The sequence below is a fragment of the Nomascus leucogenys genome, chromosome 22a (genome assembly GCF_006542625.1).
Source record: "Nomascus leucogenys isolate Asia chromosome 22a, Asia_NLE_v1, whole genome shotgun sequence".
Taxonomy (NCBI): Eukaryota; Metazoa; Chordata; class Mammalia; order Primates; family Hylobatidae; genus Nomascus; species Nomascus leucogenys.
The window spans coordinates 78,016,252-78,583,872 of NC_044402.1; the positions used below are offsets into that span (position 1 = coordinate 78,016,252).

Below are 567,621 nucleotides of genomic sequence, written 5' to 3' on the forward strand. Positions count from 1 at the left end.
TGTTCACAAATTATTAAGAATTTCAAAACAGTGACAGCAGAGATTAAACCAAGCATGAAGAGGATCCTCCTATGTGTAAAGCTTTGTGTGATTGCACAGGTCCCACATCCAGTGAAGTGAGCCCTATGTCTCCAATAGAATCAATCCAAATTTGTGGGGTATATCATCAAAACACTCTAATGCATTGATTTTACTTAGCAGGAAAGACCTTTGTCCTCTCCACAGAGCAGCTATGTCAACAGAAGGAAAAGAGATGGGGTGGACCTTCCTGGGATCCAGGCTAAACAGGGTTCTCCTCACTCTAAGGTGAAGACTCTGATTCTCTGTCTCCTTCTAAGGTGACGGGGTTCCTATTTTAAGCTATCTGCCAGTATGTGTATCGGGTCTGAAGTTGCGTTGGTTCTGTGAAAAGGTTTCTCTTATACATGATTTCTTTCCCATATTCCCCTTTCTTAGCAAACACATTGCTCTTTAAGAGATTCAGGGAAAAAAAATTTTTTTGGCAAGTTTTGTGGGCTTTTATTAGATATACGCTGTAATTTCAAACTGATTACATGATGTCTGGCTTTCTCTGAACCCCAATTCAATATCCTGAAGAAGGGGAAGTTTATTGCAAGGCTGAGGCACACGCCAGGAGTGGGGTCTGGTGGGGAGCACTGGCACTCACGGGGCTGCTGATTGCTTTGGCTCCACCCCCTAAAATCTCTGGCTGACTGCGGATCCTTCATCTCTGCATTGCTTTTTACATGGACTTTTTCATCCTTTTGAATTATGTTTATTTTGCAATTATAAACTTTTTTTTTTTAAAAAAACAAATCATTCACAATGCTATAACCTTAATATGCCAACTGTTTTCACTTTTCCGCATTCTCTTACCATCCTGGATTAACGTTTTGATTGTTGCATTCATGCTGGAATTATAAATTTTTGTTCTGGTATAGTCGAATTTTAATGCCTTCTATGCTCATAAAGGTAAAAATCATTTACAAATTTAAAGAACAGGAAGGAAAAATAAAAGCCAAGAAGAGGCCTTAGAATTGCCTGCAAATAGAAGATAAAGATTATGCAATAGTTATAAACTTTTTTCAATAAAAGACAAATCATTCATAATTCTACAACCTTAGTACTCCATCTGCCTCTAAATGCTTAGAGGCAGTGAGCCCAATAGAATAGAACTGAAGTGATTTTAATGGTTACCTATTTTATAGAAGAGAAAAGGGAGTCTCAGAGGTTAAGTGACCTGCCCAAAGTTGCACAGCCCCTAGGTGCAGTCAGGACTAAAGCAGGCTGTGAAGGACGTTTTCACATAAACTGAATAATCCTATTTCCACACTAGTAACTTTCTGTGGGACATAAGTTCTTTGTGGAATGAAAGAGTTGGAACAGATGCTTTTAAAAATCTTTCCAACTCTAAAACTTTGAATCCAACTCAAAATGAACACAATTGGATCCCAGCCTAGTCAGCCCAGGATTACCACACACATAATGAAAAATGTGGTAATGATCAGAACACTCACGATTTTAACAAGATGTTTCATGCAGTGGCTAACTGGATTCTTACAAAAGCTGAAGGCTGGATCTCAGACTGCACTGTGAAAATACATCCACTGTCAGACAGATCCACAGGCTGGTGCTGACACTGTAAAATGACTAACTCAGAGTAAAAGGAGGTGGTGGTCAGCAAACAAATGGAGGGGTGATCCTGTTTCCCGCAAAGATCCTTGGGCTTACAGGACTTTCCAAGCAGAATAAGGCCCCCTCTACTGGTAAGATTTGTCGTCCACCAAAAAGTCAGAACTTGTTAGGTTTGTGAGAAATGGGGGAAAAATCCTAATATCAGAACAGATTAGAGTGGTAAGGAAATGTGAAAAAAAAAAAAAAAAAACAACCATAGTTTATAAAGTTTCAACTCTTCAGACAAGAAAACACAGCTCTAGAAAGTTTACAGTTGTTTTCCAATATATTTGTTAGGCAACATTCTCCCGAGGAAATTTTCACCATAGGTGGTGAAAATATCTGACTAAAAATACAAAGCTAGCTTTTTGAAAATAGTTAAAAATCACACTTTTGATCAGTGGAGAGTAGGGTTCTCCCCACACTCTCACATGAAACTCTTTCATTTGCCTTTACCAAGATTTCTTAAACTTCAGTCATTCAACTATCACTGTCATGCTTCTTTCCATAGCCTAGTACTATGTGTATTATTTAATATTTTTCCTTCAATAAAACCATTTTTATTTTAGCTTCATCCTAAGCAATAGAATCTATGAAATTTCAGGTTTGATGTGTTAGGTATATATGTGTATGTGTATGTGTGTGAATGGGTACATAAACCATACACACGATAAAATAAATACATGGCTCTTGAAAAATGTTCATCTGTGTGTCAAATTCTTCTCCGTTAATTATTGCATGCGTGTAACGTGCTTTACAAAACACTGAGGTAGCACCTCATGTTTAGGTCATGTAAATACGGTGGTCATAATTTCATCATTCCTTTAAAGGCAAGTTGTTGATTGCCTTTCTTCACCTGGTCTTGCCCTTCTGCCTTATCCTCTTTCTTGAGGCCTTTCTTCATCTCCTTTCCATCCTTTGACAGTCATTTGGTTTAGTATTCATATTTTCTTTCCCCGATGTGGCGAGGAAAACGTCTTTCTCTACTGCCCACTGGGGACTGTGCCTCATTTGATACTGAACTCAGGGAAACCACATTGAAACAAACTGGCATTTGACAGGATGAATAAAAAGACCTTTGTATCCTTGTCATTTCCTAGGAATTGGGGCTTGAAGAATATTGAACAGTGATGTTATTTCTATTTCATCCTCATAGTCAGCCTTCTCTGAGGAAATGGCACATAAACACAGAAAGACCAATGTACAAAAACATGTTTAATAAATTATTCCTTGAGGAACAGAATAGAGTCTGTTTTTGTTCGGGCGCTGTGAAGGCTGAAATACCTGCAGGGAAGAATGGAGATGAGAAAAAGGCTGATCTTCATGAAATCGTTTCCTTTATTAAACATTCCTGTGGAATTAATTCATGCTCTGTTTCTTCAGTAAAAAAAGCGACTATTATGCATTTACGGCTGGATCAATACAATTCCCAGTTAGTTATAACTTGATACTGCTGTGAACCCCCAATTATTTACAGCGAATTATCTATATTGAAGCTGACCCACAAAAGATCAGTTTTGAAATGTCTTATCATTGTAATCTGTTTTCTTTGCTCTAATCTATTATATCATCTCTGTTAATGCTTAATAAGAAGTGAATAACCTAGGTTGGGCATGGTGGCACATGCTTGTAATTTCAGCACTTAGAGAGGTCAAGATAGGAGCCTCACTTGAGGCTGGGAGTTCAAGACCAGCCTGAACAACATAGTGAGACCCCATCTGTAAAATTTAAATTTTAATTTTAAAGTGAATAAACAGCCTTTCAACACAAAATATTACACTTTTAAGCAACTTTGGACCTAAAGAGCTCATAAAGATTTGCTTCAAGTACAAGCCATTTTATAATAAGAAGTGCATTACCTAAAGTCATATAGAAAACTCTTCTCCCAAAGGAAAGAATTGCAGTGGCTAAATTTTCATTTTGGTAACATTTGCATAAGAGTTTCAGAATCATATGGAAGACTTTGACCAAGCAGCCTATGATAAACCAAACATGGATGAAAATGAAAGTTACAGCAGAAATGTAAGCATATTCAATTCTAACAGCAGCTGATCCTGAAGGCTGAAAAGCTAATACAAGACTCTGGGACCCATGTGGAGGAATGGGTTCTCCATATTTACCGTGGTTCCACAAAGAGATTCTTTCTGATGGCAAACAGATGGAAACCCCATAGAGAGGTAGATTCCCGCTGTGACTATCACAGGGCTACATCGTGCTTTGGAAATGACATCAGCCAGGAAATCAGTGACTGGAGTTTCAGATTTCATAGAAGGATTTTGCTTCGTTTTTTGTAGGCCCAAAGATGGCAGGAGGAGGCAATAAATTCTGCCTTAGAACCTCTCCTGGTAGATGTTTAAAGAGATTATAGGAGTAAATCAACTGTCCCAATCCCCTGATGTGATATGGACCATCCGCTTTGAATTTTAATTTCTAGCGTCCTTCTTTTAGAGAACCGAAATAAGCCAACAACTCAGAATTAAGTTGGGCCTGATAAGTGGAATGCAATGCTGAGGGGGATTATCAGGAAGAACTAAAGTATTTACTTTTTATGAAGCTTTTCCCTTAACCAGATTTACAGCTGGAAAGGGCGAAGGCTGAAATAGTGCTGTACATAGATTAGCATTTCTCACCAGAGAATAGATTAGGTTGTCTCACTTCAATGCTGAAGTTTACTATACATGAATAAATGCTGCTGTTATTTTCATTCTTTCATCATTACTGAGATTTTACTGAAATCACCTTTGTGAATGTGGAGGAAATTCTAAAACTGGGAATGTTTTCTATGACTTGCTGTATGCATTGGTATTTACCTTGTGTTTTTGCCAAGAAGCAGTAAGCAAGGTTTAGACTTAGTTCTTTGGGTGGAACAATTTAACTATTTACCTCTACATAAGTGAATGCTCTTCCAGAGACTGAATTCATATCCAATTTTATGAGTAGCTGTTGCAATTTCAAAAGACTTGATGAGCAGTTAATGCTAATGAAGTCAAGGTTTTGGGTAACATCTTTACAAAGGTCAGTTAATTTTGTCCTACTCACCTTGAAACTTGAGGAGTGACGCTAGGTCTCAAGGAAGACATACTCCCAGAGTGTTTGGGAATATGCATAAAGATTCATCACCCTATGAACAACAGTCAAAACGTATGGCCTATATATGGTGCCAAAAGAAATTCAATGACACTTTAGATGATGAGGCATCCTTTATTTAAGGTGTGTATGTGGGAACTATCTCCATAGGTATACAGGACCACTGCAATGGGATTTTGTGGTAGGGGAGAGTGATTGGGCTTAACGCCACATATAGCATGGGCAAGTGGGAATTTATAGCCAAGGAGCAGGGTGGGGGTTGATGGATGGAAAAGTACTAAGAGGAAACATTAGGGCTAAGTGGGGATTCTGGTCAGACTGACATAACAGGATTCTTGCTGAAAGCAGGCTGGGATGATCAGACATACCTGAAGAATGGTGGAGAATAAGAGACCCAGTAACATCTGGAGGGCAATCAGATAGGAAGAGGGAGTCTACTAAGCCAAGGATTCTTGTTAAAATTGGACAGTGCAGGCCGGGCGCAGTGGCTCACGCCTGTAATCCCAGCACTTTAGGAGGCCGAGGCAGGTGGATCATGAGGTCAGGAGATTGAGACCATCCTGGCTAACACGGTGAAACCCCGTCTCTACTAAAAATACAAAAAATTAGCCGGGCGTGGCGGTGGGCACCTGTAGTCCCAGCTACTCAGGAGGCTGAGGCAGGAGAATGGCATGAATCTGGGAGGCGGGGCTTGCAGTGAGCCGAGATCACGCCACTGCGCTCCAGCCTGGGTGACCGAGACTCCGTCTCAAAAAAAACAAAACAAAACAGAACAAAAAACTGGACAGTGTAGGGACAAATACGGAAGTCCAAAAGTCAAGGCCTACTTGAAAAGTTCAGGGGAGCCTGAGTAGAGTTCTGGCAAAGAGAAAATCTTTTTCAATGGTGTTTTCCGGGTGCTTTTAGAGACAAGAAGCAGAAGAATATGGCTCAAACAAGTTTAAACAATTAAGATATTATTTCTATTCTATTGAAGACTCAGAGGTAGGTCAGGCTCCAGGATCATCAAGGACTCAAATTCTTTCTGTTTCTTAAGATATCTTCAAAGTCATCTTCACCCAAAGTCACCACGACCCTCTATCAAGGTCACAAACTGGTGGCACCAGATTCAGATCAACAATGCTTGATGAAGAGAGACTTTTTCTTACATCCTTTTTTTTTTTTTCCAAAGGGGTAAAGAAAGCTTTCCCAGCAGCCTTCCAGGAGACTTCTTGTGTGTTGGTAAGGATTGGGTCACATGCTTTTTCCTAAATTAATCATGGAAAGGGAAATTATAGTGATCAATTAGACCAGCGGTTCTCAACGTTGGCTGCATTTTGAAAGCTCAGGAAAATACAGATACCTGGGTTCCACCCTCTAATATTCTTTGTTTTGTGATGCAGCCTGGCGCATGTGATATGGTTTGTATCTGTGTCCCCACCCAAATCTCATGTTCAATTGTAATCCTCAGAGTTGGAGGTGGAACCGGGTGGAAGGTGACTGGATCATGGGGGTAGATCCTTCATGAATGGTTGGCACCATCCCTTTGGTGCTGTTCTCATGATGGTGAGTTCTCACAAGATCTGCTTGATTAAAAGTGTGTAGCACCTCCGCCCTCATGCTCTCTCTTGGTCCTGCTCCTGCCATGTTAGATGCCTGCTCCCACTTTGCCTTCCACCATGAGTAAAAGCTCCCTGAGCCTCCCCAGAAGCAGATGCTGCCATCCTTCCTGTACAGCCTGTGGAATCATGAGCCAATTAAACCTTGTTTCTTTATAAATTACCCAGTCTCAGTTAATTCTTTATAGCAGTACAAGAGTGGACTAATACAGCATGAGAGCTTTAAAAGCTTCTCAGATAATTCTACTCGGCAGTCAAACATTTTGAGAACCATCAGTTTAGACCAAATGTTTAGGGGTGGGGGCAGAGTGAAGCTGGAGAATTCATACTGAATTATGAACCAATATAGGGCTGGGCACAGTGGCTCATGCCTGTAATCCCAGCACTTTGGGAGGCCAAGGCAGATGGATAGCTTAAGCCCAGGAGTTTGAGACCAGCCTGGCTAACTTGTGAAATCCTGTATCTACAAGAAAAAAAAAAAATCAGCCAGGTGTAGTGGTGTGTGCCTGTAGCCCAGCTACTCGGGTGGCTGAAGTGGGAGGATCGCTTGATCCCAGCAGGTCAAGGCTGCAGTGATCCATGATCACACCGCTGCACTACAGCTTGGATGACAGAGTAAGACCCTGTCTCAAAATAAATAAATCAGCATAACCATTGAGTATTATCAATTTCCAATGCAAATTTTTAAAAAATGTATGTGTATCTATAAATGCATACATGGAACTGGAGTCTGGTTTGGAGGAATCCAAATTTATAGGAAGAACAGTTGAATATGGCTCAAGTATTAGGAGAACAAATTGGGTGCATCCAAAGTCAACCAAAAGCATTTGTAAGCATGGTTATGATAATACAGTCACTTTTGACTTTAGCAAAGCTAAACTAATAAACTAAGTAGAAATGACAGTGAAGGAATTCAAGACATGCCACTCCAAAATATGCTGCCTTGGCATATTAGTTGTTTTGAAATAGAGGCACTTGAGAAACAGCAGGTATAGGAAGGGCACTCTAATCTCCCCTTTTCTTCCCAAAAGCAGGAGATGAAACTCCCAAGTGAAAGATGCCCTCCCTATACCACTACAAAAGAAACAACATGCTTATCACCAGAGACAGGGAGTTGAGGCTGAGAGAAATCTGTACAAACTTTGTTAAACTAACTTATCTTTGTAGTTACTTTTCCACAATTTCCACCCTTTGTTCAAACTACTATATAAGTGCTTAGGCCTAGCCACTTCTTTGGGTCTTCATTGTCCTTGTGGGGGCTCCCATGTATATGTAAATAAAATTTGTATGCTTTTCTCCTGTTTAATCTGTCTTACGTCAATCCTAGCTGAAAACCCTAAGAGGACAGTAGAAAATTTTTCCTCTCCTACAACAGTAAATGACATTTATGAGTCTTTGAAAACAAAAAGAGTATGTTCATGTTCTTAAATTTTGAAAACCCTTCTTAGCTTCCACTATCAAATTGTATAGCTTTTAGCTACTTCAGTATTTTTAAAATTCCTTCTATGAAAGCCAAAGTTTTCTTAAGAATTATTGAATGTATGATTTAAAAAAATGTTTTAAAAAAGTTTCACTGGTTTAAAAGCTATATTTGAGTGAATCGGAATACCCCAAATTAAGTGCCTCTAAAAAAATTCAGATCCTTTGATTTGTTCCATTTATTCATTTTTCATCATTTCTTTAGGTTGGGCATCAGGATTATTTTATTCTCAAACATGTTGCACCACAACCTTCACACCAGCACAGGGCAGCCATATGGTCACTACTGTGTGTGTATAGAACAATGGTTCTCAACCTTGGCTATACATTAGCGTTACCTGGGGGACTTACAAAAAAAACTGACCCCTCCTTCCACTCCCATCTCCATAAATAGAAATAGAATCGTTAGGGGTTAGAGCCAAGGCATCTTTACTTTTTAAAAAGTTTACCCATTGATTCTCATGTGGAATGTGGACTAAGAATTATTAGTACAAAAAGAAAAAAGAAGGTAAATAACAGGGACTTAATCATGGCTCAATTGCTTGCTTTTAATTTTTCCTCCCCAAAACCTAAGTTAAAATGAGCAATCAATCTCCTGGAAGACGGTGTTTAGGAGTTCAGCTCGAATGGACTTTGCAAGTAAAGGTAAAGCCTTATGGTGCCTCAAAAGTCTCTGGTAACACTTTGTAAATACTTGTGAAATCAGCTGGCTCTATGCTGGGATTTTTGGATAAGTAAGTCACAGCTCTTTGCACTTAAGGTGTAGGGAAGCCTTCTGACGGCCATTTTTACGTGTTTGGTGGCTGGAAACTATAATGAAGAGAAGAAAATCACTGACTTGAAGAAGGATCATATAGGGTGATTTTTTTCAAAGCAGTGATGAAACAACAGGTGAGTCAATAATCTTTCTGCCTAGCCCAGCTTGCACCGCAGCTAAATCTGCGCTGCTGCAAACAGCACAGCACACCTGCTCAGGAACCAACACACTTTTGTAAACCATAGTGTAATTTAGGCCAGCCCTGGAATGTTCTCACTAAGTGTATTTTGGAAAAAGCCTGTTAAACCACAGATTAAATTATCAGCAGGAACTGAAGTGGCAAAAGTCATAGCTCTGGGAAAAGAAATGCCTAGCACTGACAGAAAAATTTGTAAAGAAAGCAAACAAACAAATAAAAACAAAAAATACCTAAGAGAAGGTGTTATGGAACTGAACAGGGATTCACCCTCCTGGCACAATAAGGCCAAACATCCACACTGAGGTTTGCAGCAGGAGAAAGGAGGACATTTATTTGCAGAGTGGCAAGCAAGGAGGATCAGGCAGTTCTTGCTTAAGTCCTGACTTCTCTCACGGTGTGCAAGCAAGGGTTTTTTAAAGGCAGGGGTAAATTTCACGAAAGCAGATGTTACAGGCAAAATTGTAAATCAATACATGGCGTTTACACATCGGTTTGGCCTAAAAGGGCAGGATATCTTGAAGTGGGGACTTACTGATCATAGATAGATTGAAAAATTTTCTAATTTGCAATTGGTTAAGGAAACGAAGGTTTAAAAATTCTGGGGTCAGTAGAAAAGAATGTAAGCTCTGGCTCCTGGGTGTGGGTTCCTCCAGGCACCTCAGAAAATAATTTAGACCATAAAGAATGGCAGTCAGAGTTCAGTCCTCAGTTCCCCCTTATCTGAGGTCTATGTGCAGGCAGATCTGTTTGATGGGGGTCTGGGTTTCTGAAAAACAATTCAGGGACATATGTTAAGATGTTATCTCTAGTTCCTATAAGGGAACCAAACATCCTGTGATTCCAATTTCCTTGGCTATCGCCTTAAGTTACTACTACCTTCTTGCTCATCAAGTTGCTTATTTACTTTTCAGGGCTAGCTAGGTGCCTGGAACTTCCTTTGTAGGAACTCAGGATTTTCCTTTATTTCCATAATTGCAGGGCCCTGTAGGCCCCTAAGAGGGGTCCCTGCTCTGTCTAAGAGATAGATGGTAGAGTGGAAAGAGCATGAGAATTGAGCAAGACACCCTGAATTCTGATCTGGGCTTTGCCCGGATCCTATTTGGCTCTATCATATTATCCTGGGGAAGTCACCTTAATCTCTCTGAGCCTCAGTTTTATGATTCAAGAGATGAACTGGTCTAAGTCCCCATTGTTCAGACTCTAGCTGCAGATACATTCCAGATGTTTACCTTAATCCTTAATTTGTAATTTAAAAGAACTTATTTAGGTCATAGCTACAAATGTAAAAAAAATCACATTTATGATTTCCCATTTTATATTTTACATGATTATTTCCAGAATCATTTTATAATTTTACCAATCATTTCATTATAAATCTTACACACATTGTCAGAAAAATAGTCTCCTTAGTTTCTGAAACTACTTGCAGCATCTTGGTCAAATCATGTATAGCTCTCCTCTGTTCTTTGGCATTTTGTGAAAACAGTTTAATGGTAATGAATCAGTACAAGAACAAAAGTTCTAGAAACAAAAATATTGTTTTAACTACAGAAAAAAAATTTGCCTTTTCCAGTAAACATACAAAATAATGGCACTCCTTAGCATATGTGAGTATGTGGTATTGCCTTCTAATTAAATATTTTTCAGCAAAGTGTTGCTGTTATGGTCCGATTCCTGAAGCTTTCTTTTGCTTTACAATGTTAGGGTGTGACCATCTCTTCCTATGGTACTTCATGACTTAAAAATGGAACAGACACTTTATATTCACAAAAGTATATATCCTCCTTTCCATATATACTATAGTGTATGGTTTTGGAAAATTTGGAAGAATTGGGACTAAGAGGTTGAGACTCTGATTAGAAAAACTAACCAGTAATTTACTGTTGAGACTTAAGATCTTGAGAGTTTGTGGGTACTCTGTGGACACATGTTTTATAGCAGATGCCATGAGTGCTGGTGAAACTTTTAGTCATGTGTCCTTTATCTTAAGCATTTGACTCTCCTAATGAAATAATTGAAAACAAAATATTAGCAGCAATAAATGCTTTCCCACATACCTTACTAGGGTCCTGTTTGCATAGTATAATTTTAGCCATTTGTTGTTTTGAATTAAGGTATTCAGTCATTGATATTGATGTGTTTTATTTCACAAACGTGCAAATTTCACTTTTGAACAAGGACTTGGGCCCATTTTATATGTTCATATGATATTAATATTTGCAATCAAGTTATTGGCAGGTCTCACTTAAACTAACAAATGCTTATTTTTCACACTAGAAATGTACTTATAGGTCTCTATATTCTAATAATTTTTCCTTATGAAGCAATTCCTTTTCTAATAAATACACATCATGATGTTGTAGAAAGGATTTCAGTATGTGGTGGATCAATCTTGGCCCAAATCCAAAAGAGGTGATTTAATTAAACAACCAAAAGAACCTCAATTAATAGTGGTATCAAGTATAGAATAATCACTTAGTAAAGACTCACTCCCCAAGAGAATATTAAACACTATACCTATGGCTAATAAATTAATTACGGTTTGGCTAATGTCTGGCCCTATTTTTCAATATAAAATGATTATAGATTACAGTAAGGCAAGTGTCCTCTAAAGTTGAGTATATTTAATTCCCAATGTTACAGAATTTAAAATGATCCAAATACTGCATGTCTTTAAAATTTCAGCCTGTTTTTCTATTGAGTTCAAAAAGTTTAAAAGATGGAGGCTACCATAAATATATAAAAAAATTCACTCTATTATACAAATTATATAGATCTAGTATTTTTCGTGAGTCCTCTTAAAATTTTTTCTGGCATTACCAGTCTGAGAGTCACTTTTTATCAATATATGTTATCTCGTTTTGCAAAAATGCATTTTTAAAAGGTTTCCAAACTCACCTTGATAATCATAGTGCTCACTCAACTGACACTTACTGCTAAAAGGTTGTTATGCATCTTTCATACCTGCTTGAGGTTCAACTTCCAGCTATCAGAGAAAATTGTCCCTATAATTGACAAAAGGGAAAAGATAAAAAAGGGAAAGAGAACGGGGTGGTAAGAAAGATTGATTTTTCATTTCTTATCCTGTGATACATTCTGCAGAAGTAAACACCACTATCTCTCAAGTAGACCCTTTGAAGGTAGGGGGAGAAAACACTCCAAGAGAAAGCTTTAAACTAGAGATTGCCTTCCTATTCTATGTGGCTTTGACCTTTTGGAAAGTGTATGGCCTCTTCTCCTTGTATTAAATAAAACAAGAATATAAGGACAGATGATTTGATTTGGTGAGTTAGTTATGGAAGTAGTTCTGGCATCTCTTATTTCCATTCTGTTATCCATTACTTCTGTTCTGTTAATGGCAGCAGACACTTGATTAACTACTGAGATTTGGACATGAAGGGGATCGAAGGTGGACTGTGAAGTACATCATTAGCTAAATCTCCATTACATCTTCATTTCACCTGTTCCTCTGTTTCCAGATTTCTGGCAGACGGGCATCTAAAGGCCTTCATGTTAGAAGCAGGAGAGGCTCTAAATATTTCAAGAATAATTGAGGAAAAAATACACATTAAAACAGCTTATCAAACTACTGAATGGAAGGGTGGTTCATCATTTTTTGGAAGGATTGAAAGCAAATCTCCTCTTCCCAAACAAAAACAAACAATACAAAAACTAAAAGAGGAAGTTAAGAGAATTATACAATTTCTAAATAGTTATAAAATTATTAATTTATGTGCAACCATAACAGAGACTGGGGACCACCCTATATATATTCATAGCTACTGTTGTAAGCAAAAATTCCAGGTAAAAAGGCAAAAATCCAAATTTCTTATTAATAATCAGTATAACATCCAACAATAACAATCACCGCAGGGGTTAACATTTACTGTAAGCCAAAATCCTAGAAAACATTAATATAAAATACAATCATATATTTCCTGGCTGATTTGCTTATATATCCAGGTCACAAAAAAAGAAAGGCAACTTTTTTCTATATGGCTTATACGGAATCAGATGTTACAGCCAAAAGTAATTGTAAAGGCTTCTGATAGCTCAAATGATTATGAAACCCCAAAGAATAAAGGAATTTCTGAAAGCCTAAAATTAGAAGGTATGGAACTCATACTTTTAGTCTTCTCATTCTCAGTTCAGTGCTTATTTTTTCCTAAAAAATTAAAAAGTAAAAATTAAAAATTTCAGTTTTTAAAAAACTGAAAATATTAATAAGCTTCCACACTTAATATATGTCAGTATCCACAAGGAGGCAAAATCATTTCTGTAAAATCAAAAATAGAACATGAAGAAAAACGTTTATTATAAAACTTAAGAAGTAACCAATCAACCAAATTATGAAAAAAAATTATGTCACTGACCAAACCTCATAACCTGAAAAGAACCAAGAAAAGAAATTCCCATATACTTGTACTTCTAAAAGTGCTTAGGGAAGGTCTAAACTAGACTTTGTTGCAATCCAGAAAGTTAAAGGACTAAAAAACTGGAGAAATAGAGTTAAGAATTAGATTTATTAGACAGCATAGTCTATCCTGAGATAGCAAAATAGACATGGCTTTATTTGCTGATTGAGAAGTGGTCCAGCCGTGGGCTAGCAGTCATTTACATATCAGTGACCAAATGCAAACATACCCATACTAACAGTGCTCTGGTCCATGACATACCCTTTTGACAGCCCAAAGCTGAAACCTCAACTCTATCTGGGGTTACTTGCTTATACAAAGATGTTACTCTAGTAATTGTTGCTTGAGAGCAAGACCAGATGATTGTCACTAGTAGGAAGAAAGCAGAAGTGATGCAGCTTACACTGCATAGTCCCTACTCTTCTGGATTAAATGAAAAAGTTGCTCAAACATAAACTTGTTCTTATAAAGTGGATAAGATTCAAAATAAGACAAATATAAAGATGCCAAGGCTAAATACAGATAAAAAAGTGTGATACGTAAGAAAGCCATTTTGAAAAAAGCCACTATCAGCCATAACTACTTATTCCATCCTATAATCTCATAAATCAAAGCTTTCAATTGTCTGGACTCATCTGTGACTGTATTCTTCCCAACATGCATTCTTTCTTCTTCCAGGGGTTGTTCAATAACAGCAGGTATGTTTGTGCCATAAAGTTCACAGTGTCTTAAAAACTGGACACATTCTTGAATAACACTGTCATGAATGACTATCATGTGTTTTGACATGTTTTCTAACAAGGACAGGAAGCATCTTTTGGCATAATACCAGGTATCTGTTCCCAGCTTTTTATTATAAGGCTCCAAGCTTTTGATAACTCGAGAAATACCAAACTCATAGTTTCCTTTGGCACAATAAAGAGTTCCTATCACCAAATTCACAATGCAGAGATGGTACATTTTCCTATTTGGGTCATCATAAGAGAGCTGCTCTTCCTCCTTTTCAATCTTCCTCATCAACTCCTCTGCTTCTTCATTTTGACTTGTCATAATATAGGAAACACAGAGATTAGCCAGTACAATAGCACTGACATTCAGGATGTTATCATAATGCTTCTTGACTATGGGTTCATAAAAACCAATGGCTTCTTTGTATTTGTTTTCCTGCATGAACAGAACATGAGCCACATTCAACTTCCACACATCATGGTCGTTACAGAATTCCACAGATTTGCGGAAGATCTTTTCCACCATTGGATAATTTTCAAGATTCCAGTAGATTTTTGCCTGAGCCATCAACACAGGAATATATTTCTCCATGGTTTCATCATATTCATTCACTGCCTTTTTGATAGCTTCATCATCTCTATTGTGTCTTGCTTCCTGTACTTGCTTGGTGAGTCTCCGAAGCTGCTCAGTCAGCATCCCTGCTAGCCCATCAAGCTTAACGAAAGCCTCTTCAGGAGCTGTCTGGCAAGTGATCACGGCGTCCAAGAAGTCATAATGATAGCGTGTGAGGAACTTATACGTCAAATGGGCATTTTCTGCCAGGACATCTGCTGCTAGGTCAAAATACTCATATTTACAGTAGAGCAGCAACAGGTTGCCAAAAGTCTCTGGAGGAAAGGGATTCTGTTGGAGCAAAAACTGTAGCTTTTCAAACCCTTCTGTAGGCCTGGCATCCATGTTCATTAGTGCCTGGTTGTGTAGGGTCACAGGGTCCAACTCTTCCTCTGCCCTGGGTGGCATGTCAGTGAGGGTTTCTTGAGCTACCTCATAGTTTCTCAGTTGGTATTCTATGGCTGCCTTAAGGTTGAAGGCTTCCACCAGAGCAGTCTGATGGAGGACTAAGGTGTTGCCAACACTGCGAACATCAAAGCCCTCGGTGGTCATGCCCACACCTAGTTCAGGGTGCTGGCGGATGCCACGCTCAATAATCTCAGCGATATGCTTCAGCGCTGAGGCATACTGTCGGCTGCTGTAATAGGCCAAAGCCAGGTTGTAGGAAAGGTCAGGCTGGTAGCCTGAGGCCTGCAGTGCGGCAGAAAACTTGGAGCATGCAGCTTCATACTGTCCCTCCTTGTAGAGCAAACAACCCAGGTTGACCTGGCCATCGGTCTCATTCTCGCCTCCACTTTCTTCTCCCCCTTCCCCACTCAGCAGCTGCTCCACCAGGCTCCTGCACCCTGGCAGATCGCCCTCGCTATACTTGATGGCAGCTTGCAGGCGGAGGACCCGGCTGTGGTAGGCGGGGTTATCCAGGAGAAAGAAGGCAACCCGAGTGGCCTCCGGATAAAGGCAGGCCTTGTACAGGGCCTGGGCCTGGTACAGGCGGTACTGCTCCAGTTCCGGGTGCAGCTGGCCCAGCTGCTCATAGCACTCGGCCGCCAGCGCGAACTCCTGCAGGCGGTAGTAGCAGTAGCCTAGCAGCGACAGGCCGGCGCGGCTCCTAGGGCTCCGCTGCAGCTCTCGGCCCAGCAGCTGCACCGCCTCGGCGTAGCGGGCATCGCGGATGAGCCGGTACACTACCGCGGTAAACTCCCCGTCCGGGATCTGCGCACCGCTCAGGCCAGCCATAACCACCACAGCTGTTATGCGTGTGGTTACCACGGCAACAGGGCAACCGGAAACGGAAGACGACCGGTTACTTTGCCACGGAAGGAATCTGTTAGGAATAAAAAGGGACCATTCTCGTTAGTCTCTCAAGTTCGGTTTGATCTTCAAATATTCTGGACTGCGGAGTGGCGGCAGTCAGAAGGGGAAAGACGACTACTCCGGGCCGTTCAGAGACTGAAACTCCCCGTCCCGGCATGCATCGTTCCTGTGGCGCCGCTGCGCGGGCGTGGCCGCACTGCATGCTGGGAGGCGTAGTCCCTGTTGCACCGACCCGACTCGTGGTCCGCGGGGACGCGCACAGTCACTCGCCTTCCCTGCTCACTAAAGATGAGGTGTCTGTTGTGCCACCTCGGTCTCTAGCGCAGCGGAGGAAGACTTCCGGCACCATGTTCTGGCGATTTTGAGCCTTGTACATTGGTGTGGTCTATACTAATGCTGGCGTTTGACTTACTTTTATTAAAGTAGAGATTCGCCAGTACAATAAAAGGACCTTTTAATAAAAGGAGCGGGATGGCAAAAGGGAATTAACTCCTTGAATTCCTTTGGAATTAGAGCAGGTTCTTATTATGCTACCCGGAGGGCACAGTTTGTAAGGACAGAATACAGCAGCAAACAGAAATCCTTCTTATTTGGTGGTTTCCAGAGGTTAATAAGGAAAAAGTGCTGTGAATCTTAATTGGTACTGGGAGAGGATCTGTTTTTGATCGCAGTATCTCTCCTTTTCCGTGACAAAAAAATTACTGAGTATATGTTGGCGTTTACACTTGGTTGTATCCATTGCTGTGGTCCTCCAACTGTCTCTGCCAATAAGAAATCAGTATCTTTTGTCATCTCCCATGATATCCATTGGTCTCTCTAGCACCTAATATAAACCTAATCCAAGTAAAAGTGTGTTGTTTGCTACATAATTACTGCAGATCCTTTGTATGCATCCATAATAGTGTTACTGCCCATAAATCTTTTCTGTATATAAACTTCACAGCTATCATATGGGTGATACGATATCAACCATATCATATACCACCTCTGTTATAGACTGTTTACATGTAGTATTTCTAATTTGAATAAGCAGCCTGCATTCTGCATATTGCAGTTTAAGAAGTCTGTGGGCTAGAAAGGTTTAAAGATTTAAGTATTACATTATTAATTAAATCCAGCTATAAAATTAATAGTTTGTTTAAGGCCACATCTAGGTAGGTAGGGGCTGAACCATGATATCCAATAACCAATTTCAATAGGAAATAGTGACTGATGAATAACCCAATTCATGTATCTCATATACATGAGTTTGTAAGGGCCCATTGTTTGGTGCTAAGTGTGTATAAGGAATATTATTGTCTTTGTTTCTCCATTAAAACAATGAACTAACTTTGTGTAGGTAGTAAACTTTGAACTTCTAGGCCCTGATTCCAGCTGTGAGCAGATGTGACTACTGGAGTTGTGTAGCTCGTATTTACCCAGTATCACTGGAAGGAGATTTTTAGTAGGTGTGTGATTGCTCATATCATCATATGGCTGAATTTATGTACTTAGTCTTCTCCCTTGCTGGGAATTGGCAGAGTTGTATCTTTTTGGCTGGAACTAGACAAGGAGCTTCCCAATGCATCAATTCCAAGAAAGGGAAACTGCACCCATTTCAGGATTGAATGGGACTTTGGCTCACCTAAGACCCCACAGAAAGCAACTGTGGAATATTACTATAACTCTATTCTGAGGCTTCTTTCAATCTGATCTCTTGGTGCACCCTTTTAGAGTCTTAAGCCCAAGGAGGTACATGGGTAGAGGATACTGCTCAGTAATAAATTGGGGGAAGGGGTGCATCGACTTCTTTACAGCTGGCTGCCTGATGGTTCTCCCGTGGGAATTTAGGCTCAGTATTTTATTTATTTTTTAGAGACAGGGCTTTGTTCTGTTGCTCAGGCTGGCATGCAGTGGCATGATCATAGTTCACTGCAGCCTTGAACTCCTGGGTTCAAGTGATCCTCATGCTTCAGCCTCCTGAGTAGCTGGGACTACAGGTACACAACCATGCCTGGCTAATCTTTTTTAAAAAATGTTTTAATGGAGATAGGGTCTCACCATGTTGCCCAGGCTCATCTCAAACTCCTGGCCTCAAGCAACCCTCCCACTTTGGCCTTCCAAAGTCCTGGGATTACAGGTATGAGCCACTGTGCCTTGCAAGGCTCAGCATTTTAAAATTCTTATGTATGTACTGTTACCTTAGGTAATTTGCTATTAAATTAAGGTGAGATGACAACATGGGAATGGGAAATTGCCCTTCATTAGTCTTTCTCTCTGTTTTGCAGGGTTGTATTTACATCATCTTCAAATGGCTTCTTGAAAATATATGAAAAATAAAAGGACTATATTCTCCTCCAAATTTCTGGGATCCCTACCAGGATTCAGTTGGGGTTCTCCTCTTCGTGTGGGTACCTGTGAGCGTGGCGGCTGAAGTGGGCAGGAGGGAGGCCGTTCTGTGTCTCTTCCTCCTTATTTCATGTGATGCTGCTCCAGAGGCCTGGCTTGAGAAAAGCAGGACATTCTGCTTAGACAGATGGAGGGCAGGGTCATTTTCAAAATGAAATGAGTGCACAAATCACACTGTGAAATTGGCATGACCATCACTGCTGCTGTGATAGACTGACTTTTATCTGGTCTCTGATAGGCAGTTGGGGAATAGATTAGTTTTGCTGGGGGTGGTGGTGAGAGAAGGCCATTTAATGATAGAAATTATGGAAAGAATTAAATAGGGTGGAATATTATAAAGTGTCATAAAGCATCATTTTGTTTGCAATATGATCTTGAAAACCTGGAGGATATATCAAAAAGTAAGTGTATCATACCATTTCAAGTAATAGGAAAGCATTTGGTGGTTGCAATAAAGTGATTTGGTGACTTGTAGAAGGGAATTGTAGTTTGATGAAATTTGAGTTGGACTCAGGGTGGATTTTGCTACACAGAGGGAGACATGTTTATCATGTAGAAGAGTTTCGTTTAGGCAAAATAGATAGGAACAAAAAGCATGATGCTTGGTTCTTAGCATACTTATGTTCTGCCTGCCAAAATATGCCATGATCAAATCCCATATTCTATTTGGGTGCACAATCTATTTGGCATTCTCTTTTAAAACTAGTTGGAAGGTATGTCTTATTTATACTGTATCTGTGGCCCCTTTCTGTTGGTAAACATTGTTAATTTGTGAGTATTTCAACCACAGCTGTGGTCAAACATCTTCCTTTATAAGGGAGGACCTTCTGCAAATCCATTTTCCAGTTGTTATTTCTTTTTCCCTTTGATTTCAGACCATTTTCTTCAGGATGGACAGTTTGCGGAGCTCAGTTATCTTGCATCCCCTTTCTCCCACTCCAGTCTTCTACCGTGAACGAGAAGAAAACTATGAATTAGTGCCAAATTGGAAATGTAGTTGACTGACTTTTTGGAGCATCTGTTCCATCTTTTAAGACCTTGGGAAAGAGTGTATACTAAAATCAACACTTGAGAACATTTGTGCTCAGATGGTGTGACACTTAACCTCATTATGAACTCTCCTTTTGCTGGTAGTTCCAGCTTTATTAATATTTTAATTAGATTTCCTTCTTGAATATCCCTTGCTTTTGATCAAGTAGCTTGTATTTTGGGGTTTACAGTATTATTGTCTAAATTAACTTCCCAGGGAGAACACAATAGCATTTTGGTTTATAAAAGGGCTTAATAGAGAAGGCAAAACTGTGGATACAGCAGCATTTAAAAAAAAAAAATCAACCATTCAAACAAAGAGCTACTCCAAGCCCCTGTGTTTATGCAGTACTTTGAGTATCAGGCCTGCTTTGCCTAACTTCCCTTGTTAATCCTCACTGCCCTTCTGTGAATTAGGTGAGCCTTATTTTTGGCCCCACTTTAAAACTGCAGACTGCAAAGCACAAAGAAGCCAGTGATTGCAGCAGCCAGCAATGGTGATTGCTCATGCTGGCCAGTAGTGGGCCACACTGCACCCCTTCCCTCTCTCTCCCTGGGCACCTCCTCTCCAGTCATTTGAATTGGCTTTGGATCATTTGCTGTAGTTTGTTCTAATAGAACAGGCACAATGGTGCAGGAATTTTAAAGTTTAAGCACCGAAGCCATTGTGTAATTGTATGGCGACAGTGTGGCTAGCGGCCCTGCACTGATGCGATCCCCCTGTGTAATTGCCCATGCAAATTTGAGCAATCTATAATGCACACAGGAACCCAGCATTTGACTGCAGACTCTCCTACCTCCAGAAAAACTTCGATAATTTGAAGAACTTTTTGTCATCTTTAAAAAGCTATATGGACAGGGGGTGTCCTAGTGTCCCTCTCACACATGAAAACATCACAGATCAACACAAGGTTAATGGACTAAATTAACAGTCAGCATTTAAACTGTAGGTATTTGGATGCTTGCTTCCTTCTTTCAGCCCTGAAATCACCCTTCTCAAAAGAAATAAAGATTATTCCAGAGCTTTAGTTAAACTCTAAGTATTTTATTAAAAACAAAGATATTCAGATCTCTTAAAGCAGGCTTCCAAAACTATGGATTAGTTGCTTGTGAAATGGCCAAGCAGTCTATAATGTAATATGCTTACAATGAAACATCAGTCTGGGAAATCTACACAAAGGGAATGATTTCAAACAACTCAGTTGAAAACATATTTCCTTTCTTTTGTGTAAAACAATAATAATTAGGAAGGAAGTCAGTAGGAGATCCTTTTTAGATTATTGTGCATGAAAATAAAATGGCAAAAGCAATTTCCCCCCAAGGGAATGAGACTCAACAAAACTTAGCCTCCTATTTCCAATGCTATTTTTAAAATTTCATCTAAATATGTCTTAATCTAAACTAGAGTAAAAGAAAAATTGAGATTCGAATACACACGCATATACACACAGAAAGTGAACACAGATATAAATGGTGGCACAAATAATACATTTTTCACAGCAAATACTTCATTTACTTAATAAAAAAACACATTTGTGTACTAGTGTATACAATAAATGACATTGGTGTAGTTATGTTATACAGATAAACAATTTATCTTTAGCAGTGCGGAGAGATGTACCAAACATGCAAGAACATTCAAAATTAAATTTAAAAAAGTACAACCCCAAATTACTAGCTGAAGACAAGGTCATGACAGTGTCAGCATGACATTGGGCATTGCTAAATCTAAATGCTCATCATGAAATTCTCCAGATACACCTCATTTTATTTCTGCCTTCTATATGTTTTATTCTTTTATTCTTCACTTAGGAAGCTGGTGCAATTTTGGCCTTCTTGTAGTCAGACTTAACCTTTACATTTCCTGATAACATTTGAGTTTGGGAGTTCTTTACAGCATGTAGCAGAATAACAATTTCAGAGACTGTTACTCTGAAGCAGATAATGAAACTTCATTACAGTGGCATTGCCAGAGTTTTTAGGGTCCCAAATTAGGTTTTGTTCTGTTGCTTTAATGAATCCTTTTTGTGTTTTGGTGTTGTTTTTTTTTCAGCCAAAGCATTTTTCTTTATATTTAAATCTTTCCCTAGTATGTCTAGGTTTCTGTCCCACTGGAAGGAAATTGTTTCACACTAGTACTGGAGATGAAACTGGTTTTTGTCTTTCTGCAATTTCTAAGAGTCAGCAGGAAAAATAGATTTTAAAATAATTTGACTGCAGAATAAATTGGGCAGATTCTGTTTAATCACCTAGTGTAAGTGGATAAAGTATGATAAATTTTGATACACAGAAAAAGCAACTGGATTCTGGTAGCATTAATATTAGATAATATTGTTATTACACTAACACAAAATGTTAAAGATGACTTCTAATGCAATGTATTTGCAAATATACAATACCTGGAAATGCATAGACACCTCAGATTTTAGAAACAAAATGCATGTGCAATTTTAACTTCTCTTGACTTACTTTATAAATTCACTTCTAAATTAATGACTACCATTTATGGGATATGTATGATATCAGATAATCTAAAATTGTTTTTTATGAAATAAAAGGACATATAAGCTGGGTGTGGTGGCTCATATCTCTAACCCTAACACTTTGGGAGGCCAAGGCAGGAGGATCGCTTGCGCCCAGGAGTTTGAGACCAGTGTCGTCAGCATAGTGAGGCCTCGTCTTTACAAACAATACAAAATTTAGCTGGGTGTGGTGGCGCACACCTGTGATCCCAGCTACTCATGAGGCTGAGGCAGGAAGTATCACTTAAGTTGGAGAGGTCAAGGCCGCAGTGGCTGTGATTGTGCCACTGCCCTCCAGCCTGGGTGACAGAGCAAGACCCTGTCTCAAAAAAAGAAGGACGTATCTTTATAAAAATTGTATTGATGACTACATCTTTCATCATAATTAGAGACAGGCTCAAGATACATCTGTAGTATGATTGTGTTTACATCTACCCCATATATGTAACTTTTTATTATGTCTTTATTAAGAAGATGACTGCTTTAGGTTTGTTGCTATTTTATTTGAGAAGAATAAAAAAGAAAATTATCTGGAAAATTTCTTTAAAGCTAAACACATCTTGGTCCTTTGGTGTGGGGGCTGAATAAAAGTCAGTGCTTTTATGTAATAGATGGAGAATCTAAGACTTGGAGAGTCCTGAGATTACAGGTTCAGCTGGTGGCCAAGCTAGGAGGGAGTTCCAGTCTGCTATGCACTGAATGGCACCCTTTGCAGTATGCGAAGCTGTCCCTACCCACCAGGATTGCCACTACATTGTAGATTGTGCACATATTAGCTACACACTGACTAGTAAGAATAAATACGTCTGAAAAAAATACATCTCGTTGAAAAAGTAGGATGAAGTTATGTCAACAATTAATGCCAAGAGATCTGAGGAAGCAAACATAATCTGGTCAGTTTGAGTTTTTACAAGAAGGCTCATATTTCAAATGTCTTTCTCCAATAGGAAATAAACATTAATAATAAGGACTGGGAAACTTTCTCTTTTTTGGAAAAGCAGATTATATGGATAACTGCATATGCCTCACATTCTTGCAAAATTATAAATTATTTAGAAAAGGGATTAAAAACGCCTGAAACCCGCAAGAGTTCAACCTCTAACCTCTGGGGTTGCTGGCACCAGGAAGCTGCTACCTTCCTTTCCACTGCTTCATAGTCATGGAGACACAGACCCATGGCATTAGTCAGCAGTTTCTGAATCTTGACTCACAATAGGAAAGATACCTCAAGACAGGAGAAATAGATGGAGGCAATTACAAACAGCTACTAGATTGATGGTTGACATTGTCAGGGCTCCACTGTATGGCAGATTGCAATGGTGTTGAACTCCCCTTGCTACCAGTGGATGTTGCTATTGGCAGCCATGCAGTGAAGCCAATAAAAAGGCAAGAAAATGAGAGGAAAACTCAACCTTAGTGGAAGCTGTAGGGTTTGTGCTATAAATTATGTTCCCCTTAGCAATATGTAGCATCAACGTTCAGGATAGCTACAGTGCTCATGGCAGCCTGCAGTCCTTGTCAGACCTTGGGTCCAGTTTTGTCATAAAGCACGTGCTTTAAAATGTTGCTGTAGATGGACTGGCATCCGTTTGTCTGGGCTATTTATTTATTGTTGGGGAGGATAACAGATGTGGGCTCATCTCTGCCTCACACAGACTGATTTTCAATTCCCGTTCGTGATATAAACATGATGTGGCACATTACCCAGAAACACCTGCGGTGCTTCGGAGCTGCAGACACATCATGATCTCACAGACCAGACTCTGTCCCTGACTCCACCCACCCTTTGTTCCTCACCTGAAGGAGGAGAGACAGCCCTGCAGAAGCTATTTTCCTTTATAGCAGAGTGATACAGAAAACTGGCTTAATAAAATCCATAAATCTGAACAACCTCCTCTTACCTGCTCTGCAGAGGCACTTTTTTCCTGTACTCATTTCCCCCTCTACTTTCTCCAGTCTTCCCTGCAGAGACAGCTGTAAAGGGTAGCTAGGAACATTATTTTTTAGGGCTCTCACTCCTTCCTTCTCCCCTTTCTCAAACCCCTCCCTGCTCAAGTGTCTCTCTTTTCTGAGCAATTGATGGCAGGGTTCGACACCTTCATTTTTTTTTGGTTGGAAGTGCCGTTTTTCTTTGTTTGGATTGACTTTCACATTTTGTTTTTCATTTCCCTTAACCACCTGTCTCAGTCCCTGTCTTTCCTTTATTGGTGTTCTTACGTTTCTTTTTCTTCTGGCTTTTATTCCCCTCTTAGTCTAGTTTATACTTTTTTTTTTTTTTTGAGACGGAGTCTCGCTTGCCGCCCAGGCTGGAGTGCGGTGGCGCGATCTCGGCTCACTGCAGGCGCCGCCTCCCGGGTTCCTGCCATTCTCCTGCCTCAGCCTCCTGAGTAGCTGGGACTACAGGCGCCCGCCACCGCGCCCGGCTAATTTTTTTTTGTATTTTTTAGTAGAGACGGGGTTTCACCGTGTTAGCCAGGACAGTCTCGTGATCCGCCCGCCTCAGCCTTCCAAATTGCTGGGATTACAGGCGTGAGCCACTGCGCCCGGCCTATACATTTCTTTTACTTCGTTTCTTGCCATAAAGAGTCTTTTTCTCTACAATTACCTGCTCTCCCCTCACTTCCATTTCGGTATCTTAATTTTACCCATTCCTTCTTCAAACATTTCCTGGTCTACTGTGTGCCAGGAAGACAATGTCTCATGTCGAACATGGCCCCTATTTCTTTATATTTGTAAAGTTAATGATTGATAATGATTAATAACAAAAACAAGGGCCGGGTACGGTGGCTCACGCCTGTAATCCCAGCACTTTGGGAGGCAGAGATGGGTGGCTCACCTGAGGTCAGGAGTTTGAGACTAGCCTGGCAAACATGTGAAACCCTGTCTCTACTAAAAGTACAAAAATTAGCCAGGCGTGGTGGTGGGCACCTGTAATCCCAGCTACTCAGGAGGTTGAGGCTGGAGAATTGCTTGAACCCAGGAAGCGGAGGTTGCAGTGAGCCGAGATCAGACCATTGCACTCCAGCCTGGGCAACAAGAGTGAAAACTCCGTCTCAAAAAACAAACAAAGAAACAAAAACAATAACAAGAAAAATGGTTTGTAAATTTTAGATTTTTTTAAGAGCTGGAATGGCCCTCAGGTTTAATCTAGGCCAGGGATTTTCAAACTCTTCAGAGTCCCTGTGGACCCCCATGTATGTAATCAAAGAGATGAAGATTTGTAGGTGCTCTGGATGTCCAAACCCTGCTTATAATTCACATAGGAATTCAGCTTTTTGACGTTTCATATGTTGGGGATTCGTTGAAAGATTTATTTGAACAAAGAGTTGTAAGGTTAAAACATGTTCAATAATCATTTCCTAGTGTAATCTAATTTGACAAATGAGGAAACAAGCTTGGAGAAGTTAAGTGACTTGTTTTCAAGTCAATCCAGTCAATAATGCCAAAGCTAGAGATAGAAGTCTATCTTCTAGCCCAACGTTCTTTGGGTAAGACATACCATGTCCACAATTTCTCAATACAGGGAGCAAAGCAGCTTTCTAGTCATTACATCTACTTAATACAGTTTATTCTTACCTATTGTAAACCTGGCTTCCTATAGAATATGCGTTCTTTGCCCAGACTGTTATTTCTTAACATTCGAAGCATTATTTCTTACACTTAAGGAAAAATCCAAAATTAGAGACCCCTATAGTTTGCTTTAAATTGGTTACTGGTAGTAATCTTAAATTTTATACCAGAACTCCTCACTAGGAGAACTCAAGGTAGTCAATGCTTAGTCTCCATGGCACTGCTCTGTCCTGTGAACTATAGTTTCTAGATGTCACTTGTAGTAAATCCAGCTACAGATTTCCTTCCACCCTTATTTTAATCAAAATCTATCAATCCATTCCTTCTGGGAGAAAACTTTGTCTGTAATGAAGGTTGAATTTTATTTTTTTTTTTTTTTTTTGAGACGGAGTCTTGCTCTGTCGCCCAGGCTGGAGTGCAGTGGCACAATCTCGGCTCACTGCAAGCTCCGCCTCCCAGGTTCACGCCATTCTCCTGTCTCAGCCTCTCTGAGTAGCTGGGACTACAGGTGCCCGCCACCACGCCTGGCTAATTTTTTGTATTTTTTTAGTAGAGACGGGGTTTCACCGTGGTCTCGATCTCCTGACCTCGTGATCTGCCCGCCGCGGCCTCCCGAAGTGCTGGGATTACAAGCGTGAGCCACCGCGCCTGGCCTGAAGGTTGAATTTTAAAACTCCGGAAAAGGATACCATAGTCCCAGTCTAGAATTACCCATCAAACACATTTGCTGTACTCCTGCTATGTATTCCTTTTTAGGGGGAGAACTGGGATTGGTCAGTATTTACAAGGATAGTATAGTTTACCTTTTAGGTAGGCAATTCTAAAGGATCCATCAATAAGCTCTAGGATTAAAAATAAAATACCTCTATGGAATACAAATTAGGATTCTTGGGACAGTCTGGCACAAAAAGGCATTCAGGGACAGGAAGCAAAGACAGGCAGTGTTTGGCTTGTAACAAACAGAAAAGCCCTATACAAAATGAAGCAGCGCTAATGACGCTTTTACTGTTCCGTGTTCCCTCAGCTCAGAGTGAGTAGGCCAACTGTCCACAGGTCCTTGGATCCAAAACAGTCCCCTACCCAGAGCCTTCATTTCAGCCCATGCATGTTCATTAGGGAAAAGTGAGGGTCCTGGGGTGTGCTCCCTGCCCCACCTCTTTCTTTGTCCTTCCCGTTGCTCTCTCTGCTGCTGACCACGCTTCAAGGTGAAAACCCAGGCATGCTTCCCAGTGCATCCTTGAGATGTTAGGTCTTTCTGAGCTAAAAGAACAAAAGGATGACATGGCTGGACTGAAACTGGCCCTTCAGGCTGCCGTCATTTTGCAGCTGCAGCTGACCTGGAGGTTTAGTTCCTGTCTTCCTTGGCTACCATAACACTGGTAGGGGAGGATGAGGCAGTTGAGGCCAGCAGTCGTTTTTGGTGCAGCTCTTCCCACTTACTTCTGTTTGTAGCTACTGAATCTAGCATGGGCTTCAGTTTCACATTGACCTTCACCAGTGCCTAAAACAAAACAAAACACAGGTGGAGGAGAGAGGAAACAGAGTAACTGACATGATTTTCCACCTTTCATTTATGAGGAGAACGGAAACTGGCTATAGGAAATGAAAGCGATAATTATTTTGGTAAACAAGAGCTATTTACAAGAAGTAAATATGCATTTAACAGCAATATGTTGTATTAATAGAGCCTACTTAGAGAATGAAAAAATAAGACATCACCAGCATGGCTGTGTACAACTCCAGGGGACACCAGCCATGTAGACTCAAATCCTGTTTTACAACTGCATCAAGCAAGACAGGAAACAAAATATCCAGCTCACATATGCCTACTTATGTGTGCATCTTTGCCTGCCATAGAGGGCTCCAGATCTCAATGGACTATGAACTTAAATTTTTACAAAATAATCCTACAATTGCTTTACCATAGATGACTCTGGGTAGACTTACTTGAATAGGAAAGGCCAGGTAAAGTCCTGAAATGAGGAGGTGCTCATTTTTAAAGCTAAAGATCTGGGAGTTGTGCTAAATATACAAAGCATGGAAACATGCATGGAAATAGACATGGCAGAAAGGGAAGCAGTGTGGAAGAGAGTGACAGAGGGATGAAAGGGGGATGAGGGAAGAGGAAATGTAGGGTGTGGCCAGGGGCAGATGGACCACCAGGCTGGTGAAAGTCAGGCTTCAGCATCCTCACTTGTGCCAGACCCTTCTAAGTATATTCTTTTGTGCTTAATTTTGGGGGTGTATGTTTTTAAGAGTCCTCCTGTTCCCAAATGGTATAAGCTTGTCTCACCGCTCCTGGGTTGCCCCTGGTAGTGGAATGAGAGCCTTAAAAGTAAGATGGCTTACTTTAATTTAATGCAAATGAGTCCTTCTTCAGCTTTCATATCAGAGGGCTTCTCCAAGATAGGGGGTAACATGGGGGCAGGGCCGAGGATTTTGTTTCTGAACTGGGACTAGAACAAATTCAAGGAGCTCAGATTAAAGAGCAATAGGTAAATATTTTACAGGTCAGAGGAGCATGGAGTTTACTCTGCCCAGCAGGAAAATTCCACTATTCTCTACTTTACTGATTATTTTCTTTCTTTTAAATGCATGAATATCTACATTTTCCTTATTTTAATTTTTTTTTTACTTTTCATAATGAAAGGCTTCTAACATACTCAACCAGTAAAATATGATCAGCAAAAATATCTACCTTATGTATCTATATGCCAGTAAAGATGAATAATAAGTAAAGCCACCCATGTAAGACATATGTAACAAAGGGTCTAGGAGCCTTTTAATTTTCTGGACAGCTCAATGAAAAGGGAAATAAGATTTTGATGACATTTAACTTTTAGAAACATGGTCTTTGTCCTTTTAAACCATGAGGTTTTGGGGGTTGTTTTAAAAATAATACCTTTTCTTCCCTTCACAGTTATTTTATATATTTTAAGTAACATGTTAGTGTTAGAAAATATAGAAACAATAGATTTAAAAAGTAGGAAATGGAGATAATTTATAATCTCATAACTCAAGAGATAGAAACTACTAACTTTTGGGTTTTGCCTTGAATGGAATCTTTCTATTATGCTTCTAACTGGTTAAATGATCAGAGCATCTAAAATATGGCTCATGCCTGTAATCCCAGCACTTTAGGAGGTTGAGGTGAGTGGATCATTTGAGGTCAGGAGTTTGAAACCGGCCTGGCCAACATGGTGAAACCTCATCTCTACTAAAAATGCAAAAAAAAGAAAAAAAAAAAAAAGCTAGGCGTGGTGGCACATGCCTGTAATCCCAGCTACTTGGGAGGCTGAGGCAGGACAATCGCTTGAACCCCGGAGGCAGAAGTTGCAGTGGGCTGAGATCACACCACTGCATTCCAGCCTGGGCAACAGAGTGAGACTCTATCTCAAAAAAAAAAAATATTATATATATATATATATATGGTATTTTATAATCTCAGTTTAAAAATGGACAGAATCAATGAGAATGTATGGATTTTTAAGCATTCATACTTCTTGGGCCTGTTTTCCATCTCCAGGGTCTGAAAGAAGTATAAAAAGCTGGCATCCCACGTGGATGAGGGGGAGCTTCCGTTAACACCTAACACCTCCTATGTGTTAAACACATTGCCGGCTGCTCTACATACTTCATCTCAGCTATTCCTCACAATGACTGTGCATCTTACAGATGATAAAACATGTCCCCCACATGTTAGGATCATGAATGATCCTTAGTCCTTCCATCACAGGAGGAAGGTAAGAATCCATATAGGAAGTTAGGGGTTCCTTTTTTAATCTTTCCATTTGTTTTGGAAGCTATGGAGAAAACCATTGTTTTTCTCAAGTAAAAGTCAGGGACAGGACACTAGCCTGCCATATAGAATGAAGATATAGAGAAGTCTGCTGAGGATGTAACATAAAAGGGAAGCTCTTAAAGAGTCAAGAAGAAAAACCAAGGAATAATAAGGTACACACCTTGAAATTGTATGGCTTCAACCTTTGTCAATGCACAATTCCAACCAGCTAGTAATTGTATCATTCCTGTTTTTAGAGACTGTGATGGTGATGAGGAGACTGAAGACATGAACTTCTGAAGACACATTGAATGTGATTGCTGTTGTCATCAATTTGGGGTAAGGGTTGACACCAGGACCTTCCTTCTGACTTATTCATACCCATCTCTCCTTTCTTCTCTCTTCTTATCCACCAATTCTATCACCCATCATCTTGCATATGTATACAACTCTCATGAATTCTGACATTGTTATTTGAATATAATCTTATGTCACTTGAGGCCTCCCCATCCCTTTAGACTTGAGATTAGACCTCAAATCTATTTCATGCTCTGGGGGACCTTTCAGACTCCTCCCAGTGATTTCCAAGCCTTACTTCCTTGTACTCTTTGACTTCTTCTTGAGTCTATTTGGCCCTCTTGACTCCATTCTGCATCATTCCTAATGCAGTGTTTCACTTTATTTCCCCTTTTCACAGGAAATCCAATCACCCTCAACATTTTGGATGTCTACTAACTGTACCGAACTTTAGAGGTTGTCATAGGGGAAGTGACTTACCCACTGACTTACTCTTACATACTCCTTTTCATCTCAAAGGGCACAGTCTTTTACCCCATGGAGAGTAACCCAGTTTTCTCCCCAGCCCTAGCTCACTGCTTTTATACAGATCTGGACTGCCAGCCAGCCAGTTTTTTCCCAGGCTCCCCAAAATTCTGACAAATTAAAGTTTGCCTTTCTTGTTGCACTAAGGCCTATAAGGTAGTTTTTATTTTCCTTATAAAGAAATAAATAAAAGAAGGAACACAGAAGTTGTGAGATTATTAGCCCATGGAAAAGTGATTTCCCACTTTATGCTTTGGGTCAGTTAGCTATTTTTTGTTCTGTGGGCAGGGTTATATCCCTGGTCCCATGTAAACACCTTGCAGGTGCATCCCATTCATCACAAGGGGGACAAAAGGTGAACATATCATTAAACCACTATGATTTCAGCACACGTTGTGAAAAGCCTTCTCCAAGCATGACTGTGGTTAGGGAGTAGTCAATAGTAAGTCCTCCAACAGGAAGAATAGCTGTTTTTCTGTTAGAATGCCAGAGTGTATGACTCCAAGCACAACTGCAAACCACCTGTTAGTAAACCTAATTTATCTGCCCAAATAATCCTCTGCTCCAGGGAGTTACATGAATATGAGTAAAATGTAACTAGATGTAAGTTAAGGGAGTGGGGATGGGGGTTGAAAGCCCGATGTTATTAAGACAGAGTATATTCTGTCTCTCTCTTAACAGTGATGTTTCTCACACTAAACATCTAATTTTAAATCAAATTTACTAGTTATTTCATATGATAATAAAACAAAGCAACATTGTAACTCCAGCAGTGATCAAAATCCCCTTTATTTCCATGAGAAAAAATACAGGTGCTTGTTTTCCGCTCAATGCACAGCGTTTTTATTTAGACAATAGTGTGAGGTAGGCACAACTGCCATGGTTTTATTTAGTATAGCTTGGCACCAGCTCCTCTTTACTCTGATCAAGCCTTTTAATTAAACTGACTACTATAATTCCTATGGAAATTAGTGTTTATGTTATTTTCCTGCTACAAAGGCATTTCTCCAGAACTTACTTTTTTTTTAATCCCAGGAGCAAATTGAAATTTTTTTCTGCTTGATATGTAATTAAAAACTCGTTTGATTACAATATTTCTGGCTCTGTTTTACTTATTAAATTCCTGTAATCAGTTTTCTTTTATGAAGCTGCTGGGAAATGATCTCAAAAGCAACACATTTTTTTCTTCCCTGGCAGGTACCCAAGCATTTACTAAATTACATTCATAGCACCTGCCCATGATTCGAATCATTCCACCCATTTATTCCTTAAGCCATTTAAGTTTATTTGGCATAGCCCCAAACAGCTTTCTTCCCTTTATCCTTGCTCTTTTTTCTCCTTCTTGCTTCCTTTGTGTGGAATAAGGAAATTGGGGAGAGAGAAGGGATACATATTTCTCAGAATTCCTCTCTTTGTTTTATATTCTCCTGAAACACAGAATTGCCATACTAGAATATCGTTTTCCTGTGGCCAGGTGCTGGTTCTAGGCAAAGGTAACAAAACTCCTATCTTGAAAACTTACTTTTTTTTCTTCTTCTTCTTTTTTTTTTTTTTGAGATGGAGTCTCGCTCTGTCGCCCAGGCTGGAGTGCAGTGGCGCGATCTCGGCTCACTGCAAGCTCTGCGTCCCTGGTTCAAGCGATTCTCTTGCCTCAGCCTCCCGAGTAGCTGGGACTACAGGCGCCCGCCACCACGCCCAGCTAATTTTTTTGTATTTTTAGTAGAGATGGGGTTTCACCGTGTTAGCCAAGGTGGTCTTCCTCTCCTGACCTCGTGATCCCCCCGCCTCCGCCTCCCAAAGTGCTGGGATTACAGGCATGAGCCACTGCGCCTGGCCGACTTAACTCTTACACTCTAAATTTGTTACAGAAATGCAGTTAGCTGAGAGAATACGGGACTATTAAAATACTAGTAAAGCAAGGGTTTATCCACGAACCTAAATTCCAAGGCTTATGGTGATTATGTGTAGTGAGTCATCAGCAAGAGAATTGCTTCTAGTATTTAAAAGTTTCTCATCAAGTGACACGGGATGGGCTCTGTGAGAATGCTATTGGTCTAGTTTGACTTGCTCCTCAGTGAAAGAGAAGGGAGGAAACTTAGCACCCATCTGATCACTCTCCATATACACACGGAGGAACTCTAAAAGTTATATATGCGGCTGCATCATCCTCAAGACACCTGACTCTCTTCTGTGGCATCCCTGCTGCGTGACCACGCAGCCACCGTTGAAACCCATTCAGAGGCAGTGCTTGCACCACCTCCCAGGGGAGTCCATTTAGTTTTTGATTGTTGTTTTTAAAATGTTGTTCCTTTATGTTGAACTGAAATCTATACTCCTGTAACTTCTACCTAGTGGTTCTAATCCTTAGGGTGCTCTCTCTTTAAACCAGAATTTTCTTTAGTAGTGTAGGACTGATAACTCAGGTTTTGTTTCAAGTGTAGGTTAGAGTTGGTGCTAACCTAAAAACCCTATTTGGGATGCAGTGCTTCTCCCTTGGGGCAACCTTTTGACATCACTGGGGCCCCAAGTTCCTTCCAGTTCCCTCCTGGCCCATCACAGACAGGACCTGGGATACTTGCCCCACTATGGGACACAGCCTGGGCATCTGGTCATCTAGGTGGCCGAGGGACCCCACTTCTTTCCTGATTTCATTCACACTCCATTGTTGAGTTCTCTTGTGACCAGCATATACAGTTTATTCCGTATTTTATTTATGTTTTGAATAAGGAACACATTCACATAGTTCCGTGGATACAAAAGGGTACAAAGGTGCAATATAAAATCTCCCTTCTACTATTTCCCAGACACTCAGTTTCCTCCCCTAGAGGCAACAGATGTTTTCAGTGTCTTGAGTAGATAATCAAGAAAAATTTTCTGAATATGTAAGCACATAAATATATTTGCCCCTTTTAGGCCGGGCGCGGTGGCTCACGCTTGTAATCCCAGCACTTTGGGATGCCGAGGTGGGAGGATCACGAGGTCAGGAGATCGAGACCAGCCTCAACATGGAGAAACCCCGTCTCTACTAAAAATACAAAATTAGCCGGGCTTGGTGGTACATGCCTGTAACCCCAGCTACTTGGAGAGGCCAAGGCAGGAGAATGGCGTGAACCTGGGAGGCAGAGCTTGCAGTGAGCCGAGATTGCACCACTGCACTCCAGCCTGGGCGACAGAGACCCTGTCTCAAAAAAAAAAATATATATATATATAAAAAATATATATTATATATATTATATAATATATATAATATTTATATATAATATAAATATTATATATAACATATAATATATGATATATTATATATCATATTATATATAAATATAATATATAATATAATATATAATTATATATAATATTTATATATAATATATTATATAATATATATAATATTATATATAATTATATATGATATAATATATATTATATATTATATATATTTTATATATCTATATATTTGCCCCTTTTTACAAATGGCAGTACACCATACAGATTGATCTGCACTTTGCCTTTTATTCTTAATATATCTTGGGAAAACCTCATATCAATACAAAATTAGATTTCCTCATTTTTTATGGCTACCTAGTATTCCACTGCTGTCAAAATTTGTTTAACCAGTTCCTTTTTGATGGAACCCAAAGGTTGTTTATATTTGGCCATTACAAATAATGCTGTAATGGATATCCTTGTACATAGCCTCTCTATAGGTATGAAGTTTATCAGAGAGTCAAATTCTAGAATGGGTATTGCTGGGTCAAAGGGAATGTGTATTTGTATTTTGGTAGATATTACTAAATCAACGAATATAATTTTACTTAAGATATATAGCAGGATTTTTATATTATTCATACTAACAAAAGAGAGGGAACAGAAACTATAGCTACTGTTTAGATTAAGGCCTTGGAAAGATAGTGTGAGGGTGGGTAGAGCTAAGAAGGATACACAAATCTAGAATTTGATCCCTCTCTTCTCTGTATACTCCAGATGCTAATTTCTACATAGTACACTTGGTATCACTGAACCATCACAATCATGTTGTCCAGAAGGTTTTGGTTTTACTCCCTCTCTGAAAGAAACTCCCCAAATGATACTTGAATCTACTGAAATCTCTTACAGCAAATCAATCATTTTTGACCAGTTACAGGTGTTTTCAGTGTGTTTCATGGACTCTTACTGTCATTAGCAAACTTTTACTGAATGCTTAGTTGGTGTCAGATGTAATAAGTGCTTAACACTGTCAAATAATTTTCTCAGGAACTTTATAAAATGGTTACTATTATTATCCTTTTTATATATATAATTGAGAAAAACCAAGGCCTGGATGAAGAACTCACTCGCGGTCATTCACTTGGTAAGTGAAGAACTGAAACTGCAGGGTTTCTCTACCTCAGTACTACTGATGTTTTGGGTTAGATAATTCTTTATGGTGGGGGCCGTCTTTTGCATTATAGAATGCTCTAGAAGCCAGTAGCATCCCTCTCCAAAGTTGTGACCACCAAAAATGTCTCCAGATATTGCCAGATGTCCTCTGGGGAGCAGCATCTTCCCAGTTAAGAACCACTGCTCTGCTGCCTCTAAGCATTATCTCATCTCCATCAGGTCTTCAATGAACTCAGCTTTCCCTCAAATAGAAGGAGGAATAAAAGTAACTAGCTACAGTCTGAACCCCAACAGCATCTCTGGTAGCAGAGAAGGAAAGACTTCTTCTTGGGCCAAATACATACTCTTCCTCACCTCCTTTTTCTGAAGACATTTAGGAAGGAGAAATAAGAGGAGTTTCTATATATTGAACGTTCACTTTGCTGGGCTAGGGCCAGGGCCTAAAGGCCATTAGCTCATAAAATCTCCACAGCAGTCCCACGAAGTAGGTACTTTTATCATCTTCACTTTATAGATAAGGAAATTGAGGTTCACTTAGGTTAAGTGCCTTGTCCATGGTCATATAGTGAGAGATGGAGCCAGGATTTTTACCTAAGTCTTTCTGACTCTAACGCATTGTGTGAAAAATTCCTTCCCTAGAGAACTAATCCTTCGCCACTCAGCTCACATTCTGTCTTCTCTGTGAAGTCTTCTCTGGTCTTCTGGTATGGAACCAGAACTCTCCTTCCTTAGGCATGCCTGTAGCACACTCTGCATCTCTCCAATTCTATCTATCACACTGAAAATGTCTTTGTATTTTTTTGCAGTTCTTCAAAGATCCTGTCTTCTGGATTGTACTTTTTTCTCTTTGTACTTGTCTTTTTTCCCCCTTCTGGCTCCTTTTAAGCCAAGTTTTAAAAGTGCTGGTTTTCAGCAATTTGATTCTCATGTGCGTTGCTGTAGTGTCCTTCATGTGTCTTCTGCTTGGCTTCATTGAGAATCTTGGTTCTGTACATTTATTTCCACCACCCTGTCTTCAGCTATGTTTTACGTCTGTCTTTTCCCTCTGGGACTCTAATCATACATATTTAGCCATTGGTGTTGTCTCACAGCTCAAATGATGCTCTGCTCATTTCTCTTCCATCTTTTCTATATCATTTTGGATAGTTTCTGTTGCTGTCACTGAGTTTTTCTTTTGCAGGGCTTAATCTGCTATGGATCTCATCTACTATATATATAATTTTTTTTTTTCTTTTTTTGAGATGGAGTCTTGCTCTGTCACCCAGGCTGGAGTGCAGTGGTGCTCACTGAAAGCTCCGCCTCCTGGGTTCACGCCATTCTTCTGCCTCAGCCTCCTGAGTAGCTGGGACTACAGGCGCCCGCCACCTTGCTGGGCTAATTTTTTGCATTTTTAGTAGAGACCGGATTTCACCGTGTTAGCCAGGATGGTCTCGATCTCCTGACCTCATGATCCGCCCGCCTCGGCCTCCCAAAGTGCTGGGATTATAGGCGTGAGCCACCGCACCCGGCCTACTTTGTTTTTTTTACCTCAAAAATTAGAGTTTTCATTCCTAGAAGTTTGATTTGGGTCTTTTTAATATCTTCCATGACCCCTTAATCATGCTCAATCTTTCGTCTACCCTCTGAAATATCTAAGTATAATAACTATCTTAATGTCTTTTTCTACCAAGTCTATGGTCTATATAATTTCTGAATTTGTATTGATTGATTTTTCTAATTATTATGGGTCAGATGTTTTTGCTTCTTTGCATGCTTGGTAATTCTTGATGAATATCAGACATTGTAAAGTTTATATTGTTGGGTGATGGATTTTTTTTTGGTTGCTTTAAGGCTTTTTCAGTTTTGTTCTGGAATATAGTTAGGTTATTTGGAAATAATTCAATTCCTTTGAGGCTTGCTTTTCAGCTGTGCAAGCTGGGTCCAAAGCAGCCTTTATTTGTGGAGGGCTAATTTGCTCCCACTACTGATGCAATACCCTTCTGAGAACTGTATCCAATGCCTCATGTATTTCAAGGCTTTTCTTGGGTACTCTGGCTGGCAGGAGCATGGACTATTTTCCCCAGTCTGTGTGACCCCTGTGGATCACTTTACTTGCTCCTTTTTGCTTCAGCCTCAGTAGTTTCCTCACATGGATATGATGAACATCACTAACCTGAAGACTCAAAGTGGCCCTCTGCAGATCTCTGGAGCTTTTTCTGTGCAGTCCTCTCTTCTCTCTTACTCTTCCCTGGGAACTGTAACCTCTTTGGCCTCCCTAGACTCCTAGCTCTGCCTCTTTAACTCAGCGAGATCACTGGGCTCTGCCTGCATTCCCCCTGCCTGTGCCATGGCCTAGAAATTCTCTCCAGGCAACAAGCTAGCACAGTTGTAGGACTCACTGCATCCATTCCCCTCACTCAGGAACCACTGTATTATGTTGTCTGTTGCCCATTGTCTGAAAAGTGTTGTTTCATATATTTTTCAGGTTTTGGGTTTTTTTGTTTTGTTTTGTTTTGGCCCCTGTTAATAATGGCTAGTAGTAGAGGTCCCTTATCAGGGGTTTTAAAAACTCTGTCTTGCTTAGTATCCCACAAGCTCAGAGACAGAGAGTGGAAACAAGGCCTTTTATCTTTGTATCTTCAACATCTGGCACCGTGACCCCAGGAAGCAGCAGCCTCTCCTCCATTCCTCCCCATAGAACAGTGGCAGGAAGAAGGGTTAAGGCTAGGATAGCCACCAGTGGCTGAGAGTGGGGTTAGGATGTTCTGACCTGCTACAAAATCCTGCTGTAAAAACACACCTAGAATGAGCCACTTGGGGAATGGATATATTTTCTCTTATTACCATTATTCCTGGGCCTTTGTTTTTATCAGTTTGCCAACCTGCTAGGAGCCAGATCCTGGCCTTGGTGTTTCTCTGCCATCATGGTCCACATCTGTTATCATCTGGCTCAGTTTATGCTTATTGGTTGACCACAGTTACTTCTTGGAACCCAGCTGCTGGATAGATAGAGCAGATGTGGAACAAGGGAGGAGCAGAGAGAAGTCATGCTCTTAGAAGAAGTGAGCACTCCTATACTCTGTTGTTGGAAAGGAGCATAGAGGAACCCCATCAAATTAAAACCCCATCAAATTTGAACCTGAAAATGTCCAATTGTGTCTTTAATATATTTTTTTAAAACTTTGAGGAAACTGTCCGGCCATTTATTAAGAAAAAAAGACATTTATTAAGAAAAAAAAGGACAAAGATAGAAGATGGTTTTGGCCTCCTATTGTTGAAGTCTATTTCCAGAGTTGCTAGTGACATCACAGTATTTTTTGCCTTCTCTTACCCCCACCTTACCCAAGAGAATCAGAAACTAAGTGACACAATATACTGTAGAGGAGAAAGAACTTAGAGTATTTTTTCAATGTTGATTTTTAAAACTATAAAGTTAGACTTGGAACTTATCTTACATTTCTGTTTGAGGCAGCATATTCCTGTTATGAGGTCGTGATCACTTTACTACCATGATTATTCCCTTTCTGGATGAAAATATAAAAAAAATCATTGGAAGTTGGTATTTTGAAATGGAAAATCACCGATGATATGACCAACTGTTATCATCTCTGCTCAGATTCTTCAGCAGGAGGGACAAGAGAACATGCAAATGGTGGCAGACCCTGAAATTCTCATGAATTCGTGTGCCTGTCCAACAGTTACAGATGCAAAGAGCATCTTCAAGAAACAGCTTCCTGTTCAAGGTGTATGACTTCAGAGACAGGTAGCCAATTGTGGGAGCAGATCCTAAGTTATAAATTAGTGAATTGTTGAACTGCTAATCCCTCTTAGGTCCAAAGGTCAAGATTATTCATGATTTAATCTGAGATACTCCCCAATTTTACATGCCACACCTCAGTGCTGCAGTTGGCTGGAAATCACTTTGGCTTTCCAGCCTTCTAGTTTTTTATGGGTTGTAGAGGCCAGAAACTCAGTGAATGGACTGTTTACAAGTGAATTCCTCACCTTCCCTCAAGCCTTCCTCTTAGGTTTACTCCGTCAGGGAACTGGGCATTATCATCTATCCAGCTGTCCTACCCAGAAATCCATGGGTCATCCATGACATCTTCCTCTTCCCCTTACATCCAATCTGTCACAAAAGTCCTGTCAATTCCACTTCCAAAGTGTCTTTGAACATGATTCTCTTGCCATTTCCATAACCTTGGTTTAGGCTACCATCATCCCCCTGACTGTTTTAAATCTGCTGCAGCCTCCTAACCAGTCTCCCAGCCTTCCTCCACCACTGTCCAATCGACACTCCATATTGAAGCCACCACGGAGCAGTCAATCAGAAACACAAACCTGAGCTTGCCATTCACTTCTCTGAGACTTTCAGTGGCTCCTATTTGATATGAGTATGCTCATCATCGCAAGTCCAAATCCCTCAATGTGGCCTATAAGACCCTATCAGAAAAGAGTATTGTGGTAGTAAGAGAGAATGAAATCCAGAAACAAAACAAAACAGAAACAAAACCATAAAGACTGATGGAAAACTTGGGTTATGGTACAAAAACAGAACTTTGAAATGCCAAAATAATCCCACCAAGTTTTCTAGAAATCCTGAAGTACACATCTTTATATGCATTTTCACATTTTACTGAGTCAAAAAAAAAAAAAAAAAAGCTAGACTCCACATGGTGCGTTTGGCAGGAGAGAGCTGAAGTGTTAGTTACTATATGTGAGAGCAGATGGAGCTGGCTGTGGAGTCCAGATGGGAGGCAGCAAACAGACTCCTCCCAAACCTCACTCCTTCCCTCCCCAGTTCAATGGCTTTTGAAACTCAAGGTTGTGTAAAAATTAATTTGCATTAAATTGCTTAAGATAATGTATTAACTACCATAGAAGGCTTCCAGCAGTTTTTAAAACTTGCTTTGAAAAACAAATAATCAAGCTATAATGGTGAACACAGAAGGAAGCCCAGACTTCCTTGGATGTTTTTAAGCATTCACATTAAAAATACCAGCATTAAAACATATCTTTTTTGTGTTATTTGCAGAAGTTGGAAAATTAATAATAATTATTTATGTAGGTTACATATGTAACTGTGTAAGACACTGTGGTATATTTGTGCTTCATATAGTTTATCTCATTAAATTCTCAAAACTACCAGGTATGTGCATTATCAACCCATTTTAGAGAGGAGAAAATCAGGCTCAGAAAGGCTACATAATTTGCCTGGGGCCACAGAGCCAGGGTTTGGTCCCAGGTCTCTGACTCCAGAGCCCAAGTTAGTAACCACCTACCATATGCGTAATGCTGGCATGTGAGTTTGAATAGGACAGCCTGCTGGTTAGAATTATGAATGAAAAGTGCATTTCTAGATAGGAATTGCCTGTTTATCTTCAGGAATATCTCATTAGCTAATAAATGTTTTCCTTAACAGACTCAAGTGCTGCTGTGCTCTCAGATACGTTCATATGACATAGGTCTATGGGGTCAAGATTGGTCAGAAGGCAAGTAAGAGGCAGAGTCACCCTGGAAAAGAGTGAACAGGGTTCAAGGTTACCTACATACAAGGCAGAAGTTTGGCAACACGACCAAGGGTGAAATAATAAGAAAAGACTTAGGCAGAGGCAAGGACTTAAATAGCTGATTCAGTGGGTTCGTAACAGCTGAGTTCTTCTCAGACTAGAAAACAATGGCGTTTAAAGGGCTCTAGCTTTATAATTCCTGCTCTGTTTAAGGACATGGTCATTCATTCTGCCAGAACTGTGGTATCCCTAGCAGAGTTTGCTAGTTGCCTACCCAATACACGTTTTAATTTACCCTGAGCTTAGGAATGGCCAGGGAGATGTAAGCAGAATTCATAAAGGCTCAGAGAAAACTCTTTAAATGGGGCTTATTCTGCTGGGAGGTGCATTCTCTTGCCCTTGTCCCTATCTGTTTCTTGCTGTTGGAATATTGATATGGTTTGGCTGTCTCCCCAACCAAATCTCATCTTGGATTGTAATTCTCATAATTGTAACCTCTGCCTAGGTTTTAGACGTGACATGTCATGGGAGGAACCCAGTGGGAGGTAATTAAATTATGGGGGCAGGTCTTTCCCATGCTATTCTCGTGATAGTGAATAAATCTCACGAGATCTGATAGTTTTAAAAATGGGAGTTTCCCTGTACAAGCTCTCTCTCTTTGCCTGCTGCCATCCATGTAAGATGTGACTTCTTCCTCCTTGCCTTCCATCATGACTGTGAGGCCTCCCCAGCTGCATGGAACTGTAAGTCCCTTAAACCTCTCTTTCTTTTGTAAATCACCCAGTCTTGGGTATGTCTTTATCAGCAGTGTGAAAACGGACCAATACAGTAAATTGGTACCAGTAGAGTGGGGCATTGCTGAAAAGACACCCAAATATGTGGAAGCAACTTCAGAACTGGGTAACAGGCAGAGTTTGGAACAATTTGGAGGGTTCGGAAGAAGACAGGAAAATGTGGGAAAGTTTGGAACTCCCTAAAGGTTTGTTGAGTGGCTTTGACCAAAATGCTGATAATGATATGGACAATGAAATCCAGGCTGAGGTGGTCTCAGATGGAGATGAGGAACTTGTTGGGAAGTGGAGCAATGGTGACTCTTGTTATGTTTTAGCAAAGAGACTGGTAGCATTTTCCCCCTGCCCTAGAGATTTGTGGAACTTTGAACTTGAGAGAGATGATTAAGGGTACCTGGCAGAAGAAATTTCTAAGCACCAAAGCATTCAAGAGGTGACTTGGGTGCTGTTAAAGGGCATATGAAACACAGCATAAAAGTTTGGAAAATTTGCAGGCTGACAATGCAATAGAAAAGAAAACACCATTTTCTGAGGAGAAATTCAAGCCAGCTGCAGAAACTTGCATAAGTAATGAGGAGCTGAAAGTTAATCCCCAAGACAATGGGGAAAATGTCTCCAGGCCATGTCAGCAGTCTTCACAGCAGCCCCTCCCATCACAGGCCCAGAGTCCTAGGAAGAAAAATGGCTTCGTGGGCCAAGGCTAGGGTCCCCCTGCTATGTGCAGTCTAGGACTTGGTGCTCTGCATCCCAGCCACTCTAGCCATGGCTAAAATGGGCCAAGGTACAGCTTGGGCAGTAGCTTCAGAGGGTGCAAGCCCCAAACCTTGGCAGCTTTCATGTGGTGTTGAGCTTGCAAGTCCACAGAAGTCAAGAATTGAGGTTTGGGAATCTCTGCCTAGGTTTTAGAGGATGTACGGAAATGCCTGGATGTCCAGAAAGAAGTCTGCTGCAGGGGTGGGGCCCTCATGGAGAACCTCTGCTAGGGCAATATGGAAGGGAATGTTGGGGGGAGCCCCCACACAGAGTCTCCACCTGGGCATTGCCTAGTGGAGCTGTGAGAAGATGGCCACCATCCTCCAGACCCCAGAATGGTAGATCCACCGACAGCTTGCATTGTGCACCTGGAAAAGCTGCGGATTCTCAATGCCAGCCCCTGAAAATAGCTGGGAGGGAGGCTGTACCCTACAAAGCCACAGGGGCAGAGCTGCCCAAGACCAAAGGAACCTACCTCTTGCATTAGCATAACCTGGATGTTAAAACTCTTGTTTTAACATGGAGTCAAAGGAGATAATTTTGGAGCTTGAAGATTTGACTGCCCCACTGGATTTCAGACTTGCATGGGGCCTTTAGCCCCTTTGTTTTGGCCAATTTCTCCCATTTGGAATGGGTGTATTTATCAAATGCCTATACCCCCATTTTATCTAGGAAGTAACTAACTTGCTTTTGATTTTACTGGCTCATAGGCAGAAGGGATTTGCTTTATCTTAGGTGAGACTTTGGACTGTGAACTTGTGAGTTAACGCTGAAATGAGCTAAGGCTTTGGGGGACCGTTGGGAAAACATGATTGGTTTTGAAATGTGGGGATATGAGATTTGGGTGGGGCCCGTGGTGGAATGATACAGTTTGGCTGTGTCCCCACCAAAATCTCATGTTTAATTGTAACTCCCACAATTCCCACATGTCGTGGGAGGAACCCAGTAGGAGGTAATTGAATTATGTGGCCAAGTCTTTCCCATGCTGTTCTCATAATATTGAGTAAGTCTCAGAAAGTCTGACAGTTTTAAAAATGTGAGTTTCCCTGCACAAGCTCTCTCTCTTTGCCTGCTGCCATCCATGTAAAATGTGATGCTCCACCTTGCCTTCCACCATGATTGTGAGGCCTCCCCAGCAACATGGAACTGTAAGTCCATTAAACCTTTCTTTCTTTTGTAAATCAACCAGTCTTGGGTACGTCTTTATTAGCAGTGTGAAAACAGACTAATACAAATACGCACATGATAGTTGGAGGCAGAATGGCCATCTTGTGACTATGAGGCAAACTTGACTATGACAGCCATGTGCTAAGGAAAGATAAAGGAGAACTAGGTTTCTTTATCTTTTTCTTTCTTTTTTTGTTTTTACATAGAGTCTCACTCTGTCACCCAGGCTGGAGTGCAGTGGCGCAATCTTGGCTCACTGCAACCTCCACCTCCTGGGTTCAAGTGATTCTCTTGCTTCAGCCTCTCTAGTAGCTGGAATTTCAGGTGTGTGCCACCAGGCCTGGTTAGTTTTTGTATATATATAATTTTTTTAGTAGAGACAGGGTTTAACCACGTTGGCCAGGCTGGCCATGAACTCCTGACCTGAAGTGATTCACCACTTTGGCCTCCCAAAGTGCTGGCATTACAGGCATGAGCAACCATGCCTGGCCAAGAACTAGGTTTCTGATGGCCATGGAACTGTTATATAATAGCAGTATAGCATTGGCTTTTCTAGATTATTTTTATTTTTTACTAGGAGCTAAATATAATTCCTAAATGAGAAAATTGATTTCATATTGTAGGTCTCTATTTTCTGACTACCTGTGCAGGTGGCACAGTGTTTTGGGCATCTTGATACTCAAAGATAAGGCTTAGTATGAAGGCATATTAGCTCATTAGAATCCAACACAAGAATAATTCAGATTTGCAGTTGGAATATTAAGGGCATAGTCTACCCAAGTTATAACAAAAGATGATGTTTGTAGCATCAATATCTAATATCCTGTAAGCTAATTATAGTATTAGTAATAAGTTAGGAAGAGACCATTTTTTTCCCCAAGATTTGAAGCAGATTAGTCATGCATGTAAAAGTGAAAATGCAACAATGCTTTACAGCAGTTTTATCTCCTTCTTTCTTTTCTCTTTCCAGTTCCTTCCTGACCTCTCAAGTTACTTGTCTTGCTTATTTATATGCACAAGAGATTCTTTTGTGGAAAATAATATTCACAAATGACATTAACATTCTGAATTAATGAGGCAGGAATGTTAGTCTTTTTGTATTAACTGCATTGTTATTTCCATAACGTAGGGCAAGAGTCTGAAACTAAAATGTTTACAGGGCCAGGCCACTAAAGTTAATGAATGAAATAGGCTGCATGATAGAGTTGGGAGTGGTGGGAACTATGGCAAACTGGACATTTTACAATTTTAAAAACTGTATTCAACTGAATGAAACATGTCTGTGAGCTGAATCTATTCTGTGGGCCACCTGTTTGCTTGCTGTGATAGAAGGTAAAGCACATCTTGCTAACATGAATTAACTACTGAGTATTCATGTGCCCTATGTTCCAGGAGCCATACTTGGAGTTCTTCATATGTGAGCTGATTACAACTCAGAATGGTGCTGTGAGATAGCTATTATTGGCTCTGTTTTGACAGATGTGGAACCTGGAATTGGAAAAACTAAGTTAAAGAGCCAAAGTTTACATGGTTAAGTACACAGCAGAGCTGAAATGTCAGTCCAGGCTTGGCTGAGTACAATGCTCATGGTGTCTTTACATCAGGGGTCTCAACTGGAACACTAGTAACAATGGGTGTCTTACACCTTACTGCAGTGTTGAGGACAATGGTGCAACTTTTTTTGTTCTATGTCTCTGACACTGGTTCAGAATAGATTCACAGGAAAGTGGGGGTCTTGCTGAGTAAAGAAGAAACACCACTTCCCAAACATTAGATGTAGTCTGTGCATCTTTTATCTGGGATTCATCTACTCTACCCTGCCCTGGGAAAATAAAACAAGAGTTATAGGTTGTAAAGGACAGGCAAGCCTAAAGACAGCTCATGTAAATGGGAGCAAGAAGAACAGTTTCTTGTGTTATAATGAGCCCCTCCAGGATGCTGTCCTTGGTTATCCTGTTGGTTGGATTTTCAGAGCAGTCTGGTAGCTAATCAATCATGTTCATTGTGTAGGCAACTTTTGACTTGGAAGGAATGGCTGCTGACCCAGAAGCCACAGCCTTTGATGAATGGGGCTTCATACAAGAGGTGGTTGGAACATGTAACTAAAAAGCAGCCACATGGTTATAATCCACTTTTCCATATACTGGAATGTTTTCTGCTAATACCATGCCACCTGAAATTTCATAGAAATATATAAAACTCTATTATTTTTTCAAATTTCAATGTGTAAAAGGATCACTTAAAACTTTCAGTTTATTGAGCTGCAAACATTCATTCACTGTACATTTTTTGTATATTTCCCACGTGCCTCAAGTTCTAGGATTTCCCAAAATAATGGATAGGGTGTCTGTGTGGGAATGGGTTTACAAATACAGAATTGCAAATATCTGTCCTTGGTGCAAATGGTGCTCTGTGTAGGTCACTATAGGACCTCAAAGAATGGATTCTAGAATATTCTACTAGCACTGGTTCTAAATTTTTAGCTTATATTTGAGAGTGCCAAAAGAGTTAAAAAGAGTCCTAATTATACACACTAATGAACTGCTTAGTGAGCACCGTGCAAATATGATGACTACTGAGCATTTCTTGCGAGAGTTTAAAGGTGGCTTCCTGTCTAGCACCAGACAGTGCTCAGTTCTGAGACAGGGAGGAACCATCAAGCCCATGAATCCCAATGTCCCAGATCTACAGAGGACCAGACCCAAAGCATCCAGGAGAAATGCTTTGTCTTTAGGTAAAGATCCTTGGGGGATAAAAATCCTTTATTATGTTGGTGGTCTCTCTCCCTATGGCAAGGGAAACTTCTTTTTCTTAATTTTACAGCCTAATAAAGACAGTGGGCCAGCCTCAGTAGCTCATGCCTGATCTTCGGGAGGCTAAGGTGGGAGGATCGCTTGAGACCAGGAGTTCAAGACCAGCCTGGACAACACAGTGAAACCCCATCTTTACAGAAAAATTTAAAAATTAGCTTGGTGTGTTGGTGTGCACCTGCAGTCCTAGCTACTTAGGAGGCTGAGGCAGGAGGATTTATTGAACTCAGGAGTTCAAGGTCACAGTGAGCTGTGGTAGCACCACTGCACTGTAGCCTGGATAACAGAGTGAGACCCTGTCTCCAAAAGAGTGACAATTTTGAGATAATAAAAATATAGAAAGGGAATATGTTACATATACCACTAGGTATATGTCTGAGGAGGATATTGTATCATTAGCTGGCCTTCTCTTTGTCCTAGAAAGGGGCCAATCTGTCTACTGGACAGCCCGGTAGAAGGTATGTTATTGTGGCTCTTCTTTAATTACATTGCTAACTCCCCAAAAGCTAAAGATATGGGAAAAGTTTGTTTGGGTAGGCACAGAGGGACCAATATTTTCAATAGTTTTATCTCATTTTTAGAGTGCAGTTTAAGAGGGAACATAATAATTTTATAAATTAAACTTCCTAATGGGCAACATTTTCTATCCTTTAAATGTTGGAAAGTTTCATATTAATTTAACTCTCGAACATTGACCATGTAAAATTAAATAAGCAGCCAGTAAAAAGACAAACCAGATTTCCTTTTGAACTAAATTCTAAAGCTTATATGAAAAAATAAGAATACCTAGAAAATACTGAAAAAGAATAATGAGGAAGGTGAAACTAGGATTACGAGACATTAAAATATATTATAAAGTGATATTAATTAAAATAGTATAACTAGGCAGATAGGTCAATAGAACTGACAGAAAGACTAAAAATAGAACCAAAGTTAAGGGAATCAGTATAACAGTGACCATTCAAATCATAAGGAATGAGTTCAGTCAAAAACTGATGTGAAGAAAACTAGGTAAGATAAATAACAAACTTGGAAAAATATTTGTCACCTTTGCAAATAATAAGGGTTTATTTCTTTAATAGATAGTGAGCTCCTATGGATCAGTAAGAAAATAGCACTAGTTCAATAGAAAAATAGGCAAAAATATAAAGCATTTACAGAAGAAATACAAATGGCTTCTAAGTAAATAAATCTATACTAAAAATATGATCATACTTATTTATAATATGGAAAATGCTAATTAAAACTATAATGAGATAGATTTTATACCTATTGTATTAGCAAAATTGAAATTTGGTAATATATTGTGTTGGTAAGGGCATAGAGAAATAGGCATCTCAGACATTACTGGTAGGAATGTAAATTGGTTCAAACTCCACAGAGAGAAATTTGGCGATATCTATCACAATCTCAAATGCTTATATGCCAAATGCCCAGTTATCTCATTTCTGGGTATTTCTCCTACAAATAAAGTATGAAAATTGTGTATTTACAAGAATATTTATTGCACATTGTTTACAACAGCAAACAATTAGACACAACATCAATGTCCATAAATAATTAATTAATTGTTGTTTAAATAATTTATTTTTCATCTTTAAAATCTAATACTATGCAGCCATCAAAAAGAATGAGACATCTTCTGCATGGAGACCGAAAAGAATAATCTAAAAAATAAATTAAGTGTAAAGAAGCAAGATACGGAGCAGGATATACACTATGCTCATATATGTTCACAGATACATATGCTTGTTTTGCTTATTTATATGCATAAGAGACCTGGTGCTTATTTATATGCACTTACACCTAGATACATATGTGTGAGCATAGTATATATAGATACATGCATATGCACTATATTTACATAGAAAACAATGTATAAGCATTATGTATTAAAAACAGTGTTAAAACACACTGTATCCATGTATTTATATAAACTGTCTTTAGAAGCATACACAGGAGTTGGTTAACAGTGGTTGCCCCAGTGAAAGGAACTGGGTGACTTGCAAAAAGGAGTGTGAGGGAGGATCTCTCTTCTCTGATAATTTGTGCCTTTTGTACTTTGTGAATTGTGTTCACTGAGGGTGTCTAAACTATTTAGCAATAAAAAATTTAAAAGTCTATCATGAACAGATAAAGGAAATAGCAATCTTTGGTCATGTGTTAGAAGTATTAAGTCATCTGATTGGTTAAAAAAGGCTTACAAGTACAGGGGCAAAACGGAGAAATGCTTATTTCCACAAAGATCAAAAAAAGTAGTGCTTTACCACCATAATTCAAAAATAATTTTAATACCTCAATGTATGTTGCAATAACATTGTGTATAAATAAACACCTCCCTCCTCCTACTCCCCCATCCACATCACAAATAAAGGCTGACTACCTCATTGCCCCTCAACATTTCCTCTGAAAAGCGATCAATGTCTCCTGCTTGGCCATTAAATAGATTTTGAAAAACTCTTCAATCCGTATCAGTCTCATATCCTTATTTAGTTCCTCAAATTTGCCCTCAGCTGGGAATTCTGCAGGCAACTGTGATTCTGTTGTGTTCACCACTCATTTGAAGGGTCCCATCCATCATCATTTCTAGTCCTTTTCTGATGCAATGTAGCTTGTTCTTTGTCTTTCTTATAAACTGAATGGCTGTTAAATTATCCATTTATCTTTCTTCAGATTTTCTGTTCAGTTTCTCAGGCCCTATCAGGGCTGTCTTTTCTACCTTGTTTGCTGACTTTTCATTCCATTGCCCCTGTTCTTGGAGGCATCTTGGTTCACCATGCTGCCCTTCAAAACGAACTCTCTGGTTCAGTCTGCTTTTTGATTGTTTGAGAGCAAGCAGAACTTGCTACTCAAGTAGATTTCCTTTTAAAATTTTGTTCCTTCGAATAGTTTTGAAAACTTTGGGGTAATGTATTTCAAATTTTATACATAGATAGTAGGATATATTGGAACAAACCTTAAACTAAAAGTCCAAAGTCTTGGGTTCTAAACCCAGCTCTGCCATTATCCATCAGGTCACTTAATAGTGACCTTTCAGGGTTTTGCTTTCCCCTCCTACAGACGGTCTGCAGGTATGCACCTAGTTAACTATTCTAGTATAAAAATAGCATGTTTCTTCTGTTAAAGGTGACCCAATAAATGATCTGAGGTTTGTGTAATACTAACACCTGCACACACATTATCTCAGGCAGCACTAGGTCATACTGGTTAGGAGTCACAGATTTGAAAGCAGAAAGAATCTATACCCTGTCACTTACTATATATTCTTAGGTAAGTTACAGAAGCTCTATAGCTTCAGTTTTCACATCTGAAAAAAAAGATCCTCAAAGCATCTAACCTGGTATTGTGAAGAGAATTAAATCAGATCATGCTTGGAAAGTTAGTCTTGAGCACATACTGAGTGCTCAAAAAATGTTGTTATGGACTCACTACATCTTTGTGAGACAGGAAGCTTGGCTATTATCATCCAAATTTACAGCAGAGATACTGAGGTTGAGAGACGATATTAATGATGACAATAGTGACTCACATGCTGGAGGGCTTAAACTATAATAGGTGTACTCTTCCCAAAGTTTTTCCACATACTTTACCTTCCTTTGTTCAGACTTTTGGAAAGGTTGATATTGTCTATCATCAATTCCATTTGCTCCAAGAAGAAAGTCACTTTGTGAGGCCCAAAACCTTTAAAAAGTAGCAGAGTGAAGCTGCTTTCAGCCAAACCTATGAACCAGTGGTGATCACCATAAAAAGAAAGCTGGGGATGGCGAGTCTTCAGTTTATGAGTGTAGAGGGCAGGTTTGAAAGAGGACACTTAGAAAAACACTCAGCCCTTACTGCCTCCTCTTAGGCCCTCATCTTAGATATTTTTTTCTGCCTCCTGCTGGCTCTCTTTCTGTATGTCTCTGTTTCTCTATTTCTCCTTTCTTCTTTAGATTTTTCAGCTGTTCAGATCACCTGTAACACTAAAACCTAAATTCAATGATGATATATTAAATCGAAGAGTTGGAGAATAATTTGTCCTTTTTTGTTATTTTATGGTTCTGTAGCTCATCCCTCTGCTTGTAGGAGTTACTGGTTCAGATGCTGAAACTCCCCTAATTCACTGGGGTGATTGTGAGCAGCAAGTATAACCTCCCTAGTTTCTCATCCGTGAAATAAAGGCAGGAATGTTAACACCGCCACAGGGCAATTCAAGAGTGATACGTTATTTCAGGGCATCCTGAAAGCACAAGATGCTGAGGAAATGCAAGCGCTTAGTAGTAGCAATGTAATAACCCAATCTTTCCCGTTCCTGTCACTCTCTTGAACTTGCTGTGTTGCTGAGGCAGCCCTGTGGGGTCTCCCAGTGGCTGGTAACCACACACACTGCTGCTGCAGCTTGGATGAGGGAGGAGGTTGGTAGATTCAGCTGTGCTGGGCATCCTGGCTGAGTAACAGAGATAGTGAATGTAAACAATTAAGATGTTCTGATAAAGGAACCCAAAGAGGGTCCCAGAGGCTAGAATATCTACCTCCTGGGGGCAAACAGAGGTTTCCTAAGAACCTGTCATCTGAGCAGAGCCCTCAAGTAAGACTAGGAGTTGCATGGGGAGAGGAGGGGAAGGTAGGCCTGCAGACGGCTAGGTGAGCACAGACACGGGGTGTGGAACATTTAGTTTACGGCAAGAGCAGAGGGTACAAAGGAAGGAGAGAGAGGAGGTGGGATGGGAAGGTCAATTGTGCCAACCAAGTTTTTTTCCTGTAGTAAGGGGGAGGGAGGGCCCAAAGGACTTTAAACAGGTGAGCCATGCAATCAGCTGTGCTTTGGAAGGATAGCCCTGGTGGTGACATGGAGCCTTGAGGATGGGACTATATGCATGAGACTGGGGTCAGAGTGGAGGCAGCTGGCAAGGAGGCAGTCAGGAGACCCTACTAATATAGGGGATCCAAATGAAGGAGAAAAATCATGATGGCACGACTAGAAAGTAATAGAGAAGAAAAAATACCCCAGGCATTTTGGCCTTGTTTTATAACATATTTCTTAGCTTTTTGATGGCATTGGAAGTTTTTTTGAAGTTGTCTTTTGTTTCCTGCCTTTACTGTATGCTCTGAATTCCCTTCTCTTTCATGCTTTTTGGTTTGCATCTATTCTTTCATATTGGAGGCTTTGCTCAAACATTCTGTGGCCCTTATCTGTTTGCATATATTTAAATGCAAGGCACTGAAAGACGAAAGACCTATTCAAGGCAGAGTACAAAGTGGACCAGGGCAGGTAAGTGGGAGAGCTGTGACTGTCAACTGGTGGCTCCATTTTAAGGGCATCCTGCAGGGAATTGGCTCATCGAGAGAATATGAAGTGCAAGTCCATGCAGATCTTTTATCTGAGGCTGTTCTGTTTCCCTAGAGAAGAATCCCACTTTTCTGCTTCTGGGGGTATCTGGCTGCTGGCACTCCAGGTGCAGAGTCGTAGGGCATCTGAAAGTCCAGCAAATCATTCCATGGGCTTTAGATTTCAGCCACGGATTCTCTCCATGAGAGTGTTCTGAGAGAACTCTCTAGTCTCCTGACTTGGCAGTGGCTACACAAGCTGTTGACCTGGCTGTGTGGCTTGTGGGAGATTCCTGAGATCCCATTTACCAACTTCTAACATTTCTTTCCCTCTTGTTTCCAGGCTGATTCCTCAACCTCGCTGTTGTGAGCTGACTTGTGTCCTCCCAAAAGCTATGTTGAAGTTCAACCCCGGTACCTGTGAATGTGGCCACGTTTGGAAATAGGGTATTTGCAGATGTTAGTTATCAAGGTAAGATGAGATCATACTGGATTAGAATGGGCCCTAAATCCAATGGTTTGTGTCTTTATAAGAAGGTCATGTGAAAACACAGACACAAGAGAATGTTATGTGAAGGCAGAGGCAGAAGATGTCAAGAACTGCTAGCAGCCATCAGCAACGAGGAGAGATGCATGGAACGGACTCTCCCTCAGAGCCTTCACAAGGAACCACCCCTGCTGACACCTGGATTCCAGCTTCTAGAACTGTGAGCAAATACATTTCTGTTATTTTAAGCCACCCAGTTTGCTGTACTTTGTTACAGCAGCCCTCAGAAACTAACATATCCACTCTTGGCTGTTCTTAAGTCCTGAGCCTCTCAGGCATTACTTCTGAAAGGCAGACCGGCTGGCTCCCTGTTGCTCTCCCCTTGTGCAAACATTCTGGGAGATTACTTCCTTCTTAGCTTCCAATATTTGAGGATAGCTTATCTCCACTTATTTTTTGTTTCCTTCAGAGTGTATATCTTTCTTTGAAAAAAAGAAATGCAACTTTATTATTTCTAATCATACTTAATACTATTAAATAAGTCAATAAAATGAGGCACCAAAGTGCTCATTTCAGAATTATCTCTATTAGGAAAAAAGTATGGGACAACTAAATAAATTACAACAAGTCAGTTGATCGGAATACTGGGCTGCCATTTCAAAGGATAATGTGAAAGCTGGATGCAGTGGCTCATGCCTGTAATCCCAGCACTTTGGGAGGCCAAGGCGGGCGGATCATTTTAGCTCAGGGGTTGGAGACCAGCTTGGGCAATGTGGTGAAACCTTGTCTCTACGTAAATACAAAAAATTAGCCGGGTGTGGTGGCATGCGCCTATAGTCCCAGCTACTCATGAGGCGGAGTTGGGAGGATTGCTTGTGCCTGGGAGGCAGAGGTTGCAGTGAGCTGAGATTGCACCACTGCACTCCAGCCTGGGTAACAGAATGAGACTCTGTCTCATAAAGAAAGAAAGAAAGAAAGAAAGAAAGAAAGAAAGAAAGAAAGAAAGAAAAAGGACAATGTAAAAATTATGTAGAAACATGGAAACATAGTAAGAACTTTATGTTAAGTGGCCAAAGCAGAATACACTCATGTATCCTGGTAAAAATGTGTTTGGATGTGGACAGTAGTATGAAGGGGTATCAGGAATAAGAGAATGTGAGGTTCTTATGTCTCCCAACAGTCGCTCATGACAATTTAGGTATTCTCTAAGGTGATGTATATTTTCTTTACTGTTCTCATTTGCTTTTGATACCTCAACAGCAGAGTTTTTAACATTCACATATATTTCTCCTTCTTTCCTTCCTCCCTCCTTTCCTCCCACCCTTCCTGCTTATTTCCTACTTCTTCTAAAGAGAGCCGAAGAAGAGAGGGTGATGAAGAAAAGGCAAATAAGCTTTTAAAATATGCTCTCTAAAAAAAACTAGAAAGTTACTTAAGGGAAGAGAACATTCGAAGCCTTGTAAGGACTTGGGGTTAAGAGACATTTAGCTTCATGATTCCAAAGCAGAAATCCTTTAAAAAAGAGTTACATATGTTGGTCAGCTGGATAAGAAGAATTTAAGATAAGAATTAAGAGCTTACCTTAAATATGTCCTCAAAAACCTTATTGGGGGTATATCCTATTTTTTCCATTGGATTCCAGCATTTTAATATGGATTCATGGCACTGTTTGAGCTCATAAAATACATATGAATAGGAATATATTAATACTAACATACAAAGAATGGGTATGTTTTTTATAGTTTTATGAAATAAAACAAACTATAGTCCATTTTATTTACCAAAAAATATACATAGAGATGGTTGTTTATCAGGTCAAAAGACTTTTTGGACGTGAAAAACATCAGGTATGCTGGAAGAACTTTGAGATGTAGCGAAGGGTATGAGATGCCTTCATCTGCCAATTATCATGCATAATGTTGGAAGGAACAGGAACTAATCCATTCTTCTATTAATGAGTCCTCTCTGCTACTCAGAGCTTCTTCCTGCCCAGCATGTTCTTTTTTTTTTTTTGAAATGGAGTTTTGCTCTTGTTGCCCAGGCTGGAGTGCAATGGCATGATCTCGGCTCACTGCAACCTCTGCCTCCCGGGTTCAAGTGATTCTCCTGCCTCAGCCCCCTGAGAAGCTGGGATTACAGGCACGCACCACCACGCCTGGCTAATTTTGTATTTTTAGTAGAGATGAGGTTTCTCCATGTTAGTCAGGCTGGTCTCGAACTCCCAACCTCAGGTGATCCACCCACCTCGGCCTCCCAAAGTGCTGGGATTACAGGCGTGAGCCACTGCGCCCGGCCTAGCATGTTCTTTTTTACTTCTCCTTTCTTTCTTTTTTTTTAAAGAGATGGGGTCTTGCTCTGTCACCCAGGCTGGAGTGCAGTGTTGCAATCATAGCTCACTTCAGCCTCGAACTCCTGGGCTCAAGCAATCCTCCCACCACAGACTCCCAAGTAGCTAAGACTACAGGTACACACCACCATGCCTGGCTAAGAACAGAGCATATTCTTAGTTGATGTTTGTACTGATTACTTTTAGACACTACAGGATCCTGAAAGTTTTCTAAGTCAAAGAAAGATTAATTTTTTTTTTTTTTTTTGAGACGGAGTCTCGCTCTGTCACCCAGGCTGGAGTGCAGTGGCGCAATCTCGGCTCACTGCAAGCTCCGCCTCCCGGGTTCACGCCATTCTCCTGCCTCAGCCTCTCCGAGTAGCTGGGACTACAGGCGCCTGCCACCATGCCCGGCTAATTTTTTTTTTGTATTTTTAGTAGAGACGGGGTTTCGCTGTGGTCTCGATCTCCTGACTTAGTGATCTGCCCGCCTCGGCCTCCCAAAGTGCTGGGATTACAAGCGTGAGCCACCGCGCCTGGCCAGAAAGATTAAATTTTAATCATGATAAATTTAGTGTATTTTATTGTATTACAATGTCTCAAAGTCATATGTATGCAATATACAATATAAATTTCTTGAAATCTATCTGTGACATATGCTAGCTCCATCTCTTAACCTGAATATTAAAATAACTAGAGGACTACATTTTCTGGCAATGCTGGATAAAAGAAAATTTAATGTATTTCCTAGCTGAAAAAGTCAAAGCTCTGAATTCATGGCTATTAACTGGCCCTTTACAGTAGAATTCAACTATGATGAGAATTAACCACTTTATAAAAAGATAGCATAGGCCATATACTCCAGCTTATGGGCAGGAATATAACAGTGCATACTCTGATGAAAGGTTTTATACATAGTCATGCACCTCATAATGGCATTTCAGTCAATGATGGACCATATCTACAACCATGGCCCCATAAGATTATAATATCATATTTCTACTGTACCTTTTCTATGTTTAAATATGTTTAGATGCACAAATATTTACCATTGTGATAAAATTGCTTACAGTATTCAGTGCAGTAAAATGCTATACAGGTTTGTAGCCTGGGAGCAATAGGCTATCCCATATAGCCTAGGTGTGTATTAGGCTGTACAATATAGGTTTGTGTAAGTACACTCTACGATGTTTGCATGACGAAATTGTCAAAGATGCATTTCTCAGAATGTATCCCTGTTGTTAAGCAACACATGACTGTATTTATAGGTGATAACTAAATGACATTATAAGCTTACTTCATACATTCCACTGCTTATACTGCATCCCATCATTCACTTTTCTGTTTCTTCATTCCTTTGCTCAACAAACATTGGCTGAACAGCTCTAATGTGCTAGCACTGTGCTAGGTGCCAGGAATATGGTGGCTCCAGGAAACCAGTCTAATGGGGAAGAGACAGAAAGATAATCACATACAGAGTGTGTGGTTATAAAGAGATGGAGACAGTGCTGTGGAATGTTGTGGGGAAGTAGAGGTTTTACAGAAGTCACAGCTTGGGCTGGTGTCTTCCAGGCACATATGAGAGCGAGGGGTCATAGGCAGAGGCCAGGGAAGATGGACCAAAGGGCTAGTGAGTCCTGTGCTTGGGCAAAGGGTGTCTGGTGAGGAAGTGGGCAGGGTGACAGGAGATGAGGCCAAGGAATAGGTGTGAGCTTCAGAATGAATGAGGGGGTTTCCGAATGCTAAACCAAGGACTCTGGAAGGTACCTTATAGATGGTGATAGTAACCTGAGGTCTTTAAAGCAGGGAGATGCTGTGATCAGATTTTTGTTTTTTTTTAAAGATCATTTTGTCAAAAATTTGGAAGATAGACTGTAGTGGAGGGACCTATAAATTACATAAAACCAACACTTTTGAATATTAATGTTTCTCTTCCATTCATATTCAACTAATAACACATAGAATATTTTCTGAGATAAACAGGCTTTACTATCTATCAGCACTCAGATTTGGTATATTATTATGTAACAAGGACAATATTTTGAGAATAGTAAGCCAGTGCATTTTCCATTCTGTTTGAATGGTGATGCCTGGGGCTCCTCTCCCATCATCTCAGTAGGCTTCCCTCATTCAGGCAAATGGCGGTTCCCAGCTAGAAACAAGCTGCCATCATTCAGCTTTGAAAAAGAATAGCCCTACTTGTAGCTTTGCATGGTGAAGTGGCTTTCTACATTTCAGAACTCTCCTTTCTCTATTAAGAACCAAACCTGGCTAAGTTAGATCTTCAAGTTTTACTACAAAGCTCTAGCAGGAAGAACACAGAGGAGACCATATAAGGATAGTTCCCATCAGGAAAAGCAAAGCAAATGGAAATATTAGGGGAAGAGGGGGAGTGGGGAGAGGGGCAGGGGGAGAGAAGAGAGGAGAAAGAGAGAGGGGAGAGAGAGCCAGAAAGAGGGGGTGAGAGAGAGGGAGATCAGAAGTGAGTAGTCCTGGCTTCACATTCCTTGGGGGTCAAACCTTAAAGGTAAGGGGAGGGCTTATATTTCAAATTTCAGAGCCTAATTCAGGAAAATAATAGAACCTTCCTAAAGCAAGTTGGTATCGCCCAGGCAGCATATTAGAAAAGACTTAGGAAGTTATGTGAACAGCGGGGTGAAGAGAAAGTAGCTGGGAGTTCATGGGTGCCCCGGGGGGACTGAGAAAATGCCAAGAGAACCAATCAACTAGAATTGGCCAGGAAGCTGCTGGGGGTGGTGGAGGGGGCTTGCCAAGAGGCTGCCACAAGGACCACAGACTTAAGTAGCAAGAGCTGGTGGCCAGGGCTGGCACAAAGTGCTCATCACACCCACACCATAGTCACATGGGGCTGGCACAGCATCACAGCCAGAGTTGCGACCAGCTACCTCTCAGTTAACCCAGAAAGACCCAACAGGCAAGATGTGCACCAGGGGTCCTTCTCTTGAAGGTCACAAAATCATCACAACCATAGGTGAGTTCCCTGGTACCTAGATGTCAGCTGGGGAGGAGAAAGAGCTCTGATTGGGAGTACTTTAACCAGAAGAGATTGAGATACTTTAATAGTCAAGCTTAAATAATAGTCTCTGAATGCAGCCACCACCTTACTCCCCATCACCAGGAAAAAGTGGAGCCAGATAGATCAGTTATAGAGAATATAGGAAGTTGTTTTCCTTCCTTCCTTCCTTCCTTCCTTCCTTCCTTCCTTCCTTCCTTCCTTCCTTCCTTCCTTCCGTCCTTCCTTGCTTCTGTCTTTCCTTGTGTCCTCCCCTTCCCTCCTCCCCCTCTCCTCCCCCTTCCCCTCTCTTCTCCTCTTTTTTTCCCTCCTTCTCTCTCTCCCTCTCTACATTCCTCCCTTCCTCCCTCCTTCTTTCTTCCTGTTTTTTTTGAGTTATGTATGATGCCATTCCATATATATCCCCCCTTTGTAAGGATAAGTAAGAAACTAGACCCAACTATCTCTTCCTTTCATCCACAAGAATGCTAAAAGTCATAGAGAAACACTTATAGGAAACTAACTGATTTGGGTGGTGTCTTTTTTTTTTTTTTTAATATCTGATGAAGTTGTTCTTAGGGAACACTGGATTGCTTTTAAAGTACTTTCATCAGTATCCAGAGAAAGTGTCCTGGAGTAGCACCTTATATCCTCTTTTCTAGTTTATCAATTTCTAACTCCCATTCTACTATTTCAACTATATTTTAAAGTTTCTTTTCTCCCTTTTTTCCAGAGAGCCTATTAATATTGCATCATGTGGAATGATTTTTCAAAATGACTATTAAAAGTGAAGGCAGAGGCTGGGCATGGTGGCTCACACCTATAATCGCAGCACTTTGGGAGGCTGAGTTCTGCGGATCACTTGAGGTCAGGAGTTCAAGACCAGCCTGGCCAACATGGTGAAACCCCGTTTCTATGAAAAATACAAAAAAATTAGCCGGGTGTGGTGGTGCATGCCTGTAATCTTTGCTACTCAGGAGGCCGAGGCAGGAGAATCGCTTGTACCCGGGAGGTGGAAGTTGCAGTGAGGCAAGATCAAGCCATTACACTCCAGCCTGGGCAACAAGAGCGAAATTCTACCTCAGAAAAAAAAAAAAAAAAAAAAAAAGAGTGAAGGCAGAGAAAAAAATCAAAGGTTACTGTAAATCTCAACATTAGAAGCCCTGCCTGTTTCAGAAACCTCATGACATTTTAATAGAGAGGCACTACTCTCACCAAAATTTTCCTACTCTTAGTGGAAAGAGAAAATTATTCTGGCTAGATGCTGGCCAGGTCACGTCCTTTTGCATTATCTGTGAGAAAATATCCACTCAAAAATCAAAAGCCAGTCTGGGATGAGCTAAAAATCGGATTACATTCATAATAAAAATTAAATCCCTGAGTCCTTAACAAACAAAAGATTTATAATGACTCTGCACCACTGACATTCTAGGTACACTGAGATTTGGTTAAGTTGAGAATGAAAATAAGGAGCCAGAACTTAGCTTGCTATTGCAGAAGAAAGCTCAAAATGATACTGTGACATGGGGGCTTCTGTTTATCCCTAAGGCTGGTGTGGCAATGACTTCAAAGTTTGATTGTGTCTTTTTTTTCTTTCTTCTTCCTTTTTTTTTCTTTTTTTTTCCTCCAAAGATGTTGAGCAGCAGGGCTAATGGATCCCCAGCAGGGTGCAAAGACAGCAGAAAGCGCAGGAATCAGATGTCAATGTATTCCTTCGAGAAACCCTGCTAGGACACAGCTAACTAACCAGGGCTTGAGTCTTCTCTTGGGGAATGTGCTTTGATGGTTCCCTGCCCACTCTTGGCTTCCTGATTAAAAGGCTGTCTCACCTATAAATCACGACTTCATCCTGTTACAATTATGTTCTTTCTTTTCTTTTCTTTCTTTTCTTTTCTTTTCTTTCTTTCTTTCTTTCTTTCTTTCTTTCTTTCTTTTTTTTCTTTTTCTTTCTTTCTTTCTTTTCTTCTTTCTTCTTTCTCTCTTTCCTTCCTTCCTTCCTTTTCTTTCTCTTTCTTTCTTCTCTCTCTTTCTTTCTTCTCTGTCTCTCCTTCTCTGTCTCTCTCTCTTTAAGGAAAAGTCTGAAGATTAAAAAGAGAGCAAGTTCCAGAGAACTCTATGCTCACATATAAACATATGGATATAAGCCTGGCCTACATCCTTATTAGATAACTATCCATCGATTTGGGACTGTTCTGTGCATGTGTCCTACCCACCTGGCATGTTGGGAGAGATAAATCAATGCCACAATGACATGCTGTCTTTCTCCACTTGAGATAGAACCAGTCAGCTTCTCTCGTTGACAATACATATGGTAAAGACGGCCTGCACATCATTTTTTTCTGTTTTATTTATATATTTTTATATATTTTCTATCTGTCGCTTTCTGTCAATCTGAAGATTACTTAGATAACTTCCTAGTGAATAGATTTTGGAGGAGGGGGAGTTCCTCATTGTTTTCCCTCAATGTAGTAAAAAATTGAGTGGAACTTGAAGCTATCTCAGAGATAAGAGTTTCGATTTTAAATGCACTGGGCATCCAAAATATACCAGTGCGGGTGCCAACTAGGCACATAAATAAGTAGCCCTTCAGGCACCTGAGAGTAGTGATAATCTTCACCCTTTGCTTGGAGAAGAGCTAAACTCAGCAAACAGGAGCACAAACAGAAAGTGCTTTATCTATTTGATATTTGACAAGCACAACCCTTTTAAAACCATGAAGTAAAACCGAATTACCCAGTGAAAGTCAATGAAGTCAAAAAGCTGTACCAAAACCATATGTGTATCTACTGCCCAGCTGCATGGCCACCCACCCCTGCCAAACTCGCTGTCCCACTGCTGTACCCAGGAGCCTCCAGCCGTGGGGTGCCCTGGGTCAACTCCCACCCTCTGTAGACTCCAACTCTCCACCCTCCTCCACCTGCAGGAAGATCCCAGCTCTCTCTATGAGAGTGCTTGCCTTGGGCTCTACATGAAGGTTCTTGCCACCCAACCTTGCCTACCTTGGGGTCAGGCCTTAGCTGTTAGAGGGGACATGCTTTGTCTCATGTGTACTCCTTGGTATTCTTTTGCCATATGCCTAGACCAACATGGTAAAGTGAAGCTTAATTCTTATGCTGTATTTCAGACCAATCACATCAGGGATTCCTGCCACCTGCACACTTCCCACTTGCCTTTGATCCTTTCAGACTCCTTATTATTGCATTTTTATGTTCAAAACCCCAAACTTGACTTTCACTGAGTTATTTCAGTGAATGGTGTCACATCAGTGACCTTCCTGGCTTGTCACTTCCTCAAGGTGTTGTGTCTTCCTACAAATGGTGATTCCTGCCCACTGACTGATTCAATTTCAGTTCGGAAGCACCAACAGTTAATGTGAGATTATCCAGTTAAATAGTGGAGGGAAGGGAGAACACTGCATGAGATCAAATAAAATAAAATAGGACCCTCAGAGAGGATACTTAAACTCACCCTACAAAGTTTCAGTGTGAGGGCTCTTAAAATGATTGGTTTCAAAGCCTTGTATAAAACTTACAAATGAAATAATGAGATCTTTTTTTACTTAGTGATGATAAGGAATCAAAAAGAGCAAGATTTTTACCCCATTAAATGAAAAGATACAGCAGCAAGTATGAATATGAGCTTCTGTAAATAGCTCCTTCCATATTCCCTTTCAGCATGACACATCTCTCCCCAGTTAGTTAAATAATAAAAAATGGTGCAAGAAATTTCCATCAGAGGTGAAGTTGGGCATTAGAAAGGTCACTACACCAAAACAAAGGTCAGGGGTGAGCAGGACACAACTCTAATTTGGTGGGAGCATCACTTAATCTTTCTATATGTTAATTTCCTGCAGGTGAAAATAGCAGATGTATCTAACTGACAGATAAGTAGTAAAGTAAAAGAGATGTGAAAAATCAGGATGATATATAATGTGAAGGGATAATATTACTCCCTAAATTGTAGAAACTGCTATTTCCACTTAAATTCAAGTAACTTCCTTTGTAACCTAAAGATTTCAAAGCATTTAATAGGAGGCATAAGATAAGCCCTAAAGGATTGTGAATCAGTAATAAAACAAATTAACATGGAAAACCATATGAGGATCCTTTACAGCCTTTCCTATAACCAACACATAGGAAGAGTGTGTAGACTTTGAATTCACTCCAAAATAGCTTTGCAAACTAGTACCAAAACTTAATCAGCTTCCCACCCCAATACATGTCTTCATCCTCCTAAGCTTTACCCAAAGTAAAATGAATGTAGTAATTGCATGAATAATTTCTTCATCCCATTTATTGCCTAAGTGTGCACACAAAACTGAGTAACAATAAAAAGTAATTCAACATGTATAGTCAAGGTCAGTTTCGCAAAGCAAGATATACCTGACCCAAAAGTTGTTGGGCTTTGCACATGGGGGCCTGCTTATTCGGAGACACTGAGGATGGGAGGAGCAGATGGGAAGAAAAGAGAGTTGAGGATCCCCTTAAAACAAAGTATACATCATTTTCTATTTTGTTTGCCCAATCTTCCATTATTAAATAAAAGAACATTATGTTCCTTTTATAACTAAAATAAGTGATTGTAGATTATTTAAAAACTTTACCTGATTTTATGGTATCATGTATTTAATGGCTAATATAAAACAAAAATGAATTTATTTTTGTTATAGTTGTCAAAAATTACATATCCACCTTCGAGACAGTATTCTAAGTTTGTTTGCTTTCAGGGTTCTGTGACAGGGCTCAGCAGTTCCTAAAAGTGCTGAAAACGAAGTGGTAGATGATCTTGAACTTGATGGTTGTGAGGTCCTTAAAAAACAATACTGTGTTTTTAATGGGGTTACATAGGGTGAGGAACTAAAGAGCTTTTGCTTTCCCTGCATGTTTCTCACTTTGAAGTTAGGAAAGCAGCTCAGTCTGATTGAGCTAGGTTGGGGGTAAAGAACTTGCCAGGTTTTTACAAATGAAAGCAAATGCTTAGAAGTAGAATTAAAAGCCAATGTACACTAAACTGTTAGTGTTAACTGATGCCAGCCCTGATCCGTACTCAAAAAGTGGAGTGGCAACCATTCAAAGTGACACTTTTCTCCTTTCAGAAGGAGAGGCCTACACACCAAGCAGCAGAGCTGGAATCATCAGTGCATCTTGCTCAAAATTCACTGGTTGGGATTTGTCACACGCATCTCAGAGATGGGTAGATTTTGAAGCTGGAAAGTGCATCACAAAAGCCCCTGGCTCAGACCATGGGGTCAGAGCAGAACACCATGTTTCATGGAATCCTCATTCTCGCATTATATTAATAAAGAAAATTTGTAAAAAAAAATTTCCATGGTCAAATATGTTTGAGAAATTGAGCTGATCAAGTTTAAACATGTTTCTTGGGCCTGTGAGCTTTTTTTGAACAGATAGCTATTAGATGATGGCTGGATGTTCATGTTCTATGGGACACAGTTTGAGAGATAGTAAATAAAATATTATTATCCCTGGTTTACAGATGAGGGAGTGGAGGCCCATGGAGATTCTATCCTAGAAGGTGGAGAACGCAGGTCTGCAGCCTCCTAGAACCAACTCTTCCCAGCCAGGGGACAGTCAGAAATCCAAAAAAGACAAACTGCAGCCAGAGCTCTCAGCAATGTACATACCCTGGAAATGTCTCCTAAAATGAGTGCTTTTGAGAAGTACACACTTTTCCTTTTCTGATTCAGTCAGAACACGTAGGCCCTCCCAAATCAAAGTACCTGATACAAAGGCAGGCAGATGCTATCAATCCACTCCAGTTGCAACCGAGGCAGTTCATCTTTCCGGTTCCGATCAAAAATTGCCTAGAATGGAGGCGGGGGGCAGAGGGAGGAAGAACCTTGCTTTATTACACCAAAGTATTTTACAGGGTGCTTTGTCAAACACTTTGCTAGAATGATCCATTTTTTTACAAACTGAACCCTTCGCAAATCACAATCAATCTTTACACGTACTTTCTTTTCCTTTATCTATGATGAGAAATAAAATGTTTTTACCTCTTTTTATGAGATTTGTAAGCAAATTTACTTGAACTCTCTAGCGTGCAACTTCTTGGGGCAAAAACCTGTCTTCAAATATAAGTAACTGCTACTAAATCAAGTCATCAGGTCACTGCGAATTGGGTACAGGTCAAGGGGAAAGGAATATGTTTTACTGCCACAAAAATAATGCAGGCTTTTATTTCTATAGTGAGAGGTTGGGATAGAATAGGACAGATTGGAAAATATCCTTAAAAGCAATTTAAGTGTAAATAGATACCATTTATACTAATTTTTTAGGGTACGGGTTGATTTGGCAATTGCATATGTTTTTAAATAAGGTTCTGTCATTAATAAATTTTTAAATATTTATCTATCATTGTATGGATGATGGTGGGTGGACTCATTCTCTCTTCATTCCCAGCCCTTAAGCTTTATGATGATATAATGTTTGAGACAACTTAGGTATATTTTTGAGAAAAAGAAATGACATTTTTCTGTTGGGCAGACTTAAGGGAAACAATCAATTGGAATTTTGGTGTTAAAATTAATTCACTGAACAAACTGCCAATTCTGTGCTAGTGACACTGTCTCTCCCTTTGTTCTTAAGGAGTCAGGCCCAGACCTGAGAAGCTCCCTTGTGCCCTTACTTATCTAGAAGACTGGGCTATCTAGTTATAACTTGCCCTCCCTTAATGTTATATAGTAAGTTTTATCTTTCCTTTACATAAAATGTGGCATTCACATTATTTTGGTGTCCTTATAGGCCATGAGGGTGGAGCCAAGCAATCTCCTTGGTCCAGAGATGTTGGAAAATCCTGCATTCTTCAGATGTAGGAACAAGAGTGGAAATGGGTGGGGCAGAAATCACTAGCTGCCAAATCTGAGGAAAATATCTCCAGACTGGGGAGAAAGTCACTGATTCCCCCAGGCTCTTCTCATCCTTGTCTTGCAATGGAAGATGAGAAATAGCAGGAAAGAAGACTGGAATTCGGAGAAAATTGTGAAAATGTGCTGGAAAGAGGGATAGTTCCTGTGAATAATATGAGTCTTGATCCAAAATGTTTCTTTAGAGCTGGGTGCGGTGGCTCATGCATGTAATCCTAGCACTTTGAGAGGTTGAGGCAGGAGGATCCCTTGAGCCCAAGAGTTAAAGACCAGCCTGGCCAACAGAGTGAGGCCCCTGTCCCTACAAAAAAAAAAAAAAAAATTAGCCAACCGTGGTGGCACACACTTGTAGTCTCAGCTACTCAGGAGGCTGAGGTGAAAGGATTGCTTATGCCCAAGATGTCAATGCTGTATTGAGCTACAACTGTGTTGTTGCATTCCAGCCTAGGTGACAGAGTGAGACTCTGTCTCAAAAATAAATAAATAAATAAATAAATAAATAAATAAATAAAATAAAAATAAAGAAATAAACAAAATGTTTCTTTAAAAAATATTATTCTGGGCTGGGTGTGGTGGCTCATGTCTGTAATTCCAGCACTTTTTGAAGCCAAGGAAGGAGGATCACTTGAGATCAGGAGTTTGAGACCAGCCTGGCCAACATGGCGAAACCCTGTTTCTACTAAAAATGCAAAAAATTGGCTGGGCGTGGTGGTGGGCGCCTGTAATCTCAGCTACCTGGGAGGCTAAGGCAGGAGAATAACTTGAACCTAGGAGGCAGAGGTTGCAGTGAGCCAAAATTGTGCCACTGCACTCCAGCCTGGGTGACAGAGCAAGACTCCATCTCAAAAAAAAAAAAAAAATTATTATGTTTTATTTTCTCTATAGTTCTATCTAAAATTTTCATATTTATTTAATTATTCCATTTCTAGTGGATATTATAAAGTTACTTTTTAAAAAAATACAGTGGTTTTTAGTATATTTCCAATTTGAGCAACTATCACTACAATTATAGAACACTATTATCATCCTCAAAGAAATCCCATACCATTAGCAGTCACTCTCGCTTTTTTTCCAAACTCCCAACCTTAGGCAACCACTAATCTACTTTCTCTATGTATGGATTTGCTTATCCTGCACATTTCATATAAATGGAATCTTATGATATGTGGTCTTTTGTGACTTGGCCTTTTTCACTGTTTTCAAGGTTTACCCATGTAGCATGCATCAGCACTTCATTCATTTTTATTGCCAAATAATATTTCATTGTATAGATGTTTTATTTATTTGTTCATCAGTTGATTGACATTTGAGTTGCTTCAGGATATTATGAATAATAGCTGTGAACATTCACATACTAGTTTTTATGCAGACGTATGTTTTCATTTCTCTTGGGGATAGAGGTAGACTTTCTAAGTCATATGGTAACTCTGTTTAGCTTTTTGAGGAATTGACAAACTGTTTTTCAAAACAGCTGCACCATTTTACATTCCTGCTAACAATGCATGAGGTTCCAATTTTTCCACAGCCTCACCCAACACTTGTTATTGTCTGTCTTTTTTGCTATAGCTATCTTAGTGGCTGTGAAGTGATATCTCATTGTGGTTTCAGTTTGCATTTCCCTGATGACTAATGATTTTGAGCATCTTTTCATGTGCTTTGTGGCCATTTACATATTTTCTTTGGAGATATGTCTGTTCAGATCCTTTGCCTATCTTTTAAATTGAGTTGTCGTTCTATTGTTCAGTTATAATAGTTTTTTTTATCTTCTAGATACTTGGCCCATAAAAGATATATGATTTGCAAATATTTTCCCATAATATGGGAAAATTTACTTTCTTGATAGTGTCCTTTGATCCATGAAAGTTTTTAATTTTGATAAAGTTCAATTTAATTTTTTTTTTTTTTTGAGAAAGAGTCTCGCTCTGTCACCTAGGCTGGAGTGCAGTGGCACAATCTGGGCTCACTGCAACCTCTGCCTCCTGGGTTCAAATGGTTTTCCTGACTCAGCCTCCCGAGGAGCTGGGATTACAGGTGCTTGCCACCACACCTAATTTTTGTATTTTTAGTAGAGTCGAAGTTTCACCATGTTGGCCAGGCTGGTCTCGAACTCCTGATCTCAAGTGATCAGCCCGCCTCAGCATCCCAAAGCACTGGGATTAAAGGCGTGAGCCACCGCTCCTGGCTGTTCAATTTAATTTTAATGAAGCTCAATTCAACATCTCTGGACCAACATCTCTGGGTCATTTTATCTTTTGTCTCCTGTGCTTTTGGTTTCATATTTAATACACCATGGCTAACCCCAATCCAGAAGACTTATACCTATATTTTCTTCTAAGAGTTTTATAGTTTTAGCCCTTACATTTAGGTGTATGATCCATTTTGAGTTTATTTCAGGGTATGCTGACAGGTAGGGAGCCAACTTCATTCTTTTGCCTGTGGATATGCAGTTGTCCTTGAACCATTGTTGAAAAGACGTTATCTTGGCACCCATGTTGCAGTTTAGTTGACCATAATTTTAAGGGATTTATTATTGTACTAGTCACTTCTTAATCAATGCTTGATGAGAAAAAAAATGAGTGTGAGGCCCCACACAGTCCTGTGCTTCACAGCATTTTGCATCTCATAAAGTGAGTATTAGTAATCATTTATTTCATGTCTACATTTCCCACCAGTTGACAAGATCCTTGAGGGCCGGGAAGATGGTGTCTTACTCAATGCTGGATACAAGGTGCCTTGCTTCATGCCCGACACATGGAGGCACTCAGGCAGGCTTTTGTAACTGACTCGCTGCTTCCAATCCTGACCCTCTGGCTGTGGGCCAGATTAGCCTTTGTCTTCATGAAGTGCCTCCCATGACTCCTGGGACCATGATATCTGAGGGGACTCCAGGACAGTTTTGCTCCCGAATATCAAGGGATAATGGGCACAGCAGCTGTCAGCTCTGGGTGCATGCATTTACAGATATTTCTGGAAAAGAACTGAGGGCTAACCCTGCCACATCAGCCAGGCCTTCCCTGAGGAGACGGTCATCAATGGTGCTCCGTAGTCTTTGTGAGAAGGCAGGAGCATTTAGAGCTAATGTTTCTACCGCAAAATTAATTTCATTGATGTCTACAGAAAATGCCTTACCTGAGCCTACAGATAAAGGCTCCTTAGGGCTGTGCTACTGCACCCACCAGCTCACCAGTGCTGGCAATTTACTTATATTTTTTTCATTTAATTAAATGACCTGTGGTATTGCTGCATTGTAAACCCTTCAGAGTATGCCTCTGAAACAGTTTTTAAAGGGGGAAAAGCTTTTATCTGAAAGTAGATATGAGAGAATTGGTGTCATACTAGGTTTTATACATTAACTGTATGTATCCCAAGCTAATATTTTTATTTTTATGACCAAATTTGGTGACACCACCAAAAAAAGGGATGTTTTGAGAAACGAAGTCAATGTTGCTTTGAAAACTCAAATAATTGTTGTGTGTGTTTCAACCTATGTAGCCTCCTGACCTTTTGTACATAAGCAACCGATTAAGAATATTCAAAATTAGCAAGACTGTGCATTCTGACTTCAAGCAGGTGAAACTATTCAAACTAGGAGCTCATTCTCTTGCTTTTCCTTGTTTTTAAATGTCAGCAAAGAAGGATGTCTTAAAACTTGAAGACCTTATAAATACCTCCAAATGTTCAAGCTCAGTTAATTTGGGTTCTCATAAACAGACTTTTTTTTTTGAGAAGGAGTCTCGCTCTCTCACCCAGGCTGGAGTGCAGTGGCGCGATCTCGGCTCGCTGCAAGCTCCGCCTCCCAGGTTCACACCATTCTCCTGTCTCAGCCTCTCCGAGTAGCTGGGACTACAGGCGCCCGCCACCACGACCGGCTAATTTTTTTGTACTTTTAGTAGAGATGGGGTTTCACCGTGGTCTCGATCTCCTGACCTCGTGATCCGCCCGCCTCGGCCTCCCAAAGTGCTGGGATTACAAGCGTGACCCACCGCGCCCGGCCCATAAACAGACATTCTTGACAGTTGATACCTTCCTTGAGTATCACTGAATCTACTGTGCTATGCTAGGCTTTAAAATGCTTTGCACCACTCTCAGAGTCATTGGGTTATGTTTTTAGCTAATCATTGGTTAGTAATAAAGAGGCTGCTCCTCTTGAGGTGGTGACTAAGGCAGTTATGTCTTCTGCATCCTTATGCTTAAAAACAGCATCATGTTGAGCCTAAAGTAAACATTCTTAAGTAATAACTGAGCAGCTGAGTCCAATATAAATACCATTCAAATCACCAGAACCTAGTTCCCCAGGTGAAACTTTTTCATTTTACAGACAAAGAAAAGAAAGAGAGATTTGAAATGATTTGCTTTTGGGATTTTGAAAGTTGGAAATAGGAAAATAAAATCTAGCTTCTCAAAGCTAGCCAGGCCTGCCTTTAATTTTTGCTGCACAGTGTTTCTATTCTAAAGTAGGCATACATGAAATGCCAGCACTGGGCTTTGAATTATTCAAACTCCACTTTGCTTATCCTCCCTCGTGCCTACTTGTCCCATGTAGGTGCGCAGGAAATGCTTGTTAAGTAGCTCACCACTCTTGATCAGAAACTTGGGAATAAGAGTGTTTAGCATTTAAGTTTAATTAAGGTTTTAAACTTTAAGGAGTGCTTCCTAAACCCATTTTCAGTCTTTCCCATTTCCAACTTGTAATTTGGAGTTGTTTTTGAAAATGTCATTCAAAAGGGTAAATACGTGATAATTAAAGGATGAACTCACTGAAGGGGTGAGTTTGAGCTCTAATCTCTCCCGATCTCCTTGTTCGAAGAACTCACTGGTTACAAGTTCTGCCACCTGAAACATATAAATATTTTAATTCGTGGTTACGTGTAGTTTATCACAAGACTCAGAAGTTCTTTCTTGCTTATGTATTTGGTGATCCTCATCAACACAATCATTTAAAAAGCTTATGAGGAAGTAAGTATATTAACCTTTCATGCTTGAAGGTGTTATAGAACTTAATGAAACTGATTTCCTTTTGATCAAGACAACTTGTGCAATGTAATTTTAGATGCATGCCAACAGGCAATCTCCCACAGTACAGCCTCCATATTTGGGATGAGGCAACAGGTTGCCAGCTTCAAAGCAGGAAAAGTTCTTATACAGAAAAGTGAAGCAAATATTCATTTAATAATAATGTGTAATTATTATTATATTACGTAGTGATAGTTTAGCCAACTTTTTATTGTTTCTATGTAGATTCTTTATTTTGTTGCATACTTTTATGTTAGCCCAGCTTCAACTTGCCACATGAAAACTCCTCAACTCCCTCCCTACCAATGTTTGTATGCACTCTGGGAGGGATAACCCCAGGGCACATCCTCTGCTTCCTACTGTTGCAATCAATCAAGAGGCAGGACTAATGCCAGATTCACTGTTCATAGCAGACTTTTACAGTAGGTCACGGTATAGTTTGAAGAGCGTGACTTGGTCTTCAGGCTGTCTGGATCTACGCACTAAAAGTGTTAATTTATGGTAGGCTCTACTTGGTACAAGGACAATGGGACGCTTGTTCTACCTTAAACCTTAAATAGAGACTTATATTTTTCTACTTTTAATCCATTAGCTTGGATGGTCAGCAGCTCCTGATTATTGCCAAGCTAAACAGATTTTTTTTTTCTTTTCCACACCTTCACTTCTCAGGATAGTGTGTGGGAAGCAAACTGATATAACAGATTAAATGTTGAATGGCTATTTTCAACGCTACTATGGTGTGCATCTAGGAAATTTCTGAGATGAACTAGCTGGATTTAAAAAATATTGGAAGAGTAGAATAAATCCCAGACAACTTCATGGTAAGAGGACATGGATACCAAAAAATTTTTCTCTATTCCAAGTTCTTATGAAGATAAGGTTCTTAAATCTGGCAAAGATGAGACAGTTTAATTTTGGTCAAGTGCACAGTATCAAGATAATTTAACTCCGTTGATCTCTCAAGAGATTTGCTCAATCACAGATTATAGATAAAACTGAAACACAACACTAAACTCACACACGCACACACACACACCCCTGAGAGTAGCGTGTGTGCAGTCACATACAAAGAAATCAAATATCCAGTAAGTTCAGATTTCTATATTTCTATTAAGAAACATGGGCCCCTTTCAAGAATTCAACCACAAAAAAACTAGTTGGAACTGACTGAAAAATCCCCTTCACCCCAGCCTCTTGTATATGTCCTGTTTTCTAGGACTCAATTCACTTGTCTCCTCTCCAGTCTCTCCTGCTACCCTGCATTTCAGCACACCAGGCTTCTCTCTCCTTTCTCTGGCCTTCCTTTGAAGAGGAAATGGTCCCCTAAGGGTATGACCTCATTTATTCAGTTCCCAGAACTCTCCCTCAGATTGCTTTAAGCTAGGTCTTTTGCATTAAAGAACGTAAATATGCACATTAGGCACCTCAAGGTGGGAGTCCTGCATAGGTCTGTAGCCCCTGGAAAGAAAAGAAATTAAAACAAATTCTGTCCTTGCTCTTTCTCAAGTAGTCGTTGGTATCTCACTTGTGCTCCTTTCACAGCTTAACTTGCACAACTGCTTTGTTTGTACTTAAAAACCCAATCAGGAACATTAAGTGGTTTCTGATTGAATTTTTTATTAAAGAAGGAAATTGAGATGCTAATCAGGCCTTGGGGGAATCACTGGGGAAACCCACATGCTTAGAGTCTTGTTTGCAGGAAGGGAAAGTGGAATAGACCCCAGCAGAAAACATTTTGAAAGGGAATTTTAAAAAATCAACATCTAGGAAGTTAGAGAAAATATTTTTTAAAGAAGGGCCTGTTGTTTTCTCCAAATGTTTCCTAAAATTTTGAAGTAAGCATTAAAAAAAATTTTAACCATCAATTTGGAGACAAACAAGAATTAGATTGCTAGCTTAGAACTGTGACAAGCTTTCTGATGGAAACATTAGGAAAAACATGGTTTTGTGTTTTATTTCCCTGAACTCTTAACGTTTCTGCACTTTTCAACAGAACCTCACATCCAGCAAATAAAATAATATTTACACTAGTGACCGAGAAGACCACCTACAAGCAGCTATTGGGCCTCCCAAGTTGGCCTAAAATATCAAGGCAGAAATTTTTTTCCTTACAAGTACTTTGCCCTGTCACTTTCCTGTCCCCTGGGGCTACTGCTCCTTGAGTTCTTGACATGCATTTCACTGGGGTTTCTGAAGGTGCTGGCACATCATACTTCACCCCATTCCCTTTGTGCTCTTCTCTAGTTTTCTCTCAGTCCTCCTAACTTCCTCACACTCTCCACTTCCTTCCATACCTATTACAGGAGCCGCCTCCAGTACTACACTTTTCCCCAATACCTGGAAGAGCCTCCTACCTCTTCCCTGCAGTCTACTCACCAACTCTCCCAGAAGGGAGGCCTTCCCACATGGGAAAGGGGAGGGGGGTAAGATGAACAGTGGGCAGAGATGTGGAAAGAAGCTAGTCAACCACACAAATTCTTCGCAATTATCCTGCTTTATGTGACTTTTTGTAACTTCAAATATGTCATGCTGAAATTTAAACCAAAGCACAATTGGTGGAATACTCTATAGGAAAACTGCCTGATCTACATTGGACAGTGTGAGCAAGAAATAAACCTTTATTTGTGTTGAACAACTGAAATTTAGGAATATATTTGTTACTGAACCAAGGCCTAGCCTAGCCTTGACTAATACAAAAATTGGTACGGAAGTGAGGTGCTACGGTTAGAAAAGAAGAGAAAGAGAGAAAAAGACCCTAAAATATATGTCATCAGTTTGGGGGTCAGGTATCAAGATAGTGAGGAGGCTACAAGGATGAGAATCCATGGCACAATAATTTGTACAATTATAACTAAAAGCTAACAATGTTCTGAATAAACTTACAGTCTTCGGAGGTGAGATTAGAAAACAAAATGTTGGTAGCATGTGATGGTTGCCATTGACTGTTTTGCTAGGAATTACAGGAAGTGAGTTTAGAAAGGAGGAACAGGCTTATAACCAGGAATGAAAGGAAATGGAAATAGTCACAAATTCAGGGACTTCTAGGGATGAAAGATAAAATTGCTTCTCAATTACAAACTATGAAAATGAAAATTGCGATACACTTTGACAAAGTTTGATTAGGACACAGCTTTGTAACAAGAATCAAATCAAAGGTACTGCCAACACACCTAGAGTTAGAATCTGAATGAATTAGGTAGTTTGCAGCATATCCTTTTAACTGGACAAAAACGGCTCAACAAAGTGATTTACCTATGTGGTTCTCTCACTGAAGCCTGTTAGGCCCAAGGCACTAGGAATTAAGTCAGAAGAGAGAAAGAAATAAATATATTTGCCATATTTCTTTATTCCTAAATGTAAAGAAGCAAATAAATACAGAAAATCTAAGATGTTTGTATGGAATGTGGATGTGGTTATGGGCAAATGGAAAGGACTAGAATCAAAGACATAAAAAGCTGACTAAATGTACAAGAGAGTTTTGGTGCTAAAGAAACCCTAAGCCCATGATTACACAAAACAAGTGTTGGAACTTCAACCTTCTTTACGTGAGAAGAAGGCAGTTTGACCTTCAGATAAAGCTAAGAAGCGTGATGGGAAAGGAATAATTTCCCAGGGAGGATTGAAAGGTCAAGGGAAAAAGGAACTGGAGAGCATCTCCCAGAGAATCAGGGTCCCCTGCATGGTAGAACACCTCACAGTGAGTACCCAGCGGGATTTTGGAGTTGCCATGGACCACTCACCACTCCACATTGCTGTGAATATCACTCATTTCTTCCCTTTCTGAATGGCAGTGTTATAATGGGTATTTTGTCTTTGGGTGTATGTTGGATGCTGTATTTTGGGTGTGTGTAGGTCTTTAATCTGCATCCAGATCTGTTGTAGAGACTAGCATGTATCGCCCAGAGATCCTGGACTTAAGAGTTTGATGCCATTACTGATAGGACATTTGGGTTGTCTTTCTTGGAGGAAGGATGGGTATATTTTGTCTGCTGGAGGGAGAATGAATCACATTTTTGGTGATAAGAAGGGCAAACTCTGGTAGTCATGCATTCACTATTTCTGGCTTTCTCCTCTCTGAGCAAACAGAAGGATGGTACTTCCTGGTTGGGTGGGGTCATGTGACAAGTTCTGGCTGATGAATTGTTGCGGGAAGCGTTTAATTGCCAGTGCAAGACCTTCCAGGGCCTCTGTCAGAATGATCTAGGTAGTGGCTCTTCCTTCAGTCCCAATACAGAATAAGAACAAAGTGGCGCCTGCCAACCCTAGGTGCCCATGTTCGTGAGCAATCTGTTGTTTAAAGCCACTAAGATTTTTGGTAAAATGATAACAGCCTATTCTGTGGATACACTTGCATCATTTAAAAATGCTGACTGATGCATCCTGTGACGGAACACATAAAACACTGCTAAGAATGAAAGCTTTGGAGCCTAATTTCTCAGTAGAATCTATACCTAGCTCCGCCACCTACAAGCTGTTTAAACTCAGGCTGCTTATCCTTTCTAAGCCTCATTTTTCCCATTTGTGAAATGGGGATAATAACTATATTAGTTTCCTAAGGCTGCTGTAAATTACCATAAAGTTAGTGGCCAAAATGACAGGAGTGTATTCTGTCACAGTTCTGGAGGCTGGGAGTTCTACATCAGTTCACTGGGCAGAAATCGAGGTGTCAGCAGGCATGTGCTCCCTCTGGAGGCTCTTGGAGAGAATCCGTCCCTTGCCTCTTCCAGTTTTCCTTTGCTCATGGCTGCATCACTGCAATCTCTGCCTTGTCTTCACATTGCCTTCTTCTGAATGTGTAATTTCCCCCTGCTTCCTCTTATAAGGACATTTGTTATTGGATTTAGGGCACACCTGGATAATCTAGGATCAGTCTGAAGTTGAGATTCTTAATCACATTTGCAAAGATACTCTTTCCTTTGATGGTAATGTTTATAGGTTCTGGAGATTAGGACCTGATATATTTGGGTGGCCATTATTCAGCTGACTACAATTTTAAGGATTAAATGAGATAATATACATAAAGCAGTCAATAAATATTAGTTATTTATTGATGTGGAAATGTATCTTATTTTCCCTAAAATGTCAAGTCTTTAGATGCCAAGTTGCTGTTTTGGACCCCACACAGTAGGTGCATCATAAAACGTACATAATGATTAACTTCTAAATACTATCAGTAATCCACGATCTTAAGTTGGGTAGTTACTTACATTGAAAACTATTCTTACAGAACTAATGCTTTGTGGCAGAGAAATCAGATAGCTGGTAAAGGCATGGTTTGTTTTTCTGCAAGTTAAATTGGATACTGCATATTTTGACCACAGAGCTTTCTGATATCTAAATAACATTTAAAAAGAAAAATATAATTTCCTTTTTGCCTCCTTTTATTTTCAGATATAAAAAAAACAAGACCTTGTACTAAGACGTAATTATCTTGCCAAAAATCCTATCTTTGAAACTCTTGCCTTAATGGTCAATGTATTATTCAGATTTAGCACATTAAAAATATCTTACAGAGTCAGAAATATTATTGCTTAGTGAAAGCACGATTAAAAAAAAAAGGGCTGTGCAATAAACTATGTCGCGCCTAAGCCTCCTGCTCTTTTTTACACCATGTTAATACTGATGCAAATTGACTAGGGTTTCAGTGCCTGGTAGTCAGGGCTCTGGGAATATTGTGTCTCCCTTATCCCCCCAGTCCCTCCTCTGCTGAGCCCTGCCATTAATCACCACTTGCCTGTCTCGAGATCTCCCACGGTTTGGTCACGGCTCCAAGGTCACAGGCTGTCATTAACATTGATCTGAAAAACAGAACCAAACAAAACAGCCTGAATAATCTTTTGTTGCATTCCTAAACAAACCTGTCCTAGATACATAAATAAATAAAATAAAATGGAAATGAGGCCAGCTCACATCTTCCTTTCCTCAACAAGGGGCAGCACTGTTTATAGTCCCTGTGTTCAGCATCTCCATCATGTGGCCACGCTGCTTAGGAAGACAAAGCTCTCACACATCCTCCGGTGGCCCTTTTGTTTTGTCTGCAGCAAATCAAGGAAAGCAAAGCACTACTTTCTCTACACCTGAGCTAGGCAAGCTCTGCTTAAAATAATTTATAATGGACAATGTTGTTGGGTTTTTTTAAACTATAAGCAAGAGAATCAGTATATAACACTATATATGTGGCTGATGAAACTACTTACCAACTTATCATTGATTGATGGGAACAAAAGAAAACCCACACCAAAGAGGCAAGGCACATGCCACATAAGGGGCTCCTTCATTTTCATCTGCTCTATAGAGCTAAGATTTATGGGCAAGAGCCATATCGTTTCACTCCAGTTTACTACCTGGCTCCAACCATGGTTTATAAGCATTATGAAGAAGAAACACACTCACCTCCAGCTTTCATTAATTTGGGCACATAAGAAAGCACAGGAATGGTCTGAATCAGAGTTTTGAGGGGCTGGGTTAACCATAATTCACACTGAACCATGGAAACACAGGGAACGATTCAAATTGTAGATAGCTCTGGTGCTTAAATATAATTTAATGTAGTGGGGGGAGGAAAAATAAGGCACACTGTCCCAAATCTGCTTTCTTTGTGCTGAAAACCAGCAGAATGTGATGAAAAGTAACATAGGATTTGATCTGGGGAACCACATCTTGGCTAACTGCTTTTGGAAGAAAGGGTTATGCAACCAAAGGTCAGAGGGCTGTCCTGATGTCAGGTGTTAACATTTCATACCCTGCCAGATCTAATGCCTTGGAAACATGTCTGCTGCCCAGATGGCAGAGCATGCTTAGATAGCAGGGGGGTCCCCCCACAGGAAACCCCTCCAGGGAACAAGGCAGGGTCACAGATAACAATAGGTTATTCAAGGCACAACCAGGCGGCACCAGCATCAGCAGCTCTTTCAACTCGAGCAGCATTGATGAAACCTCTAATTCCAAACATCCCTGTGTTAAGAACTATGCAAAGGGAGACACATCAGTCTATTCATTTTTTACCTTCTGTATCAGGCATTTCTACACTGCTTACTGTGTGTCTGCTTCTGTACTAAGTGCTTTGCTAACCAACTGCTAACTAAACTACTAACTAAATGAATCGTCATCACCACCCCAGAGGTAGTTGCTGTTATCCTTATTAAGTAAACAGAAGCACACAGAGATTAAGTCATTTTCCCTTCCCAAGGTGAGTAAAGGATTCAGGATTCTGTGCCTATCACAAACCTACCAGATGCCCTCTTACTACACACGGATGCTGTCAGTACTGGAGGGGGACAAGACTGGCTAAAGCATTGGATTTCTCAGCATCTCTCCTGCACAGCAAATAATCCCTATGAGGTTGCCTATTTGTATCATAATATGGATAATTACTTAGGTTCTGTCCGGTTGATAATTTGGAACTTATTCCTCAAATGCTTATCACCATTAATCAGTTGATCAACAAGTTTACTGAGTATCTGCTAGGTTCTCAGATGATAATTCTAATAGCTACCACTTATTGGGAAGCCTCCACAGGGTGATTGACTCAGTCTCTATATGTGGTAGTGATACTATTATTATCTCTTCTTTACAGATAAAAAAAATAAGGCTCAGAAAGGTTAGGTAACTTGCACACGGTTGTACAGCTAGGAAGTGTCAAAGCTAGGATTGGAATCCTTTGTCTGACAGAAGAATCTCTACTTCAGTGAATACAGTGGAGAAAGAAGTCCACGCAGAGAAGGGAGACAGGACAGGCTGAGAGGTAGGACGGGTAGAGTGGCTGCAATCTTTGTCCATCTGGCACTGGAGAGTCAACTAAGGCTGGGGACTCAGGAGGGACCTGGATAGACCTTTAGGGAGGAAACTTTAGGTAGTGGATGTGTGGATGGTTTGAAGAAGGAGAGGGTGGAAGGAAGGAGACTCATTAGAGATATAAATTGATAAGGGCCTAAAACAAGGAAGGGAGGGAGGGAAGGGAGGCACAGGGATGGAAGATTGCAAAGGAAGAACTGAAGAAAACAAATGAGCAGTTCTATCTTATTTTTTAGATTAAGGCTCTTCAAGAAGTGAAAGATCTTTTTGAGAGGAAGAGACCAGGGAGAGAGTTTTTACCAACTGTTTTAGACTGAGGTCCCTATAATTCCAGTTCAATTTACAGTGAGTTAACATACCTCTCCTCTATATGCCAAAATTATTTCAATAATAATCTTGTGACAATCATTATCTTCTTGATTTGTTCTGTAGTTGTAAAACAATTTAAAATGAACAAATTTTAATGTTAAAGATATATTCAAATTGAGTACAAAGATTTTGTGTGGACTAAAATCTGCACTTGCCATACAAAAATATGACACTTCGCAGTTTGCACTTATTTCACTGTTTTAAATTTTAAACATGAATAAAACCCAAGAATGATCACATAAAATGACAGAATGAAAGTATCTCATATGTCTTCATCTTTACCATCACTGTGCTATCATTGTTTATTCTGAATATAGTCTTTAAAAGCAGGAATATGAGGTCTGCAAGGTTGGAAACATAAATGACACCCAGAGAGTTTGAGAGGTTCTGAACAGTTAGGAACTTACTATTGAAAGTGTGTAGCTGCATCTACCTATGTCAGGAGCCAGCTGTATGCCTGGGCATTCTTAGAATTAACTTACATTACATGTGCAAAGAAAGGATAAATAATAAACGTGCTGATTTGAAGCTTTCATATCAATTATTTTTATCTTAACAGTAACCTCAGCAATTGTTTGGAATTTATACCAATAAAAGACATTTCTTAGGAGGTATATCTCACCATTGACTATTTAGAATTGCTGGCACATGGTGATAATAAAAAGCAGACTGACTTTTAGTTGGTTTTATTACTATTTTAAAATTCTCTACAGAGGGTGCTCCCTTAGAGCACCACCCTTGATGCAAGGTGGTCAGAGTGTAACCATGAAATGGGGGAGGGGGGCAGATGAGGGGAGAGCGGAGAACCCAGAGCACCTCCATTTTATGTAACATGCTTCCAAATAAGATATTTCTTCCATATGGGGTTCCTTGTCAAAAAAGTTTGAAAATCTCTGTAGGAAAATATCTAGGTAGAGAAACTGAATGAGAAATTGCATTTCAGGAAAAGAGCTCAGAAGAGAGGCTAAGCCCAAGAAAAGGGCTGGGAGTCATTTGAGAAGAGATAGTGGTGACACTAGAAGGATGCTGAGGAAAAAGAGAAGAGAATAAAAAATACATCCTTGGGGGACAGTTCTGTTTAGTGGGTGGTGGGGGGAAGAAGGGCTAGAAAAAGGCTAAGAAGGAAAGAGTCAGAAATAAAGGAGAGAATCCAGAAGCGTATATGGCTTTGCAGAATCCAAGGCTGGAGAGGGTTTTAAGAAAAGAGAGCCAACACAATTAGGGGCTATAAAGAGATCAGGAAGCTGAAGAGAACAAAGGTTGTAGCTTTTAATACTTGGAAGGTGACTGTGGTTCAACAGAAGCAGAAATCACATAGTATAGACTTAATTCCTCAGTAAGGAATGGGTAAATACTCTGTGGTATATCTCTATTTTGGAATACTGTGGAACGATAAAAGATGATGAGGTAAAAACATGTAAAGAATTCCAAAGCATGTAGTTGAGTGGAAAACCAGGTTCACACTGGTATGTAAATACACAATTTATGTTAAAATAGGCAATCAGAACACACACTAAACAGTATTTTTCCTAAGGGTACATGTGTATGTAAATGCTTTAGAAATGGTCTGGAAAAGCACAATACACTAATAACAAAATACAGCTGTGCAACCAGTATGGGAATTGGGGGTTGAGCTCAAAGGAGATCTGGGGGCTTATTAGCAATGTTTTGATTTGTTACAGAAAATATATATTCATATAATTACTCATGGAATTAAAAATTATACAAAAAGAAAGAAATTGCCTTGCAAGAAATTAGGAAGTGTGAAGTGTGGGAGTGAAGGGAAGGAGAAAACTATGATGGGGCCTGGAGAAAAGGCAGCCTGTAGGGATGACTTTCTGATTGGGGAGGCAGAAGTGTGTTTTTAGGTCTAGAAAGGTCATGATTAATAAAACAGATTTTGAAAATGGAAGCTGAAGAAGCATGATTGATAGAGCCAGGTTGGGGTGGGGTGTGGGGAGGTGGAAGGAATGGAATTAGGGCACCAATGGAGGGGCTGGTCTTGAAGATGAAAAATGAAGAAAAAGGTCTGTAAAGATAATACAGAGGAATATTAAAGTATAGAGGAAAAAAACTAGAGCCCTCTGGGGAGAGGGCTGCAGGAAGATGACATGAGGACAGCTACAGAGGGTAGGGCAGGCAGTGGCCTGTGTTCAGAAGATGGTGCCAGAGATTTTATATAGCAGATATGGCAGGACTACGTCAAGGTTTCCGCTTGGGGTAATCCAGTAGTTGCCTGGTTGTGGAGCAGACCCGGTGTGCCTTAACCCTGGCCTCACGAGCTCTCCCAGCAAAACTTAGCAATGTCAGAACAGGAATAAGACAGCAGAAGGTCTGGGGTGGTTAGGTGGAGAGAGTGGAAGGATGGGGTATGAGAGAAAGAGGAATGGTGCCCACTCTCTGGAGGGGCTGCAAGAGAGGCTAAAGTGTGCCCCATAAACAGAGTGGGTTGCTACTGTCCTTTCTAAACAACTTGGAGGATGTCCCAGGCAAAGGCTAGAACAGACTTCTTGTCTCCACCTCCAGTACTGTTCTGATTGGTTTTCTATCCGCAATGCCCATTGTCTCTAAAGAAAAGCAAAAGTTACTCCCCACTTCCTTTGTGCTATGTAACTCTGATTTCTAGGATGCAAAAATCCCTTCTCCACCCAACTTGCACCCCCACTTCCCCAGGAAACAGAAGAAATCATGGCTTGCCAAAACTGAACTAATTTGGACTTCATTTTCTAATTTTGATGGCAGATTTTTGGAGAAGAGACAAAAATAAATTATAAGATGAAAAGACATTCTCAAGAATTTCTCTAGTTATTCAACTGATCACTGAATGTTTTGAATGTAAGCTAAGATTTGTTACTTTAAAAATCACTTCTATGCTCTCAGTGCTGTCAGAAAATTTATTTGGACTAAATGTCCAAATAATGAAGAAACACATAAACAAGAGCTTTTTCTTACCGAAATATATCACGATGGTTTTTGATGTTCCAATCGTATTCTCCTTTACTGACAAGTTCAAAGAATTCAGTTCTCCTCCTGCAGGAAAATCAAATGAAGAAAGAAAGAAAAAAAAAATTGGAATGAGATTTCCCAGTCTGTGGGGTGACATAAATACATTTATGGGAAAAACATAAGACCACCTGAACCAAGTAACTTAATATTTGAAATCATGAGGCTAAAGCACTATCAAAATAAATCACTTTCTAAAAAATGTTGAGGCTTCAAGGAAAAGCCACAATCATTTCTAAATGTATTTACAACAGAGGAGATTATAGAGCCATAAAACAGAAAACAATGTGGTGCGGCATTTAGGATTATGTGCTGTGAAGCCCTTGTGACACTTACTGAAAGTCAGAGAAGGGAGGCAAGGACAAATAAAAAGTGGGGACAATTCTAGAATGTTCTTTTATCATCCAACAAAGAATTGAGCTGCATGATGATCCAAGATAAGATAAACTCCCTGGTAGTAAATTCAAGATAAATATATATTTTTCCAGGTTAGAAAATAACTATTTCACCATTTCAGTGCTTAAATGCATAGGCTATGAAGTCTGAAAGTAACCGTGTTTAAACACTCGCTCAGCAACTCACTTGCTGTACAACTTTGGAAAGTTAATTAAACCCTCTGAGTCTCAATTTCTTAATCTCTAACACGGGGGTTTTAGTTGCTAACTCATAGAGTTACTGTGAGGATTCAATGAATGACATGTGGTAAGCATGTAGCATAGTGTCTGAACATTTTAAGTGCTCGACACTGTAAACCAAAAATAAAATTCTAAGCCCCCAACCAAATAAATGGACTTCTCCTCTTGGCCAAGGGCACTCCTAAATTAACCTGAAATGCTAGTACAGGACATGATGGGAAGTGGGAGTTGGACATGCCTCATTATTCCTTCCTCCCTTTTGGAATTCAGGTACAGCTGACCAGCATTAACATTAAAACAGAGACCTTAAGACTGACAAAACAGACTCTTTGTAGCAGTAAGATACCAACATGACAGATAGCAGGCCCTAAAAGAAATCAAAGTATTTTATCCCAAAATATATTTATTTGACATATTTTGAAATGGCCTTGCAAAGCTGTCCCTTTTGGAGAAAATCTACATTCTGTAGAGAATCCGCTTCCCTTTCCAGATCTTTTTCCTAATCCCAGGAGAGAATTAGGTAAGAGCTTGGCACCTTTTAAAGTCTGATAAGAAATATTTACAATTTATTCTCTCCGAAGGCCGCTACCTGGAGGCTTCATCTGCATAACAAAAACATTGTTCTCCACAACCCCTTATCTTAATCCAGACACTCCATTCTATTGATTCCAGGTCTTTAGATAAACCCTTTCAACTAACTGCCAATCAGGAAATCTTTGAATCCACCTATGACCTGGAAGCCACTCCCCGCTTCAAGATGTTCCACCTTTCCTGACTGAACCAACGTACATCATACATGTATTGATTGATGTCTTATGTCTCCCTAAAACATATAAAACCAAGCTGTAGCCCAGCCGCCTTGGGCCTGTGTTCTCAGGACTTTCTGAGTCTATGTCACGGGCATATCCTTAACCTTGGCAAAATAAACTTCTAAATTGATTAAGACCTGTCACAGACACTTTTTGGTTTACAACTCACACATACACCTATGGAAATCCATCTGGAGATGTGTAGATATGGAAAAGACAAGCAAGGAATATTTTAGTTAGATGATTTTCAGTTTTAGTGAGAAAAGGAAAAAAGAGGACATCACCATTTTGATTTAAGAATCACTTCCAAGTTTTCATCCTCTTGGCACTTGCTAATGAGAGAATATTTAAGAGATCCTAACATACCATTTCCCAAAGCGCAACTCTCAAAATGCTAGACTTAAGAGGTGCTCCATGTGAAGACATTCCTGGCCAAGTAGGTTTGAGAAATGCTGCCCTTAATATAACTCTTTTGGAGACACCATCTACATTAGCCTTTGAAGTCTCTGAGAAATATGGAGGTAGAAAAGCCTGTTTAACCTTATTTCATCACAAAATTCCACATAGTACTGATGTTTCAAAAACTACACTTTGGAAAATGCCACCATGACATATAATTTATGGTAGAAATCAGACTAGGATCTCAGAAACTTAGTGCTGACCCTCTGTACTGGGGACAAAGGACAAGAGATTGAGAACGACTGGCTCCTCTGTGTCTGGCCTGGGGTGCTTATCACCAACTGACCAACTGTGTGGATTTCTTGCCAATGGGTCAGACTAACTACTAAAATTACTTGAAAGGAGACAGGTCAGGAAGACAAATGTATAGCTCACTTCTGTATTAGAGACACAAAGACAGGTCCTGGATCTATCCTTTCAAGATGATGCAGGTCAAGGCCACACTACATATAGCATGCAAGAATCTCCAAGATAACCTTGCAGCAACTGGCAAGATGGCATAGCCCAATTACACAGAAGGGCCCAGGAACTCCTTCTACTTTGGGTGGGCAGGTGTATACATTTCTTTTCTTCATATAACTTTCTTATCTTCTTCACTTGACCCATTCCCTTCTTCATGACCAATGGTCGTGCCTTTTTCATATTACTGAGATAGCCAAGTAAAACGGGCTCCCCGGAGAATCTCCAACCTGCCTACGCATTGGGAGGATGGGTGAGGCCTTGGGAAGTTTGCGCTGTTTGCAGTAGGGAGGAGCCTGGCCCCTTCTGTTCCTGTGTGGGAACCTGGGATTCAGTCCGTGAGATGGGGGCCTGTCAACAGGAACCTCTCTTGCTTTGCTGAGTCTTTTTCCTTTTTGCCCAATAAATTCCATAACCTCTCACCCTTCAAAGTGTCTGCTTGCCTAATCTTTCCTGGTCGTGTGACAAGAACCCAGTTTTTTCTACAACATTACCATCACTGACTGTGAAGTGAAATAGAAAGGGAAGTGGTGGAGTGGAAAGAGCTCAGGTTTGGACCCACACTGACCTGGCTTAATGCTGACTGTCACTTATTAGCTGTGTGATCTTAGGTGAGTAACTTCACATTGCTGAGCCTCAGTTTCCAGCTTTGTAGTGAGAAATTGAGATAAGGTGCACTAAACATTTGGCCCTGTTAGATACTCAATACCTGAAGCTATGGTTAATTTGTAAACAATATTAATACTATTACTGCCAACAATAATACACAGTGGACTAACTGGACTAACGGAGATCTAACAGTTTGCCCAATTTTCTCCTCTCTCTACATAGAAATTCATCTTTTTTTCAAATTATTATGAAGTCCAACAAGTATTTATTGAACATCTACTCTGTAACGAGTCTTTATTAGGCTTTACGGTCACAAGATAATTGGGGGTTACTTTTAAATGTCTCTAAGTTTAGCCAGGGCTACCAACAAATAAATAGGTAATTCCCTCTTTAAATGTAATATTAACGAGAATAATAATACTGGGACTAGAGTGATGTGAGAGAGGCACTCACCTGGGGCACAAAACTGAAGTGGGTGCCAAAAAACTTAGTTATCAGGATATATACTTTAATGCGATATTTAACAAAATAACAATAAATGTAAAACATCCATAATGAACACAACAACAAAATTCTCAATAAAGACAAGATCTGAACTTGTATTTGAACCACTCACCTCACTTGCTTCACCCTAGTTCCAGCCCTGATGAGGATGATATTCACTGGGTCTTTACTGTGTTCCTGGCAGACTTAATGGGGTCTGGCACTCACTACTCACATGACTGACCTTGAGTAGGTTACTTAACCTTGCTGGACTTCAGTTTTCTTATTAGTAAAAGAGTTATAGTAATGGGATCTACCTTGTAGGGTTGATGGGAGGATCAAATGAAATGATTTATGTAAAGCATTTAGCAGATTGCCTGGCAAAATTAGGTTATCAGTAAGGATTAGTTACTGTGATTAAGCTCAGAAGGGTGAGTACCTGGCTCAAGGTTTCACAGATGGTGAGTGGCAGAGCTGGGATACAAACACAGCAGGTTAAAATAACAGCTGCCCCAAGCAGCTAAGATACATCCAGGGTGTCCTTGGAGCACAGAGGAAGGCATTTCGCTTGGCTGGGAGGATCCTGGAGGATTGTGAAAGACTTTCTGAAAGCTTGTCAGCCATCCTCCTTGTCATCATATGCTCCTGGGTGGCCATTTCAATTCTATGAGTTATTCCAAGAAATCGCTAGAATGAAGCTTCATGAGGACAAAGGCTTGGCCCACTTTTGTTCACTTCTGCCCCTCAATACCTACAACAATGCCTGACATGTAGTAGAAGCTCAATAAATATTTGTTGAATTGATGAATGAATGAGAATGATTATCTTAGAAAGCTAATCATTAAGCAAACAAACTCTTTAAACACTGGTTTCACCTAGATCCTAATTTTTCTAGGGGCTTCACAGTTGCCATTTGGAGAGATTGAGGTAAATAACCAACACAAAATCTATTCAAGAAAAGCCCTGTCAGATTCTTGCAGAGTAGATTCTAACTTGAACCAAATGGGCAACATAACAAGTTGTAGGAGGTAAGAACACAATTTCCATCCAATATCTGACTCACCTTCCATTAACTATTGTTATATCTGCCCATAGTATGTTCACTACAGGGAACATAACATCTTTGATGCAGAGTGAAAGCATGTTCCCTAACTCATTGCAGAAAACAAATTCCCTTTTTTTTTTTTTTTTTTTGAGACAGAGTTTCGCTCTTGTTGCACAGGCTGGAGTCCAATGTCGTGATCTTGGCTCACTGGTTCTGAGGCGCGATCTGCCTCCTGGGTTCTCCTGGGTTCAAGCGATTCTCTGCCTCAGCCTCCGGAGTAGCTGGGATTACAGGCATGCACCACCAGGCCTGGCTAATTTTGTATTTTTAGTAGAGATGGGGTTTCTCCATGTTGGTCAGGCCGGTCTCGAACTCCCAACCTCAGGTCATCTGCCCGCCTCGGCCTCCCACAGTGCTGGGATTACAGGCGTGAGCCATCGTGCCCAGCCCAAATTCCTTTCTTTAAAAAATGCAAATCTATGATATGACAATCAAACAGTATCATAAGAATAAATTCCCCAATGATAGAAATTTTAACAGCTAGAGCTGCTGGTGTGAAAGTCTTAAATCAACAGAATCAAAATCAGTCACAGACTTCACATCACAGTAGCAATGCTAGGACGAAAGGGAACATCCACTATTCCTAGGGAACAGTGAGAGGAGCCTTTTCATCAGGTATATCAAAATGTAGCATACTAATTTGATTCTTCCTTCACAGACAAAAGGATGGCTACTTCGTGATAGGTTCTATTTACTCTGACGTCCCAAGGTTTGATTATGTTCTTAGGAGACATTAGGAATCTTTCTGGATAATAGGAATCATGAGGAACTGATCAACTTGTATAATTTTGTCAAGAAAAACATGAGAGGCCAGGCATAGTGGCTCATGCCTGTAATCCCAGCGCTTTGGGAGGCCAAGGGAGGAGGATTGCTCGATCCCAGTAGTTTGAGACCAGCCTTAGCAACAAAGTGGGATTCTGTCTCTAGAAAAAAATACAAAAATTAGCCATGTGTGGTGGCATGCGCCTGTAGTCCCAGCTACTAGGGAGGCTGAGGTGGGAGGATAGATTGAGCCTGGGAAGTCAAGGCTGCAGTGAGCTGTGATCATGCCACTGCACTCCAGCCTGGGTGACAGAATGAGATGCCGTTTCAAAAAAGAAAAGAAAAGAAAAGAAAAGTGTAGTCACTGGTGGAACCATGTATAACACATCTGGTAATGTATTTGGTCACATATTAAATAGCCAAAGAGATATTTTAAAGTTTAAACCAAAGTACATGTAAATTTTTTTTTTTTTTTCAGAGACGGAGTTTCGCTCTTGTTGCCCAGGCTGGAATTCAATGGTGCGATCTTGGCTCACTGCAACCTCCACCTCCCGGGTTCAAGCGATTCTCCTGCCTCAGCCTCCTGAGTAGTTGGGATTACAGGTGCCTGCCACCATGCTCAGCTAATTTTTTTTATTTTTAGTAGAGATGGTGTTTTGCTATGTTGGCCAGGCTGGTCTTGAACTCCTGACCTCAGGTGATCCACCCACCTCGGCCTCCCAGAGTGCTGGGATTACAGGCATGAGCCATTGTGCCTGGCCACATTTAACTTTTTTTAAAGTTCCTGAAAAAAAATCCTTCTTGAAAGATCAGGAGATAGAGTTAATCATTTTCACAAGGCTACAAAAAGGATTTTGAAGTGATGATATGGCAAGATCATGTAATAAATTTATTGTGCATACTTAATAAATTTAAAAGGTATAAAAATTACACAATGGACACACATAGTTTCCATCTACCTTCCTGCCTAGACATAAAGCTCTGCCAGTCCTGTTGAGGCCCTGTGTACCTCCCACTGTTGCTTCTGTCTTCCCCCCACTCACCATACAATGACCATTTTCTAAATTTTGTATAAAGCATCATCACATATATCTTTATAATTTTACTAGGCAAATTATGTATAATATTGCTCTACGTGTTTTAAAAGTTTATACAAATAATGTCATCATAGTGTATGTATTCTCTGGCAACTCGCTTTTTCCATTCAATGCTTGCGAGTTACCTATGTTGTTATATATAATTCTAGGCCATTCCTTCACGCTGATGTATGCTATTTCCATCTATTATTATACCACTGTTTATTTACCCATTTCCTGGATGATGAAAATTTATATTATTTCCAATATTTCTTGCTATTACATACAATGCAGCTATGAACCACCTTGTACATGTTTCTTTGTGAATTTGTGTGAGTTCTCTCTCTCTCTATGTATATGAATATGCACATGTATATGTAAAATTGCTGGGTCATAGAATGACTTCTTTTCTATGTTTGAGTTTTCATTATAGTTATAGACTGGTACGGCTGTATGGAACTTTTGAGAAAAATCTCCTATTAATTCTCTCATTTTATAGGTGAGGAAACTCAAGGTGAAGGAAGGTGAAATGACTTGTCCAGGGCCCCAGGGCAGTTACAGAAAGATCTAGGTAGATTACAAGTCCCCAGCCTCCCGGTTCTGCCCTCTGAGATAATCTTTGTAAATTACATGTAGCATACACCTTTGGGCCAGATAGCTTTTCATGTTGTAAGTGTATGGACAGTGGGGCCAGCAGCCCTCATGCAATGTAACAGCATCACAGGCTGCTGTACCAAGGCAATACCAACTATCAAGGCAGACACAGAGAGAGTTCTTTCCATCATCAATAAGGAGGTGCTCCAAAGAAGAGCTGCAGATAGCCTGGGCCAGGTTGGTGGTTCACAGCTCTATGTGATGTATTTCTGACCTTCTCCCTAGTAATAATCATTACAAAGTGACAATGTGAAATTCACTATGCTTTTGGGAACAAGTTTGCCCATACAGCTGTTCTGTTAGCATCTAAATGTACATGTGTATATAGATTAAACAGAGTAAACAGCATGAACATATGTGAAACTGTTAGAAACAGGGGCATTTTTAGAAGCATGAGGCTGCTAAAAAGAATATTTGAAAATCCACAAAAATATACAATACCCGCTGGATGCAGACTTCTTTGTCATGAGGAACTGTATCATTAACTTCTCACGCAGATCATGGCGAACCTTGGTTTTCAAGGACAATGGCAAGTACCTCAGCTAGTGAAAAGCAACTTACTGGAAAATCTCATTTATAATCAGATATGTTTTTATTAGGCTTTTATCCTGCTCTCCTGACATATGTTCCACTCAGAAAAATAGCAGTCTTTAAAAAAGCATCAGAACAGAACTGCTAAAATTACCTTCAAAAATAATTCTGAAGATTGGTCACCAGTCACCCATCACCACAATGAAAGTCTTTCTGGTTTGTAATTTATCTACAAGGCATCTTTTATTTGTAAAATGAGAAATCACCATTTCTGTGTACATTTTAATCATGATTTTTTTTTGCAAATTTATGTATCTATACATGTACTTAGGTATATATATTCTTTATCTATCTATTCATCTAACTCCTTTGAATCTACTAAAAGTCCATAAACATTAGGAAGGTTTTACTGCTGAGGTGGCAAATCATCATTGTAACTCTCCTCAATTTCTTTCTTCCTTTTTTTTTTTTTTATTTGAGATGGAGTTTTACTCTTGTTGCCCAGGCTGGAGTGCAATGGCGTGATCTTGGCTCACTGCAACCTCTGCCTCCTGGGTTCAAGAGATTCTCTTGCCTCAGCCTCCCGAGTAGCTGGGATTACAGGCATGCACCACCACGCTCAGCTAATTTCGTATTTTTAGTAGAGACAGGGTTTCTCCATGTTGGTCAGGTTAGTCTCGACCTCCCGACCTCAGGTGATCCGCCTGCCTTGTTCTCCCAAAGTGCTGGGATTACAGGCGTGAGCCACTGTGCCCGGCCTGTAACTCTCCTCAATTTTAACTCCAGAGTTGTCAGGCAGGGGTTGCAGGGCACGCGGATGTGTGGATGGGGTGAGTGGGTGCTTTTGGTCTTCTTACAGCTTGCTCAACAGGCAAATCATACATCTGCAATTAATTGTTACATGCAGATTCTAGAGAGATTTCTGGACATTTTTTGCATACAAACATTGGAGAGGAATAGAAAATTAATATACAGATGTTAACTCCAGTTATTATGACTAAAGAAAAAAGTGTTCTATTTAATTTTGAAGTGAACTTTCTCCCTGCTTCAGACTAGCACTGATAATACAAGGGCCTGCCAAGAACCTGAGTGAAATGACCTGTTTGATGCTGTGCTGTTGTTGATGGCACAAATAAAACTCGCAAAATGCAGGAAGTAGAAAGATAAAAATTACTCTATATGTTGAAAATGGCAGAAGATTAGAGACCACAAGGCCCTAGCTGTCAGTTCATTCAAACCACAATCACCAGGCAAAGAAGCTGTGTAAGCCATGGCTAGACAGGGCACACTCCAGCTGCTCCCGCATTCACTTCCACACAGCCCTTTGCTGCTGGGTGTTGCTGCCTTCTCTCTTCCCGACTGGGCTCTGAGTCCCTGAAGGTAAGAACCATGTCCTATCTGCTTGTACATTCCCAGCAACTAGCACAGTGCCTGGCACAAAGATACCATTAAGAAGTGCTGGTTGGCTACATTTCTCCATTTTTAGTCAGTTTTGATATCATATGGATGGGGATATGGAATGAGTATATGGAAAAATGCTTTGAAATATGTCAAGAATTACCAAAATACTTCCTCCATCAACCTACTACAGGGGCTGCTGTCCTAATGTTATAATAATATATAATTTCAATGAGTTAAGTCATCAGGATCTTTTAAAATATAATAATGTTTGGGATAGAGTAATGGCTTAAGTTCTATCAGTCATTAACACCTTATTACTAATCAGTTTACTTTCATCCTTCCCAATATGGGGTTGGTCGAGTGCAGGCAACTGTGGAAGTTGAGAACACTGAACATAGCTGGCTTTTAATAAACATTTGTTGAATGACGAATGAATGTCTGCCTAGCAGTAGAAACATTTGTTGAGTTCCCACTGTAATTTTTTAAATGAATTGTCTAGATATTAATCTAATTTTTAAAAGAATTGGTCAAACTGTCACATTGAACAATTTAAGATAGTTTAGTGCAGTTTTCTGTCATCATCAGATGCTTTCGAGAAATGCTATTTACTGCATCCCTTTGGAGAGACAATAACAAAGAAACCATCAGACTGGGCATTTTCCGTAATTGCTGATGAGTGTAGATCACAAAGTGGCAAATTTTCAATTTGAAGATAAGTCTGATTAATTTAGGAAGCCAATCTTAAAAGCATTGAGCACCCAAGTGGATTTATAATATCTGAATTATTGGAAAATTCTTTGCTTAAATCATGGTCTGAGGCATTGTGTCATGGAGAACGGATCACAGAAAACTTAGTGACTTTGGACAAATTACTCAACCTCTTTAAGCCCAGTTTTCCCTGTTTATCAGATGTGGCTAACAATATCTACCTTGCACATTGATATGATAATTCAGTATCAAAAAGTTATTTTGAGAACTCATTATGTCAGGCAGTGTGTCAGGTTTTGTGGGTTCCAAGAGTGAGCTAAAGAGTAAGGTGTCTGCATTCATAGAGCTTCCATTTCAGTGCTGATACAGGAAGATACTGTAATGCCTAGAATGGTGCTGGGCATGGAGCAGACACCTAGAGGATGAGATAAAGTGTTATGTAACCACAACCTGTTGAGGATCAGTGCTAAACTGTTTATTGCTACCCAATAGCAACAACCCCTGTGACTGTATTAAAGCTAAAGAATTTTCAACTGCTGGTTCACCAACTTAGCTCAACTGCACACAAGAAGCCTCTAATTTTAGTCTTAGCCCCACCAGATTGGGTCCTGAGCACCACTGACTTGGAGCCTCCACATCCACCCTGCACTCCCAGTGGTGGGGCCTGGCATTAGTTGAATTGCTAACACTTAGCATGCTGACACAAAGTGTGTTTGGAACTAGCTTTAGACATTTACATCCTCAAATTTCTGCTGTTTCTAATGCCCATATGTTTCCTGGATTGGCCCCAGTTTCCCCTTGAGTACTCTTGGACTACTATATAACTGCAGAGTAACTAAGAACATTTTGGAGTCCAACCACTTGGTTCAAATTCCAGATATACTATTTAATATTGTGAGCAATTGACTGAATCACTCCAAACCTCAGTTTCGTCATGTGTACCGTGTGGTTAATGAGAAAAGAAAAAACAGCTCGGAGCAGCCTGAGCTCCTTGCAGGCCCAGAGAGTCATGAGTATGGGACTTCAGTCATGCTCCCCACTCCCCTAACCCAAGCTTGGGGGCCACTGTTGAAAGTCATTTTGTTTCTGACTAGCTGCCTCACCCACTATCTTCATGTTCCTAGAATTTGTGATACAAGAGACAATGTAACAAAGCCAATCAATAGCTTATGTTATGTTAATGTAAATTCTTGGTAAACAATGTAGAAATTACCTCTTCTTTCCTTTTGAAAATCCACTTGTAACTGCTGCTAATTGGACTGCATATTCAGGGCAACTTGAATCCATGCTCTGGGGTTGCAGTCCTCAATCTTGGCCCAAATAAACTCTCTACTTATATTAATTTTGCCACAGCTTCTTTCTTTTAGGTTGACATTAATAGTAGTACCTATTTTAATAGGACTGCTTTCACTGTTGAATGGCATAATATATATATAAAGGTCCTAAGTAATCACTCAAAAAATATCAGTTGTTGTTTTTATTACTAATAGTGGAAGGTGCATAGGTCATCTTTGTTGATTTACATGCAGATAAATAGTACAGGGCATTTGTACCATCCCTTTGAAGTTATAACATTTGTAATTTTAGATCTCTCTGCCCACTCCAACAAGCATCATCTTTTATGGTGCATATTTTATTAAGTTTTCTGGCTGAGCGATTACTTTTTTTATAAGGTACTTTACATTGTCAAAGCTCTTTCATAAAATTAATCTCTTTTCACTGCCACAAGAATCCTAGGAGATTAGAATGGGTGATATGCCTATACCCCTGTTGCTGACAAGGAAACTGAGACAAAGAGACATCCGACTCTCAAAGCTGGTGAAATTACTACTTAATTATCAAAGCCTTATTCACTGCAGGGACTCAGAAACAGGCACAGAAATCAATTTCAGAAAGTTGCTCAGCAGTAACTGGAAAACGTTTTCAGTGAGTTGGAAAATCAGAATGAATCATTAACCCCCAGGCTCAGGTTGTGAAACTTAGAAATTCACATTAAGGATTTTGTTTGTTTTTGTATTTTAATCTTGTGAATTCTGCTTTCATATGCCATCTGAATGACATAGAATCCCAAGGACACACAAGGTCTTTAGAAATTAAAGTCATAAGTTTTTGTGGATGTTTTGAAAGCCTTTCCTCATTTCCATGAATCTTATGTATTTTTTTCCTTTTAGAGCATGGCAAGAAATCTTGCCTCTAGGAATAAGTCAGAAACCCGTCTCCAAAAGGCAGGGCTCTACCCTGCCCAGCCTGGCCCTTTCCTAGAGTGACTTTCTCCCTCTAAGGGAGGAAAGCAGTGAGCTTCCTTTTTGGTTTCTTCAACTGCATCATGACTTTTGAGTTTAGTAGTCAGGGCAGAAGAACCAACAATAATCCAGACTTCCAGAAACTAGTTGTACAGGGAGCCTCATATCCTCTTGGCCCACCCACCCCTCTCCTGTCGTTGCTGCTACACGCAGTGCCTCAGCGGTCCTGTGGATCACATACTTTCTGCCCTGGCACTGCTCTGACTTCATGTGTGGGAACAGGGATGAGACGGCTGCAGGAATGCCCATTTCATCAGGCACACACAACCTGGAAGTACATGAGAGTTAACATCCCACAGATCGACATTTGGTTGATGAGGATGGTGCATGGTGGACAATTTTGAAGTGCGATATATGAGACTTCTCAGATGGTCCCTGCAGGATCAAGACTGGCTGACCATAGTGGTGAACAACAAAGAAATGTGTCCTTCCTTTCACTGGCTTCCCTCCTTCCCCATTTCACTGTCCCAGCCCCTCTTATTCTTGGTGTCATTTCCAAAACTAAACTACCTGAATGCAAGCCTTTATCTCCAACTTTGCTTTGGGAGAGGACACAGGGGCCTCAAGCTGGTGTTTAAACTGATTACAGAACACCTGGAAAGGGTCAACATTATCACATAATATATCCCCAATTAAAATGACAATGATTTCTTGATTCTTCCATTTGAGAGGGAAGCATCGTGACTGAAGAAAAAGCCCTGAAAGAGGACGTGTGGGTTCCAGTTTTACCAATAATGAGTTATGCGACCTAAGCTACGCTATTTAACCATTTGGACCTCTGCGCCTGATCAGCAAAAAAGGAGATGAATTGGATTGCATCATTTCTAAGATCCTTCCGATTCCACAATTGCACATTTATTAAATAAAAACATCTGGGCGACAGTTTGTAGTAGTTGCTTTCCCCCTCATTATAACCCTAGGGATTGTTCTGGCTAAAAATATAGCAATATTTTGATGCAACTTTAGACAGGCAAGTGAATAATCCTCTGAAAGTCTAGATTAGAGAATGGGCAGCTATTCAGAACCTCAAAAAACAATAACGCTGATGAAAAGAGAACAAGCCAGCTTCTTTGGGAGTCAGCAAACATTAGCAGGGGCTGCAGCATTAAGATAAGAACAGAGTAATGAGAAAACGAGTTGCAACCAACTTCGTTGACTGCATGCCAGCGGTCACTCAGTGATTCGTCAAATCCCTAACAGGGCTTGATAAATGGACTCTGAGTGTTGATATTTTTTTTTTTTTTCTCTCTTTAGAAGTTACTTGGAAATACGGCTTGGGAAAATGCTTCTACTTTGAGGAAAATAACACAAGATCCTGCAAGTGTCAGGGACAGGCAATAAAACATTAAAAGGATACAGGCTTTCCATAAATCCCAAATTAAGGAGCATTAATCCAGAAAATAGATGAAAGATCATGACATTTAAGTCAACCAAAGGGCCACAAAACATGCAAAATAAATAGGTTATAAAGCAAATGAGGTTGTAGATGTCACCATTTCTAAGACATGACATAGGTACTGTTATCTCCATTTTATATTTGAAAGAAAGGCTCAGAGAAGTAAATAATTTATCTGACGACACACAGCTAATTAGTGGCAGAGCTGGGATTTCAATTTTTAAGTATATATTTTAAACTAATTAAAAATTATATTTATCAAAGTAATACATGAACATAGTTAACAAATAGTACTAAAAGAGATACAATGAAATATAGCAGTGTTTTCTATTTTGCTGTCTTTTGTCCTTGGCCTGTGTTTCCTAATGCTTTCATTTGATTTTTTTTTATTTTGGCTATCATGTTCTTAATTTTTGAAAGTGCTTTCTTTTTCATAGTTGCTCCTATTACTATTTTTAAAAAGCATCCTGTTCTTGTTTCATGGATGCAATATCTTAGCTCTCTGAGAATACTAACAACAGTTTTTAGTTTTGTTTTCTTCCTCTCCCTGTTTTCTCTGAATTTCTTTTTTTTTCTGTTTGGCCTCTGTCTTTCCTATTGGATGCTGAAAAAATATTCTGTGATTCTTGGTTTTCCACGTGTAATAGTAAGGCATTAAAAAGCTAAATGGGAGTTGTGTGTGGGGGGGAGAGGTATAATTGCTAGATAAAATAATTTGAGTTTCAGATAAAAAATAATTATTTTAAAAATATTTGATTGATACGTAATATTTATACATATTTATTGGGTACATATGACATTTTGTTACATACGTAGAATGTGGTATGATCAAGTCAGAGTATTTAGGATATCTGTCACCTTGAATATTTATCATTTCTATTTGTTAGGAACATTTCAAGTCCTCTCTTGTAGCTATTCTGAAATATACAAAAAATAATTTTTAGTATAAATTGTCCCAAATGTTTCATGGGGCATCTAACTATTCTAAAAAAGTATTTATTGTTTATCTGAAATTTAAATATAACTGGACTTTCTGTACTTCTACTTGCTAAATCTGACAACCCTGGGTGTATGGCTTATAGACTCCCAGCTTCTAAGTGCTTGGCTATGGGCTACAGGTTTTCAATCCAGAGACTGGTTCCATTTAACTTAATCCCTTCTCCTGAGCACTGTATCTCATTCCCACCCTGTACTTCTCCTCAGTTCAGAGCTCTTCATTTTATTTCTCCAGAGGATAAATTTGTGGCCTTCCAAAGGTAGAATAAGGGGAGTGACCTGGCTGTGTTAGTAGAAGACTTCCTGGGTGCTAAGCGTTCTATATACTGACTTTCTAGCAATCTCTTTGGGCTTTTAGTGTCTTAAGCTTTGAATATCCCTTACAATTGAACCTAATTCTAACTGATGCAATGCCACAGTGCTTTTCAAAGGGAGTCATTTCAAAGCGAATGGCACAAGTCTTCCTAGAAAAAGTGATAGAAGAAACAGATCTTAAAGGATGGTCAGTCAGGAAGATGGCAAGTGGAGGAACAGGATTCGATGTGGGAATGGTGATACAATCAGGGCACAGGGAGCATTACACAGGGTGTTCCAAAGAGTAATGCATAGACTAGTCTGGTTGACATAGACCAATCATGTAGGTGAGATGTGGAAGGTAAGAATGAAAAAAGGTTGGGGGCAGATTATAGAGGGCCTTGAGAGTCAAACCAAGTTTAGAACTTCCTTTGAAAGCAATGAGGACACTGAAGGTTTTTGAGATGGAAGCTGGAGATACAGGTCTACAGTGTGAGGGAGTTTGGAGTGAAGAATTTCAGAGTCTTCTACACACAGGTCATAACATAAATAGAGGTAACATAGAAATGAGGCCAGGGGAGTGATCTGAGTAGAGAAAGAAGAACATGTTTCAAGAGCTTATACACAGGATCAAGAAAAAAAAAGAAACCTGCCAAGGATCTAGAAAAGAAGAGAGAAAGGCAGCTGGAGACTGGGGAAGCAAGGAGAGTAGAAATTAGTAATAACTCATTAAACCTTCAGATATCTCAAAGAAGAAGGAAACTATCAGAAATGAGTACAGGCCATCGAATTTGAGGAGAGAAATGGCTCTGGTGACCTCTGAGTGTACAATTTTGATAGAGTGCAGAGATGGACTCTGCTCTTTACGGTGTAAATGGGTGTTAGGAAAATAGAGGTACTAAATGTGCTCTGTTTATTTAAAAAGATAAACAGTAAAAGAAAGGTAAATAAAAAAACAATTAAAGATCTCCATGGGGTCAAATGAAAAATTTTTTTAAGGGAGTGACATGGTTTGGTCTTTAAGATAGGAGAAAATTGTGCAAATGAGTGGTGGAAGAAATTTCCAGGCTGCTAAGAAAGGTGGTGCCTGATAAAGCAGGACCCACTGGAAATGGGAGGGTGCAATTTCCAGCTTAGAGAAAGGCCTGAACTTTGGTGAAAAGGAGAGAAAGCTCTTCTAAGAAAGAGATAGAAAAGAATCAAGGAATGAACTGTTGGATTGCTAGTTAATTTTCCATCACTGAATATTTCTCATCTTCATTATCAATGCCATTATACAGCTGACCAGAAGTTAACAGTCTTAAATAGCAATATTAGCTAGTTTCTATGATAAAAATGGCCATCACTTAGTTTCAGAGTTGTGTGTCAAACAAACTCATGAAACAGAAGAAAAATAGAAATCTTGTGACTGTAGCCTTGACTCTCTTGGCTTATACACACCACTTTAATGGACTTCATTTATATGAGAGAGAAACAACAACAAAAAAAGTTTAGCTCATTTACACATTGATATCAATGCTAGAATAACAGGTAACCTCCAGTGTAGACCTGCAGATTAATTACAGGATGGAACTTTAGACATCCATTTGTCAAACAGATCAAATGCCAATACCTACTCGAAGTACAGCGTGAGGTCTGTTGCCAATATTGACTGCTTCAAAAGCTGCATAAGGTCACTATATTCCTTGGAGGACAGGTTAGCAAAGATATTGTGACCCTGTAATGAGAAAGTAAAAAGTCACAAAGGACATTAAATCTGTGGTTGTTGATTACATGTTTTTCCTCTATTAAAAAAAAGTCTGAGAACATTAAAAAAATCACTTTTTAAAAAGCATGGTGAAATTTTGTATAAATATAAACAGATTCCCTGGCAAACCTAGCAAAGCCAGAATGCACAGTCTTTTTTGACAAAGTCTAACAAGGGACACTTTGTTACATGCTTAGCCTCAAAGGGAAAATCTGAAATTGTTGGAACTTCTCTTACTATGAATATATTGTGCCCACAATTCCATCTGACTACCCATTTCCTATGGAATTACTTAGAGGAGAAGTTTGTGAAACATTTGGGAACATTTCTCCCCCTAAAATAAATGCTATCTTCACTACCAGTAAAGGTTTAAGCTGGCATTTTGGAAACACTTGCTATGGCAACAAATGACTTTAAGAAGAATAAAAAGCCATTAGAACAGTGGTTCTCAACTGGGGGCCATTTCGACAATGGGGATCTTTAGCAAGGTCTAGTGACATTTTTGATTGTCACAAATGGCTGAGGTGCTACTGGCATCTAGCAGTAGAGGCCGGGGATGCTGCTATACATCCCATGATGCACAGGAGACCCCCAGAACAAAGATTTACTGGCCCAACATGTCACTGCTGCTGAAGCGGAGGAAACCTGCCTCCCACCATGAAGGTGCACTTTGATGAAGTGTGTGGCAGGCTAAATCCAGTATGGTGAATATGAATTAATTACTGAAGAGCTAGGATGCATAAGACATTGTTCTTGGCACAGTGGGACTCTAAAATGACGTTTACCTAAGTGAAGTTGGGATGACATCTTTATCTTCATACCTTTGACAGGTACCCTTGTTTTCATCAAAATTTGTGTTAGCTACACTTAGGCTAAAATATTTGTCTTTAGTAAAGTGAAAAATCCTTCTGCAAAGTGACCAACAATTCACTTAGTTTGTTTTTAAAGTCAGGACTTTTCATTTTTTAGGTTTTCTTAGTGTGAAATATGAACTCATGAGCATATGGCCTGGGAACTGGACCAGTTTTAAATCTCGTGTTGAGAGCCGGAAGATGCTGGAGAAGGAAAGTGGTGGAATGACTGCCTGAGAATGAACCATTCTCCAATGAGAGGTAAATTAATTATTTCAGGGAACTAGGATATCGATTAGTAAATTATCTCTTACCAGGCACCAGATGATAATCTGTTTCCCCAAGTTAATTTATTTCATTGGGTGAACCCCCCACTCCTTAAAGACTAGAGTATATTGGTTTTACCTGGGACCAGGTCCAATATTAATAATAATTTTCAAATGAGCTCTTCAGACCCTTAATTCAGCCGTTAAGAAGAAGACAAATAACAAAAGGAATGCTGCACCATAATTCTGCCCAGGTTTTTTTGCCTGTGCATTACCCAATGATCAATCACAGGCAGGTGTTCTTGGGCCGGGGAAAAAGTGGTAGGAAGCTATGGAAAAGCAGTCACCTGAGTCTAGCGACGCACCCAGAATCTCCCAAAGACACACAGCCTTTAAGAGCAAGTTACAGTAAAAGTTAACATTGAGATATGAAGAAATCTGGTCTGAATTTGAGGGTGTGGATTATTTTATGAGGATGTGTGTTTTATTACAGTCATGCGTCACATAACAGGAGGGTACGTTCCAAGAAATACATTGTTAGGTGATCTCCTCATTGTGTGAACATCATAGAGAGCACTTACACAAAACTAGATGATACAGCCTACTACATACCTAGGCTGTATGGGATAGCCTATTGCTCCTAGGCTATACACCCACACATCATGTTACTGTCTGTAATACTGTGGGCAACTGTAACACGATGGTTGGTATTTGTATATCTAAACCTATTTAAACATAGAAAAGTTACAGTAAAAATATGGTATTATAATCTTATGGGACCACTGTCGTACCAATGTGGTCTCTTGTTGACCAAAACATGTTGCATGTGACTGTACTTTGAAGGATATATAATCACTAATGCCATTTACAGCTAAGAGTGACAGTGCTAGCCAGAAAAAGTTAATTTGCAATCAGTGTATTGTTTATATGCAAATTAGTCTTCTACAGTCCCTGAAGTAGATTTGACTCTCCCTGAAATACTGCTCTTTGTTTAGGGAGGCTGTGAGTGTGGTGTTAATTGAAAGACATGCAGATGTGGAGGAAGAAAGGTCTGGGCAAACTTCCTCAAGCTATCTAACTTCTCTGCACCAGAGCTCATTTGGAAAGTGGAACAATAATAGCACCTGCATTTCTGCCTTTCTGATGGGCAAGACCACAGGGGACTGGAGGCATTGCTGGGACAGTGCATGGTTCCATCATTGATAGTCTCTGTTCTTCATAGGGAACCCCAGAGTGAAGGACGGCCAATGTGTTTTGTTTGCATGAACACAAATTCTGAGTGAGTGGGGTTTGTTTCCCTGAGGAAACCTGACATCCTGTTTATAATACTTGTTATTACAAAGGTGGTGGTTTGTCAGAGGTGTATCCTCATCACCTTTACCAGCACAGAAAAGCTAGTTTGAACCAAAGTTCTTCCATAGTTCTCAGCTAAGACACTGTTTTTGGAGGACAACTCCACAGCTACAGAGGCCAGGATGCTGGCTTCTGCCAGTTACTGAGAGCCTAACTCTTGGTGTTTCATTTCCAACTAAAAATACATCATTCCCAGCAGGTTTTCCCTTTTGCAGTCTGCATTCAGGTTCCGGAGTGCCGACTCTCCTTTATGGGGTCGAAGGCCTCCATGATATTGCAAAAGACATGCTTTCTCAAGATAGGCTGGAGGTAAAAAACCTCCATATTTAATGATGCTATTCCAGCGAAGCAGGGCCTTAATGATGATAATAATAATAATTAATGGCACAGCTAGAGAACTGACAAATAATGGGGAACAGATGATCCCTTCCTGGCCTCAAAAAAAAAAAAAGTGTGTATGCTTGCAGAAAATTAAACAGATCCTTTCCTGGCAATTTAAAACTCAGATGCTGCAGCCAGAGTCAGTTAGTGGTTTCTGTTTTTCTCTGTGGAGAGCTAAAAGTATAAAATTCCAACTACTTCTAACTCCTGCATCGCCACATGAAGCAAAATCAGGCTATGGCATTAGCCCTGGGTCTTAAGTTTAGCTGCAGTTCTCACTTCTTAACTGGTCCCACCAACAATTTTAAGTTCTTTTAAGTTGTATAGTTTCTCAATTGTGCTAATAAGGTGTAACTTTCTCAACCTGTTTTTGCTTCTACCATCTTTTAAAATGACTGAGAGTTTCACCAAATGGGAATGTTGGGATGCTCACTATTTGGATCAAGTTGTTCCCTTAGTGTTCTGTATCCTTTGAGGAAGGTCAGGTCATGCTATGGTGACAAGCAGTCTATATCTGTTACCCTGCTAAGTGAATCTGAAAAGCCTCCTAACCAATAATGAAATCCAAGTGAATCAGCTCAGGAAGACTCTGCAAGGTCCTGCTCAGGCACCTAGAGGAACAGAAAAAGCCACTAAGGCCCATTAAGTTGACTTAGAAATGGTTTTCCCACTTCTTTGTGTCTACCCGTGGCACCACAAAGAAAGAGAGGGAGGAAACAAAGAGTTGTTTTGGTTTCCGTCAAGGGGAGAAGCTGAACATCAGGCCTGTACCTCACTTTGAAGGATCATCACGGCGTGGTTGAAATGGTGATGCTCCAAGGTAGCAGAGGTTCCATAGAGTTGGGCCAGGGCGGAGCCGCTCCTGAAAGAGGACAGAGGGTGAGTGAGCAGGGCCTATCGACGGTTCCCCTACACCAGCTTTTTGGATCAAACTGCTTTTCTTGCTTTTGGCAAAGGACCATGAGCAGACACATTCTCAGGTAATTGCTTTTGTAGTCCATTCATCTATGAAATAAATTGTTCAGGAACTTTCTATATATAAGAAAGTTCCTAATACATAGAACTTTCTATGTATTAGGCTAGATGCTGCAAATGATATTTGATGAATTCGACGCAGTCTCTGCCCCTAAGAAATTTACAGACTAGTAAGAAAGATGAGATGAGATAACAAGGAAAAATAATGCACATAAAAACAATGCAAATACTAATCACTGTAGAAATGTGCTCCAGGTCCAATTGAAGTGCTATGGATGTTCTGAGGAAAAAAAGACATAATTTCTGGCTCGGGGGATCAGGGAACAAACCTTCTGTGCCTTCTGAGTGTTCAGAACAACTGTCTTATACAAAACGTATTTGAACTTCCATAGGAGAAGACCTTGTGAATATTCTGCAGAGTGCATTTTATCTACTCTACATGAAAGGCTGACAGCCTTCTACTACGGCCTCCTAGTCCATAGTCACACTATGATATCTCAGTGTGGAACTCTGAAAAGTTCTCTGGATTTGGAGGGAAATCTCAGCTCTTCCTCCAAGTGGTAGCTTCGGACGGTTACTTGGCCTTTTTAAGACTCAGTTTCTTTGTCTCTAAGATTATATTATCTACCTAACCTGTTATTTATGAGAACAATAAAGTATTTGAAAATGCCTATTACAGTTCCCAGCATGTAGTAGATTGTAGTCTATATTAATTATTAATCGATAATTAAAACATATGTGACTATTTCCATTTTAAATTAATAAAATACTCATTGATACTTAAAGGGATTACTTTGAGTTATCTGTAAATTTCATTTATGTAGAACAACCCATTCCTTAACAATGTCACTTCTGCAAAGTGTTCATTACTTGGGAGTCTGAGGCAGGAGAATCACTTGAAACTGGGAAGCACAGGTTGCAGTGAGCTGAGATCATGCCATTGCACTCCAGCCTGGTGGACAGAGCGAGACTCCGTCTCAAAGAAAAAAAAGTTCAAAAACGTTCACTTCCAACTCTGTTTAAGAAATGGGAGTTAGAGTATCTTAAGAATCAAGAGACATCCCAGAGAAGCCCACAGTGTAAAAGGCAGCCATGGGACTCAGGATAAGGATCCATCTAGATCATTTTGTTCTTTCTTGCTTATTGCAGGGGGCTTCCACATTGAAAGGGCAATTTGGCCTTAACTTGGAAATGCTGGAGATTGATTGAACACAATCTGTCCTGCCAGTGAGAGAAGCAAGGACTGCATCTAAGTGCAGCATGAAGACTTTTGGTCCCAAGCTTTCCTCCAACTTCAGTGGGAGGCAGCCCAAAACCACCATTGGCTCAAGGGTACAAGGGACTTGCAATTCTCGGAAAGACTCTCCCAATTCTTCTCCCAACATGTGGTCAGCTCTTCCAGCAGGATAAGGTTCAGTAGGAATTATTGAATATAATATAATATAGTGTAAAATACAGGAATTATTATTCTTAGGTGCTTAGTAAGGAGGGTATTAGATTTTAATCATGTATGTGTTATTTCTTTAAATCTTGCCTTAATTTATATCATTTAATAAGTAAAAATTTGCTAGGCGAATCTTAGTGATAAATTAATATTTAATGTTAGTTACTATTTATTTTACATAGAGTTCATTTCTATGAAGACACATGTTTCAAAACCTATACTATATGCCTTTGTCTTGGCTGTTAAAATTCCGCGATGCTTTATATGCATATCACATCCTAGAGCCTGGCATAGAGTAAGTGCTTTAAAAAATATTGGTTGCTTGTCTAATAAGCTTACAGTAGTTACTATGTCGAGAGATTACAGTTCAACTTGGGAGTTTGATAATAAGTATGTTAGCATATTTTATAATACTAATATTATTATTAATAAAGCTACCATTAGTATCTACCATGCAGTAGCCTATATATTAACAACTTAATACATTATAGCATTTAGTCCTGGCAATGACCATGATATAAGTATTACTGTCTCACTTACACATGAGGAAAACAGGGCTCAGAGAAGTTAAGTAACTTTTCCAAGGTCACACAGCTAGCTTGTACCAGTTCCAGATTTGAATCCAAGTTTTTAAGCTTCCTGTTACATAATGAAAATGATAATTATAACATACATTTCTGATATTTGATTCTCCATTTTTACTAAGCTGGTTGTTACCAATGAAAGAAGATTTCAAAATCTAATTCAGAATTCTATTAGTATCATTGCTAACCACAGGCTGACTCCTGTGATCATTCCTATGAATCAGCCATGCTCACATGCACCTCACTTACTAATGTGAATCTTTCGTATCTAGTCAAGATACAAAATGTTATCTCTTCCCTTATTCATGTTGGGTTAACAGACTCCACAAAAGTTGCATAAGCTAGATGATCAGAAGTCACTCTGTATCTTCTTTGTTTCGGTGAATAAGGAATGTTTTCTCCTTTAAGGGAGTGAGGATGGGGATGATAACAACACCTTTTAACAAATACACCATGGCTTCTGATACACTGCTCCTTCCTGTGCGTAGGATGGAGGCCTCTCCCCCATATCCATATGTCTCCGATCTGGTGTATTCTATCTCCCAGTATTTGTGCAAAGGCAGCCACTGTCTATGGTTTGAGCATCTTCCTCGTCAGATTCCCTCTTTGTTCCCTTCTGTAATTCCATCTTACATTCTGCCCAGCCTCACACAATACTGATTCAATCACAGAAGATAGGTAGATTTTGCCACTGAACCAGACTAATGCCATGGAAGTGTGGGGAGACTTTGTTATTCATTCATTCATCTATCATTCATTCAACCAATAAGCATTGATAACTATTATTATGTCAGGCCCCAGGCATGTGGAATTCAAAGAGAAATAAGACATGTTCGACCTTCAGGAAGCTCACAATCCCTTATAATGTGTCAGGAATTTTTCTCTGATCAACCTTGCACTAAAAATGCTCACTTTTCTGCAAACAAGGTGCCATCTTAGCCCTCAGAGAATGGAGCATGGTACTAATTCAACTTTGAGGGGTTTTTTAAAAGTAAAATCATCTAAGCAAGAATACTTCCATTTCCAAATGGATCCCTGATTTACACTATTAGATTTGGTCCCTGGCAGATTTTCTAGACTGCCAAACCCCTCAGTGCCTTTTGTCTCAGGCCAAGGCCCATTAGGAATCCTGCCTATATCTGCTGTTACACACTGGGAACTTCCTGGGACCACCAAGAGCCAAGTCTACAGTCTTGATATAAGTGGCAAAAAAACAAAACATATCTGTGAAGATAAGCTTTATCAAAAAGCATTCTACAGAATATTAGTTCTTCTGAATGTTAAATGGCATTAAGAGAAGAAGTAAAAAGGGTTCCATGGCCAAATAAGTTTGGAAAATGCTGGCTTTAAAAAGTGAATCTGTTTATTTATGGTAAGGATTTTCCAGAGGCGGCAATATGTGAAAATGCATTGTGATTTTGTGGGAGGGGAACATAATAAGCAGCATTATCTACTTTTAATTGATCGTGAAACCTTTTTTTTTTTTTTTTTGAGACGGAATCTCGCCCTGTCACCCAGGCTGGAGTGCAATGGCGCGATGTCAGCTTACTGCAAGCTCCACCTCCTGGGTTCAAGCGATCCTCCTGCCTCAGCCTCCCAAGTAGCTGGGATTACAGACATGCACCACCACGCTCAGCTAATTTTTTGTATCTTTAGTAGAGGCAAAGTTTCACCATGTTGGCCAGGCTGGTCTCGAACTCCTGACTTCATGATCTGCCCGCCTCGGCCTCCCAAAGTGATGGGATTAAAGGCGTGAGCCACCGTGCCAGGCTGATTGTAAAACCATTTTTAAAGAGGTCATGTCTCTCACATAATATACTTCCACTTATAAAGGTATGCTTCTTCTTTCTCACATAAAATATGAAAAAAAAACCCTGAGATCAGTCACATATGGAAAAAATTGACTTTAACAGCACACCTAATTTTAATTGTTTGTGCTAAGTATATACATCATATAAGTGTCTTTGGGGCACACATCCTTTAGTTGTGAAAATATAATTTTATATATGTAGGGTGTATGGAGAGAGCAAGAGAAGAGAATCCAAATTCCACAAGTACAAATACCTTTATACATGTAAGTATTCACAATGTGCATTATTGATGGTAGGTCATCTTAACATACTAAAGCTTTTCATTTTGGATAGGCAGCTCAATGAGGAGAAACTTATTAAAAAGAAAAGTCAAGGTGGAAATTTCCCTACAGGCATTTGGCACTTTGCACAGGCACCAAAAATGTGTGCAAATGTAAATGTACCTTGATAACTTCCCTAGATATGCATATTCTTTGAAAAACAGACTGAATGGCAGTGTGCAGTCGTGACTTAAACAAAACTTTAAAAAGGAAAACTATGAAACGTAATTAGGAAATTGAGAGTTGTTGGGAGATGGTGAGGAATGGGATTAGGCTGTCACGGCAGATTAATGTGCCCCAGTATTTCACTTCTGGGACCTGGCCGAAAGCGACAAGATGGGTTTTCATTCCCAAGAAATGAGTATAAGAGATTATGCTAGAAATGAATAGAAGAAGTCTCCTAGGAGAATATACTGCAAAGCTGCTTGGTACTGATATTTAATCATCAGGGGCAGCTGTAATAGAGAGAAGGATGAGTGGGGAACACGGTCCCTGGAGAAAACAGGGGAGAGATGTGAACAGAGCAATTTCAAAGCACTGTGGTATTGCTGCCCTCTCTACCTATTGATCATTCATTGCACACACTCCAATACTTAAAAATTAAGAACAAAATATGAAAATGCGAAGGTTCACTTATCAGAAAGGCTAAGAGAATAAATCAAATTGTGCTCTAACGAAAGCCACACTTTTTATTGTAGAGGCATTTTGCATTTTATATAGTAATTTGTCCCTTGCTAAATGTCTCCTGTTTTTTTATAGCCTTATATATGAAAAAAAGGTAGCATATACTTTGTTGCATAATAATCGGTGCATTTAAATCCCACTTTCAAATCACTTCAAAGATTACAATTAGACTGGGAGCACTTTAAGAGAAGGGATGTTTGCTATATCTCTTTATTTCTCCCACAATGCCTAGCACAGCATCTTGAATATAGAAAGTACTTACTTACTGGGAAATAAAAAGCAAGAAAAGAAGATAGGTTTCTTGCAAGGGATTTCCTAAACAATGGCACACTCACTGAATAAATCTCATTGTAATCAATAAAAAGGTAGTTCCTGGACCATGATGCTAAAAAGGCTCTTTCAGCATTCATTATCAAGGGAAATCTTAACGGAGGTTGGATAATGGTGGCATTAAGTGTCCTAAGTGCAAAAGTGACTCCATAAGGTAGGTGCAGTTCTCCTGACATCCCATGAGCTGATAAACTGTGTACAAAGCTAATTGTCTTGAGAAAAATGCATCACACTACCTTGGAATAGGCAGATTTGATCATGTGATGTGAGGATGCAAAAAACTCTCTGAAATCTAGTACTAGTGACTCAATACCTACCTCATATGTATGAATGCTGTTCAGTCTTATACAAGCAACCTGAGATTTGGGGACCTCAGTTTTTGTTTTTTTTTTTTGTAAAATTGAGGTAGTGTAAAACATGACTAGTAAGCTTTAGTTTGGTTTTATAATTTTTATGGCTTCATGTCTTTGAACTGTTGAATGTCAAAATATATTTTAGTTCAAGAGCTCACATATCTGGAAAAGCAGCCAATAAACTGGAAGCTCAACAACTCAAAATAGATGTCATAAAGTCATGGACCAGAGTGTGATACAGTGGTTAAAGAATGGCTTCTGAAAACAGACAGCCCTGGTCCAGGCTCCACTCTACCACATGAATGGATTTGGGCAAGTTTACTTACCTTCCTGAGGCTCAGTTCCTCCTGTAAAATGGAGACAAAAATATCAACTCTACAGAGTTGATGTCGGTAAGGGCTTAAGACACAGCAAACAATAAATAAACTGTAGTTCTCATCTCAGGAAGTGTCAGTTGCAAAGAACAGAAATGGAGTACAACCAGCTTCACTAAAAGGCAGGCTGATTGAATGATACCAGGAACTCTGAAGAAGCCCAATTATCACAAGCATGGCTGGGTCTCCTAGAAATAGGAACAAGGATGGAGAGAGCCAGGGATCAAGCCTGCCTTTTCACTGTCTTTCTCTCAGGTTACACAGTCTCTCTCTTCTGCTTCTCTTTGAATAGCAGCTCCATCCTTCTCTTTGTAGACTGGGTTTCTTGTTTCTTTCATCCACTTGGTATGTGATCATCATAGCTTTCCCAAATGGTAGCCTCAGCTCCCAAATCTACATGAGCCTGCAGCTTGGATCCCGGCAGCTAACTGTCTTAATATCATGGTAATCCAACTCCAAATTCCTGTGAGATAAAATCCGATTGGTCCAGCTTTGATTAGGTGTGCACTGTTGGTCCCAACAGCTGAGGGATCAACTAGCAGGAAGAGCAGCCTCTGTCAGTGCCATATACCAGCTCTCTCTCTGGGGAGGGGCCATTGGTATCTGAGTATAAGTATTGGGCACTTCACTCTTGAAAGGATTCAAAAGGCTCTGACTCTTGTTTTACAGACACAATTCTAACACAGTTATCCCATCTTTCTGCATAAGTGGTAGAGTGGTAGGGGGCTGGAGAGAGCATGCTAGAGGGAGATACACTGATGATGATACCATTGGCCTGGGGGAGAGAGGAATCCTAAAAAAATAATGCAGTGCAGACACAAGAACTCCAAACAACGAGCAATCGGACCCTACAATGAAAGCATACACCACATACACAATGGGCTCCAGCTGTTTACTGCAGCATCAAGACAATGTATAAAACAATATTTCGTTGTAGCACTATTCACAATAGCAAAGACATGGAATCAACCTAAATGCCCATCAATGACAGATTGGATTAAAAAAATGTGGTATATATACACCATGGAACACTATGCACCCATAAAAAGAATGAGATCATGTCTTTTGCAGGAACATGGATAGAACTGAAGGCTATTATCCTTAGCAAACTAATGCAGGAACAGAAAACCAAACACTACATGTTCTCACTTACAAGTGGGAGCTAAATGATGAGAACTTATGAACACAAAGAAGGAAACAATAGACACTGGGGTCTATTTGAGGCAGGAGGGAGAAGAGCAGAAAAGGTAACTATCAGGTACTGGGCTTAATACCTGGGTGATGAAATAATATATATTTAACAAACCCCCATTACACATGGTTACCTATGTAACAAACCTTCACATGTACCCCCAAACCTAAAATAAAAGTTAAAAACAAACAAGCAATGTTTTATAATAATTTATAAGAGGTTGCATCTGTTAAAGAAATCAGGAAACTTTGTTAAAGTGCTGTAGTTAAAAATATCTCATCCACTCATGCAGTTATCCTTTGTTCATTCACCAAACATTTATTGTTTATTATGCTCCCCCAGGTACTGTCCACGCACTGTTGCACATGCCAAATAAGAAGGGAAGACACATCTGCAAGTCAGCAATTAAAATGCCATGAAGTGCACACTTTGGAAAAGGCATAACCAGGGCATAGGAAATTGACCATGGGGGTACATTAGGGTGGACAGAAACACTAAGGTGATGCTTTCAGAGGAGTTTTGGGGAAAGAAGGAGAGAAGGGGATGCCAGGCAGGGGAAACAGCATATTGGGCAGCAGAGAGATGTGACTGAGCAGGACCCCACCATTGCTTCTTGGAGTCCCTGTGTCTGGAACATAGATGCATGAGTGGGGTGAGCTGGGGCGAGTGGGCACTGGGCCAGGGAAATGGGCAGAAGTCTGAATGAAAAGGGCCCGAATGGGGCTAAGCTAAGGAACTGGAACACTATTCTAAAAGCCACAGGAGGTGTGGATGGCTTTTAAGCAGGGGAGTGACCTGGTCAGCTTTGTGAATTAGAAAGATTATTCTGGAGTGCCAAGCAGCCTCGGGAGGAGAGTCGCGCTGTTCGTTGTAGCAAACCAGGAGTCATGCCAAGAAGCAGTCCTTGCTGTAAGCATGCAGAGGAGGCGCTGGCTTTGAGGGGTGCTGCAGGGTAGGCTGGGTGACTGGCGCATTTTTGGTGGGGCCATTCCTTGGGGTAGAGAATACAAGAAAGAGGGACACGCATGGAGGGAAAGACTGAGGTTGAGGGGACCGTAGGACTTCGAAGGGGAGGTGTTCCTCAAGCAATGGAATAAGTGCCTGGAGATAAGCTGAGAATTATAGTTCAAAGAAATGTATTCAGGGCTCATCGGCAGATGGCTGGTGGCCCTGCCTGAAGGATCGTGACGAGCAAGAGAGGAAGGGGGAGGGCATCATCAGTGAAGGCTGGGGCAGGGGGACAGAGGCCTGAAGCCAACGGAGATTCAAGGCTGTACAGGTGGATGAAAACCCTTTGTCTGTGAGACAAAGGAAGAGAGAGTTTCAGAAAGGAGGGAGTGACAAAGTATATCTTATGGCAAGAGGTATTATGAAAGAAGGACAATGAAAAGGTCCGACAGCTTTGAGAAAAGGGGACCACGGGTGTCATTCCTGAGGTGGTTTCTCCAATGATTGGAACCGGAAGCCATGTGGGAGGACAGGGGTTGGGAGAAGGGAAGGAAGTGAACCCAGAGAGCTTTCCATGAAGCTTGACTGGGAAGGAAAGAGGGAAATAGAACTGAAGCTGGAGAGTGAAGTGGGGATTAGGGTAGTCTTTTTTCAAGATGCAGGGGAACTGTTTCTATTAATAGGATGCAGACAGCCAGCAGAAAGGGACAGTAGATACAGCAGGGAGAGGAAGATTGATGGTGCAAAGTCCCAGAGGAGAAGCAAGGAAGGGTCCACAGCAGAAGTGGAGGGATTAGCCTCGGACGAGGGAAGGACAGCCCTCTTACCAAGATAGGAGGGAAGGAGGGAAGGATGGGGATGGATAGATAAGTTTGTAGGTGGCAGGGGAGGAAATTGAGAGAGTTCTCGATTGATGGCCTCAATTTTCTCTGTGAAGTAGGAGGCAAGGTGATCTGCTGAGTGGTGCGGGGGAGGCGGGGGAGCAGGAGGTGGTTTTGGAAGACACAAGTTTTGTATATGAAACTGCTAAGAGCAATGGGGAATGGGGCTGGCTAGGGACAGAAAGACTGGCAGCGAGTTCTAGCGTCCAGCCAAGTGGGAGGAATATATATTTGGTATGTCTCTAACTCTCACAACTGTGACATTTTCTCCTAAAGTTTTTACAAGTCTAGGCAGAGTAGCAAGAGACTGAATTGTTAGATTGAACCAGGACTGAGTTTCTGCAGAGTGGATGTCACAGAGAATTGGTCAGGAAATGATAGGATATTGAGAAGAGAGCACTGAAGTGATGGGCTATAGGACACAGATTGGACAGAGGGCACAAAATTGAAATTCACCTGCTAGATCAGGAGTAAATACAAGAGTCCAAGACTCCTGAAGTCTTAGTGGGTAGATGTTTGGAGGAAAAAAGAGAATGGTGAGCTGAAAAGAACCTGTTGACAAAGAGCAAACTGCGAAAGTTTCAGATAATAGAGGCTGACTTGTTCTAGAGGCTATAAAATCAGTCATCTGAAGTTAATCTTTTTTTTTTTTTTTTTTGAGACGGAGTCTCGCTCTGTCGCCCAGGCTGGAGTGCAGTGGCGCAATCTCGGCTCACTGCAAGCTCCGCCTCCCGGGTTCATGCCATTCTGCCTCAGCCTCTCCTAGTAGCTGGGACTACAGGCGCCCGCCACCATGCCCGGCTAATTTTTTTTGTATTTTTAGTAGAGACAGGGTTTCACCGTGGTCTCGATCTCCTGACCTCGTGATCCACCCGCCTCGGCCTCCCAAAGGGCTGGGATTACAAGCGTGAGCCACCGCGCCCAGCCCTTGAAGTTAATCTTACTCTTCGTTGAAGCCTTCTCTACTTTCTCCACCCCAAAACTTTTCTCTCCAGCCTCTGAAAGCCTGTATCTTTTGTTTGCAGCAGACAGTGAAAGGAACATTAAAGGCAGACTCTCAATATACAAGTCAGGAGACCTGGGTTTTGGTCTTATTTCTAGCACCTGTAAGTTCTGTGGCCTTGGCCACAGTATGAGCCACAAAGCAACAGCTATCTTGACCAGGAAACCCTGCTTAGGGACAGATTATTCTATCTATACATATCATGTGTGTGGCAAATGGTTGCCCAGACACCCCTGTATTTCTGTAATTCCTTTGTTTCTTCTACCTTTCTGTGGGAGTAGGGAATGGGAGGAGCAAAAACTATATTACTTGAATGTGGCTTTATTTCACTATAGTTTATACAATACCCAACATCAAAAGAATCCTGGAAGAGACTCTATTGGAGAAGGAAAACTATATTTTGCTTCATCAAATTTCCTAAGACTGCTTTTATTTTAACAGTCTCAAACCAGAGTTTGAGAGTAGCAAGTCCAAGAAGCTTATAACGCCATAAAGGCAAATATTCCGGGAGGAAAAAAGTAGACCCTTTAAAATCCAAGCTTTGTCATCTGACTAAGGTCAACAGAGACCGACCAAATCAACAAGCATGACATGAAGGGCAAATTTGCAATTAAAAGAAGAATAGGGAATTATAAAGATGGATGGGCCCCATGACATGCACGCCCAAGCCTTCGTGGCCTTGGCCTCGGATACCAGAAATTAATGCTTTACTCTTTAGCGTTCGTCACCTTTGGCTCTGAACAGAAAGGCAAATGCATTAAAATAACAACAGTTTAGAACACTTACTTAGCTTGGAAGGCATTGTTGGTTCCCCTGTGGTCGAGGTCATGACACAGGCATCCCACAATCACCGCTAAAATTTCCACCTCGGTCAGAATCTCTTGAAACCCAGCAGTCTGGGAAGAAGGGGAAAATGGCAACAGTCACTACTGGGGCACGGAGGATGGATAAGGTTAGGTGCTGAGCAACAATCAACTCTGTTTTCATACCCACATCATTTAAGGAGATGATTAACTGCCACTCCCTCAGACAACAGTAAGTTGGGTGGTCAGTTGCACAGCCTAAGGTCCCCACAGTGATGAATTAGCTTGCTGTCACAGCAGCCCACGCTGCCACACTGGGACATAGTTCAGACTATTTTGTTCCCTTTTTAGAGAGAAGGTTGGACTATCCAGAGACAGTGACAGTTTGGCAAAGGCCCAGGGCAAAATGTGTTTTGTTATTATACATTTTAATGATGAGCATAGGGTTTGCAGGTTGGAGGTTGGGGAATAGGAGGGGGCAGTGAATTTCAAACTGAACACTACACCCACCAGATCCCACCCAAATGAGAGAAGGCAGAAGGAAAACACAACCCTTCTTTTTTTTTTTTTTAACATTGAAAGGAGAGACTTTAACATACTCAAATTGTTATTCAATGACATCCTAGAGGTTATCTTGTATATACCTTAATTCATATTAGGTCGGTAGACAGATGAAATTCATACAGATAATAAGGCAGGGCGTGTCATGGACACTAGAATTTGTCAGAGGAGCATCGAGTGGGGTATCCATTACTGGGAATTCTTTTTTTCTTATCTCGTGGTAGCTTGCTGGTGAAATGCACAAATGTGATGTGATTTCTTTTAGAAGCAGGTTGATATAATTATGTAACCAAGAGCAGCAATGCTTCTTGGGTTCCTGCTGGCCCTTTCATTAGTTTAGAAGAGGAAGTGGATCTCTGGGAAAGCAGGTCTATGCATTTTCTTGATCGAAGGCCTTTATATCTCCCCCTCTTTTACTTTGTAAGTCTCCTATTTCATTACTTATTAAAATATTTATCAGAGAGTGGGAGGAGGGGGAGGGTTAGGATACCAACTGCTTCACTTTTCATGTGTTTCTTCCCCCAAATCTAGGATCACTGGCCCAGTAAGACACTTCTCTTAGAGCAATGAAAATTTTGTTTTTAAATTAGTTATGTTTGTGTTGCAGAAATAACTGAATAACAGGTTCCTGTGTTGACAATTTTATTTTATTTTATTTTTTTAGGAGACAGAGTCTTGCTCTGTCACCCAGGCTGGAGTGCAATGACACCATCTCGGCTCACTGTAACCTCTGCCTCCTGGGTTCAAGTGATTCTCCTGCCTCAGCTTCCCCAGTAGCTGGGATTACAGGCGCCCACAACCACGCCCAGCTAATTTTTGCATTTTTAGTAGAGATGGGGTTTCACCATATTAGTGAGTCTGGTCTCGAACTCCTGACATCAGGTGATCCACCCACCTCGGCCTCCCAAAATGCTGGGATTATAGGTGTGAGCCTCCATGCCTGGCCGACAATATTATTTTTAAAAATAGACTTGGGTTCACTGCTACATTTAGAAATACATATGACTTCATTTGTATAGCAAATGGGAATGTTAATAAATTGGGAGTATGAAATAGTCCATGTCAAAGCTTGCGTATGCCGGCTGGGCGCGGTGGCTCAAAACTGTAATCCCAGCACTTTGGGAGGCCGAGGTGGGTAGATCACCTGAGGTCAGGAATTCGAGACCAGCCTGATGAACATGGCAAAGCCCCATCTCTACCGAAAATACAAACATTAGCCTGGCTTGGTGGCACGCGCGTGTAATCCCAGCTATTCGTGAGGCTGAGGCAGGAGAATCACTTGAACCAGGAGACAGAGGTTGCAGTGAGCCTATATGGCGCCACTGCACTCCAGCCTGAGCGACAGAGTGAGACTCCATCTCAAACAAACAAACAAATAAACAAACAAAAAAGCTTGTATACGTCCTTCATTTTAAAATCTGCAGTTGGCTGTTAGTTTTTCTAAGTTAATTTTATTTTACTTAAATTATTACCTGCAGTAACTTAAAAAATTCAAATTATACTGAGACTTAGAATTAAAAATCAGTAGTCCCTCATTATTCTCCTTTCTTGATTCCCAAAGGCAATTACTTTCTATTTTCTTTTTTACCTAAATTGGTAGTTTTCCCACCATATTTCTTTTTTTTTTTTTTTGAGACGGAGTTGCGCTCTGTTGCCCAGGCTGGAGTGCAGTGGCGCGATCTTGGTTCACTACAAGCTCTGCTTCCCAGGTTCATGCCATTCTTCTGTCTCAGCCTCCTGAGTAGCTGGGACTACAGGCGCCTGCCACTACGCCCAGCTAATTTTTTGTATTTTTAGTAGAGACGGGGTTTCACCATGTTAGCCAGGATGGTCTCGATCTCCTGACCTTGTGATCCACCCGCCTCGGCCTCCCAAAGTGCTGGGATTACAGGCATGAGCCACCGCGCCTGGCCCCCCACCATATTTCTACGTAGGATGCACATATTATTAGCACTTGGTTATTCACCAAGTACTCATATTGTCCTTTCTATGTACCATACATTGTTCTAAGAGCTTTACAGCCATTGAACTTATGAAGTTCTCGTAACAGTCCTGTTAGGTAGAAACTATTACTGTCTCCAGTTATAGATGAGAAAACTGAGTCACAGAGAGGCTAAGTCATATGCCCAGGGTCTCCCAGCTAGTGCATAGCAGAAGGGAGCAAGCTCCTAGCGTCCTTTAACCAGAATCTGCCCTTGAACACTGGCGACGTCTAGCAGCAGGTGAGTTTACGGTCACCCTCCCCTCACACTCCCAATGTGATCCACAGAGCTTTCCTATATTACCATCCTATAAATATCATTCACTGCTGAGCCAACCAGTATACAATGATTGTTTCCTTAATGATGTACATTTTCTTGTTTCCTGGAGTTAGGATTTCTGTGAAACATCTAAGTCTTCTCACACCCTACACAATTCTGCAAAATGCTTCTCAAAGCAATTTTGAAGTGGGTCAAAATGGTCACAGCTTGTTTCTAGATCCTTCCTGTCCTGGGGACTCCTTCCTGCAGCCCGACCCTGGGGTCTGGTCTGGATTCTCTCCTCTGTTGCCAGCTGCCCTAGGAGCTTCCTCCACCGTCATTCAGGGGGTTCCTCCTTCCCCTCCTGTGTCTGGTCCCCCCCCTCCTGCAGCCCATGCCTTTCTTTTTCCTCATTTACTCCCTCATTTTACAGGAGCACATCTGCAGGGGCTTCAAGAGAAAAGGCCTTACTTTTTTTTTAAACACTGGAGGAGTTGGTTGTTTTTGAGGCTTTGCATGACTGAAAAAACATCTTTATTCTATTCTCATACTCAGCGTGCCTCACAATTCTAGGCTGAAACATTTTCACTCAGAATTTTGAAGGCCTGCCCTATTGTGTTCTAGTTTCCAAAGTTGCTTTCGAAAAGAACATACCATTCTCAATCCTAATACTTTGAATGTTACTTGATTTTCTTTCTTTTAGAATTTCCTCTCTATTTCTGGTGTTCAGCAATTTCACAGAGATATGCTTTGGGTTGGGACTTTTTTCCCCGTTCAATTTGTATGTTAAACCTAATCTGGAGAATCGATTTCTTCAGTACAATGAAGAAATTTACTAATCTTTTTTTCTTTTCTTTTTTTTTAAATAATTTTCTCTTCAGCAGTTTTTTTCTGCTCTATTTGAATGAAACTCCAATTAGTTGGATACTGGACTTCTGGTACTGATTTTCTTATTTTCTTATCTCCCCTTTTCCATTTCCTATATAGGCCTTTCCTCTTACTTTCCAGGCGTAATAATATGTTCAGTTTATAAGCATTTTCTTGTTTGCTGCTCCTTGTCTTATAATAGCATGCTATTCTTCTCCCATGGATGCATGATCTTTTCTTGTCTTTCTGAAGATATTGATTATAGTTCTTCTGAAAATTTCTTCTGTTCCCCGTATTGCCTTTTGTCTCTGAACTCCTTCTTTTCTCTATGTTTGGTGGTTTCTCTCAAGTATCTGGTAACCTTTGGTGGTCTATTCATTCTTAAGAGTAAAGCATCACAAAGCTCACTGTGCACCAGTGTATGTGGGTGGTGCCTGGAGATTGCTGCGTCTTACCACAGGGTGACTGTGTGGCCAGCTGGTCTTTTGCTGGAGATGCCCAAGTGTCAACATCTAAACTCATTTTCTCTGGACTTTCCAATCTGCTGGCTGGGAATGGTGTAAACATGTCTGTTGGCATCCTACGAAGAGAGAACTGTAGCTGTCCACCTGTGAGGATGTAGGCTTTCACTTAATCCTCTTATTTTGAGTGTGCACCTCATCCTAACTTTGCTTTTGGTTGTGTGCCCAACTCTGGGATTCAGTTTTTCTGGCAAATACCCTGGTTATGGCAGAGGCAGGGGGAAGAGTAGCCCTCCAACTACACAGACAGGGGATGGAGACTTGGGCACTCACTGTTTCTATCACTCCCTCATTCCACTTCACCTCATGTTCATGGTATCTGAGGCCTCCAGTTCCTGAGTCTCGTTAGGTCCCGGGGGTAGCATTATTTCTTATGGGTACCCCTTCCTCCACACCCTCACCTCTGAAGACACTTGGGTTTCTCTTCTCTGCTAAGTTATGAACTATCCTCCCTTCACTTTCTGCCTTCATGTGTTATGAGTCCCTGCAAGGCAGGATTTGTGTACATTTCTTTTTCTCCATATTATTTTAGGATGATTTTTGAGAAGGGGAGGGGGATAAATGTCTTTTGTTGTCATCTCTATCATCTTAAAACTCAAAATGTTGGGTTTGGTCTTGCTAATACTAGGTAAAACTTGAAAAGTCTATCAAGTATGAAATAATTATCTATGATACTCTGAAATAAGTGTTGTGCAATGATATTGTGCTACAATTTAGAGAGATTTTGCCCGTGAAAAAGCTATTGACTAGAACTAGCTGATGTATCAGAGCAGTAAGATTAGAGATAATGTTAAAATAAAGTAGTTTGACTAGAAATTTAATCAGTAGTTAAAATCAAATGCCATCTAATATATTTGGGATCAAAATCCCTAGCCATTTTTAAACCATCAGTTATCACCCATTTTACAATAAGATGGAACATATTTTGCTAAAATGTTCCACACAGTCCCTGTCCCCTGCTCTGCCCAGAAATCTAGCATCTTGGTCTTAAACTATTGGTATCATGGATACTTTTAAGAACATAACAGAGCCCTAGACTCCCTTCCTAGAACATTTTCTATAATTTTATAATATCAAAGACTATGGAGCCTATCTCTAGATCCTTGGAGTAGAGAATCCCTGAAGTACAGCACCCACACACAGTCACACAAAACATATTTACCTCTCCCGACTGTGATACCTGAGTTACTGAAGCAGCACCTATCTCTTGACTGTGATTTAAAGCTGCCTGGTAAATGGTTTCTGGGAGTCATCAGGCCTGAAAAATGCCCACCTGCCACTAAGTGTCCTTTTGCCCCTCCCCCACCCTCATCCATCTTCCTCCCAGGGCTATCCATTCAGGCCTGCATGTACCGATATTGAGTAGAAAAAGTCAACTGCCTGCTGAAGACAATATACTTTCAAAAGAAAACAGAGAGGCGGCAGGAAGTATATTTTAATGCATTTACTCCATTCTTGACTCTGGTTTATTCTTTTATTTTCAAATAAAATTATATCTTTCTGCTCCTGACCCAATCATTATGGGTTTTATTGAGCTTTAATGTTAATATATCTTCTCACCTGTATTCCCTCACAGTTCGTATCAGAAATATAAGCAGTAAATACAATATATCTAAGTAAAAAGTCAGCCAGGGCATATAAACCTATTTCCCATGTCACCCCCTCCAGCAAAGCCTTTCACCTGCCCTCTGAGCAGGCCTCCAATGATATTCCTTCATTGGGCTGAAATGTATACTGGGATAAGCCTACCCCCAGCTACTACAGCATATAATAACTAGAACTCCAAAAGACCCAAGCCGGTAAGATTGATTCTCAAGGTCTCCTGGACTACCCAGTAATTTCTATCATTAGCCAATGTAAAACTTAAATCAGCCAGGATGTACTCTCATTTTAATGCTGATCCTGTATGATACCAGTGAATGGGGGAATATCATAGCCAGAGAAAAATGACTGTTACTTTGTGACGCTGTTGAATCCAAACAGGTGTAAAAACACCCAGAATATCAACACTAGATGGTGCTATAGACAATTTAGTAATTTAAGAAGTGTTATTAAGTGCCTGTCATATATTGAGCACTGGGTAGATTTGAGAAGAGGCCTGGGATAATGTCAGCAACAGTTAACTTTTATAGCGCTTAGTATATGCCAGGCATTTTCCTAAATACTTCACATTCATTAGCTCATTTAATCCTTACAAGAACTCTCTGAGATAGGTAACTGTTCTTATCTTCCCATTTTGTAGATGAAGATATTGAGGCACCAAGTTACAAGACTATAAAGTAAGAGAGGCGGGATAAAAGCCCAGGTAGTCTGGCTCCCCAGTCTGTGTTCTTACTCACTGTGCTACACAGCCCCTAAGTCGAGGTGCGGGTTCAGTTGCACCGCTTTTAAATCCTATTGTGATGATACAGTGTTAGATAAGAGGGCTGTAAAGAATCCCTTGGTGTGTGCTTTATTTCACGAAGGACATTATTCTTGAGTAGGAAGAGATTGATATTGCAGAGCCATTGGATATTTTTAGTTTAAATATGGCTATGTCACATCAATATGTGCTTGATAATATACAGTGCTTTACAAATGAGGTTTGGAGAGAAAAGAAAGATACAATAGATTCTAATATCTCAACTTTATAAAATGTTTAAATATATGTATAGGAAAAAGACTGTTAAGATGTATATCAAGATATTATCAGCAGTGGAATTACAGTTGGCTTAAATTTTTTCCTTTGTGTCTAAAATTTCCATAAAGAACATTTGTTTATAAGAACATCTATATTTATACACGTGTATGTATATTTGTACATTCTTGTTTCAAGAATTAGCACACACTTCATCAAACTGTCCCAGCTTGAAATGAAATAGTGATATTCTAAAAAGTGTCCATTCATTCATTGAACAAATATTTATTATTTACTGATTTCCTGGCACTAGGAACAGGGCAGTGAAGAAGATAGCCGCCCCTTGCTGCACATAGAATCTGGTCACCCCTCGAGCCAGCAGAGCAGTGCCACAGAGCACTGTTTTCTAAAGAGAAGCTGTCATAACATTAGTTGTGCTTTGTGGAAGACAGAACTGGTAGAGATGTCCAGCTCCTCCTGCTTGGTTTCTGGAGGAGGTGCACCATGGACTGCATACCCTTGCCATGCATGCAGTCCTGGCTCAGCAATCTGAGAAAATGATGCCAGAAATTCTGCTCTCACCTTTCTTTTTGAACCCAACTATCAGAAGTATTGAATGATAAGGGATTTCCTGATGAGTTCATCCTGTTGATTCTGATATGTAGCAGATGGCAAACTAAGACAGAGGGAATCTAATGATTTACTAGAAATTCCTAATGGTTGCAGACACCCTAAAGCTGAAGATAGTAGGCTCCATATGCTCCACCATGGATTCTGATGTCCAGGCACTGCAGCAGAGCCCTAGGTGGATTGGCTAAGGTTTTGGAGAGTCTTTCTTCTTCATCTTTCTCATTCTTTTGGACAAGAAGAGGGAAAAGTACGGCCCAGACAATTCCAAGGGGTTGGAAAGACATGGTTTCTCAAGGAAGTGCCTCCTCTAGAAGAATCTGCACACCATATTCCCAATCTGTGTCATCGTGCCTTCGCTGATTTATAGGTGGCTTGAATTTGAAGGCCTTATGAGCTTGGGACAGAAAGGCAGTATTTATAGAAGAAGCATTTAATTTCTGGTATTTTAAAATTTCTGGTACATTGAGTGTTGCAGGTCACTATCTGGGGTCTTTGTTTGGTACATTATTAAAATCACATTTATTTCAGCCAAAAAAGTTCTCTTTGAAGGTTTCATTGTAAATGCCACAAACGAGATGCTCATATCATCTTGAGAAAAAAAAAAGCCCCAATTTGCAATGCTGATGGCTGGTCCAGCTCTGCTGGGTCATCCTTAACATGAAGAGTCTGCTTGTGAAACTTACATCTCCTAATGGAGGCTGATGGTTCTATAAGAAGGTTGCCTTCAATCACCCCCCAGTTCAGCACGTATCCCAGTCATGGGTGGATCACGGTGGTCAGAGAATTGTTAGGGCAATGTTAGGGCTCCGTGTGCATGGACAGCAACCCCACTATGCTTCTTTTTGAGACCCTATTTTATTTGCTTTGTGATGGGATGGCAACCACTCAACATATAGATCCTAGGGGCAGCCTGAAGGGTATCAAACTGTTTCATATGCTCCACCAAGGCAATAATATTGAGCAGAGGACTATCTCAAGCTTTGGAGTGGAAGCAGATTTCAATTGCTTACTAGGAATGCTTATGAATATTTATACTACTGGATGTCGCAGCATACCTTCTTTTTAAAAAAGGATCTTACCTTTGTCAATCAGAGACAGTGTGTGATGAAAGCATAAGGGGAAGAACAGGTATTCAACCACAAACTTCAATGGAGGGGAAAAAACCCCTACTGAGCAAACTATAGCATCTAGATTTAGTGGCCATACTCCCTTGGCATTTACAGTAATGTTTGTCTACCAATAAATGGGTTTGCTGAGGAGAAAAGGGGGCACCTTGGCCCCATTTTGAGGTCCAGAGACCAGAACCTTTCCAGCTGATAGGGAATCACCATCTAGGACCAACATGCTCACATGTCTCCTTTACCAGAGTATGCAAAGCAACAAGCCAATTGCAAGTTGTCTAATTATCCATGGGAATGGGATAGTTTTGATTGAATTTGCTTATCTTTCTTTTCAAGATGAATGCAACCACATATTGATTTGGCATTAATTAATTATCGATTTAGGCCTAACTGATCCTTTCCTTGCCAAGCTCAGAGTTGGAAAAACCTTACAGTCTATGTATAAATGACTTTCTTTCCCAACCAGAAGCTTCTGAAGGTACTTACTATCAAATCATAAAACGTTAGTCATGTTTTGGGAATATGTTGACCCTTAGCCTCAACTATGGTTGCAAGTGCTTGTGTATGTAAGTCTCAGAAAGGCAACACAGTCCGGTACAATTATATATGTTGTGTAGATGTTTGATGCATACATTTAAAAATTGGATTAATTTTATATATAACTTTATTATTATATTCTATTACATTTATAACCACTTCTAAGGCTTAATTTTTAACCTGTTTATTAGCATAATTTTCAAATTCTTTATTTTGGAGAGTTAAAAACATACAAAAAATAGAATACTATTAATATAATGAACCCAGTGCAGTCATTGCCTAACTTCAGCAGGAACCCAGGTTTTGCGGCTTGTTTCCTCTGTCTCTTCACATGCAGTGTGTGTTTTGTTTTGTTTTGTTTGCTAGCGTATTTCAAAGCAAACTTCTGGTATCTGTCAACACTCTTTATTTCATTCTCAAGAAGTCCTAATGTGGTCAGATAAAATTTGCTCAATATATTTCTGCTCTTTTATTTTGATAAAATGTACAAAAAGATATACAAATAGTATAAGGAAATTTTCAACTAAATAATAAGACTTGAGAAAGTTGAGGTTTCTACATCAAAAGATAATAAATAAACATAGCTGTATGTATATAGCACATATAATGCATTTTAGAAAGAACCAAAGGAAAAATATCAGATTCTTAAGGACTTAGCTTTCAACCCTAACAATATTTGTGCTTTATGATGTTTTTTTGAGGACAAGGATGGTATGTTTTGTCCATGTTTAGAAATATAATTTATATTTTATTTCTGATAAATTACCAGCGAACTGCATATAATCTAACATATGGTTTATGACCACAGAAAATGAAGCAGATCACTTGCTGCACATTAATTGTGTAGAAAGACAGATCTCTCAAAGTGCCACAGAGCCCAGGTTGGTGAATTTCAAGAATTTGAGGCTTCTTCAAAGCTTACCCCAATTTTTATTAGCCATAATTGAGCCAAAACTGAACATGAGACCCATGAAAAATTAAAAGTTTTTATAGCTCCCAACTTAACACCCTTAGGTGCCAGGTTTCAGTCCCAAGAAAGTGCCACTAGGAAATCATACGCCGTGGAAAATGGAGGCTGTGATAAATGACCATGGCTCTGCTGCTGGGTCTCCCTGACCTGGAGGATTTGGCTGGCGTCATAAAACACAAAGCGACAGATTAAGCAGTTTACCAACATCATAAAGATCTCAAGAATAAATTCTCTTTAATCAAAAATCCTATATTGTAACTAGGCATCCCCAGCCTCGAAACCACATACACGTACGTATAAGCCTACATCCGTGAGCAAGAGGTTATACTTTCCCTGTAATTTCGGACATGATTATGTTCATACACTTTTACAATTTACATGTCCTAAGAAAAATACCCAGCTCTGGCTGATGGTGCGGGAGAATTTATTTTCACTAGAAAGGGAATGACCCATAACTCATGAATGGCAGCGCTTAAAGTGAGTTATGGAGGTTACTCTCCTGTGAGAGGAAATGGATTGGATTATCCTTCTGCCCAATTGCATGTTTGGTTATTAGCACACCAGGTTCTTAACTATGTGCAGCTTTGGCCTTTTTTCTTTTATAAAATAAATGTGGATAAAGGGAATGTCAGCTGGAAGCATGGAGTGCCTAATTGGGGCTCTGAGATGTAGTCAGAGAGAATAAAAATAGAAACCTTTTTTAAATGATTAAAAGACAGGAGTCTTAAATGTAATTTAAACACAGTATTCAAATTGATCAGCCCCATAGTTAATTTATTGTGTCTGGTGCTGATATTCTGCAAAAACATTTAAAAATTACTCCTTTTCTAAATTAAAAATTTGCCATCTTGTAGGTTACATTTGCATGAAGATTAAAGAGTTGGTTGTTCTATCATGTAGATTTTATTATATTATTACGATAATGCTGCCATTTATTTTAAAGTAAATATAACAAGTTACTACTTTTTTTGATAAGGAAATGCAATGTAAAAATGATGTTTGATGATTACAAATATGATTACTGTTTATTAATTTATTTTAGTCAGTTACAGAACAAAACATCTAGATCTCTCCCTTTGTAACTTCCAGTGTTACAGTCTACAAAGGAATTTGATTTCTGTTGAGATTAGGATTCTGATTATTGAGTAAAAATATTTTATTTAAAATTTCAATTGGTTCTGTATTTCTTGAACAGGGAGGGAAGAGTTTCAGCTGTGCTTCTAAGATCTTCCAGAAGGAATTTTCTACCTCAAAAATCAAGGACTTTCCTGGAAACTGCAGTCAGAGGACAGAACATCAGCCTCAAGCTGGTGAATAGGATGGATTTTCTCCCTAAACATCCCTTCTACTCTCTAGTTTGAATTACCAATAAAATGGTTTGGCTTATCTCTGAAAATAAGCTTGTTGACAACACAAATATGGATTTAAACACGCTACCTCCACATTAAGATTTAAGAAGCCCCCAGTAAATGTCAGGGGGTGTCAATGTGTTTGCTGTGATACTTGGTTATTATTAGTGTTTAACTGCAATTCCCCACCAGCGCCACGCTGCCAGCACCATCATAAATTTTAATGTGATCATGTGCTCTTCTCTTTTCATATCCAGTGAATTCTGCAAGATCATAATATTCTATATGAACCCTAGCTGAACCTTAGTGTGATATGAAGAAAAAACAAGATTTCAAGCAATGATAGTTGTTCATCATTTTATAGCTTTTTTAAACTGGACACTGAGCAACATGGCTCCTTGAATAATATTACCCTAAACTAAATTCACTCATTCAATTAATCTTTATTGATATCCTACAGGATGCAGGGCATGGCCCAAAGTGCTAATGAGTACATTTATGGGATAGTAAAGAATACTGACTCTTAAAGAAATCTTTTTTTTTTCCCCTTGGAAAATCTGTCAGAGCTCATACATAATTTATAAAACCGAAAAAAATGTCTCTGCAACCTTGGCACTACTACATGCCTTTTATTTTACAGAATACAAACAAAAGCAGAGTCATTTCCTATATCTAGTCTACATCGTGAATATAAGAAATATGTCCCTCATCTTTTATGATGTATTTATAGTTATAATTTATTTATTATGTATGTGCATGATGGAATATTTGTACTATAAACTCCTATTAGTAAAGATAATTTATATGATGATCATTGATCTGCAGGTTTTCTTCCTCATTTTAACCACAAATAGTAACTGTCACTACCTACTGTATTTGTCGGAGGAATTCAAAGTATTTGGGAAATTTTAACTATCTAAATATCTCTTTAAAAACAAAGAATAACATTGAAGCTTTCAAATTTATAAATGTGAAATTTCAGACCAGAGGCACGGAACAAATTAATAAGTCATTAACAGGGTTCCCAGTGAACAAAATGTTCATCATTTTATATCAATTTGCCTGTCCTACAGAGTAGTTCTTTTTTTTTTTTATTTCTAAAAGAACAAAACCGCTTTGTTACCTAGACGTGAACCTGAATACTTTTGCAAAACACAATGCTGAGTCAATAAGTTTATTTTCCACCCATGAAGTGATTTTAGGGTTAAAGGTTAGGAAGCTGGGGCATATATTTATAATTTGCTCGTCCTGTTGTACGTGGTGCCAAAATTTGTTCAGCAGTGACACACAACTATGCATCTCCCCATTCCCAGAGACAATGGGCTTGGAAAAATACACAATCACAGATTTAAGGTCACAAGGAGAACACTATTATTCACGTTAACAGCACGGTATGCAAGGTGGGAGTCATAAAACAGGCCCATCCTGATGGGAGATGCTCTTTTCCAACAGACTGGTTTTGTTGCTATCTCTTTTAGGAAAAACATTTATTTTGTGGGGCGGTGTGTACCTCAGTATTCCCTGTGCTAGAAGAAAAGAAGCACTTTTAAGGAAGGTTGGTAAGGTTTTTTCGCCTTTTCTGGAAACCAGCTGGGAAACTTTGCCTTGGAGCGCCATCTAGAGGAAGCCTCAGCACACACATGCTGTGCTTTCTTAGCCTTATGACATGACCCTGGTTGAATCCAATGGTTGGTATATGGTGAGTTTCTTTTCTTTTCTTTCTTTTTTTCCCCCCAGATTAATAGAGAATTTTGGTTCTAACACAACCCACAGACAGGAAATATGAGATCACTGAAATGGAAATTTAATCACTGATAAGATCAAAACATTGAAAGGCTTTTAGAATCTTCAGGAGTGCCAAAAGCATGAGTGCCCATTGGTGGTAAGAATAGGGCATTATTTTACCATAGGCTGAGTCACATTCCAGAGATGAGAACTGATGAGCGAGTTAAATTTATTTTTAGCTACACTGATTGAGTCGTCTTTGTTACTTCTGTAAATATTTTCTTAATTAAAAAATTCTGATTAACCAGATTGACCAAAGTCAAGCTTGGAGAAGATACTTATGTTACAGAAAAACAAGTGTTGACACTTTTAACCAATTGTAACCCTTAGTTAAGTTGAACAAAATTTAATGAGCAGAAAATACTATCTTTTCCAGATGTGGTTACTCAATACAATGTGAAGGAGAACAAAATAACGTTGTATTCTTTCTGAAGTCACGTTTTTGTTTTGTGATCTCCTCCACCCACCCTCCTTAGAGAAATTTAACAATGAAGTCTCCTCTTTCTGTGTTAGCATGAATGCAAAAAAACAAAACCTAAGCCTTCTCCAACAATGCTGCTCTTCAAGATTGCTGAGCATACTTGCAAAAACAACTGCACCCTGGAAATATTCTGACGATATAAGCATCCCCATTGTGGTGACATAGTTTAAGAATTCTATTCTCTTCAATTTCTTGGAAAGGATCAAAATTGCCCATATAATGGAAATACCCACTGCAGAAAACTGGATATATATTTCCTTTTGCTCCTAAGTGTCCACTGTGACCCTGCTGCTCTTGCCAGTTTCCCCTATTCCAACTATTTTAAGGTTTATCATAAAAATCTGTCTCTGTCCTTGACATTTCTAACTCAAAAATGTCACAGCCATTTCTTTTTCCTTCATTGAACAGGGTTCCTGCTTACTTATTTTGGCAATTCAGCATAAATCCATAGGTTTTCCAAAATAATGGGTTAAAAAGTTTTTTATTGAATGTCCTCTGTGGGCCAGACACATGAACTCTGTACCGAAACATTATACCTTGTTTACTGAGGTAGGATATGGGAAAACAAAATGAAGATTTTTTTTCCCAAGCAATGGTTGTTACTTGAGCTATTAAGCCTCATGGTTCAAAGCATCTTCCTTTCTCACTTGACTGGCTCACTCCTCTGACGGTGGATGCAACGGGAGAATGCAACCAGTCCAGTTTTCCCAGGCCAGTCTGCCTGTTTCTTAAGCAGCTGAGGACCCAAAGCACAAGTCCCTAGTATAAAAGACATTCTGGCCCCATCTTCTTATGCTAGATGCACATTTCAGCTCATGTAGTAAATTCAACATACATTTTTTTGAAAACCCACTAAGTACATGACAGAGTGCAAGGTGCTGGTGTGACCCTCAATAAATGGTGGTTGAGCAAATAAGTAGATGCTGTTGAAAAACAAGAAATGATCTCTTCCCCCAGCAGCTTACTCTATAGGAGGATGACAGATTTGTAACTTAAAATACACAGTAGCAAGAAAGATGTGTTGTACTAGACACAGTACAGGGAAAGAAGTAATTATTGATGATTTGGGAGAAAGGGGAAGACTTTGTAGAAAAACTGGCACTAGATCAATGCCTTAAAGGATGAGTAAAATTTTAATAGGCAGAAAATGAGACAGAGATTTTTTTTTTTTTTTTTTTGAGAAAGAAGCAGAATCGTCTTTGTTCATTTGGACCAAAGGAAAATGCATTTCATTTGGAGTTCTGATTTTGTGTTTAAATTTTAGTCTGGGTGCAAAAATATAAGGTATTTGTTTTATGTTGGAAGAATCCAAGACTCACATTCTTTTTTTTTTTTTTGTATGGCAATATGTTTACACACACCCACAGATATGTACGTACACATGTGTGTATATATAACTATGAGGCCAAAGAAACGAACATATTTAAGCCAGAAAACATTTTACTTGATGATAGTGTAACAACGTAGTAGAAATTATGTCAAAACAAGCCTTATTTCTTGCCAGAAGAAGTAAATAGAGGATTTGTTTCACTCTTTGCCACAAACATTTGCTTTCAGATTAAATTCCAAGGCTTACATCTGCCCAGCTGCACTAGATATCTCCGTGAAACAGACTGGCCACCATCAATGGGTTAAAACCCCACGGGACAGAGATTTTAAGGCAAGTAAGCCCTAAACCTGGAGAGTGCGCACTCTTATCCCTCTATTCCCCTTGGCCTCCCTGGGCATTGTCTCAAATAAGCATCCTCTCAGGATTTCCATATTCCTGCGGGTGATGTTCACACCTTCCTACTGGCTTTCCACCAGCCAAGTGAGTCATATCCAGTGATCTCTTTGTTCTGTTACTCATCTGCATTTCCTCTGCAAAAGATTACTTTAAAAATCTGAGCATTTCTTTTGTAAAAGAACAAGTTTACCAACAAAAAATACTGAACAGAAGCTCAAGTAATCATTCCAAGGCTACACTGGCTTCAAGGGGTAAACGATGTTACAGCTTTCAAGCTCAGAAATTGCTGGCACATATAACTTTCATAACCAGGGCAGGTAAGTTCCAACATAAGATGATCACATGGTAATTTTTTCAGAGAAATGGAAAGGTAAAGGAGAAGGTCTGCCACTTCCTACGAATGAGAAATGATCTTCCACCACCACTAAGCATACTTACGGTTAACATCGCGAACATCAGCTGACACACGTTGAAGGCATGTCTCCAGTTGTGGTACAGAACCATCCGATAGTTTTTCCTCACTGTCAAAAGCCACCTACACAGTGTCTGAAATGGGAGGGAGAGGGTGCGTCAGGCAGTTGTAAGTGATTCCAGTGGACCCTTATCTCAATGTTGGCTTATGTCTGAGTAACCCTCAGTGATCAAAGGCCTTCCACAAACATCCCTTCTGGTTCTCACAGTAATTCCATGAGGTGTGCAGGGCAGGGATTATCATCCCTGTTTTGTATTTGGGAAACCAGTGGTTCAGAGTGGCTAACACATTGTCCCAGTGAACTGCTTGGATCATCCAAGACAGACATCTTACCTCATAGTCAATTTTAAATTTCTGTACCATCCCCAGCTCCATGAACATCCGGAGAGCAGCTGTGATCATGGCATCAACGTCGAGAGAAAAGTCATCAAAATGAATGTCATCGATGGCAAGTTCTGACACCAGAGGGATGTTGGCTGCCTACAAAAGCAAGAGACATGAAGTCAAGCCAAGTTCACCAGCTTTCCCAAACCCCCATCCTGCTCTCCTCCCCTGCTTATCAGAAGTGCCACATAAATCAGGCCTGACCTGCACTTACACCCTGATACAGCTAAACTCTGAGCTGTAAATGTCTTCTGTTTCTGAACTGCAAATGCCCCAAGCAAATGAAGGTGGGGGCAGGGTTGGGGGCAGGGGGAGGAAAACTAATCTGAAGATAAAATACACACACTGGGTCTAGTCTGCAGAATTTAGAATACAGAACTGTCAAGTTTATGGAAACTGTGGTCATACAATATATTCTGATGCATATTACAGAGCACTAAATGCAAGAAACATCTGGGCAGCCAGCAGCTGTGAATTTTAATTGATGTTATTCAGGAGAAGGAGATGGGAATACACCACTTTGCCTTGTTTCTTAATATCCTTATATCCTGTAGCTTGCACGTGGTCTTTGTTACACACGTGTTCTGTATATTCAGAACGATCGAAAGGATCAGACAGCACATCTCTGGTGGGAAATATGTTGCCTTAATAAAACAGAGATATCTGGAGGTTTAGCATAAGCCTATGTTTCACTGAGGAGATCAATTTTGCTGTCTTGTTTAGCTTCATTCTATATAAACACAACATAATTACAGTACTGGTCATGCATATTCAAGGTTTTCAAAACACCCATGTTAGACAACTGTCAATCAGCTGCCCCACAAACTAGCCTAAAAAGGAGAAAAACAAAATCTTTGGAAATCATTTGTATGGTGATTTCATTGGGTTTACCATATTCTTTGGATCACTCTTGGTAAGGGAGTCACTTTTATATTTTCAGGTTATCAGAGACCATTCTGTATTCATATTCCTACCTATTCACTGGGTTTAAATTACCCTGACAGTAATTTATGCCCTGGAGCTACTTACTTTGGCTAAGAGATTCAATCCAACTCTGGCTGCTCTAAGCATTTCAGAAACCACGTAATTAATCCTTCGTTCCCAACTCTATGCTCCTTCATAGGTGGAGCTTAGTTTTCCATGTACTTGTAATTAATTCAACCCTTAAACTCTCTACCAGTTGTCTAAGTCTCCTCTCAAAATGTTCCTATGCTTTGGGCATTCCATCAGTTTCACGAATAAATCACTCCTGGAACTTCCTGCATTTCTCCATTCTAGACCAACTATCTTATAAGTCTGATGTGTAGTTTTCATCCTAGGATATTCCTTCACCGTAAGTGTGGGGATGCCTTTCTCTCTCTCTTTTGTTTCTCTAGCCCACATCTTTCTCTTTCTTGCTTTCTCCTCTCATTTTGGTGAGACACATCCCCTAACAGATTGCCAAGAAAAGGTGTGGGGTAGATTTGTGAGGCTTTTGTATTACTGTCACATTTCATTAATAGTTTGCCTAGGTAAGATTTCTAGGTTGGAAATCATTCCGTTAGAATGTTAAAGGCATTGCTCTTTGAGCTTTCGATGTTACTTCTGAGAAGTCAGAAGCTATTCTGGGCTATTATACTTTGAAAATAACTCCCCCCTCCAACCTAGTTTTTGTAGAATCTTTTTGCTTCAAGAGTTCTGAAATGTCATACAAATGTGCCTTGGTGGAGTTTATTTTCATTCATTATCCTAGGCACTTTGTAAGCCCTTTTCTTTTTTTCTTTTTTTTTTCCAGTGTTATCTATTCCAGGTTTTTGCTTTGTAGTTACCATGAGGCTTAGCTTTAGCTGTAGTAAATTATTTTAAAGGCTTATCATTAGCTATAATAAATTATTAAGATGACATCTTAATTTTGATTGCAAAAAAAGAGACAGAGGAAAAAAAGATACTTAATTCCATCCCCCTCTGCATTTTGATTTTTTGTTTTCATTTTAAATCTTTTTTTAAAATTTATTTATTATAATTTAAGTTTTAGGGTACATGTGCACAACGTGCAGGTTTGTTACATATGTATCCATGTGCCATGTTGGTGTGCTGCACCCATTAACTCGTCATTTACATTAGGTGTATCTCCTAATGCTATCCCTCCCCCCTCCCCACATCCCACGACAGATCCCGGTGTGTGATGTTCCCCGCCCTGTGTTCAACTGTTCTCATTGTTCAGTTCCCACCTATGAGTGAGAACATGCGGTGTTTGGTTTTAAGCCGTTTTCTTAATTGGAAAATTGTGTCTTTCAATTCTAGAAAAACATTTTAAAATAAGCTCTTTGAAGATTTCTTCCTCTCTTTTGTTTTTCTGAAATTCCCTTAACTTGACCTTTGGACTGGTCTTTCTTTTCTTTTCCTTTTTCTTTCTTTCTTTAATTTCTCTCTTCTTTTAGTTTTTATTTTCTTTTTCTTTCATGTTTTTCATTTCTCATATTTTTTCTTTTCCTTTTTGCTCTGTTTTCTAGGAAATTTCTTCTTACTGTTGAGATTTTAATACCATGGTTTTCATTCTAAGAGCTCTTCTTTTGTCGTCTGGATATTCCTTTTTATGTATTTTTAATAGTACCCTAATTTTATTTCACGGATACAATATTTTCTCTTACCTGCCTGAGGATGTGAATGACAATTCTATTTGTCATTTTCTTCTCTTCTTATAATTGGCTTCACTCTCTGTACTTTGTTTTAGTCTCTCTTTTTTTATTGTGGTAAAAAACTGTACTGTGTACAGTACAGTAGTGTTAACTATATGCACATTGTCATACAACAGATCTCTAGAACTTTTTCATCTTGCATGGCTGAAACTCCATACCTATTAAACAATTTCCCATTTCCTTGTCCTCCCAGCTACTGACAACCACCATTCTACTTTCTGTTTCTATGAGTTTGATTACTCTACCTCATACAAGTAGAATCATGCAATACTTGTCTTTTTTGTCATTGGCTTATTTGACTCAGCATAATGTCCTCAAAGTTTATCCATGTTAAAGCATATGACATGTTTTCTTTTTTTTTTAAGCTGAATAATATTCCATTGTGTGCATATACCACATTTTTGTTCCATTCATCAATCAATGGTTTCATCTCTTTCTTCACCAGCCAACTTTCAATAAACTATTTTAATACATTAGAGGCTTTAGAAATATTAGAGGTTTTCCTTAGCGGCCTGGTAATCTTTAGTTTTCCACTACTGTGTAAAAGTGGGGCTCTAAGAGTTTCTGTTGGAGCTTCTGGAGGCTTCTCTGTAGGGGGAATGTGTCTGACCTCTTTCCTTGAGGAAGCCACCAAATATCAGTGTCTTTGTGTCTTTACTCTTTAGCTACTCAGAATCCCCAGAGAAGAGTCTTCTGGCTGGAGCCTAGTGGGGAAACAGGTTGGAGGAAGAGTCTCAGCGTTGGTCTCCTGTTCATTCAGTCCTCCTGTTTTCACCCTGCACGCCCACCCTCACGCTCTGCACTGACGATTCCCTAACCCAAAGATCCACGATTATACTCTCTCCAGAGGACAAGCCTCTAGTCTTTATGGAGTGGGGGGATAGAACAAAGGATATGGGGCTCTAACTGCTTCTTAGACTCTCTGTTTTCCTGTTTATAAGCCCATCTTCATTTGCATTTGCAAAGGTACTTAATTAGTCAATTCCTGAGCTATTTGTGGGGAGGAGTCTATGGTATATAAATTTACTTGCCTCTCAGCTTTTCCCACTGCTAGGTTATTCTGGCTGTCTTGAGTTTGCTAAATTACTTCCTATTCATCCATCTGTTTTCTAGCATCCAAAATTTTGTCATTGTTAAGTCCCTTCCCAATTTCTTTGGCTTTTAGAATTTACGAATTAAAAAAAAGTCCTTTATTTTTGTTTTAGTAGGGCATGGGGAGAGAACAAAAGAAAATGAGTGCAGTTAATCTATCATCTTTATCCAAAAATCAATGAAGTTATCTTTATTAAATGATACCTAGAATGGTCAGCTTGGAGAACTCAGAGGGAAGCCAGCCTTTGGTCTGCAGGCCCTTTTTTCTATGTGCACAGGCCTGGCTGCAACCATGTAGATCTCTTTCTCTTATCCTGCACCCCTGTGGGTTCACTTGTGCCAGTGAACTCACTTATTAGGCTGTAACTATCTTAGAGGCAGATGCCATGTTTATTTTCCTTAGGGAAGCTCCAGAACAATTCTTCACTCCTATCATGTGTTTGAGGGTTTGTAAATAGAGAATACCAAGCTCTCAGAAAGATCTGTGCTTGTTGTAATTTGTTCCAATTCAAAATCAAATGTTATGAAAAAAACACTTTTCAAGAGATAGAGGCCCCATCCCAAAAGACACAAATCTTTCTGGTCTCAGGAGAGAAGTTTGGTTCTGAATTGGCAAAGGAGGCTGAATCTTGTTACAGTTTGTTACCAAAGAAGCAGAAATGGTGATAGAGGCAGCACTGCTCCACTCCAGGTGGCCCCTGACTTGTAGATTATTAACAGTGTATTCCCTGATACCATTATAAATCCTCTACCTTTCAAAGGCACTAAATTCACTTAATTATCTTAAAAATTAAAGAATATAGGAATTTTTTCATTATGAAATGTTAATGGAAAGGAAATAAGAACATTACGCTGAAAATGTAAAATGACCTCTGGTTCACCAAGACCCATCCTTATTGACCTTGTCTTTTTTTCCCCTAATAGGTTGATTGATCCATGGTTAAATCATACCGGTGTGTAGATCACGCTGAGCCCTGCCATAAACCCTTGTTGGCACTTGTAGATGAAAGAAAGTTCCAAGCCTTTCAAGAATGACCATTTTCAGCTATTTTGAGAAGTCTGGGTAGTTTTCATCCCCACATTGCTGGGTTCAAGAGCAGGTTCTAGAGAAAACTATGAGGAGTAACAGGCAGTATGTATCCTGAGCAGACAAGCATAGAGATCTGGTCTGCAAAAGATTTGGGAATAGCCTTCCATTGACAAATTCCTCGTTACAGAGACAAAGTGCTCCCCATTGCTTCCAGTAAACAGAAAATAGGATTGCATCTTCCAAACCTATAATTACTCTAGCCATAGGATATTAACAAAACAAATCAAAGTCAATTTCTCCAAGTGTCAGTCTTCAACTTTTAAATATTTATAAGGTGTCATATCCCTAAATCAAAGAGGAGTGCCACAATCCAAAATAACTACTGAATTAATAGCCAGGAAATAACATTTGGATAAAAGAACCATTTACTTTACTGCAGCAATAAATGAAAACACAGAATTATGAGTCCTGGAGCTAATTTGAATAATGTTCAAGAAGTGAGACTCTAGCTGGCTGGAAGTACCTGATATCCTTTGACCATTCCTCTTCTTTGTTTGGGTCTTAACAGTTAAGTGGTTATCAAAGGGAGTCATAAAACTGTCTCCTCTAAAATTGAAAAGGTAGCTTTACAAAGAGGCCATAAAATGTTAAAATACAATCCTGGATCCCTTGACACATGAATATTACATTTTGTGATGCTCAGAAAATGGGAAGAAACAACAAAGTGGGTGGTAGTCCAGCCCTGGCAATTCAAAGGAAAATTGACTTGTTGCTAATTCCAGCCCACTCACTCTCTTAATCCTCTGGACAAAAAGCAGTAGTCAGGGGCCTTACGATTCTGGGATTAATGGAGACAGGAGGTTGAGCTGTGGTGATGTGGAAGGGACAGCAAAGTTCTTTCTTTTGCCAATATAATTATAGCCCTTATTATGTGCCAGATACTGTTTTAGTATTATACTTTGCATATACTCACTCATTTGATGTTCACAAGAACCCTAAAAGCTTGGGAATAGTTTTAAATCCATGTTATGATGAGGCAACTGAAATAAATAATGAATAAGTTGGTCAAATTTGCAGTGTGACTGTCAGAGGCAGATTTGAACCTGGGGAGCTTTGTGCTAGAGATTGGCTCCTAACCATCACACTGCCTCTCAAAATGGGCCTATGCCAAGCGAGGGTCCCCCTTTCTGTATTATGCAAACTAACTGGGGTGCACCATGGCTAGAGTTTGGGATTTATATCCAGATGACTAGCTTTTCAATCCGTTTTTTATTATGAGCAGCCTGGACCCATGTGAGAGACAATCTTTTTGTCTTTACTTATATAAAACTCACTTGGGAAAGTCTCTAAATTCACAACTGACTTTGGAATGAACCCAAATTGTTACTTTGTGTTGATTGTAGCTAACCCAGAATCAACTCAAATACTCCCAAGACCATGCTGAAAAAATAACTTGTCTTCTGGGGGAGCAAACAATGAGGAGGTGACAAAGGAGGAGATAAATGGTATTAGCAGAGCAGCGATTTTATGAAAAAGTAAGTTTTTGCTTGATCACAGGAGTTTGAGGCTGCAATACACTATGATCGCGCCTATGAATAGCCACTGCATACACTCCAGCCTGGGCAACACAGCGAAACCCCATCTCTTAAAAAAAAAGTAGCATTTAAATTCTTCTGGCAATTGTTTTCTCTTGATGCCATTCATTAAATTTGCCTTGTAGTTGCCTAGAACACTCTTCATGACAGATCTGGGCTGTCATCCTACCTTTAACACTTATTTGGCTGAGTGGCAGTGGGCAAAAAACTAAAGTAAGCCTCATATTGAGCATTCTTTGTATAAACAATCACAAAATTGTGTTGCATGTCTGTTGTGAGGAGTGAATGAAATAATGCACACAGAGCCTAGCACAGTGCTTGGATATAGGAAATAGTAAGTAACGGTGCCTGACATGATGGCGCTTGATGTTGGTGTGATGTTGTTATACTCATTATGATTTTTATACTGATAGCAGCCCCATAGAAGGATAGGATGAGTGGAGAAAATTTTGGTAACTAGACTCTGAAGAGCCAAGCTCTATCCTCTGCCCCAGGAGACCGCCCAGTTTAATCCATTTTAATTCAGTACATATGTATTGTGCACCTAACTGTACACCAGGCACTGGCATATGCTGTGGTTATGTTTGTAAAATCACTGTGGTCCCTGTGCTCGCAGCCTGTCAGAGGATACAGAGAGGCAAACAGGCAGTTACAGAACAGTATGAGTTAAGAGCTGCGATGGGGGAAACACGGGGCACCACAGGAACCCCTGGGAGAGTTTAGTGAAATACATTCGGCTTCACGTTCCTGCCTTAATTCCAAACTGTCATTAAACCTCAGCTTTATAAAGTATATTTAGAAATTTAAACAGTTAAAAATAGTTACTATGATCAAAAATGTTTAAAGGTCATAGAGCATGTATCAAAACCTAAGAAAAGCTGTGGACTCCATTCCTGAGACGATCATGGCCTACCCAAGAAGAAAGAAAAAACAATGATTCATGGAAAAAAAAAAAACCCAAACAACCAGAAGCATAAAGTTCAGAGGCAACAACAGGAGTGAGCGTATGAGATGCAAAGAAGCACAATGGAGGAGGATCATCTGATGTGGGCATTGGAGGGTGAATACAAGTTCACCAGGAGAATAAGGAAACATGGCGGAGAACACCACTGCAGAGTAGAGTTCCAATCCCCCCTGAAGATGGTGCAATACCAGGAGGCACAGACAGAGGGCACCATTGTTAACAAAAAACAGTGCTTGTTCCCAGAGATCCAAGACTTCCTCTAACAGGCTTGGACCACTTGGCTGCCTAAACAACTGTAAAACTTGAGTTCATCCAAGTAAAGGGCATCTGCTTTGCCAAGCTCCGGTGGCCTTGGACCACAGTGCAGGCGCCTGGCTTGCCTGTGACTCCAGGACTGACTTCTGTTTGCTGTCCATGCCAGGTTGTCTCCCTTGACCCCTGGTAGTGACCAGTCTCCATTCTCTATGGTCAAACCTCCCAGAACTTCCACTTTGAAGCTCTGGTCCCAATTTTAGTTGTGGCAGGTGACAAATGTTTGGACCCTTTTCGTATGGGAAAGCAATCGTGAGTGTTTCCTTTTCCTTTTCTTTGCTGCACTCAACAGCAAACCCTTTCTTTCCTCTTCTGGGAAAATTTGAAGAGCAAGCAACCCTCTGTGTCCTCCAGGGAAAAGGAATTTGTTTTCGGTTGAGTGGGGTTCTAGGTCTAATGGGTGTATCTATTTTGAAAGAACCAGGGGAAAAGAGAGAGTACTCTAGAGCCAGAAGGAAGAAAGGATATGCTCCCGGGGGAGATAAGTAAGAGGAAGGGCCAGGCATAGTGGCTCATGCCTGTAATCCCAGCACTTTGGGAGGCCGAGGCAGGTGGATCAACTGAGGTCAGGAGTTCGAGACCAGCCTGGACATGGTGAAACTCCGTCTCTATTAAAAATACAAAAATTAATACAAAAATTACCTGGGTGTGGTGGTGGGCACCTGTAATCCCAGCTACCCAGGAGGCTGAGGCAGGAGAATTGCTTAAACCCAGGAGGTGGAGGTTGCAGTGAGCACTGCACCCCAGCTGGGGTGACAGAGTGAGACTCCATTTCAAAAAAAAAAAAGAAGAAAGGGAGGAGGAAGAATAATTTCCCGCTTTCCGCTTTCACAGAGATACAGGAATGAGGAAAGAGAGGGAAGCAGAGAGCCCCTGGGAGCATGGCTGCTGATCCTCACACATTTACCTAGAAAGTGGATGCACCTAGCGAAGGACCCCCATGGAGGCAAAGGACTCCCATGTTGGAGCTCCCATGGGCTAAATGACAGTTGAATCCAAATCCATGGACTGTCCTGTGTTTAAGTTGAAACCTCTCATTATTTGCACTCAAGAGTTCACCAGCTCTTCCTCCCATGGAAGAGTGGTGAGGACTTTAGCTCATCAGCGTCCAGCACCTCACCCACTGACCACCCAATGGGAATGACACCTCTTTGGGCAACGCACCCTTGCTCAGTCACCGAACACACAATACCTAAAGACACTAATAAAGCCAAGAAAGAGGCCGGGCGCGGTGGCTCACGCCTGCAATCCCAGCTCTTCCGGAGGCCGAGGCAGGTGGATCACTTGCGGTTGGGAGTTCAAGACCAGCCTGACCAACATGGAGAAACCCTGTCTCTACTAAAAATACAAAAATTAGCTGGGCATGGTGGCACATGCCTGTAATCCCAGGTACTCTGGAGACTGAGGCAGGAGAATCGCTTTAACCCGGGAGGCCGAGGTTGCGGTGAACCAAGATCATGCCATTGCACTCCAGCCCAGGCAACAAGAGTGAAACTCTGCCTCAAAATAAAATAACATAAAATAACATAAAATAAAATAACATAAATAAAATAAAATAAAATAAAATAAAATAAATAAAATAAAGTAAAATAAAATAAAATAAAGTAAAATAAAATAAAATAAATCACATATTGGCTGGGTGCAGTGGCTCACGCCTGTAATCCCAGCACTTTGGGAGGCTGAGGTGGGCAGATCACGAGGTCAGGAGATTGAGACCATCCTGGCTAACACAGTGAAACCCCGTCTCTACCAAATACACACACACACACACACACACACACACACACACACACAGATTAGCCAGGCGTGGTGGCAGGTGCCTGTAGTCCCAGTTACTCGGGAGGCTCAGGCGGGAGAATGGCATTAGCCTGGGAGGCGGACCTTGCAGTGAGCCAAGATCACACCACTGCACTCCAGCCTGGGCGGATCTGTCTCAAAAAACAAAAATAAAAAAAGCCAAGAAAGAGGGGCAGGGTTCTGGATACCTACAACCTACAGGAATGCTGGGAGTGTGGGAGTGGGAGGTGGAGAAGGCTTCTACACCTGAACTAGGTTGGGAAGCTGAAATGAAGCAGCTCAAAACTTCCTGAGAGCCAAGGCAGTGGTTAACGATGTCCATCATTAATATGTTGTGTAATTATTGTTGAAAGTCTGATGGACAAGGATAGGAATTGTGTCTGTCTTGTTTACTGTTGTGTCCTAAGTGCTCACTGCGGTCTTCACCACTGTAGACAGTACCTGGCACATGGGAGAAACTCATTAAATATTTATCAGATGAATGAGTGAAGGCTTGATAATCCTGCTGAAAGTCATCTTACTAGTTTTTCCCAAACCATGCCACAATATCCTCTGGTGAATTTGAGGTTGTGTGAACTTTTTGCCAACCACCCTGGTGATTACCTCACACTTAGATACACGTGCACATGGAAATCCAAGATCAGGTAATATAGGTGAGTCAAGTTGCCTTCTAAGTCTGTGTGAATCCAATGCTCCATTTGTTTATACATCACTGGGGCAGTTTGTAGTAGAAGACACATAGAGGAGTCCCTAACCCTGTGACCCCAATCTTCAAGTTCCAATCTGAGCTCACCAGCTGGGCGACTCTGAGGTTAGCCTGCTTCATCCCTCCAAGAAGAAGGTAGGTCCTTGCAGGGTGGATGTGTGAGTGCAGCATGGTGGCTCTGTGAGTTTGTCATGAATTTCTTGTAGTGTCTTTCTTTCTATGTCTTAGTAGCAGGAAAGTGATGGAAGGAAGGAAGTGCTCTTGGGGGAGATAAGAGGCAGTTAAGCTTGTGTTGACTACATTACACATTAAGGTTTAGAGACGTGAGATATGAATTCCCCAAAGATGATGCTGCCAGTCCAGCATGATCTTTCTGGCTCAGAGATTGCTGCCTTTTGTCTTGGTTCTGCCCAGAACTACTATGCTCTTTGTAGATTGCTTCTTAACTCACATGCTACGTTGAATCTTAATGGCTTCCTGCCTACATCAACCTCAACCTGCTGCACTGTGGGTCTTTCTTGAGTCCTCACTGACCTTCCCTTCTGCAGCCTCACCAGAGAGAGGGAAGACACAACCACTGTTCCTTCTTCCATATTCCATGGTGCTTGGTAGCACACAGGAATGAGACAACAATTCAATGACTGTTTCAGTGACTAGGCAGAAAAGGAAGATAATGAGAGAACTTGTTCACCAGCAGGAAATGAAGCTGTCTGGAAACATCAGCCTCTAGAGATGGACCAGGGTTTGTAAACTAATAATAGAGACCACATGAGTTGGTTTAGCACTTTAGTGTCAAACAGCTAAGCCTAATGAATATCATATTCCCTTGTTTCTGTAGTTTAAAATGTCAAGTTGATCAAAGCATTGCCAGTAACAATAAGTCAAAGGAACAAGCCAACACTAATATGGAACAAAGCTCTTAAGGCACAAAAGACAGCAAGGGGCATCAAGCCTCAAGGCCTGTGAAATGGTAGAGAACAATGTTAGAGGGCAAAGGGAACTGGAGGCTCAACTTCCTGTTTTATTGTTTTGTTCGAAGTTAACCTGATCTTGCCCTGCTTGTCCTGGGGTGATGAGTGTCAATGGTCCTGTTACAAAGTACCGCACTCCACCGTGCAGCAAAGCCAGTGAAGGGTGAAACCGGAACCTTGGGATTAGACTTAGTAGCTAATGGCAATAGTGGGCCACCTTGAGGATGAAGAGGATGGTGCAGAGCCACTGCCAGGAGAGGGGTTTTATTTGGGTTTTCTATTCATGTTACTGACTGGATCCCATGCTCTTCCTCAATCTTGTCCTGTACCCCAAGCTCCCATATTTTGGCCTGTTATTTGGAGATACGAGTGTACTCTGTCACCAGTGACACATGAGGCTAGTTACCCAATCATTACCTTCCAGTGAGCTAGTTAGAAGAAATGTTTCAAAATTTATGCATTCAATATAAACAATTTCCCATCCTGTGCATCAAAAAGTATCGTAGAGTCTCTTTGTCACTTCTGAAATGAAGCATCTCTCTGCTGTTGTCTCAACATTCAGTTGAGTGTCTTCTTAGAGAAAAACAGACTCTAGTTTCCACATATTTTTCACGGTCCCTCTATGCAGCAAGATAAATAAGAATTTATATACTTTTACTTGTAAATCCAGTAAATATTTATATTGGTTTTTGCCATAAAAGCACATGAAGCATTATAAAAGAGGTTTCTACTCTTAGGGCTGAATAAAGCCATCACTCGCGGTGAAGAAGTAATCTATCAAATGAGGCAAAGAGGGGTGTGTGTCCTGATTCCTGAGCCACAATTCCCTGTCTTGAATTGTACCTAGATTTATTCTTGGCTGGACGGTGGTGTTCCTGAATACACACACAAGTACATACATGCACACATGTCACATATACACTTCGTTTTTAATCTGCTCTTTGACTTCTCTCAGATATTTTATTAGTCCATTCTGTCTTCAGTTCTGTTAGACTGTTATTCCACACAGACAAACATTTGAATTTTGCCTGGACTGTGTTGTTGGTGAAATATGTTAGTATCTGACTTAAGCTGAATATGGTGGACACAGCAAAACTACCTTGGAAATGAAATTATATTTGAATAACCCACATATAAAGGTCAGTGAAGATATTCATAAATTTAACAACACTAATAGCTTTAATTTAAAAAATTAAGAACTCAACCATGTTTAGACAGGTTGGCTAGTTTTGTTAGTGCTGGGTGGAACACGCATTAGAAATTTTTTTTCATCATGGTGCATTTATTAAGACATATTGTGTATCAAGCATTGTGCTAAGTGCTTTATAGTATTTCATTTAATCCTGCAACAACCCCATGGGTAAGATTCTATTACTAGTCCCAATTTAGCCTGCATAGCACAGATGAAGTAATTGAGGTTAAGAAGATAAGCGACTTTCTCAAGGTCACATAACTAGAAAACTGCTGGGACTAGAAATCAATCCCAATGAATCTAGCCCTGCCCTCTGTGTTTGTAACCACTACCTTATATTGTCCACACAATCATTTGAATGCCTCTTAGCTTAGATCCACTGCGGCACAGCAGGGAATTATTGCTTCCAGAGATTTTATTCCATGCAGCTTTAAAAAACTTATTTATTTTTGTGGTCTTTGTGAATCTGTCTCTCATCATTCGTAAGTTCCATAAGGAAAGGATTAAGATTCTCAAATGTCAGCAATTATCATAGCCTAGTACTTTTCTCATGGCTAGTACTTAATAAATGTGGGTTGGTGGGATGCCAAGTGCATAACCTCCTGAGCCAAACAGATGTGCATTTGAATCTGAGTTTGCTGCGTGCTAAAGCTGTGGCCTTGGGCATCAGTGTCCTATTCTGAGAAGGGAACACAATGATAACTATCTTACAGTCATCGAAAAGCTTAAGTGAAACAAAATACTTAGCACAGTGCCAGGTTCATAGGAGGCCCTCAGTACACGACAGTGTGTTAGTCTGCAAAATACCACAAACTGGGTGGCTTAGACAACAGAAATTTATTTTCCCACAGTTCTGGAGGCTGGAATTGCAAAAGCAAGGTATTGGCAGGTTTGGTTTCTCTTGAGGTCTCTCTCCTTGGCTTGTGGATGGCTGCCTTCTCGCTATGTGCTCACACGGCCTTCTCTCTGTACATGTGCACCTCTGGTGTCTTTTCCTCTTCTTGTAGGACATCAGTCATTGGATTAGGGCTCAACCATATGACTTCATTTAGCCTTAATGACCTCTTTAAAACCCTATCTCCAAATACAGTCACATTCTAAGGTACTAGGGATTAGGGCCTCAACATATGAATTTGGGAGTGGGGAAGAAACAATTTGGTCCATAACAGACAGTTATCATTATTGCAAATGAATTGAGCACTAAATATCTAGAAATTCAAAATAAATGTTCCATGTCAGACCCAAAAATGGTGGTCCCTTTAAAGTGTCCTGATTACAATTTTAGTTCTTCCTCTCCTTGGTGCCTTAGAGAAGGCAACCTAGAAAGGCTTTTTCTCTTTAGGGAACTGCACCATATTCACTCTTGGAAAGAAATATATTCAATATGGGGTTATCCAAGATACACTGGAGAAAACATGATACATCAAGTCCAAGTTAAAGATAAGAACTGGGTGTGATGGCTCATGCCTGTAATCCCAACACTTTGGAAGGCCAAGGAAGGAGATTCACTTGAAGCCAGAAGTTGGAGACGAGCCTGGGCAAGATCCTGTCTGTACAGAAAAAAAATTAGCCAGGCGCAGTGGTGTACGCCTGCAGTCCCAGCTACTTGAGAGGCTGAGGTGGGAGGATTGCTTGAGCCCAGGAGTTCAGAGCTGCAGTGAGCTAAGATCACAACACTGCACTGCAGCAGCCTTGGTAACAGAGTGAGACACTGTCTCTTAAGAAAAAAAAAAGATAAGGATCAGAGGACCGTAACCTTGTCAAATGTGATTATCAAGCTGCCTGGTCTGCCAGGGAAGGAGACCATCTTGTGAAGAGCTGGCAGTGGAGTGCTTCTCCAGTCTAATAATCTTGTTGCGTGCACCCGCCCTTACCATGCCTAGGTTCCTGTAATTATACTCCCTGTATTTAGAAAAAAATTATACATGACTATCCTGTTTAGAAAAAGTCCAGGAAAGATTTTCTCTCTCAGGAAGCCCTAGTGTGACAATGCAGTTTGTCTCACCCCATCTAGCTCTATGGAACCCCTGGCCTGCAGCTCTAATCCTCTCTATTGCCCCTGACGAAGTCCTTCTTGGTGCCTCTAAGCACAGGCAATGTCTCTCACTTTGATCTTCCCTTACATTTTGTCCTTTTCTCTCCTACAGCATTTACCACAGACTGCTCTCCATCGAAGCTGCTGTGCAGTCAACCACTCACTCAGTTCATTTGACAAATACTTAGTGAGGGCTTGCTATGTGTCAGGTACATTGCCAGGTGCTGCGCAGGTATCTATGCATCCCACGAGACAGGGACTCTCCGAAGGGCAGGACAGAACAGAAACTGTGTTTGCCTCATTTTTGTACCAGCTAGAGAGTCCACCCCTTGGCAGGCTGTCTCTAAATGTTAGCTAAATTCAATGGACAGATGTGAAAGGGGACTTTCTCTGAGAACACTTTCCTCAGGAGGAAGACGAGGCTAGGAAAGTAAAAGGAGGCAATGTCTTGAGGTCTGAAGAAAAGCTCCATTTCCAAAGGTCAGTAGAGGTAATGGAGGTTCTGACTCTTAATCCCCATCCTGAGAAGGGAGGCCCCAGCTAACAGGAGAGGTGGCAGCACCAGCAAGAGGAAAGTGTTAGGGACCAGTCCCAGAGCACAAGTGAAATGATCAAGCAGCTAAATATCAGCTGCTTTTCCTACTCTGATGCTTCTGGAATTCGTGGGTAATGTGTTTCTGAATTCGCCTCCTGCTTCTGCATAAACAACAACATGATTTAATGATGTGGAGAGTCATTTGATAAAGCTGTTGATAATGATTTTTCTTTAGCTCTCTTTTGGGACAAGGAAAGGGAAAGAATCAAAGCTTAATACAGATGCTGATTACAGAAACCAGGAGTGAAACTCAAGTTTTAAATAATTGTACTTATTTTCTGTTAAACTCTCAGTTTCTGATAGTTATAGGATCACTGACGGTTAGCACCACACAAAGGTTAAATGTGCAAATACTGCTTTCTTGGTTTCACCTGTGAAAGAAAAGAGATAAGAACAAGGACATATAAAGAGGGCATGAAACTTGTAAGATGAAGGACAGGAAAGTGAAGGCTGAGGGAAAGAAATTGGATCATCAAGTGCTCACTGAGCACCAACAGTATGCCTTGAACTGTGCAAGCATTGGATGACAGGGCACAGGGTAGAAAGGCCTGCACAACTCTCAGATAAAAGGGTACAGGGTAGAGATGTCAGGAAAATCAACCTCACTTGGTCTAGGATGGCCAAGAAGTTATAGTTCACTCAGATCCCTTGAAGAGAAATTAAAAGGAAGGGAATTAGCATTTTTTAAGTGGCTACCACCTGCAGCTAGTTTCTTGTTGAATTCACACCCTTATAGGGCTTAGAGAGTTAACTAACTTGCTGGTAAGAATCTGCAAGAAGTTATTACTATATTATAAACCTAAAGGGAAAAGGTAGGGAGTGGGGTAGAGTAAGAACTTGGACAGTTTTACAACTCTAACACCCAGAAATCGGGAAGGGGTGATTGAATAGGGCTATGCATGAAATTCAAGTTGGAAATGAGAGAATGTGTGAGCAGAAGACCCTAAAATCTCTGCCAGCCTTGACTGGGTGAGATAACTTTTGCTTTTTAGGTATCTGTATCACTCAGAAATAAAGATAAGCTAGCTACCACCTGGGGTCCACCTGGGGGCTTTCCTCCCCTCCTCTCCTCCTCTGCCCCTGCCCAGCAGTGAAGCCAAGCAAGAAAGGGAATAGTAGGGCTGGAGACTTAAAAGTTAAGACCAAATGGGGACTCTGGTTCAGGAAATAGAGAGGAGGAAAAAACCTTGAAGCTATAAAACAGAAAAAGCTGGAGGTACTGGGGGAAGGGAATACAGGGATGTGTGCAAGAGGAAGAGTTATTAAGTTGGGGGTAGGAGGATGAGAGACATGCTCTAGTGACCTTGCAGGGTGCCCCTGAAGTCTGTCTGTGATGATCCGCCTGGGGGAGAGTGTGCCAACCAGTCGGACCTCTCTGATTGTTTCATGTTTGTTTTTTTTTTTGACTATATAACTTTAGAGAGATCAGCATGAACCTAAAGTATGTTCAAACTTCCTTCGGATTCCTTTGTGCATGTTTGCTCTGTGGAGGGCAGGAAGAGAAGGGACATCTCGCACCTGCCTGAATCACTGAGTGCTGAGATACCACCAGCCATGAGGTGTAGGAGGTCGACGGTCCAGTTCACCTTATTCAATCACTATCTATCAGGTGGTTTTCTCTACTGGGTCTCTTAATGGGGATAATTTCTGAAAGGGATGCTTTCCTGCTCAATGGCTGTGATGAATGGTATTATTTCCAGTATCCACTTTTCTATATGTGAGAGGATTCTACATGAGCATGCATTGCCATGTGACCCAGGGCCCAAGGAATGACAATATTTACCTGTCCAATGACTTCAAGCTTGGCCGTGACTTGCTTTGGCCAATAGAATGTGAGTGGGTTGATATATGCTGTCTCACACGCACATGCACGGAGCAGAAACCATAGGTTTATCATACGGTTTTGCTAGCTCTCGTTTTATTCCTTCTGCCATAAGAATGGCACGTTTCAGATGGGGCTTCTACTTCAGCCTGAATCCTGGATGAAGGAGCAACAGAGCCACAGCCAACCCATCGCTCAAATGTAGTGAGAGCTAGAAACAAACCTTTGCAGTGCTTCTTTCTGCAACATAACCTAGTGAAAGTTGCTATCACGACAATTTTCTCTGTATGCCCTCCTCATTTTATATTGCCCCAGCATTTTTAGGTCCAGTGTTTGTAATAAAGGATATTAATTCCTGTGGCCGGGCGCGGTGGCTCACGCTTGTAATCCCAGCACTTCGGGAGGCCGAGGTGGGCGGATCACGAGGTCAGGAGATTGAGACCATGGTGAAACCCTGTCTCTACTAAAAAATATTTAAAAAAATTAGCCGGGCGTGGTGGCGGGCGCCTGTAGTCCCAGCTACTCAGAGAGGCTGAGGCAGGAGAATGGCGTGAACCTGGGAGGCGGAGCTTGCAGTGAGCCGAGATCGCGCCACTGCACTCCAGCCTGGGTGACAGAGCAAGACTCCGTCTCAAAAAAAAAAAAAAAAGAAAATTAATTCCTTTTCATAAATACCTTTCCTTCTTATCCCAAGCTATAGAAGACCATGTCACAAAAAATCATGACATGAAAGAGAAACTGGTATATTGAAAAAGAAGGAGAAACTGAGTATATCTCAGGTCTTTGGGAGAGTTAGCATTTTGGGTATAAAAGCACAGTGGCCAGAACTCTTACCAGGGCATATTCTGTTCTAACCACATCTAAAATGGCCTCCTATTCCCCTAGACAGAAGCATCAGCTTCCACCCTAAATCAGTGGCTCTGCTACTCAGCCCTGTTTTAGATTCACCTAGAGAGTGCATCAACTCAGATTTCCAGGCCCCACTTTGAGAGTCTGATTCAGTAAGTCTAGGATGGGACCTAGAATCCTTATTTCTTAAACATTCCCCAGGTGATGCCAGTGAGATGCCAGGGTGGGAAGCCAGGACTAGTCCCACTCCACTGGCAGGCTTGCTGGGCCTTGAGAGTGCCAGCAAAGCCCAGGCCCTGAAGGGTTCTGAGGCTGGCGTGAGATGCTGGCCTCTCTGGCCCAGATGAGAGCCCAGGCCTTGTGCTGGAGAGCCCTAGGAATTCTAGGAACACCCTGCCCCCAGTGGTCTTTCTTGGCAGGAGGACAGCAACAGCAAATGTGAGTGTATTTGTTTTCCTAGTCCTCTTGTATATCTTGCCCACTACAGCTTGTCAGGTGGGCTGAGTCCTCCTCCACCCCTGAGTGGTGGGGATGGTATCAGCCATGGCTGCCAGCTGAGGAGACCAGGGAGCCCAAGAGGCCTTCTGCTGAAGTCTCCATAGAGGTTGATAACCACCTGCCTGTGAACTCACTGCTTACCTGTGGGGCCTCAATACCTTTCAATAGTCCTTGGATTGCTGTCCTTGAAGTCTCCCAGGAGTCAGACCTGAGCCTCAATGAACAAAGGAAAATAACAATGCATAGGAAGAACCCAGCCACCAGAGAGAAATAGAGCTGCTGGGGGAGACAGAAGACAATTTGCATATCATCATAATCATCATCACATCTAAGGATTAAAGCAGGAAAAATGGGTCTAAAAATGAGACTTTCTAAAAAAAATTAGTAGATAAATTGAAGAAGATGGTTCTTGTTGAGATCTGAAGTAGTGAGTTGAAGGATTAAGTGGAAGAAATATACTGAAGCATAAAAAGATGTAAAAATTTGGAAATCTGGAGGGAAAACACAAAACACTTGGTGGATAGATCCAGGAGGAAACGGAACAAACACCAGAAATTCCAGAAGAAGAAAAAGGAACCTATTGAGGAAATGAAATAACTAAACAAACCAAAATAAGCCATTTCCCTAAACCAAGGAAAGACCAGAGTCTGTAGAAACAATGAAAATGTCCTATACTCAGGCATATTCTGATATCACATCTAAGGTAGAAGGAAAAAGAATTCTACAAGCTGCCAAATGGAAACAATGCATAACTTAAAAAGGAAAAAGAATCAGTCTGGTATTTTATCTCTCAAGGCAAACTTGGAAGCTAAAAGATAACATCTATAGACATATGAGACAAAAGAATTGCAATCCTAGATTCCTATGCCCAGCAAAGGAATCACTTGCCAGTGTGAGAGAAAGGCTTCATTTGCCAGTGTGAGAGAAAGAGATTTGTGGCTGGGTAAGGCAGAGCTTCTAACCATACAAGTAAGCCTGAACAGAGACTCTGAGGGTGAGAGGGGAAGAGGGGAGGAAAAGGTGGTAAGAATGAAACTTGCAGTATAGAGAGCTAAACCTAAATGTGAGGTAATAAAAGATTGACTGGGATTATCTAACATTAGCGTCAAATAAGGATTACCGAAATAAGACAGATACCAGAGGAAACTAAGAACTATCTGAAAGTACTAAACAATGACAGAAAAACTGAGGATAGAGGCAGGGTATGAAGTGGGCAGGCACAAGAGAGGAGAAAAGAAGGAAAAGCAAGCATTCTGTAATGTCAGCTGGATAGAGGCCAGAAGTAGGAGTGTTCTGAAGCTTTATTGTGGTGGTGCAAGAGCCCTGGGGAAACACTGACCTGTTGTCTCCATATAACAGTACTCTGAGGGTAGGATTCTCACTAGTAGAGGAGAAAGTAAAGAACAGCTTGAAAAGCATCAATGATTTTGTCAGGGACCTGCTTCATTGCTCCTGAAATATCGCCGGCCTTCCCTCGACTGTGCCTTGTTTTGACAATTTGGCTCCCGTTTCTAAATTCACCCCACCTGTGGGAAAGACCCTGTTCTGACCTTGGTGCTCTACTTTGGACACATTTGCTTTTGGCTCTGAACTCCCAGCAGCCTGGTCTCCAGCCTCCATGCACCTCAAGTCACACACTTCACCTCTACATAGAATGGGTGGCACAGGGAGTTTGCTGTGGAGCATCTGGGCCAAGTCCAAAATGGCTCTGGGTCTCCTACTCTTGAAGGAAGGTAAAGAAGTCAATTCTGGCGGTGTTCCAAAGTGGTCTCTTGGACTAGTTTAAAAGCTTAGAGATATTGGAATCATCCTTTTCACCTTTCTCCTTTCCTCTTCCACTTCCATCCCCACCCAGGATCCAACACTGAAGTTTCCATTTTGAATTTTGGGTTCTCAGGCAACATATGGCCTGCCTTTTATCGTATTGCCTGTAGCATTCTGGGATTTCAGGAAAGCCTTTGAAAGACCTTGGCCTCATCCTCAGCTCAGCTCATTAGGAACAAACAAGAGATTGGCTGTGGGCCTCTGAATATCACTCAGAACACCTGAAAATGATAGTAGGCTGATCCCTGCTTGTCTAATGCCAGAGAGGTTGAGTAACTTGCCCAAGGTGAGAGCACCTGTTGGTGGCAGAGCCAGGATTAGAATCTACCATTTCCAGTCCAGACCGTCCCGATCCTCTAGTCCTTGCCAAGTCCCCTTTCAATCTGAGGCAGAATTTACCAACATTCAGGATGCCCTGCTCAATCTCTCTTAGATCGGACCATAATTGGTAGCATTGTGTAGCTTGTGTCTGGAATACGAGGCATTTCAGATCATAAGGGTCATACTTCTACTTTTATGCCAAGAAAGCTCCAGCACATGGAAACACATTTAATAAATCCAATAAATGATATGATAAATAATGTATTTAAGACAGAATACTTTTAAAGTCAGAATTACCACTGAAAGGAAATATTTTGCCTCCATGAGGATGATTTGGCTAAACAGAAATTCTAGATGGAGTCCATGTTTTGGACTCATACAGGAGTCCTGCATGCTAACCCATCAGAGAAAGAGAGTAGACGGATTGTAAATTTATCTTCTGAAAATGAATCAAGTCATATTTCTCTTCATTCTGGTTACTCTTGTAAAGACACAGCAGGTGAATAAAGCCCTTTTTCTATCTTATCTGTGTATTATTAAACACTGAGATCATGCAATGCCTCTGCCTCCTAGCAACAGTGTACTGGTAATTCTTGGAAGAGTCATAAACTACAGGGTGAACGAAAAAAGCTTCTTGCTCTTATCTAGTCTTGTGGGATATAAACTATAGGCATGAGACAGCAGTTTTTTTTTATTCTTTTAAAGGTCACAAAGGATAAATGATTACAATAACATTTCACTCACTGACTCTAGGTTTTTACTAGTAAATCCTGATATTGATTTCAAAAGCTGCAAATCTTTAATTCAAATATTTCTGATCGGACCATAAGTCCTGAAAATCAAACCTTTTTCTGAATGAAGGATCTATGAAAATAGATGATGGATTTCATGGGCTGTCAAAGCAAAAATGTTACATTTCATAGTTTGTCATTGAATATGATATAAAACACCTCCAGGTAGGTTATTTATATTGATAAAATTATTATTCTTCAACATTGGAAACTGTTTTCTGGGAAATAAAAATAAAATATAAAAATAGCTTTTGCCACAACTAGAAATTCTGTGCTTTAGAATTAGATAGTGGAAAATAATGTGGATAAATGCCAAAAGCCATTTTCTTTAAGTCAAATACAGTGTGTGCTATTGCAAGGATGGATACGCCAGGCTGGACTGCTTTTCCCATCAGACACTATATAGAGTATGACCCATCTACCATTATTTTTGCTGGAACTACAGGAGTTTTTTTTGTTTTTTTTTTTGTTTTTGTGAGAGAGGGTCTCTCACACTCTGTTGCCCAGGCTGGAGAGTACAGTGGCACAATCATAGTTCATTGTAACCTCAGACTGTTGGGATCAAGGAACCCTCCTGCCTTGGCCTCGTAAAGTGCTGGGATTACAGGCATGAGCCACTGTAGGAGTTAATATTCTAACTCTCTTCTTTGTTGTCGTTGTCATTGTCCTTTTTTATACTTTCTTCCCAGAGGTTAACAAACATTAGATTTATATTTCAGTCAGGTTAAGTATGCCCAAAGTTATTCTTCCCTTTCTGGGTAGTGATTGTGAGATTAAGAAGCTAGTTTGCTTTGCTATTTTCTATGGCTACTGTCAGTGGGCCATACTCCAGCCAACTTTCTCAGGTAAATCTAACACCACAGCTCCCCACACAACTAAGAGTTGTTTTAATGATTAAATTCAGATAACACATGTAATCTGGCATATAGTAAGTGCTCAACTAATGATAGCAAAAATAATACAAATTATTGTTATTATTTTCATTATACCTAATGAGTAATTTCTAAGGCCCTTGGCATGGAGTATGGTCACTAGTTTAACATGATTTAGAAATTGCTCATGGTTATATATTACCAACTAGAAATGGAAAAATGACATTGTTGGAAAGGGAATAAGTCAGATATTCAGGGAATATGCAGGCTCATATTAGGAAGGGAAGATGCAGGCTCAAAGAGCTCCCTTCTCAGATCCTGAAAACTAGAGTTTGGGTTTCATTTACAACAGTACATAATCTCAGCTGCACATAAGAGACCTTGCCACTTCTGCTCAGTAAAATACAAGTCACTGACTACCCGTTTTTATTTTAGGCAGTTAGATAGTTAACACATCGTTAATTTCTGCACATACTCAAGCTCAATATCATTGTCAGTTCGGTTTTATTTCCACCTCCTTTCAGAGATCCCTGGCTGGAGGTAAAGACTTGTTCTCTGAGTGTCTTTGGGTATACTAAAGCAATATGAATCTTTAGGAGCTCCCCTTCTTTGGGGGCAATTTACAACTCAAAACAGCAACAAATTTTCTTTTCAGGGTGGAAATACTGACAATGAAAAATGAAGCAGCTTTGAAATATACATTACTGTAATTAAAGTGACTTGCTCTTTGGAAATTCCTGAGATAAGTCTTTATTGCAACTATTATTTAATGATGAGCATAATAATTAAAGGCTCAATCTCGAAATAGTATCAGTGCCAGGATCTGGATGGTCCTGCGGCATTTCAGATTACAGAACATGGCTGCTGGTAGATGCCTCAGCTCAAGATTCTCTCTGCCTTTCTTTTGACAATGTGAGGCCAAGGCCAAATCCAAGGCAAGCATGTGCTTAGACTGGTGTTCCCTAGTACACTGTTATAGAAGCCACCAGCTGATGGGCTTTGTAAAAGGTGTGGTCAAAACTGGCTGGGTAAAGTTAGTACTCTACCATTTGAGGCACAATGCCCACAAGGGTATAAAGTCTCAGAAATTGTACAGTAAAGGCACCTGTTTAACTTTATTTATCATTTAAAAAAATTACTTTAGTACCAAAACACTTTTTGTGGACATGTGGTACATCTATTAATATTCTGTGGAGCAGTGCTCTGTGAGATACCAGTTTGGGAAATATTAGCTAGACCTGTGCTTTTCATTCCTAGCTCTATTACAGAATCACCTGGGGGCTTAAAAAGTATATCAATTCTGGCCCACTGCCCAACTTTTTTAAATTGGTCTGGGGTGACATCCAGGTATTGGTATTATTTTCAAAGTCTCCCTTCCCTAGGCGAGTCTAATGTCCAGCCAGAGCTGAGACCTACTGACAGAAGCCTCTCACTTATGCATCCCAATTATCCCCTTTCTAATGCATAGAGTCATAGTGAGTAAGAAAAAAAAAAAAGCTCTCCAAAGCTCTGACGTGTCTGAGAAAGAAGCTTTTCCTGGGGTCAGATCTGGATCTACTCACTGATCTTGGAGTTTTAGCTGATATGTGGATTTGCCTGTTCATGGACTTACTTCCTATCACACTTCCTTCTCCTTGGTGGTTGTCATTTTCAGCACGAAGGGACAGGCTGTCTGCTCCACCCAGAACCTTTCCTGAAAACCTACACCTGCCACTATACCAACTTTACGTAAATAACTAATAGCGCTTCCTCACAAAAAATGATGAGAACCTCTGCTGTAGGTAAACATTCCAAGACTTTATCTACAATTTATGAAAGCCTTTCTCCCGTTGAGCTGGCAGGTCCTGGAAGCCCCAGAAATGTCCATATCATTAGTGCAGTTTCCCTGGGAAAGAAGCCTGGGAGGTGGAGCCTCAGAAAGCTGTGTCTAATGTAGATTTCTAGCTTTAACTTTGTTCCTTGTGTCTGAGATTTTCTAGAGTTTTACTGGAAGAGAAAACCCATTTCTCCTCCTCTTTAAATAGGAAACAAAAATTTACTGATTAAGCAAGACCAGAGAGAAAAATGAGATGACTTTATAGACTCATTTTATAATATTCTAAACAAATGAGATTCATCTTATTTAAGAGTATAGGAGAAACGGGCACTTAATATTTATTGAGCATCTACAATGTGCTAGGATACATACAGGTTTTTTCATATTTCCATCTTACTTAATCCTGACACAATCCCTTGAGGTGATTCTTCTGTTCTCACTTTTGTGACTGTGGAAAGGGAAGCCCAAAGAGGTTAAGGTGTTGTCCACAGTGGGACGTGAGACAGAGCTGGGACTTGAACCCACGTCTAGTGATGGTGATGGCCAAACCAGAGCCAGATGAGCCAGTTCTCCACTTCTGCAGCGCTCACCACGAGAAACAGAATGTGAAAAACTCCAACCTGAGATCAGTGACTTGTCGTTGAGAGCTCAGGTTTTTCATCTGGGCTGCATCGTGACTCTCAGTGTATTTCATATCATCTCCAAAATAGTATCTGAATTTTATATGCATATTCTCTGCAATGTTCTACTCTGGGCTTTGAAACAGAAGAAGGGTTAATGCTGTGGTGAAATGTGGCCTGTTCTGCCCCCTGGGTTCTTCTTTGACTACTCAAAGAATACGTAGGTGTCAGGGTAGACTCCTATAATGGTAACAGCGTGAACTTTGGGTTAGACCTGGATTTAAATCTTATACTGTGATTACTAACTCTGTGACCTTCAGTGACTTATTTTACCTCCTTAGGCTTCAGTCTTTTCATCCATAAAATGAGGTAATAATAACATTTGTCTCATAGAGTTGTGAATAAACAAGATTACAACTCAGGTCTCCTGAATTTACTTTCCATTAGACGCATATACCCAAACATGTAAAAGATCTAAATGTTTCACAGCTTTCCAAGGCTTATCATCTGTGAAGCTCAGGTAGATTTGCAAGTTCGGGTTTATTTATCAGTTCATTAATTCAGTCATCAATGTATTGCTTTAGTCATTCCACAAATGTTTTCTTGAGTGCCTACTATGTGTCAGGCATTTTGTTAGTTACCGGAGACAATTGCAATTTTCAAGTAGCTTAAGAGTCTAACTAAGGCAAATCTGACTGTATCATTATTTATACCCATTAGAGGTTCACAGGAATGATATTCACTCACTAATCTGTTAATGCGAGTCTGCAGAATTAACATGCATGTAATAGTATTCAATCTAAGTTAATAGGTTTGCCCATTGTTGATTATCATAACTGTTAGTTATAGTTAATTTCCAATCTGACTAGCTCTCTGGAAAAGCAAAAAGCACCTTCCCTCCATTTTGCTGCTCTGAACTGGGAAAGAGCAGATGCCCAGGTGAATAGCAGTGAAGAATGTATATTCAGTGAGCTCTTACAAATCAAACTGTTTGCCCTGAATTAGGCTCAAGTCCTCAACTAATGACAACTAATGTATGGATTCCTGGCATTGAAGCATTTGGAGTTTAACTGTTTGTTGCCACTGAAAGTGAATGCCTTTCCAACATGTAGCCTGAAGTGCTGAGAGGGCAGATCCTCAGCTAGGACTGCACGTCAATAATTTAATCATTTATTTTTTCTTGTATGTTTTATGACACGTTCTTTTCAGAGCATTCCCTAGTTGCTTTGATTCACATATACATTCCATCAATATTAATTTTCTGTGTTATAGTAACAACAAAAGAGTAAAACCAGAAAAGAGGAAAACCTTATTTTTCCCTATGAATAGCCCAGGTCCACATGAAGGAGAAATTAGAGTAGACAGGTGGCACTGCAGCCTGTTATTCAAGGCCCAGGCAACCCTGACTAGTTCCGTGGTTCTCTCCTTTGCTTTTCTCTGAGGAAGAAAAATCAGCTTGAAGAGTCAAGCAGAATGACGAACTTTTTAAGGGCAAGATAATTCACAGGATCAGTTAGTGATACAGTAACTTTGGGGACTTGCTTTGCATTTAGAATACCCACCCTATACGGCATGTTAGTCCTAGCAGAGAGAGGCTTGCTTCCACACCAAAAGCCCTAATTCACTTTCCACGGAGGCCCTCCCCATCCCTCAGCAGCACTTCCCTTTATCAGGCAGATAAGATTAGGGGGGCCAACAACTATCTTGTATGCATCCTATGACACTGCAGATGAAAACTACCTGCTCTGGTATGGTGCCACATTTTTTACATTTGATTTTTATGGATGAAAGCATTGCTTCATCTGATACTTATAAAATACCACATTTGCCACTGAGAGGCTTCTGTGTCCAAACATCTGCCCCGCCCCCCATGTCTCATCTTGATCTTCACAGCTGAGGCCCATCTGGATCATCCTCCTTTCCAGCTGACAGTGAGAGAGCCAATGAAATGCCTTTTCCTGTTGCTGGGTGACTGTGAATATTTTGAAAACAAGTTCCTTAAAGGCAGCAGCTTCAAAGCCTGCCATTGGCTGGCTGGGCATACTGTGCAATGCTGACTCATGAAGGCTGGCAGAGGAGTGACAGTTGGGAATAGCTACGCAAATATATTACTGGCCTGATAGCCCACTGGAGGGAAAGACTATTTCAAGGCTGAGTGACAACTATAACATACCCTGTCAGAAGAAAAATAAATCTCCCTGAGTCTACATTCTGGCATCTGAAGAACATTGCAGAAAATACTGCAGACAAAAAAAAAATGCAAAACAAAACAAAAAAAAAACTCAAGGTTGTCCTACCCTCAGATCTCCTGCTTTTTATGGTCTGATGAGCAGTTCTTCCTGTTCAAGAAATATATGGGTATTTCCACATACTTTGGTAGAATTTGTGTTCATACATTTTAAAGCCCAAGCTTGTTTATTTGGAAAATAATTTTCAACAAGTCATGGAGGATTTTCTTTGCTTCCTTGTCTCCAGCGTCCCTTCCTTCACCTTCCTCCCCTGACCTTCAAGTCCAAAAATCCAGCAGGCACAGTATGCGGTCAAGTGTCAGGGGCAGCACTGGCTGCATTTTATCTCACTCTGTCCACTTAAAATATTTGCATCCTGGTGGGAGGATAAGCACAGTCCTGTCTAAACAGCTTTGGGATTCATCTTTGCAGCTGGAGAGAGCTGTTTGGACACAAGTAACTGCTTTTGCTAACACTGGGTTAACTGTTCATACACAAATCTGCCAACGAGCCTCTAGAAAGGAATGTCCTTCTACTAATTGAATTCTAATGAGGCCAGGAAGTAGATTAGGAATTGAGCTATTTTACTATGAGTTTCAAATATCAGATCTAGGGATGTTTGGCCTGTCTGATCTCCTTAATTCTCCACCAGGTCCCAATAAATTCATGAAGAAATGACTAGAAGAAATCTGTGGGTTATTGGTTGATCCAGTTGCAGGGGGCTTTTCTGTATATCAGAGACTACAGTGTTCAAACACAAGAGAAAGAGGCTGTTCTGAGATGACCTGATGGGCTAGTCATTAGTGAGGAGTGCCTGTACCAATTTAATTGTCATGTCCCTGGAAGTTATATTTATTTGCCTTATAATATTTGGGTAAGTTTGAGAGCTAAATCAGGGTGAGCATCAGTGGGGTCACCCCGATTTCTATTTAGTTGTGGAAATAGAAATGCTTTAAGGACATAGTAGAACATTCTTTTCAATAATGCTATATAGCCAACATCACTTGTGGAACCACTTCAGCAGACAGAGCGATCACTTGTGGGTGTCACCCAATTTCTAGACATTATGAAGCTGCTCTTGTGAGCATCTCGCCTGTATCCCAGGAAATGCCTGCCTGCTATAAAAGAGGGCATGGGGTCATGCAAAAGTTACCGGCATGTACTGTGAAGGACAGCTATGATACCCTCCACCAGGTACCTCTTTCCTTTCTAGAACTGGCCCTCCTTCTGCTGCGACCCCATGTTTTCACCTGGATTTGATTTTTCTAACTGACACACTTTTCTAAGCACACGCTCCTCATCACAGTTGACTGGTCCAGGGATGGACATGGGAACCAAGTGGGCCAAGCGGACCAATCAGAAAATGTCCCTGATATTTTCCAAACTGGAACTTGGGAATGCGTAGTTCCCTTCTAGAAGGGGTTGGTAAAAGATGAGAAACCCTGGCTCTGCCAGAGGCCACTTTTACCCCTTTGTAGAGCAAGCCAGTCTGCAGTGAGCACCCAAGGGCTCCATGTGCAATGTGAGGCTTTTCATATTTGGCCCAGGGGGCCACCTGGGTGCTTAGTGGAGAGTCACAGAAGCCAGCCCCAGGAATGGCCAAGTGGCTCTGAGGGTAGCAAATGGTTTTGCAGGAGCCCATTCTGTGGGGCAGGTTTTCCTTTTGGTGTGCACCTATACTCTCATTTGTAACACTTCCTGGGAAGACTTTGGGCTTTTGCATAGTATATAGAGGAAGGAGATTTTACATCTGGGACCTTGGGGCTATTTCAACCCTGCCTTCCCACTAATGAATTTACCACACAATAAGAGAAAGAGTTCCTGTGGGGAGAGAAGCTTGTTTGCACCCCAGGTCAGACAGGGCCACTGCTAACACTAGAATAGTGGGCCTATGGTCTTTCGGGGTTATCAAAATAACCAGCTTTTGCCCTCACACACAACTCCTCATAGAACCGGAGTAAAGCTGTTTTCAAGAAGACCACTGATGGTTTAAAAGATATTTCAGGCAGAAGCATGAATTTCTTCATGGTTTTAAAGGGAAAGAAATTCCCTTTAAATTCATATTGGAGTGATGTCATCACAGAAAGCCTCTCACTCTCTTCTCGTTCGTTTCTGAATTCTAAATCTCTTCTGTTGGTGGTGAGGGGAAGAGTAAAAAGTGGTTTTCCTCAAAAGCCAGCTTCAGTGGTTCACAGAGTTGTTTGACAAACTTAAGCCCAAGTGTTGAGGACGGCCACCTGTTCCCGCAGAAATCACAAAGCTTGGTTTTCACAGAACTCGTCTCCATCTCCGGGAAGGCCAGAGGTGAATTATAGTATATGTTAGGAAAACGAACCTAGTAGCAAGAGGAATGGGATCACTCAGCACAGGAATTGTTTGAAATTTGCCCTTTGGAGAAAATAAGTGCTGTTAGCGCCCACAAACATATCCCTTGAAGTTGATATTCTAGAATGTTGAAGGCTAAGGAAGCATACCTGCTCAAGCAATGGGGCTGGATTACTTTTCAAACTATGTAACCTTAAAACAAACAAACAAACGAATACACGAACAAACCAAAACATTCTTAGCAAGGTCTGTTGAAACCTGAACCCATCTATCGAGGAAGTAAACCAAGATTATTCAGGGGCTCACAATCAGATCATAAGGAGAGGGTCAAGCCAAGACCAGAAGAATCTCAAACAAAAAGCATTCCATGACATTTCTAAAAGGATCTTACAAATTCAGCATGCCCACCCACATCTCAATTTCTTAATGTGTGCAATGTAGTTACCTGGGCGTTTCTCTTTGTACCTCAGTTTTATCATCTGTAAAATAAGAAAAATAATAGCAGGGTTTTTGTGAAGACTAAATAAATTAATACAGGTAAGGCACCAGAAACAGGCCTCGTAGCTGGTAAAATGTTCAGTAAATGTTTATTTTCCATATGACTGTCACACGAAGTAGACTGAGCATATACTGGGGCCCAAGAAAAGGGCCTCAGCAGCATGAACCAAGGTCTCCAAACTGGCAGTGTAACATCTCTCTTAGCTGCCTGATCCTTAAATGGGATAGAGCTGCTGATGCCTCCTTCAGAGGCTTGCTGTTAACATTCAATGAAATAAGAGCTATGAAAGCACTTAGAATCAGCAAAAATGCTGTGGTTATCATGGCATTTCTCTTAGTGAACAGCAATATTTGAAAATGTATAATGATTGGTATCATGTTATCCTACAGAAAGCCCAGGAAATGTATTTTAAAGTCCATCCACCTGTAGATGCTTAACAACAGAACAGTATTTAAGCCTCTTATCCCTGGATAGGTTGAACAGAGCCTCACTGTAAGTTCTTACCAGCCCTTCTCAGACTTTCACCTTTCGTGGGTGTGGATTTGATTATAGTGAGTGTAAAGAAGTACCTGTGGATGCTGCTGTGGGAAGGCTTTCAGAGCCAGTGAGAGGCCAGATGCTGGGGCCCTCAGCCTGGGGGGATGAGGTGAAATCTGTTTTGAACTTAGATCCCTTCTACCATGTGGTCTTATAGAAACGATTCTAGAGTTTTCTGTTACAGTGGGACTGTAACAGACTTGCAGTTTTTATTAAAATTCTGACTTGTTCACAGCCTAATTCCTTTTAGTCTTAACGAAATGCTTTAGGCCCTGGATGGAAACATCATCCTGAATTACATGACAGTCTTAGAATATTCTCTGTGGTGGCCAGGCGCGGTGGCTTACGCCTGTAATCTCAGCACCTTTGGAGGCCAAGGTGGGCGGATCACAAGGTCAGGAGATCGAGACCATCCTGGCTAACACGGTGAAACCCTGTTTCTACTAAAAAAAAAAAAAAAAAAAAAAAAATTAGCCAGGCATGGTGGTGGGCACCTGTAGTCCCAGCTACTCGGGAGGCTGAGGCAGAAGAATGGCATGAATCCGGGAGGTGGAGCTTGCAGTGAGCCGAGATGGTGCCACTGCACTCCAGCCTGGGCGAGAGTGCAAGACTCCATCTCAAAAAAAAAAAAAAAAGGATATTCTCTGTGGCTATTCTTGTTCTAATGCTGAGTTTAATTCCTTGGTTGTATAAGTATATGGGCATCACATCCAAAGACAGAAAAATCTTGCACAGATGTTGTGTATTGACTGTAGATGTTCTGATATCTGGCTACGGTGGTGTCTTTGTGAATGTTATGAACTGCTTCTAGGGAAGCGAAAAGCACCTGAACAGAGCTACCGTTTCACCAACATGCAGCATTCTGGGGAAAAGGAAGAGAAGGAGTGCTTGATGGCTCTATCAGCTCTGGCAAGGAAATGAATGCATTGAAGGGATAGAGTGCAGGCACACAGACAGCGAGGCTCAAGTCTCCTGGCTGCATGCATGCTGCAATTACACACCACAATAAAAAGAATTAATGTAGCATCTGACCTGCTGACCTCCAGATGCCTACTGCACCACCTCATCAACAATCCCCAGACCTCCATGGTGCCTCCTTGGCCACCCGCTGGCTGCCTCACTGGGATACAGCAAGCACAAGGGCCTTACCCAGGCTTTGTTCTTAAGGCTAAACCAAAGGGGAGAGTCCCCCAGTCCCTCCACCTCATGCCTGTGCAAATGAATAAGCTGTCCATGTCACTAACATATTCCAGGTCATGCGTACACACAAACATTATTATATCTCGATATTACTTTTAAATTGCTGTCTTTGGGGTTTTAACCATTTTCCTAGAAATGTGGCTCAGCAAATCCTTACGTGGAGCAAGGATGGCACCCAGTGGCCAAAGTGCTTCATCTCAGACCCTGTTTTCTCAGGGATTTTCCATTTGCTTCTCTCTTTGGAGACAATGAATTGCCATGAGATCCTTTTGTAAAGCCAGAGTTGAAACTCCAAATCATCTGACTATCCCGTTAAGTTGAAGCACATACACAAACACACACACACACGCACGCACGCACACACACAAATTGAAACAGTATCAGGAGCTAATTCAGAATAGCTAAAAATTTTGAAAAATCTTTAAAATTTTACCTTGAGAGTTTTATGTTAAAATCATCATATTTCAGATGTGCAGATTACCATCCATGATGTTCCCAATATCAAGTATCACTATAGGAAATATTATAAAAAATGCAAGCCCAGTCTCACATTCTTCACTTCATATCTTCCCCCAAATAATCTCTAGTTCATAAGTGCTCATGCCTTAAACATAAGACTTTATCACCTGACAAATGCTTTATAATGAAACTGATGTTTGCAATCTCATATCCTTGTTATCTTTCGTACAAGGTACTTGGCAGGCCTGGAGAGCACAGGATAATAGAGTGGGACTGCTCTTTTTCCTTTGAGCTTTCCAGATGTCAAGAGATTTTGATACAACTAGATAGCCAATCAGACTGTAAGGAAGACAGGCGAGATGTCAGAATAATGAATCATATACTCTCTTGCTAAGAATGATGCAATGTCTCCATAATGTTTCTGTTTCCAATTTCCTTAGGTTTCCAAGTAATCTAAAACCCCAGAGCAAAAAGTCACATGGATAGCACAACTACAATACAAAAAGAAGTTTCTAATAAAACAACATTACATATTAATTGCCCAAAGAGTACCATAAACAGTCTTACTAAAAGTCAATATGTTAAGTTCAGCCAACAATTCTGTCTTTCTCAGACGTCATTACCATTCATGCTTATTTGAGCCCCAAAATGTCAAAATGCCACCAAGATTCCAAGAATAATAGCTGAATCAAAAGAAATGACTTAAGAATGAAACTCCATGACATTGCTTGCATTTTCCTACTCCGCCACTTGAAGAACAGCATTGTCTTCAAGATCAGACAAAACATTGCAGAAGAAAAACTAAAGCAGAGGGGTTCCATTTTTCTTGCTGGTTCTTTGATCCTTAGTTGCCTTCTATGTAAAATGGAGATATGCTAACCCTGCCCTCACCAAGACTTTGTGAGCCTCAAGTGAGATAATGGACATGTACATGTTTTTATACACTGCTGCTATTTCTTATTATTTAATACATTTTTATTATTTAAACATGTATAGGTAGCATTAGTGCACAGTTTTTATACTGATGAGATTGAGACTCTTGTTTTACCCACATAATCACACATCTTCTCATGAATATTATTATATTATATTACCTTTCAAATATAATATAGTCATGGGGGGCTTTGGAAATTACTTATATGTAATTAAATCAAGCTGAGCTGTCTTGAACAGAGCTTGAAATCAAAAATTTGAGTTTTTGAAAATCATAAAAACCCCTAAATGTTTTGTCAACATTTATGTTGTTTTATGTTTTATTTTCCCCTTTCTTTCTAGAGATAAATTTTATAGGTTCATAAAATTATAGCATTTTTTAGCTAGAAATGGCTTTGTTTTGCAGATGAGGAAACTTGAGGCCTAGAAATTGAAATTAACCAAAAGGTCTGGTGGCTGCTTTGTCTTTTTATACACTTGCTTGCTCTTGTCTTACTGTATCCATGGTCTTACAAAGACTGTTAAAAGGGCAGATCTGGCTACTGAGACTGCAGAAAAACCTTCAGCCAGACATTGTCTCCTAACTTCCTATTTCCTAGGGTGTCTTGAGACCAAGAGAATTATGATTCACAAACACTTAAAAGATTTTGGATGAATCCATTTCCAAATGAGAAAAAATAGGAAGAAAAGCCAAACCAGAGCATGATTTCAAAAACAGGAAAGACAGAATATAGAACTATATAAAATAGTAAATACAAATACAAATAACGAAGTATTAGGTGTTTTGAAGGTCAAAAAAATAGGTTTAAAAAAATTTAGTCAGCAGGGTGGTGGTAGCAGGATACATGAATGAAGAAACGTATTTCATAGTAAAGAGACTGCTGAATCAACTAAGAGTTAAAGGCAAGGGGCTTTTGCCTCCAGCAGGGAAGAGAGACACTATCATTACAGCACACTCCAAAGAGGATAGGAGTACCTATCCTAAACAAAGAAAAGGAATCCCTTTATTTTCATATAGTTTAGGGTGCACAGGACAATAACCAGGAACATAAAAACAAGGAGTTTTGAACAGCATAAAGCAAGGGTTGGGGTGAAATTGTCAGAAATTTCCATTGTCATAGGTCCCTGCTTCAAAATTCCACCCAAGCATTATAATTTCTTTTGCCATAAAAATGGCAAACATTTCAAGGAATTTGGTCACAAAGTAGAAATTTCTCCAGCACCCAGGTGCAAGGCATGGCTTTAGGTGATATAAGGGTTACCAAATGAGTAAGTCAAGGATTCTCTCCTAAAAATGCATCTGCTTTAATCATTTGAGTAGACAGGTGCACCAAGATTTATATTGCAAGGTAGAAAGTGATGAATATGGTAGGGAGAAAGGCAAATGAGAAGGTCACTTTTGATTGAAGGACAGCAGGAATGACTTCATGGAGAAAGGGGCAGTTGAGAAGGGTCAGATAGATCGTTAGGGCTTTATATATACAGATAGGGAGAAGGATGGGTGCAAACATATAAAAGGACAGGGAATGGGCAGAAAACACCAAGTAGAACTATTTGGTTAAGGATGGCTCAGTGGTGGCCTGGGAAACAGGCTGGAAAAGTGAGCTGAAAGTTAGAGTTTGGAATACTTTTAATGTCCAATTAAATAATTCGAATTGAAAGAATCTAGAGGCTTCTAGAAGATACTAAATTTTGTGAGCTGGAACCTACACCAACAGAAGAGTTCATCTGTTCATCTGTTAGCTGTGCACAGGATGGATCTGGGACAGGGTCAACAGCAGGAGGCAGGAGCCCAGCTAGGAGAGCAGTGTACCATAATTGCCTGCCTGAGGGAGAATGAGGATCTGAACTAGTGAGGGCTGTGAGGACGGACAGGAGCAGGAGATGTTTGGAAGGCAGAATGGACAGGACTGCATGTGGGGGAGGGCAGTGATGAGGACCCCATGATGACTGTACAATGATAGCCAAAGTGTGCAACTGGAGATTGAGGGCAACAGAAGCCCAACAGCCAGGAGGTCATAGCTCTGTGCACACTGAACGAACAGTAGAGGGAAGGCTACCCATTGTGATGGCTAACCCAAGCCCCTCTCACTGAAGTGAGGGGCTACGTGTTCTTCATTTCCTGGCATCACAGCTAGAGTTATCAATGGATCTAATTAGAGGCAAACTAAAAAGAAGATAAAGTGATACAGTCCCAGATGCGCTAGTGTTCTGGAAGGTTCTGGTGACTTTAACCTCTCCAGTTCCCTTCACAGTTCAGGAGTCAGGGATCTCACTGGGCCACACTGTTGCTCTCCACTGGATCTTCAGGACTTGTCGCCGCTTTGTTCCTAGTGCTCTGACACAAAAATGAGCCCTCCTTTATTTCACTGCCTCAGGTTCAGACTTCCTATGCCTTCCCGTGTGACACTTAGGGAATGCAGTGAACTCTGCTGTGCTAATATGCGGGAGGGAGAAGGTGAGAGAAAATCCTCCAGGCCCGCTCTTCCTCCCAGGGAAAGGAGATGCTCACGGTGACCTTCTGGGGACAGTGTACTCGCTTTGTTTTCAAATAGAAAGAAGTGACAAATAGGGGCTGCCGAAGTTGATGTGAGGGGAGGTCAGGGTCACCACAGGATGTATTTTGGTCAGGTGGGTCCTTGAAGGGCCCTCAATCCCTAGCTGCTTAGTTAAGCAGGAGGGAATACCAGCCTGGGCTTGCAGACCTGGTTCCCCCCATGCTCAGCACCCACTCCCCTGCCCTCCACCACTATCTTCAATACTCAAGAGTGACAAAGTACAACCATCCTTTTTCTGATGTGGCATTTGATTAAGACACAATTCATAAAGAGAGCTGGACATTTTAACGCAAAGCACTCCGCATATTTATGGATGCGTCCTGAGCAGTGCAAGCCACCCGGCTCGGCTGCTGCTTGTGAGCAGGAGATGCCCTTTAGGGTGCTGATGCAGCTGTTTCCTCTGCAGTCAATTTCCTGGTGAAGGTTCAATAACTTTCCCTGACGATAAAAAAAAAAACTCGGATATTAAACTTGACATAAATACTATTTAAAGTCAAAACAACTTCCTAAATTCCAAAGGCGGGCACAAAAGAGGAGGCAGCATAGGCTAGGTAACGAATTCCTTTTATATGGCTTCGAGGCAATCTTTTAACCAACCTTAGAAATGAGCCGACATGCACTGGAAAGCCACTGTCGGGATTTCAGAAGGTAGCATTTCAGGAAGGCCATGAGAACTGAGACTGTAGAGAAACAAGACAAAGCTCCTGCCCTCTTTCTGGTACCCAGAAGTCCTGCTTTATCCCCGGCTGTGGAGGAGCCTCTATGGGTCATCCGCCCTGAGGGGGAGGAGCTGGAGGTGCCCCTACCGATGGGGTGGGTAGTAAGCTCCCCGGCCTCTGCCTTCCCGTAGCTGTCCATGGGACTCAGGTCTACCCCTCTTCCTCTTCGGCATTCTCTGTGTCGCCTGAGTTTGGGTGAATGCCATGGTGTTACCCTCTGTCTGCATAGTGCACGCTGCCTCTGCAAGGGGCTGCTGCAAGGATTGGGCTCTTCCAGGGCTTTGGAAATTGCACAGGGCGGTGGCTAGCGCGTGTAGTGCCTTTGTGCCAAGTGGTGAAATGAGCGCCACCTGGTGGATCAACTACTAAAAGGCACCCCATGCACTTGGCCAGCCAAGGGAAGGAGGGCAGCCCTGCATCTGCCTGCTGTGCAAGGGGCCCTAGTGCAGGGCATACGGCAGACACATCTCCTGGCATAGCTGTAAAGGCAGTCTTGAGGGCTGAAGCTTCTTATTATACACGATAGGCTCTTTCATGGATTAAAGTGTCTTCTCAAATCTAATTTTTTTTTAAGCCTAGTAAATCACATCCTATTGCTCAGTCTGCAAAGGAGGTCATAAGATCCTATTTTTGATGCAGTCATTCTTATTTCAGTATATAAATGCCACAAAGAGTACCTATTCTTGGTACTTTATTTTATTTTATTTTGTTTACCAGGATATTAATTTGTGGCCTAGGCATTAACATTGAAAACTTGAAATATGTATGAGGTAGTCCAAACCCAAACCCCAACCTGAGTTATTGGTGCTTAATTACTGAGGCAGTTATAGTGCTGTAAATGAGTTCATCTCTGATTGCAGCCGTAACCCATGCAGTTCTCAATTGAAGGAAGGGATGATACAAGGTGGCAATATAACACCACAACATCCATGAGTTGATTTTAATTGGTAAACTGGCAATATATAGTGATAATTGTTTGGTCTGTCCACTGCATTGGAATTTAAGGAAAGTCCATAAAATTACAGGAGCATATAATTGGGGTACTAAACTCATTTTCTTATGTTATCACAGCTGGCATCTTTAGGTTATCGAAAGCCTTTAAACCAGCCATCTTCAAGGAGATGTAATTGTCAATATGGTCTTTATACATTATTCCTGTTAGCACAGAGCTGCAGAGATATAAACAGTCACTAAAATCTGCACAAATTTTCTGTATATAACTTTCTTATTTCAAGTTCATGGAAGATCAGTAAATGTTAATGAGGATTAAAAACCATTTTTTAGATCCTGGTTTCCTCATTAGATGCACAGGGCAATCAACCCATAAAGGATAATTTATTGATACTACAACCTGAATTAGACTTTCAAAATAGTTAATCCATTAGTTCCCGGAAGTTCTGTGATCTTTTTGTGTATAGGTGAACCTACAAGAAAGACTGTTTCTTGAAGTATAAATGATATATCAGAATCAGGAAAAATAAACCCAAATTCTGACATTCTTGGATGAGTAATTATATGTTGTTTTACCTATTTATTCTGGCTGGACAGTCCAAGGACACTTCTAGAAAGGTTTTCACACTCTAATCCCATTCTCCCACCCATCACTACTACATGCTCCTCAAGGAAATTTTTCCCAACAGAAGTAATAGGGTTATCAGAACAAAACAGAACAACAACGCTCCCCCTAACAAGGCATTCTAGAATAGGGGGAGAAAATCCCAAAACATAAAGGAGTATGAAATAGGAAGACCAGATATGAGGAAGGGTAAGATGGCATCAGCCCAGCATCAATGATTATTGAAAGATTCACTACAGGTTTATCTTATGTGAAATCAGTCTTCCTTAGGCCCCACAATCTCTGAGTACAAACGGTACAAACTAAGAGTAATTAATGGTGTATATATCACATTCTCTAATAGTACAGAGTCTCCATCTCTCCTACTTATTTTTGGGAGTCCTCAGGGTATACCTTACCTGTCCTTAAAATGTGACCACTGAGCCTGCATTGATTCCATCCATGCCATCAGCTTCCGCTGGTCACACAGGTAGGAAGGGCCCTGCCACGGGTCCGTAGTGATGCTTCCTTCATTAGGCTGCTGCCTTCTGTTAGCACACTGACCCATTCTGTCTGGAGCATCTGATGCACTGAAACCATACCAAAGTTCATGCCTTCTATGTTTACTCACGTTCTCAGCTGAGAACATGGATCCATGGGAGGCTGAAGTGAGGGATAAATCCAAGGTACAAACTATATGCTGAACTTGGAATCATCTAGACACTGAGGTCCGTGGCCTTAACTTTTATGAGGAAGAGTTCTTGACTCAGAAGGCCTGTTAGTCTCTCATGTAAATAACTACAACTAGCTTGTCTCCCAGACATTTCTGCATCCCAGATGTGGTGCAGCTTGGGTTCCAACTGAAGTCTGTTATATTTACGTATGTAAAATTTGACCTCCAGATTTTTGTCAGCATTGGATGAATCAGTTTCTTCCCAAACTCTGGCTTAAGCTCTGAATCACTGATCACTAGTCTGGTTGGGTATAATCCAACACATTGGGACTCAGCTATCCTTTAACTCAGTGGTCCCCATCCTTTTTGGCACCAGGGACCAGTTTCATGGAAGACAATTTTTCCATGGACCTGGGAGGGCTGGGGGTGTGGGGATGGTTTTGGAATAAAATTGCTCTACCTCATATCATCAGGCATTAGATTCTCATAAGGAGCATGCAACCTAGATCCCTCACATGCGCAGTTCACAATAGGGTTCGCGCTCCTATGAGAATCTAATGCCACTGCTGATCTGACAGGGGGCGGAGCTCAGGTGGTAATGTTTGCACGCCTGCTGCTCACCTCCTGCTGTGTGGCCTGGTACCAGTCCATGGCCTGGGTTAAGGACCCCTGCTTTAACTCATGAAATCTCATGGATAACTGATTCCAGACTTCAAATCACTGCACACTTAAAAACATTTTTTTACAATCACGTTTGTTAAAAAAGTACTGCAGGTAGGAAGAATGACAATATACTTGAACGTAAACATGGTTTGTCATATATATTGGTCAAAACAAAGCATGTATTTACTATTATTTAACTACAATGTTAGAAAACGGCCACTGCACGTACTCCAGCCTGGAACTTCAGTAAACGCTTTTCACTGTCTATGTGCAGGATTATGTTAAGCCCACTACATTTTAATGTTATTGCTGCAGTTATAACAGACATCAGCTACCAATTAGAATAATGTTTTATTTACTGTATATATCAAGAAAAATCCCATTTTAAAATGGTTAAAATGATCTACTATATCTCAGTTACATTGTAATAGGATACTAGCTAATATCTGTCATGATAAAATCTGGAGTAAATCAGTTAAATTCTTAATCTTGATAATTTTAAGATAAAATAACTCTTTGTTCTCAAATTTAAAAACTTCATATTTTAGTATATTTGTGAGCTAACAATAGAAATGCATACCAAATTCCAGGACAATGTTTTCTTTAAGCAAAAAATTAAGCCTGAATGTTGGTGCCTTTAGAAAGTAAACAGCTAGGCCAGGCACAGTGGCTCATGCCTGTAATCCCAGAATTTTGGGAGGCCAAGGCGGGCAGATCACAAGGTCAGGAGTTCGAGACCAACCTGACCAACATGATGAAACCCTGTCTTTACTAAAAATACAAAAATTAGCAGGGCATGGTGATGCGCGCCTGTAATCCCTGCTACTTGGGAGGCTGAAGCAGGAGAATCACTTGAACCTGGGAGGTGGAGGTTGCAGTAAGCCGAGATCGTGCCACTGCATTCCAGCCTGGCTGACAGAGAGCAAGACTCTGTCTCAAAAAAAAAAAAAAAGTAAACAACTATGGATTTTGGCCTGCTATATCTCTGTGCAGCTCTTGCAGTCATATTTAGTCATATGAGTCAAAGCTCATATTATCATCTTTACTGTCTTTCTTCTTGCCTACCCCTACCCTCTTTTAGCAATGATGATAATTATAATAGTAGCAAAAATATAATATAAACATTATATTAGCATTTTAGCAGGAACTGGATATTTTCATAAATAGGATTCCTAAATAATTGAACTTTATTGGCTAACATAAAAAAGGCTTAAATATTTTTGATGGAAAATTTATAAAATTTATATACATTAAAATTTATATGAAATATATAAAATAATTATATATTATCACCGTTTTAAAATTTTCTTAATAACTAACTGCTTCAAATTCTAGAACCATTGGTGCTCTTCGGATTTATTTATTCATTCACTTCTCCATTCATTCATTCATCCATTCAACAAGTATTTATTGAGTGTTACTATGTCCCAAGGACCATAAAAGGCAGAAGAGACATAGCAGTGAATAAAACACAATTAGTGCTGTCTTGATGGAGCTGAGGTTCAAGCTGGTATGCAGGATGTTTTCCTCTGCAACAAATGGGCCCTGACTGCTGTGGTTTTAGTTGTTCTGTCTCCTCCCTCTGCTGTCAGCTGTCACCTCTTGGTGGCACCCTATCTCTCCCTTTTTATCTGGGTTACAATTGCAGGTCTTTCCCCAAAGCATCTCTCTGTGTCAATAATAGACCCTATCCTTGGATGGAGCCTGAGCAGTTCCTATGCTCGCAGTATATGTGCTGCTTCTGGCCCTTGCGAGGAGTTCTTTTATCCCTACTCTCAGTGCTTGGAACAAACATCTTCATTTGCTCCCTTTCATCATTCATGTGCTCATGTTTGGAACAAACATCTTCCTTTGCTCCCTTTCGTCATTCAAGTGCTCAGTTCTAATGATCTGATTCAATTCTTAGGCCCAATGGTCTCTGCACCATATATATGCAAATGGGACTCTTAGAAAAGTATCCATCACCAAGTGATATTACATTCTAATATTGCGGTATAAAACATGATCTTTCTCATGACTGTGGTAGCTTTTCCTGATAATTTTCTGAACTGCCACCTAAATATAAAAAGGCAGGCACCAAAACTTTCAAAAGGAAAGGAAATCAATTTCCCTTTACTCCCGTGTTTTGCTCATTGCTAAAACTGCCTGGTAGGAGTGCAGGGACACAAGCAAGAATTCTGAATTGCACTTAAGGAAATGGTAGTAACTAAGGTGAAAAGGAATATCTAACACTCATTCATAGACTCATCAGATGTTGGAGTTGAAAGGGGATCACTCTGTGCGGTAGTGAAGCATGGTGGTTAAGAACTCCAGTTCTGGGACCAGATTGCTATACCTCTTACAATTGTTTGACCTTGGCCTGGCATCTCCATGCTTCAATTTATTCATCTGTAAAATAGTATGTTTTTCACAGGATTGTGAGGATTAAATGAATTAATGCAGGTAAAATGCTTGGTAGTGTGTCTGGCACACAGCAAGCACTTAGTGTTAGCTATTACTATCTCAATCTCGTCACATATTTTTACAGATGGAAATACGGCCCTTAGCTTTTAACTGAACAGCAAGTTAGAGATAAAACTGATGCCAAAACCAGGTGTCCTGATTCTCACCATATTACAGACTTTTTTCCCTGATATCGTGCTTTCTTAATAAATGGGAAGAAATACTGAATCATGTAAATGATTATAAAATGACTACTCAGTTATATATAAGTCCTTCTTCCCCTCTAAAACAGAAATATACAAATACACCTTGGCCCAGTGCTGGTCCTCCAGCTCCCAATGGGCAGGATTAATTCTCTAGAGGCATGTGATGGAGCTCAGGAGGCCAGGAGAAGTTTAACTGTATGCACTAATAAGGAAACCATTTTCTTCCTTACCTTAAACTTGTCAACTTCAGCTTTTGAACACGTTGCATGGTATGATAGCACCTGATTCAGAAGAAAAAAAAATTTTAATAACTAGACATGACTGTATTTTCTGAAATTCTCCTGGCTTAAAAATAAGCTTTGCTCATGTATATCACCTTGATTTAAAGGTGGACTTTAATGTATGACAAGAAACAACATGTCTAATAACATTCTCTGACGTAATTCACATATTAAAGAATTTTTTATACCGGGATTTTTGTATGGGTAGTTATGTCATCAAAAGGACAATGGCCAGGTGCAGTGCTTCACACCTGTAATCCCAGCATTTGGGAGGGCGAGATGGGCAGATCACTTGAGCCCAGGAATTTGAGACCAGCCTGGGCAACATGGTGAAACCTTGTCTCTGCAAAAAATTCAAAAACTAGCTGGGCACGGTGGTGTGTGCCTTTAGTCCCAGCTATTCAGGGAGGCTGAGATGGGAGGATCACCTGAGCCCAGGAGGTCGAGGCTGCAGTGAACTGAGATCATGCCACTGCACTCCAGCCTGGGCAACAGAGTAAGACCCTATCAAAAAAAAAAAAAAAGAAAAAAAAAGACATGCTGTGGCTCAAAACTATAGTTCCCAAAGGATATGAATACTTGCCCTGTGAAATGCTCTACATGCAAATGAAAAGCTAGAGCACGTGTGTGTGATCTGTAGCAAACACTGTAGGTTGATGACTCAACTTCCATTTCCTCACCTATTCTCATTTGCCTGCTTTTATTATATTAGGAAAGATTATATTGATACATATCTGTGACCCCTTTTGTAAGAGGATTGTACTTCCTTGCCCTATTGACATCAGCATTGGCATGTGACTTCTTTTGGCCAATGGGAAAAGTAACAAATGCCACTTTTGAGTGTGTCTTCAACAGCAATCACATGGTTCTGCCACCTCCTTTTTCCCTCCGCCATGGGAAGGGCATGGCCTGAGAGGGGCTGATCCTTCAGTCTGAGTTCCCAAATAAAGAAGATATACTGAGCAGAACTGCAGCCAACCTGCAGCTGATGACATGTCATGTGAGTGAGAATCAACTTTTGCAATTTATTGACATCATAACTCACTGGTACAGAGGCTTAAAAGTAAAAACCCCAATTCGCAGGCTCCCTGCAGCTGGGGGTGGTCCTATAGGGTGGCTATTATGACACTGCCTTGGTGAATGAATTATAAGTGGGAATGTCGGCGCTGCTTCTTTCTTTTTTTCTTCCTTCGTGGAATACAGCTGTAAAACCTGCAGGTGCAGCAAAATCTGGTGTGTATGAGGTGACAAGCATGGCAGTGAATGCCAGCTTGCTGTGAACAGAACAGAAAGGGAAAGAGAAAGGAGCCTGACCCTGGGCTCCCCTGCCCCAGAATTCTTGTTGTGTGAGACAAATAAATGCACATTGGTGGCATTTTATAAGGCATATTTACAGACATATGCACACTCACACATAAATAGCATATGGATATTATATGTTTTATGCTGCCAGACACATTTTTGTTGTTGTTCTGTTTTTGAGACAGGTCTCACTCTATTGCACAGGCTAGAGTGCAGTAGTGTGATCATAGCTCACTGAAGCCTTGACCTCCTGGGCTCAAGCGATTCTCTCACCTCAGCATCCCAAGTAGCTGCGACCACAGGCATACAGCACTATGCTCAACTAATTTTTATATTGCTTTGTAGAGACAGGGGTCTCATCACGTTTTCGAGGCTGGTCTGAAACTCCTGGGTTCAAGCGATCCTCCCTCCTCAGCCTCCCAAAGTGCTGGGATTATAGGCATGAGCCTTTGCACCCAGCCTACATTCTTAATCTACACAAATATCAAACAAGTAAGTCTGGGAAATGCTAACTCCTTCTTCACCTACCAACCTTAGAGAATCACAGTGCAAATTTGGCTGCAAAAAGTAAAGTAACATGCTTTATTTCATTAAACTTAGTATTTCCCAAATCTAATTAGCCACAGAACTCCCTTTTAGGTAACATTAAACTGGTAACATTCAACCTAATAACCTATTGACCAAGAACTTTGAGAAGCACTGACCTATGGCACATACCATTTGTGTGATACAAGCAAAGCCACAATGGAAGCAGTGTCTCAGGGTGGTTAGAACACAGCCCTCAGAGTCAGGCTGCCACGCCTCCACTTCCGAGCCCTGGGCGCATGGGCAAGTGGTTTAATCTCTTTGGATCTCATTTATAAGGTGGTATAACAAAATACTACACAGGCATCTCCTGCTTAACGTAGAGGCTCCTCCTGAAAACACTAATAAGGAGGCTACTTTTAATTATTTTTAATTGGAAACAAATTACAGTGTATTATAAGATCCGCAGCAACTTCTTAAAACTCAACTAAAGCACAGTAAAATTCATAAGCATATATAAAACAAAAAATACTGTCATGTTATAGTTACTTAAAATGTTACTTTCTGTGGGAGGCTGAGGCGGGCAGATCACCTGAGGTCAGGAGTTCAAGACCAGCCTGGCCAACATGGTGAAACCCCATCACTACAAAAATGCAAAAATTAGCTGGGCATGATGATGGGTGCCTGTAATTCCAGCTACTTGGGAGGCTGGGGCGGGAGAATTGCTTGAACCTGGGAGGCGGAGGTTGTAGTGAGCCAAGATCGTGCCATTGCACTCCAGTCTGGGTGACAGAGTGAGACTTTGTCTCAATAAATAAATAAATAAATAAAAATAATGCTACTTTCTGGTCATAACTAATGTAGTTATTAACAAAAAGTTTCTTTGTGTTAAATAATGCTTTCTCTTCCATTGTAAATATTTTTCTTACTGAGTTTACTTGTTTTTCCATAGTTTTCTCATCCTTTTTTACCTTTTGGAGGGGACTCAGAAAAATGTTGTATTGAGAGAGAAATACGTTCTATGAGGTTTGGCTATTAAAAATATATATTCTACTGGGAAATTTTAATCATGGAAATATTCTATGGAGTGGGCCTGTAATTTACAGAGTTCTTAGGAAGATTAAATGCAATACTACATGTAGAATACGTGGCACACAAATAGCCAACTTATATATATTGTATTAATATTCAATTAAAATTCTACCAAATAAATATTTGGCTGGATATTATGTTATGTCATTATCTTATCTTAAAATATCAATAGGTATTTCAGTGCATAGATGAATTGATTTTGCTCTTTTGTTTCAGTTTTACTGTGGTAAAATTTAATTTGGCTGTCATTTTATTAGAATTTCTTACTGTTTTCAAGTCTATTTCTGCAGATTCACTCTTCAAACTTTACCTTTAAAAAATATCTCACAAAAACTCAAGCTGCAATTCAAAATCTATGCCACCAGGTGGTGCTTAGTCAGGTTTGTTTAAATCAACTCTTCCCACATCCTTTATTAAAAAAAAAAAGCTATTTACTCCACTAAATTGAAACTATTTGAATCAGTGAAGCAGACAATTATTACAGATTAAGACTTTTTGCTCATTTAAAATTACAATAGTTTGTTTTGTTTGTTATTGAGTTGTAGGAGTTCTTTGTATATTTTGGATTCAAGTCCTCTGTCAGACATATGTTTCATAAATATTACCTCCAGTCTATGGCTTGTCTATTAATTTTCTTTTAATGTGTCTTTTAATAAACAGAAGTTTTAAATTTTGATAAAGTGTAATTTGTCAATTATTTAAATTGCTATCGTTTCACATATTATTTCTTTCTTTTTTTTTTTTTGAACAGAGTCTCATTCTATCAGTCAGGCTGGAGTACAGTGGCGTGATTTCAGCTCACTGCGGCCTTGACCTCCCTGGCTCAAGTGATCCTCCCACCTCAGCCTCCCAAGTAGCTAGGATTACAGGAGCACACCACCATGCCCAGCTAATTTTATTTTTTATAGAAACAGGGTTTCACTATGTGGCCCAGGCTGGTCTTGAACTCCTGGATTCAAACAATTCTCCCTCCCAAAGTGTTGTGATTACAGGCATGAGCCACTGTGCTCAATCTCAATATATTTCCTTTCTAAAATTTTTTTACTGCCCCCGAGTTGTGAATATATACCTCATGCTGTCTTCTACAAACTTTATAGTTTTATCTTTTATGTTTAGGTCTATGATACATCTGAAATTAAATGTATGTATAGTTAAAGATTCAGACCTTAATGAAATAAATAAATGTTTTGGTTACTTTTTCATGATTCTTAAATTTCATGGGCCACATCTTAGAGCTAAAGCTTTTTCGGATTGTATCCTGAGATTTTAAGCCTCTACTGGCTAATCTATTAAGTGCATAGGAATTTATTTATTCTACCTAATTAGACCAAGTTAATGATAAGGAAGCTTTTGGTTTACCTTCTGAATCTTCTTGTTTCTGAGAGTTCCTGTTTCCTTTTGTAGGACTCCGAGAACCAGTAGAGGGGGGAGAGAAATGGTCTAGCTAAAAATCTTTCAACTACCTTCTCCCAGAAGAGTACAATCCATGCTAGTGAGCAGGGAGGAATCATCGGCTAATAGGAGTACATTGTTCTGAAGGACTGGGCCCTATTGCTAAACCACAGTCCAGGAAGATGGTAGCATTGTTCCCTCTAAGAATCCCTAGAAAAACCAACAAGCCAGAGGAGTGGATTCCTTAAGATAAGAGACCCTTAAATCTTGCTTAAGAACTCTGATTTTCTTCTTTAAGCAGTTCCTTCTGTTTGGTCCTATAGGATTTTCTGGTATGCATTCAGAAAGATGGTGGTGCTTCAGTTTACCCTCAGTGTTTGCAGGTTTTACACACAGGGCACAGCGAGAACCCAGTAATATTTGTACCTCTTTCATGTATTGTATCAATTTAGCCATCATGCGATTCTGACTGGATGTAAATATACAATCAAGCTAAGTTTTTGCTTAGCTCCCAGCTTCTTGTTGAAAAGCCTGTGACCAAATGTAATTGCCTTGCTAATTTTAACAAGCATCTACACATGCTATTGTGGTCACATAGGACTTTTCCCCATCACTTATAGTCACTGGCCATGTCCCATTCACTCCTCAATATGCCTCAGTTTTGGTTCTGCCCCCACCTCTCCACTGAAACAGCCCGTGTCAAGGCTTTCAATTTCTTGCTGACAAATCCATTGATGAATCTGCAATTGCCTTTTGCAGCAGTATTAAATTTGGGAGAGCACTCGCTTCTATTTTGAAAAGTCTCCTTTCTGGGCTTCCATGACACCACATTATTTTGGTTTTCATCCTATTTCTTTTTTTTTGGCCCCTCATCCTCTACCTTAACTGTAAATGTGGAAGCTTCTAGGTTCAGTCTCTTCTTCAGTGATGCCATACACTCTCATGGCTTTATACACCATCTCTGTGTTGGTAACTTTCAAATCTCTTTGAGTTTTGCACTCACATATTCGTCTGCCTACATTACTAACTTCCAACTTGGTCAATTCACTGGCTTCTCAAATTTAACACGTCTAAATATACATGCAGATTTTCCCATATGTGATAGACAGAATAATGCTCCCCCACAAGATGTCCATGTCCTGATCACTGGAATCTGCGAATATGATATGTCACAAGGAGGAACTGAGGTTGCAGATGGAATTAAGGTTGCTAATCTTGTCACCTTGAGATGGATTATCTCGGATTATCTGGCTTTGCTTCATGTAATCACAGGGGTCCTTATAAGTGAAAGAAGGAGGCAGGAGAATGAGAGTGATGATATGTAAGAAAGACTTGACTAGCCATTGCTAACTTTGAAATGGAAGCAGCCACGAGCCACAGAATGCAGGTAGGTTTTCTATGGAAAAGGCAAGGAAATGGATTGTCCCCTAGAGTCTCCAGAAGAATGCAGCCTTACATACATCTTGAATTTTGCCCAGTAAGACCCATTTCAGACATCTGACCTGCAGGATTGTAAGATAATAAGTATGCATTGTTTTAATCCACTAAGACCATGGTAATTAGTTACAGCAGCCACAGGAAACTAATATACCACACAAACCCATTTCTCTCTCAGTCTTCCCCAGCTCTGTAAGTGCCACTCCATCCAATCAATTAGTATCAACCGGATACTAATCCAATCTCCTTGGTACACATCAGCCAGAGTGATCTTTAAAAAGTAGAAATCAAATCATGCCATCTCCCAGCTGAAAAGTCACCAGTGGCTTCCCACTGCACTTTTGCTGTATTTCCTTCAATGGCATCCACAGATTGGTCACAGACCTAAGGTTCATGAGGTTAGGTCCAAAGCCTGGATGGTGACTGGACAGGTCCTGCACCATCTGGCTGTTGGTACGTTCTCAAACTAAACTTCATGCTGCCTGTGGTCCGTCTTCTACACACTTGGCCACACTCATTTTTGTTCATTTATACACCAAGCGCTTTTCTACCTCGGAGCTTCCCTGTCCTCATCACCTCATTGGTATCATCTTCTGAAATTAAGTTAAATGTCACCCCTTCAATGAATTATTCCCTGACCACCATGAGAAATCAGCCCTTGTTAACTCCATTATTCTCTGAGTTAACAGGCTGTTTCCTTCATGCCACTCACACAATTGGAGTTACCTGTTATCTTATTCATCACCTGCCTCCCCCACTAGACTGTAAGCACTTTGAAGGCAAGGACTGGTCTAGTTTTGGTCATGAAGGTATATCCTATCCCTGGCAGTATGGTTGATACTTAGTTGGCACTTAGTAAATATTTAATGAATCAAGGAATAAAAAATGAAACGATCTTTAAAAAGTGTCTCCACTTCCCATATGTCTTACTCTTTGTATTATTAGTGGCCTGAATTAGTGAATTTTTTTCAATGAAATCATGATATGCCTTATATATGAGCATAAAGTAAGCAGTGTAGGTAGGATAACCAGTTTTAGCAAATAAAAATAGAGGACACCCACAGTTAAACTTGAATTTCAGATCAGCAATAAATATTTTCACTATTTGTGTCATATGCATACTTAAAATTGATTTATGGTTTATCTGAAATTCAAACTTACTTAAGTGTCCTGTATTTTATCTGGCAGCCCTCCTTCTACATGCCCCAAATTAAGAAGGCTAGAAACAAATCTGGAAAATGCTAAGCTATATGCCAAAATACTATGTTTCTCCTTTCACCCCCACCTCACAACATCTCCCAATGACATTTCTTCCAAAATATTCTATCAGTCAAGCTTACCAAATGCCTCAAGTCTGAAATATTTTCAGCAATGCAACTATTATGAGGGGAATCATGCCCTCCAATCCCCACCAATTCATTTATTGAATTTCTAATTCCTAGGACATCAGAATATGACTGTATTTGGAGACAGGGCCTTTGAAGAGGTACTTAAGGTAAAATGAGGTCATGTGGGTGTGTCCTAATCCAATACAACTGGGGTCCTTATAAAAAGAGAAGTTCGGAATATAAATAACAGAAATAGAAGACCATGTGAGGACACAGAGAGAAGGTGGCCATCCGCAAGCCAGAAAGATAGCCCTCACCAGAACCTGACCATGTTGGCACCCTGATATGGTTTGGCTGCGTCCCCAGCCAAATCTCATCTTGAATTGTGTTCCCATAATCTCCATATGTCATGGTAGGAACCTGGTGGGAGGTAACTGAAGCATGGGGGGGCAGTTACCCTTACCCTCATGCTGTTCTCATGATAGTGAGTGAGTCCTCATGAGATCTAATGGTTTTATAAGTGGCTTTTCCCCCTTTTGCTCAGCACTTCTTGTACCATGTGAAGGACATGTTTGCTTCCCCTTCTGCTGATGGTAAGTTTCCTGAAGCCTCTCCAGCCATGCTGAACTGTGAGTCAATTAAACCTCTTTCCTTTATAAATTACCCAGTCTTGGGTATGCCTTTACTAGCAGAGTAAGAAGGAACTGATACACACCCTGATTGTGAACTTCTAGCCTCCAGAACTGTAAGAAAATAAGTATTTGTTGTTTCAGCGACCCAGTCTGTGGCATTTTGTTATGTTATGGCAGCCCAAGCAAGTTTATACAGTCACATAACCTCATTAACCTAAGACCTGTCACAAATCTATGGAGGCCATTGAAGGAAATATAAAAAAAGTAATTTTTAATTACTTTTAGCATAGTCAGTCTTCAAAAGAGAATCATTACTGTTTTATATACATAAATAATATATGGCACAGATAATGACTAAAAATCAGGCAAATTTCTATAGTTGAGAATAAATCTTAACAAATTACAGAATCATATTATTTAAAACTACTATTGTCCTACCTTCCTGGATAAGTTAGTTTCCTCCACAATTCCAAACTATATATTTCATAGCAAGTATCTAGGTTCATCATACATTTTTGAATAATAATACCTTTGATCAAGTAAAAAAGCTTTAATTGAACGCATTATAATAGTTTTGAAGAAAGAGGCATTTGTAAGACATTGTTTTATAAATATACTATCATTCTCTATGAGAAACGTTGTTAGGTTATGAGAATATTACTATAACATACATATCAGTTAATTTTTTCGACAGCTAAATAAAGTTTGTGTAAAGCATACATACAAAAGTAAACAGTTAATCCATAGAACACTTGATAAGCATTAAACTTTCACAAGAAAATTTCTGATAGATGGATTTATCTTTTGTGTTGGTATTAATTGAGAAAATATTCTTGACTCGGTTTTGTTGGTGAGCTCTGACTTAAGAAATTTTTATAGTTTCTAAAATAAATCACTATTTGCAAAACCGTACCAACTTTAACTTTTGGATTGAACTTGCTTCCAGCAAAACAACAACAAAAAAGCAGATAAGGCAATTATCAGACCCGTGAAAGAGAGAGGAAAGAAGTCACGTTTTTGTGTTGCATTTACACAGCAGGAAAAGACAATTAACTATATTTCAAAAGAAAAACAATGGGCAGAGCTATTAGATAGGACCACTGGATCACGCCTTGCCATTCTCTACATGCAGTTCAGGACCAGAACCAAATGCTTGTCTTGCAGCCCCCAGAACTGTCTCTGAGTAGCTGGAAGACAGATCTCTTGCACTAATTGTCTTGAATGTTAATTTGTTGTGGATTTGGGCAGCCATTTGCTCCTGAAATGAGATATGGACCATTATACCAGCAGAAAGGAACACAAATGTAAAGAAGCACTTAAGAGCGAGGAGGAACAAAGACCCCACTGAGGATCCAGACTGAGTGTCTCGGGCACAAAAGGGCTGCATGAATACGTTTATTGCTCTGCTGGCAAAGTGGCACTTGGTAAAGGCTGGATGGCCGACTTAAGCTAAGCTGATCTGAAGTAAAATCCCAAATAATTTATATTGATGAGTTCCAAATAAATAAAGAAGCTTTGCTCTCAGCAGTAGTCCTTAAACGAAGAAAGATGACAAACCACAAGGAATGAAAAGCCAATTTATTTGGAATAACCCGACAGAAGTGTCATCTAACTATGTGAAGAACCATACTCCAGGATTTCTTAACAAGATGATGACAGTATTCAAAGACATGGCAACTGAACAGACGCGTTGAAACTGAGAAATCATCAATTTTTATTGTCAAGTATTTAAGACACTGCCTGCTATATAATAGAATGAAATGTTCAAAAGGTACTTCAGATAACTGTGTCTGCTGAGTGATCTGTTATCATGACCTTCAGAATCGATCATAAAAAATATTTTTAAAAAATCTAAGAAAGACTCATTTTTTAAAATTGAAAGTAGGATAAAAGATACCTGCCAAACATGGGGTAATAATAAAATACAGGCATACCTCAGAGATATTGAGAGTTTGGTTCCTGACCACCTCAATAAAGTGAATGTAGCATTAAAGTGAGTCACACACGTTTTTTGGTTTCCCAGTGCATATAAAAGTTACATTTACACTATGCTGTAGCCTATTAAGTGTGTAATAGCATATCTAAAAAACAATGCACATACCTTAATTTAAAAATACATTATTGCTAGAAATGCTAACGATCATCTGAGCCTTCAGCAAGAAGTAATATTTTTGCTGGTGGAGGGTCTTGCCTGAATGTTGAAGGCTGCTGATAGATCAGTGTGGTGGTTGCTGAAGCTATGGCAATTTCATAAAATAAGACAATGAGGTTTGCACATCAATTAACTCTTCTTTTCATGAAATATTTCTCTGTAGCATACAATGCTGCTTGATAGCGTTTTACCCACAGTAGAACTTCTTTCAGAATTGGAGTCAGTCCTCTCAATTCCTGCCACTGTTTTGTCAACTAAATTTATGTAATACTCCAAATCTTTTGTTTTCATGTCAATAATGTTCACAGCATATTCACCAAGTGTATATTCCATCTCAGGAAACCACTTTCTTTGCTCATCTATGAGAAGCAACTCCTTATCTGTTCAAGTTTTACCACGAGACTGCAACAATTAAGTCACATATTCAGGTTCCACTTCTAATTCTAGTTCTCTTGCTATTTCCACCACATCTGCAGTTACTTCCTCCACTGAAGTCTTAAACCCTTTAAATTCAGACATGAGGGTTAGAGTCAACTTCTTCCAAACTCCTGTTAATGTTGATATTTTGACCTCCTCCAGCGAATCATAAATGTTCTTAATGGCATTTAGAATGGTGAATCCTTTCTAGAAGATTTTCAATTTATTTTACCCAGATCCGTTGCTGGAATCACTATCTATGGCAGTCATAGCCTTACAAAATGTATTTCTTAAATCATAAGACTTGCAAATAGAAATTACTCTTTGTGGGCTGCAGAATGAATGCTGTATTAGCAGGCATGAAAACAACATTAATATCCTTGTACAGCTCCACCAGAGTGTTTGGGTGACTAGGTGCATTGTCAATTAGCAGTAATATTTTGAAAGGAATCTTTTTGTCTGAGCAGTAGGTCTCAATGGGAGGCTTAAAACATTTAGCAAACCATGCTGTTTACTGAGGTGCTGTCATCAAGACTTTGCTGTTCCATTTATACAGTACAGGCAGAGTAGATTTAGCATAATTCTTTTAATTTTTATTTTTTAGAGAGGGAATCTCACTCTGTCACCCAAGCTGGTCTCGAACTCCTGACCTCAAGTGATCCTCCCACCTCAGCCTCCCAAGTAGGTGGGACTACAGGTGTACACCACCGCTTCTGGCTTGATTTAGCATAATTCTTAAGGGCCCGAGGATTTTCAAAATGGTAAATAAGCACTGGCTTCAATTTAAAATCACCAGCTACTTACCATAGCCCCTAACAAGAGAGTCAGCCCATGCTTTGAAGCTTTGAAGACATTGACTTCTCTCTAGTTATGAAATTCCTAGATGGCATCTTCTTCCAGTAGAAAGCTGTTTCGTCTGCATTGAAAATCTGTTGTCTAGTGTAACAACCTTTATCAATGATCTTAGCTAGATGTTCTGGATAACTTGCTACAGCTTCTACATCAGTACTTGCTGCTTCATCTCACACTTTTATGTTTTGGAGATGGCTTCTTCCCTTAAAGTTCATGAACCTCTGCTAGCTTCAAACTTTTCTTCTGCAACTTCTTCATCTCTCTCAGTCTTCATAGATTTAAAGAGAATTAGGGCCTCAATCTGGATTAGGCTTTGGCTTAAGAGAATGTTGTGGCTCATTTGATCTTTTCTTCAGACCACTAAAACTTTCTCCATATCAGCAAACAGGCTGTTTCACTTTCTTATTATTCATATGTTCACTGGAACAGCATTTTTAATTTCCTTCAAAAACTTTTCCTTTGCATTTACAACTTGGTTGTTTGGCATAAGAGGCCTAGCTTTCAGCCTATCTCACCTTTTGACATGTCTTTCTCACTAAGCTTAATCATGCCTAACTTATGATTAAAACTGAGAGATGTGCAACTCTTCCTTTCATTGGAACACTTAGAGGTCATTGTAGGGTTATTACTTGGCCTAATTTCCATATTGTTGTGTTTTAGAAAATAGAGAGGCCCAAGGAAAGGGAGAGACATGGGGAAGAGCTGGTCAGCAGAGCAGTCAAAACACAAAACATTTATCAATTAAGTTTGCCGCCTTATATGGGCACAGTTCATAGTGCCCCAAAGGATTACAATAGTAACATTAAAAATCACTGATCACAGATCATTGTAACAGATATAATAATAAGTATAAAATGTTGTAAGAATTACCAAAATGTGACACAAAAACACAAACACTGCAGCAAAAATGTTGCCAATAGAGTTTGCGGTCAATTTGAGACCTTGCCCATCTTGGCTGAATTCTCTATTTTTTTTTTTTTTTTGAGACAGTCTTGCTCTGTTCCCCAGGCTGGAGTGTAGTGGCTTGATCTCAGTTCACTACGATCTCCATCTCCTGGGTTCAAGAGATTCTCCTGACTCAGCCTCCAAGTAGCTGGGACTACAGGTGCGTGCCACCACACCCAACTGACTTTTGTATTTTTAGTAGACAAGGGGTTTCACCATGTTGGCCAGGCTGGTCTTGAACTTCTGACCTCAGGTGATCTGCCCGCCTCCACCTCCCAAAGTGCTGGGATTACAAGTGTGAGCCACCATGTCTGGCTGAATTCTCTTTTAATTAAACTTCTTGACCAAAGAGATATGCTGTTTTTGCATTTTGTTTTATTCAAAGGTAAGAAGTCAACTCTCCAGTGGTTTGAATGGGTCCTTAACTTGGGATGAGAAATTCATTCATCATTTTTTCACCCAAATCAAAGGTTTAATGTAATCATTCTATGTCATTACCCAGATTAAAATGTTAATTTTAGTAACCACACTTTAAATCTCAATCTAATTTTTAAATGCAAGCCATTAAGAGGCATTCATAAGGCTAAATATTATTCATTAGCTAGTACATAATGACAACACTGATATTCATTTGGCAGTTTCCCAAACTATCTTTCCCTCTAAATATTGGTACCTGTGCCCTTGCCAGAGGATGACATATTTTGAATTATAAAAATCTTGAAATTTAACAGGTACTTTGCAACTACATCCAAATTATTATCTGGTGAATTAAGATGACCACACATTCTTTGACACTATTTCTATGAGAGGTGGGGTCTATGTCCCTTCCCTTTGACTCTATGTGCGGTTTGTGTTTAAACCATTAAGTTGCTAAAAAGTGGTTAAAAAGCAATAGATAAACAAAACATTATCAACATTCAACTGGGACTTGCCACCCTATGCCTTCCAAAGATTTCTGTAATCAGGTGTCAACTGAAGCTTCCTTGTCTTTCAAAATCTAGGTAAGATCAACCTGAACCCCTAAACTCATGAAATACTATGGAAATTCAAAGACTTTTTCAAAATATCTACAAATCCTTGGCAGGTTTATATTCTCACCTTGGCCTTTGAGTTCTTATGTATTCTTGTGCTGTATCTGTTATATAATCATCACACTAAATGTGAAATTCATCTCCCTCCTCAATTTCCACACCAAAAAAAAAAATCCACTCACATCAAGCATTCATAAATTCAGTATAGTGTGAAGAAGTTTTTCTTTTTTTCTTGCTTCCTTTCCTCTTCCCTTCTTCCCTGCTTCCTTCCTTTTTTTTCTCTCTTTCTCTCCATTTCTTTTCTTTCTTTCCTTCCTCCATCTTTCCCTTCCTTCTTTCTCTATCTCTCCCCTCCCCACTTTCTTTCTGAAAAGACAAATTATGAAGTTACATCAAAATAAACAAACAAACAAACAAGCACCCTCTCATGAAGTATCAGCTCCACCATTCTCAAAACAGATTTTGCCCCTGCCACCAATGGGGCATTTCACTGACTGTTAATCTCCTACAGTCTCCGCCTTTATTCATATTTCTGGCTTCTCTCCAATGTAACTTTTTGTTTTTCTCTTTTCCCCTCTCCCTATATTCAAACGTATAGTAACACAATTCTCTCCATTTCTCATACAGAATCATTTCCCACATCCTCTGATTACTAGAGGCAGTCAATATTCATTCCCTCATAATCTGTACAATATCAAGAGGGCTTGTCAAGGATTTTCCCATAGAACTCCTTCCTTAGTCTTAGTGAAGAATGCTGGGGCCTATGGTTAGATAACATTTCATTCACCTTGTTATACTTTAGAAGTTCTCATATGTGTCTTAAGTTACTTATTAGCTCAGTGGTTAGATTCTAGTCTTGTCCATGTTTTTGAGGTGTTTTTTTTTCCCCTGGAATTTGGACTGATTTCTAAATTCTTCCTGGGCAACAAGTACCCAAACTAACACTTTCACATTTGTCTTCTATTTTTTCTGTTAAGCTCATTAAAATTACTACTACCTTTTTTCCTGAGGCCCTGCAAGCTAAAGCTTATTCCTTGCAATATAGGCAAGAAAAATGAGTCAGATTGCCACTGCCTTCCTCTTCTGTAACTAAAGATGCTTTAAGTCTAACATCTGGATAGATTTTGCCCAAAATTAACCTTTGTTTTTATTCTGTTTCCACAAAAATGCCTCTTATTGAAAATCTGTTTGGCTTTGTATTTCAGACAATAGGGTACTGGTTTTCCAGCCTATTCACTTAGATTTCAAATGGCATTGATCTCTTCCTATAAGCATTGTTAAACTGGGGTTAAGCATTTTATTAATTATCACTAGGTGCTATTTCATTTAAAAAAATTATTTGTTATATTCAACAGGTATTCAGATGGGTAAAGTTTATATCTTCCAGGCTACCAAAGTTCCAGACAAACATGATAATTGACTCAAGGGTTCCAGCCTGTGCCACTGCAGGAAGGACTGAGTCCCTATAAATCATTAGATAAGGTAGTGAGAGATCTCTATGCCTCCAGAGCAGATAGAGATGACAGCTCCTGTTCAGGATGAAGCAGTTACAGAAGATGAAACCTCTGTCCCTCTACAACCTTTTAGGATTAAGGAAGAGTGCATAGTCTTTGAGGAGAGATGAAAAAGGAATTCAGCAGGACTTGTTTCACAAGATACAGACCACAAAGACTGCTGATAAAACAGGATGTGGTAAAGAAGTCTGCCAAAACCTGCCAAAACCAAGATGGCTATGAAAACAACCTCTGGTCATCCTCACTGCTCATTATACACTAATTATAATACATTAGCATACTAATGGAAACTCCAACATCATGACAGTTTACAATTACAGTTACAAATGCCATGGCATTGTCCTGAAGTTACCCTATATGATCTAAATGGGAGAGGAACCCTCAATTCTGGGAACTCTCAGCTGCTTTCCCAGAAAACTCATGAATAATCTACTCCTCGTTTAGCACATAATCAAAAAATAACCATAAGTATAGTCAGTCAAGCAGCCCATGCTGCTATCTGCCTATGGGGTAGCCATCCTTTTACTCCTTTAGTTAATAAAGTTGCTTTCACTTTACTCTGTCACTTTACTGCTGGCTTTCACTTTACTCTGTCACTTTACACTTTATTGCTGGCTCTTGAATTCTTTCCTGCACAAGCCAAGAACCCATGTGACCTCCCAAGCTGAGTTCCAATTTTGAGGTTTGCCCTGTGACATCTTTGGCTTATGAAAGCAATCTGATTAAGATCCAGCTTAAAATTATAATCATGTAAGTCAACTCTACTATATAGTTTTGCGCACAGAAATCAGAATTCATGCTGTGAATTGCCCTAGGCTTGCAGTCTGAACTTGTTGTCTCCCCTATTTGCAGGGGTAAGTGGTAGGACTTAATCTGTTTATACAGATTAACTGCTGTATAGATTACCTACAGCAATTCTTAAGACAGGCCATTTCCTTTCATTTAGTAAAACTCTGTTTTCTTAATTTGTCAATGCTTAGTATGCCAACATTGGGGGACCAGTATAGTTTGGTCTTTGAGCATAGGGGCTTTGTGTCAGACTGCTGAGCTCACAATCCTGGCTTCACTAGACCTGTAACCTTGGCCTAATTATATAACCTATGTCTCAGTTTCCTCATCAGTAAAAGGTGAGAAATATATGCACTTTTCAATCATATTTCACTGGCCAGAGGAAGTTACAGCACTCCACCTGATTTCAAGGAAGTGAGACAGTGTAATATGATCATGGACTCAGATGGGAGAGAACCAGAAAAAACTGATGATGAGCACTGATGGTTACCACAATGGGTTGGGCAATCAAATAGCAAGTTACATTAGAATAGCGTTTAAAATCAGAGCAAATGAGTCCAATGTATGAACTCTAGTATATACATTTGTGGTTTATTTGACTTTTGCTTACTTCCTGATTCTCTTCTGTGTTTCAGGGTTGTGTTTGATAGATATGATCTCCAAATAAGTGAGATTATAGTATATGTTTATTAAATATTGTTTATATTTAACATACATAGTACATAGAGTATATGACCATTAAATACTATTGCTTTGACTATATTTTGTTACCTATAGAAGAAAATAATTATAAGTTAAGGAAAACGATTGGCTTATTTTTGTTCTATAACTTTTGGAAAGTGCTTAGTTATTAATTTCAATCATTTCAATGTCCCTAAGGTGAAAGAAACAGCCTATTTCTTTGGAAAACGTTGCATGTGATAATGAGTCTTCTGATTTTTCTAAGCTTTTAGTATTCTCCTATAAAGGATCTCAGGCATTAACACTTAAAAAGGTTTTAATGATTAATTCTTACTGAGATTAAATATGGCTCTATACATATGCATATTGGACTATAATTTATAACCATTTCAAAATAAGTGTTCCATTCCCACAATTGCATTACTCCTCTCACTCTGTTTTAAAGTGAGGCTGTTTTTCTTAATCATATAGGTTATTAAATGTATTAATGTTTCACAAATGCTTTTCTAATGAACTACTTGCTTATTTGTTTTTCTCATTAATAAGAACAGAGAAGAATACAGCATTCTTCGGGGATAATTGAGTAACTTGAATTGGTTATTGCTGTTTCTGAAACAACTATAGTATGTGCCAAAGTGTTTTCAAATCTGTAATTTATATAACTAGAACTTTTAGTAGTCTGATTTCACTTAAGACCATACTTCTGAGTAGCATGTTATTAAATATTTATATATACTGATTTTCCATTCCTCTCCCCCCATCGTTTTTGCATAATCAAAGGATTACCATTATGATTTGAGAGAGAGATACATTGCTTATTTGCACTGGTTATGCAGGAACACCATGGAGCATTTTATGTTTGAAACAGCACGGCTCTGCTGGGAGCTGCTTCTGAAGTAAAAGGAGTAAGGAGAGACCAGGCCTAGTTCAGGCCACTGTCAAACTCACTAGGGCCACAGGAGTGACTGGTCACCATGGATGAAATAAAAATGCAAAGGGCAATTTCCAATCTGTCTGGGCCAAGGTTGGTGGCCATGGAGATCAGATTAGATTTGAGTAAACCAGGGAATCACATCAATGCAGTCTGGGATGTACCGATGAATGAACCATTCATTCAATCAAGACATATCCACTGAAGACTTAATTTGTGCCTAGAACTGTGCAGTCACTAAACAGGCAAACATACAAGTTGGAATAATTGCTACAAAGTCAAGTAGCAAAATGCTGAAAGAAACCATGGGAGGAGGTGGGAAGAATGGTGGGGAGTGGCAGGGAAGTTGGTTAGGGATGACCTCTTTGAGGACATGATACTTAAGCTGAGACCTGGAAAATGATAAAGAACCGGCCAGCCAAGGGGTAGGGGAAGAGCTCTGGGCAGAGGGAGCGGTCACCTTTGTGTGGTGTCAGGGTGTGTGAGTGGGCAGAGGAGACAGGAGAGCTGGGCACAGACCCAGTCATGCAGGGCCTTTCAGGCAGATAAAGACTTCATTAGAGTCCATGGGAAGCCATCCAGGGTTTCAGGCGAGAGGCTGACATTGTCTCATTAGTTTTCCAGTCATTATGACCTTGGAAGGCCCTAATGTGCCCCTCCTCAATGATACCCCACCCCAGAAGTGACCACCATTCTGACTTTTGTGGCATTCATTCCCTTGGGGTAGTATATAGTTTTGCCTGTTCTTGAACTTACATAAATGGATTCATGTTACATGTAGAACATGGCCCTGGTTGTGTAGAGGGTGGATTGGCGGTGGGCAAGAGTGGATGTGGGAGGGATAACAGTGGCTGGACGAGAATGGTGGATGGGAGATGTCGATTTGTGGAGACAATGCACAGGGATCTGCAAAAAAAAAAAAAAAGAGCTCCACTCAGGGAGGAAAGGACCAGAGCCACAGAAGCACTCGGTCCTGGGTCCGGCTCCCTGAAGGAGGGAGCCATACACCAGAGACCATCAAAAAGGGGGAGGAAAGGGCATGTGAGGCCACATACAAGCAAACTGGAACCCAAAACAAGGAAGGCTGCTTCCCTCTACTTGTGAGTACCTGGAGCTCCATCACTCACACTGTGGCAGTACAGGGATCAGGCACACTGACTTGCTCCGGTGTCTAGTCAGTAGAAGGATGGGGAGGGACTGGACCACTTTGGTTCACGGCCATCTGAAGCTGCAGATAGTGAATTTCATTATGAATCTGAGGCAGGAATGGGCACCAGTATTGGGAAACACAATGCCTTTAAAGATTTCTCAGTCAACAAATATTTACTGAGTTATCAGCTATGTTTTAGGAACTATTGTAGGTGCTAGGGATACATCAGTCAAAAAAAGAGACAAAAATCTCTGCCAGTATGGGGCTTATGATCTAGAGTGGAGAAAGTCGAGTGAAATAAGTAAAAGGTAGTGTGTCAAGTGATGATGAGTGCTATGGGGAAAAACAAGGCAGGGAAGGGAGATTAGCATGTTGGGGGCAGGAAAGGGTGCACGGCAGATTTAAATAAGACTGTCTGGGAAGGTGGCACTGAATAGTACAAATAAAACCTGAAGTTGCAGAGAGAACAAGCCATGTGGATATCAGGATGAGAGGGTGTAGGGTACAAATGCAAAGGTCCTATGGCACAAATGTGTCCAGCTTGTTTAAGGAAAAGCAAAGAGGCCAGTGGGACAGAGTGAGGAAAGCGAGAATAACAGGAGGTCATAGAGGGACCAGGGATTAGATCACAGAAGATTTGGAAACCATCGTAATTTGGCCTTTTGTTAAAACAAGTAAGTGTAGGCACTTGGTGGGGATAAAAACAAATTTCCCAGAGGCAGGCTCATAGAATTGGGCCCAGCATACTTGCTAAATTAAGGAGCCATTTTCCTCCTTTTCAAAGAGATAAAAGCAGCTTTCCCCTCATCTCTGTCAAGCGCGGGGGCTGCTGTCAGCCCCACAGACCCACATGAGCCAGATCTTTTTCTTTGGGTGAATCTAATTCCTTGGCAATCTGGGTGTGATTCCCACCCCTACCCCCACACCACTCCCCCCAACATACCCCACAAACGAATATCTGCTGTTTGTTAATTGGTGTCTGGTTTGTTTGTTTGTTTGTTTGTTTTTGAGACAGAGTCTCGCACTGTTGCCCAGGCTGGAGTGCAATGTCGCGATCTCGGCTCACTGCAACCTCTGCCTCCCAGATTCAAGCGATTCTCCTGCCTCAGTCTCCCGAGTAGCTGGGATTACAGGTGCCCGCCACCACGCCCAGCTGATTTTTTGTGTTTTTAGTAGAGACGAGGTTTCACTATGTTGACCAGGCTGGTCTTGAACTCCTGACCTCGTGATCCGCCTGCCTCGGCCTCCCAAAGTGCTGGGATTACAGGCATGAGCCACTGCACCCAGCCGGTGTCTGGTTTTTAAAATGGGATTTTAACCTTTTTTCTTATTTCATTCTACAGGATGAATTTAATCACTTACAGGAAGTTGAATGTGAGGTTGGGAGATGGGTCTGATGGGGCCAAATTTGGAGTTTCTGGACAATGGGAGGAGTATTTAGGGTGGGACACACTTTTGGAAATAGATATATAAAAATAGAGGGTTTGAAAACTTCCTTACATTCATCACCTGGTGATGTCTGATGACAGGAACGGGAAGGGGCTACAATAGGTAAATGTTTCTCCAGTCTCTGCTCTGGGCCCAACACCTGAGCCAATGTTCTGATTGACTCCTGTTTGCTTCCATTCCAAGAGCAGGTGTTTTTGCTAGAAAGTGTTGATTACCTGCTTCAGCTTAACTGCCACAGAGTTTATCAATATATGTGATGTACACATTTAGGGCATGGAGAAGGGGGTGGGGGCTTTTATGCTCTTTGTTTTTAGGTGCTAGTCAAAGACCTTCTGAAATGCCTTCTTGGGTGCCTAAAGTCAGGCCTCTCCTCTCCACTGGGCAGGGAATTGAAGATAACCCCAAGTAGATTTTGTTTTATCCTTTATTGATATATGATAATTTACATATTTATGGGGTACATGTGTTTGTTACATGCAAAGAATGTATAATGATCAAATCAGGGAAATTGGGCTATCCACCACCCTCAGTGTTTATTATTTTTATGTGTTGAGAAATGTGGATCCCACCTCCCTAAGACTCTGCATCATCAAATACTTTCAGGTGGTTAGGGAGGGCCACGTGAAGCAAAAGTCTCCCAAGTTGTCCCTTGGGATTGTAGATAATTATTACTATTATTTTGTTTAAACCCCTGATATACATATATATATATTTGCTTTAAGATTTTAGCTACAGTAAGTCTTTTTGGAAAGACCTGTGACTTTAAGGCCATAATGAAGGCAGGTGCTGGGATGGAGACACTCAGAGCAGGAGCCTGGTTAGTGTCTTTGTGACACTCAGATGACTGATTTGTGACAGTTGGTCTGGGCCCCAAGCTTTGAAGGGCTCCACTCTGTCTCTTCTATCCCCTGGAAAGAAAAGTCCATGGATTTCTGGGAAGATGTCATTCAGATTATATTCAAGGTACCTGGGATCAGCCAAACTAAATTCCAGGTATCTCAAAGTCCCCCAGGTACCCCAAATGCCCCAAGCCCATTGCCAGGACCTGCATGGGCTTCTCCCTGAGATTTGGGCTCCTCTGGATGCACCTCTGTAGGGGCTGTGTGTGGGGTTGATCGAGTTTGAAATGTGCATAATATAGGGCTCACACCTGTTCAAATCCAGCACAGTGTGGAGCGGGATCTAGGGGGAAGGGGAGGTGAGTAACTCCAATGTCTTCTAAACGGTTTGTAGGCTTAGTTCCTTCTGGTTGGATTTGGGGTGTGATCTGCCACCTTTTGAAAGCAGCATCCTGGTACTGTCCCCTTATGACAGCACTATCAAGAAACTGAGCACTGGGCCTAAAGTGAATGTCAGTTTCTTACTTGGCCAACTATAAACACGGCTTTCGTAAGTCAATGTTTTACAAGGGAAGCCAGCAGGCAAAGGCATGGCTGTTCCACTACAGAAAGCTGTTCTCTTTCACACACTGTGGGATAACTGACCTGAGTCAACTAACTTAGACTCAGCAACTGCTCCAGAAAAAAGTGAGCTGCCGGAGCCCAACAGAGACGCTGGCTATTACTCCTAGGCTCTGCACTGTAAAACCAAAAGCATCAGGGTTGAAAGAAACAGTTTCCTTACTGACAAGTTAGTAATTTTCAGTGAGGTAAAAGAGGAGGAGGAGGACAATACATTTCCAAGGGTGCTTTGTTCAGTTTGAGCTTTTAAATCAATGGGCAAGTCTTCATTATTTACCCTTAAGTACTGTCATCATAGTCTCATAAACCAGAAGCATGCCCCCTGGTGTAGAAAACAGGCCCTTTACCTTGGCCCTCTTTCCACTTCCACCAGGGCAGCCAAGGGCTCCAGTGGTAAATGCCCTCCTGCAACTGATAGGACATTCCTCAAAAGAGCCCTTGCAGTACAATTTGTACAACATGGCCCTTTGAAACAGATAGATCTGAGCTTGAATCCTGGCTCTACTTCTAGCTGTGAAATGCAAGCCACAAAACCTCTCTCAGCAAGTTTCTAAATCTTTCTGAGCCTCAATTTGCTCACTTGTCAAATGGGAATGATACAGTGTACTCCATGCTGTTTTGGTGAAGGTTCAATAAAATGCATATGCAAAACACATAATTAATGCCTGACACATAAGCGTTTAATAAATGTAGCATTTCAAAAAGCACCAAAATAACATAGCAAAAGCAGAAGAAATAAGAAGAATGTAAGGTAATGAAAGAAAAATTTTAAACAAATAAACCAGAACAAATGCATCCAAATAACAATTACTTCTTAAGGCTACCATGGGGACTATGTTAAGTTACTCCAAATGTTCTGCTGTGTTTGGGAACTCTTATCCAGGATCTCAAAGTACGTTCCTTATACCATGACAGTGGTGGTAAATCATTTGAGAGCAGATTTGATTTTGGAAAACCATCAAGATCATTTAACAGAAAATAAAATAAAAACATGATCAACATTTTGTTTTAAAAAAGTATGATTATGAAATACTAAGATAAATTTTCTCTTCACAGCTGCCAGAATGATCTAAAATGTCAAACTAATCATGTTCCTCTCCTGCTGAAAACACTTCAATGATTCTCCACTGCTTTTAGAATCAAGTTCAAATTCCTTCGTGGAACACAAGCATCCTTCGTGATCTGACCCCTGGTAGCTCTCCAGCCTCAGGCCCTGCCTCTCCCCTGCTGTGCCCTTTTCCCTAGCTGCATTGAGGCTCTTGAATAGCATGCTACTTCAGCTCTCCCTACTTTTATCTATGACTTTCCTTCTCCCTAGAGCATTCCTGCTAGTTGTCTTTAGAAATTGTATAGCTCACTGCTACCTGTCACTCTGAAATTGCCTTCTCGGCAAAGCAGTTATGTCTGACTTTGAACAAGATGCCCCCTCCTCTATGCTTCCCGTAATGTATCTACCTCTTTCCTGGAGCTCATTACCCTCGACAGTAATCATACTTTCATTTGTCTCTGTCCTCTATTAGACTGAAATCACATGGGATTGTACTACAGCTTATGAAATTTACACAGTCGTAGTCTACTCTATGCTGTTTTGGTGAAAATCGAGTTCTTGGCACATAATAGGTGATCCATTCGTAACATTAATGATTATTTATCTTACAAATCTCATGGTTTCCATTAAAGTATTTCAAACATATTTAAATGATGATATAATTATTAGAAGTAGTACATAGACTCCCCTGCTGACTATGTGCAGAGAAGCACCATTTGTGCATATACATAAGTTCTTTTTTGTTGCTGTTAAAAAATTACCTTACTGGATTCTGGTATAAAATGATATCTGATGAAGAAAGTAGTGGAATATAACCCTAAGTGTAAAACAAATATTGGTGTATATATATCCTGAGTATATAAATATATTGAGATAAATACATAAACAGAGAGAAGAGACAAATATCCCATACAAAAGAATTCTAAATAATGTATGTAGATAATTCCTCTTCAAGGAGGTGGAGCATAACTCCCCACTCCTTAGGTGTGAGCTGTGCATAGTGACTTCCTTCTAAAGACTACAGTGTAGAAAGAGGAAAAAAAAGTAACTGTACATTGGGGAAACCTGACAAACACTACTTCCGCCAGACAAGCAAGGTTAACATCAATCATGGTAAGTCATTTTGATAGTATATCCCCTTGATATGATGTGATTAAAATGGCACTTAACCTCTGTGCCTTCCTCCCCCAAACCCATAATTTTGGTGTAATCGTGAGGAAAACATTGAACAAATTCTAATAGAGGGAAACTCTACAAAATACCTGACCAGTTTGCTCAAGACTGTCAAGGTCATCAAAAATGAAAAGTATGAAAAACTATCACAGCCAGGGAGAGCCTAAGGAGACATGATGAGAAAATGTAATAGGGTATCCTGAATGAGATCCTGGTACAAAAAGGGTATATTTGGCTAAGATTAAGGAAATATGAATCAAGTATGGACTTTAGTTGATAATAATATAGCAATATAGTTCATTAATTATAACAAATGTACCATATCTTAATAGAGGAAACTGGGTATGAGTTATAAAGGAACTCTCTGTACTATCTTCCCAATTTTTCTGTAAATCTAAACTGTTGTAAAATATAAAGTTTATTTCTAAAAAATGATACCTCATGGCTGATTCTCCATGTAAGTTCTCCCACTTTCCACAGAATACCTAAATGAAAACCTAGAAACCATCAATAACTAAAACTGATAACCTACTACTAGAATATGAGAAGAATTTTCACCAAGTATAAGGCAGATGCAGCTGGACTGAGAAAAATAACTAGTGGCTTAACCATGCTTTATTTCCACCCCCAAAATAAAGCAGTCCCCCTTGGTCTGAAAGAAGATGGGAAGGCATTGTTCTGAAAGCAGTCTCCAGAGGGCAGTGTTCCTTTCTCTACTGTCTGAGCTCTCACTTAGAGACCCAGTTAATTTTCTGTACTAACCAGAAAATTAACCAGTTCACCTTCTACTGAATGGTAGCTGTTTTTGAAGTATTCACTTTCATCTTGTGGGAGAGAGTCACTGCAAATGAAGCACTGTATGATGGTGAGGGGTGGGGGATGTTATAATATAAGTAACTACTACTTTTGACATTATATGAACACAGTGGTAAAGATTTTACTGGTGTTAATTCACTTCATCGCCATAACAATCCCACAAGGTTGGGAAGTGAGAACAATGAAGCACAGAGAAATTGACCTGCCCTGAGATGCACAGGTAAAAAAGTAGCACCGCTGAAATTAAAATCCTAATAGTCTCAGAACAAAGGTTAAAAAAAAAACTTAAGAATAATCCTAACAGTCTAATTAAAAAAAAAATTTTTTTTTTTGAGACAGGGTCTTGCTTTGTTCCCCGGGCTGTGACACGATCATAGCTCAGTGCAGCCTTGAATTCCAGGGCTCAAGGGATCCTGCCACCTCAGCTTCCTGAGTAGCTGGGACTATAGGTGCATGCCACCATGACTGGCTAATTTTTTTTTCCTTTTGTAGACATGAGATCTTGCTTTATTGTCCAGGCTGGTCTCAGACTCCTGGCTTCAAGCAATTCTCCCACCTCGACCTCCCAAAGTGCTGGGATTACAGGTGTGAGCCATCATGCCCAGCCTCTAACAGTCTAATTTTAAAGCCTGCCCTTTTAATCACCTAACTGTAGTTCATTCAAAAATCCTTGTAGCAGTGTATGCTGAGGATTGAGATTCTTGTACTTTAATTATGATTTTTATTTGTATTTTACTATACTTGACCCACTCAACAAACATTTCCTACATGTCTACTGTGTGCTGCTGGTACTGGGCACATAATGGTGAACCAGACCCATAGACACATCTCTACACATAAGGGATCCAGAATCCACTGAGACCTGATTGGGGAAGAATATTCCATTTCAGCCTAGCAGGAGTACACTAGATCTATGTCTACATGCTAGATGCTGAGAATCAGCCTAGTAACTAAATATTAATATGTAAGTTTGCTCCCCTTTTGTATATCTAACCAAGGAGATTCAACAGGACATAAGTGGACCACAAGAGAGCTCAGGGGCAACCCCAAATTCTTGCCTGTTGGCAAACACTGCAGTCCAAGGGAAGGAGAGAAGCACCCTAAAAACCCAGAGAGAATGTTTTAATACATCTGATAGTTGTTTCATGCATGCAACCTTTTAGAAATCTTATGCTTAGTATCTTCAAAGATACAAGAAGAAAGAGCATCACTGAAACTGGATCAGAAAACCATATAGGCAAAATACGTTTGAGTGAAATTTATAAAACAAACAAACAGAAGGAGTTAACATAGTTCAACTGTCACTTGCTCAGGGTGGTCTCCCCTGAATGTATCCACAGTACCCCCATATTTTTAGTCACTTTTTATTAAAACATCCTGCTTCATTTTCTTTATGATACAGTATAATAAATTTATCTTGCTAATTTATTTGTTTACTTATCTACTGCCTGTCTTACTAGAATATAAGGTTCATGACAATATGAATACCGTTTGATTTTTAACTGCTGAGTCCTCGGTACGGAGAATGGTGTCTACCAAAAAGTAGAAGCTCAACAAACATTTACTCAGTCAATGACTGTATAGACAACAACGGAGATGGTTAACATGTGGAACAGTTTCAAGAGAATTCAAATTGTAATAGCAGACTTTAAACCCACATTGGAGTTAATAAAGATTTTTTAAATGCAAGAGCTCAGAATCAACAAATCAATGGAAAAGAACGCAGACCAGAAATGGGCCAACACTTATTTTTTAAACAATGGTGCCAAAGTGATCCCATGGAAAAAGAAGAACTTTTTAATAAATGATAAATATTTTATTTAAAAATGAACCTCAGTGGCTATCAAGATGAATCATAGAGCAAAATGTAAAAGCTAAAACCAAAAAGCTTTTAGAGGAGAAAACAGTACAATATATTCTTGATTTGTGGGTAGGCAAACGTTTCTTAGATCACTAGTAGCAATAAGCTTTAAATTAAAAAATTGATAAATTAGACTTCATCAAAGCTAAAAACATCTTCTTATCAAAAGACACCATGAAAAAATGAATAAGCAAGCTGCAAATTGGGTGAAAATATTGACAATACATATATCTGACCAGGGACTAGTATCCAGGATGTATAAAGAACTCCTTCCAGTTAACAATAAAAAGACAAGCAACCCTATTAAAAGTGGTCAAAAAAATTGGACAGCTCACAAAAGAAGATATCCAAATGGTAAATAAGCACATAGAAAAGAGTACAACATTTTTAGTCATAAGGGAAATGAAAATTAAAGCCATAATAGAATATTATACACCTACCAGAATGACTAAAATTAAAATCAATGATGGCATTAAATACTGGTGAGACTGTGGAACAACTAAAACTTTCATAGTTGCTTGATAGAAATGTACAATGGTATAGCCACTTTGGAAAAATATATACCTGGAAGTTCTTATAAAACTAAACACATACTGACCTTTTGACCAAGTAATACTAGGTATTAGCTCAAGATAAATCACAGCATATGTTCACAAAAACACTTATACAAAAATGTTCATAGCGGCTTTATTCATACAGCCCCAAAATGGAAATAGCCAAAGTATTGATCAAGAGGAGAATGGATAAACTATGGTATAATCATATAATAAAATGTTACTTAGCAATTAAAAACATCAAAGTTATATACCCAACCTAGACAAACTTCAAATACATTATGGTGGTTGAAAGAAGCCTTACCTAAAAGAGTACATATTGTATAACTGAATTTACATGAAATTCTAGAACAGGTAGAATTACGGTGGAAAAAATCAGAACACTGGTTGTGTCTGGGGGTAGCAGTGATATCCTGGGGACGGAGCAAAAGGGAACTTTCTAGGGTGATAATATATCAAGACATTTTCTCCTATTGAAAAATAACAAAATTGTTGTTTTAAGCTAATACACTTTGGGGCATTTTGATATGCAAGATTAGATTACCAAAACAAAAAGATTATGCCTAACCAAATGTTATGAATACAGGTATATTCATACTGAAAAAGCACTTTTATAAATTTAAAAATTTGCTGATGAAAATCTACAATCTAAAACCAAAAATCTACAATACACGAACAAAACTAGGAAACTACAGGGAAAGTGCATACTCCAATTCTTTTTTATATAGCAAGAAATTAAAACATACTGGTTCATTTTTGTCTTTATTAACTAGAGAAATATTGATTAAAGAATGCTTTTGTAAAAAAAATGAGAATAAATAATTTTCACTTCAAGTAAGGACTAAAAGAAACTAAGCAAAATATAGTCCAAATAGTAAAATTCAGAAAAAGCAAAGCATAAGAAAGTAGAAGCTCAGATAGAATAAGATGAAATAATAGATATAAAGCCAAATCCCTCATTAAAAGTAGAAGCTTAGATTAGATAAAAAATTATATTCAGAGCAGTGAGATTGTGTCACTTAAAAATCTCCTAACAACAACAACAATAACAACAACAAAATAAAATAAAAGACCAGGAGCAGATGGATTCGCAGCTGTATGATTTACTCAGTGAATGACTATATAGACAACAACGGAGATGGTTAACATGTGGAACAGTTTCAAGAGAATTCAAATTATAATAGCAGACTTTAAACCCACATTGGAGTTAATAAAGATTTTTTAAATGCAAGAGCTTTTTATTTAATTTTTTAAATTAAATTTTGGAAAACATATTCAAACAGTATGTTTGAATTCTACCAAACATACAAATAACTAATACCAATCCTCCTGAAACTATTCAAAAAAATCGAAGAGGGAATTCTCCCTAACACTTTCTACAAGGCCAGTATCACCCTGATACCAAAGCCAGACAAGGACACAACAGAACAAGAAAATTACAGACCAATATCCCTGATGAACATAGACACAAAAATCTTCAACAAAATACTAGCAAATCAAATCCAATAGCACATCAAAAAGATAATATACCATGATCAGGTGGGATTTATCTCAGGGATGTGAGAATAGTTCAATACATGCAAATCAACAAGTGTGACACATCACATAAACAGAATTAAAAACAAAAACCATAAGATCATTTCAATACATGCAGAAAAAGCATTCAATAAAATTCAGCATTCCTTCATGATAAAAATTCTCAACAAATCAGACACAGAAGGAACATACCTCAACACAATAAAAGCCATACACAACAAATTCACAGCCCACATCATACTCAATGGAGAAAAGTTGAAAGCATTTCCTCTAAGAACTGGAACAAGACAAGGATAATCATATGCAGAAGAATGAAACTGGACCCATACTTCTCACTATAGATAAAAATTAACTCAAGATTGATTAAAGACCTAAATGTAAGACTTCAAATTATAAAAATTTCAGACAAAATCCTAGGGAATACTCTTCTGGACATCGGCCTAGGCAAAGAATTTATTACCAAGCCCTCGAAAGCAAAGGCAACAAAAACAAAAATAGACAAGTGAGACTGAAGCTAAAACGTTTCTGTACAGAAAAAAAAAATCAACAAAGTAAACAAACAACCAACAGAATGGGCAAAAAATTTCCAAATTATGCATCTGACAAAAGGCTAACATCCAGAATCCATAAGGAACTCAAATAATTCAATAAGAAAAACAAGTAACCTCATTAAAAAGTGGGGAAAGGACATGTAAGCGGGCAACAAATACATGAAAAAAATGCTCGACATCACTAATCATCAGAGAAATTCAAATTAAAACCACAATGAGATACCATTTTACACCAGTTATAATAGCTATTATTAAAAAGTCAAAAAACAACAGATATAGGCAAGGAGGTGGAGAAAAGGGAATACTTATATGCTGTTGATGGGAATTATTAAATCTTTATGAAAAACAGTATGGAGATTTCTCAAAGAACTAAAAACAGAACTACCATTCAATCCAGCAATCCTACTACTGCGTATATCCCCAAAGAGAAATAAATCATTATATCATAAAGATACCTGCACCCATATATTTATCACAGCACTATTCGTAATATCAAAGATATGGAATCAACATAAATGCCCATCAGTATAGGACTGGGTAAAGAAAATGTTATATATATCCACATAATGGAATACTATTCTGCCATAAAAAAGAATGAAACTAAGTCTTTTGCAGTAACATAGATGGAACTGGAGGCCATTGTCTTAACTGAAATAATTCAGGAACAGAAAAGGCAAATACTGTATTGTTCTCACTTACAAGTTGGAGCTAAAGAATGGGTACACATGGACATACAGAATAGATTAATAGATATGGAAGGCTACAAAAGGTTGGAGGTTGGGAGGGGGTGAGAATTGAAAAATTACCTATTAGATACAATGTTCACTACTAGGGTGATGGATACACTAAAAGCTGACTCACCACTGCATAATATATCCATGTAAGAAATCTGCACTTGTACTCCCTAAATATATTTTTTAATTAAAAAATATATATATATTTAGATGTATATAGTTTACAAAAAAAATGCCTAGAACAAAATGACCCAGAAATAAAAAATAAAATAAAATGATGAGTCAGGAATTATTGGTTTAAATATATATCCTTAATAAGGATTTACCTAAAACCCCAGTAGAGGTTATGTCCCCTCTCAGATGCTCTTATGGCATCCTGTATTTTCTCCTTACAAGAATTTATCACAAATATTACTATATTCTGGTTTGCATGATTTTTTTTTGGTTTGCCTCCACATTCTAAGCTCTTTAAGGCAGAAATAAGTCTGCTTTGCTCACTGCCTTATTTCCAGAGCCCAGCACAATGCTTAGAAATTGGAAATTTTCACTGAATGACTGTATTCCAGAAAAGAAGTAAAATAAAAGAGAAAGCACAGATAACAACATTAATTGCAAACTAAGTCTATTCCAAGGTCAAATCAATGAAGTAAAAGGGTAATCTTAAACCTATAAAAGAAACACCTCATGGTCTTGAACCTGTTTTTGCAAATAATATGGAATGAAAAATGTATAAAACAAGAAATATTAACAATTCAAGGAGAGGGATAGATGATAGACTAAAAATATGTTTATCTTCCTTCCTGACAAAATATCATGAAATTACCAAAAATGCTAATATCTGATACATTCAGATCAGTAGTGGAAAATAGAAAGGATTGGCCAGTGGTTTCAACTTATGGATAGGTAAAGAAGATCTCAAAAGATTATCACTGCCTTCACAACAAGAAAAAAGAGATAAAGTAAAAATCATACTTCATTTTAAAGCGTCAAAGAGTGAGTGTGAGACAAACAGAAGTCTAAACAAATAAAATTCCAGTCAAGAGAAGCCTTTTATAGACCAATAAAGAGCAGTGACTGCTTCCATACCTGGGATCAATTGTTTACACAGTGGAGAGATGAGCCTGCCATCATAGAGCAACTCCTAAAAGGAGAAAAACTAGCAGTTTTTCAAATGATAGTATGGGTTGGCAAACAAACTCTTATCTGGAAGAGCCACAGATGCAAAAGTAAATCTCTTGGCTTGAAAATTCTCTGCCACAGGAATTTGCTGTGAAATTGATGATGAGTACAGGGCCAGAAAACTGAAATCTTACATTCTTGCACATGAGTAAGATTCAAGGCCCTGCTGGAGTTGATGCCAAAGAGAACTGAAATGAACTCTAGCTGCAATTCAAACCCCTCCCAGCTCAAATCCTGACTGTGACCAGTCACTCAATGCAGCCTGGGTAGTTGGGATTGGGTTGAAGGGCAAAGGGAAATCTTCATAATCTCTTTTTAAAGCAGAAATAAACTGAAACTAATAAAAAGCTTCAGCCAATCCCCAGCTAAAACATTGCAGATGGTCAAATTTTTATGATCAGCCTCTCATTCTAGCTGTCTGACATTTTTAAAAAATCACATACCATCTTTATGAGAAATAAAAGATTTTATTTAGTTCAAACAAATCTAGCAAAAATATTATTTACTTTTGTCCTTCTATACAACATGTTTGGTATGCAATAAATACGTATGAATACATGCAAAGAAGCAGAAAAATGTGACCTATAATCAAGAGAAGAAATAATTGATACAGGCAGACTACAGACGCCCTTGATGTTAGAATTAAAGACCAAGAATACAAAATAACAATTATAAAGAATTACGTGCTAAAAATTTATAGAAGAAATTTTAGAATATATAGAAAAATTTATAGAAGAAAAGGTGGATATAATTAATAACAGTTGGTAAGTTTCTGCAGAGAAATAAAACCTTAAAAAGGAACCAAGTCAAAATTTATAGAACTGAAAAATGTGAGAGTGTCAGAGAACTGTGGGCCAATATCATTTGATTCAACATATACATAACTGGGTCCAGAAAGAGAGAGAGAATAGGAAAAAATAAGTATTTGAAAAGATATTAGCCAAGTATTTTCTGAAATCAATGAAAGTTATCAACTCTTAGATCCAAGCAACTCAGTGAACACCAAGCATAAGAAACATAAAGTAAAACACATTTATGTACATCATAGTCAAATGACTGAAAAACAAAGATCTAAAAGGAAATGATAAAAGCAGTGAGGAAAAAAAAAAACCATTACATTTGGGGGAACAACAAAAATAATGGAAGAGTTTTCACTAGTAACAACGGAAGCCAAAAGACAATGGTATCTTAAAAGGGCTGAAAGAAAGAAAAAACTGTCAATCCAAATGATAAGGTAGTTAGCTTTAAGAAGTAAGTTACCACTGATTTTTATTTCTTCTAAATACTTTTTACATTTTCTATAACAATTGCATTGTTCTTATAATTTAAAAACATTTTTGTTTTTATTATTTTATTTTATTTTTTGAGACAGGGGCTTGCTCTGTCACCCAGGCTGGAGTACAGTGGCATGATCACAGCTCACTGCAGCCTTGACCTCCTGGGCTCAGGAAAAAAATCCTCCCACCTCAACCTCCCAAGTAGCTAGGACTACAAGCGCATACCACCATGCCTGGTTAATTTTTGTATTTTGTATTTTATAGAGATGGGGTTTCGCCATGTTGCCCAGGCTGGTCTTGAACTCCTGGGCTCAAGTGATCCTCCTGCCTTGGCCTCCCAAAGTGCTGGGATTGTAGGCGTGAGCCACCAGGCCTGGCAAAAACATTTTTAAAAGAACAAGTAAGACAAATATTGTATATGGGTTACACTTAGTATACAAGAATCCTCAGAAAACTATCTGACTAATCTTTATCCTCATACCAAATATCTACATGATTACTACTGTATTCACTAGTCTTTGTAAAATATTTATATACAAAGATTAACTAAAATAACAGTTTTTATGTGTCAATAGCCCTTTTATAAAGAGATTAAAAGTAAGAAACAATCACATCTCTTGGGGTAGGTGAGAAAACGTTAATGAAAGAGGTGAAATTTGAGGTTTGTTAGAAAATAAGGAAATGGAGAAAAGTTTCAGAATAAAACTTCAAGATATATTTGAGAAACACAAATAAATCTAGGTTTCTTCATGGAGGGATGAAGTGAGATATTGATGTCAATAGTGGAGAATCTTGAAAGATCTAATTTGTAGGCAATGGAGAAAGAAATATTTACCTAATCTAAGATGTTTTCAGTAAAGAAGAATTTACAAGTGAGAACAATTCTGTATCTACTTGTGTGCTACATTTGGCTTTCTAATTGACAGCTTGGTATTCCTTGTACCTGTGAATTAACATGAGTATATAGTTATCATTTGGACAATCACTAGATCATTGTCTGACAGAAACTTGGTCTGAAAAAATTATTTTGGAAGATAAAAGGATGTTTAAGTGGAACTCTTTCTGAGTTTATAACTTAGAACGACAGGTACTATATTCTAAAGGTACGTGCTAAGCCATAGGACTTGGAAAGAAAATTCCCCAAACTAGGTCTACCTCCTCCAAGCCGAGCTGCTCACTGTTCATCTCTAAATTGTGTAAGAAAAGGGTAACAGTTTATGAGAGAGCCTTATATGGAAGATTTCTTAGCTAGGGTTTCTTAAAGCTTCCTTCTGCAGAACTACTTGGAGAACCTAATGTGTATTTCCCCAGGATGTGACATGGTAGCAGACACTGGTAGCTGATCCATACCTGAAAATTCTAAAGGTTAGTGGACAGAAGGAAGAGAGTGGAGTGCTACATTGAGGGGACCTGTGTTTGTACAATTTAATGAGCAAAGACTCATTAAATTGAGTGAGTTTTCCCCTGACCCAAAAAGACCCATGAAAAATAATCAGACCATGGAAGCAACCCTAGTATCCACTAATGTATGAATGAATAAACAAATTGTGATTTATACTTACAATGGAATATTATTCAAGCCTTAAAAATGAAGGAAATTCTTACACATGCTACAACATTAATGAACCTGGAAGACATGTCAAGGGAAATAAGCCAGTCACAAAAGGACAAATATTGCATGATTCTATTTATATGAGGTAGCTAGAGTAATCAAATTCATAGACATAAAGTAGAATGGCAGTTGCCACAGGCTGAAGAGAGGGGAGTGGGGAGTTAGTGTCTCGGGTACAGAGTTTCAGTTTGAGAAGATGAAAAAGTTCTAGAGATGGACAGTGGTGATGGTTGCACAACAATGGAATGTACTTAGTACTACTGAACTTTACACTTAAAAAGTTAAAATGATAAATTTCATGTGTTTATTTTACCACTCTTTTAAAACAACAACGACAACAAAAGCAACAAAAAATAACCTTCACCGAGAGGATGGCCTAGAGAAGTGAGCTGACGACCCCCACAGAGGGAGGGTCAGGATGGGCCAGTGGAAGCCAGGAATGAGAATGGATTATAAGCTGTCAGTCAGGAGAGGCAAACCCACAAGTAATTACTAACAGGAGATTCCCAGCCAGGCAGTTATCTGAAGAATTTATAAAAGCAGCTCATTACAAAAAGAAAATGTTGGTGTCTGACACAGATGGCCTTGAAATCAGGTTAAGAAATCATAAGACTTTGCCCTTTCATCCTACCTCCCTCTTGAGCCCTGTACCTGAATTGGGAGATAAGGTGAAGTGAGGAAGGGTAAAAAAGCTATGACTGTATCTCTCTCCTGACTACAGGCTTCTAAATGAGGGGAAGGGAAGAAGCTCAGAGACAATTTAACATCTGTGTGTGCCAAAAAAGTGGTGGAATGGTACTAGACAGTTTATACAGGAGTGGGGATGATTGATTCAACAGAGTAAGTTTAAAGGAAGCAGAGTGAGAAAGAATGAAGTGGCATTCTACTTGTAGTCTCTGAGTCTAGCCCTTTCATCTAGTGAGAGAAAATCTTTCTTCGGAGCTTAGAAGATTCCTGATGAAAGACTCACTGCTTCCACTTCTCTCTTTCTCCCTTACCTTCAGGAAGTCAGACTGGCTCTTCATCCTCATCTAAGGATATATCCCATGGAAGATGGTATCTAGGAAGAGGTCTACCATCCTCCCCAAATAAAAGCAACTCTGTATCTGTACCCATGGCTTATGAAGGAGGAAGGGAATACAGAGCTGATGTTATGCCAGTCTGTGGTCAGCAAGGCTGCCACTAAGAGTGACTGTCAATTCTCCCAACATAGCCCAAGCTTTTCCATTCCAGAATGTTGCCATGGCAGAGACAAAATGATTATTTGTGGTGGGATGCATTCATTTATTCAATATACTTTTACTGAGTACCAATTAATATAGAATACTGAAAGGAATAAAAACTAGATAAGACATGATTGCACACTTCAAGGCACATATGTTTCAGCAGAGGTAAACATACAGACTTACAATTAATGACAATATAGGGCAAACAGGAACAAAAAAGCTTTGGGATTAGAAGTTTTAATGGAGGAGATTACATTTACCTTGTGCTTTGAATGATGGGAATATTTTGAGTGGATATGGCATAATTGAAACAGAGAATGACAAAAGTGGAGGGGAGGTTAGAGCAGAGATTAGATAGCAGAGAAACAGGTAGCTGGTCTTCAGACTATGACATCACTGGGTTTGTAAGTAGCATATAATACTCGAGAAGAGAAATGAGAGCCAGGGGCAGGAAAATAGTTTGGTACAAGATTTCTGAGGGCCTCAAAGGCCAGGACATTTGTACTTTAATAGGTAATGGGGGAGTAATTTAAGGTCTATGAGTGGGTGAGTGATGAAATCTAAAATATGTTTTAGGAAGAACAAGCAAGGCTATTGCAATTGTCCAGTGCAGAAGTAATGGAGCCCTTAAGTAGAATGGTTGCTGTCACAACTGGAAAGGCAGAAATAGGTGGGAGAGGCTTTGGGGAGGTAGAATAAATGGGGCTTGGATCCTGATTGCATATGCCTTTTTCTTACTCTCTGTCAAACCCTCATTTCTTCCCTCTTCTGATCGTAAGAAATCCTTCCAGATACTCTTGCATATGGATTCCTAGGCCAGGGAGCGGGGTGGATGCCACCTGATCACTAGTGTCAAGAATTTCGTACTCAGTGGGGTGGGAGTTGCCTGAGAGTGGAAGTGGCAAGAGCAAGATGGCAACACCATAATTCTGACTGGGAATGCCACTTTCGACACTGGAACAAAATAAAGCATGTGGAACAAAGAAGTCAACACCTACAAGTCAACTTCTTGAACGTTTAAGATTGTCACAAGGCTAAGAGTTGGGCTAGAGATTTGTCAGAGTCGGTAATAATTTTTGTGTCTAAGGACAGAGGGACCTGAGTTACATAAACAAGAGGTGTTCACTATGAACCGAAATAAGCAATTCATGGGTAAGGAGACTGTGGTCAGAAATTCTAGGGTACATGAGCGTTTTCTAGGTAATGGTAACTGTGGCTCATTGGGGTAGGAGTAGTGCCAGTGAGAGTGGTGCCTTTTACTGAATCTTCCCATCCCATCTGGGGGTAAATGGCCATTCATGCTGCAACCGAATTATTCTAGCTCCTTCTCAAGAGGATGATGATGTGCCAGAGGTAGGTGAGGAGTGAGAACATGGGCATATGTAAGATGTTCTCTCTTTGTGTGTTAATTATACTGTGACATAATGAAGTAGGATTTAGACGGGACTAGTGTATGGTGTGTCCTTCTTTTTAATAGCTGCAGTTACTGAAAAACAATGGGTGAAGCAACACTGTGGAGATCAGAATTTGATGATGGTGAAGGAGACATAACTCAACATTTGCTGTTCTAAATTCCTGTCCTTTGCTATTTCTCCCCAATCCACGGTGATTTCTCAGTAATAAATATACTACTACAAATAATAATAGTATTATTGCTATGATTTTATTGAATACTTATTAACATCTTCACATGTTTCATCTCACTTAATTCTCACAACTGAGGTAAGTGACAGATTCAGGATTTGAAAATAGTTCTGCACACAGACCTTAATGCTATACTAATGATTCTTATCAGTTGGTTGCATATTTATAGTTCACTCATTTATTGATACATCCTATAGATACTGTTTTTAGTCCTTACTATAAAAAGATATTACAATAAACGAAGCAGGGCTGTCTCAGAAGAACAAAAAGCATCCCTTACCAAGGTAAGGGATTCTTTCCTTCCTCCTTCTTTCCCTCCCACCCTCCATTCAAAAATAATTCAATAAATCCCAACTTTGCACTAAGCACTCTGCTAGGCATTGCAAATAAAAATCCCTGTGCTTCTAGAATTCATGATTTAGCCAGAAAATTAAAAGCAAATATATAGATAACTATAATTTAACATCTTTTACATCTCAAATCAGAGCAGTGCAGGTAACATCAATTTGCCTACTTCTTATATCTGGCTTGACACACAGAATATTTTGGAGATTTCCTGTGTATTATATCATATTCTTCTATATACTTTTATCTTGGCACTGACATTTTATCTTGCCTACTTAGTAAGTATTTCATAGATATAAAGAAAATATTTGGTAAAATCTACAGAGCAGGCCAGGCATGGTGGCTCATGCCTGTAATCCCAGCACTTTGGGAGGCCAAGGCGGGCAGATCATCTGAGGTCAGGAGTTCGAGACCAGCCTGGCCAACATAGTGAAACCCCATCCTCTGCTAAAAATACAAAAATTAGTTGGGCATGGTGGTGCATGCCTGTAATCCCAGCTACTCGGGAGGCTGAGGCAGGAGAATTGCTTGAACCCGGGAGGTGAAGGCTGCAGTGAGCCGAGATGGCACCACTGTACTCCAGCCTGGGCAACAGAATGAGACTCAAAAAAAGCAAAAACAAAAACAAAAAAACTACAGAGCAGAAGCTAGAAAAAAAATGAGTCTTGAGTCAAAACAAGCATCTGAGATTCAGGGGAGATTAGAACTGCTCTTTTGGAACTTACTGTCTGAGAGGACATGTGTGCAGACATGGGAACAGGTCATGGGACACGTGTTGGGGGAGGGAAGAAGAAAGGGAATCGGATAATGACAGGAGTAGCTTTCCCCATCTAGGTCATATATCCTTGTAGTGAATTCTTCTCCTATGATAAGAAAAGTTGTGACTTTATAGATTATCGATACATATTCAAATCTAAGTTTAAAATAAATTTGAAATCCTACCAAATTACCTTTGGATTGCCACTATTTAATAAATGTAATTTTTAAAAATCTATGTCTAAACACTGGACTTATATGAATGGGCTTCAAGGCATCTGTGAACCCCTGAAATTATATGCAACATTGTGTTTCTCTGGACTTCATGAGATTTAAACCCACAACCTAAAATGATTAAGGCCCAATGAATAATTAAAATTTGAGAAATTAAGCCCCATAACCAGGGAAATTTTTTCCCTCATAAAATTAGAGCTGACAGCATACAAACCTGACATAAGCACTGTACTTACATCAAGAGCCACAGACTGCTTGGCCCAGGACTTCTTCACTTGATCATACATAATCGTGTTGTTGATGCCAAGTCCACAAAAGATGACAAAAGCCTAGGAAAGGGCAAACCTGCTAATTAAACATTGCAGCAACTCATTGGCAAAATCTAATATGAAAGCAGGCAGTCACCAGGGATGGGTCTGAAAATACAATCTTGTTGTACACAGAGGTAGGCCTTGGGGAAATAGGCACACTAAAATTCTTAATTACTATTGTTATATAGCAACTTTATAGCTCACACTGTACATGAGGAAAAATTATGAATTTAATGTCGTTGTAGAGAAACTATTTCATATGTTTAAAAACATACTTACACTGTGTTTAAATGGGTTCTTAATTTATTTAGGTTGTGGACTGATTTTAGTAAATCCATTCTATTTAACCAAAGCAACCTCTTTTAGTTGCTAGGTTATAAAATACTTTGGTAAAGAAACCAAGTTAACGTAACCATAAGGTAAGTGTTAAGGGGAAGGAGGATTGAGTTAGAACCATTAATAAAGAAGCTATGAGGTATTCTTGATTAGAGAAAGATAATCATGGGTTTTCATGTTGGCTACTGGTACAGTCTATGAGGAAGCCCATTCAAGGCTAGCTTCTCCAGCTAGAGCGCCTGGAGTGAATACACGGAAGCGTGCAAACAAGAGAAATGTGAGGGCAGTACACCTGGCAGAGCTGGCTCAGGGTTTCATGACTCTGAACACACACAAGCAAGACAAGAATAAGAAAATAACACTTTGGGGAAAAGAGAGGGTAGTTCTGTAATAAAATTAGGATAAAAATAATGGATGGTTACAAAATAATCCAATTCATAAAAAATAGGATCAAATCTCACTTAAGCATTTACATATTCCTTAAATCTTCCTGTAAATTTTGCCCTCCATTTAAGTAAAATAATAATTGACTAATAATTGTTCGTCTTTTCAAATTTGGGCAAGCTGCAACTGGGGGACTATTGATGGCTCCGTATAAACCTTGGTTTATAAATTTATTTTCTTACCTCAAAAAGTCGTTGATCCGCATCATCAAAAGGTTTCCCATCAAGTCTATTTAACACTTGAGCCACTCCTATGGGGAAAGAGTGGATTATGTGGTCATTTTTAGTACTGGACATTGTGTTTCTCTAATAGAGTAGCCACAGCTAACTCTATGCCTTCTTTAGGGAACTGCACTCAGTTTAAACTCTGGTCTCTCGGGTGCCTGCCAATTTCATGAGAATAAATCTGAGGTGTAGGACAATGCAGTCTCTCTTCAAGGCTGATTTATCTAGACTATATCTCAGTAAAGTTTGGAGTTCTACCAAGGCTTTAATCTGATTCTAGATGACTAGTTACAGCAACTCTAATATATCGCCCATATATTATATATACAACTGAGTATATATGTAGTTGAATACGTGTGTGTATTCATCTACATATATATATATATATTTCAACTGAATATATATATATATATTTTTTTTCATCCTCTGAAGCGCAATACTTGAAAGACGCAGTATGGCATTGTGATTAAGAACATAAGCTTTGGACTTAGATGATCTGAGTTCAAATTTCAACTCCACCATCAGGTGTGTGACCTTGGGCACGTTACCTAACTTTTTTAGCACTGAATTTCCTCATCTGTAAAATGGGGATTAAAATGTTAACTATCTAAGAGGGTTATGAAGATTAAATGAGATAATGTTAGAATGTTCATAAAGCATTTAGCATATTGCTTCACTCAGAATAAACATTCAAGAAATGTTAGGAATTACTACAAGCAATAAAAGTTGATATAATACAATTAACCTTCAAAGCAAAGTTAGTTCTGTTTCCTGCTACCAGGGGGTACATATAGTTCTAAAAAACTTAATTTATGAGTGATTACTTTTTCCAAACTTCACTTCTACTATTATACCAGATGTTTTAGGGCATGACTCTCAAAATACACAAGTTTAAAAAGAAAAATCAACTATCTTGAAAACCATTAGCCTGTGTCCCCATTTAATATGAAAAAAAAACAGCTGTAATTCTAAATATGCTTGTATTTTTAAAAACACCCAACTTCCCACCAGGGAGGTAAGTCATCATACGCAAGAAGACATATATATAAATAATGAAACACAAAACTATTAGCATGTAACCAGGCAAACTACAGTCCTAATATTGAAGTAATAATGGATATTTACTTTTAGGATTGAAATGTAGGACTATGAGATTGCCATGGAATATCAACAGGTAGCATATGGTGTTTCTTATGGACTTTCCCTTTAAACATAAATTTATTTAAAACTCTGTGCATGATGTAGTTTAAGTCTTTGTACTAGAGGCTTAGATCCCAAATCTTAGAATATTCTTTATGTTCAGTAACATACCAATATTCTTATGCAGATTAAGCTGATGAAAAAAATTATCTTAGAATTCAGATCTTAAAAACACTCACAGAATACTAAATCCTTTAATAAGCAGCAGTGTCTTAGACTTTAACAGGCAATTTTAGGGGGAAGCAGAGTGAGGCAAATAGATACATTAGTTACCAAATGAATTAGTGTTCTTATGTCTGTTAGGAAAAAAAGCCACATTTTTATTGTGTTTCAATAATTTCAACTAATTCTTCCATCCTTCAGGACTTCTCTATTTCAACCATTAATTCTCCTTGCCTGGGCTTCTTTCTTGAATTTGATGCTTTCCTAATTGAGTTTTTTGAGAAGGAAAGGGGAATGGAGGAAGAGAAAAATTGGAAGCTGTTTTTGCCCATGATTCCCTATTTGTGAGAAAAATGTGGCCTATTTCACAACTGCCCAGGCAGAAAATGCATGCTCAGTATATGTCCAATAGAGAATGTTCTTTCTTCCTTTGCCTTTACACCATGTGTAAAAGCACAGATGTAAACATATTGACATAGTAAGAAAGTCTGTACTAGGAGTTAGGAAGCCTAAGTTTTATTCCTGACCTTGCTATTAACTTTGTGGCCTTCTTGAAATCATCTCTCTCTCTCTCTTTCTGTCTCTGGCTTTTTTTCTCTCTCTGCCTCTATTTCTACAGGGTGAGATAAAAGAGTTCTACTGGTTGATAACTCAGATTCTCTCCAACTTTAAAATTTATTGGTTCTTTCAACTTCATAAATATTTGTTCAAGTTGTGGATAATGTTGATTCATTAGGAGTCTGAGCTTATGAAATTACACAAGAGTGTCAGACATAGTTTGATGAGACCTGGCCACAAAAAGAGGGAACACATAAAAAAGATATGGGAGTATTTTAAAGCAAATTTCTATTTCTTTATTCAATTAGTTTAACTAGGTCATCTCTTACCAATTATTTGGTGGTTGCTATTCCAAATAGGGACACAGAGAACAGATCTTATGTGAAAACCAGATATCTGGTCCGCCTAGGAAACAAGTAAGAAGTTAATTAAAACTGAATATTAACTATTCTTTTTTGATTTACATTTTTTCCATTCTTCATAACAGATATTAAAAAATAACCTTTTAAAAGTTATTTTATACACTGTAACCTAATTTTGTAATGCATAAACTCACTCACCTGCCTCCTTCATCACAATGAACATCCTAAAGAAATCAAACCCAAGCCAAATATGAATCAACCAAAAAAATCCCAAACCAACATGACCTCCTCCAATCCCTGCAGCCATAGAGAGCTGGACATAAAACTGTCTTGATCATGACCACACCACTAGACAAGAATTCCAGCAACTGTTTCTCCTCTGGGTATTTAAAGCATTTTAATTAAACCAGTGATCAATTTTTACCTTTGACCAGGTACATTTGTTAGTAAAAATGTTTGTGCCTATAATGCTGTCATATTTACATTTACTTTTAATACTCTATATTTTTACTGTTACTAAATTATTATGTATGTTGTCAAATCTATATACAAAAAAGGTAAGATAGAGGTAGAGGTTTGAAGATTTTCCTTCTGTACCCCAAATGTCAGGAAGTGACATTTAAAATACAGAGGTATAATTAACAACATCAAACACTGAGTAACAAACTCCATTTAATATTAAAAACAATGGTCCATATTTGAATGGTTAGAGAGAAACCGCTAAGAGTGAAACGGTTTTAGTGAGTTAATATGACCTTGATTTTCAGTGAGGAAGGTCAATCTATTGTTCTAATACAATAGGAGAAAACAATAAGATATGAAGGTTTTGGATCATGGATATGGAGATAAAAAGATATTTTAAAATGCTCTTTGTTGAAGGCAAGAGCCACATATTTTAAACACTTGAAACTAAAAGTTAGTTTACATAGCTAAATTTTATATTTGGATTTTTTTCTTTTCGACATTTCTCTTTGAGAAGTTAATTTTCCAGATATCCTCTAATCATTGTACCAATGTTAGTTTCTCTTTTTCAATGTTTTTTGAAGATTAACACGCATGTAGAAAGGCCCCAAAATTGTAAGTATACAGCTTAATGGATTTTTACAAAATGAACAGATCTATGCAACTACCACCAAGATCAAGACATAGAATATTATCACCACCCCAGAAGCCACCTCCAAGCCCCTAAATTCTGGTACAGACTTAGTGCACATATGCATTTCTGATAGGCATATACTTATAATAAAATTGCTGAGTTATTCACATGTTCAGCTTCAAAATATATATTTTTAAAGTTTTGCAAAGTACTTGTACCAATTTACCCTCTAACCAGAAGTGTATGAGAGTTCCAGTTGATTTATATCATCACCAACATTTAATGTTGTCAGGCTTTTAAAAAAAATTTTGACAATTCTGATAGATATGTGGTTGTATCTCCTTGTGAAAGTAATTTGATTATCTCTGATGACTAGGGTGACCATAAATCCTGGTTTAAGTCTGTTTCCCTGACATAATTATTAATAATATGCCTTTCATTCTCAAAAGTGTCCAAATTTGGACAATAAATTAATAATTTTCCTACTTATGATTAATGAAGTGGAGCAACTTTTCATATACTTGTCATCTATTTCTACTCTCTTCCATGAAGTGTCTGTTCAGAACTTTGGCCTTTTTTCCTGTTGGGTTGTCTGATTTTTAAAAATTGGCTTGTAAAAGTTTCTTCTATATTCTGGATAAGAGCCCTCTGCAAGATATATGTATTACAAATATTTTTCTTATTCTATGGCTTGTTTTTCCACTCTTTTAATGGTGTCTTTTGATTCAGAGGTCCCTAATATGATATAGTCAAATATTTCAATTTTTAAATTCATGGTCAGTACTTTTTTGGTTTTATTCAAGAAATCTTTCCGTACTCCAACCTCATGAAGATATTCTTCTATGATTTTCCTAGAATCCTTATTGTTTTAACTTTCACATTTAAATTTATAATCCAGCTGAAAATGATTTTCATGTATAATATGAGCTAGGAGTCAAAATTTCTTTTTTTTGAAATGGATATTCAGTTGATCCAGCACTGTTTGGAGGAAAAAAGCAATACCTCTCCCCATCACTCTACTGTGCCATCATTTTCATTAATCAACTGTCCATATATATTTGGATCTGTTTCTGAACTCTCTATTCTATTCCATTGATCTAGGTATCTGTCCTTATGCCAATACCATACTGTCTTAAATAATATGGTTGTATAATAAGGCTCAGTATCTGGTAGTGCAAATCCTCCAACTTTGTCCTTCTTCAAGATTGTCTTGACTATTTTTGACCTCTGGCATTTACATATAAATTTTAGAATTAATTTGCAGTTTATACACATACATATACATTCCTGGGATTTTTATTGATATTTTTCGAATCTATCAGTTTAGGGGAGAATTGACACCTTTACAAAACTGAGTTTTTCAATCCATAAATACCCCTTAATTTATTTAAGGCTCTTAAAATTTCTCTTAGCAAAGTTTGGTAGTTTTCCATGTAGTGTTCTTATACATAATTTGTTATATTTGTATCCTGATGCTTAAAAACTTGATGTTATTGTAAATAACAGCAGTATTTTATTTTCTAATGCTTGTAATTGGTACATAAAAATATAATTGACTTTTTAATATTAAATTTGTTTCCATCAATCTTGCTACATTCAATTATTAACTTTAATGTCTTACCTGTAAAGTGTTTTGGATTTTCTTGCCACATGATCAAATCATCTTATCCTTTAATTCTTATACCTTTTAGTCATGTAATTTTAGATTATGCGATTTTTCCTTTTTTAGTTTGTTAATAGAGTGAATTACATTGATTGATATTTGAGAATTCCAATGCAAAAACAAAAACATAAGCATAAATCATTCGTCCAGTGTACTCTTCCAAAAAATATTTACCAGCTCCTATGCACCAGACACATTGCTTAGTATTGAGGATAGAAAAATGGATTCAAGTAGTCATTACCCTTGAGCTACTCACAGTCTAGGAAAGATAGAAATATTGAGATAAAATAAGTGTCCAAGTAGAGGATGTTCAAACACTATTGGAAAGACAACAACGGACTCTGTTTAGAGAAATCAGGAGCAGCCCGAGACTCTTTACAAAGAGTCTTCAAAGACAACAGTGATGATGATAAGTTCACATTTGTTAGATGTTCACTCTCTGTCTGGCATTCTGCTCAGCACTTTCTTATGCATTATTTTATACTTTTTACAACCACCCCATGAAGTAGGTACTGTTATCATCCTCTCTTATCAGATGAGACTTAGAGATATTAACTGCCTTGAATGAGAGAGACTGGCTCAAAGGAGCACAGCCAATGGCAAACACATCCATCAAAGTTATCTTCCAAAAAAACAAACTGGTTTTCTTCCCCTCCCTAAGGATAAAATCTGAATTAAGGCAACACCAGTAAGCATGAAGAGAAGAAAGCCAATTTTAGAAAGGTATAATCTACAGACTTAGGCTGGCCACAGCAGCACTAGGATGGCTGGGTCTGCTTTGTTTTGCTGAGGGAGCGACACATATCATTGTACAGACCACTGGGTCTGAGGCAGCACCGAGTAGTAAACACAATTGTCTCTGCCAACTCTGGGACAACAGTAGCTCCTGTCTAACGTCTCCTACGAAATCTGGGCAGCTAAGGACAGGTCACAATAGGCAAGAAGAAAAGGAACATTCAGTAAGAAAGACAATTTAGAAGCTGGTGGTGAGAAAAACAAACCTTATGCTGTTCACCAGTTAAATAAAAGAGAATTTTGTTTACCCATCACTTTTAAAGCACTACAGTTCCCCAAAAGAGTTTTTTTTATTCTGGGAAAGTGGGAGTATGCACTCTCCCATCCCCATGGAGGATAACATTGAGGTTTCTGGCTTGAGTAAAGGTGGAAGAGTTCCTTGAAGTGGGGAACACGGGAAATTTGAGGGAAATGATACGAACTCCAAATGGACACACATTACAAGTGAGAGGGGCTGGAGATACTAATCCTGGAGCCATCAGTCCTCTGGGTTAATTGCATGGGTAAGATTTAAGTTAATTGCATGGTTATTGCAAGAGAGAACTTGTCCAACAAAAAGACTAAATTTGAACTTTGGGGAACACAATATTTAGTGCTAGAAGAAAAAGGTGACATCAGTGAAAGGGATGGACAAGAACTCCAAAGCTCATGCTCTTAACCTGAAGGCTTTACTGCATCCATAATGTGTGAACAGATTTCTACAACCTTTCTGGAAATAGGTTTATTGATGTGTATCCAGAGCCTAAAAAGTATAAATACATACTCTTTGACCTATCAATTTCATATCTAGGAATTTATCCTGTGGTAATTATCAAAGCTATGCACAAAGTTTTATATGTAAAAGTGTGAACCATAGCATTATTTCTCTTAGTGATTTATTAGAATAACATGAATATTCAACTGGAGGCAGCTGGTTAAGTAAATCATAGCATATTCACACAACAGAATATTATGCATCTAATTAAAATCATGCTATAGAAGAATAGTTACTCATATGGAGAATATTTAATATATTAAATGATAATAGTGTACATGCCTGTGGGTATACAAAAGCATATTATATACATTGAAGGATCCTGGAAAAATTATGACCATAATAGTTTCCTTTGAATTTCTTGGCCATTAGAATTTTAAAATTATTGTTCCTAGTTTGTAAATTTTAGATAATAAACACAGATAATTTGTCCATAAGGGAAGAAGTTATTTTCTAAGTAGAACTTAGGGGGAGCAACGGTGTCCAATGCTATAGAGAAGTCTAATAAGATAAGGACTGAAAATGGCTTACTGAATTTAGCAACATAGTGGGATCATTGAAGGCAAAAATGGTCAAGGGAAGAAAGGACGTGATCAGGAATAAAAGTCAAGTGGTTAGTCCTGGAAGAGAGGAAGGCCATACTGAGAAAGTAGAGCTGCATCTATTCAGAGCTGGAGTCTCGTATGGGCTGAGCACAGGAGAAGAGGTGAAGCATCAGAGAATGCAGAGGATGTCTTTAAAGTGTTTCCATTGTGTTTGAGGGAAGGAGGTGAGGCTAAGGAATGGTGATGATCAACATGCTTGATGAGCCCAATCAGGTGGGAGAGGAGAACAAGGAAGGATGGCAGAGTGTGAGGAGAGTGAATTTTTCCATTTTAAAATCATTAATGAAATTCCCTAATTGCCTATTTGCGGCAGCAGCTATTGTTTCTGGAAAACTGTGCTAATCCAGGTTAGTTCATTTAACCATATGAAAAGGCAAGTCCCAGGAGTCCATTTTATCCTTTGCAGGGGCTGGAGGAAAAGGAGAAGGGAGATGAAAGAAGCACAGGATGTCTAAAGAATAAATTCCAAACAGGGAGAAAGAGTAATAAGCAAGCATGAAGGAAAGAATCATTCCTGTTCACCAGTTAACCCCAACTCTCCATATCGAATCAGTCAATGGAGCTCAAAAATGCCCACCAGCCACACCACCCCAACAAAGTCACCCAAAGTTCCAATGCCTCAATTTCATCACTAATATTTATCTCCTGCACACCAAAATGGTAACATTGGTTATCTTCATATTTCGGCCTCACAGCTGATTCTCATCTTTGTGCTTTTTCTTGTTTTCCAAGTTGTTTTATGAAAATTTGTGTGTGAAAGGGTTTCAAAATTTGTAAGGAGTTTTACAAATACAAATATTGCTAATATTGAAAGGAACACCTTCCAAAAAAATCTGCTTTATTGTTCCACACGGTGCCTTGGTCATTCTTGGTTTAACATTCACACCATTAGAGCCTCAAAAGTTAGATCACGTGAGACAAAGCAGCCTTTCTAAAAGGTAACAGTTAAACTAAATATATTTCTGGGAGTGCTTAGTTCTTTCCAAGCAAAGATATGTCTATTTAAAAATGTTACCTGGTTTCTGTCCTCATGGGGCCTTTCCAATTAATGGATCTAATTAAAGATGGTTTAGCTCTTGGAGCCATCAACATGTACTTGTTATATTTTCCAGCCTCTCAAAGGTGGTCAAAGGAAATATTAAATAAATTGGTGATAATATAATATTATTTATTAATGTTCAGTGTATTTCCTTTCTCTAGAAAGATATGTACAACTTTAACAATAATCTAAAGCAACACTTTCTCCCCAAAGATAATCTATTGGTGAGAAATTCTAGTAACCAGACAAGCTGAGGGAGCCAATGTTCCAAGTCAGTCCCTTGATTTCCACGAAATAATAGAGAGAGAATTGAGTTTGGCCTATCTTACCTGCACACAGGATCAATCCTAATGGCTTGTAGAATACTGCCTGTATATGATTCCTTAAATTCCTGAAAAATAAATAATTGTGCTTGGAGCTGAGGCATTTTCTCCACTGCCCATGCGGCAAAGTCTGTTGGATTCTTAGAACTGTGGCACTTGTATTTGTTTTCACTACCCACTGCTTCCCCATTCTATATTTTATTTAAGTCTTAGTAATCCCCCTAACTTCTAACCTCTAACCTTCCTTCCCCTCCTGCTCATCTGTAATTCTTACGTCCACTGTCCAATCTACCCTTCTTCTCAGGAAAGGTTCTCAAACTGGTTCACACTAAGTAACAGAAACTGAGAGATTGACAAGAGCAAATGAATTTCAGCTGATCCACAGAGCTTTGTCTCTTAATGTTTTCAATTTTGCATATCTCCCTTTGTAACAGAAGCATAACTGATAGACCAGAAGGTGTTACAGAGAATAGAGAATGACCTGTCCTGCCAGGCTAGCTCTCAGCAGCCACTGTGGGGGTGCAGGAGTGCTCCACCACAAAGATCTGGCAGGCAAAATGGGCTTTAATGCTCTAAATCAGAGAATCTCAGAGCCTGGAGCCCCATTATCCTTAAGTGCTACATGACAAGGATAAGTACTATTGAGTTGTCTATAATAGGCTTTAAAAAAATCAGAGGAAAAACTTTACATGGAAGAACTGCATGGGACTGAAGAGCTACAGAGTTCAGATCACACCACCTTAGTGTTAATTGTGTAACTCTGGGCATTGGCCTTCCATGGCAGAGGAGATCTAGGTCCTGATGGGTTTCCCACCTCTCCTGAATTTGTAATAAATAAATGGACCACCAAATCCATCCATGCATAAGGCCTGCCCTACTTTTTAGTTAATTTCTGACATTCCCTTTGCTGAAAGAACCTTTTCTATTTAAATGTTGAGTCCAAGTATTCATTCTTATTGTAGGCAAAAAGCAAACACTGCATGTGATGGCTCTGAAAATTCTCTCCATAACTATACAAATAGAAGGAAATACTGAATTAAGCAATAGGATTAATACCTTAGACTGACTAAGTAATGGCTTGTTTTGCATTAGTGTATTTGTTTTAATGCGTTCTTTGAATCTAATAAGAAGAGAAGGGCAGAAAGTGTCACAGATGATATATTAAAGTGCAACTAACTACAGAAAATTGAATTCTGAGGCATGATGCCAGTTGAAAGCAAGGACAGAATGATTGTAATGGTGAGGATATTTGTAAATAGAGCATGCATTCTAAGAAGTCACCTAATACAAGAGGCGGTCATCTGCAAATGCACTTTATATACATGCTATTGGGACAATCTCAGACAATGCTCCTAGTTGGAATAAATCCCAAGAAACAGAGGCAAAGGCGAATAGAAAATAATCCGTCTGAATTCCCCAAAGATACAGCAAGGCAAGTTGACTTGTTTAGATATTGTATTTCAATCATGGTTTTAGATAATTGTTTATAACTTTAAGAAGACTCAAAATAACCTGGTAAAACATAATTTATATAAGATATAGACAGTCTAAGATTTTAGAATATCTTTAAAATTTTTCATGATTATAAAAATAATATGAACACATGAAAAATTTAAAGCACAAATAAAATCAAAAGCTCTAACTCTTCCATCTTTAGAGATAGCAATTATTAACAGGTTGGTACAAGTCCTTCCTCACCTTTTCTTATAAATATGTATTAAGTTCATATGTCAATATATAATATATTTAATGACATAAAGCATATTCATAAATTACACATACATAATATATTTGACAATAATGAACAATATTCAACAAGAATGTCTATTATGTACTAAACATTGTTCTAGGTGTTGGGGATACATCAGCGAAAAAAAACAACAAAATCCTCACCTTCATAGAGCTTACATTTTAGTGATAGAAGAGAGATGGTAAACAATACAAAGATAAGTGAATAAATTATATGTTAGAAGATGTTAAGATGATGGGGAAAAAACAGATAAGAGGGGTAAGGAGTACCAAGTGTATCAGGCCTCACTGCCAGGCAACATTTGAACAATGGTCTTAAAGAGGAGAGGATATGAGGAGCCATGCAGATATTGGGGGAAGAGTATTTCAGCTGAGGGAGTAGCCAGTGCAAAGCCCCTGAGGTGGGCGTGTAAGTGGCACATTGTAGGAAAAAGGAGACTAGTGTGGCTTGCATAGTATGGGTAAGGGATGGGGGTGGATGATAGGGTGCCAGATGGTGTATGGCATTGTAGATCTCTGAAAGAACTGCAAATTTGGCTTTTACTCCAGTGAAATAAGGAGACACTGAAGAGTGTGTGAGCAGAGTTGTAACATAACTTAAAATTTAATAGCCTCTGACTATTGTGTCGAGAAAAGAGTATAGAAGGGAAAAGTGGAAGGAGAGGGACAGTTTAAGAGGATTTGTACATGAAATAGTACAGGGATGATGGTAGGTTGGATCTCGGTGGTAGCCGCTGAGTGGTAAGAAGTGGTCAGATTCTGGATAAATTATGCAATTGGACTTCCTGATGAATTCATATTCAACATGAGAGAAAGGGAGAATCATGCCTACACTTTTTTTGACATAAGCATCCTGAAGGATCGTGTTGCCTCAATAGAGATATGGAAACAGAGAGAGGAGCAGGCTTGGGGGGGCAGGAGACTGTGGCCCGTGCTTTAGACATGTTAAGTTTAAAATACCTATTAAAAATATGCATATACTGTTTATGTATATATACCCACATATATTATTCTGTACATACTTCTATACATTATTTTAAACATACTTCTCTGTTTACTTTTTTCTTGTAGACATTTTAAAACATCACAATATATAGACTGCTTCATGGGATAGACATGGTGCATGGACTAAATTCTTTATTAGGATATGATAGGAAAAATTCTTTTTTTTTTTTTTGAGATGGGGTCTCACTCTATATCCAGGCTGGAGTGCAGTGGCACGATCTCGGCTCACTGCAACCTCTGCCTCTTGAGTTCAAGCGATTCTCCTGCCTCAGCCTCCCGAGTAGCTGGAACTACAGGCATGTGCCACCACGCCTGGCTAATTTTTTTATTTTTTATTTTTAGTAGAGACAGGGTTTCACCATGTTAGCCAGGAAGGTCTCAATCTCCTGACCTCGTGATCCACCTGCCTCAGCCTCCCAAAGTGCTGGGATTACAGGCGTGAGCCACCGTGCCCAGCCTATGATGGGCAAAATTCTAAGACGGCCTCTAAGAATCCCACCTGCCACCACCCCCAACTCTGGCTTCCTACATATCTTGAATAATCCTTTCCCTTGAGTGTGGACAGGGCCTGTGAACATGTTAGCACAGTCACTTCCCTGGTGATGTTACGTTACATGGCAAAGACGATGGGATAATCACTCCTGAGATTACATAAGCTACTCTGGACATTATGTAAGCTTCTGTCACAGCCAATTGGAGTGAGATTCTCCCATTGGCTTTGAAGAAGTAAGCTGCCATGTGATGAGAGGGCCACATTCTAGGACTCAAGGGCAACCTCCGGGAGCTAAGACAGACCCTGCGCCATGGCCGGCAGAAAAACGACAGCCTCAATCTACAACTGCAAGGAACTCAATTCTCCCAACAACCTGAATGAGCTTTAAAAAGAAAGCCAAGATCCAAATAAGAATTCCACATGGCCAATATCTTAATTTCAGCCTTGTGAGATCCTGAGCAGAGAACCCAGCAATGCCATGCCCAGACTTCTGACCCACAGAAACTGTGAGATAATAATCAGGTGTTTTTTTGGCTGGGCATGGTGGCTCACGCCTGTAATCCTAGCACTTTGGGAGGCTGAGGTGGGTGGATCACTTGAGGTCAGGAGTTCAAGACCAGCCTGGCCAACATGGTGAAACGCTGTCTCTGCTAAAAATATAAAAAATTAGCCAGGCATGGTGGTGTGCACCTGTAATCCCAGTTACTGGGGAGGCTGAGACAGGAGAATTGCTTGAACCCAGGAGGCGGAGGTTGCAGTGAGCCAAGAATGCACCACTGCACTCCAGCCTGGACGACAGAGAAAGACTCCATCTCAAATAATAATAATAATAATAATAATAATAATAATAATCGGGTGTTAAGTGCTGAGTTTGTGGTGATCTGTTTTGCTGCAATAGAAAATTAATACACATAATAATCCTGACAGTGTCTTCAGAAACACACATGGATACCCTGTTCCCATGGAGCAGATGACTGATAAAGCTACAAAACCTAAGAATAGATGACCCATAAACATAAGGGTTTCTTGTACTATTATAAATAAATATAATATTATATTGAGTAGGTCTTTTCTGTCTTACATTCTTTTCATAGAATCTTGTAACAGAATAAACAGTGATTTTCATAAGGTCGCAGAATTTAAAGCTCCCAAACGTAGTTCTAGCTCTGTGACATATAATCTTTTGTCATAATTTTTCCACCCATAAGCCAAAGAGTTTGGCCTTAAAACCATGTATGCTATCAAGCCCAGCAGGTGCCACTTTTGAGAGCCAGCTCAAACAGGCATTCAGAAGGCAAGTAATCACTATGGCTCACCTGCTAAGTCTGCTCTGTTCACAAGGAAGGAACTCCATTAAATATTTAAGACAATCACTAAGAGAACACCCAGCAGGCAAACAACTATGATTACTTGCCCCATAGCCCTCTCAGCAGGCATCTGACAGCACTTGGGATGGGGTTTACATCACATTAAAGACATCCCTTTGTAGCTTCTATCAAAAGGAAGACCAACAGTTTCAAACTGAGATTTCAAAATAAGGATCATTCTCTTGCTGCATATCTTTGGGCAGAGTTTCTAAGGACTTCCCTGAATTTTATCAAGATAGGAAAGACACAGAAATTAGAAATCTAGTTTCCCTTCTTACCTTAACTGTATGCCTACAGCAAAGCTTGATAGAGTAAATTATCTCTTACTAACAGAAAATAGCCACTGGTGTCATGAATTCCCAAATTGGCAAGCTTCCTATGCTAGTCTGAATTGAACAAGAAACTATCAAATGCACACAAGTGGGTGTACTGGGATCAGCACCAGCAGTTATCAATCTGAAGAATTCACAATATGGTCCATGGGGCAAGTCATTCATAAGTTGCTGCTGAAATATTTCATTCACATAATAGGGAACACCTCCCTATCCCACCAACACTGATCAGGAAAACCCATTTGGGCTTAACATGAACAAAAACTAAACCTCTATTATATTAAGTCACAGAAATTTTGAAGTTTATCTATTACTTTAACTGATACAGGGATTGTAAATGTAGTCATCAGGGCTATGTTTGAAATATACAAGTGTAACTGGCTTTAGCTATGTTTTAAGGATTGATGCGGCTTTAGCTATACGTTTTAAGGATTGGTGGGTTGCATAGGCTTGGGCAGTACAGGTATTACAGTAGGTAGCTAGTCAGGAAGGAGCAGGACAGGAGAGGGCCCCCCCACCCGCCGACTCCTCCGTGAATGTCAGGTGACCATCAGGTGATGGTCAGATGGTTGTTAAACTGTCTCTCTAAAATAATAATTGGACAAAGCCAGTGCCAACAAAAGGCAGTCTCCTGATAGATAGAAAAACCCTGAAACTAGTGATCAGCAGTGTGATGGTTAATACTGAGTGTTAACTTGATTGGATTCTAGGATGTAAAGTATTGATCCTAGGTGTGTCTGTAAGGGTGTTACCAAAGGAGATTAACATTTGAGTCCGTGGAGTGGGAAAGGCAGACCCACCCATAATCTGGGTAGGCAACATCTAATCAGCTGCCAGCACAGCTAGAATATAAAGCAGGCATAAAAACGTGAACAAGTCAGATTGGCTTAGCCTTTCAGCCTACATCTTTCTCTTGTGCTGGATGCTTCCTGCCCTTGAACATCGGTCTCCAAGTTCTTCAGCTTTGGGACTCGGACTGGCTTCCTTGCTCCTCAGCTTCCAGCCTATTGTAGGACCTTGTGATCATATGAATTAATACTCCTTAATACTTCTATCTATCTATCTATCTATCTATCTATCTATCTATCTATCTATCATCTATCTATCTATCTCCTATTAGTTCTGTCCTTCTAGGTGACTAATACAAGTCGCTTCCTGATAAGATCTTGGGAGTTGGGCAAGCAGACTCAAGCATGTGCATTAAGAGGCAAAATGGCAGAGTTTAACTGGTATATGACCTTCGAGAAACATTCAGCTGGTAAGGGAAGAATGCCTCCAGTAAGCATGCATACAACTCCAGTAAACACACTGTGCATGCTCCCCTTCCAAGTGCTAGCAGGCCGCTATGCATGCAGACAGCACACTCTAAGGGAAGAGCCAGGGAGAAGGAATGAAAGATCCTGGAAGCATGTCAATGCATAAAATTCCAAGTCAAAGATCAAACAGCACACTTGATTTCTCCAGTCACCTGCTTGGCCCTCCTCCAAGTGTACTTTACTTCCTTTCATTCCTGCTCTAAAGCTTTTTTTAAAAAAACTTTCAATCCTGCTCTAAAACTTGCCACAGTCTCTCCTTCTGCCTAATGACCCTCAGTCAAATTCTTTCTTCTGAAGAGGCAAGAATTGAGGTTGCTGCAGACCCACATGGATTTGCCACCACTAACACAGCCAGCACCCACATTTAATCATTTCCAATGTGCCTAGGAAACCTGGTGCCTGGATGTCTGGCCACTCTTATCAGTGCTCCTATAAGGACCACTGCTGGCTCCTATAAGGGAGGACCTGGTGACTATATCTACACAGTTTATAAGATATGTATGTAGGACGTTACATGTTGCAAACTAAGTGGTATGCCCAAGACTCCTCAGCTCATGAGCAGAGCACATAGGACAAAAAGGTAGGTATGATGGCCACGAGTTCATGTACCTGTGAGGAGGGAGAAAGGAAGAATGTGGTGACTCTATTGCCTAGGCAGACCCTCAGCAGCTGATGCTCTCCCCAAGAGGATGCTAAAGGAAAATGCATTGAATCGGGAACCAGAAGGCCCAGAGTGTGTTCTGTGCTCTGCCTTAAGAAAGCTGTGTGGCCTTGGCAGACCACTTCAGCTCCCCAAGTCTCCATTTCCTCCCCTGTAAGCTAAAAAATATCCAATATTTCTATTTACTGAAAGTTGATGTATCCATAGTATGAAATCCCAGAATAGGGCCAATCCATTTTGGGGCATTCTATCCCAATTTCTGATGAATTGGGGTCAGTAAAAAGAATTCAGGTTGCCAGAATTAGCCACTGAGCTATTGAGAAATTTAGAATAGATATTAGTGAAAGAGGCAGGAGGCAGACAAAGGCCTACACAGATAGAGAAGGACCTCTGGAGAATTTCCAACCTGCCCCACAAGTGTTACACCAGATGTTTTGTGCAGATAAGGGAACCTGCACAGGGGGCTTGCCTGGGCATGCCTGCAGCAGACTGGAGGCCCACATGCACTGGGGGAATGGTGTGGAGCCACCAGAAATTCAGGCCTAATGCAGAGGAGGAGCCTGGTCTCTTCAGCTGGTGTGTAGTGGCCCTGGTATTCAACTTGGGAGGTGGAAACCTGCTTGCAGGACCCCCTCTCTTTGCTGAGAGGTTTCTTTTCACTTAATACATTCCACCCTCCTCACCCTTCAATGTGTCTGCCTGCCTAATTCTTCCTGGTCATGAGACAAGAACCCAGATTAGCTGACCTAAGAAGCAAAAAAATCCTGCATCATTTTGGTGGCTTCTATGGGGACTTGTCAGAAGGGTGAGTAAAATGCAGACCCAAACATCTCTCTCACTTTTGTTTCTGAGCTTTCTCGTCCTCAGACTTTTTCTGAAGGCAGAAGAAACTGCCCCCTTCCCTGCCCCATCATTCTCAGGCATTGGAAATGTCGGCCTCAGTCCAACCCAGTCTTTTCCATGGATTTTCCTTCATTTTGGGGGGAAATGTATTGGCACCTATCTTTTCTTTTACAATATTAGGGGTGTTTCACCCTCACCCCAATGGTCGCAGGGATGTGCACAGGACAGACAGGTGAGCGGTGGCTCCCCGCCCCACTTCCCTCCTGTCTGGGGCACACGGCCTGGGCCTGGGGTGGCTAGCTGGCCAGTGTTCCCCACCAGGCACCCGCAGAGTCTTCCCTTCCCCTGGCCAAGGGGTCCAGCTCGGTGGGAGCCCCAGGAGGGAGACAGCGATGAAAGGTTTCTCTCCCTGATGAAGAAACCCATTGCATCAGCTTATGATAAGGAGGCAGCAGCCAGCTGCTGGCTGCAGTCTATCAAGGTCTAAGGAACGCAAAGGTTATGACAACAGTGGAGACAGGGCATATGTGGGTGAGTACAGATATTCCCACCCTCTAGGCCCCTCTGTTAACATGAGTAGAAGCTGCACTGACACCTATGGATAGCACCCTGTCAAGGTTGCCAGGACTTGAAGATATAAGGACAGAAGAAAGAAAAGAAACACCTCTTCTTTCTCTCCCTCATGTACCCCATATTTGCTGGGAAGACAAAGGAATTAGGGACAACTTATCCCATCTTCCTAGCCGGGTAACCATTCATCTTTAGTCTGTACCTCTCTCAAATGCATCCTGAGGCCTGGGGGCTCCTTAGAGAAAATGCCTTCTTTTTCCTTTTTCCTCCTCTGTCCTCTCTTCACAGAGGGGTAATTGTGTCCCCCTACTACAGGACACTCCCCTCGCATGCAGCCTCCAAACTGGGAAAAGTTAATTTCCCAGACCTTAAACTGCTTGGCTTAGAACTGAGCTGAGGGTGAGAGGTGACAGCGTGCTGGCAGCCCTCGCTTGCTCTTGGCACCTCCTTGGCCTTGGCGCCCACTCTGGCTGCACGATAGGAGCTCTTCAGCCTGCCACTGCACTGTGGGGGCCCCTCTCTGGGCTGGCCAAGGCTGGAGCCAGCTCCCTCTTCTTGTGGGGAGGTGTGGAGGGAGAGGTGCAGGCGGGAACTGGGGCTGCACATGGCACTTGCGACCCAGCACAAGTTCCAGGGGGGCGTGGGCTCCGCGGGCCCTGTACTCAGAGCAGCCAGCTGGTGCCGCTGGCCCTGGGCAGTGAGGGACTTAGCACCTGGGCCAGCAGCTGCAGAGGGTGTGCTGGGTCCCCCAGCAGTGCCGGCCCACTGGCGCTGTGCTTGAATTCTCACCGGGCCTCAGCTGCCTCCCTGCTGGGCAGGGCTCAGGACCTGCAGCCTGCCATGCCCAAGCCTCCCACCTGCCATGGGCTCCTGCGCTGCCAGAGCCTCCCCGATGAGCGCTGCCCCCTGCTCTGCAGCACCTGGTCCCATCGAACGCCCAATGGCTGATGAGTGTGGGCACACAGTGCAGGACTGGTGGGCAGCTCTACCTGTGGCCCTGGTGTGGGATCCACTAGGTGAAGCCAGCTGGGCTCCTGAGTCTAGTGGGGACTTGGAGAATCTTTATGTCTAGCTAAAGAATTGTAAATACACCAATCAGCATTCTGTGTCTAGCTCAAGGTTTGTAAATGCACCAATCAGTGCTCTGGGTCTAGCTAATCTGGTGGGGACTTGGAGAACCTTTATGTCTAGCTAAACGATTGTAAATACACCAATCAGCACTCTGTATCTAGCTCAAGGTTTGTAAACACACCCAATCAGCACCCTGTGTCTAGCTCAAGGTTTGTAAATGCACCAATCACTGCTCTGTGTCTAGCTAATCTGGTGGGGACTTGGAGAACTTTTGTGTCTATCTTGGGGATTGTAAATGCACCAATCAGCACCCTGTCAAAACGGACCAATCAGCTCCCTGTAAAGCAGACCAATCAGTTCTCTATAAAATGGATCAATCAGCAGGATGTGGGTGGGGCCAGATAAGGGAATAAAAGCAGGCTGCCTGAGCCAGCAGTGGCAACCCGCTCGGGTCTCCTATCCCAGTGCGGAAGCTTTGTTCTTTTGCTCTTTGCAATAAATCTTGCTGCTGCTCACTCTTTGGGTCCGCACTGCCTTTATGAGCTGTAACACTCACTGCGAAGGTCTGCATCTTCACTCCTGAGGCCAGCGAGACCACGAACCCACTGGGAGGAATGAACAACTCTGGACAGGAGGAACAAGCAACTCCAGATGCGCCACCTGAAGAGCTGCAACACTCACCACGACGGTCTGCAGCTTCACTCCTGAAGCCAGCAAGACCACGAACTCACCAGAAGGAAGAAACTCCAAATACATCCGAACATCAGAAGGAACAAACTCTGGACACACCATCTTTAAGAACTGTAACACTCACCACGAGGGTCCACAGCTTCATTCTTGAAGTCAGTGAGACCAAGAACCCACCAATTCCGGACACAAGGGGAAGGGAATCCAGAAGCCTGACATGCCAGCAAAAGGGTAATAGTTTCTTTTACCGGTTGGACTTTTGGCCTCTCCCTCCCTGTGCAAACTGGTAAAAGGAATGGTAAGGATCACTGTTTATATTCTCTGTAAAGTTTTGATTAATGAAAAAGGATTTGTGAGTTTGGTCTTAAGCTGTAGCCAATCTGGTATGCTTTGCATGTCTTTCTGTATGGTTCTATCAGAAATAGGGGTACTTTAGGATAGGATGTGGGTGTAGGACCCCATAAGCCCACTTTTCAAGTCAGCCCAGCAAACTGGTCAGTAACAAACTTTGCTGCAGGCTTGCATCTTGTTTACATCCTTGGGAGCATGACCTGTAATTATGTGGGAGTGCTTTGTTTTAGTCTCTGACATTTTACAATGGTGGCTCAGGTTCAATCCCGGCTTGGCGAATGAGTACTTTCTTCCTTTCTTGTTTTTTTTTTTTTTTTTTTTTTTTTTGAGAGAGTCTTGCTCTGTCGCCCAGGCTGGAGTGCAGTGGCACAATCTTGGCTCACTGCAAGCTCCGCCTCCTGGGTTCACGGAGAATGAGTACTTTCAAGTTAATAGCTGTGTGACTTCTACCATTTGCTGATTCTCTTCCCCTCCATGAACAACTTCTAGCTTCTCTTCTTAAGTCTTCCCTTCTCTGAGCTACACTTAAAGATTCTAGATGTTGTAAAAACTGCTTACCTCCTGCTTTGAAAATACTTCGTACACTGGTAGTTAAGTCATAACCTTGAGGCTTGTTGGTTTCACCTGTGAGGTTACTTTTGGTAAAGTTCAAAAACCAGAAATATTGGCTGCTTGGCATGGCTAAAGTCAGGTAATAAGGGATTTAAAAGGACTTTTTTAAGGAGTGCTCAGCTTAATTAAAAGCAGATACCCAAGTATGTTTAAAGGACCTTTATGGCTTTTTTCCCTTCTTGAATCTTGTTTTGCTGGAAAAAGGTTTCTTCTCAGCTGACTGAATTATTTTTCTCCATTTTGTCTTGCCACTCTTAAGGCACACATGAGAGAGGCCCTAAAATAATTTCTGATGGCCTGTGACTCCTTGGCAAAATCAGAAAAGGCACCACAAATCCCATTTTGTGAGAAACCTCTGTTTTCCTCATGGAACTTCAGAAATTAGAGGCAGGTAGATCCCTCTCAAAATCTGTTTTTGTCTTCCAGCCATACCTGTTTGTTAGGCCCTAGAAAATACAAGCTTTCCTAGCCTTGCTCTTAAAGGGCTCCACCCAGAGGCCAATAATCCAATTAGATTGGCAAATGAAAAATCTTACAACTACTAGATTTTCTTCTGTCTGTCTATATAATCATTATGTGTTATGTGTGTTATGTTTATAAAGAAAAGAGCTCTAATTAATTGGTTTGGAGGAAAATAAGCACTTAGATGAAATATTTTTTTAAAAGAAAGATAAAAGCTGTAATACTTTTTAGTATTTAGTCTATTGTTCCTTCTCCAAAGAGGTACATCTAACTGCCATTAGAATAGGGGCAAAGACGGATCTTAACTGCTTCCTGCTGACAGGGGGCACTATTTTGGGAAGATGGCAGTCAGATCTCCCTCCCTCCCTATCTAAGGGTCCCCAGTAAAAGGGAGCCATCGTTTGTGGTTCTGGTTGCGTGACCGTTTGGAGTTCGATGGCCTAAAGGGGAGAAGAGACTAACTTCTCTGACATAAAATCAGTCCTAACTCAACCACAATGGAAAAGTATATAAATGTTGACATCTGTAAATCATTTTCCATGCTCCAGTCATATAACCAAGTCAGTAGTGTTCTACCTTACCAGAGGAGAACTGAAGAACTTTGAACTGTGAACTTTCCCAAGGAAAGGTAAGTCAAATTTCAGATTTAATGTATAAAAACTGAGGAGAACTAGAGGGTAGTCAGTGTTAGGACAGCCAAGGGAGCAGCTGGAAAGGCACCCAACCCAGACTAGGAGTTCATTTAAGGATTTAGGAGCCTCTAACCTCAAGAAGGAATAGAAAATACATGGAAAATGTAGCCTGGGGAAGAGAGTTCTAGGCAGCTACAGGGAGGTGGTAAGTTTGGGAATATAAGGTTTTCCTGCAGAGATCTGCAAAGATGATCTGACTGAAGTTGTAAATTAGACTTGGACCCCAGCCTCCCTGCCATCACCATGTCCTGGCCACAGACAATGGAGACAGCACAGGGCAGGATTAAGGGTATGGGCTGTGGAGTTTGAGAGGTAGTAGGACTGAATGTTTGTCTGCCTCCAGAGCCATAGAGCAGCTCTCAATTTCTGTAAAATGGGAATGATGACATCTACTTCTCAGGGTTGAAGGTTAACTGTTCAGTTGTTATCATTACTAACCTATCCCCTGCTTTGTAGCCAGTGTGATCATTCTAAAATATAACTTTTGCTTCTCCCCCATTTAAAACTCAATGGTTCCCCATTGCACAGAACAAATACTCCAATTTCTTAACATGCCTTTCAAAGTTTTTTGGTGATCTGGTCCCTCTCCAGTTTCATGGATCATGGCCCTTCAGCCACATTAGATCATCTCACTTCCCCAGCTCCCCATGCCTGCTCAGCTTTGCCTGGAACACACGTCTCCTTACCCTTCCTTACCAAAAAAATGCCTCCTACTCTTCAGACCTCAGCTGGGCAATCTTCAATAGGAAACCTTGTATTTAATGAATGTGTATACTCAATACGTATATATGAGTATATATATAGAGAGTACACATATGTACATAGAGACATTATCAGTTCATGTGAATTTATCTGTATGATACTCTACCTTAGAATGTAAACTTCAAAATTATTTTAATATATTCTGTATATCAACACAGTGTGCCTAGATAATTAACACCAACCAATTTACTGTTTCTTGGGAGCAATTTTTATAAATATGGTAGTTGTTTTAGGGCCTATTGGGAAATAACTTTGTTATATACATTTTTTATTAAATAGTTCATAGTTTAATATAAAATATACCCAATCATAAAAGAGCATCAGACTAAGGATAACCATCTTGCTACAAATCATGGTAGAGTTAGACAAGTTTTTCTAACTTAGAGTCAACAGTAGGCAATGCTTAAAATAAGATCACAGGGGAAGGATGCAAAAGAATTGCTGGTAAATGTTCCTTTTTGTGTTTAAACTGTTTTCAACAGTGTGACAACTGAAACTTAGGATTGCAACCAGAGGGGCTCCTCTTACCTCTGCATCAAAGCGCGGATCCTGGTAGGCATCACTGATGTTCACTGGAAGGCCTGTTGAAGCAACCAGCTCAGCAACGCTGTTATTTATTAACCAGTCGGAGTATGATGATTTCTCCATGCTTTCCTTGAAACTATCAGAGCACCAAGGTAGACAGGAAGAAAAGAGAGATACATAAGTTTTCTTGAAAGGAAACCCTATAAACTACACTAATATCAGGATAATCTGTCCTTATTAAGAAACAATAAGTGACATTAGTCACAGAACAATAGCAAGGTAATTATCAGTAACTACTTCGAAATGACCTACCTGCTATAATGTATAATAATTAAATCCATGAGCAGAAACCATAGATTCCCTATGATTCAGAGAGAAACTCTAGGTTGTATTTAGGTCCCAAAGCTGGCAAACATATGTAAGGACCAAAATTAACAATAATACCCCAACAACTAATAAAATTCAATCAACTTCCCAGCTTGCCCTTTTTAATTGAACCGACTAGATGTTTTGGCACAAGGAAGAATGAAACCCAAATAGGGAAAAATCAGGAAGTAAATTGGGAATTTAAAAAATTACAAATGCAGCAAAAGAATGTATCTAGACTATGGTCTTTTAATTAGTAATTATCTGAAAAACAATTTTACTATCTTATTCATTATTTTGATAACAGTAATACTTTAATAACTTTTAGTATCCTAGTTAACTATTTTGGTAATTTTAGATTATGTTTCTTAACAATAGCACATATTCCACTTACAAAATCTCACTTAAAAGCCTATTTTAATGCAACAGACCCTTAACATTAATAATTAAAACTATTTTCATATTTAATTTGAACAAGGAATTTTATGCTAAATGATTTTTTTGAACTTTCCCTTGTATCACTTTCACGACAGACACTACATAAACAGAAATGCTGTAAGAATTAGTTAATATCCCTCATTCTTCTCCTCCTTTCCATCTTTTCTTCCACAAGTACATATTGAGCACTGTCAGGAGCCACGGAGATACAAAATTGAGAACTGTTCAAATTAGTATTGGCAAGGAAAATTTTCCTGGAGGATGTCTAATTTGTGGCTTGGCAAGTGATAACTGAAATTATGTGAATGGATGCAAGCATACTAGGGCAAGGTTTTCAAGCTGCCTTCTGTGGAACCCTGGATTTCATGAGATGTTAAATGAGTATACTACAGCAAGAATAATAATCACTCTATTGACTTTTTAATCTAAACTGCACTATATGTAAGAAAACACTAAATGTGCACGTCATCTTTGTTATTGTGCAATAATGTCCCTGTGTGAAATTATGCCATGTTGAGAAGGCAGGAAACTGCATGGAAAGGCCATTGGATGCATGAGTGAGTGGGACACATAGACATTATTTAACATCATTAATATATCTCATCTGTAATGATTGCTGGCCTGTGTCTGATAAATTCAGCATATATTTGTAATGTTATTCATCCCTTATTGCATATTAAACATTAATAATACATAAACTTTATTCTCTATGGCTCTCTGGCTGAAAAATGGAAGTTTTAATAAAAAGCTGAGTCTTATAGTTCTTAGATGGCACCTAAATCAAAGAAGTAAAAAGACCGAGTACTTCAAAGAGAAGAAGAAGCTTTATTTTCTAAAACAAATCAAAACAAAAGAACAAAAAAGGTTTTATTTTCTTTTTGCTGTTTTATATACATCTCATTTCATGAGATGAAATTTTATGTTGTGCTGCAATGAAAGCAAAATCTAGGAGAAACAAGATAATGCACCTCACACAAAGATCTAAATGACTTAGTGAAGTCATTACTAAGTTTATAAAAGGGTATGGGCTAAATTCTGACCTTTCTTTCAGGGATTAATTGGCTTGCCAGTTCATTCTGCACTGTGTACTTTATTCCACATTTTAATTTTTGAGGTGTTCTGTGATCACACCGTTTCGAAGCTGCTGACCTAGAGTGTTCTGTGGAGTGTGGGAAGCAGCACTGCAGCAGGAGCTGAGGAGAGGTCTGGGCACAGAAGTCAAGGGAGGAACTTGAAAAATGGTTAGGTAGGGTGGGGCTCAAGGAAGGAGCCAGTTTTACCAATAAGTGTCAACAACCTTCAAGCTGGGTCTTTCAGGATGAGAAAGAGTTCAGCAAGGAGAGATTGGAGGAGTTAGAAGGAAACAGCAGGAATAAAAGACACAAATGCAGCAGGGTACAAAGTGTGTTCTTGGCACAATGAGTAATTGTATGGTGGGAATAAAACTGAAAAAGAGGTCAAGGCTCAAAGGTGAGGCCTTGACCAAGTTGCTGAGACCTTAGTTATAGGCAATGGAGAACTGTTTAAGAATATGGAGCAAGGAAGTGACGTGGTTTAAGATGTGATTTAGAAAGCTTAATCCAGGTACAATGAGCAAGAAGAACTGCATAAGAGACACTGAAGGTGGGAAGAGGTCCTGGAAACCACAGAAGTCATGCAGGTGGGAGGTGATGGTGCTGGTGACTCAAGAGGTACTGCATTAGATTCCACAGGCTCTGTGGCCAGAGAGCAGTGGCTTACATTTTGTTCCCAGCTGCCTGTGGCCCTATTAGCAGAACACAGTTGTTTTAAGGAGTTGGGAGATAGGGGAAAGATGACAGATATTCTGTAAGCCTGGGACATGTTCATTATTGAAAGTCCAGGAACAAAATCCTATCAGTCTTCAGGACTGAAAACTCTAATCCAGAGTTAGGATAATTTTCAGGGAGAGTAAAATGCATGAGATCACTCAGGGACGGAACACGTGGGGAAATCTATATCTAGGGAAGGGAAGGAGAAGAAAAGTGGTAATAAAGGGGGAGGGGAGAAAGAAAAGAAATTATAAGGAGGAAAAACTTAAATTTATTGCCATCTACTGTGGGCCAAGGGTCAGGCCAGATACTTTACCTAACTAATTTGTTTTGTCCTCAGATAAATCCTATGAGATGGATATGCTACTCTATATTTTATAGATCAGAAAATGGAGACCTAGGATGCTCAATAACTTTCCCAAGTGGAGATAGAATTTTCACCTAAATCTGACCCCAACATCCTAAATTATAGTATTTTTCCTGTCGCCTTTCATAAGGAGTTAATGGATAGCGTTATAGCAAGAACAGTGGGTTGTCACCTAAGAACAAATAGGGAGGGGCAGTCCACGTCAGAGAGAGTTTAAGGAAGCTGCTAAAGATAATAAACACTTCAGTCTGAGACTTTAGTCACAGGAACGGGGAGGAAAAACCATTGGAGTTGATAATTAAGAGCTTTAGGTCCCTACTTACAGAATTCCCAAAGAAGATATGATGACAAAAACACTTACTGAGCAGGGGCTCCTGAAAAACTCACTCTAAATCTAAAACACGCTTAGAATTTGGCTTGGTTCAGTTTGCATACTGAATTGAAATCATTGTAAAATCAGTGAACAGTGTAGAAGGAATATTGACTCTGTGCAAGGCAGGGTTGAGGCTGTTTCTAAAGTATAAGCTATGATCTCTGCTCTCAGGGAGCTTGCTACTTAACTGGGGAGATGAGAAATAAACACACTGACATTTAAACAATATAAAAATTAAATGCCCACTTCAAATTTCAAATGAAAAATTTTTCACATAGATGTGTTGATAAGTTACCAAGTCAACTGTACTTATCACGAGTGCTGAAGACGTCCATGGAGGGAGAAATGACTTCAGGTGTTGTAATCTAGCTAGGGCTTCAGAGAGGAGGTGAGATTCGAACTGACCTATAGGTCAGGGCAACAGTGCAAACAGATTTTCTGAAAATCACCTCTGCATTTCTTCAGTTTAATGTTGCACAGGAACATAAATTAAGGCCTGAGTGATCAGATCCTCAGAGACACAAAGACAGGAAAATTGATTTGTCACTTGGTATTTACATCACTGTCTTAGTCCATTCAGGCTGCTAGAGCAAAATACCATAAGTTGGGTGACTTATAAACAACAAATATTTATTTATCACAGTTTTGAGACTAGGAAGACCAAGATCAAGGCACTGGCAGATTCAGTATCTAGTGCCTTCTTGCTTTAGTTCAGTGTCCAGTGCCTTCCTGTCCTCACATGGTAGAAAGAATGAGGGATCTCTCTGGGGCCTCTTTTATAAAGGCACTGATTCCATTCATAAGAGCTCCACCCCCATGACCCAATCACCTCCTAAAGGCCCATCCCTTCATACCTTCACATTAGGGACTGGGTTTCAACATATGAATTTTTGGGCAGACACAAACATTCAGACCAGAGTAATCACATTCTGGCTTACGAACCAGCTCAATTTTGGAATTCCTAATGGTCTACTACAATGCAGAATCATAACACTGAGTTAGAGCTTTCAAAAGCTTGCTTCTGTTCTTTACAAACAAAAGGTAATTTTATGTTATGATTAAGATCATAAGTTTTGGCATACCTCAATCAAATGTCCCCTTTCCTGCTTTCTAGCAAAGTGATCTCAGGAAAGCTTCATCAATAAAATGGGTATAATACTACTACTGTAGAGATTAAGGTGATAATTCATGCAAAGTGCTCAGCATATTATTTAGCCCATAGCAAACATTTTCTAAAAGCATCACAACTTTTAAAGCAAATTCTGCACATGACAGTACCCCTTTATACATTTCAGTGATGTGGTGTTGTGAGTTTAATCACAAAGGAAAGGGCCCAAATTATTTCTGCTTTTGGAAGGACACATTTAACTTTTAGGGTAAGCTCTTTCAAAAAGTTCCTACAGCTCATCACCTCCCCCTGATTTATGAGTGAACTTTTATTCAGTATGGTTTTCTCTTTTGCAATTGGTTGCTGTTGGGACAGAACATGGTAAGATCACAGACACAGCCACGTGTAGTTGTGTAGGTTCTGCCTTGCACAGGGAGAAGTGGGGGTGGAAATTAGTCTAACTGTGCTTGTTTGCTTGAAGTTGCATCCACCTGCAGAGGGCACCTTTTCCTAATTCTCACAGAGACATTTGTATGGGCTTTCAATGGCCCTCCTTCAAGCTTTTCTTCAACACATCTGAAAATTGGGCGTGTAATCTCAAATGGAGCACCATCAGTGATAGGAAACTGACTACCTATCATATATTACATTATATTTTGTGGCAGCTCAGTTTACTTTCTAATAGTCATCATCCTTGGTTCCAAGTTCCATGGTTTGTGGCCACAGAGCATGGACCTCATTATCTGACAGCCCTCAAAATATTTAGCAATAGTTAACATGTCACCCATGATCATCCACCTAACATCATTCTTCTCCCACCTGTCTCCAATTCCTTAAGTTACTCCTCTTGTGGCATGCCTTCCTTATTTGTACCCTGCCAGTCCTAGATGTAGCCCCCCTTGTTAACAGTCCTTTGGAGTATGAAAGCCAGTCCAGTCTACAGTTCTCTCCATGGGGTCTGAGTAGGATGAAGGGGATATGACCACCTCCTTCATTCTAGACCCTGTTTCTACCAACAAACGTCAGGAATGACAGTTCCCAATAGGTCTTATTTTTGATAAGTTTTTGGAAGTTTAAATTAATATTAACCAACTTTCTTGAGTCTAAATTAACCAACTTTCTTGAGTCTAAAAACTCCCACCAGAGATATCAAAAGCCAACAAATCCAATACTAAGATTTTCAGTTTGGGCCAGAACCAAGATAGAGACTCACTGCTGTTTGGAAACACAACTACACCTTGATTACTCCCAGGCCTCCAAAGCTTATGGGTGCAAATCAGTTCATGTCAACTCAGTGGTTCTTAGCTGTCATATACATAATTGCAAGACTACAGACACCTCCAAGTCCTTCCCTGACCTCCAACCTTTCGGGATACTTATTCTTTCATTCAAGGCCCCTTGTTAAAGCCTACTCCTTAGAAATCACTTGAGGGAGCCTGACCGGTAGCACCCAGAGTGCCAAAGCTTCATAGAAGAAGGGAAGAATACTGTCTGCCAAGGGCTATGCAGCATGTTGGTGCCTGAGCCCTAATGCCATATTACTTGTGCCCACATTGTCACAAGTTTCCTATTTAAACAGCTCCTTTTGCCTTTGCCCATATCCCTCTCTGTAGACACAGAGGGTAGGGCTGGGATGTCCATTCACATTAGACGAGTACTCATGTACCAACTCATTCTTTCAGCAAAAAGACAAAGACCCTTACCAATCTCCTCATGCAAGTGAATGTCTGGTGTGAATGTTGGTGTGTGTGTGTGTGTGTGTGTGTGTGTAGCCAACACATTAACTGTACACCAGTGCATAACAAGAAAAAACGGCATAGAATTCTTAGCAACATTCATTTGTTGTTGAAGACTAATGGTTGATTGAGAAACCATTCAAATGTTTCTAAAGTTTTTTTTAAAGCAAACCATTTGTCCATGTTTAATTTCACTTGTCCATGTTTAATAGCTTTGTACATCTAAGTCACAACACTATTTTGATCCCTACAGTGGGGATATTTACAAAAATTCTGGCTTAAAGGAAAAAAACAGCAGACAGTAAAAATATATTGATATAAGTGTTTGAGAAAAGTAAAAGAAATATAGTTGACACCTGAACTTCAGTGAAACTTCCTTAAAAGGTCATAATTAACCACTTAATAGCTTATTTTAACTCTCTACAAAGTAGACCTCCCTAAGCTCGATTCATTTTAGCATAACACTCTAATTGTAAAGAAATCCTTTATCTTCTTATTTTGCTAGAAAAAGGGATATAAGAAAATGTAGGTTTTTAAGTGAGTTTCATGTAAAGGGCTGTAGTTTAGATTCTTCTCAGTGGTATCTTGCTTCCAAATGTGAGACTCAAACTGACTTCAAAGAGAGCTTCATCAGCTCAAATATATTGACTGTGGAGGGATAAAAGAGGCCCTATTACAGAAAACACGTAATTCCTGAAATGTGGCTGCCCCTGAAGGGAGGGCCAGTGAGGTATACATAAACCTCAGGGTTGACAAGTTGCAGAGTCGTGTAGGAGGTAAATCAATACAAGCAAAGCAAAACAAGACAAAATAAAATACCCCAGAACAAGTGACTCAACATCTTTAATTGTCTGAAAGTCCAGGCTTAGCTGAAGGTTCACATACAGAGAACTGTGTGAAAATAAAAAGACTATTTTCAGAATTACTTTTCCAAAAAAAAAAAAAAAAAAGAGTCTCCACATTAGAAGACAAAACATCTTAATAAAATAATGCTAATCATTAGACTGTGCTTGTGTTGATGTTTCTCTTCTCAACATAAGAGTTTCCTTAGATGTCTTCACTAGAAACTCTCAGGAGTCTTTCAAGAATGACAACTAGTTTGGCCTCTACTAAGTGCTGGACAGGAGTGAGCCAAATCTTGCATTAAGCGAAAAATAAGGATCTTTTCCTTGTTGTTGAAAGAAGCTGGCACATGGAAACCCATCCTTACATGGATGTCAGCCCAGCCTAGCCCCTACTTGTACAGAAAGGGGTATGTGCAGAAGCCAAAGGGGTATACTCTCAGGGAGCGCACACTAGTGATACTGAATTGTGATAAATGGCCTAATGGAAGGATGTGGAAGGATGTTGGTATAAGCTGGTCTTTAGAGGATAAGTAAGAGTTCACCTGGAAGAGAAAGAAGATAAAAACAATTCAGACAAAACTATAGCATGAGTAAAGCTTTAAAAAGTGTGGGGTTTTCTCCATTGTCTCAGCCCAAAATCTCCTTAAGCTGATAAGCAACTTCAGCAAAGTCTCAGGATACAAAATCAATGTGCAAAAATCACAAGCATTCATATACACCAATAACAGACAAACAGAGAGCCAAATCATGAGTGAACTCCCATTCACAATTGCTTCAAAGAGAATAAAATACCTTTTATTTATTTATTTATTTTGTATTTTTTTTTTTAGTAGAGATGAGGTTTCAACATGTAGTCCCAGCTACTCGGGAGGCTGAGGCAGGAGAATGGCGTGAACCTGGGAGGCGGAGCTTGCAGTGAGCTGAGATCATGCCACTGCACTCCAGCCTGGGTGACAGAGCGAGACTCCATCTCAAAAAAAAAAAAAAAAAAAAAAAAAACCTAGGAATCCAACTTGCAAGGGATGTGAAGGACCTCTTCAAGGAGAACTACAAACCACTGCTCAATGAAATAAAAGAGGATACAAACAAATGGAAGAACATTCCATGCTCAGGGATAGGAAGAATCAATATCGTGAAAATGGCCATACTGCCCAAAGTAATTTATAGATTCAATGCCATCCCCATCAAGCTAACATTGACTTTCTTCACAGAATTGGAAAAAACTACTTTAAAGTTCATATGGAACCAAAAAAGAGTCCGCATTGCCAAGTCAATCCTAAGCCAAAAGAATAAAGCTGGAGGCATCATGCTACCTGACTTCAAACTATACTACAAGGCTACAGTAACCAAAACAGCATGGTACTGCATGGTACCAAAACAGAGATATAGACCAATGGAACAGAACAGAGCCCTCAGAAATAATACCACACATCTACAACCATCTGATCTTTGACAAACCTGACAAAAACAAGAAATGGGGAAAGGATTCCCTATTTAATAAATGGTGCTGGGAAAACTGGCCAGCCATATGTAGAAAGCTGAAACTGGATCCCTTCCTTACACCTTATACAAAAATTAATTCAAGATGGATTAAAGACTTACATGTTAGACCTAAAACCATAAAAACCCTAGAAGAAAACCTAGGCAATACCATTCAGGACATAGGCATGGGCAAGGACTTCATGTCTAAAACACCAAAAGCAATGGCAACAAAAGCCAAAATTGACAAATGAGATCTAATGAAACTAAAGAGCTTCTGCACAGCAAAAGAAACTACCATCAGAGTGAACAGGCAACCTACAGAATGGGAGAAAACTTTTGCAATCTACTCATCTGACAAAGGGCTAATATCCAGAATCTACAAAGAACTCAAACAAATTTACAAGAAAAAAACAACCCTGTCAACAAGTGGGTGAAGGATATGAACAGACACTTCTCAAAAGAAGACATTTATACAGCCAACAGACACGTGAAAAAATGCTCATCATCACTGGCCATCAGAGAAATGCAAATCAAAACCACAATGAGATACCATCTCACACCAGTTAGAATGGTGATCATTAAAAAGTCAGGAAACAACAGGTGCTGGAGAGGAATGGAGAAATAGGAACACTTTTACACTGTTGGAGGGACTGTAAACTAGTTCAACCATTGTGGAAGACAGTGTGGAGATTCCTCAAGGATCTAGAACTAGAAATACCATTTGACCCAGCCATCCCATTACTGGGTATATACCCAAAGGATTATAAATCATGCTGCTGTAAAGGCACATGCACATGTATGTTTACTGCGGCACTATTCACAATAGCAAAGACTTGGATCCAACCCAAATATCCATCAATGATAGACTGGATTAAGAAAATGTGGCACATATACACCATGGAATACTATGCAGCCATAAAAAAGGATGAGTTCATTTCCTTTGTAGGGACATGGATGAAGCTGGAAACCATCATTCTCAGCAAACTATCTCAAGAACAAAAAACCAAACACTGCATGTTCTCACTCATAGGTGGGAATTGAACAGTGAGAACACTTGGACACAGGAAGGGGAACATCACACACCAGGGCCTGTCATGGGGTGGGTGGATCGGGGAGGGATAGCATTAGGAGAAATACCTAATGTAAATGACGAGTTAATGGGTGCAGCCCACCAACATGGCACATATATACATATGTAACAAACCTGCACGTTGTGCACATGTACCCTAGAACTTAAAGTATAATAATAATAAAAATAAAAGAAGTGTGGGGTTTTCTGTATTGGTATAGTAAATAATAGAGCTGACGCTTAGGATACATGGTGGAAGTAGTGAATAAGGCTACTGTGGAAGAGGCCAACCAATATATTATGTGGTTTCATGCACAAGCTTTGTATCCCAAACTATATCCATACAGATGACTCTTTCTGTTTTTCGTTTTTAAAATGTCTTTTTTTTTAACTTTTAAGTTCAAGGGTACATGTTCAGAGCCTGCAGGTTTGTTACATAGGTAAACATGTGTCATGGGGGTTTGTTGTATGGATTATTTCATCACCCAGGTATTAAGCCCAGTAACCATTAGTTATTTTTCCCATTCCTCTCCCTCCTCCCACCCTCCACCCTCCAGTAGGCCCCAGTGTGCACTGTTCCCCTCTAGGTGTCCATGTGTTCTCATCATTTAGCTCCCACTTATAAGTGAGAGCATGCCTTATTTGGTTTCCCATACAGATGACTCTCCTCTGTATCAGCAGCCCCTAGAGTCCAGAGTTCCCTACGTATATACCTAAGTACTTTCTGGAGACTTCCTCCTGAGCACCTCAAATTTGCCATTTTCAAGATCGAACTAACACACTACCCATGATGCACTAGTGGTCATTAATGAAGAGTGTGACCATTAACTAAAAATAGATTATTAGGGTGGGACTGAAAGTTTCAACATAAACACAATCTATTTTCTCATTACCAAGGAATGATTGTCAATTCCCCTTCTGACAGCTTGAGTGTTACCCAGTGAGGGGTAGGAGCCAGAGAGGCAAAGAGTCAGGAACTCAAATAACTGTTTGGGACAGATTTCTTTTTAATGCTTTGCAAACCAAATATTGATTTTTGATCTATATGATAGTATTTGACATTTTGTTTCATTGACTAGAGGTCAATCTGAGATTGGGTTCACAAAAAGAAACTGCATTCCTTATTTTTTTACCCCTCAGCTCAGCCTGTCTATCCCTGGAGCCCTTCCTGAAGCCTCCAGCTGTGCAATGCTTTTTGAAGTTGTCTTTTAATTAGGAGATTAGAGAACTAAGTAAATACCAGTGGGACTCAAAGCTAGGACCTCAGCAGGAGAGTCTCGAACACCCAGGACTTGGGACATTAATAATCTTTTAATGGCTTAAGTATATCTTTGAAGGTTATTGAACAAGTCTTTTAGTCATAAAAAGTAATGGGAGAGAGTGTAATTAACAAGCAGAGCCAGCCTGTCATCTCTTACCCTGTGGTAGGAGAAGAAGATGCTCTAAGTTGCAGGAGTTCCTAAATTTATCATGATGTGTTAGTGGACTTGCCTTTAATGTCTTGCCTGAGGACACTTCATCACACTTTTATTCCTCTCATTTTAAGCTTTCTGTATTATCAGAAATTAAGACATGGTGACCAAAGAACACATTTTCTATCTTTTATTTCCTCAACTTCTGCAATTAGAACGATGAGATTTATCACCCCTACAAGTTGGTGTCACTGTGCGGTTGTGACTGTCAGATAGGTGTCAGATGGCTTTGCTGTAAGTGGTTGGTATCTACCATCTAGCATCCTATAATGACAACTGCCTGCTTCTTTCACAGCTGAATAAATCTGGGTGTTTTTTGTTGTTGTTGTTGTTGTTAATCTTGGTCCAACATTTCTTGTCAGTGAGATTACAGATAATTTTATTATGATCTCTAATTTTTAGTTTCCATAATGGAAAACGGGCTGTTTTGAGGACAAAATAATAGAATGTTGAAGCCTGCATAGCGCATAGAAGGCTCTTGATAAATACCGGCTCTTTGTATCACAAAGATTTTTCTTTAATTAAAAACACCAAGGTGAGACATGCTCTGTTTACTGCTTAACTCCTAGGACAGTAGAGAAGATGTTAAATGTTTTTGATGGTGGCATCATTATCAGATTTGGAGAAATACTGAGGAGAAAATGTGCCAGCTGGCAAAACTGCTGATACTAGAGCAGTCAGGATTCTATCCTGCTGGAGGTTTCAAGTAGCCCCACAATATCTCTCTGTGAGGGTGCTGTGGATACCTCCATACATCTCTAGATTGAGGGCATACCTTCCCAACAAGTCCTGCATATCTATCTATCTATCTATCTATCTATCTATCTATCTATCTATCCATCCACATATATATAGATCTCTCTCTATATATGTATATATATCTATATACAGATCTATATATACAGATATATACACACATACACACAGCAAGAAAGGAAGCAGATTCAATTTGTTAGAATATTAAATAAAGCATGTTAAATGAGAGACCTACTAAAGCAAGAGAGTCAAACATAAAAACCAACTGTTAAGGTTTCTAAATTACCATAATTCTGTTTACTGCATAGTATTAATCTGAGGGACAGCTGACCTATATAGGCTACTTTATTATGCCTGATCTCAGTACTTATTCACGTGGCTTATTATCATGGAACATTTTTATAGCTTTCATTTTCGTCCGTGACAGTTTTACTAGAGTGACAAGTTCATTGGTCTGAAATAAATAGGGGTAATGAGAGCATTTGACTCTTCACATTCAACGCCATGAAAAAGAAAAGATGGAAATTACATATGGGTAAGAGGTAAAGATTAGATGCTTGAAAAATACATTTCCAAATTCATTAAGATGAATTTGGAAGATACACAACTTCATTACCAAGGCTTCTTTTCCTTCATTGATGTTTAGCTCTTATAATTAATATCATGCAAATGGGGCACAGACACATACTTCACTAGTGCCAAGGAGTATATTTACAAAATAGGGTCATTTGTGGAGGAAAATATGGAATCCCAGAAGTATCAAAGCAACATGATTCCCTGATATATGTGCTTAGGTCAAGCGTATAGTGTTTCAGTGGATCACCCCAACTTCATACACTCTGCATATTTTTTAGTGAAAGATGGCAGAGAATATCTGGGTGACTTTGTAACAATGAAGCTTCCTGGTAAATGAAGTGGCCTTGATACCAACAAGGAGACTCAGAATTCAACTTCTGGCACCAGTCTTGTCTTCCATTGAGCTAATTCAGACCTGCTCAGCCACCTCCTTGCCAGAAAGGGAGTAGAAATGAGCCTCTAAGGTTATCTGGATCACTTGCTCGTCAATTGACAACATTAAATATTGGCAAAATGAGGTTAAGCAACCCTTAATATGCTAGACAGTAGTCAAAAAGAAAGTCCTTGTTTAAAGGAAGTTACATAGCAACACAAATCTTGCTTACATTCCAAGACGACAGGTCATGGTAGTGATGGTGCTGTTTTAATTTTTTAATGTTATAAAGGTTTTCTTCATTTCCTTGACATCGAAATATGTAGCATATTTTTATTTATACAAAACGCCTATTACATCCTAGCAGAGGCACAGTAGAAGAAAGAAGATCCATGCAGAAGAAAACAGAACAAATATGAAATATTCGTTATATACTGTGGAAATATTTTGTCTCATATCAGTGTGTAAGTTTCATTTACATTCCCTATTACCGTGGACATAGAGAAATAAAAGAAAAAGTAAAGAGAAGAGGAAAGAAGTTCCAAATTGGCAGAGTAGATCACTGAAAATTTGCACCTCCATAAAAGCAGTGAGAATACTAGCAAAAATTGTCAAAATCAACTTTTTCAGAACTCTAGAAATTAACCAAAGGCTTGCAATAATACAATGAGTATTTATTCAACTGTAGTTGAATCTCAGGAAAAACAGCAAGATCTATGGCTTTTTAATTTACCTTATTTCCATCACCCTCTCTCCATCTCTGGGGTAGCTGTGAAAATCAGCAGCCTAGCAGCCACTCACAGAGGAAGAATGAGTTTGGAACTCCCCAAAAGCTCTATCCCCAGAGAACTGTCACTATTTGACCTGTTTGGCAGTTCAATGGAAACCTCCATTCACAGAACTTGTCTTTATTTGACCTGACTCAGAGCTTGTTTACTGAGAACAGCCTTTACCCCCAGGGATATCTGTGGGGAAAAGTCAGCGGTAATTGTTTAACATGGCAATTGCTTCAGGTGGTGATAACACTTGCAGCTAACAAGAAGCTGAGCAAAAAGCTTAATGAGATAAGCTTGGGAATGAGCTGCTCCCAGAAGGCTTTGAAAAGCTTATACATATTCATAGACATCTAGAACGTATGCAACATACACACACACACACACACACACCTGTATGAATGTCTGGGAAAGAACTGAGAAGGCTCTCACCTATAGCAGATTTTGAAGCTCTGTGTAAGTAGAAAATGAAAACTAAGTAAAATCCCTGTCAGAGAATTGACGGCAGCCCTCACATGCACATAGAGCTCCTCAGCAAAGGCTGGAAGACTTATTGGTTCAGGCTTTTAAGGACATCTCTGTCCAATCATAAGCTGATAACTAAGCTAACTGAGCAGAACCCTCAGTTGCCAAACCCCAAAAAGAATACAGGCTTTAAAGAATTAGTTCTGGAAAGTCACTGAACAACAAATAGCAGTAACAACAATAATAGCAACAAACAGAAATGACAACAAACATTAGATGGTGGGGTGAGGGGATAGACTTGATTTCCAGAGTTTCCACATTATATTATTTAAAACATTCAGTTTTCAACAAAAATTTATAAGACATGCAAAGATACAGTAAAGGATGCTCCATATATGAAAAAATAGTCAATTGAAACTGTCCCTGAGTAAGCCAAGATGTTGGACTTACTAGACAAAGTATTTAAATGAACTATTGTACATACATTCAAAATACTAAAGGAAATCATATCTAAAGACTGAAAGGAAAATATGAGAAGGCTGTCTCCCAAATAAATAATATCAATAAAGAGAAAGAAATTATTTAAAAGAACCAAATAGAAGTTCAAAAATTGAAAAGTATAATAACAGAAATTAAAAATTCACTAGGGTATCCAACAGCATGTTTGAAAAGGCAGAAAAAAGCATCATTGAACTTGAAGATAGGTCAATTCAAAACATCTAGTCTGAGGAACAGAAAGTAAAAAGAATGAATAAAAATGAACAAAGTCTCAGTAACATGTAGGATACCATCAAGCATACAAACATATGCATAATGAGGATTCTCAGAAAAAATGGAGACAAAGGGTCAGAAAGAATATTTGAAGAAATAATGGTTGAAAACTTCCCATACTTGATTGAAATAACATTAATCTACACATTAAAGGAGCTCAATAAACTACAAGTAGGATAAACTGAAAGAGATCCACATCTAGACACATTATAATCAAACTGTCCTAAGACAATGACAAGAGAAAATCTTGAAAACAACAACAGAGATGTAACTCATTATATAAAAGTAACCCTCAATAAGATTAATAGCTCCATGATCAGAAACTATAAGGCTAGAAAACAGCTGAATAATATATCTACAGTAACAAATGGAAAAGACTATGAACCAAGAATTCTATATCCAGTGAAACTATACTTCAAAAATGAAAAATTAAGGCATTCTCAAATAAACAAAAACTGAGAAAATTTGTTTCCAGTAGATCTGTCCTATAAGAAATACAAAAGAAAAGCCTTCAGGCTGAAATGAAAGGATACTAGGGAGCAATTTGAATCCACATGAAGAATAAACAGAACTGATAAAGAAAATTTTATAAGTAAATATGAAAGATAGTATAAATGTATGTTTGTAACTCTTTTTTCTCCTATCTCATTTAAAGACAATGGCATAATGCAAAAATTATAAAACTGCATTGATGGGCTTATCATATGAAAAGATGTAATTAGTAGGACAACAATAACACAAATGAAGGGGTAGGGAACAAAGCTATATGGAGCAAAGTTTTTGTATACTATGGAAATTAAGTTGATAGTAATCCAAATGAGACTGTTACAAATTAAGATACTAATTGTGATCCCCAGGGCAACCACTAAGAAAATAACTGAAAAAACTGTATAGTGAAAGAAATGATAAGATAATTAAAATGGTACATTAGAAAATATTTGTTTAACTTACATCTAACAACTCGAACTATGAAATTACTACAAGAAAACATCTCGGAAAATACCCAGGACATTGGTCTAGGCAGAGATTTCTTAGCAATACCCCAAAAGCACAAGCAATCGAAGCAAACATGGACAAATGGGATCACATCAAATTAAAAAGCGTCTACACAGCAATGGATACAACGAAGTGAGGAGAAAAACCACAGAATGGGAGAAAATATTTGCAAACTACCCCTCTGACAAGGGATTAATAACCAGAATATATAAGGAGCTCAAACAACTCTACAGGAAAAAAAATCTAATCATCTGACCAAAAAATGGGCAAAATATCTGAACAGACATTTATCAAAAGAAAACATACTAATGGCAAACAGGCACATGAAAAGGTGCCAACATCACTGATAATCAGACAAATTCAAACCAAAACTACAATGAGATATCATCTCATCAGTTAAAATGGCATATATCCAAAAGAGCCAATAACAAGTGCTGGTGAGGTTGTAGAGAAAAGGGAACACTTGTACACAGTTGGTGGGAATTCCAACCAAGAGTGTATAAGTGCAGTATACAAATCCAGCAATCCCACTGCTGAGTATATTCCCAAAAGAAAGGAAATTAGTATTTTGAAGAGATATCTGCAATCTTATGTTTGTTGTAGCACTGTTTACAAAAGTTAAGATTTGAAAGCAACCTAAGTGTCCATCAGCAGATGAATGGATTAAAAAATGTGGTACATATACACAATGGAGTACTGTTCAACTATAAAAAAGAATGAGATCCAGTCATTTGCAACAACATAGATGGAACTGTACATCATTATGTTAACTGAAATAAGCCAGGAAGAGAAAGACAAATGTCACGTTTTCTCATAATACGTGAAAAACAAAGAGACAAATTGCCCAGCAAGGATATGGACTCATCATGTACTTCAGAAATGGCATAAAGGGAGATAATCGATTATAAGATAGCACTCTTCAAAGGATGAATTTTTAGATCCAAAATGATCTTAAGTAACATGAACTATGTTTTGGGGTGACTAATGGATGAGATAACCTATTGTGTTCTTTTATTATATGCTTGTTTTGTACACATGAGGGGATGCCATAAACAAAATGAGTCCCCTTTTGCATTACTACTTAAAAGTAATCATACGGGTCATTTTCCAGTGGTCATTCACTTCTTGCTACTACATAATGTTTAGGCTTAGAATTCTGAGCCTGAATATCACCCTAATTGTAAAAAGCATGGTCATTAAAAACAAACAAATCAGCCAGGCACAGTGGCTCACACCTGTAATCTCAGCATTTTGGGAGGCCAAGGTGGGCAGAACACCTGAGGTTAAGAGTTCAAGACCAGCCTGGCCAACATGGCGAAACCCAATCACTACTAAAAGTACAAAAATTAGCCAGGCTTGGTGGCAGGCACCTTAATCCCAGCTACTCAGGAGGCTGAGGCAGGAAAACCACTTGAACCCAATAGGCAGAGGTTGCCGTGAGCTGAGACTGTGCCACTGTACTCCAGCCTGGGCAATAGAGCGAGACTCTATCCCCTGCACCCCCCCAAAAAAAACAAAAACCACAATGAAATGCTATGTCACATCTGCTAAGATGGCTATAACTAAAAGAAAGACAGAAATAAAAATAAGTATTGATAAGCATCAAAATGGAACCCTCATTCTTTGCTGGTGTGAATGTAAAATGGTATAGCCACTGTAGAAAACAGTCTGACAGTTGGTTCAAAAGTTAGACACAGAGTTACCACATGACCTAGCAATTCCACTTCTAGGCCTATACCCAAAAGAACCGAAAATCTATGTGTACTCAAAAATTTGTACATGAATGTTCTCAGCAGCATTATTCTTAATAGCCAAAAAAGTAGAAACAACATCAACTGATGAATAAGAAAAATATGATATATCCAAACAATGGAATATTATTCATCCATAAAAAAGAATGAAGGAATAAAGTGCATGTACAACATGAATGAATAGTGAAAACACACTATTTAAGTTTGTTAAGTAAAAGAGACCAAACACAAATGGTCACATATTATATAATTCCATTTATAAGAAATGTCCAAAATAGACAAATTCATTGAGGCAGAAAGTAGATTAGCAGTTGCTAGGGCCTGGGAGGAGGGAAGAGAGGGGAGTGGCTGCTAATGGGTAGAGTTTCTTTTTTGGGGTGATGAAAATGTTCTGGAAGCAGACAGTGGTATGGTTGAACAACCCTGTGAATATACTAAAAACCACTGAATTGAACACCTTAAAATGTTGATTTTGTGGTATATGAATTACATTTCAAGAAAGAAAAACTTAAAGATAAGAATAATTAGCATAAAGATGATAATTATGCTGCCAAGTAAGAATAATAAAAATTGTTTTGGATAGTTGAATAAATCAAGTGATACTTATTGAGTAGCGCATCAAGTGCTGTGGCCATGGAGATGCCCCATTCACATCTCCCTTTAGGAGAACCTCATCAGGATGTATAGCTGATTGACACCTCCATCTCCATGCCTCTGGGTCCAAGCCTCCCCTGGAGCTGTTCCCCATCAATGACTGAGCGTGATGAGGGCAGGAACTGGGTCACTCCCATGGAAGCATGATTTCTCCAACTGGCAAATTCTGCTCTGGACTTCCCATTGGCCAGGCAGTGATTTTTTCCAAACCACACTGTGACCAAAGACTCTTTATATTCACTCCTTACTTGTCTCTCTTCTTCCACAGAGCACTGTGGTCAAATGCTCTCCCCATCTACTGCTGATCCTGCTCTCTTTAGCTTTCACATTTGTTTCTCCGGAAAAACCTTTTGCTCATCTAATATTGGCATATGTTCTTTGGAGAGCAGAAGTGACTCATGAATGTATGTCTAAGAAGGAATACAGTACAAGACTTGAGGAATGTAGCTGAAAGGCCTTGGTAGGACTGAATGTGTCTGCATGTGTCTCTGGGATTCCAGGGATATATTGTATTCACTTGTACTAAACAGATGTGTAAAAGACTTACACAAACAAACTACTCTCCAAGGTGCCTAATTCGAAGGATAATATGTATTTGAGTGAAGAAGTTCTTGAAATGCTTGGGAAATACCAGTTTCTTACAATTATGGTATTTCATAAAAACCAATATAGGTACTGATTGAGGCCACAAACACTGCATGGGCAAATCAGACAAGGCCTGTAAGTCTAAAGCAGTGTTTTTCACACTGTGGGTCACTGCAAATTGTAAATCATGAAATCAATTTTGTGGGTCATAACAGCAGATGTTTTAGTTTTGTTTTTCTTTCCTTAAAAGGATAAGAATATAGATGCATAGTAAAGGTAAGTGTAGTTTCATAAAATATTTGTCTTAGATATGTGTGTGTATACTTGTGTGTATATTTATATACACTACCTAGGTTTGGATATTTTTGTCATGGATTGCATTAGAAAAGGTTTGAAAGTCATGATCTAAGGGATACAAAATAAAGTTGGCACAGTCAGAATTTACATAAAGACTTTCAGTAACATTCTTTAAAGTAGGAACAGAATTTCTGATTCCCAAAAGCGTCACCAGGGTTGCATGCTTTTGAGTGACAATGTCCAAGTGGAGTGAGTCACACAAAACCTTCTGGTGCATGGGGGTGCTCCTCCAGGCCCAGAATCATATTCACAATCTGATTAGGTACTGGAGATCACCTCATGTAACCCAGGTACATCTCAGAGTTATAAAATGTGCAATATGGGCTGGGTGCGGTGGCTCACGCCTGTGATCCCAGCACTTTAGGAGGCCAAGGCGGGCGGATCACGAGGTCAAGAGATTGAGGTCATCCTGGCCAAAATGGTGAAACCCCATCTCTACTAAAAATACAAAAATTAGCTGGGTGTGGTGGCGGGCCTGTAGTCCTAGCTACTCGGCAGGCTGAGGCAGGAGAATCACTTAAACTCAGGAGGCAGAGGTTGCAGTGAGCCGAGATCACCCCACTGCACTCCAGCCTGGGCAACAGAGCGAGACTCCGTCTCAAAAAAAAAAAAATTGCAATATGATTGCAGGGTACAATCAAAGTACACTCAGGAATAAACAAAATCCTCACTCATCATACTTGGTCTCTCCAGGCTAATACAGTCTATTCCAAGTTTATTCCTGAATGTATCATTGCTGCTAGACAAAGACAAAGGATGGTAACCCAGACATCTCTGGGAGTCTTGCTAAGAGATCCTTGGACTAACTATAGAGCTCATCCAGTGGTTTGTCTCACTAGAGCTACGTCTCGTGGAAGTCAATTCTCCTTAAAAGAATGATAGGATGTGGGCCATGGTGGCTGGAAATCTAAAGGAAGAGTCACAGAGAAGTCAGGAATGGTTGCAAACCATTGCTAGAAGGGGTAATCTGTTTTGCAAAACTAGATTCCACACAGATGTGTAAAGGAAAAGAAAATAAAAGTCAATAAGGCATTGAAACAGAAGATTCACTCTTCTAACCTAAAAAATGCAATGCAGAAAACTAATGTTGAGAAAAGTCACAGGGCTGTCTAATCTTAAAATTTAAAGAAACTCTAAACTCTCTTAGGTGCTTCTCAAAGTTATACGTACTCTCTGGGGGAAATGTAGATGAGCTAAGGGGTGGAAAAGCCACAGGAAAAACAAAGCGGTTCTAGGGTCATATTATGTCATTGAATCTATGAGAGCATCGATTGTAAGATGGACTGTTGGCAGCCCACTAAAAGAAAAAAATGCTATGAGGCAATGCATTATCACTTAAAATATTTTAATCTTATTTTAAAAGATATTTCAGATTCGATATAAATTCTATCATATACCATTCTTGAAGGAAAATGTAAAACTATACAAGTTGATTATACACAAGGGAAAGTAAAAGGTGTCGCTCTTCTGAATCAATTCTCAATTCAGAGTCATCAGTGTTCACAGATCTTATCCTCTAAGCCATCAGGATATTAATGATGCAGCATGTATCTTTAAAAGTGCTCTGCTATCATCTCCAGAAATTTCTTCCAAGCTGCTGACACTCTCTTGTAAATTTTGATGCCGTCACTTATTGAACTTAGTAGAAGATGCCATTGGAGGGTTTTTAGATAAAACCAAACTCATATTCCTTCCTAAAGTGATCTTTCCTTGGTTTGTTGGCTGCAATTTTAAGGGTTGCTAATGTCCAGTCTTGCCACTAGAAATTTTTTCACTGTGCAGATACATGTCTAAAAATGCACCAACAGCTAACATCACTTTGAAGGTTAAGTAAGACTCCGGGCCATCTTTCCACATGGCTGTACACCACTCATTCATCAGCTCACCTGTCATTCATCTCTGTGTGTGTGTATGTGCACGCATGCATGAATGCACACACATAAGACAACAGCATTGAGTTCAATCTCATTTTCATAAGAGAATGGGTTCAAACTCACACACTGAAATTGCATTCATTTCCCATTTCTGCATAACAAATTACTATACATATAGCAGCTTAAAACACCTATTTATTATCTCAGAGGGCTGGAAGTCACAAGTTCATCATGACGTGGTGGATTTGCTGCTCAGGATCTTACAAGACCAAAATCAAGGAATTGACAGAGCTGTATTCCTTTCTGAAGGCTCTGGGGAAGAATGGAGCTCATTCAGGTTGTTGGCAGAATTCAACTCCTTGCAATTGTATGACTGAGGTCCAGGTTTCCTTGACATTTGGCCCCGTCTATATTTAAACCAGCAACATTTGTTGAATCCTGCTCGTGCATAACATGTCTCCGACTTTTCCCTTCTGTTGCGCCTCTTCAGCTTCCTTTTGTGTCCTCAACTGGGAGAAGGCTCTGTTTTAAGGGTTCACGTGATTACATCAGACTCACCTAGATAATCCAGAATAATCTCCCTATTTTAACATCAATTGATTAGTAATCTTAATTATCTCTGTAATCTCTTTGGCTTGTAATGTAAAGTGAATATATGACAAGTGGTGAGGATCTTGGGGGCCAACATTCTGCCTCCCACACTTAGTTTGATATTGTTCAAAATGAAATATGGTGACAAGTTTTGACCACCTCACATCATGCATGACATCACATTGAAATGCTGTACATTTTGTCATCTATGTTCTCAGTGTTAATTGTTTTAGCACTCTTGGCACTGGCAGGTATGTCAAAGGACACTGAGGTTTTCTCAGCATTTCCTATTTGACTAAATTCCTAGTTTTTCCTAAATGAATTACATGTCACTGGATGTTAAGCAGTTTCCAATCAATTGAAAGTTTCTGACAAATTGATGTTCCACACCTTAATAACAGTCCTGCATCATGCACGAGTTTAATTATATCAGCCTCTTCTTGTTTTGAAATTTCTTTCACTTATTATGAGAGCTTTGGCAATTTCTCCTGCCTTCAGTTGCATAACTTGACATGTGTTAGGTGACCCGTGTAGATGTATTTCAGTAACCAAATATAGCACCACTTCATCTTCTTGGGAGTTTCTTCCTTCATTGTTGCTTTGAAAGAACATATAGAAATGGGACCAGTTTTCCAAAAACAAATATTTTCATCACTAATATCAAATTTACACTCCACTTCTTATTTCTATGTTTTTCTGCAAAACAATAACTTTTCATTTCAATGCCAGACCATACTGTAATCTCATTGGACACACATATTAACCAGCATTTAAGTCCAATCTATGTAGTACCAACAACGTACAATACACAATTGAAGAGATAACACAAACAGCTCTGACCAAGTTTGTACATGCACAGGCAATTGCTGTATCACCAACTGTCACTAAGACATCACTGGTAGTAAGATACCATCCTGACTTTCAACATGTTAAGTGTGAGAAAAAGTGCCTTAAAATCATTGAGCAACTACTCTGTGCCAGGCATTGTGCTCTTTCAGCAATTCTACTGAATTTTCCTGGTAATCTACTTGCAAGTAATAAACGTAATGGCTGAGAAGATTAGTGCCAGGGCCAGGCTAACTGGGTTTCAAATATTGCCTCTGTAACTTACTGTGTTACCTTGGACATATTTCTTAACTCTTATCTGTAATATAGGAAAAAACGGGATAATTCATGTACAGTACTTAGCACATAGTAAAACTCAAAAATAGTGTCATGTTGTTTCTGTTGTTTTTAACTGAGCTTAAGACCTGGCTCCTTTTCTTCCCATATGTTCATGAAGCAAATACCTGTATTCTCCCAGTTAGTGAAAAAGTACTCATTCTGGAAATAGAATCTATTTTAGTTCTAATTCCTTATTGTTCTAAAATATACCAGATTATCTCATCCTGCCTTGAGTGTACTGGTTCACTAAAGGACAGGAAGCATCAATACTCATGACCAGGGAACTTGGAGAAAATACGGTGTTTAAAAAAAAAGGAAAAACGTCCACATAAAAGGTTTAACATTCAGGCTACTCAACACTCTGTCCTCCACCTTTTCTTTTGTGCATCCCTCTCCCTACATGCACTTGGATCTCTGTGGGTTAACATCTAACAAAAATTTTAGGAATTAAAAGGTCTGTAAAAAATGGGGTACACTCGGGGCTGTTTAGGGGCTAGGCAACAGACCATGACACCTGGGAGAGAAAGTGAGCCTTCTTCCCATTTCTGCACAAATTACCCAGCCTTCCCCAGGTTCATGAAGGTCACCAGTGCACCTAAGGTAGTGCTGGGGAGCTGTGGCACAGCACTGGTGAGGAGTGCAGTTATGCCCGTGGGAATTCCAGAGTGGGCAAGGAAGCCCACATCATAGGACGCTGCTCTGTCATGGCCAGAGGGAGAGGATTTATGAGTGGTCACTTGGAAGAAATGATGAGTCAGTAATAAATTATTATTATTATTATTAAAATCTTAGGCTTGGCATGGTGGCTCACGTCAGCATTTTTGGGAGGCCAAAGCAGGAAGATCCCTTGAGGCCAGGAATTTGAGACCAGCCTGGGCAACACAGTGAGACCCCTGTCTCTACAAAATAATTTTAAAATTAGCCAGGTGTGGTGGCACGCACTTGTAGTGCTAGCTAATTGGGAGGTTGAGATGGGAGGACTGCTTAAGCCCAGGAGTTCAAGGATTACAGTGAACTATGATTGCACCACTGCACTCTTGCCTGGGCAACAGAGTGAGACCCTGTCTCTAAAAAAAGAAATCTTAGAAACTCCAGGAATACTTCAAGAATGGCTTTTACAAGGGACTAGGGTTCTTATGCTACACTACATAGGAGAAATGGTTAAGCAGCCAAATATATAAATTATAATATTAATGTGACTGTGTTTATTTAAAGCCATAGTCTGGAGGCCTGGTGAAATCTGGTTATGTTTGTATTATATTTTTAACCCACTCCCACCACTGTTCATTGCCCTTGAGATCCTTGAGGACAGAGACAGCTTTTAATTTTTAAAAAATCTCTGTAGCCCTATCACCTAGCAGAGGACTCAGCACAGAGTAGGTACTCAATATATGACTGTTGAAGGAAGGAATAACTGCCTCCAAGGAATAAATTTAGAATAAACAGATGGAAGTTATAGGAATATAATTCAACATAAAATGCCTAACTACTAGAACCCTTTATAAATAATATAAAAGAAGTCCATCATGACATAGTGAGAATCCTGTCACTAGAGGTGTTGCCAATGATACCCTGGAAGAGGAGCACACTTCATGGAGGGAGATGGATCAAATCATTTCCAGCTCTTGAATTGACTGGTACTCATTGCATAGAGACCAACAGGACACTAGCTATGACAAAGCTGTGAAAGACACTAAGCAGAAGCGATGAGTCAGCAAAACTGGTTTTTATTTAAAAATGGCTTCAAGGACTATCTATAAAAATCAGCAAGCCTCAAACCAGGGTTCATCAGAATTGAAATAGTACCCTGGAACATTGTTATGAGGAGCCATAGAAATTGTCTTCTAAAAACTACACTATTATAACTCTGACTGATGTTCAGAGGACTAAAGTATCTAATAGACATCATCTATAGTGAAGATGTTAAATGATGAAAGGTTAAAGGAAAGATCAGACTGTGAGATCAAGCTGTGATTTTTAGACTCATAGGCCATTTCGATGTCCCTTCCGTGTCACTGGTGAAGTAAATTCTGGAGTCACTTGTCTTGGTTCCTTTAACTTCCAATAAATGACTGAAGGAACTCAGATCTACATGAGGAGAATTACTGGACAATGATGGAAAGGTCTTCTGAGATAAATGAACATTCTACATTAATTTAAAAGCCATAAATAGAATGATGAATAGGACTATCTCATAATGTCAAAGTTCAAAGGCACTTTTCAAATGTCTCTTTAAAGAAAACCTGACCTTTCTTTCTGTCTTTTATTATCAGAAAGTTTGCCAAGAGCAGTCTAGGTCTTGGGTCATTTCATTTTGACATGGAAGTTCTCTCAGGATTAAAAATAATAAAAAAAGAAATATTTAACTCTGAAGTGACCATGAGAACATGTTCAGCAGTATAAAAAATAACAATATTGAAGCATTAGGACTTCAAAGGTTGTGTTTTAATAACTACATAAAGCTTTCCCCTCTCATATATGGGAGATATAATTTATATGAGGTCATGAATAGCTAAAGGTATCAGCATGAATAGATATTTTTCTATTGTATTTCATGCTGTTTTATAACATTCTATTTAGGAAAATTGCTGAGTATACTACTAGTTAACTTTCTATGCTAAATATCTTGGTTAGGTATAGATTAGCTGGCATTAAATATAGATGTGAACATAAATACATTTTTATGAATATAAAACCTCTTACCAAAGACCTCTTTTTCCCATTTCAATTTCCATTTTAAGGTATTATTAACAGTCAGTAAAATTCACCCTTTTTAAGGTAGATTTCTCCAAGTTTTGACAAATACAGTCATATAATCACCACTGCAAGCAAGATACAGCGTGGTTCCATCACAACCCTCTACCCCTTTGAAGTCAACCCCTCTCTCCATCTCCTGTCCCTGGAAATGAACTGATTTACTTTCTCTTCCTATAATTTTGACGTTTTAAGAATGTCCTGTAAATAGAGTTATATAGTATGTAGCAAAGGCCCCTTTTAAACTTCATGCACTTGATAAAAAGTAATTTACTTTTTATTTTTATTTACTGGTTTCTATTTCCTGAATTTAAAGGCAATAATAGATATAAAAATCAAATTACTTTTGAGTATTACATCTTGAAATAGGTAATTACCCAGAGGGCCTTTAGAACATACAGACCTTTAGGACTTCACTTCTGAAGTACTGAATCAGAATCTCTCAGTGTGTGTTCTGAGAATTCAGTTTCTACTAAATTTTCTAAGCCTGATTCTGATTGACCCATTAGATTTCGGAACATTAACCTGACAGGTATTCACTAGATGAGATCAACAACCAGATTTTAAATGATGTGTGGCTATGGAATCAAAGTTCAAAGGTTGCGAGAGTCTTATCTAGGTGACCTTGTCCTTGGTGGCTACCACTTACTGGTTGCAGGGCCTCAAACAAGTTACTTAAACTTGATGAACCTTGGTTTTCTTCTTTATAACATGGGGAGAATGCCTATTTCAAAAGATTGTTTGGGGGATTAAATGCTTATAAATCATTTAGCATACTACATGGAACATGTAACAGTCAAATAATGGAGGTTGCTCATATTTTAGTATCAATATCATCATCATTGTTCTCATCATCATACTGCCCTGAGTGCTTTATGATTCTTTCTCCATGTCTGCATTTAGGTAATTTCACTCTTTTTTAACCCTTCCTCTAGAGGCAACTAAAGAGAATTTTTGTAGCAACACAGCTATTATTCAAGGCAGTAAAAAGATAAGAGAAATTCACTCATTGCTTGCAATCTTCACTTCTACCCTGTTATAGCCTCAAAGATGCCAATGAGAACAAGAAGTGAATTACTGGAAACTCTCTCAGTCTTTTTTCCAAGGGGATATTATTGGCCAAGTATGGACAAACAGGAGGGAGGAAGAGAAACAAAGAGCAAAAATCAAGCAAAAAATTAGGCTGTCTGTACAGCTAAGATATATCTAAAATTTTACTTTTTTTATTGGAAGATTTAGTCAAACGTGATGTGAAAAGAAACTGAAACTGTTGGCCTAACGAAAACAGGTTGGCTCCAGTACTATTCCATATTAACTTCCCTAAATAACTTGGATTCAAAGTTCAGGAGTCAGCAGAATATCTTAAGATTTATTTCAAAACATTACAAGGTGGCCGGGCACAGTGGTTCACAGCTGTAATGCCAGCACTTTGGGAGGCCAAGACGGGCAGATCACTTGAGGTCAGGAGTTTGAGACCAGCCTGGCCATCATGGTGGAACCCTGTCTCTACTAAAAATACAAAAATTAGCCAGGTGTGGTGGCACGCCCCAGTAATCCCAGCTACTCAGGTGGCTGAGGCAGGAGAATTGCTTGAACCTGGGAGGCAGAGGCTGCAGTGAGCCAGGACTGCACCGCTGCACTCTAGCCTGGGCAACAGAGTGAGACTCCACATTAAAAAATAAAACAAACAAACAAACAAACAAAAATTTACAAGATTTAGGGAAAAGAGAAATAAAGCTAAAGGCAACATTTTAATCCTATTACAAGTACTAAAAGTTGGCCCTAAAAACTGATTGCAAGCTAGATGTATATGCATTTATTTATGTATTTATTTATTTATTCATTTTTATTTTATTTTTTAGAGGCAGAGTCTCGCTCTGTTGCCCAGGCTGGAGTGCAGTGGCGCAATCTCGGCTCACTGCAAGCTCCACCTCCCGGGTTCACTCCATTCTCCTGCCTCAGCCTCCCAAGTAGTTGGGACCACAGGCGCCCGCCACTATGCCTGGCTAATTTTTTTTTTTGTAGTTTTTAGTAGAGACAGGGTTTCACTGTGTTAGCCAGGATGGTCTCGATCTCCTGACCTTGTGATTCGCCCGCCTCAGCCTCCCAAAGTGCTGGGATTATAGGCATGAGCCACCGTGCCCGGCCGTATATGCAATTATTTTTAAGATATAGTTTTAATTTAAGCCCTGAAATACAGAAGAGTCATGATATTTGGTTGTACTTGCTAATATAAAGAACTACTATCTTCTAAGAATTAGGCAATGCTGCTAACACCAAGGACAAAAGAACATCAAAAGACACATGAACCCCACAAGCCCTACCTGTTCTCAGCATCAGCACTGCACTTTGGGGACATCAATTCAAAGGATTTGGTAAATTTCACCACCTGTCGCATAGAAAGATAATAAATCCAGATCAATTAAAGCTTTATTGCAGTTTAAAATAATGTAATAAACATTTTCATCTTTATAATGATTATAATACTTGGAGATTAAAGAGAGATTTTTAAGTGGAGGAATCCCGAGAGAGTAGAAGAGGAGAATCCCATCCTACATCTTGTATCTTACTTCTTACAAAGCATACATTGTCAAAGTTTCAATACATTTCACTAAACATGTACATATTTTTACAATTAGGTGTACAATGAGCTATGGAGGTCAGGTAAAGGAAAATCTCATTTGAATACTTGAAAAGAAAACTGTTCTTTTAACAATCCAATCAAAAGCAATAGAGACCCAAGTAGGGACAGAACACCCCTCAAAGAAGATGCCCTCTGTCAACCCCAGGCTCCTGGAGTTAGCTCATCATTAAGCTTGGCTCATCATTGTTCTCAGGTGAGCTTTGTGTTACCACCACCTAAAGGGTAAAGAAGAGGAAGCCACCTTATTCAACAATCATTCTTGTGTGGACGCTTCCTCTCTCACCTCTCCAGTGAAACTAGCATACCAGTGTGAGAGTTGACCAAGGTTTATGTTGAGGGAGAATTTATGGGAACAGAAAATGTCAATGTAGTTTTTCTTATTATTAGCTAATACTGAGTTTACACCGTAAACCAGGCCCTACAGCAGAAGCTTTTTTGATTATTTCTTTATTATAAATCTAAAGTAGAGAATTTTATACTCAGTCTATAGATGAGGAAACTAACCCCCAATTTTTAAAAAGACGTACTCAGTTTCACACAATTAAATAAGGCAACTGGCATGAAAGGAATTCTCTCTGATGCTAGAGTGCTAGTTCTTTCAACACTACAAATGTTGAGTGAGAAAGGCACTATTTCTGGCCCTTGTAGGGGTGGACGGAAACCTTTCCTTCTACCCTCTGAAGGTTTGCTGAAATAAACTGACAATAGACAGATTAACAGGAGAACAAGCATACAAATTTACTAATGTGCAGAAGCACAGAAGCCATATAAAATATGAGACTCAAAGGAGGGCCAGATGGTTGAAGCTTAAATAGCATCCTCTTTATAGGGGAGATGGGTGGGGGATGTAGGCAATTTTGAGGGGTAGAAAAAAATTTCAAAGGAATTAAATGAGCACAAAGAGCAGACAATGACCAGGGACAAAGTTTCTCTGAGCTCTCTGGAGGAGGTAGCAGGAAGGTAAGGGGTGGAACTTCACTGTGAACAAAGGTTATCTTTTTTTTTTTTTTTTTTTTTGGACAGGTTCTCACTCTGTCACACAGGCTGGAGTGCAGTGGCCCAATCTCGGCTCATTGCAGCCTCCACCTCCTGGGTTCGAGTGATTCTCCCACCTCAGCCTCCCAAGTCGCTGGGATTACAGGGGTGTGTTATCACACCCAGCTAATTTTTGCATTTTTAGTAGAGACAGGGTTTTACCATGTTGACCAAGCTAGTCTTGAATTCCTCACCCCAGATGAGCCACCAGCCTTGGCTTCCCAAAGTGCTGGGATTACAAGCACGAGCCACTGCACCTGGCCAAAGGTTATCTTATTATGCAGATAAAGTCTCCCGGGTAATCTCTCAGAGTGCCCTCAGAAGAACAGATGGAAAGTCTGTCTGGGCATGGGGACATTCCTCAGTCTTCCTTCCTGTGATATGCTAATAATATTCTCTGGTTAATACCATTTCAGGGAAGGGATGGAAAAGAGTTCCATCTTGTACTTGTGAGGAGGAACAAGAAAAGGTTAGAAAGTTCTTGGCTCTGAGGGGACTCAGTTCTAAGGCCTTTTAATTTCCTTTAGATCAACGTGCTCAGTATGCCAAGGCACCATGCTTTGAAGTATCCTTTTCTGAGCCCCAATACCCTCTTTTGACAAGATATACCACATGATAGAAAAACAAGCCCCTATAGTGAAAAGAGTCCATCTGAATATCATAGAATGCTTCCAAGGTTGACATTTAGATTTTCCTTAGCCATATGCAGTCATGCTTCAAAGGCCTTTTAAATTAACCACTTACAAGGAATTGATGGGCACCTGAGAAAATGATTTGGAAACTAGGAATAGATTAAATATTAAAACAGCTTTATCAGTGAGGTAATGAACTCAAGCTAGGCAAATGCAACATTAGGGAAAAAATAGAAAAGAAAGGCTTATCACAAAGAAAATTGTGTGTGACTAAATGAATGTAGGGCAATGACAATCGCTCGACTGCCAGGAGATGCCCTTGACAACTATAGAACATATTTCATTTCATATTGTAATATGAATTAAGCCTCTACAGAATCACTCATTGTGGCAGATTTTATTTTCCAAAGATGGTCACAACAATATCTCCTATCCCATATTTTTCTCTTCCATGTAACCCTGCCACTTTCCTACCAAGTAGTAGGATCTACGTCCTTTCTCCTTAAATCTGGTGGGCTTCTGAAAGCTTCAACAAATAGAGCATATGGAAGAGATGCTACATGCCTTCCAAGGTTGTTGTAAAACGCAACACAGCCTCTGCCTTGCCTGATGAAATATGTGTGCTTGGAGCCCTCGGTCACCATGCAAGAAGTGCAACTACCCTGAGGCCACTATGCTGAAAGGGAGACAAACCACATAGAGAGGTCATTTTCCTGCAAATGAGGGATTTTGCACACATTATAAACAATCCTTTATGTATGTATCAATGCTTACAACATCCCAGAAGGTAGATTTTATCCTCATTTTATTGACAGCAAATTAAGGCTTAGGGGGTTAAGTGGTTTGATGGAAGCCATGCAAGCAGGAAATTGCAGAACTGAGATTTGAACCATGTTCTGATTCCACAGCTCCAGTGATCCCACTTCTCACTGCTTTAATAAGCAAGAGGAAGTGTTATTACAGCAGCAAATTATTTGGACATGACTCCTTCAAAACCAGAATAAACTCTACTTTTATTTACTAATTCTACAAATATTTATTGAGTACCTCCTATATGCCCAAATTTGAGTAAACACAGACTAAAAAGTAACTTGAAGTAAAACACTTGGCTTGGTATAAGATTAATCAAATTATCAATAAACTGTTAATTGTTTCTGCATTTGAAAATTAAGCAGGACATTTTTTTAATTCCTGATCTGATAAATGAGATTAAATTCTCCAATATTACTAAGAATGCTTCATTTGGCCTACTTCTTACTATTGATTAGAATAATTTACAGTGTGGTAAGAGTAGATGTTAATTTCTGTAAATCTGATAGCAATACAAATAAATTTTATCCAAGTAAAGATGCAAATGATTTCTGTGCAGGAGAAAAGAAAAGCTCAATGGTTACAACTGTATTGACTGGTAGTAACCATTTTAAAAAGCTAATCTAGCAATCTTATGCTGGCATTCTTTCAGTGCCTGTTTTAGAACCAACTTTGCCACCCTGCGGTTTCTCTTTTTAATGAGTTAAACAAATCTTTGATACATGCTTGCATTAGATTTCTGCAAGAGTTAAGTTTTTAACTTTTTGAAAATTATCTTCAATACAACAAATATGTACTGTCTTCTGTGTCAAGCAGTGTAGTATACAATGGAATTACAAACGTGAAAGTAAAAGAAAATAAAATCTCTGCAGTTATGGAGCTTGCTTTATGGTAGGGAGCTTAATTTGCCCTGGCTCCTCAAAACTAGTGCTCCCTGGAAAAAATAAGTGCACTTCTGGTTTCACACCTTAAGAAAACAATGAGAAATGTCCAGAGAATGAGAGAAAATAAAGATCTTTTAAAAATATTTTTTCCATCAGAGGAATAGCAACTGAGGGATATAAGAAATGGAATAGGAAATAATAGGAAATAATGGCGTTTTAAAGCCATAGAACCTATAGATCTACAGAGAATGGATAAGATATATACATGTCTCTTAATGAAATGACAAGATGTTTGAACTCTTGTAAAAGAAGTTGGAAAAACTACTAAAAGGAAAAAGCACTTCTTTCTAAAATGTTAGAACATCTTACTCCAACATAAATTACAAGCTGAAAAGAAAAACAGGGACAAAACTTTTATTTGTTTTGTTTTCTAAATTCATTTTTAATGTATAAGGGGAAAGTTAAGGACTATGTATCATTCAACTTCAGCATTCCATAGAATGCATTAGCTGTGTCCTCCAGTAAAATGGCTTATAGTGCCATGATCAAAGTCAGACACTGTATTCATGAACCACGATTGACCTTGTATGTAGGAAAGAACTGAATCTTCCCTAAAGAGAGGTCTGGCCTTTGTCCTTGGCTCCTGACAGGTAATCTCTAAACCCTTGGAATGCCTGATTAATGTGCAAAGAGTAACGGTGTGATTTAGAATGGGGGCTTTGAGCCACACCAACAATATGATTTGGGTGGGAGCTTTGGGACACATGGTATCAGTTGACCACTGGAGGGAGTCAGAGGTCAGCCGCATGGGCAGGCTAACCCCATTTTTGTGATCAAGCCCCAATAAAGACTCTAGACACTAAGGCTCAGGCCCTGGTTGGCAAAATTTCATGCATCTTGTCACACATGATAGCCAGGAGACATTGACACTATCCATGACTCCATAAGCAGAGTCCACATGTGGAATTTTCCTAGACTCTGCCCCATGCTAATGTTAATCTGTATGATTTCCTGTAGTAAACTGTAACTGTGAGTGTAACAGCTTTCACTGAGTTCTTTGAGCCCTTCTAGCAAATTATTGAAACTGAGCATGGTCTTGGGAACTCCAAAACTCATAAATGGTGTCAGGAGTGAGGGAAGTATTGTAGACTATGTTCCCTAACTTTACACTTGTATCATAATTCTTAGGTTCCTGTGTCTTTAGAAGAAAAATGAAGATACTAATCTTCACTAGTGTCTTTAGAAGAAAAATGAAGATACTGATGTTTACTGATCTTTGGTTAAATATTGATTATCCAGTGTCTATAAAGTACTGGATAGTATAGGGAGATACCAAAGAAATAATAAATAAGGTCTCTAACCTTTTAAGACTTAACATTTGTGATGGTTAATTGGTATGTGTCAATTTGACTGAGCTAAGGGGTGCCCAGATAGCTGGCAAAGCATTATTTCTGGGTGGTCTGTGAAGTGTTTCTGGAAGAGATTAGCATTCAAATCAATAAAATGAGTAAAGAAGATTGTCCTGAGCAACGTGGGTGGGCATTGTCCAATCCACTGAGGGCTCAGATACAAAGGAAGAGGAAGGGCAAATGTGCTCTCTTTGTTTGAGCTAGGACATCCATTTTTCCCGTCCTCAGACACTGGGACTCCTGATTCTCTGGTCTTTGAACTCAGACTGAATTACATCACCAGCTTTCCTGGTTCTTTAGCTTGCAGACAGTAGACTGTGGGTCTTCTTAGCTTCCACAATTACGTGAACCAACTCCTAGAATAAATCTCTTTATCTCTATCTATTATCTATCCATCTATCTATCTATCTAGTCTCCTATTGGTTCTTTTTCTCAGGAGAACCACAACTACTGCAACATTTTAAAGAAGAAAAATTTAAAGTGCAAGGTGAGTTGACCTCTGAGGTTAGATTCACAGCCAAACTGACCCTGAGTCATCAGATTATTTGGCAAGGCAATATACACGTGGTATCAGTCCATGATGAGGGCAGCAAGATGAACAGTTGAGAAGTAACATAATTCTGGAGATGTAAACTCATCTGCCAGCCTCTCAGTCCTCAAAAGCAGGAGTGGGCAAAGGATGGCCCATGGGCCATATCTGGCCTACCACCTGTTTTTATTAATAAAGTTTCATTGTAACAAAGCCATACTCATTAATTTAAGTATTATCTGTGCCTGCTTTCTACTATAACAGTAGAGTGAATAGTTGCAATTGAGATCGTACAGGCCAAAAAGCCTAAAATATTTAGTAGACAGACCTTTATTTTTAAAAGTTTGCCAACTTCTCTGGTGTAGAGCCATTTCTAGGCCAGATCAGTTATTTTCGCTAAATTGTTAATGGCTAATGATAGGTTAATGTATTCATATTCCCATGTAATATAGCTATATTCAGAAGGAGGATTCTTGGAGTCATAATCTTTTAATTTGAAACAATACTGCAATGATAGAAATTTTAGGCACCAGGGTAAGTGGTAAGAGATCTACTTGAGGATATATCCCCAGTTGGCAGGGGACAGTTCCACTCCAATTAAGCCTGTTGTCCAGGGACAATTATTAACAGTGCCCACTTTCACGCTCACAAGTGTCTTTGAATAGCAAATTCTAGGCAGGCAGGCCATTGGCTGCTCCTCAAAGCATCAGACAACTTATATTTTAAAAAAGAATTGAAAATATAATGCATTCAAATAGAAAATTGTTTATAGTCAGATACTTGGGTTAAAAAATCAAACAGCAAAAACAGCTTAAATATTTGGATATAATTTAATGGGATGTATAGAATGACACTGCAGAAATTATGACCAATACCAAATAGGTGAAGGCATAAATAAAATAGAATAGAATTTATGCTTTATTCCTGACTTGGATCAATTATATAATTCTTAGTTTTATTAATTTTAAAAGTTTACTATCTAAATCCAACTTTGATTTTATTATACATTTACTAAATGAACATGGATTAAATAAATTAATATACACACACTAAGTAAAAAAGAGAATCTTTTTTTTTAAGGGTCAAAATTTTATTTTTTAGTTTTTTTTTATTTTATTTTTTTAATTTTTAGACAGCATCTTACTCTGTCACCCAGGATGGAGTGTGGTGGCATGATCTCAGCTCACTGCAACCTCCACCTCCCAGGTTCAAGTGATTCTCGTGCCTCAGCCCCTGGAATAGCTGGGATTACAGGCACAAGTCACATGGTTATGAGTATTTTTTTCTATTTTAGCCATTCAAATAGATATATAATGACATTTCATTGTGATTTAATTTTTTATTCAGTAATAGCTAATGGTATTTGACATCTTTTAGTGTGTTATTGGCCATCTTTCTTTAGTGAAATGTCCTTTTATATCTTCTTATCATTTGCCCATTTTCTAATTGGATTATTTGTTTTTCTACTGCATATTTTCTCCCCATCTGTATCTGTTGTTTCCTTATTCTTATAGGGACATAAGGGATATAAAAGATGTCAAATGCCATGATCTATTACAGAATACAATTTTTATTATTATTATTGTTATACTTTAAGTTTTAGGGTACATGTGCACAATGTGCAGGTTTGTTACATATGTATCCATGTACCATGTTGGTGTGCTGCACCCATTAATTCATCATTTAGCATTAGGTAAAAAAGAGAATCTTATAAGGGAAATATCAGAAGTGGTTTCCAGATCAATGATACTAAACAACTGGTTTCAAGCTCCCTTTACTGCTGATCAGCCCTGATTATCGCACCCTGGGGAAGGGAGTGTACCTGCCAAGTGAAGTAAACAAAACATCTCCCTGCTTGTTCTTTCGAAAAGCTCCATGGACAGAAGTTTTTTGATTTGGATATTTATCAAGTGCTAGTTGGTCTGGCTTCTCTCTGTTCTTTTAATTTAAAAACAAGCTAAAAAAATAAAATCTATGCTCAAATAGATATTCCCGGCACCAAAATAAAAATTATTTACTAAGTAATCATGATTTTTGTTTTCTAATTTTCTGAATCTCTATTTTTCTATAAGAGGACTACTCAAAATGGCAAAAGAATGAATTAAATAGGCCAAGTGTGGTGGCTCACACCTGTAATGCCAGCACTTTGGGAAGTCAAGGTGGATAGATAACTGAGATCAGGAGTTCGAGACCAGCATGACCAACATGGTGAAACCCCATCTCTACTAAAAATACAAAAATCAGCCTCGCATGGTGGCACGCACCTTTAATCCCAGCTACTCAGCAGGCTGAGGCAGGAGAATCGCTTGAATCTGGGAAGTGGAGGCTGCAGTGAGCCGAGATGCGCCACTGCACTCCAGCCTAAGTGACAGAGCAAGACTCTGTCTCAAAAAAAAAAAAAAAGAAAGAAAGAAAGAAAAAGAATGACTCAAACAATCATCTCTTACTATGCTTCTTAATAAATCTCTCACGCCAATTTACTCTAATCATTTATTCATGCAGTCAGCATTTATCAAATACTTAGAGCACCAAGCACTGCTATAGGCTCTGTAAACACCAAGGGGCACAAGTCATATCCTATCCTTGAGAAACTCACAACACAGTAGAGAGGAGGAAACAGTTCACAAATGTTTCACCACAATGTATGTCCAAAATGCTACCAGTGCACAGAGGAAGGTGTTAAGGAAGTCTTCATGTGAACTGTGTGACAAGCAGGAATCCTCTAGGCTGACAAGTGGGGGAAGTTTCCCAGGCTGAGGGAACAAATGAATTTGTTCTGGGAGAAAATAGAGAACTCTCAAAAGAGCTTAACTGAACATAATTCAATAAAGGGGCAAGCTATAAAAGTGTGGGTAGGGTGAAAAGAACCCAATAAGGAATCGTGAGGCACCCAGGGACTAGCAACTTTGGAAAGCAGTTAACACTCTTAGGTCTGAGGTTGCACAAGAGGGAGGGAGGGGAGAAGGGAAGGGTGATTTTGAGATCCTGGAGGTGATTTTGATATCCATGTGAAGAGAAGCCATGGAAAGATCTAGCCACCCCTAGAACTGATAAAGAAGGAATAAGGAAAATAACTACACCCAATGTCTTTCACTCCTCTGGCCCTTAAATCTTCTGCTCATACTTTCTATTTGTCAAACCCAACTGGCAGCCAGAGGACGAGAGCCCAAGTGGTGTGGTAAGCAAAGATCAGCCCTCAAGTGCACTGAGGTGAAGATGAAAAGATCAACCATAGGTAGTTGGGGAGTGGAGAGGTTCCAGAGAGTAGCCAGTTAAGAGTTGACAATGTTGAACTTTACCTGAGCTCTGTGCTCCCCCAAAATAGTAATGATAAAGAAATCTCCCTACCACTGTTCCAGAATTGGCTATCCTCAACAGACCACTCTGCCCTAGCACATTTCAAAATAAGACATTTCTCCATCCTTCCTCATGACTCCTGTAAGGCTCATGAATGATGTAGGTAACTCCTTTGTCTATACGTTTCTGTGAAACCCCAAGTGCTTTTCTTTTTCTTTGAGATATTCACCATTAATGAGCATTCTCCCTATTGCAATAGCCAGATGAAATGATCTTCATTGTCTGGGCATTTTGTCTTTCACTGGGAGTATTTGCACAAAGATGTGTGTCTTTTGTGCTAATAGGCTAGTATTTGCTAATAGGCTAGTATATGCTTAGGCTCCCATGGGGAGGTGGGGTAGAGGTGAAGAAAAGGATAGAGCAAGGCTGAGGACCAAAAAGGAGAACTGCAAGTTAAGTTAGAAGCAGAAGTGATGGGCCTTGAATGTTGGGTAGTGTGAGCTTTATTATACAAGCAATAGACAATTACCAATGTTTTGAATCATAGGAGAGGCCAGTGCATGTTTAGAAAGAAGCAGTAATTGATTGAAAAGAAGAGTGCCCTGTTTGCAAGCAAGAAATGAGTCAGGAGAAAAATGTCCTAGCAAGAAATCAGTAAAGACAGAGTGAAGAAGGTGGTAGAAAGAGTGAGAAGGAAGGGCTAGAAATGATGTTCCAAGGTAGAAGCAACAGATCATAGACACAAGTGAATGTAGAATAGTGAGAATGACTTAGAAACTACTCTATGGCGGCCACCCCGTCTGGGAGGTGAGGAGCGCCTCTGCCCGGCCGCCCCGTCCGGGAAGAAGTGAGGAGCGCCTCTGCCCGGCCGCCCCGTCCGGGAAGAAGTGAGGAGCGCCTCTGCCCGGCCGCCCCGTCTGGGAAGTGAGGAGAGCCTCTGCCCGGCCACCCATCGTCTGGGAAGTGAGGAGCGCCTCTGCCCGGCCACCCATTGTCTGGGAAGTGAGGGGCGCTTCTGCCCGGCCACCTATCGTCTGGGAAGAAGTGAGGAACGTCTCTGCCTGGCCGCCCCGTCTGGGAAGTGAGGAGCGCCTCTGCCCGGCCGCCCCGTGTCTGGGAAGAAGTGAGGAGCGCCTCTGCCCGGCCGCTCCGTCTGGGAGGTCTACCACGGAGGCCAGAAGCAATGTGGGGGCTGGACGTGGTGGCTCACGCCTGTGGTCCTGGAACTCTGGGGGGCGAGGCGGGTTGATCACTTCGGGCTAGGAGTTCGAGACCAGTCTGGCCAACTTGGTGAAACATGAAAAATACAACAGACAAACCAACCAACCAACTCAGTGACAACAAAACAGGTCTACCCTGGAGTCATACTCTAATTTTTTCTATTTTCCTCCCTTTCTGATCCTTTATCCCACTTTCTTTTTCTTCCTCTTCCTTCTCCCTCTTCTTTGTCAAATAGAGGATTGAGTTATTATCACTGATCCATATAAAGTCCCTCTCTCATTTATTTTAACTCCCACCCCCCATTTCTATTCCCCGACTTCCCATGTGTAACCTTCCTAATATGTTTGATACGCATCTTTTTGTTTGTATGTATTTTTAGAAAATGTTTGTTTTTGTGTGCAAAAAAAATTAATAAAAAAATGGGAAAAAAAAAGAAACTACTCTATGGTTTTTAGCTTGAGTTACTTACTAAATGGTGATGATTCTATTGGCTAAATAGGAAACATCAGAGGTGGAGAAGATTTGGGATGGGATGTATTGGAGATGGACAGTGGGGTTAGGGGTTCAGTAGTTGGAGATTATATATATATGCATATGTATGTTTATTTAACATATAAATGATTAATGACGTGAGTTGATTTACTATATTGAGATACAGTTATTAATAAAATGAGTTAATATGTATGAACAAGTAATATGATACATTAATGATGTGACTGTGTGTGTGTGTGTGTGTGTGTATATATAGTAGTATATATGCACATTTTTTCAGTTAATATAATTGGCCATCTTTATCCATGGGTTCTGCACCCACAACCAAATGCAGGTCGAAAATACAGCATTCAGGGCAATGTGAAACCTGCAGATACAGAAGGCTGACTTTTCATATCTGTGGGTTCTGCAGGGCTGACTGCAGGACTTGAGTGTGCATAGATTTTGGTATCCATGTGCTGTCCTGGAAGCAATACCCCACAGATACTGAGGGATGACTGTGTATATAACAATAATAGTTTGGGTAATCATCAGAGGATTTTTTTAATACTCTTCACTTTGCATACCAGAAAAACACTTGGAGCAAAAATCAAACTGAATTTAAGTGGGCTTCTTTATAGGCAGAAGGAAAATCAAAGAAGGAAAGGTAGGGAAATGGAAAGTAAGTGATATAGAGAGGAAAGGCTGAGGCAATTTTTACAATTCACTTGAGAAGGAGGGCACTTAATTACAGACTGCCCCAGAACAATTGGAGGATGCTCACCCCATCTCTTCCCCTTGAGTGTAGGATTCAGGAAGACCATCTAGTTCACTGGCTTAATTGTAGGTATATTTACGTAAGGACCAAGGAGCTAAGGAGGATATAAGAAAACAAGTGTGCCTAGCTAGCTTATGCTTCACAGTTTTGTAAAGAAACTCCAGATACTAGCCAGGTATTTATAAGCTTAGTTAGAAAGTACTTCATAGAGTTCTTAACAATGAAATAGCTGCCAGCCATCAGGATGATACATGAGAAGAGAACACTTGTAAAAACTAGGACTTGAGACAGTGCCTTAGGACATAAGATTAAAATGTCTACATTCACTTTCCTTGACTACACACAAAAATAAATAGAAATAATAGTAAATGCATGAGCTGGAAAGAACTAAGCAGTGATAGGAATTGCTTAGACAAGTTCATAGGATGGAATAACAGTAAGCAGGGAATATTCAGTTCAAGGAGCTAAATAGTTCCTAATGTTAACAGCAGCAGCCAGCTATGCAGCAATCTTTCTTTCTTCCCAGTCTAATGGAAAATGCCATTGACAAAATTACTTAAAATCAATGGACTGAAACACTTAAGAGAAGCAAAAGGGGGCAAAATATTAATTTTGTCAGGAGAAGGGGCTAGAACGGCATTCCTCATTTCTATTTTTGGCATCCATTCAGTAAACCGAACAGTTTACACCCGAGTACCTAGCTTAAAGACCATGAATGCAGTTTCTAACACAGAGTTAAGATCTTGGTGAATCAAAGCTTCTACAACCAGAATTAATTTTTTCTCCCTTATTCCCTTCAAATATAAAGGCCATAAAATATAAATTTGCAATAAGCAGTTTTTTTTAAGTATTAGAATCACAAAATACAAATAGAACTTTTGTTTTCAGGAATTATTCTAATAAAATAGAAATAAAACTTATTTTTGGAGGGAGAAACTTTTATTTCCCTGAAATGATACTGTTTTGTTTTCTAATTATAAAAGTAGTATACAGAATGCCAGTAGAGATGGTGCTATAAGTTCATGCTTTTACATATCTGATCTCTTCCAAAAACAGAGCAAAGACTGATAAAACACAGAGGAAATCAGAAAGACATTTAGAGATTGAAAGGAAGAGAGAAGAAAAGGAGAGGGGTAGGGAGGAGAAGGGAAAGGAGGGAAAAGATCTCTAAAGTCACAAGCCTGAAGACATGTAGGCCTGCTGAACTCCAAGTCCAGAAACAGGCTGGCAATGATGGTCAGAATTTCAGCTCCTGCTGGGGCGTGGGGAACAGGTGACCCAGCTTCACCCCAAGAAACTGAACCAAGCTGCTTCTAGCTTGTTGTAATATTACTACATAGCAGGAAATCTGAGCCACCAGAATAAGTCTTGGTTCTTGATTAGGGGTCAGGGAGCTGGGTAAACTGTTAGACAGGTAGGAAAGAGGGCAAGAGAGAAAGAAAGCAAGCAATGACATAAGCAAACAAACAAAAACACTCTCCCATCAAAATCAGCTGCAATCCCAAATTCAAAAACACGTAATTAATACAAACAACTAAATCAACAACCTACATAATTGGACAAAAAATATTGAGGAATCTGTTAAGCTAAAAACTTGAACACACCTGTAATCAGAGATTGATAGATGAAGAATAGAAAAGTATCAAGAATATAGATGACTTGGACAACATTTCATTCTTGATTAACGGGGTCTTAGGAAACGTCAGCTGGACAAGCCCTTAAAAAAAAAAAAGATTTTCCTCAGCTGGGTGCGGTGGCTCACTCTTGTAATCCCAACACTTTGGGAGGCCAAAGTGGAAGGATTGCCTGAGCACAGTGGTTCGAGCCCAGCTTTGGCAACTAGTGGAAGCTCATTTCTACAAAAATTAGCTGGATGTGGTGGTGTGCACCTGAAGTCCTAGCTACTTGAGAGGCTGAGGTGGGAGGATCACTTGAGGCTGGGAGGTCAAGGCTGCAGTGAGCTGTGATGGTGCCACTACACTCCAGCCTAGGTGACAGAGTGAAACCCTGTCTCAAACAAACAAACAAACAAACAAGCAAACAAACAAAAAGGACTTTGCTCCCTGAGAGAAAAGAGAGGGATGTGAAAAGAAGCTTCTCTTTCTTCTCCTGGACACAGTTATGTGTGGACGTGCTGCCTGGTGCACTATAAAGGGAAAAGCCAGCTGGTGATGGCCAACCACTGAGACAAGCAGAGGGCAATGGACAGAGCCTGGGTCCCTGATCACATAATCTGACTGCTGCGTCATCCCCAGAACCACCTCCTGGAGACTTCTAGTCATGTAAGTTAATCAATGTTCTCAGTGTGAAAGCCACTTGCCCTTGAATACTCTGTTACTTGCAGGAGTCACCCAAATTGATCCATAAATTAGATCAATTTCAATCAAAATCTGTACAGAGTTTTCATGGAACTTGCTAAGCTGCTATTAAAATTTTATGGAAGAATGACAGGTCAAGAATAAGCAAGCCAGTTTTAAAGGGGAACAACACTGAGGACTTGGCCTATCGGATATCAAAATGCATTACAAAATTACAAAAATTCAGATAGACACTGGTGCAGAAATAAACAAATAGACCAGCAGGACAAAATTGTGAGCTCAGAAACAGACCCACGTATATATGGAAACACTATAATTTTGAAGTGCCATTACAAAGTGGAGACAAAACAGTTCTAAGACAATTGGTTATACACACACCGCTTTATACTCCACACAAAAACAAATTCTAGATGGATAAAAAAGACCATGCATACCAAATAGATGTAAAAAGATATACAATAATGCCATTATAGCTAAAGGTAGATGAAGATTTTTATAACAAAACCCTTAAAGCAAAAATCAAAAAGGGAAGTTAATAAATTTGACACATTAAAATTAAAATATTCCACAAATATACCTGTTGAGAGAGGCCATCCACAAAACCAAGCCATGCATGTCAGGACTGCAAGTCCCTAGTTCATTTCTCAGGATTGTATTTGCAGTGAGCAAACCTGTGAGATGAAGTAACATCTTTCCACAGACAAACATCAGGCTTGATACCACTCCACAGAAAAGGGATATATTTCCCAAGCACAGTGTTGTAATATGACCTCTTCTGTAACATGACCCAGTGCATGTGCAGGCCCACACCCACATGTTGCACCTGTGGAACTTGGAGAACATGGGGACCCAGCACCATTGTTATGGTTTACAATATAAGGTTTACATTTGTATCTACAAGTATATACTCCACTGTTTTTTAGCCTTACTTCGATATTTAAATACGTTCAATACTCAATACCCATCTGACTTATCCCAACTTCCCCACTCATCACCTGCTTGGCTAGATTTCACTCTCATATTTTTCAGGAAGGGCTTCTTAGAACTACATTTGCTGTGCTCTTCTTTGCATATTTGAAAACATCTCTCTGCGACTTGTGTAATTGCCTATGAGTTTGGCTTTAAATTTTGGATTTAAAATTATAGGGTCACATTTTCTTTCCCTGAGGACTTTGTAGATATTGCCCATTGTCCTCCAGCACAGGAGACTGCAACTAGGAAGTCTAACATCAGAATGAATTTTCCTGCAATAGGTGCTTTAATTTTTTTGTGTGTAAATGCCCATATGCTTTTTTCAATATCTTTGGAGTCTATTAACACCAAATGTGTTTCAGTGCTAAGCAGTCAGTATCAATTTTGCCTGAAATGGTGTGTTCCTTCAGTCTGTAAATCCACGATTGCCTTTATTTCAGTAAAATGTCCTAGTGTTATCATTTTGAATGTTTTTTTTTCCTGTTCCATTTGCCATGTTCTCTTTAGAGTTGCCCAGAATACTTAGTTTGGACCTCTGTTATTCTCATTCCATTTTTATCATTCTCCTTTTTTAATGCTTTATTATTTTCCATTTTATTTTCAATTTTATTATTTGTGTCCCTAAAAGTATTTTAGAAGTATTATTTCTTCTTGTTTTTAATGTAGTATTGCTTTCTGTGCAGCTACATATTTTTCTTCTACTTTTCTCCAAGTTCTACCAACCCAGTTTCTTATCTTTTATACTGCTTATCATTTATTCCTTAAGCTTTTGTATCTCTTTCTTGAACAACTTTATTTTTCCTGAGAGATCTTATTTTTTTTATTTCATTTCACAGAAAACTTTAAGCATTTTTCTGGTGTGTGTTTTTCACTTGGCTTTTGTTTTCACATCCCTTCCTACTTCTTTTCTTATAGTATCTTTGCATGAGCCCCATGCTAGTGGCTCTTTGTTGTGTGTTAATGTTTAAATGAATAATGGATGGGGAGGGGAATGATTTAGGGTGGCTGCATTTGAATTTCAGTTTATTGTCTTTGAGTGTTTTCTCACCAACACTGCTCTGAGCAGCCATTTCAGCTTCTGCCTGGTGAGAAGTCTCCTATGCTTACTGTAAAGTCCAATATGACATAGATATTTTTGTGTAATGAATTAGCCTTTAAATCTCTTCAGCTGGCCAAGATAAGCAGCTGCAGGGTGACTTGCCATTCATGTTCCCATTTATCCTGATGCATCAACAGCCTTGTTTCCAGGATGACTTGTCTGCAACTTTCCTTGTTGCACTCACCCTGGCCACACCTTCTGCCAATCTATGGCAGCAAGGAGGACTCAAGAAACATCCCCGAGCCTGCCCAGGCACCTGCTCTTACTGTTTCAAGCCAGTATACATGACTTATTTTGGTGAACATTGTGCTCTGCCCAAGATGGCTGAAGGCAAGTAACCTCACCCAGCCTTTTATTAAATGCTTCATCTTATCTAATTTCTACTGAATTAAGCAGCCCTCCCAACCTTATATGGGGTGGAAGTGGAGTGATGACTTGTGGTATGGAGTTATGAGTCCTTCTTTTGTGGATTATGGAGTCTGCATGTCTTGTCCTGGGTCCAGATTGGTCTTTAATTGCTAAAAGTTAAGATAAATCCATTTAGCAAATCCTCTCTCCTGACACCCTGACTTTTAAGTTTGTTCTCTTGCAGGTTGACTACCTGCCCTTTCCTTCCATGAGATAATAAACTCATGACTCCTCCTGGAAGAGAAGATACAAGAAAATATGACTCAAAAGGAGAAAATTTAAAGCTCCGTCAATTTAATAGTTGTGAAAATGTAATCTCATTTATGTACCCATGTTTTGATAAAAACAGCTTCTTTTTATATATGTTGTTTCTCCCCTTTATTATTCACCTAAAATTATATCAAAGACATTGTTCCTATGAATATAGTCATATATCATTGTTTTAAAACACTACATAGAATTTCATTATATAAACTTCTATTGATATTTGAATTATTTACATTTTCACTACTATAGGAATGCAGTAAGTATTCTTATATACTCATTTTGGTCTCGTCTCCATCCATTTCATTATTCTAAATTTTAAGAGGAGGAGTTGCTGGGTGCAAAGGCTATCCCTTTTTCAAGTTAAAATATATTTTCAGCTATTCAGGAGGCTGGGGCAAGAGAATTGCTTGAACCCGGGAGGCGGAGGTTGCAGTGAGCCGAGATCACGCCACTGCACTCCAGCCTGGGCCTCCAGCCTGGGTGACAGAGCAAGACTCCATCTCCAAATATATTTTACCAAACTGATGACCATAAAAGTTATCTCAACTTAAGTTCCCACTATCAGTAATGAGAAAGTCAATTTTCTAATGCCCATACTCACACTGGTTATTATAATTATTTTTAAGCTTTACCAATCTGATGGCTGAAAAAATCATAGAGCTGTTTGAAAGTGCTTATTCTCATCAGAATTGAATGACTGTTCTAAAAAGCCTTTACCTACCAAATGAATAAAACATATTAACCAGTATTTTTGCATTTTATTTTTTAACATTGAATCTTTGATTCATCTGAAGTTTACATTGGCAATACAGAAATAAGGCAAAAAGATGGGTACTCATTTTTCAATGTTATAAGAGGGCAAAGGATTATCTAGAACAGGGGTCTGTAAACCCTTGTCTGCTAGTCAAATCTGATCTACTACCTATTTTTGTCAATAAAGTTTTATTGCAACACAGCCATGATCATTCTTTATATATATTGTCTATGACTGCTTCTGTGTTACAATGGGCAAAGTTGAGTGGCTGCAATAGAGACTATGTGACTTGCAAACCCTAAAATATTTACTATCTGGGCATTTACAGAAAAAATTGCCAATTTCTGATCTAAGAAATGTACTTAGTTCCTTCCTCTCACTGGTTAATACAGATAAAAGACTCCAGATTTAGTGAAATTACATGTTAACTTGTACCTTTCTCTGGCAGAGATACAAGTCATTCTCTCCAATAGAAAAAATAATCTTGAAGGTTATGGTTTATGGCTTAGTTTTGTCTTTAACCAGTATTGTTTTTAACCTTGAAATTGTATCTTAACATTACCCATAAACACCTAACTTCTCAAGTGCTCTTTGGACTGGTTTTAACATCATATTGGCTCCCTCATACATTAATGAGTTTAAAAAATCTTCAACTTGCATTTATTTTATATTTATATGAACCATAATTTTGCCTTTTATAAAATTATATTTTTATAGGTATGAACTAGAAATCCAGCTTCTTACGTTTTTTTTCCAAATTGCCAGCCATTTGCTTCCAAAACATTTATAGAATAATACATCATTCTCCCCATCTATCTAATCGTTATATATGTGAATTGAATACAAGATAACTAATTAGAGAATATAATTTGCATATTGATTATAGATTTAAAAGTTCACAGATACAGCTATACAAAAAAGTAACATATTCTTTTTCTATAACTCAACTAAATTTATCTGCTTGAGCCCCAAGTCTGCTTATTGGCAGAAGACAAAAGAGATTACTCCAGTTAAACTCAGCCACTTCAGGTTTTCTCAGTCATTTCAGATTTAGACTCATTTAATACTGAAATTTTCACCAAGGAGACATGCACCTTTCCAGGTGCTTGGAAGAGACACGGCTGGCCTGCAGTCACCTGCTCACCTACACTGGCCTCTGTTCTGAGATAAGAAGGCCTTGCTGGCCCTCAGCATAGTCATTCCTAACACTGGATATGCATAAATATCCACAGCCCCTCCAGGACTAGGTCACAACCCTGTCCCTTCCTCATCCTGACAGCCAGGCTTCTTCAGGCCCCAGCCCTCCCTCTGTTAATGTCTGCCAGGAAATGGGGAAAGCTGCATTTGCCTCTCATGCTCCTTTGGGACTCTAGAAAAGCTGTCAGGCTCTCACTGCCTCTTACGGCCTCTGACATTGTCACCTCTTTTTTCCTTCCATGTGTCTGGGGGAAGTTTCAACTCCGCCCACCTGCTCTCCAATGCCCACCACCACCACTATACAGAGAATTGAGTTTGGGAGCAAGGTGAGGAAGACTGATGACCTCACATTTATTATTCTCCTCTCCACCTCTCCTCCCTTAGTCCAGGCAATCCAAGAATGGGATAGTCTAGGGCTTCATCTATTCTCTTTCCATTCTACTGTTTTGTTCATAATTTTAGGTTCTGAGTCATTCAAGCCTTTAGGAAAAAGTTTTGGCTTTCCAGAATAACCCTGCTATAAATATTATATTATTTATTTATTCATCTATTTATTGATTGATTGATTTTCAGAGGTGGTGTTCCACTATTTTGCCCAGGCTGTCCTTGAACTCCTGGGCTCAAGCAATCCTCCTGCCTCAGCCTTCTGAGTAGCTGGGACTGTAGGTGCATGCTACTGTGCAAAGCCCTGCTATAAATTTTAAAAGCCCGTTTTGGAACTTAAAAACCCATTTAGCTGTTCTTGTATTCTGAGGAAGGCCTCCCCCGAAGTAACATACCACATGCTTACTGTCAAGTTGGGGAGGGGTGTGGACAGGGGGACTTCCCTTAACCCCTTGATATCAATCTTTTTTTCCTGAAATTTTTGTTTTATGTTATGTAGATAACTATTGGTTATAACACATCTAAAAATGGAACTAGCAGTTTGCATAAGGAAAAGCTCTTTGGTGTTTATCATAAATACCAGGGCATCAGAGGTGATGAAGACTGTCTAAGAAGCATCCTGCTAGTGATAGGTTCATTGATAATAATAAGGAAAGAAAGATCATAAGTAATATGGAAAAGGTATAATTGTGGATTTGCTTGGTAATATTGAGATCTTATATGGATTCCTTTATTATTATAAAAATATACCTATTATTGAAATATTTCCAGTAAAAATAACTTTGTCAAGTTTGAAAATCTTCTAATACAGTAGATTAGAAGGGTGGTGATTCTTGCTAATCTTCTAACTTGGACTAGTTTTTATGGTGTGGTCTAACTCTTTGGCAGATGACCAAAAAAGTACAGATGATGGAAGTTGATATTGAATGTGAGGGCAGAGATAAACATTTTCCTGTTTATCCTGGCTTCTTCTCCTGAATGTGGTGTAACTGTTTCTAGTCTCCTTTCTATAATTTCTACTGTACAACTTGGGTGGTGCACAGAACTGTGACACCTACAAGCCTAAATATTTGAGAAGCCTTTGGTGAGAAGTGCATTAAAGGAATGCCTAGCGTTGGCAGGTTTTCTGCTGGGGATGCCACATAAATAGATACCTTTACCCCAAACTTCTGCCACCACCTCCACAGGCAGCAGACTTGCCAACAAGTCTTCACTGCTTCTGGCACAATACTGAGCAGATTAATATTTTTTTCACCTGGTTCACTTTTAACCTTTAGAGTTCATCCCTACGGTGTTAGAGGAGCTCATTCTCACTACAAACTAAAAATAAAATCCTACTCCACCTGAACAGACCCCCTCTTGGCCAAGGGGACCCAAGAAAACCTTAAAAACTGAATTCCTGGCCATAAATGGAAGGAAAGTCAAATAGCCTCCTCATTATTTGCCCTCCGTTTTGGAGTTCATACACAGCTGAGCAGCATTACTGTTCAAATAGAGATCATAAGACTTCACGAAACAGACTCTTTGTGGCAATAAGATACCAAATTATAAACAAGACCTAACATCATGTAAGGCAAGGGTTAAGTCATTCCTGCAGGCCACCAATCTTGCTACATAGCATGCTTACCTTAATTTAAAACATTCCTTTCTGCTGACTCTAAGTTTTAGATAGAGCCTTACTCCTTTAATCAATTGCGAATCTCTGAACCTACCTGTAACCTATAAGTCCCTCCTTCAAGATATCCTGCCCTTTCGGACCAAACCAATATATACCTTCCATGTATTGATTTATGTCTTTGCCTGTAACTCCTGCCTCCCTAAAATGTATAAAACCGAACTGCGATCCAACTACCTTGGGACCAGTTATTCAAGGCTTCTTCTGTTTGTATTTTCCCTGGGCCACAGTCACTCATATTGGCTCAGAATAAGCCTGTTTACCTATATAACAAACCTGCACATGTATACCTGAACCTAAAATAAAAAAAAAAAAAGGAGTGAGTTTCATATTTCAAGAGATGCTTTTTTGGAGGTGCTCTGAGGGACTTGATGACAGAGGAAACTTTCCATAATAAGTCTGTAAAATACACAAGGTAATAGAAACAATTATCCATTTAAAAAGTGCTATTCTGGGCAGGGTGCCGTGGCTTACACCTGTAATACCAGTACTTTGGGAGGCCGAGGTGGGTGGATCAACTGAGGTCAGGAGTTCGAGACCAGGCTGGCCAACATGGCAAAACCCCGACTCTACTAAAAATAACAAAAATTAGCTGCACATGGTGGTGGGTGCCTGTTATCCCAGCAACTCAGGAGGCTGAGGCAGGAGAATTGCTTGAACCCAGGAGGTGGAAGTTTCAGTGAGCTGAGATCTCGCCATTGCACTCCAGCCTGGGGGACAGGGCGAGACTCCATCTCAAAAAAAAAAAAAAAAAAAGCTATTCTGCCTTTAAAAAGAATAACATTTTGTAATTTCAAACATGAATTAGCTTGAAGGATGTTAAGTGAAATAAGCCAGGTACAGAAAGACAAATACTGGATGATCTCATTTATTTCTAGAATTTAAAAAGTTGAACTCATAGAAGCAAAAAGTAGAATGGTAGTTGCCAGAGGCTAAAAGTAAAAGTGAGTAGAGAGTTGTTGGTCACAGTGTACAAGTTTTGTTAGCTAGAAGGAATATGTTTTTGATTATACATATACATTATAAATTATATATTAATAAATAATTATCCCACAATATATACATGTATCAAAACATCACACTGTATACCATAAATACATAAAATTATTATTTATCAATTAAAATTTAGAAAATTAGAATTTTTAAAAATCAAAAAACCAAAACAAAACAAAAATAAAATATTTTACAGAGTTTGGTTTTTCCATCAATATCACTTTGGAGGGGGATGGGTAAGAAAAGAGAAGAAATGATGAGGAGTGGTCCAGAATTTTCTGCCCCAACATTAGTGTCAGAATGTTGAGCAGTGATAGCAAAGAGGCCTTTTGAACTTTCAGTAGAATACCAGCCAGCGCTGTTATCGTTTGTACCATCTACTCTATCTAGATGGTATTTTTTGACCACTCCTCTCCCTACTTTATACCATGAAGATATTGCTGTTTCTACTGTTCCCTCCATCTCTGCCCCCACATTCAATATCAACTTCCATCATCTATATTTTTTTGGTCATTTGCCAAAGAGTTAGACCACACCATAAACACTAGTCCAAGTTAGAAGATTAGCAAGAATGACCACCCTTAGCTGGTTTAAGTTGCTTTTATATCTGTTTACAAGTGAGCTAGCAAACAATGAGTTTGCCTGTGTCCAGATTCCAGCCTGCATACCCCTGACCCTCACCTCCAGCCACTTGCTCCCACAGGGACCTTGGGGTGGTTCAGGTTATCCTGGCAGCCAAAGCCCCAACAGTTGCCCCTTCCTGCCTTTGTTTAATGGGGGCTTCTCTGCGGCCCTGAAACCTGCCAGGTATTAATGAGCACCCCCACCGCTTCCCATTCCTTTAAGGGGCTTTAGAGTCAGGCAGTGGAGGTGACTGGCAAGTCATGCAACCTTCTGAGCCTTATTTCCTCATGTATAAAATTATTATAGGATGATAGTAACACCTACCTTATAAGATAAGGATTAAAAGAATGCAAATGTTTCACAAAGTTTCTGGAAACACTCCGTAAGTATGGGCTATTGGAGTGTGTGTGTGTGCATGTTCTCCCAAGGTTCAGCTGAGATTTATACAATCACAGGATACTTTCCAGGCTATTGTTTGTGTAAACTGCACTGACTGAAACAGAAGTAACCCCAATCTCTGCTAAAATCTGGGGAAACACTCCTAAACATTTTACACATATATAGATTTTAAAAGAAACTCAGTATTGTGAGTCTTACAATACTTTTTATTAAATCTCCAAAATTTACTCTAAGTTTCCTATTCTTTGAGGAAAACACACCTAAAGGCAAAGGGAATAATCTTTTGTCAGTAAAGTGTGGCAAAATAACATTCTGTCAGGTATTAAAGCAACTCTTAATTGCTAGACAATTCCCGATCTTTGAAGCAAGTTCTCAGCAAAGATATTAAATTGCTGCCAAGGGTTTAGACATTTAACTTTCAAGAATTTAGATTGATGATGATTATTATTTCAATATTGTTGCTTATCTACCCAGCAGATTTCCCCCTGAAAGCCAAAGGGCTTAACAAAACCAGAAGGCTGGCCCCAAATTGCCATGGTGAGGCAGCCCTAAGGCCCTGAACAATATGTTTCCCTCTGGAGTGGCAGGAACCCCTGCAGGGAAGTGAACAGCAGCCCCCTTCACCTGGTAAGGCTACTCTGTGCCAGAATTTGCAGGTTAACAGCAGCTGTGAAAGAACCTGGAAGCTTCCACAGGACAAATCTGCTGCAGGGAAGGGCCCAGCTTCGGTTGGCCATTCCATTCTGCTTGAGTCCAGTTTGTCTGGGCTCCAAGAGCTAAGGGTACTGAATCTCCACCCATTTGTTTGCTTCCTCCTTGCCTTAAGAAGGCCATGGAGCATTGTCTGGACTGAAATCCACCCCCCGAAATGCTGAGGGCCTTACCCTTCATAGGTAAATAAAATGTGAGACAGACACTTGAGTTTATCTTCTAATGGAGCTGTGTGAGGTTGGGTGAATCACTGAACCCCTTAGTTCCTTCATCTGCAATTACAAAGGCCTGGGATAGATCTCTAAAGTCCCCATTAGCTTAAAAATCTATGTTTCTAAGTTGACTGCAAAAAGAGAATGAAATACACATAAAGAAAATAAAAAACTCTTGTTTTATGAAAAGTTGCCCCATGGTTGAAGAGTCACGAAGTGAGTGATTCAAGTCACAATTTCACAAGTTTAATGATAAATAAACTCAACTTTATTTCATTCACACAGTCTTCAACTTTAAAAGATAAAAGATAACTTACTGGTGATTCGATGTCCTCTAGGAGTAAAACAGAACAGCGTTCACATTTCAGCAGAGTTTGGGCCCGATGCATTATTTTCTTGACAATTTTCTCCAGGTCAGTCTGTTCTTCAAAGAGGTCATTAACCACCTCTAGCAAAGCCTAGAAAAGATGAAATAGATGTATTTAGGTGGATGTAAAACTGAAAAAAGTTGCTTTTTTCCTTAAAATTTAATTTAGTCTTTGCTTTAATAAAATAAATCCTTTTGTGTAGCTAATTTTAAAAATTTTTATGATTGTTTTGACATATTTTTATCACTCAATTTTAGAACACATGCTTAAAGTGCAAAATACAACTTCAGAATAGAGCTAGTTCTTGGAACAGGTGTGAAGATAAGTAATTCAAAACCTAAGCTATTGGAACTCTAGATTATTTTGAGTCTTAAAGGATGCTGATTATAGGGGTCACTTGAAAGGCAAGCGTAACCAAGGCAGCTATAACCTTGTTTCTCTGACTATAGATTAGCCTTCTTCCTTACCAAAATTGTTTTGTAAAATGTTGAAAATTACTAATGAGCAACAGAGAAGACCCCTTCCCTCTTCACTGTTGATCTTCATTACAGATTAACTTCCCTCTTACTCTTCTCACACAAGGGCTCCATGGCCATAACATTGCCTTAAGATGGAATGTTAAATATACTCTTTTAAATTGGAAAGAAAATGAAAACCAGCTATGAAGAAAACAAGCTGTACAGAAAAGAAAAAAACTGTAACTAATTATATTGCTATAACTCATACACCAGCCTTGTATAGAAAATGCTGAAATCCTATTAAATTTCTTTACTTTGTGCCTGTAGAAGCAAGAGCTTAACTTTTAACTTTGGAACATTTACCCCATTTCTCTGGAGTCTGCATCTCCCGAATTGGCCATTCCCAGCTTTTCACTTGAATAAACTCTTTAAAACTAGATTCTGATTATTAATATTTCAGTTTGACACAGAGATTATATCACCATTAGCTATAGGCATTTCCCCTCTTCTATAGTAATTTTTCTGCAATGCAACTAGGTACAAACCCAATATTTTGGCAAGGCACAGTGGCTCATGCCTGTAATCCCAGCACTTTGGGAGGCCAAGGCGGGTGGATCACAAAGTCGGAGTTTGAGACCAGCCTGGCTAATATGCTGAAACCTCGTCTCTACTAAAAATACAAAAAAAATTAGCCAAGCATGGTGGCATGTTCCTGTAGTCCCAGCTACTCCAGAGGCTGAGGCAGGAGAATCACTTGAACCCAGGGAGCAACGGTTGCAGTGAGCCGAGATCACGCCACTGCATTCCAGAGTGAGACTCTTTCTAGAAAAAAAAAACAAAAAAAAAAAACCAAAACCAAAAAACATTTTATAAATAATGAATACCTCCAAAGCATATTGATTTCAGAAAATTATAAAGCAGCTCTTCCTCACTATCAGGAAGAAACAGATTCTTGGTCAAACTTGAGACGTTTTCACTAATACACATCCCTTACATAACTCTGAAAGAATTAGAGAGGTGAATGCTAATTAAGGTTCAGATTCTTAAATATATATATATATAATAGATATGTAATTTACATTTAGTCTTTGCTAAATATAAATACATAAATTACATATATAATATAAATATATATAATATATATATACCCTTCATATATATAAAATATATATACCCTCCATATATATATATAAATATATATACACACATACATATATACACTCCTTAATTCCTCTACCCAAGAGGAAATACTGCTTTATCCCAAACTGTCCAGGAGAACATTTAGATATTTATATATCAGGAAAGAAAACATATTAATTTTTTTAAAACAGCAGAATGAAAAGCACACGTCTTGGAAAAAAATCTTAAGCTCTAACTTGAAAACTGTGTACTTATTTAAAAATTAAATTGTAGTAACCCAGGAGCCAAGATGGCCGAATAGGAACAGCTCCGGTCTACAGCTCCCAGCATGAGCGATGCAGAAGACGGGTGATTTCTGCATTCCCATCTGAGGTACCAGGTTCATCTCACTAGGGAGTGCCAAACAGTGGGTGCAGGACAGTCAGTTTAGCGCACCGTGTGCAAGCCGAGCCTAAACAGGGCGAGGCATTGCCTCACTCAGGAAGCGCAAGGGGTCAGGGAGTTCCCTTTCCTAGTCAAAGAAAGGGGTGACAGACGGCACCTGGAAAATCGGGTCACTCCCACCCTAATACTGCGCTTTTCCAACAGGCTTGGAAAATGGCACACCAGGAGATTGTGTCCCGCACCTGGCTTGGAGGGTCCTATGCCCATGGAGTCTCGCTGATTGCTAGCACAGCAGTCTGAGATCAAACTGCAAGGTGGCAGCGAGGCTGCAGGATGGGTGCCCGCCATTGCCCAGGCTTGCTTAGGTAAACAAAGCAGCCAGGAAGCTCGAACTGGGTGGAGCCCACCACAGCTCAAGGAGGCCTGCCTGCCTCTGTAGGCTCCACCTCTGGGGGCAGGGCACAGACAAACAAAAAGTCAGCAGTAACCTCTACAGACTTAAAAGTCCCTATCTGACAGCTTTGAAGAGAGTAGTGGTTCTCCCAACACACAGCTGGAGATCTGAGAACAGGCAGACTGCCTCCTAAAGCGGGTCCCTGACCCCCGAGCAGCATAACTGGGAGGCACCCCCCAGTAGGGACAGACTGACACCTCACTCGGCCGGGTACTCCTCTGAGACAAAACTTCCAGAGGAATGATCAGACAGCTGAATTTGCGGTTCATGAAAATCCGCTGTTCTGCAGCCACCGCTGCTGACACCCAGCCAAACAGGGTCTGGAGTGGACCTCTAGCAAACTCCAACAGACCTGCAGCTGAGGGTCCTGTCTGTTAGAAGGAAAACTAACAAACAGAACTAACATCTGTACATCACCATCATCAAAGACCAAAAGTAGAAAAAACTACAAAGATGGGGAGAAAACAGAGCAGAAAAACTGGAAACTCTAAAAAGTAGAGCAACTCTCCTCCAAAGGAACACAGTTCCTCACCAGCAATGGAACAAAGCTGGACGGAGAATGACTTTGACGAGTTGAGAGAAGAAGGCTTCAGACGATCAAACTACTCTGAGCTACAGGAGGAAATTCAAACCAATGGCAAAGAAGTTAAAAACTTTGAAAAAAAATTAGACGAATGTATAACTAAAATAACCAATGCAGAGAAGTGCTTAAAGGAGTTGATGGAGCTGAAAGCCAAGTTTCGAGAACTACGTGAAGAATACAGAAGCCTCAGCAGCTGATGCGATCAACTGGAAGAAAGGGTATCAGTGATGGAAGATGAAATGAATGAAATGAAGTGTGAAGGGAAGTTTAGAGAAAAAAGAATAAAAAGAAACGAACAAAGCCTCCAAGAAATATAGGACTATGAGAAAAGACCAAACCTACGTCTGATTGGTGCACCTGAAAGTGATGGGGAGAATGGAACCAAGTTGGAAAACACTCTGCAAGATATTATCCAGGAGAAATTCCCCAATCTAGGAAGGCAGGCCAACATTCAGATTCAGGAAATACAGAGAACGCCACAAAGATACTCCTTGAGAACAGCAACTCCAAGACACATAATTGTCAGATTCACCAAAGCTGAAATGAAGGAAAAAATGTTAAGGGCGGCCAGAGAGAAAGGTTGGGTTATCCCCAAAGGGAAGCCCATCAGACTAACAGCAGATCTCTCGGCAGAAACTCTACAAGCCAGAAGAGAGTGGGGGCCAATATTCAACATTCTTAAAGAAAAGAATTTTCAACCCAGAATTTCATATCCAGCCAAATTAAGCTTCATAACTGAAGGAGAAATAAAATACTTTACAGACAAGCAAATGCTGAGAGATTTTGTCACCATCAGGCCTGCCCTAAAAGAGGTCCTGAAGGAAGCACTAAACATGGAAAGGAACAACCGGTACCAGCCACTGCAAAAACGTGCCAAGTTGTGAAGACCATGGAGGCTAGGAAGAAACTGCATCAACTAACGAGCAAAATAACCAGCTAACATCGTAATGACAGGATCAAATTCACAAATAACAATATTAACCTTAAATGTAAATGGGCTAAATGCTCCAATTAAAAGACACAGACTGGCAAATTGGACAAGGAGTCAAGACCCATCAGTGTGCTGTATTCAGGAAACCCATCTCACATGCAGAGACACACATAGGCTCAAAATAAAGGGATGGAGGAAGATCTACCAAGCAAATGGAAAACAAAAAAAGGCAGGGGTTGCAATCCTAGTCTCTGATAAAATAGACTTTAAACCAACAAAGATCAAAAGAGACAAAGAAGGCCATTACATAATGGTAAAGGGATCAATTCAACAAGAAGAGCTAACTATCCTAAATATATATGCACCCAATACAGGAGCACCCAGATTCATAAAGCAAGTCCTGAGTGACCTACAAAGAGACTTAGACTCCCACACAATAATAATGGGAGATTTTAACACCCCACTGTCAACATTAGACAGATCCATGAGACAGAAAGTTAACAAGGATATCCAGGAATTGAACTCAGCTCTGCACAAAGTGGACTTAATAGACATCTACAGAACTCGCCACCCCAAATCAACAGAATATACATTTTTTTCAGCACCACACCACACCTATTCCAAAATTGACCACATAGTTGGAAGTAAAGCTCTCCTCAGCAAATGTAAAAGAACAGAAATTATAACAAACTGTCTCTCAGAGCACAGTGCAATCAAACTAGAACTCAGGATTAAGAAACTCACTCAAAACCACTCAACTACATGGAAACTGAACAACCTGCTCCTGAATGACTATTGGGTACATAATGAAATGAAGGCAGAAATAAAGATGTTCTTTGAAACCAATGAGAAAAAAGACACAACATACCAGAATCTCTGGGACACATTTAAAGCAGTGTGTAGAGGGAAATTTATAGCACTAAATGCCCACAAGAGAAAGCAGGAAAGATCCAAAATTGACACCCTAACATCACAATTAAAAGAACTAGAAAAGCAAGAGCAAACACATTCAAAAGCTAGCAGAAGGCAAGGAATAACTAAAATCAGAGCAGAACTGAAGGAAATAGAGACACAAAAAAACCTTCAAAAAATTAATGAATCCAGGAGCTGGTTTTTTGAACAGATTGACAAAATTGATAGACCACTAGCAAGACTAATAAAGAAGAAAAGAGAGAAGAATCAAATAGACGCAATAAAAAATGACAAAGGGGATATCACCACCGATCCCACAGAAATACAATCTACCATCAGAGAATACTACAAACATCTCTATGCAAATAAACTAGAAAATCTAGAAGAAATGGATAAATTCCTCGACAAATACAACCTCCCAAGACTAAACCAGGAAGAAATTGAATCTCTGAATAGACCAATAACAGGCTCTGAAATTGTGGCAATAATCAATAGCTTACCAACCAAAAAGAGTCCAGGACCTGATGGATTCACAGCCGAATTCTACCAGAGGTATAAGGAGGAACTGGTACCATTCCTTCTGAAACTATTCCAATTGATAGAAAAAGAGGGAATCCTCCCTAACACGTTTTATGAGGCCAGCATCATCCTGATACCAAAGCCTGGCAGAGACACAACCAAAAAACAGAATTTCAGACCAATATCCATGATGAACATTGATGCAAAATTCCTCAATAAAATACTGGCAAACCGAATCCAGCAGCACATCAAAAAGCTTATACATCATGATCAAGTGGGCTTCATCCCTGGGATGCAAGGCTGGTTCAACATACGCAAATCAATAAATGTAATCCAGCATTTAAACAAAACCAAAGACAAAAACCACGTGATTATCTCAATAGATGCAGAAAAGGCCTTTGACAAAATTCAACAACGCTTCATGCTAAAACCTCTCAATAAATTAGGTTTTGATGGGATGTATCTCAAAATAATAAGAGCTATCTATGACAAACCCACAGCCAATATCATACTGAATGGGCAAAAACTGGAAGCATTCCCTTTGAAAACTGGCACAAGACAGGGATGCCCTCTCTCACCACTCCTATTCAACATAGTGCTGGAAGTTCTGGCCAGGGCAATCAGGCAGGAGAAGGAAATAAAGGGTATTCAATTAGGAAAAGAGGAAGTTAAATTGTCCCTGTTTGCATATGACATGATTGTATATCTAGAAAACCCCATTGTCTCAGCCCAAAATCTCCTTAAGCTCATAAGCAACTTCAGCAAAGTCTCAGGATACAAAATCAATGTACAAAAACCACAAGCATTCTTGTACACCAATTACAGACAGAGAGCCAAATCATGGGTGAACTCCCATTCACAATTGCTTCAAAGAGAATAAAATACCTAGGAATCCAACTTACAAGGGACGTGAAGGACCTCTTCAAGGAGAACTACAAACCACTGCTCAATGAAATAAAAGAGGATACAAACAAATGGAAGAACATTCCATGCTCATGGGTTGGAAGAATCAATATCGTGAAAATGGCCATACTGCCCAAGGTAATTTATAGATTCAATGCCATCCCCATCAAGCTACCAATGACTTTCTTCACAGAATTGGAAAAAACTACTTTGAAGTTCATATGGAACCAAAAAAGAGCCCGTATTGCCAAGTCAATCCTAAGCCAAAAGAACAAAGCTGGAGGCATCACGCTACCTGACTTCAAACTATACTACAAGGCTACAGTAACCAAAACAGCATGGTACTGGTACCAAAACAGAGACATAGATCAATGGAACAGAACAGAACCCTCAGAAATAATGCCGCATATCTACAACTATCTGATGTTTGACAAACCTGACAAAAACAAGAAATGGGATAAGGATTCCCTATTTAATAAATGGTGCTGGGAAAACTGGCCAGCCATATGTAGAAAGCTGAAACTGGATCCCTTCCTTACACCTTATACAAAAATTAATTCAGGATGGATTAAAGACTTACATGTTAGACCTAAAACCATAAAAACCCTAGAAGAAAACCTAGGCAATACCATTCAGGACATAGGCATGGGCAAGGACTTCATGTCTGAAACACCAAAAGCAATGGCAACAAAAGTCAAAATTGACGAATGTGATCTAATTAAACTAAAGAGCTTCTGCACAGCAAAAGAAACTACCATCAGAGTGAACAGGCAACCTACAAAATGGGAGAAAATTTTCGCAACCTACTCATCTGACAAAGGGCTAACATCCAGAATCTACAATGAACTCAAACAAATTTACAAGAAAAAAACAAACAACCCCATCAAAAAGTGGGCAAAGGACATGAACAGACACTTCTCAAAAGAAGACATTTATGCAGCCAAAAAACACATGAAAAAATGCTCATCATCACTGGCCATCAGAGAAATGCAAATCAAAACCACAATGAGATACCATCTCACACCAGTTAGAATGGCAATCATTAAAAAGTCAGGAAACAACAGGTGCTGGAGAGGATGTGGAGAAACAGGAACACTTTTACACTGTTGGTGGGACTGTAAACTAGTTCAACCATTGTGGAAGTCAGTGTGGCGATTCCTCAGGGATCTAGAACTAGAAATACCATTTGACCCAGCCATCCCATTATACCCAAAGGACTATAAATCATGCTGCTATAAAGACACATGCACACGTATGTTTATTGTGGCACTATTCACAATAGCAAAGACTTGGAACCAACCCAAATGTCCAACAACGATAGACTGGATTAAGAAAATGTGGCACATATACACCATGGAATACTATGCAGCCATAAAAAAGGATGAGTTCATGTCCTTTGTAGGGACATGGATGAAACTGGAAACCATCATTCTCAGTAAACTATCACAAGGACAAAAAACCAAGCACCACATGTTCTCACTCATAGGTGGGAATTGAACAATGAGAACACATGAACACAGGAAGAGAAATATCACACTCCGGGGACTGTTGTGGGGTGGGGGGAGGGGGGAGGGACAGCATTAGGAGATATACCTAATGCTAAATGACAAGTTAATGGGTTCAGCACATGGATACATATGTAACAAACCTGCACATTGTGTACATGTACCCTGAAACTTAAAGTATAATAAAAAAAAAAATTTGTAGTAACCCGTGGTTTTCTCTAGCTAAGAAATTAGCTGCAATTTTTTTGCATTGACATAATGTTTGTTTGCTCAGGTCAGGTATGGATTTGTGAAAAATAAAAAATAAATAATAAATAATATTTGTTTGGAATTTTTAATGGCATGGATGTTTCCAGAGATTTAAGAATAGTAGGTTATGTACTGGTGGTAGACATTATGCTTCTCTCAGAGAGCAATCAGAAAATTACATAGTCAGTGAATTGCCCAGAGGGCACTTGATTCAATAGAATGTAGAAAGAGGTGCAATCTCAAGTCTGATTTCTCACAAAAGGATTTCATGAATTGTCAAATTTACATCTATTCATCATGGTGCTGATCATCATCTCAGGGACATGACTAATTTTCAACTTCAAAAATGAATTTGATTTGTCCTGAAATCGTTTGAAATGTGAAAATTTCTTTTCTGAATCTATTCAGGTAAAAAAGCATTTGAGTAGCTGGGCATGGTGGCTCATGCCAATAATCCCAGCACTTTGGGAGGCCAAGGCAGGCAGATCACATGAGGCCAGGAGTTCTAGAGCAGCCTGGGCAACATGGTGAAACCCCGTCTCTACTAAAAATACAAAAAAATTAGCCAGGTGTGGTAGTGCACGCATGTAGTCCCAGCTACTCAGGAGGCTGAGGCAGGAGAATCACTTGAACCTGGGAGGCGGAAGTTGCAGTGAGCTGAGATCGTGCCACTGCACACCAGCCTGGATGACAGGGTGAGACTCCACTTCAAAAAGAAAGAGAGAGAGAGAGAGAAAGGAAAGAAGGAAGGAAGAAAGGAAGGAAGGAAGGAAGGAAGGAAGGAAGGAAGGAAGGAAGGAAGGAAGGAAGAGAAAAAACATTTGAATAAGTTAAGAAATCCATGAAATGAGTCCAGTTCACTGAGCAATTGAAAGAGGACCAAATATCCTGGGTAGGGTTATTGAAACCGCCGTTGCAAAATTATAACTGGGCTGACCTAACCAGCTCCATCTTACTTCTAATCTCCAAACTATCCTTGTTCATTTCTGGGCATAGGCTGAACTAACTGTGGGAGGAACACAGTTTATAGTTTATTGTTTAAAACAAAGATGATAATAGCCCTCTCCCAAAACAAACCTCCTTCTTCCCTGGGGACTAGAATGCCTTTGTAGGACTAACAAATTAGCCACAAGATCAGAAATTATGGCTTAGGAGTCATACAGCTGACTCTTCCTAAACTGCTCCTCAGATCAGTGCTTAAGATATTTTGCAGACCCTGTACCTGATGGATCAGCTGGCACCACCCAGATGGACAAATTGGCTCATCTGATCTTGTGACCCCCCCCATCCATGAGCTAACTCAGGGCAAGAGGACAGTTTCAATTCCCTATGATTTCATCTCTGACCCAACTAATCAGCATTCCCTACTCACAGGCCTTCCCCCACCCACCAAATTATCCTTAAAAACTCTGATCCGGGGAGACTGATTTGAGTAAAATAAAACTCTGGTCTCTGGCACAGCCAACTCTGTGTGAATTACTCTTTCTCTGTTGCAATTCCCTTGTCTTGAGAAATCAGCTTTGTCTAGGCAGTAGGCAAAGTGAACCCACTGGGTGGTTACATTAACTCTGAAGAAAGACTGAACAGAGCTGAGGACCATATTGCTCCATGATCCCAAAGCAAACAGGAACATCAAAAGGTGAAAAAACTTTTAAGTGAATCTTGATATTTGGCATTTGGACAGCAACTCTCTGTAAGGTATCAATGAACAGTAATTTCATGTTCAGACATTAAAAATGAGTCAATTGTCTCAGTAATTACAAGCAAAAAGCCCTGTTATTAATGGGGAAAACATTATTTCTTTAATCATCTAGACTATTTCTTCTGATGGATCATATTAACTGAACAATTATTTAACTTCAATTTGTTGTGATTGCATGGAGAGAGCCTCTGGGATCCATATACAAGAACATTTATCTCAGAGGAAAAACTAATTGTGCCTTGAGTCTTGCACTGACAAATCACATTATAGTAATTTTATTGTTTCTAATTTAAAATTGCTTTATTAACGAGTGATGGAAGTTTTACAAATAACAATGCAGACTAGCTCCAGGATAGGAGAAAAAGAGAAGAAAATCTAAGATAATATCTGTCAGGCCTCTGAGCCCAAGCTAAGCCATCATATCCCTTGTGACTTACAAGTATACATCCAGATGGTCTGAAGCAACTGAAGATCCACAAAAGAAGTGAAAATAGCCTTAAGTGATGACATTCCACCACTGTGATTTGTTCCTGCTCCATCCTGATACGATATATTCTCCCCTGCCCTTAAGAAGGTACTTTGTAATATTCTCCCCCGCCCTTAAGAATGTACTTTGTTTGCCTATCCCAAACCTGTAAGAACCAATGATAATCCCAGCACCCTTTGCTGACTCCTTTTTCAGACTCAGCCTGCCTGCACCCAGGTGAAATAAACAGACTTGTTGCTCACATAAAGCCTGTTGGTGGACTCTCTTCACACGGACGTGCGTGACAATATCCAATCCAACAGATAATGGAAGCATTTTACACAGTTGAATAGGCCCTGCTTCTTGATGTCACTTGCCTTCCAGGAAATGAGTATCTGCATTTTGTCCCTCCTTCTAGTGACCTTCTTTTGCTCCTAGACGTGTCCTTGGAGCTTTCCATTCTCTTATCTACATATTCTTCCCTAAATTAACCCAGCTAGATCCCTGGCTTTAAATAGCCTTTATATGCTGCTGGTTCCCAAATCTCAATCTCCAGTCCTGACATCTTCCCAGAACTTTAGACTCCTGTATCCAACTGTTTACTTGCCAGCTGTGCCAGCCAAGAGTCTCTTTCACTCATCTCCCGTATCAGCAAGCCCCCATAGATTTCGCCACTGATTTTGGAGGAAATCTGTCACTTCTTGCTGCCCTAGTCCCAGCCATATTATTTTTTGACTTCAATGCAATTCTTTCCTAAGTCCTCTCACTGCTCCAGCCTTCTCCCTCCCTCTTCAGCCAGTTTATTGTCTCCAGGGAGGCCAGAGTGAACTCCATTAAAAGTAAGTCAGACTCAGCTCAAAATCGTCTAATGGCTTTCCATTGCACTCAGAATGAAAGCCAAAGCCCTTGCCATGCCCACAGGCTTTTCTACCATCTGGCCTGCCTCCACGTCCTCATTTTAGTTTTTTTCCCTTTCACTCTCTCCCTTTCTCTCTGCTCTCTAAACACACTGACCAAGCTTTCTCCTGCCCCAAATCCTTTGTATTTGGTATTCCATGGCCAGAAATGCTCTCCCCAGACTTTCGTGTGGCTTTGCTCCTTCTTTTCATTCAAGTTTCTGCTTGTAGATAATCTCCTTATAGAGACCTTTTTGATAACCCTCTAAAATAAATGTCCTCCCAACCCACCCTTTCTCAACCCTTTATCCCTTTATCTCACTTTATTTTTCCTTGAAGTATTTATCGCTACCTATACTATGCAATTTTAAAAAATTGTTTTCTTATCTAATATGTATTGTTCTCATGAATAGTAAGTTCCATAAGGGCTGGGATTTGGATAGACAGCATGTGAAGGGAACTACACAATCAATACTTGTTGAATGAATAAATTAATTGTGCCATACACAAGAATGCAAAGATTAATCATACATGAAGCTTCACTTAAGGAGTTCAAAATGTATTTGGAGAGGTGGGCCCTCCTTAAATATCATAATACAGTGTGATAGGTATTCATAATAGAATAGTGGCAGTAGATACAAGGCAAAACCGTAAGTGAAGAAGGGAAGATTAATCAGAAAGCTGAGCTGGGTCCTGAAGAATGTGTGAGGCAGATGGTGTGGTTGGAAGGAGTGGGATTGACATGAGGCATTGAAGGTAGAGGGAGGAATATGGCTAAAGGTATGATCAAATGAAACAGATTGTTTGCTGGAAATTGGGGACTATATTGCTGGAGTTCCAGATGAAAACAGGAGCATGGTAAGACATGGGGCTAAAGATGAAAAGAAGATCAAATCAGAGAAAAGATGTAGTATGCCATGCTAAGGACCATGGCTATATTAGTCAACTATGTTCATCTGTTTACTGATAAAAAATCCATAAATCATAATAATTAGCAAATGAAATTTTAATCAACTTGATGCCCAGATTAAGGGTTTCAAACATTTTTGAACATCATTTTGTTAAATATATTTCTAAGTTGTTCCAGTAATCTTCCTATATTTAAAATTAGAATGAGTATAATATAATTTAATCTCTATTTGATAATTTAGCATTTTTTGAGTACTAGACTTTGCCTTTTTTGCAACTTAGATCTATAGCTCCTGAAGGTATAAATGAGCTCTCTAAGTGTTTCTTTATAATACTATAAAATAGTCTTTGCATTATTGTTCCAAGTATCTAGTGAGGGGCACTTTCAGAAACCCTTTCAATTCAAAAATTGTTTCAATCCAAAAATTGTTTCAATTCAAAAATAAAATCTGGGAAGTGGGGGTAAGATCATGTTTGTAGCATAACTTGCTTCTTAAAGGAACTTAGTTGTAAAAGCATCACCAAATTGTGTTATTGCTTCAAAGCCATAAGTAAACAAGGATATATCTGCTGCCTTATAGTATAGATGTGAGATGGAGTCTCCCTCTGTCACCTAGGCTGGAGTGCAGTGGTGCGATCTCCACTCACTGTGACCTTTACCTCCTGGGTTCAAGCAATTCTCCTGCCTCAGCCGCCCGAGTAGCTGGGACTACAGGCACCACCACCATGCCCGGCTAATTTTTGTATTTTTAGTAGAGATAAGGTTTCACCATGTTGGCCAGGCTGGTCTTGAACTCCTGACCTCAGGTGATTCACTCACCTCGGCCTCCCAAAGTGCTGGGATTACAGGCTTAAACCATCGTGCCCAGCCAATTTCATTTTTAAAAGAAGCTTGTGCCCCTTCCCCCAAATAACAACAGATAATGTGTATCCACTTCCATCTGGGCTTATTGCTTAAAGTGTATCTTCAACCACAGCCTTGCAGAATTATACAAATAAAAAAGATTCCTGTACTATTCAAAGATCATTCATTGGCTGTTTTTAAAAGACATAATGACTTACAGAAACCAGAAGGAGAGTATTGAGGAGTGTCAACCATGTTTTTATTTACTCACTCTGCTTCTTTCATATTCTTTCCTTGAGGCAGCAAAGAGCTGAGCGTTAGATATGGCGATTCCACAAAACGGAAGATACATCTGCATAACCTGGGACAAAGAGAGTAGTAAGAACATTAAAACATAAGAACATTGATATATCCCTTGTAGACTAAATTCCACACTTCCTCTATATGCCTGATTGTAATACTGTATTTGCATCTATAGAGATTGAGTACAGAGTTGTTGATACTAGTATTTTAACTTCAGAATGAATATTTTTCAAAGTTAACTAAAATATGTTGTAAATCAAGCTTTAACTAGAGAATTCACATCTATGAAGACAAAGTGAAGCAACAGATTATGAGGGCTGTGACATAGGAACTGTGCCTAAAGCAGCTTGTATTATTTCTTGGATAAAAGAAGGATAAATAAGTAAACGAACTGTGATATACCTGGAATTTAAGGCATGTGCCCATACTCGCATTTGGAGGTAGGCAGGGTATAAGTCAATTCTTTTGTTGGCATATGGCATATACCATATGTATATGGCATACAATTCACATCTGTAGCAGGGATTTCAGCTTGATTCTAGACCTATCTGCTACCAGTTTTAAACATGCCTGTTGTGTCCGGAATTGGTGGGTTCTTGGTCTCACTGACTTCAAGAATGAAGCCGCAGACCCTCGTGGTGAGTGTTACAGCTCTTAAGGTGGCGCGTCTGGAGTTTGTTCCTTCTGATGTTCGGATGTGTTCGGAGTTTCTTCCTTCTGGCGGGTTCGTGGTCTCGCTGGCTCAGGAGTGAAGCTGCAGACCTTCGCGGTGAGTGTTACAGTTCTTAAGGCGGCGCGTCTGGAGTTGTTCGTTCCTCCCAGTGGGCTCGTGGTCTCGCTGGCTTCAGGAGTGAAGCTGCAGACTTTTACGGTGAGTGTTACAGCTCATAAAAGCAGTGTGGACCCGAAGAGTGAGCAGTAGCAAGATTTATTGCAAAGAGCGAAAGAACAAAGCTTCCACAGTGTGGAAGGGGACCCGAGCGGGTTGGCACTGCTGGCTCGGGCAGCCTGCTTTTATTCTCTTATCTGGCCCCACCCACATCCTGCTGATTGGTAGAGCCGAGTGGTCTGTTTTGACAGGGTACTGATTGGTGTGTTTACAATCCCTGAGCTAGACATAAAGGTTCTCCATGTCCCCATCAGATCAGTTAGATACAGAGTATTGACACAAAAGTTCTCCAAGGCCCCACCAGAGCAGCTAGATACAGAGTGTCGATTGGTGCACTCACAAAGCTTCAGCTAGATGCAGGGTGCTGATTGGTGTGTTTGCAAACCTTGAGCTAGATCCAGAGTGCCGATTGGTGTATTTACAATCCTTGAGCTAGACATAAAGGTTCTCCAAGGCCCCACCAGGGCAGCTAGATACAGAGTGTCAATTGGTGCATTCACAGACCCTGAGCTAGACACAGGGTGCTGATTGGTGTATTTACAATCCCTGAGCTAGACATAAAGGTTCTCCACATCTCCACCAGACTCAGGAGCCCAGCTGGCTTCACCCAGTGGATCCTGCATCGGGGCTGTAGGTGGAGCTGCCTGCCAGTCCCGCGCCCTGCGCTCGCACTCCTCAGTCCTTGGGTGGTCAATGGGACTGGGCGCCGTGGAGCAGGGGGTGGCGCTTGTCGAGGAGGCTTGGGCCGCGCAGGAGCCCATGGAGGGGGTGGGAGGCTCAGGCATGGCAGGCTGCAGGTCCCGAGCCCTGCCCCGCGGGAAGGCAGCTGGCAGCTAAGGTCCGGGGAGAAATAGAGTGCAGTGCCGCTGGGTCAGCACTGCTGGGGGACCCAGTACACCCTCCACAGCCGCTGGCCTGGGTGCTAAGCCCCTCACTGCCCAGGGCTGGCAGGGCCGGCCGGCTGCTCCGAGTGGGGGGGCCCACCAAGCCCACGCCCACCTGGAACTCCAGCCGGCCCGCAAGTGCCGCGCACAGCCCTGGTTCCTGCTCGCGCCTCTCCCTCCACACCTCCCTGCAAGCTGAGGGAGGCGGCTCCCGCCTTGGCCAGCCCAGAAAGGGGCTCCCACAGTGCAGCGGTGGGCTGAAGGGCTCCTCAAGTGCCACCAAAGTGGGAGCCCAGGCAGAGGAGGCGCCAAGAGTGAGCGAGGGCTGTGAGGACTGCCAGTACACTGTCACCTCTCACTGTCAGGATGGGCCCAGTGGGAACTCAGGGGTCAGCAGGCCCGGCAGCCTTCTGCAACAGAGCTCTAATTGTGTCTGCCACTGTGTAGACATAACTGGACACAAATCATACTGGTGGGATGCTTCTGCAGAAGCCTGATGAGGAAAGGCTGGGAGCCTGTGATGGAGAAGTCCTCCTATGGGCAGAAACACCCAGCCGTGATGGACCTACCCCTAACAAAGACTTTCTCATCATGGAGGTTTAGGCATTGGGATATTTACTACTGCCTTGCACTCTCAACAAATTCATCTCCAGAATCTCTGATTCCAGAGAGATAGAATGCTCCAAGTAAAAACTGACAGAACTATTTCCCTAAATTCTTCACAATGTAGATAAAACAAGTGACATACTTGGGACTTCTCTAAAGCAAGAGGGAAAAAAGCATGTTTATATCATAGACTCTCTATGTCTCTCTCTGACAAACGCACGCACGCACGCACACACAATGGTGCCCTAGGAAGAGGTACAAAGCGCCGGCAAAATAGAGCAATTCCTTCTGTATCCAGCAGAGGGCAGTGCAGTGCCCGCTGTGGGTGAGGGATGACAGCAGCCTCCACCAACTCAGGAAGCACTTGTGAAGCACCCGGAACATCCAGAACAGAATCACCTGGAGTGCCAGGTTAATATGCAGAGGACTTGAGGTACACAAAAGATGAAGGGCAATTCACATTCCCTATCACTGAATTTCCTATTAAAATCTTTCTTTGGTTACCTGGGCATGATCAACTCTGACCTGGGGTCCTGGAAAGAATTTCAGAGCCATATAAAAACTAAAGCTATGACCTCATTTTTAAAGAAGATAGAGAAACAATGGGTTCAGAATTAAGAAGACGTACAAAAATCAATGATTTTTACAGATGTTTTGGGGATAAATTCCTTCCCTGGATTTTCACATGTTGCCTTCTGGAACTAGATGTTATTTCTGTTACCCCCTACTTTCCCCTTTCTTGCTACTCCCCCTCATGCCTTAGAAAGTCTGTCCATAAGCCAAGATAAAGCGTTGGCATAAAGCTGCCAGATATTCCATTCGAATTTCCCTGCCTTTAGGCAGAATGGGACCACTTTCAATATCACCTACACATAGAGCAAGCACTTTCCTTGTAGTTTTCTGGAGGTTTTGTTTTTGGCTCTTTGTTTTTTTCTGCCATGGAGACAGTGACTATAACAGGGATAAAAGCAAGGAGGAGATGTGGGTTACTTATTTTAACTTTCCACCACTTATTTGTTTTATTTATTTTTGCCTTCAGGGGACAAATTTAAGGTGGTTGGTAAGTCAAGCAAGTAAGAGGAGAGTGACCAAATGAACATGTGAATGTTTTCTAACATATCATAGGCTTGCTTCACTTCATTTGTAATTCCAATATTTACTGACTTCCAGGTATTATGTTAAATTAAAAAGAATCTGAATTTTAAATCAATAATCTTTGTTCTTTTTACAGTTTTGCTGTGTGAAATGCAACAAATCATATAAGCTCTGAACCTATTTTCTTATCTGTAAATGCCAGGTTTATGGTCTTTTTTAGTTCTAATCTTTGGTGATTCAAATAATGTGAAACATCATTGGGCTGTAATATTTTATTTACTACAAAAAACAAAGAATTCAGTAAACATGCTTGCACCTTATTCAAGAAAAAATAATTTATAATAGTAATTGACATTGGCTAAGCCCTTCTGTCATCATGTCAGGCATGATGCTATGTGTCAGGGATGATGTTAAGCATTATATATGCATTATATCTGTTTTATATTCACTTATGTTTTACCGTTAATCCCAGTTTGCAGATTAGAAAACTGAGGCTTTAAGAACTTACCCAAAGTTCTTGGGAGATAATTCTCTATGGATATTTTATGTTTCTGCACACGTGGCAAAGAGAGGCACTGGCTGTACCTTTCTGGAATGCTTATACAATGAACAGCCTTGGAAGATAGAGATACTGTCTCCTTTCAGAGCAAAGAACAGAAGTGTTTACTATCCAGTATAATAAAGACAATATGTCCCTCTAGACAGAGGTCAGACAGGCTCACTGTTCATTGTAAAAGATTTGGGTTGCTTACATTCAGGTTCCTCTGCTGTCATGCAATCTACTATATGTGCTATTACTGGGGTCAGGGAACCAGCAAAAATGCTGATGCTCAAACTATTGCTATTGTTGTGAGTAATAAACTATTTTTTTCTCACTGATCCAGGAGTCTCATGTCTTCTGTCAGCATCCATGAGACTGTGGCAGACTAATTTGCTAGCCTGCATGTACAGTATAGTAAAATCAGACCCTTTACGAATCTTAACAATGTCACCTAGATAGTAAATGGGGAAGCTGAATTTAGAATCCAAGCGGCCTAATCCTAGGATCTACCTTCTTAACTTTTACATTCTCCTGCTTCCCAAAGTCATACATGTCTTTCATACCATTAATATGATAGTCTGGTTAACTGCAATGCAAGATAGATGACTAAGACTAGCAGTCCATTATTCCAGTGTATGAGCAGTCATAGGAGACTGCAGAAGCAGGAAGCAGTTCTGGTAGAGCAGGCAAAACCCGGTTTCCAGAGATAACAAGACAACCATTCTCAGGGGGCAATTTGTCTAGCAGTTGGTGTAAGGGAAATCCTAGGTAGAGAGCAGACCACATTGATAGGAATCAGAGTGTGGCTATGAAGGCCAGAGCAGAAAGTTTGGGCAGAAAAGAAACTGAGCCTGTCAGCAGGTAGCAGGGCCCTTGCCTCCAGGTGGAACTTTAAGGATCAGCTTATACTCTTGGTAGTGAAAGGGAGGGAAATGGCAGAAGAAAAGAAGGGGCCAATCAGGTATGAAATGCGAGGCACTATGTTTTAATGAGACACAGAAATGCTCATAGATAGGGGCTGTGGCAAAGCTGGGCCTACAGGTGAGGGTCCTGTGGTGTGGCTCCAGCTATAGAGTGGAAAATGAATCAGGGACCAGGAACCAGGCTGTGTTCCACACATGGCTAGAGAGGTTCCAGTCTTAGCCCAGTGGGAACACTGCAGTGTCTCCGGGAGCCTAGGAACAGCCCCACATCAAACTGTCAGTCAATCGCAAATCTCTTCATCCTCATCCAATCTTGTTTCTGTTAAACCTAGTTTTTAATCTAAAAATTTAGAATTTGCAAATACTTTTTCCAAGCAGTATAAGCTATTCTTCATGAATAGTACAATGTACTGTCAAGAAAGCAGGCAAATCAGATTGGTATTAATTCTTTTCATCTACCCCACTGTGTCTGACAAAGCACCCCTCAATTTAGTCCTGACAGATGAATGGTATTTACTTGTCACAACCTCAGGAAAAGCAGCTCCACAATCTTCCTCCATTTTACACATCTAGCAAATGTCACTTTCATGAAATTTCCTCATACAAATGTAACAAACCCCTTATATCACAATATACTTCCAATTCTTATCCTTTAGTGGAGAGAAAAACAACAAAAACTCTGCCATTTTAAACCAATTACAAGGCATTTAACGTGGCATTTTGAATGGCAAAAGAGACTCCTGCTGTCTTGTTTTGTGTACTCCAATTTTTCAAGTTAATGCTTCTATAACGGCATCCAAACAAAAGCAAATGGCAAAATGAACATCCTACTCACTGTACTGGGAATGCACAGATCAGCTCAATTTAACAAGAGCCGCCTGACTGCCTTCTCCTGTCAGGCCCTGGGTTAATATGCAGCCCGTACACTAAATTACATGACACCATTACTATTTTCAAGTTTACCACTAGTTTCAACTATATCCCTGAGATGATTACTAGCCAGCTCAAATTCCTTCAATATTTTCACAAAAATACAGGCTAAAGTTCAAATTTCAACTCCCTGTTAAGGCCTTCCAAATGTTGGCCCTATTGGACATTATTATTATTGTTATTATTAATGTTTGTTTAGATTTACCCACATGTGTACCAGTTTTTTCCTCCTCATTCCTTCCAACATCTCCTTCCTTCTTTCTGTGATATAGTTTTATTTTTTTTCCAAAGACAATCCTTTAGAGTATCTTTTAGCATTGGTGATAAATGCTTTTAGTTTTGTATGAAAATATGTTTATTTTATAATCAATCTTAAAAGGTAAGGTAGTTGGGTATGCAATCCTAGGCTTACAGTTAATTTTCTCTCAGTACTTAAAAGATATTATTCCCTTATCAAGTGCAACTGATGCTGCTAAAAAGCCAGCTGCCAATCAAAATCTTGGTAGATTATCTGCCTTTGTCTCCAGTTTCTTTTAGGTCTTCTTTATGTTATTGGTAGCCAATTTGTATTTTGTCAGCCTCAATCAAAGGCTTAATTGAATCATGGTAACCTCCACCGTATATACTGGCCAAACATTACTGTGGATGGAGACAATATTATACCTTCATGACTCATTGCACACTGAGAGGGAATCTTTGTTAATGTAGGAAATGTTCTACCCTGTGTCATTCATTGGCATGACAATTCAGCCCTCTGGGGTCAGACTCAATTGCACAATGTATATGCATATGACAGTATGATCTATAGAGTTTCTAAAGAAATGTGCAGGAGAAGTAGGCAAACACATTTTTGAAAAGAGGCAGTAAGAAAAACTGAAGCAATGTAGAAATAGAAAATGAAAAACAAAATATTTTTATCTTTTTTTTCAGTCCCAGTGCTACAGATGTCTTAAAATATATATATATATATATATATATATATATATATATATATATATATATCACTCTCTTCTGCTCTTTCCGAAGTCCCTCATTTCCAAAAAAAACCAACTAATTTGGCCTTCACTATGTAGTTTCAGAATGCCAAAGGTCTAAAAAGCCTTAATGACTAAGAAGCTAATGAGTCTGTACACGCTTGTGCAGCACTTTTCGGCTTGAAAGCACTTTATGAACATTGGCTAATTAATCTTTACAACATCCCACTCAGAAAGAGAGTTGAACTGAAAATCATTAAACGGTGTAAAAAAGTCACTTTAGCCCTGGAAACTCATTAAAATATCACTAATATGCACAGAATTTCAGCACTGGGCCTTCCATCAATGTACACAAAAAAAGAGTAGGTAGCCAGTCTTTTCAAACTTGCAAGCCACAGAGAAAAGCTATTAAAGCCCCATTGTGTGGTCTGGTCCAATTATACATCATTAAAGAATGCCGGGGGTCTACACTGGAGAATCTTAGTGAAGGGGGCCATCCCGTTCATGGACCCTACTTGTAGAAGGCAAAACAGCTTGAAGAGCCACATCACTGTCAGCTAAATGAACAGGTGAAAAAAAGGTTTTCCCACCTACAGATAACACCTCCTCCCTTTGTGTAGATTCTGAAAACAGGACTCTTAAAGTCACTTCTGCCCTCAGGCAGTAACTATATGATAAAGTTTCACTGATTAGGAGCCCACTGATTTGGAACCGGGGATGTTTTAAGATAGTTGTGATTCAAATGCTGAATAAACTCTTCAAGTAGAGTAATTTAGAAAATAACATATCAAAATATGAAAGCAGTCACATTATTTTCATACGATGAAATACTTTCGGAACACTTTTAGGAATACAATATTAAAAATAATTTTTAAATGAGTTTGGAGTTTTCCAGAGATTCCAGGGGAAAGCCCTGCTTCCAGAGGTGTAGCTTCATTCACCGCAATTTTGTTTCTACACAAATTCAATAAAGATAAAAGGTGGAGCTTTTATTTTAAGAATCAGAATCATAAATGACTTTTGTTAGTTCGTACCAAAATATATGCCCTTGGCTAAGGCATGCCTTTTTCTACCAGTGTTCTGCCCTTTTCAAAGAAAACAGTCTCCAAAAGATACAAATAAATATAAAATATTGTTTTAAAAATTGTAATGGTGCCAGGCGCGGTGGTTCATGCCTGTAATCCTAGCACTTTGGGAGGCCGAGGCAGGTGGATCACTTAAGGTCAGGAGTTCCAGACTAGCCTGGCCAACATGGTGAAACCCTGTCTCTACCAAAAATACAAAAATTAGCTGGCCATGGTGGCACGCACCTGTAGTCCCAGCTACTCAGGAGGCTGAGGTAGGAGAATCACTTGAAGCTGGGAGGTAGAGGTTGCACTGAGCTGAGATTGTGCCACTGCACTCCAGCCTGGGTGAAAGAGTGAGACGCCATCTCCAAAAAAAAAAAAAGTTATAGTGGAATAGATGATCCAATTACATGCCTTTTGAAATTGTCCACTATGAGAATTGACATTCTGAAGAATAGGGTGGGGGACTTCATTCACAAAAGACAAGGGAGAACAAGAGGGCAAATAAAAAAGAAGCAGCAGCTTTGTTTTTTTGAGACAGAAACAAGGACAAGATAATGGATCAGAGATGTGGGGAGGGAAGCAAGGAAAGCAAACCCAAGGTGGGCTCCTCACTGGTCCAAATTTGGGGCAGAACACATCCTAAAGCATGAATCTTTACAGGCTCCCCTTCTCCTGTCTAGGCGTCCTCATCACTCTTCTTCCATGTTCCCTTCTTAGGACAAGGAGATAGAGGTGCTTCTACTTCTGTCCCTGAGTATTAAAGCTGGGACCCCAGGGAGGTTGGAATGAGCCCCCTTCCACTACTTTAGCCCCTCTCCTACAAGCTAGTATTGGCTAAAATATCCCCAGGAGGCTATCCAGGGGCAGAGATGCTGAATCAGTTCCTGGCAAGTAGCCTAGTAGCATCAACACCTATTTTCTTTGACTTTTTAGAGGCTTTGGTCTACTGAGTGCTTGAATCATGCAGGTACTACTCATATCACTCAATAACCTTATTTCTATTTGGTCCTATGTCCACCCCCACAACTTTAGGGAAATAACCTTCTCATGTCTGGGGGCAGTTTTTAATTCCCACCCTCTTATTTCCAGACACTCAGGGAAAACCCTGAAGGAATCTATTGCAGGACCCATGTCCTTTCTAAAATAATTTTTTTTCCTGATCATAGATTTCAAGAGAAAAGAAAGTACCCATATTTCTGCCACTCAAGGGTAACCATTATTAACATTTTGGAATATATTCAAGTTTTCTTCTCTCTTTTTGCTTTCACATAAAGCCAAATAGGTTAATCCTATACATAATATTTTATCAGCTTTTTTCACTTTTTATAACTAGCTATTACCTATTATGACCAGTTTCTACGGATGCAAAATATCCCATTGTATGGTGCAGAAACATAAAATTTATAGAGAAGGAAAGTAGATTAGTGGTTGCCTGGGTTAGCAGCAGTAACAGGATTTGCTGTAAATGGGCATAGGGGATCTTATTAGTAGTGGGTTCTAAAACTGATTTATGGTGATGGTTGTACCTCTCATAATGTTACTAAAAGTCATTGAATTGCTCACTTGAAATGCATGAATTTTATGATATATAAAATATACCTCAAGAAAGTTTTAAAAATTACCATAAATACTCTGTTCATGGTGTGGATTAATGTAGTTTACTTAGTCAATCACAGAACGTTGGACATTTAGGTTGCTTCCAATTTTAGATTAATAATTCTGGGGTTAAACATCCTAGAAATTAAATCTTTCTGAATCCCATTATTATTTTCTTAGGGTAAAGCGTTGCTATTGGAACTTACTTTATTCAACACACAACTTATATAGTGCTTTTCTGTACTAGGCAATATTCTAAATGCTTTACTAATATTAATTAATTGGGGTGTGTGTGTACCCTTTAAAATAATCCTTAACAATATAAACACATTTACCTTTTGCTAAAAGAAAACAGTAGAGAAGTGCATAAAGTAACGACAGTTCCTGCTTAATTTCCTGTCCCACTACCCACTCCCTCCCCAAGGTACAACCCTGCTAGCATTTGTAGTGTATTCTTCTGGATGTTTTACTCACACAATATCTAGTTTTAGGGTTGTTTGTAAACATAAGTGGGATCACACTATAAGTTATTTTCGATACCCTCTTTTTCACTTGGCAATATATCTTGGAAATCTTTACATGTTAATTCAAAGAGAACTTACTTCATTCATCTTAATGTCTGCAGAATATTCTAGGGGGTGGTTGTATCTGTTACTAGACATTGCCATTGTTTCTAATTTTTCTTTATTACAAATAATGCTGCTGTCAACTTTCTTACAAATAAATCTTCATGCACCTGGACAATACTTCTGTTTGACAGTTTCCTAAAAGTGGAATTTTAAGGTTGAAGAATATATGCTCAAAAAATCTTAATTACTACTGCCAAATCATCCTCCAAAAAGGCTCTACCAATTTATACTCCCACTAACAGTAATCAGAGGATTCATTTACCACAACTCATACAACATTGGGTATTATCATTCTTTTAAAATCTTGTCTATCTGACAGATAAAATCAGTACTCATTTTTGTATTAACTGACATTTATTTGATTAATAGATTGAACACTTTTCATAATTTGTTGTTGTCTGTATTTTTAAATATGGCCTCTCTTGCTTATTTTGCTTATTTTTTTAGTGGACATTCATCTATTACTTATTGCTCAGTAAGTACCCTTTATGTGCTAAGAATATTAAACATTTTTCATTTTCACAATTCATGAATCTTACTTGATAATCTCACTTGATAATCAAACAGTAATTGTCATCTGTTTGATACAATCCATTAGGCCTACAAGCTATGAGTGCTTTGTCTAAGATGAATAATATTATGGCTCAGTAAACTTGTCCTACTCCCTCTCACAGTGTGAAGAACTTTTACAAAGATATCTGCCTATATAACTCTGCCAAGGTTATTTTTATAAGTAGGTTGACCTACGTATATCATCCTGCCCATTTATTCCATCTGCCTTTGTAACTCACAGCTTCTGCAAAAAGTTGGTTTGAGCTACTGTTTGATCCAGGCATTCTTGAGTTTTAGTTATTAAGATCATTATGATTCCCCACTTACCCAGCACAAGTATAAATGCAGGAAGCTACACAACAAGTAACTTAGTCAAGGTATCAAGGTATCAACACCCTGAAATGCTAGAAAAATCTTATTACATCACAATGAACATATGAACATAAAATTTCCTCTTAGACTATTTTCTGATGAGAAATGCCTAAGTTTTTCTTTAAATTTGAAATACATTCACATTATTTCCTCCTATTAGTAGCAGAAGGCTTTCTTTCACTGTCTCATTTATCAAACTCCTTCCTTTTTATAATTCCTGGTTCATAAAGTACAGGACATTACATAAAGGCAGAAGCATACAGCATGTGGCCTTTTGTGTCTCGCTGCTTTCACTTTGCATGCTGTTTTAAGGGTCCATTTATACTGAAGATATATCAGTACTTTATTCCTTTTAAAATTTTGTTTTAAAGAAGTAGATTTTTTTTAGGGCCGTTTCAGGTTTACAGAAAAGTTAAGTGGAAAGTACAGGGATTTCCCATAGACCCTGCCCAACACACGGTTTCCCCTATTATTAACATCTTACATTAGAGTGGTACATTTGTTACAACTGATGAGTCAACACTGACACATTATTAACTAAAGTCCAGTCTACAAAGTCTACAATAGGTTCACTCTTTGTGTCACACATTCTGCGGATTTTGACAAATGTACATGTTCACCATTACAGTATCATACAGAATAGTTTATTGCCCTAAAAATTCCCTGTGCTTCACCTGTTAATCCCTCCCTCCTTCTCCCTAAATCTCTGGCAACCACTGATGTTTTTACTGACTCTGTAGCCTTGCCTTTTCCAGAATGTCACATAGTTGGAATCACGCAGTATATATCCTTTTCAGATTGGCTTCTTTTACTTAGCAATATCCATTTAAGGTACCTCTACATCGTTTCATGGCTTAATAGTTCATTTCTTTTTATCACTGATTAATATTCCATTAACTGGATATACCCATGTTTGTTTATCCATTCACCTATTGAAGAGCATCTCAATTGCTCCCAAGATTTGACAATTATGAAAAAAGCTGCTATAAACATTCATGTGCCAGTTTTTGTGTAGATATAATTTTTTGACTCATTTGGATAAATATCCAGGAATGCTATTGCTGGATTGCATGGTAAGCGTATTGTTAGCTTTGCAAGAAACTGCTAAGCTGTCTTCCAAAGTGGCTGTGCCATTTTGCATTCCCACCCTTTCCTATGTCTGGATCCTCCCTGTCCCTTCAAAGGAGGAGTGTTTCCCTTCATTTGGTATTGCTTCCACCTTCACTGTGTAATCTACATCTGCTTGGCTTCATGTCCTCACTCCTTGTCGTTTTGCTTACAGTTTTGCAGTCTTCAGAAATGGCTGGCTTGTGGCCTGTCTATGACGTCCCAATTACCTGAACATGAAATACAACTATTCTACATTCTTATTTTCTGCAGCCTTTAACACTTGATCACCAGCTAGATATGAAACTTTGGCTTCCATGGACTGTACACCCCTATTTAATCTTTTTCTATGTTTCTGACACTCATGTTCAAGTTATATTCCCGGGTTCAGTCTTTGGTCTTCTAACTGTCCCTTTCTACATTCTCCCTGTAAGGATTTATTTATTTCCACAATATAAGAATATTACAAAATAAAGTGGGTTGGCTATGCAAGAATTAACATTTGAGCAAGAGTCAGAAAAGACAACAAATTCAGTACTGCCATATATTTAAGGCAGCTGAGAAGACTTCCTCCTTCTGCTGTTGAACTTTGGTCTGTCACGAATTCCCTCCGCCTCTGATTTCACTTTACTACATCCCTAACCCCACTTCTAATCAATCACATCTGCTACCTTCCAGACCCACATTTCAGTCTCTAATCCAGACACAGCTTGAGCTCTGAAAACATTTGCTTCCTCTATCTTATAGTCTAATTTTAGTATTCCTGGTCCTAGACTGAACTGAACTCTGAATTCAACCATAGTGACTGAACAGGCACCAAAGTCCCTTCCTTCTATCTGTGTCTTCAGTAGTTACCTCTGGAACGATTCTCAAAGTGGGCTCTCTAGTGCTGACATTTTCTCTGTGCTCTGGCTTCACATCACCAGGTGCCTAGAGGACATTTCAACTTGAAGGTTCTTTTTATTTTATTTTATTGTATTTTATTATTATTTTAATTATTTATTTATTTATGAGACGGAGTCTTGCTCTGTCGCCTAGGCTGGAGTGCAGTGGCACGATCTCGGCTCACTGCAAGCTCCACCTCCCAGGTTCACCGCCATTCTCCTGCCTCAGCCTCCTGAGTAGCTGGGACTACAGGCGTCCACCACCATGCCCGGCTAATTTTTTTTTTCTTTTTTTTTTTGTATTTTTAGTAGAGATGGGGTTTCACCATGTTAGCCAGGATGGTCTTGATCTCCTGACTTTGTGATCCGCCTGCCTCGGCCTCCCAAATGCTGGGATTACAGGCATGAGTCACCATGCCCAGCCAACTTGAAGTTTCTTATATTACCACAAACTCAGCATTCTGAAACCAAGTTTATCATCTCAATTCCCCCTGTCCTTCCAAAGAAAGAGGGCTTCCTCCTCCAAAACCACCCTATATGTGCCAAAAAAAAATTAAAGTTCAAATCACCCAATTCCAAATCCATTATTGATTGCTGTCCAGATGTAGGCATAAGCAATTCAGGAGCTTTTGAAACTTCTGTTCTCATGGCCTGGATTTCCCCTGCTCCAGCACTGCCATCACTCACCATCTCTGGTAATAGTTCCCAAATCTCTCACCATTGCTGCAACAATAGCCAAGATCCTCTCATCCTTGCAATGTGACAAGAACCCAGTAACCTTTGTTTCCCATCCAGAAAAGCTATAAATTTAAACACACTGACTATCCATCCCAACGTGCTCCATTGTCTTAACTTTTTAAAATGTAAGGTATAAATATGTCTTACATATATTAAATACTAGTCTTTTTCAAACTACATTTGTGTGAGCATTTTCATACCACATATAGTATTTTTAAAAATCTCATTAGAAGCTCATCAGAAAGTATCCCCAATATTTAAGATTGTGACTTAGCATTTTACAGACACTGTGGAAGATATGTAATAATCTCAGGAAAAATACTAAGGAAATATAAAATTGCTATTTAGAGAAACACATGAGACCCAGAGGGGATTATTCTACTTATATATCTTTTTTTTTTAATTTCCAAAATAATTCATCATCCAAATGCAACACCAATGACATGGATAATAAACCATACTATTTTTTAATTTCCAGTAATATTCTCCAGTGGAGTTTAAAACAGAAAATGCTGTGAAAATATGCTTAGAGCATTAATATTTAATTAATGTAATAGTACCCTAAAATGAATATTATAAATGTAAAAGCCTTGATAAAATTCGTAAGTTGTATCTATGCAACTAAAACATAAAAGTGGTACCTAGTAAATTCAGGGCATTCTTAATGGATAGCCTTGAAGACAAAAAGAGCTTTAAGGTTTGGCCTAACAACAAACAAAACTTTGTGAAGGGCCAATAATTTATTAACAAACTGGGGTATCAATCCAAAATAGCAGAGGGGAAACTGTCTACATGAGTCATCAATAATTCAGCAAGATTTCTCATTTGGTATCCTAGAACAGTCTAACTTACAAACTAAGATGCTAGCTTCGAAGCCAAAATACTTTATTGCCCCTATTCACAGTTTCTACTTTCTACCCATATTCAGTCTGTCTGCAACAGAGTCTCAGCCTTTCCTTTATTGCTTCCTTTCTCTTCATGGTTCAGCTATTTATTTTAAGGGCTCAATTACATACAAAGTAAGCAGAAAGAATAAATGATAAGGCTAAAGACGGCAGAAGGAAAGAATTAATTAAAATAAAAACAGAAAATAGTAAATGAGAAAACAACCATTAGAATTGATAAATCCAGAAATAGCTCATGTAGGGAAAAGCAATAAGGCAAATAAATCACTAGCTAGTTTAATCAGAGGGGAAAAACCCCGAAAATATACTAAAACAGAAGTGATCAAGGAAACAGAGTCACAGCTACAGAAGAAAACTAAAAGAATTATAATAGACATTTTTTGCCATAATCTCAAACTTAAATATTTACAAATCTGATGTAAACTTGTATATTTTAAGCAAAATATAAATTAACAAAACTGAATCAAGTTCTTCAAGAAGACCTGAGAATTTCTGAGTAAAATAGTCACCACGGAAATAATAAAGAAACTTGAAAAGACTCATTCTCAGAAAAGGGGCTAGTCCAAATGGCTTCATAGGCAAATTCTTTCAAATCTTCAAGAACAAGAAAATTCCTATGCTATTCAAACAATTCCAGAATCCAGAGAAGGAGACTCTCAAATAGTTTTTGAAGACACATTATTTATTACTGAGAGCACACCATGATAAAAATAATGCAAAAATCAAACCTACAGAATAGATCCCTTATGAAAACAGATAAAAAACATTCTAAATAAAAATATTAGAAGATTTAACATATATATATATTTTTTCAAGACAGAGTCTCGCTTTGTTGCCCAGGCTGGAGTGCAGTGGCACGATCTTGGCTCACTGCAACCTCCGCCTCCTGGGTTCAAGCGACTCTTCTGCCTCAGCCTCTTGAGTAGCTGGGACTATAGGCGTGTACCACCACACCTGGCTGATTTTTTTGTATTTTTAATAGAGGTGGGGTTTCACCATATTGGCCAGGCTGGTCTTGAATTCCTGACCTCGTGATCTGCCCATCTCGGCCTCCCAAAGTGTTGGGATTACAGGCGTGAGCCACCGTGCCTGGCCAGAAGATTTAATATCTATACATATTTGTATATTAGAAGGTTGAATTTAGCCAAATATTAAAAAATGGAACATGACTGAGAATTTATATTTAGAATAAACTGATTGTTCAATGTTTCAAGATCCATTATTCCAAACTTACATATTAACTTTTAAAGGAAAAAAATGATCATCTTAATATTCTAAAAGGTCATTTGATAAAATCCAATACCCAATGGCTATAAAATTTTTAATAAGTTATCATGAGTATTAAAGAATTTTTTAATGGAAAAACACGCCATATTTCTCAATAAAAAGATACTGAATCAATATTAAAAAGATATCAATTATCTCTCCAAATTAATCTATAAATTGTATTCTAGTGAAACTTAGAATGATACTTTTGGAATTTAAAAAAAAGGTAATTCTAAAATTCAAATGAAATGAAAAATGTTTAACAATAGTCAATATTAAATGAAACGAGAAATAAGACGAACCAATTGTAAGGTTATGATGACCAAAACAGAATAGTACTAAGGACATAATAATCATGCAACTTAAAGAAACAGAAGTCTAGAACAAAATACATAAAATAAGTTCATATGTAAGAAAAGGATGGTTTCATCAATAAATCGTGTTGGGACATACTTCATCATTTGGAAAAAAGCCTAAAAATTAGAAAATCCTTTTTGAAAAAGCCCAGGGAAATTAAAGATAGAATAAAAATATATAACTATAAAAGCCATAGGGGAAATATGGTAAACATTTACATAGTTCTTCATTGTGAAAGGCCTTTCCAACCATACCCTATATGTGGAAATTATATGAGAGACTTCACACTCATTTAAAGTTGAAAACATCTATATCTCAATATGTGAAATAAATTAAAAAGCAAAACACACTGGGAAAATTATTTGCAATGTTTATTATAATTATGAACATCCTAAGTAGGAAAAAATCAGAAAAAAACCCCTCAAAAATGGTCAAAAGATATAAACAGGAAGTTTACCAAAAAGAAACACAATAGCTAAAAGAAGAAGAAAAAGTGTTCAGTACACTAATTATCAAAGAAATATAAATTAAAATAACAAAGAGCTATCAGATTTCTCCTCCTATATTGACAAATATTATCATTAAAATTAATACCTAGGGCCAATAATAATATGAGAAAACACACATTCTCATATAATTATTGAGGGAGATTCATTGGTGCAACAATTCTGAAGAACAGTTTTGCAAAATATATAAAATGCCTTTAAAAAGTACAGGCCCTTTGCCTTTACAATTCTATTCTTAGAAATTTATTTATTATTTATTATCACCATGAGTACTATTTATTATACTTAAAAATAGTGAAGATGGTAAATTATATATGTATATTTGGCTTCAGTGAAAAAATTGTTTTGGACCGGGCACGGTCGCTCATGCCTGTAATCCCAGAATTTTGGGAGGCCAAGACAGGCGAGGCACGAAGTTAGGAGATCCAGACCATCCTGGCTAACACAGTGAAACCCTGTCTCTACTAAAAATACAAAAAATTAGCCTGGCGTGGTGGCAGGCGCCTGTAGTCCCAGCTACTCGGGAGGCTGAGGCAGGAGAATGGCGTGAACCTGGGAGGCGGAGCTTGCAGTGAGCCGAGATCGTGCCACTGCACTCCAGCCTGGGTGATAGAGCGAGACTCCGTCTCACAAAAAAAATTTTTTTTCAAAAATAACTTTTTTTTAGAATTAGGAAAGAAATCATAATGTACAAGGTTTTTTTTTTAAATTGACAATATCCCAAACATCACAACATCCAGAAATGTAGCATATTTGTATTAATTTTTGCAAATTTTTGATCGCATGCTTTTTTATTGCCTCTGCATGTAACTGTAATTTTTAATATTATTTTTCCTATAGATATACAGAAAATAATTCCATTCTCATTAGCATATTGATACAAATGAGCTTTATATTACTTATGATGGGATGCATAATACATACTTTACCCAGAGACACATTTCCTATTTGCACTACTAGTACTGGTTTGTGTCCTGCAAATGCAGGAATTCCAATAAATGATATTTTGCATAATTCTCATCTAAAAGCAAACAAAAAAAAGAGAGAGAGAAAAAGCATGTTTATCATGGCATATGCTGCATTTTTGAGTATGCTCCTGATAGGAGAGCATAAAACTTCTATTTGAATAGGCATCTATGAAAAACCACATTTTACAAGTCTGATTGGAAGATTTTTTTTCCATAGACTAGTTTCTGACTTCGTACATTTCAAACCTTGTTTCTCCTTCACTATACATATACTTCCAGACCCACATACTATAGACCACTTTCATATCAAAATGCAACCACTGACCTTGTATATCTGCATCAAGATTTTGAGTGAACTGGGATGGTGAGCAAAAGAGTATTCAGAAAAGCCGTTCCTACAGCATAAAGCTCGCAACAACTTTCCACAAAAGGGATTGGAAACCATAAAAATTATCCTACTAAACTCAAATAAAAGGTATCTACAGCTGGACTTCTTCCCTAGCTACATCCCAAGAATGTCTGTGGCCTGATGAATGGGGAAATCTGACAGACAGGAAGCTGGAAGGGAAAAAGAGTTATCTCAAATGAATATCATTAAAATATCTTACTTTTGTTAACTTTACAAAAGTTTCCTCCTTCTCACGTTCTTTTGCAGAATGTTTTTTTCCCATCTGATTTACTTTTTAGCATTCCTCGAGGCTTGATTCTGAGACTTCCTATCTCACTCTCCTCTCTTTCTAAAAAATCTTATCTACAACACTGGATTAAATTGCCCTCTGCATGCATATGACTCTCAAGTTTATATTTCTAACCCAGGTTACCCCTCTCAAGTTTATATTTCTAACCCAGATTACCCCCTTGAGCCCAAGATCTGTGTGTATCCAACAGCTTACTCAATATTTTCACTTAGAAGTCTCAAAAACACCTCAAATACTTTATGTCCAAGACAGAACTCATAATTAAACACCCTCAACCACTTATTTCTCTTCCAAGAGGAGTATATCTTAGTGAAGGCACCATCTTTCCACAACGAGCTGAACCCAAAAACCTAGAGCCATGTCCCATACCCAACATCACCACCGAGTCCAGCTAATTTTACCTGTTAGTTATGTCTCAACACTGTCTGCTTCCTTTAATCATCACTTCCCACTCCCTCACCCCCACCCCAATCCAAGCTACCTTTCTGGCTGTTCCATGGCTTCCTATTGCTTAGAGGACCTACACTCAAAGCCCTTCGTAATCTGTTCCCAACACACAGTGGACTTTTCTTGACTCATCTTCCAGCACTCTTCTCCCTCTACATTTCTTGTATTCCAGTCACAATAGATTATCCATGCCCATGTACAACTAAGTTGTATACCTCTGTCTTTGTTCATCATAATTCCCTCATTCTAGAACCTTCTTGCCTACTTTGTGCATCTGTCAGACTCTACTTATTTTACAAGGACCAGTTCAAATATCTCAATAAAATCTTTCTGGACTTTTCGATTTGCTCTACCATTTTCTCTCTGCACTCTCCTCATTCCACCAAAGAAATGGCACTTTATATGCTTTTATAGCTCTTTGTACATACCTCTAATGCAGCACTTTTATATTAAATATTTTTAATTTATTAATTTATTGTTTATTTTCATTTAATTTTTTAAAAAAATACAGGGTCTTGCTCTGCTGCCAAGGCTGGAGTGCAGTGGCACAGTCACAGTTCATGGCAGACTTGAGGTGAGAGGATCACTTGAGCCTAGGAGTTTCAGGTTGCAATGGCTATGATTGTGCTATTGCACTTTAGCCTGGGTGACAGAGCGAGGCTCTGTCTCTCCCCCAACAAAAGAAAAGGAGAAAGAAAAGAAAATAAAGTAAGTACAGGGGTAAGGCTAGCTTCAGTAAGTGATGAATAAGATCTTGAATGAGGTCATTAAAATTCTGACCCATCCTCCTTTTATCTCAGCTGTCCCTCACTCTCATTGACCTAAATTGGGTCACATGGTCATTGTTGACCCAATCTCTGAGGCCAAAGAAAACCAATCCTCTAGTAGACTTAGCCAGAACTTAGCCATATGCCCATGATTGAGCTTTGAGTAGAACCAACAAAGACTAAGAGGTGAGGACAAGATAGTTCTCCAGAGGAAAATCAAGTCCTCCTATCAAGATGCTGAATGTCCAAGATAATAAATGTACACAAATATAAAGTTATTTGAGAAAGTTATAATTAACCTTCATTTCAGGCAGAATTCTCAGTGTTACCTCACTTATTTAGATTTCATAAAATTTGAAATCTACTTCTAAAAATATTCGGAATTCTTAAGAATGTTAGGCTGACATTTCTGAACGTCCAGTGCAATACCTATCACAGAGTGGTGGCTCAAGCAATATATGTTAAATAAATAAAAGAATGAATTAATAAATAACACAGTCTGTAAGAGGTCTAAAATAATGTATAGAAAATGTCATATATAAAGACATATATTTACCAGCTCAAGAAACCCAGGTATCTGCTTTACTCTAAAGTGTAATTTATTATTTAATGAGTAAGCAAGTTGGACACAGCTTGTGTTGGCTTAAAGAAATATCTGTAGATTTTCGCCATCTCCTTTTTTATTTTTCCTTTAAAAGAAATAGTTTAGAATATGAGCCATGGCTTTAAATTCTTGTCTTCACTTACTAAAATAAATGTAATATGATCATATATGAACCCAAATTGTATTTTGGATTTATATTGATATATTATAGCATCCATGGCCATGATCAAATCAGAGCCTGTCCTAAGCTGACACTACAGAAATGCTGACTACCAAGGAGAGTTTTGCCTGAGCCAAAAGCAATGATGCCTATTTGTATTGGTCTTAAAGGGCAGAAATTTTCCTTATGAATATCTCTGGCAGACTAACTCTTGCAAGTTAGTTTGATTCCATGACTTCTCTAACACTTATTCATGGCCACGAGAGCTAGAGAAGACCATCAACTCAAGGAATTTATAAGATCCAGTGTCAAATCATGAAGAGAAAGTGAACTCCTTGATATCAGAGTCAATATTTTATTTATTTTTCTCTCCTTCTAAAACAGGGCACAATCTCTGGTACGTTTCTCAAGAAATAATTCTTGAATTGACGTGCACACATACACACAAATATATGTCTTTATGGCTTTATATGTCGATTCACATTCTGCCGGCTGTTAAGCTTTCTTCTGGCACAATCACTTACCAAAGGAGAATGTGGGGCAGATCTCATACACACAGTTACCAAGAAGCTTACAAGGCAGGTGCGGGTTGGGGTAGATAAAGGATCAACTTTTACATTATGCAATATTTTCTTGTATACAATCTTCCCTATTCTTTGAAGAAGAAAACCTTGGAAAACTAAACTGTGTTCTTTTAAGTCAACATGGAAGATCAATAAAAAAATGAAATCTTTTTTCTTCAGGACACTTCGCTGGAGTTTGCAGGGGAACCTGAGTGTTGCAGAGCGGGAGAATCAGGACAAGGCTAGCCAACTTTTCTCTGCAAGTGCTACCATCCTGGGTTCTCTCACAGTCACCCAAATCTCCTTCCTCCATTTGAAGAAGAATAGGAAAGCAGCAAAAATTCTCTCTAAATATATATCAATTAAGAAAGATAATAAAGATAGTAGAAACCAAAACAAATAAGCAATTCCTGTCATTGGAAGCATTATTTGTGTAAATTCCACATTAGACTCAGCACTAATCTTATTTTGCCAACATCTCATAGATAGCCATTCTCAATATATGCTTTAAGCTAATTTCAGAAGTGTTTTTTCATTTTCTAGGAAAAAAAAAAGATTCTTGATTTATCATCTGTACTTCTACTAAATTTTTTTAAAGTTAAAAAGGAATTTATGTTTTCCTTCTTGATTTCATGATACTTTAGGGAAAGTTTATAGCAAAATACTAGCTTCAGATGTTCTTATCTGTACTCTTACTGTCTCAGAAACAAATTCTATGTCTAAAAGAATCAGCTTAAGGCACTGGTTCACTGATACATAACTCAATATCTCCTTAATCTTTATGTTATAATTCAGTAGATAGAACCCAAATAAGCAAGTAAGAAATTAAGGCACTGAGGGCAAACAGCTCTAGGGAGTAAAATATGAAGCTCACAAATAAGAGATACAGCAAGTTTCAGATTTTAAGGTTTGAAACGTTTGAAGGAAAGGATTGCTTCTCAAATATGTTCCAAAGAGGAGTTGATAAATTCATAGTATTTCATAGCTATTTATTGATTTTGCTTAAGTCCAAAAATGTGGTACAGATTTTGCTTAAGTCCAAAATGTGATACAGATAATATTTTATTTATTATTATCTATATTTCCTGGGTTTTTTCCCTTCTACTCAGTCTACCACTATTCAGATATTTTGGGGCCTATGTACTTAAAATCCTGGCTCATTCTGAGGACCCGAAGGCCTGGACCATTCTGGTAATTTTTTTACTCCACATCTGCAAATCCTAATCAATGATCACCTGCACCATGAGAAAAATCTCTTCACTGGTCTTTCTGCCTCTAGTGTCTCCCTGCTGAGATCTCCTCTTCTCTCTGCCACCATTTACTCCCCAGATCTGATCATGTAGTCTCTGCTTAAATGTCCTCAGCAACTCCCTATTGCCTTCAGGTCAGGGCATTCCTGGACCTTCACAATCTGACTCCAACATATATTCCACTCTCATTTTCTCTTGGCCCTCGCACAAGTGACCCTGACCCACACCTACGAAGTGAAATATAAAACCAAACAATAGCTCTCTTCCTTTCAATCATTAATTTTTAAAAATCAATTATTGCCATGACAGCCAGTCAAACTTTTCAGGTCAGCCTTTTCATTTGAAATATTTTCTCTTTCTTGGTTATTTAGTATCATTTTCAAAAAATTTGCCTTAATGTAAACCTGCCACTTGTCGTACTTATGTCACATTAGCAAATATTTCCTAAATGTCCAATATCCAATATGAATATCAAGCACTGATTTTGTTCTATGGAAATGTGAAAAGGAAAGACATTCATTTCTTAACTGTTAAGATTATAAAAGAGAACAAAACTCTCATTACACTCCAGGATACCAGACTGTTGGCTCACATTGTCAAAGGTGAAACTGTTCCATTAAGTGCCTGGTAATGAAAGAGTTAAGAGTAAAGTGTTTAACAGAGGAGTTCCAGAAAAACACATTTTCCATAAACCTTTGCTGACAATATATCAAATCATTGGTAAAGTGGGACAATAAAATAACTATTTTAGTAACCCAATCTTTGCATTAGTTTGTCTACCTTTGAGAAAGAAATACTAACATTAACTACTTTCATAAAGCAAAAGAGTATCTCAAAGCTCTGACTTATTATTTAAAATACAATAATGCCAAGTTCATCATATATTGTTACAGCAGATTTTAAAAGAACATAGCCCAGGCACGGTGGCTCATGCCTGTAATCCCAGCACTTTGGGAGGCCGAGACGGCGGATCACCTGAGGTCAGGACTTCGGGATCAGCCTGACCAACAGGGAGAAACTCTACTAAATATACAAAATTAGCCAGATGTGGTGGTGCATGCCTGTAATCCCAGCTACTTGGGAGGCTGAGGCAAGAGAATCCCTTGAACCTGGGAAGCGGAGGTTGTGGTGAGCCGAGATCGTGCCATTGCACTCCAGCCTAGGCAACAAGAGTGAAACTCCGTCTCAAAAAAAAAAAAAAAAGCCATAAGATAGAGGAAACATCAACTGGTAAATCTCATCTAATGAATACTCACAAAGCTTTATGACAATCACTTGACAGAATGTAAAGATTTTATTTATGTGATTCTAAGAATAAACTGTACACTTTGGTAGGCTGAAGCAGGAGGATCACTTGAAGCCAGGAGTTTGAGACCAGCCTGGGCCACAAAGTGAGACCCCATCTCTATAAAAAAAATTAAAGAATTAGTCAGGCATGGTGGTGCACACCTGTACTCTCAGCTATTCAGGAGTCTGAAGCAGGAGGACCACTTGAGCCCAGGTGTTCAAAGCTGCAGTGAACTATGGTCTTGCCACTGCCTTCTAGCCTGGGTAGCAGATGGTGACCTTGTCTCTAAGAAAGACAGAGAGAGAGAGAGAGAGAGAGAGAGAACTGTAGAAAACTAATATAAGTTCAGTATCTCCATTTCCTGTATAAGTTCTGATTCTGACTGAAACTGAAGAATTAACTTTGTTTAAAATAACAGAATAGCCAGGCACAATGGCTCATGCCTATAATCTCAGCACTTTGGAAAGCTGAGGCAGGAGGACTGCTTAAAAAATTTTTTTTTAATTATCTGGGGGTGGTGGCACATGCCTGTGGTCCCAGCTACTTGGAAGCCTGAGGTGGGAGGATCGCTTGGGCGTGGAAGGTCAAGGTTGCAGTCAGCCATGATTGTGCCACTGCACTGTAGCCTGGGTTATAAAGACCCTGTCTCAAAAAAAATAAAAATAAAAATAACAGAATAGTCTAGAAATAATCTTGAAGTTAGGTTTTCAATTTTTATGTTCCTTAAAGTGAAGGTGTTTGAGAACCTTGAAAAAGTAAACTGTGCTCTTTTAGGTCAACATGGGGGGGATGATTAAAAAAAAAAGAAATCTTTTTTCTTCAAAAGACTTGCTGGAGTTTGCAGGGGAACTCGAGTGTTGCAGAGCGGGAAAATCCAGACAAGGCTAGCCAACTTTTCTCTGCAAGTGCTCCCAGCCTGGCTTCTCTCACAGTCATCCAAATCTCCTAATCTCTTCCCTCCATTTCGGATGGCTGTTCCCTCCTTCCCACAAGAGCAGTGTGCACCAGCCCACAGGATGTCAGCTCATACCCTGTTTTGCTCCTGGCACTTCAAGAGGAGTTCACACTCTCTGGGGTTTAGAGACCATATTTGGAGAGACCACTTTTTTGTTAGCTGAGAATCTCCATTTGCTGGGCAAAATGTTCAGGAACACTGATTCAGTGTCTCTAAAATCAGACCTAAATGGATATTTAGTAACTGCACGAATCCTGAGAAGGGAAGACTACTATACTCTGAGTAACTGTATGCTGTAACTGTATTTTAAAGGCTGCATCTGTATTTTAAAGGCTGCATCAGTATTTTAAAGCCTGCTAGGATGAACTTGAAGCTTCATCCATACAAGGACAAGACTCTTGTTTCAGTTCATAATTCCCATGAAGTGGCTTCGGTGGTTTACCTTCCCTTTCAACATTTAGCATTTTCCTGGGTTTCTTTTACAGTTAATCTCAATTAAATTACTTCAGGAGGCTGTATGTGGGTGAATGTGGGGGTGTGGGAAGAGAGAGTTAATTTTGTAGTTGAATAAATTCCAGTTAGAACTTTATAAAGCTTTCCCCCCAAGCCTCACATCAAGCTCACAGCACAGAAATCATAGCACACAGTGCTGCTTTTCTTTCAGTCTGCTCCTGTGTGGGACTCTAAAGACAGCAATAGGATCTGTAAATAGGTAACTGCTGTTTGAGAAATAATCCTAACATTGTATAAGTTATTTACTTAACAAACCACAGTTCCAGGATAAATATAATTATAATAAACAAAATACACTCCCTGCCAAGAAACAGCAATGAATCACCATTTACAAGTTTGATAGAGTAAGTGTGGGCTGTTCATTTTGTCAGTACCTGTATGTGATTTGGCAGTTAATCCTTTAGATTTCTCATTGCTCAATTTAAAGCTTATTCTTAGATAATTCAATTGATCGATTAATTATGTGAAATTCAACAGCCCTCTCACAATATCATTATATTTGTGCTGCTATTCATAAAGTGACTAGTGTTTCTGAAGCTAATTTTTCTGATAAATTTGAGAAAACAGATTAGAGGCTGATTTACTCTTAAACAAGTTCCTTCAGTGCATGTAGGAGACAGACTGTGCATGCTCATAAAATGAAAAGGCCTGTAGCCAAGCAGGCAAGCAGGTATTAGCAGCTGTACAATGGCTACCTTGCAAGTAAACAACCATATTCAATAAAAATACCTGGGTGAGTTGTAAATGAGCTTAATACATATCAGAATAGACAAAAAAAAAAAAAAAAAAGTCTTGGCATGAGTCCCGGTATGCATCCTAGGGAAGCCCAGGGTAAAGGCAGAAGCAGTAATCAGAGTTAAAAGTAGCATCTGAGTAACTACTCTGAATAACAGAGAATACTGAATAGTATAGAAAACTGAAAAACAGCCTCCATGGCCCAAGCCTCTTCTATCTGGAAATAAGATTCACAGAAGAGTAGAAAGGATAAGAAATCTCATCCCACAACTATTCATAGGGAAGCTACTACATGCACTGTGTAGGACAGCCATGGACATGGCCAAACACAGAGAAAGTAGAGACAGGCATTGACTAACACAAGGCCCAGAGTCGTTTTGGGAGCCCTGGACAAATACAAATGCTCATACTGATTAACACACCCTGAATCCCAAAGAGGATCCATGAACCAACTGGGACCTACTAAGGATCCACAGAGAATGGTAGGATGCTTGGAGCCTCAACTGGTCTCTGAACCTTAATTAGAAAAGCCCTAGAACTTTCACATGGAGGGAGTCTTGCACTGTGGCTCCTTAGCCTGGACCACCTCCCCTTGGGACTCACATTGTCACAGGCTAATCCATAGATCCCACACTTTTCCCCATCAAGAACATCTTTTTGTTATTTTTTTCCTTATGGATACTATGTTTTAAAATCTCCACCTATCTGGCAGTGAGCCAAGATTGTGCCATTGCACTCCAGCCTGGATGACAAGAACGAAACTCCATCTCAAAAAACAAAACAAAACAAAACAAACAAACAAACAAAAACTCCACCTATCTCTAATTTTTTGTTGTCAACGTTCTCTTTTATTTATTTTTAATTGACAAAAAGTGTACATATTTATTATGAACAACATGTTGTTTCAAAACATATATACATTTTAGCATGGCTAAACTGAGCTAATTAACATATGCATTCCCCCACATATTTATCATTTCTGTGGTGAGAACACTTAAAATCTACTCTCAGCAAGTCTCAATACATTCAAAAAAGTTGAAATCATGAAAAACCATACTCCTGGACTACAGTGGAATAAAAATAGAAATCAATACCAACAAGATCTCTCAAAACCACACACTTACATGGAAATTAAACAACTCGCTCTTGAATGACTTTTGGATAAAAGACGCAATCAAGGCAGAAATAAAAATAAATCTTTGAAATAAATGAAAACAGAGACAAAACATACCCAAATCTCTGAGATGCAGCATAAGTAGTGTTAAGAGCAAAGTTTATAGCACTAAATGTCTACCTCAAAAAGTTAGAAAGATCTCAAATTAATGATCTGACATCACACCTAGAGGAACTAAAAAACAGGAACAAACTAACCCCAAAGCTAGTAGAAGAAAAGAAATAACTGAAATCAGAGCTGAACCGAATAAAATTGAGACCCAAAAATCCATACAAAGAACCAACAAAACCAAAAGTTGGTTTTTGAAAGGATAAACAAGATCAATAGACCACTAGCTAGATTAACAAAACAAAACAAAAAAAAAGAAAGACCCAAATAGATCCAAATAAGCAAAATCAGAAATGACAAAAGTGGCATTACAACTGATGCCACAGAAATACAAAAGATCCTCAGAGATGATTATGACACCTCTATGCACACAAACTAGAAAATCTAGAGGAAACGAATATATTCTTGGAAACACACAATCTCTCAAGATTGAATCAGGAAGGAATTGAAACACTAAACAGACCAATATCAAGATCTGAGATAGAATCAGTAATAAAAATCCTACCAACCAAATAAAATCCCTGGACCATATGAATTGAATTCTACCAGATGTACAAAGAAAACCTGGTACCAATTCTACTATAATTAGTCTAAAAAATTGAAGAGGAGGGATTCTTCCCTAATTCATTCTATGAAGCCAGCATCACCCTGATACCAAAACCTGGTAAAGACACAACGAAAGAAGAAAACTACAGGCCAATATCTTTGATGAACATAGACATGAAAATCTTCAACAAAATTCAACAATACATAAAACCAAATTCAACAGTACATCAAGAAGTTAATTTACCATAATCAAGTAGATTATGGGATGCAAAATTGGTTCAACATACACAAATTAATAAATGTGATTCACCACATAAATGGAATTTAAAAAATCAAAAGATCATCTCAATAGATAAGGAAAAAGCTCTTGATAAAAATCCAACATCCCTTCATGACAAAAACCCTCAAGAAACTAGGCTTTGAAGGAATATTCTTCAAACTAATAAGAGCCATCTATGACAAACCCACAGCCAACATCATACTGAACAGTCAAAAACTGGAAGCATTCCTCTTGAGAACTAGAATAAGACAAGGATCCCCACTCTCACCACTCCTATTCAACATAGTACTGGAAGTGCTAGCCAGAGCAACTAGGCAAGAGTTAAAAAAAAAAAAAAAAAAAGGCATCTGAACAGGAAAAGAAGAAGTCAAACTATCTCTCTTCGCTAATGATATGATTCTATACTTAGACAATCCTGAGGACTTTACCAAAAGGCTATTAGAAGTGATAAATTTAGCAAGGTTTCAGGATGTAAAAATTAATGTACAAAAATCAGTAGCATTTCTATACACCAATAATGTATAAGCTGAGAGCCAAATCAAGAACATAATCCCATTTACAATAGCCACACATACACACATACAAATAAAATACCTAGGAATACATCTAACCAAGGAGGTGAAAGATCTTTACAAGAAGAACTACAAAACACTGTTTAAAAAGATCGTAGATGACACAAACAAATGGAAAAAAATTCCATGCTCATTGATTGGAATAATCAGTATCATTAAAATGGCCATATTGCTCAAAGCAATCTATAGGTTCAACACTATTTCTATCAAACTACCAATGTCATTTTTCATAGAATTGGAAAAAACTATGCTAGAATTCATATGGAACCAAAAAAGAGCCCAAATAGCCAAAGCAATCCTAAGCAAAAAGAACAAAGCCAGGCTGGGCACAGTGGCTCATACCTGTAATCCCAGCACTTTGGGAGGCCGAGGTGGGTGGATCACCTGAGGTCAGGAGTTTGAGACCAGCTTGATCAATATGGTGAAACCCCATCTCTACTAAAAACACAAAAATTAGCTGAGCATGGTGGCATGCACCTATAGTCCCAGCTACTCCAGAGGCTGAGACAGGAGAATTGCTTGAACCAGGGAGGTGGATGTTGCAGTGAGCTGAGACCACACCACTACACTCCAGCCTAGGTGACAGAATGAGACTCCATAAAAAATAAATAAATAAATAAATAAATAGCCAGTGGTATTACTCAACTTCACACTATCTGACTATACTACAAGGCTATAGTAATCAAAACAGCATGTACAAAAACAGACACATAGACCAATGGAATAGAAAGGAGAATCCAGAAATAAAGCCACACACCTACAGTCACCTGTTCTTCAACAACATCAACAAAAATAAGCAATTGTGAAAGGACTTGCTGTTCAATGAATGGTGCTTGGATAGCTGGCGAGCCATGTGCAGAAGAATCAAACCGGACTCCTATCTTTCACCATATATAAACATTAACTCAAGATGGATTAAAGATTTAAATGTAAAACTTCAAACTATAAGAATCCCAGAAGAAAACCTAGGAAACACCATTCTGAACATTGGCCTTGGGAAATAATTTATGACTAAGTTTTCAAAAGCAATTACAATAACAACAACAACAAAAATTGACAAATGGGATCTTATTAAACTATAGAGCTTCTGCACAACAAAAGAAACCATCAACAGAGTAAACAGATCCTACACAGTGGAAAAAACATTTGCAAACTATGCATCAGACAAAGGTCTAATATCCAGAATCCAAGAGGAACATAAACAACTGAACAAGCAAAAAACAAATAACCCCATTTAAAAATAGGCAAAAGACACAAACAGACACTTCTCAGAAGAAGATATACAAGTGGCCAAGAAACATGTAAAAAAAATGCTCCACATTACTATTCATCAAAGAAATGCAAATCAAAACCACAATGAGATACCATCTCACAGCAGTCAAAATGGCTATTACTAAAAAGTCAAAAAACAACAGATATTGGCCAGGCTGTGGAAAAAGGAGAATGCTTATACACTGCTGGTGGGAATGTAAATTAGTGTAGTCACTGTGGAAAGCAGTTTAGAGATTTCTCAAGGAACTTAAAACAGAACTACAATTCAACCCAGCAATCCCATTATTGGGTATATACCCAAAAGAAAATAAATCATTCTACCAAAAAGACACATGCACTTGTATGTTCATCACAGCACTGTTCACAATAGCAAAGCATTGAATCAGCCTAGATGCCCATCAACAATGGATTAGATAAAGAAAATGTGATATATATACACCATGGAATACCATGCAGCCATAAAAGAGGGTGAGGGCATGTCCTTTGCAGCAACATGGATACAGCTGAAGGCTATTATTCTAAGCAAATTAATGCATGTTCTCTCTTATAAATGGGAGCTAAACACTGGGTACTCATGGATGTAAAGTTAGCAACAACAGACGCTAGAGATTACTAGAGGTGGAGCGGGGAGTAAGGGTTGAGAAACTGTTGAGTACTATGCTCAGTACCTGAGTGACAGGATCATTTGTACCCCAAACCTCAGCATTACACAATATACCCAGGTAACAAAACTGGACATGTACCTCCTGAATCTAAAATAAAAGTACAAAAAAAAGATATTGATAAAATTCCCACCAAAAGCACACAAAATATCTTGTTTTATTTAATCTACATAGACTTGTTCTGGTTAAGCATGTTGTGTCTGTTAGTCTTTTTGAATTATTTAATTACTCATGGCCCTCCACCTTTTACCAACACCTCAACTCTTACCCACCACTACTTACCACCACTGCTCAGACTGCTAGGGGTCAGGAGTTCCTGTGTTGGAAATTGTTGGGCTAAATAGCTACGAATTTGCAAAGGACCAGAAAACAAGAGTAGTTTAGCTGCAGTGAATGTCATTGTGAGACATCATTTTACCATGTTGCTTTATAATAAAATTTTCAAGGTAGTGCTTTTGCTTTTAGTGTGAAAACTGATTGCCTCAAATTGCCCTCTTAGTGCAAAGTTGTGTTTGTTCTGAGGCATGACACAACAAATCACAGGCAGTACCCAAGAGACCACACAAACCAACTACCCCTCCACTCCCTCCACACTCAAGATGGGGCCCTTGCATCACCCTGCTGGCCGGAGGCCACGTCCCGAGATCCTTGGGAGAAGGAGCAACCAGAGGCAGATCTGTTGGGGCAGGCTGCTCAGGGGCATGCCATGGAAGGAGGTTGAGACTTGGAGCCAGAAGACCTAGGTTTGAGGCCCAGCTCTGACTGTAACACCTACCATAAATGCAATGTTGAGCAAAATAATTAACACCAGCCAAAAGGGAGTAATAGGGATCTTAGCCCCAGCTCCCTATCTCCAAGAGATGTCAGAAAGACCAGAATACCTAAGGAATTGGCCATTCAACAAAGCAACCTGATCAGTTCTCAACCTCCTCCATGATGTGTCTGGGAACATAAAATCACTCCTCAACATACATTGTCTCTTCTTTATATAATTTTGCTTTATTTTCTCCTAAAACACTTTTGGGAAATTCAATGTCTTCTAAGACATCTATGTATTTATCTTAACCTACTGTCTTAGGGAACCACAGAAAAAGATGGATGGAATGTTATTTGAGAGAGTGAGATGTTGACAGAGAGGAAAAAGGAAAGCACCTGTTTTACTTGTCAGATTGAAGTGTGAAAAACTGAGTATCGAGCCATAATAAAGAATGCTCTTTTACATTTTTTTTCTTGTTCTCCCAGAACATAGTGCTAAAATTTTCCATGTCTGGTCTATTTTGAACTTGGCTGTATTTTGGTATTTGTGTGACAATGTCAGAACTGCAGCCCACCGTTTCACATTCTGCGAGTGACAGATCTATTTTTCATTCAAGTTCAAAAAAAAAGCTCACATTATTTTCATTGTTTGGAACCATGGCCAGAAAGCCACCCCTGTGCTCTTGAAGTAATTTAAGCAAAGCGTTTCACTTATCAACTGCTCACAGATCTTCCCTAATTGAAAAAATGCTGAGAAGAACAGGTCTCTAAAGATTTCCCATCACAGAGGGTCTACCACAGATAGGTGGCTATTTGAAAACTGTCTTGGATTGGAAATTTATTAATTTATTCCAGGACTTTAAAAATTAAGGAATATGGCCGGGTGCAGTGGCTCATGCCTGTAATCCAGCACTTTGGGAGGCCGAAGTGTGTGGATCACCTGAGGTCAGAAATTTGAGATCAGCCTGGCCAACATGGTGAAACCCTGTCTCTACTAAAAGTACAAAAATTAGCCGGGTTTGGTGGCCAGCGCCTGTAACTCCAGCTACTCAGGAGGCTGAGGCAGGAGAATCGCTTGAACCCAAGAGGTGGGAGGTTGAAGTGAGCTGAAATCGCACCATTGCACTCCAGCCTGGGTGACAAGAGAAGGATTCCATCTTAAAAAAAAAAAAAATTAAGGGATACTTTTATTAAGTATTTATATTTTAATACCTTTTTGATACTTCTCAGAGCTTCAATTTTCTGAAAGTTTAGGTTGCTGAATTGTGTGGACTAGTTACTATGCCCCTAAAATATTTGTGAGGCATCTCTTTACACATTTCAACAGAAGAACATTGTACATGCTTTTACAGCACTCTAATTAGAGTGACCATACATCACAGTTTGGGAGTGACCTGGCTTCTGCCTGTTGAATCACCTCCTTTGCTCACAGTTGGATGATACATTATATGGTCACTCTACCTCTAATGCACTTAGTTATAAATGTCAACCCTGGGGGAGACATGAAAGACACACAACTGATTAAAAACAGAAATTTAATAATAAATGGAAAGCTTTTTTTTTTTTTTTTTTTGATGGAGTCTTGCACTGTCACCTGGGCTAGAGTGCAATGGTGCAATCTCGGCTCACTACAATCCCTGCCTCCCAGGTTCACACGATTCTCCCGCCTCAGCCTCCCAAGTAGCTGCAACCACAGGCGCACACCACCACACCCGACTAATTTTTTGTATTTTCAGTAGAGACGGGGTTTCACTATGTTGGCCAGACTGGTCTCAAACTCCTGACCTCGTGATCTGCCAGCCTCTCCCTTTCAAAGTGCTGGAATTACAGGCGTGAGCCACCGCGTCCAGGCCTCTTGGCAAGACGATATGACTCTTTTCTTGTGAAATCTACTCACTAAGTTGATTTAAATTTACTTTCTCTCTTTTCTTTCCAAAAACCTACAATGGGAAGAGCAAGAACACTTTAACTTTGCCTTGATCTCCAAGGTGAATAGAAGACCCTGTATACCCCAGACAGGATGCAGATTCATCTGTCACTCAATACAAGGGGCACTTCCAGGAAAGTTTCTCTTTTTCCAAGAAAGAGAGAAAAAGGCTATAGATTTTATTTTCTGAAGAGGAGCCTCAATCAGCCAAAAGATGCTGCCACAAACACTAGGTGCAATGCAAAAGAAAAAAGAACATATCATATGAAGACAGGCAGAAATTGGTAACTGTGAGTATTCTCAATATTTTTCTTTGACCTGCAACCTCAGGGATAAATAGATAAGGAGTTACTAGGAGAAGCTAAAAATTTTAGAGTGAAAAAGGAAAGAATGACAATTAGGATAAAAGGAAGGATGTAGGAGTGAAAGGGGAGGTTGGAAGGGAGGAGGGAAGAGTGCTAGCAGCTGGGTTTGGAGTTGTTAAATATGTTTAGGAGACAGAGTTTAGGGGACATGCTGCTTAGGATGCCTCCAAAAGTAGTGACAGAAATATGAGCTTAGGGTTTCTTAAAAGGGAAAAGACTTATCATCACACATGGAAACTCCACAGTAAGGAGGCAGGGTTAGGTGATTCAGATTCCAAAGGCTCTTCAAGGATGTCCATCCATCCCTCTCCTCTGCCATGCCTACCAATCTAAAGATGTGTGGTGCACCAGCAGGCTGGCTTGCTTCCCTCAGGTTCCAGCAGAAGCAGTTCTGTTTCTTCTCCTGTGTCTTCTTTCTAATTAGTGAGGACCATCCTCCTCAGAAGCTTCTCGGCAGCCTCCTCACATCCCATTGACCTGGCTGGAACTGCATTTCCTACTTATGCTTACACAATTCCCTGGCAAGGAAAATAAGACCACCGGATAGCCTAGACCCACCATAATTCACCCACCTGTGGCTCAGGATTAGGTTCCCCTACCCAGGAACCCATCGTAGTGAGGTGTAGTGTAGATTCCTATTAAAAAGAAAGAAGAGGAATAAAGAGTGTTTGGATTGCTGAATTGTTTTCCCCCCCAAAAATCAGTATGTTGAAGTTCCTAACCAGCACCCTAGTACCACATAATGTAATCAGGGCTGGTCTTTAAAGTGGTAATTAACATAAAATGAAGTCACATAAGTGAACTCTAATCCAATATGACTGGTGTCCTCAGAAGACGAGGAGATTAGGACACAGACAGGTACAGAAGGAAAACAATGTGAAGACACAGGAACAACATGGCCAGTGGCACACCAAGGAGACAGGCCTTAGAAGCAACAACCATGCTGACACCTTGATGGTGGACTTCCAGCCTCTAGAGCTGTTAGGAAATACATTTCTGTTGTTTAAGCCATTTTAGTCTCTGGTATTTTGTTATTCCAGCCCTAGCAAACTTGCATAACATGCAACCAGGAACTTCTGTAATAGGAGAAGAAATCGGAACTGGGAAAGGATTTTTAAGATGTTTTGCTAAGCTAAACATTGTTTATCAACAACTGCTAACATTACAAAAGGAGAGCCAAGCAGACATTATATATCTCCTAGCAGAGGCATACTACACTACAACTAATAAAGCCATATTACCAAAAAAAGAAAGGAAGGAAAAAAGGAAGAAAGGAAGGAAGGAGGGAGAGAAGGAGGGAAGGAGGGAAGGAAGAAGGAAGGGAGGAGGAAGGGAGGAAGAAAGGAAGGAGGGAGAGAGAGAGGAAGAGGGAGAGAGGGAGGGAAGGAAGGAAGAAGGAAGGGAGGAAGAAAGGAAGGCGGGAGGGAGAGAGGGAGGAGGGAAGGAGGGAGGGAGGGAAGGAAGGAAGAAAGGATGGAAGGAAGGAACGAAGGAAAGAAGGAAGGAAAGAAGGAAGGAAGGAAGGAAGGAAGGAAGGAAGGAAGGAAGGTTGACTCTGAATTTAACCAAGACACTAGATCCAACTACCAATTTACAGAAATAGACAGTTACAGAGAAAAATGTTAGCTACTGGAATGCCATCAGCAAAATCCATATTGTGGGAAACATTACAGGGCAAATATTCTTGGATTGAGGGACTGTATAGGACATGAGACTTTCAGTGCTAACACAGGGAAAGTCCTAGGCAAACCAGGACAAGTTGGGCACATTAGCCTTCTCTTTAACAGACAAATCACAAGAGAAAAAAAGAGAGGACAAAGGAATCTATACTTTAAAAATATTTAACGATGTATCAGCCAATCATAAGTGGACCTTGTTCTGAACAAATAAACTGTTATAAAATTTTATGAAGCAATTAAATTATCGTTAATTTTTAATGCAAAAATAGTTTTTCAATTTTTTTAAAAGAGTGAATCCTTCTGTTTTAGAGATATATAACTTAAATATTTGTGGATAAAGTTCGAATGATGTTTGAAATTTGCTTCATGATAACATGGGAGGAGGAGGAGTGGGTAGGAGCAGAGATGAAATAGGATCGTCCAGAAGTGAATGGTTGTGCAACTGGGGGATGGGTTTACTATACTATTTTATCTAATCTGTACAGGATGAAGCTTTCTGTAACTTTTCTTAAAACAGTATCTTTTAAAGATTTTTTTTCAATACATTAAGAATGCATTCTCCAATTTGGTTTTTTCTTCAGAGGTTGAGTATCTAAATCAACCTATCTGTTATTGGGTTATGTTTTTTTGAAGACACCCAGGCCAAAAGGCAGCCCTGATGATATTTGGAATTATATTTGAAAAAGTACATGAAATGATAATCAGGATTTAATAGAGTCCTGAGTATTGATTCTATTTTATTTATTCCAGGATAGCTGAACTAAGAAGGTGGGATTTCAGCAGCTTCTTGAAGGAAGGATGCAAGTCCTATTTATAATAATTTGCCTTCCTATTTGTCCATTGCACTCCTAGCTAATACCATTATCAATTTCATTTAGAAAACATATATTCTGGTAATTTTTAAAATACAAGCAATTCACTTTGCAAATAATAGGAATCAAGAAATCACCCTGAAGTGTGTTCTGCATGGTATTAATAGCTGTCATGGGATAAGGGTTCTGTCAAATAAATTTAAGAATCACTAAATTCAACAAAATCTTGGGAAATACTTTTCATTCCCTGCACTTGAATATATACTGTCTCTTAGTAGGACATCGTTTACCCTCTATCTTGCAGTCTAAAAGAAATGGTGCTTCATGATGCACATGCTGGGAAGCACTGACTTGTTTTCAAGTTTACATATTTCTTAGTCAAATCAAAGCTTTACATGACCATATTTCAGACCGGACCAATCTGGACTCAGTATCAAAGAAAGAGAATATGTAGTAAAAATTGACACCAGTTGGGGGAAGGTTAGGGCTCTTAATCTTCTCCACAACTCCCAGCTGAACTCCAGATAATGAAAGCACCTTTCTCAGCTTTCCTGCCAGCACTCGTTCAATCCCTGCTGCAAGCTGAAAACTGTGCTAGGTGTTTTGAATAGAGTATCTCATTTTCCTCACGGCAATCTTCTGATTTAGGTGTTACTTACTCATTTTGACAGACTAGGAAACTGTGCCTTGAAGACATCAGGCAGCTTGCCCTAAACTTTCCACCTAGTAAGCGGAGAAGCTGAGATTCCACCAAGTTCAATCCTTTGCTTTCTTCTAACTCTCATGAGGACCCCTTTATCAGTTAAATTCCTCAATCCCCAAACCCTAACCCCCTCCATCCTTCCACATCCTTCCCACCTATCCTTCTTTTCCTGATGCAAGTGTTTGTATAGCAGCATGGCAATTTTTCCTGGATTGATTCAGGTGTAGAGATTCCAATTTTTTCCCAAAATACCAAGTACCCTGAATCACTATTATTGCCCCACCTGACAGGGTAATTTAAAAAGCACCTTAAAGCACATTTCAATCTTTCTACAAAGAGATCTGGAATACAGAATGCTTCACCAGTCCAGCCAAATGGGGTTCTGGAATTACGTTTATTTGACCTGATTACACCAGCTGCCCTCTCCTTCCTCCCTTCTCCCCATGCTGCCATGGTTATTTTGGTGCACAGGGATTGGAGATAGGGAAAAGCAACATGTTCTACTTTAAGGAAGGCAATTGTTTGCCATAGTCAGGACTCGGAAGATGCAGGGACAGAATGTGGAGTGTTGCAGAACCTCCAAACATTTCTCCCTGTGGCAGAATCCCTGGATAACTTTGTAGCTGCAATTCTAGAGGATATTTTGGCACATGATTTACAGGCTCAGGCGGCATAAATGGACCTTAAATATCATCTAGTCCATCTAGTTGAGATAAGCTCAGGGAATTTCAGTGACAAAAGCAGGGTCACTGCGGCTACGGGGCAAGACTTCATACTCCCATTCCAGTCCTTCTGTAATGAGGGCCTTCCTTTCCCATATTAATTATTTTCTACAAGAAATGCTATTGTTTTAAACATGTTCATCTACATTAGCCTTGTAACATAATAGCTATGAACGCATGAACACAGGCTTTGCAGCCAGACTGCTGAGGATGGGACCCTGGCCTCATCATTCCCTCATTTTATGACCTTGGACAAACTTCTTAACCTCTCTGAATCTCAGTTCCCTGGTTGTAAAATTTGGGTAATAATAGATTCTACCTAATAGAACTGTTGTGAAAATGAAATGAGATTAACCATGTAAGGCATTTAGAACAGGACCTGGCACCTAACAAGTGCCCAGCAAATGTTAGCTATTATTCCTTATACCATCCATTGAAACCATTATTTTTAAACTTATTTATATTTTTTCTTGAGACGGAGTTTTAATCTTGTTGCCCAGGCTGGAGTACAATGGCGCGATCTCGGCTCACCACAACCTCTGCCTTCCAGGTTCAAGTGATTCTCCTGCCTCAGCCTCCAGAGTAGCTGGGATTACAGGCATGTGCCACCACGCCCAGCTAATTTTGTATTTTTAGAAGAGACGGGGTTTCACCATGTTGGTCAGGCTTGTGTCGAACTTCCAACCTCAGGTCATCCACCCGCCTTGGCCTCTCAAAGTGCTGGGATTTACAGGCATGAGCCACCGCACCCGGCTAAATTTTTTAATTGTTGTAAAAAAACACATAACATAAAATTTACCATCTTAACCATTTTTAAGTCTATAGTTCAGCAGTCTAAGTATATTCACATTGTTATACAACAGACCTTTAGAACTTTTATCTCTTGCAAAACTGAAACTTTATACCCATTAAACAACTCCCTATTTCCCCCTCCTCCCAGCCCCTGGCAACCATCCTTTCACTTTCTGTTTCTATGAATTCGACTACTTTAGAGACCTCATGTAAATGGAATCATACAGTATTGTTCTTTTGGTGACTGTCTTATTTCACTTAGCATAATGCCCTCAAGGCCATTCATGTCGTAGCATGTAACAGGATTTCTTCCCTTTTTAAAGCTGAAAAATATTCCATTGTAGGTGTACAATACCACAATATTGTTTTTCCATTTATCCATCAATGGCCACTTAGATTGCTTCTACCTCTTGGCTATTGTGAATGCTGCTGCTATAAACATGGGTGTAGAAATATCTCTTCAAGACCCTGCATTTAATTCTTTGAATATATATCCAAAAGTGAGATTGCTGGATTATATGGTAGTTCTACTTTTAATTTTTTGAAGAAATGCCATACTGCTTTCCAGATTAGTTGCACCATTTTACAATTCCACTAGTACTTCACAAGGGTTCCAAATTTCTCCATATCTCTACTAACATTTGGTATTTTCTTTTTTCTTTGTTTTTGATAGTTGCCATCTTCGTGGGTGAGACGGATATCGCATTGTGGTTTGAATTTTCATTTCTTTAATGATTAATGATGTTGAGCATCTTTTCATATATGCTTCTTAGACATTTGTATATCATCTTTGGAGAAATGTTGTCTAAGTCCTTTGCCTATTTTTAAATCATGTTAGTTTTTGTTATTGTTGGGTTGTGCAAATTCTTTATATAGTCTGGATATTAAGTCCTTATCAGATATATAATTTGCAGGTATTTTCTTCTGTTCTATATGTTGCCTTTTCATTCTATTCATTGTGTTCTTTGACACCCAGAAGTTTTTGAGTGTGATATAGACCCAGTCTATTTTTCCCTTTGTTGCCTATGCTTTTGACATAATATTCAAAAAACCACTGCCAAATTCAGTGTAATGAAGCTTTCCCCCTATGATTCCTACTAGGTTTTATGGTTTTGGGTCTTACACTTAGGTCTTTAATCTATTTTGGGTTAAGTTTTGTGTAAGGTGTAAAATAAGGCTTTAGCCTTATTCTTTGCATGTCGATGTTCAGTTTTCCCAGCACAACTTTTTGATGAAGCCACTTTTAAATGTCCTTTACACATTCAGAAGTTAATGTTGAGTTTGTTTGTTTTAATGTGTGTTTACAGTATGCTGTCAAACGTTCTGAAAAAAATGATCAGAGCATGGGACTTTCTTTGTCATTTCTGAGGTTATTTGCATGATTTATTCTCGAATCTAAAGGAAAGAAGACCGTATGGTAATGTGAAAGCAGGCTTCTAGTCTATGAAGGATGAAAATAAAGACATGGACCCATCTTTTCCTTCCATCCTCTAGAAAGAGACAAGAGGAAAGGTATTTTACCTTACGGCAGGAGAAATTTTGGATTAGAGGATATGGAAAATATAACCAAAATAACCAAAAACCAAATAACCAATAACCAAAATATAACCAAAAGAAAGTTCTGTCAATGTGTAACTGGTAAAGTGTTCTGAAACAGCCTTCATCATTGATCTTTGCAACAGATAGGGTGCCCTCTAACTGAGTTATATAACAAGGTGGAACTACACTAAGGATTCTTGCTTATGTGAATTTACTTTTCAAGACTCCGCTTAAAAAACTGATGGAAATTTAGGTTGCTTCACATTCTTTGCTATACCCAACAATTAGAAAATGAACAGTTTTATTAGATCTCTGCATTGCTTGATCTGTTACACAATCACTTCTATAAATATATCTCTACTTTAAAATCTTAATTTTAATTTTACATTAAAAAGAAAAGCAACATGTATTCATTACAAATTTGAAAAACACAGAAAAGCATGAAGAAGAAAGTTAAAGCCACCCACCCTTCAGTGATAGCCCTCCATCCAGAGATAGCCTTTCTCAATATTTTCTTTTGTTTCCTTCATATACGTATATAGATAATGATAGATGGCAGGCAGGTAGGTAGGTAATTGTATGTGTGTATGACCTTTTTTTTTTTAACAGAGTCAAAATAATACTATGTGCATGTGTGTATATGTATATACTACGTTTTCATTTAATATAACATAAAATCCTTTTGTGTTATTATAAATTCTTTGAAAACGTGATTTAACATCTGAATTGGGATATATAGTTTATATGCTTATTCTCATACTATTTTCTAGAAATTTTCCAATTTTTTTATTTCATAAAACACTGTGATCCTTGAAACTTAGTATCTGTTTGCATCCATGATTATTGCCTTCAAGCCGAACCTTAGAAGTAGAATTTTTGGATCAGAGATGAAGAAAACTTTAAGAATCTTAATATACCTGTCGAATTCTTTTCTAGAAAAATAACACTTGTCCTAATTTATACTCTCATGTACAATATATAAAAGCTCCAACCCAGCTGGTCTTCTCAAACTCTAGATAGAAAAATGATAGGTAGAAAATAGTATCTGTTTATTTTTCATTAATTTTCACTTCCGAAAGTTGAACTTTTTTCTTATATATGTTAATCAACTAAATTTCTTTGCCAATTTTCTGCTTATTTTTCTACTGATTTAAATTGTTCAAAAAATTAATAACAGGCTGAGTGCAGTGGCTTGTGCCTATAATCTCAACACTTTGGGAGGCTGAAGCGGGAGGATTGCTTGAGTCCAGGAGTTCAGAATCAGCCTGGGCAACACAGTGAGACACTATCTCTACAAAAAACAAAATTCAAAAATTAGCCAAAAGTGGTGGCACATGCCTGTAGTCCTTGTTACTTGAGAGGCTGAGGTGGGGGGATTGCTTGAGCCCAGGAGTTCAAGGCTGCAGTGAGGTATGATTGCAACATTGCATTCTAGCCTGGGTGACAGAGTGACATCCTGTCTCTTAAAAAAATAATTTAATAATAAAACTTGATGATATATATAATCAAAAGTCTTAATCTTTTTGCATGTCATATGGGATCTTTCTGGGTTTTTTTGCATTTAAAATGTTTAATCACAAGATATAAACTAATATAAAACATCTTAAAAAGACAGGAAAAATATTCTAGTGCTCATCTTACACACACAGTATTTGACAAGGTGCTGTACTCTTTTAGAATGCCAAATTTCAGACTCATTCCTGCCCCATTCTAGAGCTAAAATCAGTCATCCTAAACAAATTTTGGGATTGCCATTTATACTGGTGAGTTATAGAAGTGATCTGTTACACAATCACTTCTATAAATACATCTTTACTTTAAAATCTTAATTTTGATTTTACATTAAAACGAAAAGCAACATGTACTCATTACAAATTTGAAAAACACAGAAAAGCATGAAGAAAGTTAAAGTCACCCACACTTCAGTGATAGCCCTCCATCCAGAGATAGCCTTTCTCAATATTTTCTTTTGTTTCCTTCATATACATATATAGATCCATCCCAGCTGGTCTTATTTGAGTAGGCATCTGGATTAACCAGACCTGTTGAACCAGGGGGAGTTCAGAGCTTCTTCAGCCTGCATCCTGCTCTATTATAAAATGGAGGTGATCATAATAATAATACTTCTTACATCATGTGTTGTGAGAAATAAATGCGATAAAACGTGATGTGTATAATGTAGTGTTTGACATATAGTACTTAATTAATACCTAATGACAATGATCCTGTATCTGTAATGACCTGATTAATATGACTCCCACTAAGGGCCTAACGTAACCTCATCACAGCACTCAAAGGAAGCAGCTGTTGGGTAACTGGGAGGTCTGCATTATTCAAAGACAGTAGAGTCATTTCAGATTGACAATGAGAGCTTTCACAGCTTTTGTACTATCATTCTTATAGGGTGTGATGCAAATACAAATAAATATCTTAGTTGCCTTTGACAGTGGAATCTAGGTCTCCTTTATTTTATATTCCTCTTTTCATATTAATTCTGGAATAGCAGGAAAAATAAAGATAATGCTCTTTGTTGAGAACATGATATAACAGTTTGTGTATAACTTAAAGTACTGATACTGTAGATACGTGATCTACGTGATTCAAACTTACGATAATGTTGCATTCAAAGAACCACATTTCAACAGCCACTTTCTTCTGACACTAACTCCAAATTACAAAAGCAATTTTATTTCTTAATTACATATCTTGGGAATCCTAGTAGTAATTCTTAACAATACTTTCCCACTTTCTGTTCTCTCCTTCCCATTTTTTTTTTTGCACCTTTTCCAGACTCTCCAGAGCTCAATTTGCTAGAGTTCCCCAGGAATGTCTTGCCTTCACTGTTTCCTACCTCTTGTTTTAGCTCTCCTTCTTCTTTACCTTTATAACTCACTTTTGCTTAGTTATTTCTCTCATCTTCTGCTACCTGGGTTCTGCCCATTTCTGTCTATGCTTTAGTCTTCATCCTCAAACTCTGGTATCTAGTCTAAAAATGACAAAATCTCCCTGAAGTCACAGGGCAGGGTACATCTAAGTAGGCATGACCAGGCTATTATCCTCAGTATTAATTAGTCTAGCCTAGGAGAGAATGAGGGGCAGAGATTTTCAGGATGGGGAGAAATGGGAAGAAAAGGATATGGGGAGTTGTGACATCCATGTCAATACCATGTTAATAATGCTTAGTCCTTCTCACGCCTGTAATCCTAGCACTTTGGGAGGCCGAGGCAGGCAGATCACAAGGTCAGGAGATCGAGACCATCCTGGCTAACACGGTGAAACCCCGTCTTTATTAAAAATACAAAAAATTAGCCGGGCGCTGTGGCAGGTGCCCATAGTCCCAGCTACTCGGGAGGCTGAGGCAGGAGAATGGCATGAATCCGGGGGGCAGAGCTTGCAGTGAGCTGAGATAGCGCACTGCACTCGAGATAGTGCCACTGCACTCCGGCCTGGGTGAAAGAGCAAGACTCTGTCTCAAAAAAAAAAAAAAAAAATTGTTAAGTCTGTAGGGTAGGTATTAATATTCTGTTTTTACAGATGCAGAAACTGTGATGTAGACAATTAACATTATTAATCTATTCAAACACAACTAATATTTTACCAATTCAAGTCTGTGTAACTTTCCTGTTGTGAATCTTTTATGTTAGAGATGTTCCTCTGAGCTAAGTATAAACAAGTTTTACTTAAAAAAAAGTATGAACAGAAATAAAATGAGAAATCTTATACAAAAGTGAAGGAAAGAAGAATGATATTTATAAGGAGCCAGGTGTCCCTGTGGTCTAACTGAACAACTAATTTCAACTTGGGCAATTTTAGTTGCCTGGCTAAGTACATGAGGCTTTAATAGCTGGATTCTAGTGAAAGTTTATTATGAGAGTATCTTCTTGATCATTGAATATAAGAATGTCTTAAATTTAATAAGTGTTTTCCATAACTTATCAATGGAATTCAATGACACAAATGTTGAGAAAGATAGTTTACATTATTTTTCAGGTGTTGTTATTGCCAAGACAGTGAGGAATTTAAAATCCTACCCCACTTGAAATCATCTAGTTAGCTTGTCATAATTTTATGGATGGTGACAGGAGGCATGAGATTCCTGGGTCAGAGAAAAAGAACTTTACTTCTTAGAGTAATAGTGGTAATGAGAGTATCAGCATTTGTGAAGGTTTTCTGAGACTCAATCCCAAAGGGCAATGCAAGTGGGATATGTGACACCTGTTCATGCAATGGGCAGTGCTATGGGGAAGGAATTCTGAGCATTATAGAAGAGCCCAACTCTTCTATAATGGGCAGTAAGCTTACCTGACAGTAAGCACCAGAGGAAGATACTATCTTCATTGTACTTGGCAGAAATAAAGTTGCCTTTTCCTCAGAGAGGTATTATCTTTATCTTCCAAGGCTATTTTCTTTGCAAACATTCTTAGACGATTGTTTAGGGGGGAAAAAGGCAATTTTTTTTAATACTTTAAGTTCTAGGGTACATGTGCACAACGTGCAGGTTTGTTACATAGGTATACATGTGCCATGTTGGTTTGCTGCACCCATCAACTTGTCATTTACATTAGGTATTTCCATATGGAGATCTTTCTTAACTCACCTCCTGCCACTTCTCACCACCTAAACTTCCTCATTTATAGTTTGTTCCCACCATACTAAATGTCTTGCAATTACATGACAAAGTAGATTCTTTTATGACTCTTTGTTTATTCCATGCCCTCTATTTAGAAGGCCATTCTTCCACTTTCCACCTAAGAGACTCCTACTTATATTCCAAGGATTAAGTATCCCTTCCTGGAACAGACTTCTGTTATTTTTGCTTGATAGCATCAATTCTGCTTTCTTCCAGTAATTGCACCTTGATTTCTCTTTGGGAATTACCCTTCCCTCATTGCACACAGTTTTGATTGCACTGTAAATCAAAGTGCCTCCCCTGTCTTATCTAAGTGGTAGGCATGTGGCCCACACCGGATTTTCTCTTGTGAATCTTGAGGGAGGCAACACAAGGAGAGAAAACATTTGGAGTCAATTCATCCTACAGTAACTCCCCCTAGGAACTGTCCTTTAGTTTCTGATACCTAGATGCTCAGAACTCGGCAGTTTGGGTACTTTCTGAGGCCTGGTTCAGCTTTCTTTCTTTTATTCTTTTTCTGTCAGAAACCCATATCCTTCCAGGAAACTGATCCCTCTTTATTTTCTTTCTCTCTTTTGGCTTGTTATCTTCAAGAGGTTGCTGTTACTTGTAACTGAATAGGTGATATTAATAACTTACATTCTTCCTTCTTGCAGCCCTTTCCAACTCTCTCAGAGGTCTCTGCCATCTTTCTGTGGTCCGCCCCCACTCTGTACATTGCACTTACACTATATTATAGTTATTAGTTTTCTATTTCCTCTCTCATATGTGATTCCCTGACAGGCAATTACTGCTTTTCCTGGAATGCCTAACACAGAACCTGAGACATTTTAGACAGTCATAAATGTGGGCTTAATTTAAAATGATTATTAAGCTTCACAACTCAACCATCATTTGTCTTTCTGAAAAGCGGGAAAATATTTCAGATTCGTCGCCAAACCTCTGTGAGTATTTTAGTTTGGCTTAAATTAAAAGCAAAGTCCATCAAAGCAACGGAAATGAAATAGGCAGGTAACTCATGAATTCAGGTGTAGAAATTTTATAAGATAGAAAAATATGAAACAACAGACAAGGGCCTAGCTGTCACAAAACTGTAATCTCCATCAGAAACAAATAAACAAACAAAAATTCCAAGAATGATGCTGAAGCACATTAGAAAGAAGGGCAACTTTATCACAGAGCTTCCTGGTGAGGTTCCTACAATTAAAAAAGCCAATGTAAAGATTAAAGGCATAAACATAATCTGCATGCATTTTCCATTCCAAATAGAAAATCACTTTGATTATAATATATTCACAAAGAAAAACTGAGAAATCCCTTAGCTAGAAGGAAAGAAAAGTGAATATCATAATGTTTTAAAGAAAAGTGAATATCCTGTTTTTAAGAAAAGTGAATATCATACAAGTTACATTATATCTTTCTGAAAATTTATTTTCTCCAGGCTGAGAAAGCATTATGACTAAAGCATAGATACTAGGAAAATAATCAGTACCAATTTTTTTCATTAATGTTGAGTACAAGCGGCTACTTCAAAAATATCTTCATCAGATTTAAATTATTCTGTAACCCCGTTCCCTATTTCCTATCTCCTAAAATGATGTTAATTTATCATTCTCAGGAATGCATTCTCATCATCTTGGAGGAAATTGTAATTAAATAAACCCTTGGTGAGTTCATCCCTGAGGTGAACATGAGGTGAGCACAAATCCTTCTAATTCCCATGGAAATTCCCAAAAGAGTGAGAAGATAAGTGCCCAGATTGCCAGAGATCTCCTTTAGAAAAGGATAGTTCACAAACCAAGGTTATTTTTTGGAAAACTGCTTGCAAAATCGAATAATGCTAGAGTGCCAAATAGAAAAATTTGAATATGTAATTGGGCATCAATTTGCGAATATGTCTTAGTGGAAAGCTTTACAAATGGAAACTTTATCATGGGATTTCACTTCCTTTACTTGGTGAAAGGCATACTAGTGACTATAAATTATTTCCCATCTAGAATGCTCTTTCCTGTTCTCTTTGAAATCCTGACTCCTACAGATTCTTATGTGTTCTGGTCTATAATGCTTCCCTGTTCCCTTTGAAATCCTCAATCCTACAGATTCTTATGTGTTCTTAGCCTTGTAAAATGTCAGAGGCTGTTCATTTTATAACTCCACTATCAGCCAAGTACTTCTAATGGGGGGGAAACGTTACTTACAATTAAATTCTTTAGTTATAGCACAATTACTCATTTCTATCATTCTTACAGCATATCAAGTATCCTCCATAAAAGAGCCCAAGAGAGAGGTCCTTTTCAGGTTTATTGTATTTGAAAAGTCACTCGTAATATAAAAATCAGAACGCTTTTCTGAGATGGACTGGTAATTAGAGCAGCAGACAAAATGCTGGAAGATTCAATAGTTCTTGAAGTCAGTTCCAGATTTGGACAGCTTCTTTGTACATCAGCCTCCATTTGACATAATGAAGAAAGACAGAACAGCGGTGCACATATATAATGATATTTCAATAGAAAAAGGGATTTCATTGCCCAGGGGGAAGAGAATCAAGTGCCCCTTAGTTAATGCAAGACACACGATTCCCCAGTAAGGCCATTCTGGAATGTATCGAAAACATCGCTCTGTGCAAATGGTTCTTAACCTGGCTACACTTTAAAATTACCCAGGGAGAGTTAAAACAAAGTAAAACCCAGTAAACCTGGTCTCCACCCCCAGGGGATCTGAGAATCTGATTCAATTGGTCTGGGGTGGGATGAATCTAATATGCAGCCAGGGTTGAGGAGCTCTGTCATAGGGAATCAAAGTAATCAAAATGATAGTTAAGGCACAAAACTCACATTATGGAGACATTTATCTTTAATTACCCTAAAGCATGCAAGACCTATGAGTACTAAAAAAGCAATATTCTCCTAACCTACCACATCAGGACCAGTAGAGCGTAATTCAACTTTTGGGAATTAGAAAGCTGCTTCAAAAATTCCTGGTCTCTGTGATCAATTCTCGAGTCAATTTGATTCTTTTTATTAAAACAATGGGGAAGGCTTATTGATGTTTTCTCTTAGATTTTTCCCGGGTAGAAATAATAATTCTGTAACTACAAGAGTCATCCAATTCCATGTTTTAATGAGAAGCATGGTGGTATTTATGCTTTTATAGCCTGGAATGGCTAACTTTTTTGTTTGTTTGTTTCCTGAGAATTTAATGAAAGCTGAGTATGTGTATACATACATAATTTTATGTAGAATTTCACTGGGTTCACAAATCACCCACAATTCCCTGAGAGTTCACAGATCCCAGATTAGGAAGTCCTGCTTTACAGACTTCTCCATAAGTTATTGGTCACGAGTGATAAAAGATGAAAAGGAGAAAGGGCAATAAATGAAGCTAGAGGTGTAGCAGTTAGGACCTGGAAATTCCCAAAGTATTCTAGGACAGTGCTTCCCAATTAATGTATCTAAGAGACACTGAAGAGCTGGTTAAACAGCCAGTAAGTCTGCAATGGCCTGAGATTCTGCATTTCTAACAAGGGGCTGGTCCATAGATCAGACTTTCAGTAGCAAGATACTTAAAATTATGTCATCAACTGCACTGGCTTCTCGTAGCACAAGAGAACATAAATGTACAAATATTTCCACTTTTCTTGAAAACTCAATACTGTATATAATATATGCTATTTTTCCCAACAAAAAAGGATAAAGAAGATGGCAAACTTAATTCTTTATTTTCAATGGTCTCAGAACTTCCATGGTTAGAACTGTTAAATTCAATAGCGTTTCTTTTCATGGAACCAAACATTCCAATTCAATGGAAGTAATTTTTTAAATCCTAAAAACAACAACACAAAACAAAACAAAAATCTTCCCCTGGGTAATGTTGCTCAGGAAGAAATGAAATCCCATTATATAGTACATTGTGATTTTTAAACCATTTTTGTCTGGAAAAGAATTACACTTCAAACCCAGTTGTGAACCTGAAACCAGCTTTTCTAAACCAGAAAATAAAAAAGAGCCCATTGAGCTATGTGATTCTCCAGATTATTAGAGACAAGAGATGGAGGCCCTCTCTCTTGTCACACTCAAAGGTGCCAGAGGGTTGGCTGCTCACAGCCACCTTTGGGTTTTAGTTACAATAATTCTTTCTTTTAAATAGTATTCGTTTTATGATTATAAAAATAAGAATAATAAACAAGAGTAATACATGTTATTGTTTTAAAATCTAGAAAGTCTTCAAAGATGTAAAGAATACAAAAATACCCGTAACTCCAAAACTATTTGTTGAAGACAGACCTATACATTGCTCTATCCTTTACCTTTGTTTTTCCAATGCCTTTTTTTTGAGACAGAGTCTCGCGCTGTTGCCCAGGCTGGAGTGCAGTGGCACAATCTTGGCTCACTGCAACCTCCCCTCCCGGGTTCAAGCTATTCTCCTGCTTCAGCCTCCCAAGTAGCTGGTGAGCGCAGCCATGCCCTGCTAATTTTTGTATTTTTAGTAGACATGGGGTTTCATCATGTTGGCTAGGCTGGTCTTGAACTCCTAACCTCAGGTGATCCACCTGCCTTGGCCTCCCAAGGTGCTGCAATTACAGGCGTGAGCCACCGTGCCTGGCTTCAATGCATTTTAAAAAATAAATAGAATCCTCTAGTACATAAAGTATTGCAGCATGCTTTTTCCTCCTCAGTACATACAAGGATGTAAAAGGATTTGGTAAATGGCCTTGATGGAGAAATGTTTGTGAGCAGCACAAGGCCATCCCAAGAATAGTGCAAGCCCTTTGTGAAACTACTTGCATTTTATCTCTGCTTTGAGTGTTTGTACAATTTTATTTAACTGTTGAACAAGTATATTTTATTTTGGATGTGGAAAGAAAATTCAGACTAACAAATCTATATCTACAAATGGAAATAAGATGAGGCTGAGAGGGGTAAGTTATTCCCTTGTAACCTTAAAGAGACAATCATGGAATATCATTCTTGCACACACTGGGATTAATTAATCTCCCTCTTTTGGCTTCTGCACTATGAAGGAAGTACAGAGAATGGCTATCAAAAGAGAAATGCTAAAATCTCAAGGCAAATTTCATCAGAATCAAACCTTAAGGAACAGACATAATTCCTTAAACTGAGCAACTCTCAGAGCTGGGTTTAGTAGAGAAACGTGCTATTTTTTTCCTGTCCATATAATTCCAGAGTTAGAGATTGATATAATAGTAACAGCAAACTGAAAGAAACTGAGAAGAATAACTAAAGGTTTGTCTCCTTAAATTTATGAAATAAAAGGAGAAAAAATACTGAATTAATAGACTGACTAATTGAATAAAATTTATTGAGCCCCTATTACATTCCAGGCACCGTGCTAACTATTGGGAATGAGAAATTCCCATGAAGATAAGGTTGCTGTTCTCCAGTAGCTTACACATCATAGTGGAGGAGGAAGAGATGGGCAATAAACAAGTAAATGAATGAGATAACTGTGCTGCTATAAGAAAAGAGTAACTTGAAGGTCAAGGGACTAATTTGGAAAAGATCTCCCAGGGAAGGGGTATTGAGTGAAAAGAAGAAGCTGATCTGGCAACCAGAGCCAAGAAGAGGAATGAAGACATGTAACAACCCTAAGACTAGAATGAGCTTGGTATGTGTCAGGAACAGAAAAACCCCTATGGCTGGAGAGTATTGAACATGATGGAAAGAAGACGGAAAGGTGTCTCAAAGGAAGACAGGCCTAGATCATGTGCGACCTTGGAAGCCAGGGCTGAGAATTTGAATACAGTGCCAAAAGTGCCCATGGCAGTTTTTTATGCATAAAAGTGCCATGATCTGATTTACATTTTTAAAGTATCTCTCTGGATACCCTAAAGAGAATACATAGTTATGGAGCACTAGTGGAATCAGGAGGACCCAATAGGAGGCTATACCAATAGTTCAGACAAGAAATGAGGGTGGCTTGGATCATGATCAGGATGGTAACTGTATAAACAGAGAGAAAGGACAGACTGGGATATATTTTAAACCAATAGGGACTTGCTGATGAATTGATTAATTTGAGTAGTAAGAAAAAGATTTCAGGGTTGAACAAATGGGGGGATGGTGTGGTCCTTCATTGGAATAGGAAAGGCTTCGGAGAAAATAGGTTGCAAAGAGGCCTAAAAGTTGATATATCAATTGGATATCCAAAACTCAAATCAAGTAGAGTTGGATTTAGATAAGGAAACAAGGAGATACAGGTTTATTAAGCATTGGTGAGAAGTTTATATATTTCTTTAAATTTTACTCCTATTGTAATGCCTTCAAAATTTTTGGTATTAGAAATACTGGTTAATGTTTATGATTAGAATAAATAATTATACTGTTCTTTTAATAAAGTAACAATAAAATTCACACTCTTTTTTTTTTCCTAAGTAGCTAAGCATTAATCCCAGCTTACACAGTGCTATCCTTGCTTACTGATACATAACTAAAGGTTTAGAATTAGCCCAGCACCTCCTGGCAGGGTTGATGAGCAATCACTGTCATTATTTTTTTTTATCCCAGGACCACTTAGGAAATTTCTGCATCGCTTAGAGTTTCCATTACCTTTTTCATCATTATTTTAGAGTTTCAAAGTGTCATCAGAGAATAGATATAAAAATAAATTAAAGCAGACTTTAATTTAAAACTCTAATTGAAGTAGAGATGGGGTCCCAAAGTTCTCCTTTTCATCCACCTAGAAGACAGAAGACAATTTGAAAATAGTTCCACTTTGATACCATTGTGTATCAAAGAAGAAGCTAAAGGTACCATTTTGAAACTCATCAGGAATGAAAAAATTTCAACTAAATAGTAGAATTAATAATGGTTTTCATTATTTATGATTATTTTTTGAAATTGAATTCCATTATAAAACATTAGAGTCATTTCATGTCTACTTTTTTATAGCCAAACTTGTATGTAAACATACTTCAGAATAAACTTAGGAGAACTACTCCCAGGTTGCTAAAAATGCCCAGGCTGCCCGCATGAGAGAATTAAAGCAAATTATATAGAAGGGAACTTGAGATTTTCCATAGTCATATATAATTGTCTAAAACAGAAAAGCTGCCACGTCAAGAAGAAAAAAAAATGAAGCACATGAAAACAAATCTAATATAACACGTTAATCCAAAATCTTTTACATGTACAACATAGCTATTTAGAGAAAATAGGTCGGCCCTAAGCAAAACTATTGAAAGTTATCTTGGGCTGCCCAGCATCCCATATTTAATATTAGTCTAGTCTTGCCCTAGACATGACCCATTTAAATGGATCCATACATATCCTAATGTTGCCTCCTGACTGGCTGGTCTTTCAGGTCACAAGTTGATGCAGAACCACAGTCAGTGGTAAAGGAGATGTCAATCCCACATAGCAAATGCTTCAGTAACTACAATATTGAGACTCTCATGCTAAGAGACATATATGTGATCCAGATGGCTTTTCAGAAACTTCCTGATCATTTCTCCAGGATGCTGCCCCCAAACGGAGTAAAATGCTTCCTCTTACAAACAGCAGGAAGAGTCCAGGTTTCTCAGCCCAACATTCAATGTCCTGTATAATTTTCCTCTCTCCAGTTGATATCTTCAGGCTTTCCTTCCATCCTCTCCTACACAGAACCTCTATTACAAACTCTTTCTCTGTCGCAGAAGAGAATGTGCATTCTGGCCTCCAGGTTTTTTTTTATTTTTTATTTTTTATTTATTTATTTATTTTATTTTTTTATTATACTTTAAGTTCTAGGGTACATGTGCACAACGTGCAGGTTTGTTACATATGTATACATGTGCCATGTTGGTGTGCTGCACCCATTAACTCTTCATGTACATTAGGTATATCTCCTAATGCTATCCCTCCGCCCTCCCCCTACCCCACAACAGGCCCCGGTGTGTGATGTTCCCCTTCCTGTGTCCAAGTGTTCTCATTGTTCAATTCCCACCTATGAGTGAGAACATACGGTGTTTGGTTTTTTGTCCTTGCGATAGTTTGCTGAGAATGATGGTTTCCAGCTTCATTCATGCCTCTATTTTTTTTTTAATCAGTGAGAATCTCACCTGGGGCGTGAAGCTCACCCTTCTCTCTGCCTAGTCTCAAGTCTTCATGGAGGCTGCCCTGACGCCCAGCCTGCTGAGACCTTTCCTTCTCTAGTATAGAGGCTGTATCACTGGCAATGTGCCTTGTTACAAATAACTGTATGAGATTTCTTTAATCAGTCTCCCAAATCTCAGTATTCACATACCCTTCACTATTTTCTCCCATATTCACATACTACCTGTTACGTTTTGGTCTTTATTAGTTTCTTGAAACCAATTCCCACATTTTTACTTATATTTAATTTGATAGAAATTTTTAAATCGTGACCATAATGGGAAGCCAATACATACTACCTGTTATATTTTGGTCTTTATTATTTTCTTGAAGCCAATTCCCGCATTTTTACTTACATTTAATTTTATAGGAAATTTTAGGTCATGACCATAATGGAAAGCCAATAACATTTTGCATAAATTGAAGATAATTGTCAAATATAATCATTAATATAAAAATGTTTGTCTATGTAGGCTGGGCATAGTGATTCACGCCTGTAATCCCAGCCCTTTGGGAGGCCGAGGTCAGAAGTTCAAGACTAGCCTGGCCAAATGATGAAACCGCATCTCTACTAAAAACACAAAAATTAGCCGAGTGTGGTGGCATGTACCTGTAATCTCAGCTACTCGGGGGGCTGAGGAACGAGAATTGCTTGATCCCGGGAGGCAGAAGTTGCAGTGAGCCAAGATCACACTATTGTACTCCAGCCTGGGTGACAGAGTGAGACTCTGTCTCAAAAAAAAAAAGTTTGTCTATGCCTACTACCTAAAATTATTTCGCATACCTCAGTTTGGGAAATGCTACTTTATGTTGTCATCTCATATTGCAATTTAAGCCTTGCATCATGTAACTTATTATGTGTGTATATCTATTTCCCCAAATATACTGTAACTTCCTAAAGAAGGTCATATATTATACTTCACATTCTACAGTGTTTTTAGTCCAGTGTGTCGCACTTGGTAGGCATTAAATAAATATTTGTTCAGTGAATAAATGTCCACAAATGTATCAATATCCCTACTCACAGTTTATAGTTATACAATCAGTAAAATGAAAATACTCAAACTTAATAAGCCCATTTAATTATATAATGAATTTATATAATATACTATCATGGATATAAAATATATTATAAATAAACGAAAACTACATCACTATTAATAGTAACAGTGCTAGTCACATGAGATTCTGGATTTTAAAATTTTAAAGTGATAGCTCTAGATTTTATGAGATTAATAAACAGGAATAGATCCAATAGTTAATTGATGTGCCTTGCTTTAGACAAACCCAATAGATCAAAATCCAAGCATATATGAAAGATGAATTAGGGTCAGATAAGTTACACTGCAAAATAAATTTAGAGTAGAGGCCATTTGAACAGCAAATCCTAACAACATTTTAAATGCAGCTTGACTCCTATTTCAGGAACATATTTATTAGACAAATTAAAGTGTGCATTATCATAAAAATGAACACAAGCAAACACAGGGGGAGATAATAAAAAGCTAAAAAAATCTCAAAAAAAAATCTCAGAAGTTTTCTGATTTGAACTGGAGGTTTGGTTAATACTGTATCCAGGCCAGGCGTGGTGGCTCACGCTTGTAATCCCAGCACTTTGGGAGGCCAAGGCGGGCGGATCACGAGGTCAGGAGATCGAGACCACGGTGAAACCCCGTCTCTACTAAAAATACAAAAAAATTAGCCAGGCGTGGTGGCAGGCACCAGTAGTCCCAGCTACTAGGAGAAGCTGAGGCAGGAGAATGGCATGAACCCGGGAGGCGGAGCTTGCAGTGAGCCGAGATTGCGCCACGGCACTCCAGCCTGGGCGACAGAGCGAGACTCCGTCTCAAAAAAAAATTAAATAAAATAATACTGTATCCAAATGCATTTTTTTTAGAAATATTCAGAACTACTTCCCCAAAATCGAAGTTTTAATTTTCAAAAGAAAAGTTGCCAAGAAGAATTTTTAAGACAAAGTAAATAGAGAAACTAGTTGGGATGGTGGGAATTATTCCAGATCCCTGTGCCTTCTGTAGGAAAAATAAATAAAATCTGGCAGTCAGTAGGCTTTCTGTATCTATGTCCTTTAACTATTTCAAAGAGACAAAATTAAGAAACTAAAATCTACTGCTTCCAAATGATTAAATATCTTCCACTAAATTTATAAAGGTTCCTACTCAGACAATTTTTTCACTCATTCCCTCAAAACACCAATATTTCTGTATCTTCAGGATGAGCTCTATACGGATTCCAGAGGAAACATCAACCGGAAACAGACCTGAGTGTGTGCTAGTGTAACCTTGCATTCCACATACCCCCAAATATGCATTATGATATGGTGACCTACCCTCCTCCATGGAGAATTATGAGATATCAGAGCAGGAGCAGATCTTTAAAGGCTTCTACTATAATTCCTTTGAATATGAAAAATGACTCCAAGGAAAAGTTATTTTCCCAACTTATAAACTCAAGTCCAGTGAAGTGAATAGGCCCACTCCTTGCCTGCATCCAGCCACAATTCAGCTACCCAAGTACTACTCTCCCCGGTCCACCTGCAAGGTGAGAAAGTAGATCCAGAGAAACACCCAACCCATTCTTTCCCCATTCTCTGCTTCTCTCTCGAAATCTGTTTGCATAAATATGATATCTGAAAATAGCTCTTATCCTAAAGCACAAGTATAGGGCAAATTTCCAGAGGGTATCTAGAAAGCCACAAACAAAACTTGAGGATGGGGCAGGGTGGCTGCTTGAGAACTGGAGTCATTTTGTAACCCAAGCGGGAGATATTTCCAGTGGCCTCCACTATCCAGGTGCACCCCTTCAGACTGGGTTAGGTGCAGGGGAAGTACTCTGCTTTACTCTACCACGGCATGCCCTCCACTGAACTGTCATCGTGAGTGGATTCTGCAAGGAAGGCCCTGAGTCTTACCCATCTTCGTATCTCCAGTGCCTAGCACAATGCCTGGTATAGAGAAGATCCTCAATAATGGTTGTTTTTTAAAATTACTGTATATTATTTAATTTCTATTATTTTCCAGGTGATACATATAAATAACTTGAAAAAGTCAAATAATCAACAGGATTTATTTTATTTCTGTTTTGTTTTTTTTTATTGAGACAGAGTCTTGCTCTGTCACAGAAGCCAGAGTGCAGTGGCGCCATCTCAGCTCAGTGCAACCTCAAGATTTATTTTTAAAAGAAGCATTATCTTCTATCCACCAATCCCCCAAATATATAATACACATATCTATTTCTCTGAGTTAATCATATTAAACTTTTAGCTATTTAGTTGATTATGTATTTACTACTTAACTCTACTTCTATTTTTTTTTCTTTCCAACTCTTATTTTAGATTTAGGGGGTACATGTGCAGGTTTGTTACATGGGTAAATTGCATGTTGCAGGGGTTTGTTGTACTGGTTATTTAATCACCCAGGTAATAAGCATAGTGCCTGATAGGTAGTTTTTTGATCTTCACCCTCCTCCAACCCTTCACCCTCAAATAGGTTCTAGTGTCTATTGTTCCCTTCGTGCCCATATGTTCTCAATGTTTAGCTTCTACTTAAAAGTGGGAACATGTGGTATTTGGTTTTCTGTTCCTGTGTTAATTTGCTTAGGATAATAGACTCCAGCTCCATCCATGTTGCTGCAAAGGACACAATCTCATTTTTTTTAAGGCTGCATCGTATTCCATGGTGTATATCCATGTCCATCACTGATGGACATTTAAGTTGATTCTATATCTTTGCTATTGTGACTAGTGCTGCGATGAACATGCATGTGTATGTGTCTTTACGGTAGAATGATTTCTATTCCTTTGGGTATATACCCAGTAATGGGGTTGCAGGGTCAAATGGTAGTTCTGTTTTAAGTTCTTTGAGAAATCTCCAAACTGCTTTCCATAATGGCTGAACTAATTTACATTCCCACCAGCAGTGTATAAGTGTTGCCTTTTCTCTGCAACCTCACCAGCATCTGTTATTTTTTGATGTTTTAATAGGAGCCATTCTGAGTGGTGTGAGATGGTATCACATTGTGGTTTTGATTTGCATTTCTAATGATTAGTGTTGCTGAGCTTTTTCCATATGCTTGCTGGCCGTGTGTATGTCTTCTTTTGAGAAGTGTCTGTTCATGTCCTCTGCTCACTTTTTAATGGCATTGTTTGCTTTTTGCTTGCTAATTTGTTTAAGTTCCTTAAAGATTCTGGATGTGAGGCCTTTGTCAGATGCATAGTTTGCAAATATTTTCTCCCATCCTGTAGGTTGTCTGTTTACTCTGTTGATAGTTTCTTTTGCTGTGGAGAAGCTCCTTAATTAGTTCCCATTTGTCAATTTTTCTGTTGCAATTGCTTTTGGAGTCTTGGTCATAAAATCTTTGTCAGGATCTATGTCCGGAATAGTGTTTCCTAGGTTTTCTTCTAGGGTTTTATAGTTTTAAGTTTTACATTTAACTTTTTAATCCATCTTGAGTTGATTTTTATATATGGTGAAATGAAGGGGTCCAGTTTCATTCTTCTGCATATGGTTAGCCAGTTATCCCAGCACCATTTATTGAATAGACAGTCCTTTCTCCATTGCCTGTTCTTGTCAACTTTGTCGAAGATCAGATAGTTGTAGGTGTGTGGCTTTATTTCTGGGTTCTCTAACCTGTTCCATTGGTTTATTTGTTTCTTTTTGTATCAGTACCATGCTGTTTTGTTTATGTAGCCTTGTCATATAGATTAAAGTCAGGTAGTGTGATGCCTCCAGCTTTGTTCTTTTTGCTTAGTATTGCTTTGGTTATATGGGCTCATTTTGGTTCCATACGAATTTTAAAACAGTTTTTTCTAATTCTGTGAAAAATGTAATTGGTAGTTTGATAGGAATAGCATTGAATCTGTAAACTTCTTTGGGCAGTATAGCCATTTTAATGATTGATTCTTCCAATCCATAAGCATGGAATGTTTTTCCATTTGTATTTGTTGTCTCTGATTTTTTTTCAGCAGTGTTTTGTAATTCACATTGCAGAGATCCTTTACCCCCCCTAGACAGCTGTATTCCTAGTTGTTTTATTTTCCGTGTGGCTATTGTGAATGGCATTGTTCTTGATTTGGCTCTCAGCTTGGACGTTGCTGGTGTATAGAAATGTTATTGATTTTTGCACATTGATTTTGTATCCTGAAACTTGGCTGAAGTCGTTTACCAGATCTAGGAGCTTTGGGGCAGAGAGTATGGGATTTTCTGGGTATAAAATTGTATCATCTGGGAAGAGAAATAGTTTGACTTCCTCTCTTCCTATTTGGATGTCTTTTATTTCTTTCTCTTGCTTGATTGCTCTGGCTGAGACTTCCAGTACTATGAAGAATAGGAATAATGAGAGTGGACATTCTTGTCTTGCTGTAGTTCTCAAGGGGAATACTTCCAGTTTTTGCCCATTTAGTATGATGTTGGCTGTGAGTTTGTCATAGATGGCTCTTATTATTTTGAAGTATGTTCCTGTTCCTTCAATGCCTAGTTTATAGAGGGTGTTTTTTTTTTTAACTGAAGAGATGTTCAATTTTATTGGAAGCCTTTTCCGTGTCTATAAGATGATCTTGTGGTTTTGCTTTTAATTCTGCTTATGTGATGAATCACATTTATTGATTTGCATATGTTGACCCAACCTTGCATCCCAGAAATAAAGCCTACTTTGTCATAGTGGATTAGCTTTTTGACATACGGCTAGATTCAGTTTGCTAGTATTTTTTTGAGAATGTTTACATTTATGTTCATCAGGGATGTATGCCTGAAGTTTTCTTTTTTTCTTGTGTCTCTGTAAGGTTTTTGTAACAGAATGACACTGGCCTCATAGAATGAGTTAGGAAGGAGTCCCTCTTCTCAGTTTTTTGGAATAGTTTCATAGAATTGGTGACAGCTCTTCTTTATACACCTGGTAGAATTTGGCTATGAATCCATCTAATTCAAGGTTTTCTTCTGGTTGGTAGGCTTTTATTACTGGTTCAGTTTTGGAACACATTATCGGTCTGTTCATGGTTTCAATTGTTTACTGATTCATTCCTGTATGTTTCTAGGAATTTATCCATTTCTTCTAGATTTCTAGTTTGTGTGCCTGGAGATGTTTGTAATAGTTTCTGAGGGATTTTTGTGTTTCTATGGGATTGGTGGTAATGTCTCCTTTGTCTTTTTTTTTTTTTTTTTTTTTACTCTCCCTGTGTCGCCCAGCCTTGAGTACAGTGGCATGATCTCGGCTCACTGCAACCTTCGCCTCCTGGGTTCAAGCGATTCTCCTGCCTCAGCCTCCCAAGTAGTTGGGATTACAAGCATGTACCACCACACCCAGCTAATTTTTTATAGTTTTAGTAGAGAGAGGGTTTTGCCATGTTGTCCAGGCTGGTCTTGAACTCCTGTCCTCAGGTGATCCACCCACCTCGGCCTCCCAAAGTGTTGGGATTACAGGTGTGAGTGACTATGCCCAGCCTCTTTTGTCGCTTTTGATTGTGTTTATAATAAAGGTTTTTTGATTGAATGAAGGAATTATTGAATAAACGTTAATTTCTAATATCTGCCCCACAGGATTGTTACAAGCTTAAAGCACCTAGTATAGACTGACAGTAGTAAGTACTGAATAAACCTCAGCCTTTAAAACCTGGCCTCAATCTACTGTCTCCCCAGGGCCCATCCCCACACAAGCGCCTCTTCTATATGTGTGTCAAACTATACTAGTCACTTTCTCTAATTTACTAGATGTACTGGGTGCTGGGCATTGTGCTAAGCAGTTGATCTGCATTTATCAGCTAATTCCCACAACAATTGTGGAAGCTAGGTACTGTTATTATTGCCATATTAGATGTAAATTCCATGAAGGCAAATGTATTTTTGCTTGCTTTATTGAATAATTGAATAAATGAATGAATAAGTGAATACCTATTTCATCAATGCAGAAATTGAGTCTGAAAGAGATTCAGTCATTTGCCCAAAGTCACACAGATAATAAATGGTAATTCAAGCCACATTGATTTCAATATCCATGCTTTTAATCACTTTCTCACACCCTCTCAGCTGGGAGAGTGGTGATTAGGTGTTCATCAGACGAGGTGCTAATTGTTATTTATACCCTAGACCTCGGTAACAAGGTAATAAAGACAAACAAACAAACAACAAAAAAAACAGAGACTGTATTTATTCTGACTCTAAACTGTAAGATATTATTTTTTCTCCTAATAAATCAAGGTTTATCAACATAAACATTTATTTTTATGTCAACACCAATTAGTCTTCCCTGTGGTTCTCAAAGCAATAAAATAATTTGTTCAGGCAAACCCAGCTAAAAAGACAAATATTTCTCCTTTTTGTTAGATTTTGGTTGATTCCTATTTTATCTAGATCACAGAAATTATGCTAAGGTAGAAATTGTTTTTTCTATAGCAAACTAAAGAAAATTTATAATTCTGATGCTTTTCTAAGTGATGCTCACTAGTTGAGAAGGTAACAAAGAACTACTACATACAATTCTAAATAAACTGAAGCTTACATAACTATTTTAAAAAGCGAACAATTCAGGTGAAAATACTCATATGCAGTCAAATAAATTCCTATAGGATGAACCAATTTTTCAATTATTAAAAACTCTCAACAAACATATGAAAAAAAAGCTCACCATTACTAGAGAAATGCAAATTAAAACCACAATGAGATACCATCTCACACCATTTAGAATGGCAATTATTAAAAAGTCAGAAAACAACAGATGCTGGCGAGGCTGTGGAGAAATAGGAGCACTTTTACACTGTTGATGGGAGTGTAAATTAGTTCAACCATTGTGTAAGACAGTGTGGTGATTCCTCAAAGATCTAGAACCAGAAATACCATTTGATCTGGCAACCCCATTACTGGGTATATGCCCAAAGGATTATAAATCATTCTACTATAAGAACACATGCACATGTATGTTTATTGCAACACTATTAACAATAGCAAAGACTTGGAACCAACCCAAATGTCCATCAATGATAGACTGGATAAAGAAAATGTGGCACATATACACCATGGAATACTATGCAGCTATAAAAAAGAATGAGTTCATGTCCTTTGCAGGGACATGAATGAAGCTGGAAGCCATCATTCTCAGCGAACTAACACAGGAATAGAAAGCCAAACACCACGTGTTCTCATGCATAAATGGGAGTTGAACAATGAGAACACATGGACACAGGGAGGGGAACATCACACACTGGTCCTGTTGGGGTTGGGAGGCAAGGGGAGGGATAGCATTAGGAGAAATACTGAATGCATGTAGGGCTTAAAACCTAGATGATGGGTTGATGGGTGTAGCAAACCACCATGGCACATGTATACCTATGTAACAAACCTGCACATTCTGCACATGTATCCTAGAATTTAAAGTAAAATAATAAAAGAAAACTCTCCAGTGTTTGCATTATACCCATAATTTCACTGTTAATGTTGGTAAAAACACTCAGTGTTCCATGGGCACTATATTGTTAAGCTGTGCTAATAGAAATCAAGGAACAGAGATGTGCCCTGTAATATATGATACTGAAATCTATGATTCCTATATGTGCAAAATTCTATGTAAAGAAAAAAAGTAAGTAAGCCTCTCCCTATAAATATTCATTATTATCAACAATCAGATCTTAGTGACTAAAAGTGGGGCTTGCAACTAATTATGTCAGTACCAATCTTGTATTTACAAGATTGTATTACACTACTTTATATCTCCTGGGGAATAAATGGGTATTAAAAATACATATAACCGGGCCAGGCGTGGTGGCTCACGCTTGTAATCCCAGCACTTTGGGAGGCCAAGGCGGGCGGATCACGAGGTCAGGAGATCGAGACCACGGTGAAACCCCGTCTCTACTAAAAATACAAAAAAAAAAAATTAGCCGGGCGTGATGGCGGGCGCCTGTAGTCCCAGCTACTTGGAGAGGCTGAGGCAGGAGAATGGCGTGAACCCAGGAGGCAGAGCTTGCAGTGAGCCGAGATTGCGCCACTGCACTCCAGCCTGGGCGACAGAGCGAGACTCCGTCTAAAAAAAAAAAATACATATAACCATGAAGACTAGTCATTCTAAAGATTCTATTTCCAAGTAAATATTTTTGAATATCTACTATGCATTTAGCATTCTGCTAATTACTGGAAATACAATGTTGAAAAAAAATTGACCTCTGCTTTCATATTTATGCTCAGGAGGGAAGTTAATAATGATAATTCTATCCAAGAAACATTTATTGAATGGTATCATATGGGGAACTTTAATGAACGTTAGTGACTTTAAATGAATTCTGGACTAAAGGAATTGAATAAGCAAAGATAACGAGCTGGGAATATGCATTTCGAGTACTATAAATGGCAAAAATTCTAACGTAAATCAAGCCTGAAACATACGGGCGATTTGTCCAGAGACTCGAGATGTAGTTGAGACTCAATCCTGAAACCATTCAAACGCCATGCTAAAAAGTTTTGGTTTTATGCTAGAAGCAATAGAGAGCTGTCAAATATTTAAACTGACACATTCACATTAGGACTGTAAAAATGTAATTCTAGCAATAGTAGTCCAGAGGGTGAAAGCAAGAATCAAGAATGTAGAAACATAAACTTTCATTTTTAAAGGTTATAGATCCAAGAGTCATTTCTAGGTCACATCGATAGACTTTGACTATATCTAATTAGTTAGATACAGACATGAGATTAGAGGGAGGAGCAGAATAAAGGATGATGCCAACGCCTCTAGCCAAGTAGTTGAAAAACTGACCAACACAGAAAACTCAAGAGAATGATGAAACTCAGGACACAAGCAGAGGAAGTTAGTGAGTTTGATTCAGGGTATGTAGCATTTAAGAAGCCAGCAAAAGATCCAAACAGAAATGATCTGTTGGGCCTTGGAGCTTCAGAAGTCAAATAAGCCTAGTGACCTAGGTTTAGCATAAAAGTGTTAGTTGAAATAATGTACACTAATAAGACTCCCAAGAGATAGACTGTAGAACAGAAAAGAAAGCAGAAGACAGCAACTTTGGAGACACCACCACTTCAAGATAAAAGAAGGTAAAAGAAGTGAATCACGGGAGGTATAACAGGGGAAGACTGAGGCAGGCAGTGGACCAGAGTCTTACAGCATGGAGTCATGGCAGTCAGGGGAGGAGTTTCAGGAAGGAGGGCTATCAGCACCGTCAACTGCTTCAGAGAGATTAAAAGGATGACCATGATTACTTGATACCTGGGGATCATTACTTATTGAAGCAAATGTGTTTACTATTGTTTGATTAAAATAGTCATCTAGGGATATACATTCACACTTGAGTAATAAAGCTGTCAGAGAGCTACAAGTCCCTGGATTCTATAGGATTGAGAAGCTGCATAACAAGAAAACCCTACCTCTTCACGTTCTGACAAACTTTGCTGTATAGAAAAACCATCCATTAGCAAGGCCTTAGGCAACTCACAAGACAGCAGCTATGCATGTGAACCTTGGGCCGGCTATTTCATAACAATACAAAAATAGTTACCAGCCACCTACAGTATATTTACTTTTCCTTTTCTTTTTGTATTGATTTTCTCCAACACAAACTGCCCATGAAGTAGGAAGGAGAAGTCAGTAGGTTTACATATGTGGATATTAGAACTCATGAGGGCTAAGTGACTTGCCCAGGTCCCCACAGCTAGCCTGTCAGGCTAGGAAGGCTCAAAAGTCCCTAGCAATTATCCTAACTCCACAGATACTTTCAGTTTTAGGAAGCTTTTCACAAAGCCATGGACGTCATCCTGCTACCTTGGCTGACTAAACTAATACTAAACTAAACTGAAATAACTGACTAAAACATAGATCTGTTCCAAGTTGAAGAACACCAAATAGGGGCATCCTTTATTGACTGGTCATCCACTGTCTAGATAAAGAGAAGGAGATGGGGGAAGGAGAGGAGGAGAGAGAGGATGGAGGTGGCTGATATTTATAGTAAGTCCCGTTATGTAAGGTCACCAGGATATTTCTCTTCCTGCCCATTAATATAATGGCAGAAAAGGGACAATAATACCAGTCACTCAACTTATTACAGAGCTGGTGGGAACATCCAGACAATTCAAAAAGAAAATTCTAGGAAATAGCAACCTCTAAGTAATTCAGAAAAAAAAGGCAGTTATAAAAGACATAATGTGACTACCCAGTAGTGACTTTCCATTGTGGACTTCTGGGCATAATAAGAACTGGAAATAGAACCATCTAGACACCAATAGAGTCTCATAAGAAAGTAAGTAATATATATCACTTTCTTATTTGTCTTCCTCACTTAGATGAAAGTGATACCAACAGTAGGATATAAAAGCTAAATCCATCAAGCTAAGTTTGTATAATAGGTGAGCAGAGCTACAAAGAGCGATTTAGAAATCTCAAGGTAAAAGTGGTAGACAATGTCATGAAAAGGAAAAAGACCACTTAAAAAATGTAGACCATTTGTAGAAGAGGATTACATAAAGAACACTGACACTGAAGGGCATGCAGGAAAGAGAAGCCTGAGAAGGAATGGTCCAAGAGACAGGAAGAGAACAGTGACAGAAGGCCAGAGACATTTCAAACAGTATCAGTTATTGCTCTAAGATCAAGAGGAGCTGATGACTCAAAATACAGCCTGGGATTTGTCTGGCAGGTAATACTCAACCTCAGTGAAGCATCCAGTGAAGTGGTAGAGAGAAAGCCAAATTAAACTAGAGTGAAGAATAAATGAAAATGGATGGAGTGGCCACATCAGGTGTAAAATCCTCCCTCAAGATGTTTATCCTTCAAGGAAAGCAGAGAGAGAGATGTGAAAAGAATGGCTGAATTGCAAAAAAGGATGTTTTATGATAGGGGAGAGGTTAGCAAGGGGGAATGAGTTAGAGGAGAAGAAAAAGCTGAAAGAAAAAAAGCTATAAGGAAGATGGGTGGGCAAACGGTCCTATGTATATGAGGAGGAGTTGGCCCTAGACAGAAGAAGGGACATCAGTGCGACAGAGGCTAAGAAGTTAGGACAAGCATCCCGACCGGTCAGTTTACAGGTAAGGGCTCCTAGCAGATGCTCTTCTCTGTAACCAATGAGCCAGTTACCAAATAAATGGGACTAGGGTAGAGGTTGGTAGGCACTTACGTGGGGAAGAAAAGATTTGGATCTGCTACTCTGAGAAAAGGGAAGTTGTGCCTATGATAACAGCTCTGATGAGAGATGGGGAAAGCTTCATGAGATAGGGCCAGAGTGCAGAAGGCAGTTTGGGAGTTCTGTGGCACAGCAGGCAAGATCTGACAGCCCATTAGACATATGCGGCTGTGACTCAGAATACTCAAGAAAATGGCTTACATGAATTTCTCCTTTTTATCTTTAAAAGCTTCCCCCTTTCCCCAACCCCTTTGGATGTGTTTATGGTTCACCATAGCATGCATATCCCAGATTGCAATCCCTTGCTATTCCTGAATAAACTCCTTTTTGGAAAGTCTGTCTCTGTTGTTATTTTAGGTTGACATATAAAACTAGTGACTTCTTCCTACTTTATAAACAATGTGTTGGGGGTGACCAATATAAAAAGAAAATGAAATATGCCTTACATGGTTGGTAATTATTTTTATATTGTTATGAGATAGCCAACTCAAGGTTTAGGATGCATTGATGCTGTCTTGTGACTTGCCTAAGGCCTTGGTGGTTTGTCTATACAGCAATGTTTTTGAAACATGGAACACCTACAAAGAGGTAGTGTTTTCCTGGTATGCAGCATCTCAATTCTGTGGAATCCAGGGACTTGTATCTCTCTGACCGACAGCTTTATTACTCAAGTGTGAATGGATATCCTCAGATGATCTTTTTTTTTTTTTTTTTGAGACGGAGTCTCGCTCTGTGGCCCAGGCTGGAGTGCAGTGGTGCCATCTCGGCTCTTTGCAAGCTCCGCCTCCCGGGTTCACGCCATTCTCCTGCCTCAGCCTCCCGAGTAGCTGGGACTACAGGCGCCTGCCACCACGCCTGGCTCATTTTTTGTATTTTTAGTAGAGACAGGGTTTCTCCGTGTTAGCCAGGATGGTCTTGATCTCCTGACCTCATGATCCGCCCACCTCAGCCTCCCAAAGTGCTGGGATTACAGGCGTGAGCCACCGTGCCCAGCAGATGATCATTTTTATCAAACAATAGTGAAAACATCAAACAATAGTAAGAACATTTGTTTCAATAAATAATGATCCCCAAATACCAAGATTATCTTAATCATCCTTTTAATCTCTCTGAAGCAGTTGACAGTGCTGATAGCCCTCCTTCTTGAAACTCCTCCCCTGACTGCCATGACTATGGGTTGCAGTCAAAAAAGTTTCAAACCTACTGCTTTAAGGTGGACCAATAAGTAGAAGGTGACATCCTAAAAAAAATGAAGAATACCAGATAAGGAGAAATTTTAGGCATTATAAATCAAGTCTATCCTGATATTCCCAATTCTCTCTATCTCTGATGAGTTAATAGAAATCTAATTTGATAGTTTTAGCTTTTATATCCTATGACTAATGTCCAATCAACTGTCTGTATTGTGTAACTATTGGTCTAACTGTAATTCTTTTTTAACTGCATCAACCTGTGGCATTGTTATAAATTAAACTTATTTCTTGGTTTGGTTTTTTGATCAGTGAATGGAGTCAAACTGTAACATAGACATAAGTATTAGTAAAAATACGGCACTTATTTTGACCTTTGGAAGACAGCTGTTCTCAGAATGATGGGGTTATTCTCACTGATATAATTTTGGGTTTTAAGTTTTAGCCCAGGTTCAGTGTCTCTGACATCTACACAATTCAATGCAGATTTATTTAGATTTTAACAAAGACATTGGTTGGATTTTTTAAAAGAAATTCTTTTGAAGGAGAAAATTGACTCCATGTAGATTTTTCACTCTGTTGCACATATTAAACTACACTGATTTGAGTGATGGAAAAAAGTAGAAGTAATTTGAAAGGTGTGGGCAAAAAGGCCAATAAGGTTATAAATTTCGAATTACAAAGAGTCAAGAGAATATTACCAACCTTTTATTGTCAGAGAAATGAAGAGTCTTACTTGTGCCCTTGAACATGAAAGGTGGGGTTGTCAGTGAATTTCAAGAGTAATTCTCCTTTAAATAGAGGTGAGTGGTTCTCAATGAGATATGAGGGTGGTGTGAAAGTGGCTATGACCTTAATCCAGTGAGAACTAGATACACACACACACACACACACACACACACACACACACACACACACACAGCAGAAGCTAGAGTTAAACCAATCTCAGTTCAAATCCCAGCTCCTTCACTTAATAGCTGTGTGATCTTGGGCAAATCACTTAACCTCCAGTAAGCTAGTTATCTTCATTTGTTAGTATCTTGGGAAGATAATAATAGCCTTCCTGAGATTGGTCCTAGATGTAAATAAGACAGTTTTTGTCAAGTGCTCATCACAGGGCATGGCAGAAAGTACTAGCTCAATATTTACTGTATTAGTTTCCTAGGGCTGCTATAACAAAGTGCCACAAATTAGGTGGCTTAGAACAACTGAAATGTATTGTCTCACAGTTTGGGAGGCTAGAAGTCTAAAATCAAGGTGTCAGAAGGGTCCTGCTCCCTTTGAGACTGTAAAGGAAAGATCTTTCCTTGCTGTCTTCAGGTTCTGGTATCCCCAGGCATTTTTTGGTTTATGGAAGCATAACTCCAGTCTTCACATGGCATTCTCCTTGTATCTCTTCACAGAGTCTTCCCTTCTGTGGATATTGGTCTCTCTGTCCAAATTGACTCTTTTTAAAGGACGCCAGTCTTATTGGATTAGGGTCTACCCTAATGACCTCATTTTGACTTGATTACCTCTGTAAAGACCCTCTTTCCAAATAAAATCACATTCTGAGGAAGTGGGGTTAGTACTTCAACTTATCTTTTGCAGGGGTGTGGGAAGAACACAACTCACCCTATAACAATTATTTATGAAATTATCTTGCTAGAAATATTCTGCAGGAGATACATTAGTACATAAAGTACTTCAAAATTGTAGAATATCCTTCTCTAGTGATTCATTTTCTGTTGCTTTTCTTTTTAAAGGAAGGAGTACTCAGTCTTTTCAATGGAATGACGTAAGTATGAACTTAATGAGTATCCTTCCTGGGCTTAGCTGAATCTGGAAAGGCAGGATATTGACTTCTTTGCCATTCTATAGATTCCTGGTCTTGAGACAAAGAAAACTGGCACAGGCCTTTGCGACTGAGCCTGCAAAAGTATATACTACACAGAGAAAGGGCATGTATCCTTACTTTGAATGGTGTGTTAATCGTCTAACAACTTCAATTGTACTAATCACGAATGGAAGAGAACGGCTCTTTAAGGGAACTTCAATGAATATAAATTACATACTAATCAGAATGAATTCTTTTCAGCTAATTTCTTTTTTTCTCCTTAAATGTCTTGAGTGAGTAATATAAGCTTTTGTTATTTTTATTGGCCAATTTTCTCTGCCATAACCCTGATTGTAACTCCACTCTCATCATGCAACTTAATGCCCAAACACTACACATTAATTTCTATTTCTTCATATGTTTTACAAAATGATATATATTTTTGCCCCAAACTGCAACATGCTATGAAGGCTTAATATGCTAACATTGCAATCATGGGTACAACCTAAAAAAAGACTTCAAATTAGTTAGCAAAGGAAATAAAAATAGGACTCTCTGAAGACAGAATGCAGGCCAGTAGGGGATAAAACACCTTGGTGGGGGTTTTTAGGGCTATATTGATTCATTCAAATGCCTTAATGACCCCCTATGACAGAACCATGTGGCAGAGAAGAAAGATTCATATGCCAGTGTGAAGGGAGAAGAAGAATCAAAATGAGAAGGAACAGATTAAATATTTCACAATTTAACAAGATGACATTTAAGGCACCTAATTTCTTGCCTTCTAAAAACTGCTAGCAAGATGTAATTTCTTGATAGCCAAAAAAAAAGAATTCAAATGTACACCAGCCTCTTGTTACACTATAAAAATAAGGCCAGGCATGGTAGCTCACACCTGTAATTCCAGTACTTTGGGAGGCCAAGGTAGGCAGATGGATCACTTGAAGCCAGGAGTTCGAGACCAGCCTGATCAACATAGTAAAACCCCATCTCTACTAAAAATACAAAAATTAGCCAGATGGCGTGGCACACACCTGTAATCCCAGTTACTTGGGTGGCTGAGGCACAAGGATCACTTGAACCTGGGGGAATTTGCAGCGACCTGAGATCGCGCCATTACACTCCAGCATGGGTGACAGAGTGAGACCCTGTCTCAAGAAAAAAATCATGAAAAATTTAACTATAAATCCAGACTTCATAAAGCAAACATATTTTCCCTTTGACAGTATTAAGTAATTTAAAGATGGTTTGTTTCTATTTCTAATTTGTCCTCAATAATAGTCATTTCTCACTTTGTAGTTTGTCTTTACCTTGGTTTTCTAAAATAGTGATTAAAAACAAATAATTACACGTGCTAGGAATGCACTTCTTAAAGAAACTTAATTTTAGATTCAGCCCCATTGAGGACCTGCTGTGCTTGTTTTTTTTTTTTTTTTTTTTTTTCTGAGACGGAGTCTCACTCTGTCGCCCAGGCTGGAGTGCAGTGGCGCAATCTCGGCTCACTGCAAGCTCCGCCTCCCGGGTTCACGCCATTCTCCTGCCTCAGCCTCTCCGAGTAGCTGAGACTACAGGCGCCCGCCACCGCGCCCGGCTAATTTTTTTTTGTATTTTCAGTAGCGACGGGGTTTCACCGTGGTCTCGATCTCCTAACCTCGTGATCCGCCCGCCTCGGCCTCCCAAAGTGCTGGGATTACAGGCTTGAGCCACCGCACCCGGCCCCCCTGCTGTGCTTGTTAAGTGGGCAGCAGTGATGGATGAAGGCCACACGGTGGCACTATAAGCAATGGGCTATTGATGCACCTTTTAATCAACATCTACTTTAAAAAGTGGGCCAGTCCAAGTAGCTTTGAAAAAACTGGAAAAGTCTGAGGCTGCAATGCAGAATAAAGATGAATAAAGATTACATAAATGAAAACAAAGCAGCTATAATCAAAACCACACTCTAGGCCATCTACCAAACCTAAGAAGCCACTTACTGCGATAAATTAATTACTCAAAAAAAAAAAAAACATAAATGTATGAGAGTTTTGCTATTTGGTGGACTAAAGGAAACTTTTTCATATGTTCTAGGTTTCTTATTATTTTTTATTTTGAAATACATAGCACTGATGAATTTATCATTGAACTGCAAGATAGACAGAAAACTAAGAATTGTTAGTTCACCAGGTATAGCCATAACATAAACAAGTTTAGTCATTAAGTCTGTGTAATCTGATTGTTTCAGTCAACTAAGCAAGGCAACTGACTTTGACAGCTTAGAAAAGTGACCTTCTAGATGAAGAGTTCTGAAGCTGATTGGAAGCTCTTATTAGAAGTGCATGACAAAACCGACTCCCAAAGCAGCACCAATTAATAAAACAAATTAACAATATACCTTCTCTTTAATGCACTGGTGCTCGTATTTCCTTCTATGAAATTTTTTCTACTTAGCAGCTATCAATCAATACCAAAATGATTGTCTCTTGCTATGCAATTGTTGGACAGCCTGGGAAGCGAAGTGGTTTATATAAAAATTTGAAACGTAGACATGAATGGAAAAGACCACTATAATTTGAAAGTGGCTTACTGCTGCCCTGATTTTAGACTGGTGCCTAAGGAAAGAGCTAAAAGTGATGCATAGCAAACTGCATGAAATTGCTTGCTTTTGTAAACAGATTGTAGCAACAGGGTAATGGAAAACTTAGACTATATATTAAAAATATAGAATGAATAACTTTCTCATGATACCATACCATATTGCTGAAGATAGGGGTGAATGGCATACATATACTTTTAACTGAGTGAAAACAACTCCGGAAAGAAAGAAAACATAGGTTATATCAGTGCCTCCTTGAAGCATTTTCAAATCATAGGATTTTATTCTTTAAGTTTTTATCCTTGATTAATTTGCACCTAATTGTATGTTTCAGTTCCCAATTAAATCAAGAGCTCCTTGGGATATATAATGTATCTGCTAATTTTTAACTCCTCCATGGTTATAAAAATCATAGGAATAAAATAAAAGCTACACATGTTAAGTTCTCATTAGATGCCAGATATTGTGATAAGTACAGTAGATAGCATTATATACATAAACTTCACCAAAAAACCCCCATGAGATTAGAACTAATGCTTTCTCTATTAATAAAGAGAAAACAGAGGTATAAGTTAATTTGCCAAGTACTACTACACACTACTAAGTAGCAGAGCTAAGTTTTGAATTCAAGAATACCTTCTACCAAAGCTCCCAGCTCGCCTTGTAGAGCAGAGATTGAAGCATGGCGGTTAACAGCTACAGTGCCTGAGGTCTACCCGGCTCCAAAGCTGATGGCTTTATGGTCTTTGGCAAGTTGCCTAGACATTCTGTGTCTCTATGCAGTTGTTGTTATACCACCCAGCAGTTCATAAAGTAGAAATTCAAAAACTCTTACTGAGAACCTTCCAACTTCTCTCAGCTACCTCCAACCAGTTGCTCTAATGGACCAATAAATCAATTGGCATTTGATACAATTGAAATCAGGTGCACATTTGATTTTTCCAGTAATGGTCTTCAATTGCTTCTGATAGTCACTGTGCTGTGACTATTATCACTTCGGTGATTATAGTTAATATAGTGCTTTTTTTTTCTTCAACAACTCTACTAAAATGTTTACATGTCAAATAGAGTTGGTAACTGAAATTAATAATGTAGATACATAGTAAAGCTTTCTTGAAAAGTGATCATTTAGAGTTCTGAATTTTAATATTACTATACCTTATTGAAGGATTGACACAATTTACCTCCAGCTATTTCATTTAATCTGTGCGTTGCTGTGATTTGAACTAAAATTACACAAGGCAAGGAACACAGGCATAACAGAGGTTCCTCTCATCTTCAGAGGATTCATTGAAACAAAAAAAAAATCAGTAAGGGATAATATTCTCTTCTCACTTGCAATGGCATTTTGGGCATTCAGCCTCTATATTTAGAGAAATTCATTAATTCTTTAATCAGTGGCATGGAGGCAATGCAAGAATTCTGAACTCAACGTTAAGAAACACTGATTTTCATCCAAACTTTGCACTGTGTATCTCACTGAACAAGTCTTTTCTATCTGCCTCAGTCTCTTAATCTGTAAAATAAGAGGATTTCTGTTGTTGAACTTTAAAGTTTTAAGAATTGATATAGTACAAAGACAAAAAGCGGGATTGCAAGAGTTTTATAAATTGCTATGTGAAGAGCAGAACAATGTGCAAGTGCTTGCATTTGCTTCTTTAAAGTTTACACATTATGTTACAGAAGGGTGGAATTGCCCTAAAAAACATGAGCCAAAGTGATCTTTAACCAAAACCCTTTTATCTAGAACAAGTTCTCTCAAATAGGAAGCTATCAAACTATTTCAAGCAGCAAGGAAACAAGGCAAAAAGGATCCTTTTGCTCACTTTCTGAGTCCTTTTTTGTCCAAAAGTAGAGTAAGATTAACCCCATCCTGTTGTATGCAACTACAAACACTGCAAAGAATAGTGATAGCACTAAATTACCATGACCCTGTAGGGTCGGGGGAACACACAGGTAAAACACACTTGTTATCATCTTCCACCTGGAGACCTTCAAGAAAGTGGGGATTCCAGATCCTAACACCAGGCTAATCCATCCTTGAATCCCTTCCCCATTCTCAGCTTTGTCTTCTCTCCTGACACAGAGTCAGCCTTCAGGAGCCATGAAACTAGAGAGCTGAGGACAAACAGAAGCATCTCTAGCAGCAGGGTCAGAGCCTTTTCACAGTCCCTGTGTGCCTGCTCTGCCCACTATGAACACGTTTCATGATGTTCTGTGTTCTTCCTCTTAGACACAATATCCACAGTGATTAAGGAGCTGGTTCCAGTCCATATTCCACCACTTACTACTCATGTGTTTTACCCTCTGGTCCTTGATTTTGTCTTCTTAAGAATGGGGATAATAGGGCTAGGCACGGTGGCTCACGCCTGTAATCCCAGCACTTTGGGAGGCCCAGGTGGGAGGATCATGAGGTCAAAGTTCGAGACCAACCTGCCCAACATGGTGAAAACCCATCTCTACTAAAAATATGAAAAATAGCCGGGCGTAGTGGCATGCACCTGTAATCCCAGCTACAAAGGAGGCTGAGGCAGGAGAATCACTTGAACATGGGAGGCGGAGGTTGTAGTGAGCTGAGATCGTGTCACTGCACTCCAGCCTAGGCAACAGAGTGAGACTCCATCTCAAAAAAAAAAAAAAAGAATGGGGATAATAATGGTATATATCTCACTAGATGATGAAGATTAAATGAGATAGTGCATGTAGAGGGCTTAGAATGGTGTTCAGCCTTACATAAAAGCTACCATAAAATGTTAACTTTGAAGACTAAATATCTTAGTGTCCAGTATTTTTCAGCAAACTTTCCTGCAACTACATCCTTCAATGTGTTTTCGCAAACAGAGATAGATTAACCAATTGATATCTACTTAAATAGTAAAACTGCAACGATTCCATGAAGACCATGTCCCCCAAATATGTCCCCCACCAGCCTGCAGTGCTACAGCCAATACCATTTTCTTTGCTGCTTTATGAGGGTGGCTTTTCTTACTGTGAGAATCGAGAGGCAGAGAACTCTCTAACCCTTAAGGGGAAGAAGAGGGAAAAGGATAAAGAACCAAAGGCCTCAATTACATACTCCAAGAATGTCAATTACATATTCCAAGTTTCCTAATCTTCCCTGTTTGCTAAATCAAGTATTTTTCCAACCATTCAATTACCATAGAACGACTATTAATTGATACCTTACACAATCACTGTTCTGAGGGACGTTCTTATTGAAATGTTTAACTTTGAACCACATTTTTCTTATCTCAAAGTGGGGATAATGATATATACCAAATTGGGTAGTTACATATAATAAAGAAGATGATGTAAATGAAAGTCTCTACCACAGTGAGCCACTCCACACTTTCACATCCCTGCAGGAGTATCTTTTCTCATCAGAAATAAATGTTTTATTAAATTGCAGGATGAGTAGAAAATAGGCTGCTGTCTCTAGAATTATTTTGTTCAGAAACAAATATTCTATGCATGACTATTGCATTAAAAAATGGGGTCAACTCTCTTCTTATAGAATTTTAAAGAATGAAGACATTTCTCAGTTGTGTTTTAATTTTTATCATTTATTATGTTTTTATTTTTTGCTTAATACTTTGTGTTATGACAAAAGAAGAACCAGGCAATATTCTTTTATTAGCTTTTCAATGGCTCTAGAACACTCCTTCAAAGAAGTCTTTGTAAAGTCTTTCTTCCCCACTGTCACAGTCCATGCATTAAAAGCTGACCAGCTATGTAAAATTAAAGTCAGAAAGAGGAGAGACTATAAACACAATTTCTAGTGAATTAAGTGTGAGAAGTCACTGAGTACCACCATTGCCACATATCAAATCTTGTCCAGAAGTGTTTTCTTATGTCTTCTAAGTTTTGTGAGAATCTTCACTCTAAAGCTCTAACTGATGAAAGCAACCCAGGCCTGGATCAATAAACACATTTACTTCGAGCCTTCTATAATTATCCTGAGACCAGGAGTTCGATAATGTCACCCATGCCCAGGCTTGGTATACACAGTCACCTCCTGATGCTTCCATGGTTCAACCCAACTCTGTGGCCAACACAAATAAGAAACTCTTCGATCCACCTTGTGTGACTTCTCAGAGAAAGAATTTATTCCTGCTATGCTGTAAAGGAGTACACGCTATCATCACCCACCTTGAAACTTCAGTGGTTTCCCTAGCTTTAATATTCTAAGACACTGTAAACAAAATTCATGCATTCTATTACTGCTTTCCAAATTGCGTAGATGTAAAGCAAATTCCTCTCTACCTTCATTATTTCAAGACTAAAAAAGCAGGCTTCATAGGCATGCAACCTGTGCAATCACAAGGGACCCCATGCTTAGAAGAGTCCTGTGCTTGATTCAAAGTCCTACTGTCCCAGGCTTAAAATTCTTAATTTTTGAACAAAGGTCCCAGGCTTCTCATTTTACACTGGGCTCTATAAATTATGTAGCCAGTCCTGCCAGAGTGTCTGAATTGTCTAACTCTATTTTCATGTGGCAGTCATCTTCTCTTCACTGTTTGTGGCACTGGGAATAAGACATGAATTAACGTTGGAAGTCAAAAGGATGAGCCAGGCTGAGGGCCACTGAGAGCAGCTGTGGAAAGCCTGGTCATATGACAGGTATACAGGCAGCAAGAAATGTCCACTCAAACTGAGTCCTCTGAAACCTTTGTGAAGTCTTCTGTAGTCCCATTTGACTTTGCTCAAAACTAATCAGGGTTTCTAGATGCATCAAGATATGTGTGTTATCTGTACATAAAAAATGTATCACTTCTGTCTGCAAATTTCAGTATTACATCTCAGAGAGGATGGCAAAATAGGCTTGCCTGCTAACTGCATTCAAAGCTCCACATACACATGCTCAACTTTTTGTTGAGTCTGATTCAGTTGTATTACTCAGCATTCTGTTAAGTGGTCTTCAATACTGTCATATAGTCTAAAGCAATTGATAGCTTTAGTGCCTCTATGACATCAGAAAATGCACAAGAATGACAATATGAGCAATCTACTCTTTTTCAAGAAAGATAAGCAATTCACTAGAGATGTGGAATGCTGTTTCCTAAAGCAATATCAATTCTGGATGTGGTTATGATGAAAAGCTATTAGTCATAGCACAGTATGAACAAAGTCCAGAAAGAATACTGTGCCCAGAGTCAAATCTTTCTATCACACTCAGAGGCGAGCTACAAATAAGAAAGGAAATAAATGCTCATTTCCTCTGTAAAAGAGAGGACATTTTTTCTGTGAATTCCTTTATGCACAAACTAGGGATTGATGTCATTGACACAGTGGGGAAATGACTCCACTCACTGACCCACTGGGGATGCAATCCTAAAGTTATACTCATGTGTTAGCAAGGATCTTCACTGCAGTTAATGAATGTCCCAATTTTGAGAGAATAGCTTTTCTGGTTGGCAGGAATCAAGAAGCATATGCTCAGTTAGTCACTGCCTCCTCATCTGAAATTCTTTCAACCTGAGGTTAAGAGCATTTATCTAAATACCAGGAGTCCACTGGAATCCTCCAGCCTCACCTCATGCCAGAAAGAGTAGATCAATGACACATTCTGGTCAAGACAAAAAGTAGTTGGAAATTACCATCACATCCTACCACTGAAAAAAAATAAAAACCCCAAACCAAAAAACTCCTTGAGAATTCCCAGCTTATCACATTATCTGGCCATGAAAGTTTATTCATATTCCAATATTTTCCATCAGATGCCTCAAATCCTTTAAGAAACAAGATGGAAATGAAGGGAGAGAAGGGGAAAGAGAATGAGAGAGAATTGACTATGTGACATTTGAATACAACCTAAAACTCACACCACTCACTACAGTTTCAGCTTCTTTAAATAATAATAATATGCAGAACCAACATACTTTTTCCTTTGATAAGCCTCATCCCAGCACCAACAGGGATAGGTAAGGATAGAGGTGGAATAAGGATTAACCTAGTACAAGCTACATGATTAATAACCATGTACTCTTTCAGAAGGAAACATAAATTATTTCAATCAGATAACTGCCTAGTCGATGAAAATTCACTTGTATATGGAATTTTCTGCATATAGGACTTTGTGGGTCCTGCTTTAATGTTACAATTTTAACACTCACTTATTTTTGCCTTTTAATAATGTGGTTGATCAATAACAGAACTTAACGATTTTTATTTTCAAAATTTATAGCAGTAATTTTTCAGAGTTACAAGTATGTGGGGGGGATAGTTTCAAAAAGTATTTAAGGCCAGGCAGTGGCTCACACGTGTAATCACAGCACTTTGGGAGGCTGAGGCAGGGCGATCACAAGGTCAGGAATTCAAGACCAGCCTGAACAACATGGTGAAACCCCATCTCTACTAAAAATACAAAAATTAGCTGGGTATGGTGGGGTGGGCCTGTAATCCCAGCTACTCAGGAGGCTGAGGCAGGAGAATTGCTTGAACACAGGAAGTGGAGGTTGCAGTAAGACGAGATCGCACCATTGCACTCCAGCCTGGGTGACAAAGCCAGACTCTGTCTCAAAAAAAAAAAAAAAGGAAGAAAAAGGCGGAGTGTGGTGTGGTGGCTCATGCCTGTAATCCTAGCACTTTGGGAGGTGGAGGTGGACAGATCACAAGGTCAACAAAAATTAGCCGGGCATGGTGATGCACTCCTGTAGTCCCAGCTACTTGGGAGGCTGAGGCAGGAGAATTGCTTGAACCCAGGAGGTAGAGGTTGTGGTGAACTGAGATCATGCCACTGCACTCCAGCCTGGGCACCAGAGTGAGACTCCATCTTAAATAAATAAATAAAATAAAGAACAAGTATTTAAAATATATCTTGGCTGGGCACAGTGGCTCATGCCTGTAATCCTAGCACTTTGGGAGGCCAGCATGGGTAGATTACTTGAGGTCAGGAGTTCGAGATTAGCCTGGCCAACATGGTAAAACCACCATCTCTACTAAAAATACAAAAATTAGCTGGTTGTGGTGGTACACACCTGTAATCCCACCTACTCAGGATTGGGAGGCTGAGGCAGGAGAATTGCTTGAACCTGGGAGGCAGAGGTTGCAGTGAGCCAAGATTGTGCCACTGTACTCCAGCCTGGGCGACAAAGTAAGACTCTGTCTCAAAAAGTAAAATATAATATATTGGGCCAGGCATGGTGGCTCACACCTGTAATCCCAGCACTTTGGGAGGCCGAGGCGGGCGGATCATGAGGTCAGGAGTTTGAGACCAGCCTGGCCAACATGGTGAAACCCCGTCTCTACTAAAAATACAAAAAATTAGCCAGGCGTGGTGGCAGGCACCTGTAATCCCACCTACTTGAGAGGCTGAGGTAGGAGTATCACTTGAACCCAGGAGGCGGAGGTTGCAGTGAGCCGAGACCATACCACTGCACTCCAGCCTGGGCAACAGAGTGAGACTCCATCTCAAAAAATGATAATAACAATAATAATAATAATAATAATAATATATCTTACATTTGGAAATGAAAATATATATACTCTTTTCATATGCAAATTATAGAAAGTCACATCAAACAACTTTTTCATGGCTGGTCAGGATAGAATTCTTCTAGATTTTTATGATGGCAGGAGTTTTTAAGTGCTGCAAAACATCTATATAAAGAGCATTATCTTTTTCCAATAAGTTTTTTGAGATTTCTTTTTAATTGGGTACATATTGAGGGGAAGAGATTTGGGCCATAATACAATCTCTTATTCTCAGCTCCAGTCCGACAAGAGACCCTAATTAAATTTCTAACTGTTCTCTAAATAACACATTTACCCTTATAGTAAAACTCATTTATAATAATGCTTTGGGGGGAGTACCTGATAACCCCTTAGAGGCTTCCTAATTATAAAAGACTAAATAATATATTACTGCTTTTTTTTCTAATTCTAAAATAATACATCTAACATAATCTTAATAAAGACAGTAGAGATAAAAATAGTACCAAAAAATCTACAGATCAATTTCATTATTCATATTAAGTGCTAACTGAACCCAGCATTATATCAAAATAATACACTACCACCAAACAGGATTCATCTCAGAAATAAAAGTAATACAAGACCAAAGTTTAACAAAGTTTTCAAACAGTATATAAATTAATACAGTGGAAAATAAAAATTGCCCAGAAATCAGATGGTGGTTAAGTGTGGAACAAGATTCCAGGGCGTCCACTCGCTTTAACTGTCAAAACGCCTGCATCAAAAACACTTGAATCAAAATGTTCTATGTATATAGATGGTAAACAGAAGTTACTAAAATATTTCTACCATTCATGCTATTTGCCTCTTCAGTAAGTATCTGCCTCCTACCTATTCTTAATCCATTTTCACTGATGTTTCTATGTCTAATGGTTAAGAGTACATTCTGTATAAACTTTTATTCCAATGGTTCTCTTTATCCTTAAACCCATTGTGTCAATGATTTGGCCAGAGATCAATGGTCATCAGAAGATAGTTAAGTAGCTGAAGCACTCTTTTAAGATACTTCAGCTAAGCATGCTTCTGATTTACACAATAATTTTTAAAGATCCCTCAGTTTGACATAATAGAACATTGATCTATCCAAATATCAGCCTTAACAAAGTCAGAACTATGACTGCCTAAAACTTCACCCCTTAGCATTTTGACTTGATTCCAACATAATTAAGATTGTCAAAGAACATGACAATATATACTTTACTTCAGTGATAGCTAGAAAACAGATACTCTTTTTTTTCTCTTTTTTTCTTAATTCTTAACTCTCATGGCTGAAATATATAGATGATTCTCCGCAAGCAGAAACATGGTACACTCCACTATCTGTGAGAAGACAAGCAAGGAAGCACTTGAGACTTAAGTTACACCACTGACTGTTGTTTCTAGGGGCACTTCTCAACCAGAATTTTCCTACTCATAAAATGGGGCTACCATTGTGGTTTTGCTCACCAAGGTAATACAGAGCCGAATGGAACTACCACTGTCATCTGGCCCTCTGCCCACAGGCAGCCAAACATCTGCGTGGTAGAGAGTAAGGCTAGGAGACAGTGGCATTTGAAGGCACAGATTCAACCCTCAGCTGTGTGGTTTTCTAATTGTGCAACCTGGAGCAAATAATTTAAAATCTTGAAACCTCTTTATTTTTCTTCTTTAAAAAAAAGTTTAGCTCTAAAATGAGAGTTTGAATAAAGTAATTTTTAAAGTCCCCTTGCTTTCTAAGATTTTCATATATTCAGTGTGCATGGTTCTTAAAATTTTTCTGTAAGGATTGATAAAATAAGGCTTGTGCAGCCTTTATGTCTTTAACGAGCTCAACGTGCAACCTGATTATCTGTGACTTCATTGATATAATCTTCCAATAGAATATTGCATTTCCTATTGATTATCTGTATATTCTGGCATATTGAGTGACATCATTTTTACAATTCATCAAATGGGGGTACTCTTTACTTTGAGCTCCCCTCCTCCTAAGTAGTAGGAATAGTCAATGCACTGTTTGTGAAAAATGACAAGCTAGGAAAAAGGAGAGGAAAGAACAATGACTTTCCAGCTCCACTATTAACTTCTTGCTAGACAAGACAGAATGCAGTTACCTCATCTATAAAGAAAAAAAATTAACAATTCTTACCTACCTCCTAAGAATATTGAGAGAATTATATGAGTTAATATATATGTGAAGATTAGACTCCGCAAATGTAAATTTTTTTTTTTTTTTTTTTGAGGCAGAATCTCACTCTGTTGCCCAGGCTGGAGTGCAGCGGCGCAGTCTCGGCTCACTGCAACCTCCCCGTCCCTGAGCGATTCTCCTGCTTCAGCCGGCCAAGTAGCTGAGACTACAGGCATCCACCACCACATCTGACTAATTTTTGTATTTTTAGCAGACACAGGGTTTCACTATGTTGGGTGGGCTGGTCTCGAACTCTTGAGCTCAAGTGATCCATCCGCCTCTGCCTCCCAAAGTGGTGGGATTACAGGCATGAGCCACTGTACCTGGCCTGCAAATGTAAATTTTGATGTTATCATAATGATTGATGTTTCCATCAGCTTCTAAGAGAGTAAACATAAAAAGCTGTATACATGGCATGTATGCTACCATCTTTCAGTTGACTGTCTTTCTAAACACAGCACTAGACCCACATGTCTGTGTGTTGGATAAGCTCCCTGACTTTAATGTCCATAATGAGCATGATACAAACATTTTACATCATTTAACCATAAAGAGCACAGAGTATTTTTCCAAGTTTTTTTTTCCTAGGGATAATTGTGAAGGATCACCTTCCAGGTGAATGGCTGCGACCTTGTACTTCCAGCACAAAGAGAATTGTGTTTTATATACTGATCCTAGTGAAGATGTAATTTCAAGAAGGAGAATGACTTATTACAATGTGCATTGCTGAGGGAACAATAACCCTTACTTGACCCAATGATCTGTGCATTATCTTCCCCTTGGTAACAATTTGAAGACAAGAATGTAAGAAGCAGTTTGGTTTCCAATTTTCTTTTACTTAAGAAATCCATACTGCTGATCAGAAGTTTGCCATAATTTGTACAGTTTTGTTATTTTAAACTGGATGGGTCTTTTTTTTTAATTACAAAAAGAAATTTACTTCAAAAGCATAAGGGGACATTTACATTTAAACAAGGTGATAAACAGGTGTCTTGCAAAAGAAAAAAAATCCACGGTATTAAGTTTTCATTCAAATTCGGAAGCAAAAATAACCGAAGTTGAGCACTATTGTCTTAGGAAAGGGAAAGAGAAGAGTGAGCGGTAAGGGAACAGTCAAATTAGTATCAAACTCGAGAGAGTAAAGTCACTTCTGCTCAGCTGTGAGTTTACAAATACGCTTATAAAGAGGAAATGTGGAAAATTATACTTAATGTTCAAATTTATTTAGCTGTAGTCTCAATACAATTTCTGTAGTTGAAATGGCTTTGGGCCACTGGCTGATATATCTCTGAGGTCCAGAGTAGCGGGTCAGTTTTCAAATGGCAATTTTATATTCCTTTGTTCAGATTCCAAGGGAGTTTAAGTTCAGCTCATACTCTTTTGGCACGTTTAGAGATTATTGCCACCAATCCATAACCAAGCTGACCAACTTTTGCTCACTTGTATCATTCTAGCCTTTCAGAACTATTTTCCCCATACACATGTGCAGTAATTCTAACAAAGGAATTTTGCTTCTTCTGCAGTGAGAGGTAATGGTAATGAAGACACCTGCTTTGGAATCACAAACTATTCCTCAAAAAATACATCAGACTACTAGAAATGTCATTCAGGCATTTGATTTGAATAGCAAACTTGAGGAGGGAAGATGAACTGTGAAACAAAAACATAGTAAACATTCAAATGCAGAACAAAGGCTCTATGCTACTAAAAATGCCCATGACATTAAACACTCCACAAACTGGAGTGTTAGGTTAAAACTCCATCTGCTGTTTTAACCTAAATATTCTATTGGCTAACTTATACAATAATTTTGATTAATAACCTGAGAAGTTAAAAATCTTGAAAACGGCAAAAACAAACCAAGAGAGCATCCCTTACTTATTGGTACCATGTTATCAAGTCACTTTTTCTGGGTAGCCCTGGTTATTAAATCTCCAAATTCTAAATTATACTATCTCTTCCTGTAGAAATCTATATGTACATCAGATTCAGTATTTTGGCTGTATTTCACCAATAGCAATCTCCAATTTGTCTTTGAAAATGCAGCCTAGCTGGGCGCGGTGGCTCAAGCCTGTAATCCCAGCACTTTGGGAGGCTAAAGCGGGTGGATTGCCTGAGGTTAGGAGTTCTAGACCAGCCTGGCCAACATGGTGAAATCCCATCTCTACTAAAAATACAAAAATTAGCTGGGTGTGGTGGCAGATGTCCATAATCCCAGCTACTTGGGAGGCAGAGGCAGGAGAATCGCTTGAACCTGGGAGGCGGAGGTTGCAGTGAGCCAATATCACGCCACTGCACTCCAGCCTGGGCAACAAGAGTGAAACTCTGTCTCAAAAAAAAAAAAAAAAAGAAAAGAAAAGAAAAAGAAAATACAGCCTTTATTTTTAGTTTTAAATAACAATAATCATGTAAGTGCAACTGACTTAGAATCCTTTGCTACTGGGAGTAAAAACCTAAATAACAAGTTAATAATGGATTCAGCCTCAAAAGGATAATCACTGTGTCAGACTACCCATTCCTGGAACTTAAAAAAGTGATTTATGTTGTGTAGTCAAGTTTCACAGCATGCATATATATATATATATATATATATATATATACACATATATATGTATACATATATATGTATATATATGTATACATATATATGTATATGTATATACACACATATACACACATATATGCTTATGTATGTATGTATGTATAGTATACACGGACATTTCTATTCAAATAGTAAGGTTCCATATTCAAAAGTTTGTATCACAATATATGGAAGAGTTAAGTAAGCAGTGCAAAGCAACTTACTGTCTCCTAAAAATGTAATGTCATTCCTACATTTTAAGAAAGCAGTGTAGATATTATGCTTTTATGACACTAGGTAGGAATGTTGCACCTAGCAGCTTTATTAAACAATGAAAACAAAATGTTAAGATTTACAGTTACTCTTCTCCATATACTGGGCAAAAAACTAAGACAGAGGAAAGAGGAAAGTCAGTAACTTTTCAAAACTGATAGTCTTTATCAGCAGAACTAGACTGAATTTCACTACATTTTAGAATGAACAGCTCTCAACAACAAATTATCAAGATATTTAAAAGTAAAAGATTCACAATTTGAAGTCCGAATAATGATATTGCAAAAACAAGCCAATATTGCAGACAAAGTATCCAAAAATATCACTGTAGTTTTACCTTGGACACAACCATGGTCTGTTACAAAAGTAGATCATACATACAAAGGTATAAAGAACATTAAGTTTTTAGCTGAAAGCAGCAGTCTGTTTAAAGGGACATCCCCAAAAATCCAATGAGTAGTAGAATTTAAGTATATTAAGCTCATGACTATGCTGAAGAATGCTGAGGTCTTATTCAGTAGAGTCTTCCACGACTACGATTTCCTCATGTGCCCCAACCTCGGCCACCTCTACTTTCCCTGAAGGGTCCTCTCATAATTAAAGTTGCCCAAATTGCTGCTATATTTCTCACTGGGAGGATTATAAATCTGCCTGGTATCTCTTTTTTGTCCTGCTGAAGATTTCTGGGGTGGTGAACCTGAAGTTGTATATTCACTGGCTCTCTTTTGCCCAATCTCAACCTTTTGTACAGGTTTCCAGGATAGTGTTACTGTGCTCTCATAAGAAGGAGGAATGTGGAAGAGATCCTTGGTTAAAACAATGATATTGTTTGTTGCTTTCAATGCAACAACTTTAATCTTCTCTTCTGTTTTATGTTCTCTTCTGTTCTCTGTTCTCTTCTGTTCTCACCCGTTTCACCCTGGAGAGCTAAGCGAAGTTGTCTGATATAAACTTGCAGGCCTCGTGCAAAGTATTGCAGCCTGATTTTGAAATCTTTGAGTTTTTTTGCATTCAGTTTGGCTGTTAAGAAATCTGGAAGTTTTTGACCCAACTGGTGAAAACTGTACAACAAACATTCCACATAACTGAACTGTAGCTTGGGTTCTTCATCACCACCATTCTCTCCATTTTCTGCTTCTTCTGGAGGGAGGGGCATGTATTCCAATAACTTAACCAATAGTTTCCTTAAATTTGTTTCTAGTTTTTCAATGTCACCACAAAATGAACTCATCTCCACCAACAATTTCAATACCTCCAACTGTATATCAAGACCTTCCACTGCAGTAGTCAAGATACTAAGGTTAGGGAGGACCTGCTCACAGAAATATGTCACAAACCTTGTGGAATGGACAGTTTTAGAGAAGAAGGGTACTGCCTGCCGAGTGCACTGTAAGAGCCTGTCCACACACTCAGGATCCGAGGGACTGAAGGTCTGTTCTATGTCAGCCTGTTCGGCCACCAGCTTTACAAGTTGCTGTCTTCCACTTACTGTCTGTAAGCTTTTTAACCCAGACAGTATTTCATGAATGGAACAAATTCTTCACGAGTCACATCTTCTAGGACGTGTTTGGATTCAGTTAGTATAAGCTCTTCCACTTCCTTTGTTAATATTTCATCTGGTAAAGTCTTAAGTTTTGTAGAAAGGAATTTAATTGCTCGTTCTCTAACAATGTCCTCTCCTTGAATTATTTGGCTGAACAATGAACCTAAAGTCCCTTTTCCATCCATATTAAATACACTTAACAGGGCATTGTTCACTAGGTTAAATTCTGCAGAGCCATCTGTCTCCAAAAGTTGCATTAGTGTATCTGCCACTCGAAGAAGATTTTCTCCAGTGGTAAATTGAGGCAGTTCTTTAATTGCTTGACGTCGGATAGATATATCTTCATCCTCACAGAGGTCTAACTGTGCATTGATAGCAGAATCAGCCAGTTCTGGAAAATGCTTAAAGAATTTCAGAATAAATTGAGCTGCTAATCATTTTTCCTTAGTACCACCTTTCACACCATCCAGTATCACTTGATAGGCATCTTTATGCTGGCCCACTCGCTCCGTGGCATCGGCCATGATGCCATAGTTGCCGTAAAGCTCCTCTACCATCGGCATGGTGAGCGACAAGCCCAGGGCCTGCTCCCGCTATCCTCGTCCTTGCTGGCGCCACCGCCACCTCAGCACTTCTCTAAGCCCACTACCTGCACCATTACACCCAACTGGATGGCTCTTTAAAGTGTAAAACAATGGAAACATCCATGACAACAAGCCACAGCATCAGGATCAAATCTTAAAACAATGGGCACTCTAGATCTAGTGCAAAATGTATTTTCAGTCTCATAGAGACAATAATTCCTGCCACCCTGTTTTAGAGGTTAAAATAGTAAGAACGGCAAAACGCCCATCATGTCCTGTGACTGTCCTAATCATGATGGGAATCATGTCAAAGTGTTAAGCCGAGACTTAAAAATAAATTTAGAGTCAACCACTGAAAAGAAGCAATGGACTTTTATAGGTTCATCCAAGGATCGTGGTTCTGTCTTCATGACAAGGGAGAATAACTGAAGATTTATTCTGATGCCTCACTCTGGGTTTGGAAATAGAAAGTGGAATACCTATAACAAATTTCAGTTACACTACATCACAAGTATCACTGAGACATTAGGACAAACAAAACTGATGTCGATATTAAAGCTTTGCAAAATCAATGAGAAACTTTTTTTAAGAGAAAGAAAGATGACAGATATGGATAGGTTTTTTGTAAATGAAGTATACCAAATAACCAAGCACTGAGAATGGAGTTAAAACTGCCCAGATGCTATGATGCTACCCAATGCTATTAAACATTGGGTGGCACATTTAAAGAAAAGGTACTGATTTCCCACAGACACTTATTATATGCTATGGAGAGCAATTCTTCCAAAATACCAAGCACACTTTTTGGATGGTTAAAACCCGTTCCAGCCTTCTGATGGTGTCAATTAATTCTTGTGAGGAATCATTTTAAATTCTCTCCAGTGAGAGAGTTTGCTATTATATTTTAGTTTTATTTAAACCCCCTCTCAAGAACTGTGTCTAATAGACCTTCAAAGCATCTCTGGGTAGCTCTAACTTACATAACCTTGTTTTTCAAAACCACTCATTACTTTCTTCCCCTCTTAACATACTCTCACTCCAGCTTGTGCCCTCCCTTGGGGCACCTTGCTGCCTGCTTTGGTAATATAGTCGTGCCTACCTTTGAGACTTTTTCTCATTTCTAAATAGAGTGTACAGAATATGAAAGGGGTGGGGGAAATGCTCTTTTGTTGATTGGCAATGGAATCAGAATCTGCCAGTGAAAATAACCTACAATCATATCTAGCCAGGATATTATCCATGGCACATGTGGGAGAAATAAAAGAAAATAATGGAAAATGACCAGAAAATGGTTTCATTTCTACCTTCAATTCAGAAAAGAAGAAAGGGAAAAAATAAATATCCAAGTAGATTTTTTAAATCACTACATATTGTTAAAAATAGAAATTACAAAGTATGCCACAGAGTTATATTATATTTGAAATTCTCCATAAACAGCATACTCCATAAATTTTGCTATACATAGGAAAATGCTCTAAGTAGGCTGCAGGGTAATTTACACTGGAACACCTCACTTTATCACTCAGTGCAATCAAATGCTATTTGCAAATTCTGATTTGAGGCACAACATTTTAAAGCAAGAAAAATGCTAAAATTAGACTAATCCTCACCTTCTTTTCATCCTCAGTTGAGGAAAATATAATAAACAACCATAAATTTAAAAATGTTTTGTCAGTAAAAGCACAAAATTGAAGAAAATGAAAATATTAAAGTATCTACCTCACAGTTGTATATGTTCAAAGCCGTTATTATTTTTTAATGATTTCTAACTCTTTGTTAGTTTTAAACTTTTTCTTACAGACACAAAGCTCAAGTGTGGTTACAAATATTTATGAAAAGCTGAAATGCCAACAGGCAATGTAATTTAGAAATAATGTTTTCCTCGTGTCAAGTATCCTCTCCTCACACACACACACACACACACAATTATTAAACCTCAGTTTATTTAACCATCCATACATGTATATCAGGCCCATCTACCTGTTCATGGTTCCCAAAAGTGAAGATGCAACAATAGGAAACTAATGAACATCCACCAAGTGTCCCCATGTGGTGTGCCAAGACAGGACAGTTGCAGACAATTCCTGGCTTTGCAAGCACAAGTCAAGCGACCCTGGACACATTTTTAAAATCTCTCACATTCAGTATTCTCATCCATAAGGTAAGAATTATAATAGTATCAACAGGGTTGTTGTGAGGATTAAATGAGACAATATATGCGAAGCACCTATCACAGAGTACACACTTAAATGTTTCCATTATTTTCTCATTTAAGAAGAAAAGAAAACACTGAGAAATACTGCGTGCTGTCCTGATGTCTATAATTTGCTTTACATTCCTTAGCAAAGACAATGTGAAATTGTGTGTGTGTGTGTGTGTGTGTGTGTGTGTGTGTGTGTGTAGTAGGTTTAATATGCCATCAAGGAGCAGACAGTTGCCCTAGTGAGAATTTATACTCCAGGGGTATTCAGAAAGCTGCACTCAAAATGTGGCTATTACAAGTGCTCCAGAGATCTTTATCTGCCTTCAATAGCATGGGGCTTTGCAATGTTAGAAATGGATTTCACTGGTGAAATCAGTAGCTTGTTAATCGGCGCAATGGATTTTAGATATCAACTCTGATTACTGCAATTAGTGCTATTCAAGATACATGCAGTTATAATATTCTAGGTCTCTGGAACATACAACCTACCTTTGCATTAATAAAGTATGAAAATCTAGTAAGTTCCAAACTTGTTTCCTTAGAGATAAGCCCTGAAGTTGTTTAATCCTGCCACTGGGTCAAAGGATTGGTGGTTGCCCACCAGCAGAAAACCAGATTCTGTCTTTGAAATATTGTTAGGAAAGTTAGGATTATCTAAAACAAATAGAGCTTGGGCTTCATGAAGCTTACTGAACAGAGTATATTAACCATTTGACCCAACTTGCCCACAAAATTTTGTTTAAATAAACATCTTTGTGTGTAACAGGATTTGGTCTATCTGGTTTTTATTTTTATTTTTTATAATTTCTACTTTTATTTTAGATTTGAGTATATAGGTGAGGTTTGTTACATGGGTATATTGTGTGATGCTGAGGTTTGGGATATGAATGATCCCATCACCCAGGTACTGAGCATATAACCCAATAGTTAGTTTTTCAACCCTTGCCCGTCTTCCTCCCTTCCCCCTCTAGTAGTCCCCATTGTCTATGGTTGTCTTTTTTATGTCCATGATTACCCAGTGTTTAGCTCCCACTTAAAAGTGAAAACATGCATTATTTGGTTTTCCGTTCCTGCATTAACTTGCTTATGATGATGGCCTCCAGCTGCAGCACGTTGCTGCAAAGGACATGATTTCATTCTTTTTTATGGCTGCACAGTATTCCATGGTGTCTATGTATCACATTTTCTTTATCCAATCCACTGTTCATGGGCGCCTAGGTTGATTCCATGCTTTGCTATTGTGAATACTGCTGTAATGAACATTCAAGTATATGTGTCTTTTTGGTAGAATGACTTATTTTCTTTTGGATATATACCCGGTAATGGGATTGCTGAGTCAAATGGTAGATCTGTTTTAAGTTCTTCAGGAAAAGAGATCTGCTTTTATTAAAACCAAATAGCAAGATTATAGGAAAGTAGCTAGCTTCCACCAAATTCAAACTCTTTTGAACCTATTATGAGGTACCTAGGAGGTATTATGAATAACCTAGAAGTTGTGTGATTGAACTGGCTTAGGTCAGTTTGCATCATGCTAGTGTTTATTTTGTGGTTAAAAAATTATGTCAGTTATAAAAAATTATATCAAAAATTAGACCAATGGTTGATTAATTCCTTGTGGAAGGCATGCATACACTGAATAAATCAAAGGGTAGAAATAAAGTGAAATTAGAAATCAAGGGAATGCAATTTTTAAAAATTATTGAAGCTGATAAAAGTTTAGTGAGTTCATATACTGCTATTGGCATTATGAATTAATATAATTTTCTGGAGAGAAAAATGAGTGAAATTTATCAAGAGCCCTTAAAACAAATGTTGCACCAATAAGCACATGATAGGATGATCAACATCATTAGCCATCAGGGTAAGACAAATGAAAACCACAATGAAATACCACTTCACACTCACTAGAATAGCTATAATTAAAAAGATAATAAGAAGTACTGACATGGGTGTGGAGAAATCGGAACCCTCATACATTGCTAGTTGCAATTCAAAATAGTGCAGCTATTTTGCAAAACAGTCTGGTAGTTCCTCAAAAGGTTAAACACTAGAGTTATTTTATGACCCAGCAATTCAATTCCTAGGTATATATCCAAGAGAAGTGAAAAAACTATGTTCACACAAAAACTTGTAAATAAATGTTCATAGAAGCATTATTCATAATAGTCAAGAAGTGAAAACAGCAACAAATATCCATCAACTGATGGATGAATAAATAAAATGGGGTATACCCATATGATGGCATATTACTGGGCCATAAAAAGAAATGATGTACTGATACATGCTACAACATGGATGAATCTTGAAAACGTTATGCTAAGGGAAAGAAGTCAGTCATCAAGGATTACATATTATATGGCTCTATTTATATGAATTGTCCAAAACTGGCAAACCCATGGAGATAGAAGGTAGACTGGTAGACTAGAAGGTACTACTCCTAGACTGGTATTAGGAGTAGGAGAGCTGGGGAAAATGGGGAGTGACTGCTAATGGGTATAGGGTTTCTTCTGGGGTGATGGAAATTTTCTGAAATGGAGTGTGGTGATGGTTTACACAACTCTGCAAATGTACTAAAAACCACTGAATTAAATGGAGTGTTGTATGGTATGTGAATTATATCCCAATAACACTGTTTAAAAAATTAATGTTTAAATCTCTTGACTCAGTAATCCTAAGCATTAGTTTGAACCATATAAAACTGCAGATATCGGATCATTTTTGACCTACAAAACAGCAATTTAATAGTTCAACCTAACAGCTATTCTAAGACACAGTCCAAGACTTATTTGTAAAGATGTCATTATTTGTAATTTTATAAGAATGTGGTTTTTGAAACAACCTAAATGTTAAGAAATAAAATGATTAAATAAACTATTGTATAAGTACATGGTGGAAAATAATGCAAACATGCAAATTATATCTTTGAAGAATTATTTAAAGTATGATGAAATACTGTGTGTACTACTTTATGCAAATTTTTAAAACATACTTTTATTTGTAGGTAAAAACAAATAAATATAGGTAAATAAACCAAGAATTTAACAGTATTATCTCTGAAAGTTAGGATTGTGGGTGATACTAATTTTTCCTTTTTTGTATTTTTCAAATTTTCTATAATAAGCTCATATTACTTTTAAAATTAGGAAATAATCTTATCACCAAAGAAAAGGAAAAAAAATCCAAGAAAGGCAGAGATACCCAATTCAAAGATAGACAAATACACTTGGATTCTACTAAATTTTACTTTTCATCAGAAAGGAATTTAATTTTTAAAAATTCAAATTCAAGTATTTCAGCATTCTAACATGAAAAGAAGCAATCTTGCTATTTTATTCAAATAATACTAAACTAGTTATTCAAAGAAGACCATTATCTGTCTTAATTTGAAATCTCCAGTAAATAAGAATTCACTACATCCCATTCTAGTTCTTTAATAACAATTTTGCCTGCCAGCAAATTTATTTCTAATCTACAGTTGCAAATCATTATCTCCTGTCCAAGTCCTGAATAAATCAGAGAAGAGTTTATAAGACAGTTCTTTGTCATTTTGCACTTTTAGAAGTGGCTTAACTAAAATACTGTTTCAAGTCCTGCCAGCATTAAGAGCTATGGATGTATATCAGTCCTTTAATATCGGAACGCACCAAGCTCTCCTTACCCCCCAAACTTTTCCTCCTAGATGTGCCAGAGTCCTGTCTGTTCAGCACTATGATGCGTATCTACTGCCTGGCTATGTCAGGTTATTATCATCCAGTCTCCTTAACTTCTCCAGTTCAGGGGATGGCAAACTGAAATTGTGATTACAACTTAATACTCATAAGAAGATACAACAAAAAGTTACTTAAGGTTAACATAATAATAAGACAATACTTTCTTGAACTTCAAGTTTTAGTGCCTAAGGCAGCCTAGAGGGGTTTCCACATACTCTGCAGGATCTAGGTAAGGTAGTTTGCAGTTACCAGGAACATGAAAAATAAATAAACTCAGTAACTGAGTTGAGTCCCCTTTACTCCAGGTGTTCACACTTTACACGAACACCTGGAGTAAAGGGGAAAAAAAGAAAGATTCTGTTGAAGAGTCAGTCACAATGTATCACAGTTATTTGAGCGACAGCTCTGGATCAAATCTTACTTCCTAGTGAAATATCCTACTTTACTGCTAGCCCTTTTGATATTACCTAGACTAACTAAGCACATTCGTATAAATAAAAGCTACATAAAAAAAACTGAATAATCTAAATTATGAAAATTACGTATCCTGGCCAGACATGGTGGCTTATGCCTGTTATCCCAGCACTCTAGGAGGCCAAGGGGAGAATTGCTTGAGCCCAAGAGTTCAAGACCAGTGTGGGCACCATAGCGAGCCCCATCTTTTAAAAAAATTATGTATCTAATCACTACTTGAAATTACATTATATACTTATATATTTACTTTGTTGTCTGTTTTTTATCACTAGAATATAAACTCTGAGAGGGCAAGAATTTTTGTCTGCCTAATTCATCAGTTTAACTTCAGCATTTGGAACTGTGTCTCAAACATAATACTGTCTACTAAGTAGAAACGCAATAAATAGTGAATGAATGAATAGTTCTTCCACACAAATGGAACAATATATAGCTATTAAAAATAGTATGCAGATCAATGATCATGCAAAGTCCTCCACATTCAGCACTGTAACAGTAACAGCCCTATAACTTACTAAGTTCATTTATTTTTCATGTTCCTGATAACTGCAAACTACCTTACCTAGATCCTGTAGAGTATGTGGAAAGAAATAGAAAGAAGGATGTTGCAACTAACCATGTTTCATTTCCTTGGTAACTCTTAGAAACATAAAAAGAGGAACTAGGGAAGCTAGGGAAGCAGGAAATTACAAATGCCAGTGTATTAGCCATCAAGAAGACTGGAATTTCTGCTGCAAGGGGCCTGTAAATCTACATGCATACCAAGCAATATCTGCATTTGGAATTTAAAAATACACCATGTAGGTATCATCCTTTATTTTGTTCAATTATTGTGTTACTGATTTCCTTAAATTCCTTAATATTTGATCATTATATATTTTCTCAATAAATGTTAGTCAAAATTCAACTGCAATCTTTTGGGGACATCTGGAAAAAAATGTTAAACTATAGGAAAAAATATTAGGAAACACTATTAAAGACAAACAATAATCACTTTTGGAATAGTGCCTACTTAGGTCTGAGATGACAGAATTTGGCTTAAGCCTTGAAAGAAAGGTGGAAATGAGAATTCCATGCAATTAGATAAGAATATAGGGAAAAGTATGGGAGTGGGAAGTCCAAGACAAAATCAGGGGCAGGGTAGACCAGTTTTTGTTGAATGTTAACCCCTAAGCTGGACCCTGGCAGGCCAAGAAGAGGAAAAGAACAGAGCCATGACACCATGGCAATATTGCTCTAATAGAAAAAAAATCCCTGAAGTTTAACCTGAGTTCTGGCAGGTACTGTGTTGGTAATAGCTTTCCCATAAATCTTGGTGGTTGTTGTTTTTTTAAGTTTATTTCTAGCCCTGAAAGAACAAAATTATTGAACAAAGTCATAAAATACAGCAGTTAATGTCAATGTATAACAACTAAATAATTGAATGGGATTAAATTAAAAATAAACGGCATTATAAAATTTGAAGACTACAGAAAAGACTAACTACTTTCACTTAATTCCATTTCTATCAAAACAAGGGGGGGAAAAAAGCCAACACATACCAACCAAAGATGTTGAATTCCAAACACACCTGTTTCTCTTAATAAAGAATGAAAGTATGCTTGACAGTATTATACATTTCTTTCTGCCTCCGTCTTGGCAGCATTTTAGAAGGGTGAGTGAGAAAAACTTCAGTTCTTTCAAGGCCAGGCCAGTGCTTGCTTATTCCTTGTAACTCCAACTTCGTCTACTACAGCATCTTTGCCAGAGTGTTCAATAAATTTTATTTCCATTATTTTATTCCACTACATCTATGTTAAGATTCAATTATAAGAAGAGAAGTGAATGTTTTTTATTGATAAGGCAGGAAGGTTTTCAGAAAAATGAGCAAAATAATTAATGAAACATATTTAGAGAACTTAATGGTCTCTGTTTTCAATATAATTCTTGATTTCATTTTTCTCTGAACTATATTGGCCTTCTAAAGCTATTACTGAATTACAGAAACTGGTTTATTTTTGGTAGAAAGCTGCAGTGCCACTTGAGTTCCAGATTTTAAAATTCTTTGTAAACAGTTGGATGGATTATGATAAAGAAGAATCTTGGTTGTTTTTGAACCACTCGGTCAGATATAGTCGAGTGAACACATAAAACACAAACAAATTGGTGAACAAATTATAGTTTCACAGTGATCATATGAAGCCTGGTTAACAGCTTTTAAAAGGCAAATAGTGCAGTGAGTAGATCATTTAAATATAGATAAAATATTGGAATTAATGAGTTATGGGATTCAATCCAAATTATTCCAGGACTGAAGTCTTATTGATCAAATATAATGAAATCATGAGCCGTCTGCCAGGACTTCTAAAACCTTTTTGCTAACGACCGACTTTTAATTATCATTTTTATTTATTTATTTATTTATTTATTTATTTTTTGAGATGGAGTCTCACCCTGTCACCCAGGCTGGAGTACAATGGCATGATTTTGGCTCACTGCAACCTCTGCCTCCCGGGTTCAAGCAATTCTCCTGCCTCAGCCTCCCAAGTGGCTGGGATTACAGACGTGCGCCACCACACCCGGCTAAATTTTTTTTGTATCTTTCCAGAGATAGGGTTTCACAACGTTGGCCAGGCTGGTCTTGAACTCCTGACCTTGTGATCTGCCCGCCTCGGCCTCCCAAAGTGCTGGGATTACAGGCGTGAGCCATCTCACCTGGGCTTAATTATAGTTTTATTTCAACAGATTCAAAAATCTAACTTAGTTGAAATGTAGGCAGAAAAGGAAAAAAAAATGAAATGAGAACACAAAGGGTATTTTTAAATAATTAGTTAATTCTTTTTTTAGCATTTGTGTATCTTTTATAAAGACAATGGTGAATTAATATAGAACATAAAAAGTTGCCTGGCAGAGTTGTTGTAATATCACTATTCATGTACATAACAATGTTTTTAAAAAATATTCAAAAAGTACCTTTGAAAAGTACCTTCTGTGGAAACTATTCATAAGATGACAGAAGAAATCTGTCTTTGCTCCCATGAAATTGACTTTATTAAGCTGATTAGTTGTTTGAGGGTTGGTTGTTATAGTAGTACTACAGCTTGCAGCCATGTCTAAAGGTAATCTAATTTTTTTAAAAAATCAGTTCTATACCAGTCAAATCCCATGCAAGTGATACATGTGTGAGCTGCATTCAGTCTTCTGGGATCATCAATTTGTTGCCCCTTCTCAGCATGACACAGTCAATATTCCCCTCCTCACTACAGTAAACTTAAATACCTTGTGCACCCCTGACATCTCAAGAATCCTAAACATTCTCCTCACACTATTAGAAATGTGAGGCTAGGAGTTTATAAAATTCTCCCTATTATCTGGCTATGAGTCTCAGGCCTGTTGCTGATAACCAAACTCCAGCTTCTGCAGAGACTCATTAGTATCATTCAGGCACCATCCTCAACACCAGTTGGCAGGGCAGCATCACCAGTAACAAGCTCCTGGAACACAGCCAGCCCCTCAGCCACCAAGCTCGAGTTGGCTGCATCCCAGCTCTATGGGGTGGCAGAACATGTCAGCATGAAGGAGAACAGCAGGGCAACCAAACACTCCAAATCATGAGCTGAAGAGAGGTGACCAGGGCTAAGGAAACCTACAGAGATTAGCCAAAGAAGAACTTCAAGCCACAACTGCTAATACATTGGCTGTTGGAAAGTACCTGCAATAAACATATCATACTTTATGGAACACTGTAATATGAAATGACACTTTTAGGGCAGGGGTATAGGAACCTGGGAAGGCGGGTAAGAGCCCTTGCTCATTTCCATTTCCCAGGTTCATGCTGGCGTGCCCACACATCTTAATAGATCACAAATGTTTGCTCCTATCCAGGTCTCATTATTTTCTTCTCCAAAATAATACCTTCCTTCACTCACCCAGGAATAACAAAATAATGACTTAATTGAATGCAAAGAGTCTAGTCATACCACCTAAATCAGCTAGTTTATACATATTGCTGAAAAATAGGAATATTTGTTTGAAACCCACAAAGTGAACCAGAAAATTCCAATCATCTCTCCTGCATGATCTGCCTTTGTGTGTACTTTCAACGTGAATTATCAAACTAGTAATTTGTCAGTATGGAACTTAAATTATTAATATGTGAATATAGTAGGCTGTATTTCATACAAACTCTCACCACTGCTGATAAAATTATCAGCTAATTATCCAAGAACTTTAAAGAGAATGAGGATTTTAAAGTCATTAAAAGGGAAGCTTTCAGGCAGAGGCTGGATGACTATCTGTCAGGTAAAGTTTCCTGCACTGGATGAAGGAAAAGGTGGCAGTGAATGGACTTGGTGATTTTTCAAGTCTCTTCTACTACAGGATATATGTATTACATGATGTAGCAAAGCCACTGAATTATAGGTATAGAATTTTCAAGAAACACAGTATAGTGGTCCTATGCACAATTATGTTAAGTACATAAATAGCCCAGAAATGAGTATACCATATTTAATTTTTAATTTATCTCAGTCAAATGATTTACTGATTTCCATATTACAAAATGTTTTAAAATTATACAGAACATAACTTATAGTCTCTAGATGTTGACATTTTAAGATATCAGAACATACAAATAATACTATGCTAATGTGCAACAAATCTACTCATGTGAATAACGACATGGCAGCTATGTGTATAAAATAAAATTACAAACAGGGTTCAAATTACTTTAGTCTGGCTTTGAAATATATGGTGAACTTTCATGAGGCTCATTTATTGATAATAAGTGCTACCCTAAGCACTTTACATCTATTGTCTATTTTACTCCACACAACAACCCTGTGATGGAGGTTCTGAGGCTAGAGAGATGCAGCCACTTGCTGAAGGTCACTCAGTTAATAAGCAGCAGAGCAAAGACTTGAACCTGCCTTGGAGACTTTCTAACTCCAGAGCCTCTCACCTAACACTCACGACATGGCTTCCTTTTTGTTTTCTTGTTTTCTTACTTGTAGGCAACATTGAAATTACTTTGGTTGCTGCAGTTTATGCTATTGAACGTGGGAGAAGGTTTTCTGAAGTCTGCTTGGCTGACCAAGGAAAACTAATTTGAGTTTTAAAATGTGAAGTGAATGAAGTTGGCAGAGCTCTGAGAAATTAGGTACACATACTGCTACCATTGTAAATGGGATCAATATTTCCAAAAGCTATCTATAACATGGAATGAGAGCTATAAAACTTTTCTTGCCGTTTGACTCAGTAATTTCAGTCTTTGGAATATACTCTCAAGGAAATAACACCAAAGAAAAAGGTAATTTGTTCAAGATGTTCATTCAGGGGCTATCTGTATTAGTGAAACACGGGGGGAAAAAATCCAAATTCTCACTAATAGGACAGTGACTAAGCAAATTAGGCTCTGTAGAAAAAGAAAGGAAGAAAATTTTATGACCTCCCAAAATGACAAATGTAGAATATATTCGTATGTGGATGCATATGTAAGAAATAACTGGGTTAAAATGTAGAATGCAAATTAGTACATATAAGGATAACCTCGTACAACCAAGTAAAAGAGTACGTGCATTAATAAGGCAAGAGATTCATGAACTTATAAACAAATATATCCCCCTTTTAATTGGAGAAATCCCAATAAGGGAGGAGCATCTGGCATATAGATTGCGTTTAATAAAAATGTGTCTTTAAATGAGGACAAACACAGGCTATTTATTCATCCCGTGCTATAACAAGGAAGACAGCCACCATCTCTTGCATTTGGAACACTCAAAGCGGAGTGCAAAAGTTTTATGGTGAAAAAATAGAAGACTTTAGGTATGTTCTGAGTGGAGGTTGTTGGCATGGGGAAGCTGAAGGCAGGGTAACTAGAAGATGGCATTTTAGGTAATGAGTTCAGGGAATATATCTGGCTTTTCTCTCAGTGGCTCTGAGTTGTAAGTATGCAGGAGTGGAGGGCATGATGAGAGCAAAAAAATAGGGAAGGTGGCAGTCTTTGATCAAATCCTGGCTGTGCTAGGCTGATTGCTACAGAGACTGTGATTTGGCCTTCTAAGCTGCCTGCTGAAGAGAATGTGGGTCTGTCATTATGTGTGGACTGGTCATTGTCCATTTGTATACCCAATCTCTCATATAGAATACCAGTTTATAATTTTAAAAAAGGTTGTAACTCAGAAACAGCCAGATGGAAGAGATACATAGGGCGAGGTATAGGGGAAGTGGTGCAGAGCCTCTGATCCTTCTCTGGGTGTGCCACCCTCCCAGCTACCACCATTCAGCAACCTGGGAGGTCCACTTGATATGAATGTATAGACTTAAATTAGACAAAGGTAATTTTTAAACTGAGACCTGACTGAGATATGCATGATACCTCACATGTGTTCACATGCTGTCAGGAAAAGCTAATCAATCGCTCATGAGAACTTACTAAGTCCTAAGTTCTCTTCCAAGTTATTTCCCCGGATTCTCTCATTTAATCTCCCTACAGCCCTGTGAGATAAGTGTTACTATCACCCCTCTTCTAAGAGGAGAATATTGTGGCCCAGAGAAGCTAAGTAACTTGCCCAAGGTTACTGAGGCCATGGCAGAGATGTAATTTCAACCCAGATAGACTCACCATATGGCCAGTACAGCCATTATACTTTGCTGTCTTTCCTTATTTGGAAGAAATACTTTCCCGTGAATCACTTCTAGATTTTGTCTTCTGCTTTTTTCTGTTTGGTTTGCGATATATAGGATCCTTTCAGGAAATAACAATAACCATACGCAGAAGTTGTTGAGATAAAATACTCTCCAGCTGGTGCCACCTGCATGAACACAATCTACCTGCACTAACTGGTAGGACTTCTTACAAGAAGTGAAACTAGAGTAGGGTTTTCAAGTCGGGTGTGGGAACTGTAGAGGCTGGAAGATAAAACGCCACTGTGGCACATGGGATAAATACAGAAGGGAAAAATATATCATTTCAAGCTAGAAAATACTCAGATAAGGCTGAATCTAAGAAAAAAGTTGCTTGGGGATAAGTGACGAATTAAGAAGAATATTTTAAAACTCATAGGGAAAATATTAGCTCAATTATTTTAAAAAATTGTATTTTACACTTGCGTAGTTTCTTGTATTTTGCAAAGTATTTCTCATTGATGATCTTATTTAATTCTCCTGCTATAGAGTGGTGAATAGTATAGTTGACAGATGAGAAAACTTCAGGTCAGAGATAAGTGTGAGCTGTGCATCCAAGCAGCTGCCTGTCATTAGCTGAGCTGGGACTCAGTCCCAGGCTCTCATTCTTAATAGAACTAAACATTGATGCTGTTCAAGAAAGGCACAGATTCCTGTGCAAATCTTCCCTTTAAATTATTCACAGCTCATGAAGCTCTATTTCACAGGTACAAGTCCATTAAGAAAAGTCCAGAAAACAAATCTAACATAAATGGAATCAAAGATAAGAACTAAATATATAATGAGTTCCTTTTAAATGAAGGCATCAGGTCAAAGGCAGGACTACCATTTGTGTACAAACTAAACTGTTAGGGGGATGGCATGGGTATGTAGTGGTTATGTTTGGAAAGACGCAAAACCCAAATCCTTCTATCTAAATCTGTATAAGAGGCACATCATCTCAGGACTCTGCCATCTATGATACAAAATGCACAAAATGAAATTTCTGCTTTATCTTACATTCCATGGAAATATCTTTATTGGAATAAAGTGGCCTACATTTATATTCACTTCTAAACAACGTCCTCTCCTTCTCATCTGTTTCTGTCTGATGGAGGCCTATTTTTGCTTCAGAGGACAGATCAAATACCACCTCTTCCAGGAAGCCTTTTCAGATCCAAGGGAGAACAAGCCTCTCTTTCCTAAGTGCCCCCAGCCTGTCTGAGAACAACTTGCTGATGATTCTTGTCTCCTGCCTTGTGTAGCTCCTGGATGACGTAACATGATTGGGATTTACCTTTGTGCCTCCTAGGATCCCAATACAAGTGCCTCATACCCTATAGCATTTTACTTCATTGTAAGAAATCTTTTGAGGTCCTATCATGCTCTATGAATTCATAAACCTTTAAGGAGAGTTGGGCCATCTCAATTCCACTATAAAAACGACCTTAATCAAGGACTGTCTTCACTTAAAAACCTTCTTGTTTCCTTACAATCATATTTCATGTTGACCTTCTGTGCCAGAACATTTGCATTAATTTAATGCATTTGTAATTAGCATTGACAAATAAACCCACATCCAGAAGGTTAAATTATAAAGTGTTTTTTAATTAAATAGGAATATGAGAATCATCAAACTTAAATAAACTAATTTGAGATTTGCTTTTAGCACAAATTTGATAAATATTCAACCAGATTTTATTCAATATAATGGTAGAAGCTTCAAAGCCAGAACTTCAGTTCTTTGAGGACTCTCTCTTTTAATATAGGCTGGTAAATAAACTACTAGTGAAAGAACTTAAAATTTCAGAGCAAAAAGTACTTTACTTCCACCAAGGTTAATTACTCTTCAGGGACAAAAGTAATTTTCTTTTTATTAGCAATTTGGAATAACAATTAAATAACATTCTTTTTATTGAGATTTTTATATAAGAACTGAGAAAACAATTCTTCGTTGTAGTTATAAAAATATAGGAGAAAGTGCTGAGTTTCTGAAACCCAGCAATCTTCCTATATTTTCTATCTTCCCTTAGGCCATGTGTGGTGGAGTTGTGATCCTTATCTTACTTATAAGGAAGATAAAGACCAGGGAACAACAACAATACTACGGAGGCTTATAATGAAAAGCAAGCTACAAAAAAGATGAAGTAATTATTTTCAATTTTACCACATTCTATGAAATATGGAAAAACTCCCATTTCATTTTGTATACCATGAGAAAAAGCTCTTTGATCCATGAATGGGCTAATCCAACAGCTATTCACATAATTCCTGTCTTTTAAAGGAGAATAGCAATCAATGACCAAGAAGAAAAGTACAACTCACAAAAGGCATGACATCTTACCTTTTCATCATCTTCAGTAAATGGAGCTCCTTCAGGAATCTTATTTATCGCTTGGGCCACACCAATAATCTCACCATCACTGTTTCGGATAGGCATGCACAATAATGATTTTGTCTTGTATCCAGTTAGCTTGTCGATTTCATCATTGAATCGTCGATCCTAAAAACAAGACAAAGAAAGCATTAACCACATGTGCATTGTTGTCAGGGAGAAGGAGAGAGAGGTTTATTTCTGCATATGATACCTTATCACTGGGAACTAGCCCCATGGATTTTTAATCACAATAACAGATTTGACTTCATTTTTAATTCACCAAAGGAATATAAATCCAAATAAGTCAACACCATAGTTGTTTGCCATAGTAAATGAAGACAGAAACTTTAAGCCCAACTGCAACACATCAAAACTGGGGAAACGTGTTTTTAAGGAAAGCCTATAGTATGTGATTTATGAAAACATGTTATTTCAAAAAGACAGGATATGAAATGTCATATAAGAAACTTACATGAGAAATATATACTAAACACTGTGAAAAATTATTCAATATAGAACTACTTTATTTCTGGCCAAAATGATCCTGTGAAAAAAGAATCTATGAGTACATAATGATATTTCAAAATCCTCCCAAAATGATGTGGGGTATGGAGAGATAAAAGACTTCTCTATAGAATGCCAGCTAAAATATATAAAATAAATGATAAAATTATATAATATGTATTTTGCAACTACCAATATAATTATGTTTACAAGCAAGGGTCATTAAGTATGTTAATACCATTGGGTGAAAATTGTTTAACTTAAACAGTATAGTCACACAGTCTCAAAGTGCCACACCTAAAGATTCCTTATTACAAAGGTAAAAGGTGTCTTTGTAGTGAGTAAATCTGGTGAACGCTACCTCAAGCAAGTAAACTTAGCATCACTCTTAAGAAGAAAAACTAACACCATGTGCCTCCCGATATAATGCAATGGGAAGGACACAACATCACCAAGAATACAGTGTTCTTGTCAAATGTGTAACGTGAATCTAATTATTCAGGAAATGAAAATTAAGAAATGTAGAGATCATCAGTCATTCTATCAGAAACCTAACCCTGGATGCTTAAAAAATGGCAAGATCATGAAAGACAAAAAAAAGTTTTTTTAAATAAATATAAAGTTAAACCATGGGAGCTATACCAATTTAAAGAAGACTGAAGAGACCTGAAATCCAAATAAAATATGTGATCCTTTACTAGAAATTCCGAAAATTCCACAAAGGATATTTCTGGAGGGACAATTGGAGAAAGTTAAGTCATATAATTGTATCATTATAAACTTTCTTAAGTATGATACTAGTGTTCTAATTATGCAGGAGAATGTCCTTATTCTTAGGATATACATGCTAGAGTATTTGGGGAGTGAAATATCATAATACCTTCAACTCACTTTCAAGGATGGAAGGAATGGATGGAAGGAGGGAGGGAGAGAAGGGAAGGAGAGAGAAAAAGGAGGGTGGAAGGAAAAAAAAGAAAAAGATTGGCTCCTGAGTAACTGTGACTAAAAATGCTCCAAGGTAGATGATAAACTGGATCCAGTCTGATGATAAAGCTATTTCAAGCCAGGGGTTGGAGTGAGGCTTCTTCCTGTACCTTTTGAACACCCCTGTTAAAGGATGCTTAAAAGACAAAAACAAAGCACTGGTGCCTATGCTATGCTATTCTCGCTCTGTCACCCAGGCTGGAATGCAGTCATTTGATCTCGGCTCACTGCAACCTCCACCTCCCAGGTTCAAGCAGTTCTCCTGCCTCAGCCTCCCAAGTAACTGGGACTACAGATGCGAGCCATCAATTTTTTTTTTTTTTTTGCATTTTAGTAGAGATGGGGTTTCACCATACTGGCCAAGGTGGTCTCGAACTCCTGACCACAGGTGATCCACTCGCCTTGGCCTCCCAAAGTGTTGGAATTACAGGCGTGAGCCACAATGCCCGGCCAGGAGTCTTTAAATGCCATTATGAGGCCTGGTTCTGGTCTGGTGATCCATGGAGGCCACCCTAAACCCCAGAGAGAGGAGAGTCCAATTAAAGAGAGGGAAATCAAAACCCAAACCAAACCAAATCTCCTGCTCAAAATAAGTACGTGATTCAGAAAATCAGCAATCTGTATTAATTATTTTTAAATTTCTCTGAGGAACTACTACATGTCAGGCTATGGGCTAGGTGGAATTTGCAATCAAGTAGGTGAGGCAGACAATGTATAGATGTATATTTATATATTGTGGTAAGTGTTACTGAGAAAAAAGCAAAATGCATGAGAGAGACTGAATATGAAGGACTTATTTTTATAGGGATCAAGGAAGTTCTCTCTGAAAACAGAACAAATAAGCTGAGACTTCAATCATGAGTAAGAATTTTCCAGGCAAAGAGTGGTGGAAAGAACTTTCCAGGAAGATGAACCAATATATATAAGGTTCAATATATATAAGGTCCTGAACAGGAAAAAGCTTAGTAAGTTCCAAAAAGTCAAAGGTCAATGTGGCTAGAGTATAGGGAGACAAGGGGAGAGTGAAAGAGGAAGGCAGTGACCAAATGGTGCCAAGTCTCACAGGCCTAGAAAGAGTTATATTTAATCCCAAATGCAATGGAAAACCTTTGAAGATCTTGAAGCAGAAGAATAGCATTGGCCACTATTTAGCACTTAGATTCTCTGCAATTATCTTACCAGTTTACTTGTTCTCCCCCCAACTAAAATATAAAATCTAAGACAGCAGAGATTTTGTCTCTCTTATTTACTGCTTCATCCTGGCATGCATATTATACATGCACAATAATATTTTTTAAATAATTTATTATTTTGAAAAGATTGCACTGCAATTATGCAGAATACAGAAAAGTTGTTAAGGCCCTAAGGCTCCACATACAACTCTTTGGCATATATGTAGAGACATTTTTCCAAATATATAGAAGAGAGGTACACAAATGTTCACTGCAACATCAATTATGAAAATTAAAAATGTGAAGTCATTTGAATGTTGATCAAGAGAAAAATAAATTATGATCTTGTGGTTTGGTACTGTATTATACAACAATTTAAATGAATAAATTAGAGCTACCTGTATCAACATGAACAAATGTCAAAAACATAATGTTAAGTGAAACAAATAAGCAGCAGTCTGATACCATCTATATAATACCAAAATACTTAAAAATAATACTAAATATCATTTATGGATTCAAATGTGTAGCAAAAGTATAAAAGCACGTAAGGGACTAAATTTGTATTAGTGATTACCTGCGGAGAGGAAGGAAGGAAGTGGCATCAGGGAGAAGCATAGAGGAGGCTTCAACTACAACAAGAAAGCTTACTTCTTTAGAAAAGCAATTCAGGGGGGCCAGGCGTGGTGGATCACGCCTGTAATCTCAGCACGTTGGGAGGCTGAGGCCGGCAGATCACAAAGTCAGGAGTTCAAGACCAGCCTGGCCAGCATGGTGAAACCCTGTCTCTACTAAAAATACAAAAATTTAGCCAGGCGTGGTGCCAGGTGCCTATAGTTCCAGCTAATCAGGAGGCCGAGGCAGGAGAATTGCTTGAACCCAGGAGGCGGAGGTTGCAGTGAGCCAAGATCACACCACTTCACTCCAGCCTGGGCGAGTGAGACTCCATCTCAAAAAAAAGAAAGAAAGAAAAACAATTCAGGAGCAAGATGATGGTTCTCTGGAGGTTGAGTGTAATCTGTGGCACCCAAGGAAGCTGATCTCTGTTGCTTTGAATCCCACTGGTCAGACCTGCCATGTCTCAGCACATCCCTAGAGCCGACCTACCCCAGGATGGTGTGGAGCACAGCACGTTCACCTGCCACCCAGCAGCCATTCTGTTCCCAAGGCTGCGTCTGTCCACTGGACTGGTGACGGGGTTGTCAGTGTTTAGCTCCTGCTTCCAGCCGCTGCTTTGAATCCTTGCTCTGCGATGGACTACTCCCTGGCTACAGCCCTCACTCTCCTTAGTCACTAGGACCTTGAACAAGTTGTTTCAAACTATGTCTATGGAGACGCATCACGGAAAGCTGCCAAGGCAGGCCTTTTGGCACACTTGACTTTAACTTGGCACACCTGACTTTAACTTTTGCCGGGCTTTATGATTTCAACTATCATGATGGGGGCATCTGCAAAGCTGTTGCCATGCTGTGGAAGCTCTGACCTTTTAGACTTAACACCTTAAAAAGTAATTCTTAACACCTTAAAAAGTACTTCTCTTTGCCTCTGCTCTGCCATGCCATTCCACTAACAATAAAAAGGAAGTAACAGATAAGTTCATTGTTGAGACAAAACTCTTTGGTGCAATCACAGCTCACTTTCAGCATCCAAAGTCCTGGGCTCAAGCAATTCTCCTGCCTCAGCCTCCCAAGTAGCTAGGGCTGCAGGTGCACACCACCACACCCAGCTATTCTTTTTTATTTTTTGTAGACACAGGGTCTCACTACATTGCCCAGTCTGGTCTCAAATTACTGGCCTCAAGCAATCCTCCCACTTTGGCCTCTTTAAACACTGGGATCACAGGTGTGAGCCACTGCTCCCAGCCCAGAATTTAATATTTGAGGAAAAGTTTGAGAGGATTTGTATTCAAGAAACCGTGCAACTGAGTCCCATTTTCTGGTGAGTTAATGAGATTTTTTTCCCAGAATCAGAGTATAACTAAACATTATGTATGAGCTTTTGCATCTTCATTTACCAATCTCTTAAACAGAATTCAGTTTAATTACTAAATACGTGATCAAACATCTCCTGTATTTTTCCTGATAAGGATAGACAAAGAGAAAGACTGTTAATTCACGCATAAAGACTTTGCAGAAAATTAGACAATATTTAATTTTTGAAAATTTCCCCCTCTGTTCAGTTGATATCAGCTACTGATGGTTCCATGTCCTTGGGAAACATTAAAATTAGAAAAAGCTGATATCTCACACTACTAATTTCTAAATCCTATGAAGAGGAGCTTGGAAAGCTGCTGAATATAGAGAAGTTCCATTTAGGGAAGAAGTCTCCTCTGTAATTGTATTAAAATATCAAACATTCTAAATGAAAACTTAATCCTTCAAATATGTTTATTTTACTTGTCCTAAAACAATCTGCCGACAAGTATAAAAGTATAAAAAAATTGTTATTTTCCCATTTGAAGTTTTCTAATATAAAAATATATTCTATGAAATAAAATTTCTAAAAATAAAATGCTGTAGAATAAAACACATTCAACTCTTTTATGTAAAAAAAAAAAAGCCCAATGTAGTAAAATATTAAGATTTTATAAACCTAGATGGCTTATTCTTATCTAAAATTAAGAACTTTGTGGAGGAAGACACAGGATTGAAATAGACCAGTTGGGAAATTTTGGTGGTCCAGGTAAGGTATGAGGATAGTCTGGGTTTAAGAAAAAGGCAATGAGGGTAAACAGAAGTAGACAAATATGTTGGAAGTTGAGTCTGTAGTACTTCCTGATGGAGCGGTTGGGAGGGGAGAATAGACAAAAGACAATGAGCCTAAGATTTTAACTTGAGAAACTGGATGGAAGTATCATTTACTGGAATGGGGGAGATTGAGATAAAGGTGAAAGTCTACCTATGAAGAGAGTAGAAGGTTGATAAATCAACTTATTAAACAAGGTGAAGTGCATCTTTGATGAAAATCAGTGGTTCTTCCCCGACTGCATCTGAAAATTAACTTGAGAAAGTCACCACAAATTGAATCAATCATTACTAGGCATTGGTATTTTTTTAAATGTTCCTCTGTTATCCTCATATGAGAATCATTGTCCTAAATGATAAAGACTTTAGTCATTAGTGAGAGCAATAAAATCTATTGATGGGAAATGCCTTAAAATGGGGAGGAACAAGAAGAGTGGTATGTATTCTGGTGGTTGCATATCAATGGTGTTGGCCATGATGGACTGGACTGAAAATCCACTCTGGAGTAGGAATAGCCTGTTTGCCCTTACCTTTGTGATAATCTGCATCTCCGGAGAAGGGTCTCTTACCGACCAAAACTCAACTCTGAGTCTGAGTAGACCAACCACCAAGGCTATGGAGTAGGTTGCTACCCCATTGCTAAAGCATCCAAAGTCGCATGAGAACAGTAGACACTGGGATGCTTTAGCATGACAAGGAGTCACAAAAATGGTCTAAACTCTCCCCACCATCTCCTCACCTCTCTAAATCCACCTGATAAACTGATAAAGAGAAAATGTGGCCTGGAGCGGTGCTTCATGCCTGTAATGCCAGCACTTTGGGAGGCCGAGGTGGGTGGATCACTTAAGGCCAGGAGTTCGAGACCAGCCTGGCCAACATGGTGAAACCCCATCTCTACTAAATATACAAAAATTAGCCGGGTATGGTGGTAGGCGCCTGTAATCCCAGCTACTCCTACTTGGGAGGCTGAGTCAGGAAAATCGATTGAACCCGAGAGGCAGAGGTTGCAGGGAGCCGAGATTGCGCCACTGCACTCCAGATTGGGCGACAGAGCAGGACTCTGTCTCAAAAACAAAAAGGAGAAAATGTAATTGTATTAATACATGTGGTAAGTATTAATCTTTTAATTTAAAATAAAAGCTAGGAAGAAAGATTTATTCTATTAAGCCTTTGTTTTTTTTTGTTGTGTGTGTGTGTGTGTGTGTGTGTGTGTTTTGAGATGGAGTTTCCCTCTTTTTGCCCAGGCTGGAGTGCAATGGTGTGATCTCTGTTCACTGCAACCACCACCTCCCAGGTTCAAGTAATTCTGCTGCCTCAGCCTCCTGAGTAGCTGGGATTACAGGCATGTGCCACCACGCCCAGCTAATTTTGTGTTTTTAGTAGAGATGGGGGTTTCACCATGTTGGCCAGGCTGGTCTCGAACTCCTGACCTCAAGTGATCCACCCGCCTTGGCCTCCCAAAGTGCTGGGATTACAGGCATGAGCCACCACATCCAGCCTCCATTAAGTCTTAATGGTTTTAAAAAATAATGCATCTTAGGCCATGCTTTGTCTGTGTCTTCATTACACTACTTATAATTCTCATAAATTAACCAAAACTTGATAAAATCAAATTAATCTAATCTAATGGGAGATCAGAATTGCTGATACAATTATGCACCTTCCTAATATATACATAAATCTGTAGATTAATCTTCCAATTAAAAAAAATCAAGAAAGCTGAGTCCCAAATTGAGGCATAAATTAATTATAGTAGATGAAGAAAATTAGGAAAATAATTAGATAAAGGAACATGTTACTCTGATATTATAGAAGGAAGAAAAGTTTAATAATAGATGAAATTTAAAAATAGATTTAACTAGCCAAGTAATCACCACAAATGAGTATAATAGTAGAGGAAACACAGAGCATTATGGAACACACAGCAAGGTGCCACAACTAGTCTAAGGTCAGACAATATCTCCCAAAGAAAGTGAAGTCTTTAAGCTGATTCCCACAGGATCAATAGGAATTATCCAGAAAAAAAGGAGAGAAGCATTAGGGAGAGGTGGAGGAGAGTGTCCCAGAAAGAGGGAATAGTATGTCTAAAGTCCAGAAGCAATAAACGCTGGTTAATTTGAGGAACAGAAAGAAGTTGAAGATGGCTCTTGTGGGAAGTGTCAGACATAGGGTAGGAAAGACAGCTGGAGGCTGATGAGAAGGTGCCTAGTAACTAGGTGTAGAATTGTACATTTAACATAAAGGAAGCAAGGGGTCACTAGAGAGTTTTAAGAAGGTGAGTGGGAGTGATATGACTGAGTCTTCATTTTAGAAAGACTGCTGTGGCTACATGTAAAGAATGGATTGGAAGCAAGAGGTCCAGGTGACAGATGAACCATCTCTGGGCTGGGATGGTGGTTAGTGGTAGTAGGAGTGGTGGAAAATGGACTGAGTTGAGAGATATTTAGGAGGTAGAATGAATAGAACTGATTCTATGCTGATTAATTTGGAAGGTTGTGAAACTTAGAGAAGTAAAAATGACTCCATATTTCTGGTGCAGGTGTCTGGGTGGGTAGTGGGATGATTCCCTGAGTGAGGAACACAGTGAGGAACAGATTCTGGGGAATATGAGTTTCGATGTGGACATTTCAAGGTTTAGTTGACTGTGGGTCAACCACATGGTACAGATGCTCAAAAAGAAGTTTGACAGATTTTGATATGGATACAGACATAGATGATTTTTTTTTTAATTTCAGGAAAAGGACTTGGAATGGACAGTAAAAATTGTCTAGGTAAGGATGGGAATTTTGCCTAACAGCTTTTAAGCCCAGGATCTTCAGAAAGTCATCACGATCACCAGCAGAGCTTCACAGAAGGCCAGATAAGGAGGAAACAGGACTAGTAAGAAGGCAAAAAATGTGCTTGTTTCTGAAAATGGAAACTTGAATAGGAAACTAACAAATGCCTCAAGGATTATAATGAAATATCATATGGAGAATGGTGCCCAATTTTTACTCATCTCCCTTAGGACAAAAGAACAAGAAATGATCTACAACTGGAGAGATTTCTAATAAATTAAGGTAAAGTAAGGTTGTTAAAATTTGAAATGAGCTGTTATAATTGTGGTAGACTCTTATTGCTTTGAGTATTTTTATGTCATAATATTTTTTCTATCTCAGATATTTTAAGTATAACTGCTCTTGAGAAGTGCAGAAATCTTTTCCATGCCTTTTACGCATATCTGTCTTTTGTATATAACACGCAGCTATGATTTTTAACCTTTAAAAGACAAAGTCACAAGGCCAAAAGCAATTTTTACTTGGGGAACAGTGAAGGAACTGACCTGTGCCTCCTTCATAGAGAACAGTAATTGGATACATTTCTGACCCAGGATCTTGCACTTGCAAACCCATCTGCAAGTTTCTGAGTTGAATGTGGTGCCACGAAGGACACCCAGAAAAAGGATTCCCACCTTCAAGATCCACAAAGGCTGTGAAAAGCAACCTCTGAACTCAGCTTTCATGTCTTTGGGAAAGAGTTATATTTAATATGCTCAAGAATCCCAGCCAGCCCCAAAAAAACATACTTTAGAGGTACGAAAGAAGCCTCGAAGCAAAACAGATCCATCTTCTCTTTCTACTTTCTCAGAGAAACCACTGGAGGCTCCCTAAGGCAAGATTCAGAGTTGAGACTCTTATCCAGGTCCCACATTCATGGCAAAGATGGGTCGCCTAAGATCTCTTTTATTCCCTCTGTATTTAAGGACTCTATCCCCAATACTTTATAGTAATATTTTCCAGTACTCATGATTAAGCCAAGAACTAATCTTGACCAACGTTTAATCTACAAGGGTGATTTTTAAAAACCAGAATCTTGAATCTACCTTAGGTCCTTCATAGCCAAAATGCTCAAACTGTTCGAGTCTAAGAGTGTCCACATGATGTAATTATGTTTCCTGAACACACTTATGAGGAAATATGTAATGACAAAAGCCCCTATTAATTCCATAACACTTTCAAATTTGTCTTTGAGTTACAAAACATAGCTCAAAAATTATAAAGTTATAATTGTAAATTGTGGAGAAGATTATAGAGAAAAATTATAAAGAAAGTAGAGAGAAAAGGTGAAACAAGATATGCATGTATATAAGGTATTCTTCGGCCTACAGACACTTAGACATACATAGGAATAGAACAGAGGTTGGCAGTCCTTGTTAATACTGGAATCACCTGGGACCTTTATAAAGTACTGATGTTTTAGCCCCGCCCCAACCAATTAAATCACAATTGGTAGGGGGAGGGGCCCTGAAGGGGATCTGACTTCTGGCTGTTGGTCAGGGTAGGGTTAAGAACCACTGAATTAGAGGGTCACTTAACAAATCCAAGGCCTCATCAGACGCTCACGCCTGTAATCCCAGCACTTTGGGAGGCTGAGGTGGGTGAATCACCTGAGGTCAGGAGTTTGAGACCAGCCTGGCTAACATGGTGAAACCCCGTCTCTACTAAAAATACAAAAATTAGCCGGGCATGGTGGTGCACACCTGTAATCCCAGCTACTCGGGAGGCCGAGGCAGGAGAATTGCTTGGGCCTGGGAGGCAGAAGTTGCAGTGAGCTGAGATTGCGCTACTATACTCCAGCCTGGGCAACAGAGCAAGATTCTATCTCAAAAAAAAAAAAACAACAACAACAAAACAAAAAAATCCAAGGCCTCTGGGGTCTGAAAACAACAGGTTATAAACCATTCTTTAGAGCTTTAGCTTTTGTTTTATTTTGTCTTTCCATCCACTTTCCCTGAAGGCTTAATGAACTAGGCCTGCATACCTTTTTCAACATCACATTAGCCCACTGCCCTACCAAAAGATTCAGAGAAAAAGTTCAGTCTCATATTTCAACTACATCCTCTTTCAAATGCCTTATGGAGTTGTAATGTAGAGAAACGAATGGAAATAAAAAACATAAAATGAATAATCCATTGAAACACAAACCAATAGATTGTCAAACTTTCTGAAGCTCAAAAAATTGCTTTTATTGGTATATCATTTAGTAATACTCATTTAATTCCAATTCATAAAATCATCTCCTTACATTTATGACTTATCAGTAGACATCACTTATTTTCCAGAAAATGCTTGGAAGGCAAAGCTTTCGAAAATTGATTAGTCTTTAATGACTTGAAATATATTATTCTGCCTTTCTTGATAGAAAGAAGAACTAATCGTTCTGAATTGATGGAAGACTTGAGATTACATTGAATAAAAACAAAGACACAGCATGTGGCAACTACATAGCTCATTCTTTAGGCCTCCTAATTTGATATTTGCTGAGAAAAAGTGAAAAATTATCATTGTTGTTCTTAATATGTATTTGCAGAATTTCATTGCTGTATGGTAAACAAAAAGAATCTCCAAATTCTTTCCTAAAGAGTTCTAAATAGTACAAAAGATTACCAAAAATTGTTTCTGAAGCTTCACTCTTTTATGGACCTGAAGTGGTGTAGTTGGAAGTGGAGTATTTTGTACATTCACACAGGTAAGCTCTATTTGCTAAATGTTTAAAGGGCATACCTTTACTTAAGTCTTTCAAATAGAATTGGTGGTTGATAGACACCATCAAATAATTTGATATGAAGTTTCAAAGCAGTTATTGTGATTACCATGTTTGGGGCATTATCCCTTTTTTAGTCATGTTGCTAAAGTAAACGTTGTTTGCTCATCTTATTTCCCTCTGTTCTTCCTTTCTTAGTTGGCACTTTTCTTTGGTCCTGTCTTATCATCATGACTATTATTATTTCTCTTTATTACAATAAATACAAATACAAATCTCAAGGCAAAACACACAGGAGAATGAAGACCCACACCACACTTGAAACCGAAGTGCAACTGACGTAGTAAAAAAGAAAATGATGAATTCTTAAACAGCCCAGATACCTATTACAGTAAGTCTGCAAATATATTGTACCTGGAGTTAAAATGCAACCTCATGCTCTATAAGCTTTATTGTGTATAATGAAAATGTCTAAGAAAAGGCCAGTACCTGAAGAAAGAGCTATGGGAAGGGTCAGCTAACCAGAAGGCACCTTTTTTTCTGGCACAGTGAGACCATCTAAGAACTGCAATCAATCAGGGAAATGAGGCTCTAAGGTAAAACCAGGAAGGCCAGGCAGTCTGCAAATAAGGGGAAGGGAATTATCAGCACAAAGCTGTGATTCAGACACCAGACAAACAGTCAGAAAGTAGAGAATACAGAGCAAGCCAAGGTCAAGACAGTGATGCATGAAAAGCTGGGTCCAGGTCAGAACAACAGATCTAACAGTGAGACATTGGAGACTTGGTCTCATCCATTCATCAGAACCTAACACAGGCTACCTCCAACAGAGAGCTTTGGAATTCTTCCCACTGAAGACAACTAAGACAACCCGAAAAGTGGCCCCAAAATGTAACTGATACGTAGGCAGCTATCTCAATCACATGCTGATCCTTCCCACATTTATATAGCAAATACCATAATTTATAGAGGCATAGTGATATGTTATATTTTAATTACATAATTTGTTTAGGTTTTATTGTTAATATGCAGAAGTTACAATTCCTCTTTGACAAAAGTTTAATGTTAAAAAGTAATTTTTGACCGGGCACGGTGGCCAACACCTGTAATCCCAGCACTTTGGGAGGCCGAGGTGGGCAGATCGCTTGAGGTCAGGAGTCAAGACCAGCCTGGCCAACATGGTGAAACCCCGTCTCTACTAAAAATACAAAAATTAGCTGGGCGTGATGGTGGGAACCTGTAATCCCAGCTACTCATGAGGCTGAGGCAGGAGAATCACTTGAACCCAGGAGGCGGAGGTTGCAGTGAGCCAAGATTGCGCCACTGCACTCCAGCCTGTGCAACAGAGCGAGACTCTGTCTCAAAAAAAAAAAAAAAAAGAAAAGAAAAAAGTAATTTTTTAAAGTCTGCCTTTTAAAGATTTTTAGGTTTGAAATGTTCTAAAAACACATTTTTAAATAAAATGTCTATAGAAATAAGTGTATTTAGTTATCAAAAGAGTATTATTTCAAATCAGTCAGAAAATTATGGATTATTCAACTAGTTATATATTTGGGAAAAATAAGTTAGACTCCTATCTCACATCAGACATCAAAATTAATTTCAAGCAGAATGAAGACTTAAATGTACTCATCTCTTAATAAATTGCAAGAGTAAAACAAAAAGTTTACTCAAACCCTGCCAAGACATATTTCCTATTTTAACATGAAATACTATAGTATTAATCATTTAAGATTTTTAAATAAAATGTGTTTTTAAAAATGTTTTAAAAATGTTTCAAAACATTTTAGGTCATACTTTCTTGTGAGAACATGATGATAAAAATACAGCGAGTACCTGATTTTAAAATCTATTTCAAAGCAACAATAATTAAAACTGTTCTAAAAATGGAAAAATTGATGAACGAGAACAGAGATCCACATATATGCCTATATATGTATATATACATGTGGAAATAAATGTCTATAGAAATAAGTGTATTTAGTTAATCAAAAGAGTATTATTTCAAAGCAGTCAGAAAATTATGGATTATTCAACTAGTTACATATTTGGGAAAAATAAGTTAGACCCCTATCTCACATCAGACATCAAAATTAATTTCAAGCAGAATAAGGACTTAAATGTACTCATCTCTTAATAAATTGCAAAAGTAAAACAAAAAATTTACTCCAACCCTGCCAAGACATATTTCCTATTTTAACATGAAATACTATAGTATTAATCATTTAAGATGCCAATATCTAGCTTTATTGAAAGGACCAGTGAAATGTCTACTTTTATACATTGCTAATGAGAATATAAATTAGTGCAATAAATATGGAGGGCAATTTGGCAAGAATTAACAAACGTCTTTTAAAAATTTTATACTCTTTAATAATTTCATTTCTAGGAATTTGTGATAAGGAAAAATTGAAAAATATCTACATATTCAAGAAGAAATGGATTATATTATGATATAAACATGCTACCACTAAAAAAAGTGTTAGAATTTATTTTACATGTTATAAGTGGTTTTATTATGACATGAGAAAGTTACATGAAGAAAAGTGGTTTAGAAATCAGTAAAATTAGCATAATTTCCTAAGGGTGATGAAATTACCATCTAAGCACAATAGTTTCAAAAGTGCCCTCCAAAAACATAGAAGCCATTATGCTACTGAATTGTCAGTAAAATAGATAGGCAACATACACCAGATGACAGCCATCAAGCTGGAGGTGGGTCAATATTCATAAATAATTTATCTCTATGAAAAACCATAGCACTCTATACTTTCAGCAAGATATAAGCGAGTCCAAGCTAGCAACCCAAATGGCCCTGGCTGTTTTTTTAAGCCACTATCATCCTAGCTAAAAAAACTCTTATCATAAAAGGTCCAATTGACCTACTACCCAGAATGCCAAAGGAACTTGGTGGTATTGCCTGAAAATCACAAAGAAGAAAGAACAGAAAGACTGTCAAGATACTATAATTGGGCAATGTTCTGATATGTGAAATGGATGGATTTTTCAACTCTCTCAGATTCTGACCTTCTCCACATTTAATGTGAAATATCACAGCCTCTTATGTGGCATAGCATATATAATCTTGGAAAACATCCTGATTTTCCAAAAGAATGAATACTATCAACTAAAAAAAAACTCAACAAACTATTAAACCAGTAAATATAAGTTTGTAAAAGATTGCTGTGAACAAGTCCTCCAGCCACAGAAGTGTGTTCCACCACTGAAAGCCCAGGTTAGAAAAAATCAGGCATCTTCCATGGGAAAAGGACTTGGAAGCAGCTTAACACTACTTCCCAACAACCTTCCAGGTGGATCCCTGGAGCTGATTCGTTCCATACACATTCCCTTCCCCACTATAGGTCCCTGGATCCCTGAAGCCTCCTTCTCCATTCCTAGGCCAGGCTCTCCATTTCCTTGGTGTTCACCCTAGCTTCAGCTACAAATAAGCAACAGTGCCGAGAGTACCTGGACTCCTTGCAGAAGTTATATGGTCACATGTTCCATCAAAAAAAAAAAAAAAAAAAATGGGGACTTGAATCTCTTGCCCTATAATTTGAGAGTGGGAGTGACATACCAAACTGAAGGTGTCAACCTGTGGGGAAGTCATTCAGAGGATGGATCCCATCAGCAGGAATCATTTGTAAATAATCCGGATAAATACAAGTGTGCCTTTCCTTAAATAAAGCACCAAAGTACTTTCACATAAATGTTTGTGAGTAGGAGCCCTCTATCCAGACACACTGGAGAAATCAGTCGGCATGTTTATTGGCACTCTCATCTAAGCTATTCCACCTTGGATAGAGTTGATTAGCCCCTCTTAGAACTGTTCTCTTGCCTGCTGCCTTGTAACACGTCATTTTCTTAGCCAGCTAGCAAAATGCTGCAGTGGTTGTTTTATGAACTAATTCAAGCACCTGGAATAGCCAGCTAATTAGACCATTCATATTTTTCAGGTTTGGGTTTTGCTGGGCTAGAAAGATCTGATATATCGGCTAGCATTTACTCTCATGCAAATAACAGGGTCAGGAATCATTCTATAAATCTCAATTCATTTCTGAGGTGTTCCAGTAAAATAAGCAATCAATTTAACCAACTGGAATTCTTCACTTTAGGATCTGCATAGTACAGAACAACAGAAGCAGTAGAAATTGCAACAAGCCCTAGGCTACCAAAGTCTATAAGATTCCTAGATACTCCTTCAGATGGAGTTTCAAAAACAAATTGAAAAATTTCATAGCTTCCAAGTCCCTCTGCCTTACTGAAGAAAGGTTATCTTACAGGCATCATTGGACATTGTCTTCCCCACCATAAGCCACCCATCAGCATGCTCACATACATCTGATACATCTAGCTACACTGCACCCAACAACAAGAGATTTCATATAATTAGTTCCATGATTGACATGAAAAGTTTATGAAAATTCACCAAACTTTTCATCGAGTTAGACAATTTGAAATCACCATGTCAAATAACTGATATCATGCAGAAAATATAATTTAACTCCAATGCACTTTAGTTAGGAACAATAATAAAAAGATAACTAGTGTAATCAAATATTTAAACATTTAGAATATATTTCTGAATTAACCATCAATCAAAAAATTAAAATAGAAGTTATAAAATACTTAGAAAATACTAAGAAAAATAATGTCTAACTATACAAACACCAGGATGATTACACATCATATATCAAAACCGTGGTCCACAGTTAAAGAGTTCTTAAAGGTTCTGTCATAAATGCTTAACTCAGGAAAAAAAAATGTTCGACAATAATTATCTAACCATAAGGAGTTAGGGAAAAAGAACAGCAAAATAAATTCAAGAAAATGGAAAAAATAATACAAATAAGAGCAAAAGTTAATGAAAATGGCAGGAAATATATAATGAAGACAATTGCTAGGGTTTAAATGATTTTCCCCCTCAAAACTCATGTTAAAATTTAATTGCCTTTGTGATGATATTAGGAAGTGAGACCTTTAAGAAGTGTTTAGGTCATGAGGGCTCTGCCCTCATGAATACACTCATATCATTATCACTTGAGTGGGTTCATATTGCAGAAGCGGGTCTGCCTCTCCCCAGCACTCTTTGCCTTCTCACCATATGATTCCTTCCACCATGTTATGCCACAGCAAGAAGGCCCTCACCAGATGCAGACATCATGATCTTCGACTTCCTGGCTTCCAGAACTGTGCACTAATAAATTTCTGATTGTTATAAATTACCCAGTCTATGGTATTCTGTTATAGCAGCACAAAACTGACTAAGACAAGAATTAACAAAGTTCAAAAAAAGAATAACATATGAAAATCTCTAGAGAGAATAACCAAGAGAGATAAAAAAGAGAGAGGCCTTATATTTTAAAAACTCAGGAATAAAATGGGGCTAAAACTATAGTTGCTATAAAGGTTAAACAAATATAATGGTGTTATGAACAACTTTGTGCCAATAAATTTGAAAAGTTAAATAAATAGATAAAAACTTATCCAAAAAATCTTTCAAAAAACTAGAGAACATAAAGAGTCCTATAAGCTTTAAAGAAATTGAATCAGTACTTTAAAATATTCCCATTAAACATGCACACACATCCTTAGATCCAGATAGATTTCTAGGAAGTTCTACCAAACATCACAGCATTGGGCAATTCTAATTTATTACAAACTATTCTATATAATGGAAAAAGAAAGACCATTCTCCCCGTGCATTTGTGATATAACTTTGCTTTCAAAACCATACAAGGTATTCTAAGAAAAAAAAAAAAGGCTGGACACAGTGGCTCACACCTGTAATCCCAGCACCTTGGGAGGCCAACACAGAAAGATTGCTTGAGCCCAGGATTTTGAGACTAGAGTGGGCAACATGGTGGAACCCTGTCTCTATAAATATTTTTAAAAATTAGCCAGGCATGGTGGCATGTGCCTGTAGTCCCAGCTACTTGGGAGGCTGAGGTGCAAGGATCACCTGAGCCCAGGAGGTTGAGTCTGCAGTGAATCTTGTGATTGTGTCACTGCACACCAGCCTGGGTGACAAAAAAAGAAAATATAAAAATATAGGCCAGTCTTGCTTATGAATGGATATAGATGCAAAAACCCTAAAACCCAAAATTTTTGTGAAACAAATCAGAAAATGTATAAAAAAGATAAGTTTTTATGACCAAGCTGATGTTTCCTAGGAATGCAAGATTGGTTTAATATGAGATCAATTGAAGTAATTCACCACATTAACAGTGTAAGGTAAAAAAGTTCATATCTTTATAAAGGCAGAAAAAGTTAATAAAACTCTGCATTCTCTTATTATTTTAAAAATAATAGCAACAACCTCCTTAGCAAACTGGGAATAGAAGCGAACTTTCTTAACCCAATAAAGGGGATCTCAAAAAACCCACAGAAACCTCATACCTAATGATTAAACTGAAAGCATTTTCTATAAACTCAGTTTCAAGACAAAGAGACCTGTTATAATCAGTCTCATTCTACATGATACTGGAGGTTCTTGCACAGTAAGGAGATAAGAAAAAGAAATAAAAGGTGAAGGATTGTAAAGAAAGAAAACCATCATTATTTGCAGATGATATGATTGCTTACACAGAAAATCTTTAACAAGCTACGGATAAAAATTTAAATAAGAGTTGTTGGATTCCAAATTGATACACAAAAGTAAATTGCATTTCTAGATAACACAACAATTCACTAAAAATATAATTTTTTAAATATACTGTTTAAAATATCAATAAACATTTTTAAATACCTAGGATACAATATAGCAAAGAATGTGTAAGACTTTTACAGTGAAAACTAAAAAAAGAGTCTTAAAAGACATTAAATCCTTGAGGAATCGCCACACTGACTTCCACAATGGTTGAACTAGTTTACAGTCCCACCAACAGTGTAAAAGTGTTCCTATTTCTCCACATCCTCTCCAGCACCTGTTGTTTCCTGACTTTTTAATGATCGCCATTCTAACTGGTGTGAGATGGTATCTCATTGTGGTTTTGATTTGCATTTCTCTGATGGCCAGTGATGATGAGCATTTTTTCATGTGTTTTTTGGCTACATAAATGTCTTCTTTTGAGAAGTGTCTGTTCATGTCCTTCGCCCACTTTTTGATGGGGTTGTTTGTTTTTTTCTTGTAAATTTGTTTGAGTTCATTGTAGATTCTGGATATTAGCCCTTTGTCAGATGAGTAGGTTGTGAAAATTTTCTCCCATTTTGTAGGTTGCCGGTTCACTCTGATGGTAGTTTCGTTTGCTGTGCAGAAGCTCTTTAGTTTAATTAGATCCCATTTGTCAATTTTGGCTTTTGTCGCCATTGCTTTTGGTGTTTTAGACATGTAGTCCTTGCCCATGCCTATGTCCTGAATGGTATTGCCTAGGTTTTCTTCTAGGGTTTTTATGGTTTTAGGTCTAACATGTAAGTCTTTAATCCATCTTGAATTAATTTTTGTATAAGGTGTAAGGAAGGGATCCAGTTTCAGCTTTCTACATATGGCTAGCCAGTTTTCCCAGCACCATTTATTAAATAGGGAATCCTTTTCCCATTGCTTGTTTTTGTCAGGTTTGTCAAAGATCAGATAGTTGTAGATATGCGGCATTATTTCTGAGGGCTCTGTTCTGTTCCATTGATCTATGTCTCTGTTGTGGTACCAGTACCATGCTGTTTTGGTTACTGCAGCCTTGTAGTATAGTTTGAAGTCAGGTAGCATGATGCCTCCAGCTTTGTTCTTTTGGCTTAGGATTGACTTGGCGATGTGGGCTCTTTTTTGATTCCATATGAACTTTAAAGTAGTTTTTTCCAATTCTGTGAAGAAAGTCATTGGTAGCTTGATGGGGATGGCATTGAATCTATAAATTACCTTGGGCAGTATGGCCATTTTCACGATATTGATTCTTCCAACCCATGAGCATGGAATGTTCTTCTATTTGTTTGTATCCTCTTTTATTTCAGTGAGCAGTGGTTTGTAGTTCTCCTTGAAGAGGTCCTTCACATCCCTTGTGAGTTGGATTCCTAGGTATTTTATTCTCTTGGAAGCAATTGTGAATGGGAGTTCACTCATGATTTGGCTCTCTGTTTGTCTGTGATTGGTGTACAAGAATGCTTGTGATTTTTGTACATTGATTTTGTATCCTGAGACTTTGCTGAAGTTGCTTATCAGCTTAAGGAGATTTTGGGCTGAGACAATAGGGTTTTCTAGATATACAATTATGTCATCTGCAAACAGGGACAATTTGACTTCCTCTTTTCCTAATTGAATACCCTTTATTTCCTTCTCCTGCCTGGTTGCCCTGGCCAGAACTTCCAGCACTATGTTGAATAGGAGTGGTGAGAGAGGGCATCCCTGTCTTGTGCCAGTTTTCAAAGGGAATGCTTCCAGTTTTTGCCCATTGAGAATGATATTGGCTGTGGGTTTGTCATAGATAGCTCTTATTATTTTGAGATACGTCCCATCAATACCTAATTTATTGAGAGTTTTTGGCATGAAGCGTTGTTGAATTTTGCCAAAGGCCTTTTCTGCATCTATTGATCTAGAACTAGAAATACCATTTGACCCAGCCATCCCATTACTGGGTATATACCCAAAGGACTATAAATCATGCTGCTATAAAGACACATGCACACGTATGTTTATTGCAGCACTATTCACAATAGCAAAGACTTGGAACCAACCCAAATGTCCAACAACGATAGACTGGATTAAGAAAATGTGGCACATATACACCATGGAATACTATGCAGCCATAAAAAGGATGAGTTCATGTCCTTTGTAGGGACATGGATGAAACTGGAAACCATCATTCTCAGTAAACTGTCTCAAGGACAAAAAACCAAACACTGCATGTTCTTACTCATAGGTGGGAATTGAACAATGAGAACACATGGACACAGGAAGGGAAATATCACACTCCGGGGACTGTTGTGGGGTGGGGGGAGGGGGGAGGGACAGCATTAGGAGATATACCTAATGCTAAATGACGAGTTAATGGGTGCAGCACAACAACATGGCACATGGATACATATGTAACAAACCTGCACATTGTGCACATGTATCCTAAAACTTAAAGTATGATAATAATAAAAAAAATAAAAATAAAAGACATTAAAGAAGATTAAATTGGAAAAATATATATATTGTATTGTTGGATAGGAAGACTGACTCTCATACATCAGTAATTCCCCCCAAACTGACCTATAACTTCAGTGCAATTCCAATTGAAATCCTATCAGAGTGTGTATGTGCGTGTATGTGTGAAACTCAACAAGCTGATTATAAAACTGACATGAAAGAATAAAGGGCCAGCTGAAGTCAAGACCCTCCTGAGGAAGAACAAGGCATAGGGGTTGAGGAGAAGATTCACCCTACTAGATATTAATACTTTCTATAAGCTACAGAGATTAAGGCAGTGTGATAGTAATAAAGGCATAGATTAATAGACCAACGGAATAATAGAGAGCCTAGTAACAAACCCATGCACATATAGAAAATAGATTTATGGCAAAGCAGGCAGCACAGATCACGAGAAAAGATGAACTACTCAATAAATGACCCTAGGTCCATTGCTTATTCAAATAGAAAAAAAAATAAAATTGTATTCATATCCCACACCCTAACACAAAAAAAGGAATTACAATTAAGTTAAATACTTAATATGAAAACAAATTTATAAAAATTTCCAAAGACACTATAGGAGAATATTTTTCTTCATACCCTGTTTCAAGAATAAGAACAAAAATGCAAATTTCTATAAGATCAATAAATCAAGTTGTATTAAAATTAAGGGCTTGGGCTGGGCGTGGTGGCACGCGCCTGTAGTCCCAGCTATTGAGGAGGCTGAAGCAGGAGAATTTCTTGAACCCGGGAGGCAGAGGTTACAGTGAACCAAGATCGCATCACTGCACTCTAGCCTGGGTGACAGAGCGAGACTCTGTCTCAAAAAAAAAAAAAAAAGAAAAAGAACTTGGGTTTTCCATTAAGAATGAAAAGCAACAGTGCACCAGCTCTGCTAAGGGACAGAATGCCTCCTCAGTGGGTCCCTGACCCTTGTGCCTCCTCACTGGGAGAAACCTCCCAACAGGGGTTGTCAGACACCTCCTACAGGAGAGCTCTGGCTGGCATTAGGCCAGGGCCTCTCTAGAATGAAGCTTCCAGAGGAATGAGCAGGCAGCAGTCTTTACTGTTCTGCAGCCTCCACTGATGATACCCAGGTGAACAGGGTCTAGAGTGGACCTCCAGCAAACTGCAGCAGACCTGCAGAAGAGGGACCTGGTTGTTAGAAGAAAAACTAACAAATAGAAAGTGATAACACCAACACCAACATCAACATAAAGGACCCCCACACAAAAACCCCATCCAAAGATCATCAGCCTCAAAGATCAAAGGTATATGTATATAAATCCATGAAGATGAGAAAAAAACAGTGTAAAAAACAACTGAAAATTCAAAAAACCAGAATGCCTCTTCTCCTCCAAATGGTCACAACCCCTCTCTGGCAAGGGCACAAACCTGGATGGAGAATGAGTTTGACGAACTGAGAGAAGTAGGCTTCAGAAAGTGAGTAATAACAAACTCCTCTGAGCTAAAGGAGCATGTTTTAACCTAATGCAAGGAAGCTAAGAAACTGGATAAAAGGTTACAGGAACTGTTAACTAGAATAACCAGTTTAGAGAGGAACATAAATGACCTATTGGAGATGAAAAACACAGCACGAGAACTTCCTGTAGCATACACAGGTATCAATAGCCAAATTTATCAAGTGGGAGAAAGAATATCAGAGATTGAAGATCAACTTACTGAAATAAGGTGTGAAGACAAGATTAGAGAAAAAAGAATGAAAAGGAACGAACAAAGCCTCCAAGAAATATGGGACTATGTGAAAGGACCAAAACTATGATTGATTACTGTAACTGAAAGTGACAGAGAGAATGGAACCACTTCAGGATATTATCCAGGAGAACTTCCCCAACCTAGCAAGACGGGCCAACATTCAAATTCAGGAAATACAGAGAACACCACTAAGATAACTCCTCAAGAAGAGCAACCCCAAGACACATAATCATCAGATTCTCCAAGGTTGAAACAAAGGAAAAAATGTTAAGGGCAGCCAGAGAGAAAGGTCAGGTTACCTACAAAGGGAAGCCCATCAGACTAACAGTGGATCTCTCTGCAGAAACCCTATAAGCCAGAAGAGAGTGGGGGCCAATATTGAACATTCTTAAAAAAAAAGAAGTTTTCAACCCAGAATTTCATATCCAACCAAACTAAGCTTCATAAGAAGAAATAAAATCCTTTCCAGACAAGCAAATGCTGAGGGATTTTGTCACCACCAGGCCTGCCTTACAAGAGCCCCTGAAGGAAGCACTAAATATGGAAAGGAAAAACCGGTACCAGCCACTGCAAAAACACACCAAAATATAAAGACCAATGACACTGAAGAAACTGCATCAACTAATGTGCAAAATAACCATGATGAAAGGATCAAATTCACACACAACAATATTAACCTTAAATGTAAATAGGCTAAATGCCCCAATTAAAAGACACAGACTGGAAAATTGGATAAAGAATCAAGGCCCATTGGTGTGCTGTATTCAGGAGACCCATCACACGTGCAAAGACACATAGGGTCAAAAAAAGGGATGGAGGAATATTTACCAAGCAAATGGAAAGCAAAAAGAAAGCAGGGGTTGCAATCCTAGTCTCTGATAAAATAGACTTTAAACCAACAAAGATCAAAAAAGACAAAAGGGATCAATGCAACAAGAAAAGCTACCTATCCTAAATATATATGAACCCAATACAGGAGCAACCAGATTCATAAAAGAAGTTCTTGGAGATTTACAAAGAGACTTAGATACCTGCACAATAATAGTGGGAGACTTTAACACCCCACTGTCAATATTAGACAGATCAATGAGACAGAATATTAACAAGGATATTCAGCACTTGAACTCAGCTCTGGACCAAGTGGACCTAATAGACATCTACAGAACTCTCCACCCTAAATCAACAGAATATACATTCTTCTCAGCACCACATAGCACATATTCTAAAATCAACCACATAATTGGAAGTAAAACACCCCTGAGAAAATGTAAAAGGATGGAAATAATAACAAACAGTCTCTCAGACCACAGTGCAATCAAATTAGAACTCAGGATGAAGAAACTCACTCAAAACCGCACAACTACATGGAAATTGAACAACCTGCTCCTGAATGACTACTGGGAAAATAATGAAATTAAGGCAGAAACAAAGAAGTTCTTTGAAACCAATGAGAACAAAGAGACAACGGACCAGAATCTCTGGGACACAGCTAATGCAGTGTTGAGAGGGAAATTTATAGCACTAAATGCCCACAACAGAAAGTTGGAAAGATCTAAAATCAGCACCCTAACATCACAATTAAAAGAACTAGAGAAGCAAGAGCAAACACATTCAAAAGCTAGCAGAGGACAAGAAATAACTAAGATCAGAGCAGAACTGAAGGGTCAGAGACAAGAAAAACCCTTCAAAAAAATCAATGAATCCAGGAGCTGTTTTTTTTAAAACATTAACAAAATAGATGGACCACTAGTTAGACTAATAAAGAAGAGAGAAAAATCAAATAGACACAATAAAAAATGATAAAGGGGATATCACCACTGATTCCACAGAAATACAAACTACCATCAGAGAATACTACAAATGCTATTACTCAAATAAACTAGAAAATCTAGAAGAAATGATAAATTCCTGGACACATACACCCTCTCAAGACTAAACCAGGAAGAAGTCAAATCCCTGAATAGACCAATAACAAGTTCTGAAATTAAGGCAGTAATTAATAGCCTACCAACCAAAAAAAGCCCAGGACCAGATGGCTTCACAGCCAAATTCTACCAGAGGTACAAAGAGGAGCTGGTATCATTCCTTCTGAAACTATTCCAATCAATGGAAAAAGAGGGAATCCTCCCTAACTCATTTTATGAGGCCAGTATCATCCTGATACCAAAACCTGGCAGAGAGAGACACGACAAAAAAAGAAAATTTGAGGCCAATATCCCTGAAGAATATTGATGCAAAAATCCTCAATGAAATAGGGCAAACCAAATCCAGCAGCACATCAAAAAGCTTATCCAACATGATCAAGTTGGCTTCTTTCGTGGGATGCAAGGCTGGTTCAACATACACAAATCAATAAACGTAATCTATCACATAAACAGAACCAATGACAAAAACCACATGATTATCTCAATAGATGCAGAAAAGGCCTTCAATAAAATTCAACAGCCCTTATGCTAAAAACTCTCAATAAACTAGGTATTTATGGAACATATCTCAAAAAAATAAGAGCTGTTTGTGACAAACCCATAGCCAACATCATACTGAATGGGCAAAAGCTGGAAGCATTCCCTTTGAAAACCAACACAAGACAAGGATGCCCTCTCTCACCACTCCTATTCAACATACTATTGGAAGTTCTGGCCAGGGCAATCAGGCAAGAGAAAGAAATAAAGGGTATTCAAATAGGAAGAGAGGAAGTCAAATTGTCTCTGTTTGCAGACGACATTACTGTATATTTAGAAAACCCCACTGTCTCAGCCCAAAAACTCCTTATTGCTATAAAGAGAATAAAATACCTAGGAATACAACTTACAAGGGACGTGAAGGACTTCTTCTAGGAGAACTAAAAACCACTGCTCAGGAAATAAGAGAGAACACAAACAAGTGGAAAAAAATTCCATGCTCATGGATAGGGAGAATCAGATCATGAAAATGGTCATACTGCCCAAAGTAATGTATAGAGTCAATGCTATTCTCATCAAGCTACCATTGACTTTCTTCACAGAATTAGAAAAAAACTACTTTAAATTTCATATGGAACCAAAAAAGAGCCTGTATAGCCAAGACAATCCTAAGCAAAAAGAACAAAGCTGGACGTATCATGCAACCTGACTTCAAACTATACTATAAGTCTATAGAAACCAAAACAGCATGGTACTGGTACCAAAACAGATACATAGACCAATGGAATGAACAGAGAACTCAGAAATAACACCAAACATCTACAATCATCTGATTTTCGACAAACCTGACAAAAACAAGCAGTGGGGAAAGGATTCTCTATTTAATAAATGGTGCTGGGAAAACTGGCTAGCCATATGCAGAAAACAGAAACTGGACACCTTCCTTACACCTTATAGAAAAATTAACTCAAGAGGGATTAAAGACTTAAATGTAAAACCCAAAACCATAAAAACCCTAGAAGAAAACCTAGGCAATACCATTCAGGACATAGGCATGGGCAAAGACTTCATGACTAAAACACCAAAAGCAATTGCAGCAAAAGCCAAAATTGACAAATGAGATCTAATCAAACTAAAGAGCTTCTGCACAGCAAAAGAAACTATCATCAGAGTGAACAGGCAACCTACAGAATGGGAAAAAATGTTTGCAATCTATCCATCTGACAAAGGTCTAATATCCAGAATCTACCAGGAACTTAAACAAATTTACAAGAAAAAAACAAACAATGCCACGAAACAGTGGGTAAAGGCTATGAACAGATACTTCTCAAAAGAAGACATTTATGCGGCCAACAAACGTATGAAAAAAAGCTCATCATCACTGGTCATTAGAGAAATGCAAATCAAAACCATAATGAGATACCATCTCATGCCAGTTAGAATAGTGATTATTAAAAAGTCAGGAAACAATAGATGCTGGAGAGACTGTGGAGAAATAGGCACACTTTTACACCATTGGTGGGAGTGTAAATTAGTTCAACCATTGTGGAAGATAATGTGGCGATTCCTCAAGGATCTAGAACCAGAAATATCACTTGACCCAGCAATCCCATTACTGGGTATATACCCAAAGGATTATAAATCATTCTAATATAAAGACCCATGCATACATGTGTTTATTGTAGCACTATTTACAATAGCAAAGACATGGAACCAACCCAAATGCCCATCAATGATAGACTGGATAAAGAAAATGTGGCACATACATCATTAAAAAATCAGGAAACAACAGGTGCTGGAGAGGATGTGGAGAAATAGGAACACTTTTACACTGTTGGTGGGACGGTAAACTAGTTCAACCATTGCGGAAGTCAGTGTGGCGATTCCTCAGGGATCTAGAACTAGAAATACCATTTGACCCAGCCATCCCATTACTGGGTATATACCCAAAGGACTATAAATCATGCTGCTATAAAGACACATGCACACGTATGTTTATTGTGGCACTATTCACAATAGCAAAGACTTGGAACCAACCCAAATGTCCAATAACGATAGACTGGATTAAGAAAATGTGGCACATATACACCATGGAATACTATGCAGCCATAAAAAATGATGAGTTCATGTTCTTTGTAGGGACATGGATGAAATTGGAAAACATCATTCTCAGTAAACTATCACAAGGACAAAAAAACCAAACACCGCATGTTCTCACTCATAGGTGGGAATTGAACAGTGAGAACTCATGGACACAGGAAGGGGAACATCACACTCCGGGGACTGTTGTGGGGTTGGGGGAGGGGGGAGGGACAGCATTAGGATATATACCTAATGCTAAATGACGAGTTAATGGGTGCAGGAAATCAACATGGCACATGGATACATATGTAACAAACCTGCACATTGTGCACATGTACCCTAAAACCTAAAGTATAATAATAAAAATAAAAATAAAAATAAAAAAAGAAAAAAAAAAGAAAAAAAAAGAAAATGTGGCACATATACATCACGGAATACTATGCAGCCATAAAAAGGAATGAGTTCATGTCCTTTGCAGGGACATGGATGAAGCTGGAAGCCACCATTCTCAGCAAACTAACACATGAACAGAAAACCAAGCACCACATATTCTCACTCATAAGTGGGAGTTGAGCAATGAGAGCACATGGACACAGGGAGGGGAACATCACACACCAGGACCTGTCAGGGGGTGGGGGACAAGGGAAGGGAGAGCATTAGGACAAATACCTAATGCATGGGGGGCTTAAAAGCTAGATGACGGGTTGATAGGTGCAGCAAACCACCATGGCATATGTATACCTATGTAACAAACCTGCATGTTCTGCACATGTATCCTAGAACTTAAAGTATAATAAAAAAAATTGATAAGGGTTATAGATTAGATACCCTTTAATGTAAATATTCAAATTTCTTTTCATAAAAAAGCAGATATGTTGAGCTATAATTGAAATACAAAAAAACTGTACATATTTAACATATATGATCTTATTAGTCTGGATATATGGTTATACCCACGAAATGACCACAGTCAAGATATGAATATAACTATCACTCCCACCAAAGTTTCTTCATGCCCTTTTTAATCCCACCTTCCATCCCTCCCACCCCACCATGCCCCACCTCAGATAACACTGATCTGCTTCCTGTCACTAAAGAGTAGTTTGCATTTTCTAGAGTTTTACCTAAATCAGCCATGCAGTATACATTCTTGTCTGACTTCTTTCATTCCACATTATTTAAAAAAAATGAAAATCAAGCAATAAAGAAGAAAAAATATTTGTAATACATATAACCAATAAGGAGGGTGGTGTTCAGAATATATATATATATATAAGGAGCTCCTACAAATCCATAAGAAAAAAGCAAATTCAATAGGAAAAATGGGCCAATGACATGGACCAGTACTCCACAATAAGAGAAAACACAAACATATGAAAAGAGGGTTGAGGGGGAGTCATTCACTGAGTTCACCCCAGAACATTTGCATGGCCTATACTTTCATACCCACCATGAGTAGCCTGTTCTTTTCTTGGCTGGGAGGTAAATAAGGACCCTGTCCACAGACCAGGTGGCCATGAGGGGAATGGGCTTGGTAGGGAAAGCTAGAATTTGTGCTCTGGTGACCATGGTGGTCCTGGCCCCATATATATTCACTGTAAAGAGGAAGATGCAGCAGAACAAGATCAACACTGAATAACTAAGAAATGAATGCTTGTGCTCACTTTGGCAGCACATATACTAAAATCAGCATGATAGAAGATTAGCATGGCCTCTGTGCAAGGATAATGAGCAAATTCATGAAGCATTTCATATTTTTAGCAATCCCTTTACTGGCTATATAACCAGAGGAATATAAATCATTCTACCATAAAAGCATGCACACGAGTGTTCACTGAAGCACTATTAACAATCAAAGACATGGAATCAATGTCTTTGCAGGACCTGCATGGAATCAACCTAAATGCCCATCAATGACACGTTGGATAGAGAAAATGTGGTACATATACACATGGATACTATGCAGCCATAAAAAGGATGAGATCATGTTTTTTGCTGGAACATGGATAGAACTGGAAGTTATTAGCAAACTAGCACAAAAACAGAAAACCAAATACTGCATGTTCTCACTTATAAGAGGGAGCTAAATGATGAGAACTCATGAACACAAAAAAGGGAACAACAGATATTGGGGTCTACTTAAGGATGGAGGGTGAGAGGAGGGAAAGGAGCAGAAAAAATAAATACTTGGTACCAGGCTTAATACCTGGGTGATGAAATAGTTGTACAGCAAACCCCCATGACACAAGTTTACCTATATAACAAATCTTTACATGTACCCCCAAACCTAAGAGTTAAGAATAAATACATAAAAGTTACAAAAATGAATAGTTAAAAGTCTGCAGTCATGCAAATATGATGCCAAGATTCCAGGAGACCTATACAAAATGCCCATAGCAGCATTATTGATAAAAGCAAAAAATAAAAATAAATAAATAAAAATAAAATAAAATAACGAGAAATAACTCAAAAGTCTGTCAATAGTAGAACAGATAAATTGTGATATATTTATACAAAGGAACATTATACGGCATTGGAAATTATTGATACACATTTCAACATGAATTAATCTCAAAAACATAATGTTGAGCAGAAAAAGAAACAAAAGAATACATGTAGAATGATTCCATTTATACAAAGTTCAAAAGCAGGCAAAATTAAATAGCATATTGTATAGGAAAACAAAGATAGGTGGCAAAGTCATGGGGAGTGAAACAAGGGGATATCTCACACAACACTCAACATGCCAATGAAAGTGGTGGTGACAAGAGGAAGGATAATATTATTGTGAAAGGGCACCAGAAGATTTCAATGTAGTGGCATTTTTTTCTCTTTTTTTGAGACAGAGTTTCACTCTTGTTCCCCAGGCTGGAGTGCAACAGAGCAATCTCGGCTCACTGCAACCTCCGCCTCCTGGGTTCAAGCTATTCTTCTGCCTCAGCCTCCTGAGTAGCTGGGATTACAGGAGTGCACTACTACACCTGGCTAATTTTTGCATTTTTAGTAGAGACAGGGTTTTACCATGTTGGCCAGGCTGGTCTCGAACTCCTGACCTCAAGTGATCTGCCCACCTTGGCTTTCCAAAGTGCAAGGATTACAGGTGTGAGTCACCGTGCCCAGCTAGTGTTTTACATTTTAATCTGGTGTGAGTAGAAGGATGTCTAGTTTATTCTTCTTTATGCTGTACGTATATTTTTTATTCTTCCATTTGAATATATGATGCATTTCACAATTTTTTAAAGGCAATGGACAATATAATGAAAATTGAAGAACTAAAGCTCTTGCCCTTTCCGACATGTTCAGCACACATTTTGTTTTGAATGCACAGAGTTCTTAGGGTTACAATTTAGCAACATGAGCAGTTAACAACCCAACCCTTGTTATGTTAATAGGAACACTGTGGCTAAACCATTAAACTAAAATTTCACTCCATAGACTTATTGAGACTAAAGCGGAATGTTTCTTCAGAGAACTACATACCTCAATTTGCTCACTTTTCTTTTTCTTTTACTATGCGTTAACATTACCATTTATTACAGATAATCTACTAAATAGAATTGCCTTCCTTCTTTACAGTTCTTTCTACATTGTTTTGTCCAGGTAATTTTTATGACTTTGATACTAGTGTCTGACATGCAGGTAATTTAAAGTCAATAAATATAGAATGATAAAAATGAGCAGTCAGAAATTTTTATCTACTTATTTATTTATTCATTTATTGAGACAGGGTCTCACTCTGTTGCCCATGCTAGAGTGTAGTGGCTCAATCATAGCTCACTACAGACTTTACCTCCCAGGCTCAAGTGATCCTCTCTCCTCAGCCTCCTGAGTAGCTAGAACTACAGGCACAGCCACCATGGCCAGCTAATCTTTTTGAGTTTTAGTAGATACAAGGTCTCACTATGCTGCCCAGACTGGTCTCGAACTCCTGGGCTCAAGCAATCCTCCTGCCTCAGCCTCCCAAAGTGCTGGGATTACAGGTGTGAGCCTCCGTGCCAAGCTCAGAAATTTTTTTTTTTTTTTTTTGAGACAGAGTCTTGCTCTGTCACCCAGACTGTAATGCAGTGGCGCAATCTCAGCTCACTGCAACTTCTGCCTCCCAGGTTGAAGCAATTCTTCTGCCTCAGCCTCCCGAGTAGCTGGGACTACAGGCATGTGCCACCACGCCCAGCTAATTTTTGTATTTTTAGTAGAGATGGGGTTTAACCATAATGGTCAGGCTGGTCTCGAACTCCTGACCTCGTCATCTGCCCGCCTCGGCCTCCAAGTGCTGGGATTACAGGTGTGAGCCATCGCACCCGGCCAGAAAATTTTTTAAAGAACCATGTGACTTCTGAAAAAAAGGCATATTCAGTATTAACTTTTAACTAGATAAGACCTATAATGAGCTATTTTCACAAACATACTGTTTTTTTTCAAAAATGGTAGAAGCTAATATTTATTTTAAGTCCGCATGGCAAGTTTTCCAGTTTTTTATAATACTTTGGATGACAGATGTCATTGCCGAGGCATCAAAAGCACTAAATTCCTCTTTGGAAGTGCTATTTGTCCAGTTTCACATCTGCCCTGTATCCTTTTCTCCTCGAAAAGACAATATTTCAAGCATTATCCCCCTGGATGTTACAAAACAGCTGAACTAGCCTGCAAATTAAAGGACTGTCTTGAACATAAATTTCTGATAAGGCCCATATTAATCATATGCCCCAAAGTTTAGATGATCACACAAAAGTAATTTTCTCACATAAAAGGTTTTTGCTTTCTTTTCAAAAAATCGTAAAGGCATGGTGTAAACATTACTATTCCTTTTCTCTGTTTCTAAATGGGTCTTGGTTCTTGTGTGAGGAAAAAGGACAATTAGTAAATGTAATTTTCTTATGCAGCCTCAGCTGGCTTCACATACCTCATAAATAGTTCTTATTCAAACATTCTAAAGATACACACAATTAAATAAAATTAATCCTAAGGCTGGGTATGGTAGCTCATGCCTGTAATCCTAACACTTAGGAAGGCCAAAGTGGGAAGATCACTTGAGGCCAGGAGTTTGAAACCAGCCTTGTCAACACATTGAGACTCCGTCTCTACAAAAGAAAAAGATTAGCCAGGTGTAGTGGCACACATTTGTAGTCCCAGCTACTTAGGAAGCGGAGGCTGGAACATGGCTTGAGTCCAGGAGTTTAAGGCTGCAGTGAGCCATGATCACATCACTGCTTTCTAGCCTTGGTGACAGAGCAAGACTCTGTCTCAAAAAAAAAACAAAATAAAATAAAAATAAAAAATCCATCCTGGTTACATATTTCATCTATTTCATGTTCTGAAAGATCTAACATGGAACTTTCCCCTTACGTATACAATTTTAAAGAGTAAATGGCTATTCCAAGTCAATAAACTGGTGGCAAATTGAAAGATATTAACGTGTAGCTAATCTATTTTACATGATGGACTTTCCATTCTCCCCACAATGGGCCTCAGTATGTGATTTTGTTAAGTAACATTCAGAATGCTAAACTTGATTTTAAAAACTTGCAAGCATTCAAGATACTCTGCCATGAAGCCTCTAAAATTATAACTATATTACATAGAAGTTAAAAACAAACAAACAAACAAAAACCCTACACTTAGGGGTAAGAGCGCTTAACCAAGGCATTGCTTATTGCTGCAAAGCTGCTCTGTATTAACCTCATGTTAAATCATTAGAGAGAATGGTGGGAGGCAAGGGACAGCTGGCCCCCTTGGACATGGGGGCGGAGGAATCCATGGCTGCTAAAGATTTTATAGGTGTTTTTTCCTTTTACAGGATAAAAATAAATAATTTGCCTTTAGTTATAGTTTCTAACTGATATTGTCACAAAGGTAATTTCTGGTTGTGGTTTTTGCAATGCAATCTTATATTATTATATTATTGTATTATATCTGGCTGATATTAGGTACTGGGTGCCCATTTGTGAAATGGAACTTAAGGAACTGTACATTTTTTATAAGAATCAATGTTATTTCCCTAACAGACAGTATCTGTCACGGGCAGATGATTCATATTGATGGCTCATAATTGGCATGAATTCCCCAGGGAATTTCTCCACTGGGTCCTCCTTTCACACTAAATTCAAGATATTAGCCAAATCCTGCTAAGATACACAGATTTGATTATTCAGAAAAGACAGATCAAGGTTCTTCAGACATCAAAACTTGCTTTGAAGAGAGAAAGACAACATAATCTGGTTTTGCAGTGGCAGATGGCTCATAACTTTGGCTTTGAATCTTGATCTTCTAAGCCAGTAGACAAGCGGAGACCTAAGAGTCATACCAATTACTCCAGCACCACATATGGTGAGCTAGCCTTTAAAACAGGCACTAAATTGAGACTTGTGATCAGTTTAAACTGCAAAGAAATTGAGGTAATTACAAGACTTATTGATTCCTCAGATAATAGCAATGATAGCTATCATGTACCAGGAGCCTACCATATAACCTGTGCATTTATGTATGCAAAATATCTGTGCCAGAGTTTTGCACACATAGAATAATCACAACAACCATGCAAAGTGGATATTATTGGCTCCATTATACATATGAGGAAACTGAAGCTAAGAGAAGCTAAGTAACTTATCTCGTGTTAAGTAATTTACCAATAACTGAGCCAGGATGCTAACTCAGAGACGCTTGAGTCTAAAGCTTGGGCTCTTTTCACCACACTATGTTACTTTGAAGGGTTAGCAATTTGTCCTCAAGGCCTCTGTCCATGTTGGTGTTTAATACAGCTCAAAAACCATAAAGAAACTTGTCAGTGGTACAAACAGTAGTTTATGTTCAGCCTAATGTACTAGAACAGAGTGAGAAGTTAACACTGCTTGCCATTCTTCTTGTGACCAGTTCAACACCAGGTCTTTTTATTATTTCCAGTCTATGATTAAATATATTAGCAAAGATTGACTTCTGCAGAAGGAAAACATAGAAGAAATAAAATATCTTCTCAAAAGCTTGAAGCTCTTGCTTCATGAAGAGTAGGAACATCATGAATTGCAAATGTCTTTCAAATATTTTTTCCAGTAATAGGCTGTTTCATAAAAATAATGCAATGACCAAAGAAGTAAAGAATCCTGATTTTACCATATTTTCCAAAAACAGAAAGTTCATATATATATATGTATGATGATACATATATACATCAGTAAAATGTATGATTTTCTGATATAAACCCTTGTGTTAAACCTCTCATGATCATGGTCACATAAGAAGTTCTTGGGAGGTATAACAAGCACTACATATGATACCACAAGTCCTGAATCCCCTGCTCAGCCCCAAAACTGAGCCATTTAACTTCTCTCAGACTGTTTCTTTACCCTCCAAATGAGGATAGTAATTCTTACCTTTCAGACAGCAAGAATGAATTAGGTATTCTATGGTGAAGCATTTTATAAATCATAAAGTGCTACACAAGTATATCACCACATTCAGAATACAGAAAAGGAATCAGACTAGAAACATTAGAAACTCTCCATTTCCCAAATTCTGTCCCTAGATGTTTTTCTGGGGGATGTTATACCCCACTCCACTTATTATTTTTGATTGCTTCAGTAGGTGTCTAGCTCCAGCAATCAAACCATTCCATGACAAAGGCAGCAAATGCCCCCAAAGGACATTCCCTGTAGCCAAACAGCAAAAAGCTATTGGACCAATAGATCACTGGTATGGCTGTAACTTCAGTGCCCTACTTACAGGTCACCTAGAGTTTACAAAAAGTTTCACAATGAAGAGAAATGTGCAGTTTTTTTCTAGAATAAGCTGCTTGCTTGTATACACTAGAGCTTCAGGTTTTTTCTCAGAGACAAATTATACATCTCTTTGTTTTACGATGGATATATGTAAGTATAAGACCTGCATAGAGCAACTAAAACTCTGCCTTGAAAACTCTCTAAAATGTTGTAGGAAATCTGTTAACTATATCCTACAGTTAATTCCTAGTAATATAAACAGATTCCTTCCCTGCAGGTTTTGGTACTGATTGGTTGTGATGACAAATGAAAGTTTTTCATATTTAAAGAAACTATCCATTTTGCACACTCACAACATAGCTTCCAGAAATATTGTTTAGTCCTTGGCAACACTGTCTCACAACTTTGGTAAAGAGCATTGTGAGAAGATGTTATTGAACAGACTGCCACTCATTGTTTACATACCACACCAGAGACAGCAGTTTGTGGTGGTTAAGAGTACAAACTGTGGCTCCAGCAATATGGGTTCAAACCCTGGCTCTCCAACTTAATAGCTGTGTGACCTTGGAGAAATTAAGAAAGCTTCTAATAAGTGTTAACTATCACTACTGTCAGTAGTAGTAGTAGTAGTAGTAGTAGTAGTAGTAGTATCACCTTCACAGGCATTAATGGATTATATTGCAAACCATGAAGTTTCCTGAGGCATCTTGTTCCAAACTCTCCAAACCTGACACGATTGTTGGGATCTTTGCACAAAAATAATCAGTTACCTGATGTCAATGGATGTGAATGGCTAAAACAGCTTCTGGAATGCATTCTAGCAGATTTTTGAACTTCATATTCCATCAAGGAGCTGCCTTCTTTCATGGGCAGGAATCCAGCCTTGAACACGTGAACAGAACCTGAATGTAATCCTTAATATTTCCCATAATGGTAAAACTGTAGAATCTAAACAGAGCTGGATAATTTGAATTTGCATCTGGGCTCTGCCTCTTACTAGCTGTATAAACTTGGGGAAGTTACTAAACCTATTCAAGTCTAGCTTCCTCACATATAAAATGTAGGAAGTAATGGTGTCTATCTCATAGAACCTTGTGAGGATTAAATGAGATAACTAAATCTTACCACAATGCCTAGTGCATAACATCTTCTCAATAAATACTGGCTATTACTATTAATTTTTTGGGGGGAGGGGTTGGTTGGTACAGTTGATATGAGCTCTTCACCTGTGTGTTAATTGAAAAATGAATTTTTTGCAGCTGATCCTTGGAGGACTATAAAATGTATGGATGAAGTCTTATCAGCAGAAGTCTTATGTTATTATAGTGTTGAATTCAGTTCACTTTTTGGAAGATTTTATAATAAATCTTACAATGTGAAACAATCATGGAGTAGATTGTCTAAGAAATTATAGAAATATAACATTGAGAAAGTAGTTGATCTCTGTATTGTAACCATCAATGTTTCCTTTCTACTTAGGCTTCTTGTTTATTTGTTTGTTTGTTTTTATAATTGAAGAATTGGGGTCAGAACTTCAGAATAATAAAGTCATTGAGTCAGAAGGTGAGACGACAGATAGAAGGTCAACGAAGGCTGTTGATTGCCCCTTTCAAGTCAGGCAGGCCTGACTTAAACATGGTTGGCTTTTGGCAAAGCTGAGGTAGTCAGTTCATCTTGAGTTCCCTTGTAGGTTCTCTTTACTCTTCTCAGTCAGTCAACCTATCCTAGGTCCCATTATTGCTCATATCAAGTGGTAAATTTATTTCTGTTAATGTTAACCACTAATTAACTTGTTCACTGCTCATGGGTCCTCAGAGATGTCTGGAGACTCTTACAGTTGGAAAAGCCAGAAATCTTGAGGTGTATAGAACTATAAAAGAATTATAGGTTGTGAAGTTATTAGTTTGAGGCATATATCTTTTGTCCACTATTCCTATGTCTAGGGCCTATCTCATTCCTGTAGACTTATTATGTGTTCTTAGATGAATAATTATGCAGAAAAACTTTCTGTGATTTTTTTTTTTTTTACTTGGAGACAAAAGGACTCAGATCCTATGACATGATAGTTGTCTATATCCTTTATTGCAGTTGATGGGAAGACCCAGAAACAAACTCGGACCCAGATAATTTCTTTCTTCAAGATATCATCCAAGGCTGGGCATGGTGGCTCATGCCTGTAATCCCAACACTTTGGGAGGCCAAGGCGGATGGATCACTTGAGGTTAGGCGTTCAAGACCAGCCTGGCCAACACAGTGAAACCCCGTCTCTACTAAAAATTCAAAAAATTAGTCAGGTCTGGTGGCACATACCTGTAATCTCAGTTACTCGGGAGGCTGAGGCAGGAGAATAGCTTGAGCCCAGGAGGTGGAGGTTGCAGTGAGCCAAGATCATGCCACTGCATTACAGCCTGGGCCACAGAGCAAGAGTCTGTCTCAAAAAAAAAAAAAAAAATCACCCAGTGGCAGTATCAAAGAATGGCTTTTCCCCAGCTATCCTAAAGATATATAAAACAACATGCTGTTACACAAATAGAGCTTTGTTACAAGTCACCTCATCAGCACTTTCAGTCAGATGACAGCCCTGAGCCCCTCTGGTAACATGATACAGCAGCCACTAGTCACACTATGAGCAGATTAGACATGAGCCTCATTCAACACCAAGAATAACTTGCTACAAAGCTAGTAGCTTAAAATTTTGGGGAAGAATTATTTTGTAAGGTTTCTCCTCTGTGTTTTCATAATTAACATGGAATTTTAGAGCTGAGAGAGTCTCAGAAGTCATTTTCCTAATCCCCCCACCTTGTTATATATGGAGATTCTGAGGGCCAAAGAGAGAGGTCATCTGCCTGCATTCCCATAGATGATGAGTGCAGGGAAGCCCAGATCTATGCCCCTTCTTGCTCCCAGGCCTTCCACGGCTCACTGTCTTCAATTGAAGGTGACTAAGATAACAAGGCCCTTGAATAATCTGGCTCTACCATCCTATCCACTGCCTACCCAGGATGAACTCCTTTTGCTCATGAACATTCTATGTGAGAAATGGTTACAGACAGCAGTAGACAGAGCAGCTGGGAAGCAGTTTCAATAATCTGGGTGAAAGATAATGGTGACTTGAATCAGAGTTGTGGTAGTAGAGTTGCAGAAAAGTGAACAGATTTGAGATTGTTTTATGGAGTGAATCAGAAGAACCTTCTAATAGATCTAATATGTAGGTGAATAAAAGGAAGGAATCAAAGGTAACACCTAGGGTTCTGGCTTGGGCAACCAAAGATAAAGAAGATAAGGCAGAGGCAAGAGAGTATTGGGATGGGGGGTGGGGGCACGGCATGAAAGAAAGAGTTCTCTCAATGTTCCGGGTATAACAGTCTAAGAGGTGGCGTGGCATATGTCAGAGGAGGAACAATATTTCCCCCTTTTCTGTTTTCCATGAGGAGAGACTTCCCTTAACACCTCCAGCCTTTGGATGCATTCCTTGCTCCTCCTCAGAAAGGTAGGGTGAGTTATCTGATGAGGGAATTAGGGAGATTAACAGGGCATGCACAACCTAGCTCCTTCCTCCCTTTAATCCTTGGGAGTCAGGCCACCCCCAAAGAGCAGTCCTTCAGTTCCTCGATGCTGTAATTTCCAAAGGGACAGGCCCCTTGCATGGGGAGGACTGTGGGTATCCAGCATTGTCTGTGCTTGGGAGGGTAGGTTTATCTAATTCTGGAGCTGACAATTATACATGTCTATAAATATAAGCCCATATTCCAATATCTGTTTCATAAGCCATAAATGTGATATTTTGATGTCCCATATGCATTTCTTTTTTGTCTTTTTTCTCATCTCAATTGGCTCAGGGTAGGGAAGAAAGAAGGTAGGTATTGGGTCCTCTCAAAACTCAAGAATGGGAGGAACGGTGGGAGAGGAACACAGAGTCCTTCCTCTAACACTGTGGCCCTGTGACCTCAGGAAGAGGACCTAACTTCTCAGTGCTTGTTTCCTAATCTATGTAAAGGAAAGGATATCACCTACTCTACATTTCTCAAAAGGTTATTATGAAGATCTTAATAACCAATATTTGAATATTTAAATATTCAACATTTGAACATTTGAATAACAAATATTTGAACGTAATCTTAATATTCCAATATTTGAATATGACTTTGAGCCTGGCACTTAAAGTGCCAGTGGCATATGTAAGAGTTGTGGTAGTAGAGTTGGAGAAAAGTGAACAGATTTGAGATGGTTTTACGAGTAAATCAAAAGAACTTTCTGATGGACCTAATATGGTAGGTGAATAAAAGAAAGGAATCAAAGATAAGACCTAGGTTTTTATCTTTAAAGTGCCAGGCTTGGGGGGAGGTTCCAAGATGGCCAAATAGGAACAGCTCCAGTCTACAGCTCCCAGCATGAGTGACGCAGAGGATGGGTGATTTCTGCATTTCCAACTGAGGTACCCGGTTCATCTCACTGGCGCTTGTCTGAAGTGGGTGCAGGACAGTGGGTGCAGCCCATGGAGCATAAGTTGAAGGAGGGCAAGGCATTGCCTCACCCGGGAAGTGCAAGGGGTTGGGGAATTCCCTTTCCTAGCCAAGGGAAGCTGTAACAGATGGCACCTGGAAAATCGGGTCACTCCCACCCTAATACTGTGCTTTTCCAACAGTCTTAGCAAATGGCACACCAGGAGATTATATCCTGCACCTGGCTTGGAGGGTCCCACACACACGGATTGTTGCTCACTGCTATCACAGCAGTCTGAGATCAAACTGCAAGGTGGCAGTGAGGCTTGGGGAGGGGTGCCCGCCATTGCTGAGGCTTGAGTAGGTAAAGAAAACGGCCAGGAAGCTTGAAATGGGTAGAGCCCACCGCAGCTCAAGGAGGCCTGCCTTCCTCTGTAGACTCCACCTCTGGTGCAGGGCATAGCTGAACAAAAGGCAGCAGAAACATCTGCAGACTTAAACATCCCTGTGTGACAGCTTTGAAGAGAGTAGTGGTTCTCCCAGCACAGAGTTTGAGATCTGAGAATGGACAGACTGCCTCCTAAAGTGGCTTCCTGACCCCTGAGTAGCCTAACTGGGAAGTGCCTCCCAGTAGGGGCAGACTGACACCTCATACAGCCAGGTGCCCCTCTGAGATGAAGCTTCCAGAAGAATGATCAGGCGGCAACATTTGCCGTTCTGCAATATTTGCCGTTCTGTAGCCTCTGCTGGTGATACCCAGGCAAACGAGGTCTGGGGTGGACCTCCAGCAAATTCCAACAGACCTGCAGCTGAGGGTCCTGACTGTTAGAAGGAAAACTAACAAACAGAAAGGACATCCACACCAAAACCCCATCTGTACATCACCATCATCAAAAACCAAAGGTAGATAAAACCACAAAGGTGGGGAGAAACCAGAGCAGAAAAGCTGAAAATTCTAAAAATCAGAGCCCCTCTTCTCCTCCAAAGGAACACAGCTCCTCGCCAGCAATGGAACAAAGCTGGACAGAGAATGACTTTGACGAGGTGAGAGAAGAAGGCTTCAGAAGATCGGTAATAACAAACTTCTCCAAGATAAAGGGGGATGTTCGAACCCATTGCAAAGAAGCTAAAAACCTTGAAAAAGATTGGACGAATGGCTAAACAGAATAAACAGTGTAGAGAAGACCTTAAATGACCTGACGGAGCTGAAAACCATGGCACGAGAACTACATGGCGCATGCACAAGATTCAGTAGCCGATTCTATCAACTGGAAGGAATGGTATCAGCGATTGAAGATCAAATGAATGAAATGAAGTGAGAAGAGAAGCTTAGAGAAAAAAGAGTAAAAAGAAATAAAAAAAGACTCCCAGAAATATGGGACTATGTAAAAAGACCAAATCTACGTCTGATTGGTGTACCTGAAAGTGACGGGGAGAATGGAACCAAGTTGGAAAACACTCTTCAGGATATTATGCAAGAGAACTTCCCCAAACTAGCAAGGCAGACCAACATTCAAATTCAGGAAATAGAGAGAACGCCACAAAGATACTCCTCAAGAAGAGCAACTCCAAGACACATAATTGTCAGATTCACCAAAGTTAAAATGAAGGAAAAAATGTTAAGGGCAACCAGAGAGAAAGGTCATGTTACCCACAAAGGGAAGCCCATCAGACTAACAGCGGATCTCTCGGCAGAAACTCTACAAGCCAGAAGAGAGTGGGGGCCGATATTCAACATTCCTAAAGAAAAGAATTTTCAACCCAGAATTTCATATCCAGCCAAACTAAGCTTCATAAGTGAAGGAGAAATAAAATCATTTACAGACAAGCAAATGCTGAGAGATTTTGTCACCACCAGGCCTGCCTTAAAGAGCTCCTGAAGGAAGCACCAAACATGGAAAGGAACAACTGGTACCAGCCACTGCAAAAATATGCCAAATTGTAAAGATCATCGATGCTAGGAACAAACTGCATCAACTAACGAGCAAAATAACCAGCTAACATCATAATGACAGGATCAAATTCACACATAACAATATTAACCTTAAATGTAAATGGGCTAAATGCTGCAATTAAAAGACACAGACTGGCAAATTGGATAAAGAGTAAGACCCATCAGTGTGCTGTATTCAGGAAACCCATCTCATGTGCAGAGACACACATAGGCTCAAAATAAAGGGATGGAGGAAGATCTACCAAGCAAATAGAAAACAAAACAAAAAAAGCAGGGGTTGCAATCCTAGTCTCTGATAAAACAGACTTTAAACCAACAAAGATCAGAAGAGACAAAGAAGACCATTACATAATGGTAAAGGGATCAATTCAACAAGAAGAGCTAACTATCCTAAATATATATGCACCCAATACAGGAGCACCCAGATTCATAAAACAAGTCCTTAGAGACCTACAAAGAGACTTAGACTCCCACAAAATAATAATGGGAGACTTTAACACCGCACTGTCAACATTAGACAGATCCATGAGACAGAAAGTTAAAAAGGATATCCAGGAATTAAACTCAGCTCTGCACCAAGCAGACCTAATAGACATCTATAGAACTCTCCAATCAACAGAATATACATTCTTCTCAGCACCACATTGCCCTTATTCCAAAATTGATCACATAGTTGGAAGTAAAGCACTCCTCAGCAAATGTAAAAGAACAGAAATTATAACAAACTGTCTCTCAGACCACAGTGCAATCAAACTAGAACACAGGATTAAGAAACTCACTCAAAACTGCTCAACAACATGGAAACTGAACAACCTGCTCCTGAATGACTACTGGGTACATAACAAAATGAAGGCTGAAATAAAGACGTTCTTTGAAACCAATGAGAACAAAGACACAACATACCAGAACCTCTGGGACACATTTAAAGCAGTGTGCAGAGGGAAATTTATAGCACTAAATGCCCATAAGAGAAAGCAGGAAAGATCTAAAATTGACCCCCTAACATCACAATTAAAAGAACTAGAGAAGCAGGAGCAAACACATTCAAAAGCTAGCAGAAGGCAAGAAATAACTAAGATCAGAGCAGAACTGAAGGAGATAGAGACACAAAAAACCCTTCAAAAAATCAATGAATCCAGGAGCTGGTTTTTTGAACAGATCAACAAAATTGATAGACTGCTAGCAAGACTAACAAAGAAGAAAAGAGAGAAGAATCAAATAGATGCAATAAAAAATGATAAAGGGGATATCACTACCGATCCCACAGAAATACAAACCACCATCAGAGAATACTAGAAACACCTCTACACAAATAAACTAGAAAATCTAGAAGAAATGGATAAATTCCTGGACACATACACCCTCCGAAGACTAAACCAGGAAGAAGTTGAATCCCTGAATAGACCAATAACAAGCTCTGAAATTGAGGCAATAATTAAGAGCCTACCAACAAAAAAAAGTCCAGGACCAGATGGATTCACAGCCGAATTCTACCAGAGGTACAAAGAGGAGCTGGTAACATTCCTTCTGAAACTATTCCAATCAATAGAAAAAGAGGGAATCCTCCCTAACTCATTTTATGAGGCCAGCATCATCCTGATACCAAAGCCTGGCAGAGACACAACAAAAAAAGAGAATTTTAGACCAATATCCCTGATGAACATTGATGCAAAAATCCTCAATAAAATACTGGCAAACCGAATCCAGCAGCACATCAAAAAGCTTATCCAACATGATCAAGTGGGCTTCATCCCTGGGATGCAAGGCTGGTTCAACATACACAAATCAATAAACGTAATCCATCATATAAACAGAACCAAAGACAAAAACCACATGATTATCTCAATAGATGCAGAAAAGGCCTTCGACAAAATTCAACAGCGCTTCAGGCTAAAACCTCTCAATAAATTAGGTATTGACGGGATGTATCTCAAAATAATAAGAGCTATTTATGACAAACCCACAGCCAATATCATACTGAATGGGCAAAAACTGGAAGCATTCCCTTTGAAAACTGGTACAAGGCAGGGATACCCTCTCTCACCACTCCTATTCAACATAATGTTGGAAGTTCTGGCCGCAGCAATCAGGCAGGAGAAAGAAATAAAGGGTATTCAGTTAGGAAAAGAGGAAGTCAAATTGTCCCTGTTTGCAGACGACATGATTGTATATTTAGAAAACCCCATCATCTCAGCCCTAAATCTCCTTAAACTGATAAGCAACTTCAGCAAAGTCTCAGGATACAAAATCAATGTGCAAAAATCACAATCATTCCCATACACCAATAAGAGACAAACAGAGAGCCAAATCATGAGTGAACTCCCATTCACAATTGCTTCAAAGAGAATAAAATACCTAGGAATCCAACTTACAAGGGATGTGAAGGACCTCTTCAAGGAGAACTACAAACCACTGCTCAACGAAATAAAAGAGTACACAAACAAATGGAAGAACATTCCATGCTCATGGATAGGAAGAATCAATATCGTGAAAATGGCCATACTGCCCAAGGTAATTTATAGAAAAATAATGATAGACTGGATTAAGAAAATGTGGCACATATACACCATGGAATACTATGCAGCCATAAAAAAGGATGAATTCATGTCCTTTATAGGGACATGGATGAAGCTGGAAACCATCATTCTGAGCTAACTATCACAAGGACAGAAAACCAAACATTGCATGTTCTCACTCATAGGTGGGAATTGAACAATGAGAACACTTGGACACAGGGTGGGGAACATCACACACCAGGGCCTGTCGTGGGGTCGGGGGAGGGAGGAGGGATAGCATTAGGAGATATACCTAATGTAAATGATGAGTTAATGGGTGCAGCACACCAACATGGCACATGTATACATATGTAACAAACCTGCACGTTGTGCACGTGTACCCTAGAACTTAAAGTATAGTAAAAAAAAAAAATAATAAAAAATAAAGTGCCAGGCTCAAAGTCATATTCAAATATTGGAAACATCACTTGTAGTTTCAAATGCATTGACTAAGGAATTTATAGATAGAATTTCTACAAAGAGAAATTTAATAATGGACCAACTAGTATTTCTTTTGTAATAATAATTATTATTATCATGATTATTTTACTATATACATCTCCTTAGGCAAATAGTGGTTATCAAAGAAGAGATAGAAAGAGAAAGTCGTCTGATGCTCCTTTATTCATGTTTTTCTATTTCAAATATTGAAAAGCTGGCCTTATTATTTAGCTTTGTACATTTATAGAAAATTTGAGAATAAGAAATGCATTCGCAATAAATGGGTTCTTTTTTCTAGGAAAGAAAAAAAGTATCTTTCATAAAGCTGGGGTGATATTTTTTTAAATACACTTTCACATACAGGCCCAGGGATTATGTTCTGCTAAAAATAATGAAGATACAGATATCTGTGTAGTTTTTAGTCAAGAAAAAAAAAGCTTTCAGGAACAGCTACACAGTTGATAAAGCGTGGTTGACTTTCCCTTTGATGACTTGTCACAGAAGGGCACCAGCAAGTCCTGTGGCTGAATTATACAAATGACTAAGCAAGTTTTGGAGCATTAACATACTGAGAGAGAAGAAATATAATAACATATTGAGGGAGAAGAAATATAATAACAAAGGTGATTATCCCACATGCTTCCTGGTGGATTCAGGAAGATGGAAAATATTTCTTTTCTGTATATAAAAGAAAGAAAAAGAGTCCTGAAGGGGACATTCACCATCAGGAACTTTAGGTTAACAGAGACAAGACCTCAATCAACAAGCCTGAGAATTGCTGGCATGGTAACTCCTGGGTTTTGTTGCTAAAAGTTCCTGGTAGATACCAGGCTAAGAGATATATCAAAGAAAGAATATTTATTATCATTCTCATTCTAATAAAAGCCTGGATGTTGCATACCAAGTGATTAAATACAAATTTCCCTGTCACTTGTTCTACTTAGAATGGAGGGGCAAGGTCCTTTTTACATTGCAAGACATTGCAATATAGCAAATAAATTACAACCAAGGGCCACACGGGGTAACAGTTTCGTGTATTTAAAAGAAAAACAAGTATTTCATGTATCTGATTTTAAAATGGAAAAGAAGGATACACTCACAGGCCACATGGAAGTAAAAAAGAAACAATTGCTTTATGAAAGAGGCCTATGAGATTTAAAAATATGATTGTAAAATTAAAAACTGGGAACAAATACTTATTTTCATGTTATATCAGTTTGATAGTAAAGTAAGTAAGGTCATAGAAGGCAAGAAGAGGATTAGGAAAAGAGAAAAGAGAATAAGGAGAAAGAGAGACAGGCAAGATGAAGGATAGGAGGAGGGAGAAGAGGAAAAATGGGGCAGATCAGGGGAAGCCATTACACAAAAGGAACGGTAGGTGTGGGACGTCCAAAAAGAAGAAATTAAGAGGACAAGACAAATAAATGGAAAGAGGAGAGGAAACACAGAAAGACTAAGAGAATAGAGGAGATGTTGAGATAGCCAGCAGTTCAGGGGACTCTGAAGCATGTTAAATAAATGTGTTTAACTATTCCTTTGAGCTTTGGAGCATTAACTGTTGTGATCACTGTGTTTGGAAATGTCATTTAGCTGTTTAATAAAACTGGTCACAGATGACTTTAGAAGAATTGCAGGGGTTAAGTACTTTCTAGGGTAATGGTAGATAATCCAAATAAAAATATCTTGAGTCCAAAAACAAATCTGACAATCTTGGAGGATACTTCCTGGAAACAAATAGAGAAGTACAGACTAGAAAAACATAAATATTCTGTGCTCTTGGTTCTTCAGGGGAAAGCAGAATTGGTGGTGGTGGCAGAGCGTTTGCTTTCATCAAAGGCTGAGTTCTGGCTCTTTATATACATTAATGTGCTTCAAGTTACCACCCTTACATCAGAGAGTTCCCAGCCTGACCTTATATTCTCCAAGGCAAATCATTCTGCCTTGCCCAAAAGATATCACCACGGTGATTTAAATAAACATACGAAATGCAGAATACATTTTCTTTTTTTTTTTTTTTTTTTTTTTGAGACAGAGTCTCGCTCTGTCGCCCAGGCTGGAGTGCAGTGGCGCAATCTCGGCTCACTGCAGAATACATTTTCTTTGCTCCAACATTGCCATTATTAACTACATCATCACCATTAGAGTCATAGTCTTTCTCTCTTGCTCCATCCTTCCAACCTTGTTCATTCCTCTTCTCTACTGATAATAGATGAATTGCTTGGTCCCCTGAACCTTCATGTCTCCAACAGTCACAGCCTGGACCATGCACTTCACCATGCAAGACCAACAGTCACAGCAGGACCATGCACCCTGCACCTGACCACTTGACCAGGGAACCTGTCCTACCCTTATGTATGAGAAAATGCAAGGACTCTTGGCCTACAAGTGCCCTAGCTCAGCATTATTTTATTTATTTATTTTGAGATGGAGTCTCGCTCTGTCACCCAGGCTGGAGTGCAGTGGTGCAATCTCGGCTCACTGCAACCTCTGCCCCCTGGGTTCAAGCGATTCTCCTGCCTCAGCCTCCCTAGTAGCTGGGATTACAAGCACCTGCCACCGTGCCCGGCTAATTTTTCTATTTTTAGTAAAGATGGGGTTTCACCATGTTGGCCAGGCTGGTCTTGAACTCCTGAGCTCATGATCCACCCGCCTCGGCCTCCCAAAGCGCTGGGATTACAGGCGTGAGCCACTGCGCCTGGCCCCTGGCTCAGCATTATTAGCTAAACCCCCTGGTCCTAATCTGACCTTGTAACCCAGTGCTGGTATTTAGGCCACTTGCCCTGTGCCTAAATTTTTCATTATATTCCTGATATGGTTTGGCTGTGTCCCCAGTCAAATCTCATTTCAAATTGTAACTCCCACAATTCCCACATGTTGTGGAAGGAATCCAGTGGGATGTGATTGAAATATGGGGGCGGATCTTTCCTGTGTTGTTCTCATGATAGTGAATGAGTCTAGCAAGATCTGATGGTTTTAAAATTGGGAGTTTCCCTGCACAAGCTCTCTCTTTGCCTGCCACCATCCACGTAAGATGTGACTTGCTCCTCCTTGCCTTCCACCAGGATTGTGAGGCCTCCTCAGCCACGTGGAACTGTGAGTCCATTAAGTCTCTTTTTCTTCCCAGTCTCAGGTATGTCTTTATCGGCAGCATGAGAACAGACTAATACATTTCCTTTTCCTCATTTATTCATATAACATATAACATTTTTATTGAGTATCTACCTACTATGTGCTAGGTACCATGCCAAACACACGGAGTGCTACAAAGCCAAGAAAATCATAGCATCTGCCTTCAAGGAGCTCACAGTCTAATGGAGAGAAAGACAGGTGAGCCAAAATTAAAGCAACCAAAATTGGAATAAATAGCAAGAGTCATACAGACAAATTACTGTGGAAGTTAGTGGAAAAAAGAATGAACTTCCATGGAGAGTTTGCCATTCTCATTATTTATCTTGACAAAGTCACAGTCTAGGCCTCATACCAGTCTGGCTCCATGAGCCTGCATCCAGTGCATTCACCCAGGGTCCTGTGCCAAGAAGAGTCCCCACACCCACCCTTGAAGTTTAATGCACCACAGTCATTATCTTGAAATTCTTAATAATTTTATTTTGGAATTTTTATTTTGTACATGAGGTCTGATGGAGCATGCCTCAGGGGTTCACATACAGTCCAGCCACCTGATGGGTTCTCAGCCTCTGCCTCCTGCCCTAGCTCCACGAGCCCTGCCTTGTTCTACTCAGGGCTGCAACAGGGTCAGTGAACAGAGATACCTGTGTTCTACTGTTGCCCTCTGCGTCTAGCAGGGCCCAGGGTATGGGTATGGGGAAGTCAGTGTCTCTGGGTAGGGAAAGGCCCTGGTCATCCTGGGATGTCCCCACTCCAGACTGGCAGCACCATGGCATGTTCATTAAGTGACTCTGTGGGGTGGCCTCCTGCCTACCCCTGATCCAGGTAGCAAGCTTGTTCAGGCACAAAGGTTGTCATCTTTTGGAGCTTGCCCATCTACCGTGGGTCAGGTGGCTGCCTGTAGGGGCTGGCCTAGGGAAGGGGAGATTGACTTCCCTGTCCCTAGAAAGACCCCTGTTTTCATTTTTCACTGAGTCCTATAAATTACATAGCTGGGTCTGGTCCCAGTTCTTGACCTTGTAACCCTCAGAGCTTAGAGGCAACAATCTCATTAGCAAATTTCCTACCTCCAGTGTCCTATTCCCCAGAGTCCTATTCTCCAATCCGTTCTGAACAGTGAAAACTGAAACAGGAAGAATAATCTCCCTGTGCCATTCTGATCCCTTTCCCAAAGCCTAACTGGCTCTCCCTCTCAGATTTTGTTATGGGCAGTTAATCATGCACACAAGCACAGGCCTGTGAAAATCATGACCTGCTGGAGAGGACACTCACCACTTGAAGGCCCTGGACTTTGACGGCACGCAGTGACTGGATGGGACTGGGGCTGGGGCCCACTCTGGGTCAGGGTGAAGCTACATTTGCCAGCCTCCCTGCAGTTGGCTATGGCCACATCCCTGGGTTCTAGAGTCTAGAAAGACAATGAAATATGAGCAAGAAATGTGTGCCACTTCCTGACAGGACAGGAAAATCTTTCATTTCATTTCCCATTTTTCTCTGTCTCTTCCCTCATCTGCTGATGGGCTGTTAATGCTGACAGCACCCTTTGAACCCCGTGTTGAAGCTCAGGAAGGAAAGAATCCTCTCTCGGAGGAGAGCCACCTATCAATCAGGAAGACTGTGCTGAGCCTCAGTAGAGTGAGAAATGAGCTTCCATTGTGTTACTACTGTGTGCCACTGAGCTTTGGAAGGGTATCTGAGAAAGCAAATATGGTTTATTTAAGTAATGATTAGTACATATATGGAAAAAAATAAAAGAAAAAAAAAAGAGAAGAGAAAAATTAGTCATAAGCCCACCACTCAGAGATGATCAATGTTTTGGCATATTGACCTCCACCCTTTGACCATGCAGTATTCTAATTACTTTTTACTGAGCCCAAACAAAATGATAGACAGTGTTAAGCACTTTTCAGGTTTAATCTTGGCAACCTCTTAAGACAGAAAGTATCATTATCCTCATCTTAGAATTGCAGAAACTAGCAACTAGAGGGTAAAATATGACACAGCCCTTGGATATGATGGAACTAGGAATTGAATTCGGTCTGATTCTGAAAATGATGCACTCCACCATTTCCCTTATGCGTCTGTTGTTATTGTTAAGAAAACTGAGATTCTGTTGAATACACTTTGTTCACTTAATAGTATTCTCTTAGCAATCTCCTATGATTAAATATTCCCTTTTATAATATATCATAATTGATTCATCCAACCCTCTAGTTGGATGTTTGGATTGATAATTTATTATTATTATAGATAATACTACAACAAGTATTCATATAGACAAATCTTTGCACACACCCATAAAATTTTTCTTAGCATGCCTGCAATTGTTACATAAGCCATTGTAAATATTCTTTTTTTTTTTTTTTGAGACAGAGTCTCACTCTGTCACCCAGGCTAGAGTGCAATGGTATGATCTTGGCTTACTGTAACCTCTGCCTCCCAGGTTCAAACAATTCTCCTGCCTCAGCCTCCCAAGTAGCTAGGACTACAGGTGCGTGCCACCACACTTGGGTAATTTTTTGTATTTTTAGTAGAGGCGAAGTTTCACCATATTGGCCAGGCTGGAGAAGTTGTGACTATTCTTAAGGCAGTACATGGTTCTTGCCAAATTATTCTATATCAGTTGTGGTCAGTGGAGCTGGGCGGTGGGGGCCTGATTTTGTTACCAGGGGATATTTGACAATGTCTGGAGACTTTTTAAATTGTCCAGACTAGGCAAGTATCTAGTGGAGAGAGGCCAGGGATGCTACTAAACAACCATCCTACAATGCACAGGTCAGCCTCCCTCCAACAAAGAATTATCTGTCCAAGATGCCAATAATACCCTTGTTGAGAAAGCTAACCCACATAATGATCTCATCAGTGTGTGTCAGTCTTGAGACAAAATAAAGATTATAATAAAGGCTCTTCCACTTACTCAAACATGATCTACCAAGCGTCTACTCTATGCCAGATCCCGTGGTAGGTGCTAAGTTAGAATTCAAGCATGAGGGTGAGATCAATAGGGAAGAGTAAAGAGAGGAGGTGGCTCAGTAGCAAAGTTTGACTTCACTCGGTAGCAAGAAAGCATATCTATTCCATTTTACACCTTCATATATTTCTATATAATTTTGCATTAAATTATTTCCATGCGATTCTTCATTAAATATATAACCTCACAAGGTAGTCACAAGAAATGATTAATATTGCTATATTGCTACCTACAGGAATGGTTGATCCTGATTCTTTTTAGGCTATTTCTGAAGAACAAAATTAGTTTTTTCTTCAACAGAAACCCAAAGTCTTAAGTATGAAGCATTCTTATAATGACAGTAGCTCTTCTTCCCCCTGTTGACCTTTTTGTTCTTTAACATAGCAAATAATCTTAATTTGGTTAAGTCAGAGGTAGAAAAATATTTTCCTGCCCTTTATATTTTAAAGCTCCTTTCTGTCTATTCACAGCAGGCATGGGTAAAAGAAAGGACCAAATCAGAGGCTGTTCCTCTTGTGCATTCATTTTAAAAATGAATGGCAAAGGAGAGAGGGGAGAGATGCCTCAGCTTCCAGCTGTTTGTCTCCCTGCTTGGTTAATTCATGGCACATTGGCTGCCACTGGTTCCTCTCTTTGCTTCTCTGCATGATAATTTTAGGGTTATGATAAAAAGGAGGGCTATGGCTAGGGCTGTCTTGGGCTTTCAAAGCCAATGCTCAAAGATGGGGAAGTGAGAGAATCTGACTCCAGTCTCACATACCTGAAGACAGAAAAAAAAAAAAGAAAAAGAAGCTACCTTAGCAGTTGCACAGAGTAACAGAGTGTGCACCCTCTCACTTAGTGGTTCTCTGGAAGCAAAAGGAAAAAGAGGCTAACAGGGAAGTGTGAGTAGCCATAAAGGTGGCCATTAGAGAGACGGGATTAGAGCTTCACTTTTCCAGAGGACTTTATTCAGAAAAGAACAAAAATCTGGACTGGTTTCTTTAGCAACCCCGGGATAATCTTTCCCACAGTGTCCCAAGCCTGCAGTTCTTAATGCCATTACAGCCATTATGAAAACTTTAAATATGTAATCATGCATATTAAGTTGCCAAATACCCATAAAAACTGTTAGCTCATTAAACCGTGCACAGCCATTTAAATGAAAAAGGAGTACCATCTAATTTTTTAATTGAAAAATGTAAAGGTTAAAACATTCTGGTAATCTGATAAAGTAGTACATGCAATATAAATGCAAAAAGGTAATGCTAGTATTAAAAGTATCATCATTTCCAAACACAAAAACATGAAGAAAGCCTATGTTTTATATAAGGAATAGTCAACACATCTAAAATAAAATTGTGTCATAGATATACTTAGCCTACTAAATTATTAGATCTTGATTACAGGCATGAGATTTAGTGTTCATTTATTCTTTAATGCCAGCTGCTAGAACTGATTTAGTTTGCAAGTGCTTGAGCCAAATACCATCATTTTTAAAAATTTTTAATATTTTGACAATAAAACTACAAATCATCAACTTAGAGATTTCATATGGGGATTTATTTCACAGAGACCCAATGTATACTTTTGAAATTGCATTTTGTACTAGAAAAACAGGCATGTCGATCAATTGTAACAAGAAATTTAACATATCTGTGTTTGTCAAAAGTAGAATATTTATTATGGCCTCTAAATCCTGACAGCATAATGTTCATTTAAAGCATTTGATGTCTTTACATTTTAAAGTAATCATTTCTTGTGTTTCAGGGATTATGTATGTGTGGTACTGTGTTAAAAAGTACCTAGGATTTGTTTTAATGGGGTATGGTAAAGCAAACACAGAAATGACTGTCATGAAGAAAGTTCATACTCACAGACCCTAGAAACGGGAGGCATGGCACACTGTGCAGGGCCGCATAGGAAGGGCCCGGGTCAATCCGGAGGCAGAAGTCAGAGCACAGCATGGCACAGAACCTTTACTAGGGTCTTCAGGGAAGGATGAGTGAGACAGGGTAGGTAGCTGAGTAAGTTTAGGATTGGCTAGTTTGAATAATTTTGGCAAACTATGGGCTATAGGAATGGTCTTTAGTTGTTGGGTACTTGGCCCTGCGTGATTTAGGGCAAGGAGAATATTGTCTGGGTATATGAGAGTTTGATAAAGGAGATAGTTAGGGCTCTGGATCGGCTGATTTATATATTAGAGGTACCCTCAAAAGGGAGTTCTTCACTCTCTCTAGAAATTAGCTAGCCCTGGGAGGGGCATTCTCTCCAGGGTCATAAGCCTCAAATGCTAGAACATCAAGAATACAGAAAATTCGGAATTATAGTCAATACAGGTACTACCACATTTTAGATCAAAACTCTCCTATTATGTTCAAAGTCCTTTCCAAAGACAACACTGTGAATAAAGCCTTCTGGACTGTGTATTTTAAAACATTAATAAGGCCTTACATTTCTGACTTTATCCATTGGAAAATGCTTTTCCATGATCTCATTGCAATCTAATGATTGGATTTGATGATTAGAGGCTTACAAAATACTATGGAGTAGACATGTCTGAACATATTATCTCTATATGATAGCTAAAAACTAAGGCAGAACTGGAAATAGAACCACAATTCCTGACTGTAAGTCTACAGCATGTTTTGTCACACTCTGATGCCTTTTACAGTTTAACAATGTTATTAGTAACCTAAGAATTCAGTTGTCAGGCAAATGGATTTAATGAGGTTGTACAGTGAATAGGTTCCACAAACTAGACCAAAGTCACCTCTTCGCTGTAGATGCGTTTGGCCAAGGTTACATTTTATGGAGTGTCTTTGGGGATACAGAATCTCATGAATAAACAGAGTAACTTGAAGAGAATAAGGGAGTCAGCTCCCTCACTTACCAACGGAGTCACTTTAAGCAAATTACTTAAACTGTCCAAGCCTCAGTTTCTCCTTTTGTAAAATGGGGGTGGTCATAGTTACCTCAGGGGATTGTTGAGAGGATTAAAAGAGACAATGCTTGCTAACGAGCTGTCTGGCTCAAAGTTAGTACTCCATAAATGAAGTTACTATTCATCCACAGTGAAGCTTCCCTCTACCTTGTTATTATGTTTAAAAAAAAAAAAAAAGTAGACACCCTGCTGGGCTCAGTGGCACACATTTATAGTCCCAGCTACTCATGTGGTTGAAGTGGGAGGATCACTTGAGCCCAGGAGTTTTAATTCAGCCTAGGCAACATAGGAAGATCTTGTCTCTAAAAAAAAGAAAAACATAGACACCCTAAAGAGGTATCTCATAGGTTTCCCCTTTTCTTTCTTCAGGTAAAAAAGATTTCTTCTCCTGAATTTGCGACAGCCTTTAAGCTATATTTTATGACAGGAAACATAATTTGTCATTAATATTCGAAACCACTGTTCAGTCAAAAACAACCAATTAATAAAAAAAAAACCTCAGGAATTGTAGAAAGTATATTTTTTAATGCCAGAAAACCTTCTTTACTATTTTCATCCAAATAAATAAATATAGCCTCAATGCCTATAAATGACCAGGAACTGAAACTTCTCCTAAAATATTAGCAACTTAACCCACTCTTTTATGATTAAACTGCCTTTATCTGATTCAAATCTCACTTTCCAAAAGAATGTGGTTATATTGCAAAATACTACCCTTAAAATAAGCAGCAAGCAATGTACGTCAAGGATCTTGTTGGCTTTCCTATAAAACAACTCAAAGTTGTTTCAGAGAAAAGTTTGTATGATTCTTCAACACTATATTCAACATGAAACCCTAACTTCCAAATTAAGCCAGGCTTGTCAATAAACAGGTGACCCAAACCTCAAGAACCAAAATAAATCGGTCAGATTAGTAAACATTTAGCTTATGGGTTGGGAAAAAAATTTAGTTAACCTTAAATTACCTTTTCATGATTTTGTAGGAACTGTGCCTTTCTGTAATCTACCCTCATGTACAAAGCAGCAAATGCAATTTGTCCTTGTGTTTATCACGATCATGTGTCTGTCAGGAAGAGAGGCTGAAATAGCAGAGTTTCCTACTTCAAACACAAAATCAGCTCTGGTTCTGGGCTAGTGAACATGTTTGTGCGCTTGGGGGAATTTTTTAAACACTGTGCAAAGCTGGAATAAGATTTCATGAAACTCCTTTATAATATCAGTGTTGGAGTAGGATCAACATCTGCCTTTTAAGACAAATCTCAGCAACTCAATAACATGAGTTTAGACCATATCTATCAGCACTGGCTCATCAGGGAATGAAGTACTCTCATCGCTGAATTTTCTAGACACCTAAAATTAATTCATCCTGAGGCAAACACTTTCAGTGTGATTATTTCAATGGAGATTATTCCAAAAAGAAAACTGAAATTCAATGAAGTATTAAATATTGTTATTCATATTATTAGAAAATATATATAATAAATATATATCAGCATATTACAATGCATTCTTAAATACAACTTTATGTATAATTTTTTGTGTTGTTTTCCAACTCCTCTCTTCAAGGATAAGGCACTCAGCTCTCCCTTCTCATATCATGAGAAGACAAGCAGGTTCTAAATGAGCAAAGATGGAGAAGAAGTAGTCCTGGCAGAAAGGATGCAAAATACAGGAATAGAAAAGCACTATCTGGGCATCGAAAACAGGCTGTAATTTAATTAGGATGGTGCTGAGGCCACATGAAGGGCTGCAGTAGACAAGGCTGGATTAAGATTGAACTTTTCTACCTTAGACTCCATGTGACTCAGATTCAGGGCCCGCTTTGGGGGCATGTGACAAGTGCAGTGGCATGAAAGACCCCTGCTTGAGGTTTAATGCTATGCTGTGTGAGATTCTTAATACTTTTTATCATTGAATTTGTGCTTTGTAAGCATAGTCCAATGTAACAATGGAGTATGAGCCCCAGAGTCCAGAACCTGGGTTCACATACAGTCTTCCCTCCCACTGCCTGCCCAGGACTGGTTTTTGGCCACCTGATCCCCGCTGCATGGTGTCCCAGGCCCCATCCATCCTCCCCAGTCTCACCTCTGCCCTTAGCAACCAGGTCACATGGGCCGAGGGAGAGGCCCACATCTCATGTCTGCCATTGCACTCTGCACTTAGATGGGGTCTGGGGAGGGTGCGGAGAGGGGCAGGTGCATGCCCCACACCACCTCAGGAAAGTGCAAGGATGTGGCCCTCCTCATCCAGAGCTGGCAGCAGCATGGCACCTCAGGCAGGCAATTCAGCGGGGGCCCCTTGCCCACCCTCAATCCAAATACTGAGCCCAGCCTAGAGGTTGCAATCCCTTTGGACTCTCAGGCTGGAGCTTGCTATGGATTGGGGGACAGACTCTTGGGAAGGGGAGACTGACTTCTTTAACCCCGGCCAGACTCCTGCTTTATCATCTTGTACTAGGCTCCACAAATTATGTAGCTGGTCCTACTTAGAATCTTTCCCCTTAACCCAGCTTCTCTCCCTGTTCTGGATAAAGGAATCACACTTCCTCATACCTCCTGGGTTTAGAATCTGAGTCATCATTGCCCTCCCTCCCTCCTTTCCCAAATCCACACCCGCAGGCCACTTCCCATCTGTCTCCTTCTGCCCATTCCCACAGTTCCTGCTTGAATTTAATTGTTCATCATGGCTCCACCAGACCATGACAGTAGATTCCTAATTATTTCCACAGCTTTGAGCCTCTCCTTGTTCAATCCATTCAGCTGCTGCCACCAGGTTACCCAAAACACCACTTTGATCATGCTAAGATATTTTTAATGGCTCCCTGTGGCCTACTCTTGGTGAAGTGCAAACTCTTTAGCTAGGTGTTCAAAGTCCTTCCTTCTTTTGTCCTCACCTTACTTTTGCAAATCATTCTATGACAACAGAATGTCATAGATATGCAATATGCAATATTTTGGCCAAATTAAACCACTCACTCTCCCTTATACGTATTTTATGCTTGGTCATCACTGTGTCTCTGCTGAAGCTATTTTGTTGGACTTGGAATCACTTCTGCCTAACCCACAACTATGTCTAACTGGAAAATCTAATCCTATTTATAGCTCGAATGGTGCCTCCTCCACGAAGTCTTTCATTATGAGCCCAGTCACAAAGTGACTCCATACTTGTCCAAGTCTAACATCATTTAGTTTATACAGCTTGGTACTAGTTTTTTGTGGACAGTACATGGCTGTCTACTGTACCCCCTTGGAGAGCGGAAGCATATCCTGTCCTTTGTACACCCATAGGCCCTCTACTGAAGGCCTTGGGGATAATGGGCTCTCTCTGTGCATGTTTGTTGGAACTAATGAATAAACGAAGCTGTTGTGTAAACAGATCAGGCCTTCTGAAAGGCAGGCGCACCTGTAACCCTTCGGCATCATCCCCTTTCCTCCTCTCAGTTCATCTAACAAAACATCCTGCTGCTTTTCACACCCGAGCCCATCAAACACCTGTATTATCATTATCAACACTGACAAAAATTCACCTCATGATTTTTATGAATGTTTAAAGTGCTATATTCTGAATGCTTAGAATAATCTCAAAGAGAACACCTGTTACTTGAATGCTCTTATTTTCAACCTCTTGAGGGCAATTTTTTCATTACTATATTAAAGTGGGCTGTTAAATAACTTATAACTATCTAGGGGAAAGGTATACTGCAGTCACTATGATCTGGACTGGATACCTAAAAACGAATGTTTTTTTTTTTTTTCCATTTACAATTTATTTTTTTTCCTAATTTCAAGTTTGTATTTTAGGACTAATTGAGGAAAGTAATGCAAAATAATGAAATAAACTGAGGGGTTTGGGGCTGTCAGAACTTCTATTCAATTTTAGCATTTCATTAAATATTCTACCCTTGACTCCAGAATGCCACGCTTATCATCACAATTTTGTCTCTTCAATGCCTTTCTCTTGCCCATATTAGGAACCCCCAAGAGTATCAACAATGTAATTATTAAATGATTAAATTTGGAAACTCTGTGTGATAAAAAAAAAATCTTACCTCCTGAAGAAAAAAATACACTGTCTGAAGCTGAGCAAGAAACGCCTTAAAAATATAGTAGTTAACAAAGAATCAGGAAGGATGGTTACATATTTACATAGAAACTTTAAGATGCTTGCATATATGGTACAAATTAAAACATCATGACAAAAGAACATGTATTTGGAAGGTTGTCAGTTTTCATTAAGAGAAATCTGTAACACCAGGAAATGGAACGGATAGAGGAAAGTGCTAGAACTGGGAAAGGATGCAACATCCTTCCCTACAACAACCCTATAAAAAGTTTATATTGCATGTCTTACTAAGAGGAACAAAGTAGAGAACTTTTGATAGGCTAGGATATGGTGTTACCAACCACATTTAGGGACATTTTAAGTAGAGAATGGAAGGATAGATATTTTCATGTTCCTTGAATGTAAACCTGGTTCCAAAATACTTAATTTAAAGGTGGAGCCTGGAAAAGATTAGGCTGGTCAAAATGTGCTGACTTCACATCTCGGTTCCAGATGAGGAGAAAAACAACGGAAAATAAGGTAAACAGAAAGAAAAAGAATATCAGCAAACTAGGTATCATCATTATCTTCATAAACTGTTACCATTTCTTGGGTAATTGCAATGTACCAGATATTATTTTAGGGGCTTTGATACAGTATCTCATTTTATTGAGATAAACAAAAATAATCTTTGCTAAGTAGGTATTATTGTCCCCATTTTATGGATGAGGAAATTGAGGCTGTGAGAGATTAAGAAATTCTCCAAGGTCACACCATTGGTGACTGTAGTGTACCATAATAAAGAAAAAAAAAAGTAGCTTTATCAAAGAAGAGTAGCATAAGTAAAATGAAGAAAACTACACCAAGTTAAAAATACAGAGATACATAAAAGAAGCCAATGGAAAAAGAAAAGAGAAACTTTCTAACCACATAGAAATGAAAACAAGGTAAACCAAGGGTAAATTCCCAATCCATATAGCACCTTTCCCCTACCTGCCTTTTGCTAGTCTTCCCAACAACCCAGTCCCCTTTTGTGGCCATCATTACTACTCTGGGGGGAAAAGAAAAAAAAACTCCTCTTTCCCAATGTCAGCTTCCAAAAATATTAAAAGGCAACTTTGCTTTACACTCTGTAGAGTAAAGGTAGACCCCACAGGAAGCATCAGCTGCTGAAAACCTGCTTTCCCCTGCCTGTGACGACACCTACAGCCACAATTCTAGACAGCAGCAAGACAAGTTAGCTGTTGAAGAGGCTGAGAATTATGCTCTTAAAGAAAGGATGAAGTAAAAGTCAGGGCCTGAAAGAGGACGGTAAGAAATAAGAGCTACAGAAATAGAAAATCAATTGGGGATGAAGTTTAAAAGTAAGGGCAATAAAGAGAAAAGGCTGAAACCCCAGGCTACAATAAGTATCATTGAACTAGGAAGGGATTTTTCTTTAGCTCAAGCATACAATAAGGATGTGGAAAAAAAATAGGAAAGAAGAAAATTTGTGATTGTTTTATTTCTCTAGAAATAATAATTTGTGACAAAATTTTTATAGAATCTTCAACACATGAATTATTAAATGCTTGTATTCCTTCTCACAGCTTTCTAGGATTGTAGAAAAATAAACACTTGTTGAAAACCATTCATTGTTGCTTCACCTACTCCTTTTAAAGTTTTCAAGAAAGATAAAATGAATAATGCACTTAGTCTATAATAAAAAGTTAACAAAAATGGTATTTTGACAAACATCCTTTAATGTTAAAGTGTTAGGTTGGCAGATATCTCACAAAAATATGAAACTTGGCTTTAGTACGAGCTAGTCAATTTTCTATGTAAAATTGTCAACTTTCAGATGAAATAGACAAAATTTTACCTTTAGTGTCCTTCCCACTCTTTTTGCTATTCTCAGCAACAGCAACTAAACTCTAGAGAAACATGTAGCTCCCTGAGACCACTGGAAGAAGTACTTACCAGATGACTATAAAACGTTTCTAACCAAGGATGAGAGTTTTTAATTTTTATGAACCTTGAAGAAGTCTCATAGAAAATTACATCCAGTTTCATCACATTCAGTGAATAAATACTGAAGAAATTAGAACGGACTGGTTTTCAGATCCAGCATCTAATATCAAGTTCAAAATGCTGTGAAAATGAAAGGCTCAGAAAACCCAGATGAGAGCATGTTGGGTTTCCTTTTCCACTAGAAACTAACATGTTTACCCTGCTGATGGCTTTGGAGTTGCTAAAAAATTATCAATATTTGTTGTTTGTTTCATAAATTTGCTCTATCTGTCCAATCTTTCTAATCTCAACAACAGAAACAGTTAAAATAGACACTAAGAAGGCACAAATGGGTCACAGGCCCATTTTTCCCCTGACATTCCTCTTCTTTTCCTCTTTTCCCTACCTTACAACCTGTGCAACTTTAATCTAGAGAAGGGAATAGGGAAGTAGTTAAGCACTTTGTTCTCTTTCCAATACTGACTTAGAGAATGAAGCATTATGGTCCCCAAAAGACATCAAAGACATCAAAATGCTCATCTTAACACTGGAATTCTGGAGCACACATCTTTTTCTAGCAACTCACGAACACATACTAAAACCACACATTGATATCTTAAAGAGAGGAGGAGGAAGCTGTGGATGCCAGACCAGCCACAGTGTCAAAGTGTTAAAGACAAAGTGTCTTGACAGAGAAATACGTGGTGTTATTGGGTAATATATTAACTTCCCACAAGCCATTGGGTGTTAAGAAAGGACCAACACATCAAAGATGCTGTAGTAACATTCTAACTAGCTTAAACTCAGGAATTTAAATAGCAAGATTTGTATTGTAAAGAGCCTAAATTAATGTGTTCCTGGATGCCAGATGATAATCGAAAGCTTATCTCCCAAGCCAGTGGGGCTCTGGGAGAAGGGGACAATGCAAAGTCCTACCTGGTAGGCATCAGGAATGTTGACCGTTTCTCCATGCTCCCCGACATAGCCAATGATACCTTTGCCCCAGGGGACCTGCACCTCATTTGAGTTCTCTGTGCTGCTGCAAGGCAGCAGAGGGGTTCCTGCATGCACATCAAAGAATTTGGAGACCAAGCTCTTCTTGCCAGCAGCTGCCCCTTCCACCAGGAAAAGAGAGCAGCGGTCAGCGTCCACCATAAGGCAGACAAAGATGAGAATCTTGTAGCTCAGGCTGGTGAGGTCAAGGTCATTGGAGATATCTTTGACCAATTCCAGAAAGAACTGACGCTCATTATGCTTTTTCAGGTGGCACTTGTAGTCGATGGCTGTAGGGGGATACTGAGGCAGATTCACTCTCGATTCCAGCAGTGCACTGAGAATATGGGCTGTGGTGGGGGGCAGGGAGCTGGCCTTCCGGAGAAGTGCCCTCCGTCGTACACTGCTCAGGGGTTCCTGAGCCCGGGAGGTCACCTGTTCATCGTAGGTCCTGTTCACGGGGATGGCCTTGGAGCGGGCAAAACTCTTCCTTAGCTCTTTCTGAGAAGCTCTCCGCTGCAGGTTCCCATCGCCCCTGCTGCCACTGGCCCAGCTGGGACTCAAGGGAACCCCAACACAGTCCCCGCCACCGGGAAGGGGCTGGCTGTGGGCAGAGCCATTTGGTCCAGTGCCACCACCAACGCTGCTGCCACCTCTGCAGGTGCTGTGAGCCAAGCTGCTGGTACCAGCCAAAGAGGGCCTTGGACCTAAAGCCCCCTGACCCTGACGGTGCCTCTGCAGCCACTTTTCAACCATCTCCTGCTTCCCCTTCCGCATCAAGTAATCTTCAAACAACTCTGGGTGCCTGTCCAGGAAAGTTTCCACCTCCCCAAAGTCCAGGCGGGAGGCTGCCATGGTCCCAGACAGCTTTCCTTGCCTGTCTACACGTGAACCAAATGTTTTCCTGCCCCGAGGCCTCTAGCTGTTCCTGTACATGTTCACCCCCACCAGTATTCCCAGTTCAGCGCCACCTCCCCTGGAGATTATTCCCAGCAGTGGAATCTGGGAGGTGCCCCTTCCTTCTCTGGCTCAGAGTGGCTGGCACCGACCCCACCCCCTGGTCCTGCTACTCCTGCTCCGCACAGGTGCCCAGCACTGAGCTGCCGCCGCTGCCCCGCTCCTGTTCCGGAAACTGGAGCTATCGCTGCTCCTGTTCTGGCTGCCACCGCTGCTGCTGGAACTGCTGCTGTAACCGGATGAGTGGACCGCTGTGACAGGGAGGTAGGGCAGGACACGCCCCTGAGTGAGGCACGGAGCCTGGAGGGAGGAGAGAGGAGGAGGGAGCCGCGGACGCCAGACCAGCCAAAGTCCACGGCCCAGGCTGCCAGCGGTTCCTGGAAGAGTCTCCGGACGGCCGAAATCGGCGCCTGGGTACACGACTCCTGATTGGAACACGATTAGAAGAGGGAAACGCACCTTGTTCCTTCCCCGCTTCTTGCTCCCTTACCTCCCCAACCCTCCCTACTCACCACCCCTTAATCCGTTAGCGTTTCGAGGAGGCCCAGCGGGAACCCAGTCGGAGTCCGAGATAGAAGTGTTGATGTTTTACAGGGATCTGAACACAGAAGCGGACTCCGAGGAATCGAGGGTGTCGTTCACCCTCAGAGACAGGCAGGGTTATTTTTCTGGGATGTGACTGTGGATTGTTGGTTCCCAGGATTCCTGGGACTTGCTCACTAACACTGCCCAGCGCCTTGTGGGTGCTCAGTAAATATTAATGGAATTGCATTTCCCCGAAAATAGCAAACAAAGTTTCCGATGTGAGCAATTCATGACTTGAACCAAAGTCATGTACCTGGGGCAGAGGTAGGTTTCATAGAGAAAGGATGTAAAACACAGTACAGAAAAAGAGTTTACCAGGTAGAGGAAGCAAGTGCTGAAGAGTTTGGGGTATTTAATAAATAGGGAGACCAGCTAGGAGACAGTAACCCAAGCATAGAATCCTGGTAATTTGGAGCTGCTGGTTTCCAAGAAGGTGAGTGGTGATCAAGATTTAAAAAGAAAAAAAATGTTTAGCATAGTGCCTGGCACATAAAAAGTGCTCAGTAAATGTTAGCTGTTGTATTACTTTTGTTATTATTATTATTCTAAGGTGATGATGTATGGAAACTTTACTTCATGTAGGTATGTCTCTGGTCACTTGAGTGATCTATCAGTAAAGATGGTTAGTGATATGTTGAAACTGGCTTGTAAGGACTCACAAGTACCTAGTTTAAAATCTCTTTCCAATTCTGTGTTCAGTCACATCATGGAGCTTGCAATCAGTCACAACGGGAATGTTTACACCATGGAAATCAGCAAATGTTATGTGTTAGGGTTTTTTTTTTTTAATGGACTGCTAATTGTTAAACATTTACTGATACGCAGTGGAAATAATCCAAATGTCCATCAGTTGAGGAACAGACAAATAAAATGTGATATCTCCATACAATGGAATATTATTCAATCATAAAATGGAATAAAGCACTGATATGTGCTAGTACTCGAATGAAGCTTAAAAACATCATGCAAAGTGAAAGAGGCCACTCACAAATGACCACATATTGTAAAATTTCATTTATAGGAAATGTCCAGAATAGGCAAATCCATACAGACATAAAGTAAATTACTTTCTAGTTGGAGAGGAAGTGGGTGACTGCTAATGTGTATGAGTTTTTTTTGGGGGGTGGGGGGTAATAAAAATGTTCTAAATTGATTGTGGTGATAGTTGCACAATCTGAATATGCTGAAATTCATTGAATTGTACATTTAATTGAATGAATCGTATGGTATGTAAGTTATATTTCAATAAAGCTGTTACAAGACAACAACAAAAAACATTTACTACCCTGAGACTGGTGATAATACAGCAGCAGTGTTGTGCATGGAGACAAGAAAAGCACTGAGTAAAGATCTGATGAAAATGAAGCAATGAGCTTCTCAGGGAAGGGAGAGAAGGAGACCAACCCTGGGCTTCCTAGAAACAGAAAGTTTAATAAAGATACTTCCTTAATTCCATCTTCCATGTATTCATTATACAAGCAGTTGTTTGGCATTTATCATGTTCCAGGCTCTGGGGACAAAAGAAGACCAAGACAAAAGCTGTGCTTTTGACTAAAGATCTCCATCTACAGCACCAAGAGAAGTGAGAGTGGAAAGAATACTGGGAAGGATGGGGAAAGCAATAGAAGAGAAATCCGAAAAAGTGAATTCAACATTTCGAGCTTGGTTTTGAATCGGCTGTAGCCATGTTCCCTGCTTGGTGTGTGAGGTCACTAAAGGAGTTAATGGTTGGGGAAGAAAATGAGAAAGTGACAGACAGCACACATAAGATAGTCCAGAGGGCTGTAATGGAGGACTGATAATCAGATGTGTGTTGGTGTGGTCACATTGCCATTTATCTTCACTCTCAATCTGTAGAATGGTATGTGTATTAGTCATAGTCCCAACAGGAAACAGAGCACACTCAAATTAAATTCCAAGAAGGTTAATTTACAAAGGAACAAACTACAAAGGTGGAATATAGGTAAACCACAGAAATAGTGAAGAAACCTGGGACTCATAGCGGTAGAGAAGTTACCACCCCTAGATATGAGGGGAAGAGGAGGAAAAAGTTACTAGGACTTGGAAGGAAAGAGGATTGGATAGTGACTTCTGCCTTGAGGGGAACAGTGACAGCCCATCAAAAGGCATCAACAGGCCAGGAATGGTGGCTCATGCCTGTCATCCCAGCACTTTGGGAGGATGAGGCAGGCAGATCACTTGGGGTCAAGAATAGAGACCAGCCTGCCCAACATGGCGAAACCCCATCTCTACTAAAAATACAAAAATTAGCCTGGAATGGTGGCATGCATCTGTAATCCCAGCTACTCAGGAGGCTGAAGCAGGAGAATCGCTTGAACCTAGGAAGCAGAGGTTGCAGTGAGCTGAGATCGCACCACTGCACTCCAGCCTGGGCAACAGAGTGAGACTCTGTCTCAAAAAAAAAAAAAAAAAAAAGGCATCAGTAGCTCAAGCTAACCTCAAAGGAGGGATATTAGGAATAAATATTAATAATAGCTGGAACTTATTCTTTTCCCTCCCTTCTATCAATGACCAGATATAAGCTAGAAGGTATTGAAGCCTATTGATACCTCATCCTCACTGGGCAAACAGTAGGAGGGGACAAAGGAGGATCTGTATAAGATCTGGAAGGGTGAAAGGATGATTCTTGGCCCTATATGGAAACTTGAAGAGGTCCCCTTAGGAAATAATGGAAGAGGTCCAAGTAGGAAAGAATGGCCCAATATGGAACCTTGAATGGGTTCCTTTGGTAAAGAAAATAAGAATATATTTCCCTTTAGGAAATATAGCTCCAAATAATTTTCTGTGTAATTCTGACCTCTTCTGCTTATCTGCTAATTCCATCAAAACTATCTATAATACACTCTATGACAACGTTTGCAGTCTATAAAGCCCCCTCAGGCACAAACTATCATACCAGAAAAGGTATGATATTGTGAAGATACTGTGCAGTCCATAGAATCTCCCAGGGGACTATCACACGTGAAAAGGCATGATACTGTGAAGATAGATCACTCAGAGCAAGGAAGAGGCTCTGCAGGCTCCTTCTCCATCTACCCTTTCCCATCTCTACCAGTCTGTAAAGATTGTCCAAGTAACCTCTCATTAAAGAAGATAAAGGAGTCTTCCTATTTGTATTTTTCAAGAATAAGGAGTTCCTTTTTAATATAAGCATTTATTTCTTTATTATGGCCAATTAGCATTTACATTGGGTGGCAGGCAAGATAACTTTTGTTATTCCAAAGAGGACCCATTACATTTTAGTACTGGATGGAAGCTTATAGTTCATCTAGTACTATGCTTTCCACATTTTGCTCATGGTTACATTGAAATCTAGAGCAGACACATAACTCCTCCAAAGTCACCTGCCAGGCCAACCTCTGATCTACTCATAGTTCCATCCCACCCTTACCAACATCTCACAACTTGGTATTAAACTCTAAAAGCCCAATGAACTTCTGTCTCCTAAGTTTGCCTCCTAATTGTTCATCTCCTAAAACAGACATTACTGACTTTTATTGTGTGACCACTGAGCATCATCAAATATGTAAAGGGAGGCTGAAAACTTAGTTACTTAAAACAACGATTTTCCTACATCTCACAATTCTGTAGGTTAACTAGTGGTTCTTCTCTTTCACTTGGTATTGGCTGAAGTCACTCATGTGGCTGCATTCAACTGGCAGCTGGGATGTGCTGGATGGTCCAGTAAGGCCTCTTATACATATCTAGGGCCTCAGTGCTGACTTGTGGCTGAGGCTGCTCAGTTTTTCTCCAGGAAGCCTCTTCCCACATTGTATCTAATTTTCCAGTTCTTCTTTAAGTGCCTTCTGTCTCCAGTAGGATAACATGTCCTTCCTTACAATATGGCATCTGGGTTTCAAGAAGGAGTGTTGCAAGAGGGTAAGCCCAATATGCAAGAGCCTATAAAGCCTATATAATAGTTGTTAATGTCCCATTGGTCAAAGCCAATTATACAGCCAAGCACATCAGTTGAGAGAGGGACAAGGACATGAATACTCACAGGTATGGTTCACTGGAAGCCACTCATCTAACAATTTACCACACAAACTCCCTCCTGAACCTCAGAGCCCCATTTCTTTTCTTTTCTTTATTTTTTTTTTTTGAGACAGAGTCTCACTCTGCTGCCCAGATAAGTGCAGTGGCATGATCATGCCAAAGCCCCATTTCTAACTACTGCAAAATATTTGCCCCTAAATGTTTCACAGGCACCTCAAATTTCTCACCTCCAAGATCACTCTCACTCCCACCCACGTGAAATCACTCAATCCAGTATATTTTACTGCAGAAATTTCTGTTTAAATCCAGCTGCCTTCTCCAAGCCTGCTTTCCTTAATTCAAGCCTTCATTATCTGTCCATTCTCTATCAACCAGTATCACCTTCCACATAACAAACATAAAAATGGCAAATTAAGGCCTTGTCAAAAGGCAAGTAATGGGTCAAACTGCAGCTCCACAAAAGCTATGTCCACCAGAATCTGTGAATGTCATCTTACTGGGAAGAGGGTCTCTGCAGATGTAATTAAAGATCTCAAGATAAGATCATCCTGGATTTAGGGTGGGTTCTAAATCCAGTGACACTTTCCTCATAATATGTGTACAAAAGAGAAGACACAGAGACACACAGAGAAGAAGGTAGTATGAAGACTGAGGTACAGATGGAGTGATGGGTCTACAAGCCAAGGAATATCCAGGATTATTGGTGGCCACCTCATTCTAGAAGAGAGGCATGAAACAGAATGCTCTTAGGAAAAAAAAATCAATCTCCTGAATGCCTTGATTTTGGAGTTCTGGCCTCCAGAACTGTCAGAGAATAAATGTATGTTGTTTCAAGTCACCATGTTTGTGGTAATGTGTTACAGCAGCCCCAGGAAACGAATGCAAGAGCTTTCCTCATTGCACCTTTATTTTCTATCTCTCTTCTCACCTCCTGCCACAACTCTCCAAGCATTCTCCCCTTCTCTCTTCTGGGCTTCTACTTGAAATGCTCTTCTCCCCTTCCCTGACTCTCAAACTTCTCTTTTCCATTAACACCTATTTCAAATGTCACATATCCTATGTTTCCTGCTTCCCCAATAAAAAGCTGTGCTGTGTCCTATGTGTCCTGCTTTCACACATTTGGTCGTCTACCTGCTATAAACCATTGAACACTTGGTGTTTATTCAGTCCAACACAATGCATTTAATTCTCCATTTAAAAAATATTTTACATTAAAACACACTTTACTACTCTTTTATCTCTTCTTTTATCTATTTAGAAATTGAAAGCACTCTGAGCCAGAAGCCCACCTACATTCATAGTTGCATTAAAGATTGATAAGTATCTAGAAGGTAAGTTTTTAAAATTTCAAAGATATTTTGGTGAACGATAATGACCCATAAAGTTACAGAAAAATGAGCTTCAATATCATGCCATAAATGTTTTACATATTTTCTTCATCTTAAAATCAAGAGTATTTTTCACCAGAAAAATCAGCAATAATCAAAATATCTTGCTGAAGAGTAATTTGTTGATTAAAAAATTGGTTGGTTTTTCATTATTGAAAATATTTTCTATATATTTGGAGACTCGAACTTAGTAGAATATGGATAAATTCAACATTTAAAATATTCCTTGAATCTTCATAAAGGTAACTTTACTAAAATATCTTAAATAATCAAGACTGTTAAGACATTGACAATATAAAATAGTCTAAGAGTCATCTCTTTCCTCAAGGAACATGTACAGTCTAGCTAGGGAGGTAGAACATTTACATTAAAGAACAACTGACAATACAAGATACCACTGATGAAGTCTGACAGACAAGGAATTCTATTTTCGAAAAATCAGAAGTATCCTTAAATGCAATATGATATTTTTTATATTCAATAGCAATCCATAACTAGTATTAAGATTGAGAGTATAGACCTACTAATAATAGAACAAAAGGAGGAAAAAGCTGGAGGGAAAAATTCAACAACAGATTCTCTTTTTCTTCAACTTTTATTTTAAGTTCTGGGGCACATGTGCAGGGTGTGCAGGTTTGTTACCTAGGTAAAGGTGTGCTACACAGATCAACACATCACCTAGGTATTAAGCCCAGCATGCATTAGCAATTTTTCCTGCTGCTCTCCCTCCCCCGTCCCCTTGATGGGCCCTAGTATATGTTGTTCCCCACCTCCCCATGTCCATGTGTTCTCATTGTTCAGCTCCCACTTGTAAGTGAGAACATGTGGGTTTGGTTTTCTATTCCTGCATTAGTTTGCTGAGGATAATGGCTTCTAGCTCCACTGATGTCCCTGCAAAGTACATGATCTTGTTCCTTTTCATGGCTGCATAGTATTTCATGGTGCTGCATAGTATTTCATGGTGCATATCTATCAAATTTTCTTTATCCAGTCTATCATTGATAGGCATTTGGATTGATTCCATTTCTTTACTATTGTGAATAGTGCTGCAATGAACAGACACGTGCATGTATCTTTGTAATAGAATGATTTATATTCCTTTGAGTATATACTCAGTAATGGAATTACTGGGTCAAATGCTATTTCTAGTTCTAGATCTTTGAGGAGTTGTCACATTGTCTTCCACAATGGTTGAACTAATTTACGTTCCCACCAATAGTGTAAAAGCATGCCTTTTTCTCCACAAACTCACTAGCGTCTGTTGTTTCTTGGCTTTTTAATAATTGCCAAGAAACAATTCTGACTGGCATAAGATGGTATCTCATTGTGGTTTTCATTTGCATTTCTCTAATGGTCAGTGATGTTTAACATTTTTCATGTTTGTTGGGGACATGAATGTCTTCTTTTGAGAAGTGTCTGTTCATGTCCTTTGCCCATTTTTTAATGGGGTTGCTTTTTTCTTGTAAATTTCTTTAAGTTCCTTGTAGACTCTGGATATTAGACCTTTGTCAGATGGATAGATTGCAAAACTTTTCTTCCATTCTGTAGGTTGTCTGTTCACTCTGGTGATAGTTTCTTTTGTTGTGCAGAAGCTCTTTAGCTTAATTAGATCCCATTTGTCAATTTTTGCTTTTGTTGCAATTGCTTTTAGTGTTTTTGTCATGAAATCTTTGCCACAGTGCCTATGTCTTGAATGGCATTGCTTAGATTTTCTTCTAGGGTTTTTATGGTTTTGGGTTTTACATTTAAGTCTTTAAAACATCTTGGGTTAATTTTTGTATAAGATGTAAGGAGGGGGTCCAGTTTCAATTTTCTGCATATGGTCAGCCAGTTCTCCCAGCATCATTTATTAAATAGGGAATCCTTTCCCCATTGCTTGTTTTTGTCAGGTTTGTCAAAGATCAGATGGTTGTAGGTGTGCAGTCTTATTTCTGAGTTCTCTATTCTGTTCCATTGGTCTATGTGTCCAAAAACAGATTTTAATTTAGATTTGAATTCAGGGAAGTTATATAGAAGAAAAAGGGTAGAAATAAATATTAAGCACTGATGCCTTTCTTCTTAATTGTCATGCCTTCATTCACTAAATCAAAAATAATTAATCATTCCAGCACTGTTTTACACGTCTTATAGGAAAAATTTTTTAAAAATAGAATATAAATGCCTTATCATTTAAAAGACAGTTTCCATTACTCTCATCTGTTATTTATGGCTTGATTCAAAGATGAAATATTACTCCCAAGAGTAACTTCCACAGCAACTAATATATTAAAAAAAAATGCCAACACTCAATTATTTATTTTATTTTTTGAGTGATCATGATAAATGACAGACTAGAGCAAGGCCAACCAGCTCTAGTTTCAAATAAGCATTTTTTAAAAATGCACTGTACAAGTTATTCATAAAACATTTATAATGTTTTAATGTCAGAATTTATCTTTCCAAAATAAATATATCAAAATTAAAGATAGTTTGAACTTTGAGAAACCATGAATCTGTTGCCAAATTAATCTTACTAATGTGCAATGTAATGTGAAATTGCACTAACATAATTAGTTATCATTCTGGAAACTCTAGTTACATCACAGCTATGTGTTATAAAAATAGCTAATGAATATACCCTTGTGCATTGAAGAACCAATCAAGACAGAACCTGACGCTAGATATTCCTCCTAAAGTTTAGCCTCTGAAAGATTTTCTCACTTGTGTATACATACACATTTTTGGCACATAACCTGCTTTTTAATGAGACTCTTGTGTTTATAGGAAAACTTTTCTACAATCTATTTTATCACCAAGAAATAGACCAATTTAAATGTCTTACCAGTTTATAAGAGTAAAAGAAAATATAGAGAAAAACAAAAAATTGAGCAAATTATTCAATTCATGCTATACTATAATAATAAGGTAAAGAATTTGGTTAATTTCAGTCTCTCATCAAATATTCTTTTGAGCACAGTAGAAAGTGTCATTTGTTAACAATGACCAAAATGGCATATTTCTCAGCCTGGCTGCCTTTGCCTGCATTCTTTCACCCATCTCTTCAAACCAGGCCTCACCAAATTTTCCCCTACTAAATGAGCTTAACCCTCCAAGGATATTCTGACATTGACCTTGGAGGGAGTTTTGTTGTTTTTTTTTATTATACTTTAAGTTTTAGGGTACCTGTGCACAATGTGCAGGTTTGTTACGTATGTATCCATGTGCCATGTTGGTGTGCTGAACCCATTAACTCGTCATTTAGCATTAGGTATATCTCCTAATGCTATCCCTCCCCCCTCCCCCCACCCCACAACAGTCACCGGAGTGTGATGTTCCCCTTCCTGTGTCCGTGTGTTCTCATTGTTCAATTCCCACCTATGAGTGAGAACATGCGGTGTTTGGTTTTTTGTCCTTGCGATAGTTTACTGAGAATGATGGTTTCCAGTTTCATCCATGTCCCTACAAAGGACATGAACTCATCCTTTTTTATGGCTGCATAGTATTTCATGGTGTATATGTGCCACATTTTCTTAATCCAGTCTATCATTGTTGGACATTTGGGTTGGTTCCAAGTCTTTGCTATTGTGAATAGTGCCGCAATAAACATACATGTGCATGTGTCTTTATAGCAGCATGATTTGTAGTTCTTTGAGTATATACCCAGTAATGGGATGGCTGGGTCAAATGGTATTTCTAGTTCTAGATCCCTGAGGAATCGCCACACTGACTTCCACAATGGTCAAACTAGTTTACAGTCCCACCAACAGTGTAAAAGTGTTCCTATTTCTCCACATCCTCTCCAGCACCTGTTGTTTCCTGACTTTTTAATGATGGCCATTCTAACTGGTGTGAGATAGTATCTCATTGTGGTTTTGATTTGCATTTCTCTGATGGCCAGTGATGATGAGCATTTTTTTCATGTGTTTTTTGGCTGCATAAATGTCTTCTTTTGAGAAGTGTCTGTTCATGTCCTTCACCCACTTTTTGATGGGGTTGTTTGTTTTTTTCTTGTAAATTTGTTTGAGTTCATTTTAGATTCTGGATATTAGCCATCAGGCAGGAGAAGGAAATAAAGGATATTCAATTAGGAAAAGAGGAAGTCAAATTGTCCCTGTTTGCAGATTACATGATTGTATATCTAGAAAACCCCATTGTCTCAGCCCTAAATTTCCTTAAGCTGATAAGCAACTTCAGCAAAGTCTCAGGATACAAAATCAATGTACAAAATCACAAGTATTCTTGTACACCAATCACAGACAAACAGAGAGCCAAATCATGAGTGAACTCCCATTCACAATTGCTTCAAAGAGAATAAAATACCTAGGAATCCAACTTACAAGGGATGTGAAGGACCTCTTCAAGGAGAACTACAAACCACTGCTCAGTGAAATAAAAGAGGATACAAACAAATGGAAGAACATTCCATGCTCATGGGTTGGAAGAATCAATATCATGAAAATGGCCATACTGCCCAAGGTAATTTATAGATACAATGCCATCCCCATCAAGCTACCAATGACTTTCTTCACAGAATTGGAAAAAACTACTTTAAAGTTCATATGGAACCAAAAAAGAGCCTGCATCGCCAAGTCAATCCTAAGCCAAAAGAACAAAGCTGGAGGCATCATGCTACCTGACTTCAAACTATACTACAAGGCTACAGTAACCAAAACAGCATGGAGGGAGTTTTAAGCACTTTTTTGTTTGTTTGTTTGTGGTAGTGACTTCATTGCATTACTTCTAGCTCAGTCTTTTCTTTCTTCAGTTGCAAACAATTCTGGTGATTTTCTTTCAACATTTGCACAAGTAATTTTTTAAAAAATTATTAAAAGTTACCATTTCCACACTTACTGTCAAAGGTTTCCTCACAAAAAGACACCAAGGTTGAAGTTATTTGCATTTCTGCAATAGAACTCATACTTTAAATATGTATCAGAGACTACCCAGTACTTCGTAGGTTGGCTTTTCTCATTTAGATTTCCAATTGAAGTGGGAGCAGTGCTATCTGTCACACAGTCATAGTGAAGGCCATTGTGGGGGGCTTCAGGCACAATGTCATCTCCATTACCACCTTTAATTATTTTATTTTAAGTTGATCTCAATTTCCCTTTTGCATATTCCCACTAGTATCAAGCCATGGTGGAGCAAGATGCCTCAGTTTCTATATCTGCAAAATGTGAATCATTAATAGAATTGTGAGTATTAAATGAGTTAATATGGGTACAGTACTTAGAACAGTATCTGTACAAAAGGAGCAGGATTGAAAATAAAAGAAAGAAACAGAACAGTTTCGGTCACATAATAAACTCTCAATAAATGTTAGCCATTCTATTATTATTGTTGTTATCATTAATTTATCCACCAGTCCATATACCTGAAAGAAATACAATTTTAAAACATGTGTACCATTTTTTAATAGTAAAACCTTTTTTAAAAACCATATGTCAACTAAAAAATGACAGAGTTCATAAATTTCAACCCTCATAAGTGTTGCAGCCTGCAGGGTGGCCATTCTGACATGCTGGGAAGCATAGTCTCCAGTCAGAAGCTGGAAACAGACACTCTGAAGGAAGGGCAAAGAGAACAGGAATTTATGCTTAGCAGGGTGGCCAAACATACATATTCAATCAGCTATAGGAGGAGTCATGAATATTTATGAAAGAAGAAACAAAGTGCATGTGCAGTTCAGCTTTATGTCCCTTCATGGGGACCACATACAAAAAAAAGCAGCATTAGCATGATCCAAGGGTGCTCTCTGACATCGAATGTAAAGCAGAGGACACAAAAACCCTCACTGTGCATTCTGGGTGGACTGGCCAGAACCACTCCATGGTCGGTGGGGCAGCATCAAGTGACTAGTTGTTATCAGTGAAACGGCTAGTTTCTGTTGTACTCTTAGGGGAGAGTTAGCCAGGGAGAAAGTGTAACAAGCCATATCTGACCTCTCATACAATCATGGCTGAGAACTTAGTTTTCAAGGTTACTCCGATCCCCTTGGCCAAGAGATGGTCTGTTCAGTCAGTTGTAGGGCTTAGAATTTTACTTTTATTTTTCACATACTTTCTGCTAGTTAGGGCTAATTGAAAAATCACTGTACAGAAAAACAGAACTCAGTAGAACTAAAAAAAAATTTTTTTTTTTTTTTTGAGATGGAGTCTTGCTCTGTCACCTAGCCTGGAGTGCAGTGGTACAATCTCAGCTCACTGCAACCTCTGCCTCCTGGGTTCAAGCAATTCTCCTGCCTCAGCCTCCCAAGTAGCTGGGATTACAGGCATCTGCCACCGTGCCCGGCTAATTTTTGTATTTTTATAGAAATGGGGTTTCACCATGTTGGTCAGGCTGGTCTCGGACTCCTGACCTCAAGTGATCCACCCACCTTAGCCTCTCAAAGTGCTGGGATCACAGGCGTGAGCCACCTCACCCAGCCAGTAGAATTAAATATTTGAACAAGCACAAAAGTGTTGGGAAATTGAACCAACTTGAGAAGCCAGAAAATAAAAACAAAAATTTTTTTAAAGTACTGCTCAGAAAAATGACACGCTTGTTTTTCCAAATTACTGGCTATGTTGGTTTCCACAGACTGGCCAAGAAAGCACATGTCCAGGGAAGTCATATAGATCCAAAGAGCCCTACTAGAAAGTGTCTGAATTACCTTTTCCTGCTAAAGTAGTTCATGATACCTTTGATTGGCTGTACAACTAATAACACCACATTCCCAAAATACATACAAAATAAGTTTCCTAATAACTTGCTATGCAGGAAAATGTTCCTTGTTCTAGATTTTCATAAAATAATATGAAATTTAGTGACAGAAAACAGTTTAACAGATTTTGCTTTTGCATCTGACAAAATTTTTTAGTGACTTTGAGCTGTACTTTTAGTTTTTCTTCTTTTATGAAAAGGATAATATATGCTTGTAAAAATTTAAACATAAGATTATATAAAGAAAAAATAAGTCTTCCATCTCCACTCCCAAGAAACACATACTTATCAGTGTGGTATGTATCAATAGCCAATAGCTATATAGATACCTTCATATATACACAAACATACATATTCTTGTATGTATAGAAAAAAACTATATAGACAAGTGAGCCATTCTATAAGATCTATCAAGAATTTGCTTTCTTTACTCAAAAGTGTATTACAGCTATCCCTCCATGTCAGAATAAATAAAACTTCAAAAGTATAAAAATCCAAAAAGGACTTTTATCTTCAAGTAAAATTAACACTCCAAGGTAAAAAGACCATGTTTATTCTAACCAGAATTACAAGAGAAATAACTTTCTTTTCTAAATCAGAATTTAACCTCAATGACAAATTATCTCCTTGAGTAGCTCAGTGAGGTTCTTGGATATAATTGGGGAATAGAATCTTCTAGTCCTAGCTATCAGATAATCTCAGTTATCTAATTTCTTCATGCTTCAAGTAAAATTGCACAATAATTTGATCACTAGCCCATAGTCAATCTAAACTTGGATTTTACAAAGGCTTGGTTTGTTGCTCACATATCAGAACTGGAGAAGTAGTCGGAGAGTAAGAAACGCTGATGGTTTCGCAAGCCAGAATGCAGACACGAGCAAGTCTGACATGGGAGCAGGCAGGCTGCAAGCAACTATACAAACTAGAAAAAAGAAAAAAGCGAAGTTGACGCATAGGGCATGACTGGTCGGGTTAACAGGTAAATCAAAGAGCAATGAGACTGGGTTCAACAGAAAGATTGTATGAAGCAAAAATACAAGCAAAAAGAAATGCATACACATGTTTATGTTAGATAGCTTTTTTTTTTTTTTGCAATTATTTACTACCCTCTTCCCTCTAAAAGAATGACAAACTATTGTCATGTGACTTGCATTCCTCCTTCAGGGAAAGTATACCTTCTCATTTAATTGACATTGGCCTTGCCTACTTAACATAAGTTTTGATCAGTGGAATGTGAGCACCCATTATGTATGCCACATCTAAGCAGAAGCTTCATGAAACATCAGGAGCTTCTTCCATGGCTCTTGGACTTTCCTTATGCCACACGAGTGGGAATGTCCATATAGGTACTTCTTTAACCTGGGTTCCAGAATGAGAAGATACTTGGAGCAAAACCACATCCAAGCACAGTCTATATGCCATGTGAATGGGAAATATTAATAAATGTTTTGTTGTTGCAGGTCTCTGAGATTTTGTTACTACAGCAAGTTGACATACAGAAATTGGTACCTAGACGTGAGGTGCTGCTATCACCAAAATATACGGCCCTATATTCAATACCTGACAGAGAGTGGCATGGAAACTATTATCAGGGGCTGGAAAAATGGTGACCCATGTTATACAGGGATAAAATATTTGGTGAAACTGTCACCTACAATACCTTAAACAGGTAAGAAATCTAATGAACATGGACATAAATATGGGAACAAAAGACATTGTGGAGGGGGGTGTTTTGAAAACTACCTATCAGATACTATGCTCACTACTTGGGTGATGGCATCCATACTCCAAACCTGAGCATCAAACAATATTCCCATGTAACAAATCTGCACCTGTACCCTATGTACCTAAAACAAAAGTTGAAATAAAAAAATAAAATAAACCTAAAGAATATACAGCTTCAGGTGAAGAAACTGAAGAACAAAATGTTACTAGTGTATTTGGTCATTACTAGCTGTGTTTAACAAGATTGTACAAGAAGGGAACTCAGAAAAAGAACTGGCCTACTTATAAGCAGGGATTCAAGGGAAAATAGAGAATCCAGAGATCCTAGAAGTTGCTGACCTGAAAGCTGCAACTGTTTCTCATCTCAATTTCAGATGAAATTAAAAATAGTCTTGCAACAAAGGCCAATTAAAACTCAATACCGGGGCAAAGAAATGGCTCAGTAAAAAGAATGTGACTCCATGAAAGCCTGACAAGCACAAAGTACGATTGACAAAAAGAACAAAAATCAAACAGATTTTCGGAGACAGTTGTGCTATCAAAAGTACCACTATCCTAGGTTTTTAAAAGACTGTAACTTAATAAAAACAATCTTTGGGCTGAAGTCACCTGGAGACTTGACTGGACTGGATGGATCACTCTGTCTGGGATCAGCTGGGACTCTGGAACCACTGAATCACTCAAATTCTCCCTCCCCATCTCCTGGCTGAATCAATCTTTCTCCTTTCCCCTCTTCCAATAGTCTCAGGCCCTTCTCTCTACATAAGGTTTCTCCACATGCTCTTTCCAGCAGGACTGCCAACCTTCTTACATGGTGGTGTAGGTCTTCCAAAAAATGCAAAAGTGTAAGCTTCCAGGTTTTCTTAATGCTTAGGATCTGAACTAGTATAGCATCACTTCTATCACATCCTATTGGTTAAAGTAATCAAAGTCAACCCGGATTCAGCATGAGAGAGTTCTACACAAAGGCATGAATAGCTGGAAGCATGGTTTATCGGGGGGCCATCATTAGAGACCAGATACCACAATGCACAATAAATAAATATTTATTGAATAAACTAATGAATGGTAATCCACTGTAACAGACCACATTCTTATTTATGGTAGAGATGGGCATACATGGTTTAAAATGACCACCCTATTTTTATGATCAAACAGCAATTTATAGAGCCATGATTTTCACACAATACTATTCCAAATACTTACCAAAAAACGAAAACAAACCAAAAATAAATGTTTTGGTAAGATTAAAACAGAAAGGCTCCATTTAAAAATTTTTATTTTATATGATTGTTGCAGTTTTTATAGAAGGACAAAAAGTTAAATGTGAGGAAGTGGTTGGATAGACAACAGTCATTAAAAGTGTATGAATCTGGCCAGAACCCCACATAAAAGTAGGAAAATCAGATTTTGGGAAACCAGGACCCATGTTTTAGCCCCAGTTTTGAGGACTAACACTAACTGTTTGACTTTGGAGAAGTTTCTGGGCCTCAGTTTTCTCAACTTTAAAATGAGCAATCCCACTACTGGGTATCTACCCAAAGGAAAAGAAATAATTGTAACAAGAAGAAGCCTGCATCTGTATGTTTATCACAGCACTATTCACAGTAGCAAAGATATGGTCAACCTCCACCAATGGATGACTGGATAAAGAAAATGTCAGCCAGGCGCTGTGGCTCATACCTGTAATCCCAGCACTTTGGGAGGCTGAGGTGGGCAGATCACAAGATCAGGAGTTCGAGACCAGCCTGGCCAGAGACCAGCCTGACCAACATGGTGAAACCCCGTCTCTACTAAAAATACAAAAATTAGCCGGGTGTGGTGGCAGGTGCCTATAATCCCAGCTACTTGGGAGGCTGAGGCAGGAGAATTGCTTGAACCTAGGAGGCGGAGGTTGCAATGAGCCAAGATCACGCCATTACACTCCAGCCTGGGTGACTACAGCAAGACTCCAACTCAAAAAAATAAAAAGAAAATGTCATATATATACACAATTGAATATTATTCAGCCATAAAAAAATCATATCTTGTGCAGCAACATGTTTAAAACTGGAGGCAATTAACTATAATGAAACAAGTAAGACACAGAAAGACAAATACCTCACGCTGTCACTTAAAAGTAGTAGCTAAATAACGTATTCACATGGGCATAGACTGTGAAATGATAGACAAAGGAGACTTGGAAAAGAGGGGGAGAAAAGAAGGTGGATGATGAGAGATTACTTAATGGGTACAGTGTATGTTATTTGGGTGATGGATACCCTAAAGCCCTGACTTCACCAATATGTAATCTATGCATGTAACAAAATTTATACAAATTTTAAAGAACAAAAATAAAATAAAATGAGAGTGTGGGAACTGTAAGTTTTCAAACATTTTCTAACCTTTGTACACTTTATTTGAAAGTAGTTTTATACTTAGGAGTAGGGAGGAAGGATATGGAGGAGTAGGGAAGGTGTCCCACTCCTCCTCAATCAGAGTGGTTCTGTTTTTGTTTTTTTTTTTTTTGTTTTTTTTTGGAGGAGGGCTGAATTTAAACAAGTGGTTCTGCAAATAAAATATATTCGAAAATGAGAGATCTGGCCCAACCCCTCACGTTTTATAGATGAGGAAATACTGTCCTTTTCTGCACTGAAGCCCCTTACCTCTGTCTTTCATACAATCCCTGACTCACATGATGGCGCCCCACTCTGACTTGCCTTACTCTCATAGTATTATGTGTTTACATAAAGCCCCACTTTGTGGGGAATGAGAAATTCAAGCTGAGGAAATGCATGAAATTGTGATTTCAAACTCAAGTTGATCATAATGATCACAAAGTGAAAAATGCAAAGAAGAAAATTTGATTCTAAATTCTAATCTATGTTAATATTTTAGAAGAATGTGATGAGGAGGAAGAATAAGCAAAACATAGATGCTCAAAATTATTCTGTATTATACACAACATATTGTAGGACACAAGGGTTCAATTCAAAAAATTATTCTTCTTGAAAAATAAATGGTATGTTGTTTCCCACAAGACCTACTGACTAGAGGTTTACATCTGGGAAGTACTTCACTCACTAGTCTAAAAAAATTTTAAGAATGCAGGATCTAACAATGTTCCACTGCTTTCTGAAGAGTTCTCTCTGTACCTTCCGTAACACACAAATAATTGCCAAGTTAACTAATCTCACATTTTCACTTTAATTAAATGAAACAACACTTTGTCCTTTTAGATCCTTATGAAGATATGAATTAGAATTGCCTATGCTAAAAGTGATCAGTGTTCCTCTATAATCATCCAATGGTCTACATATTTTTAAATATATTTTTGTTGGTATGTTATCACCGTAACATGTCCTGGTCACTAAAGTATCCTGGTTCCTGTTAACAGTACTACAAAACAAAAACACTTACTTTTTCAGATTTCGTCACGATAGAAATCTGTTCTCTGATTAACATGAATCCTTTTCCTACTGGATATTTAATTCAAGTGTAGGAGACATTTTCAGACTAACAACTTGACAACTGTAAAGAGTTGTAAAAGTTAATTATTATTTCCTCTGCTCTGTCAGGGTACACCTAATTTAGATGGAAGTGCACTCAAAGAGTAATTTCCTTAGAGATTCTCATCTTTCACAAAGTAGGTGTTGCACAGATATAGTGCCCGTATCAGTTAGGGTTTCAGCAGATAAGCAGTACCACTGTGATTGATGTGAATAAGGAATTTATTACAGGAATTAGGCCTTCCACAATTTGGGGAGAAGTTGAGGAGATAAAGGTCGAGAAAGGGACAGTTAAATGATCAGAGGAAAATCAGTAAGACCACAAAGCAGAACTAGTGAAGACGACTATGGGAGGTTGTTGGAGTTAGAGAAAAAAAATTATTCCGACACTTGTTAAACACAGGAAGAAAGATGTTACTGAAGAAGAGACTACTGCGATGAGAGTTTTGCAGTAGGGAGAAAGATTGAGCTCAACTATAAATACAACAAGGTCAAGTGGAGCTTACAGCTAAGGAGCAGGGTGGAAGCTCAGTAGATGGAAAAGCACTAAGAGGGAACGCCAGGTGTAAGAGGCGATTCTGGCCAAACCAACTTAACAGGATACTTGCTGAAGGCAGGCCAGGGGATTAGATATCAAAGCTGAGGTGTGAGGAATTTTATCAGATACCAAGGGTGGGAGATTTTTGCTAAACTAGTTTAGCACAATTCTTGCTAAAACTGCACTAAGTGGATCAAAGACAGAGACCAAGTTTAGGGCCTAGTCGAGAAGACAGTTTAGAGGAGCCTGACTCAAGTCTGGTCAAAGGATCTTTGTTAATGGCTCTGCATCTGGTGATGGGCCTAAGGTTGTTGTAGATCAGCAGAGCAAGTACTTGGAAAGAAAGCTGCAAGCCAAACAGAGAAAGCAATGACAAGCCTGTGAGGGTAAACTGGTACCTGTGTTTGTTTCTCCCCATTTCAAAGCTGGATGATATGAATGGCCTGAAAAACCTAGGCCCTTTCCCCTCAAAGCTCCACACAGTCCTGGCCCAAGACCTAGAGAAGCTATAAAAGAATACGTGGCAGGAGTTGGAAGAGCTGTTGTCCCACCACACAAAAGTGAGCCAACAGATTAGTTACAAGTATAATTTGTAACTGGGGCCCTGAACTGACCTTCCAAATGTAAAAGTTTCTGCCTGACCCCTTTTGAATCTCAGACAAATTTCTCTTGTGACCAGCCCTGAGGACTATACAGAGAATAATTTGGAAAACGCAGTTCCAGCTTAGCTAAATTGGCACAGTATAAAATCCCCACCACACCCAAAAGTCCCTTTATGTAAATTCATCCTAAAATGGATTTAAGCCTCTCAGAAATAATATATATTCAATAATAACACCTATCACAATAAAGTATTTTATTTATTGCATTCATTTGCAAACTTTCTTCCTGCTTTTATTTCTTTACAGGAAACATTGCTATCGGCAAAGAGATACTTATTTTGTTCTAAGGTAAACATAAAGCAACATTCAACACATTATTTTTAACTACAATTTTTTAAATGGAAATCTACTTAATATTTCTCCATTTCTACCTACCTGCCTTTTTTCATCTCAACTCTCCTCATACTATCTTCTTTCTACTTCCCGTAAGTCAAAAGTATCCAAGCTCCAAACCTGAGGGCCTTTTACTTCCCCCTGCAATATGGCTTTTATCAGTGCCACCAAGTTCTTCTGTCAGGGTTGTATAAATCCAAACTGTCATTATAAATGTGGATGGAATTCAAGTTCTTTCTCAGAGAGCTCTCTGGCCTCATGCCAATTAGGATAGGAGGTACATCACCTAATTCTACATATTTGCAAACCTAACTGAGCTCTGAGACTGGCAACATCCTTAGTATACTCTTAGAATCCCTACAGATGTCTCTGCCCTTATCAGATAATTCCTTCAGGGAGAGAATAACAAGCTCAGCTTTTTCTGAAGCCCTCCCTGGGCCCCCACAGGCACTCTTTCCTACACAATACTGGCACTGGGCTCCATGAGGCGTGCATTCTCCCCGACTTACCAGATGCATTAAGAGTAAGCCTGGGCACTTAGCAGATTTAATGGAACCGTCTGGAAATCATTGTTTGTCAATATGTTCCCCTCACTCTGAGAACTCTGATAGGACATCTTCACAGGAGGCATATGCTAATATCTTTTTTATTTCATTTTATTTTGAGACAGGATCTCACTCTGTTGCTCAAACTGAGTGTAGTAGCATAATCACAGATCACTGCAGCCTTGACCTCCCAGGCTCAAGCAATTCTCCTGCCACAGCCTCCCGAGTTGCTGGGACTACAGGCACATACCACTATGGACAGCTAATTTTTGTATTTTTTGTAGAGATAGGGTTTCACCATGTTGACCAGGCTGGTCTCCAATTCCTGGGCTCAAGCGATCTGTGCACCTTGGCCTCCCAAAGTGCTGGGATTACAGGCTTGAGCCACTGCACCTAGCCCACTAATATCTTAACTAGCTAATATATTATTCCTATGATAATGGTGAGAAGCCACAAGGAATTGGAGCAGAAGATCCAAGTTTTGGTTCTGGTGCCAGATCTCTCTAGGTGTCAACACAGAAGGTAAAACCCACATCACAGGGCCATTGTTGTGAAGTGTAAATGAGGTAACAGATGTCTTATCCTCACCCAGAATGATTCCTGACCTAGTCCACTACCCACTATACCCTTTGGTATAGACTCAGCTTCTCCTTCTTGCATTGGGCCATATCATTTGGGTGATAGAATACCTGCAGGACTGCACAGCTGCTTCAGGGGCTGCCTCACACTACACAAAGCCACTGTTCCCTTCCACCCAGGCCCTGCTGTAGACCTGCCCCACCATGTGTCTCTTATATTTGCTGTAAGGGGGTGGGGGGGGGGCAGTCTTTCCACATTTATGATGAAGGTTTTAGGGTTTTTTTCTCCCTCTCTCTCAGTGTCCCTGCTATCCTTCCCTGCAAATTTAGCTTCATATTACTCAGGATTAGCAGAGTATCTTAATGCAGGAAGACTACATGTTATATGATACAAATATTTAACAATATTGGACATGCTTTTCTCCTTCTCTCTTTTATTTTAAGTCACCCAAGGTCAACAATTTGCTCTTTTTTCCCAAAAACATTCCTAAGGTAAGATCACCAAGTGACCTTATTTTCCCTACTTTTTAAAAAGTTGCTTTAAGTATTGTTTATAATGAAAAGCAAACACATAACCAAGCACAACTTAATGAAAATTAAAGCTAATGTCTTCCATATTTACATTTAAATTACAGAGAAATAAGTATGTGGAAGCCATCATCAATAGTGGTTGTTAGACTTATAAACTATTTTGTGCATGTAGAGACTACTGAACCACAACAGATTTTAGTTTCCTTCCTTCTCCTCCTCCATCCTGACCTATCCCCTCCCTAAGCATGCCAACAAAAGCGAGTTCAGAATCTGAAGGGCTCCTGATGAGTAGATCACACACAATAAAAAATATCAACCTTTATTTTAAAATGTTAAACTCACTACAAGCTGATCAAAAAAGATCAAATATGACTTCTCCAAACGTGCAATTTTTGAAATTAGAAATTTTGGCTTATAACGTATTTCCGAAGTGAAGATGTTGCCCATTTCAAATATTGAATAAAATCTTCTCTCTCACTCTTCTTTTTAAGACCAGAAAAGATCATTTTAGTTCCAGGGATATATTTCTTTCTTTTTTTTTTTTGAGACGGAGTTTTGCTCTTGTTGCCCAAGCTGGAGTGCAATGGCGCGATCTTGGCTCACTGCAACCTCCGCCTCCCAGGTTCAAGCCATTCTCCTGCCTCAGCCTCTCAAGTAGCTGGGATTACAGGCACGCACCAACACGCCTAGCAATTTTTTGTATTTTTAGTAGAGATGGGGTTTCACCATGTTAGCCGGGCTGATCTTGAACTCCTAACCTCAGGTGATCCACCCTCCTCGGCCTCCAAGGTGCTGGGATTACAGGCATGAGCCACCACGTACAGTCCCAGGGATATAGTTCTTTGGGTTCTCCAAATATTCCATCAGAGTCTCTTCTCCCCATACAATACCTACAAGGGTGAAGGTAAGTTTTAAGTTTGTGTAGTTACATTTGTAGGGCTCACTTTCTGATCTGACCTACATATGTGAACAAAAGATTAATCTTGGATTCAGTAGGGAGGCTATTTTAACTGAGACTTATAGATTCTGACCTAAAAGAAATTTCCAAAATTTGTCTCCACTCCTTGGCTTCTCTGTAGAAATCCAATAGTCGCATACTGTTTAGGGTCTTCTGTGGTAAACCAATGAACTACCACCAAAGATGTGTTATGCTTAAACAGTTCCTCATGCTCCAAGAATCACAGTGAGTTCCTTCTAGAAAAGGTCTTAGAGATCATGTAATCCAATCTCTAATTTTGCAGATTATTAAATGATGGTCCAAAGCTTTTCCTAAGATTACAAAGCTACCTAGAGTCAAGAATTTATGACTACTAACTCATATTTCCATGTTTTTTCTACCTATTATACCAAGCTGCCTCTATCCAGATCTCCATCAAAATCCATGATTTCAAAAATCTAGTTTTAAGACAATAGAGAAAGGTTCCTTTCTTTTCTTTCTAAAACCAGTCAAAAAGAACATGGAGAAAGAGAAACAGAAATGCTACCTTCACTTTTGATAAAACCTTTGAGGAAGCACCTGTTACAATTGTTATAATTAGAAGCCTACCAAGGACATGAAACCCAGACCAGAGTGAAATGACACCTTTCACTAAGCATCTCTCCAAAGTATGTGACACACTCTGAAAGGCAAAGGCATAAGCCTTTGTTTAGCTCAAAAAGAATAGGATATATCAGCTGGCCATGAAAGTCTTCTTAAATTCAGTTTGACACCATGGAGGACTATGGGAGCCAGGATGAATGAAGAAAACATAAATACGTCCTCTTTGAAAGAAGCACTCTAACTTATACTATAAGGTACAAGAGAAACTGCAAAGGTAACATAACCCCAGGCCTGCCAGTCTTTGCCAGCTGAAGTAAAGAGCCAAATAACAGCCCCACCAAAACATAAACCCATACACGCTCAGGCATATGTTATCTCTAATATAACTATGGGTAAGGAAGACATCAAAACTAACCGGAAAACTCAGACCATCATCCTTATTTTCCTTCTGCAAATAACTAGTCCAAAAAGATTATCTTCATCAGAAGATGGGTAATAATCAAAAATAACCAGCACAAGAAAGTACTGAAAATACACACAATACACACAGTACACACACACACACACACACACACACACGCCACATAGATACACACAGCAGAAAGGAATATGAAAAACAAAAGTTAGGCCAGGCATGGTGGCTCACACCTGCAATCCCAGCACTTAGGGAGCCTGAGGCAGGTGGATTGCTTGAGCTCAGGAGTTCAAGACCAGCCTTGGTGATGTGGTGAAACCCCATCTCTACAAAAAATAGAAAAAAAAATGGCCGGGCATGGTGGTGCACGTCTGGGGTCCCAGCTACTCCGGAGGCTGAAGTGGGATGATCAATTGAGTCCAGGATGTCAAGGCTGCAATGAGCTGAGATTACACCACTGCACTCCAGCCCGGGCAACAAAGTGAGAGCCTGTCTCAAAAAACAAAAACGAAATGTTAAATGAAAAATACACATCAGAAATTATGTATTAATAAATAGGCAGATGAAAATCATAGCCATATTTCCATGGCTTCAAAAAAGGCCTTTATGAATTAAGGGCTCAAAGTAGAGTGTTCTAGTCTATTTTCACACTGCTGTAAAGAAATACCCAAGACTGGGTAATTTATAAAGGAAAGAGGTTTAATTGTCTCACAATTCCACATAGCTGAGAAGGCCTCAAGAAACTTACCATGATGGTGGAAGGTGAAGAGGAAAAAAGCACCTTCTTCACAAGGCAGCAGCAGAGAGAAGCAAGAAAAGGAGGAATTTCCAAACGCTTATAAAGCCATCAGATATTGTGAGAACTCACTATCATGAGAACAGCATGGGGGAAACTGCCCCCATGATCCAGTCACCTCCCTCCAGGTCCCTCCCTCCACATGTGGAGGTTATGGGGATTGCAATTCGAGATGAGATTTAGGTGGGGACACAGAGCCAAACCATATCACTCCACCCCTGACCCCTTCCAAATCTAACATCATTTTTACGTTGCAAAACCAACCATGCCTTCTCAACAGTCCCCCAAAGTCTCAACTCATTTCAGCATTAACTCAAAAGTCCATAGTCAAAAGTCTCACCTGAGATAGGTAAGTCCCTTCCTCCTATGAGCCTGTAAAATCTAAAGCAAGTTATTTACTTCCTAGATACAATGGGGATATAAGCAATGGGTGCATACACCCATTCCAAATGGGAGAAATTGGCCAAAACAAAGGGGCTACAGGCCCCATGCAAGTCCGAAATCCAGCAGGGCAGTCAAATCTTAAAGCTCCAAAATGATCTCCTTTGACTTCATGTCTCACATCTGGGTCATGCTGATGCAAGAGGTGGGTTCCCATGGTCTTGGGCAGCTCCACCCCTGTGGCTTTGCAGGGTACAGCCCCGCTCCTGGCTGCTTTCACAGGTTGGCATTGAGTGTCTGTGGCAAAACAGGCACACATGCAAGCTGTTGGTGGATCTACCATTCTGGGGTCTGGAGAATGGTGGCCCCCTTCTCATACTCCATTAGGCAATGCCCCAGTGGGGACTCTGTGATGGGGCTCCAACCCCACATTTCCCTTTCACACTGCCCTAGCAGAGGTTCTCCATGAAGGCTCTGCCTCTATAGCAGACTTTTGCCTGGACATCCAGGTGTTTCTACACATCCTGTGAAATCTAGGCAGAGGTTCCTAAACCTCAATTCTTGACTTCTGTGTACCTGCAGGCCCCACACCACATAGAAGCTTTTCAGGCTTGGGGCTTGCACCCTCTGAAGCAACGGCCTGAGCTGTACCTTGCTCCCTTTTAGCCATGGTTGGAACGAGTGGCTAGGAAGCAGGGCACCAAATCCCAAGGATGCACAGAGCACAGAGCAGCAGTGGGGCCCTGGGCTTGGTCCACAAAACCATTTTTCCCTTCTAGGTCTCAGGCCTGTAATTGGAGGAGCTGCCTTGAAGGTTTCTGACATGCCCTGGAGACATTTTCCCCATTGTCTTGGTGCTTAACATTGTCTTGGCAATTAACTCCTTGTTACTTACAGAAATTTCTGCAGCCAGCTTGAATTTCTCCCCAGAAAACAGGTTTTTCTTTTTTTTTTTTTTTTTTTTTGAGATGGAGTCTCACTGTCGCCCAGGCTGGAGTGCAATGGCGCGATCTCAGCTCACTGAAAGCTCCGCCTCCTGGGTTCACACCATTCTCTTGACTCAGCCTCCAGAGTAGCTGGGAGTACAAGCACCCACCACCAAGCCCAGCTAATTTTTTTTTTTTTTTGTATTTTTACTAGAGACAGGGTTTCACTGTGTTAGCCAGGATGGTCTCAATCTCCTGACCTCATGATCCGCCCACCTTGGCCTCCCAAAGTGCTGGGATTACAGGCCTGAGCCACCGCGCCTGGCCCACGTTTTTCTTTTCTACCACATGGTTGGGCTGCAAATTTTCCAAACTTTTATGCTCTGTTACCTCTTGAATGCTTTGCTGCTTAGAAATGTTTTCTACCAGATACTCTGAATCATCTCTCTCAAGTTCGAAGTCCCATAGATCTCTAGGGCAGGGGCAAAATGCTGCCAGTCTCTTCGCTAACGCATAGCAAGAGTGACCTTTACTGCAGTTCCCGATAAGTTCCTTATTTTCATCTGAGACCACCTCAGCCTGAACTTCATTGTCCACATCACTGTCAGCATTTTGGTCAAAACCATTCAACAAGTTTCTAGGAAGCTCCCAACTTTCCCGCATCTTCCTGTCTTCTGAGCCCTCCAAATTGTTCCAACATCTGCCCATTATCCAGTTAGCCATAGTTGAAACTGGTGTGGCACATTTTGTTGTTTTTTTTTTAAGACAGAGTCTTGCTCTGTCACCTAGGCTGTAGTGCAGTGGTGCAATCTCAACTCATTGCAACCTCCGCCTCCGGGGTTCAAGCAATTATCTTGCCTCAGCCTCCTGAGTAGCTGGGACTACAGGTGCATGCCACCACACCCGACTAATTTTTTTGTATTTTTAGTAGAGACGGGGTTTCACCATGTTAGCCAGGATGGTCTTGATCTCCTGACCTCGTGATCCACCTGCCTTGGCCTTCCAAAGTGCTGGGATTACAGGTGTGAGCCACCGTGCTCGGCCATCTCTTACACATTTTTAAGTATCTTTACAGCAGTGCCCCAAACCCCTGGTACCAATTTACTACACTAGTCCATTCACACTGCTATAAAGAAATACCCGAGACTAGGTAATTTATAAAGGAAAGAGGTTTAACTGACTCACAGTTCCACATGGCTTGGAGCCCTCAGGAAACTTATAATCATGGAGAAAGATGAAGGGGAATCAAGGTACCTTCTTCACAAGGTGGCAGGAGAGAGAAGTGTGAAGGAGGAACTTCAAACACTCATAAAACCATCAGATCTCATGAGAACTCAATGACTATAACAAGAACAGCATGGGGGAAATCACCCCCATGATCCAGTCACCTCCCACCAGGTCCCTCCCTCGACATGTGAGGATTATGGGGATTATAATTCGAGATGAGATTTGGATGGGGACACAGAGCCAAACCATATCACAGAGCTACAAAGACGCTAGTAGAAAATGATAAAACAGAAACATATAAATGACAGCAAAAAGGGACAATGCTGCTGCTAGCACAATCAGACTTCAAAATACTGATAAAAATGAAATGGAAAAAATAGTTTTAAATGATCACTCTAGCTATCAGCTCTAAGGTCAAATGACAGATACAGAAGATACTCAGACAAAGGAGATACAAGATCTGCACAACCAGTGGCCCAAGTAAGATTTTTAAAAAACAAATGAAATAGAGTAAAACTATTACAACATACAATTCAAGAAAACTTTCAAAACTAAAGGCACTGAATCTATCAATTGGAAGAATACAACATATCCCAGGAGATACTGAAATTGATCAATCAAGGCCTAGTTATAGCCTAGCAAATTTGCTAACTCTCAATAAGACTTTTACTGAAACATAGGGGGAAAAAATAAAATAAAAAACCAAGTAACTCATAATGGAAAGCCATCAGGCTGGTTTCATATTTCTCCAAACAATAATTCAACATAAAGCATATAAAATCCTGAGCAACTAAAATGTCTCCCAATAATTTTACAACCAAATTATCATTCAAGTGTAATAACAATCCCCAACTGTTTTTAAACATCCAAAAACTGGGACAACATAGTTCTGGTAATACTTTCTTATTGTTATAATGAATAGAAAACCATCCACTAACCAAAAGATAAATGAAGATAATATGGTAAAATCTGGAAACACTCACTGGTACTATTTAAATGTAGAGCAAACACTAAAAACAACTGTGGTAATTATGGTTACATGGGGTGTAAATGACATATGGCATATCAGAGTAGAAATAACAACATACTTAAGTGGTAAGACTTGGAGACTATGAAAAATGGGAGGTTGTATAAATATTTTGGCTTTCTCATCCTTCATAGTGGAGGATAAGCAGATGTTGCTTAATGTAGATCAATCTAATTGTAGAGGCACATGGATATTCTTTAAAGTATAAATATGACTATTAAAATTATCAAAAAGAATAATATTGCCAAATAAATTTAGTTGGTAGAGGGACAGCAATAGGAGAATGTAGGAAAAGTGAACATGCATAATTTCCTTACCACACACAATGGTAAATATTTCTTTTGAACTATTTGGATTTTTGTATAATGTAAGCATTTCAAAATATTTTTGAAGTTATTAATACATTTATGATTCAATGTGTTCCTACTGCATCCACTAACAAAATTTGACATGACAATAAGCAAAAGATAAAGACTTAAATCTCTAATAAGATAGTTTAGCTAATATGCTAATCTCATGATACGATTTCTTTAAAGGCCCAAGAAAACGAGGGTTTGTATCCTAGTTCCACCATTTATTAGCATAGAATCCTGGAAAAATCATGAATTAATTCAAACAATTTGTTTCTAAAACCCACTTCAATGATCATTGCCCAAAAATGCAAGTGGCACTTCAATGCACTATAAAGACATTATTCTCAAAAGAAAAATTTTATCCATTTACTGATGTTTTTAAAAATACAGTACGGCCAGGCACAGTGGCTCACGCCTGAAATCTCAGCACTTTGGGTGGCCGAGGCTGGCAGATCATCTAGGCCAGGAGTTCAAGATCAGCCTGGCCAACATGGTGAAACCCCGTCTCTACTAAAAATACAACAACAGCAAAAAAAATTAGCCGCATGTGGTGGCGCACACCTGTAATCCCAGCTACTCTAGAGGCTGAGGCAGGAAAATAGCTTGAACCTGGGACGCAGAGGTTGCAGTGAGCCAAGATCACAACACCGTACTCCAGCCTGGGTGACAGAGTGAGTGAGACTCCATCTCAAAAAAAAAAAAAATTAAAGAAGAAAGAAAAACACAATATATATGGCTCAACATCACCAATCATTAGGGAAATGAAAACCAAAACCACATGAGATAGCACTTCAAACCCATTAGGACGGCTGTTATCACAAAAACAGAAAATAAGTGTTGGTGAGAAGTTGGAGAAATTAGAACCCTTGTGTATTCTAATTCACAATGGAATTGTGGAAACATAAAATGGTGCAACCACTGTGGAAAATGATATGGCTGTTCTTCAAAAAATTAGACAGAATTATCATGGGATTCAGCAATTCCACTTCTGGGTATATACCCAAAGGAATGAAAACACAGGCTCGACAGATATTTGTACACCCATGTGCATAGTAGCATTAGTCACAAGAGCGAAAAGGTGGAAGCAACCCAAGTCTCCATCAATGGATAAATAGATAAACGAAATGCTATCTACATAGAATATTATTCAGTCTTTAAAAAGATAGAAATTTCAACACGTTACAACATAAATGAACCTTGAAGACATTATGCCAAGTGAAATAAGCCACTCACAAAAGGACCAATACTGTATGATTTGATTCCACTTGTATTAGGTACCTAGGGCAGTTAAATTCATAGACACAAAGCAGAATGTCAGTTGCCAGGGGCTATTCAATGGGTACAGAGTTTCAATTTGAGAAAATGAAAATGTTCTGGAAATGGAGGGTGGTGATGGTTGCAAAACAATGTGAATGTGCTTAAAATGACACAGAATTGTAAGTTAAGATGGTTAAAATGGTAAATTTTATGTTATGTATATTTTGCTACAATTTAAAAAACCACATAAGATTATTGCTATAATCATGAGTTTTGTAAAACTCTATTCCATACAAGACATATGGGACAAAGAATCTTTAAAATTGAGAATTTCTGTATTCTTCTGAAAATAAAAATAGTATAATTATTTGCAACAGAAAGGTCATACACAAAAAAATAAAATATGGTTGACAAGTGCAGCACAATTTTTATTAACACTGAACTACTGACTTCCTGGTTCTTCTTAGTTATTGAAGTCTGTTTTTAGCCAAGCTGTGCTAACATATTTTTTAAATCCTTGTTTACTTTTAAGTAAACTTATTTTAAAATCCTAGTGCAATTAACATAGTAAGCTACTTATTGTTCTTATTTCATCAGCAGAACTAACAAATAATAATATTATACCGTCAAATTAGTCACAAATATTACTTAAATAATCTGATTTAGGGAAATTTTATTTCTAATTCTTAAATAATATTAAAATCGAGCCTTATACAGCTTTCAACCATTGGCAACAATCTATGTAATAAAAGGCATATTTGGTATAAATTTTAATATTATTTCAAATCAATGCTATTAAGGAATAAATTCCTCAAACTACTGGCAGTTAGAGGAACAACATTGGCTTAAGACTGCTCTACAAATTAGAATTTCAAAAATTGTGCTTATAACAGGATAATAATAATAAAATGACTCTATAGAGAAATACTACTTTAAAAATTAAAAAGCTATATAAATTCTAAGAATGAAGATGAGTTAAAAACTGATCTATTCAGTAGTCTATCAACTGAGAATCCTATTGCAATAACTGCAATGCAAGTTTAATACTACCTGCCCAGAGTAAGCACAGACTCCTCAGCCCCTTTTGCTTCAGACACCAGCTGCAAGCTCAGGGGCCCCCAAGCCACCCAAACTTCCAACTAACTGGCTACAAATTTGGGGGTTCCCACAACCTCATCAACTTCAATAATTTATTACTAGAACAACTCACAGAAATCAGGAAAGAACTATATTTACAATTATAGTTGTATTATAAAGGATACAAATCAGGACTAGTCAGGGGAAGAGACCCATAGGGTGACAGCTGGGAGGGTCCCAAATGACAAGCTTCTGAGTCATTTATCTGTGGAATCAGGTCTCATCACTCTCCCAACACATGGATGTGTTCACCAACTAGGAAGCTCAACCAGAGTTCCAGCTGAAAGTGTCTAAAGTTTTTAATTGGGGCTTCATTACACAGGCATGATTGTGTGAATCACTGGCCATGTGACTGAACTCAACCTCCAACCCCCTTTCTGTTCCCAGAGGTCAGACTTACTCATCTAGCTCAAAGCCTTAATTATGTAATCACCTCATTGGTCCTTTCAGTTTGGTCAGCACCCATCCTGAAACTATCTGGGAGTTCACTGCAATTCATCTTATTAACATAAACTCAGGTCTTGGTCCCAGGGGCCAACTATAATAACAAACATACTCCTATCACTCTAGAAATTCCAAGGTTTTAGAGGTTCCTTGCCAGGAACCCAGGACAAAGACCAAATTATTACCAGTACCTATTACCACCATTTTTGCACATCCCAAATACAATGATATTGTGTTAATAATAAATATGCTGACATTTTAAAAGATGATAAAATACTACTGACTTGACAAATATTAAATTTTATTCAATGTACTTTTAGTATAAGTACTTTATCAATTATGTATTTATAAATTTATTTACTTAATTTCTTTTTTTTTTTTTTGAGACAGGGTCTCACTCTGTCACCCAGGCCGAAATGCAGCTGTGAGATCATGGGTCACTGCAGCCTTAACCTCCTGAGCTCAAGGCATCCTCCTGTATCAGCCTCCTGAGTAACTAGGACTAGAGGAATATACCACCACATCTGTCTAACTTTTTTTTTTGAGACAAAGTCTTGCTCTGTTGCCCCAGCTGGAGTGCAATGGCGTGATCTCGGCTCATCACAACCTCTGCCTCCTGGATTCAAGCGATTCTCCTGCCTCAGCCTCCCAAGTAGCTGGGACTGCAAGTGCGCACCACCATGCCTGGCTAATTTTTGTATTTTTAGTAGAGACGGGGTTTCACTATGTTGGCCAGGCTGGTCTTGAACTCCTGACCTCGTGATCTGCCCACCTCGGCCTCCCAAAGTGCTGGGATTACAGGCGTGAGCCACCACGCCTGGTCTAAGTGGTTTTTTTGGTTTTTTTTTGTTTTTTTTTTTAGAGATGGGGTTTCACCATATTGGCCAAGCTGGTCTTGAACTCCTGACCTCAGGTGATCCACCCGCCTTGGCTTCCCAAAGTAAAGGGATTACAGGCATAAGCCACCATGCCCAGCCATCAGCTAACTTATTTTTTGTAGAGACAGGGTCTTACTACATTGCCCAGGCTGGTCTTACAGACCAAGTAATCCTCCTGGCCTCAAGTAATCCTCCCACCTCAGCCTCCCAAAGTGTTGGGATTACATGTGTGTGCCACCATGTTTGGCCAATTATGTATTTATTTTATATGTAAAAGTAGTCCTTTATTATGAGTCTCCCCCAAATAAAGATATGTTGAGGTCCTAACCCCTGGTAACTCAGAATATGAGTTTGTCTAGAAATAGAGTCATTGCAGATGTGATTAATTGAGATGAGGTCATATTGGTGTAGGATGAGCCCTTAATCCAATATGATTGGTGTCCTTATGAGAAAATGGTCATGTAAAGACAGAGATGCACAGGGGTCATGTAATAACAAAGTCAGAGATTGGAATTATGTAGCTAGAGGCCATAACTAGAATTTCACCCATAAAAAGGAATGAAGCATCACAAGAAGTGTTGATTGCCATAAAAAATTATTAGACTTAGTTTCTCAGTACCACCTGTTGTATTCTGGGTTGTTTGTTGCAATTTTGTTGTTGTTGTTGTTGTTAAACATTTCCAGTGGGGGGAAAGGAATGAAGTACTGATACGTGCTACAATTTAGATGGGCCTTGAAAACATTATGCTAAGTGAAAGAAGTCAGACACAAAGGGTCACATATTATATGATTCCTTTTATATGATCCAATAGGCAAATCCAAAGAGACAGAATGCAGATTAGTGGTTGCCAGGGAATAGGGTTAAGGGGGAATGCAGAGTGATTACTTAATGGATGCAGGTGTTCTGGAGTGATAAAAAAGTTTTGAAAATAGGGAAAGGCGGTGATTTTACAGCATTATGAATGCACTAAACGCTATGGAATTGTACACTTTAAAACAGCTAATTATGTTATATAAATATCACTTCAATAAAAATAATAAAAAGAAATAAAAAATAAAATAAAATCCTTTCCAAATAGTAGTGACTTGAAATGCCAACCTATAAGATATGCTAGGCCCCAAGAAAAGTTTCAAATAGAGTTATACCCTATTTTGAAAAAAGCTGATATATATATAATCTCAAAAAAGCTGATATATATATATATAAAACCATATATATATTTAACAAGATTATCATATTATAATTTCCATTCTCAGAGATATTATATATATATACACACACATATATATCTCCATATGATTATAATATCCAGGAATGACAAATTGCTTTGCAAAGATAGTGTCGTTTTTTCCAACCACTTCGATCTTAACCCTAAGATACTGTCTCACTTTACCCTCTTCCCACAAACAAAAAAACATGCTGAATATACTCTTCAAACTATGTAATATTCCTCCCACTCTGCTAAAATCAATACTACAAATAGAATCACTACTGCCATTATACCACTAAAATATGATTTTTTAAAAATCTAGCTTATACTTTTTCAAGAAAAATGTATTACCTAAAATCAAATACCCCGTATAGGCAAAAACCTATGCCATACAAGATTCTTAATTCTTCTGATTAAAAGGATGATCAGTTATCCAAATGCAGGTCTTATGATATAAATCCATATTTCAGTAATATATAAAGCGTGGTCCATTTTTAACACTGCAAATTACGAAATTATTATAATGCCAAATCATATGCTTTATTCTTTCCTACAATGTATCTGGTTCTCTCCCACAACTGCTAGTTTTTACCTTTGTTTTTGTTTGCCTCTGTATAAGAAAATCCTGGTGCTTGTCCTGTTTTTCAGCCAAAGAGGCCCCAGAGATTTGGACCAGTCTTGTGTTTTTCACCTTTTTCCACTGTGTGGCACTGAGAACATTTTTGAATAAAGGTCTTCTTGCCTGTTTCAGCATCTCCCATGTTGCTCTGCAATGGAACATTAAAACCACAAACCAAAAAAATATATATATTAGATTTTCAAAGCTGGGGAGAAAAAAGAATTCCATCATTTTGGCTGAAGTGAATGCTGATGATGTTAAACAAAAACGTATCCTTTAAAGCATGCAAGCTTTAATGCATGAGTGCTCAAAAACACAGATATATTATAGCATCCAATTTCATAAAGACAATCATCTCATTAATTAGGCTTATTTTAACTTTCTAGCCACAGCTACTTCAGAAACTGCTATTGGTATCAAACGGGTTTTACTTCAGCCTTCAAAGAATTACATTAATTTATCCAGGTCAATCATATTCCTTTTCATTTCTAAAAAGGGCATGTGCAAAAGATGATGTAAAACATATAGGTCTAATTTTGCATCCCCTTATTTAAAAATAAGAATAGAACAAATAGGAAAGGTGTTTAAATATGATATTACTATGAGTATTTACATGTCTACAATAATCAAACTGTAAAAATAAAAATTATACAGAAAAGAATGCAGCCATAGAAACCTATATGTAACACAATTTCTCATTTACTTTACATTCTTAGCTATAGATACCAGATTAGATCAAGCATTATCTGAAAGCAATCAGAAATAACATTATTGAGTTCAGTCAGCATTAGTATGCATTTAATACTAATGTAGTGGAAAATACACAGTTTTAAGTAGTAAAGACCTTACTGGGCTGGGTGTGGTGGCTCACGCATGTAATCCCAGCACTTTGGGAGGCCAAGGCGGGCAAATCACAAGGTCAGGAGTTTGAGATCAGCCTGGCCAAGACGGTGAAACCCCGTCTCTACTAAAAATACAAAAATTAGCCGGGTGTGGTGGCGGACGCCTGTAATCCCAGCTACTCGGGAGGTTGAGGCAGAGAATTGCTTGAACCCGGGAGGCGGAGGTTGCAGTAAGCTAAGATTGCGCCACTGCCCTCCAACCTGGATGACAGAGAGAGACTCCCTCTCAAAAACAAAAACAAAAACAAAAACCTTACTGTATGATGGTAGATATATAAAATAAATTTTTTACAAAGATATTTTGGTTGAGACTTAAAAATTCTATAACTAAATAAATGCCTCCTCCATCTAAAATGATATAAAAATTAAAATAATTTCAAACTATCAAAAAATTGTACTTTATTGATGTCTCAGGAGGTTCTCCATGGTGGTACAGGATGACATAATGAAAGCCTTGAATGTGGAACCAGATGGCATAGGTCTCACCTGCAGCCTGGCACCCAATTTCACCTCACAGCTCTGAGCGCCTGGGCCAGATCACTTCCTCCACCCCTCCCTATCTCACCTGCCCAGCCACTTGGGACCTTGGCCAGATTTCTGCAATAAACACTTGTGGTTTCTGTCCAAAAAAAAGTGCACTTTAATATAGTAAGGAATACACTGTCTGGGTTTTATTTTTCTGTTTTTGTGTTCTGTGAAGAATGAGTGCAAGGGAGATGGGGTTTGGGATGAATTTGAACACAAAGAATTACTACTACAGACATCATGAAAATACCAAATTCTTTGAGAGTAGAGTCCTAAGCACATATTCATCTATCAATAGAAACAGAAAACGTTTGTGTTATTCTGCCAATATTGAAGAAACATATTGTTTAACTACAATTCATAAAATTGTTTAACATACTGTAGTTAAACAATCTGTATTCTTCAATATTGGCGGAATAACACAAACATTGTTAGTTACTATTCCAAGAAAGGCCAATGCTTTATACACAACAACCTGCAAAACCAGTATCTCCCTAACTTCTTTAAATCTATGTGGAAACCCATAACAGTGTCAATAATCCACGTAAAGGGAAGATAGTTTTCTTTAGGCAGTATCCAAAAACAACTAAGCTATTAACCAATAGTTCAGGTTTCATGGAAAGCCGGGTAAGAAAACTTACTTTATCCAAGAGAAGCTTACTTTAAAACTTCAAACATCACTCAGAGTACTGCATTCAATTATCAGTTCTATTAATTATCTAAATAGGTTCAGAATTCAGTAAGCCTTTGAGCACAGACCATAAAGGATAAAACTTCAGTCACAAAAGCACATTTTTGGCCTTTTCACAAAATACATTCACCATAACCATAAAGCTTGTATCATAAAAAAGTCATCTAAGCACTAACTAGATAATCTTTATTTCCAATTTTTATACAAAGCAGAAAAATCAGATTGAGGCTGGGCATGGTAGCTCACGCCTGTAATCCCAGCACCTTGGGAGGCCGAGGTGGTTGGATCACCTGAGGTCAGGAGTTCGAGACCAGCCTGGCCAACATGGCGAAACCTCGTCTCTACTAAAAATACAAAAATTAGCTGGGTGTAGTGGTGCATGCCTGTAGTCCCACCTACTTGGGAGGCTGAGGTGAGAGAATCACTTGAACCCGGGACGTGAAGGTTGCAGTGAGCCGAGATCGTGTCACTGCACTCCAGCCTGGGCTACAAAGCAAGACTCTCTCAAAAAAAAAAAAAAAAAAAGAAAAATCATATTGATTTTTATACTAAGTAACTGTTACTAGTAATTCAGGAAACCAGACATTTAAAAACAAACAAAAAACTGTCCTTACTCATAAACTACAGATTTCACATGAAAGTCACGTGTAACATATTTCCATTATAACTGTTAAAACTACCAGCATTAATCACAATTAAAATGTTTACTGCTGCCCTCTCTAATCATAGATGAATACTGCCAGTGCAAATACCTATGACCCTCTTCCAAGTGCATTAAAACCAACAGATTCAGTAATATCAGGAAGGGAAGAGCAGGATAGCAAGGGATAGAATATCTTGAGAAGGATAGGAAGAATATGAAGAGAATTCATTTTGTCCTATAATCATTTGACACTCTATCAGCATTTCATATTTCAAAAGAAATATCTCACTGAAATAGGCAAAGATGTGGCATCTAGTATGAAAACGGTCATTCTTCCAAGAATGAAGTAATTTCAACATTAAATAGAGTAACAGTAGCAAACATTTGTATGTGCTTAGTATGTGACAGGCATATTCTAAGAACTTTATATATTATTAACTCATTTAGTCCTCACAACAGCCCTGTAAGATGGATACCATTAACATCTCTATTTTTATAGATGTAGAAAATGAGGCAAACAGAGATTAAGTGACTTGTTTATGGTCACAGGTTGGTGAGCAGTGGAGAAGAATTAATATTAAATCTATAATCTTATAGGTTTAACAATTCCTTTTTTTTTTTTTTTTTGAGACGGAGTCTCACTCTGTCGCCCAGGCTGGAGTGCCGTGGTGTGATCTTGGCTCACTGCAACCTCTGCTTCCCGGGTTCAAGTGATTCTCCTGCCTCAGCCTCCTGAGTAGCTAGGATTACAGGCATGCACCACTATGCCTGGATAATTTTTGTATTTTTAGTAGAGATGGGGTTTCACCATGTTCGTCAGGCTGGTCTCGAACTCCTGACCTCGTGATCCGCCTGCCATGGCTTCCCAAAATGCTGGGATTAGAGGCGTGTGCCACCATGCCCAGCCAACAATTCCTTTTTAAGGGTGACTTGGCAACCCTGTGTTGAGCACAGTATCTGTAACACTGCAGATGCTAACAACTTCTTTTTACCCAACTGAGAGTGCTTAAAGAGGACTAGGTGGGTACATACTATTGCTATGTCTTACTTTTTATAAAAAGAGAAATGCTAGTGAAACGCTCTTTAATATTAGCATTAAAAATGGCCAGCGGTTCCGCCCTTCGCCCCCGCTCCCAGCAGTCACCTGGGGCAGCCACCCGGCCAGAGTCCACGCCTCAACTTCCAGGCTGGCGATCCAGAAACACGCCCTGGGCTGCAGGCGCAGCCGGACGCGCGCTTCCAGTGGTCTCCAGCCAATGGCAAGCCGGGACCCGGTCCCACTGCTGATTGGCCCCCAGATCCCGTGGGATCTCACCTCTCGCAAAGGCTTAAAGCCTTGTACCTGCTGTGCAGTCCTTGGCTCTGCGTGCCCGCTGTCCAGTAGCTGTGGATAGCTCTTGAGCTGTGGAAAACTGGCTAATTCGCCAGGAGCGGTGGCTCACGCTTGTAATCCCAGCACTTTGGGAGGCCGAGGCGGGCGGATCACGAGGTCAGAGATCGAGACCACGGTGAAACCCTGTTTCTACTAAAAATACAAAAAATTAGCCGGGCGTAGTGGCGGGCGCCTGTAGTCCCAGCTACTCGGAGAGGCTGAGGCAGGAGAATGGCGTGAACCCGGGACGCGGAGCTTGCAGTGAGCCGAGATTGCGCCACTGCACTCCAGCCTGGGCGACAGAGTGAGACTCCGTCTCAAAAAAAAAAAAAAAAAGAAAACTGGCTAATTCAACTGAGGAAATGAATTTTTAATTATTTTCATTATAATTCATTTTAATTTTAGGTAATTTTAAGTAATTTTAATTTAAATAGCCACAGTCACCAGATGCTTTAATGAAACTATTCTAAGTGGTATTTATGAGTTTTGTCCTGTGATCTACACATTTAAAAGATGTATGTCATCAGGTCGAATCAAAAGGAGCAGGCATACTGTGAAAAAAAAATCAGGTGTTAGATATTATTCTCAAACTCAAACAAAGGCATGCAAACTCAAGAAGGAGACTACCATTTCTTGAATGCCTGCCACAGGTCAGGCTAAGTAATTGCATATGTTATCAGTAGCCAGTAGCCTTACAGATGGGTCAAATGGAAACTCTGGACCATATTCATATACAACAGTCTGAAAGCTACTAATTGATCACCAATAAGTCTTAGTTTTAAAACCTATAAAAAATTTGCAAATAGGGCAAAATATTTTTAGTTAATTGAATGTAACCTATGAAGACTAATATCACCAACTAAGTAAGCCTCATTGTACTTGAGTTTGGAAAATAATGACAAAAATTTACTATTTGCTCCTGGCATTTCAACAATTAGTCACAATATCACCTCTCGTTTTTAAAAAGAAAGATTTGAGGAAGAAAAATTTCAAAAAAATCTGAATTTCATGTGAAACGTGTACACATTCTAATAACAGTGCTTTGTAGGCTACATGTTCTAAAGCCTTGAAAAAAATTTAATCTGCAAATGCCCAGCACCTGGTTTCTTCTATTAAGCAGACTAACAAAAAAATCATTCTTTTAAACCTCAGACATTTGTAGGTGTTTTAGTTACATGTAATTCATGTTCAAAGGTTTTATGATTTGAAATGTAACAATTTGGTCATTGAGTGATGAAATGTTCTAAAATTGATTGTGATGATGCTTGCACAATGCTGTGAAGGTACTAAAAACGATTTAATTGAATACATCAAATGAGTGAATTGTATGATGTAAGAATTAGATCTCACTGGGTGTGGTGGGTCTTGCCTGTAATCCCAGCTATTTAGGAGGCGTAGGCAAGAGAATCACTTAAGGCCAGTTCAAGATTGCCCCAGGCAACATAGTGAGACACCATCCCTTAAAAAAAAAAAAAAAGATAAGAAGAAGAATTATATCTCAATAAATCTGTTTAAAATAAATACATAAGTCATGAAGAAAATGTACTATATTTTTTAATTTATAAGTAAATTTCTAATTTTCCTTGAATATGTCATATGTCACACAATTGGATAGTAAAGAAATTTTGCTTTCCTGGTATTTTCCAATATTTCTGTTCCTGGTTTTGTTTTATGCAGTCTTTTATCTTTTTTTGAGAAAAGAATTAACTGTTCTCAATAACAGCCTAAAATTTTCAGGACACCAATCAGTAGTCTTATTTCACAAAGAATAGAGATTGCCATCAGGACAATTTAAGAAAATTACACATTTTCCACTAGATGGCACTGGTTTGCAAATAATATTGCTTTGCACTTCCTCTCATCAACAAAATTATCACACTATCAAATTATTTTCATTTACCTTGATTGTTGTGGGTAGGATAAAGAGAAATCGAAAGTTAAGAAAAGATACTTCCTAGAGTTGTTCAGCCTCAGGGTAAACAGAACCCTCATTACAGATATGGAATGTAATACAAGGAGAAATTATAAAAATCTTGTTAGTGCTAAATCCAGAGTGACAACCCACAATCCCTGACTCTCAGTAGTCATCACACAACTGTAGAATATCAGGGGTGGGGAAGTGGATACCATAGTCAAAGGGAACAAGAAAATTAATCTCAATTATACCATTATACAAATATTATCTCATTTGATCTCTAAACTATGAACTCTATATATATTACCTTATATGAGCATAACTATACAAGGCTAAATGATTAACTCTATGGGGGAAGAAGAGTAATTATTTTGTTCAATACTACATCCCTTCAGTATAACACAGTGCCTAACACATAGTAGATAGTCAAAAATACTTAGTAAGTGAATGGGTGAATTAATTAAACTTGATAGTCATGCTCCTGCGTAGCTATTAGGCAGCTATCAAGATTAACTAAACCAACCATAAAATAATATGTATTACCTATTTAGTAGGTAATATTATTCCTACTTTACAGTTAAGGAAACCGAAGCTGCAAGTATTAAGTAACTTGTCCAGGCTCACACAATTCAGTAGCAAAACCATGTAACATAATCTGATATTACTTTGCATTATATATTTACATGTAAGATTTCCACAGTGGGGGAAACAAGCCCTCAGGACATGTCTTTCCTGTTCCTCATTATATATCTAGCTCCTGGCATAAAGCCTGGCACATGGTTGGAGTACAGTTAGTATTTATCTGGTTGACTTCATAGCAGCCTAGGTCTTAGCATCCAGAACTTGTTCATTTGAAGAACTCTGCCCTCGGTCTACTTAGGGGTTTATTCCTTTCACTTCATTCCGATGCCACTGCTAAATCCAGGCCTTGTTTCTGGATTTCTACTGGGTTTCTGACCTCTCCTCTAAGGCTTGTTAACAAGAAGGCATTTCCCACTTTGCTTGCACTCTATGATTTCTCTTAGTTCCACAGCTGAGCGGTCCACCCTCACTGCCCTCCAACCCCAGGGTTGCTTGTAGAAGTTGAGTAAATCAACAGATGGAGTTAGTTCTGGGTTTTTTGTTGTTGTCATTGTTGTTTGAGATGGAGTCTCGCTCTATCCCCCAGGCTGGAGTGCAGTGGCGCGATCTCCGCTCACTGCAAGCTGTGCCTCCTGGGTTCACACCATTCTCCTGCTTCAGCCTCCTGAGTAGCTGGGACTACAGGTGCCTGCCACCACGCCAAACTAAATTTTTTTTATTTTTTTAGTAGAGACGGGGTTTCACCGTGTTAGCCAGGATGGTCTCGATCTCCTGACCTCGTGATCCACCTGCCTCGGCCTCCCAAAGTGCTGGGATCACAGACGTGAGACACTGCGCCCGGCCAAGTTAGTTCTGGTTTTAGCCGTACTTTTTTATCTCTATTACTTTGGCTATGCTATAGGCCTCAGTTTCCTCATCTCTAACAAATGACGCTGAAATTGAATGATCTCAAAGCTTCCTTCCAACTCTAATGCTGTATAGTTTGAATTCTGTCCTATATTGATCATCTATTTTGCTTATGACCAAGATGGTGACAAAGAACTCTCTGCTTTGACCAAAACTTAGTTAGGCTCCTTTGAGTCCTCTGCTTGACTAGGCTTGATCTTGGGCTTTCTGTCCTTGTAGAATCCAATTTGAGCAAGAATCCTGCTGAATCAGTGTAGTGAAAATCCTCATTCTTGGTGTCTGACTACCATGGATATCAATCACCCTGGCCTGCCTTCAGCAACTATCCTGTCAAGTTGGTTTAGCCAGAATCCTGCTTAACACTGATGTTCCCTCTTTGTAATTTTCCATCCACTGACCTCCCACCCAGCTTCTTGGTTAGAAATTTGTCCTTATTAGAGTCAAAATTCAGTCTAATCTCTCTCTCCCACTGCAAGACCCCATTGCAGCTGTACCTGGACCTATCTCCATGGCTCCCTTTGTCAAAGTTGGCCTTCCTGTACCATCTCTAACGAGTGTCATGAATAATTTTTTCTTTAACACTGGAAAGAATCCTTGGCCTTAGGGGTGGGGTAAAGCCAGCGTTGGGAAAGCCTGTGCATTAGGCCGCGCTGTTCTGCCTGCAGGGAACAACGATTGCACAACTGATACTTGGGCCTAGGCTCAGCTGGATTTGAGACTTAGACTGGGTCAGGGTCCCCCGTGTCGCCAGGGGGCGCTACAGGCCGCTCCCCGGAAGGCCGCATCCTGCGCGGCTGGACAGCGCCTGGCGCCGGACTCCTCTTTCTCCCGGAAGCGGAGCACCGAGCCGGCAAAGGCTTGGGTGTGAGACAGCAGCGGTGGCAGACACCGCAGAAGCAAAGGGCAGTGAGGCTCCTGCATTCGGGTGGAGCACCATGGATGAAGCTGGCAGCTCTGCGAGCGGCGGGGGCTTCCGCCCGGGCGTGGACAGCCTGGACGAACCGCCCAACAGCCGCATCTTCCTTGTGATCAGCAAGTACACGCCTGAGTCGGTGCTGAGGGAGCGCTTCTCGCCTTTTGGCGACATCCAGGACATCTGGGTGGTGCGGGACAAGCACACCAAGGAGTCCAAGGGCATTGCTTTCGTCAAGTTCGCCCGCAGCTCACAGGCCTGCAGGGCCATGGAGGAGATGCATGGCCAGTGCCTCGGCCCCAACGACACCAAGCCCATCAAGGTGCGGGTGCCCGGGTCGGGGTGCCCTCGGGGGAAGGAGTGGGCCTCTTGGACCTCCCTTCACCTGCTGCTCTGCCGGGGTGAGGGAGGAGTGGAACATCCGTTCCCGGCAGCTGACCAGACAGCACCTGGCTTGGGGACAGGGGCTGCTTTGAGGAGAGGCTCCCCTCCCACGAAGCTGCGCCGGGTTGCAGGGAAGGGGACGGGATGCGGAATGTTTGCCCCACGAGAGCGGACCCGGCAGCCGCGGCCACCGGGTGACAGAACAGCAGTGGCTGGGCCTCCCCTCTCCCTCGCCCTCACTAATCCACCAGCTCTTGAGTTCATTGCCAAACTCGTCCTAGCCTACTTTGAGTACTTTTCTGACCTTCCTCTCTCAGATGCCCAGAATTTCCATATATAAAAAACGGGAAAACTCTACTTTTCCTCAGGTAGAGATGAGGCGGTAACAACTTGACAAAAGTACTTTAAACTGGGGACCTCTGGTGTTGGACGTTTTCCTAGTACCAGACGAAAGAATACATGTACAGAAAGAATAAGTGCAGGTGTTTAAAACGGTCACTGTCACATATTCATCACATTTTGTTATTTTGGAAAATTATTTTAAATGAGCTCTGTTTCTGAAAGTGTTAATAGCATACATTTGGTTCTTGACCCTTTCTGTTACTGCAACTTTTCTTTGAAAGCAGACCAAAGTAAACTGCCTTAAGAAGAGCCAAATCATTGTGATAATGACACATGGCAGGAAGGATCATTTTGAGGGTTATTTGACATAATCTGTGCTTTCAGCACAGTGCCTCACACAGGGTAAGCCCTCAATATGTCCTTGTTATTGATCAGTAGTAGCCAAGATGTCACAGCCTACTCCCTGTGATCTCAAATCAGGACTCAATCCTGAGAATCTGGCAATTGCTTAAATTGTACCCTTCGTCTGCCCCATGTAAATAGTTGCTGTGTATGTTATTCTGTTGCTACTTTGCACAAAAATATTTTCTCAATTTTTTAAAAAATTGTTTTCCAAACTGAGAATGGTATTAATATGGACTTATGTAAATAAAGGACTCAGGGATATTTCCGTCTCTGGAGGTCTTGCTCCATCCACAAAAGAGAAGGAGCCTGGGAATATACCAACAACACAGTAAGCAGTCCCTTCCTCCCACCTCTCCAACCCTCTGAAGCGTGTCAGAATATGACAGCAACAAAATTAATTGTAGGGCCACAGCATACAGGATCAGGAGTTGGCAAACTTTTTCTGTAAAGGGCCGACTAGTAAATATTTTAGGCTTTGCAGGCCACATACAGTCTCTGTCACATACCCTTGTCTGTTTTTACAGTCCTTAAAAACTGTAAAAACAGTTCTTACATCATGGGCTATACCAAAAATGGAGCTGTAGTTTGCTGACCCCTGTACTAGACTGATGAATTTTATCGCTGTCCAATTATGACCTTAGTGGAGAGGGTTTTTATATTTTGAGTGTAACATGGCCACAGAGCCCTTGTGGGCAACCCCAAAAAATATCCCATATTTGAAATTGATGGACCACCTTCCCCTGATAAATTTCTATAAGAGAAATTAAAGGCCCAACACTGAAATGTACCCTCTCTTTTAGCCTCAGAGAAATTAAACATCTTGTTCCCAAAAAGAAATAAACTTTACTATTTTCTTTGTCACATTTTTGACTATTCAGTTTTAGCCAGAAGGTTGTTTCACTGTAGTACCTAGCTAGATAGTCTAGTTTCTGTTTCTTTTTCTTTCTTTTTTTTTTTTTTGAGACAGAATCTCACTCTGTCACCCAGGCTAGAGTGCAGTGGCTTCTTGATCACAGCTCACTGTAGCCTCCACCTCCCAGACTCAAGCAATCCTCTTGCCTCATCCTCCCTCTCGAGTAGCTGGGACTACAGATGTGCACCACCATGCCCAGCTAATTTTTTTATTTTTTATAGAGACAGGGTCTCACTATGTTGCCTAAGCAGGTCTCAAGCTCCTGGGCCCAAGTGAGCCTCCCATTTCAACCTCCCATTACAGTTGTGAGCCACCACACCCTAACAGCCTAGTTTCATTCAGCAGCTGCAGCTTGAGCCATCTTCAACTGGAACACTCTTGTGTTGTTTTTAGCATTTCCAGTTAAATTAATTCAGCTTCAATATTTCTATTGTACTTTGCTTTTGCAAAGTTTCAGAGGATTTATGAGACAACAGTATTATCGTACCAGGCCTCAGCCAGAAAAGATTGTCCAAGTAAAAGTTATTCTGTGACCAACTATGTTATCTGGCAGAAAGGGAGACACCTAGAAAACAGAAGAAAAAAATCTTGGCTTTAGTTTTGCAGGAATGCGTATCTAGAGCCTATGAACACTCAGTCTATGAAGGTAAAAATTTATGGAAGAAATCTACCATGAGGAGGTTAATTATTTTACATATGTTCTACATAGACTGTCTCTTTTATCAGAGATTTGAAACACCTCAGTCCTCTAAAATATAGAAATCTGTGCTCTGATGGCACTTCCAATTTCATCTTACCTGAGGTTCTTTTTTTTCTCTAGTGTCTTTGCATATACTTAAAGCTTCCCTATTTGTATTTCCCTATTTACCATTTATTACTGATATCAGCCACAAGACTCTAGTGGGCCATTTCCATGTTACTCAGTAGTTGTACTCCTATAGTGCTTGACATATAGTATAGATTTATTGAAGGAATAACTAGAAGTAGACTATAAAGGGATATGTCTCTAACACTGTGGTTTTCTTGGTTGCTGCTTCCTACTCTGGAATTTCATAAGTTCCAGTTTTCTCATGCTTGAATGATATAGAGCCCCCTTTACCAGCAGTGGATCAGAGACCAAGATACAGAGACCCCTTTAAAGGAAAAAGAAACAAACAATGCAAGTGCCCTTGTTTATGGTGTTTTAATTAATTGTATTACATTTCTTCAAATTACTCTGGCTAAAAATAAATGCAAAAGTAGAAATACATTTGGGAAAAACACAATGCAGAGATTGGTATTATCTCATAAAAAAAGTCATTGCAGGCCCAGCACACTGACTCACACCTGTAATCTCAGCACTTTGGAAGGTCAAAGTGGGAAGATCACTTGAGCCCAGGAATTCATGACCATCCTGGGCAACATAGCAAGACCTTGTCTCTACAAATATTAAAAAATTAGCTGAGTGTGGTGGTGTGTGTGTGTGGTCCCAGCTACTTTGGAGGCTGAAGTGGGAGGATCACTTGAGCCTAGAATGTTGAGACTGCAGTGAGCCATGATCACACCACTGCACTCCAGCCTGGGTGACAGAGCGAGACCCCATCTCAAAGAAAAAAGAAAAAGTCATTGCAAGAATAATTGCTTTTGAAAAAATTTAAGAAATGGGAAAATAGCTGACATTATTTTATTTTGGGAGTTTTGTTTGTTTCTTAGGTTTTCATTGCTCAGTCCCGATCATCTGGAAGTCACCGAGATGTTGAAGATGAAGAACTTACAAGAATCTTTGTTATGATACCAAAGTCCTACACAGAAGAAGATCTGCGGGAAAAATTTAAGGTATTTATTCCAATCAGCTAGCATATGTGATAACTCATAGTCCTACACAGGTTGTATGGGTACTAAATCTGAAGTGTTGTTGGAATAAGGTCAATAGAGTAGTCGTGGGGAATTACGTAACTGTTTTCATCAATTTCAATCTACTCTTTAAATATTAAACCTAGCATAAATTAGTTTTTAAAATTGAAGAATATATAAAAGCTGGAAAATAGTAATGGTAGTCTCCCCCTACTTTATTGTGAAAGTAGAGATTCACAGAAATGAAGCATAAAGCTCAGAAACGTTTAAGTAAAGTCACACAACTAGTAGGTGGTAGAGCTATGATTTAAACCCAGGCTGTCAGAGTCTGGAGCCTGCTTTTGGTCTTTAAAATTTCAAAGCATGCTCTTAGCACTCCCCTCTATTGCCTGGCATGTAGAGGCGAATTAGGCAGACCTGAGTGTGTGAACTGTATTATCTAGTGTTTAGAACAGGCCTATGGTGTGTTGACATGGTACTCATTCACAGAAAGGCTTATTCTTTGAAGAGTTTTTGTCCTAAAATTGGACCTTTGAAGGAGTTATATTTAAAGAAGAAAACGTAAGTATAGCTCTGACCTATATAAATGAAATTTGAGGATAATTTTAAGTCTTTTTAGCCATTAACTTATGCAGTGATAAGCTTTCACACAAATTATTAAAAAGCAATTTTTAAATTGTTTTGAATTGTAGTTTTTTTTTTATCTTTTTTCTAATAATCCTCCCATGAATTGGGTGGCAACAAGCAAGAAAGAAAACAAGCAGTAAAAAGTAATTTTCAAACTTTCTCTCCTACCCCAATTGAAAATTCAATAAAATACTTCAAAAATAACAAATACCAAAAACATATATTTTATACATCCTCCAGTAGTATGGAAAATGTTTTTTACCCTTAAATATTTATAAATTTTTATCTTTTCCTGAATGAACAAATATAACACTTTAATGTACAATAATAAAGTTGCTAATTGATTATATAAGAATTTATAAAATAAATAATAAATACCAATTATATTCCATATTTCTTTGAACATTGAAAGGAACACTACTGCATGTTTCTCAGAATAGTAACTTTCTGAGTGAACCAGCATATTTTAGAGATACCCTTTGAAAAGCACTCCTTCAAAAGAATACACCATCATTTATGTTCCTGTTAGAAGACAGACAAGTAATAATAGCTAATGTTCTTTGAGTATCTTCCAAGCCCAATGTAAGCACTTCACATGTTTTACTTCAATTAACCCTTAAACAACCCTGTGAGGTAGATACTACTGTTAGCCCCTTTAATAAAGGGTAGGCACAGAGAGAATCAGTAAACTGCCTAATTAATGAGTGGTTGATTCAGGATTTCAATCTAGAAAGTTTAATTCCAGAGCTCTGGCTCTTAACCACCGTTGAGCAAGACTGGAGCTATCCAAACCATGTGCAAATTCTTACTCTTCTGTGACTTTGTCCCTCTTTGATTTCTCTAAAGCCCAGCTTCCTCGTCTATGAAATAAGCATATTTGCATATGCAAATATGCAATATCTGCATATTTTATACTGCTTATTTCTTTGTTTGCATGCAAGGGTCACATATAAACAAATTTTTAGTTCTGAAATACTCTGTTCAATTAATTTTAAGTCCCCTAAAATCATGTCTTTTAACTCTCTTAGGTGTATGGAGATATCGAGTATTGCAGCATTATTAAGAATAAAGTCACTGGAGAAAGTAAAGGTTTGGGCTACGTACGATACTTAAAACCATCACAAGCTGCCCAAGCAATAGAAAACTGTGATCGAAGTAAGGATGTGTTTAACATTGTTAAAAACTTTTGTAAAAAATTCTGATTATTCTAAATAACTGAACTTAATATTCATTTTTACTAATAACTGTATCTGCTAATGTAATTTTAGCAGTGGGTATTTAAATATTTACAGTCCAAGGAAGAAAAATATTTTGGGGCTATGATTAAATATTCATTGAGGCACTATCCTGAAGAAATAAGAGTAACTACATTAACTTAGTGAAATGCATACTTTGGGTATTATTTTTATAGGTTTTTAGGGTTTTTTAAGTGTATTTTAGAATTTTAAGTATTAAAAACTTGACTTACCTTTTCAAGTTTTTAAAAATATTCTTTATATTTGTTTATATTTGATCTACATCCCAAAGAGTATAAAGTATAACTAATAAACCTATAGGTTAAGGATAAGATTTATAAGATGTGCTAACATAGGTAATTGATATAGATAGGGTTAATTTCAAGCTAGAGTGACATGAATGTGATCTTCTGATGTTGCTGTATATATAAAGAATAAGAATTTTAAAGATGTCAAAGAGAATATTCTTTGTTGGTATACTTCTAGTTAGGTATATTGACCTTTAGAAATGATATGTAGAGTAATTAAATTGCTGGATTTTAGGACATTATAAAAATCTATACATACTGGAAAGAATTACTGTTAATCAGTAGAATTCTTAGATACCCCTAAGGAACATACCCAAATTTTCTCTTAGATCCTTCTAAATTTCTCATTTAGCCAGCACTAATTGAGTACCTGCAGTGTACTGATCAATATGCTAAGTAGAGGGATACAGATGAAGTATATGGCAGCCCTCGCATTTAAGGAATGTATAGCTGTATTGGGTAGCCAAGATCTAATAGGCAAAAAATAAAGAAGAATGGAAGAACTGTTTTTAAAGGCTCTTTGAAAGCAAGAAGTATGTCTTATTTGTCTGTCACTCCAAGTATCTAGTATAATAATAGGCCCTCAATAAAGATTTATTAAGCTCTCTATAAAAGTAACTGCCATTTATAGTAGACTCAATAAGAATTTGCCAAATGAAAAAAATGTTCATAAGTGTATGGTAGAGCCTGTCAATGGTGAAAAACAAGTGTGCTGGATGAGCATGGCAACACATGCCGAGGGGGTAGGACTTGTGTCTGGTGTCGAAGAGGCAGGACAGAAGGTGAGAGCAGTGCCAGCAGAGGCACAATGCCAGGAATAAACATGTCTTTTGCTTGGTGCTGTGAAGGCAGCTGTCTGAGTAAAGCACAGTATTTCTATTGAGACATGCTGAGACACAGTTAACTAGGTACATTGGAACATGGGAACCATATATTGGAGGTTAGGAAAAGTTCAAGGTTAGTCCGCATTAGGATTCTTTTGTAGATTGTTTAGAAAGACAAAAGTAATAACAGTTGATCTAACCCCACAGTATTAATGATAGATTTCCAGAGAAGAATTCAAACTGGCTGGTTTTATCCTTTTTTAAGCCACTGAATAATGTGAAGAAAACTGAACCCTTGAAATATGCCCATGTGTACATAAATGCATAATAAGCATTTTGTTTAAAGTTTCAGAGGGTTCGTGGAATCTTCCCACCTTTTGAAGCTCATCCTTGGACCCCAAGTTAAGAACCCTTGATCCAGAAGCAAAAAAAAACAGTTAAAGGGCTCTTGTAATTAATTGAAGAGAGTCTAAATTAAAAACAGAGGCAGGGAAGTTAGAGTAAAAAATAGCATATTCCAATTGTGCACATTTCAAAGGAAGAAACTTGGTGTGACAGATTAAACATGAAGAAGCCCTACAGGATTTTGATGTTGAGGAGCTTAGGTGAATGAATGACGATGTTATCTGTAATAAGGGGAGATGGGAAGGGATAGCATAGAATTGCTGATCTTTCATGTCTACATTGACCCGTAATTTGGGATACTTGCTGATTGTCATTTACTCTTTGCCATCTTCCAGAAAGCAAAGAAGTAGGTCTGAAGGAGATGGCCATTGTATAGATTTTGCTTTGTACAATTATATTTATAAAGCTGAGTCAGGCACTAGCAATCAAGTATATTTGCAAGTATGTTAAATTTGCTATGAAACTTGAAATTCATGGGTTTTTTTCAGGTTTTAGAGCAATCTTGGCTGAACCTAAAAATAAAGCATCTGAATCCTCTGAACAAGATTATTATAGTAATATGAGGCAAGAGGCTTTGGGACATGAACCTAGAGTAAATATGTTTCCATTTGGTAAGTAGGCAACCTTTATTTTTAATAGTATAATGTAGTATATGCGATGTAATTTGGGTTTTAAAGAATACTCTGTTATTGGGCATCTATAAATTTCACCTAGTGAATAAAAATCTTAAATGTAGTTTTTTTATTCCTAAAAAGTGGATTATGACTCCTAAAGTTCTTAATATTTAACACTTATTTTGTTTAACTGATTTCTAATTATAGTTTTCTCTGTTAAGTTACGCATTCCTCATATTAGAAACTATTGCCACTGCCACTTTTTTGGGTGAGCTTCTGCCTCTATATAGCTGACCAAAAACTTGAAAAGACATATGTAGATATCCTCTCCATATGAGTCCTAAAATTTTGTCCCAGAACTACTGCTGCTTTAAAATTAGGGCTACAGAAAGGAGAGGAATGGTAAAAGTAGAAGCTCTAATAGAAAAAGGGGAAAATGGGTAATGAAAGTAAGGCCTGTGAATGTTATTTGACGTAAACGTTCAGGTAAAATACTTACCATATTTTTCAGTTTCGCATACTAAACTTATTTCTGTGAAATTAGACTATGCATTTCTTCTTATATTTCTGCATTAAAGGTAGGGGAGTGGGGAGAGTTGTCTGTTTTCTTGTCATTAGTCCCATCGGTAGTTCTGATGACCAGGAGCATACTACAAAATACAGTGCCTTTATTCAGTACAATGGACTCTTTGTTTTCTAGTATTTAAAATGTTAAGCGAATTGTTGGCTGTGTAGAAATCTAAAGATTTACTTTTTTTTATATTGTTGGAGAACAACAATCTGAATTTTCAAGTTTTGACAAGAATGACAGCCGAGGCCAGGAAGCAATCTCCAAACGCTTGTCAGTTGTATCAAGAGTTCCTTTCACTGAAGAACAGCTTTTCAGCATTTTTGATATAATACCAGGATTGGAATATTGTGAAGTTCAACGAGATCCTTATTCAAATTATGGTAAAATAATGTTCACATTAAAATATATATATATACACACAGAGTTTTGTTAAAATGGCTTTTCTCCAGTGGCACTTTTATGTCAAGTACTGCTCATGTGACAGGAATTTTATCTTTCCTTTTTCTCTACTTTAGACTTCAAAATATGGTGATACCTTAATAAACAAAGCCCTGGAAATATATCTTCTTTTTACAAAATTGTTCACTGTAAAATATATTTTAACTCCCACAAAATATAACATTCTGTATTCCAGTTGCACAACAAAAAATACCTCAGGATAGAGCCTCTGCCTCTATGTGCTCTTTTGGTTAATGCTAGACAAAGTTATGAAACTCACAAAATTTCCTTCTCATTCATCCCTAGATCTCTTTCTCTTAAATTTATACCCCTCCTTCCTTTCATTCCACGCATCTAAATGCCCTACTTCTCTCCGGCTTCTTCCAATTCTCAATGGAAGCAAGACTCCAATATCAGCCATTTGAACTTATTAATTAGTTAATTGATTAAACCCATTACCTAACATTAGCTAACCCATCTTTGTGTTTTAAGCTTTTGATTTTATTAAGGCTCTTTGTTAATGGAGGCATTGTGGCATAATGGGAAAGTTTGGCATTCCGTTTTGCATAGAATCAGGTACAAATCCCAGCAGTGGCATGTAGCTTTGAGACCTTGGCAACTTGCTTATCCCCTCTGAGCCTCTCTTTCCTCATATGTAAAATGGGATCATTGATACCTTCTCTGCCAGGGTTAGGTAAGAATTAGATATAATATATGTAAAATAACTTAATGCAAGTTCTGGCATGTAATAGGGCACTCGGTAAATCTAAGGGTTTTTTTTTTCTTTGTTAGTGAGGGGTGATAGAGAGAAATCATACTTGGTTGGCATCTCTTCCAGTTTTGTAAGGATACCTGATTTAGTCCTTTTAGAGTGGCATGGCTGTTGACATAGAAGTAGTGACATGAGTTTGGTCATGTGGACCAACAGGACTAAGGTAACTCCACCCTTTATACAGACACCCCCACATACTCACTAGTACCCAACCCAGCACTAGTCTTTTTGTAGAACTGTCTTTGAGCCATCCCCAACCTTAACCCGACCATATGCTGTCATTCTCCATTCTAAGACTTCTAGGCACACATTTGTGTGTTCTCTGGCACATTTGTTATATGCATATGAAGTTGTGTTTATTTTGTTTTGTTCCCTCCCTTTTATCTGGTATGTCAAAATGTATTTGTTCCTGTACCTCCTGTTTTGTTTCTCTGGTTGGATGTGTCTGAAATATATGTGTCATTGGAACATCTTTTTACTAATAGAGGTGTCATCATATAGTTCGAATCTCATTTGAATTAACTTTATATGGTCATTTGATTTCTGTGTTTTATTTTAATTTCATTAAAATATTGGATGCTTGGGTTTCCAGATGAACATAAATTATAAATGTTTCCCCAGTGGTTTGTATTATAAATGTGAAAACATTTTGGTTGTGTCACAAGCTCCTGGGCTCTCTAAGGAATGCATTATAACATTGTCCCTCCCTTCAACATCACCCTCCTAAATTGAAATTTGTCCCTTTGGCAGAAATCTCTCCAAAGGAATGTAAAATATATCACTTGTGATCTGAGATCCTCTGTTCCCTATCTTTTTGTTTTTCATTCAAATCACTTTTCCTCTCCCTACTGCTGCAGATAGCCAGGATGAGTATATATTCTTTTCAACTATCACTTCTCATTTCATTTCCTACCCAGTACGGTTGGGAAAATCTTAAAATTTCAAAGTAGATTTCAAAGAATAAAAATTTAGACTTTTAAGTATATTGGTATCATATAAGAAAAGCTAGTATCCTAAAACTAAACTTATTAGACAGGATGTATGTTCATATTCTATTTTCCCTAAAATATCATGTTCATATTTTTCCCTAAATTATTTCTTCCTTTTCTAGGAATACACCTGTTGCACACATGATAACAGAACTGTGTTTTCTGATACATTTGATTCTGTATTTACTAGTTGTGTGATATTAGAGTTCTACATGGTTTCATTTTTGTGTTAGATTGTAACATAGGCCTTAGGCACTCAGTCTGCTTTCCTTTTTCATTTCTGTATGTTCTCTATTTTAGGTCATGGAGTGGTTCAGTATTTTAATGTAGCATCAGCTATTTATGCAAAATACAAATTACATGGATTTCAGTACCCTCCTGGGAACCGAATAGGTGTTTCCTTCATTGATGATGGAAGTAATGCAACAGAGTAAGTACCATTCCAGGAGTGTCTAAAGCTGAGCTTTGAGTGTACATGATTGATAGGACTTGAAGAATAAAAATAGAAACAATTGACCTCTCAGGTGAGAAAGTCACACAAAACAAGTTACTGTTAAAAGACTGAATGTTTTTAGTTTTCTGTAAATTATCAGTTATTGTCTCCAGTCTCCTTAGAAAAATGGCAACGCAGATGGTAGCTGCACAGCTTGCATCAATGGTGTGGAATAACCCAAGTCAGCAACAATTTATGGTAAGTAGGTAAGAATTTAACCTTTATAATATATCAATAGCATATAAAATAAATGTGAAGAGAAATCATACTTTGTTGATTATCTATGTATGAAAATTTTCAGAGCTATTGTGGAAGACCACATAGATGCCATGATACATATCTGTCTTTAGCTCTTGGCCAAAAATCTCTAAAGGGCATTTTTTTCTTTTTCTTGTTTTCTACCTGTTAACAGCAATTTGGAGGAAGCTCTGGATCACAGTTGCCTCAAATCCAGACAGATGTTGTACTTCCATCATGCAAAAAAAAAGCCCCTCCTGAAACTCCTGTGAAAGAAAGACTTTTTATTGTGTTTAATCCTCATCCTTTACCTTTAGACGTATTAGAAGATATATTCTGGTAAGAAAGTTACACTTTTTGTTATATTTTATTTACACTAGTAATTTAATTATTCTCATAATCTAGACACTTCCTTCATCCAGTACCTATCAGGTAGAGATTATTTGTTCTCTGCTTTTATTTATTATTTATTTATTTATTTATTTATTTTAATTTCTTTTTTTTTTGAGACGGAGTTTCGCTCTTGTTGCCCAGGCTGGAGTGCAATGGCATGATCTTGGCTCACCGCAACCTCCGCCTCCCAGGTTCAAGCAATTCTCCTACCTCAGCCTCCCGAGTAGCTGGGATTACAGGCATGCACCACCACGCACAGCTAATTTTTTTTGTAATTTTAGTAGAGATGGGGTTTCTCCATGTTGAGGCTGGTCTCGAACTCCCGACCTCAGGTGATCAACCCACCTCGGCCTCCCAAAGTGCTGGGATTACAGACATGAGCCACCACACCCGGCCCTGTTCTCTGCTTTTAAAAAACTCCATATTTGTATCATCTTTTTCAATTTCTGATTATTTTCTTCTCTTGTTTATCGGTCACACATCCTAAGGCTCCATACAGAATTTCCTGCTATTTTGTTTTTGAAACATAAAATGGGCCTGGTGCGGTGGCTCATGCCTGTAATCCCAACACTTTGGGAGGCCAAGGTTGGAGGATCACTTGAGCTCAGGAGTTCAAGACCAGACTGGGCAATATGGCAAAACTCCATCTCTACAAAAAATACAAGAATTAGCCAGGCATGGTGGTACATGCCTGTGATCACAGCTACTTGGGAGGCTGAGGTGGCAGGATTGCTTTTGCCCAGGAGGTCGAGGTTGCAGTGAGCCAAGATTGTGCTACTGTACTCCAGCCTGGGTGACAAGAGTGAGACCCTTTTTGTTTTTTGTGTTTTTTTTACTAAGCATCTTCTGTTTTGTTGGTGCATTGTTGGATCCTTAAGGGTTATACAGTCGCATTGTGTAAACAATTACTTGATTGTAGGGAAAAATATATAAATGTTTTTTATACTGAAAAAGGGAAGGTGCTTATTTATTTTTGTGTTTTTAACATAAGTCCTTTCTTCGCTTTTTCTTTTAGGCCTTTTTCCCATTTGCTTACAAGAATGTTAGTGAATTTGATAGATAGGAAGCTTGTTAAAGAGCTGCACAAAATATCAGGGACATAATGTGACAGTATATTGAGGCTCAAAGGGAAAAAAATATCAGAATATGGTTCAAGTATTTTGACCTTTATTTAACTGATATATTTAGTTTTTTTCTTGAACCTCTTCTTTGTTCAAGGCAGGAACTGTGCTAAGTACAAGAGACATTATGTAAACAAAATATTAAATGTTCAAGACATTATGATTCTTGTCCTCTTAGAGCTGATCTCATGTAGGAAACAGACAAGTAAACAGAAAATTACAACCCAGGGTGATTGTTGCTGTGGTAAGGAATGTGTAAGATACATAGGCGGAGCAGTTACCTTAGAAACTCTGAGAAGCCTTGAAAAAAGGAAGGTGTATGTGGAGACCTGAAGGATAAAAAATTTATCCACAGGTGAAAGCTGGGGGTATGCATGGTTATTTCTGCCATAGAGAATGTAAAAGAAGGGCTGTTAAATAGGGAATTTGAGAGATTGTTAGGGAAGATGAAACTAAAGAGTCCAAGGACAATGTCAGAAAGGCTCTAGAGCTATATTAAGGAATTTGTTGTCACCATGGAGGCAGTGGGGAGCTGCTGAGGGGACTTTTAGGGAGTAAATGATCATATTTATGTTTTAGAAAGATCACTCAGAAGACAGAGTGAAAAATGGATTGAAGAGGGACAAGCTCAGGGGTAAGGAAACTAGTGAAAAAGGAGTTAGATTAAGGAAAAGATGATGGTCTGAATGAGAAGAGAGACCTGAATGAGAATGAATAGAATTGACTGATTGAGATGTTTAAGATTGACATGAGTTGGATGTCGGATCTGGGGAGAAGGGTGAAAAAGGAATCAAGAACGGACTCCAAATTTTAGACCTGAGCAGTTGTATTTATCAATTTTGGTTGATTGTTTTTTTCACTTTGTTTCAGTCGTTTTGGTAACCTGATCGAAGTTTACCTTGTGTCAGGAAAAAATGTGGGGTATGCCAAGTATGCCGACAGAATAAGTGCTAATGATGCCATTGCCACTCTACATGGAAAGATTCTAAATGGAGTGAGACTTAAAGTTATGCTGGCAGATTCGCCAAGAGAAGAATCTAACAAACGGCAAAGAACTTACTGATTCTTGAGGTAAGCCCTTTTTAATCTGAATTTTACAACATATTGAGTAAATAGTATATGAGGAATATGTGTAAGTACTTTATGAACTTTTCTTTTTAGTGATTTAGAAGTTGTCAGTTAAAAGAGCTTTGCAACTATTTAAACTTTAAAAATTATTGACATTTACTGAAGAATGTTTTTGCCCTTCTATAAAATAAAATCACATTTCAATTTAGAAAGACAAATAATTGTTTTTTGTTTGTGAAATCTTAGATTTTAAGAATTTGACTTTTTATTATGTGCTTCTGTAAACTTTAAAATTGTCCAGTGCTAGAATAAGGATTGCTTTAAAAAAAAAATTTTGAAATACTTCTAAAGATTTTTAACTTGAAGAATTGGTGTCTTGAGTTATGAATTGAGATAATTTATAACAGTCGTTTATAATGTTTTGACTTCTCTCTAATGAAATGACTAAAAAGCAATATCAAATAATATATCATTTTTGGACCTTTTGAACCTAAATGGTGTTTTCTGGACTTATATTTGTGAGTTTGTGCATTAAAACAATACATTCAGAAAATATTCTCATATGCATATATGTATTTTTTAAGAAAACCTGACAATTTACCAAAAACTCTTTATTGTAAATTTTGATACATACAGCCATATGAATTCCATTTCCTATTTTATTTATTAGTTTTCAAAAATCAAACTACAATTTCTTTGACTGTGACAGTTAGTTTATATCTGTGTGGTTTGGGGAAACATTCTTTAAAGTTTGGCTTTTTTTTTTCCCCCCCTAAGACGTCTGGGTCTGTCACCCAGGCTGGAGTGCAGTGGTGAGATCTCGACTCACTGCAACCTCCACCTCCTGGATACAAGTGATTCTCCTGCCTCAGCCTCCCCAGTAGCTAGGACTTCAGGCGCGTACCACCACGCCTGGCTAATTTTTTGTATTTTTAGTAGAGGCGGGGTTTCACTGTGTTTCGATCTCCTGACCTCATGATCTGCCCGCCTTGGCCTCCCAAAGTGCTGGGATTACAGGCATGAGCCACCGCGCCTGGCCTAAAGTTTGGCTGTTTTTATTCTGTAAAATAATTCTGAATTTCAGGGGAAGCCGTTTTCCTGTTCCCACACACTAACTTTCCAAGTCTACTATAGGTCAAATGTAGTAGATGGCAGGCACTTTGAATTCAGTCTGAAGTTACTGGCTTGAAACCATTATTTTTTTCACTTAAGATTTTCTTTCTGACCAATTGTGTGAGCTAGCACGTATGAGAATGATTCCTGCCAGGCCTCACTGCTGATGACCCTTCCTCCCCTAGAACAGATCACATGATTAGTTCCTCCTTCATAGAAGGCATTTGACAAGAGAAAGTGCTCATTGGGCCCACTATGAATAATCCTAATTTTTAAATCTTTTTAAATGTTTTATTAAGTAACAAAACCATTCTCATTGTACCATACATTGTTAGCAATAACCCTGGATATATTAAATTGGCAGTGGAAAAGAATTAGCAAGCATTTTTTCCTGTTTATGGATAAAATGTTAAGAATGAATTCCGTTTGGACAAGCTATTCTCTAGCATGCAAAAAAATGTGTTTTTTCCAGTCTGTGAATATTTCAATAATAGGAAATAAATAGTTCTTGCTTTTACTCAATAAATCTTTGTTCTTAAAAAGGGCAATAATATAGACTTTAGACTCTCAGCATAGAAAAGTATATAAATTACTCTTGTGGTTGAACCTTTTCTAATGATTGTTTACATGTTAAAGAGAATATTGGGCTTAAAATAAAAAGCCATTTAACTGTGACTGGGCTGGTCTCTATGCCTTTTTTTTTTTTTTTTTTAAACACAGAATCTCACTCTGTCACCCAGGCTGGAGTGCAATGGCCTGATCTTGGCTTACTGCAGCCTCTGCCTCCTGGGCTCAAGCAGTCCTCACAGCTCAGCCTTGCAAGTAGCTGGGACTACAGCCATGTGCCACCATCCCCGGGTAATTTTTTTGGTAAGACGAGGTTTTGCCATGTTGCCCAGGCTAGCCTTGAACTCCTAAGCTTAAGTCATCTGCCTTCCTCGGCCTCCCAAAGTGCTGGGATTACAGGCATGAACCACTGTGCCTGACCCTCTTTGCCTTTTTGAGGCCCAGTTTTCTCATAGGGCTTTTGAGAGACAATGAGTCAACAAAATTCCTCGTAAGATGAAAAAAACGCTTTGCAAGTCTGAACTAAAACTCTGGCATTTGTAGCTTCAGTGAAACCTTTGAGATGTCCTCTTATCTAAAATAATGACATCCAAATGATCAGAAACTAAAAGTATAATGATATAAAACTACCTCGTGGCCAGTTGGTGCTGTGAGAACTAAGCTTTATAAATACCACATTTTTCCCTTAAACTCATCCAATTTCCTACATTAGAGGAATTGCATATTCAGCATGGCTGTTCATAAAAATTTTAATCTATCATTTTTCCCTTTTCTGAATTGTTACATATTCAGGGCAGAGATAAAGTAGGGTCAGGTTAGTTGAAAATGGCTATTTTGATAGGATACGATTAGCTACACGGTTTTGAATTTCTTCTAATTGCAACATGGCTTTTTTATTTTTGCTGCGGATCTTCTATTTACAATGGACTCCATTATGAGATTCTTCTTCTTTGTTGGTGTATTAAATAAACATATTACCTTATTTTGAGGTTCAATAAAATACTGTGGAAGACTTTCCCAAATTTTATATGATTGTGACAAGTTTTTTGGGGTAGGTGCACTTTTTTCTTTGTTTCTTTAATTTTTAAAAGGCTGCAAACACAGCTCATGAAGGCTGGTTTCTTTTATCTCTGAGGTATGGGCCTGGGATTAAGTGAGTCATGCCTAGGAAATAAAAGCAACTGATCCCAGGATATAACATTGAAAGTAGTTGAATTCTATCTTGAGATGGGTCTGATAACCACAATGTAATTCTCTTTCTATTTGAGGAAAATATAAATTTTAGTATTTCAGAGCATCAGATTTTTTGTTAATTCACAACACTTTCCCTTTAGAAATTCAGCACCTGCATCGCCCTTCTGAGTAAGTTTGGTTTTATTTGGGGGCAGCTATGATTAAGCAGATAACATTGGGTATATTGAAATAAAGGAACAATTCCTAACATTTTAGGAATACTACAACAGCTATTTCCTTTCCTTTCAGGTGATGATTTTCATACTTGTGTTGTGTTCTTTCTACAGAACAAAGACTAAATAATGACATAATCCTCAGCTGACTGACTGAAAATGTGACTGGACGCATTCCCTGTGGACAGTTGACAGCTTTTTTTTTTTTCCATATACCTGATAGTCTGTGTACAGCATTGTTTTGTCTGGGAAGCAGGGATTGCTGACATGTATTTTTGAATCCATACATTAATGCTAAAACGAATATAGTAGTTGTTCCTTAGAGCAATATGTTGTTACGTGTAGCAGAAATAAAGTTTTCTTTGCTTAACTAAATCATGACTTATTTATGTGAAAGACAAGAATGGAAAAATTTAATAGACAGTCTTTAGAATTTGACTAAATGACATATGTCATTGATTTTGAGATGCACATCTTTCACATTTTAACACCCCTGAAAGTAGAAGCATCTCGGTATCAGTTGTATGGCATAGTGTAATTGACTACCTTATTTTCTTTCTTAAAAAAACGTGAAAAGGTGCTTTTTTTGATCAGTTGCATCTTAAGAGTCAATAAAATGTGGTAATTGCTACTCAATCTATACATGCAGCTTAACTGTTTACACTTAATCTAAGGACAAAAGACAAAATCACTGGAAATATTTTATACTGTTTTTTTTTTTAGTTATACCAAAATGTGTTGGTAATTTTGTAAAGCTCTTTTAAGATTATAAGGCAACAGTGATAAAAAAATTAAAACTTGTTGATAATAAATTTAAATAAATGTCAGTGGCTTTGGAGGATGGACATTTTTATCTTTATAGAAATAATGGCCACTCCAAAAATATGACATGTAAGGAATTTTCAAAACAGACCACAATAGGAGGTATAGTTATTTTGAAATTAAAGATTAAAATTAGGGCCAGGGGTGGTTGCTCACCACACCTATAATCCTGGCACTTTAGGAGGCCAAGGTGGGAGGATCACTTAAGCCCTAGAGTTCAAGAGGAGACCAGCCTGGGCAACATAGAGGACCGGGTCTCTACAAAAAATTATGAGATTAGCCAGGCGTGGTGGTGTGTGCCTGTACTCCCAGCTACTCAGAAAGCTGAGGCGGAAGGATTGCTTGAGCCTAGGAGACCGAGGCTACAGTGAGCCACAATAGTGCTGCTCCAGCCTGGACAACAGAGCGAGACCCTGTCCCAAAAATAAAAACTAAAACTAAATAAAGATTAAAAATTAGGGATCTATTCTGCTTGTATTTTGAAAACTTTAACAAAAAAATTTATTAGCTCCGGTATTGAATTGATATGTATCAAAAAGGTATATCTAAATCAAGCATTTGGCACTTTTTATAAAAAGGTATTATAAATGATATGCATTTGTTAAAACATAATTATCTCCTCATTATACTTCTCACATTCTGACTCAAACGATGACAGATTAAATTCAGCAATCTTAATAATTGAGTATCTTATACTTGGACATCTCCATTGGAAAACTAAAATCTTTTAAAAGTCAGTGATTTTAGCAAATTTAGATAAGAAAATTTAGTCATATCTTTACAGGCAAAACTGCTGACAAGAATTGGGCCAGGTATCTTTCTGTGAGGCAGAGGATGTATTTTAAAGAGAAAGCAAAGCTGGGTGCAGTGGCGCGTGACTGTAGTCCCAGCTACTCAGGAGGCTGAGGCGGTAGGAGTGCCAGAGCCCGGGAGTTCGAGGCTGCAGAGTGCTGTTATTGTACTTATGAATAGCCACTGTCCTCTGTTTCTTTGTTTTTAATTTTTTAAAAGAACAAAGCAATGAAAAACCTAAATGAGGGAAGTTGTGGATTAATTACCAAAAAAATAGGTGTAGTTATCCCAAACTCATTTACTGTACACATAGTTCAGTTTTCACAGATTGGAATTAAATTGTTCCTTACAAGTTATTGGGCTCTGCCATGTAACTAATGCTTGAATTACCTCAAAAATATTTCTGCCAGGTGGTTAATCTAAACAGTGTAAAAGTAACAGTTACAGAAAGGAGCTCTCTACCTCCTACCTGAGTCCATTGCATCTTTGGTTAATCTTCACAATTGAGATAAGATCCTATTTCCTACAGTTTTCCCCTATTAAAGTATTTCACTGGGCTTTCTAGAAGAGCTTGAATCTGTCACATGGTAGCTATCATATACCTGGCCAGCCCTCCACATTCTCTGTTCAGATTAAATGATCCCGGTTTCTCCCTTCTACCAGTCAGGCAGCCAGTCCCAGCAAACAGCTGTGGTAAGAGTAAGGTGCCTTATCTAGATGTATTTCTTTGAATCCTAATATAAATTCTAAATAGATCATATGATACCTCTCTACCTACAAAACACTTTGCTTTTTCAGTACAATCTGTTGTTTTGTTTTCTTTCCCAATTGCATGTCTCAGTAAACAATGCTTACTTCAGCTTCAGAGTACATTTCATCTTAATCCTCTCAGTTGTTTAGCCTTGGTCCTGTCTTCCTATCTTTTGCAGTTGATCCCTAAAGCTGTATTTTAAAAGCCAGAATTTTAGATTTTTCTTAGAGTGAGGAAATTCTAGAACCTAAAAAATAGCATTTAGTAATCTAGTTGTTTATGTCTTCACCTTAATGTTTACTTCTCAGATGCACTTTGAGTATGAGAACATAATATATAAATACGTGGATGCCCAGCAAATGTTAGTTATTAAAACTGCCAACACAGTGAAGTTTTATTAGTATATATTTCTTAAAACAATTTTTTAAATAATAAGCAATACATCTCAATAAACCTCTCAAGTATGTAGTTAAAATAAGAAATAACATTTAAAATAAGCCTGATTAAAGCCTTCTTGTAAATTCATTAACTGAGGTCTTGTATGGTAGATTACTGAAAGCAACTGTCAAATTTGCTGCTTCTAAAGCAACATGTTCCAAACTATGTTCCTTGAAATACGAGAAAGAATTTTTCATGGTTAAATACATTTAGAAAATGTTCAGTATTTTTAGTTCCACAGGTTTCATCTACCGTAGATAAAAAGGTAGTGAAAAATACCCAGGAAATTATTACTCTAAAATTTTAGCTTTCTCTGAATTTTGTTCTCTTAACTGGGATCCTATTCAGTATGAATGAACCCATGGAAAGTAGAAATAAGGGACTTTACCACTAGGTGGTGATAAACATTGGTGATAAAGTGCAGCATTCCAATGTATGTTAATTTAAGGCACTGAGATAGAAATGATGGTGTTTGAAATGCCTAAAACTGCAGTTCTTTTTTTTTTTTTTTTTTGAGACAGAGTTTCACTCTTGTTGCCCAGGCTGGAGTGCAATGGTGCGATCTCAGCCCACCGCAACCTCCAGCTCCCGGGTTCAAGGGATTCTGCTGCCTCAGCCTCCCGAGCAGCTGGGATTACAGGTACGCGCCACCACACTGAGCTGATTTTGTATTTTTAGTAGAGACAGAGTTTCTCCATGTTGGTCAGGCTGGTCTCAAACTCCTGACCTCAGGTGACTCACCCGCCTCGGCCTCCCAAAGTGCTGGGATTACAGGCGTGAGCCACCACACCCAGCCAAAACTGTGGTTCTGAAACTTTGGTGTCCACAAGAATCACCATGACTGTTTGTTTAAAATGTAGGTATACTGGTTCTGCAGGTTTGGGGTGAGTTTTTGAACAAGCTGTGGTTATGATGGGGTGGTCAGTGGCATTCACTTTGGAATGTACTGGCCCAAAGAGATTTCGTATGTTGGACCTTAGGTTGGACTGTTGTAAAAGTAAGGCATCGAGAAGTTGTTTCCTAGTCTTTTTACCTTGGGCATTTTTTAGAATTAAGCATCTGGTTTTTCCTCAGTTAGTATCAGTAAATATGAATTGCATTAAGAAATTGAAAAACACAGTCTCACAAATAACAAATAATAGGCCATCTTTTTTATGTTAGTGAATATTTTTTGATGTTTGTAAAGGATGGTAATTGTTTATGCCATTCAAAGCTTTTACCTAATATTTTTATTTACATTTATTTTTAAGTGAATTGTCTAAGTAAATTACCAAAGATTGGGGTTCTGAAGAAGTACGTAGGTACATGTTATTTGTTTTAAATGACAAAGGAGTATGAAGGAGATGTAATTATCATTGCCAAAAAAACTGAAATAGAATAATCAAAAGGATACAGAAATACCTCTGTGTGTATGTGTGTTCTTATAATCGTAAGATGAATCTTCTTGTAAAATGAATGCTTTTTTGATGTACCCCAAAACCTCTTGATTTATAGGTACATTGTAACTTTCAATAGCTTTAATAAATACTAAAGCTAAAAATCAGTGAGGGCAAGAACAAGTGAAATCTATTGCCTTTTCACCTGCAGGTATAGCCACACGCAGGCTTTGTTCCGTATGTGGATGGTAAGTGCTATTAAAAATTAGGGCAGTTATTTTTACCTATGATTTCAGCAAAGAGAAAACAAAAATGGTCATCCTTATTAGACAAGAAGTTCCATTTTAATACTTGAATTCTAATAAATGGATTGCATTATTTCCTTTTTCTAGCAACAGTAGCTCAAGAACACATGGATCCTGGGAACTGAAGGTATGGTATTGGTAGGAGATTAGACAGAAATATTCAGTTAAAATATCAAGTTGTAGTTCATTCATTACAATGGCCATACTTTGACTTTATTAAAGTAGAAAAGTCTTGTCCTTAGTAGAAAATGCAGCTCCCACTATACTTTGAGAAAGTTACCAGGCCCTGTGAAAATTTATTTGAGTAATTACCAGAGAAAAAGAGAGTTCTGTGATTGTCATATATGAATTGAAGACAGTATCTGGATGTCAAGGTCCATGTGAGCTAGCTAACCTAGGCTATACCACCGTGGGAGTCTTAGAAACTGCCTGTTTGACCAAAATGCTGCAGAAGTGGCAGAAGGAAGGCATCAGGAGACTATTTTTAAACAGTTGTTTGTATATGAGGTACAAAACTCAAGAACTGTGTGAAAAGGCAAGTACCAGTACTGTTTTCTACAGAAACTGGGGGAAATACTGAGCACAGAAGAATAACCAAAGTGCTTCTCACCAATAACTTCTGTGAAACTACGTTCTCTGAATTCCTCTCCAAATTCTTTTCTGATTTTGTAAGTAATGATGTTACAACTAATTTTTTTGCTCATATATTATTAATATTTTCTAGCATTAACAAGACATAGGTAACAGCATTCATTAGCTCAGTTTTTAAGGGTTTTGTTTGCTTGCTTGCTCCGTTTTTTTGTTGTTTTCTTATGCCAGAAAAAAAATTAAAGTCATCTACTTTAAAGTTATATACTAATTTACTAGAAGTTCTGATATATAAAAATATGTAATTTCATTTTTTTCTCTTTGTCAACAAAGCCTATCTGGGCCGGGCGCAGTGGCTGACGCCTGTAATCTCAGCACTGTGGGAGGCTGAGGTGGGCGGATCACTTGAGCTCAGGAGTTTGAGACCAGCCTGGCCAACATGGTAAATCCCTGTCTCTACTGCAAAAAAATACAAAAAAATTACCCAGGCATGGTGGCAGTCACCTGTAATCCCAGCTACTAAGGAGGCTGAGGCAGGAGAATCTCTTGGAGTAATCCCAGCTACGAAGGAGGCTGAGGCAGAGGTTGCAGTGAGCCAAGATTTCGCCACTGCACTTCAGCCTGGGCGACAGAGCAAGACTCCATCTCAAAAATAAATTTAAAATAAAACAAAGCCTATCCATTGTGTTGGGTTTTGGCCCTAGGAGATAATTTTTGCATTCTTATATCATTGCCCCACTGGCACAAAAGTCTTCCTCCCTCTTCTACATTAGTACATTCGTAACTTAATAGAAGTGTCAGCGTGACCATTTTGAAGAGGGTAGAGAAGAAGATTTTAATCTGTTACTTAAAGGACTGACTTTAGAAACAATTTACAATAGTTGCTGAGAGCACTGGACAGGGGGAGCTGCTTTGGCAATATCAAGATTGAGCCAACAGTGGCAAAAAAAGAGTGTGCTAGGAAAGATAGCACCTACCTTTGGTTTATCATCACCAACTCCTACCAGGATTCATCTACCATTAGGTACCATCTTGGCTTGTTTATTTCACCAGAAATTCCTAACAGGACTCATCTCCTACTACTTTTAGCCTAAATCTGGGAATCATAGGCAATAAGGTGTCTATACCAGGTACTGTAATGTAGTCCCTACAGTCTTATTTTACTATGTTAACTCAAAGGAGGTATTTCACACACAAAAAAAATCGGAATTAAATCTCCCTTACATCATCCTTAAAGATTAGCAATGTGCCTAGAATATCCAGCTTCTACTTAATAGCTTTTAGCTATTTGTAGCAGGAATTTATCATGTCTTCTAGATCTTGTTGATATTATTAGCCTTTAGTTCCCCAAAAATGAGTTTCATATATGGTACCCACATGGCCTTTTTGGGTCTGTTTTCTCATCTAGAAAATAAGAAAAATAATAATTATTAGTGTAAATACAAGCCTCTGCAAACCTCCTCTCTCAGGGTTCTACAAAAACATCCTGGAAAACATTAAGTAGGAAGAAAATTTATATCAATCATAGAAACTTAGGTTAAGATTAGTGGAAACTAGAAAGAATTCCTACTAAATAGAAATTCAGTAGAATCCCAGTAAGGGGTAGGATTTTAAAAAATGGCTGACTCCTATTCTACATTGGAACATCCTGTTAATAAAACAGGATGACAGCCGGGCGTAGTGGCTCACGCCTGTAATCCCAGCACTTTGGGAGGCCGAGGTGGGCAGATCACGAGGTCAGGAGATCGAGACCATCCTGGTTAACATGGTAAAACCCCGTCTCTACTAAAAATACAAAAAATTAGCTGGGCGTGGTGGTGGGCACCTGTAGTCCCAGCTACTTGTGAGGCTGAGGCAGGAGAAAGGCGTAAACCCAGGAGGCGGAGCTTGCAGTGAGCCGAGATCACGCCACTGCACTCCAGCCTGAGTGACAGAGCAAGACTCCATCTCAAACAAACAAAAACAAATAAAACAAGATGACACCTTAGCCTCCCATCTTCTGACACTCCTTATTAACTTATGTATGAGAAGGCTATACTATTAATTTGAGACAGCTATTGAGAGTCTTGTCATAATAGGCTTCTTTCTGCATTCCTTCACTAGTGGCCCTGAAGCTGCACTATGTTGGAGGTTTCCTTGACTAAGAGAACCACACGCGGCATTCACCTCAGTAGGGGAGTCATAAAAGATCCCGCCTCTGACCAGAAGAGTATGAATGACAAAGGTGACATAACCAGCACAGAAAGATGTCTTAGCCTCTGCACATCAGCTGATTTAGAATACTTACAGATAGGGGTTGGGGTGGGGGGTGCACAATGTTCTTTTCAGCTTCTTTGCCTTGAGAACTTTGATCTTATTGCAAGGAAGTCCCTTACCCTCTTCTACCGTAGATCTGACGGACCTCCTGGGATTTCCTGGGGAAATGAAATGAGTCTAACACCTTTGACCACCTGCTGGATATTATATCAGCACTTACTTGAGTAAAATGTGAAAGAGCTGAAAGCAATATTCAGAGTCTGACAGTTCTCTGCAATTGGCCTAGATAACCTCATTGTGAAATAAGTAACTAAATGGGCAAAAGATTTGAACAAGCACTTCACAAAAGAAGACCAAGAAGAGGGCAGGGTCTTTTGTTTGGGGAGTTTTATTTAGTTTTGTTTTGGCAGAGGACAGAAGGAGTGGATAGGTTCATTCTGTAAAGAAATATTAAAATATTCTTTTTAATTTGATAGTTAATATAAGCTTAAGAATCTTTTAAAACTTAGAATGTTCAGCCGTATTAGTCATCGATGAACTGCTCATTAAAACTACAATAAGCTACCCTAACAGTGGTATGAACAGCAAGAATTAAAATGTTGACAATACCAAGTACTGGTGACAGTGTGAAGCAACAAGAACTGCTGATGCAAATTGGCTCAACCGCTTGGGAAAATGTTTGACAGTATCTACCAAAGTTGAACATATGTATACCCTCAACTCAGCAATTCCACTTCTAAGCATATATCCAACAAAGATGTGTAAATATATGTACCAAAAGACACATACAAAAACATCCTTGGTATTATTCATAGTAGCCTCAAAGTGGAAACAACCCCAATGTCCATGAACAGAATGCATATGACACTCTATAGCAAGGAAATGAGCTAACTTGCTACACTTAATGATTTGAAGGAATCTCACAAACATAACGTTGAACAAAAGCAACCGCCAACAAAAGGTGTGCTGTAGGATTCCCAGTTACAGAGTTCAAAAACAAGCAAAACATACCTTTTGAGCAGAATGGAATGGGGGAGTTCTCAAAGGGAGTTATGGTGTGCTGGTGGTCTTGTTTTTCTTGACCAGGATGGAGATAACTGATCGTTTTTGAGCTGTACTCTATGGAGTATGCATTTTTTATTTATCTTATACTTGAAGTTTTTCTTTCTTAGTGAATAAAGCAAAAATCAGCATGAGGCTGGTGAAACAGACAGTTCTGCAGAATGAGAGAAGAGCAATGTCCTGAAGCATTTAGAAAGAAGGACTTTGTTCTTCCAGTGCTTATAGAACAAGAAATATTAGAAAATATCTGCTTTTGCTCCCCCTATGGTGCAGCAGGGTATTATGATGGCAAGAGGGCAGGAAAATAAGAGTGAGAAAAGAAAGGGAGAAGCTAAATTAATATTTGAGTCAGAAATAGTAAATAGTCATAGCACTAAAGAAAATTGAATCCATGATGAACAGTGAATACTGAACTACTTTTCAGAATCCTGTGGGTTCTCATGAGTCCACAAAGCGAAGATGGAGGGAAGTTCCTCCACTTTTTGTTCATTATCCAGATCAGAACTGCTTTCATCAATGTTATATATTGTGCTTTAAAAGCTTTCTTTTAAAGGATTCTCTGCAGCTTAAATAAGTTAGGATGAACAAAAAGCGCCAGAGCAAAAGATAAAAAGCACCCTCCAACGAATATAGTAAGAGAAAAGATGCAGATCAAAAAGGCTGATTACAGAGATTTATCCTTTGACTAATAGATGTCCCCAATAAACAATAACTCGTTTTAATAGAAGAAACATGGTTGATCCAAAAAATTTTAAGTCACAAGACTGAAGATCCTCTTCTACACATTTTGAATGCCATCTGGAATGGAGCAATGTCTGCAGTTTTGTAGCCCAAGATTTCTCTACTCATCCAAATTGTAAAGGTAACAGACATTCTGTGATATACAATGTACTGCTCATTTGCCCTTTCTGGAAAAAAATTAATCACCACACTCCCAAAATGAATCAAAATTAAGAATAAAAGAATGAGGAAAGAAAGGCCAGTCGGTGAGTATTGAAATCATCACTGAAACTATTAGAATAATGAAGGTAATTGTAAATTTCATTTTAAAAAAAAAGAGGTTTATTATATGACTTATCTATTCCGAAATTTTTCAGTGGGATTTATAACCCTAGGTTAAGTTAATGAAGGCCAAGAAGGAATGGCAGTTAATTTTTTTGGGGGGATGGAGGTGGGTAAGGGGTAAAATCCTTCTGTTTTGTAAAGAAATATTAAAATTCATTCTTTGTTTACTTTGATAATTAAATGTAAGATTAAGAATCTTTTGAAATCTGTTAAGGTGGTTAATAATAAAATTAATAACAGAATGTCTCCTCTTCAAATTATTGAACAATACAAAAGTGAAATTGTGTGTACGACAAAAGTAAAAAAAAAAAAAGCACGTAAGACCAAAACTGTTTAAACTGTTTAAATTCTAAAAACACAACGAAATTATTTCCTTTGTCCAAGAGACTTACCTTTAAATCCAATTCTGTCACACACACTTAACACAAAAAGTATCTCAGAGTACAATTTAAGGAGAAGTTATAAGGCTAAATAACAGAAGCATAGTCACTGATAAAATTACAATTAGTAAAGACAACAGACCCTTACACTTATACACAGGCTCATGTAGGATTAAAATGTGAAATTACAAAGTACTTTATATATACTTTATATATTATATATAATATATACTTTATGTATTATATATAATATATACTTTATGTATTATATAATATATGTATTATATATAATATATACTTTATGTATTATATATAATATATACTTTATGTATTATATATAATATATACTTTATGTATGTAATATATACTTTATATATTACATGTAATATATACTTTATATATTACATGTAATATATACTTTATATATTACATGTAATATATACTTTATATATATTACGAATCAGTGTCTAGCCTTGTTCCCAACTGCATGACTGCAATATAATGGGGAAGGTATGGAAAGCATGTTGGTAAGGCAAACACAATGTCTAAAACTGCTTCTTAGCTAGATTTATTGCCAGGCACTGGGCAAGTGGCTTTACATATATCTCAAAACTCTATGGTGTAAGTACCATTTTTCCTATTTTATCAACAGGAAGCTGAAATACATTCAGAGAAATAAAGTAACTTGCTCAAGTAACAGCCAGCAAATGGGAAAGCTGGGCTTCAGATACAGGCGACTTAAAATTGATGCCCATTCTCTTAACCACTACACTAAATATCAACGGCCATAACGAAGATTACAGATGCTACCACATGCACACACTAATCAAATATTATGTAACACCAAATCCTTCCAAAACTATGGGATAGAATGGAAATCATCCTTGCTATTTAGAGTATATAAAGTATATATTACATGTAATATATAAAGTATATATTACATGTAATATATAATTTATATATTATATATACTTTATATATAATATATATATACCTTTATATATTAAAATGTGAAAGTACAAAGTACACTTTACAATAGTGTAGGGATTGTGATAGAAACCTTAACATATTCTGTGAACCATCACAACACAAATCAAATATGGAGAGAAATTATCCACAAGAAATGAAAAATAAAACAAAATTAATATGTATAGAAAATATATATATCTTTTCTCAAATGGAATAGTTTACAAATTGATCAGAAAGCAATGCCAAATGACAAAAGCAGCATAGAGGACCCAGAAAGATCTGTTAGCTTTCTGCACATCAGCTGATTTACAGTATTTACAGCAGGATAAACGAAACACCTCCAACATGTTCTTTCCAGCCTCTCTGTTTGAAATACTTTGGTCTGATTGCAAGGACACCTCTTACTCTCTTCTACCCTAAGCTTAGATCCTATAGGTCGCCTTGGATTCTTGGAGGAATGAAATGGTTCTGACACTCAGTGCTCACCTGCTGTACGTTACTTCAGCATCTGAATGGCCTGTAATAGCTGAAAGCAATCCTTAGAGCCTGACAGATTCCCTGCAGTGCATTTTAAAGGGCAAAAGTTATACATAGTAATAAAACTAAAAAATTTTAATAATTAAATCACAATCATGTGAAAAATAATTTAGACGCCTCCTAAACGGTTGTTTTGTCAAAAAGATCCAGTAAAATTGAGTGAAAACAAAATGGCAAATAAAAATTAGAGGATGTGTTTAAAGCTATGCTGAAAGGAAAACTGATAGCCACTATTATTTAGAACATGAAAATGAACGAATTAGACATGTAACACAAGGGAAAAAAGTAACAATATGGATAAGACTAGAAATAAATCAGAGGAAAGCAAATAGGCAACCTCCTGGCAAATGTATTTTTAAAAAAAATCAAAATCAGAAATAATAAAGTTAATGAAAAACAGATTAAAAAATAAATGTCATCCTTAATTATTTTAATTTAAATATTTGCTATGAAATATTCAGTACACAAGTTTAGAAAACCCACCCAAGAATTACAAAATTCAAACAGGTCGATAACCAAAGAAAAAAATTAATGTAGTAACCAATGAATTGTATCTCCTCAAATGAGTCCTGATCACTCTGTGCATTCTCCCAAACTTTTAAGAACCACATTATTCCTATGTTATATAAATTTTCTCTGGCAGACAGAAAAAGGTGAGTGTACACCACAGTAAGTTTTGTGCAGTTACTGTTACCCTGACACCAAAACATTGGAAAGACAAAAATCAAAGCTATAAATTGTTCTTTAACCTATGAATATGGATGCAAACAAACCTAAATAAATTAGAAGTACAAATCATGTATTCAAAGAACAACATACCATTGCTAAGTAGGGTTTATCCTTTGATGAAAGAGCAGTTCCCACTGGGGGGAAAAAACCCATTAATACACGTTTTTTTTTCGGGGACAGGGTCTCACTTTGTTGCCCAGACTGCTCTTGAACTCTAATACGCATCTCAGTAGATCCACAATGAGATCTGTTTGCCCAAAGTGGTTACTTGTCCATTCTCATGATCATATGAATGTCATGGACTCTTTGGATTATTCATGATTAGTCTGAAACAATCACTAGCTGGAAGGATGGGACTAGGCTGAGTTGTTTAAACGAATCAGTGTCTAGCCTTGTTCCCAACTGCATGACTGCAATATAATGGGGAAGGTATGGAAAGCATGTTGGTAAGGCAAACACAATGTCTAAAACTGCTTCTTAGCTAGATTTATTGCCAGGCACTGGGCAAGTGGCTTTAAATATATCTCAAAACTCTATGGTGTAAGTACCATTTTTCCTATTTTATCAACAGTAAGCTGAAATACATTCAGAGAAATAAAGTAACTTGCTCAAGTAACAGCCAGCAAATGGGAAAGCTGGGCTTCAGATACAGGCGACTTAAAATTGATGCCCATTCTCTTAACCACTACACTAAATATCAATGGCCATAACGAAGATTACAGATGCTACCACATGCACACACTAATCAAATATTATGTAACACCAAATCCTTCCAAAACTATGGGATAGAATGGAAATCATCCTTGCTATTTAGAGAAAGCAAACAGAATACAAAATTGCATATAATGTAGTTAATGATTTTTTTAAGCTAGAATGAATTTGAAAGAGCCATATGGGTGTATTTGTTTTTCACTATTTTCCATTTTTCCTTGGTGAACATTTGTACTTTAAAAAAAAATCTAAAAAGGGCCAGGCACAGTGGCTCATGCCTGTAATCCCAGCACTTTGGGAGGCCAAGGCGGGTGGATCATCTGACGTCAGGAGTTTGAGACGAGCCTGACCAACATGGTGAAACCCCGTCTCTACTAAAAAGACAAAAAAAAAATTAGCCAGGCGTGGTGGCACATGCCTGTAATCCCAGCTACTTGGGAGGCTAAGGCAGGAGAATCGCTTGAACCCGGGAGGTGGAGGTTGCGATGAGCTGAGATCACGCCATTGCACTCCAGCCTGGGTGACAGAATGAGACTCCATCTCAAAAAAAAAAAAAAAAAAAAAATTAAAAATATACTGTATGCCCTACTAGATTATGAAGTTTTTATGAGCAAAACCTGTTTTATTTTTGTTACCTCAAACACAGCTATGCACCTTACACATAATAGGCACAAAATAAATTTTTATCCATTTGGATTACAGCATGAAGGATTCCTATGTATGTCTCCTGCAGAGATTCTGTAAACAAGTGTGTATTCTCTATAGATATTGCAATAATTGTTTCAGTACTACCTTTTCAAACTGAAGTTTTACTTAGGCTTATTTTTAAAGATTATGCTAATTTTTATTTTAATGTTGTGTTTTTGTTGTTTGTACAATTTTACTAGTGCCTAGTTCACAGTCCAAATACAAATCTAGGTGATTTTTGAATAATAGATGATACTGGTTAAACTCTTACTATATCACTACTGTTCCAAGCACTCTGAGATATTTTCCCATTTAGCCATCTAACAGTTCTGTGAAATTAATACTGTGAGGCACAGGGAAGTTAAATGACTTCTGACAGGACACATAGCAAATAAGTAATGGAGCTGGGATTCACGCTCAAGAAATATGACTCCATGGCCTCACTTAAGTTCACACACTGTGATACTCTGGTTTCTCTTCAGATCATATAAATATTTTGCCTTTTACTGAAGATTTCCGTGGAGGGAACAGTCTTTACCCAATTTTTTTAGGCCTCTTGTTTAAAGATTTTTTTTTTTTTTACGTTTACACGCTGTTTAATTCAGCCACTGTTCTGGGTTTTGTTTGTTTTTTAAGAAGGAAGTGTAAAATTTTTATGTTATAAATAGACCATGTAGTTGTGAAAAAATTTTATTCTATTGTATGACTCCTTGAAAGAATGAGGTGGAAGGATAAAGTAAGAAAAGTATAACTGAGATAAGAAGTGAAAGCAAGAGAAAAGGATTACAGATGGCAGAATAAAGAGGGTGACTCAGTGACTTTGGGGTCAAAGTGTTGGTTCCTTTTTCACCTTGGTTGTACAAGTTTATTCAACAATAATATATTGAACATGTATGTACTAGCTGCCAAGGACATAATGGTGAAGAGCAGGAAAAAAAGATGACTTCTTTGCCCTTATGTATAATAGCTTATATAATTATTATAAGCTTCTATTATTATATAACGTAGTTTGAAGAAGTAGTTTACAGTGAGGTCAGCTGCCAGTAAGGCAGGCTGGCTTCTCCCAAACCTATCAATTTTAGAGGATTCACAAGAACACAGGAATCCCCCTTTTCTGTCATCCTTAATTTTTCCACACCTAATTCTGCTTTTGTGTTTGTTTTAAAGGGTTTTATTGTTGTGTTTTGGGAGATAAAGATTACAGTGTAGTCTACACATCTTAAGTGTAAGATTTGAGAATTCTTGATTAATGCATACACTCTTATAACCCACTTTTGGAGACTATTCCCATGGGTTTGTTGTGTTTCTGTTTGTCTTGTAAGCAGAGGCACTATCTTTTAAAGGATGTTTATACAGTGAACAGAATCAGAAGACAGATAGTGTCTCCCTCTGGAGCAAAAGACAAATTCTGTTTAGTAAAATTAAGATAATGTCTCCTTCCAGGGCAAAGGGCAAGCAGAGCTACAGCTCTTGATTAAAGATTTAGACTCTTTAAGCTTGGTGTTCCTCAGTTCTAGCACACACTGTGGCTTGCACAGCATCCACTCGGGCCACTCTGCATTACCCCTGTAAGACTTGGGGGACAAGAGGAGCCAAGGCAGACATGCAGCTCAGGCTGCTTACTGTGTTGTGGATAATGAAGTCCTTTGTCTCTGATGCAGGAGATGGTGGCAGGCTTTTTATCTTGCAGGTAGGGTAACATCTCAGACCCTTAACATTTCTTGACAATCGCACCCCTTCAAGATAGAGATCATTTTTATTGGCGCAGCAAGTTCCCTCATGCCCCTTTCCCATCAATCTCACAAGAATATCCTTTTGCTGATTTCATTCACACTAGATAGTGTTGCCTTTTCTAGAACATCACATACATGGAATCATACAGTGTACAGTTATCGCTTGGTATCTGAGGAGGAATGGTCTCAGAACCTCCCCGCAGATACCAAAATCCGTGGATGCTCAAATGGATAAGTCTTATATAAAATGATGTAGGCCAGGTGCAGTGACTAACGCCTGTAACTGCATTTTGGGAGGTTGAGGTGGGTGCATCACTTGACCTCAGGAGATTGAGACCAGACTGGGCAACCTGGTGAAACCCCATCTTTCCAAAAAAAAAAAAAAAAAAAAAGCCTGCCATGGTGGCTCACGCCTGTATTCCCAGCTACTTGCGGGACTGAGGTGGGAAGATCACTTGAGCCCAGGAGGCGGAGGTTGCAGTGAGCCAAGATTGTGCCACTGCACTCCAGCCTGGGTAACAGAGCAAGACCCTGTCTCAAAAATAAATAAAAATAAAATGGTGTAGTATTAGCATGTAACCTATGCACATTTTCTTGTTTACTTTATCTGTATATTACTTTTAATACCTAGTACAATGTAAATGCTATGTAAACAGTTGTTAATACTGTATTGTTTAGGAAATAATGACAAGAAAAAGATCTGTATGTATTCAATGCAGGCACAACCATCCATTTTTTTTTTCCACGTATTTTCAAACTAGGCTGCTTGAATCCACAGATGTGGAACCCAGGGATACAGAGAGTTGACTGTGTACTCATTTGTGTTTATCTGCTTTCACTCAGCATGAGGTCTGTGAAATTCATCCATGCTGTTGTGTGTATCAGTTGTTCATTCCTTTTCATGGCTGAAGAGTAACCCACTGTAAGAATAACAGTTGTTACATTAGTCATTCACATGTTTAGCTTTATCATATGTAAGACATTGGGAATTAAACAGTTTAGACTAGACTCTATTACCTTTATATGAAGAGTCTTCATTTCTGTTCTAGCAAGCACTTAGCTTGTTTGGACCCCCATTTCTAACTCTGCCTCTTTTGCAGTGGGCAGCCCCTGGATTTCTGTTAGAGTTTTCATCCTTTCAGCTGTTGTTTTCCATCACCACCACCTCTGGTAGTCTCCCTTGCACATGCAAAGCCAAAGAGTCAGCCAAAAATTTTGAGTGAGGTTTATCATAGATTTTTGGGACTCCTTGTTTTTTGGCTCTATCCTTTTTGGGGGATGCTCCCTTGCTCTCAAATGGCTTAGGCATCCCCAAAGTCTGCCCATTGACTCAAGCCAGTAAGACTGCACTTTTCTGCTTGAGTTCTAGCATTGCTGTGCTGAGGTAAAGTTTCATAAACATGAATCTCACCCAGTGTGGTTCTCTTCTTTCAGTGTTTACTCCCCTTGGTTTCTGTCTGCTTTTGGTGGTTCTCCAAGTACCTTCAATTAGGTCATATATATGTGAACTAATTGAATATATATATGTTGCCCAGAGTTTATAATTGTTAGAGGAGACATAGTCTGATAAAAGCTCCTCTGTCATTTTCACAATCAGAACCCTGTGTAGTGTATTTTTATTCCTCTATTTCAAAATTTCTGTGACATTTTACTTTGGATGTATTGCTTACAAGCAACATGTGGCTATAGTTTGTTCTTTGTGGAATCTGATAGTCTGCCATTCAGTAGGTCAGTAACCCATTTACATTCACTGTGATTCATGACATTTAGATTTACTTATTTACTCACTCATTTAGAAGTGTGGTCTTACTGTGTTGCCCAGGCTGATCTTAGACTCCAGGGCTCAAGTGATCCTCCTGCTTCATCCTCCTGAATAGCTGGGACTTGTAGTGTGTGCCATCATGCCTAGCTCTTTTTTTTTTTTTTTTTTTTTTTTTGGAGACAGAGTTTTGCTCGTTGCCCAGGCTGGAGTGCAATGGTGTGATCTTGGTTCACTGTAAACTCTGCCTCCTGGGTTCAAGCAATTCTCCTGCCTCAGCCTCCCAAGTAGCTGTGATTACAGGTGTGCACCACCACACCTGGCTCATTTTGTATTTTTAGTAGACATGGAGTTTCACCATGTTGGTCAGGCTGGTCTTGAACTCCTGACCTCAAGTGATCCAACCACCTCAGCCTCCCAAAGTGCTGGGATTACAGGCGTGAGCCATCGCACCTGGCCCATCATGCCTAGCTCTTGCATTTACTTTTTATCATTTTATTTTATGTGTTTACTATTATTTACATTTGCTTCTTTAGTTCTGGTCATCTGCCAAATTGATAAGGTTTTCTATTATCCCCCCACTTTGATGTTCTCCTTACTTGGAAGTTATAGATTACATTTCTCTTCCTTAGGGGCCACCCTTAAACTTCCTACTAAAGTCTAAAGTTATTTAGTATTTGTATCTTCCTTCCAAACAGGAAAAGGACATTATTTTGTTTACTCATTAACAAATTCCTACCTTTTATTTTATTGTTGTCTGGAAATTCAGTTTCAACATTTTTATCATAAAATATATTTTTTTAAAAAAAATTCAAACGACAATTTTATGCTCATCATTGTTTCTTTTTTTTCTTTTCTTTTCTTTTTTTTTTTTTGATACAGAGTTCACTCTTGTTGCCCAGGCTGGAGTGCAATGGCATGATCTCGGCTCACTGCAACCTCTGCCTCCCGGGTTCAAGCGCTTCTCCTGCCTCAGCCTCCCGAGTAGCTGGGATTACAGGCATGCACCACCATGCCCGGCTAATTTTGTATTTTTAGTAGAGACAGGGTTCCTCCATATTGGTCAGGCTGGTCTTGAACTCCCGACCTCAGGTGATCCGCCTGCCTCGGCCTCCCAAAGTGCTGGGATTACAGGCGTGAGCCACTGCGCCCGGCCCATTGTTTCTTTTTAAACAAAATAATTTTATTCATATTCAATTCACATACCATAAAATCACCATTGTATTTTGCATCTATTTTCCCTTACATTCACTTTTCTTCTTGCAAGCTCTAATGGTTATTTCAGTGAGATGTATTTTGGGGTTTTGTTTCATTTTGTTTCCTTTTTGTCTGCAAATGCCTTTACTTTGCTTTCACTCTTAGACAGTAGCTTTTGGCTGAGTATAGAATTCTACATCCGGAGTAATTTTCCCTTAACAATTTGAAACGATTATCCTATTGCATGCTGTCACTTATTTTTCTCAATTAGAAATCTGTTATTAGTCTAATTTTTATTCCTTTATGGTTAATTTTGTTCCCTCTTTGATAACTTTAAATTTTTCTGTATCCTGCAGTTTTGCTTTTATGTGTCTACCTAAGAGTTTATATTTTATCCTGCTTGGTACAGAATGTACTTTTACTCTAAGGGATTATTCCTCAATTTTGGAAAGTTCTCTGCCCCTATCTCTTCAAATATTGCTTGTTTGTAATTTTGTCTATTTTCATCTTTTGAAGTTTTATTAGACAGTTGGAGCCTCTCGGTCTGGTCTCTATGTCACTTATTTTCTCACTCATTTTAAAAAACCTCTTTCTGTTACATTTTACATTATTTCCTCAGTAATGCCTTAAAATATAGTAATTCTTTCTTAGACTGTGTGCAGTCTAGAATGTCCATTGAGTCTTTAAATTAGTATGTTCTCCTAATTTTTTAAACTTTTATTTATTTTAAAAATGTTTACGTTTTTAGGGACAGGGTCTCACTATGTTGCCCAGGCTGGAGTGCAGTGGCTATTCATGGGAGCAATCATAGTGCACTGAATCCTTGAACTTCTGGCCTCAAGCCATCCTCCTGCCTTGACCTCCCAAACAGCTGGGACTACAGGCATACACCACCATGTCCAGCAAATTTTTTAAAAACTCTTTCTACCTATTCTTGGATCACTTAAGCCTGATTTTGTTTCATAATTTATTCTTTTTAAAAATTTATGTGGCCAGACACAGTGGCTCATACCTGTAATCCCAGCACTTTGGGAGGCCGGATCACCTGAGGTCAGGAGTTTGAGACCAGCCTGGCTAACATGGTGAAACCTTCTCTACCAAAAATACAAAAATTAGCCAGGCATGGTGGCATGAGCCTGTAATCCCAGATACTCAGGAGGCTGAGACAGGAGAATCACTTGAACCTAGGAGGCAGATGTTGCAGTGAGCCGAGATCGTGCCACTGCACTCCAGCCAGGGTGACAAAGCAAGACTGTCTCAAAACAAAACAAAACAAAACAAAAAACCCACACCCACAATTCTTTTTCCTACATGCCTGTCTTTCTAGACTTTATTATGAGGAACTAATGCTCATATGACTTCTGAGGGACCCTGCCCTTAAGCTTTCTAGAAACCCCTTTTTCCAGGTGAAAGGAACTACCAGACACTACCTTAATTCTTTCAGATGTCTAAATGAAGACGTTACAGCCTTGCCCTTAGTTTGATATTTTTCTCCCAGGCTGGATCTGAAACACTTTCACTAGCTGGAGATTAAGAATTTTATTCTTCAACTAAGCAAGTTCTGGGCTCTCTAAAGACTTCTTGCAAGTCAGTGGGATTTTTTTTTCTGAATTTCTCATTTTTCTTGTTATTTTATCAAATAGGACTTAAAACTGGGAGCGGTGGCTCAAGCCTGTAATCCCAGCACTTTGGGAGGCCGAGGCAGGTGGATCACTTGAGGCCAGGAGTTCGAGACCAGCCTGGCCAACGTGGCAAAACCCTGTCTCTACTAAAAATACAATAAAGCCGGGCGCAGTGGCTCATGCCTGTAATCCCAGCACTTTGGGAGGCTGAGGCAGGCCGATCACCTGAGGTTGGGAATTCGAGACTAGCCTGACCAACATGGAGAAACCCCATCTCTACTAAAAATATAAAAAATTAGCCAGGCATGGTAGCACATGCCTGTAATCCCAGCTACTCAGGAGGCTGAGGCAGGAGAATGTCTTGAACCCGGGAGGTGGAGGTTGCAGTGAGCCAAGATCACATCATTGCACTCCAGCCTGGGCAACAAGAGCAAAACTCTGTCTCAAAATAAATAAATAAATAAATACCAAAAAAAAATTAACTGGATGTGGTGGCACACACCTGTAATCCCAGCTACTCGGAAGGCTGAGGCAGGAGAATCTCTTGAACCCAGGAGACAGAGGTTACAGTGAGCCAAGATCACGCCACCGCACTCCAGCCTGGGCAACAGAGTGAGACTTGGTCTCAAAAAAAAAAAGAATAATACTTAAAGCACCTAGCCCCATACCTTTGACATATGCCTAGAAACTATCCTACTATCCTCCACATTACTATGGGCAACCATTGTACAAATACAGGTTGCCATTTTTCAGTTTCTGTAATAGTTGTCTCACTATATCCACCACCCTAAGCTAATACCATATATTTTAGGTTCTGATGACAGCAGCATCCCAGTATTAGGTGCTGACTTCTAGATTAGGTTACAATTGCTACATAAGAAACAATCACAAAATCTCAATGACATGTAAGCTTTTCATTTTGTTAATAAGCTTTTAATTTTCTCATGGATCTGCAGGTCAGTTAGGGCAACTTCAGGCTGCAGTCACTGAAGTAGCTTTAGTTTATAAAGCAGGTCTCAGGCAGCCAGGACAGTTATGCTCCACATGCTCATTCTGAGGTGCAACTGGAATCTGGGGCCCTGGGCAGCCTGGGCCTCTCTGAGGAGATGACAATTGTACTGACTTACGGGTGATGAGGAAGGGCCCAGCTGGGCAGAATGGGGGAGGGTGTGCCAGTGCAAACACCCTGGGGCAGGTGTTCAAGGGAGAGGGAGGAAGCTATGGACCTGGAACAGTGAGAGAGGGAGAGTGGAGGGGACGAGGCCAGGAGGCTGCTGGATCATATCATCTGGAGCACTGTCAGCCACAGAGATGGTGTGAGGTGAGTGGAGTTGCCAGGTCTGCAAACAGGGAGGGCACTTCTGCTACGCATGCTTATTCTGGGGCCCAGGGCATCAGCTACCCTGGGGAAAACTCTCCTCATTGTGGTGACAAAAGCGCAAGGGGGCAAGCCCCATTAGATAAGCACATTTCAAGCCCTTGCTTTCATCATACCTACTAATGCCCCATTGGCCAAAGCATATCCCATGGCTGAGCCCAGAAAAGTATACTGCCTTTTTTATTTTTATTTTTATTTTTTGAGACGGAGTCTCGCTCTGTTGCCCAGGCTGGAGTGCAGAGGCACAATCTCGGCTCACCGCAGCCTCCGCCTCCTGGATTCAAGCAATTCTCTGCCTCAGCCTCCCCAGTAGCTGGGATTACAGGCACCCACCACCACACCTGGCTAATTTTTGTATTTTTAGTAGAGATGGGATTTCACCACCTTGGCCAGGCTGGTCTTGAACTCCTGACCTCGTGATCCACCCACCTCGGCCTCCCAAAGTGCTGGGATTACAGGCGTGAGTCATCGCGCCTGGCCATACTGCCTTTTATGGGAAGAACTTCAATGTTACAATGGCAAAGGATATGGGCACAAAAAGGGGTAAATAAATTGGACCTATAAATCATTTTGTTTTACAGATACATGCATGCATATGTTTACTGCAGCACTATTCACAATAGCAAAGAAATGGAATCAACCCAAATGTCCATTAGTGATAGACTGGATAAAGAAAATGTGGTACATGTACACCATGGAATACTATGAAGCCATAAAAAGGAACAAGATCATGTCCTTTGCAGGGACATGGATGGAGCTGGAAGCCATCATCCTCAGCAAACTAACACAGGAACAGAAAACCAAACACCACATGTTCTCGCTCATAAGTGTGAGCTGAACACTGAGAATACATGGACACAGGAAAGGGAACAACACATACGGGGTCTGTCCTTGGTGGTGAGGGCAGGTGGGGGGAAGGAGAGCACCAGGAAAAATAGCTAATGCATGTGGGGCTTCATACCTACGTGATGGGTTAATACGTGAAACAGCACACGTTTACCTATGTAACAAACCTGAATGTCCTGCATATGTATCCGGCAACTTAAAATAAAATTTAAAAAAAAATGATAATTTGGACCAGTCATTGATTACATCCTTCATGATAACATGTAGAATATTGGTTGCCAGCTTGTGTTTCTGTCCTGCCTCCTGAAGCTCACAGCTTCCCCTAAACCTGTAGTCCCAGGCAGTAGTCAGCAGCAGCTTTTTAAGCTTCCTTGTGAAAGGGATGGGAGTGAGGATCACCAGCCCAGCTCCTGGTTTTAGGCAGTGAACCTGTCTCTGATCTCCTAAAAGGATATGAACTCACAATGGCCTCTATCTACTTCTTGACCCAGAGTTCAGCAGGCTCATGGCTCCCACCTACCTATTTTCTTTTTTGTTTACTTTTTTTTTTTTTGAGACGGAGTCTCGCTCTGCCACCCAGGCTGGAGTACAGTGGCGTGATCTCGGCTCACTGCAAGCTCTGCCTCCCGGGTTCACGCCTTTCTCCTGCCTCAGCCTCCTGAGTAGCTGGGACTACAGGCACCTGCCACCACGCCTGGCTAACTTTTTGTATTTTTAGTAGAGACGGGTTTTCATCATGTTAGCCAGGATGGTCTTGATCTCCTGACCTCGTGATCCACCCGCCTTGGCCTCCCAAAGTGCTGGGATTACAGTCGTGAGCCACCGTGCCCGGCCTCCACCTACCAATTTTCTTCACTGCGTTTTCTGTTCCTAGCTCACGGAGATTTATCTTACTGAACACAGCTAAGTCCTGTTAAAAAAAAAAAAAAAAAAAAAAAAAAAAGCTGTGTATTTTTTTCCTTTAATGTATTATGTATCATGGCCATGTGTTTTGAGTAAAGGAATAATGCAAATCGTGAACTTTCAATAGCATTGTAATCCAAAGTCCTAGAATCCTATATGAAATATATCCTTTATTTCATGTGATGGTTTTTTAAAAATAAAAGGTTTTAAAATCCCTTGGCACTTAAGTATGCCACATGTAGTATATTACCAAAAAATAGTTTCATAAGGCCGGGCATGGTGGCTCACACCTATAATCCCAGCACTTTGGGAGGCCGAGGCGGGCGGATCACGAGGTCAGGAGATCAAGACCATCCTGGCTAACACGGTGAAACCCCGTCTCTACTAAAAATACAAAAAAAAAAAAAAATTAGCCGGGCGTGGTGGCGGGCGCCTGTAGTCCCAGCTACTCGGGAGGCTGAGGCAGGAGAATGGCATGAACCCGGGAGGTGGAGCTTGCAGTAAGCCAAGATCACGCCACTGCACTCCAGCCTGGGTGGCAGAGCGAGACTCCGTCTCACAAAAAAAAAAAAAAAAATTCATAAATATTCCAATTCAGTACCTTTTTTAAAAAATGATCAGGCAGATTATATAAAAGGAAAATAGGCTGGGGGTGGTGCCTCATGGCTGTAATCCCAACATTTTCAGAGGCTGAAGCGGGAGGATTGCTTGAGCCCAGGAGTTCAAGACAAGTCTGGGCAACAAAATGAAACCCTGTCTCTGCAAAAAATACAAAAATTGGCCTGGTGTGGTGGCATGTACCTATGGTCCCAGCTACATGGGAAGCTGAGGCAGGAAGATCACTTGAGCCTAGGAGGTCAAAGCTGCAGTGAGCCATCATCAAGCCACTGCACTCCAGCCTGGGAGACAGTGCAAGACCCTGTCTCAAAAATAAATCAATAAATAAATGGAAAATAGCCAGCAAATCGGATCATTAAAATAAACTAGTAAAATGTGTGTATATCAAATATGAAGGTATTTTATCACAGCCTGGTTATCTCATTCTCTTCTCTCCTATCAAAATTTTCTCTCTTCTTTGTTTTTGACTTTTTATTATAGAAAATTTATTATGGAAAATTTTAAATATATAAAATGTACACAGAATAGTGTAACAACTTCTATGTACCCATCACTGAGCTTTCATAAACATTAATCTCGGCAAATTTAGTTTCATTTGTCCCCGGAGGTTGGAAACTATGACCCACAGACTAAATCCAGCCTGTCTCTTGCTTTTGTAAATAAAATTTTGTTGGAACACAGCCATACTCTTTTGTTTACATGCCTGTTTTTGTGCTGCAGTAGTGGAGTTGAGTAGTTGCAACAGAAGTTGTATGGCCTGCAAAGCCTAAAATAGTTAGTTTAGCCCTTTACAGAAAAAGTCTGCTGACTCCTGAACTATAGACTTTCATCCATTCATCTCAGGAAAAAAGTCTCTTTCATATTACATTTTTTCATGTTTTAGTATGTCTCTAGAAGCTAATCACTTTTTAAAAAGACAATAACATTCTTACCTACAAAATTAACAGCAATTCACTAGTTTTCTCTTCTATAAAACTCCAACTAAATAAGAACAAGTAAGAATTCTTTAATAGTTCATTTTCTTCCTAATTCATTATTCAGGTCCACCCATAGTTTACAAACCTTTGAAAGAGCTGCAGATTATTCTTTATTAGTGGTTTACTCTCTGTAATTTTAACAGTTTAACAAACAATTTATCTGTAGATGACCCCAAAGAATAGCATATCCTGAATTTAACAAAGCATGTAAGAAAGTTAAGCAATAATGGTAATCATTACAGAGATTTCAGCACAATGGCAATTTGAGTTCTATTAAGGTTCTGTGAAAACAATGCAGCCCATAAATACAATCTCAGTTTTAAAAGGCTAATAGTGTTACTGGTTTTTTTTGTTTTTGTTTTTTTTTGTTGTTGTTGTTGTTTGTTTGTTTGCCACATTGGTTTTTCTTTCCTTGAGAAAACCAAGTTCACTTTTTGAGGTTTTAATAGCTATGTGACTATAAGCATTTTTAAATAATATTTTATATTAAAATAGCCCTTTACAGTTTACATGGCAGCCTTATGAGAGCTATCTCATTTAATATTTACACAACCTAGTGAGGTAGAGATTATTTTCTTACTAAAGGGTTCTGCTGAGACACAAACCCAAGTTGTCTATTCTGTTCAAAGTCCATCACCCTTATGCTGCTGAACTGGCAATCACAAATCTTACCACAGAGCAGTTTTAAATGGATTTTATCACCTTTTACAGGCCTTGGCTATATAAATTGTACTATGTTATGCAAACTATTAAATTTACATTACTTCCTGGATATCCTAAAGATACACATCTACACAGTAAAGATATTGGAATAAACCTTTGACATCCGTACCTTTGGAGCTTAGAATTTCAAGCACAGAGTGCTGTATCTTTCAAACTTAAAGAGCAAGAAACACTCCATTATATAGTTTTCATAAACTCTTCTTTAGCATACTTTTATATCCTTATGATGGGTGAAGTGCCCTAGTGGAGAGGTGACCTTAAATAGAGCTCAGAGACATAGGCCAGGTGTGGTGGCTCACCCATGTAATCCCAACACTTTGGGAGGCCAAGCCAGGAGAATAGCTTGAGCCCAGGAGTTTAAAAACAGCCTGACAACTGTATTAGTCCATTTACACACTGCTGATAAAGACATACCTGAGACTGGAAAGTAAAAGAGGTTTAATGGATTTACAGTTCCATGTGGCTTGGGAGGCCTCACAATCATGGCAGAAAGCAAGGAGGAGCAAGTTATAGCTTACAGGGATGGTGGCAGGCAAAGAGAGCACTTGCACAGAGAAACTCCTCTTTTTAAAACCATCAGATCTCATGAGACCCATTCAGTATCATGAGAATAGCATGGGAAAGACCTGCCCCCTTGATTCAATCATCTCCTGCCGAGTCCTTCCGACAACATGTGGGAATTATGAGAGCTACAAGACAAGATTTGAGTGGGAACACAGAGCCAACCATATCATTCTGTCCCTGGTCCCTCCCAAATCTTGTATCTTCACATTTCAAAACCAATCATGCCTTCTGAACAGTCCCCCAAAGTCTCAATTCATTTCATCATTAAAAGTCCATAGTGCAAAGTCTCATCCAAGACAAGGCAAGTAAGTCCCTTCCACCTATGAGCCTGTAAAATCAAAAGCAAGTTAGTTAATTCCTAGATACAACAGGGGTACAGGCATTGGGTAAATACAGCCAATCTAAATGGGAGAAATTGGCCAAAACAAAGAGGCTACAGGCCCCATGCAAGTCCGAAACCCAGTGGGACAGTCAAATCTTAAAGCTCCAAAATGATCTCCTTTGACTCCATGTCTCACATCCAGTTCATGCTGATGCAAGAGCCAGGTTCCCATAGTCTTGGGCAGCCCCATCTCTGTGGCTTTGCAGGGTACAGCCTCCTTCCAAGCTACCTTCACTGGCTGGTGTTGAGTGTCTGCAGCTTTTCCAGGCGCATGGTACAAGCTGTCAGTGGATCTACCATTCTGGAGTCTGGAGGATGGTGGCCCTATTCTCACAGCTTCACTAGGTGGTGCCCTGGTAGGGACTCTGTGTAGGGGCTCCCACCCAACATTTCCCTTCTGCACTGCCCTAGCAGAGGTTCCACATGAGGATGCCACCCCTACAGCAAACTTCTGCCTGGGCATCCAGGCATTTCCATACGTCTTCTGAAATCTAGGTGGAAGTTCCCAAACCTCAATTCTTGAATTTTATGCACTCACAGGCTCAACACCACGTGGAAGCTGCCAAGGCTTGAGGCTTGCATCCTCTGAAGCCAGTCTGAGCTCTACATTGGCCCCTTTCAGCCATGGCTGGAGCAGCTGGGATGCAGGGCACAAAGTCCCTAGACTGCACACAGCATGGGGACCCTGGACCCAGGCAATGAAACCACTCTTTCCTCCTAGGCATCCAGACCTGTGATGGGAGGGACTGTCATGAAGACCTCTCACGTGCCCTGGAGACATTTTCCCCATTGTCTTGGGGATTAACATTTGGCTCCAAATTACTTACGCAAATTTCTGAGGCTGGCTTGGATTTCTCCTCAGAAAATGGGATTTTTCTTTTCTATCGCATTGTCAGGCTGCAAATTTTCTGAACTTTTATGCTCTGCTTCCCTTATAAAACTGAATGCCCTCAACAGCATCCAAGTCACCTCTTGAATGCTTTGCTGTTTAGACATTTCTTCTGCCAGATACCCTAAATCATCTCTCTCAAGCTCAAAGTTTCACAAATCTTTAGGGCAGGGGCAAAATGCTGCCAGTCTCTTTGCTAAAACATAACAAGAGTCACCTTTGCTCCAGTTCCCAACAAGTTCCTCATTTCCATCTGAGACCACCTCAGCCTGGACATCATGGTTCATACCACTGTCAGCATTTTTGTCAAAGCCATTCAACAAGTCTCTAGGAAGTTCCAAACTTTCCCACATTTTCCTTTCTTCTTCTGAGCCCTCCAAACTGTTCCAACCTCTGTCTGTTACTCAGTTCCAAAGTCGCTTCCACATTTTTGGGTATCTTTTCGGTAACGCCCCACTCTACTGGTGCCAATTTACTTTATTAGTCTGTTTTCATACTGCTGATAAAGACATACTCAAGACTGGGAAGAAGAAGTTTAATGGACTTACAGTTCCACATGGCTGGGGAGGCCTCACAATCATGGAGGAAGGCAATATATAGCAAGTCATGTCTTACTTGGACGGCAGCAGGCAAAGAGACAGCTTCTGCAGAGAAACTCCTGTTTATAAAACCCTCAGATCTCATGAGATCTATTTACTATCATAGAAAAGCACAGGAAAGACCCAGCCCCATGATTCAATCATCTCCCACCAGGTCCCTCCCACAACACATGGGAATTATGGGACCTACAAGATGAGATACGGGTGGGGACACAGAGCCAAACCATATCAACAGCATAGCAAGACCCTGTCTCTACAAAAATAATTTTTTAGAATTTAGACAGGTGTGGTAGTGCATACCTGTAGTCCCTGCTACTCAGAAGGCTAAAGTGAGAGGATTGCTTGAACCCAGGAGGTTCAAGGCTGCAGTGAGCTATGCTGGAGCCACTGTACGCCAGCGTGGGTAACAAAGAGAGATTATGTCTCAAAAAAGAAAAAAAACAGAGCTCAGAGAAATGGCTGATTTCAGGATTAGGGCAGAGGAAATACAAGATTAACCTGGAACATCTTACTAGGCTAGAAAGTAAGAAGTGCCCCCCAAAATTGTGCAGGCGTCAAGTCAAGCATAAATCTATGAGTTCATAGTCATATAAATAAATAACTAAATTGATAGTGGAGAATGAGATATTTACGTAGCCTCAAAATACGTCCTGCAAAATATTTATGAATAAAAAAGGGAAATGAGGTTAATTTATAATAGAGGAGCCTAGAAGATACCATTTTAATCAGATAATCAAAGTGAACATCTCAGTAATAAAACAAATTGAAAATGTAGACCCTCTGATAGAATGCAATGAGAACACAGCATTGCTTTGGTGAGATTCTTGCCAAAGAAGCATAATCTTATCATAAGATAGTATCAGACAAAGCTAAACTGGGGAACATTATAAAAATTAATGACCTATAATCTTCTAAAGTGTCAGGGTCCTGAAAGTCAAGGAAAGATAGGAATGGTTCCAGATTGAAGATAACTAAAGAGATGAACTAAATGCAGTACTTGATTTTGGACTGGATTCTTTTATTATAAATTACATTGGAACATTTGACAAAACTTGAACATGGTCTAAGGATTAGATCATAGCAATGTGCTGATGTTAACTCCCTGATCTTGAGTAATTGTGTTCTGGTTAAATAGGAGAATATCCTTGTCTATAGGAAAAGATACACTAAAGTATGGGGGTAATACAGCATCAGGTCAGCAACTTACTCCCAAACTGTTCAAATAACAAAAGTTCTTCGTCCTCTTTCTGTAAGTTTTCTGTATGTTTAACATGGCTTCAAAATGCAAATTGTTTTTCACAAAAATGCAAAACTAAACGTACATTAAGTTACAGCAGACTCTCACAGATATTTGTCACATAATGCCATTTTCCTTGGTCACAGGTTTAGCTACAGAACAATATCTTGCCAGTCTTTCACATGAGAAAAACTAGTTATCGAAGACAATTGTCTATAAAAACTTTAATAATACCACATTTATTTTTTTGTTGGGAAGGGGGACAATTTGCAAGACAGAACAAGGATATTCATTTATCAAAAAAATGTTATTAAACATACATTAAGCTTTGTGGTAGGTATGAGTTTTCTCTCTGTGGTGGTCACTGTGATGCACTGCTCAGATTCCCCCTTCAGGACTGAAGGCTTTATTCCCCTAGCAGCAAGGAATGCTGTGGACAAGGCAGCCCTCAGCTTTCAGTTCCTTTCAGGGATTTCCTCAGTTGAAGAGAGATTCCTTGCCTAAGGTGACAGTCCCTTTCTGGGGTGGTCTACATCCAATCACTGGTCAATGCAGAGATATAAAGGCCTAGCCCTGTTGCCCCAATTCAAGGCATCTTTGATGGGTCATCCCTGCTTCAGAACATCCCAAAGGGCTAAGGGTTTCAATGAGAATCCATCAATCCATCACGGCTCCACTTCTCTCTCTGCCAGTCCCTTCCCTTTCCTTGCCTTTCCTGTCCTAGGTGATGATCCTTGGAGCATGCCTAATGAACCTCCTGCCTGCTCATCTCTGACTCACAGTTTGCCTCTCTGAAAGCCTACCTGTGCCATCTCGCTAACTGATTTCTCTCTGGAGTTACAAAGGACTATTATTTTTCAACTTTTTGACTATTAAATAGGGCTATAATTTATAACATTAAAGTTTTATGAGCTTCTCTTTGCCTGCTCCACTTTCCCTCTCTTGATCAAACAGCATGAAGTGGAAAGATACAGAGACTGAGAATGGGAACAGAAAAAGCCTAAGCGGAAGCCAGTCTGTCTTGGGAAGGCAAGTTAAGGTGTAGGACAAGTTTGTCTGGTCCACCACCCTTTTCTTTGCTATTTTCTCCTTCTTTCAACCCCTGCCTCCTAGTGATCCCTGTGTTCTATGCATTCATATTACATGGCTCCTCCCTTCTCAGAAGAGTAACTCATCCTTACTGGAGCTGACTTGCCTTACTTAGTCAATTCCAGCTACTATAACAGACTACAATAAACTGGGCAGCTTAAACAATAGATATTTTTTACAGTTCTGGAGGCTAGGAAGTCCAAGATAAAAGTGCTGGCAGATCTAGTGTCTAGAGAGGACACACTTCCTGGTTTGCAGATGGCCATCTTCTCCACATATCCTCCTGTGGCAGGGAGCAGAGGAAGAAGAGGAAGGGGATGGGGAGACAGAAAAAGAGAGAACAAGCTCTTCTCCTTAAAAAGGCACTAATCCCGCTCCACCCTCAGGACCTAATTACTTCCCAAAGACCCCACCTCCAAATACTATCACTTTGGGGGTTAGGATTTCAACATATGAGTTTTTCAGGGGACATAAACATTTAGTTCATAACAGGATTTAATGTATCATTCTCCTTAAAGAGTTTGCAGTAGAAAGAAACTGGGTGTTTTTTTTGTTTGTTTGTTTGTTTTGAGATGGAGTCTTGCTCTGTTGCCCAGGCTGGAGTGCAGTGGCGCAATCTCGGCTCACTGCAAGCTCCGCATCCCGGGTTCACGCCATTCTCCTGCCTCAGCCTCCGAGTAGCTGGGACTACAGGCGCCCGCCACGGCGCCCGGCGAATTTTTGTATTTTTAGTAGAGACAGGGTTTCACCGTGGTCTCGATCTGCTGACCTCGTGATCCGCCCGCCTCGGCCTCCCAAAGTGCTGGGATTACAAGCGTGAGCCACCGAGCCCGGCTTTTGTTTTGTTTTTTTAAGGCTTATTCCATTCAAAACATACCCAGAGATTGGTGGAAGGAAGATAATGAATCTGTTGGCATTAGTAAGATAGATGGTTTTGGTACTCTCCTGAATTATCCATGTAGGCAGTTGTCTTCTTCATTTACACGTCAATTGAAGTTCTCTTATAAGTCCTTGGGGGAAATATCTGGGAAAAGCTAGTATTTGGAACTATTCCTATTTGAAAAATTGCTATAAATCCTTTACCCCAGGCATTAGCAGATTAAATCATTTTTTGCAGAAAGAGACTGAGATTTAATTCTTATGACACAAATTAGCTCTATTTTGTTTGTTAACATCTATTTTTATCAGACCATAGGCATTAGAAATCAATGGTTAAGTTAAGAAAACTGTATCTTTAGGGATGTCAGATGTAAAATTCTGCCTAATTAAGCAGTCCAGATATTACTAATTTTTTTTTACTTTTTCAAGTAATATAAATGTGATATGCTATCCGTATTATGAAACAAACACCGTTTTTCCATTTTTTCTTCTACTGAGAAAAATATTGTTTAAATGTTACAGCTTAATGCTTCAGGATCTTGTCTAAACAGAAACATTAAGCATGTTGATTTGTGTTTTCCTAATTATCTCCCTTCTATTTTTAAAGTTGGCCCTTTATCAGCCATTTTTCAGTCTTTCCACACGTGCCCTTGTTTTCTGACAAGATGTCAAAGTGATAGCAAATGGCTCCACCATGGTAAGTAGCTTCCTGTGTGCTGCTGATGAGCTGAGATAGTGTACTGCACTCTAGCCTGAATAACAGAGCGAGACTCCATCTCAAAACAACAACAAACAAACAAACAAACAGAAAGCAATTCATTCAGATAAAGAGACTTAGAAACTACAGATCAATTTTGGCCTGTACAGGTAACTAAATTGCCTTTCAGAAAGGTTGTACCAGATGATATTCCCATAGCAGTGTATAAGAGTAGCTGTTTTCATATCTTCACTAGCACTGAATTTTATAATTATTCACAATCTTTGGTGAATGACAAAAAACCCCACAATATTTCATTTTTCCCAATTAAAAATTATTTATTGCATTTCCTCATTATGTAACTCAGTCATGTTCATTACAGAAAAATAGCAAATCAAAGATTTTAAAAAGTAACCATAACACAAAGGCCAACAGATAATCAGCATTAACACATTCTTTGTATGCATAGACATTATCTGTTATGACTTTTACTTTTGATGTCATGCTTATGTTTGATATTTTACCTATATTTTCTTCTAATGATTATAAGAATGTATTTAACTAAAAAAATTTTAATTGTAAATCACACTAACATAAAATTCACCATCTTAACTCTTCAGTAGTGTTAAGGATATTCACACCGTTGTGCAACCAATCTCCATAACCTCTGTCTTACAAAACTGAAACTCTATGTCCATTAAACAAAAATTCCCCACTTCCCTCTCTCTCCAGCCCTCAACCACTACCCTTCTACTTTGTTTCTATGAACCTGACCACTCTACCTATTTTGTAGGTAAGTGATGTAAGTGGAATCACACAGTGTCTGTTTGTGATTGGCTTATTTCACATAGCATAATGTCTTCAAGGTTCATTCTTATTCTAGCATGTGTCATAATGTCCTCAAGGTTCATTCTTATTCTAGCATGTGTCATAATTCCTTTGTCTTTAATGCTGAATAATATTCCATTGCATGTATATACTACATTTTCTTTATCCATTCATCGATGGACACTTGGGTTGTTTCTCCACTTTGGCTTTTGTGAAATAATCCTGCTGATAACATGAGTGTACAACTGTTTCTTCAAGACTTTGCTTGCAATTCTTTTGGATATATACCCAGAAGTAGAATTGGTGGATCATATGGTAGTTCTATTTTTAATTTTTTGAGGAATCACCATACTGGTTTCTGCAGTAGCTGCACCATTTTGCATTCCTACCAATGGGGTTTCAATTTCTCTACATCCTCATCAACACTGTTTTTAATATAGTAGCCATCCATCCTGATGGGTGTGAAGTGATAATTTAAACGTCTTCTCCCTCTCTTTCTCTCTCTATGCTTGAATCTGCTTCTCTCTGATTTTTAGCTTTATGATTTTGGGTCTGCCATCTGTGTAAGACTGGAAACATGGCCTGTGATGGATCCAAACTTAGCCTCATAGCTTAGCAACCAAACAGAAAGGAAGTGGTTCCTCCTGGCCCCAGTTTGGAAAATCTCTGGGAAGGAGACTGATTGGCATAGACTAACTCATACATGCACCCCTTGCACCAATCACAATGGCCAAGTGATTAGCCCTTCTTGAGTCATATGCATATCTCTTCAGGGGCTGGGAGTTGTATCAGTAACAGGATGGAACCTCCAATTCAGAGCAAGGGGAGGATGAACATTTTCCCAAATGTGGGGTGGGGTAAGTAGGAAAAATACAGCCATTTGGAGAAGCATTGTGAACTGGATGGTCAACGCAATGTATGTCTACTACACATTTGAAATCTTGATGGTTAGAGTTTGCTTTCTTCATTTTCTCATTGTCTGATTTTCCTCTTCTTTTCCCAAGAGATTTGAAAGGGAAGCAGAGTGCGCCAATGAATGAGTTCCTTTATCCCAGGCAAGGCCTAGTATTTGATGAGAGATGTCTTCTAAGAGAGTTTTTAACTAGAAATTCTGTATTCACCTGCAGCATTTCAAAATTTATATGTTTGTACTCTTGTTCAAGTATTTTTAAATTCTATTTTCCGTGAGAAGGTCAAATATTACATACCATCTGTTTCTGTGAACAGAAGAGTGCATTTTCTGATTAACAGAGCTTTTTGCAACTAGGAAAATAAGACTGTTTTTAGGTAGCATGATTTAAAGCCCTCGCAGTAGGAAACCAAATTATATAGTTTACAGTGAAATGAAATGGAAATTCATCCCTTGCTATTGCCATATAAAAGTTATATTTAAATGTAATACCTTAATATATTTTACTTCCTTAAAAAAGAAACAAAATTTAGTCTTATGACAAGGAAATTTCTATTATCTTTTTCACTATTAACATAATTTTAAAAATAACTTGATGTTAACACTTTTCTATGAATCAGAAATAATAAATTTTGGCCAGGCATGGTGGCTCATGCCTGTAATCCCAGCACTTTGGGAGGCCAAAGCTGATGGATCACTTGAGGTCAGGAGTTCGAGACCAGCCTGGCCAACATGGCTAAACCCAGTCTCTACTAAAAACACAAAAATTAGCCAGGCGTGGAGGCACGGGCCTATAATCCTAGCTACTCAGGAGGCTGAGGCAAGAGAATCACTTGAACCCAGGAGGTGGAGGCTGCAGTGAGCTGAGATCGTGTCATTGCACTCCAGCCTGGGCAACAGAGCAGTACTCCATCTTAAGAAAAAAGAAAAAGAAAGAAATAATAAATTTCTTTAAATTTATTTCTTTTCAAATGTATAAAGTTATTTAACTCTTTATTCTGAAACCCTAAATTTTCAAAGTCACAAAATCATGATAATGATTCATCTAAATTGACTTGTGGAAAAAGAGGCACAGGAAAGAACCTCCTCAATGTCTTCCAGAGTGTCCATAATGGAACAGGAGAATAAGCTTAGACTTTCTGAATGTCCCCATTCTGTTCTGGATCATCTTGATTGCAGTTTTATTAAGACTTGTACCTCACCTCCTTGGCCAGGTGCAGTGGCTCACACCTATAAGCCCAGCACTTTGGGAGGCCAAGGCAGGAGGCAGGAGGACTGCTTGAGGCCAGGAGCTCAAGATCAGCCTGGGCAACATAGCAAGGCCTTATCTGTACAAAATAATTTAAAAATTAACTGGGCATGATGGCAAGTGCCTGTAGCCACAGCTACCTGGGAGGCTGAGGCAGAAGAATCGCTTGAGCCCAGGAGTTCAGGCTGCAGTGAGCCATGATTGACTGCACCACTGCTCTCCAGCCTGTGTGACACAGTGAGACCCTCTCTCAAAAAAAAAAAAAATAAATTGTACCTCTTCTAAATATTAAGCAAAATTAGCATAATTAGTATGAGATTTTAGATGAACAATTTATTAAACTATAAGACAGCATAATGATATAATAATGCCTTCCTAGATAAAGGAAAATAACTAATCAAATAATCAGTATAGTAGTAGATATTTATTATTTAATTATAGATTCAATGTAACGGTGATTGAAATTATAAATTTCATAACTGTTACTTAAGATGTTAATCACAGATTAAACCTCTGGTGAAACCCGATGGAAATGTCTGAAATATTATGTAACAAAAGAGCTATTCATAATAGGGTGAGCTGTGAGCATTTTTTGTTGTTGAAAATATGTTCCTTGTGTTGCTTGTTTATACTTCTATATTTTAAAAACACATTTTGGCTACTAGAACAAAATATTTCAACAGCTACCACAAAGCAAATAATACACAAATAAAGGATGCTGAGAAATGACTGATTTGCATTTTCCTTTTGAAGTTATCAATTCCTCAAGGAACTGTGACTTTTGCATCTTACTCATCTCTCTGTGATCAGGACCTAACACACTACCTGGATTATGAAGGTCCTTGGTAAAGGTGTTGAATGAAAGGCAGAAAGAAAAGTACTAAAAAGAAAGGAAGGAAATGGGGAGGAAGGGAAGAGAGTGAAGTGGGGAAAGAGGGAAGGAGGGAGAGAAGGAAGAAGACTCTAAACTCCTTATGAGTTTCACTTTTGTCCTGAGTCATATGTAACTGAATAGAGAAGCACCTCAGAGTTCCCACACCCCAGGGGCGAGGGGTGAGGGGAAAGGGGAATTTTACAGGGCCAGGAGGCCAGAAGGCACCATAATTCTGCTTCTGGGAAATTCTATGTGCTGAGTCTCCACTGAAGACAACGGTGTAATTAACTAGTGACAGAAAAATAGGAGGAATCTAAAATCTGTCCACAACTTGGTCTTTCTTCAAAATGATTCCTTCAGAAATGAATTTCCACCAATCTCCAAAGCCAGAATAGTAAGAGAATGGAGGTCATCATTCCCAACTCCTCCCCCTTCTTCACTTGTAAATCTAATTATTTTATGTTATGTTGTTTTATTTTACTTGTATTATGGTAAGAACACTTCACACAAAATCTGTTCTCTTAACAAAATTTTAAGTGCATGATAATTCATCTTGCATAACTGAAATTTTATACTCATTGAACAGACCCTCCCACCCTCAGCCCCTGGCAACCACTATTCTCTTCTCTGCTTCTACAAGTCAACTATTTTAGGTGCCTCACATAAAAGAAATTATGCAGCATTTGCCTTTTTGTGACTTGCTTATTTCACTTAGTGTAATATCTTCCCGGCCATCTATGTTGTCACAAATGACAGGATTTCCATCTTTTTTAAGGTTAGTCTTCCATTGTATGTTACATACCACATTTTCTTTATCTACCTTTCTTTCTCTTTCTTTCTTCTTTCTTTCTTTCTTTCTTTCTTTCTTTCTTTCTTTCTTTCTTTCTTTCTTTCTTTCTCTCCCTCTCTTTCTTTCTTTCTTTCTTTCTTTCTTTCTTTCTTTCTTTCTTTCTCTCTCTCTCTCTCTCCCTCTCTCTTTCTTTCTTTTGACAAGGTCTTGTTCTGTCACTCAGGCTGGAGTGCAGTGGTGCAATCATGGTTCACTGCAACCTCTGCTTCCTGTGCTAAAGGGATCCTCCCACTTCAGCCTCTCGAGTAGCTGAAACTACAGGCACACACCATCACACCCAGCTAATTTTTAGGTGTTTTTGTTTTTGTTTTGCTTTTTTTGTGGTGACAAAGTCTTCCCACGTTGCCCAGGCTGGTCTTGAACTTCTGAGCTCAAGCAGTCCACCTGCCTCAACTTCCCAAAGTGCTGGGAATACAGGCTTGAGACACCTTGCCCAGTCCACTCATCTTTCAGTGGACATTTAGGTGGTTTCTATCTAATCATTCCCTATTGAATTGATTTTCCAAATGCCTATTAAACCTATCTCCTTTGATTCTGATCTTTCATCTTTGATGTTACAACAGGGTATATATCCTGAGAACTTTACTGAATTTCTAAATTTGTAAATATTCCCCAAGTATGCAGATTATCCCATAAAGTATGTTTTAATTCATTCAGGCTATTATAACAAAATACCATAAAGTGGTTAGCTTACAACAACAGGAATCTATCTTTCCCAGTTCTGGAGGCTGGGAGGTCCAACTTCAAGGCAGATTTGAAGGGCTCATCTTCTGGCTCATAGATGCTGCCTTCTTGCTGTGTTCTCAAATGGTTGAAGGGGCAAGGAGTTTCTCTCAGGCTGCTTTTATAAGGGCACTGTATTAGTCCATTTCCCATTCTCACACTGCTATATAGAAATACTTCAAAACGGGTAATTTATAAAGAAAAGAGGTTTAATTGGCTCACGGTTCTGCAGGCTGTACAGGAAGCACAGTGGCATCAGCTTCTGGGGAGGCCTCAGGGAACTTGGAATCATGGTGAAGGCAAAGTGGGAGCCACAATTCACATGGCCAGTGCAAGAGGAAGAGAGAGAGAAGGGGGAGATGCTACACACTTTTAAACAACCAGATCTCACTGTAACTCACCTACTCACTATCACAAGAACGGTACTGAGAAAATGGTGCTAAACCATTAATGAGAAACAACCCCCATGATCTGATGACCTCCCACAAGGCCCCACCTCCAACATTGGGGATTATAGTTAAACATGAGATTTGGTGGGGCCACAGATCGAAACCATACATATCAGGCACTTATCCCATTCTTGAGCGCTCCACCCGCAAGACCTAATAACCTCTCAAAGGTCCGACCCCACAATGCCATCAATCACCTGATGTTAGGATTTTAACATACAGTATGAATTTTGGGAGGACCCAAACATTCAGACCATAGCAAAGTATAACTGAAAAATTTAAATGCCTGTATCAGATTCTTAATGATAAATAAAGAATTTTGGTTCATTTATAACCTCTTAGCACTAATGTTAATAATAAAATAAATTGAATTCTACATTCCACTACATCATTATTATAACACTACTATGTACATCCTGAATCTGTATACGTGATGGGAAATATCCTTGCTAAAATGCATACAATGCCTTCTTTAGTTTTGTTTTTGTTTTGATACGAAGTCTCGCTCTGTCACCTAGGCTGGAGTGCAATGGCACAATCATGGCTCACTGCAACCTCCGCCTCCCAGGTTCAAGAGATTCTCCTGCCTCTAATGCCCTGCTAGGATTACAGGTGCGCACCACCACACCCGGCTAATTTTTGTATTTTTAGTAGAGACGGGGTTTCACCATGTTGGTCAGGCTGGTCTCAAACTCCTGACCTCCTGATCTGCCTGACTCAGCCTCTCAAAGTGCTGGGATTATAGGCGTGAGCCACCGCACCTGGTTATGCCTTCTTATTAGTTACCTGACTCATATCATACCCATCCAAATAGCAGATTAAAAAATTTCATAGCACTGTGTTGGAAAGGACAGGAAAAACCGACACTCTCACCCTTCTAAATATAAACTGGTACAAGCACTTCAAAAGACAATTTAGCAATATTTATCAAAATGTTAAAAGCATACACCCATGGACTGTTAGCATTTCCACTTCTAGGAATTTAATCTGTAATATACTTGCATATCTATGAAATATGTATGTGTTAGAATACACAATATATTAGCCAACAATTATAAACAAACTAGCCATTGATAGGGAACTATGATGATTAATTTTAAGTTGCTGGGCCACGGTGCCCAGATGTTTGGTTAAATATTATTCTGATGTTTTGGTGAGGGTGTTTTTGGATGAGATTTAATATTTAAATTGGTGAACTCTGAGCAAAGAAGACTGTGCTCCATATCATGGGTGGGCCTCATCTAATCAACTGAAGACCTGAATAGAACAAAGACTGACCTTCCCAAGCAAGAAGGAATTCTGCCAGCAGTTGGCCTTCAGATTAGAACTGCAACACCGGCTCTTCCCTGGGTCTCCAACTTACTACCTCACCCTGCAGATTTGGGAATTGCCAGCATCTGTAATTCCCTTAAAAGAAAATTTTTTTTTTTTTTTTTTTTTTGAGATGGAGTCTTGCTATCGCCTAGGCTAGAGTGCAGTGGCGCAATCTCGGCTCACTGCAGGCTCTGCCCCCTGGGGTTCACGCCATTCTCCTGCCTCAGCCTCCCAAGTAGCTGGGACTACAGGCGCCCGCCACCTCGCCCGGCTAATTTTTTGTATTTTTAGTAGAGACGGGGTTTCACTGTGTTAGCCAGGGTGGTCTCGATCTCCTGACCTCGTGATCCGCCCGCCTCGGCCTCCCAAAGTGCTGGGATTACAGGCGTGAGCCACCGCGCCCGGCTAGAAAATTTTATATGTATACACATGTCCTCTTCATTTTGTTTCTCTGGAGAACCCTGACTAATACAAGAACTGATCAAATAAGTTATGGTGCATCATTCAATGGAATACTATGAAAACGTTAAAAAGGAACATGGTATTTCTATGGGCATTAATATGGAATATTTTCCCAGAGGTGTTCTTCAATTAAAAAAATCCAGTACAGAACATGTGTACAGTGATACTGTTTATAATTTCTACCCATTCATTAGCTTCTTTGCATTGAACAGCTCTGGAAAGGAAAAAAAAACTGGTAATAGTGTATCCTCCAGGGAGATGAGCTGGACACTTGGCAGCAGCAAAGAAAAAGAGCTATCTTTTTTACTTTATCCTTTTTTATCTACCATAAAGTGCTTGCATCAACTATTCCAAAAAAACTGATTGTTTAAAAATACTGTATTCTTATTTTAGCTTCAACCAAATGTGTTTTTCATTGTCTGTTCCTTATTTTGTGCCTTTTAAAAGGGTTGAGTGAGAAAAAATAGTATTTTAGATCATGTTAAAAATAAAATTTTTGAGTGTGAATTATATTAGTATGTGTTATAGCATGCAATAATTTTTACATTCTACATTTGAAACAGTATTATAATCATTTTAATGTATCAAACTAGTATGTGTATTAACTATGATATAAATGTATATTACAAATGCATGTTTTCTATGAAATTACATATTTGTAATTTAAAGGCTGAGGCATTAAAATACAAACAACAGTTACATTATCTACTTTTACAAGCTCCATGTTTATTTCATCTTCCTGAATTATTACCATAAATTTATTTTAGCTATTTTATCTTTAAAAATGTTTAATAGAACTTTAAAAAAATATCATCTTAAACCCAGTAATACCTGTTGGAGAAGTGTCAGGATGAAATTCACCAAAACATGTTGTCAAATGCTTCCCACACACAAATGATACCTGTCATCTCTCCACTGCCATATTACTATAACTCAGTCAAGTTGGTGGTGGATCACAAAAATTCCATTTTCTATCTAACATAAACAGATACTGAATTTTAATCTAGTGAAGAACAATTCATTCTGAAAAAGAAATTCCCAATTATCTTTCTGACACCCAAAGCAACTTCTTTTTAAAAATGCTCAGCCAAAGTACACTTCTAAAGGCAATTGTGAAACTTCTGTAAGTCATGAAAATATTGTCAATGCTATATAATTATTGCTATTATTAAAGTCATCTTGGCTAAAACGTCAGAAGACCACTTAATTAGACTTTTTAAAAAAGTATTGTTTTAAACCAACCAAGGAGAATAAGAGTAATTGAAATATATGAGCACCTGTTAATGAGCAAGGTATTTGGGATCCAATAATCTACAATTACCAAATGATGTGTCTATTAAAAAGTTACTGGCCTCACACATTCTTTACAGTATACAAGCATTCGGCACTCTTTATGTAACAATGTGTGTCACAAGCCTTTAATGCTCACATATGCCCAGTTACATTAATGCACCCTTCCTAGATGGCTCATCTGGACAATTTTATGTGCCAAAAGAGAAAATAAACAACAGGGGAGGAAAGGCAGGAAGATGCAACGGGTAACGCAGCCTGTTACAATTTATCAGGATTTGAGACACAATTACTTCATTTTAAATATTGCTGGAGGAAATAAAAATCCCAGCACTTTTACTATTCTTGCTAGCTTCTCTTTAAATATCTTTGTTCAGTAATCACTATACTATTTCTTTTGCCCCATTTTATGAGAGGAGATTAGCAGTAGCTCCTAATCTTAACCAAAATGTCTAATCCTTCTTTGGTTGGGTGGACATGTGTTATTTCCCATCCAGTATCCATTTCTCCTTTTCCCTATAAACAGCCCTTAAATTTGGGGGGGTCAGGGGAGTGGGGGACAGTCCATTCCAAGCTGTTTAAATGTGATTTGCCTTAATGCTAACTGCGGTGTGAGCCCAACTGGCCCACACTAATCAGTTTGACCCCATCCTATTGAAACATTCTGATTGGTTTAGGGAGAGCAATGTATATGTTCACTCTTATATAATCATTTTGTAGGTAACAACTTTATTGTATTATCTTATTGTTCGTAATAGTCAATTTTCTTGGATTTTCCAAATATATAATCATATAATCTTCAAATTATGATAATTATACCCCATCTTACTTTTTCTTGTCTCTAATTGAATTTGGCTAGTACCTCTAGGATAATCTTAAATTATCATGTGTTAAACCTCTAGAATATCCTTGACTTGTCCTGACTTTGATGAGGATGCTTCTAGTATTTACCCATTCAGCATAATGCTAGCTTTCGGGTTTAGGTAACTATGTCTTACCATGTCAACGACGTTTCCTTTTATTCCTACTATTTTGTTGGGAACTTAATTTTCTTAGACCAACAGTAACTGTTGAATGTTATCAAATACCTTTTTGATAGAAACAGAATATAGAATATATTCTATTAGATTATATTGTAATATAGACATAGGTAGAATATAGGTAGAATATAGAAACTATATTATGACTTTTTTCTCCTTATATCCATTATAGCAATGAATCACTCAATTTTAAATTATCCTTGCATTTTAAAAATAAACCTTACTTGGGCTTATAATTTTACTATGCTGCTAAATACAACTGCAGTTTTTTGTTTGTTTTGTTTTGTTTAGAAACATTGCATCCATAGTCATAAATGAGATTGCTTTGTGTGGCTTTTTAAATGCAAATATTGGGTTATTAAAATAATTTAAGCCAGGCGTGGTGGCTCATACCTGTACTCTCAGCACTTTGAGAAGCCAAGGTGTGTCCGGAATTGGTGGGTTCTTCGTCTCACTGACTTCAAGAATGAAGCTGCGGACCCTCGCGGTGAGTGTTACAGTTCTTAAAGGCGGCGTGTTCAGAGTTTGTTCCTTCTGATGTTCTGACGTGTTTGGAGTTTCTTCCTTCTGGTGGGTTCGTGGTCTGGCTGGCTCAGGAGTGAAGCTGCAGACCTTCGCGGTGTTACAGCTCTTAATGTGGCGCATCTGGAGTTGTTCGTTCCTCCCGATGGGTTCGTGGTTTCGCTGGCTTCAGGAGTGAAGCTGCAAACCTTAGCAGTGAGTGTTACAGCTCATAAAGGCAGTGTGGACTCGAAAAGTGAGCAGCAGCAAGATTTCTTACAAAAAGTGAAAGAACAAAGCCTCCACACCTTGGAAGTGTACCCGAGGGGGTTGCCACTGCTGGCTCGGGCAGCCTGCTTTTATTCTCTTATCTGGCTCCATCCACATCCTGCTGATTGGTCCATTTTACAGAGAGCTGATTGGCCTGTTTTGACAGGGTGCTGATTGGTGCGTTTACAATCCCTGAGCTAGACACAAAAGTTCTCCACGTCCCCACTAGATTAGCTAGGTACAGAGTGTCCACACAAAGGTTCTCCAAGTCCCCACTAGAGTAGCTAGATACAGTGTCGACTGGTGCATTCACAAACCCTGAGCTAGACACAGGGTGCTGATTGGTGTGTTTTCAAACCTTGAGCTAGATACAGAGTGCTGATTGGTGTATTTACAATCCTTTAGCTAGACATAAAGATTCTCCAAGTCCCCACCAGACTCAGGAGCCCAGCTGGCTTCACCCAGTGGATCCCGCACTGGGCTGCAGGTGGAGCTGCCTGCCAGTCCCGCTCCGTGCGCCCGCACTCCTCAGCCCTTGGGTGATCGATGGGACGGGGCGCCGTGGAGCAGGGGCGGCGCTCGTCGGGGAGGCCCGGGCCGCCCAGGAGCCCACGGAGAGGGGGAGGCTCAGGCATGGCGGTCTGCAGGTCCCGAGCCCTGCCCCGCGAGGAAGCAGCTAAGGCCCGGCGAGAAATCGAGCGCAGCGCCGGTGGGCCAGCACTGCTGGGGGACCCAGTTCACCCTCCGCAGCCGCTGGCCCGGGTGCTAAGCCCCTCATTGCCCCGGACGGCAGGGCCGGCCGGCCGCTCCGAGTGCGGGGCCCGCCAAGTCCACGCCCACCCGGAACTCGCGCTGGCCTGCAAGCGCCGCGCGCAGCCCCGTTTCCCGCCCGCGCTTCTCCCTCCACACCTCCCCGCAAGCTGAGGGAGCCGGCTCCGGCCTGCTCAGGAAGGGGCTCCCACAGTGCAGCGGCGGGCTGAGGGGCTCCTGAAGTGCCGCCAAAATGGGACCCCAGGCAGAGGGGGCACCGAGAGCGAGTGAGGGCTGTGAGGGCTGCTGGCAGGCTGTCACCTCTCAATGGCAAGAGGACCTCTTGAGGCCAGAGCTTGAGACCAGCCTGGCCAACATAGTGAGTACCCTGTCTCTACAAAAAATTTTGAGAAGTTAGCCACACACAGTGGCACCCACCTGATATGCCAGCTATTCTGGAGGAGAGACTGAGGTGGGAGGATTACTTGAGCCCGGGAGTTCAATGTTACAGTGAGCTGTGATCACCCCACTCCATTGCAACCTGGATGACAGAGTAAGACCAGTCTCAGGAAGAAAGAGAGAGAGAGAGAGAGAGAGAGAGAGAGAGAGAGAGAGAGAGAGAGAGAGAGAAAGAGAATAATTTAGAATGTTTCTTTCTTTTAATATACTTCGAAACAGTTTTAAAAGCTTTGGAATTGGGCCGAGCGCGGTGGCTCACGTCTGTAATCCCAGCACTTTGGGAGGCCAAGGCGGGCAGATCACGAGGTCAGGAGATCGAGACCATCCTGGCTAACACGGTGAAACCCTGTCTCTACTAAAAATACAAAAAATTAGCCAGGTGCGGTGGCGGGCGCCTGTAGTCCCAGCTACTCCAGAGGCTGAGGCAGGAGAATGGCGTGAACCCGGGAGGCAGAGCTTTCAGTGAGCCGAGATAGCGCCACTGCAGTCTGGCCTGGGCGAAAGAGCGAGACTCCGTCTCAAAATAATGAAAATAAAAATAAAAGCTTTGGAATATTCTGTTCCTTTATGAATTTTCTGTGAAACTACTTTATTCTGTTGTGGAAACTGGTCCATTTGGATTTTCTGTCTCTTCTGGAGTCAGTTTTGGCAAATTATATGTATGTAACTATAGTACACCTAAATAATGTATTGAATAAGATAGTCCTTATTGTTGAAACAAAGACTATAACGTCTCTTCAAAGTCGATTCATCTATTCATTCCTGTTTTCCATTTTATTTTCATAGATAATAACAGCTCTCTATAACTGGTGAGCAGGGTCACTGGATTCTTTGTCTACTTCTACATAAGCAACTATTTCTCCTTTTTCGTTTATCATTCTGTGTATTTGTACTTTCTCTATTTTTTTTTGTTGTTAAGGTCACTTAACAGTTTATATTATATTGTTACTGTGTTCCTAAAAAATAGCTCTTGCATGTAGTTAATAGTTTTACTCTTTTTATGTTTTCGAAGTTATTAATATCTGACATCTCCATTAATTCTCTTCTCTTTCCCTTAGATTAATTGCTAGTTTGTTTTTTTAATTTATTAACTCATACGTCTTTCCTTTTTTATTAATGGAAGTATTTTACGTTAAAACATTACCCCGAGCATGGCTTTAGTACCTCATTGGTTCTGATATAGTTTTTCATAGTTATTTTCTATATAGCTTCTAATTTCAGTTTGAATTTTACCTATTACTTAAGAGAGCTCCTGCTTTTCACATTCCCAGGTAGTGGTGGTAGAGGCTTTGTGTAATCTGGTATTGATGTTAATTTCTACTCTTACCACATTTTGATCAGAGTGGCCCACCTTTTCCCTTCTGCCTCTTATTGAGATTTTCTTTATGGCTTAATACATGGTCAATTTTTATAAATTTCCTATGGATGCTTTAAGATATATTTGCTGTTTTAACAATATTTACTTAAATATAAATAATTTATTGTTTTAATCATAGAACTATTGGGCTGAGCGCCGTGGCTCACGCCTGTAATCCCAGCACTTCGGGAGGCCGAGGCAGGAGGATCACCTGAGGTCAGGAGTTTGAGACCAGTCTGGCCAACATGGTAAAACCCTGTCTCTGCTAAAAATACAAAAATCAGCCAGGTGTGGTGGCATGTACCTGTAGTCCCAGCTACTAGGAAGGCTGAGGCTGGAGAATCACTTGAACCCAGGAGGTGGAGGTTGCAGTGAGCCGAGATCGTGCTACTGAACTCCAGCCTGGGTAAGACAGCGAGACTCCATCTCAAAATAATAATAATAATAATAATAATAATAATATATTTTTATTACCCCATATTGTTTTCCTCTTAGATAAATATATCCATTGCTTCCTGCTAGTCTTCTATAGATGTTTCTCGGGTTATCTTTAGTTTGGACTATGTTTTGTCATCTGATAGAATCATAAAGTGGCACTCAGGGGAACAATATGCATCTCAAAACTTTGTCATAATTATGCTTGTACACTTAAGCAACAATTAGATGACATCTTCGGATCACATCCTTTTTTCTTTGAAGACTTTCTAGTATTTAACATTGCTACGGAGAAGTCTAAAGTTAGCTTTATTTCTTCCTGGGTTAAATTATTTTATCTTTTTAAATGATTATTTTTATCTTTGAAGTTTAGCAACTTTATCTTTATTTTTTTATCCAGTTTTATTGAGGTGTACTTCACAAATAAACCTTTAATGTCATTGAAGTTCACATTGAGAAACAATAATCACAATCAAGTTAATTAACGTATCCATCACCTTATATAGTTACCAATTTCTTTTCTTTTTTTGTGGTGAGAACACTTAAGATCTGCCCTCTTAGCAAATTTCAAGCATAAAATGATGTATTGTTAATTATAGTCACTTTGTTGTGTATTAGCACTCCAGAGCTTATTCATTTTGCATAACTGAAATCTGTGCCCTTTGACAAACATCTTCCTATTTTCCCCTCCTCCAGCCCCTGGCAACCACTATTCTGTTCTCTGTTTCTGTGAGTTTTATTATTTTATATTCTACATACAAGTGAGATCATGCAGTATCTGCCTTTGTGCATCTGGCTTATTTCATTCAGCATGTTTTCCAGGTTCATCCATGCTGTCACAAATCGCAGGATTTCCTTCTTTTATTCCCATTGAAAATAAATTTTTTTTTAGATACAGGGTCTTGCTATGTTGCCCAGGCTGGAGTGCAGGAGCTCTTCACAGGCACAATCATAGAGTACTACAGCCTCAAACTCCTGGGCTCAAGCGATCCTCCTACCTCGGCCTCCCAAATAGCTGGGATTACAGGCCTGTGCCACCATGTCCAGCTGGATTTCTTTCTTTTTAAAGACTGAATAGTATTCCATTATATATATAATATATATGATGTACATTGTATATATAATGGAATATTATATAGGAATACATATATATACACAAATATATATAATGGAATATTATATACATAATGTGTTACATATATAATACTCCATTATATATATGCATTGAAACATATGTAATGGAATATATACATATAATATATAATGCACATACATTTTGATTGTTTCCATATCTTGACTATTGTGAATAATGCTGAAATGAACATGAAAGTGCAGAAATCTCTTCAACATACTGATTTCATTTTGAATATATACCAAGAAGTGGGATTGCTGGATCATAAGGTAGTTCTGCTTTTCATTTTTCCATAACTGCTGTGCCAATTTACATTCCCACCAACAGTGTACAAGGGTTCTCTTTTCTCCACATTCTTGCCAACACTTATCTTCTTGTCTTTTTGATAATAGTGATTTTAACAGGTGTGAGATGCTATCTCATTTTAGTTTTGATTTGTAATTTCCTGACGATTAGTAAAGTTGAACACCTTTTTATATGCTTGCTGGCTAAATTTATATCTTTTTTAAGAAATGTTTGTTCAGATCTTTTGACTATTTTTCAGTTGGGTTGCTTTTGTTTTCTGTTTTGTTTTTGCTATTTAGTTGTGTGAGTTTCTTATATATTTTGAATATCAGATACATAGTTCACAAATATTTTCTCTCATTCCATCGGCTGCATTTCCACTCTGTTGATTTTTTTTTTTGCAGTGCATAAAATTTCTAGTTTAATGCAACCCTGCTTCTCTGTTTTTGCTTTTGTTGCCTCTTTGTGTCATCCAAAAAATTATTGCCCAGACCAATGTCAAGAAACTTTTCTCAATTTTTTTCTACTAGTAGTTTTATGGATTCTTCTAGTAGTCTAATGTTCAAGTCTTTGATCCATTTTGAGTTGAATTTTGTATTTGGTGTGAGATAAGAGTCCAATTTCTTCTGCACACAGATATCCAGTTTTTCCAATACCATTTATTAGAGACCATTCTTTCACCAATGTGTATTCTTGGCATCCTTGTCAAATATCTAGTTGACCATAGATGTGTGGATTTATTTCTGGGCACTCTATTTTGTTTCATTGGATTTCTATGTCTGTTTTTATGCTAGTATCATGCCATTTTAATTACTGTAGCTTTGTAATGTATTTCAAAATCAGAAAGTGTGATGCTTCTAGCTTTGTTCTTCTTGCTCAAGATACTTTGGCTATTCAGAGTTTTGTGGTTCCATGTGCATTTTAGAATTGCTTTTTCTATTAATGTAATAATTCCACTGGGATTTTGATAGAGGTTGCACTGAATCTGTAGATCATTTTGGATAGTATGAATATTTAAACATTATTAATTCTTACAAGGCATGAGCACAAGATCTTTCCATTTATCTGTGTCTTCTTGAATTTCCCTCATCAATGTTTTATAGTTTTCAATGTGCAAGTCTTTCACCTCTTTTGGTTTAAGTTAAGGAACTTAGTATATTGAAAAGAAGTGGTGAGAGCAAGCATCCTTGCCTTTCAACAGATCTTAGAGGGAAAGCTTTGAGTATAATGTTAGCTGTGGGCTTTTCGTATATGATCCTTATTGTATTGAAGTAAGTTTCTTCTATACATATTTTGCTGAGAGTTTTTTTTTTTTTTTTTTTTGAGACAGAGTCTCACTCTGTCACCCAGGCTGGAGTGCAGTGGCTCGATCTCGGCTCACTGCAAACTCCGCCTCCCAGGTTCACGCCATTCTCCTGCCTCAGCGTCCTGAGTAGCTGGGACTACAGGCACCTGCCACTACGCCCAGCTATTTTTTTGTATTTTTAGTGGAGACGAGGTTTCACCGTGTTATCCAGGATGGTCTTGATCTCCTGACCTTGTGATCCGCCCACCTCAGCCTCCCAAAGTGCTAGGATTACAGGTGTGAGCCACCGCACCCGGCCTTGCTGAGAGTTTTAAAAACAAATGGATGTTGAATTTTGGCAAATGCTTTTTCTGTGTCTATTGAGATGATCGTGAGGGTTTTTTTCCTTTCATTTTGTTAATGCGTTGTATGACATTGATTGATTTGCATAACTTGAACCATCTATGAATCCCAGGGATAAATGTCACTTGGTCATGGTCTATAATCTTTTCAATGTGCTATTTAATTCAGTTTTATAGTATTTTCTTTCTTTTCTTTTTTTTTTCTTTTGAGACGGATTCTTGCTCTGTCACCAGGCTAAAGTGCAGTGGTGCATTCTTGGCTCACTGCAACATCCACCTCGGGTTCAAGCAATTCTCCTGCCTCAGCCTCCCAAGTAGCTGGGACTACAGGTGCACACCACCACACCCAGTGAATTTTTGTATTTTTAGTAGAGATGGGATTTCACCATGTTGGCAAGGATGATCTCGATCTCTTGACCTCGTGATCCTCCCACCTCGGCCTCTCAAAGTTCTGGAATTACAGGCACGAGCCACTGTGCCCGGTCGTTTAATAGTATTTTCTTGAGGATTTTAGCATCTATGTTAATCAGGGATATTGGCCCGTATCTTGCTTTCCTTGTAATGTTTGTGTCTGGTTTTGGCATCAGGGTGATGCTGGCCTCAAAATGAGTTTCAACGTGTTATCTCTGCTCTTTTTTGGAAGAGTTTTACAAAAATTGATATTAATTATTTTTGAATGTTTGGTAAAACTCACCAACAATGCTATCTGGTCCTGTGCTTTTCTTTTTGGGAGGTTTTTGATTGTGAGTCAATCTCCTTATTTGTTTTTGGTCTATTCAGGCTTTCCACTTCTTCTTGATTCAGTTTTGGTAGGTTATATGTCTACAAATTATTTTGTTTCTTCTAGGTTGTCCAGTTTGTTGGCACATGATTGTTCATAATAGTCCCTTATGGTGTTTTTTTATTTCTGAGGCATCCATTGTAATGTTTCTTCTTTCATTTCTGGTTTTATCTATTTGAGTGTTCTTTTTTTCTTAGTATAAGTAGAGGTTTGTCAGTTTTGTTTTATCTTTTCAAAAACCACATTTTAGTTTGCTTTTTCCTGTTTTTTTCATTTCCTATTTGATTCATTTCTGCCCTAATTTTTATTATTTCCTTCCTTCTCCTGACTTTGGGCTTAGTTAATTTTTCTTCTTTTTTGATGTAGGCCTTTATCATTATAAACTTCCATCTTAGTACTGCTTTTGCTGCATCACATAAGATGTTGTATATTGTGTTTTATTTTCATTTGTCTTGAGATACCTTTTAAATTCCCTTTCGATTTCCTCTTTGACTTAAAGTTCTTCAAGAGCATGTTATTAGTTTCTGTATATTTGTGAATTTTCTTGTTTTCCTGCTGTTATTCATTTCTAGTTTTATCCCATGCGGTTGGAGAAAATACTTGGAATGATTTAGATTTTCTTAAATGTATTAAGACTTGTTTTGAATCTTAAGATATGATGTATCTTATAGAATGCTCTATGCACGCTTGAGAAGAATGTATATTCATCTGCTTTTGGATGGAAAGTTCTGTCTGTTGAGAGCATTTGGTCTAGAATGTTCTTTAAGTCAACTGTTTATTGATTTTCCATCATACATGTAAATGTATAATACATATAAATTATACATGTAAATGTATAATTTAACATTATATAATGACCTTCTTTGTCTCTAGAGACAGTTTTAGACTTAAGGTCTATTTTATCTGATATATGAATAGCTACCCCTTTTCTCTTTTGGTTACCATTTGCATAACATGTCTTTTTTCATCCCATCACTTTCAGACTACATGTGTCTTCAAATCTAAAGTGAGTCTTTTGTAGACAAGGTAGCACTGAATCCTGTTGTTTTATCCATTCAGCAACTCTATGCCTTTTGATTGGTGATTTTAATCCATTTACATTTAAAGCGATTATTGGCTGGACGTGGTGGCTCATGCCTGTAATCCCAGCACTTTAGGAGGCTGAGGCAGGTGGATCACCTGAAGTGAGGAGTTCGAGACCAGCCTGGCCAACATGGTGAAACCCGTTGCTACTAAAAATAAAAAAAATTAGCCAGGCGTGGTGGTGCACACCTGTAATCCCAGGTACTTGGGAGGGTGAGGCAGGAGAATCGCTTGAACCCGGCAGGTAGAGGTTGCAGTGAGCTGAGATTGTGCCATTGCACTCCAGCCTGGGTGACAAGAGCAAAACTCCATCTCAAAAAGTGATTATTGATAGGTAGGGACTTAATATTGCCATTTTATTAAGTGTTTTCTGTCTGTTTCAAAGTCTTTTTTTTTCCTCTCTCTTTTTCTCTTGCCTTTTTTGTTATTTAATTTTTTGTAGTGATTTGCCTTGATTCTTTCTCTTTATCTTTCAGATACCAATTGTAGGTTTTTTTCTTTGCCATTAGTTTAAGGCTTGCATAAAATATCTTGTAGTTGTAACTACCTACTTTAAGTTGATAACTATTTCAAATTCATATAAAAACTACACTTTTACTTCCCCTACAACATTTTATGTTCTTGTAGTCAGCGTTTGCTTTCTTTTAAATTTATAAATTTATTTTTATTGTTTCAGAGATGGGGGCTTGCTGTTACCTAGGCTGGAGTGCAGTGGCACAGTCATAGCTTACTACAGCCTCAAACTCCTGGGCTCAAGCAATCTTCCTATCTCAGTCTCCCAAGTAGCTGGGACTATGGGCACAATCCTCCATCCAGTTAATTTTTTTATTTTTTTAGTGATGGTGTCTTGCTATGTTGCCCAGGCTGGTCTCAAATTCCTAGCCTCAAGGGACCCTCCAGTCTCAGCCTCCTGAGTCACTGGGATTATAGGTGTGAGCCACCACACCCAGCTTGCTTCTTTTTATATTGTATACCCATTGACAATTTTTATCTTTTAACTTTTATTAGGGTTAAAAGTAACTTAAACACCACGATTACAGTGCTACATTCTGTATTTGTCTATATATTTAGCTTTACTTGTGAGACTTATGCTTTCATGTTTTCACTTTGCTGTGTAGCATGTTTTTGTGTCCATTTTAAGAACTGCCTTAAACATTTCTTCTAAGATCTAGTGGTGACAAACTACCTTCATTTTCGTTTGTCTGAGAAAGGCTTTACCTCTTTATTTTTAAAAGATAACTTATCCTTGATTGGCAAGTTTTTTCTTTTAGTACTTTGAATACATCATCTCCCTCTCTCCTGGCTTTCAAAGTTTCTGCTGAGAAATCAGCTGATATTCTTTTGTTTTTTTGTTTTGTTTTGTTTTGAGATGGAATCTCACTCTGTTGCCCAGGCTGGAGTGCAGCAGCGCAATCTCAGCTCACTGCAACCTCTGCCTCCCAGGTTCAATCGATTCTCCTGCCTCAGCCTCCCGAGTAGCTGGGACTACAGGTGAATGCCACCACGCCCAGATATTTTTGTATTTTTTAGTAGAGACAGGATTTCACCATGTTGGCCAGGCTGGTCTCGAACTATTGACCTTAAGTGATCCACCCTCTTTGGCTTCCAAAGTGCTGGGATTACAGGCATGAGCCACTGCACCTGGCCTAAATGATCTGTTTTTGAGTTTACAGGTTCTTTTTTCTGCTTGATTGAGTCTGCCGTTTAATTTCTGAATTGCATTTTTCATGTCATTTATTGTATTGATCAGCTCCAGGATTTCTGTTTGGTTCTTCTTTATTATTCCTATCTCTGTTGAACTCATGTTTTTCTTGTGTTATTTTTTGCATTTCATTGAATTGTCTATCTGTACTCTCTTATAGCTCACTGAGCTTCTTTAAAACAATTATTTTGAATTTTTTGTCAGGAAATTCATAGATCTCCATCATTTTAAGGTTAGTTACTAGAAAATTATTGTGTTCCTTTGATGGTGTCATGTTTTCTTGAATTTTTGTGTTCCTTATAGCCTTGCAGGGGTGTCTGAATATTTGAGGGAGCAGTCACCTCTTCTAGACTTTGTAGACTGGCTTCAATGGGGAAAGACATTAATCTACAGATAGGTATGAGAATGCCAGCTACAGCTACAAGGGGGCTGCAGTGGTAGCTGCTCCTCTTGGAGAGCATAGGGCATGGACTCAGATCAGCTCCATCAGCTAATATCAGTGTTGGGAAAAACTGGGGAGAAGGGTGGTCCTTGGTGGCAAAAGCTGCAGGTGTCTGCAGCGGTGGTAAGGACTGCTGAAGTCTTTTGTGGCAAAGGTTGCCAGAATACCTCTAGTCTATTTTTTCCCACTGGGAGGAGGTCACAGCCGAGGGGATCCATCTTGGTGCTGAGCTGTGATGAACTGGGGGACAAGATAATGTGAATAAAATGTTTGCTATGCTTTTCTATATGGGTATCCTTGGTTTTGTGCTCCACCGGTTTGCTGCAGCTTCTTCTTTGTAATCTGGAGCAATCCCAGAGCTATTTTTGTCAGTAGGTGATTGTTTAATTGTTGTTTTTATGGAGGGACAAGCATTAGGACCCCCTAGTCTGCTTTCTTGTGGATGTCACCTTGATTAAAGTTCCACAACTTTAATAGGGTATGTCTCAGTCATTGTTCCAAGAGAGTTTCTCCTGGAATAAATTGGGTCCCTTCAAGATACGATTTTGGCTGGGCATGGTGGCTCATGCCTGTAATCCTAGCACTTTGGGAGGCCGAGGTGGACAGTTTGCTTGAGCCCAGGAGTTTGAGACCAGCCTGGGCAACATGGCGAAACCCCATCTCTATTAAAAGTACAAAAATTAGCTGGGTGTGGTGGCACATGCCTGTAGTTCCAGTTACTTGTGAGAATGAGGTGGATCACCTGAGCTGAGGAAAGTCAAGGCTGTGATGAGCTGTGATTGTACCACTGCACTTCAGCCTGGATGACAGAGTGAAACCCTGACTCAAAAAAAAAAAAAGAAAGAAAAATGAAAAGATACAATTTTAAGATTTTAAGTATTCTTTTATCTTAGGAAATTTTTCTACAACTGTATCTTTAAGTATTATTTCCTTACTTTTGTTTAATTGTTTTCCCCATACTTCAATCAGGCAATTGACTCTCCTTTGCTTGCCTTTTATATCAATTATTGCTATCTAATCCTTTTAAAAATCTCTTCATTTCCATTTCATTTTGCTCACTTCTTCATTTCTACTTAATATATCCCTTTTTGTGTTTTCAACAGGACATATTTACCTACATATTCCTTCCCATTTTGCTTTTATTTCTGCGATGGTTACATTTTTTTCTCTTCCCTTCCATATGCTCTATCAGCTTACATTTCATTTCTTCCTGTTGTGTTAACATCTGTTCCATAAGCTCTTATAGTTTTGCTTTGTGGTTCCTCCTCAAAGAGGAGATTCATTCATTCTATGTTTAAGGTTAGTGGTAAAACGTTTGATCATAATTGTAAGCTGCTTTATGAAAACATTTTTTCTGTAAGTGTGTTTTATCAACCCTTTGTTTCTTCCTGTTCTGTTCTTCTTTTTCTTTGTGTAGCATCTTTGTATGAATACTGTGCGTATTCCTTTTTGATTACTCATCACTGAAACAGCTGAGTTTTTCCTGTGCCACTACATGCAAGAGGTTCATGTAGGCCGGGCACAGTGGCTCATACCTGTAATCCCAGCACTTTGGGAGGTTGAGGTGGGCGGATCACGAGGTCAGGAGATTGAGACCATCCTGGCTAACACGGTGAAACCTCGTCTCTACTAAAAATACAAAAAAAAAAAAAAAAATTAGCCAGGCGTGGTGACAGGCGCCTGTAGTCCCAGCTAATCGGGAGGCTGAGGCAGGAGAATGGTGTGAACCCAGGAGGCAGAGCTTGCAGTGAGCTGAGATCGCGCCACTGGACTCCAGCCTGGGAGACAGAGCAA

The 567,621-nt window shown here is 39.1% G+C and overlaps 3 protein-coding genes, 1 long non-coding RNA gene, 1 other non-coding gene and 4 pseudogenes across 8 annotated transcripts; 5 read left to right on the forward strand and 4 right to left on the reverse strand.

Moving 5' to 3' along the window:
- Positions 1 to 11,846: 11,846 nt before the first annotated feature.
- Positions 11,847 to 16,036, reverse strand: LOC100593132 (tetratricopeptide repeat protein 30A). The gene has a single exon (XM_003253770.4). The coding sequence runs from the start codon at positions 15,784 to 15,786 to the stop codon at positions 13,789 to 13,791; it is 1,998 nt and encodes a 665-aa protein (XP_003253818.2). The 5' UTR covers positions 15,787 to 16,036; the 3' UTR covers positions 11,847 to 13,788.
- A 10,255-nt stretch (positions 16,037 to 26,291) lies between these two features.
- Positions 26,292 to 454,851, reverse strand: PDE11A (phosphodiesterase 11A). 3 transcript variants are annotated; one of them, XM_003253771.4, is made up of 20 exons: positions 453,632 to 454,851; positions 394,282 to 394,440; positions 294,156 to 294,245; positions 280,979 to 281,119; positions 257,263 to 257,327; positions 229,456 to 229,588; positions 209,647 to 209,722; positions 207,356 to 207,423; positions 206,319 to 206,411; positions 168,407 to 168,457; positions 126,749 to 126,895; positions 126,382 to 126,489; positions 110,522 to 110,631; positions 99,608 to 99,698; positions 95,855 to 95,955; positions 79,508 to 79,585; positions 74,127 to 74,190; positions 68,138 to 68,212; positions 62,234 to 62,317; positions 26,292 to 26,874 (listed from the first exon to the last, which is right to left on the reverse strand). In XM_003253771.4, exons 1-20 carry the CDS (start codon positions 454,541 to 454,543, stop codon positions 26,719 to 26,721), a joined length of 2,802 nt encoding a protein of 933 aa, XP_003253819.2. In that variant the 5' UTR covers positions 454,544 to 454,851; the 3' UTR covers positions 26,292 to 26,718. The 3 variants fall into 3 exon arrangements, with proteins under 3 accessions (XP_003253819.2, XP_030659409.1, XP_030659410.1); XM_030803549.1 differs by lacking the exons at positions 394,282 to 394,440; positions 453,632 to 454,851 and adding an exon at positions 313,159 to 313,288 and having other exon boundaries at positions 26,359 to 26,633; positions 26,711 to 26,874; XM_030803550.1 differs by lacking the exons at positions 280,979 to 281,119; positions 294,156 to 294,245; positions 394,282 to 394,440; positions 453,632 to 454,851 and adding an exon at positions 271,544 to 271,663 and having other exon boundaries at positions 26,558 to 26,874.
- On the forward strand, positions 71,986 to 121,998 carry LOC105740291. Its single transcript, XR_004027958.1, has 5 exons — positions 71,986 to 72,089; positions 96,955 to 97,097; positions 99,581 to 99,715; positions 100,961 to 101,222; positions 121,798 to 121,998. It is a non-coding gene; the product is annotated as an uncharacterized LOC105740291 (long non-coding RNA).
- On the reverse strand, positions 377,290 to 378,887 carry LOC100593807 (annotated as a pseudogene).
- LOC100594503 lies at positions 397,964 to 398,456 on the forward strand (annotated as a pseudogene).
- LOC115832565 lies at positions 422,201 to 422,303 on the forward strand. The gene has a single exon (XR_004028096.1). It is a non-coding gene; the product is annotated as a U6 spliceosomal RNA (small nuclear RNA).
- Positions 454,852 to 476,114: 21,263 nt separating the features above from the next.
- On the reverse strand, positions 476,115 to 488,069 carry LOC115832286 (annotated as a pseudogene).
- An 8,212-nt stretch (positions 488,070 to 496,281) lies between these two features.
- Positions 496,282 to 518,849, forward strand: RBM45 (RNA binding motif protein 45). Of its 2 annotated transcripts, none has more exons than XM_030803514.1 (10): positions 496,282 to 496,698; positions 500,113 to 500,235; positions 501,909 to 502,035; positions 504,141 to 504,263; positions 505,038 to 505,217; positions 507,337 to 507,466; positions 507,643 to 507,727; positions 507,942 to 508,105; positions 510,151 to 510,351; positions 518,006 to 518,849. In XM_030803514.1, the coding sequence occupies exons 1-9, from the start codon at positions 496,399 to 496,401 to the stop codon at positions 510,341 to 510,343; spliced, it is 1,425 nt and encodes a 474-aa protein (XP_030659374.1). In that variant the 5' UTR covers positions 496,282 to 496,398; the 3' UTR covers positions 510,344 to 510,351; positions 518,006 to 518,849. The 2 variants fall into 2 exon arrangements, with proteins under 2 accessions (XP_030659374.1, XP_003253821.2); XM_003253773.4 differs by lacking the exon at positions 518,006 to 518,849 and adding an exon at positions 513,549 to 513,809.
- An 8,517-nt stretch (positions 518,850 to 527,366) lies between these two features.
- On the forward strand, positions 527,367 to 527,473 carry LOC115832735 (annotated as a pseudogene).
- The last annotated feature ends 40,148 nt before the right edge of the window (positions 527,474 to 567,621 follow it).

What these genes read in the sequence shown, in the direction of transcription:
- LOC100593132 (XM_003253770.4), bottom strand. Translation starts at nt 15,786, where the DNA reads ATGGCTGGCCTGAGCGGTGCGCAGATCCCGGACGGGGAGTTTACCGCG.
- PDE11A (XM_003253771.4), bottom strand. Translation starts at nt 454,543, where the DNA reads ATGGCAGCCTCCCGCCTGGACTTTGGGGAGGTGGAAACTTTCCTGGAC. An exon ending in GACCTCACGCTGTACTTCGA is followed by an intron (nt 79,586 to 95,854) that starts GTAGGTATTGGC and finishes ATTTTCCTGCAG; the next exon opens with GAGGAGAACTGAATTCTTTG. An exon ending in AACCATCGTGATATATTTCG is followed by an intron (nt 74,191 to 79,507) that starts GTAAGAAAAAGC and finishes TCTGTTTTTCAG; the next exon opens with ATCAATGTTAATGACAGCCT.
- RBM45 (XM_030803514.1), top strand. Translation starts at nt 496,399, where the DNA reads ATGGATGAAGCTGGCAGCTCTGCGAGCGGCGGGGGCTTCCGCCCGGGC. An exon ending in AATAGAAAACTGTGATCGAA is followed by an intron (nt 502,036 to 504,140) that starts GTAAGGATGTGT and finishes GGTTTTTTTCAG; the next exon opens with GTTTTAGAGCAATCTTGGCT. An exon ending in AGATCCTTATTCAAATTATG is followed by an intron (nt 505,218 to 507,336) that starts GTAAAATAATGT and finishes TCTCTATTTTAG; the next exon opens with GTCATGGAGTGGTTCAGTAT.